The sequence below is a fragment of the Urocitellus parryii genome, chromosome 1 (genome assembly GCF_045843805.1).
Source record: "Urocitellus parryii isolate mUroPar1 chromosome 1, mUroPar1.hap1, whole genome shotgun sequence".
In the NCBI taxonomy this organism is placed as follows: Eukaryota; Metazoa; Chordata; class Mammalia; order Rodentia; family Sciuridae; genus Urocitellus; species Urocitellus parryii.
The window spans coordinates 271238296-271815011 of record NC_135531.1 but is presented as its reverse complement, the minus strand read 5'-3'; the positions used below and the strand labels follow the sequence as shown (position 1 = coordinate 271815011).

The following is a 576716-nucleotide window of genomic DNA, read 5'->3' as shown; positions in this document are numbered from 1 at the left end:
AGATTATGCAGAGACAACTCCACTGATTATAGCTCCATGTACACAGCACTTGGTTCAGATCCATGAACAACGGTTAACACAGTGTAGGTATTTACTAAATAAATATCTGTTGAAAGAGTAAATAGGAGTCTGTGCCCTCACGTTTGTCAATCATAGCCTCCAAAAGCAGTTATTATGCTACCAAAATGTGAAATATGCCCAAATAAAAAGAGAGATGGGAGATTTACTTCCAGCTGAAATGAAATTGCATGTATGTTATACTAGTGGGAACTCATAAACTCCAGGACATGATGCTCCTCAAGCACTTCTAAAATGTGACTAATGCATTATTTAAGCTTATAGACAGTGCTAGGACAACAGACTAGATCACATGGCAAATCACATTCGCACAGATCAGAGGTCTCACAAAGGATCAGGCCTTGCAAATACAGGCAATCAAGGGTGCCTTACAAGAAAGGTACAAACAATTAGCAGTTCAGAGGGGCCTGGATTTGGGACATGGAGGGACTCTCTAGTTGTGCTTCCTTCTTGCATCAGATACATAGTGTCTGGTTCCTGGTATCATCATCCTTCACTGTGAGGAGCATTTACTAAAACACATCCATTTTAGACATGATTTTTTCAGGAAGCCATACTTTGTAATATAAACACATGACTTGCATGTTTATTAAGTATAAACAATGCTTAGCCAGGGATATTCTATTAAGAACATTCCAAAGATGTGAACTCTTACTAGAAAACATTATTGGCCTATTTATTTGGACATCTAGTTATCACACTGATGAAGCCATTGGCTGGGGCCATTTGCCTTTCTTTCCTTAAACAATGGTTCCCATTAAAAATAATGAACAGACTGTGGACTAGCTGCCTTGACTCCTTCCTGGGCACTGGGAAAGACCCATTGAGAATTATCTAACAAGTATTAAAAGTTTGCACAAGTGATTGGAATACCAAAAAGATCTTGACAGTTGGGGAAAATGTATAATCAAACATCATAACCCGTAACTTGCTCTTTGCACATTGGATGCATTGTGGTTCAGTTTTCAGAGCCCTTTGATAGTGCCCTTCATATTCACTGTGGCCTGGGCAGTTCACTTGCTTTGGAGTTAGAGCATGTGCCTCATGCAGGGGCTGGAAGATGCATATTGTTTTGCTGTCCCTTGAACCCCTGCCATGTGAAGAAGCTTTGGCTACCTTGCTAGAGGATGAGTGACCTCCTAAAGAAAATCCTCTTCATCTTAGCTAAGGCCATCCTACATCAGTAAGTCAACTCAAGGGTTGAGATAGAAAACCTGCTTGGCCAGTTTAAACACTATCAAGAGCCAGAGAAAATGGAAGAGTCTGCATAGCTTAAAACACCAGACATTTATTCTCTCACAGTTCACAGAGGCCTAAGTCCAGAGTCTTCTTGAGGGTTGGTTCCTTTTGGAGGGTCTGAAAAAACAAAACTTGTTTTATTCCTCTTTGAGAGCATCCAATTACTTCAGCAATCCTTGGATTCCTTGGTGTATAATGCTTCCCTCTAATCTCTGTCCCCATTGTTACATGGCCATCTACTCTGTGTGTCTGTCTCCCCTTTTGGTGTGTCTTTCTGTGCCGTCCCTCTTCTTTTTTTATAATAAACTATGTATTTATTCTAATTTGTTATGCATGATGGCAGAATGCAATTCATTACTCATATAGAGCACAATTTTTCAAGTCACTGGTTGTACACAAAGTATTTTCACACCATTGGTGTCTGCATACCTATACTTAGGGTAATGATGCCTAACTCATTCCACTGTCTTTCCTACCCCCATCCCCCCATCCTTCCCCTCTCATCCAAATAGAAAAAGCAGTCATGAAATTTATCTGGAAAAATAAGAGACACAGAATAGTCAAACAATCCTTTGCAAGAAGAGTGAAGCTAGTAGCATTACTATTCCAGACCTTAAACTATACTACAGAGCAATAGTAACAAAAACAGCAGGGTATTGGCACAAAAAATAGACCTGCAGACCAATGGTACAGAATAGAGGACTCAGAGACAAATCCACATAAAGACACCAGATATTGGATTTAGAGCCCACCCTAAATCCATAATGATTTCACCTCAAGATCCTTAATTACATCTTCAAAGAACATATTTCCAAATAAGCTTGGGTTCAGAAGTTCTAGTCATGTATTTGGGGAGACACTGTTCAATCAATTAACTGTATTGGGGAATGCTGTGATTCAAAGGCATGATAATTAAGCCCATATAACTGAAGATGAAGCATAAAACAGCCTGTGTACCAGAGCCATCAGCCAAATCTCTATCTTCAATTTTTTCTTTTAAATAATTCTTTTACAGCATCACCCACCTAGACATCTGTTGTTCTTTTTTAGTACCTAGTATTTTTCTCCTCAACAACCCTCTTTCATCTATGGGCAGGGGAGCTGTTCTCATTACTCATTAAAGCCAATGGCAGATCCTTTTGAGCTCTTTCATCTCTTATAATCCCAAATTTGAAAATCATAGCATCAATCTATCCCAACCTGCAGCCCCCTCCCATGACAATCATCTGTCTTCTTCCAACTCTCCTTTCATTCCTTGAAGATTTCAGCTTCAGGTTCATGATCGTTCTGTTAAGTTGTCTCTCCTATCATGAGGTTTGGTGATCTTTACCTCCGTCCTTTTCCTCTTGCCATTCAAACTCCCCTCAGTGCCTTTTGTCCTCTCCTACTTCAGCTCATCATGGTCACACTGCAGACTTGGTCATGACTTTCCTGCATCCCTGTGGTAACTTAAGTGCAGGCATCTCATTCCCCAACCAGCATTTCACAATTACTGCTCTGGAACATTGGCTGATGGAATCAATATTTTGGATGCACATGAGATTTGTAAGGCAAAAGGCAATTAGAACAATGAGAAAAAATAAAATGTTAAAAGATAAATTTTAAAAAAGGCTTTTTTAAAAATTGTTATGTCATTATTAATAGGCTGATAATAGTACAGTACCCAATAAATGTTTGATATTAAAAAATGTCAGTTTGTAGAAATTAACCACTGGATATAATTTCACATTTATACACATTGCTTTAAGCTGCAGTTTCATATACTGTTTAAAGATATAAATAGTCATAACTTTTTAAAACCCACAAATTTTTCATTTACTAACATATCTTACAAATGTTAACTGATTTTGGTTTTATTAAAAACAAGTTTTCTTGAAAGTTAGTATTTGTAGGAGATAATATATTGTGGTAATGTTATGTAACCTACATTTTTTTGGGGGGGGTATCAGTAGTGAACCCAAGGGAATTAACCATTGAGACACATCCTCCACCCCTTTTCTTTTTTATTTTGAGACAGGATTTCAATAAGTTGCTGAGGGCCTGGCTAAGTTGCTGAAGCTGGCTTTCAATTTTCCTGGCTCAGGCCCCTAAACTGCTGGGATTAGAGGCGTGTGCCACCATGCCTGGCACGTATCCTATTTTTTGACGTCTTTCTAATATTTGGTAATATCTTACATGATTGACAACTGTCTATTATTTGTTAAATGGATTGTCTGTGTATAGAGATTCCTTAGCTTCCTGAAGATTGGTTGATGGGATGAATGGATAGCCAAACATTATCTGTCACAGATTGTTAATGAAGTTTATATTCATGTCATGGACAAATCACCTTTTATACCTGTAGAAGGTCAACCCACATCTAGGACTTATTTTCTTAAAAAGATTTTTGTTATTACAATCTAATGTTCTATTAGGTATTTTTATATAAGTGTGATTATATTTCATACAGATAATCAGTTTCAAAGTCTCACCCAAAACTTAAATTCTCTTTCTACCAGTGATTTAAGAAAAACCTGTGTGCTAATCTGAAAATGTGAGTAACCAATGGCATATTTATGGTGGAGTTCTAAAGGACTGAGTCCATGACAATATTATAAAACATTATTAGAAATGTTGTAAGAAGGGATTAGTTTCTACTTGGTATAGGTAATAATTGCTCTATTAATCACCACTTTATAAATCACCAACCTTATAAATATGAAGTATATTTTACTAATAAATAAATATTGAGGATCAGTAAAATTATATTTTACTAAGAAGATATTAACAAATGTTGATATGTTATATATTTCATCTTTGTGCTAATATGATCCCCCAAAATATGAATTTCTAAAATATGAATAGGCACTTGATCATTTTTATGAATGGTTATAAGATTTGCCTAATGTATCAAGGAGTTAAAATCTTATAATATTTCTGCACTCTAATAATATATAAGAAAAAATAAAATAAATGTAAATTTTTTTTTCAAATTTCTCTCAACATTAGTAATACTAGCTCACAAGTATTAGGATTTATATAGAAAGAATCTGTACTCAATGGATATACCATGGCAGAGTGTTTTGGACCGAATTGTTTCACCCTTCTCCAAATACTTACACTGAAGACCTAAACTCCAGTGTGATTGTACTTGTAGACAGGATATTTCAAGAAAAATCAGCCTCTGGAACTGTGAGAAAATACATTAATATTGTTTAAGGCTGGTCTGCCATGTGTTTTGTGGTAGCCTAGGCAGACCAACACAGTCAGGAATTTCATTGAGGCTGGCATATTGTAAGACTTAGAAAGGCAAGTGGGAACATTTCTCCCATCTCTGAAATGATGATCTTCCATTTTTCTTTCTCTCCACACTCCCCACCCCCTGCCCACTAAGGATTGAATCCAGGGACACTCTACTACTGAGCTACATCCCCAATCTTTTTATTTCTTAATTTTTAAATTTGAGACAGAATTTTACTAAGTTGACTACGCTGGTCTTAAACTTGGGATCCTCCTGCATCAGCCATCCTAGGAACTGGGAATGCAGGTGTGCATCCCATGCCTGGTCATTATTTTTTATATCCTCACCCACTCAGATGCCAAACCAGAAGCCTATAATTTATCTTTATCTCCTTAATTTTCCTCACTCAGACAATGAAATCTAGCAGCAAATCCTCTATTCTTTCTCTTAAACTACTTTTGGATATTTTTACTCCTCTCCATTCTTATCACCAGCCATCCCTAGAGGCCTCTGTCTGGGTCACTATTTTCACAACAATTCCCTCCTAGTCATTTTACACTTGGCCTGCCAAAGACCCTATCAAATCAAAGTGTGGTCATGCCTTTCTTCTGTTCACAACTTTTTTAGGATAGAATTTAGATTTTAATTTGACCGTATTGATCCAGTCCTTACCTCTCTTAAGTCACCATTTATTATTCTTACCCTCCCTTGTTTATTCCACCTGCCCAGAGGTCTCCATTCTCTGAAGACTCTACAATCCCAAGACCCTTTAGGTCAATGTTTTGTCTGCCTTCTGAAGTTCTCCCACACCGCTTCCCTTTTAAGTCTCAACAATATGTGTCTTCTGCAGGAGGTCTGCTACCCTGCTCCTCCTATTCTTTTACCCAGGTTTCTAGGGATTAATGATGAAGCTCCTTCTAATTTTTCTTCTTTAGCTTTTATCTCATGTTAATATAATTACTTTTTAAAGTCTGCATTCCCTACTTCACTATAAATTCTGTAAGGATGAGTAACTACTCTGCATGTTCACTCCTTTATTACTGCTTTCGAGGAAATTGCATAGTATAATAAATATTAACTAAGTAAATGTACATGACTTCAAAAAGAAAAAAAAAAGCAAATTTCCTCTCAGCACATAGTAAATGAGCTCTAGAGGTTTAATTCTACTCCAAAAAAAAATCAGTTTCCTTAAACTTTGAGAGATGCATATTTATGCATCTCTCAATTCTCATGACCTGATGGCTACTGCCTAAGTTTTAGTTTTAAAGTGTGACCACGTGGACTCCTAATTTTGCACATGAGCAATCTGGTCCACAGCTTCATGCTCACTCATTATGTGACCCTGTCACAATTCTTCCTACATTCACCAAAAATGTGATGTTGCCAACTTTCCCTCCACTCTTAGTCTCCTGCTTTCAACAATTTAAGTCAGTCCTATCTTGGAAGTAAAGAGACTCCTAATTTCCAAATCTCATGGACGTTTCTCAAGAACATTTTAAGAAACTATTTATCATTCTTATATTTTCTTATATCATTCTTATATTTCTCTTTCTTTCTTTTCCGCTCTTCACTCATTTTCTGTCTATTTCCTCTGTCTTTTACACTTGAAAGATTATTCTTTATCTCTTAAGATAAAAAGTTCTCTGAGGCCTGATTTTTATGGACTCTCATTTATCACCCTTTTCATCATAGATTTAACTAATTGAAGATCAAGATACAGGGAACTGGAAAGCACCCCCTTCTCACCAGATACACAAAGTTCAAAAACTCAAAACTATAAAGATTTTAGCCTTCTGAGTGGGGGTGAAAGTGGCATTGATTTTGGATCAAACTGAGGTTTTTCTACCACGTCCTTAATTCCAGACCATGGGATACTGAGATCTCAAGTGCCCTGTTGGCTTCATAATGACTGTAGTCTGATCTGTTGGTGCAGCCTGGCTGCAGGCAGAGAGGAGCGTCACAGCATGGCCACTCTGCCTGCCCTTGAAAGACAGCTCCTCAGCCTTGACTGTCACGGGCCATGGGGAGAAGCAAGTCCATGGCTCTTCCAACCTGCCTTGAGTGGACAGTTCAGAGAGAAGAACAGACGCCCATCAGGTCTAGCCCTGAAGGTAGTTATGAATAGGCCCATCTGCTTTCTGTAGGTTGAGGTGAATTGTTTTATCCAGAATTACTGAGAAAGTTGAGGTAGTGATAGAATATTTCTCTTACAGGATGACTGGAATAAGATAAGAATGGGGAAAGAATTTCCTCACACCTAAGGAAGAATCAAGGTCACATACAGATCTTAGATAAGGGGCCGGGTTCACACTGTAATCACAGCAACTCAAGAGGCTGAGGCAGGAGGATGACAAGTTCAAGGCCAGCCTCAGCAACTTAGTGAGACCCTGTCTCAAAAGAAAAGGCAAAAAAAAAAAAAAAAAAAAACAAAGAGGGAGGCGGCTGAGGATAAAACTCAGTGGTGGAGTCTCCCTGGGTGTACTCTCCAGTACCAAAAGCAAGGAGGAGGAGGAGGAGAAGAAGAGTTAATCTTAAGTGGATACTCAGGACAAGAAAAGGTGGCTGAAGTCATCACCTGGAAAAATCCAGCATTTAAGAAGGGCTGGGATGAGAAAGACAAGTTTGGTGAGAAAGAGAATTGAAAATATTAGTCATGCCAATTTTATCCATCTCTTGAACTTCTATCAAACATTCCAGTTCTAAAGAAGATTGGCATTGAAAAGTATTACTACATCAATTTAGATCAAACAATGCTTTCCGAATGCGTGAAGAGACGTTTTCGGAGACAGTGTGGGAGGGAAGCTGATGCTCTTTTAATCCCCGTACACACTGTTATGAAATAAGGAAAACAGCTGTTAGTCACTCAGGTACCCCTGCTGCCTCAGGAATTTTCACACCCACCACTGATAATGTCAACCTCAATTTTGAGTCTGTAATCATATTTGCAAAGTTGCTATTTGAACTTCTTTGGCTTTCTGTTAGCACTGCTTCAGAAGAATAATTACTATGTGCCTGAATAAACACAGAGATATTAATGAATCATTAAATAGTATGCTGGAAAAATAACGGAACAAAGATTTTATTTTTTAAGCAGGCTGAATTATGTAAGCAAGCCAACATTTTAGTGTGGATAGAACCCCAAATAATCTCACTTTGTTGAAAGGTCCTTTACCAGATGGGAACCCCTTTTCCAAATGTAGAATGCACTAGATTGTTGGGTTTCTACATCAGTTAGGTATGCTTGTGGCTGCTATAACTGTGGCTCCAAATAACAATGGCACAAGCAAGATAGTTTCTTTCCTAGGCAACTACTCTGCTACAACTGTGGAACTTATCTAATCATTCCTGTGACAGAGAACAGACTGTCCTTCTATTGCTCTGCAGTTTTCCAGTATTTGAAGTCCTCACAGTTAAAGTAATCCATAAACACCAGTCAGGATGGAGGGGGAATTGTAAATGGAGACCATGTACCCTTTAAAAGGCGTGAATTCTTTCTGCTCATCCCCCATGCAAGAGTTGACTGACACAGACACACCAGGCCACAAGAAAGGATGTCAGGGTACTCTTGTCTGAGCAGTTACAGCACAGAAAAAAAAAAAAAAAAAAGCATATATCTAAGGTTAAATTATTATGAGAAAGAAGCAGAGAAGGGACAGTGGAAGACAAATAGCAGAGGTCAAATTTGCTTTAAGAAATGATGGAACCAGCTGCTCTAAGGGAAAATTTCACAATGAAAATATCAACTTAGGACTCATAAGAAGAAAGATGGTTTATACTTGACTGCATACAACTATAAAACTGAAAAACAAATAAGTTAGCAAATTATGTATGCAGAAGAATATATATACATGCATATACTTGTATATATCTAGAGAGAGAGTTGATGCTAATAAAATTTAATATTTGTATTTATCACCCAACAAGATCATGTGAATTGGGAGAGAAAAGGTACACATAACAACATAATACTACAAGCCAAATACAAATGACTGGTAAAATGTATGAAATCAACTAATAAAGAACATAAATGTCAGAAATAACATATTGCTTTACATTAATTATATTGAAAGAGTAAACAAAACTTCAGTAAATATTTTGACAAAAATACAAGAAAAGAGGCTCATTCATTTACTCTTGAGGGAAAGAGAAATTATATCAACTTTTTGGATCTCAGTCTGAGAACACCTAGGCATTTTTAAAATGTGTATTCCTTTTGATCCCATACCTCGGAACCAATTACATAGATGCAAACAGCCAATGGCAAGGCCACAGCAATCAAGAATCTTAGAGCAGCTTGATAGACAAGACAATCCAAATAAAGGCTATCCATCAGTGATGGACAGGTGAACCAACTGAGCAGCCCTACCACAGGACACTGTAGGGACATTAAAATGCTATGGGGGCTATAGTGATTGCCTTTGCAGCATCTCCATAGTATTAGTTTGCATGTATGTATGTCTTATAAATAACATTAATTGGCTAAATTGTGTCCCCCAGAGATATATGTTGAAGTCCTAATCCTTGGTTCACATGGAGATGGCATTATTTCAAAATAGGGCCTTTGCAGATGTGATGAATTTAACATGAGTTCCTATGGATTAGGGAGGTCCTCTACCCAACATTGCTGGCATTCTCATAGGAGGAGAGTAAGAAACCCACACAGGGGATATTACTGTGTGAAGACAGACAGGGACGTCAGAGTGATATATCTGCTGGCCAAGGAACATTAAGGATTCCTGGAAGTCATCAGAAGCTAATAGAACGGTGTGGAACAACCCCAGATATTTCTTGCCTCCAGAACACTGAGAGAGCAATTTTCTGTTATTTTAGACACTGAGCCAAAGGAAACCAACGCATCACCTATATTTTTCTATATGAAAATGGTAGACAGCATGCAGGGGAAGAACAGAAGAAATATGGCAAACATTGTAATTAATGATAATTTTATAAAATAAAAAAACAAGTGATGTTATACAAATATAGATATAAGCATATGTGTTTACGTACATAGATATTATTTTTTTAATTAATAACTTAAAAATACACAAGAATTTCCTCTTAAGACATTGATTTTTGCTTGTTGCTAACTGGTAATACAAACAGGACATTAGCCTGACTTTATTTATTTATTTATTATCATTATTTATACTAAGCAAGTGCTTAACCAGTTAGCTACATCCTACCCCTCACCTCAACCTTCACATATTATAGTATATTCTTCTAACTTTGGTTCTTAGAAATAAATATAAATAAATGAGAGTACAAAATTGTTATAAAAACTGCATAGTAATACATTTAATTTTCAGAAGGCTCAAATAAATATGAACCAATAATAATCTAGTTGTTCAAAAATTGAACAGCTATACACATCCTGTATAAGTGCTACTATAAACACAAAATAAAGAAATGAAGAAGTAAAAGATATAAATAAAATGAATATGCCAAGTAACAATAAGGAAGACTTTCACTTACAAAGTGATAAATGTGCTACTATTTTGAAGATTTTAGAAAATAGTAATATTTTGAGGTTTCTAATTCATTTTCATAACTTCCCTTTAATAAGAAGGAGTGAGCTTTCCTTGTATGATATGACTTTTTAATTACTGGTTCAGTGAATCTTCAAAGACCAGACTTGCTGCTCAGCATCAACACGTAGGGTGTGGCACGGTGGGAGGGTGAAGTGGAGAGTTGGGGTGGTGACCAGCCATCCATGAAGACACTTCACCACAACATAGAAGTGGAAAGAAACACTACAAAATTGCGATATAGGACGACAGCGTGTGTGGAGCACCTCTGTTGTCATAGAAAGCTATCAACATGACTGAGCCACTGGTGTTACTACTTATGTCACTTTATCAGCCAAATCGTTAAGAGGATAGCACATGAATTTCACCAGATTTTATGATGAACATCTTTCACTGCAAGGAGAAGTCGATTCTCAGTCCAGCAGGAAAGATTTGTATCGGCTCCACATTGAACTCCTTAAATATGGGATACATTAGTAGAGAGAAGTGATAACCTTTAAAAGTAAAAGACTCAGCTGATCTGACAGCTGTAGCACGATGCAGGGTGATCAAGATGCCTCCACAGTAAAGTAAAAATATTTTAATGGAAGCACAATAATTGATCAAAGAGACACTCAGGCCTCCTGGGTCCACAGTGAGGCTATTCCAAGTCCTTAAATCTGCCACAAAACTCTAATGGACACCCAGGGGGGCACTTGTAACAATTTATTGTGCTTTAAGTGAATTCCAGTACTTTAAATTACCAGAGAGAAGTTAGTCACTTTGTACATTGGCCCGCATTTTATGTTTTTGATTATTGTATAGATTAAATTCAAGTTTTCATCATTAATAACTTCACAATAAGCAGCAAACAGCTAACATATGACATTGAATAGCTTCACCTTTAAGCAATGCTCATTTGCTGGAAGTGTCTGAGTTTTAGAGTGTAAATTCTTAAAAATCTCTCTCATTGCCTTTAAGCAGGATAGCTCGATCCATTCTTTAAGTTTGCACAAAATTCACCACTTTTTTTTTTGAAAAATGATATACACTTTATGCAATAGCAAGGCTAAGACACTATTAGCCAACCACAGGTTTATGCTAACCTACTGGTATCTGAAAAAAATCTGATAATTGTGAACAATCTCTTCTAAGTTACTCTGCTTTCTTAAGCAACAGCAAACAACTTTGGGAAAAGCAAGCTTACTGCCTTACATAGTTTATACAATAGAATTTCTCATTTTAAGAAATTCCTATCACCCCCAAAGGTTCTCTCACACCTAATAGAAATCAATACGCTGCCCTCATATTTAGCCCCTGGAAAACACTGATATGTTTTCTGTCAGTAAGATGCAGTCATTTATTGTTTTAGTCAGCTTTTTCACTGCTGTGTCTAAAAGACCTGACCAGAACAATTGTAGAGGAGGAAAAGTTTATTTGGGGGATCACAGTTTCAGAGGTGTCAGTCCATTGACAGATAGGTCCATTCCTAGGGGTTTAAGGTGATCCTGAATATCATGGCAGACAGTGCGGTGGAGAGAAGCAGCTCACATGATGATTAGGGAGGAGAGAGACTCCACTCTCCAGATACAAAATATTTACCCCAAAGCCGCACCCCCAAAGTTCCACCTCCTTCTGCCACACCCTACCCATATTCAGGTAGCCCTCACTTAATCCCACCAGGGAATTGATTTACTGATTGGGTTAAGGCTCTCATCACCCAATCTTTTCTCCTCTAAACCTTGCATTGTGTCACATATAAACTGTTGGGGGACACCTCACATCCAAACAATAACAATTATGTAACTTGAGGCAAATGAAATTACATTTACAGGTTAGATTTTAAAATACTTTTTGTCTGACTTCTTTGTCATTTTTACAAAATCAGATCTCATATTGCTGTACCAATGTGAGCAACTCTGCATTTCAGTGGAGTTCATAGACCATTTACATTGGTTGTAATTACCAGTGTGGTTTTTATCTTTCCTATTTGTTCCTTACAGTATATCTTATTTTTTTACCTCTGTCCATTTATCCTTTTGTGTGAACTAAAAACAATTTATGGTTTTTTTTGTTTGTTTGTTTTGTTTTTTGTTTTTTTTAAAGAGAGAGTGAGAGAGGAGAGAGAGAGAGAGAGAGAGAGAGAGAGAGAGAGAGAGAGAGAGAATTTTTTTAATATTTATTTTTTAGTTCTCGGCGGACACAACATCTTTGTTGGTATGTGGTGCTGAGGATCAAACCCGGGCCGCACGCATGCCAGGCGAGCGCGCTACCGCTGAGCCACATCTCCAGCCCTAAAAACAATTTATGATTTTATCTGTTTTAACTTTATCAACAATATCTTTTTATTTATTTTTCTGTAGTTTCTCTGGGTTCATAATGTACATCATTTACTTATTATACTTCATACCTAGATAGTATAATGCCACTTACTGTATAACATAATGCCTTACAACACTATATTTACATTTCTTCCTCACTTTCAACCTCTGCTGTGTAACCTACAAACCACTATCTATTTGCTTTTCAAGAGATGAAAAAAATATAAAGCAAACTCTGCTATATTCATATACATATTAATCATTAGTTTTTAATGTATATATTTAGGCTGCAAATTTTTATGTTTTTGTAGACTCAAAAAGGTAAAGAATCATTTTAACACTTTTAATATTTAAAGAATTAGAACAGGAAAAAATAGAAAAATCTAAGAAAAAATTAACAGCAGTATTAATATTGATGATTTTTAATTCAAAAATTAAAAATGGTTTTATCATTTATTTAGGGGCTCTATATTGTATTAGGTAGCATCTAATTTATATCTGATTAATGACTGTGGTATAACATTTTTTTTAATTTTTAGAAACACAATTATGCACTTGTAATATCCCATTTAACAGATGAGAAAACAGTTATATAATTTACATAACTAATTTAAATACCTAAAAAATAATAGATCATAGTCAAAAAGATACATCCCTCTGAGTACAGATTTTGTTGATATTTGCAACTTGGACCGTTTAAATAATGTGCCCATGATTACAAACCTGTTGTTTACACCCATTAAATTGTACTAACATCTTATCAGCTTTAAAAACATCTGATCATCTACCTACAGTGGCAGATAATTAATAAACTTATGCACTTCTGCTCTAGCTGCCTTTCTACTATAACCTCAGACAAAAGTATTTCAATAAATTCTTTTAATTTGATGTTAGCTAGAAGCAACTATAATTTTCATTTCACCCTAAATATCCTTGGAAGCATATTAAAAACTAATTATAAAAAAATCAAGTACCATGAAAGAAATTAAAATGAACATCAAAGTAAATGTGAATTTGAAAAGATCAAAGGGATCTTTCAGCACTTTCAAATGTATCCTAATAACCAAAGTAATTCTTTCCTTATATTGGGGTGCAACTATTTTCACTAGGTAGTATCATAAAATGTTCTTAAAAATCTATCAATTTAAATATTGCTAATTGTTTTAAAATAGTAAAAAAAAAATTCTCTCAAAATTAATTGACAAGACACGACTGTACCATATGCAAAAGAAACCCACTTTAATGATAAAGGTGCTGAAAGGTTAAAAATAAAGAAATGGAGAAAAATATATTGTGATAAAACCAATGAAAAGTAAGTGGAAAAGTTATGTTAACTTCGACATAGGAGACTTCTGAAAAAATTAGATTATCAGGGATAGAGACAATATAGGATATACAATCCTAAACATGTATTATACACCTCAAAAGGGTACATTCTATTTTCACAAGAGGCAAAAACTGTCAGACAATAGCATAATAGCAAAAGCCAAATATATTAGAAGAAAGAAAAACTAGAAATAAATATCTCCTAGGCACTGAAATGTGAAATCCTAAAAAAAAAAAAAATAGTAAAAGCATTATAATACACACAAATGGGATTATTTCTAAGTATGCAAGTCTGGTTCAATATTCAAAAATCTATGAATATAATCTATCTCATCAACATGCTAAAGGAGAAACATTATCTGATCACATTAGTTCACAAAATAATTTGACAAAATTCACTATTCATTCATGACAAACAAATTTAAAACAAAACAAAAAAACCTTTTAATAAACTAGGAATTGAGGGGAATTTTCTCAAATGGTAAAGAATATCTGTTAAAAGAATATGGACACTCTATTCTTCCCCCACTCTATTCTAGCCCCCACTCCCACCCCATTATTGAGACTTAGTATCTGCATATCAGAGAGAACATTTGGTCTTTGGTTTTTTGGGGATTGGCTTATTTTGCTTAGCATGATATTCTCCAGTCCATCTATTTAAGGGCAAATGTCGTAATTTCATTCTTCTTTAAGCCTGAATAATATTCCATGTGGAAAATCCCAAAGAAGCAATAATAATAACAAAATTCTTGGAATTAAGTGATTATAATAAGGTTACAGGAGACAAGGTTAATATACAAAAGTCCAGTAAACAATTGGAATATGAAAATTAAAACAATATCATTGCATCCGGATCAAAGACAATGTAGTAATGATATATGCATTAACAAATATGAACAAGATGTATACGAGGGGAAAACTGTAAAACTTTGATCAATGAAATCAAGAATTAAATAAGAACTTGGGTAGGAACTCTAATGTTTTCAGGCTGTCAGTTTTTCACAACATGATCTCTAAATTCAATTCCATCCAATCAAAATCCTAGCAAGCTACTTGGTAGATATCAACTACCTTATTCTAAAGGTTACATGAAAAAGCAATATACCTAGAAGACCCAAAATTATAATGAAAGAGAACAAATTCAGGGGACTGACGTCATCTAATTTTAAGAATTACAAAATTGCTACAGTAATCAAGGAAGCGTGGAATTAGAAAATTATAAGATACTATATCAATGGAATAGAATGGAGAAAGGAGTGGATCCATTCAGATACAGTCATCCGATCTTTTGAAAAAGGAGCAAAAGCAATTTATCAAAGAAAGGATAGTCTTTGAGACAAATGGCACCCCTGTAACTAGAGAATCACATGCAAACTAATATATCTAACCATGGATCTTACACCTTCCACAGATATTAACTTGCAATGGATATAAGCCTAAATGTAAAATGCAGGTAGAGTGGCCAGGGAGTCATCAATGGTATAGATGCTATGAACAACACTGTCACATTGATCTAAGTGACATTTACAGAATACCCATTCCATTAATAGTGCAGTACACATTATCCCCAGATAGAACAAACTTTTATTAATAGTTCATATTCTTGTCTATTAACCTACTTTTAAAATTTAAAATGACAGAAGTATAATGCAAAGTATATTCTCAGACCACAGTGAAGAAAAATCAATGGAGATTTTCTCAGGCAGACAAATCTTTTATAGAACTGGGGACAGAACCTTATCCTTTTGGGTGAGCACTCCACCACTGAACAACATCCCCAGACTTCAAGTAGACCAACTGATAGAGTAACTTTTTCTGTTGACACTGATACTAGTTAATGTTTGTGCTTCTCTTTTTACTGCTCATTCCAGCATCCACTAATATCCATGTTAGGAAAGTTCAAGGACAACAAGAGCAGAAGTAAAATTGAAGGGGTTCTAGAGCTACTGTAATGAACAGAGGGAAAATCAAGCTTTTAATAGAACATCTAAATAAAAACATTCAATACTCAGACTGTAAAATTGTATGTTTACATGGGGTGCCTATAATTTATCTAAAGCCTGTATTGATTTAATTTACAATTTCATTTAATTTTTATTTGAAATGATTTGGGGGAAATTTTTAATTGATATAGAAAACAACAAGTTGACATTTATCTTTCATTTTACAAAAGTGAAAAAGTTCTTTAAATTAATGGACCTTAGATAAATATGAAAAAGATTTAGATTTTTAAAATTTCCTCATATTTGTATTTTCTGAAACACATGAAATTGTAAAAAAAATAAATAAAAAGAACTCATACCTGTAATTGTTAACATGATAAGTATTAATACCAATTCCTTCACCTACAAGAATTATTTCTACTGTTTTCTATGTTATATTATTTGGGCCATAGTAATTTTTATGGTCCAGACCAAAGTTTGAGATCATACACATGTCCATGTGTGTACCTTAGTTTCAACCATTATTTACAGAAAGAGAGCAATCATACCCAAAGCTGAATATTTGCATATTGTAGAGTTTATGTAGTATGTTTTGTCTCAAATGCTAGCCTTTTATACACTAATAAGAAAATATATGCCTCAGAATAGCTACATAAAACTAATCATGGTAAACTGTTTGCACTGAGACACTTTTTAAAAAAAAATTTTAAAAACTCATTTTATATTTCTCGAAAACAGACAAGGAAGTGCTAAATACAGAAAAACGATTTGTGTGTGTGTGTGTGTGTGTGTGTGTGTGTGTGTGTATGAGAGAGAGAGAGAGAGAGAGAGAGAGAGAGAGAGATTCAAATTATACTTTTATACTAGTTTTTAAATGAAGATAAAAACCCTTACAGTAATCACTAACAATGGGAAGAGGCATTTTAATGATTTTAGTGGGTATGCTTAAGAAATAGTGAAAGCAACCATTGGTCTCATTTCAATAAGTTCCGAGATTCAGATCTACTGCAAGGAAATCTTCTGTTGGAAGTATTGAGTAAAACAGGCTCCAGATATTAGATGTTGTACACTGCTTTGTTTTTAGATCATAATGGATGAATTGTAAATGTTAAGTTGAAGAATCAAAACTTCTTCCTAGTGCATGGAATGTATTTTTTTTTGGGGGGGGGTTCTCGTTATTTCAGAAAATTAATAATACAGGTTTGGTTATCCTAAATAGAGTAAGAATGGTAGACAGTGAGTTTCTGGTGTAGTAATTATTCTTACTTGGAAGGCAGGGAAAAGGGGAAGGAAAAGGATGAGAGGAGAGAGGGCGGATGGGAGAGAAAGAGACCCAGGAAGAACATTTTATATGACACAGAATGTTAATCTTTTAAAAGCCCTCAAAGATGCTCAAGAGCAAGAAACCCTTTGATTTCTCCAAGAGTAAGAATCCAGAGTCCTGGGATTGCAGACGGGGCAAGTTGTGCCCATTCCAAAGTGACTCCACCTCTCTCAATTAAGGTGAGCTTTGGGATAGTCCATGCCCACCACCAAGAGTAGATAAACAGATTCATAAGATCACTTTCCCATTTGATTTTTCAATATGATTTTAACTTGAAAACGCCGAGGGTATAAACACAATAAAGTCATTCATTAGAATATTTAGTCAAAATGATTACAATCTAATGCAGTATGTTTCATACTGCCTTTTCATCTTGACAGGCAATTAACAAGGCAAGTTTTGCTTTACATCCTGAGGGTTAATATACTCCTACACTAACAGCATCATACTCAAAAGTGGTTCACATTATAAACTGTTTTTTTTTTCTGTCTCCCAAAGTATTCAGTGGCTGCCACAAATCCATTTCAAAAAGTAGATAGGGTACATGTGAACCAATCAAATAAATAGCATGATCTAGGTGATGATTTTTAGAAAGCCAGGTCAATCACCAGTCTTGCAAAGGCAAAAGGAGTGGATGTGTCCTCTGAAAGCCAGGGATGGGAACCTCAGTGACATCTGTCCTGCAAAAGCATCCTCATATATGCAGGGACAAATCGATTAAAGGTAGAACAGGTGCAGTGCAACCTTGAGGGAGTACAACCCTGTGGGTGGTAATCTGGCTGAAGGAAGTGTGCAGTACCTGTAGATGAACAAGCCACTTCAATGCCACTGCCTGCTTTTTCTGACAGACCATGAATCTCAGTTAAGGGCAGACTGTTTGCTCTAAGAAAAAAATCATGATCAGAAACAGGATGTATTAACCCAAAGTAATGCTAGGAGCATATAGACAAATGACAGACACTTGTCTTTCATCTTACAATATTTTAAATATTTTTCACTTACAGAAGATGCATGTGTCAATATTATTTCCATTCTAAAAGTAAGGATCTGAGGCTCAGAGAGCTGAGATGTTCTCCACAGCAGAGATGGAAGTTGAGGGAGTCAGCCCAGCTGGGTGGTATTCTGACTTCTAATTCGGTGTTCTTTCATTTCCCTAAATAGGGCTTTTCTAACACTTTTCACTAACGACACGGTTCTGAAGCCATGGTCCTCCAGGAACCCCAACACTGGGTCCTTCTGTCATTGCTCCATTTCCACATCTTTGCCCCACAGTTCCTGGAACCTGCTGCATCAGCTGCTCTGGTTAGAAAGGAAGGAATGTGTTCCTAAAAAGGGCTTGTGAATTGTGTGGAGTGGAAACACCTGCAAAAGGAGGATCAAGAGAGAGAACTCAGAGATGGATGCAGGAATAGTTGACCAGAGAGCACAAGGCTCTTTATGTGCTTGGGTTCAAGTAGAAACCAGAGACATCTCAATTCAGTTCCTGATGTAAAATGGGGGGAAAAAAATCCTGTAGCACCTAGAGAGATAAACACAAAAAGTTTAGGCACTGTGAATTTATAAAGTGAATGAAATTCATAACGATTTCATATTGGACCCTCTGAGTAAGACTCCAGACTCAACCATTCCTGGGCTGTGTGACATCAGGCAAATCACATTCCTTCTCTCATCTTCAGTTTTCTTTGCTGTGTAATTGTGGTAATAACAGTATATGATTCATTTATACATCAAAATTCTGAGAGAATCAAATGGGAAACCATTCCCAGCACTGGGTGTCCAATAGAAGTACACTACTACTTCTGGTGGGTGTGAATGATTTTAACTACTTCACATTATTTTAAATGAAAGCAATGCATTTATTTTTCCAGTCATCATTCAGAGTGCACTTTTCAGAGCCTATCTACTGAACTTCAGCAAGACTGTAGTAAATAATCAGGCACATAGATAAGTAAACAAAGCTTGTTTTAAAAATATAGTTGCAGTTTAACAGATATTCAAAAAACATTGTAGGAAGTATAAATCCTCATTCTAATCATTTTCTGTCAATGTTGCATTTGTAATTTCATGACTCTCCCTGTGTCCCCTTAGTTAGCTATTTCTCGTTTACTCAGAAAACCACTGACCTGGGAAGATCAGAATCACACACAAACAAGAATAAGCAGGGATTGGTGGTTGTTAGGGAGCTTGCCTAGCAGTAAAGGACAGGCACATACGGAAGCTGGCATGTCACATCTATCTTAGACACTGGGAGACTGTTTTCAAATCCATGCTTGACCCTGAGTTGTATTCTGGTGGGTGAAATGGCCACTACTCATTTCCAGCCAGAACGAGTATCACTATGGCAAACATCCATTCATTCAAAGACACACTTGCCTTTACGACTCTCAGCACTGGATGCTTCTAGAACCCTGTTAGATTGATGATAGGAATGGCTAGAAAGGAACTCATGGGCTGGGGGTGTGGCTCAGTGGTAGAGCTGCTTGCCCAGCATGAAGGAGACTGGAGTTCCATCCCCATCACTGAAACAAAACGAAACAAAACAAAACCAAAAAACCCTCATAATCTGATATGATAAGAAACACTAACAAATAGGGATGTAAAATCTTATAAGATCCCTCAATTCAATGCATGTTCTGAATTAATCTAAGGTTTTAGCCTCAACATGCTAATCAACTCCAGGGCATGGGTCTCATTTATTTTTATTCACCAACACCTCGTGTGAAAATACTGTAGATCTGAACAGGAAAAGTGGACAGAACTGTCACCCACACAGGCCTGCCCCTGAGAACTATGACGGTCCACACAGCTGCAATCACCCCGTCTCTAGCCGCTTTTGGAAAGTACAGTTTGAAATAAATGGCTTGATCTGATCAGTTCTTCTAGAAAGATGTTCTTAATAAGTGTTCAGGGAACTTACAGAGATTTTTAAACAGACCCACCAAGTGGTGAGTGGTAATCATGGCTAGCTGTGCTTGCCAGGCTCAATCCTTGCCCAAGCACCCAAAAATGTGAGTTGGGGCTAGTGTGGAAATACTTTGAAGTGACAGAGAATAGCTTGGATGCCATGATTAAAGAGGACTTGTTTACAAAACAAACTTCAAGATTATAGGCAAAAATCCCTCAGTGACTTTTTTAGGTCTTTGATTCCAGGAGACAGATCCTTCCTTCTCCCATGGGCGAAACTGACCTAGACCACAATAGAGAGAGCCTCGCAGATATGCCTGCCAAGTCGATGCCAGATACAATTAGTGGGAAACAAACCCCAGTCTTTAAAGAGCAGGTGGAGGAATGAATAAAAACAAAATCAGTTTGGGGCCATATCTTCTTTTTCCCTGACCATTCATAATTTCTGCAAACATCTAATTAAAGAGGCTTCTTATTTTTCAGTGTAAGCTATAAATGGGGCACTGCCAATCATAGAGATTGTTGGAGCAGGTGATGAAACTGAAATGTCTATCTAAGGAGGAAGGGCTTTGAGTGTCATATAATTTTAAGACTTCCTCTCTCTCACTTTTGTTATTTTTGTATTTGGTTTTAAAATCTGACTTTTTTTTTTTTTTTGCAAAGAGGATACTTATCACCAAACCACACTCTCCATGCCTAAAGGCCAGTAGTCCTCCAAGGTGGTTCTCAGAGGCAACTTAGAAGGCTGTTTTGCTCAGCCTGGTGTTTCCAGACTCTGGTCCACAGCATGAAACATTGTAAGCCAAGTTGTTCAATATGTAACCAGCTCTGTGGCACAATGGATCGTGAATTGACCTTCTAGCCATGACTGCAGTGATCATTTAAAAAGTTATTGACAAACGCCATGCATGGTGATGCACACCTATATTTCCAGTGACTTTGGAGGCTGAAGCAGAAGGATCACATGTTTGAGGCCAGCCTCAGCAACTAAGCAAGGCCTTAAGAAACTTAGTGAGACCCTGACTCAAAATTTTAAAAGTAATATAAAAAGGGCTTGGCATGTGGCTCAGCGGTAAAGCACCTCTGGGTTCAATTACCAGTACAACAACAACAACAATGATGATGATGATGATACAAATAGCCAGGTATGCTGGCCCCTGCCTGTGGTCCCAACAACGTGGCAGGGTGAGACAGAAGGATCTCAAGTTTGAAGCCAGCCTTAGTAATTTAGCAAGACCTTGTCTCAAAATAAAATAAATAAAAATGGCTGGGGATGTAGCTCCATAGTAGAGCATCCCTGTGTTTCAAATATTAACTGAAATAAGCCATAGAAATTTTCATGAGAATAGAAATATCTGAGTAAACAGTATGTCACATTGGCCTTAATACTTGTTCTCATCAAGTTCCTCCAAGTCAGTGTTATTAAGAATTTTAGTGGGGAAAAAATGAATCAAGAAAAGATACATTTCAAGAAACTACAGATAAAATTAGAAAAGAATTCAGGACTTTATCTACTTACTTTTAATTTTGGGGTATGTTTTGTGCAAGTCTTGATCTATTTGGGCTGCTACCATAGTAGACTCTGACTTATGAACAAAAGAAATTTATTTCCTATCATTGTGGAAACCAAAGTGTCTAAGACCAAGATGCCAGAAAGTTCGGTATGCAAGGGCCAAGTTTCTGGTTTATAGATGCCCATCTCATTGAGACTTCACATGGCAGAGAAGCCAAGGGAGCTCTCTGGAACCTCTTTTAAAAGGTACTAACCACATTCAATTAAAAATTACTTACCAAAGTCCCCATCTCCAAATCCCATCATGTGGGGATTAAGATTTTTCATATGAATTTATGAATTCAGGAAGATAGTCAAAAAATTCTGTCCACCATGTTCCAGCCCTGCCCACTCCTTCAACTTATTTCCTTCTCACATTGCAACTGTATTCACTGTACCAACAGCTCCAAAATTCTTAATGTTTTCCAACAATTATAAGGTCTAAAAATCCAAAGGCTCCTCTAAATACCATCTAAATCAGATATGGGTGAGACTCAAGGTAGGATCCACCTTGAAGAAAATTCTTCTCTGGCTATAAATCTGTGAAGCCAAACAAACTTTGCACTTCTAAAATATAATGGTGGCAAAGGCATCTGATAGAGAATTCTTCAAAATGGAGAAACAGGAAAGAATAAAGGGGTAATAGGTAAGTCAAAGTACAAGGCAAGCTCCATGAAATCTTAGGATTTGAGAATAATTCCAATTGCCTCAGTACCCAGCCTTCTGTGCCTATGGGGGTGGAAATCCTAAGCCAAGGTAGTGGTCTTGTCCCTTCAGTTTTGCCAGGTACATGTTAGATCCCTACGGATTTAGCAGTCAGGCAGTGGTCCACCCTTTTGAGGCAAGGAGATCACCCTGAGATCTCTCAATCAACATAGAATCATTCTTCCTCTGGCCTGAAGGACAGCATCTGCTTCTGTTGATAACCGACTGGAGCCCACTGTCCATACTCCTGCTAATTCTTCATCAAAGGGTCACTTGGCCATACTCTTAGCGTCCTCTTTGGAACAAACTTTTTTATTTTTTTGCAATATGGGTAGGCTCACAACATTCCAAATCTTGAAGTTCAAGTTCCTTTTTCTTAAACAATTCCATCTTTAAGTCATTTTTCTCCTCTCATATTTTATTGTAAGCAGTTGGGAGCTGAAACTTCAATTCTGCTTAGAAATCACTGCAGCTAAGTATTCAATGTCATGACACACAAATTCTCATCTTTCACAGAGTACTACAATATGATCAAAATTCAGACAACTTCTTTGCAACTTTATAACAAGTACCTCCTTTTCTTCAATTTCTTGTCTCTCTCTTTTTTCTTCTTTTTATTTTCCTCTTTCTTCTCTTCCTCCTTCATCTTTTGTACTGGGGAATGAACCCAGGGGAACTGTACCACTGACCTACACCCCCAGACCTTTTTAGTTTTTTTTTTTTTTATATTGAGACAAAGTCTTCCTAAATTGCCAAAGCTAGTCTCAAATTTTTGATTTTCCTGACTCACCCTTCTAAGTTGCTGGGATTACAGGTATGCACCAATGCACCTTGTTCTTTCCTTGATTTTCCATTTAACATGCCCCTCATTTCTATCTGAGATCTTGCAACAAAGGCCTTTACCATCTGAACTTCTGTCAATATTTGGTTCATGGTTACTTGGTATTTATTATTCAAGAAGATAAAAAATCTCCCTATAGCCATCCTCTTTTATATCTGAGCCCTTACTGGGATTACTTTTAAAGTCCTTTCACACCAATGTAGGATTTTTTTTCTAGCATACACCTCTCAATCTTCCAACCTCTACCCATTACACAGTGCCAAAGCTTCACCTGCATTTTCAGATATTTGTTACAGCAATGACCCCACTTTTCAGCACCAATTGCTATCTTAGTCACTGTGAGCTGCTATGATAGAATATCACACATTGGTGGCCATTTTTCATTCGAAGACATAAATTTTGGGTGCAGGAGTGGAATGCAGATTAATGTAGATTAATGTTTGAATTTCCCCATATTCATATGTTGAAATCCTAACCCTAATGTGGTGATATTAAAAAGTGGGGATGATAAGGCCATGAGGAGTCCACTCTCAGGATGGGATGAGTATTCTTATGAAAGAGACTCCCAGTGTAACCTTTACCCAACCACCATGAAAAGACTCAGCAGGATAACTGTGCAGGATAACTGTCCCTGGACACCGAACAGCCACTATCTTGATCTTACTCTTTCCAACCTCCTGGATGGTAAGAAATAAAAATATGTTTATAAGCCACCCAGTCTATTGTATTCTGTTATTTCTGTATTTTCATTAGCCTAAAAGGATTAAGTCAGTGCAGTCTGATAAATTAAAATAAACTACTAAAATAGTATGTTTTTATTTAAATATGATAATTACATAAATGAACGCTTACCAAAGATGTTGTTTTAACATTTTATAATTTTAAAATTTTCCTTAAGTTGAATCAAAACTCATTGCTTTTCAAGAAACTTGGGACTGGTTATTTGTAGAATTTACAGGAAGAAGTGAGTTAAAGTCTTATTATGAAATGTGGTGGCAGTAAAAATATTTCTCTTCTTGACATGCTATGAAAGTTTCCTTTTCCAAAATTTCCATCACCTTGGAAATACCCCTTCATCTTATTCTGTTTTTCCAATAAACATGTCTTGGTCATATTTAATATCATTCAAGCTTTACTATATATTTTGATTAGAGACCATAAAAATCGGTTCTTTAAAGAATGTTCTACAATAGTAAAAAGGTTTCTTTTCTTTTCCCAACATGGTAGTCACTAGCTACATGTAGTTGTGCAATACTTAAAATGTAGCTAGTACAATTAAGGGAATGGGTTTTATCATATTAAATTTTATTAGTTTTAACTTAAATAACAAGATGTGATTATTGAGTACTTCAAATGCAGCTAACATGACAAAGGAAATTGAGTTCAAATTTCATTCATTCGAGCTCAAATACATACGTGTGTCAACTAGCATGATACTGAAGAGTTCAGACACAGTTTATAGATTTGAAATATCTTCTCTGCTTTACCCTCCCAAACTCACAAAAGAGCCATTTCAGAAGAACCAAAACAGTCTCAGGTCTCACTATTTCAGGAGTTCATCTGGTGTTAGGAATGAAAGATCTACCATCAACTTAAAAAGCAAATGGTCTCTTCCACCCAGCATTGACCAGGCTCGGCTCTTCTGGTTTTCACAGTGTAATTGTGTCTGGGTATAGAACCTGGGGCATTAGAGTAAGGCCAATTTCTCAGGATTGCTGCTGGGAGTGGCAATAATGTTGGCCTCAGAGCCAAATGGTTGAAAAAAGGAGCCAGTGTCCATGAGACCCACAGCCAGATCTACAGATGAGCAAGGAGCCAGGGAGCAGGGAAAGGGAGCCAGGCAAAATAACACCAATAAGCAGCTTGTTTAGCTGATTCTGGACAAGGGATGTTATTTATATTAATCTCAGGTTTCAAAGCAGGTACTGTATAGTAAATGGATAATTTTTGAGTCACAGAAAGTGGGATTTTATATTTTAAAAAGTTTGAGAAATTCAGTATTTTCAAATATGTGGCTACAATGTGTTTTTTCCCTTTCCAGCAATAATATGTTATTATTTCAGCTTTCTGTAAGTCATAAGGCTGGAATTGAACATTTTATATTTGAAATTTGAGCAATAAGATTTCAAAGTTACCTATTTTCTTTGATATTACTACTCATTTAATACACCCTTGGATCTGAAACAGAAATTAAATTTCTGGATTTCCCATAAGTGTAAAAGAGTTCAATTCACAGAAAACATCAACCCTTTGGACCATTAGCACCCACTAATATCTATCATCTTTTAACAGATACACAGCTATGAGCTCCGCTTAATGGGTTTTCTGTGCAACATAGAAACATCTTTTGCTGAAACAAACACCTTGGAAAGCCATTTTTATAATGAACACTTTTTCTTCAAGCTCATTTTGGGAGTTTGTAACTCTGGGTGATGGAAATGGAGCTGTCTGCTATCACATAGAGTGACAGAGCCATAGGGGGAAACAGTGCAATAGAACCACAGGAACCCACTTCCTCCTCCACTCCATCACATCCCGAGGAAGCAAGATTATATATAATGCATGCAATGAAGGCTTGTGGGTCAAAGAAAAATGGTGTGGGCTGCACATTCTGTTTTTCCCTTGAAAAGCTATATTGGAAATATGAGCAAACTTTTAAAACACTTCAAACACAAACCAAGAAGAGTAGGCATTTTTTAAGTTAGACATCTTGTAGTCACAATAATGAAATGTTCATTGAAAGGGATTATAGAAAAGTCCCTTGTGAGTCAGTGACCACCTAATTCATCACCCAAATTGAGACACAATGGAAATTAAAAGTGGATGCTAATGAAAATTAAGTGACTAGATCAACCAAAACGTGTGGCCACACCAACATGAGTTTCTTTCTTAGTCCCTTATTAACTTCCTGGTTCCTCTCCATTACCCAAATGCCACCTATTTTAAGAGATTTTTTAATTCCCACTATCTCGCTCAGACTTTTACAACCTCTTCAGCCATCTTTGATTTTTCTTCTCCTCTGCAGTTCTGCAACACTTGAAACTGATTCCTCATAATCATATGACATTTATAGTGTTATTAGTGAATGCATTAATATTTCTTGTGTCTCAGTTCTATCTCTATAATTATGATGCAGTTCCTGAAATCAAGGAACCTGTCTCTATTCTTTAAATCTCCTGAAATCCAGTGTAGCTGTTGGAGAGACTAGCTTAACAAGTAGCCCACTTCTTACTTATTTCCTATACTTTCAAAGTCTGGCTGAGGTTTTTCCTTTCCCAATGAGGTCTTCCTAGGCAAAGCAGAGATATTAACTGTGGGTACCATTGGCTGATACACTCAGCCTCATAGCAATTCTTCACTTATTGACACTGATTGCAATATGCAATGTATTATCCTCCCAGCTAGATGACAAGGCTCCTGAGGACTAGCATTATGTCCCATTTCACTGCACTTACATCTGGCAGTTCTAGGACGACTTCTAACATTGGACACTCCCAGAGCATCACAGTTACATATCACTTTTCACAAACAGACGGGTCCAAATGGTCCAGTCAATGCAGAACCAACTTCACCTTGAGCTGAATAGCTGGCTCCTACAGTAAAGGGGAGAAGCTCTGAGCTGAGGAAAGTTAGGAGATGAGTGGTACAAGAGGAAACTCAAAGTGGTTCTAAGTAGAAGTACAGTTCTCCTTATTACCTCCTGATATTGCTCCAGTAGAGAGTTAAGGAAAGTTCCACTCGGCTGCCCAATCTGACTCTGAAGAGTGAAGAGGGCAGAGTGTTCTCAAACGGTGGTCAAGGTGAGACGCGGAGAAACTAGGGGCAGGGCCACGGCATGGCTCAGTTACAGGAGAGGAGGTACTCAGTGTAGGAAGATGGTTCTGCTGTCACAAAGAAGGGCACTGTTGGAGCTAGGACAGAATAGGGACCGCAGATCAAACAGGACCCTCGACCCCTGTGAGGGACCACAGATCAAACAGGACCCTCGACCTCTGGGGAACATTGTGAAAGAGGGAAAGCATAAGCAAAGTTGCCCTCAATTCCAAAATAAATTCCTTCATTGTCCACCAGTGACTGAGGATGATGGACTTTGTGGTAGAGGTCCTGGTTTCCATGCAGCTGCGGCTCTTCTGAACCTGTTTCGGAGGATTTAGGAACTGAGAGGGCCTGGACATGATGATGGACCATGTCAAGGTCTGCAGCTGAGACACACTAAGGAATAGAGAAGTTCCAGACAGATGGTGAGCCCAGAATGGTCTTTGCTGACATGCATCCCTAGCATGTTAATGACAGAAGAAGGGATGGGATGGTAGGGTAAACTTCTGGTAAAGGTGGGTTAAGCAAAATTAAGAGGTTTCTTTGCTAAATATTTTTATATGTAGTGTCTATCTCACAGAACATTCCTTTTATGAAGAAAAATGCTCAGACATTATACCTAAATAAAGAAATAGAACAGTGCCTCATGGAGATGCTGCCTCAGGCACACTGGAGTTAGGGAAGTGACAGAAAATGGAGCTATAATGCACATACAGAAAGTTCCCACTTCCCTGGATCATTGGTTCCATCTTGTGCAATGCCTCCCACAGCTTATGTGCTGGGAAAATATTTTTATTAAAAATAAAATATCTAATATATAAATATATAGTGTGTGTGTTTATGTGATTTGGGTGTATGTTTGTGTGTGTGTGTGTGTGTGTGAGAGAGAGAGAGAGAGAGAGAGACTACTGGCTTCCCTCCTTCCTCATACCATCCCTCTGGGGTTGTTGCTGTGAGCATTTTCCAATCAACTGCACATGAACCTCTGTGTCTCAGTCTGTTTCCAAGAGAACACAGTCCACAGAGGCAGGCTCAATGACTTATCTATAATCTAAGAGGAATATTAATGGCTCAATTTCTTTCAGCAGTTACTATGTGTTTGCATCTTTTATAAGAGTGGGGCTCTGTTCTAAGCACTTTTCAGAGATTAACTATTTTAATTCCTCAGTAATTTTATGAAACTGGCACTATTATTTTTCCCATTACACGGATCAGGAAATTAAGCCATAGAAATCATCCAATTTGCCCAAGTTCACAAACTTATTAAGATTCCTGTGATTAATCACTATGACTCCAGAAACGGTGGTCTTAACTCTTATGCTCTATTGTGTTCCCTCAGAGGGCATTGGGTAAATTTAAGAGTATTTATCATGTAGATCCTAGTCCTGGAAAATAGAAGCAGAGGAACAGATGCTCATTTTCTTCAATCTGCATGCACATCTAGAGTTAAAGTGGTCATGTTGATGGCAGAGAACTAGGGATGACCTGATGTGCACCGGAAGTGTGATCACCAACTACCTAGTGACCCACATTGATTCCCTGATGAGAAGACCTGGCTTGGTGATGGGAATGGACGCTCTAGAGCCTGATTTCCTGTATTTGGAGCCCTGGTCTTCTACTTCAACCTTCTGAACATTATTTGTTCTCTCATCTATTGAAAAGAAAGTAATAATATTATTTTTAAGGTTGTTATAAGGGTCAAATTAATTAGTAGAGTGTTTAATATGTCATCAGACACACCACAAAAGTTCAATTCATTATTATAATTACCATTATTTATTATTTTATCAGTATGGAAACTTTTAGTTTAGATTAAGTTTGTATTTACACATTTTATTTCTCTTCCTTGCAAAAGAAGGCCAAAGATGGATAATCCAGTGCTGGTATTCCACAAAAAGACCCTGAGTACCTTTGAATACTGGTAACTACTTGCTCTTGTTTCAAGGTCCAATGTATGTGCTAATGCTCTAGAGATCACATTTACATTTCAAGCCGTAGAATATAAAAGGAATAAAGAAGAAAATTAACATTTCCTTTGGGAAGTTTCCCAACAAAAACATTACCCCTAAATCTTATGGCCATGTAATAGCAAAGTGCTACAATAAGCATATATAGGGAGATATGTGGGCTTATTTCAGGCATTGATGTGTTAGCTAAAATCAGGAGTCTGTTATGGAGAAAAAAAACAAATAGATCTAGATACAAGAGAAGGCATTGAATAGTCCCACTAGAGAGAACAAGTCCTACAGGCATCCATTCAATAGTAAGTTATAGTAAATCTGATTGCACTTTGGGAAAAAGGCACGTTATTTTAAGTATCGAAAATAAATGTTAGTTAACTGAAAGAGAATTTTAATTCTAAAATACTTAAATTAATTTTTGTAAGGACTCATGTTGCTGACAATTCTAATTTGCTCCAAGAAGTAGAAGTCAAAAAAAAAAAAAAATGGAGTGCAGTAGCACTTATCATTCTTGCAGGTGTCTCCTAAGCAAAATGTAAAACCAAAAAAAGGAAAAATCAAAATGCTGACTATAGAAACCCAAAGCTAGTCAAATATTTAAACAAATACATTGCCACAAAGTTCACTGGATATTGATGAGATGTAGAATACATTGTTTAAAAAGAACTTTCATTGTGCTGGTCTTTTGCATCCAATGTGAAGAGACTGAGTAGTGAATGATTGTCCATAATATTTATATTATGTATGTTGAACAAGAAATAATGGAGCTGGGTTGTGGCTCAGTGGTAGGGTGCTTGCCTAGCACATGTGAAGCCCTGGGTTCAATCCTCAGCACCACATAAAAATAAATGAATAAAATAAAGGTATAGTGTCCAACTATAACTAAAAAATAAATATATATATATATATAAAAAAGAAAGAAAGAATGGCCTCAGATCATTTAGGAAATTTACAGTTAAAAAAAAAAAATCCCTGCTCTGCTTACTCAACTTACCTTTTCTCATTGTAAATACACATAATATTTCAACAAAATTGAGTTCTTAACCAATAGAAAAACAATGTGCAAAGGCATTCAGATCAAACCCCTTATTTGCAACAAGGAAGAAATCACCACATGAAAAGGAACACACTGCTGTGATGTGAGGCCCTGAGTACTTTCTCCCACCCTGAGGATGTGTAAGAGGGAAACCACCCACAGTTTTCCATAGTTGTTTCAACCTGACTTCACCAGGGAGCTGGCCAGTCTAAACACACAGTTACGGGAACGTGATTTTCAGCTACACCACAAAGCTGTAGAAACAAATGCTCTTCTGAGTGTATCATCCCGTCATGGACAAGATTCCTAACAGGAAATGGTCAAATGATCCAGTCTGTTGTTGATGAGGCTCTGTCATTGCAAGGCGTGTAGTTTACTAAGTGCATGCTCAGTGCAGTATCCAAATGAGCTCCCGATCACTCCACTCGAATCCACAGAAGATGGTCGGAGGGTAGAAATCATCTGAAGCACAGTTGCAGACATTTCAAATAAAAAATAAATAAAATAAAATAAAATTGCAAAGTACAACTATGGATTTGAATTTCTGAGAAACCGTAGGCCTGACTCTATGATAACATGAAAACTATACACTCCTGATCATTTTAATTTAGGGTGAAGAGAACCAAAAACTTAGGCACAGTGTAGTTCCCATGAGTCCTCTGTGGGATTTTTGTTATTAAGCTGGAAGGGTTGATTGGCAGTTAGTTAATCAGCACCTCCTTGCTTGACTCAGGGGGTCGATGGTTGAAGAAGGTGAGCTGTTCCTGTAGCACTATAAAGTATGGATGGCTTCTATGTCTTTTAACTTCACTTAAAATTTAAACTGTAAGAAAAGCAGAATAATGTTCTTGTAACTCTTCCAACTAAAACCAAATTGTTAATATGCTACATATTACAAAAAATTCCAAACCAAAAGATGCAGACATTTTTTCTTTCTCTCTCTCTCTCTCTCTCTCTCTCTCTCTCTCTCTCTCACACACACACACACACACACACGCACACGCACACACACGCACACACACACACACAAAGGCAAGTCTGGAGTAAAAGTGAACATAAAGATCTTAGCTTTTGCAGCATTTGGAATATAATTTTTTAGAAGATCCCAGATTAAAATCACTACATGTTACCTAATGTCTAGTCTATTTGGGATCCTACAACAAAAAATACCAACTTCAACAACAAGAATTTATTTCTCACAATTTTGTTAAAATGTGCATCAGATAAGCAAGTATGCGGCCATGATTAGCAGAAGACAAAACTTAAAGGAACTCCTGCCAAATATTTTAGCATCCCCTTCTCCAATTAGTCCACAGTGCTGCCCCTAGATTTATAAAGTATTATATAGGGCTATCCGAAAGAATGTGTAAATACCATGATGCATTTTTCTGTATTATTTGTGTTTTTTGCCTTTTATTCCAGAAATTTTTCTTTATGTTCTTTCCTTAAAATATTTTGTTAAATTTATTCTATAATTTTAAAATTCTGCTTTTCCTGTTGGGGTCAAAAACTATTTTGGATTTATGCATAGTTTTGAGGTGGGAGGTCTCATTTTACTTCCAATGAACTCATAGTTAATGAGCTAATTAAGGTTTTCTTTTCATTTTGTTTTCACTCACTTAGGGCAATTTTATTTTTTTCTCAAATTACTCCATGTCATCTACGGATTCAAATTTACAGAATGTGTCTATAGTATTTTGCATTTACATATATTAATTTCCACTGTTGTTTAAGTACCCTCTCAACTTGGGCAAGAGTTAACTGATTCATTAGTCTCTTATATTTGTTGGGCTGTGTATTAAGGTTGTCTAGAGCATTAGAACCACAGGGGGTGCACATAATGGCTCATGCGATTATGGAGGCTGCTTCCATGATTTGCTGTCTACAAGCTAGAGAACCAGGAAATCAGGTGGTATGATTCATTTCAACTCCAAAGACCTGAGAACCAGGGGAGCCCATAGTGTGACTCTCAGTGGAGTCCAAGGTCAAGAAGTAGAACCTCTAATGACTGACTGTCAGTCAGGTGAATGTCTCAGCCAGGAGGAGAGAGAAAATTATCTCTCCCTCTTTTTGTCCTATTGAGGTTCATATTGGATTAAATGATGCCCACATTGGTGAGAGTAATTTTCTTTTCTCAATCAATTAATATTTCAATCTTTTATGGAAACCTCCTCATGGACACACACAGATCTCATGTTCTATCAGCTATCTGGGCATCCCATGGCTCAATCAAGTTAACACAGACATTAACCATCATGGGTCCTCTACAGTTTATTTTCTATATAAGTGCTGAGGTATCTCATTTTTATTCTTTACTTCCTCCTATTTTATTTGGGCTTATTATGTTCTTTGTTCCAACTTCTTGAAGTAATTTTAATCTTTCTTTTTTCTCCCAAGTAGATGGAAATAATGGGACCTGTGAGTATGGTTCTTTGCTGCATCATGCATTCTGAAAGAAGTACTTCAATATCAAGTTAGACTTATTTTATTTCTGACATACACCAATTGATGTAAATTATGTGATAATGAATTTTAAAGTCTTAACCATCAAACCTGAAATTTACATCTAATTATTTTTTTTTCATTTCCTTAAGGTTTATTTGGTCTTTTTGATTTTTCCTTTCTTCTTATTATGTAATTTCTATGTTTTGTGTTTCTTATTTAAATCTTTAAAAATATTGAGCATTTTATGTTATAATATAATTAATTTGATTTTATTATGTTTTTATTGTTGTTATTGTTAAGATAGGTCTCATGCCCAGGGTGTCTTGAACTTGTGGACTTAAGTGATCCTCCCACCTTGGACTCCTAAGTAGTTGGGATGACAGGTGTGAACCATTGTTCTCTGGTTGGCATTATCTTTATTTATTTATTTATTTTTATTCCTTTGGTATATTTTGTCTAATAGCTTCTTGAGGTGGATATTTTTCATATTATTTGGTTTAACAAGATTATTTTAGATATATATTTGAGTCCAAAAAGAATTGCTCAGTTATCCTTAATAAATGGTTTAGTATTTGCTTCTGAGGAACATCTTATGGATTTCAATTGTCCAAAACATATTTAACAGTTCCTAAGATTTAAATTAAATTGGGGACAAGGATTGTGGCTCAGTGGTAGAGCACTTACCTAGCATGCATGAGGTACTGGATTCGATCCCCAGCACCACATAGAAAAACTAAATAAACAAAATAAAGATATCGTGACCATTTACAATTAAAAATATTTTTAAAAATTAAAATTGGTCTTTAACTTCAATTTAGTCTCTATGGCAACTTAATGTGCAGGCTTACCTGCTCAGTAGAAGAATCTCCTCAAGATCTTCATTTGAGAAAAGATCCTCAATGCTGCTTCCTGCCCTCATTATGCCTCAAATTTATATATAGTTTCCCCCTCATGACCCTGAATATTTTAGGCCTTAGCAATAAGAGCCCACAACAGTGTATTCCCTTGATAAAAACCTCAATGTCTCATGAAATTAAGACTACGTCTCTCATTTGTGCGTATATGGAATCCCCAAAGCTTTTTTCCCTATTTTTTTCCCAGCATCTTTATGTGTTTTTTGGTAGAATTGGAGATTTGCCTGTATTAATATCACCATTTCATCCAAACTGAAATTCTTTACTGACTCCCTACAGAAAAATCATTTATTGCTTGTCATCTATGCACGGCCAAACAAATGCCAGATGGATGTCGATCTGACAGTCTCGGAGAAAAGGGAGAGATCTGTCCTGAATCATGATGTGTCTGTGGAGTTTTGTGGAAAGGACTGAGATGGCACAAAGAAAGATGTAATTGGCTGCACTTGAGAGGGTTGCAGAAGGCTTCCCCACAGCGACGAGAACTGAGACGGCCTCTTCCGGATGGTAGGAGCTTCCAGTGCAGAAAAATCAAGAGGAGGACATTCCCCAAGGGAGTGAACACAGTCTCAGGATGCAACCCCAACAAAGAGATGAGAGATGAAGCCATAACAGCCATGAGCTGTCACGAGTGAGTGCCTGGCGGTCGAGTGGGGTAAGGTAAGAACATGCAGTGAATGAAGAAACCCGAGTACAAGGAGAGCTACATGCAAGGACTTCAAGTGGTAGAAAAGGCTGTGACATGGAGCCTAGGAAAACAGAATTACATAAGAAACCATCAAAAACTTCATGCTCCTGAGGTTGAACAAAAGCCCCATTTGACGTGAAGCTTTATTTTGGAGGGAAAGTACAAGCAAAAACAAGGTCTTTGTGGGCCCTAGCCACAAAAAGACATTTTCTATTTGAGAAAAACATCTTATAAACCTTTATTATCATTGTAGTTCCTTCTGACCCGCTCATAGCATTAGCTGGAATGTTTAACCGCAGTCAATGCTTCTAGAGATCTCATAGCTAATAAATCACAACATAAGCATAAAGAACTTCACAAGTTCACTAACTGGATGAATACTTTTATAATGTGCCTCTTATTATTTTGCTTTCTGTGAGTCTAGAAATGCACTCACCTTTATTTTATGATTCACACACCTCTTCTTCAGGACATTCATGATCACCCAAAATGCACTGTGAACAATTAACCCTGGAAGGAAGAAACTAAAACATCCATATATTGACTCAAGAAGATGCCTCGGGGTCTCTTAAAAATCCTAAAGTTTTACAATATTCTACTTTCCCTTCATAATTCCATGATCTTCTATCATAACCTGGATTCTCCTTGATTCCCTAAAGGTTTATTGTCAGTCCAAAGATTCATCATTCTGATATCCCAAAAGGGAATTTGGCCTTTCAACAGTAGGTACTGTACTAAAAGTTAATTCACAGAATTGACTTCTGTGCCCTGAAGGATTGAGGAATAAACTATTTTGTAACCATTAAGGTTCTTTTAAAGTGAGAGTCCCCCAGAGCTCCAAAGGGCAATTATTATAAATCTACCTTAACGGAGCTTTCAGAATAGAGAAAATTTAATTCTCAGAGCTTGCTCAGACACACAAAAAAATAGCCTTGCTGAGATGAATAGTCTTTATGAATGTGGTAGTCCCATGTACAGCACCAAGATTATATCATCTGACCACTGACAAATTATATCATCTGACAACTGAACAGTGTCTGGACCTATCATTCACCCTGAAAGTATTTTATCTGTACTTTTCATACAGAAATGCTTACCACAGAGTTGGCACTAGGAAAAAAACTGCTACCTGGATGAAAGCATGACTATTAGGAAAAAATAAAAATCATCTCCTTTAACAACTTTTGAACTAGATGTGAAGATGAAGAAATAGTTTCAGAGAAGTTGGTGGTGAAACTTAGAGAAGGACGCCTATTTCTGCTATATCCTACCTTCATCTGCTTCAGTTGAAAAAAAAATGTCATTGGAGAAGGAATACTGACTTCATCATGTTCAGGACTCAGTTTCTTCCATCTCTGACTTTAACAGTGGGAGTACCACGTGCTAAGCAATTAAAGGCAAATCACTACTTTCATACCCAGATGTTATGATTCAGCAAATCTTTCAAGCATCCCCCAGGAATTCATTTATGTTGACATGCCAGGTGACTTTCATGCACGTGGACTTGGACTATACTCCAAGTAAGTGTGCTAGAGATTCATATGATAAGCCAAACAAGTCGCCGTCCCTATATCCACAATGAAGTCTCCGACACATCCTATTGGAGAAGCTCTTGTGAGTATATCTTCATTCTTGGACAGGTGTACTTGCTTGATGTTGGTCATACAGACAGAACTCTCTTGCAAAGCTAGCTGTCTCTTTAAACACTGTAAGCAGTTTGTCCAAGTGTCAATGGTAGTTTTGCACTAACCAGTAGTTCCAGATCACTTTCTGCCTCCCATATACCTGAAAGAAATAATACTTTCACAATATTTGCAGTGACTCCTCTCTGTAATAAATCTTGAACAAGGTTTGCCAGGCATAGGAAATTCTTGAGATGAGTTGGAAAGCAGTAGATATCATTTGAAAGAACCTCACTGTTGATTCTAATGCCCATTAAAATTTTACTTGGATTTTTGTTCTGAATTAAGATTTAGCATATGCTTTTAATATTGACAAGAATTTTCTTCTTTTTAAGCTTTTCAACTGTTTTCAAAGCTCTGCTTAAATTATGCGTCTTCTGTGAAGTGATTTTTTATTCATACATCTGAAATTATTCTATATATTTATGTTTTGTAGGCCTTTGTTTAAACCTCTGTATAACACAGCTAATAATAAATGTTTTGTTTACATGTACACTTCCTCATACCCTATAGCAGAAGGCTTGCTGCATTTATCTTTACATTATCCACATTTAGCACCTTATCTAGCCCAGAAGATGTTGCCAATAAATACCTATGAAGGAGAGGAAAGCAGGAAGATAGGCTCATGCAAATATCTTGTCATTGATTTTAAGAATTTTCTACAAATATTTTTTGCGAGTAGACATAGACAAGAATCACTGGAACATTCTTCTGAATCAAGTCATCAAGAACTTTGTCTTTTGCTCAGCTTAAATGATTGAATGTCTTTTTCATGTTTTCAGTTTAGAAAATTATATTTTATGGAATGATTGACAACTTTGAATTGTAATATTGAAATTCACTTTGGATAAATTATGTGATTTTTTAAATGATGTAAAGCATCCACTATCTGATAATATTTGATTTAAAAAATTCTATTTCAGAGTTTTACTTTAAAAATTTAAGATAGAATGTATGTGTGTGTATGTGTGTGTATGTGTGTGTGACACTGGCATCAAACCCAGATGCTTATACTAAGCACATAATCTACAATGAGCTAAATCCTCAAGGCATAAGAACATTTTAAAGTAATATTTGAGAACAACAAGAGCCTTCTCAAAGTCAGACAATTCTTGAGATTCTTCTTCTCAACATGTAAGAGTTTCCAACTTTGTTCATATTGATTAAAATCTGCAAATGAAATGCCCTGATTTAGATGAATTCATGAAACTAGAGCAGTAATGTTATACTGTACTACTTGCTGCAGTATTGGACCCTGAAAATCTATCACAGTGCACTGAGGACATTATTTTCCTCTTGTAAATAAAGGTTCTTTAAATTCCCAAAAGTGCCCACTATGATAAAGGACAAAGTTCTTTACATTTAAAGAAAGTATGCCAACATCTGCCCATTTTGATTAGCTGAGGGCCATAAGATTAATGCCAGTTCTTTCTGAATATTCTACTTATGCCCATTTTAGTAGAAAAACAAAATAACACAACTCCTATGTTTACAATGGCACAAACTCAGATGCCAGATCTTAAAATAGGAGTTTAAAGTCATTTCAAAGAAAATTTAATCCTGTGAAATATCTTCATCCAAATGTTTTAGAACTAGACAGGATTCTTCCCTCCATGTGTGCTACTTGGCCACAATGAAAGAATGTCATGGATTTAAGGAATTTCTGGTTTTAGCCTCTTCGAGTCTGCCCAACCCTCAATCACACAGATTTCAATAGTACTTACTAGGTTCTTTCCAAACAGAGTTGTACTTTTTCTGGAAAGATCATTTATAATTATATCCAGGGAACAATGCTTAGAGTCTATTTTTAAAAGAGGAAGTGTAGGTCAAGATTAAAGCTTATAACCACCATGCAATCTCCACCCAAAAAGGATCCTTAAATCTAAGTTGTAAGCCTTTTTATTTATACCTCTTCTACAAAAAAAATGGAGGGAGATTTATGGCAAAGTTAGGCTGAAAATTCAAATGTTAACCCTTTGAAATCTTCCAGAAAATATGCCATGTAAATAGCTGATTCTTAATTAGGCTTCAAAATTCTCAAAAAGCAATTGTGTGTGTGGAGAAAGAGGTACTAGTAAGGAGTAGTGTATCTGCATGCTGGAGTTAACTGCAGAGTGATACTTGGTAATGAGAGCTACAGTTTTAAATAGTATCTGAGCTATCCTTTTTTTAATTAAAAAGTACTTATGATAACATCACATGATATTCCCATGTAAAGAACATGCAGTTACACAAGCAATCTCAAATATATTTTTCCAGTTTACCTTGGCACCATATGTATTATAGGTAGGTGGACTTAAACCCTTTGCAGAAGATATTGAATCTCCCTATTTTCATTTTTAATATTGTGATCATGAGTAGCACTTGCTCTATCTAATTCATTGTATTGTGGAAAGGAACAAATTGATCTCTTATGATAAATTCCAAAACTAAATAAATAAAATTTAAAACTAATATAAATTATTGTCAAGGTAAAAATAAAATTTGGGTTTTCAAATCCTTGAAAAAAATGTATATGAATATGTATTCTCCAAATTCCTTAATAGGACACCTATAGCACAAGAGTTAAAATCAAGAATCAACAAATGGGATGCATTCAAACTAAAAAGTTTTTTCTCAGCAAGATAAACAATAAGAGAGGTAAATAGGGAGCCTACATCCTGGGAACAAATATTTACCCCTAACACTTCAGATAGAGCTCTAATCTCCAGAGTATACAAAGAACTCAAAAAATTAAACAAAAAGAAAACAAATAACCCAATCAGCAAATGGGCCAAGGATCTGAACAGACACTTCTCAGAGGAAGTTATACAATCAATCAACAAATACAGGAAAAAATGCTCACCATCTCTAGCAATCAGAGAAATGCAAATTAAAAGCACTCTAAGATACCATCTCACTCCAGTAAGAATGGCAGCCATTAGGAAGTCAAACAATAACAAGTGCTGGCGAGGATGTGGGGAAAAGGGTATACTTGTATATTGCTGGTGGGACTGCAAATTGGTGCAGCCAATTTGGAAAGCATTATGGAGATTCCTTGGAAAGCTGGGAATGGAACCACCATTTGACTCAGCTATTCCCCTTCTGGGACTATACCCAAAAGACCTTAAAAGAGCATACTACAGGGACACTGCTACATCAATGTTCATAGCAGCACTATTCACAATAACTAGACTGTGGACCCAACCCAGATGCTCTTCAATAGATGAATGGATAAAAAAATAATGTGGCATTTATACACAATGGAATATTACTCAGCACTAAAAAAATAACAAAATCATGGCATTTGCAGGGAAATGGATGGCATTAGAGCAGATTATGCTGAGTGAAGCTTGCCAATCTCTAAGGAGCAAATGCCGAATGCCTTCTTTGATATAAGGGGGGCGACTCAAAACAGAGCAGGGAGGAAGAGTATGAGAAGAAGATTACCATTAAATAGGGATAAGAGGTGTGTGGGAATGGGAGAGAGAAGGGGAATTACACAGAAGATGGAAGGAGACCCGCAAAATTACATATAAGATGGTGTGAGCGGGAAAAAAAAAAAAGAGAGAGAGAATTGTGTCACAGTAGATTGGGTAGAGAGAGGTGATGGGAGGGGAGAGGGGATAGGAAGGGTAGCAGTATGTATGGCTGTATGTATAAATGTGGTTGTACAACCAATGTGATACTGCAATCTGTACACGTGGAAAAATAAGAATTCATACCCCATTTGAATCAAATGTATGATATGTCAAGATCATTGTAATGTTTCAAGTAACTAATAAAAAATTTTAAAAAATTAAAACAATAAATTAAAAAAATAAAGCAAGCCTCAAAAAGTATGAAAGGTTTGATGCAAACTGCATTACAGAATCCCAGTAAACTTATAGCTCAGAAATACAGCAAACAAATGAAAACAGCTATTAAAATAATCAAATGTTGGAAATTAAGTTAAAAAATATAATTAATCCTCTAAATAAAAAAAAATCAACAGAAATTAGAAACAATGTTTAAGTAAATGGTAATGAAAATATGAGAAATCAAAATTTGTAGGATATACCTAATGGTGTAATCAAAGGACAGTTTATACCCCTGCATGCATATATTTGAAAAGGACAAGGGCTTAAAATCAGTTATCTAAGTAACCCATATCAAGAAATAATGAGAGGGAAAAAGAAAAACAAGATGCTTATACTGATAAATTTTAAAACAAAATCACTGAAAGTCAATCAGAAGAAGAGAGACACAAAAAATGAAAAACTGAAATACTTAAATAAAACTTTGCCAAAGCGGATATCATGTTATCAAGAAGCACGTAACAAATGCTTCATAAAGTGGGAAAGCAAATTGAAACTCTCATTGGACACTGACATATAGCACTCAGAATAAATATCATTAAATGATCGATGAGATCAAGTGTCGATGAGGATATGGAGGAACCGGCACCCTCTTAGGTAAGATAGAATATTTACAAAGCCAATATAGGAAACTATTTGACAGCATCCTACTCAGAGCACCTCTCCATTTCTTTTTTAAGTATGATACAAATTTCAAATATTTACATATGGTAGAATATTAAAAAATATATTTAGCATACTAAGTAAAACTGATATTTTGTGAGATCAAGTTCACTGCTACATAATCACCCAGTTACACTGAATACTGAGGTGCTCTTACATAAAACATTTTTATCTAAGCACACTAGTGTGCTAGAAATACCAGGAGTGGGATAGTTGGATTATATGGTGGTTCCATTCCTAATCTTTTCTTTTTAAGAAATCTTTTAATGCAAAAAGAATCCATGATGAGAAAAATATTAAAATTTTAAATCAAAACCATTGATCTATTATGTTATATTTATGCTTCTATACATTTTAAAGAGAAAGTAATTTGAATTTTATTACAAAAGATAGGAAAATCAATTGGAAATGTGAGAATAATGTAGTGCTTAGAAAAATCATTGTGACTGCAGAATTATTGGACTTTGCAGTAAAAATGGTTCCTGATTGTATTTGTTTAATGATGGTAAGCAGGATCAAGAAGGAAGAAGATGTATTTTAAATTCTTCTTTTAAATTATAATTGGCATATAATAATTGTACATTTTTATGGGGTACAGTATGATATTTAAGTACATGTATATAATATATAATGGTCAGATGAGGACATTCACATATCCATAACCCCAAACATGTACCATTTCTTTTGTTGAAAACATTCATAACACTCTCTACTGGCTATTTTGAAACATATACCCCTTTACCCATTAACCATCAACTGTCTATCCTCCTCTCCCCCTCACCCTTCTCAATTTCTGACAACTACCCAATTCTGTTCTCCATTTCTCTTGGATCAACTTTTTGAGCCTCCCAATGTAAGAACATGCAGTATTTATCTTTCTGTGCCTGACATTTCACTTAATATGTCCTCAGGTTCACCCATGTAGCCATAAATGATAGGATTTCTATACTTTTATCGATGAATAATATTCCATTGTGTATATATACCATATTTTGTTTATCTATTCAGCCATTGATGAAGATCCAGGTTGATTCCATATCTTGGCTATCGGGATTAATGCTGTAATAAACATGGAAGTGCAGGTGTCTCTTTGACATACTGATTTCCTTTCCTTTGGCTAATACCTAGTATTGGGATGGCTAAATTCTAGTTGTTGAGGGACCCTCCATACTATTTTCCATAATAGTTGTACTAATTTACATCCCCATGGACAGTGTCTGAGGAATCTCCATCCTGCTTCCCAAAGTAGTTGTACCCATTTGAAGTCCCAACAGAGGATACTTTTCCTCTACGTTCTTGTCTGTAATTATTATTTTTATTCTTGATGATTGCCATTCTCCCTGTAGTGAGATGAAACCTCAATGTAGTTTTGATTTGCATTTCCCTGATTGCTAAGAATGCTGAACATTTTTCATATATAAAAAAAGATTCATATTTTTTAGGAAGTTCTGTTTTTAGTGACTAAATTATAATTAGAGAAAAAAGAAAATGCATATACATGTATATATGCATATACATACAAATATATTTCTACTATATATATAGTATATACTTTAAATTCTTTATATAATGACCAATGCTTAATTTCTCAAGTGATGTGCTACATTACAACAGATAGCAATTCTTAAGAAAGGGAACATAGAGAAAGAGGTCATGGAAGTATGATACTTAACTTGTCTTTCTTTTTTGAAAGTTATACACAAAGAAATACAATTAAATCTATGCTGTCAACAATTTCATTCTAACCATCTTTTTATAATCTGTCTCAAATCCCTGGTATGATAGGGTAAGATTTAAGTTCATGGTTTAAAAAAAAAAAAAAAAAAACTAGTTTTTGCCTGTTTCTGGAAATATGGAATAGATTTTGAGATACAGCTAGAAGTCTTGGAAATTACAAACAAAAAAACTTAGAGTACATTCTGAAAGATAGAAGGAAGACTTCTAGAAACTTGAGACCTAGAGAAAACCTCAGGGGTGAATTCCCTGGATTTTAATTTAGCCTCACTCTTTTTGGACCAAAAGCAGCAGATAACTCATAAATACCATAAGAGCAGACAATAAAGAATCCCCAACAAAAGTCCTCTCAAGCCAAAGGCCCATGAAAGAAGGTGCTCAATAGAGACAACTTTTAGAAAATAAATACTATATGCCTGCAAAGCACATGGATAAAGTTTCCCCAAACCCATACATGGAAGAAAACAGCTGAGTTAGAAGGCTAAGATTCCACCCTTAGGGTGCTATAATCATGCTCTGAACATACCCCTGCCCATGTCAGAGAAGGCTGGGGATGAAGCTGATACTCTCTTCCTGCATGTGGAGGTTGAGAGCTCTCTCACCATGCAGTAATGAGGAGCCCAATCTTTGAGTGTCGATGGATGCTGAGTGAGTAATCTGAACTTTTAATGACCTTTGGCAGTAATATAGTGGTATTGTTACTTACCTTGCCAAAGAAAAATTGAAAAGTTAATTATAACATGTTTAAATAAGATTCTGAATAACAGAACATATTCAGAAAATGTCCAGACTTCAATTAAAAACCATTCGTCATTCTAAAAACAAAATATCTCAAATTAAATGAAACATTACAGTCAATAGATGTGCCAACACCAAGAAGGCAGAAAGGCTGAATTATATGAAAATAGAATTTAAAATCAACTATTATTCTTCAAATATTCCATAAAGCAATTATGGATACACTTAGAGAAAATGGAAAATATTAAAAATCTCAGCAAAGAAATAGAATCATGGCAACGAAAAATAAGTTGTGAAGAAGAATTCAGTAGGAAATATATACCTAAAAACAATATAATAATGAAAATTCAAAAGCCCAGTGGGTACACTCATAGACTGGAGAAGAAAGAGAAAATAATTAGCAAACTGGAAATTTGAACTAGATATTATTCAATCTAAACCAAAGAGAGAAGATGGACTAAATGAAAAATTAATAGAGCCTAAGGGAATAAAGGGGTTATAACAAATGTCTAGTATTCATCTTATTTCACTGGAATGAAACAAGAAAGAGGTTAGGAAAAGTCTTGAAAAAACCAGTTGAAAATTTTCTAATTCTGCAAGACACTTAAGCTTATAGATTACAAAGAATTGAGATAAACAACCTGCCAATAGATGGAAACTATTAGAATTAAAATGAATCTGTCACAGAAATTAGGGAGGCCAGAAAAAAGAAAATGGTAACTTTTAAGTGATTAAATGCAAGAACTGTCAATTCAGAATCCTACAAACAGTGAAACTATCCTTCAGGAATAAAAAGGAAATTAAAACATTCTGATATTAAAAAAGGAAGGCTATCGATTGCCAATTGGGCTATTTAGAAAGAACTGTCTCAAGGAAAGTTTAAAGCATGAAGGATAAAAATAAAAGAAAGTATACTGGAATACCAGAAAAGAAGAATGAACAGAGCAAACCAGAACATTTTTCTTCTTCAGTTTTCTAAATCATCTTATGAATCAAGAAAAACATTATGCTGTGTAAAATGGTTCAAAATTTATGCAGAGGAACTATTTAACAGTCATAAAATAGGGAGAATAAAATAACTTAAAGTGAAAAAAAAAGTTGTTGCAGTTCATTTGAACTAGTAAAATGATGAAAAAGTAGACTGAGACAACTTCTGCATATTAAATGCACAATCTGGAGCAAAACTACGAGGCTATATAAAAGATATACTAATAAGCAAAATGAATGAATTACCTTACCTAAAGATATTCAAATAATTCATAGATAAAAGGAAAATTAAAATATAGAAAATATATAATGACACATTGAAGCCATAATATATCAATTATTACATTAAAAGTAAATGGTTCACTATAGCATGCTGATTTTAAGTCCTTTGGGTATAAACCAAAAAATGGGATAGCTGGGTCAAATGGTGATTCCATTCCCAATTTTCTGAGGAATCTCCATACTGCTTTCCATAGTGGTTGCTCCAATTTGAAGTCCCACCAGCAAAGTATGAGTGTACCTTTTCCCCACATCCTCGCCAACATTTATTGTTGCCTGTATTCTTGATGTTTGCCATTCTGACAGGAGTGAGATGATATTTTAGAATAGTTTTGTTTTGAATTTCCCTAATTGCTAGAGATGTTGAACACTTTTTTACATATTTGTTGATTGATTGTATTTCATCTTGTGTGAAGTGTCTGTTCAGTTCCTGAGCCCATCTATTGATTGGGTTATTTGTTTTTTGGTGTTAAATTTTGTGAGTTCTTTATATATCCTAGAGATTAATGCTTTATCAGAAGTAGATGTGGTAAAAATTTTCTCCAAATCTGTAGGCTTTCTCCTCACTTTATTATTTCTTTTGCTGAGAAAAAGCTTTTTAATTTGAATCCATCCCATTTATTAATTCTTTTTTTTAAAGAAACCACTGAAGAATATAACCAAAAATTTATATAAGAGTTAACACCAATTCTACACATTTTTTCTGTCAATCACAGGAGAATGGGGCACTTTCCAGTTCACTTATTACAGCTAGTGTTAGTTACCCTAGCACCAAAACATATAATCAGTATAAAAAAAGAAAACTTCAGAACTATACTCCTCTTAAATATAGATGGCAAAGTCCTGAGGAAAATATCAACATAGAGAATTTAGTAATATATAAAAATAATTATATCCATAACAAATGGGGTTTATTCCAGGAATGAAAGACGGGCTCAAAATACACAAACAAATCAATGTAAATAGATTACATTGCCCCTAGGAATAGAAACAAGACAAAAATGTTCATTGTGAGAACTGTTACCCAACACAGTGCTAAAAATTCTATCTAGTGCAATGAGCTAAAAAAAGGGAGATAAAGGCATACAAAGCAGAAAGGAATAAATAAAACAATCAGTAGTTGCAGATATGATGATTGTCTATGTAAAACATGCAAATAAACTTATTAATTTTTAAAATTAATATGTAAGTTTTAGCAAGGTTGCAAGGTATAAGGTAATTATACAAAATAATTTCTATTTTTATATAGAAGCTATGAATACTAAGACTCTAATATTCAAAATAAAATATTACTAAAAGATGAAAAGCTTTATATAATTTGAATCAAGATAATAATTTTTTATTTTTATATAAAATACTCATAGATTAGCAGACAAAAGTCCCAAATTGTTATATAGGTTTAACAAAATTTACTTAAAATATCAATATTTTTGTAAGTATACACAATATCATTTTGAGATTTACGTGTAGAAGAAATTTAATTGCAATAGGTAAAATAATTAAAGTTGGGGTAAAGTATAAATGAGGAAAGATAATTCTATACAATTTCTAGATACATTTTATAGTTATTGTAATCAAGACTGTGTGGAATTGGTGGATAATACACAAAGATCAATTGAAAAGAATAAAAAACACCCTAAATAGAAGTAGAAAATAGGGCTGGGGTTGTGGCTCAGTGATAGAGTGCTCATCTAGCACATGTGAGACACTGGGTTCAAACCTCAGCACCACATAAAAATGAAATAAAAATATTATAAAAAAAAGAAATAGAAGATAAATAGAACCCCCCACACACACACACACACAAACACACACAAATATATTCAACTTGACCTTGGACAAATTGACCAACTCAATTTTGACAAAGATACAAAGGCAAATCAAAAGAAGAGAGACTGATCACCCAATGGTGTTGAAGCACCTGAACATTCACAGAGGGAACATAAGAACTTCAATCTAAGTCTCACCACTTAGGAAAAAATTAAATCAAAGTAGATCCTGGTCTTAAATATAAAACATAAAATTATAAGACATTTAGAACAGACAAACAAATAAAAATAAGAAAATATTCAGAATTCTGGACTAGGCAGCCTTCATAGATTTAACACACAACAAAAGAAAAAGGGAAAAATTGGTAAATTTGTTCTCATCAAAATTAAAAACATTTGCTCTGTGAAAGACCCTGTTAAAAATTGGAAATAAGAGCTACGTATTGGAAGACAATATTTGCAACCCAGATATACCATGAAGGAGCTTATCTTGATTATATAAAGATGCATTACTTCTATAATACAATTTTGAACATTTAAACAATGCAATTAGAATATTGACAAAAGACACGAAGGGGCATTTTACTGAAGAACGTGAACAGAAGCAAATAAGCAAGTAGAAAATTATTAAACATCATTAACATTTAGGAAACACAAATGAAAGCCAAATGATCTATCACTATACTGCAATCAGAATGCCTAAAAAAGCAAAGTGACAAAACTAAATACTGGTGAGGATATGAAGGAATTGGATCATGTCTGCATTGCTGGTGGGAACTGAAAATGAAATTGCAACTTTAAAAAGCAAACTTTAGTTCCTTAAAAAAAAAAAAAAAAGACTAATTATGCAGCTACAAAAGATGCAGCAATTGCATTCCTCGGGATTTTCCCAGAGAAATAAAGACATATGTGCACACAAAAACCTGTACACAAATGTTTATGACGACTGTATTAAAACTCAAAACGTAAACAACCTAGACATCCTTCAAGAACAAGTAGTGAAACAGTGTGAACTGCCTTTGTACCGTGGAATGAAAAGGAACAAACTATTGATAAATGAAGTCACATGAACAAATCTCCAGAGAATAATGCTGAGAGAAAATGCATCAAAACATTAGAAACCATATGATTCCACTTCCATATTATTCTTTAGATGAAATAATTATTAACAAATAGAAAGCAGATTAATGGTTGCTGAAGGTTAAGGAAGGTTGACAGGAAATAAATGGGTGTGTCAATAAAAGGGCAATGTCTGGGACCTTCATAATGACGGAAATATTGTTTGTATTAATGTTGATATCCTAGTTATTACATTGCATTATAATTTTGTAAGAATTTTATCTTTGGGAGAAATTATATATACTGTTATCATTTTCAATTAAATGCAAAGCTATAATTATATCAAAGTAAAAATTTAGTTAAAAATAGTGTAAAAGGGGCTAGAACTTTTATTCTGTGGGAGAGCACATCCTTAGTAGGTGGGAGGTTGTAATTCAATCTCAGAATTCCCCAAAATAGAATACTTTGAGTACATATTATGTCCATTATAGGTTTTCTGTTTTTATGATATTTAAGTCATTTCAACATGAGCTTTGCCCCAGTTTCAAAGCTTTCCTACTCTTCTTTGATTCTATTTTCTTTTTCTTTTTCAAACCTTTTCCCTTTGTTTGTCCTTCCTCTACTTGGTCTCAGTGTGCTTGAGAGTTTCTTTTGTTCTTGTCCTCTTACTTCATTCTATACTTTAAATATCTTTCTTATCTTTCTCTGTATGTAAAAATTCATTCTATTCTAATATGGTTTTAGTGACTGCTTTGATTGACTTACAATATGGTACATTTGGCAACATTTTGAGACATTATTTATTTGAACTGTATTATAAGTCATGAAAATGGATTTCAGAATGATTAAGTGACTTTGTGAATTGCTAAAGACAAAATTGAAATTTAGAACTTAGATTCTTGAATCATTTGAAAAATGGTGTTGCTTACTATTAATTAATTTTGCAAAATTGATCTTATTTTTTAAAAAAAATTGAGCATGGAATATCATAATTCACAACAGGTATATGTGCAAGACATATAAAAATTCCAACACTGAAAAATACATTTACAAATTAATTGAAAATCCTCTTCCCACCAAGTATCCTCCTCTATTGATTTTCTTCAGAGATGAAATAAACACATTCACACACAAAAATAATAATATCCTTTCTTCTTCACTTGAGACCATGTCTGAAAATTATTCCATATGAGCACATAGTTTGTGGTAAGCAACCTTAGTTTCGACCCACAAAGCCCCTGACTCCTGGTACCCACATTTTAGCATAATCCCCTCACCTGGAGGATGGCCAATCTATGGCTAAGGTGATGGAATGTGATAGGACTGAGAGACAAGACTATCTTGCTAAGAGATGTTCTCCAGAGCCTCTCCTTACTTATTTCATGAAGTTAGTGACCATGTGGAAAGAAATTCAGGCTGCCATAGAAACTATGGCCTCTGGGAGCTGAGGCAGCCTTTAGGCAACAGCCAGCCTAAACAGGGTCTCTCAATCCTACATCCACAAAGGCCTTAATTGCTCCAGTGAGCTGAAGAGCCTTAATGCACATTCTTCCCCACTGAACTTCTAGATTATAACTAGTGAAACTTCACTGCAGCCACAAGAGACCTGAGAAACTCCAAGTAAGCAATGTATGGAGTCCCAGTCCCAACCCTAAAAAAATAAGAGAAAATAAATATGCATTATTGTAAACTGTGGTGTCTGTTATAATTTTTTATACAACATAGAACACTGTCCTAAAGATGTACCTTATTTTTTCTTACTTCATAACATTGCATTCTATTTATAAACACAGAAAATTTTAATATTTTCCCATTTATAGATATTGACTGCACATGACTCTTTGTAAATAGGTGAAAATACATGTGCAGGGTTAATTTCCAATAGTAAGATCTTGTATTAAATAGATGTCTATTAGTATTTACATTGATGTTGCCAAACCACTATACAAAACCTAGTTTCATGCTAGGTTTTGTTTCAAAAAATATTTTGTCACAGGTTTTTTTTCTCTTGTTAGCATTTTATTATTTCTATTTTCCAAAATACTAATGTAATATTTTACAATTTCACTTGTCTTTTCTTATAGCAGTAATATTTTGATGCACTTTCAAGTTAAAATTATGTGGCAGTCTAAGTCACAAAATGTCAAAAATTAGCTTTTAGAAGTATATGCCTAAGGCAATGGATACAGCCAATCAAAGGCTCTAAAACTTAGCAAAGTATCCTGACTTATATAACCATTCCATTCTTATTAGATGAAGCCAAATTTGTCAGGTCTGTTGAACTACATTGGCTTTGAAGGAAGAGTGTTATTGTTTTATTAAACTATTGTAATCTTTATACTATAAGCAGAAATATCAAACAGTGTTGATACATGTAACTCAAGACCACAATTCTAGTAACAATTTCCCTTGAAAAAGCAAAATGCCAATTTTCAATGAACTTGTCTTTTAAACTTCCAGAGCAAGTGAGGGCAAAAGTTTTGAATAAATTCCCAGAACTATTACAATGACAAGAATTGTGGGTGTAAAGATAATAGCGGTTGCAACACACAAATGCACAAAAAAAAATATCAATTATTTTAGGATTTTTTTTTCTGCATACATAGTAGGAATTTAGTGTAGCTCTAAGGGCTTCAGTTAGAAAATATTGAATAGAACTCATACAACATAAGGAAAAATGTCAGAAACACATATATTCTTTTTATAAAAGCAGAAAGTTGACCAATATTTATACAATCATATCATATATAGGGTAATTATATATGACGTGCATATGTGATAATTATATGTGTACAGATTTATATATGTGAACATGCATACACTTATAGTATTAATACATATCATATAGCATATTACATGACCTCTGTGTATTTCACTAAAATTTACTTTGAATTATCCTTCAATGTGTTCAGAGGAGAAAATCAAATAGAATAAACAATTTTGGATTTCAGGAAACCGTAATGCTAATACTGTCCTTAAACAGACAGGGCAACATGTGGGAAGCATTACTTCTTTTAGCACTGCAAGAATTATGGCTTATGGCCTTGCCTAAATCTGAAAAAAAAAAAAAAGAAATGAGGATTGCATTCATTGTCTAGAATCAATTCACAATAATCAAAGCTAACTACAACAGTTTCTAAATCATCAGTAAAAAAAAAAATCCCAAATTCCATGGATTTAATCAAATCATAAATTGCTACATAACCATTAAATGCTATGAAGAAATTAGAATTAAAATGCTATTACTTCCTTATCTTAGTTCAAGACTAATACATCTCATTCTTTTATTAGGGATCTTCAATATCATCTAAATATTATAAGCCAACTAAGAAAGAATAATGAATTGGAACAATTTTAGAATTTAGGTTATACAAATATGTAGAATATATGAAATGATACAGCAAACTTCCAGAAATGAATGAGCTACAGTAGGAAATCCCCTACGACTTGAAACACACTGAAATGCATAATATACAGAAAAGTGACAAAAACTGAGGATATGACATACTCAGAAAAAGAAAGAAACTGGCCCACAGACCTTTGCACATAGAAATTCAGGTATCTAGAATTTAGGGAGACTGATCTCTAAATATGATGAGAAATAGAAAAACTCTATTTCCAGAAAATGAGAGACATCAAAGCACTTTATAGACAGTTTGCTTTAGTTAAATCTGGAGGCTCCTATTTTCCCTTCCTTCACACATAGGTTATGGGAGCGGCAGAAGCATTAGGTTCTGTCTTTTGGGCAGGGGGCCACTGTGTCACTGAGTACTAGCGTGGAAAGAAGACATACACAGATTCTTCATTGTACAGAGGCATGTCCAATGTCAGGGACTGTCCCTATCCCTAAGAATATAATCTACTACAATTTTTTGGTAATAGAGATCATATACCTTTGAGTTTTAAAGATGAACATCATTTTGAGCTAAAGACCAATTTTGAAACTTCCTTTGCAGCCAGCTGTAGTCATGTCACTTAAGTTCTGACGAGGCATTAGGAAGCCTCCTCTCCATGCAATATGTACTCTCTCCCTTTGGGCTGAAAGGCAGATGGTACTGACAGTGACTTTAACTCAATGAAGCCAATGGAAATAACTGTCCTGTCTTATCTCACAACTGTGTTGTTGAGATCTCTTCATTATAATATCTTAGGCCAATGCCCAACACAGAGAAAAAGGGACTTGACAGTGGTGATAAATAATAAAAGTAATAATGAAAAAGTACAGAAAAATGATGATAATGGTCATTAAAAAGATGATTTAACACTCTGATATGAAGATATTAAAAAAATAAAGTGAATGAAGAACACAAAATTATATGTGGTTTTTATTAGCAAGGAGGAAATTTATGGGCTAATGTCTTGAAATAACATGTATTTATGTAGATACACATAGAAAAATCATAAAAATATTTTAGAAAACAAATCCAGATATGCTTTAAAATAATAGAACACTACAACAAAAGACATTTTTCTCCCAGAAAAAGCAAGGTTAAAGACTAAGGAAGTGATTAATGAGATACCATATCAACAAATTAAAACAAAAAATGTCATGGTTAGTTTCCTAAATACAGAATAATCAATCAAAAAATTAAATTAAAATTTTATTCAAACTAAAACAAGAATGAGACAACAATGTGAAGAGTATCCATTTTTGTTGGTTTTAGTGTTCATTACACTAGAGTTACACTAATCAATTCAGTAGAAGGAAAAGAAAAATGCAAAATACATATAAATTAAAGGTATTTATACCAAAATAAGTTAACATTAACATTATTAAAGCGTAACAATTATCACCAAAAGCAAATGCAGAAACAGAATAATAATAGTACAAGAGAGAGATGCACAGGTCAATAATAATTAGGAATTATGAAATTTATGCATTAGGTCAAGTTGAAACATGAGGTCTAAAAATGTAATAGTGAAAGCTTTCCAGTTTATGTTTTGAAACTAATGTGGTGTACCTATGCAGGAACAAAATAGAAAATTATCAGTCATTATTTAGTGATGATAAAAACTGTAGTAATTCTTAAAGGCCCAATAGTGATACTAGCCTACTCTATTCTAAAACAGCTTGTGTCAGACTAGCAAAAATTAAATACAAGACAATTCTAACTTGGAGACAAATAGTTTTGTAAAAGGCTATTGAGGGGAAAATTTGGAAATTTTAAAATATTTTATAGCAACCATTTTCTTTCTTAAAATGTATAAATTTATAATGAAATTGAAGATTCCCATGCTTGTGATACAGAAATTAACCTCTTTTACCTTCTAGGAAATTTATTTCAAGATACGTGAAGTATAAGGAGATATGTATAAAATGTTTTCAGTAGCATTACCTACAACAGGTATAATAAATAGCCTCAGCATTCTTCAAAAATTTCTGCTATATTATGCATTTGAATGCAACGCATCTTCACATTTAGGAGAAATACCTGTGTATTAAAAGTATAAATAAGTTCAAGAGACTGACAAATAAAAAACTGAGTAATTATCTCATTGATTGGAGGCTGTTAGGAAAGAGAGAGTATAATGGACAATGGTATATAAAGTAGATATTTTTTAAATATTCAATGGGATAAAGAAAAGATAAAGGTGGTGGCACATATTAAAACTCATGACATAAATATCAATAGTGTTTAAAGAAGAAAAGACATGATAGCTTTAAATAAATCTTAAAAGTAAAGAATGAAAACAAGTGGATTTAATTAAGTATTTCATGAAAGAAATTAGGAAAAGTTTGACAGAAAATGAAAACCATGAAGAGTCAAAGGAAGAAAAGAATAAAAGTCAGAATAAAAATAAAACAAATGAAATAGCAACAGTAAAAAAAAACTAGAACTGTTTACTTAGTAAACATTATAAATATAAAACTTTTGTCAAGTTATTCAAAGAAGTAATTGGTTAAATCCAATTAAAAATACTTAGGAAAATAGGAATCATAATGACAACAGGTTTAAATAAGAGAATAATATTACAACCCAATCAAAAATTTCATCAATGAATTTAAAAACATTGAGCAAATAAAAGTTGCAATACAAATTCAAGAACACAGAGATTCATTAGTAAAAATGAATGAATTGCTGATTTATGCTATCACGTCAATGAGCTCAAAATATTATGCCAAGAGTAAGAGAGAATAAGTCCACATTTTATGTGACTTTATTCATATGAAATGCCAGAAAATGCAAATCTTTGACAGATAGACAATAACTTAGTGGCTTGTTAGGGCTGGAGGTAAGAGTAAGAGTTGACTCCAAATGGGTACAGGGATCTTTTTGATATGATGGAAATGTTCTAAAATTGGATTGTGGTGATGGTTGTACAATTCTGTTAATATGCAAAAAATCATTGAATTGTGCATTGATTTTATGGCATATAAATTATACCTCAATAGGCTGTTAAAATAAGAAATATAAAGCTCAAATAGACCAATAACCATTACAGGAAACAACCTGCTTATTAAAAGAATAAAATCCATCTCCCAGACTAGCTCATAAACAAACCCTGGAAGAAAAGAGATCTAGAAGGTTGTACAGGCAAGCTTCCATGAAAACTCCAAGAAGCTCATTTGTACTTTATGAATAATCAATTCATAAAGTGTGATCCTAAAAACCATTTCAAAGGAAAGAAAAAAAAGGAAAACCTGTGTTTCAAAGTATAACTGTCATAGCAAATGTGTCAAAAAGAATGAAAAAAAAACTAATAATCACACTGTTAATTGTAGATGAAAGCATTCTATGTGAAGTCTCATTACAGTGAATTTCTACACTATGTTCAAAAAATCATAATTAAATAAAATTTATTCCAGAAATGAAGTATGTTTAAGGTTAGGAATCTAATTTTGGCAATTTAATGTATCATGAGATAAAACCATGTAATTTTCCTCTGCAGAAAAGGTAACAATAGTCACTTGGGATAAAAATGAACTTCTCCCCATGCAGTAAATAAAGGGAAGTATTTTTAAGCTGATTAAAGGTTTTTTTATTTTAAAAATATATGTGTTATGCTAATTGTTTTAAGTCTAAAAAAGAGAAACATGTTTTTATTCATTATTGCAACAGGCTTTGTAGGTATACTTTCCCCTACTATATTCTAAAAGATACACATAATTTAAAATTAGCAATTCATTCCTTTGTTTAAATAATAAAATTTACTTCATTTTTATTGCAAGATTATACACATTAAATTCAGTAAAAGAAAATGTTCTCTGTGTCTCTTTTGTGGTAATAATTACCATGTATTTGAATCCATAATTTTTGTATAAGTTACTTATTTAATTGTTGAAGAAGATACTGTCCCAAAGGATGGTCTCTTGAGTCAGTCGTGTCCAGTGTGCCAAGTGCAAAGAGCTTCCCCATGCCTTGGCCAGGACATGTCATGGTCAACACTACTAAGTGAGGAGCAGTGTACCTGTTTCTCTCACCTCATAAAGTGTGGGCTCTTTTTCAGTCAAACCTTTGGAAACTCAGTATCACTCTCCTAGTGGCCTAGCTCTGAAGATACACAGCAGTAATTTACTAGAACAATGTCTAATCTACTAGTCACCTTGCTTACTTTCATGTAATCAGGAAGGTTCCACTATGGCAAGACCACTAGTGTGCCCCACTGCATGCCTACCATGAGCCTCAACCCCTTAACAGGCAGTGCAAAGAAAGCAAGAGCAAAACCACTCACACCTGCAGTCCACAAATGCCTAAGAATCCCCAAAGCCCTCCAGAGGAGGATAAAATTGATAAGAGAGCAAGGATCTCAGCCATCAGGTCAACAGTACATAACTCACCAATGCCCTTATCCAACAGCACTGAGCATAAAATAGAACCAAAGAAACAGGTTTCACTTATAAAATTAAAAAAGACAATGCCTCAACATTGTGAATACTTTGGGGAAAACAATGCATTATTTGGAATAAAAAAATACATAAAATAAAGAATTGTATATTCAACCCATAGAATACAATTGAGCAGTGGAATTGAATAAAAAATTAAAAACAGCATACTACAGGAACAAAGCCACATCAATGTTTATAGCAGCACAATTCACAATAGCTAAAGTGTGGAACCAAACTAGATGCCCTTCAATAGACGAATGGATTTAAAAAATGTGGCATATATACACAATAGAATATTACTCAGCAACAAAAGAGAATAAAATCATGGAATTTGCAGGTAAATGGATGGAGTTAGAGAAGATAATGCTAAGTGAAGTTAGCCAATCCCTCAAACCAAATTCTGAATGTTTTCTTTGATATAAGGAGATTGATTCATAGTGGGATAGAGAAAGGGAGCATGAGAGGAATAGACGAACTCTAGATAGGGCAGAGAGGTTGGAGGGGAAGGGAGGGGGAATGGACAATTAAGGATGGTGGAATATGATGATCATTATTATCCAAAGCACAGGTATGAAGACATGAATTGGGGTGAATATACTATGTATACAACCAGAGATATGAAGAATTGTGCTCTATATGTATAATAATAATTGTAATGCATTCTGCTGTCATATATAAATAAAAAATTTACACAAGGCACATATATATAATGTATACATACATATATGTGTGTGTGTGTGTGTGTGTGTGTGTGTGTGTGTGTGTGTCTCACAGCAAGAAGACATAAATGAGAGAACATAGTAATGAGAAATGAGAAAACAGAGATTTGAGGATAATGGGATGACAATTTCCTTTACTGGAGGAATGAAAGAAATGAACTCAAGAGACAAATAGAGAACTCCTCCAGTTTTGTCCACAAAGCTCTGCATTTTTTGTTCTTAACAATATTATATAGAAATAGTTTGATATTGTTAATTTGGGGAAGTAGCAGTTAACAGTGAGTCTCTTTTCTGTGCTTCTCAATTTTTCAAAATTGAAAACAATTTGTAAAACAATCAAGAGGAATAAACAAGTACAATCACAGAGCATACATTTATATTTTCGTGAACCACACATGTGATCTTACTTGCATAAATTATATACGCACTGAATGCATATCAGACTCTGGGTACTAAACTATTTAAAAAGTTGTGGAATTTACATTTCAAATCTTTTAACCAGTCATTTGCCTCATTTACTTAATATATCAATGCAAAGTGAGATCTAAGTGACTGAGGTTTTGTTAAATGAAATTTCAGTTTGGAAAATTTCTAATTTTTTTTTCCTTCCATCAATTTGATGTTAATAATTTTTTTATTTTAACAATGCGTACTTTTTATTTTTATCAAAGAAATAAAGAAGAAATCCACACAGGGAACAAGTTTTACATTTATTATTTTTGCTCCATCTTTTTCAAGTTCCAGCTGATATAGTGTTGTCATGAAGTTGGAGGACCAGTTACTTGTCATTACTTATTTTGTGGGTTGGAGAGCAGGGAAGAATCTTAAGTGCCACCTGGGCATATATAGTTCACAATTCTGTGTCTCCATGTGAAACCATATCCTGGGAAGCCTGTTGGTATTTGGATTTTAATTGGCCCTATCAACAAACTTGAGGAGAGGGTTGCTGACTCTCAATACACTGATTGTTTTTTGTTTGATTATCTTTTGAAGATGATAATAGGTAGGATTCTGTATGATTCTAAAACTCTAGTTTCATAAGAATGACTTAGGAGCAAGGCCTAGTGACACATGCCTTTAATCCCAGTGACTTGGGAAGCTGAAGCAGGAGGATCACAAAATAGAGGACAGCCTCAGTAACTTAGCTAAATTCTGTCTCAAACAAAGAGGGCTGGGGATGTACCTCAATAGTAAAGCCCCTTAGTTGAATCTCCAGTACCAAAAAAAAAAAAAAAAAAAAAAAAAATGATGTGGGAACTTGGTAAAATTCAGTTTCCTTGGCTATGACCAGGCATATTTTAAGCTCCAAGGTTTGGGTCTGGGCAGGGATTCTATTTTGAGCATGCAGGTAATCCTGATGGGGCAGTCCACAGAGCACCACACACATCACTGTGACATCTTGGGTATGTAGAAGGGAGACGCTGTTCCCTTTATTGGTTCTAAAAGTTTTCCCAACTCATTCTAGACCACCAGGTTGTATCATGCTCAGCTTTTAGTTCTGCCTTTGTCCCAAAATTCTGAGTCAAGCTGAATTCACTCATGGAGTTGTCATAAAGAAAGTCAGAAACTGCATGGCTTTAAAAATCAGACATTTATTCTCTGACAGTTCTGGAATCTAGAAGTCCAAAATAAAGATGTTGTTGGCAAGGTCATGTGATCTCCTATGCTTCTCGGGGAGAAACTTTTATTCTGTTTTCCAGCTTCTGGTAGCTCAGCCTTTCCTTGGCTTGTGACAAAATGACTTCAGCCTCAGCCTCTGTCTCCCTGTGGCTTCCCTTCCTCCACTGGAAGTCTGCTTCCACTCTTATGAGGCCACCAGTCCTAATGGATTAAGGACCCACCCTTGTTGAGTGTGACCTCATCTTAGCTAATTATATCTGCAGTGAATCCATTTCTAAATAAGGTCATGTTCTGAGGTTCCTAGAAGGACAGGACTCAAACCAGCACACAAGAATTAAACTGTTTGTTTAGGTATTATCGTGAAATGATGTAAAGTTATTCAATTTTATATCGTTTCACTAAGATTTTCTTTAATTCTTGTGGCAATTCATTTTTAAGTTGTTTTCAGGGTTTGTCAGGAGACATAATTCACTTTAGAATTACCTCATTGCTATCTGCAAGATTTGGCACATCCTCAGGAACCAGGGATTGCTTCAATAATATGTCTGTGTGTGCACGTATGTTGGGAAAGCAAAAATGACAAAAGTCCTCTGGGAAGTCAATGCTCCCTCATCCTCCTGTTGCCAAAAGAAAAGACTTTTGCAGTGGGGTAAGGGACTGGCCTTCAAAGGGAGGAATAAATCTCCCTAACCTCTTTTAACATTTGAGAATGATTATGAGCTTTCAAAGAGTGAAAAGCAAAGTTGAGTCATAATGAGGCAGAAAGCAATTTTTATTTTCAGGGCAGACAAGGGATGCTTGAAATTCCAGGTAACAGTTTGAGATTTCCTGGGGCCAAGAGAATGTAATAGTCATGGAGAGCATCCACCCCAAAGAGCTCAGTTCTCAATGGCAGCAATTCCAGGGTGGAGAAAGAGGTGTTGTTTTTAACAACATCAGTAAAAGTTATTCACAAACCAGGCTGTCCTTGATCTTGTCTCAACCTCACCCACTTCATTCCTTTCAAACAATGAAGTTGAAGTTTTACTTACTCTGAGAAACTCCCTTAACTGTGTTTTAATTTCTGGAAGCCAGATTGAAACACATTTCTTGTGTAAACCTCTATGGAGTCTTCGGGCACCAAGCCATCTCAGTATGACCTTTGGTTGTACTCCATATCCAACAACACCATAATCTATTAAGCCACAGAAATCTGAAACTTCTCAAAAAACTCACTTTAAAAATAAATAAACACTGACAAATATTTTCATTCATCCTAATGTTGAAGTTCCCAGGATATTCCTGATCCTCTGACTGCTAAGTTTTGCCTTGAAAGAACATGGGAGGCACAGATAAATGGTCACAACCAAACATTCATGGAAAAAATGGCTGTGCACTTATGCATTGTTCTTAATCACAATTTATAGACTTGGGCACTGAGATATCCTCAGAATGCTCTCCAAGTGGTCAAAACCATGTACGTTCTAGATGATTTAATAACTACGGGTCCTAAAACTAACCTGTCTTTAGAGAAAAGAATTTTCCATTTGTGACTAGGAGAAGATGACTTGAAATGTCAATAATTTTATTTCAAAAATCTTCCACCAGTATTTTCAAGCCATATTGATATATGAATAAGTCAATATAGGTGATATTAATTCACTATGCTATTGAAAAGTTTATGCATATTTAGTTGCTATCAAACAGAAAATAATGGTTGAGCAGACGTGGATGGTTTTCTTGTGCTTTAAACAGTGTGGTCTCTAAAACAATCCCTGGTCATTCAAATTCGTCATCTACAGCATATTAAATCAATGAGTGGAAACCTAGCAATGGTGACAAGAAAAAGCACTTGGTAAAATGTAAAGTAATATTCATATTAAGATCCTGTGCAGTTGTGGTTCTCAACCCTTACTATGTTTTGCAATGAACTGTAAAACTTTGAAAGAGTTTAGACAGCCCTACCAGCAAGAGAATTAAGAAGCCAAGCACAGTATAACCACCCTGTAGAATGGAATGCCCTCTGTGTTCTCCACACAGTATACAGGAATGAATACTGATTTAAAGTGATGGACCCCAAAGTTATGATGCTGCGGAAGGAACCAAACCAAGAAGGACAAACGTTCCCTGATTTCCATTTATATGACTTTCTAAAAAATGTACAAATATGGGCACTGAGATCTCTTAAAAATGGGAGAAATTTATTGTCTATGAAGTATAACTCTAGAAAGCTTGGGGAGCCAGGCAAGGTGATGCATTCCTGTAATCCCAGTGGCTCAGGATGCTGAGGCAGGAAGATCTCGAGTTCAAAACCAGATTCAGCAAAAGCAAGGCACTAAGCAACTCAGTGAGACCCTGTCTCTAAATAAAACATGAAAATGGGCTGGAGATGTGGCTCAGTGAGTTCAATCCCCGCCCCACCCACACAGATTCTAATTCAGTGAAAAATCTCAGGGAAGGGTAAATTTTATTCTCTCCCCAGGTTAATCCAATGCCAGTTTTAAAGACCACAACCCAATCGTGTCAATTTGAGAAGACCTAATCCTTCTTGACTGCAGTACCACAATTGTAGAAAATAAAATATTGCTACCTGAACTATCAGTGATATAAACACCACCACTCCTCCATAAGTAGAATCATGACAAAATTATCCTGCCCAATGAATGTACATTGATTGATTTGCAATACATTTACAACTCAGTACAGTGGTTCATCTTTATTATTTCTCTACAGAGATCACATTCAGGTTTTTAACTTTATTCAGGATCATGTTAAACATTGGTGATTTCCATGGAATTCAGAATGGTACCAGAATAAATGATCCGATTTATGATAGCACCATTTTGGTTTAATTCAGACTAAGAGGGCTAGACTAAACTCATGATTTTAATGTGATTATTTAAATACCCAAGGGAACTTCGGTTTTACAGAAAATACACATTAAGCATCTACTATTTAAAAGGTACCAACATCCCCCTTTACTCCAAAGAACTTTCATTGGAGCGTGAGAGAGGAGAGTGCCATTCAGAATGAGAACAGAGAGTAGATATCAATGGGTACCCACCACGTCTCTAGCCAGAGAGAGAGGTAAAATATCCCACTTCTTGTAATACTTGGACCTGGTTTCCCTTCCTTCTGCTTCTCTTGCATCAAATCCACCTGTCACATTAACACTAGATTGAATTTCCCAAAGTACAAATTTTACTATGTGACATCCCTGCCTGAAATCCTCCAGTGATGCTTCTTGACCAATACGGTAAACATCAAACTCCAAACTGCCATAAAGCTTTGTGTGATCTGGGCTCTGCCTCTTTCAGCTGCTTCATCCACTGCATCCCACTTTCCCTGCCCCATTCTCCAACTAACCTCTTAGTGCTCCAAGCTCAATCAATGCTAAATCAGGGAAGAGAAGGGGGGGAATTGCTTGTTGGTCATGTATGATGTGACTCTGCATTGAAAATTGTGCTGAGTGTGAAGTTGACCTCATGAGCATGAAATAGTGCAGTAGCCCAGAGCCCTTTCCTGTACCAACTTGGTTTAGGGCTCTATTGTCATCATCTTGAAATTTGTAATGATATCTTTGTGTTTTGCAAGTGAAGTCCATATGGCAATGGGGCATATGAGTACATGAGATAACAAGGCAGACACACAGCGGTTGGTCCTGCATGCAAGATTGGACACTGGCACAGTCCTGGGCACACCTCTTTGTTTTCAACAGGATTCTTTCACTGCCTTTCCCCCCTTTCACATTTACCAATTTATCTTCTATTTCCTAAATAGTGAGGAAAAGTCCTATACATGCTTCAAAACTCAACCGAGGTATCATTTTATTCTATGAAGGCTTTCCCAAGACCTGCAAGAGTCCATTATTTCCACTTTTGAGCCACCTCTAGTTCTACCCCTAACCTCTCACTTCCAGCATATGTCACAAACATTGCTCAATTATTTACCGATATTTCAGCTCTCACTAAATCATGCATTTCTGCAGAAATGAGTGATTTTATCTCTGACGCCAAGCACAGGCTCTTCATACATTTTTATCGGAATTAAGCTGCAGGCACATAGCAAATTTGCTTCCAGCAAATGAAACAATGTGTGAGCAAATAGCTGCCTCTATAAGCTGTAGGCAGAAGTGAAGCTCAGTATATTTGGGGTGTTCTAACCTGTCCAGCAGCACCCACTCAGACAAAACATGGCACGTCTACACCCGGGAGCCTTCCTTTCCATATTTGCCTGCCACTTATTCAGTCTCTTTCATGTGAAAATAAACATTGTCTCCAGTCCACTGGGGTGTAGGTTTCTTTCAGTTGATTGAGTTTAATACTGCAGAGTTTACTTTCTGGCTTTTCATTGAGTATTTAAATCCAGGTGTTTACAATATGGGTTTCTTCCTCTGTAATTTCTGTGTTTCCCAAAAAGATTTTCTGAAGCAGCTGGTGGCACATATGTAAACAAAATCAAAATATTTGTTTAAATTTTTCTAGGGTTTTGCATCTCCTGGACCTAGTGACAGAAGACGTTTATTTTAGAATTGGCTGTGAATGATGTAATTGAGATTGTATTGCCTGGGAAGTGAAAAACAATTGAAATGAGAGTTATTCAAGAACATTACCTACTAGGGTGTGCTGCTATAATTATTGGTATAGTTGTTGGGGTAGTGGTTGAATAAAGCTGAAAAGGACACAAGTAGGTATTAATACTGATAGGATAGTGTATTAAGCACCTATTATGTGCTGGATTGTAAGTTCAAATTTAAAGAATATACTATGAGATTTGGGGTTTGCAAAACAAGCACATATTTGAAGGCCAAAATATGAGTTTATAAGTTATCTAGGCATAGATTATCTAGTATGTTCTCTATTTGATTGTAAATAATATCTTCTCATCATGACTTGCCCTTATAATAATGTTTTTTGTTTGTTTGTTTTTATTTTTGTAAAATAGCATGTGACTTACACAAAGTCTGGGTAGCTGCCAAAGACACAGTGAAAGGATATGTGCAGGCAGAGAGTGGGACCAGGGATCATTTCTTGGCCATTACCTGAACTCAGAACACCCATGAATTTTCTGTGTCATGCTCAGCAGTACCGTGAAGAATGAAGCAGACATGGTTTCTGTCCATGAGAGTTTGCAGATGTATCTTAAATAATCATATAGTTCTATGAAAAACTGCCCCTGGGAAAATGCTGTGGAAATTACATGTGAGATGAAAGCCCATCTGGGAGGACTGGATACAATCTGGAAGGCTAAATGAGGAAAGCAGACCAAGGGAACAGTATGTATGAGTACAAGCAGGCTTGAGAGTCACGGCTAAAGTAAAGACGGGTCTGGGGTGAGATGAGGCTGCAGAGGGAGCTAGAGTCCTGTAAGACATGCCAGGAATGTCTGTTTTTACATAAAAAGTTATGTGAAGCCATAGCCCTTCTGCAGAGGGGGACGAAAATCGGAGGAAAAAGGACAAAAGAAGCCTCTCTACCAACCTTTTTATTCTCAGAGATTCGTCTGAACCTGATGTTCAAATAGAATAGGCATGGAAAAAGTTGAGATTAACATAATATTATCTTTCCCTGCTAAGGATCTAGAAACAATCCACGCCCATTTGTCAGTGGTGGAAAATATCCACACCTCGAACCTAAATGCAACTCCAGGGACAGTAGGCCAAGGCTTAGTGAGGTCAACAGCTGTTCAGCAGGCCTCTACCCTATAGACCATGCTTCAGAATAAAAATCAAAAACAACTCTGGGTGTTCCGCAGTTAGCCTTGTGGAGTCTGGCAGCAATGCACAAGGTTTCAGAAGCATCTGTGTGCGTCAAGGAATGTATAGAAATGTGAGCCAGCTAAGACTTGATGAGCCTTTGCAGGTTCGGACCGTGGGAGTGCATGTCTGTGTGACTGCGTGTTTGTGCTTCTTGCTAATCAAAAGCACCTGGGTGGGAGAAACACAGAAGTCATTTCCTAATTGAAAACAGTTTAGGAATCTAAATACTGGAGTGGATCCACCCTCACCCTCCCTAATGAACTATGTGCAGCTTTCCCAGCATATGGAATAAAGAATGGATGTGTGATAACATTCTGCTGAGCTAAACATCAGATAGCATGCTGGGCAGGAAGGATGCAACTGCCCTCTCTGCTGAATTGCACAAATGAGAAGTCAGCCTGGGATCAATTTCTAAAAATGCTGACAGTTTCAACATAAGACAGCTTATTATAGTATGTTTGAGTTTTGAAAATTAACATTCAATTTCTCCAAGATAATTGCCAGATTTATCTATTAAGTTTCTTCATGCAGCCTACGTCTCACATATTGCACATTAAAAGACACAATCTCTGCTAGGTTCTGGAGACACAAAAGCAAACAACACACGTCTTGCCCGTAAGAAGCTTCTAAGCTAATGGTAGAGGCAAACTTGTAAGCAACTAGGAGATGTGCTGTCCCATGAGACACAGCAGAGAGGACTGTGAGCACTATCTGAACATGGTCAGTTCCCATCGTCTGTTTTATTCTCTATTCATCCCCATGGACACTGGTCTTATTTCATATGGCTACCTTGGCATTTCATCAAGGATCTTCCTTTAAGAACTGCCAAGTAGATTAATGCACACCCTACTAATCTTGTTGGAAATTATCCCCGAACTCTTCTCATCCACCATCTGCCCCCCTACCCAAGCATAGCTTGCATTAGAAAAAGAAGTGCAATCATGTCAACAGAAAGTACATTAAAAACATCCTCCTCACGGTACTATGTACTGCAAAACTGGCTCCCAATAAATGAAGACTTAATACCTACTGTCACAGTTTGGATGTGAAATGTCCCTCAAAAGCTCATGTGAGAGACAATGCAAAAAGTTTAGATGAGAAATGATTGGGTTATGACAGCCTCAACCCAAGCAGTGGATTAATCCCCCAATGGGATTAATTGAGTGGTAACTGATGGAGGGTAAGGTGTGGCTGTTGGAGGTGGGCATTGGGGGTGTGGTTTTAGGTATATAGTTTGTAAATGGCCCATGGAATCTCTTTGTGATTGCTGATCATAGTTGAGCCACTTCCCTCCACTACACTCTCCTGCCGTTAACGTTGAGTCTCACCTTGAGCCCTAAGCAATGAAGCTAGCTGTCTCTGGACTGAGACCTCTGAAACCATGAGCCCTCAAATATTAACTTTTCCTCCTGTACAATTGGTCTGGTCATATCTTTCAGTCACAGCAATGAAAAAGCTAACTAAAATAGAAATTGGTACTGAGAATGGGGTCATTGCTGTGACTACTGTGATTATGTGGTTCAGAATCTTTGGGAGCTTTTTGGAATTTGGGGGAGAAATTTTGAGATGGTTAGCAGTGCAAGCTGGAAATGTTTTACATTGTTGCAAGAGGAGCTTAATGGCAGATTCTGGTGGGAGCTCAGAAGACCAGAATGCCAATAAGAGTGTTGACACTGAGTGTGACAGGGCTCAAGAAGGTTCAGAGAAGGAGGACTCATTGGAATTTGGAGTAAAGATCATTTGTATTATGTGCTGGCAGAGGAGTCGTCTGCATTTTACCTATGTTCTGAGACTTTCTGTGAGGCTGATTTTAAAAGCAATGAACTTCTTAATCTGTTAGAAGAAATGTCTAGGCAGAGCATTCAGGATGGGGCATGGATATTGCTGGCAGCTTTTAGCCAAGTTTGTTATGATCTTTAGGAGCAGAATGCAGAGCAGAAAAAATTGAAAAATTTGAACTTGAAAGGCAGAAATAAAACTGGGGAAGAAAGTTGTAATTGTTAAAGACATTAGAGTCACTAAAGTAATGCTAAAGACTTTTTCCAGAGACTGTAAGAAAAATGGCTAAAGAGCATCACAGAAATTGGCAAGATCATATTCATCTCAGATACAAGGAAATGAAAGTAAAATTTCTCTTGAGAAAAGACCAGTGGGGTGCCCTTCTTGCACAAGGGGGCTAGAAAGTTTTTTCAATGTGCTCAGCCACCCACACACTCAGAGGCTGTGGAAGCCAGGGTTCCTGGAGGCTTGGCTACTGCTTGAGATGGTGGCAGAGCTTGGAATTGGTGGTGATGCTGGTTTTGCAGGAATGCAGGATGCTGGAATTCAGGAGTCATGGAGGCTTTCACCAAGACTTCAAAGGAAGACCTGTGAGGCCAAGAAAAGCCCAGCAAGGTCAGAGTCCCCGCAGAAAACCCCTGAGAGGATACTGTATGGAGATGTGAGGTGAAGGACAAAGCTAGAATGGAGACCCCCCAAGATTAAGAAACGCCAGTTCTTTGGAATGCCCACTGAGGAAGGCTGCAGGAAGTAAGGAGAGACAAGCCAACAGAAAGGCTACTTAGGCTGCAACCAACAAGGCCACAAAAGGCAGAGCTACACCAGCCTTTTAGACAGAACACAGGCCATGTGTCCCCAATGCTATACATGGAGCTACAGGACCTGTTTGCCCAGCTGGATTTCAGTCTTGTTTTGGTCCTGTACCTTCTTTCTGTGTCCTTATTTTTGTGAATGGAAATGTTTTACTCTGTACCTTCATATATTGGATGCTTGTAAATTACTTTTGATTTTTACAGGAGCTTAAGAGCCAAGCTTGCCCTGAGTCTCAGAGGAGACTTCGTACTCTAACTTTGGGGCAGTGGGAGCTGTTGAGACTATGAGGACTCTTGGAAATGGACTAAATGTATTTTGCACTGTGAGATGGACATGAGGTTTTGGGGACCAGGGACAGAATGTTATGGTTTTGATGTGAAGTGTCCCCCAAAAGCTCATGTGTAAGTCAATGCACAAGGGTTTAGAAGAGAAATAATTGGGTTTCAAGATCCTTAATCCAATCAGTGAATTGAAGCCCTGATGGGATTAACTGGGTAGGGGCTAAAAGTGGGTAGACTGTGTCTGTAGGAGGTGGGTCATTGGAGGTGTGGCTTTGGGGTATATATTTTGATTCTGGAGAGTGGAGTCTCTGCATCCTGATCATTGTGTGATCTGTTTCCTTCCACCACACTCCTCTACCATGATGTTCTGCCTCACCTCAAGCCCTGAGCAATGGAGCTGGCTCTCTATAGACTGAGACCTCTGCAACTGTGAGCACCCAATCTTTTCCCCCTCTGCAATTGTTCTTGTTTACTTTCCTGGGTCTTCTAGTTACAGTAGTGAAAAAGCTAGTAAAGCATCTAGGAGTCAACGCCTGTGGAAAGAACAGAAGTAGAAGTGTGTAAAGGAATGTTTCAGAGTTTCCCTAGGTCAGAACAGAAGGGAGGAACTTTCCATCCTTCTCTAGATCAGTCATTGGATGCCTGCTGTCCTTGGAGAGGCAGACCTCTCCTGTGGAGCTGATCTCCAAAGCCACCTGAAACAGGATGACAGTGGTACTCCCAGAAGTTAGATCATGAATCTTCCATTCCTGAGGAGAGATCTGGGCAGTATGTCACATCATCATATCCACTACCAGCTGCCCCCTGAACACAAACTTGTGTGGTCCCCAACACATACACTGAACCTTTGGGATTTTTCTTGCTAGTTGTATCTTAGATCTGACCTACTTTACCATGCCATTATCTTCCTGAAAACTGAAGATGAAAGACACAAGATTTAGGGGATGATTTTCCTGTTCATTTGCTTTTAGGGAAGGCTAATCCATGAGAATGAACCCTATGTTTAGGGAGGAAACTTTCCAGTGCATTTCTCTCTTCTTTGGACAATCCAAGCAGCACTTGTGATGCACTGAATAAAGGAATCCTAACTCCTGCAGAAGACTGAGCCAAGTCGGATCTCAGTGGGTCACTGTGCCCTTCAGATAGTCAGCACCTGCCCTGAAATCTATCTTGTTTTGTAAAATGTATGTCTAACTTGTGCCAATATGACAAATTCCTAACATATTTTCTCTATCGCCACCATTTATTTCCTTTAATTTTTAACATTCTAGTTTAAAAACAGGAAAGCACCTGGGTTTCTCATGCAGGTGACAGTATATGATTCATTTCTCAGGAAGTAAATAAAGCCTTTTCATCAGAAAGTAAGGAAAGCTTTGGAATTATTTTAGGCATTCTCCTCCTTCTGCACTTGCAATATTTAATTGATCACCCATACCCTGAAAGAACTGTGTCTTTTGTCACATAGTTTAAGGGGAGGTAGGAGAAGCATATCTGACTCATCTTCCCAGGGGGAGAATTAAGGGCTAAGAGAAGTGTGAGTGTGTGTGTGTGTGTGTGTGTGTGTGTTTGTGTGTCTGCCTTTTCCCCTCCCTCTCTGTCTCTGTCTCTGCTTCTCTCTGTCTCTCTGTCTCTACCTCTGTATCTGTGTCTGTGTGTGTGTGTGTGTGTGTGTGTGTGTGTCTCACACACACACCACCAAGAGAGAGAGAGAGAGAGAGAGAGGTAGAAACAGGAGAGATTCCAAAATGGGATAACTGTCTCTCTAAGCCTTCCCCACCCAGCAGACCATACATTCTGTTGGACATTAACTGACCCCATTGGTGCTGAAACAACCTCTGTCATTGGAATGAACCAGCATTAAACTATCCAGGATGGGAAGCACTTCATTGTCACTGTCCCCATGCTGCAGTTTGGATTGTAAATGTCCCCTACAGGCCCATGAGCTGAAGGCTTGGTCCCATCCCAGGGTGCTATTGGAGGTTGTGGAACCTTTAGGAGGGGGGCCTTCTGGAAGGAAGTGATGTCACTGGGGCCTGCTTTCAAAGAGGATATTAGGATTCCAGTCCTGCTTCTCCCTCTCTTGTGCTTCTGGCAGCCATGAGTGTGAGCATATTTGCTCCAACTGTGATGCACTATGCTGCCATAGGCCCCAAACAATAGTGACCAGGGACCAAAATCTCTTAAATTGTGAGCCTAAAAAAAAATTAAAAAAAATAAAAAAAAACCACTTTACTTCTTTTAAGATGACTTTCTCAGATATTTTGCCACAGTGACAGAAAGCTAATGCACCCCATTAGCCAGCTCCGAGTTCCAGTACACACCTGACTTCTAGGAATTATTACATTGGTAATATTAGTATCAAACTTAATAGTTTACACTGCATTTTTTCATTTAATTTGTTTTTCAGTATGGTCTGAGATTGTGAGAAGTAATTATTTACTTTCCCAGTTTAAAATTTTAAAACCAAATCCAAGGAAGACCAAAAAAAAAAAAAAAAAAGCCCAAGTCATATCACCAAGAAAGGAAAAAGTTAATGTAACTGGAGTTTTGTAACACCAGCAACTGAAATTCGTGTAACACAACATGAAGAAAAAATGAGGAAGATGTGTGTTTCTATGAGACAACACAAATACAAGTAAGGCCACTGGAAATCTACTCCTGTGAAAGCAATAGAAAATTTCAGTGTATAGGAAAAACGCTGAAGATTATTAATTTAACAAATACCGGTTGAGCCTTTTCCATGTGCCCGGTTATTTTCCTATCACCCAGCAATCTTGAGCTGGCTCCCCTGATAGCCTTTGTGAAGCTGAATCTACAGACCACCTGCTCAGAAATTCCCACAGAGCCTCTGAAAAATAGCTGTTGCGTCAGAACCCAGAGGAGTGGGTGGAGGAACATCCACCTTTAACATGGATTCTGGGTGACTCTTATGGATCATAAATCTTTACTCAGATTCCCAAGTAGTTTGAATTTATGATTTTCTTATTTCTAGTACACAAGGTAAATGCTGTCAAAAAATCTACTTGTATTATTTGCTTTGAAATATCTTTCTCACTCAAACGACCCTTCTCAAATCCAATGAAATGATAAGGGCTGATAATTCAGGAATATAGCATTCAGTTTCTAAGTACCAGTAATGTCTTCCTGGGTTTGTTGGAGAAATCTATGAGGGTGGCCCAACTGTAAGACATCTTTCTTTGGCAGCAATCCCATCAGTTTGTCTGACAAAAGTTTGTGCCTATATTTTAATGACTCATATTCTCCTTGTGCTCTGTCCCATGAATTACTTGGAAGACTTTCTGCTGATTTGGAACATCATATGTCGAGGGGCAGGTACTGGGTTATGCATACGTATATATTTCAAGATGAGCAGATGCAAACCTTGGAACTACTTGCTCTTTTACAGACCTCTTGGGAGGTTGTTACACAGGCTTCACACTCTTTATTGTCCATTTTAACCTTGAATTTTCCAAAATATGAAATGGTACAGTTGCTAGTACAGACAGGGAATCAGGATGGCAAACATGCTATATACATCAGAGAAAGAAGGCAGGGAGCATTTATGACTTAGCTTATGACCATTACTACAGCTGACCTGTGAATTCTGTGCTCTGATATACATTTTCTCTGAATGTGAATCCTTTTTAAAGGTTCATGTAGGGAAAGCAGAGCAAGAAGAACTTGGATCAAAAAAATTATTAAGTATGTAAAAAGATCAAATTGCTAGAATAAATCTGAGACAGAACTGCCAGAATATTTAATAATTGTTCACTAATGTTAACAATCCATGAGTCATTTTTGTGAAATCTGAAATATTTCCAGTCTTTCCACATGAAAGGCCTAGTTATACATCAACCATCCTTTCCACTATTTGAGATGAGGGGCAAAGTTTAAAAGGGGAGTACTGGATGGGAAAATAGAAGAGAAAAACTTTCTCTAACCACAGGATGAAGAATCTTTTAAAGTGTGGAGAAGGAATACTGTCTAAAATTCTCTCTTGAATGCCAGGAATTTAAATTGTATACTGCTAAAATTGGAAATAAGTATGTCTAACCCAGGGTTTCTTAACCTCGGCACTACGGACATTGGATTGAAATAATTCTCTGTTTCAGGGACTGTCCTGTGTATTGTAGGAGGTCCAGCAGCATCCCTGGCCTCTACCCACTAAGATGACAATGCTCTCCTCCCCATTGTAATAATTAAAAAATGTCCTAAGTCATTGACAAATATCGCATGGGGGACAAAATCACCCCCCATTGAGAACCACTGGACTGGCTGGACTGGTTCAGCCACATGGATGACCCTCGGTGTGTGAAGTGGTATGCAGCCTCCACTCTGCTCACATCCCCACCCTCAGGGGGCACCTGTTGTCCACTTTACCACTGACAGTTCAGTCTTCATGGCTATTGGCTGCAGGTGGTATTCTCTTCATGCTGCTATTGTAAGTCAACATTTTACTGGACATTCGAGGTGGAGGAAGTTGTTGCTGTGCCATAGCACACTACAGGAAGCAAGTCAATACTGAATACCTGATATTAAAATTAATTTAATGTCATAGCCGACTCCATCACTGAGACAGTCTTATGAGCAATCTTCCTTTTAAGTCTCTAATTTCCTAATGTGGTCTGGGGTTCCTACTCTCTCCCCAGTACATGTCTGGCTTATTCTTCTTCCCATACTAATTGATGAGTTCTCTGATTTTCCTGGCTACCATTACATAACAATATAGGCCAGTCCAGCTCAGGAAATCAATCTTCTGGTCTTACTTTTACATGATAGATTGCTAGTTAGGTAGAAAAATAGATAGGTGCATACATATTAAATGTATGCATGTGAATATAGGAATATATGTATACACACATTCATATAAAAACAAAACCATTTTTGCTAAAAGTAAAAGAAGTATTAGTGATCCTCATTGTTTGTAAAATGATTACAGTCTTTCTTAATGTATCTTGGGTAAATATTTCCATAGACCTCCATCTCCCACCAAGCAGAGAAAACCTCAGGAATCTGTGGTCACTGTTCTGGCTTCATAATGTAGTTGGCGTTTTTTTGTTTTTTGTTTTCCATTACTTTACTTAACATGGACCTCCAACCCACCTAGGCAAAGATAATTTCTATATGGTGCAATGCAAGGAATCAAGTGAAAGAGACACACTCTTAAAATAATAAGGGGCAGCAATCTATGAACAGGAGGTTAATCCTCACTGTGTAAATGTCTGCCATTTAGAGAGCCTGCATCAAAGTCAGGCCACAAGACCACAGTGAGGTCTTTGCCCTTTTCCTTCTTCATATAAAGATCCAAAACATTCTTCCCTTGCATAGGGTGGCAGCTCTAGATTAAACTAGGAAAATGCCTTACATTACACTAGATACTGGATAAAATGGGGCAGGAGCTCACACAGGGGGAAGAGACTCGGGGGGGAGATTGAGACAGTGTGCAGAGATGCTCCCTTTGGACCACAGGGAAGCTCAAGCTGGTTCTCTACCATCAAATACTCAGGCTCCATGCCTGGACACAGACCTCAGGGAGAGGTAGAGTAGAATAGATAGCTTCACTGGATTGAAATACATTGCCTGAACTTGAATTAAATTAGTAATGAATCACTCTCCAAATTTTACCTGTCACACCATTTTATTGAGTAATATGAAACCTCTCCCTTCTATAGTTAGGGAGTTACTTCTGGAATCACATAAACAACTTTATATTACTCCCAGAATATACTTGAAATTTTCCAGTGCCATATTAAAATATTCAAAAACTGAAGTAGTATTGACAGTCTCAGCACCACAGGTGACTAACCAAACTGAAAATTAAGGAATTTTGATTATTTTAGACTATACCTATGATAAATCCAGAATATGAAACCCTTTTTAGTTGGATTTAATGGTGTTGATTTTGGTTTTATTGTATCTTAAATATGATTTAATTTGGAATGCTGCAGGATGTGACTGGAAGATCTCTCAATAATAATAAGATTCATTTCCAATGTTAGCCAAGGAGGAGATAAAGATGTCAGAAGGTGCAGCTTAGTCATCTCAGGTCTGCAGGACACTGTCAGAGGTATGCTTGTATCACATGGTTAGTTTATCTTACCATTAACAGATTAAGATTACTGCACATGTATGGGTAAGAACTTGTGAATCCCAGATGTCCCCATATCAGTGTTGGAGAGGAATCAAAACTGTGTTTAGGAGAATTACACAAAACAAGTTTTATCTCAGAATAATTCAAAAGCCAGTTAAGAAATTTATAAACAAACACACATGACACACACACACACACACACACACACACACACACACACACACCCCACACTCCCTCTCTCACACATTCCTATATGTATATATAGCATTATTTATATATATTTCATATGTATAAGAAATGTAGATCAATCTTGATTGCTGTGGACATAGTAAAAAACATTTTCTAAATGACCTTAAGTCAGGAAAACTTCTTCTAATCAATAGGGTTTCTAATCCCCAAGGAAATAATCAGGAATTTTTGGAGGTAAGAGCCCAAGCTTTAATATAGTACCTACCATCACAGTCTAGAAGAAACATCAAAAATTACTTTGAGTGGGAATCAAGTTTCTAAAATTCTCTCTTCCCACAATGTCCATAACTCAAAATCAGTGAGATCTTGTCACAATTATATGTATACAGTTTGTTTAATGAAAACAATAAACTGACTGCAAAGCTCTGCTTATCTCCGAGCTCTTCTCAATTGACCTTTTCCAAAAGAAGGCTCTCCCCACCTGATGAAAACTGCCTCATCAAATTTGTCTGGACTCCAGGAATGTCCCTCAATCCATCTTCCATGTGCTGCCAAACACCTATAAAAAATAAAGTAGCCAATCTATAGTATTCTTCTGCTCTAACCCGTTAGTATATTGATGATGGCTTAAAAGGCTTCTTTTGCCCATGTCCAGCTAAATTCTCTGAGAGCAACCCCATATCACTTCTTTTATCTATCTATCTATCTATCTATCTATCTATCTATCTATCTATCTATTACTAGTTCAGATCAGGTATATGTGACAGCAGAAAGATTTTTGATTCATTGTACACAAATGGAGCACAACTTTTTCTTTCTCTGGTTGTATACGAGGTAGAGTTGTACCTCATGAACCTAGATAATGGTCTCCTTCTCATTCCACCTACTTCTTTTCCTAGCATAACCACAACCATACCAGGGTTATAGAGGGACTGTTTTATGTTGCCTATAACAACAGAGGTGGAGATAGATTCTTTTGACAAAACATTTTATTTTTTGCCTATAGCCAGTCACTCTGGACTAGGCAAAAGATGCCTGAAATTGAGGGTGCTCAGGAAACTAGGGTTTCCTTATCCATTTCTGGTCCCTTGCAGCCATCCAAGCCTGTTGGAAGTAGAATATCTCAAGGGGGCCCAGAGATGCAGATGATGATGAGGGGACTCCAGAGAAGAGAGAGGCTTTTCTGAGGGCAACCCTGGAAGTCTGAAAATGAGAGCTTGCCTGGGGACCAAAGCAGTGTGTGAAGAATGCTGAAAAAGATCTGTCAGACGTTCCTGATTCCCTGCCCACAGCCAACCCTGTCCAGCCCACACCTGAAGTATTGAAAGACACATAAAGGGTCCTTTTGGAGGGTTGGCGTAAGTACCATTTTACCTTCCTGGTATGAAGGTCCCAGTATACGATTTTTTAAATAACCCAGATTCTACCATGGCTCAAGAAATTTTTCTAGCATGGTCTGTATCTCCCTCTGAAGACTCAGTTTTTTCCACTGATGGCTTGACACTTCAGACATTCCCACACTGCTTGTTTAAGCATTATCTGTTTTGCTTGTGTGTCCCTTTATGAGATATCTGTATCTCTCTACTTACTCATAATATGAAGCCCTATTCCTCTTTTGTGGTCCAGCAGACCTTCTAGAGGGATATTTATCTCACATGATCTCTCAAGTTGAATTTAGCGCTCTTTGTTATTTATGGCTCAATATAGACATGTATTGCAATACATCATAATTGCAAGCAAATATAGTTATCCCACCACTAAGCTATTAGTTTCTCGAATAATTTTACCCTATGAGTCTTTTATGTATTTCCTCCACCATCCAGAGTAGTCAATAAATGTTTTCTGAAGAAAGAAACACTGGAATGATGGGATTTTCTGTATTTTTTTCCCTGCTAGTATAAATTAATGAGATTATATTTTCTTTATAGATGAAATGTGAATGATAAGATCCATTGGCAAGGAACATTTTCCCAGCACCCGTACAGCCCTTTGTTGTTGTAGATCCATTGAAGATAAGGCAAGTCCCAGCAAGAGGGTACTTCAAGTGCTCTTCTGTAACAGCAATCCTGTGCCTGGGGCCAGGGAATCCTGAGACACTCATGATCTGCTTGGGCATCAGCCAATGCACATCCAAAACTGGATTTTTGTCACACCTGCCTCATCTGGTTTCTGAAGTATGATTTAAATCTTTCAATGTTCTAAAAGTCAAGTATAAATCAAATTATGAAATGTATATGCAGTAACTTCAAGGAAGCATTTGTTCTCAATATCTATTTTGAAGAACATCATAGTTCTTTATAGTGATATGATTTAATCTAATTATATAATTAATCTTTAAATGCCTTATTGTAGAATAAGTTATTTTTATAAGACCTTGAATTATATAATACCTGCATAATCCATCCTCATATAATTTGTATATCTTAAAATTAAGAAATAGTTCATTCTATATGGTATTTGTAGGTAAATGGATGGAGTTGGAGAATATTATGCTAAGTGAAGTAAGCCAATCCCCAAAAACCAAAGGCCAAATGTTCTCTGATAAGTGGATGCTGATCTATAATGGGAGTGGGACGTATGGGGAAAATGGAGGAACTTTGAAGGAGCAAAAGGGAGGGAGGGGTGGCAAGGATGCATGGGGGTAGGAAAGATGGTGGAAGGAGATGGACATCATTACCCTAGGTACATGTATAACTGTACATATGGTGAGACGCTACATGGTGTACAACCAGAGAAATGAAAAATTGTGCTGGAATTGTGTTCAATGAATCAAAATGCATCCTACTGTCATATATACCTAAGTAAAGTAATTAACAACAGCAACAATAAAAAAGAAATAGCTAATTTTAAATGTTGGAAGAGAAATCAAATGGAGAATTCATTGGGTAATATTTAAAGGTGGCATTGGGGTAAAAGAAAAATACTACTTTGATCACCCACTCTGCAATGGTTCTTAAACATCAGGTTTGACAGCTTTTATCTTCAAAAGATTACAATTTTATGTGACCCATTGGTTCACTCAAATTCCCCTCTTACTCCTGCCAAGTGGTTTCCTAGGAACTGGAATGTAATAGTGAACAAAGCAGACCAGGTCGCTGTTCCCATGATGAATAAGAGAAAGAAAGGAAGCCCATTTCTGATCATTGCGTTTAAGAAAATAAGTAAAGAAATGCAGAGAGTGTTGCTTGAGGACCACATATGTGGAATTCTCAGAGAAGTCAACATGAGGGTGATTTCAGAGCTCATACCTGAAAGATTGGAACAAACAAGATTTGACAAAAAGAAACTGGAAAAAAAAAGATAAAACATCAATTACAAACACACTGAAGAAGAAATTATTTTGGCAGAAACAGGGTCAATAGGATTAAAGCTTCATGATCTGGACTAGGGATTCATTGATTAACAAAAGGAAATTAGATCAGATCGTGTGTGAAAGGCAAGAATCCACTGGTGATTTTTTTTTTTTTTTTTTTTTTTTTGCCGTAGAACAACATGATCTTGCTAATATTTTTGAAAGATCCTTCTTCCTGGCATTGTTAAGGTACAAACAGAATGTCCAAAACAATTACTTCTGGCTAGCTAATATACTAGTCCATATCATGTTAACTATCTGCTTTAATTGTTGCTTAGTTTCCAAAATCTATTTTTCTATTTTGTTTTGTTTTTCATTTTCATCTTAATCTTCTAAAATTTTATGGCATTCTTCCTATGCTCCTAAAAACTGAATCCAAAGTTACTGGAAATTTACTGCATTTTCTCCCCAGAATACTGGGGCCTTAACATTGTAATTCTACATAAGACACTTTCTTTCTTTCTTGACTCTGTCAATAGACATTTACTTCATACACTTGTAACCATGTATCTAAGCTGATATAGGACATTTAACATTTTATGTGATCCCTTAATAAGAACTGGTACCAGAAAGTACAGGACTAATCTCTCAAATCATCAAAGCTCATACCAGACTATAGTTTGTATACATGGAAAATAATTGGCATGGCATTAGACTATATATGCATACGAAAAAATACTGAATATTGGATTTACTGAGAATTTTGTGTGAAATTCAGGGTTAATATATGTTCTTTTTCCGTGTTTGAATGTTTTCAAATTAAGCAAAATACTTCTACTTGTTATTAAAAGTGAGGAACAGGGAAGAAGTATACAGGAATGCACAGAGGGAAAAATGCCAGTTAGTCTAAAACGTTAGCAATTTAGATCAATATATTATAACTGAAAAGAAAAACTTCAAGAGACATTAGAAAGAAAAGAGCTTCAATTTATTTTGTTTTGACTAACAAGTGGTGTATTCAACAGCGTTCTCCAGTGGACATGACTAATGGTAAAGAATTTGTTCAAATGATGATGAAGGCTGCAAAGTCCCAAGACATGCAGGTCACAGGCTGGAGACCTAAGAGAGAGAACTAAGTAGTTCTATTGAAAGGTCCCAGGCTTCAGATTCAAGAAAAGCTGAAGTTTCCACTCCAGGCAAAAGGTAAAGAAGAAAAAAGGAAAGGTGTCTCAGCTCAAAAGCAGTCAGGCAGGAAGAATTCCCTCTCATTCATTTTGTTCTGTTCAGACCTACAACTGATCAGATGAGCCCTGCTCAACTTAAACAGTGGGGTGTGCTTCACTCGGTCTACCAATTTAAACGTTAAACTCACCCAAACACAACTTTTGAGCAACACCCAGAATAACATTTATCTTAATATCTGGCCAATCCTTGGCCCAGTAAGTTGAAACATCACAGCCTGCCAGGTAATTTTTAAAGCTTAAGCCAAGATTCATTTATTCTCTCATTGCACAAACCTTTATGGATAGCCTGATGAGCATCAGATCTACTCTAGAAGCTGGGGATCTAATAAGACGTAAGATATGATCATATCTGGGTTCCACGTGTTCATAGTTCTTGGGAAGCAAGAAAATGCATACCTAAAATGAGATAGTTTCCAAAAGGGAATGGGTCTGAAAGAGTGAGGTCTTGAGGTGTGGAGAAGGTGCTCAAGAGTTTTTAACACCTACCTTGAGAGGGCAGTTATGAGATCACCTGCTGAGAGAAAAGAAACCATCCAGGGAAAGGCACTCTCCTGTGTAAAGAAATGTAGCAGGAGGAAGCTCACACTGAGATGTGGAAGTGACAGAGGTGGGGTGGGGGGTCAGGAGAAGGCTGGACAGGAGAAGCTGGAGTGGCAGTGTGCTGTGTCACTAAAGGCTTTCCATTACTTAAGCAATACATCATCCCCTGATTGCTCTCAGAATCTAAGCACAGAGTCTTCACTGTGTGAACAGGGAGTTAAGCGATTCACAGAGAATCTTCTTCCATTTTGGATAATTTTGCTACTTTTTGCCTGAGTTTAGTCAAAATCTTTTTGGCAATCATCTACTATTGATCCTTGTTCTGTCCTCAAATGACGTTTTTAGTTAAACATTAATTCTTTACATTCATATCATCTCTCTTTTAATCAATTGCCATTCATTATGTAGCAGGTCTTACAGGCTCCATTCTATGTGTTGAAAGGCTACAGTGGACAGAAAAGATATGTTTTCCTACCAAAAAAAAAAAAATCATCACAAAAGCAAAAAAAAAAAAAAAAAAGAAAGAAATATAATTACTATGATGAATGCAAAGCACAAATGGCTGAGTTGTCAAAGGTAAAGTCAAAATCATAACCAGATTAAAGAATTTCAGAAATACCTATGGAACTCTTAGACTGCTTTATATTAGAGATCCAGTGACAGAATCAGTAAGTACAAATCCAATCATAGGCCTGCTTGGAAGGACAGGCATCCTTCGGTATCCATGATAATTTATTCAGTTGTATTTGCTCATATCCTGCACACATCCTTCTGTATACTTTAAATTATCTCTAAATTATGTATAATGCCTAAATCAATGTAAATGCTAGGCAAATAGCTGTTATACTGTAATCTTTAGGGAATAATGACAAGAAAATAGTCGGTACATGTCTAATACATACACAATATACTTTTCTAAATATTCTCCATCCATAGTTGGAAGAATCAATGGAGATGGAGAACCAGCAATATACATAAAACCATGATCTCCCTCAGGAATAGGTGAAACATTTTAGCTGTCATCTCCTCTTCCTGGAAACAAAAAATAAATTTTATTTATTTATTTTTTTTACTTCATGATCATATTCACTCATTGCATCTATTGGCTCTCACTGATTTAACTACTCCTGTTTTAGTAGTGGTCCTGTTTGTTTGACTTAGAAATTATTCCTGGAGCTTGGGCTATTAAAATCCAAGAAGTGACACAGGGAATACATACAAGGTTTGTCACAGTTTTCTGACTCTGAGCAATTAAATTTTTATGCTATCTTCTTATAACTAAATGGGAGACATAAACCCTGTAATCGAAATGAGATGAACTCATTTGCTTACTAAAGTCCAAGCAGTTTTCCATCACACCAGTGCCATGCAGAGGCTCCCAACACCCCAGCCTCAAGCCAAAATAAGTAGATATACCATTTTACTCTTTGGTGAACTACCACCAAAGGACAAAGGGGGAACAAATGAAACTGAGAAGAAGCTAGAAGCTGCTTCACAGCCACCAAGCTGTGGTCCAGTTCTCCATGTTGACACTAGAGTTGCAGCCCAATACATTGTAGTCTTTTCTTATCTGCCCTTTAGGAACAGTCAAGTCTGTCCACTGAGCTCCTCCCCTTGTCTTCCTGCTCCTGGATTTCAGCCGTTACCATTCACCATCCCACATTATTCACACACCTGGCTTAGGCCACTTGGTCACTAGCCTACTCTGCTTTAAAAAGGTCTGCCTTTACAACACCCATGCTCATACTGATGTGACTAAGGCCCTATATTGCATCTGGTGATTGTGGGTTCCTTGTATCATCACTACAGCAGGAAAAAAAAATGAAGGCTGAAAAGAAGATAATTGTTTGGGGATGAATGCTTGTAACAGAGCAAAAGTTTTTACATAGTGAATTATAATGGAGAAAACATTGAATACACACTTTGGGGCTCTAATTTTGCATTTAGATTTCACCTATTTTAAGAATACCTGGACATTCAACTATTCTATGAATTAAAGATTTTAATTCTAAAATGAGAAAACTCAAATACAGATGGCAATTAAATTCAATTATTTGTGTTTAATGGGAATTCTTAAGCTCAGAATGAACATGTTAATTTATTCAAGTAAAAACTCATTCCTTAAATATGTATTTAGGATCAATTGTGGGTAAGACTGTGTTCCAACCAGAATCCCAAACATGTAGGGAAAGATTGGCTTTTATTTTTTCATTCATTTACTTTATAAACATATACTGAAGTGCTATTATTTATATTGGCTCAATCCCCACGGAAAGGAATGACTATCTCAATAGATTATCTGGATAAGTACCAAAGTTTAGTACAGCTTGTTCACAAGAAGTCAACAGTGGTGGGGGGGGGGTAAGGAGAGGACAGATTTGTTGCTTTGCCAATAAGTGGAAACTTTCTATTTGGGCAACTGAAAGTTATCGAGGACTCTTTATAAAGAAGATGGATCTGGTTTGGTTGGGAAGATCTTCTGGAGGAGATGTGATAGATGAGATGGAGGGCAGAAAGCCTAGGGAGAGGTGAAAGTCCTGGAAGAAGGCTGCTGAGATGGGCCATGTGAGAGGGGAGACTCCACAACATGGAGCTGTGGGAGGAAGAGGAAGCAGCCCATTCCGGGGAGATCTCTGTTCCTGTCAACAGTGGATTAAAAGTGTAAATATAACAGTACTAGTCAATAGGGATCTCCGGAGGATCAGAGCACTTGGAGATTTCATACGTATTTATATTAGCTCACAGGTAGATGAGCTTACAGGATGAAGAATGAGAAACTCCCCCTGTGCCATCTGCAGGCTGGAGAACCATGAAAACTGGTGGTGTCATTCAGTTCAAGTTCAAAGGCCTGAGAATCAGAGTCAATCATGTAAATCCCAGGACGAGGGCAGGAAGAAATGAAGTGAGAGGTTCAGTTTAAGAGAGAGTGTAGTGAAATAAAAAGGGGAGGGGGGTTCCTTCTTTCTTCAACTTTTGTTCTATTCAGTCCCTCAAAGAACTGGAAGATGCCCACACAGTTTGAGGAGAGCATCTACTCTTTTCCTGAATCCACTAATTCAGATATTAATTGGGAGGAATCTACAAATTCCCCCTCCATATTAGAGATGTTGAAATGGAAACAAGAGAGGTTAGAAAAAATTTTCTCAAGTTTCTGATTTACTAAATAGATTTAAACCCCAGGTACACCAACATTCAACATTCATGGATTTAACCATTATGCTGCCTGGTATTATTACTACTTTTATTGAATTTTTACTGTAGTCATTTTTGCTCATGGTAAAACCAATCCGCACAGAAGAATTTTGCATATCTATATGTAGCATTGTGAGTCCTCTTTTCTTCCCAATCTCCTGTGTTAGCTGGTAGGCTGTAATTTCAAGGGCACTCATTTATGCTTGCAGGGAGAAGATCCGTTATCCCTTGAAATGCCTGTGCATACTCCATCAAACTTGTTATGATTTGCTTCAGACAAGACTTTCCAGAGACAGGAGGAATCAGACAAAATGGCCAGTCCCTGTGACTTACTCTTTTTAGGTGACTAGAGTAAACATTTTCATTAAAATACTAAATTCTCCATCCTAGGATATTCCCCTCCACCACGGGAAGCATGTCCTGGAACTGAGTATGCTCAACAATGTGCCCATCTCTACAGGGAGGGTGAGTCTTCCCTATATGAATATGTACAAATTTCGCCAATGAAAGCCTCTTGCTTGCTTTCTTTGAGGAGGCACTGCACAGAATTATCTTGCCTGCTCCTTATTTGCGCCAAGTGATAAACCTCTGCATTCTTTCATCTCCTGGTCGGGTTATCAGGTTTTGCACTCACAAAGAGGCAACTTCATTGTGCTCCGTGACACATGCCCTAAAGATCTCTCTTGATTTTGATTGCTTTTAGAACTTTTGGGGGTTCCCACAATAATTTTAAATAATTTTCATTGTTATTCTTCAATACAGTAAATACCTATTTTCTTATCACTGTGAAGGATGATGCTTTAGCTTAACTGCACATGATCCACATTCTCCGCCTCTATTTTCAATATTTCATATTCATATTATTACTCTTATCTTCCATATTGACCATTTATGACACTAGCAATATACATGGATCCCTATTTCTTGTTGCAAAGATGTGGGATCTTTCCCCACTTCCCTTGATGAGTCTGTCTCAACCTTACCTGTACAGTCCCCACACTTTCCTCACTCTCTCATTTCTCACCTTGCCAGTGACAGTTTTCCTCCACTTCATAACTCTCTCATCCTCTTCTGGTCCCAGGTCACCTATGTCAGATTTGGTGGGACTTACCTCACTCTAAAGTTTTAGATAGAAATGCCATAAAAAACTCTTCTGATTTTGAATTCCCTGAACTCTCTGGGAATTCTCCATATCCCCACTCTGTCCCATCCCCACGGCCTTTAAGCTTTTAAGCATTTAAGCTTTAGGGGAGGTTGAAGGCCTAAGTCCCTTTATCAAAGGTCGGTGTCTGACTTTTTGTCTTATTATTTTCTGAATTTTCACTGCTTCCTCCCAGCCTAGAGCCTTCTTATCTACAGTTGGGAAGATCCATAATTGGTAATTTGGCTCAGTCTGTAATATCTCTCCTTGAGGACAGTCCTTCAATAATTAGATTCTTTTGTTCCTTTTTTGATTTTCTCTTTGAAGAAGGAACACCCTGGGTGTAGACTATCCTTTGACCAAACCTCTTCTGAAAACTGATTCTTTAAATAATTTCCTGGTTCCCTCAACACCACACCCCAAGAACATTTGAATCTCAATTCAAATTCAAGCTGAAAAACAGTAATCCCAAGTAGCCTGTGCCAGTGAGTCTTACCAGACACTAAATCCACAATTCCCAAAGCCTCAAAATGCTTTCAAACTGACTTAAGTTGATAAAAGTGTCAGTTCCGTCTGGAAAGAGTTGTTTTGAGTTTCGCCCTCATCTCATGTTTGTTTTAAATGTCTTGGAAATATTTAAAACCACTCCTGTCTGTGTCTTACAACCTCAGGGCTGAGCTCTTGCACTTGTGAGCTTTGTGCTGTTTAGGCTTTGACCTTCACTTCAGCCCTTCAGATCTGCTAAAGGAAAAGGCTTCTTGGAGCATGAGGAGCAGGCAGTCTTTCCACTACCTGGGAGCCTGGATTTCCAGGTGTCACTAGCCCTGTGCTTTAGTATCTCAGAGAAAGTTCAGATCAGTACTCAACCCCCAGGTGGTCAGCACCGATCAGATAATTTGCTATTGTTGTTGTTATTTTCTACTATTAGATTTCTTCTGTGATGAGAAGATCATTTCAATGTGTTAGATAGGGACTTTGGTTACATTTAAATTGATATTCTAACAGCTCCCATTAAAGTTAACAATTTCTTTAAAAAAAAATAAAATAGTACTTGCTAACCACTATTTTATAAGTTTTTGAAGTGAAGAGAAAGATAAATCTCCAAGATGCTTGTTTTATGCTTTAAAATATATATATAAAAACATTTTATAAATACTACGTACAATAACCACAAGTGGCTCTTTTTATAAAACAACTTTATGGAATCCTGTGAGATTTAAAAATAGAATAAATTCTCACAACCTGGAACTAGTGTAATCTAAATACAGGAAATGTACTAGGAATAAAATTTTGCAAAACCTTCAAACTCTTTAGTGCTTTGATTGATGAGTCTGATATCACTTTATTTCAAGCTTCATGGGTCCATTGACTACTAATCAGGTTTAATAGATTTAATCCCATTTGAAAATATTAAATACCATAAAATTATTACCTTGATAATTTTTAACTAAGTGCATCAATAAAAATTTCTGACAGTTTTCATGAGCAGTAATCGTTGAAATAAAGTGTTTTTTGAATGCAATACACTACATTTGGTTTCATAGAGTCACATGTTGAGGTTTTCTGACCTCTGTAATACAGGATGAAAAGGTAAGTACTCAATGGCAAAGTGATTATAACTTAAAATATGACAGTCTACTAATGAAAATCAACAAAGTTTCATTGATTCTCTAAAAATGCAAATACAGATTTAAAAGGGAAAAAAGTAGATCTATTTGGTAAACATATATTTGATAATTGTACATCATGTGAATGAAAATAAGCAGACTTAAATTTTCTTTTAAGGAATCAATTAACCTAGAAGAATTTAAAAAATGTTTTTCAAAACTTTTCACAATTTATCAAAGAATAAAGTGAATCACTGCACACAAGACAAAATATATGAAACTCAGTGCAGATTCGTCATAACAGGAATACATTTCCTTTATATGAAGTTGCAAGAGGACAAGAATGGTGGCTTATTGTGTATTTGCAATATCTAATGTTCACAAAAATTAACATTCTGAAAAACTGGCAGTTTTCAGAAGCAAGTTCATTGCACTATGAAGTTTCTGTAATGGTTAATTTTATAGATTAACTTGATGAGGCCATTGGGTGCTCAGATGTTAGGTCAAACATTATTCTAGGTGTTTCTGTGAGGGTGGTTTTGGATGAGTTAACATTTATATTGATAGACTGAGTAACTGGGTTGCCTCCTGTTATGGTTTGGATGTGAAGTGTCATCCAGAAGCTCATGTGTGAGACAATGTAAAAAGGTTCAGAGGAAAAAATGATTGAATTGTGAATTAATCCCCTGATAAGGAATAACTGAGTGGTGACTGAAGTTGTAGGGTATGGCTGGAGGAGGTGGGAATTGACAGTGAGGCTTTGGGTTATATAATTGTATATGGCAAGTGAAGACCTCTCTCTCTGCTTCCTGATCATCGTGAGAGCTGCTTCCCTCTGCCACACTCTTCTGCAATGATATTCAGCCTCACCTTGAGCCCTGAGGAACAGAGCTGGCTATCTATGGACTGAGAACTCTGAAACCATGAGCCCTCAAATAAACTATTCCTCCATTACAATTGTTCTGGTCAGGTCCTTTAGTCACCCTAGCAAAGAAAAAAAAAAAAAAAAAAAAAAAAAAAACACCTCCCTTGGGTGGGTAGGCCTTATCTAATCAGTTAGAAGCCTGAATAGATGAAAAGTCCTGACCCTTCCTTAAATAATAGAAAATTATTTGCCTAACTGAATGGGGAATAACTGGGAATGATTCACCTATTGGCCTTTGAGCTGAGACATTGTTTTTGTTTCTTTCCTGTCTTCAAACTTGAGTAGAAATTTCAGGTTCTCCTAGGCTCCAGCCTTCTGTCCTTTGGAGTGGATCTGTGCACAGCCTTTCCTGCGTCTCCAATCTGTCAACTTATTCTGCAGTTTTGAGGCTCCCACTTCCATAAGTGTATGAGTTGATATTTTATAGTAAATCTTCTTGCATAGATGGTTTTATTTCTCCAGAGAACCTGACTGATTCAGTTACCCTTCTCATGGAGTGGGTTTTTGCAGTGTACACTGCAAAAATTTACATTCTTATCATTTTGACATATGATCTGGTGCCATTTGATATTTACTTAAATTATTATTCACTGTGGAAAACAGGGTTGTGGAAGATGAGTGGGTTTTAAAGTCAGATATAAAGGAAATCCTTGCTGTGCTACTAAGTAGAGGAGCCATTCTGGGAACGTTATCCTACAATTCTGAGCATTGTGTATATTTGAGAAGTGGACCAGGAACAAAACTTTATCACCTTTTGACATGTGTTATTATGTTGAGATACGCACCCACCAGGCATGGAGGCCAATTAGGACAAAACCAAAGGCTCAGCTTCAGCCCACATTTCCTTTGACATTTCTGATGAGCTTTTCCTGGTAAAAATAGAGAAAGCTCCAACTAAAGGAAATGCAAAGTTTATACAAAGTTTATCTTTATGATGGGTGAGGAACTGATGGACCAAATTTCCTTCTTTACTCTTCTTAGCCCTCACAGGTCTCTGGGAAAAGTATTAAAAAGAACACCTTGGGAAGGTCCTGAGAGCAGTGGGCAATAGGATGCTGGAACTTCTCTCCTGGGGATGCTTAAAGGGCAAAGAAAAGTCCACAAGAAGAGAGGGATAAAAGTGAGTGTGAGTGAGCCTTTGAGTGTGGGTTTGTATACTGTATTTTAGTTAGTTTTTGTTTTCCTGGAGTGGTTAATCACTTTTAATATCCTACCTCTGCAGGAAGAATTATTTTTCTTAATACTTATGATGTGAAACTAATAAAAATAATAACCAGAAAAGAAATGTGGACAGTAAAGTGCTTTTTATTTGAATTTTGTATATATAATCATTTATAAAGCTTTATAAAATATTTTCCATTAACAATTCATTAATGTTGACAAACATTAGTAAGCCTTAACATTGGTTAAGGGAAAGAAGGTTGGCAGTGGGGTTGGACATCATAAAGACATAGAAAAGATCAGTGGAATAAAAAAGGAGATCAAGAAAAAGAGAGTAATTTTCAAACATATTGTTATTATTAATGTAGATGAAATAGAGCATATCATTTTCCTATAATACAATAAAGATGGGCAATTTTTAATTTAAAAAACATTTGCAAAAAGTACAATTTAGCAACTATTAAATTATATCACTATTATAACATTTTATTTTTCTCTTTAGAAAAAACAAAACGATTAGAGAAGATAAATTTTAATTTAATGTTTATATATCTTATACATATATACATTTTATATGAATGTAGTATATTATTTATTTTCCATAAAACAATTCTTGTGCAAACTAAAATTGGCCCTTATCAAAAAAAATTTATCAGACCTCATAGGTCACACCACTTTAAAATTTAAACCCAATATAAATTACATTTGTTATATGGAAAACTGAAATAAGTCAAGTTCATTTTCTTTGTCTTTACCATCAGTCTTCAAGAACGATCCATTCTGGATCTCCTCCTGTTTAAATCCAGCAAGGGAGAAATTGAAGTTACGAACTTTGGCCAAAGTAAATGCAAATGATTCTGAACCACTATAAATTTATCCTTAAAAGAAATCCCTATATTTTAAGTATGTGCTTCCAACTATATAATTGGGTATTCTCTTAATTAACTTCCAAGTAAAATATAATGTTTATTAAAAGTGTGTAATACATATGGCTGATTTGAATTTACACATATTATTATTATTGTCATCATTATTATTCATTTGCAATGACCACAACAATGGTTTGGAAAAATTATTTTTTTCAAGAGTCATTGACATCATGGAGACACACCTTCACTCTAGCACAGAGGGATAACAAAAAGTAGAACGGTTGGTTGGTCATTGTTATATTTTAGTTATGAGTTCTCTCCCCAAAACTCATGTGTGGAACAGTGCAAGAAAGTTTAGAGGTGAAGTGATTGGGTTATGAGAACATTGACCTACTTGGTACATTAATCCATTTGAATGGATTAATTGAGTGGTAACTACAGGCAGGTAGGATGTGGCTGCAGGAGTTGGGTCACTGGGGATGACTTTGGGGTTCATATTTTCTCTGGGGAGCAGGGCTCTTTTTGCTTCCTTATTGCCATGTCCTGAGCCTCTTTGCTCCACCACACCATTCCACCACTGCTCCTGCCTCACTCCAGGTCTGAAGCAATGGAGCTGGCCATCTATGAACGGAGAACTCAGAAACCACGAGCCTCAAGTAAACTTTTTCTCCTTTATGTTTTTTTTTGGTCAGGTCTTTTGGTCACAGCAACAAAAAAAGCTGGCAAAACCAATTATATTACTGTTAATAACTTCTCTCTAGATAATAGACTCCCTTGTTGCTAGCTTCAGTGACCCTCTGCTACTGCCTCAGCCTTCATATGCTTAGGGTTATGTTGTGTGTAAAGTACTTTCACTTTGGCATAGACAGCAGCATGTTTGTGTTTACTTAATTTGTATCTTAGAATGCTCAGTTGATGTTGGACTTATCTGAATAAAGTACACATGGTCCACGAGGAGGTGCTTCTGGAGACAGTACACAGCAGCTCACATTCCAGAGTGGGCGAGTGAAAAATGCATCAGCAAGCTCTCTGCTCAGCATCAGAGACCTGTTACATTAACAGAATGCATTTTAGAAGCATCCTTTCCCTAGTGAAGAGAGTGATGCATGAGCCCTACCCATCAACTCCACCATTGCATGAAGTCAGTCTCTGAACCCCCAAGTCCTCGAAGATCAAGATTTTCAGAGTGCACGCTTGGGTTTCTGGATGACTTCTTCCTCTAACTCCAAGTCTAGACACATAAGCTTCATAAGATTGTTTCACCTGAACTCATATTTGCCCTGAAATATCGTCTCACCTCACTCTAGTGAATCTTTCATCCCTAAAAAATAGAGCCGGCCTTCAATTGCTTGCACAACTCTGAGTTCACTTTCTATCAGCTGTGAAGTGTAGCTAAATTCTAGAGACTTGCTTTGATTTAAAAGATTTCCTAATAGCCTTGCGTGGGCTGGGACCTCTCACTGACTTTAACTACAAGAAGTTACTAGTACCTGTTAAAACAGTTTAAGAATTGATACAGGCCAAATTTGGGACAAACCTGTATGTGTGTGTGTGTGTGTGTGTGTGTATGCAGTGATTTACTACTGAAGAAGAGGGGTATGATGGTTTATATGCTAGGTACCCCCCTAAAAGCTCATGTGTGAGACAATGTAAAAAAATTTTGAAGTGAAATGATTAGAGCATGAAGGCTTTAACCTAATCAATGTATTCATCCCCTGGTAGAGATTAACTGAAGGCTGGAGGAGGTAGACCATTGGAGGCATGCCTCTGGGATATGCATTTTGTTGGTTTTGACCAGAGAACTTCCCCCACCCCCCTCTCTCTCTCTGCTTCCTGGAACCATGCACCCAAATGCTTTCCTCAACCAACTCTTCTTCCTTGATGCTCTTCTTCATTTCAGGCCTGAAGGAACGGAGTCTGCCATCTGTAGACTGAGGTCTTTGAAACCGTGGGCCCCCAAATAAACTTTTTTCTCTAATTGTTCTTGTCAGGTCTTTTGGTCACAGTGGGGAGAAAAAAACATATTAAAACAAAGTGTCAGTACTTATTCATAAATTAATTGTTTTAAGAGGTAAGAGGCTTAGGGAAGAGAAGAGCTAAAGAGCACCAGTGAACTATATTTTAGTCTGATAAGACTAAGGGTAAAAGCCCCATTCATCTGGGAGCAGCACATAGATACCTGGTATCTTCATCAACACACAAATGATTCTTGGGACACACAAGATGTGTAGGTAGTAAATGTTCACTATTCCAGTTCACCTTTCAGCAATTTTTCCCCATCCAAAGAAGCAGGAGGTGATTCAAGAACTTCTGGTGCCTTTTTAAAAATTTTTTTTAGATCAAGTGAGCATTGTATTCCTATAATCATGTTTCAAAAAGACCATTATAGTATATTTAGTAAAACTAAAAGTGTCTCACCGTTACTCTCCAACCACAATGTACTGCAATCTTAGTGTTAATGGCTTGTTTTACCATTGCAAATTTTTGTCTGTTCCTTTACATAAATACATGTGTACATATACAATTATATGTGCTTTTACAATAGCAATAGAATTTAAGTACATGCTAGAGCTAGATGACTTTTTAATTAAAATATGAACATATTTATCTGCCTCATTCTTTCTGGTTGGAGGATTTTATATTTCATAGTGTGGTAGTTTCTTCACTTCTAATATTCCTTGGAGGCAAAATGTAGATTTAATTTACAGTGCTCTTGAGGTGAGGGATGTGCCTGTGAAGGAAATGTAAGTAGGAGGTATCGCCTTCAGGTGGAAGCTTTGAACGCTGTCTGCAAGTCACCACACCTTGTCTTTTGATAGGAACACAATAAAATACTCCATATCAGTGTCCAGCTCCATCTGACTGGATCCTGAGGACACAGGGCAGAGTCCCTAGCTGACCTGAGAGCGCTATGTGTGAGCAAGAAGTCACCTTGTGTTTTAATCCATTAAGATTAGGGGGCCGTATTGTGGCATATTTGGACATTTCTCAATTCATACAGATATTACTGGTATACAATTTTCATTTCCACCATTTCAGTAAATCACTTCCAATTGTTCACACATACAAAATAGTGGCAATACACCAGCTTGCGTTTATATCTTACATTTTTGTACCCACAGGCAGATTTTATGTAGTGTCAATTATGACAAATATTGCTAAAATCACCCTCTACAAAGACTGTAGTAATTTGTAAAATTAGAAATAGTCATGGGAATACACATTGATTCCCAGGGTAGCCAGTATGAGATACAACTATCAGGAATTGGGCAGGATCTGATGAGCTAAAAATACCTACCAGAGTTAATTTGTATTTTCTGATTATTGATTTGACTCTATTGAATTATTTGTTGATATTATTGAGACATGTTTCTGTTATTTTGTTTTGCATATTGATTTTTAGGAATTCTTATGCATTGGATGTCCTTGTACAATGTATATGTTATAAATATCTTCTATTTGTCTTTCTATTACTTTTGAGGCTCTTTTGTGGCATAGTTTTCACCTTCCTATAGTGAAATCTATAAGTCCTTTTGATAGACAGGGAATCTGGAGCTTGTTATACTACAGAGCTCTTACCTTACTTAGCAAAGCATGATCAAATGAATTATAGTTTACTACAACCTGGCTCATTGATGAAAAGTCATTCTAGTTTTAGAGGTTATGTTACATTTTCTTTTCAATCCAGCTAGGGTTTATTTTAGTGAATATTGTAAATTGGTGACCAAAATTTACTTTTTGTTTGAATGAATGAGCGATTATGCTCACACAATATTGAGCATTGGATTTGTCTCCTGCTGATGTGAAATGCCTCATTCATTCCATGTTTATGTCCATCAAGTCCCTTGCTCTCTGGCCTTTTGGCTGGCTGGCCTTTCTCTCTCTCTCTCTCTCTCTCTCTCTCTCTCTCTCTCTCTCTCTTTCATACTCCAAGTCACTAGGTAGTAGCTGTGGCCTTTCTTTCTTTCTCTTTTGGAATGCTGAGGATCAAATTCAAGGCCTCAAGAATGCTAGGTAAGCACACTACCACTAAGCTATGCCCCACAGCCAACCTCTACTCTGATATTTGCTGAATTTTTATATATCCTTTCTTCCAATATGACATGATTTTAATTACTGAACATTCATAGTATATTTTGAAATCTGTCAGGGTAATTTTTTTCCTATTGTTCATCTTAATGTCACTTGTCTCTTCTCACACAGATGACATCAGAGTTAGCTGGTCAACTATGACATCAGAGTTAGCTGGTCAACTATGAAACAGAGTTTTAGATTAATATGTCCCATACAGTCAATGAGGTGCTACCCTGGCCTCCTGGAGGAAGTTCATCCCAGCTGCAGGGGACTGAGAGCAGCAGGTTCCTCCAGTTTGGCATCCCGAAGGCCACAGTTACTACCTAATGACTTGGAGAATGAAGGGCCGGCCACTTCAGCCCCTCCATAGCTGCAGAGCTCTCTCAGGTTTCTTTTCCAGGTTGGTAAAAACCTTGTTGGGGCCACATTGTTTTCTAGCTTTATCCTTCGTCTAATTCTGTTTCTTCCCATTTTGCTTCCCATGTATTGACCCTAACAAACTTCCTATATTCCAAGTCCTGTTTCTCAGTGTCTGCTTCTGGCGAGGCTGAATCTTGGAAAATTTATGAAGAACTGGCATATTTACAATATTTGTACTCAAGTTGCTAATGAGAATTGCTTTTGATGATGGTCAACTATTAAATTGTCCTAAAAACCAAGCCCATGAAAGTGAGGCTGTAATCACAATTTTGTTGAAATATTTTAGAAATGTCCACCAACTTGAGGGAAACCACCAACGTATAGGAAGCTGAGTTCAAGCAGGTATTGAGCTAGTAGTATCACTGAGTAAAGCAGGGCTAGGAGAAGACTATAGGGAAAGGAGGAGATTGGAGCAAATGGGAGAGGATCTTCCTTGTCTCCAAAGCACCCAGCACCAGCCCATCCTGGCCTGAGTCTTCTTTTCCACTTTCATATTCTTCCAAGAAAACTCTTAATGCCCACATATTCGTTCAATTTCCCTCTCCCTATATGTGCACAAGTATTTCTTCAACCAGATTTTTTTTTATAGAGGTAATAGGTTTCTTAACTAGAGATTTACCTATTTAGTATGTAATAAACTTGAATTTACCCCAACATTTGCCTGTCTTAGAAGTTATAAGACATGAGATGTCAGTGTATTTGCAAGGCCAAATGTTGGCTTTTAGATTCACAAAGCTTCAAATAGTAGTAGATCAGAATGAGTGCCCTTGGTAAGGCATGGAGAGCACTAGAGCCAAATTTCTCCAAACTAAAACTTATATGTCATTCCTTCTTCCCTAGAGAAGGTGTGAGAAGGCAAATGAGACAGACACCAAGTGATATGGATATCCCTGACATGGAGAGAAATAGTCTAATGAGAAGTCCCTTCTATGCATCATGTTAGTGTCACTATGCTATTAAATATTTTAGAAAATGATATGCCTCAGAATCTATAAGGTATCTGCGAGAGTTGGAGTGTTTCTTCCAAAACTCAAGCTGCTAGATGGACTAAGTCCAGCAAAACCTGAGAAGTTTCACTGTCTGCATCTTTAAGGATCTACCCTGTGCACTAGAGTACTCAGGATGAGGGATATGGAGACAAAGGAAATTATTTTCCAGCTTTAATATTTTTCTTTCTTTTTATTAGTTCATTTTAGTTATACATAATGAGGGTTCACTTTGACATAATTATACAAGCATGGAGTATAATTTTCTAAATCCAGTCCCCATATTTTCCTTTTTGCTTTCCTCCACCCCCTCTTCCCTTTCCTCTACTCTTGTGATCTCTCTTATATTTATTTATAGTTTGTTGCTTTGAGCTGGGCCTTGTGGACATACATAAAGATGAGATTCACTGTGTTTACTTGTATATGACACTTTTGTCCAATTCCTTCTACTGTTCTTCCCTTTCTGGTCTCTCCACCCTCCCCCTAAATCTCCTTCTGCTACTTTACTGATCTCTCTTATATTTTTATGGAATCACCACTCCCTTTTATTTTATTTCTTTTCTCCCTTATTTCTGTCTTGCTTCCACAGATGTCAGAAAACATTCACCCCTTGACTTTCTGAGTCTGGCTTACTTCACTTAGCATGATGTACTCCATTGTGTATGTACACCGCATTTTTGTCTTATTCATTCATCTGTTGGGCCACTAGGCAGGTTCCATAGCTTGGCGGCTGTGAATTGTGCTGCTATAAACATTGATGTAACTGTATCACTGTAGTAGGCTGATTTTAAGCCTTTTGGATAAACACCACTAAGTGGTATACAGCTGTGTCATATGGTGGTTCCAACCCTAGTACTTTGAGGAATCTATGTACTGCTTTCCAGAGTAGTTGTACTAATTTGCAGTCCTACAAACAATCTGTAAGTGTACATTTCCCCCCACATCCTTGCCAATACTTATTATTATTTGTATGTTTGTTAATTGCAGTTCTGACTGCAACTTTAAGATTTAATGTTGTTTTCCCTGTTAAGTTTTGGACTTAACTTGGGAGTAGTCACTCTTTATCACCTTCTTATTTCTCACTTTTGGAATAGCACTGTTTTTCCTATGCCTGTCCACGTTTGTATTTTGGAAGTAATAGCTTGTTTTCATTTCACAGACTCAGGCTGGGGTAATTTGCCCAGGTTGAATCATGCCATGAATCTCAATCATATTTTACTTTAGATGAAACTTGGACTTCTGAGTTGCTGCTGGAAGGAGTAAACATTGGGGCTATTGGAATAGAGGGAATGTATTTTGTATGTGAGAAGAACATGACTTTGGGGGAATCAGGGGCAAAATGCTATGGTGAGAATGTCTTCTCCATATCTCTTGTTAAGATTCAGTTGTCATCATGATGATTTTAAGAGGTGAGATCTTCAAGTGATAATTTTACAAATTACCTATTGTGTGGTGTCCTCTCACAATAGAAACAAATTAAGATAGCATCATTATGGTAACTTTTATATTTTGTATATAAGTATTTCAAGCAGCAAAATGTTTGCATTCCCTTAGTTTGCAGGTGTAAATAATAATTTTATAGTTCCTGGATCCATCGCAGAGCTTTATCCTCCAGAATACAAGCTCTACTAGAATTTGTGTATTCGTCTAATTTGCATCTCCCATAACAATTTAGTATAGTAAAAGAAACCAATTTTATTTTATGTCAAATATTAGAGACAGTACACATTGAGCCCATTCATCATTTTACTATCTTCTGTAGAAGCACTTATTTCCTAAATCCATTGTATATATGTTATGCCAGATTAGAATAATTACTATGGACAGCATGTCTGCAAGTTGAAACTCTAATCTCTAATGTAATGATATTTGGTGACAGGCCCCTTTAGAAGTAACTAGGTCATGAAGGTGGAGCCTATAAATCAGCTAATGCATTGAACTTGAACTACCCAAAGTTCCTAACTGTAAGATCAATTTCCACTGTTTAAGCCATCATCCAGTCTGCAATATCTTATTAGACAATAGTATGAGGAGTGGATCCAAACATGTAATGATTTCATATAAAATGTTATTTCATCTTTATATAAAGGTTCAGAGTGCTTCCAAATTTAAACAGGTGCATGAGCAAAAAAAAAAAAAAAAGGATAAATCGGTTTTTGCTCCGATTCAGAAAATAGTAGAGGGCACCGAGAGCATCATTAGCATTTGGCATCCTGACTGTGGAGGGTGTGAGGTAGGGAAGTCCACCCAGTGAGCCAGAAGAGGTGGAGTCACCAAGGGGCCTAAGATGTTTGTATCCACCAAATCTTGCATAGATGCTCATCTTCTCTCTGCATGTTTTAAATTAAGTCAAGGGCCACACCCCATGGTGACTCAGGAAATATAATTTAGTGGTATACTTACCCAGAAGAGAAAAATGAATTTTGCTGATAAATGATTAGTCTCTCCTCTTTCTCAGGTCTGGATACAAGTTTTTGCCATGATAATATCAGTGCGATTGGACCAGTTCCAGGGTCTGCCTCCTCTCTCTCTCCACCCCAGGCCTGAGGAATATTATGGAGGAGCATCTTTGCATAAACAGAGTGCTCAGGGGGACTTGAAAACATGTATAATGTGGCCATCTGCCTGATCATTTTGCTCATTCTCACCAAGCCTCCTATATTTTATTAAAGCAGATGGCATTTTTCTATTTGGGAAAAATTAAGGCCTTGGGAAATGAACTACCCCCAACTCTTACCTTATCCCCAACAAAATTTCCCATGTCTTTATCTTTTCCTCTTTTCACTTTCAAAAAAAATTCATAAAGTTGCTCTTCCACTTCAGGATCAAATTGTGCTACTTCTGGTCAGTTGTTTAAAACATCAAAAGCATTAAATTTAATTTAATATTAACCAAAATAATGAAATCCAGGGGAATGAAACTGGAGAGATTATGTAATTTCAAATAATTATGTAATTTAGCATCAAGAGATTAAGAGTATTCCAATAAAATAAGGCTAGAATTTATTGATGTATTTGTCAGTTAAATGGAACCAAAACAGACCAATATTAATTTTGGCTCAAAAAAATTGCTCAATGGTAGAGCAATTGCCTAGTATGCTCAAAGTTCTATCCCCAACACTGCAAAAAGAAGAAAAAAATCATAAATTTAAATGCTTTGCAATCATCAATATTAAAAGACAACTATAAAATTCATAAAGTGTACATTTATGTTATTGGGGCACCATGTAACCCTTCATAAAAGTGTTTACAAAAATTAAAAACTTAGAGTGAAAAATGAAATATTGTTATATCAGTCAACAAGGAGACAGAAACCACATGTTAATTTGAACAAAAAGTCAATGTAAAGAATTATTAACTACATCATGGAAAAATCTATTAAGCACAAAAGAGATTCCTATAAGTGATACCAACAGTTCCCCACACATTGAAGTTTGAACATTAGAGAAGCACGCCCAGGCAAGCATATAAAGCAGGGTTTATATAAAAAGGGGCAACACAGACTTCTCCCAGGAGGAGGAGGGGGCCATAGCTGGTATCCTGAAGCGAGGTGTTCTGCCCTTCTTAGACATCCTAGGCTTCCTTTGTTCTCCTGCTTTCCCCCCTTATCTTTCTCCTTCCTGCAGTGTGGCTAGGCCCAGGAATGCTCCATGGGAGGGTCCAAAGGTGGAAACAGGTGGGCTGAAGGGGGAGGGGCAGGAAGGAGCAGCCCAGGACACATCAACAACCTTATAGCTCCCTGTAGGGAGGGGCAGTTCCTGGGACAGGTTACCTTGGCAACAGGTTGGAGCAGGGGCAAGTTCTAGATAAGGGTGGAGGAAGGGCTCTGAAGGAATTAACATTTTAATCCCTCAGGGGACAGTCTCCAAGTTTGAGACTCACTCAAAATTGGCCTCCTTGATCTGACCTGACTTGATTTACCTATCTATACTGACTGTCTGTCTAATTCTGGCTTCATGGGTACCGTGGGGTGAGGGTTGTTACCCAAAGAAGAAGCAAATAGAAGGCACGAATCTTTTCCTTAGCTCTGTCATTCAAATCTCACTAGAGAACGTGTGGCTTTGGCCCACTGGGTGACAGAGGAGTTTTCTGGGTTTCTCTTGGACAGATCTGGTCCACAGTCCCTGAGTAACCAGGAAATATCCCTCTGGGGTACCACTGAAACCCTTGGGAGGTGAGCACTACCAGATGGTCCATGTGTATCTTACTGGTACTGCATAATAGGAGGAAAAAATAGGTGGAAAAATAGCGAGGGACGCTGCTGCAGACTCTCTCCTCTCCATTACCCTCTGCTGACAAAGCTTAGCATCATCTCAGCCACCAAGAAACAAATATGGATGGTCCCAACTTTATTTTCATACAGAAGGCAAGGAAGGGCAAGTTTTGGAGCTGAGAGGGTATAAATTGATTGTTTTTTTTATTATATCTAACTCTTTCTTATCTAACCATTTCTGTGTGTACATATGTGCCCAAGTTTCCAAATAGCTCAATTTCATCAATTTTTATAAAAATATTACAACTGCTGTATTCTAAAGGATATGGTATACCCAGGATTTGGAACGCTTTAGTGATGAAGAAAGCATGCTCAAAATAGATTTTGGATTTCAGTGTTTGTTAGAGATCTAAATCATATTCCTCCCAAATTGTCATTAGTGTGGCTGCAGTCTCTTAACTATACTTTATTGCTTTTTCCTTTTGTTTGAAGAAGAACAAAAGGGCAAGGAGCTAAAGTAGTTCATATTTTATGCATTCTTAACTTTTTAGCTTTTTCCTAGTTTTAGTTGTATGGAAATCATATCCTTCGGATAACTGAATATCTATGAAAGCAAGTCCAAAAATTCTGCAGACCACAGGAAAATAGCCCATTAGCCTAATGTAAGTGTGTATCCACATTCTTAGTTTGATATCCAAAATTCTCACAGCCATTCCAGTGACCCCAAAGCAAGGGAAGTAGGGTGGAAGGTCAATTGGAGGAGAAAAAGACATTACTCTGATCTGACTGTAGGCAAGACAGAGCCTACTTTTGCAAATTTACAAAATCATGACTTTTCCAGGTCCTGTGTAGCCTCTTAGAGTAGTTTAGACTTGTGTGGCGTGAAACTTGAGCCCCATTAGCTTTACATTAACCCCTTTTACTGGTACCCAATCTAACTACATCAAAGATCCTTTTTGTTCTTCACTATTTTTTAATTCTTTTTTATTCATGTTGCGACTTTTCATCAGTGATTAGGTGATTCGTGGTTTTCTGCCTATTTCCTTGCTTCTTTATACCAATTTTCTTTACTTTTATGCCTTGACTTTCCGCCTTGCTTTCTAAAGTGCTCTGACCAAATTCCTTGCTGGCCTTGTATATGGGATCCTAACATTAATTTGAAGAAAGTCTCACATTTAAATAAAAATGAGGTAAACTTCTTTCACTGATTGTACTTGGTAATTTTCAAGATGAAATATGCGTTTTCCCACAACTAAACATTATTTTTTTAGCCTCTTAATAATATTCCTACCCTTGTATCTTTGCTCAGAAAACTCCCTGCCCTCAGGTCCGAGTTCATGCTACAGGATACATGGTTTTGTTTATCCTCCTTGTTTTTTCTTATTTTCTCTCAAGTTCTACCTTGCTCGTTGGCAAGTGTCTCTTACATAGTACATATGGTCATTTGTATTTGAGATCACTGGTGTATGATGTTGATCTCTGAGACTTAAATGCAAATACTGAGTTGATGACTTTCTGTAACCTGGTGGGACTCTTTGGAACCTGGATGCAATACTGTGCTCCATGAGAAGTCAAGAATCCTTTAGGGTAAGACAAACATTTGAATGCTAGTCTCAGAAAAAGTCTAGAGAATCCTCAGGCAAGCAGACCATTTTGAGAGGTTGAAAACCAGGGATGTCTTACAACCTCCAAATTGGTCTCAGGGGTCTGTATCATTTCCCTCAGAATCTTTCCATTGTAAGACCACAGCGTGTGTTTGCCAAGGAAACAATATGTCCATATGTGTGATCTGTGAAGCTGAATTACCAAATCCCAGAGAATGAGGAGAGTGGGCAAGAAAGTCTCCTGGGGCAGAGGCCATATAGAATCTCTGTCAGAGCAGTTGCTTTCAGCCTTCTGAATACTCTCTAATTTTGACAAAAGGACAAAGATTTTCACAAACCTAAGATCCTGCACTCTGAGCCATGTACCTGTGAACTTCATTGCATTTCATGGAAAACCCCGACTTTCTGTTGATGAAGATAGACGTGTTGGTTGGCTGGGTTTGTTCTGTTCTGGCCACAGGGAGCTGATAGTCATGGAAATGCCTTTCATTCTCTCCAGATAATGAATAATAAACAGACAAAATTAATTTAAATGAGAGTCTAACTTGCATTTTTTAAAAAATTTTAAAATTCTCATATTTGTTTTATGTAAATAAAGAGAGAAGTAGAAGTTATAACTTCAAAGGAATATATAAATCAACCAGAGCTTAAATTTTACAATTTTACCTTTTTTGAATTTCCATACAACAGATAACTACTATAATATATGTTTGTGTTTTCTGAATTTTAGCTTCTTTATTCAGAAAATGAATGTAATCCTAGAGTTAAGAACTAAAAAACATAAATTTTAAAAACATAGTTCAGTGTCTTGAACACACTAAACTATAAATTGCAGTAGGTGTTATCATTATTATTATTGATATTTTATTGTGATAGATGACACTCATAATTATTAGTTATTTCAGTTATTATCATATGCATTTTGTGAATGAAAATCACTCCTGGTGATTTTCTAATTTTCTTTTTCATTATTGATAAAGCTTTCACAAATTTCTAATATATTTATGCATATGCTATATTTTATGCAATAATACAAAGTGCCTTAATTTCTTTTGATAATAAAATGAGGTTTAGATAATACGGACAGATCAATCTGCCTAAATACTTACACATATATATAGCAATTTGAGATATAAAATACAAAGTATCACTCTCATATCATATTTGTTTTATGTAAATAAAGAGAGAAGTAGAAGTTATAACTTCAAAGGAATATATAAATCAACAAGAGATTAAATTTTACAAGTACTGTGGCTTTGTGCTGTTACTGCATAGAACCGTGTTTGCTATATAGGGGAACCTGAGTGAATATTTGTTGAATAAATACATAAGTTAAGTCAATGAACATTGTTCTAGCACTTTTATGTACAGAGCAAATGGCCAGGTACTTTAGGGAATACAAGGTTTACAAAAGAACAAATCTAAGCTCCCCTTTCTGGAACTTATAATGTATTAGAGAAGACAAATCCCCAAAGAGATAGCTATTATAAGACAGATGGCATTGTAATGGAAACTCAAACACAATACCTAAGGATTGGAGGGTGGAAAGGGCTGTTTGAAAATTATGCATCAATACCAACTGGTGGGAAATCTGACAGAATCCTATTAGTGACAGTAAAGAACACTTGATATTAATTTCTTTACAACATTTAGGTAATTTTTTTTAATAGTGAACTTTTTTTCATGAAATATTTTTCTTCTCAAATGGCAGATGAATGACCAATCACAGGGAACTGATTTAATAAAAAACTGGAAATTTCTTCCTTAATAGTATTTTTTTGTTGTTGTTGTTATTTTGTCTTTGGTAGTGGGGATTGAACAGAGGTGTACTTAATCACCAAGCCACATTCATATTCCTTCTCCCTTTTTTTTTTTTTTTTTTATTATGAAACAGGTTCTCAGTACATTGGAAGGTCAGTTGGAAGGTAAGTTGCTGAGGCTGGTCTCAAACTTATGATCCTCCTGCCTCAGCTTCCCGAGTAATTGGGATTACAGGTATGCTTAACTGTGCCCAGATCTATGGCACTCTATGCCATGAGGTACTGTATGTTATTTTGATGAGGAGGAACATGAAAAGATGAATTCTCGGATTTTGCTCTGTGGCTCCAATGTTATTTCTGGGAGAAGTGACAGGATTTCTAATATATGATCAGAATTGATTCTCTCATCGAGCTTTCTCAGCATCAATTTCCTATTCTAATTCCCTGCTGCTGCTGCTGCTGCTGCTGCTGCTGGTGGTGGCAGGGAGGTTCTAGCAAAGACAAGAGGAGTTGAAATGGAAGGAAAAGTTGTTTAGCCCAGACCCGAGGCTGATAAAATCAAAATCTTTGAGTGGGACCCACATCAGTATTAAATAAAAATCTCTCAGGATATATGTAATATGCTACAATGATGGAAAATCATATTGGTCTAAGGCAATGTTCTCAAATTTTGCCGGTCATTAAGAATTATGTGAATAGAGAATCATCTGGATAGCTTGCTGAAGAAGACTTGTGAGTTTCAGGCCCAAAATCCATCTGGGATGGAGCTTAAGGTTTTGCACTTCTACAAGTCCCAGGAGGATACCATGCTACCCATCCATGGGGCACTTTGAGTAGCAGAACTCTAGAGTGTGCTCCCTAAACATAGGTGGAAAAGCAATTGCCTAGGGTTCAATGTTCAAAGAGTGTATATGGACAGTTGGCATCAACAGACCTTACTGAGACCTTACTACAGATGCCACAACTCAGTCTTCATTAAATCAAAATATGATAAACATGTGTGCTAAACTTTGAGAGGCACTGCTATAGAATTCTCAAATTGGCTGCATATTGGAATTACTTGGGTAATTTCATAATCTATAGATGCCTATGTTTTATACCTCTGGTTGCCTTCTGCAGATTGGGTGTCTTTAAGAATTATCCTTGTGGTTTTTCTGAGAAGCAAAGTGTGAGAAGAACTACTCTAGAGGACATAATATGAGGCAATGTCATGCAAAGTTGTCTTTCAAATGTTCTTTTACTCTCATGATCTGTCACATTGCCTGACATTTACTCATATGTGTTAATAAGAATCTTAGCAAACACCAATTGCCAAAGGAGGATGGATATTGTTTTATCAGTAACCCATCTTGGTGTTAACCTAATTTAAGTAGTGTCAGAGATCACAAAACTGGGGAAAAAAGAGGTTTAATTGGTATTATCAAAATGGAAGAGATTAACATTTCAATTTATGGAGGTACTTCCTGTCGTAGGTGAATTGCATGGAAGCTTAGAGGTGTGGTGGGGTGACAGGTTATTTCTTGTTCAACCAAGAGGTAGAATGATGCCGTGAACATTTACTGGAGTAGCTAGGGGAATGAGACTAAACTATGGAAATGAATGAGACTAAACCATGAAAGTAAATCAGAATAAATAAATCAGATTCCTTTTTCTTAAATGAATGTGAAAAATAACTAGTGAGGAATGGTGCAAATATATTAATAACACTAAGTTTGGACGTATGGAAGAAGACCTAAACGGTTGATAAAACAGCCATTAGAGACCATTTCAGGTTACTACATTCTTACCGATGTACTTTTTTTTATAAATTCATCAAGTTTCAGAATCTTGTCTCACACTTCAGATCCTCAATAACATTTTATTCATTGATACCCTAGCAAAATTAAGTACTGAAGTCCTCCTTGTTTAACCTGACTGGATTCTAGAGATATAATTAAATAAATACACAAGTTAAATACCCTTCCAATAAATACTTTGTGGGGCATGCACAGGTCTGGGCTGAAGGAATTTTATTCTCTAATTCCTCTCTAATTCCCAGAGCACCCTGAGATACACTTTGAATCAGTTAGCTGCAATTAGGTGCATGGGAAGAAAGATGTCAAGATTTTCTCTTATTCAGTGGTGCATTTGGAGACAGAAGCCAAGTAAATGGTGATTAAGGACCATCTGAGCTTTAGACCTCATTGCTCATTGGCACAATCTTCCACAATATTTAAAATCTCATAGACAACTGTAGAAGTAGAAATATTAGTGTGTTTTTTTTTGAAAGAGTTCATGTTGATCTTGTTTCTTGATGAGTAAATACAAGGAATGACAGTTAACTAATTTAAACTATTGCTTTTATTATAATTACACGGGAGCACAAATAAATAAGCACAAAAGTATTGTAAAATATTGTCAATGCACTAAAGAAATCAATTTGTTTTCAAACAACATCTGGTTACTTCAGTAGTATCAAAGTACATTTATAATTACATGTTACCTAAAAAAATCAAGTACAAAAATTAAGAGACATTAAAACATCAGTGTTTATATTATTATGTATATATAAATGGCTAAGTAACACACAAGTAGAGAAATCTTTTATCTAATGCTTATTTGCACATTTTTTCAGGCACATACCTGACATTTCTAATGAGTTATGAAAAATGTGATATGACATTCAGATTCTTAAATATGGTAAACATGTTATATTGGAATGGATGTTAAATGGTTTTCTTTAAAAACCCTGTCTTTAAAAAATGTAGTGCCATTAGCCACTAAAAAACATATTATTTTATACCATTGTTCATAGTTATTTGTTTCAATTGTTTGAAAAGAGCAATAAAGTAAACATACAATTGCTAAATACGTAAACACGTCTTCAGTGCAAGATAACAAGACCTGTGACTTTACTGTGCTTTTTTTTTTTTAAATAATCACAGTGCACTTTACACAAATTGCTACGCTATAAATGTTAAGGAGTTCCAAACAAAAGAAGTGCATTACTAAACATTTCCATATATATTATTTATATACAGTATGTATTCTCTATGGAGGTGTACATGTGTAAATATAGATGCTTTTAGGGTGGGCAAACCCAGTTGTATTTGGGAACAACTGAATCCTTTGAAGGATTTTCACATGTTTGGTTGTGATTAATGCAAAGATTCTTTAAAGGTGTTTCCCCTTAAATTTGAAACTTTACAAGATTTAAAGAGAAATATAATCAATCATTTTTTCCAAACTATATATATATTTTGCTACAGTGAAATTGACCCAAATATCAAAGGGTTTTAAATCATCCTAACCCCAAGCCATAATGTTCAAGTCTAACATGGCAAAATGTGTCATCCTTTCATTGATTTACATAGACAGTAGTATATATTGTACGTGTACATACAGAGGCTTACACATAAACATGTTTTATACTTAGACATTAAATTTAGTATGTTTTAGTATTTTGACTGTACACTTGAGCTGAAGAAAATGAGAATGCTATATAAACACATAAAAGCTGTTAAACATATGAAACTGTGTATCTTCTAAAAACTGGCTTTATTTTGAAAACATTAGTGATTGCATAATTTACCTCCTTGAAGGCAAGGATCACATCTTTTTCCATGTTTAATTCCAAGTGCTTGAGAAACTTTTAAAAAAATGATTAGTAAGTTGCTCAATAATGAACAGCTAAAGAAATAATGGGATAAGAGCAAATTGTCCATATTTTTCAATTAACTCTCTATTCTCCCATAGAAGGAAGATGTAGTGAGATCATGTCAACACTACAGGTACAGTTTTTCTTTTATTTCCACTTACGTTCATGACACAATGCATTGTGATGCTAGTCTACCTTGTACTCTACTGCAAGTATGAGTTACCCTTCATCTCAGAATCGCATACTATTTAAATCATTTCTTGATTTCTCACATAAGCATAGTCATTTTACAAACTCTACCGACTTGCTGTACCATGTAGGTGATATGAACTTGTAGTTTGTATACACATTGTTCTGGTGTCTCAGTTAGAACAAAACCTAGTAAGGTCATTTAGGTTTGATTGATTTGATTACTAAACAACTCAGTCAAAAAAATCAAACCAAATTCTTTATGTCAAGACCCACACCTATGTCAAAATCGAGTAAGAAAAAACAATTTCTGTTTCTAGAAGCAATCAAAAAAATCGTTCACTATTTTGAAACAGAGTCACTATGTTCAAAAGTGAAGTGGTGTCTAATTGTATTCAATCACTGTGCATTTGAAAGCGTGTATATACATATATAACAGAGGGATTTTAGTCTCGTGGTGTTGTGTTCTACTCTGTCAATTATTTAATATGGGTGAACATGAACCTTTATTAATGCAAGTCCATCACTTTTCACTCCAAATTTGCTTCATTAGCACAACTGAGGGGAAAATGTTGGCAGTGTCTTCGTGAGGGACCACTGTAATACCACAGGTAGTCGACTTAGGCTTCTCTGACTGGGAAAAAACGCAGTATTTCATTTTTCCCTTCCATCATTTTTAAAGAAATTTGTTTCTTCTCTGCTAAGAAGTATTTCACAAATAAAAGCATCTTGCTGACAGCCAATAAAATTCTATTTCTATAGAATTTGCTGTTAAAAAAGATTGTTTTTTATAGATCTGAGCTCTTTCAACCTGATAACTGTGCCATGATATGATTTGTTCTTTGGCACTGCTGAAAGTATGAGCTTTATCATGGCATAGTGTACTGCCTGCAGGTTATCTTCTGACCAGATTCACACAGGGAGGTGTCCTGATTTAGTACTGTCAGAGAGTCAGCTTACCTTTCTCTCTATGCTAATGGCCCCCATTTCTTCATATAGAGAAATACCATGCACTGAGGAAATTGACTAGAGAATGGCTCTTGCCACCATGGGCAACTCTATATTGTATAGGCACAGAGTAACAGAGGTCACTTTTCCAGATATTTCAGTTACTTTCCATGTAGGGAAACATCTAGAGAAATAAATGGAAGTGTTTCTCTAAGGTCAAACTTTCAAACCTCCTCAGAAAAGAACTTTTGAAAGAGAAGTGCATGAAATCTTGCCATAGCATATGTTGGATGGAACAAATGGGAAGGGCTGAGTTCAACATGAATCAATCTTGACAAGTATATGCTTCTTGTAAAGGGACTGGCATTTAAAAATATTTTCTGCCTAATTCAGAGAGATATGAGCAAGATCAGCATCTGAGAAATACACCTGTATCTCCTAATAGGAAGGTGTTACCTAAATATAAATTTTGAAGGAAGAATAATCTTTAACATACTAAGCCTAAATATATAGATCATAAAGAAACTAAAAATCGATGTCTTATATTTGACTGATTGGGTTGTATATGTGTAGTCGTGATCATTTAAGTGAAGATAACATAAACACATTGTATCCAATTATTATTTTATCTTACACATTTTCATTATTCATAAATTTGTGATCCATTGATTATTGGGTTTGAAATACAATCTATAGCTGATGAAACATGGAAGCAGGATTCATTTAAGCTACTTATGACCTTTCTGAGATATCCTGTATTTATGATTCTGCTTTTTTCAACACCTCACTTATACAAGCAAAACCTAAATCTTCAGTAAGAATTTTATGTATACAATTCTTTTGCACACATGCGTGCACACACACACACACACACAAATACACACTTGCTCCCACTTACCTTTTCCTTTATTCTTTCAGAATTCTAATTGGACATCAAAATATACATTAATTATAAAACTCTAAAAAATTATGTTATAGCATTTCAAAGGCTCTTGAAAGAAACTATTACCAATAAAGCATTACTAAGTTTCTGTCAATATAGATTACAAAAATTCCCCAACTCCTGTTATATTTGGTTTTATTGAGCAGCATGGTACTATTGCTGTCAATACCCTTACATGGAAAACTACTGTGACAATAACTTCAAACACACACTTTTTCTCTGAGAAATATAATACTAAATTGATTGTTAACGAAGAACCACATACTGTCAATTTTAGGAAGCATAAATAGTAATTTAAATATACAAAATATATGTGATACTTTCCTTTTTTATTTATCCGTGGCAACATTTATATTCAACTAACAAATTACTTTTAAAAGATATATATGATTTTTTTAAAAAAAACTTAAATTTCATCACCACATAAAATCGAATCCACCTTATCCTCTATCCCCTGCATTTCCTGTTTCTTCCTTGAAACAAAATAAAGAAGTGATCATCATTCTTTGGTCATGGAGTCATAATTGGTCAGAATGGGTGTGATGGTCATGTACGGATTATGACCCCAAAATTGGATAATTAGTTTTAAAAAAGCAAGAAATACTTTTTCATTAATGGGATTAAATTTTGAGAAAGATTGGCATTTAGTGTACGTAGATATGTAAACTAGTCTAGTTGAATGTTTGTTTCTTTTTCTAAAGGAAACAATCATGCACATGAAAGGTTACTGATGGCGTGGCCACAATGTCAGTGGCCTCATGTGCTCCACAGCAGTCACCCTCACCAGCATCTGACTCCTTATTCCTTCCATTGTCACAGTGAACCCTGGTCTCCTCCAATCAGATCCATGATGATGCAAGGACACATGTCCCTAAAGTCATTTGTGAAGGAAAAATTTCCTGCTGGGATGTCCAAATATATCCTAAGAACTTTCTCTGTAGTCTAACCATTTTTTTATTTTAAAGAATAGGATATTGAAGAGAAATTCTCATGAAAGAAAAATATTGGTGTCAATGTAATATGGATGTCTAAGTTAACATCACATTTGCATTCATTTCCTGTCAAACCTTGAGAAACTTAAAAAGCAGCAGATGCTCTTCACAAATATGATATTCAATTTTTACATTACTAGCACCAGATCCTATATTATGTGGCTGGATATGATGTGTAGCTGTGAGTTACTATACACAAGCCAAATGTGGGCAGGAGAGAAAAAAAAACATTTTAAATGCAAAAATTAATAGTAAAAGGCATCAAGGGGTTACATATAAAAGAGATAACAAACCAGTTAATACCGAAATTATATCATATAGTAAACTTGATATTTCTGTATTTATATATATATATATATATGTATAGTGTGTATTATTTCAGGTGTCACCCATAAATTAGTAAAATATTTACAATTTAATATCTTCTGGATTCAAAATAATCCGGGATAAATAATGTGCCTTAATTGCAAAGACATATACATTTTATCTTGTATGTGCCACAAGTAAGCACAGCTTCCTGTGGCATTCCACTCCAACAGAGAAGATATATTTCACGTGACTGGTAGACCTCCCTCTGGGTAGTAAGTAACCAGGAGCTGCCGCCATCCATCCTCCCCAAGCTCAGATGGCAGTGTCCCAGAATACCGTTTGCTGTTTAGAATATGGCGGAGGGCTGCACTTCTTTGCACCTGTGCTCTTCTTCCAGCTGGGTAGGATAGGCATGCTATCCTGTTTGCAAAGGCCCTTTTCCGTTTTCTGTCTAGCCTTTATTTCCTTGCACAAGCAACGCTTTTTCTCAATCATCTCAAGCATTGTATGGTCTCCATGAAACCACTGCATGCAAGCCACCTAGCAGAAAAGAAAGAGTGAATACTGAAGAAAACATGGAATGGAAGCATATTTTGCACTGTTAGTTGTCATTTAGAAAAATGTCAGCTGTTTCTACACCTCCTTTAAAAACTCTCAGAAATGAATGGAAAATACATTAATTCCTACAAAGCAAAATGTAGCCATGGAAACCATTAAAAATCTTTGTTTTGAAATTGGTAAAATCATGATATTATTTAATAATTATTCAGGCATACATATTTTACCAATATGGAAATAAAACTTTTTAAAAATGTTTATCTTTTTAAACAATTTGCTAGATCTTTGCCTTTTCCTTTCACGTTAGCTCCATTGTGTTATTGGTCCTAATAAATCTAAATTCAATTATTGGAATTATTTTTCATTGAGATTTAACATAAATGTGATATGGTGCAAAGATGTTAATGAACATTTTCATTCTTGAAATGAATTTTAAAACCTTAGAATTGTTTATAAATACATGGAATACAATAAATATTTTAAATATTTCTTCCTCTTGAAATGACTTTCAGTGTACACCTTATGTTTGGAATATAAATGCTTCAATAATTCGACTGTAAAGAAGGTTTTGATACTTCAGAGAATGTTGAGTTAGAATCATTGATCTCTACATGGACAAAGATCCTGATTAGTTCCAGAAATAGGAAAAGATTCATCAGGTCAATTGGGTTAGCGGGAGAAAGTTCAGAGTGAACTATGCTTTGGTACGTGCACATGTATTACTAGACAGGTAAACACTAATCCCAGGTATGAGAGGTACAATGTGTGTTAGTAACTTTCATTGGAATAGATTCTGTCTCAAGCAAAAGGCAGTGAGACTGGCCCATGAGCCCAGCTAGGAATGGAGAAGCTTGAATTTAATTGTTTAAGCAAATCTACTCTATGATTTGCAGAGTAAAAGTAGTTCACTTGAAGATACTGAACTTGATGTTACAGAAAAGCAAATACCTAATACTTAATCTATATCAGATCTCATTCTAAGTACTTTGCATGGGTTATTTCATTTATTCCTCACAAGAGAGATGCTCTGAAATAAATACTATTTGGTAGCCCAAATAGTGATGATAAAATGACACTTATATTTTGGACTTTTACCCAAAGTAATAGAGCCAATGATTGGAAGTCAGTATTTGAACAAAAGAGTTCATTTCTAGCACCTGTTCCTTTAACTACACCACGCGGCCTCTCAATGTGTACAGGTAATGGACAGGACTGGGAAGATAAATTGGTACAATGTCTTTAATGCATGAATGAGGAAGCTAAGTCTTCAAGAAGTTGCCTATCTTGCCCAAAGTCAGGCAAGGATTATTTGGTTTGAACAAAACTCATAGAATTATCACCAATCCTAAACCTTTAGGGAGAGGGCAGGACCTAAAGCCAGAAAAATAGAGATTCAAATCCTGGACGTGCCAAATTTCCATTATTCACTCAGCTTCTTTAACTACATTCTTTAACTGAACAATGTAGTTGGCAATACCTCACTTTCAGAAGCTGGTTTGAGGTTTAAAGTGATAATGAAGTCCTTCTCACTTAAAAAAAGTACAGCATTTGCCTATTACTGGCAAAAGCCTGGTAGCTTGACATGTCTGTCTGCCCTCTCTGCAAAGAACTCTATGTGGTGTTACCTCCTCCACACTTCATTGAAAGCTAGGATTTATCTATGCACCACAATTACAAAGCTGAGTGTCAGAAGTTTTAAGGAACTACGTCAATGTCACAGTTATTAAGTGACACCCAGCTGTCTGACTCCAAGGTTGATATTCTTTCTAGTACAGTGTGCTCCATCTCTTGAAAATTATTTAAAAATTATAATAGTTATTATGGTCTATATTGCCATTTCCAGGTGGCATAATGCAAATGTATTTATAGTTTTATTGTGAATAAAAGTGTTAATCTGACTCAAGGAACCAAAAGATGATATTCTTAAATAAATATGTTATAATGTGCCTAACTTGATACAAAGTGTCTTAGAAGGATGGGCCATGTATATGCCTTTTAATGTCCTCTGGTCCCTAGCTTAAGACCTTGGCCATGGACATTCATATTTACATAAAATGATAGGTGTTTGTTGAGTTAATATAATGAACTGTTTTGTGTTCCAACAGGAGATTGACAAAGCAGCTCAAAGATTATTTGAAAGACCTGTGATGTTTTCTAATATCATGACCCATGGAATAAAAATACAGTAACTCTCTTTAGGTGGAAATATAAGAAAAATTTATTGAATGACTATAAACTGTCATAATGGTATGTATAACAAAGAATTCCCAAAGGCAAGACCTTAATCTCATCCATTTTAGAAGTTCAACATGCATAACAAAGTTCTAACCCCTCATAAAATTATTAATTGTAAAAAACCTATCATCATTGAACAATTTATTTTGCCTATCAAAAAATTCTCCCAATAATCTTATTCTTAATAAAGTCTTGTGTTTGCACATTTCAACATAATTGGAAAATCTCCAAATTTCTTTAAGGCAAATATTCCTTACAGCATCCCCCCCCCATTTGTATTTTATTTATTTTTTCACACAAACATTACATTATGTATTACTTAATTTTCTTTAATATTTTTGTGATGTGAGTTAGGATGGGTGACTATAAACTAATATGAAAACTGTACACAGGGGAGGGTAAATACACACTGGGAAATTATTATAAGATGATTGTTCAATTATGAACACATATCTCCTAGATGAGAGTTTTATATTAGTGTAATTCAGCAGAGATAATATTCTTAAATAAGTATATGAAAATAAAATCTAGTGAAGTTCCCTGCCAAGGAGGCAAAACCAAAATCTCCACCAGCTGCATGATCTACACAACACTTTCATTCTAAAGAGTACAGTACAGAAAAGGGGAGAGGAGTAGCCCCATAGTGGGAAACCCTGGTCCTGTGGCTGACTCGCTTCGCCTTCCAGAAGTTCACATGCTGCAATTCTCACTTCTGTGGTGATGGTACTAAGAGCTGAGACCTTCCGAAGTCCTAAGGAAGCTCTTTTCTACCTTCCGTGTTTGAGTACAACAAGTTAAAGCCTGCATCCTGCCAGAGGGCCCTCAAATACAGCCATGGTAGCACTCTGATTTTGAACTTCTCAGAACTGTGATTAATAACTTTTTATTGTTTATAAACTACCCAGTTTGTAGCATTTTGTTACAGTAGCCCAGACAGGCAAAGCAATTGTTCACCATCAACAGACGAACAATGATAAGTCATATTGATATTATGTATGTTTGTTACAATGATAGTCCTTTACTTTTCCTATCTTTCCCCCCACCAACCCCTTACTACACTCTAATTAATAGAAAAAGTACTAGAAAAACTCAAAATAGGGGACATTCTACAAAAATACCAGACCAAAACAGCTTAATGCTGTCAAAGTTATCCAAAAAAGTAAAGTCTGAGAAACTATCAAAACCTAGGGGTTATAAAGAGAAAACCCATGACTAAAAGCAATACATCTGCTGTTCTAGAAGGGACTGAGGAACAGTAAAAACTACATTAGATAAAAACTAGGGAAATTAGAGTGATGTGTACTGTACCTGATTCTAATGTTTGAATATTGATTCATTAGTTACAACAGAATGAACCATAGAAAGGTAAGGCCTTAGCCACAGGGAAAACAGAGAGCATGGATCATAATGGAATTTTTAGTACTCTTTGTAGCTTTTCCATAAATCAAAAATTTAAAATATATACATATTAAAAAATAAAGTGAAAAGACTATATTCTCTCAAAATATTCATTTTAATAGTGTCTTTTATTTTTTAAACAGAAGCAAACTGTATAAGGGGGAAAGTTAAATAACTTGATTGAGATCCTGCTATTTGGGTTACATTGAAAAGCCATATATATATAGTATAAGACTATGGAATGTAGTTCATATGGATATAATATTTGTATTTGTGTATACTTCACATGCACATTTTGTATATATATATATATATATATATATAGTACATCATGTATACATATATTATGCATATTCGTACATATATCACACTTTATACATGGTATGGGGGCAGTGAACTAAAGCCATACGAAGTGGGAATATTTCATATACTGTAGCAACCCCATGGGTGCTCCTGAAATACTGGTGTGAATGAGGAGGAGTCTTTAGTTCATGTCAATAATTACTTCATCTAAGAATGAAAATTAAGGGCTACCTGAGATCAAGAATATATTTTCTTCAAAGAAATGAATAGCAATGCAATACAATAAGAAATCTCTACTATATATGGAAAATACTCAATTTTACAAAATATCTAAATCATAGACAGCAAAATATTACTCTAAAATAAGCACTAAGAGAACTTCAACATTAAAAATGACATGAGCACAAAACTGATGTGAATATGCATATCTCAAATTATTATTTTTTGTGCCTTCCTTAGTATTTGAAAAATAATGATTTATCAAGGACTTAGGAGACTAAATTCAATGTTAAGCAGTGCCTATTGACTTTGGAATTAAGTTCAGAGATAAGTGTTGAAACTGTGAATATTTCTCAAAAATAGATTAAATAATCTATACTCATTTCCAGATGATCTGGGCGGGGGATGATCTATCAATCTCACACTGGGCTGTGTGTGTCAACTTCGTCCTCCTGGTTGCCCACTTCATAAGAAATTATCATCTCCAGCACTGGAAGTAAAAGCTGTTCCCAGGACAAAAATGAAGTTAGAGCTACCTGAAATCTCTACCTTTTCTCTTCACCGCACAAAAATTGTCTCCAGAAGACCAGGCATGGCACTGGTGAAGCAATGAGGCAGTGGAGAAGTGTGTGAGTGACCCAAAGCAACCTCGGGAATCTTGGGAGGAGTGAGAAGCTTGCACCTGTGCCCTCCCTGACCAAGGAGCCAGGAGGCCAGCCAGGGATACTATTGCTCTCATTAAGAATGTTCTTCCTCTTCCCTTTAGTGGACAAAGAGGTTGAATCTTCACTAATATAACATACAGAAAAATAAACAAGTAAGTCCTGTGGCTATTTTCCACTTATCTTCAAGACAGTGAATAGGGGCTGGCAAACTGAAACCCAGAGGCCAGACACAGCTCACTGTCTATTTTTGGACAGACCTTGCGCAATATATTTTTTTTCCTACATTTTTAAACAGCTAAAAAAGAAATCAAAGGAATAATGTTTGGTGACACATGGAAATTACATGAAATGCAAATGGCAGTGTATATAAATAAATTTTTTGGCACAGAAGCATGCTTATTTGTTGGCATATTGCCTATGGAGTAGAGTTAAGTTGAGACAGAGATCATATGGCTCCCAAAGCTTAAAATATTTACAATCTGGCCCTTTTCAGGGAAAAAAAAACCCAAGATAACCCCTGAATGATCATATGAAATAAAAAATGCAGTTAATTAATAAATAAATAACCACTTTATTATGATTAATACAGCATCTAAAAAGGTCAAGAAAATAGTATCCTAGACCTATTAAAGTGGGAAAAGTCATTTTGAATGGATAAATTAAACACAAAAATTGTCAAATTTCCACTTATCTTCACTCTAGTAAATAGTTATTGGATCAAACTACTATTGCTTTATCATCATGGTTTTCCCTAAACATGCTTTCAACTACGTAAATGGTCAATTGACCTTAAAATAGGTACTTTCTAGAACAGTTTGATAGATGATGGGCAAAAATACATTGATACTGGTACTATTAAAAGGAGTATAAAAAATGAAGAGCATCGATTTACATGTGTACAATATTTTTCATATCAAGTTTGGCTCATTAAACTTAGGTTTCAGATTTGTTGTAACGATTCATATATAAAAATTCCTTGGGTATGCTAAATGTGCATGTTATAATTCCATCTCTATAAGGAAAAAAGTAATTTTGGAATTAAAGAAACAAAATAGATTACCTGGCTTACATTTGCTCCATACGAGGTGTCATACCAGGTCCCTCCACCTCTTTAATAAGGCTGCCATAGTTACTTTTGTCATGTCAGTCTTGTGAGTCAACCTAAAACTCACAATTTATTTTGAGAAATCCCCCGCAATTTTAGTGAATTACATTTCTGATATTTTTCCAGCTATATTTTGGAAGGAAGGGGCAACGTTGCAAAGTGTAGACTACAGTGTTAGCCCTCAGTAAACCTTTTGAAGTTGACATAGAGCGAGCAGGTTATAATCCCCTGTATTTGTCAACATGATCATCACTAATAAAATTGCTTCACTACTTAGTGTCAAATCACAAACATTTCACACAGAAAAATAAAAGTTTTTCATTGAATGATTATGGATTGCCCTATGTATGTTGTATACAATAATTTCTATTTTGGAAATTTGTATAGGTGGTCCAACATAACAGTATTTTTATGCTTAATGTTAAAAAGTTACAGTCATATAACTCATATTACTTCATTATTATAAATACCATTTATTTAACTTTGAACAGTTTAGATTCAACACTAGGAGAATGAGTCAGGAGTAAATGTTTTCCACCCCTCCTAATCTGAAATACAGGCCAGAATAAAGATATTAGAACAGATAATATAAGTGTGCAAGACCAAAGCAAGTAGAAAGAATTTTCAATACTATTGGACTGAATTTGACCTGGGCCTTCAGTATCACTTGGATGATGTAGTGTAAATCATATACCTTGTTTCTTGCTTGAGAAATTATGAGAATTAAAGATTATAGGTAAAATGTTTTTAGCTTCTAGGGCTGGGGTTGTTGCTCAGTGGTAGAGCACTTGCCGAGCACATGCAAGGCCCTGGGTTCAATCCTCAGCACCACATAAAAATAAATAAATAAGATAAAGGTATTATGTCCAACTACAACTAAAAAATAAATATTTAAAAAAAATGTTTCTAGCTTCTATACTTTGATTATATTATTAAAAGTAACATGCGCCTTTTGTATAGGTTTAAGATATTCTGTGGTGCTTTGCCTATATTTTTTTCATCTTTAACTGTGGTCTTTGGGGTATTTTTAGAATTATTCTCTTGTAATTCTTCCTTGTTTATCATAAGGTTGACTCAGAATGTATGTTTTATGAAAGAAATTTTAAGCAAGTCTATACCCGAGGCATGTACTGAAGTTTCAGTGTTTATTTCCCATGTCTAAATTTAGTTGTGATATACATAAGTCCACAGAACGAGAACCCTGTCTTGAGTTGCTTTTCAATGCAAAATTGCAGACCTACATTATCTCCTTCCTTTTTCTTTGTAGATCTGAACATCCCCTTTGACACACAACAGTCTGATCAACTATGAGGCACATGATGCAAAACATCACATGCTGTATATTAAGTCACATATGCTCTTTGATTTTATGTATCTGTACTTGCTTGCATAATCAATTATGTAAAACACACTATCAAAAAACTAAAAGCATAAATTAATGTCTTAAAAATTGGCATGGCTATAAAGAAAAATAGAGTTTCAAATTAAAATCTGTTGCTCATTTCTTGTGCCTGTAAAAGGAGGAAATGGCCTAACCCTTCAATCTTATAGTGATGTTTTTTAAGCAAGTATCAAATCACAAGTCACTTTCAGGAATAGAGGATGGCTTCAATTACCCTGCTAAACAGTGACAATAAAGACTCATGCCAAGCTAATACACTATGCATTATTTCTTTAATAAAATCCATCTATTTGTGCATCTCTCTGTGTGTGTTTGATTTTCTATTTTCTTAGGAGACAGTACAAAATGGATAAGATGACATATTTTTATCATTTATCAATTGTGAGACCAGGGTATAGTTACATAACGTTTCCAAGACCTTGTTTCTTTATTCATAAAATGAAAATAATAAAAACCTCAGTTTTTCTGAGGATTAAATGAATAATTTGGCAACTCTTTAAAAGTGGACACTATTAAGAACATAAGCTCTTCTACCCCCAGTGGATTACGTGCTCTGTGAACACTCTCAACCTCTAGCAGAGCAGAGATACGCAATCAATGTTCATAAGATGAATGAGTGAAGAAACAAATGGATGTAATGTTTTCTGAGTATTTTCAGGAAAGGCAATTTTAAATTCCTTGATTTAATGAATGATCTCATTCCAGTTTGGCTCACTTGAATCCAACAATAGCCCAAATTGTACATGGTTTAAAAAATTATTTCCTGGAATTTATGAACCACAGGAGGCACCTAACCTGAAACTGAGCCTGTAACACCACATGAGTCATACCTGGGTGATCTACCGCCAAGAACACCACTTTCACACTCTGGGCATCAATCCTGGGCCCTGTGGCTTATATTAGGTGACAAATCAATGTTCCACAAGTCTTTTATGACTTAGATCTGGGTAAAGTCGGGCTTAGTTTAATTAGGCTTTCCAGCTGATCCTGATAGGAGATAGTCTGAGAAATTCAGAACTGTCAAGATAGCGTAGAAGCATTTTCTCAAGGTCTGGCTCTTCCCACTCTCTGACCATCCTCACTGGATGCAGCACACAAGTAAAGAATTAATTGAGGTTTGTGGAGGAGGAATCAGATTTTGATGTTAGCAAATTATTCCAAGTATAGTCCATCTATCTCTCATACACGTGCAATGTACTCATGTATTTGTATGTATATTATTTATATATATGCAAATATCACATGTCAATGATTAAGTCATTGAAACTTGCTACATGTCCTTATCATGTTATTTCAAAACATAAAATTATAAAAGTACTACTGAAGAATACTTTTTTATGTATCAATAATGTCACTCAAGCAAAAGTGGTGAAAAAAAGGAATAAACTCACATCTTGAAATCCTTGATTGATGTAAAAGGAATGAACTCAAAACTTTCTTCAATGATTTTATAAAAGTTCTAAACCAAGTTGGCAAAATATATGTTGGAGTGGAGGATTATCAAAATCTAATAATAATAGCATCAGCAATATAATAATACCAGGCAACCATGATTTATTGCACATAATGAAGTTCTAGGAACTCTATGGGTACAGAGTGTATCAATTTCCTTAAATGTAATAATGTCATGTATTTTTTTTTCTACTTTTATATAATAAAATAAGATTTGGAAAGTTAAGTTAAAAGTAGAGTATCAGAGGTCTAATAGAAGGCAGAATTGGACTTAGAATTGCAAAATTTAGTCTGCGCCCCAGTCATCGCACTAAATTCTCTCATAGCTAACCTTGGAGTTGCCTACAGTGGCAAGCACGTGCGTGTATGCACGCACGAGCACACACACACACACACACACACACACATAATCACTGTTTTTTTTTCACTTTATGTAAACACTGACACAGGAAAGTGTCCCACATGAAGTAAGAGTGGTGCAGTTTGCCTCTGAAAGATGCCAAGGTTGGTAAAAGATGAAAACTCTGGAGGAGAGAACACACTTTGACTTCATTTTGTTTGTTTCCTCTACCACTTTCTTTTTCACTATTATCAAGGACAAGAGCTCCATAACTGCAGCCTTTCCTCAGAATGAGTGCAGGATCATCTGGGCTCCATTCCTGCTTTGTTTCATCTCATCCTTGCAATGAAAATGTGGCCACTATTTTCTATATGATAAAATCAAATTTTATCCCATTTAACAGCCTCTGAAGATGGATTCCACCTTGGAAACGAAAAGGGAGGTCAACAGAGCAGAGCTGGCCACCTCATTTCCCCGTCAGAACTTCTATCCTCAAGGCAACTTCCTTACCTGTCATCCACAAGAACACTCATAGGGCACCAGAATGGTTTCAGTGATGGACTTTAATATTCTGAGACTGAATTGCAAAGATAATTCCTCATTATTCTTCACTTTATCTCCTTCCTGGCTTCCTTCTTGGAGTTGTTAGCCAAATATTCAATGGGTAAAGTATCTCAATAGAGATCATATCCAAAAGTGAATGATAATAATTACAATAAGAGCAATGCATTATTTCATTCTTGCTGTCTATTAATACCTCCCACTTATCTCATCTCCAAATATATATCACTTACTCACTGGTAGAACCTCCTTATAATCACGTTTTGAGAATGTATTTGCTGCTCTGGGGCACTGCACTAGAAGTCCCTTTGCAGGTATTTTTCTTATTTCACCAGTCATAATGCAGATCATTCAACAAGCCCCCTTTTTCCTCTGTTTCGTGGTAGCAAACAAATAGAGGAATCCTTTCACATATGTTTATGCTTTTCCAAATACATTCATGATTTTAGTGAGAAGTGAGTGGTACAAAAGTGTTAGTTGATGCACCGAGTTGGGGGAAAAGATGAGGGATAGGTTTTATGCCACCTTGAAGGAAAATGTTAATTGCATAAAATCATTGTTCACAAACTCTTTGCTAGAGCAGAAATATAAAATCTGGGAGAGTAGGGATAAGGGGAGGTTGATCAATGGGGACTAAGTTATAGTCATACCAAAGTAAGAAGTTTCTAGAGAGAACAGGCACGTATGGTACATCCCGAAAACCTAGAGAAAAGAATACTGAATATTTTTGCCATTTGTCAGGTGATTGATGAGACAGATAGGTTCAGTCTGATTTAAATATTATGCATTGTATATATCAAAACATCATTATTGTGTACAAGTTTTAGGTGTTTAGGTATCAGCTAGAAAATTAAATTTTAAAAATAATTTTAGAAAATAATAAAATTTCCAAGTCTTGAAAATACATCATATTTTCATATCACAAGATGACAACTAAAAGCAAAGCCAGTTGTCAGAATCAAATGTTAACTTTGTGTCTCTTGGAAACAGATATGATATGCAAATTGGTAAGCACATATGATTCTAAATGATATAATATATATTCTCTAGTGGAAGACTATGATCATAAAAGTGTGTTCACCTAAGTTCACCTAATAAGGCAACATCCAAGCAGGTTTGATTGACGTTGTACTTGCCTCTTTATACATGTTCATAGAGCAAAGATGCAGGTAAAATGAGTGGATTATCCTCTGTAAAGGTACAGAAAAACATGCAATAACTTTGAGAAACAATGAAAATATTTCATGATAAAGAGTTGATTTGTGATTTAATTCTCAAGTTTCTGAAACTGGCTTAAAGTTTTGCTGAATTAAAATTTCTATAAAGTTGTGAAGGATATTGGATATGAGCATGAGTGATATATGATAAAAGACATTCATTTATTACAATGCAAAATGAGGCTTCTCAGAGCAAAGTTGCTTCATGTTCAAATATAAAAAATATTATGTCTGTATCCACAGGCAGAACCAGGGCATAGCCTTAGAAAAACAACGTATGATTCATTATTTGGCTTTTTACTGTTTATAATTATAAAGTCCTTGCCCTTGGAAAGTAAAGTGGTTATATACAAAATGCAATACATTTTTTTTCCACCAATACATGACATTCTGAAGCAATTAAACCCAATAATTACTACAGATAAAATTTCATCTATTAATTGAATAAGCTAATTGTTTGTAATAAAGAATAAAAAACCCTTTGAGCAGGTTTCAGAATTAATTTATAAGTTTTTAAATGAACAAGAAATTTATGTAAGTAGAAAAACTTAGAGACATTCCCTGAAGGAACAAGCAGTAATACAAGATAAAATTCAATTACAACAAAAGTATTGATGTTCTCCACTAAATATATTTTCTTAATTGCTGACACTAGCGTTAATTTAATTTCAAGTTTAATTTCATTATAAAATTCTGGTTTTTAATAATGTATATGGACTTGACCACAAATAAATGAGGGAGACCAGTCTTGGTCAACATTTGCTTTATCTAGCAAGGAGAAGGCTCAGAGGCAAGCAGTAACCCCAAGAAAGAGAATTTGATAATAACTGCTGAAACACTAAAAACCATTTTTAGTTCTTTTAACTTTGAATTGAGCTTGGGTTAACAGATGTAAAATATTGTTTTTTCCACAAGACCGATTGCCCAATATGAGCACAACTATGATACAGAAGGAGAAACACACTAGCAATCACAATAATTCAGACTGGGGCCAGATTTGCTGTTCTACTTGCTTGGGAAAAGTGACTGACTGCACATGCTCTGGGCTTCAGGTCAGAGAAGACAAGAGAATTCAAACCATAGAATACCAAGCTGCATCAGGCCACAGTTGTGTTTCATGTAAACTATACAACAATGACAATTTTAAACCCATGGGGAAGAAATCATGAGATTAAATTGAAAGAAAGAGAAAGTTGAAGTTGAGATAGGGAAAAGGCCAAGGCCAGGCCTTATAGGCAAAATGTTGCCTACATTTTGAATTCTCTTGAAAATCAGAGAAACATGGCAAAAATTAACTGGGGCCAAGTTTTCTCTGTCTTCCTTAAATAGACTCTCCCTAAAATTCAACCTAATCCCTATTGTAGTCTCAGCACTGGGTCAAAGGGCCAGTTGCCATTTTTCATTTCATTGATAGTGAAAATTTCCAGACAGTTAAAAAAGATTTTCTATACTCTTGAATCTATCAAAGGAAAAAAATGCTCATTCCCATTGTCTCCTATGTGGCTGCAGGCATTATGGTCTGTGTCTCTACAGCCACTCCATCTAAATAAAATTTTTTTTTAATTTCATAATTCTAAATTTGAGCTACATCAATCCAAAGCCTGGGGCCTTCATCCTACTCAAAACTAGCACTAGCTCCCAAAGTAATGTAAACGACACTTGTAAATTTGCCCATAAATTAACTGGACTTCTTTTATGATTGAGTTTTCCCAAAAGGGGTGGATCATTTTTTCTTCTAACCAAATTCACTCAGATTGTGGTGGGATCGGCATGGAAAGACAGGAAAAAATGAACCTTATATGGGAATCTCAAAAAAAAAAAAAGAAGAAGTATCACTTGCAGCTCAAAGTCTGCCAGGCAGGAGTTCAAAAGGCAGCCCTCCCTGCTGCCGTCCTATCCTCATCTTCCTTTCTTCCCCTGCTCCTCTCTATTTTCTACGCTGTTTTCTTGCTGTCTATGATTATTAATCTAAATTGTCCACTTGATAAGGTTAGGAAATGCCAAAGACTAAGTAAGCGGTTTGGGGTGTCTTGCTGGGGGTGTTTCTAGGAATGATTGGCACATGGGACAGCAAACGGAAGCAGAGAGAGTCAGAAGAACAAGGAAGCAGAAGCAGATGCAAGCTCTATGCTTCTTGACAGGTTCTTGATCACTGTTGTGATCACTTTAGGATCTCAACTCCCGCTCCTTCACTCTTCTAAAGCAGATTCTGCCCGGAGACTCTCCAGACAGTTTCCAGGCCTTTGGTCCCAAACTAGGGTGGCATCATTGATCCCTGTTGTTTTGATCAATGTTGTTCTGATCAACTTCTTGGACTTCCAGCTCCCCAGCCTATAGACGGCCATTGTGGGGCTGCCCACCTAAGGGCTGTGTAAGACAATCTAATAAAACTCCATTTTACAATCATGTAAAAAGTTGGTTCTGTTCCTCTAGAGAATCCTTACTAATACTCCAGAGTAGCTAAAGACGACATGGCACAGGCCTATCTACCTGTCTAGGACAAGCAGCCATGTATAAGGTATACTGGACAGAGATATCAAATGGGCCTTCTCTAGAATCTGAATTCCACATCTTCTAATCTAATAAGGCTCTGACTTGCTATCGACTTACTTCTCCTGAAGATGATTGGGTAGACCTTGCTTAAGTACAAATAACTGGAAGAATTTTTATTAAATGGTCATTAATGTTCCTAGCATTGGGGATGTCAGTTTGCTTTAAAAATACCTTTTCTGGATTAATATTCACAAAAAACTTCTAGAGTTGTGATAAGCCTAATCTCTTTCAGGCTGCAGGTGATGAAAGTGTGTACCTAGGAAACAATATTCCATCCCAGACTCTCACAGCACTCAACTTTCAAAGGATTGCCTGATTTTATTCTCATTTGTAAAAAAGGATCAGCTTATGGTCAGATGTAGAATCAAAGCTGAGATTTAACACAACAAATGTCTTTCTGGAAATTATTCCATGATTGTTCTTATTCTTCTACCATATTTTATACCCTAGTTCAGAAGCCAACACAGCATTTCTCATAATGAAGTCCTCCAGATGGATGCTTCAGAAAGAGGGGAGTCAACAGAGAGATAAGGCTTTGAACAGGAAGAGCAGACAGAGGAAAACAATTATCACTATACCAATTTTGTTCCCAGAGAACTGCTTTCATCATGTCATGTGTCTGCCCAGCAATGTCTCATTGCCAATGGTATTAATGTCCACAGAACCTAGGGTGCCACTGAAACATATGGACCATGTGGTATAGCTATCTTCATGTCCTCATTGCTCACTATGAGGCAATGCCTCTGTCCTTATTAGAAATCTGGATTCTGTCCAGCTTGTGGAAGACCACATCAATTTCGATTCATTTCTTTGAATCAAAACTGCTAGGTCTCATTCCAAAGACACAACATGCCAATTACTTTTGAAGATATGAGGAATCCTTTTCAACATCTAACAGTCTGAAGAAGTGACCAATATATCTTCATAAAGCCATGCTTTCATGAACACTCTAATGATAGGCTCCCTTTTTCCAGTCCTTACCAAGATGAAAACTATAAACCACTCTGAAAAAAACAAGTGGAGCGGGGCACCGTGGCACATTCCTGTAATCCCAGCGGCTCGGGAGGCTGATGCAGGATGATCGCAAGTTCAGAGCCAGCTTCAGCTAAAGCGAGGCACTTAGCAACTCAGTGAGACCCTATTTCTAAATAAAACACAAAATAGGGCTGGGGATGTGGCCCAGTGGTGGTGTGACCCTGAATTCAATCCCCAGCACCAAAAAGAAAAAAGTAAAAAGAAAAAATTTAAGTAGAAGAAAATTAAAAATCAGGATAAGAGAAAAGCAAGAGATTTTTTTGCACTTGTGTGCAGCTAGAAGATTCAATTAGGGTGTGTCAGACAAAAAAATCCTACTATTCTTCTACTTTAACATCCTCCTCCATATTGCAACTATTTTTCCCATCATTCTTCACATTTACCAAAATAAAGACAATTACAAAGACATTTGCTAGATTTTGGTAAGACAGGTCATGCACTGCTCCTACAAAACCTTTTAATCTTCCAGAGGTATACTTAGGAATATAGTCAGAAAGAATTAAGAGTCTATTTTTTTATAATCTTATTTTTCATTAACTATCTTTCTCAGAGCAATATATAATGAGTTTTATCTAGTGATATAAGTATATACGATTGTAAGTCGGCCAAGCAAGGACATTCAAGCTCAGGACCATACTTTACCATGACTGGATGATTTCTGTCTTTCAATAGGTGTGAAAGGTCAGTGAAGACTAGAGGATATTTCTCTGCAGTAATAATGATAGTTGGATGCTAAAAACAATATATACGATGACTAATACAAATTGAGCACCCACTCTCAAATGCTTTTCCAAAAAAAAGGGCTTACCTCATTCCTTATTCCTCCCACCAGCCTTGTAAGGTTGACACTAGGATGCTCACTGTGTAGATGTAAAGTAAGGTTCTATAAGTATGAACCAGGCCAAAGAGAATGAGCAAATATGTGGATGGAACAGGAATCCAAATTAAATTGAACTAACTCCACAGCAACTCCCAACCTTTTTGAGTCTAATACCATGTGGCTCTGTCATTGGGTTAGCTGCACAAATCAAGTGAGATAATAAAGATTTCATACAAACGTTTTATGTTATGTATCTACCACTTTTCTTGGAAAATACCATTTGGCCAATAAAGTGTCCCCTTTCTTGCTGTATTTCATAAGTTAAGCCAGCAAGTCTTAAAGGAGTCACTTGCCCAAAGGAATAGCCAGATCCATCTCCAGAATCCAATAGCTCCAGTGCTTCTCTCTGAATGCAAGAGCCCATCTTCGAGTCCTAAAATGTTAGACACGTCGGGTGCCATTCCCTTTTCTTTTGCACAATGTAACCATCATCATTTATGCATTTATGTCTGCAACGTTTATTTATTGAGGAACTGTGTCCTTTGCAGATACACATGGCCTCATGACAGTTCTCACTGTGCATCTTTCTCAGGACAGACAGATAAAGCTTTTCATCTGTGATCTTCTATCTTTCCCCCACTCTGCGCTATCAAGCTGAGACACAGATTTTACATAGGATTCAAAGGTTCTCCTGGAATGGCAGAGCTACAGGTTGGAAGGCCCAACACTCCAGAGCATCCATCAAGGGGGAACATCCTTGTTGGATTTTGTGTGAAACAGAAGCAGATTTTTAAAGACAAAAGAAAGCACTGAATCTTTGAGGTTTGTTTTATAGTAACCATACTACTAACCTATCTAACGAGCAATGGATAACTGAGTGATATGGGAAGGTTATATAATGGAAGTGATGAGTTGACCTCTTCATATATAATATATAAATATATGTAAAATATATAATGTGTGGATTCTGAAGAAGAAAAAAAAACCTAACCTTTTGACAGATCTCTAGTTTTTAGGAAAAAGAACTGCAATGGAGGGGACATTGATAGGTTATGTACTACATCAGCTTTTTATTTTATTAAATAGAAATACTTGTTCTTGTTATAATTTGATTGTGTTAATCTAACAAAATATATCAAAGCCTTCTAATAAAGTTGTATAAATATAAGATGCTACATCTGTCATTTGAAGATTGATTTTTACAGAAAATTCCTTGAATTTAATTAGAAAAAGAACTTCTTACGAAAAATTATCACTAGAACTCTAGAAAAATGCAAATAAATGGATTAGGGGACAATAACAGTGGAAGAGCACTTACTTAGCATGTAGGAGGTACTGGATTTAATCCCCAGTCTCTCACACACAAACATACACATACATGCACGCGTGCACACACACACACACACACATTTCTAGTAGAATACTCTAGAAGACAGTACCATGTTTGTCACCCACAGTAGAACAGAATCTACTTTGCAAATAAATTCCAACTCCTTCCCAGATGTAATAACCTTCCCCCAGCTCAACTACGACTCATGCTCTATTGGTAGTCTATTAGGAAGCATGGTCTTTCCAGAACCCAGAGGTTTACCCCTACTTATAAGCAACACTACTTCCAGCCAGAGATGTCTCTACTTAACAAGAAAGAGAGTCCTTTTGTATAAAACTGCATAAAAACTCCTTTCTTCTGGCTTTGGAACTTCTTCAGGTATTTGAACGTGAAGCTGTGCTAATGCATCACTCACTGAGAAACCAAAGGAAACATCAAGAGGTGAGCTGAGCCCTCACAGAGTGTTAAAAACTGAGCTAGCCACTCCATGGATTAATTCATCCAACCTTACAGATCAATGTAAAAATATTTACTAAAACAGTGGTGAATGTATCTGTATTACAGGTAAAGAAACCAAGGTTCAGAGCTGTGTGGGAAGGAACAGACCATTCTAAGTCAAAGCTGGCTGATTGTAAAAGCTGCCGTCTTTCTGTACCCTAACACATTCTTTCAAAGAGAAAGAAAGACAAAAATACCTCTTAAAATAGATTTTAATATTTTAAGCCATACGAAGTTCCACTCTGAAAGTAAAAATACACTACCAATGTGTTGGCAATATTTAACCATTGTTTGAAATTATACTGGGTGATAAATAGAATTAATTTAACTTAACATGATAATCAAATGTTTTAATGAACATTGTAGACAATCTATTTTAAACATTGAGGCACTCTTTCAACATGTCCATAAGATACTGAGCATGAATTAATGCAAAACATCTCACTTTTTAGTATTAATTTTTATAGGATCATAATTTCCCATTATATGGTATTAGTAGTATTTTCTTTTCTACCCTTTTCCCTCCAAAATAAAGTACTTGCTTTAAACATTCCTGAAAAGTGAGAACATGCCTCCAGAAGAAACTGTAATTGTGTTCATACTTGCTAAGCTACATTTTTTCCCTGAACAACAATTGCCAAGTTTCTCATACAATATATTTAATATCTTTCTCTTAGCTGGAATAGGCATAAAATAATATATTCATTGCTCTTTGAGGATTGAGCAATGATAAGAAAACCAATGATGTTGTCAATCCATTTTATCATAAATTACCATTATCCTACACTCTTTAGGACTATAATTACAGCTCCTCTTAATTACTGCCATTTTTCAGATAAGGCACCTGAGTCAGAGAGGTTAAATAATTTGTCCATGGAACTCAGCAAGGGGATAATTGAGACAGGATTAAGCCTAGAGCCTCCACACATCTGCACATTTACATCTGATCTCACCACTTCATGCGCAAGGCATTTCATGAATTCGTATATTCCAGCTGGATTCCTCTGGGCCCCTCAGGCTTCTATCTCACACCTTATCGTGCAATTCAAACAAATATAACATTCAGGAAAGAAACAACTGTTCTTTTTTTTTTTTTTTTTTTTTTTTTTTACTTTTTTACTTTTTTACTTTTTTTTACCCTCTATCATAAAAATACTACACATTGAAGGAAAGGTTGCCTGCTTCCCAGGAAATTTTAGAAAAACTTTAGAAAGAACTTGACCTCCAAAGATATGGCAATTAATTTGTTCTAAGTTTTGAGGAAAGCAATGGAAACTCTTTCACTAGTAGTAAACATTGAATTAGGAAAAAAATCACTAATGTAACAGATGGGTCGTGGGAAAAATGTTTCTTGTCAAATAATTAGAGAAGGTAGTAATGGACAATCATTTTCCTGTAGAAATTAAGAATCCCAATGTTTCTCTCCATATAAAACTGGGGTTTGTGATCCCCACTTCACAGATACTTGTCTACTCTAAAATCATGTTATTAGACATAGAATTCCTAAATGACAGCCCCTTTCTGAATTCCCTGAATTCTGATGACCCCTCCTGCACTTGTCAAACACCAACAAAACTTCCCAACACTCCCACTGTGACCAAATGTAACCTCCGGTTCTTTCTCAGCACACTGCTCCCAAGAGAATCTGCAAATAGATCAGAATTGAGACGTGCGAGGAAACATATGTCCCACTTTTCAGCTGACTAATGACAAGAACTGAGGGGCTTCCTGGTCTCAAAGAGTGAAAGGAGAAAAACCAACAAAGATCATCATAGGATGGCCCCGCTGCACTGAGGGCGTGGGTACCGATTCACATGCTCTGTCCCTAGTCTCTTCCAGTCACTCTCTCCCCAAACTCATGGGTCCCCTTCCCATGCTGACCAATCACAGCCCCAAGGGGCAAGTCCGAACCTCAATGTTTTGTGTCAATGTTCCAAGCACACTAACCTTTCCCACATCCTCAACAAAGCTTTCAGATAAAGCTATAATAAACTCTTCTGAGAGGGACTAATAAAATGTCAGACCATTTTTTAAGTTAACTTCACAAAGCATTTTATTTGCAAACACCAGAATATATAGCCCTTCTTCACATGGCACCTCAGTACATGTTTTAAACCCCCAAATCCAAACACTACAAAGAATATATATTCACAGCCCTCCAGGGTAGTAGTTTACAAGTTAGACTCTCTTCAGGACTCCTACTTTCCTCATCAAAGTCTTGCTAGGAGCACAGAAAGTTTTTCATTGACTTTTACTTCTCTCAACACAGCACCTCTCAGAGCAGAAAGCTAATTACTGAAACTCTGGGACCCAACTCAGAAGAACTGAGCCCCTAAGCTTTATGGCTTCACCTGACTTCCTTCCTCAGCTCTGAAAGGGAGCCCCTGCTCACCACATGGCAAATTTGTGAGCTTTAGTTCTGGCAGTCCAGCTGGGCCAGGAAAGAAAGCCTGCTTGTCATTGTGCCCAACACAAAGGAAAACCCGAGCTGCTGGTAGTGAGTACAGAGAGGACTACAGATTCCTTGGCTTTTCATCCTCCCCGCCAGGGAAGAGCTTCTACCCAGTGACAGGCTGTCCTTGTTTTATCTCCCAAAGAGACTCAGCTTTCAGACTATCCTCCAGGTCTAATAATTGCTCATTAGTGCCAGAATCCCATTACCAAAATGGTGATACAACCATTAGTTTGATTTACAAGTAGCCAAGGTAAGGACCCCACCTCCTATCACTGCCTAGAAATAGAATATAGTTTGTCAAATGTGCATTGTACTGATCCAAGATTCATGCTCATTTTTTTTTTCTAAAGAAATAGTTACAAATAGGCCAAAGAAATTTTAGGAGTTTGCTTTTAATCCAGATCTCTATCATTCCAGAATACACGAGAACAAATAAATTACCACTTGATGGTTACAAAATGAGGGCTGGAAGTCTATTGTAAGATTTTTAGGGAAAATGCTGAAGGTGACTTCCAGCAAGAAGATAAACTAAGACAACAGCACCCCTTTGTGGCAATATGAGGGTATACAAATTACAAGTAAGGCACTTTTTTTCCCCCAGAATCTTTTACATTTTTTTTTTCTGTAGAATTATGATGAAAAATCCTGCAGGCTAACCTAGCAATTTTTTTCCCTTGCTTCTGGCACAACCACACCAGCATCATTCCACCAGTTTGGAAATATATTGTAGTTTTCAAATTATCCAAAGATTCCATGACCTCTCTCTATAAAACAGCCCAGGGTTTTATTTTCAGGTCTAATAAAAACACTTCATACAACAGCATGCACTCATTTCGTCTGGCTGGACCCGTCTCTTTGGTTGGAATGGTCTCTGGGGTGTCTTTCTACTGGTGTCTGTGTCCACTATTAAGGCCACAGAGATGGAGCATAGCAAAGTTGGTCTGGGGCAGAGGGAGTCTTCAAGGCCTATCTGCAAAACCTTCTAATTCAGGATAAGCAAATGCCAGGCCCACTGTTTGGAGCAGAGAGCATTTGAACAAACAAGCATATGTAAAGCCAGTTTCTACTAAGGTGTATCTCTGCTGCTCTTGTACACTGTTATCTTTTCAGAGGATACTTCAAAAAGCTAGAGGGTTTGAAAAACAGTATCTGTTGCGTTTTTACACTCTGAGTATCATCTGACTGCTAGGCAAAAATAAAATTTTTGTTTTGATTCTTTACTTTCATTTGTGTCTTTAATAATAATCATCTAGCCCAATTATTCCTTTGTCATTACTGACATAAAGGCTTCTCCCTTTGGCATTTTTAAATACTATCAAACTCTGATATTTTCTGCTATTCATTTCAGCACTTCCTAAAGATTTTCTAACTACACAACAAACTAAACTCCTCCCAGTACATTCTGGATACCTGTTTTCATGGGGTTGTATTCCCCCCCCAACTAAATTATCGTAATTTTTATTATTATTCTGAGTTTGAGTAATTAAAACATAGGCTTCTACTTGTATTTCTATATAGGGTTTGTTTTTATAATCCAGAGTCAGAGGAGATATATAAAGATTAGCTTTATTCCATATTTATTCATGACAATGAGTTTTTAAAGGATGAACTAAACATAGTAACATCTTACTCATTGTAGATAAAAATGCAATGTGCACAAACATATTTTCAGATCTTTAATTTTAACATAACACAATATGACAAGAGCCAAATTTGCATTTCATAATGACTTTTGTGTATGTGTGTATGCCAGGGATTGAACTCAGGGATGCTTAACCACTGAGTCACATCCCCAGCCCTTTTTACATTTCATTTTGAGACAAGTTCTTGCTAAGCTACTTAGGGCCTGGTTAAGTTGCTGAGGCTGGCTTTGGACTTGTGATCCTCCTGCATCTCTGAGATTACAGGCATGTTTCTGGCTTCATAATGACTTCTGATTTCTAAATAAGGAGAGACAGACCCATGGAAAATAGTAATAAATAATGCCTAGCCCATAAATTCATGTACCTCATTCTTTATTCCTGCAGGTAGATAATATATACTGTTAAACAACCAACTTCATGCTCCTCCATAAAAACCTCCATAAAAACTTATAGAGTTAAGTATGGATCATACACTAATTTTGGAGTTAGTTAGGTACTCATATTTATCCTTCACCTTGTTGCATTACACTTATAGTCAATGCATCTGCAATGTATTTTAAGTTGAAATTAGCAAAACAAAAACTGGGGGATACCACCTGGGTCACAATGTTTTTTATCTCTATTTATTCATGTATCCCCATGACCCTGTATTAAACTTCTGTCAAAAGGATACCTAGTCCAAACAGACGCAGCCATGTTAACTTTTAGATCCTTGGTTGCCCTCTAGTGGTAACAGACTGCCTAAGACATTTGCAGGATGCCTTGGCTTTAGAATACCCAATGAGATCTGACTGCTGCTGATGCATATAAGAAAGCACATTGCTTTGAGAGTGAGAAGGGACCGATTCTAGACCTTTATCTGTTATTTTGACCTTGTGTTACTTGTTTTTTATTTCATCAGAGGAGATTCTATTTGTAGAACTACTGTGATGGTCACAAGAGAAAACATCAGGTCAAATTACTTAGACATTGACAAAGCAAAATTAGATTCATTTTAATTTTTCTATAGAAAACTCAAGAGACATAATATCTTTAACAACAGATTTGTCGCTCTGGTGGACAGGCTCTCAGGTGCCCCCCATGTCTCTGCCTCTTGGCACAGAGTGTACCAGGAGTAGAGAATCTGGAGACATAGCCTCAACTATGTGCTCAGATGCCTGTTTCTAGTGACGAAAGACACTCACACCATGCACCATGGTATTCTGTGAGAAAACCACCATATGTAGTCACCTTGCTAAACAATTCTCATCAAGCGGCAAGTAAATTCTCAGACACATCAAAACATTGGGAGGGGACATTGTGGAAAAATTTCAGTAGAACCCTGAAATTGTTGGTATTTTGAAAGACTAGTGAAAATATTTGTGAGTAAAGCCAATCTGACAATAAGGAAAAGAAATTGATGACTAAATGTTAATGCGTGGCCATTTCTTGATTGGCGCCTGAATGGGGAGGGATATGATGTTGGAGCACGTGCAGAGATTTGAAAACAAATTTTGTATTCAACCATAGTATTGAGGAAAATATTATTGTTTTCAGAAGATATACATTCAAATATGGATGAAGTGGCATGATAAAAACAGATATGTGTGTTTAATAGCACACACATTGTACTAGCCATCCAATTTTTCTGTCATTGGAAAATCATCAAACTAAAAAAAAAATGTGAGACAAACAAATGAATGCTCTTAGGTACTTTATCCATTTTAGATACTTTTGAGTTAACAATTTTCCCTTTTGTGATGCTAATTGTCTGGGGGAAGGGCTCTCCGCTGCAATCATCCTGTCATCTCATGCTTAAGTGCCATGATCTTAGGGAATCAGAATCTGAATTTTAAGGAGACAGCTCCTCAGCAAATTTCTGCTGAATATCTTAGGTGGATCAGTGTCCTCATTTGTGAAATGTGATTAATGATAATCATGATGATGGCTCCCTCTTCCCCAGGAGCTTCCCTATTTGTTCTTGCTCCACTGATGCTCTTTCCTCCAGTCTTTCCCACCTGAATGTATCTTGCTCCTGTCAAGCTAAATGGCTCATATTTCCCTGACAAATTGTTTGACTTCAGGTTCCTAACTCCTTAGCAACTCTTATCTCTAATGGCCTTCCACCTGCCTTTATTAAAATGTCCATCAATGTCACCACCTCCTTCTGGGAAGTCCTGCTTGACCACCGCCAATGGCGACCTCAACGCTGGCAGTCAATCCCTCTGTCTTCCGTGTATATGCTTCTCAATTACCCTGAACTGCAAGTACACACACACACATGCGCGTGCGCACACGCAACCTGGCTTCTTTATGAGGTTGAGATGCCTTTGAACAGAGGAGAATGAATCAGCATCTTGCAAACTTGAGCGTCAAGCAGAACATCTGGTGTTTAGCAGGTGGATGTTGAAGATTTGTTGACTGAATACATAAAAGCCATTTGTAAACTCCAAATTACTAATGTGAATTACTTTGAAATGTCAAAGACAGTTACACATGTTCATTAATAGTGTGTGGTTGGTGGTGAAAGAGGGTAAACAAGGGGAATGAGACACAGGAGGTGAAAACTTTGTAAAAGGTGGGTGATTTTAGAACATGAAAATTTTGGAAAGAGAAGAAAAAATAGGATGCCCTCCCCCCACGTTAATTTTACCCCCACTACACTTTTGTTCAGACTTCAGATGGCTATTTTCAGAGCCATGGTGAGCAAGGTTGCCAAACCAGTATTCCATGCCTGCACCTGGCATCCTCCAGGGTCCAGGGTCCAGGGTCTCCTCAGGTCCAGCCACACCACGCAAAGCCCCTGAGAGCTACCGGGGGGCAGGAGAAAGGAAAGAGGAAGGACCAGAAAGGAATAAGGACCCCATCTGTCCTACTCTAGACCAGTTCCCGGGCCTCACCCCGCACGCACCTCAGTTTTTCCTTCTCAGTGACAGACATTGAACTTTATCTTACTGAGATTTATCACTCTGGGGCAGACAGGGTGGACTCAGGCCTGCCTGTGACGGAGGGAGGGGCAGATGAAGTGCTGCCCTCTCCTGGCCACTCAAGCAGGTCTTCACTCAGCTCATCAGCACCCCCACCCCACCTAGGACTGCACTGAGATAGCAGACAGTGGAGCAGAGGGTGACCTCTCGGTTCAAAAACTGTCATAGCTGACATCTGATTGTCATTGAGACTCTTCACATTTTTTGTACCGTTTTTGCCTTTGTATTTAAACTTGGGTACAGGAGAATTTTTAGAAATTCTGGAGGCATGTAACAAGCTCTAAATAACCCAGCAGGCAAGTCTCAGGTGTTTAGGGCACCTGCCCAGCAAAGCTAGGGCAGAACAGTAGAAGAGAAAAGAGAGAAAAAACAGAGCACAGTTTTAATGAACTTTGTGCAAAATTTTATAAGGAGAAAATCTAAGTAAAATCAAATGAATTTAGATATCATGTAAATGTTGTGATTTTAAAAAATATATATATATAATTGTATATTGAATTATTTCTGGGGAAAAGCCTTCATAATCTTTTCTGTTCTTGAGGACTATAAAGGTCTTAATTCACTCCAATCCATGTTACTGTTTTGTTCTTAATATATAAGGTCTTTGTCATTTAAGTACAGAAGGTCTATTTAGAGTACTTCTCACAATATTTTATTTCTCCTTCCATTAATAAAGCTGCTTATTTTTTGAAATTTATTTTTAGGATTGGGTTTAACAGAAATTTCTCTTTCAGTGTGAATTGCAGTATCATGTTACCTGTCTCAGTGGTACTTCATTTCCATTCTCTTTTCCAACTTCTCTTTCATCCTCAGCAAGCAGGTAAGACTACTTAATTACTGAGGAGTAACTCTGTGATGACTACAGGGAGAACCCCCTGCCAGGAGCCAAAATGCCTCTGCAAATCATCACAACAGTTTTATGATAATATGCGTGTCTGTTCCACCCTTAATGTTAATTTATTTTTTCATTCAATATCTACTGAAACAACTAGAAGTTTCCAAGTGGAAAACATATATTCCCAGCCCTCAAGAAGCCTACATTCTAATGCAAACAACTATAAGGTAGATTTTTGGAATCAAAACAAATTTTTAAAAATGAAAAAACAGATCCATGATCAAATGTATTGGAGAAATATGCAATAATCATCTCTCCCTCTCTATGTTTCACAGCGCATCTGCAAGGTAGAAACTCTGATAGCAAAGGAATTTACTTGACTCTTTTCAGACTTCTTTTCCATAACAGAACATAGGTATTATCTCTCTACAGTGTTCCTCTGTGGTTCAAAAATAGTGTTATTTATGGCTGTGTTTGGTAATTACAGTGGAGAGACAAAGAAGAAGGAAGCTATGCTTGGGAGAATTGGGACAGCCTAACAACAGAATACACGTGACCCCACACTTAAAAGGATAAGTGACAGTTCGCCAGCAACCCAGCACTTGGGAAGAAGTTCCAAAGAAGGAAGAGTGAAGCAATTGCTGGAGGCATCCCTAGATCATGGTAAAGTGAGAAAGAATGGTGGATGACAGGAGGCATCCTAAGAAGCTGGAGGTAGGTGGTGGATGGTGGAGCTGCCCAGGGCCAGGGCCAGGTCACACAGGGCCCTTTTCTACTCTCTAGGCAATCGCAGACCTTATAGAATTGTGCAGGGGGGTGGTTAACATATACTCACACTCCCCCCCTTTTTTTATTGTATCTCAGCAATTTATTGTAAATTATCTCAACAATTACAAATGTAAGGCTGTTTAAAGAAACCCATAACTTTTAAATTTAAGTGACTATGAAAGAAAATCAGTGATTTTAAGGGGCATAATAGCTAAAATATTACTTATCTCTCAATATTAAAAAATCAGCTCAATGCTGAAATTGACATGAAAATATCCTTTAAATAAACACCATATGTCTTATAAAACTGAGAATTGAGAAGTGATTCTCTACATTGACAATCAAAGTACTTAAATACCAACTATTATATTAGTAACTTCAGTCATTTACTTTTTTCTACGTTATTTTATTATCGTTTTTAAAAATGTGAGGAGCTGGGCACAGTGGCGCATGCCTATAATCCCAGTGGCTGGGGAGGCTGAGGCAGAAGGATTGAAATTTCAAAGCCAGCCTCAGACTCACACTTCCCTTGACGAGAAAAATGGATCTGGGAACAGACAGCCATACTGGAGATGCAAGGTGGGAAATGGGTGACAGACACTGAGTTTGTCACAATACTGGTCACCTTGTAAAATACATTTGGATTCAAGAGAAAGAAGCCCAAACAGTAAAGCTGCTTATGTGGCTCCATCCTCCTCTCTATTCTTCTGCTCCTCTCATTTCCCCAAAGCATGTGTTCTTGGAGGCAAGAGTATTTGCACTTATTTGCTCTAACGAAGTGTTAAAAACAGCCCATGTGTCAAATACATGAATGACCCAAAATAAGTATTTACGTTTATCCATTCAATTCTAAAATGCACTTTCATATCCATTATCTTGCTTCAAATAGATGTTGAAATCAAAATACCTGGAAATTTCACAAAGCCTAAAGATACTCACCTTTGAGTGTAAGTGCCTGACTTCTCCTAGGATCCCTGTTTCATTACTTAGCACAGATCGGGGTCCTACCTGAAATATGCCTTGAATGATAAGCAACTTTGGCTCTGTTGGCTTCCAGTACTTTCATATGCAAAGTTTATTAGGTTAGGTAGGATTACTCTTGACACCTTTTGGTCCTTCAAATAAATGCCTGATTTTCAGGAAGGAAGTCATTAAGTGTAACATTGTAAATAACAAATACCATCCCTGTCAAAACAGCTGACAACCAGGGATTATTAACTAGCTCTAATGCAGCATTTGCTTTAGAAAACAAATGCTTTGAACTGACAGTACGGTTACTCTTCTCTCAAACTTTAAAGTGTCTGTTCAACCGAATGCTATGGAAGCCCAGAAGTCAGAACCCTGGTGAATATATTATTGTCCTTGGTGTGGTATTGGGTAAATGCACACCACGAATCTAGCAACCTGTACCGTCTAGCTGTGAGAGAGGGGTGTCTTTTCTTTTCAGAATGTGAAAGGGTCAGTTGTGTTCTCACACCCATACTTCATGGTCCTCAAGAGTGTGGTGCAACCAACCAATGCCACTCAGCTTTCCTCCAGGAGTTACTTCCCCTCTCCCCCGGCCCCACCTCATTCTCAGAGATTTTCTTCATAGCGGAACCCTGCTTAGCAGAAGTCCATCAGAATTCATTCTCTCCTAAAATTATTTAAAATATTTTGTTTTCTAACTTTTCTAAAACAAACCCTGGAAAAATCAAAGAGTGATTAAATAAATGGATGAATGAAACTATCGGAAGAAAGCAAATTCAGAGAAGCAGATGTACTCAGGGCAGCTGTGTATGGGGCAGAGCTTTGGTACAGAGAACTACCTGGGCTTATGGCTCACGTGCACATAGCCACTGACCACCTGTGGGACCCACAAGAAGCAGTAGAAACCCATTAGCTCCGGTTTTCTCGTCAGTGACATAGGAATGGTATGCCTATGTCATAGAGTACCATGAGAATAAAGTTTGATAATGTCGACTTCTGAACACTGTGCCAAGCACTTAATGAGCTCTCTAAAAATGCTATTTTAGAAATCTGTTTCATTTGGGAAGATGTTTTCAACCTGAAGGCAATGTTCATTTGAAGCACAGAATAAACAACAAAGAGTTATCCAGCAGGTGAGCTGGGTGGAGAAATTAAAGGTCTCTAATGCTTCTTAAGTAAGGCACTCACCAGGTGGATGTATTTATTATTCTTAGTGGCATGAGTGCAGTGGTAAGCCAATATTAATATAGTGTTAACCTTTATTTTCAATCCACCTGTAATTTAATTTGGAGGTTAATTTATCACTACTTGGAAAAATGGCTCTTTTAGGGGAAAAAAAATCTTTGTTTCAAAGATGTGAATGGTAAACAAAAGAAATTCTTCCATTTAGTCAATTAAGTTTTCTCTGCTCTTTTTTTTTTTCCAGTCTGCAAAACAAGGGTAATGACTTCTCGTGGACACTCAGGCTAGACCAGGTGATACAATTCATGTCATAAATCCTAGTGAAAACGACTGCATCTGTTCACAAATAATGCACAGCATTCAGAGATCACTATCACTAGATGTGATTCATTATGTCCCCCCTCCCAAAAGTATTAAAAATAATTATCTAAAAGAGGAACAACGAACATTGTCCCTGCCTTAAACAGAGTTTTGTTTGGATTATTTTGAAAAGCCAACCACTGGTTGCAATATGCACTTCAAACAGGAGAGGGCGCCATGTACCCATCTATTGCTATGCTTTTCCAAGCTGGAAAGGCCATCCCCATCTAGAGACCCACACTTTCAAGATTTAAATTGATACATTTCATAAAGTTCATGTTGTGGATAAGAAAAAAAGAAGACTCTTGCAACTGTGGTCTTGGGAATCTTTAAATAAATTCTGGCATTGGAAATAAATAAATAGTCTCAATTTTTTTGTCCTGACCCTTTCAAATGCAGATGCACATAATAGTGTCCTACACAGCCTTAACAATTCCACTGCATTTATCCATACATTAGTTCAAATAGGGGCATAAGTGGTAACTGAGGACAAGTGATCTGAAATTTCTTAAATGATACCTGTAGCCAATTTATATTTATTTTGCATCCAAACCACCTGTAGGGTTGGTCATATGGGAAGCACCAAACCATTCCCTCTGTGATCACCTTCTATGGAATAATACTGACCAGAACTACTCTCCTTCTTAAAATTTTCAGCAAGTATGAAAGTTGAATTTTTGGAAGAAAGACTTTAAAAGAAAGAAGAATGAATTAATATTTTCCTAAGAGGTGGTGTCTGCCTAGACCTATCATATGTGTATTATTTCATTAATCCTCAACAACAGCACTAGTCAAATAATACTGCCTCTATTTTACAAAAAAAAGAGAACAAAATTTGAGCAACATATTTACAGTCACACAGCTACTAACTTGTGAAGTCAAGATGAAAATACATTCTTGAATTTCTCTAAATCTTTGCTGGTTTTTATCTAGCTGAGTCGTTCAGATCATAGACTCTGACAAAGCTTGTAACCTCACTTTGGTACCCTAAGTTGTCACAAGGGGTAGCAACAGTGACCATCAATTGTGTGGTGAAGGAGGTGTGCACTTTGTCCTTTGGTTCAAGACTTCTCAGAGAATATTCTCTTGTTTATTAGACTCTCTCTCATACTCCAGGGGAATAAGTGGCTGAGATGAGCTTGTTTCACTCCACTCAATAATAAGGCTACTGAGGCAGGCCGGGTGCAGTGACTCATGCTTGTAATCCCAGTGGCTACGGAAGCTGAGGCAGGAGGATTGCGAGTTCAAAACCAGCCTCGGCAATGGCGAGGCACCAAACAGCTCTGTGAGACCCTGTCTCTAAATAAAATACAAAATAGGGCTGGGGATGTGGTTCAGTGATCAAATGCCCCTGAGTTCAATCCCCAGTACCTCAAAATAATAATAATAATAATAATAATAATAATAATAATAATAATAAGGCTACTGAAAAGCTTGTTATGATACTACTTGACTTTAAAAGATGACCCCCAAACACTCTGTCACTTTCGTCCCCAGATATTGTCACTTAACATATTGTCACTTAACATTCACAAGCATGCAATGGCTAAAGAGTATGTGCAAATTTCTAAACACACTCTTCAGTTAGTTATAAAATGTAATCTGAGTTACTGCTGTCTTGTCATTTTTGTATGAATATGGATATCAAATAATTCCAACATTTCAGTTCACATATTACTGGATTCAGCTGCCATTTATGCTATTCAAAGGTATTAACACAATTTTCCTTCTTTAAATATGACATTAATTATAGCTCATAGAGAGCTTCACAAAAATTAAAACTTCAGATTTTATAAATCAATCAAATAGGATTTTAGAGACCATGTGTAAGATAATGTGGTGGGGTTATTTTAATACTTGGATTATTTTAATGCAATGATGCCATAATACATGGCAATATATCAATTTAGCCACTGACATTCTCATTTGCAATATAAATTTATTCTACATTTCATTTCACAGATCCATTCTTCAATAAATATCCTCATTACAAATAAACATCGTTTTTATACATAATCTGTTAATATAACACTTTACAATTTGAATTTGGTGCAGATAAATAGTCCTTTGACACCATACTGCCCCTGTGTTGTGAACTGAATGGGGGCTTCCAAGTACTTGGAAATACGTGTACCCCCATGGGGAATCAAGCAAGAGCCAAGAGCCACTTATAAAGCTGGTCTTGTGTGCCCTCCATCCACATTTCCTGGGGTCTTTCACTTCTCCACACTGTTCCTTTGTGTCCACCACAGAACCTGAGCACTTTTCTAGGTGAGAGAGAGGTAAAAATGGACCCAACTGCTCATAGAAAGCCCCACAAAACATGTCCTAGGCTTACTAGGCACGAGCCGAGCTCCATGACACACAGCCTTGGCCCAACGGGTCACCTCTTGCCCAAGACTTCTACAGAGGAAATGTGGTTGGAGCTTTTCTCTGCCTTTAGGTTTTGTTTTTTTTTTTTTTTTTAAACTTAATTTTTGCAGAGCAGGTTTAAGTTTTCAGCAGAATTGAGATGAAAGTATGGAGATTTTTCCATATCGCTCTTTGGTTTCATTCAGTTTTTCTACCTGATGTAATTGAAGGAAATATTAAATGAGGCCAAAGTCTTTAAAGTGACATTATGGGGGGTTGATTCTGGGCACTGAGTGGCTGAGGCTGAATTTCTTCTCTGCATCCTCATTTCACACCCTGGAATATTACTCTGTTTGATCTCCCTGTCTGAAGCCTTCCTCCTGCTCCAGAAGCTCTGGCACATGTTTTATGTGCAAATACCCTCACAATTCAGAAAGCTGAAGCCAAAAACTTGCAGAGACCTTAAGAGAGAGTAAGGAGTCTTCCATATTGTAAGGCAAAGCGTTTCAGGGGCTATGGGAAAGTCAAAACATCCCTGCTCTGGAGGCATCAAAAGGAATAAAGAACAGGGACAAGATCAGACTGTGGGAGAAGAAACTTTTTCAGGGGACATTTACAGAGGGAGAGAATGAGTCAGTCAGCAAAGGACCACTGGCTCATCACACGTGCTGGGCACTGGAGGAGCACCTTGGGACTGGGCAGAGTCCTTGCCAAGGAATCCTAAGCCCTTCACCTTCACCTCTGAGTATACTGATCTCATGACCCTATGGGTGGATTATTTATTTTCCTTTTACAAAGTATCTATAAAATAATTTTAACATGCAGACAGGTCTAGAAATGCTCTCTGGACACAAACTGTAATGGAGGGTTACCTGAGCGTGCTCTTCCAGCATCCAGGAGTGCCAGCCAGATGCAGGTGTGCAGACAGCTATGGACCCCGTGGGAACAGAGAGCCACTGGGCCCTGCAGGCAGCCTGGAAGCTCTCATTATGCTCTGGACACTCCCCAGAAGGGTGACATTAGGAGCATGGAGGGGGTGGAGGGCTGCAATCAAAAGGACCTGGGCTACTAACCTGAATAACAGCCTTGGAGTTTGAAAGGGCAGGGGCTGGGCGAGGCCTGTCCTGGGTGTGAGGACATAGGCATAATGGTTCAGGGTCCCACAGCACAAAGATCTGGAGTCCGGAGGCTGAGGCTTTCTGCATGTACTTCTAGAGAGATGTGGGTCTGTCACAAAACAGCAGATGGCCTTATTCCTCTCTCCCATATCACAGACCCTCAGAGGTAACCCAGCTTAAATGATAAACAAGCCTCAGGAAGAAGTGGAAATTCCAGTCAAACCTTTGGGCCATTTGTGAAGTGTGTGTGTTCATGAGTGCGTGAGTGTGTGTGTGTGTGTGTGTGTGTGTGTGGCGGGGGTGAGACTGTGCATGGTGGTGGGTGTGCCCACATCTCCTTCCTTCCCAGAAAAATGAGTGCAAACAGACCTCTGGAGCATCTTTCCTGGCAGAGCTGCCCTTTGGCATGGAGAACCATCCTGGCAGCTCCATTCTTGAAGGAGAGCTTGGTTTTACATGCCCTGCCCCACCACCTGCTGCAGGAGGACTGTAGATAACGGTGCTGTCCCCAGTGGGATCCCTGAAGACAGGGGGCTCGTTCTCAGCCAGGGATGATGAAATGCATGCACATCAGTTGCTGTCTCTAAAGCACTCCTGACTCTTTCTTTGGAGCACATGGCTTTCTCCTCTATTACAGAGGAAAACAAAGGAGAACGTGACAGGTGCTCCAAGTTCAGCAGACGACTTTTATACTTGTTACTTTTACAAGGAAGAAATTAACTTTTTAAGGCAGAGAAATTCAGTTTAATTCCCAAAGATTTGTGTAATGGCAAATGTCAAAATAAGTGGTTGCATTGCATTAAGATTCCAAGAAAATGTCCTCAATTGTCCCATGCCTAGTTTATTTGCTCAAGAGTGAAGTATAAAGGAAGAAAATCTGATTTTCATCTTTCTGGGTTTCACAGAATAATGTGTTGTACAAAAAAGCCTGAACACTTGAAAATCACACTTCTTTCCCTAGCTTCCTATTTTATCTTACCTATTTTTAAATCCCAGTCAGATAATATTTTGTATTTCTATCCATCTCACGCCTGTGCTTGTTACCTGATGCTAAAACAGGTAGCAAAGTCGATCAATGTTACCTTCCCCTTTGTTCCTGCCCACTGTGATGGTGGGCCATCCTGTCACTGGCCTTGGACTCTCTGGAAATGGTCTGTCCTATTAGTTCTATCAGGCAGCCGAGGGTTGGGGTCAGTCACTTTTGGCCACTTCTGCTCATTTCTGCTGGAGCAATGCTTAGCAGTTCTACCTAATGCCACCTGTAACACTTCTCAGAGAGCACAAAGCACTTCTTGCTGAGAAAACTGAAAAGAAATAGGATGCAAACACCACTCCATGAATGAGGTCTTCCTAAGGCCAGATTCCTAAGGCCCTCCCAGAATGGTTTGGGGTTTGTTGACTGCTTCCATTTTTTTTTAACAGATCACATTGTTTTCCAATGATTCCTAGGAAAAATTCCACATAGGTCCTATTAGGAATTGTGGATTTTAAGAACTATGAGGGATCCTAGTGTTAGAAAACTGCTTTATTACTGACCAGGATGATTTCGCCTTTAATAATGCTATGTGCTCCACAAGCCTGAATAAAATTTGAGCATTTGCTCTCAGAAAAAGCATTTGGACATCTTTTGCCCTTGCTTCACATTCCTGAGCACAGGGCCATGTCAGCCTCACTGCCACTTAAGACAACTGAATCAAGACTAGGGCTGAGGAACTGGGATTAAGTGAAAGGGGACCTTTCGTGCATGTTGGTTGACTTTGGTTAATTCAGAGCAAGGTTTTACCATTGCTGCTCAGCCACAGAGAAGCCTAGAAGGCAGCTTTCTCATTCAGAGCCCTGATGGCCCATCTCTGGTGATCTGGGTGTCAGAAGAAGTTTCCATAGATAAAGAATCTAACAGCATATAAAAAGGGTGAGAGGTTTTCCCTTGGTGTATTTTGAAGAATGAAGAACTGCCCATCAGGTGAGCAAAGAGTTGATAATGCAGAGGCATAAACAGGTGCTTGCCTCTGTTCTGGAAGGTTGCTCTCGGAACCTGCTCGCATGGAGAGCTGAAGGGTCTTAGATAAAACAACTGTACAGTCAATTACAAAAAGGCAAAACAAAACACAACACACAGAACACTTCTGAGATACTGAGGGTAATAATGTAACAGCAGCAATTGAATACCTGGAAAATGGATTGTATTAATGCAATCTTCCACCAATTAGCTAAAACTCTATATCTAATATTTTTAAATTTTAGATATTAGTAAACACAGCATTTTTGGAATTAAACAGTTTATCTTAGTGAGGTTGTGTTATTATTTATTTATTGTCTTATCTTTTCAACTTCCTTTATATTCAAAGTGTTTAAGAGACAGGCATGGTGTCACACTCCTGTGATCCCAGTGACTTGGGAGGCTGAGGCAGGAGGATTGCAAGTTCAAACCCAGCCTCAGCAACTTAGCAAGACCCTGTCTCTAAATAAAACTAATAAAAAATAAATAAAAGGCTAGGATGTAGCTCAGTGGTTAAGCACCCCTGGGTTCCATCCGGAGTACCAAAACAAAGCAAAACAAAAAGTTAGAAACAAAGAAGTGTTTAAGATGGCTACATTTAGTTATAAAGGCATTTTACTGTTTAAGACACAAGAAGTTCCAAATGCCACTTGGGACACCCTTAAGAGAAGCACTTGGGTTTGTAAAATACTGTGCATGTTTAAGGCAGACAAAATTCTAAGAAGCGCCATGCCTCTCATTGTAGAAATGCAATTAATCGGTGTAGTTATGCTTTTCAAATAGCTGAAATTTAAAATAATGGATGAATATGTAATTTGCTAATCAGTACTGGGCAGTTCCCAAGGAGGTGTCATCATTAGTTTCATCATTTACTGTTTCAGAAGAGTTTCGTGGTTGAACCTGGGAAGCAGGGAGAACCCACTCCAGGGTGACGTTATCCCACCTACAGCACTTCACAGCGGCAGTGATCACGCCTTGCAAATCAAGTCAATGTGTGGAATTCCTACTGGGTGAGTTACACACAGGACATTTATGTGAGTGGCTTCCCCCATACTGAATTCCTCATTCGTAACCACACACCCAAATGAACTTCAGAGCAACATATTGTACTTTAAGAATGAAATGATGTTTTAGTTTATGCTTTTATTTTTTGCCTCTGTTATCCAAGTGATAATAGAGATCTCATTGACCATGCATGAACACTTACATTCCCTTTCTGAAAACATTTCTGATATTGTTGGTATAGGAAAGAAAAGTCATTTATTTGGAGGTTGCCTTATTAATCTACAGCTTTCGGTAAATATCTAGATTATCTGGTCAGTCAATTTGTCTCCAGAGCCTAAGAAAGAAGAACCACTAGCTGCCGTGTTCAATGCAAATGAGTTGGTATATGAATATTTATAAGGACATCAATATTCACAGTATCTTACAATCATGCTCCAAGCTAAATAAAAATAAAAGTAAACTTCCACAAATATTACAGTATAATAAGATAAAAGCTGAAAGATATGTACAAATTCATTGATAACATCTGTGCAATATTGTGGACAAAACATTTAAAAAGAAATTTACATAAAACAAGGTAGATAAATTTATCAAATGTTGATAAATTTTCAGAGACAGTATAAAAGTACACAAAACATGGAAAAGAGAAAGAATTTTAAAGAATAGCCACTATGCCAATACATACAGTACATGTTTACTACATTTAAATTACAGAATGATGGAAACCAGAGACAAAAACGATTTGGTAACAAACAGCAAAGAAAGTTTCACCAGTCACAAAGAAGAAAGACATTCCTCTTGAGATGAAAACACAGAAGGCCAGAACTCATCCCCCACCCCCTACACACAGAGAAAAATAAAAGCAAATGCAAGAGTTGTCTACAGCGACACAGGACAGACAGAAGTGGGAAGCATTTGGCATGTTGCATCACAGGAAGTCAATCACGATTGGCTAACGATGATGGTACCTGGCTCTGTTGCAGGTCACTGGCTTGCCTGAGAGGAGGAGCCGAGGGCGGAGGCACACCTGATGTGGATGCAGATCGGCCTAACTTGCAGCTTACTTTAGGTTCTGCAAACAAGGAGGAAAGACAAAAGGTTAGCTGAGTAAGGTCTGCAGAGTTGGGATGGCTTTCTGTCTCCCTTTTGGTTTTGCTAAGTGTTCTGGGAATATGCAGAAAGCCTCTGATGTTGGCTAATAATTGGCGGGTGACTAAACACCTTCATAACAATTGACTCGGAAAGGAACTTTATCTTCAGATCAGCTCTTGGGGGATAAGGAACAAATCTCTGGAAGCCCAGGCCTGATCTCTTGCACATTTTATCCCATTTAAGGTTAGTTTCTGTGGAGTGATTGCTGTAGCAGCGATACCCATTACAGGGAAAGCAAGTAACCTGATTATTTTTGATGCTTCATCTTTAGCTTTGGTCCAGAGGACTCTTACATTCTAAAATGTTACCCATGCACTCCAAAGCCTGCCTGTCTCCTTCCTTCCTTCCTTCCTTCCTTCCTTCCCTCCCTCCCTCCCTCCTTCCTTCCTTCCTTCCTTCCTTCCTTCCTTCCACCCTTGACTTCCATGACTACATTCATCATATTTCCTATAATGAGTTAAAGTTTTTATTTAACATATTTCTATTTTGTTTACATTTTATAATGATCCTCTAAGAACTCCGTGATGTTTTGTGTGGCAGAATATGAAGTACGAAGGATTCTGGATCCATGGATTTATTTTCCAACCTATCCAGAAATCAAATGTATTTCAGAATGCATTCATTTTATTGCATATGTATTATTCTAAGCAAATAGTGATAGGTGGAATATTTTATCACCCAGAGTAATGGGGAAGAGTCGAGTTGATGGTAGATAAAAAGACGGAACAAAATGACTTGGAAAGTTCAGAGAAAACTACCCAGCATATACAAGAGGAACGTCACTCCTCACCTCTGCTAAAGAGACTCACGTGTACACACACACATGTACTATACTTCTCTTCTCTTCCCCTTTCTCTCTATAACCCTCATCACTTCACCTCTCTCCTTTCATTGTCTCCTGCTTCACCTCCTTGTTCTGCACTTTCCCTTTAGAAGAGCACTCCTGTGGCTTCTGATCCAGTCTTTTCCTTCTCGAGTTGGGGAAAGACTCCAGTAGCTCTGTCCTCTCCCTGCGCTCTTGCTTGGTCTTGGATCTCAGTATTCTGCACACCAGGTGTTATACACACATGCTCACCAGGAAAACCAAGATAAAGCTTCCTCTCAATGTCTGAATCCCCCTAGTGATTTACCCATGTTTAGCAGGAGTGCCACCTCCATTTTTCTGAACAAATCTTCTAATAGTTTTCTAATACTTATCATCAGTTTTCTTTTCCTTTCTCTGTAAAGTAAGTTCTGTGACAGTTTGTCTTTTTCTTTGCAATAGCTCCTGTATTTATCTCATGTCCCAGAAACCTCCTTGCTGGTTCCCAGGATCTCTCTGCTCACAAGTAATGAGGACACAATGCCACATTTCATAGATGACTTTCAGCACTCCTACCTTGTTCAAAAATTGTTTCTATGACTCCATACTTAATATTGTAAGAAATTAAAAATCACCTAATTTTCACAAGTACCATCCACCCTCTTTTCCATAGCTCCCTGCTCCCAAGAACACAGACATCCTGGGTCCCCTTGGGATCCACATTGATCTGCTTCCGTCCTTCACCTCAAGCTGTTCTCATCCACAGAGGTTTATCAAGCCAGACCTCACAGGTGTCCAAAACCCACTTCAAGGTGCACTTCCTGTGTAAAGTGCACGGTGATCTCGTTTTTCTCTCTCTCATGATAAATTGCCTTAGCACATAACAGGGTTTAAACTACTTGATAAGGTTTTGAGCATTTTTGCTGGGAGGAACCAGATAGGAAGTGTCAATTATTATGCATTTTTCTGTCACCAAACATACCCAAATTTACCTTTTGATAAATGCTACTTCTAAAAGCAAATAGAGGAGATCAGGTAACAAAGAATATAAAACCTGGAATCCAGGCCTGGTTCCCCAGCTTATTAAGTTGGTGGCCCTCATTCAAGAGGATGCCACCCTCTAAGATCCATTTCAGAAAATCCTTCCTTAGTTTTGTTATGGTGATGAAATATCTGCCCACCCATTCCTCAAAATACCATTGAATTCCTGCTGCAGAGAGAATTAAATGGGTGTATCCTATGATGATATAGATAAAATATCACAACTTATAAATTATCCCCATTTAATAGAAGGCATAAATCCTTGCACACCTTAGGGTACCATCTTTTATTATATAAATAACAGGTGAACCATTCATCAGAAACCTGGTTGGTGAGTTTTCATAATGAGCCAATTTGTCCATGTATCCATTTCTGGGTTAACATACTCAGTCCCAAGAAGTGAAAAAATTCAATGTTTTTCTTAGGAAAGGATGACAAATATTTATTTACTATAAGGCTCTTTCCAAGTTTATGCTAAAGGTATGATCTGTACCTAAGGATAAACTGCTCCCGTGGAGGTTTCCTGACTTAATCAGACTCTTTCAAATGTGGATACTGATATCTCCAATGTGCAAACTGAGCCTCTCCAAAATCCAAGCAAAATTTTGATCTCCTCTTGACCTGTAAAGGCCTTGTTTTGACTCTTCGGGTTCAGTCTGGGTTCTGTGAAGGTTCATCAAGCCCCACATAGGTCTGTGATAGAAACCAATAGCCACTAGTTACGTGTAGCAATGAAAACCCCTAGCTAGTCACCTGTAGGGCTAGCTCTGGAGTCAGGTCACCTGATAGTGGAATGTTCAAACCCATGCGGGCTATGACTCCACCTGCAGAGGGACACTGAAGTGATTCCCATCAATTATGCACAAATTATGCACAATCATGTACAAATTTGTATACAGGCACATGCACTATAATGTTGATGCTTAAAGCTTTCGTGCAGTAGGGACATTTTAAAAATTTTTATCTCTCTCATTTTGGCTCTTCTGTCACTTTCAAATGTTGTAACATAAAGGCACTCGGAATTTATCATGGTATTTATGTGCCTGTGTTGATGACATGAATCTTTATGAAGTTGCTCTGACTGAGGTTTCTTTAACCAAATTAATTGTACATGACAGTCCTGGAAATCCTAAAGTAGATCCTACCTGTAATCAAGCCTCTTACAGATCTGTAGGCCTGTGATATTAAAGTTAAATTGTCCAACTCACTTCTTACCTTTAGTGATGCAGTACTCACTCAGACTTAAAGAGCAAGTATGACATCACCAAAATACTCTGTTTTCATCCTGATTTAAAAGAAAATGCCAAGGCTTTCTGCAGTCCAGAAACAAGAGCTCTATACCTAGAAAGAAATGTAAAATAGAGCTTTTCTACCCCAAGAAACATTCATTCCACTAAGAGATTAATTTTGAAGTAGCAGACACCTGTTTTCATTGCAAAAGAAGAAACTTCCTTTGAAGACTCTATGGATAACATTTTAGAAGTGTGGGCTGTTGTTGCTTGTGCAATTTGCCTGAAGAGTAGACAGAGAACAAGAAAGATGAAGTAGATTCAAAGGGAGATGAAGAGAGGGAGACAGGGAGGGAGGAAAAGGAAGGAAGGAAGACAAGGAGAGGGATGGCAACTCACACTCTAACTCCTAGGAGTAAACAATTATCAAGAGATGACCGACCGTGAGGTACTTCCAAATCAGTCCTAGCTCATCATTTTTTTTTTTTATTAAGTAAGGAGTCACTGGACTGTGTTTCTTATTACATCTTTCTTTTTACTCTTAGTGCATGCAACCTCCTATTGCTTTTCATTACTGTTTTTTAAGATCACCATTTCTCATCTTCCCCTTGATTATGTCCCTGGTCATCACTACAGGATGACCTCCAAGGTGTCACTGCTCTCTTTTAGGGTACCAGTGTTCTCTTTGCTTTCAGAAGGCAAAGGCACACTTGTGTGTTCTCGACAACTGGATCTCCACAGCTGTGAAGAGATTAGTGCATTTTCACAAAAGAAAAAAGAAAGAAGATCTACTTTCTTCTATCACCAAAGGATCAAATCAGTCAAATTTTGATGAGGCATATTTTTTTCTCTATATTGTTTTAAAACCATCCATATTTTTTGGTGTACAAGCAAAGACAGATAATGATGATCCACCAATTCAGACTTTCTGCTGAGTCTACTGAATGATGTGAGGATTACATGGGACTAAGAGAGCAACCTTTTCCCTGCTCCCCAAAATACCAAGTGTTCTTATACAAGCTCCAACTTCTGGGGAAGGCATTTTTTGAAACAACCCATATGTTATTTGAGATAAACTGGCACCTGAGAGCAAGGGCCAGGCTTGCCATGATTACATTTAAACTTTCATGGTTTCCAAACACTTTGTTTCAAAGCTTTTACCACACATCATAGCAAAGAGAGTAAGATGCCCTCATGCCCCATAGTAAATGTATTTTTTCCTGTATACTTTGAATGGATTTTTATAATTTTGCTGTGTAATTATTGAACTGTAAAGAGCCCCCTTAATTCACAACTGATATGATATCTACACAGTAATCATGCTCACACAGCAATTCTCTAAAGATCGAACAATCTAATCTACAGATAGTTTTCAAATGCAATGGCATTGTTTTGATACTAAATTTAACAATTAAATATCAATTTTGTACTGGTTTTTAAGTTTTCATTAATGTTAATGTAGCAGTTTCTTTTATAACTTCTATGCAATTATACTTTTTTCAATGTTACATATTTTTATAGATTCCTGAGTAGGTGAGAGGCATGGGTATTGTAACTATGGTGATGAAAAGATAAAACTAATCTGATAATTACTGTGATCATTTCATGATCACTGAGAAAGAAAAGGAAACCATCAGTATGCAAGAATTTATCCTAGGAGTGCACATACATATATTAATTTTCTCTCTTTTTCTTTCTCTCTCTCTTCCACCCCCCTTCAGGATTCTCCAGTTTTCCTCTGAGGAAGCAGCAGACACTTGCATAACCTTGAATGTCCTCCAGTGTCTTCCAGACACTTCCATAACCTTGAAGGGTCTGATAAAACAATGATTGATACTGGAGTAATTGGTAATTCTTGGGAACAAAAGATTTATACCCAGAAAGAAATGTAATATAGAGCTTTTCTACCATAAGAAACATTCATTCCACTAAGACATTAATTATGAACTAGAAGGCACCTGTTCTTCTCATTACAAAAGTAAAAACTTCCTTTGAAGACTCTATGTATAACATTTTAGAAGTTCAGGCTGCTGTTGCTTGTGCAATTTGCATAGGGGGCAACATGGTGGGTAGCTTGTGATTCACCAATGGATATGGATTACAGGAGATGTCCCATACAGAAGACAAAGAGAATCACACATGTCAAGTTGGGGGGTACCCATTTATATTCCTTATTGTGATCTAAAGGGCTAGCATGGTCATTGTCACCCATATTCTTGTGTAGAGAATGTAAATCACACTGCTTCATAGACGGATGCCCAAGATGCTATAATACACAGCTGGCCTCTTACAAGGCAGCATAGTATAGTGAAGCATTAATAATGTGATTATTTGAAAGCCTCATTTATAGTAACATATAATTTCTAAAACACCCGAAGAATCATTATCCCTTTAGCTGAATATACAAATGTGCTTTTAGTTTCAACAAATACTTCACATTAAAAAATGACTTTATATGTGTATATGATGTGGTATTTTATCTGTTTAACAAGTCAAATATGACAATTATCTTGAAAATCACTACAGAGAGCAAATTGATGAGTCAAGATATAAAAGTTAAAAGAAATATCATGATTTGTTTCAGGATCAAGTGCATATTACCATAGTGACAGAAATTCCATTATGTGCTATGGCATAAAAGTACAATGAACAGACATACAACGGGGCATCCCTTAGGAAAACAAGTCAGAAAAAGTCATTTGAACTATTTAGAAAGGTTGTGTTTTGCTTCTAAATAACAAAAGAAGAACAAGGAAGTATAAAGTTTAAATTCTGCACATCACTCAACTTGTTAATTTAAAAACTATTTTCTTCTAATAAACTTTGATAAAAACTGGTCATTTCAGTAAGGACATTTCCTTGTTATATCATAGGTTTGGGTACTTTGTTAATGAGCAAAAATCTTGAGAGAAAGTGTTTCTAGTTATTATACATTTTATGGTCCTCACTCACTATCATGTTCTGTTTCAATGGCCATCACCCTTACGTGGCTGCCTTGAATCAACTGTTACAGACATAAACTGAGGTAGGTGTGGATCGGGAGAAAACTAAGCTCAGATTCTGTGATGGAGTCCTCCACAGCAGGGACTTCACTCTGATCTCTAGTAATGGCTATGCTTTTCCCAATTATGACAAATATTCTGGGGGCCCTAAGATCCACTGGAGATCAGGGAATGAGGTCAAAACCATCCTTATGAGAGTACAAAGAAAGGTGCATCTTTCACTGTCTTCACAAATACACTGAAAGTCAAAAGCAATGGGTAAGGCTGATGTCACTTTATCAGTGACACAGGCCTGTACATGACTATGCACATTGCCCCCGGACTTTGGTATTTGACAGGTATTTTCTTGAAAATGGATGAAGGTGGTTCAGGGAAGATACCTGATGTATATGTTGGCAATAATAAACTTGAGGATCCAAACACATATGAAAGTTTCAAAAAACTTGCATCTATCTGAGTGAGTTTGACAGAATCCTGATAAAGTCTTTCTATGAGATCATTAGTGATTTAGTGTAAGTGGTGTATTGATTGTTTTTTTTATAATGAAACAGGTCAACAAATGGAGATCTGCATGACTTAGTAAATTGATATTTTCTATACATGATGTTACAAATCATAATAGGTAAAAATTGCACTTTACGATTCAAGATGGTCCAGGAAATTTTAATGTAACAGAGAATGATGAGTTTATTAAAATGAAGCTAATTTTGCAACTAACTTTTAAAAAACTGCTACTCATCAAGCTCTGGAAATATATTAAAGAAGAGAATACATAACTGTGTTTTTAAAAAGAAATTTAAATATTCCTCTCTTTTCAAATTCATACATTTATGTGGCCAGATTTTTTTATATATTTAACTAAAGCTACATTATAATAGATTGAATGCAAAGCAGATATGAAAACCTATATTCTAATGAGTTATTCATTAAAACAAGGAAGAAGCATTACAATTTCCCAAATATAAAACACCTTCAATCTGCCCAACATTTGCTACAGTTTCAGAAAATACTCATTTTTAATGGGAAGATGTTATTTATGTTAACATATAATAGTTTTATTGTTTTTTAATGAATAGGTAATTTTTCAATTCTCAATTTTAATTGCTATTATGATAAATATTGTTAAATTAAACTCACATAAAGGAGTTTAATTTAAAGGGGAGTATTTTGGGGTTTTCAATAATTTTAAGAATAAAAGGGGTCCTGAGACCAGAAGTAGAAAATTGAAGCTTTATAAGGATTTTGTATCTCTATGAAGTTTTTTTAAAAAGATCATGTTTCATATCATTAATTTGTCACTTATTTTAAAAACAAAATTTTTTTATTAGTTGTTCAAAACATTACATAGCTCTTGACATATCATATTTCATACATTTGATTCAAGTGGGTTATGAACTACCATTTTTCCCCCGTATACAGATTGCAGAATCACATCGGTTACACATCCACATTTTTACATACTGCCATACTATTGTCTGTTGTATTCTGCTGTCTTTCCTATCCTCTACTATCCCTCCTCCCCTCCCCTCCCCTCCTATCTTCTCTCTCTACCCCATCTACTGTACTTCATTTCTCTCCCTTGTTTTTCCCCCCTTTCCCTTCACCTTCTCCTATATGTAATTTTGTATAACGATGAGGGTCTCCTTCCATTTCCGTGCAATTTCCCTTCTCTCTCCCATTAATTTGTCACTTATTTTAAAAACAAAAATTTTTTTTAAAAAGAAAGACAAGTTTCATGCTTAAGCACAAGAAACATGGAAAACCTTTGAAAACTCCAAGGGATTTGAGAACCACCAAATGGAAATGATCTATAAAAAAAAAATCTCTGGAAAAATCCAAGAAAATCTATTACTTCCTTTGAGCCTGAGGGAAGTCATCCAAACTCTCAGGGTACTTCGTGTCTCTATAAGAAGCAAGCACCAAGTTCATTTCTGATTCTTTGATGCTAATAAATGAAATGTGTTGGATAATTGAAATGACCTCAAAGATATTCTTAATTGAAAACAAGCTAGTTTATTAAGGTCATTACTTACTCCTCCTTTCAAGTCTATGTTTTTGTCTTTTATTTGCCAACAATGGTGGTAGAATTATGCATAGCTCAAGATTGCTATTTACTAAAATTTTCTAAACCAGTTGGTAAATGTTTAGGCAGAAAATTATTAAAAATATGGAAATTTATATAGAAATAAAATATAAGAAGGAGTAATAGTCACCTATTATTTTTATCTGTCCAGAATCCATTTCCTGTCTTTCTGGAATGGTTAGTTAATTCTCCTTTGCAGAACAGTATCACTTAGTCATTACAGTTCTTACAGTTCTATGTTAAGCGCTCACTTGGGCTCCAGTTCCAGACATGGTCACATGACACAGGTCTGTCCAATCTATACTTCTATCCCTTTAGTCTCACTGACTGGCTCAGGGGTGGCCATGTGGTCCAAGTCACTCCATGCTTTTGCTGGAGCTATTGGGAAAGAGGCCTGTCTTTCATGAAGGTCTGCTAAACTCTCATAACTTACTAGCTGAATGACCTAGGATAATTTTCTTGATCTCTCAAAGCTTCAGTTTTTTCACAGGTAAAATGGGAGAAATACAGGAACCTGCTTCATGAGATTATTGTAGGCATTAAATACATTAATAAAAGCAAAGATTTTACTGTGGTCATCAATACATAATATCTCAAGAAATGTCTGCTCTGTTTTACTATTTAAAGGTAAATGTTACCTTTCTTTTGCTTTTACATCCAAACTGCTTCATCAGAAGTGCACATCTCGCTCTCCAAAACCTCCATGCCTTCTTACTGTAGGGTTTAATACTGATGCTCCATGCTGCCTCCTGCTCTGGATCCTTTCCTCCTCTACTCACCTGTATGCTCTTTGAGAACAGAGGCTGAGCCTATCTCTTTCCCCACCGTATTTCCCCTGAGTAATGTGATAACTACTAATCCCTGAAAAGGATTGATTAAATATTTATTAAATGAACTATTTTTTAAAAAGCTTTAAAGAATTAGGGAAGTATAGAAGATGAATTATTTTCATAGTTCCCCATAGGTCAAGGGAAAAAAAAAAAAAGAAATACAGCAACTATTCTTCAAGTCAGTGTAACATTGGTGTTAGGGTGTGTACTACCTGTGTTAGACAGAAGGTGGCAGTAAAAATATTATTATTTTATGTATTCTGGTGGGATTACAAAGCCTCCACACTCTGTAAAATGCCTCACATAAATCAAACAGAACCTTCTGTTTTGCAATGACTTCTATGACTTTTCACAAAAACAGGAAGGGCATTCTTTGTGAGCACTGTCGGCTCCGTGTACTCACAGGGCATTTCCAATAAAAGTCAATGGATGCCAACAGGAGCAGTATCAGAAAGGGTCCTGCTTAGACAGAGTCCAGGAAGGAGCCAGATAAGTGTCCAGCAGAAAAAGACCCAAGTTTCAGATTTTACAGTCAAAATTCAGCCAGCAAGCACACTGTCATCCTGGTTCTCAAGCAGGACAGATTTTTACTAAGCAACAAGTAGAATAAAGGCACCTTTTGCATCATCTGAATTGTCTATGTCTGATTTTTTTTAACTCCATAGAATCCAACAAAGCATGGATATTCAGAATGCCTCTAATGATAAGGAAGTTATTAATCAAGTTATATTTTTTTTCTAGAAGTGTTCAGGGTATTTATGCTATATATGATATCATGTTCTATGCTGTATTTAGTAGAAATCTAGTTTAAGGGGAATAAATAGGTATGCAAATTTTATACACTAGATAAGTAGATAGATACATGGCAGATTGCATTAAGTAGTTAGCTGACTTTGCAAATCTGGTGGACTAATACTCTAGCTGAAAGCTCATAAGTGGCTGCACACTACGTGCACACACAGACATGCACACACATGCACACACATCAGGTTTAATATCACCACATTACTTAACATCAGACTGCTCACATAACTAACCAATTGCCTTTCTAGAAAAAAATAGGAATGAGAATTGAGGCAATTTACTGAATTGAGGCAATAATGGCTCTTCCCTGCATAGCTTTGCTCAAATCATTGGCCAAAACAAGCTCCTGGAAGGCAGGGGTCATCTCTTCATCACCTCCTGGGAGGTGCTGTTCTCACAGGTGTACTGAACAAGACCTCACTGAGGAAAATCACACAGAGCCAGATGCAGTGGTGCACACCTGTAATCCCAGCAGCTCAGGAGGCTGAGGCAGAAGGATCTCAAATTCAAAGCTAGCCTCAGCAACAGCAAGGTGCTAAGCAACTCAGTGAGACTCTGTCACAAAATAAAATATAAAATAGGGCTCGGGATGTGGTTCAGTGGTTGAGAGCCCCTGAGTTCAATCTCTCATAACCCTCACCCAAAAAATAAAGAAAAGAAAAGCATACAGAATGCTGGTTTTTGACCACCAGAACTACATGAGGAACAAGGTTGCTCATTAATTCTTGATGCACTAATACACTCAGTTATAAGTACCTTTCAATGAGTTATGCAAACAGAAATTCCATGGGCTGAAGAGCAAAGAAAACATCCTTCTTGGGATTTATAAGACATTATTTGGGGCAGCAAATTTATCTTCATAATTCTGTTTCCCTTGGTTTAGGAGGATAATAAATTAGTTGGCTCTGTATATATGATCACATAAACCCTGGGTTTACAATCCATAAATAGTTTTCTGTCATGTTTTGCTAAGACGCAAATCACAGAGGCAGGCTTTTGGCTTCTCCTCTGCCCTCCATATTCCCTCCATTGTGTCCATCCTCACGTTGCAGGGTCATGCGCCTCTCCTGTCCTCTTGATTGATTGCTTTTCCTCCTACTTTGCCTTGACATTTTAGTCTCCAGGTCCTCAAAAGCCAGGTAACACACTCTAAAGGAAAGGCTGTGCCACTTTCCTCCGTGGCCTTTGTCGAATATTGTTAACTACATTTTTACTTTTGCCATTAATGGCTATGTCCCCCACTGACACATACTCCTTGCTTGATAGTTTTATATTGCATACAATGGGAGAATTAATGAGTGAATTCAGGTGCATGGTGGTGGAAAAAAGGAAACCCAATGTAAGTAACTCCAAGGAGGAGAGCTGTACAAAGGATCAGAAATCCGAAGCCATTCCTTGGTTTGAAACTACTATTTACCAAAGAGTCTGGGGATTTACTTGATTTCTTTTGAGTCTCATTTTTTTTCACTGAAAAGATCAGACAATAAAAGCAGCCCATTAATGCACAGACTTTTGTGAAGTACAAATGACAGTACATAGAAAAGTATTTAAAAGATAATGCATGATTTATACATGGAAGGTATTATTCTGAGTGGGTCACAAATAAGCTACAAAGGTGATCAACTTAAGTTCCCATAATCAGGTTCAATATAATTTGTAATGTTCTTAGAGCCATTTTTGTAATTATGCCAGATTCTTTTTTCTTTAATCTTTTATATTTAATTGTTTATTGGAACAAATGTTACATGAAATCACAAAACCATCTTATTCTTTTCTCTCCACAAATGAGTTTCACGTAGCTTTGAGGAGCTTGTTTTTTTTTTTGTTTGTTTGTTTGTTTTTTAACCACCTTTTGAAGAAACCTTAGGCCAAATCTCAGGATCTTTCACTTTGATAACTGAAAATCGTTCAGTTTCTACAACTTACAAAAAGTGCTACAGAGTCCTAATTCAAATGCCCAGTTACTTAGAGTGATCAACATTTCAAGCCCCGCTTCAAGAAAATGCTTCTCCCTTGCCACAAAGGGCCCTCTTTTTGCCTCATGTCCTTTTCCATATCCCTCTGCACTCAATTAGGATCTACAGTGTGTACTCTCACCAGCAGAACAGGAGGGAGGAAGGAGGAGGACCAGGAAAGGTTGTTGAGGGGGCGTGGCATGAGATGACATCTCTCCCTCTCTCCGGCTATACCAGGCATTTGGCACTGAAAGGCTCTTTTGGGGGCACTTTCAAGTGTGCCTGGAGGCCTCCCAGGTGACTGGCCATCTCTTTCCTAGAGAACTATGGCTGTGTGTTCTGTCTTTCCTTGATTCTTGGGCATCCTTGAGCCTCTTCTTGGGAGTCTTAGCTGCATGCAACCCCACAATCTAGGCCGCTGCATGGTTTCTCTACATGGCTGAATCCCATCCAGGGGAGACACATCTTACCCACATCTTTAAGCCACAATCAGTTGCTGCATGGTTACTTGCCCAGGAATGTTCTGTTGTGTGGACCTAGGTAATTCACCTAAACTCTTGTGCATCCTCCCACCCCCCCGGCATTTTGTCCCCAAATTGCTAGAAAAATATCAAGCTTTCCAGTGAGTTCCGTTGAAGTGTGTCTTATTTGATTTTTCACTAGAGAAATTTCTGTCCCTCCTGCATTAGGATGAAAATTTACCACATGTGTGCACACTCAGACAGACGCACACACACACACACACACACACACACACCTAAAGTCATTTCTAACATCTAGCTGTCTCTGCCTCTCACCACTTTCCTAGGCTCAAATGAGGGTTCAGTTAAGGACAACAATATTCATTTTATCTCCCTCCTTTGCAAGCTGTGCTTCTTTGATCTGGTTTTTGGCTTGGGATGTGAGAGTAATTATCTTCTATTATTTTGTAATTAGGCTTTTGCATTTCATACTCTGTTTATTTACATTCAAGTTCTATTAAGACATTCTCTGACCATTTAAAATGTTTCACTCACTCCCAGCTCTCCTTTTCTTGTTATTTCTCAAAGCTGTATGACCAGCATCAAGAGAAATACCAATAACACTGTCTCTGTTGAACACAAACTCCAGCCGGCAAAAGTCACCATTTTCCACAGAGAAATACAAGTGAGGCCATGGGGGATATGACTTATACGACTCTCCACAGACTCTCCAAATGAGAAATCTTTATGTGTTTACTAGTAGAATTCAGAAAGGGAGAGCTAAACTCTAGAGTGAAAAAACAGTGAGCAGAACCAAGCAGCAAGATCTCGCAAATGTCCCCCAAGGAAGTAACCAAGCACCCAATTAGAACTGGAAAGCAGAGCAGATGTGGAGAATTGGCTTCCGGTGCATGAGCCCACAGTATAGAATGGCAGCCTTGAGGGTCGTAGGCACCGAAGCCCACAGCTGCCTGGGGCTGAAGTGAAGCCAAGCAGGAAGTTAGTCAACATCCTACAGCGAAGTCCAAATTACAGCGAACACCCAAACTCTACCAGACTGGTTTGCTTTTCTATTACATAATAAAAGTGGATATAATGGAGAACCCACAGTCCTGATCATTGCGCAGGATCCAAGCTGTGAAAATGCAATGGTCAAACACAATCCTTTGAGAAGTCAGATGGTGAAAGGAAAGGTGGGAGGGTGCTTTTTCATTTTTTGCTTTAATTTTTTGTCATTGAGCATGCTGAACTTATCCATTATTATCCTGTATTGTCATATAATAATAACAAGGAATGTTCAGTTAGGGGAAGATAGCAAGGTTCAAAGAGACCCTGACAATTATCTACTGTCCCTTCATATCCAAACCCTGTGGCTTAATATTCCTTAGTTTCACTAAGGAGACTCTGGGTCACCTGTCCATTTTCTGCTCTTTGCTGGACGCACTTGCACATTTGCAGTCCACTGTGAGGCAGGTGGGTGGCTCTGCTGTTCCATGCTGTGCTTTCTCCCACGTTCACAAGTTGACTAGTTAAAAGTCAGAGACCCTGGGCTTCTTGCATAGGTATCCCATCCTCCACAGACTAGCTCTGGTTTGTTCTCATATGGTGATGGCAGGGTCAGAAAACAGCATATGGAAGCATGCATTTCTCTTGAGGCTGAGGCTCAGACTTCATGCACAGTTACCTCCATTTTATTCTATCGGTGAACACAAGACAAAAGTCCAACCCAGATTTGATGGATGGGAAATTGACCTTTCTTGATAAGGAGCTATAAAAGCACATCGCCAGGGTCCTGAATACAGGGAAAAGTGAATAACTAGGACCATTATTGTGGCCACAGCATCCCAACAAAGGCAGTCCACATGAAGAAAAAGAAAAAAAGAAAAGAGGAATAATTTGGAAATCATGCAGACATATAAAAATATTTAATATTAGGGTCCAAAGTAAAATATATTATTTTCATCTCCACTTCTGTGAGCTGCAAGAAATCCCCTATCCTCTCTTATTGGCCTGGCTCCTATTTGTCATACTAGTTTCAGATTATATTCTCCAGAAATCCTCTTGGAATTATCTTCCCTTGAGCCAGAGAAAAAAATTGTGTGATTATGCTGGTTTGTTTTTAACACCCTACACTTTCTCCAGTAGTATTTAGAAAAATCTGTTATTTTTTTCATTCTCCACTTATTATGGTTTAAATATTTGGTGTTCCCCCAAGTGCTTATGTGTATGGCAATGCAAGAAAGTTTGAAGGTGAAATGATTGGGTTATGAGAACCTTAACTCAATCAGTAAGTTAAAGCCCTGATAAGAATGAACTGGGTCCTATCTGAAGGCCAGTCGAGTGTGGATGGAGGAGGTAGGTCATTTGGGGTGTGCCTTTGGAGGATATATTTTGTATGTGGTGAGTGGAGTCTCTCTCTCTGCTTCCTGGTGCCATATTTCCAGCTGCTTTCCTCAGCCACGCCTTTCCACTATGATGTCTTGTCTTACCTTGGGCCCAGAGCTATGGAGCCGGCCATCTATGGACTGAGACTTCTGAAACCATGAACCCCCAAAATTGTTTTTGTCCTAAAATTGTTCTTGTCAGGTCCTTTGGTCACAGCAGTGGAAAAGCTGACTAAAACAGAAGTTGGTCCCAAGAAGGGAAGTTGTTTCTGTGACTAACCTGATCATGTGGTTTAGAAGCTTTTGGAGCTTTTTGTAATTTGTGGGATGAATTTTGGAAAGTTTAGCGATATAAGCTGGGAAAGTTTTAGACTGTATAATCAGAGCTTAATGGGTGATACTGGTGGAGTTCAGAAGACCAGTAGGACTGTGCACAGTAGACAGGGCTCATGAGATTTCAGAGGAGAAGGAGGACTCCACTGGAAATTGGACTGGAAGCCATTCCTGTTATGTTCTAGCTAAGAAGTTATCTGCATTTTGCCTGGGTCCTGAGACTTTCTGTGAGGCTGAATTTAAAGGTGATAGACTTCTTAATCTGATGGAAGAAATTTCTAGGCAGCATCATATTCAGGTGGTGGCATGGGTACTGCTGAAGGCTTTTAGCAAAGTTAATTAGGAGCAGAAAGCAAAGCAGAAAAAATTGTAAACACTTGCAGTTTGGCCAAAGTAAGGAATGTGTGGTTGTTAAAGACATTATAGTCACAAAAGAAATGCGTAAGACTTCCCAGAAACACTAGGAAAGATGTCTTTAGGGCATCTCAGGAACTGGCAAGATCATACCCATCTTAGGCTCAAGGGTGTAAAAGTAAAAAAAATTATTTAAGAAGAGACCAGGGGGGCACTATACCTGCACAGGGGGACCTAGGAAGTTGTTTAACCATGCTCAGCCACACAGACACTCAGAGACTGCTCAACCATCCATGGTCCCTGAAGCCTTCATTACTGCCCAAGATGGTGGCAGACCTTGGCATCAACCACATGGAATGGAAATGCTTGGATACATGTAAGTGGCCTTCGAGTTTTTATAGGGAATCATAATGAAATGTTGCCTTGAGTCTCAGAGGATTCTTTGGATGTGTACTCTGGGACAATTCTTGAATTCTTAAGTGTGAGGATTCTTAAAGATGCACTAACTTGTGAGACAAGCATGAGCTTTGGGAGCCCAGGGACAGAATATCATTATTTAGATATTAGGTGATCTCATCTGTGAGACAATGCAAGAAATTTTAGAGATGACATGATTGGGTTATGAGAACCTTAACCTAATTAGTGAATTAATCCCCCAACAGGTATTAACTGAGTGGTAACCGAAGGCATGCAGGGTGTGGTTGGAGGAGGTAGGTCATTGGGGTGCCTTCTGAATATATATTTTGTATCTGGCAAGTGGAGTCTTTCTCTCTGCTTCCTGGTTCCATGTTACCAGCTGCTTTCTTCAGTCATACCCTTCCACCATTATGTCCTGCCTCACTAGATCCATCTCTGAACTGAGACCTCTGAAACCATAAGCCCCCAAATAAACTTTTCCTCCTAAAATTGTTCTTGTCAGACCTTTTTATCATGGCAAAGAAAAAAAAACACTGCTGGAGTATGAGTCCTGGGTTCATCATATGTCTGCCCTTCCCCTAGCACTTAGCATCATACCCCTGCATGATATTGAATAGATGTTAAAGTCTTTTATTAGAAAATGAACAAAAAGGGAATTGATGATCAAATGTTAAGTTGGATATTTATTCAACTTGATGTGTAAATTTATGAATGTCAATATTGTCTCATGATTCCTACCTCCTTGCTTGCATTGTCTTAAATCACATTAGTTACCACCCAGCAAAACAGAGGCATAAAAGATTAATATTACTTTTTGATAACTGTATATGATATAGCAACTAAGTCTTAAGGATTGCCTCTGGTCATTTCTCTAAATTTCATTTATAAATGTGTTCTCAAGAGAATCCAAAAATGGTCATCAAACTGGCCTAAACTTTTTCTAAGAAAATGCACAATTAAGTAAATCACAGGCTGTTGTGCTAACAGTAGTTCCACAGCCAGTGTAACTACATACATATAGTTCAAGAAAAACTTGCATCATATTTGCCATGTGCTAAACTCTCCAGAGGAAATATTCAGTCTTAGTCCTAGGGGGATATAATAAAAAGACCTTTCCTGCAAAATTGGTCTGCTAGCTATTTTAAACTGGCTTTATATCAGGCATTTTCATGATTTTTAAAAAATGTAATCCTCATAATGACCTACTAGGTGAGATTTTCTTCATCTTAACAGAATTTGGGTGACAGCAGAGTTATGCAATTTCCTTAAGCCATTACCACCAAAATATTAATTTATTAATAATGTTGCCAAACATCTTTTAGTTACACTTAAAAACAAAATGAAACAAAACAGAGTGGCACATTCCTATAATCCCAGGAGGTCAGGAGGCTGAGGAAGGAGGATCACAAGTTCAAATCTAGCCTCAGCAATTTAACGAAGCCTAAAGCAAATTGCAAGACACTGTCTCAAATTATAAAATAAAATTGACTGGGGACGTGGCTCAGTGGTTAAGTGCCTCTAGGTTCAGTCCCCATTACAAAAAAAAAAAAAAAAAAAGAAAAGAAAGAAAAAGAAAACTCTATACTTTGCTGCACAGTCCCCAGAACCACTGCTTTGTTCTGAGCTTCTCACCTGCTTTTCAATTCTCTGTGCTTGAGCCTATTTGTGGTTATAGCAGGCTGGCTCGTAAATGTCTTGAATTATTGCTTCAGGAAGTTTATCCATAAATATATGCAGTCATTGTGGTGTCATCAAGTATAGTAATTGTGTTTCCAATTTTTCAAGAAAAAAGCATCTTTCTTAGAAATCAATGGATAAAAGTTTAGTGCTCAAAGGCTGGAATCTGGGATTCCTTCTAGTACTACCCATCTCTGAATCTCAACTTTCTATTGGTTGTATTAAGTGGTTCCCATTCTTCCAGTTCTTCAGGGTCTCTAGTTACAGGCCTTCAAATAGTACTCTAACATCTTCCTAATTTCCCCAATCTTCAAAATGGTGATTTGGATAAGAATTAGACCGGCTAATATCTTAAGAAACAGTTTAGGGTGTATGAATTGCTACATTGAAGCCAGGTTTTCACCGTCTCCCACTAAAACCAAAATACTCCAGGGCTCCTTTTCCTCACCATTCTAGCTACTTATTTATTTTAGTGCTCTCACTTCTGCTCAGTTCAAGGCCCAGCTCAAATGCCACTTCTTATGGGAAACTCTTCTTCATTCCTTCATCATCCCAGACCCATGGTTTTCACTACTTTGCTGCAGAGATATTTGTAAATGTAACAGGAATCATAGGAATAACTAGTATTTATTGAAAATTCATTGGGTTGCAGTGCATGTTTTTATCTCACTTAACTCTTGCCTTAAATGAGTTAGGTATTGTTATCATCCATCTTTCACAAATCAAGTTCAGAGAGATGAAGGGACATGCCTAATATCATCACCAATGAAAACAGTCAGGATTTAAATCCAGATTTGCTGATTGGTCAGTCTCAGCACTCAACCACCATATTATACAGAGTTGCATTTATAATTAGTTTAAACTATGGGATACAAGAAATGTCGTGTTACTTTCTTTATATAAAAGTAGATTTGTATCTGTTTTTCACTTCTCTGAATTTGTGGGCAAACAGCTCTGCTTGAACATAAAAGGCAGAATCATATATGGCTAGAGAAAATGCTTCCCCATACAGTGGGTTGTGAAAAGGCCCAGAACCATATTCTGCAGAATGGAATATACCACGGGGTCCTTCTGGTCTTCAGCTCATGATGGTTATCACAAGGGAGTCTGTTGTCCAGGCTCAGTCTCCTGAAGTACAGGATTCTATATGATGGAAGTTGAAACTGTGAAGCACAAAGTCCAGCCTGAGTGGAAACCCCTTGAATTTTCTCCCCTTCAGTGGTCTTGGCATCTTTCCAGTTTGTTTTTTTTATGAGGAACTAGGCTGCTGGTCCTCATTATTCATAGAATTATAGATGTCTGTTCCTCTTCTAGAGTTAAGAAACTATCCCTCCCTGCCTGACCATCAAAGGCTTCATGACTGTCTTTTCCCCATTCCTATACCAGCATGGCTTTATCAAATGTCCTGAGCTCCTAAAAAAATTAAATGGAAGAGAGCAAGGTGTCCACTGGCACCTGCTTCTTCTTCTGGAACCAAGACTCTTCAATGCAGGGTTGAATCCATGCCTCCAACTCATGGTCACACTTGATTTTGCAAACCAGAAAGTGTAAAGTGGCAGTCTTCACATCTTACCCAATAAGAAAGAAGTGAATCATTCACATTTTCTGAAAATTGAGCTATACTTAAAAATTGGAAGATTTCACACAATAGCAATTGAATCTGGAAACCTGGGGTTAGCATTTCACATGGGCACCATCAGCAGGTACTGGGTGGTTTCTGTGTCCTTAATACACCCTGTGCTCTCCAGGCATCCTGCATTCCATCCCTCAGTGCCAAGGTTCACCAGCTTGCAATGGCTTTTCCTTGAAGTAGAGAAAGTGGTTTTTATATTCATACTTCCACCAAATGTGAGAAGACATACTTTACATTAAAAGTGTTTCAAGTTTCAGAAAAAAAAAACGGTAAGTTATTTTCTTTTGTGAGAGTGATATCCATTTCTATGTGCTTCCTGTGTGAGAAAGCAGGCCTGCTTTGGCCAGGGGCACCTCTCCTCTCCACCTGCTGAAGGGCGTGTCTGTCCTATAGACATCTCAGCTGGCACCAAGACCTGCTCACCACAGCAGAAGCACATGAGGGTGGGCCCAGAGAAGCTGACATTCATTGAAAGTCTTTAGTCTTCCAACTTTTTGGATTTTCATTCTTGCTTTGATTTAAATGTTACAGTATTAGCTCTGTATGTGTTTGTGTATGTGTGTGTATGCACATGAATGTGTGTGCACATTTCATGAGCACTCCCATGCTCTTCCACCCTGGGTTCACCTTCTTCATTCCACATGGGAGGTTCTCTTTTACTCAGCTGACAATAAAAATTTTTTAGAAGATTTGATGAAATCCCGGTATAAGGCTTAATGTCTCCTATTAAGCCCTGTATCATTTTTCAAGTCTGCATTACAGTTTTGTTCTTAGAATGATTTTAAATGTATAGTAGACGGAAGATAATAATAAAAATAATACATTTAATTACAATCTAATTAAAGTACGTACAGTAGTCCTAAGCCATAAGGAAGCAGAGTAAGACCTCTGAGTGGCAGAGATTGTATTTTATGTAGCTGATGGTGCTGTGTGTGACTATGAATATACGTCCCCCAGAAACCATAACAGAGCTGGATACAAGCTGCTTGGAAACTGCTTGTTAATTGATTCAGTGATTGAAATCTGAGTTTTTGTAAATGCCATATTTACTTAAATAATTTCCCCACTTTTTCCCATTATTTTTACAAGCATTTGGGTCCCAGTTTCCCGTTGCCTTCAAGAATCGCCCTCTGGGGAATCTCTGATTTACTAAACAACAGTAACTTTAATAAAGTGCAGCAGCAACCAGCGGCAATGTTAATTAGAATTGAGATCTCCTGACATGTTTGCTTTACTTCAGCAATCCTTCAGTCCTCACAAGAGCCATTAGAATACCATTTCAAGTGGCTAAACTACTTTTAGTAAAGCAACTGTCTGTGACTGGTAGAAGTTTGTATGTGTATGTATGCGAGTGATGGTGGTGGTGGGGGGGGGAGAGAGAGAGAGAGAGAGAGAATTGAAAAAAGGAAAGAGGAGTTCACATGTGGAATCTTCCTTCCTCTCTGGGTTGGGTGTGGTGTTGACACCTATGTGGCTTAGGCAGAAGGTGACAGATTACTGTTCTGGTGTTTCTTGTAGGGAATGAGTTGTTCAGTGGCCCAGTGACCAGAGATAATAAAGAAGAAGTGTAAAGAAGAAGGAAAAACAATTCTTATTCTCCTCTGTTCCACAATAGCAAGTTCAAAATGCCATCTTCACCTACAAAGACAGTTAACTTCAGATTCTCTATTTTATATATTCTCACTAGAGGAATTATGGCATTTATTAGGACAGAATTGGCACATTTTTCATTCTTTCTCTTCAAAATAATTAAATCTAACAACACAATAAATGTTTTTTCCCTTTTCTCCATTTCTTCCTCAAAAGTGGTAGAAGGATCAACTACAGAACCAAGTAATGACAAAGATCATTGAGTAGCTCTTTCAAGACACTCTGACTTGCAGTGACATTAAGTATGTGACCACATTGTCTCAACATTTGGAATCTTTTAGGGATACAACAACTTGATAACACAATTTTTAACAAAAATATTTTCTTCCTCCACCTTTATCTAACTGTCTCAGAATCTAAAGCAGGGAGCAAGAGGGACTGAAAATATTTTTGTCATTTCTTCTGGTTAGTAGACAATTTATTGCTCTATAAACAGAGCTAAAGACTCAGAAGAGCAGACTTTAGATGCTGTAAAACAAAACAGAAGCTTCAGGGGTTTGAGGCAAAAGAAAGTAAAACTATGGTATAATTGCTTACACTCTGAATTTCTTCGAAGATTCATGTCAAAGTGTTGGAGACACTAAAGGTTTATATTTACCAATTTTTATGCAGCTTATTAAGTGTTCAGTAAGGGTTTCATTACAGATTAGGTCCGTAATGCAACATTGACTTCCATGGTTATCATACCTTTGAGATTGAATTGAACCACAACCCATTGGCTTTCCTGGGCTTTCAACTTACAGGTGGCAGATCATAGGACTTTTAAGCCTATCTAATTATGTGAGCCAACTCCTCATGTAAGTGTGTCATTTCAATTCATCCCCCAGATTCTTCTGTTTTTGCACTCATGTGAAATGTTTGGATTTCCCAGGATCTCCGCTCAATTTCTTTCTCATTTCAGTTTTCTTCTCTTCTAATTTGGGCTTTTCCAGTTTACTTTCTAATCACTACAAAGTTCTCTAGTCCCACTACTGAGCCACACCTCATCTACCTGACTTCAGTCCTATGATTCCAATTGTCTTCTCAATTATATGTCCAGAGCATGTCCAAGTGTATTCATGGTCAAAATTTAAGTTCTGACATTCCCTTCTAAACCTTGCTCCATGTTTCATATGGACTATCCTTGTCTCAGTAAATGGCCTTCCTATCACCCACATTTGAAGCCTTGGAGTGCTCACTGAGTCTTCTATGATGCAAACCAAATTGAATTATTCCTACCTTTAAAAAATCCTTTACCTAATGGTCAAAACCTAATAATGATGTGGCAGACATTGTCCATTGCTTATGCCCCTTATGCCTGTAAATACACTGTTGTTATTTATAGATATCAGATAGAAAATCTTGATTTAGAGGGGAAAAGGATTTGAAGAAGCCCAGGAAGTCCCATCCCTTTCACTAAGTGGTTGGTCTCAGAAGCATGTTTCCAATTTCTGATCAATTAGATGAAAGGGACAGAGTCTGCTGGGGCATCATGCCCAAAAACATGTGTTCAGCTGAGATCATGAAAACAATCTTCAAGGGTAGCAGAAGAGGAAATGGAGAAAAATAGAGCACACACAGTTCCTGGGTCCTTGATGATATCCTTGACCCACTGCAAAACAGCTGCAGAGTTGACCTCCAAACTTGATGCAAAGGGAGCCAACAAGGGCCATTATTGTAAAAGACCCTGATGGCTTGTGCTATGTAGCTGAAAGCATTTCTAATTAATATGCAAGGCCCTTCAGGAACATTGCACAAACATTTGTATTTTCTTCAATTGACCTTCCCCTGTCCTTTACAATAAACACACTTGGTTCCATTAATTCACTCTCTCTACTTAGCTGGGATATCCATCTTTTGCTCTTGGAAATCAGCACTCTCTTTTTTAAACCTTTGGACTCAGATTGGGATTTGCAACATTGACTTACATGGATATCATACCTTTGAGATCAAATTGAACCACACCCATCGGCTTTCCTGGGCTTTCAACTTACAGGTGGCACATCACAGGACTTTTAAGCCTACCTAATTATGAGAACCAACTCCTCATAATAAATCTCTTTCTGTATACCTATAAATATCTTATTGTTCTTTTTCTCTGAGTACTCTAAAACACATTACATTGTAATTTTTTATTTGTCTTTCTTGCACCAGACCTTGAACACCCAATGAAAGAATATTTTATTCATCATTGAATCTTCATACCCTTAAACAGTAGCTGTTGCATTGTTAGCACTCAGGAAATACTTCTGTTTTTCCTAAAATATATCTGTGGTCACAATATATTATGTTATTTACATATTTTAAATAGAACTGGTATAAATTTAGAAAATTCTTTAAAAAATAATAATAAGCCCCAAACTAATAATAAGGCTCAGTCAATAAGTGACATCAATCATTTTAGGTGGTGATAAAAATCATTTGCTCCCTCTTTCTTTTTGACAAGATATGCAAATATCTTCTTCTCATTCATCTATAGCAATTTATACTTTAAAAATGTCTTTTAAAATTTCTGCTAAAGGCACACGACTCTTATCAGATTTGAACATAGGCTGTGATGTTAGTTTTCCACATGATAACATTCTTTGGTTCCACCATCAAAACTAAGTTGGATTTTTGAGGCTGTAGGAGATATTACTGGGAATGTTTTCAGCAGTATCACACACCAAGAATCATTTATCCTGCTAAAATTTTAACATATGCATGAGTGTCAGAGAGACCATAGGCTAAATTCATGTAAATTGCTTTCTAAGGTGAGTATCAAAGTTGAAAAAAAATTAAAGGATTGATCTTTTCTTTAGAGCCCTAACACTCTGAAGGAATACAGACCTGAAAACTACAGAAGGTTCCTTGATTATTTGCAGTTCATTTCAATTGTCAGCTCTCTATGAGAACAGCATGTGCATTAATCAGTTCAAAGCAGACATATGCTGCTGTTAAAAATTGATTGTATAATAATATTGATCTATTAACCATGCAAAATTGCATTGCATACTATTAATTTCAAGATGTGAAATTTAGCAGCATATTAGATTAAAAATTTCTCTTTTGACTTAGATTTGAAGACTAGGTGCAATGCCCAGTTACTGTTCTCAGCTCAAAATATCTACTCTTTCTACTGCTTTTAATCATCTTCATCCCATTGCTATCTTCAATTTTATCTTGTTCAAATTTTACCAGTTGCCTAAAATATTTTTTAAGCAAAGGAGGCACAAATACTAAACCAAACTTTTTAAATTAAAGTCTACTTTACTAGAGGCCTCTAGAGGTGTTTGAAGAAATTTAGCACAAAACTTTTCAAGATGTCAGGCTGCTGCTTCCCAGGGCTCCAGTGGCACTATTTACTTACCTATCATCTCTGTGAAAAGAAGGACCCTGGAGTGGTACAATACACTGTGCACTCCTTCATATGAAGGCGTACACTCTCTCTCTGAGTGGAGACAGATGTTTCTGTGGTAATGTTTCTCTAAGTAGTATTTGCATAAGAGCAGAATTTCTAGAAATATAAAGAATTACCATCGTGAAAATCATAATCCTACTTACCTGAGCTGTGGTTTCCTGCCAACAAGGTGGGGCTCACCGAGCACCTTCCCATCCTACTGGTGACCACAGGTGGACCTGGTGTTCCATCCCATTCCTGAGCTTTGACAGGCTCTCTGGAGGATGATGACCCGTGGTGCCCTCTCTCTTTGCTTTCCAACTTGGGCAGTGGCTCTGTGCTATGACTTCGGACTTTCAGCTCCTCTGTGGATTCTGTGGATTAACAAAAATACCTTCCATTAAACAGAAGCCAAATCTTTCCTAAATTTCTTTTAAGAAATTAAAAAGTTGTTTTCTAAAACACTTCCAATATGTTGTAGAGAACTTATACTTGTGTTGGAAACTATAATATTTAAATGTAATAGGGACACAGATCCCATGAGATCTTTTTCTCAGGTGAATAGGTCAATATCACCAGAGGGAGTATGGTTTTTTTCTTTGAAAAATGAAACTCAAGTCTTCTTTAATAACTCTTCCCTTGTGCTCATCTTTAAGGACATTTCTTAAAGAACAATTTACATCTATTATTGACTTTCTCATCTTTCATTTACTTTACTACCCTCTGTGACCTGAATCAGCCCAACCACTCCACAAAACCTATTTTCTCTAAGATCACCTAGCACCTTCTAGTTAATGAATTTAAAAAAACATTTTCATTCAGTGACAATTTCTCCATCACTCATCGATGTGCATGTTTGATTCTTTTGCTTTCACTGATGCTTCCTCTTCCAGCGTTTGGTTATCTATGTCTAACGCCCTTTTTGTAGAAATCAATACAAAATACTTTCTTTTCCTCCACACATCCCTGATACATTAGTTTTTCAAAGGTACAAGCTTAGCCACAATCCTTCTCATTCTCTCTACACTCTTTCCATGATTTTTTAAAATTTTTTTTTTAATTTTAATATTTATTTTTTAGTTTTCGGCGGACACAACAGCTTTGTTTGTATGTGGTGCTGAGGTTCAAACCTGGGCCACACGCATGCCAGGCGAGCGCGCTACCGCTTGAACCACATCCCCAGCCCCTTTCCATGATTTTATTCCGTGGGGCTCAGCTAGCAATCATCTGAACGTTAGTGATTGTTGATAGTTTATCAGAAGCCTGGACAACTCTTCTTAGATTTCAGTTCATTTATCCAACTACCTGTTAAGTAAGTCCACCCAGATCTGCTGTGGATAACACAAATGCAACATTTCAGATACTGAACAGATAACATTTCTCCTTAACCTAAGAGTCCCTCCTGTCCAGCTAACCAACTGTTCTATAAGTTTTTATCTCCTGTTCTTTAATTGCTACTGTCCAAACCCATCAGCAGAACATTGTGCAGATTTTATTTCTGAATGTCTTGTTTCCCCTTCTCTTCTACTTTGTATCATATCTACCTCAACTGCTCCTGTTCAAGCTCTAATCATCTCCTTTGAATTATTGCAACTTGACTCTGTCTTTGATTCCTCCAAGTACGAACTCCTTATACTGCCAAAGTCAACTATTTAAAATGCAAATCTAATCCTTTGAGAAGTCTCCAGTTACCACAGGGTACTGACTAAGCTCCTTACTATGGCCCACAAGAATCTTTGCCAACTTGCTCTTCCTTTCCTAACTTTGTCACTCTCTATTGATCACTGTTACTCAATCAACATTACTAAAATGGTTACAGCTTCTTCTTCCTTCTCTACCTCCAAGAAATACATGCTGTCTTTCACAACTACTTACAAACTTTCCTGCTTAAATATATATAAATTTTGTCTGTGCTCAGTAACTACTCAATGGGTTACTCAATTTAAGTGTTTTCTTGAAGCTCACTACCTCCACCTGGTTATGGTCATCTGTTCATGGACCTTGCCTTACATATCTCTGTATCTATCTGCTTTCCTCAAAAGGCTATGGAGTTCTTGGATGCTAGTTTTCACTTTCCTAGCACCTAGCATTCTTTTCAATAGATATTTTTATTTAAGTAATTCATTTATTTAATAGATTTCTCAAATCTTTAGGCATTGTTCTGATATGTGTAGGAAACACAGTATTTCTACTGGAACAAGAGCATCAAGTGATAATATATGAATTAAAGGGGCATGCAGCTGATAATATTTTCAAAATCTGATTATCACAAGTTGTAAAATTCAAGTTTTGAGTTTAATTCAAAAAATGAATTTCTGAGAAAAACCAAAGTGAATGACTCAAGGCCACAGAAATGATTCAAAGCACCCATATTCTATTGTTTCTACTTTTAGGTTCAAATACTCATCAACTTTCAGCAGGGTGACAGCACAAATGTCACACTTTGGTCCCATCATCTGAATCTGTAGGAAAAACAGTAGTTGTGCTATACCGAGCAGCTGTGATCACGAATCTCAGAGGCCTCTGCTCTGCAGCCCTGCCTGGTGACCCTAGTGATGTAACATCTGGTTTCTCCTCCAGGAGCCTCATTTTCAGAAGTACAAAATGGGATGATGCCAGCCCTGCCTAACTTCTTTGGTTTTATTTGAATAATTTAACAATATTCTACATTTTTAAGCATTTTGGAACCTAAAAAGTGACACACAAATAAAAGTAATATTCATTTAAATAAATAATAACCCTGCTCCTTTATGAATTTAATTTTTCTACATTTAAACTATATAATCATTAAGAAATGGTATGTACAAATGGAAAGTTCCCAGATCACATATAAAAATGGAACTCTAATCCATTATCTGTAATAACCTGCCCAGGAAGCCAATTTCTGCAGTAAAAGCCAGACTGGTAGAAAGTTAGACCACTCTATCTAGCTACTAATCCAGAAGCCAAACAGTAGCCCATGTAACAATTGGCCTCAACTGGTCAAGACTAGAGATACAGTTTGGGTATGAAGTGTCTCCCAAAGACTCCTTTGTTGAAGGAGATGTTCAGAGATTAGACTTTTAGGAAATGATTGGATCATGAGGACTCTAACTTCATTAGTGGATTAATCCACTTGATGAATTAATAATTTGAATGGATTATTGATATTAGGGGACAGACAGAAGAGGATGGTGGGAACATGAGGTTAAGAGAATAATTCCAAAATATTGTCTCACCATGATGACCCCTACATACTTTCTTTGCCATACAGCAATTTACCTGAAGCCCTGCCTGGCTTAAGTAGGCAGGATATGTCACAAACCTCAGCAAACTACCTGTTATCTGCAAGGGAATGCAGGCATGAAATAAGGACAATAAGAGAAACACAAGTTATTCTGAAGGGAGAGGCTCTTGTGATCCTTTTCATTGACCATATTCCAGAAGACAAGGATAATTCATTTTAACCATAGAATCTATAAGAAGGTATGGTAAAGAATTCAGTAAGAACTACTCAGCATGGGCCAAGGGAACCTAGAATTGTCACAGCAATAGGTACTTGAAAATCTGATACCATCTTGCTGTCAGTCAAAAGTCAAGAGGTGGACCTGGGCAGGACTCTCTGGAAACTTCTCTGGGATCCCTAATAAAACTACAGAGCAGAAGAGGTATATTGTTCCTCTCCTCTCTGAGAGATTCCACTCTCTCCCTTGAGAGTGTCCCCTTTCCTTTCTCCTAACCCTTCAATAAAATCAATCCCATTACTCTGAGCAACATATCTGAAATCTTTCTAACTTGATAGCAAGAATCGGGGTTTGAAGGGGAGGTCTTCATGCTGCCTCAGTCACACCGAAGACCTCAGCTTTGTAACATTGGAATGTCGTGGTAACTGTGGGATGTGGGGCCTAGTTGAAGGGAACTGGTTTCGGAGAGGGGGGATAACCTAGAAAACGGCTTCTTTTCGCATGTACCTTCTCTCTCCCTGCTTTCCAAGCGCAGAGAGAGAGAAGGGACATGCTATGAGCTGAGCAGCTTTCCTCTGCCACTTGCTTTCCTTCTGCCATGAGGTCCTGCCTCTCCTCAGGCTCCAAGCAAGGAAGCCAGATGACCCTGGACTGAAACCTCTGAAACTGTGAGCCAAAATAAAACGTTTTTCCTTGAAGTTGTTTATGTCAGGTATTTTGGTCACAATAATAAGAACCTAATACAAGTGCACTAAAAATGAGTCATTTTCACAATTTTTGCTCCAGCATCCAACTAAGAACAAACTAAAGAAAGACAAAGACGCACATTTAACCAATCACAGGCCAGGCTCTATTTCTGGTTAGCATAATTCCCACTTCCCCAGGCTGAGAGCATGCAGTCAGGGCATACCTGAAGCCTTCCTTATGTTAAAAGGAAAACTTCAGATAAATTAAATTCAGTAGAATTCACCTAAGCAAAGACGTAATTCATGAATTGGGCAGCAACCTGAACCAGTAAAATTTCAGAGAGCTTCATTCAGTGATGTGAGCAGGCAGTATTTATAGACGGATAAAGAAAATGACATGCAGAAATTTGCTACATTTCCAGCATTGGACATGTTTTGGCAGTTATAGCCTGTGATTAGCTGAAAGCTTGGCTGCTATGATTGGCTTAGGCTCTGCTATTTGTTATAAGTATATAATCTTAAGTTAGGTTGCAGTTTGTTTATACACTAAGTTAGATTGTAGGGAGGCATCTTTAGGCTAAATTTAACATTTCTTTTTCCACTTTGCTTTCCCATTCCTCTGTCTGCCTCTGAGTCTCTGCCAAATACAAGCTCTGAATAAATAATCTCTGCCCATTTTCATTTGTCTGGTCTTCTTTTATTTTCACATTGCTATGTTCCTTCCAGCTCTAAGATGCTGTGCAGTTATGCAAATACATGTCATGAATAACATTCTATGAGATGAACTTAAATCAGGAGAGTAGTCCCATAACAACTGCAAGAATTTAGGTCTTTAAATGGACCTTTTTATAAACTTAGATTCTAGTTATACTGAAATCAATTACAAATGGGTCAAAATATTTTAAAGGTAATACATGTCAGCATAATCATTAGATAGGACAATTTAACTATCACTTGCTTTTCAGTTCAGAGACAAATAAAATGAAATCAGAATCAGAAAAGAACATCCCAGACTATTCCCAAGCTGTTTATTCACAGTTTCAAAGAAAATGTAACTATGACTTTCAAATGTCACAGCCTCAAAGCCTAATGATCCATCTGCTTCACCCCATGTTCTTGTCCACATTTTAAGCAAACCATTGGGTTTGTTATCTGCTTGTGTATTTTCTTCCATTACCAATATTAAGAAGAATTTCCTTTAAAAAAAAAAAAAAACAACTTTCACACACTCCTATAGAATCCTCTCTCACTGGAATTGGAACTAGCCAAAGAAAAACATTGTTCCATCCTAACACGGGGCTCAATACAGTTCCTGCAGGTTTATGCATTTGAAATACATCAGAAAGGCTAAGATGTGTGTCAAGGCATTTCCAGCCACAACACTGTCCGTTCTCATTCAAGTTTCACTTATGTACCGATCAGGGAAGTGTCATTCAGGTCTCATGCTTCAACTACACAAAAGCCCGGGCAGCTTTGGAAACAAAAAAAAAAGGGGGCTTTTTTTTTTTTAGTTTTCTTTTTTCTTTGTTTTCAAATGCCACGGGTTAGTGAATTTAGATATATTTAGAAAAACTTGAATAAAAGAACTGAAGAAATTGTTCTCCTCTGATTTGAGCCTACGTAAATGTCTGTCTCCCAGATAGAAGACAGAGGTTCAAAAGCTTAAGAAAATCATAAATGGAGTATTGACCATTTTTATTTGGGAATAAATCTGGTTTATACACAGACACACACAAAAGAACCACTTTGTAACCAAATATGTTTTCCAATTAAAATAAAAAACTTCAAAACAGCTATTGAAAAGAAACATTAGATAATCAGATTAGGAAATATGTAATAAAAACATATTGTAAACTCAAAGAAATCTATTCAGGGGACATAACTGTACATATTCATGTATTTTTTTTTAAAGGAAATCATTTTTTTTAAGAGAGAGTGAGAGAGAGAAGGAGAGAGAGATAGAATTTTTAATATTTATTTTTAGTTTTTGGCGGACACAACATCTTTGTTTGTATGTGGTGCTGAGGATCGAACCCGGGCCGCATGCATGCCAGGCGAGCGCTCTACCGCTTGAGCCACATCCCCAGCCCAACATATTCATGTATTTCAGTACATATATTGATTTTAGTAACATGAACTTCATGAAACAAGATCCATCCTACATATTATGGTAAAGTTTCCTGTGGAATTTATGCTTCTCAGTGTTCACAGTGACAGCCCTGCTTGTGGCACACAGTGCCAAATACATAGAATGTGCTCCTCATGTTCTGTTCCTTGAATGAGCAACTGAGCAAATGTTGAATCTGATCTGAAACCAAGTTCATGTTGTGAAAATGTGATTGCATTACATTTCTTTTTCAGGCTGTGTATTTTGCAGATCATTGTCTTAAAGTTCTTACAGTATTTAAACCAAAAAAGAATGGAAGGATAACAGATCAGGGACTCAGTGTTTCCATGACCAAATATTCTCTCCAAGTATCAAACTTCATGCAGCTAACGCTGATGTTCCTTCTCAAAGTTTTCTTATTCCCTGATTCTTTATGATATTTCCAGTAAACATCTCTCTCTTTCCCAATTGGTCCTCCTCCTCTCTCTGTCATGGACCCTGGGCCAACTAGAACTACTTAGTTCTCCTGGCTTGGATGGCTTTCCTCACCAGAGCTGCCCCTAGCACATACTGGTCTCAGCAGTACCTCCTAGTCACTCTTCCTCATCAACATCCACTCCCCCATCAGTGAGGATCTTATAGGTCACCACACCTAAAGACCCCTTTCAAGTCTAAGAAAAGTAAAATACAGCACTGCAGGGCTTTTACATATGCTGCCTGGGGTGGGGAGCAGGGAGACATGTTAACACCAAGCACCGCCATAGCTCCAACCGTGCTCATTTTCTAGATCAAAAGGCCATGATCTTCAGAGCCAGACTACTTGGTTTCACATTTCTGCCACACCATTTATTTGCTACTTAACCTCCATCAAGGTTCCTGAACCTCAGTTTCCACCTCTGTAAGTGAAGATGCCAAAAACTGCTGTTCCTGTGAAGATGAAAAGAGATCATGCCTTACCGTTCCTTACATAGCAATGCTAGTGGTCATTTCATTGTTTCCTCAGGAACCATCCGAAACTAACTTATCCCCATGTGAGGAGTGTCCACTGCGGCATAGCAGCCCTCAAGACCCACACAGGAAACAGAATTGTACAATGCTTTTTCATGCTCCTTGCTCCCACATCACTGGTTCAGTTCTGGTCCTCAACTCTCCTCCTTCCTGTTATGGCAACCCCCCTTCCTGCCTCACTTCTGTCACGGACTTCTTCAGCAACTTTTGAGTAACATTGCTTCCAGGTTCCCCAAGGCCTTCAGAATCAGGATCCAAAGTTTCTACCATTTTTTTTGGCATCCTTCTACATTGTTTCTCATCACAAATATTAAAAATGTGTTTGATGAGTTGCTCTCTGTTTATGTTCCTTCAGCTGGATACACTTCTACCTCCAAACTAAAATAAGTAGCTAATTAGCCCAGTCTTATCCTTAGGGAATACTCAGCTCAGGGGCTATCAAGCCAGGAAGTTTCCCCTACCTTCTCTCCCTACTTTGAGCTCAAGGTGAGGGTAAAGGGTTAGTATTAGGCTCGGGATGGCCTAATCCTGCTTCCGAAAATGATCTTGAAGCTTGTCATCTTGCTGTGCTTTATCTGTGGCAATTACAATAAAAGTGTACTGTTGTCCCCTCCTGTCAGTCCTGATATGTTGGTGTAATGTCATCTTCCTCTTTATTGTCAGCCCTGATTTGTTGGTCTGCACGTACACAGGTGGACTACTAGGTGGCACAGGGGCCTTTAAACAATGTGACAAAAATAATATAAGAGGACTGGGGATATAGCTCAATTGGTAGAGTGCTTGTCTCACATGCACAAGGCCCTAGGTTCAATCCCCAGCACCACAAAAAATAAAAATAAAAAATAATATAACAGACTTGTGGCTTCTTTGAGTCAAAGTGACACACTGGAGCTTTGGTGCTCACCTTTCTTATGTGGCAACTGTATATGTAGAATCTGGGCATACTCATGAGGTATCAAGACAGTCTCCATGTCTGTAGGCCAAATAAAATGATACTACAGTGAAACCTATAATTGCTGCTCCACCCCATGCCTTCCATGACACAGTTCAGAGAGGCCACACCTGTGCTCCCGAGGTACATATCAGTGCATCACTTCCTACTTGTGGCTGTTGATTTATTATATATGTCTTATGCTCCACCTGACCATAAGCTTCTTTCAGGTGGTACTCAATAGCTGAGTCTTCAGTGAGAAACAAAAGATGAACAAATACAGGCGTGGTTCAGCCAGGAGGGTTAGCTTATTAGCTTTCACTCCTTGCTCTAAACACAGCCAAGGCTCATACTATCTCACCAGTGTCTCCTAGCACATGGTCCATGGCAAGCATGAATCAATACCCTTCAAAAACTCCATGAATGGAAATTCCTGACTGTATTCAAAATTATCTTTGTGTTAAATCATAAATATTTCTAACTGGTTTGCTAATGGTAGATCAGGTTTTTAATAATTTCCTGGAAGAATGAGCATCATTTGAAATTTTGACCAGTCACATGAATTCCTTAGGGAACCATAGATTCCATTTTCCTTCCACCTCCAATATTTAAAAGGGTTAATTTGCCATTAAATTTAGTTGCTTCCATGAGCATGAGATGATTCAGCTACTGTAGATAAGAGACTTCATGTTTGTTGTTATTCTTGAGATTCCCAATCTTATATAAGGATCCCTTGGTTACAAAGCGTGAGCTTTTACTGTGTCTGACAATGCAGGACCCAAAGCTCATGTTGCTGATGAACACTGGAACTTCCTGCAGACAAAAAGAATGTTTCAGAGCTGACCCTCATGTTGGCAGAATCAGCAGAAGCAAAGTCACCCCATTCTGTATCAACCACTGAATAATGAAAATAATGGAAGGTGGTTAGGGCAGATTCATTAAGCAGAAAAGACAACATGTTCAAAGTGCTCAGAGAGAACAAAGTTGCACCATCAGATGAGTTATTAAATTGAGACATTGAATTTTAGAATTGAAAGGGACTTCAGAAATCACCTATTGCAGCAGCTTACTCAAAGCCAGGCATTCGTGCTCATAATCACTGAAGTGTTCCTCCTGCCTCCGCGGGACAGCCCCAGGGAGTGAGAGTTCTTGCCTCATGGGAGACTCTGGCTCAGTCTTGAACATCTCTAATTACTAGAAAGTGCTTACAGAGAGCCAAAGTCGGCTTCCTTCCCACTACTGTCTCTAGGTTTTGGCGCTTGTCTCAGTCTGTTTGTGCTGCTAAACAAGAGACCTGAGTTGGGTCATTTAAGTTTCCAACACATGAACTTTAAGGGACACATGCACACCAAAGCAGTACTCTTGTTTCCATAGCAACTCAGAAGAGTCTGTCTGTTCTTAAATAAACACCCTGGAGAATCCAGAGTGCAACAGTCTAGCGCCCCATGGTCCCATCTTCAGAATAGAAATCGAGGACTCTCACTGTCCAGGGCATCCTGACCTGGCATTTAATTGCAAGTCATCATGACTTTAAAACTGTGTGGAGCTGATCAGAGCCTTTCAGACAGAGAGACAGTTCACCTGTGAGTCCAGGCAAGCCCCAGGGACCTCTGGTTTCACTTCTGTCACTCCATCCCCAGAGCCTGGAGGCAAAAGAGGGCAGAAGCTCCCATTCTCCTCAATGAAAGGGCTGTCAGGCACAGGGCAACTTTTTATATTTTATTATTCCTCTGTCTTGTGTGAACTCTGTCATCTGGGGTCAGTTTTGTCAGCTCCTACATCTAAGAGATGGCTTCCCTTCAAAGAGAGAGAGAGAGAGAGAGAGAGAGAGAGAGAGATTTTCAATAGTCAGAAAGAAACTCTAGATTGGGCCAAGAGACCAAGTAGGGTAAAACCTTGGTACACAGGATAAGGCACACGGAAGTAGGATCGACTCTGCGACATATTCTAATCCTTCTGCAGGAGTAAAAGCAATTCAAACCTGTTACACAACTTGCCCAAGGTCACAATATGCAATTAGCAAAGACCTCACGAAGAAATGAGTTCCCTGACCATGGATCCATGGGTACCTCTCCCCACAACACCTTGAAACTGGCTTATACTTAGTAATTTCTTTTTTTTTATGGTTGTGATTAAAAACAATTTGAAATTTTATTTATTTCTCCAAAATATTCTGCTTGCCATTCCAAAATAGAATTTCAAAATTTCTCACTGAAACATGCAGATAATCGGATCATTCAATTTTAACCAAAGTGGGTGAGAACTGCAAATATTTTCCACAAAATCATTTCTACCTAAAATGCCTGCACTGAAGTCGTCAGGCAACACTTAGGTGTTAAAAGATTTTAGTAACACTTTCATTTAGAAATTCTAATATTTCAGGAAAAAGGCAATTTGTTTGGAGAACACGGTCCATACTTTTGTTTGTGCCTGTATTGTGAAAGCCAGGAGGACCTGTGGGCAGAGACTAGCCATATGCACCAAATCCTTTTTGCACCTTTCCCTGGGGACCATACTAGTCCATCTTCCCAGGATTCCATACAGGTGGAAAGGGCCACATAACTGAGACCTGGCATTGGAATGTGATATATACTACTTCAAGGTCTGAAAATCAAACTTCTCACAAACTGCTCATCTTTTTGCTTTTCCTGATGGTGAAAATTCATTGAGCTCCTAGGAGCTGGCAGAGACTCCAGATGGAAACTTCCCAATAACAGTGGGAAGAATAGCTCATTTTTGACTGAATCAACTATTTGGGATATGCCTGTGACATGACCCAAAGATAAGTCATATTATATCATGACACTGAGGTTGGGTAGTTGTTTGCTGTGGCAGTTGAACCACTCTAATACAGATACTAGTCAATATTATTTCTTATTTCCTTTCTTTAAAGAGCAGTCTAAATATAAGATACTTGAGTTTCTAATGAAGAAAATATTTTTATTGGAATGCTGACAGAAAAATTAAAGGGCGGAGAAATTAGTTAGCTTGCAAAATACGGTTCAAAATTTCACATGCAATGCTTTTCTCTTAGCTCTAGTGATAAGGAAACTTCTTTTTTTTATTGATTGTTCAAAACATTACAGAGCTCGTAAAAGGAAACTTCTTTACAAAACTGATATTTAATGAGTATTTAATAACTATTTTAAGTACATAATTTCAATTAATAAATACTGCATGTACAATACATGAGCCTCTGGAATAGTCACTCATAGAACTTGTATATTTTATTTATATTAATTTGAATGAGGAGGTTTTTTTTCCAATATTAGAAAAAATGTCTGTGAAATAATTAAATAATATCTTTTTTTTTTCATTTTGCAGTGCTGAGGATCAAAATACAATTCTTTTAAAGTATTCAGAAAAAATACATATTTTTAAACATAAAACAATATAGACATAAATATATATAAACAAAAAATAAAAATACTTCCAAAGAAATGCACAAACTGTAAACCATTCTGGAATGGGGGTCAATATTAAAAACCTGGGGATATGAGGAGGCAACCCTTACTGAGCTCTGACTTTCCAAATAAAATTATAAATTTGAAACAATTTCTAAAGATTCTCCTAAATCTAAAATTTTATACCTCTGATACACAAAGTTTGAAGATAGAAAGCAAAATAGTTCATGAGGCTTCAACATTATCATTCTGTTCTAAAAAATATTCAACTTTAGATTATTCAAGGTAACTCTATGTCATATATTTTAATCCTTCCTACTATTCATCCCACCAAATCAAATCACAGTGAACTATAAAATAAATGAAGAAACTGTTCTCTTCAGAAACATTAGAGATGTATTTAGGATCATTGTCAAATCTAAGATCCAACTTTTCCCCTGTCATCTGATTAGAAGACCTAAACTAAATAGAAGCCCTGGTTAAAAAAAAAAAAAAATGCAGATAATGCTCAATGTTTCTTGCTGTATGAAAAGAGGGAGGCTGATGTTTCCTAGTTCCTGTTGGTAAGTCAGGAAAGCCAGAGCTTAACACTCTCTTATAAAGCAGCAGCACTGCTATCAGAGCTGCCAGGTAGTAAGTGCCTACCACAGGCCAGGGATTACACTAGTCTCTAAACATTTGCTCTTTTCGGGTCTGTCAGGAAGGTGTGATGACCTTTACTGTTATGGAAAACTGAGGATTCTGTTGATTAATAAGCTTACAAGGCAAATTCGGGATCCTGTTGATTAAGAAAACTCATGGTATGGACAATGTCAGAGTCCCCCAAATTTGTATGTTGAAGCCCTAACCCCAATAAGATGGCACTGTACACTCCAAAGCGGAATCTCTGAGAGGTAATTAGGCTTGAATAAGGTCCTGAGGGAATTAGTGTCTTTATAATAAGAAGAAGCACTGGTGCTTTCTTTCTGCTACTTGAGAGAACAAAAAGAAAATGGCTGTTAGCCAGCCAGGAAGAGAGCCCTCACCAGGAACTAAACCTCCCATCACATCACCTTGATCTAGGACATTCCTCCTCCAGAACTGTGAGAAACAAATATCTGTTGCTTAAGCCACTCAAAGGTGTTATGTTATAGCATCCTAAGTTGACTAACACAGTCACCAAGGAAAACTGAAGTTTATATAAATTCCCTAAAGCCAGACAAAGGTAGGTAATTAGAAAAAGCAGGATTTGCACTCTGATCTCTGAACAAACAGCCTTACTGGCTTTATTTTGCTTTATCTTCTGTTTGGAATCTCTCCAGAAGGACTGCTAATCTTATTAAAAATGGCAATAGCAATTTTTTTTAAAGAAAACTTATAAGATTGTATAAGCAAGTAAATTAATATTATGAGATTTGGGGAGAATCAGCTGCAAGTGTACATGGTATAGAATATAAACAACTCCTCTGCTGACACACTGTCATACACAGTTATAAAGAAGTTCACAGTAGTTTTCAGATGGGGACACACTGGATTACTATTCCTGCATAGCACTGTGCACTCTAAACCACAGTCACCAAGCAATACATGTTAGTAACACCAAAGTGAGTCAGAAAACAAAGAATGTAAATCATGTAAGGCAAAATTTAGCTGTTTATTCTGCAATATTCTTTGGATTAACTTATTTTAAAAGAAGAGTATATCATTTTGCTTATGTTCAACCAATGGTAATGTACATGTCTGCCTTGGATACATCTTTCTAGACATTTTGAAATGTCAGACACTATGACCTTGAGGAATAGGGCAGTGAACTAAAATGTCATGACCTCTGAATGTGGCTCCTAATCTAAGTTAGGAAGAAAATAATTAGATGAACTAATACAGGATTAGAGCTCTGATAAGATCTGCAAGCAGAGATGGTAGTTGAAATGAAAAGCTTTGATAGATTATTTTTTTCCTGGTAGAGAAGTCAAGAAATCTTAATCAGTGATTTGAAGAAGGCAAATTGGAGATAAGTTTTGCTAGCAGAGGAAAATATTGTTCAACCCATGGCAAGGAAGACAAGGGAAAGGCTGAAAAGCTGGAGTGGACAAAGGTGGAGAAAATAAACAGCAACTGAGGGTGGAGGGGGAGCTGGTCAGTCCTGAGGGCTTCTTCCTGAAAGCATCTCACTGTTTATGAGCAAAGAAAAGGAACTCAATATTCTATGTATGGATCCAAAAAATACACATACAAGGGGCTGAGGATATAGCTCAGTTGGTAGAACGTTTGCCTCACATGCAAAAGACCCTGGGTTTGATCCCTAGCACCAAAAAAAAAAAAAAAAAAAAAAAAAAAAACCACCAAAACCAAACAAACAAATTAAAAAAACACAAAGTTAAGGTTTGTAAAAGACTACACTAGTTATAGCAGAGAGAAGAGACAGAGGCCCTAGTCTTATAAATATTCCTTTTCCCTTAACATAATCCATGGAAGAAAACATCTATAAACTGGTAAACTGGGGTTGGGGTATATTTTTGTCAGCTTTTTTGTTTGCTTGTTTGTGTGTTTTGCTGTTGTGACCAAAAGACCTGACAAGAACAACTACAAGAGGAAAGGCTTATTTGGAAGCACATGGTTTCAGAGGTCTCAGTGCATAGAAGACCACCTCCATTCCTTGGGGCATAAGGTGAGGCAGACAGAAGTATGTGGCTGAGGAAAGCAGCTGGGAACAGGACACCCAAGAAGAAGAAAAGAGGGGGGGGGAGATCTGCTCAACAGGGACAAAATACATACCCCAAAGGCATGCCCCCAGGGACCCACTTCCTCAAGCCATATCCTACCTGCCTACAGTTACCATCAAGTTAATTCCTACAGAGAGAATCAATGCACTGATTAGGTTAAACTTCTTATAACCCAATCATTTCATCTCTAAACTTTCATGCATTGTCTCACAAAGGAGCTTTTGGGGAACACCTCTTATCTAAACTATGACAGTGTATTTTTTCCTAGACTTCCTATAATAGAGTGATATAATCTCCCCCATGTTTGTATTTTAATTCCATCTCCAATACATTCTCAAATTTTGTTTCCAACCCAGCTATCTCCCTTTTTGCACCCTGACACAACCAGTTTGCTAAGACCTTGAAGTCCATAAATTAAAAAAAATTTTAATACAGGCTAAAAGCAAATTCCACATGGTATAAACACACTGCAACTATTAGTGGACTAGAGGTATACTTAAAGATTAAATTCATAGTTTACTTTAGAACGTGCTGCATTAAACAAAATTAACCCTGTAGGTTTTTCCTTTAAGGTTTCTTCAAGTCTTTAATGAATTGTAGCACACTGTGCAAGTCTAACAGGTTGATATAATCTGTAGATTTTTGTCATCTTTTTATCTAGGGGGATTTTTTTTCCTATTCTAAGTACAATCTCAAAGGACCTATTGTTATACAGAATGTACTTTGAAAACTGAAAGAGTGACCTACGGACAACCTGCTACTGGCAGAGATAGGTCTGAAATTCAGACAATCCATCCCATTTTGTTTTATAACTTAGTTTTGAAGAAAAAAACCCCATGAAAACCTGTAACTGAAATTTACGCTTATTTACTATTTCCTCCTATAAACTATTCTAGTTCAAGAATGAATTATATCTATCCTATAATTAATACATTCAAGTTTTAATCCCTGATATGAGTAATTTGGGGATGGGACCATTAAAGAGGTAATTAAGCTTAAATGAGGCTATAGGGGAAGGGCCAATATTACTTATGTCCTTGTAAGAAGGAAACACAAATGATGCATGTGCGTACAGAGAAAAAGTCACATGAGAACACGAGAAGGCCACCATTTGTAAACTAAAGGGAGAGGCTTCAGTAGAGACCCAACCTGCCAATACTTTGGTCTTAGACTTCAGAACCATGAGAAAATATATGTTTAAGCCATACAACCAATCCATGGCATTTTGTTATGGCAGCCCTAGTAGAATAATATAACAGCTATACATACATGGAGTCTTAACCTAGATCTGATTTTATTTGAAGATGAAGAATGTGAATAAATGAATAAAAGAGAATGAATAGTTGCAGAATAATTATTATGTGATTACATAATTCCAATTTTACTGATAAAGAGATCAATGCACAATGAAGTTATAAAAGTTATCCAGATATACATGATTTGTGAAAAGCAAGGGTTATATTCCACTCCCAATCTGTCAGACTTCAAATACTGACTTGGATTTACCAGATTTTCTTTCTGGAATTTTATTTCTTCACTTAAAAAATATAATATAAATATAAATATAAATATAAAATATAATAAAAATATAAATATCTTGCAACATTATGGAACCTTTAAGGACCTTTCCAAATCTCAAATAATATGAAGATATTTATATTTTAATACCATTGTGTTCATGTCTCTTATTTGGGGAAAATTTAAATAAAGCAGAAATAATGTAGTCCTGGGCTACCAGGGTCCCTGTCCTGGAGCTTTTCTTTGAAGATTCCTATTATGATTGTTTTTCTGTTGCATTTTCATGATAGAGCAAGAAGCCATGAAGCCAAGAACCTGTGCCCAGGCAGAACCACCACCCTCTTTTGAAGACCTCTCCCTATGTAGCCTAGACTATAGGAATCCTTGCATTAGTGGACAAGAACAGGGTCCTTGTCTGTCCTCTTGTCTTATGTCTGTCATACCAAAAGCTGGTACTGAGAATTCTAAATGTACCGCTAGGCCTAAGGAACAGACAATGAAATACTGATGGGGGGAGGAGGAACAAAAGTGGAGATCAAGAGGTACAGGCCTCCAAACTCCTGCAGCCTTCATAACTGGGAGGCTAAATAAGAAGCATATGAAGAGCACATTTTGGGACTTTGGATGACTACAGCTTGCTCTCTTGATTCATCTCATCCTTGGTTAATTGGTTTAGTCTGCAAGAATACAAAATTCCTATAATCATCAAGGAGACCTAAAGATCTAAAATTATGCACCATTTGTTCTCTAACTCTGATAGGTTTGTAATCTAATAGGCACTGTACTGGGGGATCCTATGAAAGGATTTATAAGAAATATTGGCAGCATGCTGTAGGGTAAATTGCAGTAGCCAAAATTTAAAAGTTCAGTGTGATCAAAACGGCCCAGTGACAGAAATGAATAAAGAAGACATTAGAAGGTCTGTGGAGAAACAGGGCTGGAACACAGAGGGAGAGAAGAGTCAAGGGTGACATTGGACAGGACACAGGACCACAGTTATACCATCATTCCTGCTCTAATAACATTTATTTACATGCAGAGCATTGTGCCCAGGGCTAAGAATGGTGCAAAAGAAATGCAAAAATTATACCCTCCTTTGGAGAAAATCACCATGGAGTGGATAAACAGGACATGGATATACAGAAAGTAGACACACAAAAACCCAGAAACATCCAGCTTGACCAAATGGCATAGCAGATACTCTCAAAAGAATAGTGGAGAAGAACAAGGTCTCCATAATCAATTTAGCCTATTGCTGAAAGACAAGTTTTAAACTAGAAAGAATGAGATCTGAATTTATGTAGAAAAGAAGAAACCCATTAAAGAGTTTCAGGTACAAAGGTACAGAGTTTGTATTTATATTTGAGGAGCAGAATATGGTGATGCCATTGGTTTTAAAGAAAGGTTTATCCAGGAGAGTGTGCAAGATCGACCAGAAGGATGAAGTGCAAGGAGTCTGCAAGGTCAAAGTCTTGATGTTATGGTTTCCCAGAAGCTTCCCTGTTAATGCAAGAGGTGAAATGATTAGATTATGAGGGCTTTAACCTAATAAGTGGATGAATCCATTTGGTGGATTAATAATTTGAATGGCTGACTGGCTAGTAACTGAAGGCAGATGAGGCATGGCTAGGGAGGAAGTGGGTCACTGGGGGCATGCCTTGGGGACTATACATATTTGTTCTTGCTCCTTCTACTCTCTCTCTGTCACAAGTTGAGCAGTTTTTCTCCTTCATGTCATCATGATGTTCTGTCTCACCTCAGGCCCAGAGTGATGGAGCTGGTCAACCATGGACAGAGACTTTTAACCATGAGCCCCAAATAAACTGTTTCTCTTCTAAGTCATTCTTGTCAGCTATTTTGTTCACAGGGGATAAAAAGCTTCCTGAAACACTCGCCCTCAGCACCACTTTATCTCTGTGCACATGAAATCCACACAACTCCAGATACCACCACCTCAACCTTAGGATGTCACCAACTCTAAGATATGCTTCTCAAAGGGTTGTTCAGGAATAGATGAAAAATGCAGAATTATTAAGTATTTAGTAGTATATCTGCTCTATAAACAACTTTTAGTATTGACATTCAATGCAGGTGAACTTGTGACAGCCAAACTATGTTCATGTTTTATGGAATTCAAAATCAATCACCTGTTTGATGACAAGATAATCACTTTTCATTAACCAACTCCATTGTGTGGTCATAATCTGATATCAAGATTTAGTGAGGAAATAGCAGACAAGGTTATATTGAGAATTCATTAAATAACTACTCTGAACCTACTGTCAATTCTCTGCATATTAAAAATGAACATAATTATGGAAAGTGTCCTGATTGTTCAACAACCCTTTTTACTTCAAAATAGGGCATAAAAAATGCAAATTCCAACCTATAATTTGCCACATTAAATATTTATGCCCACAGTTCTCGGAGGCCCCTGTCATGGCAGCGGTGTGTTTTTAGTCCCTGTTTCCCATTAAAGACATGACAGCATTGGGCTCAGTTGACTCCTTCAGAATGCAGCTCTTCACACAGCTGATAGCAGACAACTGAGAGACATCTCCTCTAGGAGAAAACAGAATTCTACCTTATGGCACAAGCAGGATTTTAGAGTTGTAAGCCTCAATAACCTGATTCACACACAGATGTTAACGTACTCTGTTTTGTGTACATCCTTATTGTGTACCAAAAGTTATAGAAGACATGTAATTAGAGTCATTCTTGAGTACCTTACAAGGCACCAAATTAACATAAAGCTAAAAAAAAAAAAGAACACTCTAAGAAAGAATGCCACACGGACTCAAAAGGGTGTGATCTTAGATTTGCTCTGCTCTCTGCTGCCCTAGCCATAGTAATGCGGAATAGACAGTGGGATCCGAAAAGATCTCTTGATTTAATCCTTGGGAAAACTGGACCCTTTCTCTGCCTCTGGGTACTCATCTATCAAATTAGGGATTTAGACCCATCTTTAGGACAACTTCTTAATCTGAAACTCTATGAAAATTAGGAATCCAGGACTTAAAGTCATGTGTTTAGTTTTTTCAGGTTGAAGTTAAATGGGATTTATCTGAGCCCAACTATATTACAGATGTTTGATGAGAGTATCTGCCTATTAACTTCCCTAAGAATCCCAATGTTCTTAAAACTATGATATTGGCCTGTTTTAAGGAAGATTTCAAACTAATTAATGGTATCTCACCACAGGACAGAAGAGGGGTGTTCTATATATAGAATATCTTTAGGAGCTGCCAACAGCAGGAACAAACACGGAAAATGCAGGAGAAATGATGCCAAGCCCTAGGAGAAGTAACAATGGTGTGAACAGAACAAAAACCCCTTGGTTATGATTTGAGTTGCCCTTTTATGAGAAATTCAATAGGATTTTGCTTCATAAGAAGAATCTGCTTACTAGGGCCATGGGGAGAAAGGAGACCAATTATCTATTGAATGCAAGGAATCTAAATTGACTTTTTTTTCCTATAGTGGGAAAAAAAGTGGAATTCTATCAATGCCAGTACCACTTCGGTTTCTACTTAAGTAGCAATGGCAAAATAATCTCTTCAATAATGTGAGAGAAAGAGACCACTAAAAAAAAATCATATTATGGACTAGGAAAACTTGCACAATGTAGAACATTTTCATGTCTCCTCAATATTGAGTTAATGTGCATAGGAAATTACCAATAGGCATTTGTAGCTAAAAATCAAAGTTTCTGCTGTATTGGCTACTACCACATTGTTATAGAAATGGCCTAGATGCTGTTGGAGGGTGTAAAATTGGTACTAATAATGCCTAAATGCCTAAGTCCAAGCCAACAATTTTGAAACAATGTGCAGAGGAGTTCAGACTTCTGGGACACTTGGATGGAAAGGGTCTCAACAAAGCACGGTGCAACCACAGCTCTGTTCCGAGTTGTCTTTGGGTTACAGGCAACCAGATACCAGTTTAGACTTAGTGCCTGATTAACTCTGAGGCCTCAGGCAAATCACTTCCCCTTGCAGAACATTCCTTTGCTTGTCTGTAAATGAGGCATCTAGGCTCAAGGATCTTCAAGTCTAGGATTTCAGTGATAAGTACCAGAATAAGTTTGATGTTAGATTTTCCTATTTCTGACTACATATTAAAGATACTTGGGGAGATTTCAAAAAAGTGCCTATGCCTGAGCTGCATTTGAATTAGATTCCCTGAGGGTTGAGCCATCTGAAACTTTTAAAAGCATCTGCTGTTTCTAAAATAAAGTCAAGTTTCAGAACCTCTGTTAAATCCTATGGAAATATTTTAGCAATATTTAATATACTTGGAATTATTAATTTTGTGTAGTAGTTAGGCCCTTTACAACTGTGTTTCCCCCCATATTTTAGATGAAAATATCTTAATTATCTTCTTTCCCTAAGAGAAAGAAAAAAATAAAAATAATTCACACATATATACATATATACACATATGTATCTAGAGGCTAATCTATTTGTATTTATTACAATTATTGGAATTTATTAGAATTCCTTAGGAAAAAGTTATAGAGACAGAAAAAAATGGCCATTTAAAATATTGAAGATGATCTTCATTATCAATTTATTTTTCATATTACCATTCCCCAGTTTCATAACTAAGGAAAGGTTAGGCTGCTAAATCCAACTACACAAGCAAGCCCCCAGTGAGGAGGGGCATGAGAATTTGTCATTGAATTCTTTCAACTTGGGTTTCTCAGTTAGGCTAAAAAGACAACCAGCAGTTTAGGAGAGAGAATTCTTTTACATCAATTGCCAAACAATCCTTGGGAGATCAAAAGTCCTGGATCTAAGAGAGCCAAGAAACTTATTCAACCCTTTTCTGTGTTGTCTATCTTACATGTCTATGTTGTTTTTTGAAGTCCCCTCTATTCATTTTTGTAGGAATGACATGCTTTTCCACTCATAGGTGGGAGTTGTGTGGGTAGTTGAATGTATGCACAGGTGCAATCAACGTTAATTAAGACTCAAATCATTTTAACAGGCAGATGGAAAAATGCTTCAATCTCTAAAAGAATCAGAGGCATTCAGGCACTAAAAATATTAATGCATGGGAAGAAAAATATCATTTCCATTCTTCCTGAAAGATGTAATTCTGAAAACACATTCATAATTGTTTCTGAAGCAAACACTAAATGCTAAGAAGAATAATTCCTTCATCATAAAGGGTAATAAGAATATTTAATTTCTATCAGAGTAAATGCAAAATTTGGCATTCCTGGAATCACAGTTACTAGTAACCATATTGGGAAGAATAAAGATGTCATAGCTATTAAAATTTCATAAGAAAAGCTAGGCAGAAATATTAACCCTTTTAGGGATAATTCAATAACTACATAATTGAATGTACACTCTACTGTATTTCTTGCTGATTTCAACTTATTGATTCTCTGTATAAATATGGTTAAAGTGAGTAACAGTATTTGGGAATAAATGTTGACCAATAGAGAGGTTTTTCACAGTATTCCTGGGGAAAAATACATATAAATTTGAAAAGGGTCTCATTGGGAAAAGTCAATTAACCATATTTGATTTTTCTTCTACCAAAAATGACATTTTAAATGAATCTATTAAAGAATATCAAGTCAAGCTACAGGCAAAGTCAATAGGAATATATTTAAATATTGCTGTCCTGAGCAATGTTTAATGGGCACTTAGAAGAACTGGGCTGTTTCTAATTATGCTTCTTCATGATGTCATGATCCTTCTCAAGATTTTGGATCTCTTTGGATTTCAATTTGTCTGTAATATGAGGGAGTTCAAAATTATTATTTCTAAAGTCCAGCAAATATTTACTGAGCTCCAGATCTAAATTGCAGTCAAAGGAAAGAGCAGGGAGTTGCTGAACTTATTCTACACTTATTCTCCTTTGGTCTAGGAAAGAAAAAATCAAAAGTTCTTTTGAACATTTTTTTGGCAATATCACCACAACCTCTTTGTCTCCTTCTATGTTTTCAGCTTCTATAGGTACTTGCCACCTGTGTCCTTGTCTGAATTCCTGCCATCATCTTTTTTTCACACACACAAAGAAAAAAATTAATGTGAAAACTGTTTAATAACAAAGGATATCAGAAATCATGGTGCTTATTTTCTGTGATTTAGGTAAAAAGAAATAAAATAGAGCATGAATTAGATGTTATTCCTTATTTCTGATGTTACTGTTACTTTTTATTCCTGTCTTATTCTGTTCCATAAATTATCTGGTAGCAGACTTCCTTGCGACAAAATCAATCTGATTGATAAATAACACTTCAGAAGGTTCTCATACCCATCTTTTGGGTTTGGTTCATAAGCTAAAAATGAGGGGAAGAGAAATAAGAAAAAAGAAAAGGAATAGAAAAGAGGAGGGAGTGGTGTTTGCAGTGTACGATTTTTATATGAGGCTATAAGTAAACCTCAAAGATTCTACCACCTGAGGGTCACTGGACACAGATCATCAGAGTGGCACCCAGATGCCCAGGACTTTGCAAGCTACAGAATCTAAGGAAATGTTAAGCACAGGCCAGGAAAGTCAAGGGCCCAGTGTGGAAGCAAGGGAGAGAGAAACATCATCTTTCTGAAGAGCTCAGTCCTAAATCTGCCCTCTCCTTCTCTATTCTTTTCCTAACAACACTTTCAGTGGCCACATCTGTCTTCAGAAAGTGCCCTTGAAAATTTGGCTTTCAGGATTGGCATGAATCATTAGGGGCAAGTAACACATATGTCTAACATATCTTTTATGTTTTCTTAAAGGTACATATCTTCAAGTTAAACACAATCAGCCTAGACTTCAGGTTACTCTTAAAATGGCGTGCCATAAAACTGGATTTACCCTACATTCTTCCATGAGTTTTCCAGGCTTAGCCCCACATTATCTTGGTATTTTGTAATTTAACATAAAGAAAACTCTCTGGGGTCATAGGTCAAGTTTGCAAGTTAACATTTGTATGGCTGCAGTTTAACCCTTAAAGGGTTAACTTCCCACCTTTCTCATAGGGACCTCTGGCTAGATGGAGACCCTGGGTGCTCTTCCACACCCTAATGACTGCTGCTTCCCTATAGGGCTGTTTTTGCTTCCTATTTAAATTTCACATCCTTCAGTTCAGATCTCTGTCATACTAGTCTTCAAAAAGGTCTGCCTTATACCATATGCTCTTACTTTTAAAGGTTTTAGAATATAATATCTGAAGACCCTATTCTGGTGGATTCAATTTTGCTTTTTTTTTTTTTTGTAGAATATATTTGAATGTAAATGGGTGCCTCTTAGGCCTTTCTTCTCCTTCTTTAATCTCAGACCTAGGAGTTCCTGTTAGTTTGAAGTCATTAAATATGTAGCTGACACATCCATCCACAATCCCCCAGGGGTACATAACTCTAGTATGGCCTCACTTATCTGGCTCAACAGCTTCCAGAGACTTCCCCATTTTTAGGTTTTAAGAAGAAAGGAATGAAAGAGAAAGAAGAGAAAGGGAAATGGGAGGGCAGGGCAGACAGAAGCAGAGAAAGGGGGAGGAGGAAGGGAAGTAAACAAGATAAAAAAAGAAAGTAAAGGAGGGAGGGAGACACACAGGGAGAAAGGGAAGAATACTGAAACCCAGAGAAACACATTTTACACCAACACAGATTATGAGCTGGCTTCCCTAAATGTCAGCTACTCCAGAGTGTTTTGAAGCCCTCCATTGATTTCACAAGGAAGTAGGTCAGGGCTGCTTTTAACTGGAGAAGCCTCGTGCTGCAGGTTTCATTTAACTGTGAGGAATGAATATTAAAAATTGATGTGCAAAGTAAACCTCTGCTTAATTAGCATCTGGATAAAGACTTTACCAGGAAAGCCATGGAAGTAATACAAAAAGGGGAAAATTGACAATGAGCTTTTCCACAGCTCCTTCTGTGTCTGCAGCCTCTTCCTTATGAATAATACTCCGGATGGCCACATCTCCTGCATTCCTTCTACGAGCCAGTTAACCTGTAGTTAGTAGGTTAGGGTTCCTTCTGTGTATTTGAGATTCCACACATAATTTAAAATAAAATTGCAGCATTTGCTTTTTTATAATGTTTGATTTTTCAAATAATGACTTCATTTAAAAAAAAAATTTAGTTCATTGTTTTAAAAGAAAATAAGACCTTATTTTAATGTGCTTAAAAACAACACTTCACAAACTACTTTAAAATCTTCCATCTACATAGTAAGTATTTTTTATATGAATTGAGTCTTCACAGTTTCTACCTAATTATTTGGGTAATACTTTGTTTTTCATTTCATAAGGTAAATAATTTGTGAACAGAAAGTTTAAAAAATATTAATCATCTTTGAGAAACACATCAATTCAGTTATGATGAATTGTTTCTCTTGCTGGTAAATCATCTTTCATAAACACATCCTCATGTTGAAAAGCTGTATATGTAATGAAAGGGGCCACTTTGTGCTCTGAGTTGTTATTTATGGGGGAAGGGTACTGGGAACCATTCAATGTGATAGTTCTCCTCCAGCTTTCAAGGCTGAGATTTCATTTAGCAACCTGTAAACAACTTACCTCCTGTGGGAACAGAGAATGACTTACATCCTTTTCAGTTCTTTTTGCTCCTGACATCCAAATACCAGAATGATTCACTTAAGATGTCAAATCCTTTACCCAAGCCTAACTGAAGAGAAAACTGTACAAACAACAGGGAATCCTTGTGTATTTAATTCATTTTCAACCTTAGTCTATGTTTTAGTAAAATATTTATTCTTTCCTCTTAGCATCCAATAATCACCCTTTAGATTTGTATAATAATTAAAGTTTGTTATGCTTTATAGATGATGTGTCACCTCAATGCAGGGATGTGTCAGAGGTAAAATAATTAGGTTATGAGAGCTGTAACCTAATCAGCAAATAAATACATAAGAATTAGTTAAGAATTAGAATTACTTATTAGGTGGTAACTGTAAGCAGGTAGAGTGTGGATGGAAGGAGTAGGTTACTGGGGGAATGTCGTAGGGATTACATATTTTGTCCCTGGATTCTCACAGTCTATCTCTGCTTCCTAGCTACTAAGATGAGGACAGCTTTCCTTCACTATGCCCTCCTGCCCTGAGGTACTGCTTTATAGCAGGCCCAAAGCAATGGAGTCAGCCAACCATGGATTGAACCTCTGAAAACATGGACTTAAAATAACCTTCTTCTCCTCTAATTATTCTTTCATCTCTAAGTTGGTCACAGCAACAAAAACCTGACTAACATAGTTATTTTGAATGTAACCAAAACTTGTCCCGCAGACATTCTGGGGGAATGTTTTTTGTCTTCCATCAACAGTCAAAAGAATATTACAATATTGCTACCAGAGTGTGATCATTTGATGTGACTAATGTGGTTCACATGCCTTTGAAACTGGTTTGCAAGAAAAGTTTGGAAAAATTTGGAGATGCAACCTTTAGAACCTTAAAATGTCCTTTGGAAGAGCTTAATTGGTGATTCTGGTGGAAGTTTAGAAGAATGCTTAGAGTAATGTGGACAGTAAAGACATGCTCATGAGGTGTTAGAAGGGCATGAGGACTCAACTAGGAATTAGACTAGAGGCCATTCATGTTATATTCTGGCAAAGAACTTGTCTGCATTGCTTATCTGCCAGCTTCTATTTTTTCCTCTAAAACTTCAAAGGAAAATTTATTATAGTCAATATTAAATAGCCACCATACACATAGCTTGGTTCAGAAGCCAAAAGGAAACCTTTAAGTTTCAGGTGAGGTTGTCAAAAAGAAAAAAAAAATAACTGAAGAAGAACTACTGTGATCCAATCTGTCCTAACTGATTAGTCTGAAATTTCTCTTAGACCTTTTTGACATGGATAAAAAGCTTTCATTATTTTGATGCTTCTCCCTTATCATTAATCATTGGCCAGTGGTTAATTTTTAAGTAATCAGCCAAAATAACAAAACTAGTATGTGAGTATAGAGTCAATTTTGATATCCATAAGGTAATAATTTAAATGGAGCAATGTTTAACTTCAGCTCTAATCATTCTGTTGCAGGATACTAACAACAAAATCTTTTCTAAATCTTCTAGTTTTTAGGATTTCTCATTTGTCTTATGGAAAAAAAGGACACGGTGGACATACCTACCCATGGCATTGTTAACCAATCCAGTGTTGGCTAACACACTGACACACTAATCTTTCTGATTGTTTCTAGCTATTTTATTTCATTATTATGTTGACTATATAATTTTCATCCATAACAAGGGTAAATAGGCAAAAAATAGGAAAATGTTATTTTGAATGTCACCAAAACTTGCCCAGCAGAAAATCTTGGGGACAGTTTTTTGTCTTCCATCAACAGTCAAAAGAATATTACAAATTTCTGGATTTGGAATTTTCCCTTATATGAAACTGTTCTGGCTACATTTGCCTTAAAAAGTATTGGCTGCTTTAAAATTCATGTTACTAATTCTCCTTCCTCCCCTCTTAGATTGTCTTCAGTATTTTTATTCCTTTCATTTGGAAGAAGCAATAGCCCAGATTCTCCAGTTGACTGGTTACTGTACTAGGAGTGAAACATTTAATTAACTTCACTTCCATCAACAAGCAACAATAATGAGTCTGCTTCAACCAATAAACATCATGCCCCACTACAGACACTTATTAAATTTGGGATTGCCATTACTTTATCAAAATCTTAAAAACAGGTTTTGTGTTTGTTTGTTTTGTTTTTGTTTTTAATTTGGACAAGCTTTTAAATATTTTATTACCAAAATGCATGTTTACCTGGGCAACATACATTCAAGACCACCAGTGGTATCATAAGAGCTCCCCAGATTTATGTAGTACCTTTCCTTCAAATAGGTTAAATAATTCATTTGAATGTGTTTTTTTTTCTCTTAGTCATTTGAGTTCAATAATACAAAATGTTATCAGATTATAATTCCTTCTTTTTATTGTTTGTCTCTTACTTTCTTAAAAAAATGCCTCTTTTTTATCTCCAAATGTCAAAAAGGAATCAGTTTTCACAGCTCATTCATTTGTGTAGAAACTGATGATGGCTGACATCTTCAAAATGGTGCACATTTAAATGCTTGATGGTAATATTCTTTATATCTTTTTTTCCAATAAATCTGCCAGGAATAACATGGTCATTCTTTTAAGTGTGCCATTTAAGGTCAAAAGCAATGAATTCAGCATTCTGCATAGCTCCATTTTTGCTGAATGACTGTATTGATTTCAATGTGATTTTTTTTCTAATTCATAGAAGCTGATCCTTTTTTCATTTAATGGTTGGTTAAACATTTCTCATATGGCTTTCTTCTTCTCAAGTTCAATAGCCTTCTCCAGTCACTATATCTATTAATTTAGCTAGTTCAATAAATATTTATCATACTTCAACTCTGAGTCAAAGATTGCATTGGACCACTTGTTACAAGAAGAAACATGATGAGAAGATGTGGCACTGTCCTCCCAGGTTCTCTGTCTTAAGGACAAACAAAATAAAACAAGTTTTACAACACATCAGAATAAGTTTCATATCACTGTAGAAGTACAAAGAAAGCATACAAAGAAAACAGCATATGGAAAACTCAGTGGAGTTGGTAGACTCTGAGCTGGAATTTAAAATTAGACTGTTATTGTTTTATGAAATTTGGAGAAGTCCTTTCAACAAGAAAGAAAACATCAGACGGAAATCCAAGGAGGCAGGAAGCTTGTCTGAGGATTTACAGATCAACCATGAATCCACAGAAGTACCACAAAAGGTAGAAGATGAGATTCAGGGTTTTATTACCTGATATTTCATTTGAAATGTGAGAAAACTGAGGTACTCTGAACTGACTCATCCAGGGTCTCAAAGCCTACTCAGGGTAAAGCCTAATTGGAAACCACCTCTTTTAGACTTCTAGGTCACATGGAGTTAGAATGTAGGACATCCATAATATGGTGTGGTAGGAAACCCCTCACCTAGACCCAATATTTACTTAATTGTAGATGTCAAAGTGTTGAGAGTTCATGATAACAAATCAAAGTCAGAAATCAAGTTTCTTTTTTTCTGCTAATTGTACAGGAGGGAAAGAAATCAGTTTTAGTGTATTTTCGTGTGTGTAAAATTAAATATAACTGAGGGAATCTCGTTTTTTTTTTTTTTAAAAAGACTGAGGTAGATTTATTTCTGAATTGAAAATGTTCCTGCATTTTAAAAATCTAAAGCAGGGAAGGTTCTTCTTAATGGAGAGAATTGCTGATTAAATTGCTGACAAGAAAACTGCACTTAAAGATTCAGCAGCCAGAGAACATAAACACAGGGGGTAAACACGTCTCCCTGCATCAATCAAAGACAGCTGCAGTCTACCCCCCAGAAAGGTGAGCAATTATTTATGAAATTATGTCTTCTTCAGTGATTCTATATTGCAATTCTAGTAGAAACTTTATGAGAAAAACAGACAATGTCATGGTCCCAATTAACCAAGAAGTCACAAGCATTTTCAAAATCAAGGAATTTTACTTATACCCAGTTTAACCTCATTATCCCAAATAGAAATTTCTTTAGCTTTTAAAGAAAAAAAAAGAATAATCAAATTGGCCAGTTTATTATTGGAGAACTGTATTTAAAAAATAAAATAAAATTAGGGTCTGCTTCCATCAACTACAAAGGTCTAAGGGGTAATGAAATGACGCTGGAAAGCATTTACAAAGAGCCTTTTTGGAGTTCTTTTTTTTTTTTACCTGAGTCCATTTCTAGATGGGTCTTAGAAGGGCTCTCATTGCCTTTGAGTATTGGTTGGTGTTTTCGATTGATGGATTCATTTTTCCTCTGGGGTGACCATGGGCCCTCCATCTTTCATGTAGCTATGACTGAAATATTAGCAGTCAAGACAAAAGCCCTACATTCCTGGGATGGGCTTTTTTAGTGGGAGGTCAGTATTGAAAATCTGACAAAGCAAAGGTACCTGCACAAATATTCTTAAGTTATACTTAGAGGCATTGAGATCTGCACTCACTCACATCTCTTCACCCACATCATTTAGGTGATTTTTGAGGCCCACTGGAGAGACCACATGCCTTCAGGCACAGCTCAGAAGTGTGGGGTCCAGATGCGATTGATGTGACTGACATATTCCAAAGTGAGTTTTGGTGGATGCTGCAAAGAGTTACTACCTCCTTCCTATTTGATGTCAGTTACTAATTAGATCAAGCCATTTGCACAGATTTGGTTTCTTCTTATTAAGCAGACACCCTTGGAAGTGGTAACATCATGAGCCCTTCCAGTTTCAATGACAGATGGTGGATTTAATGACAATAAGACAGGGAAAGAAATTCAAAGATTGATCAAGTATAGATCAAGTATCAATAAGACAAGAAACTGAAATTAAATAATCTGGTTCAAATCCCAGATCTACTGCCTGTATGACTCTGAACAAGTTGTTCCTCAGTTTCTCTCATCTTTAAAATTGTTAGTAACTTGCCCCTGAGTATTGTTAGGAGGACAAAATGCATGCACATAAATATTTAGTGATGTCATTAAAGTAGTGTTTAAAAGAAGGTGTCCATGTCACCAGAGTTAGTTAAATAGTGAACATCCCAGGCTCCATCCGCTAAGCTCCTCACTGAACCATCTCTGATAAGACCCAGGAACCAATATTGTTAACAATATCTGGGTGAATGTGATGCAGGAGGTCTTTGGGCCAATCACCCACATTTTCTATGTCCTTTATCTATCATGATTTAAACTATGTGAGGAATTTCTCTGTAGTCTGAAAATGTCCCCAAGGTCCAGGCCTAAAAGCAACATGAAAACCCAGTTTGTGGCTTAATTTCCTGTCTGTGTTGCTAAGGCAGGAAACAGTTTGAGGCCACAGTGTGAGACTCAAAGCCTGGGAGGCAACCAAGGCAACCAAGAGAATGTTCCTGAAAGGGTAGCATCTTTACCTAAAATGTTTAACAAAACTAACAGGCCTTAGTCCTACCAGGCCTTCTGGAATTCCCTTCGAGGTATCCTTGGAGATCTCATCAGGTGTTTTTCTGAATACAGATATAAAGGGAGTTATAAGATAATATAACTCCCTATCATCTTTGAAGAAACTCAGAGTTCTAGTGGTCCCAGCTCTATCCCCCAGCTCTGGTCAGGTGGCTTCAAGTCACCATGCGTCCAGAAGTCCTGCTCCAAGCAAACATGCTTATTGGTGGGCTGTCACAGGATAAAGGTTCACCTGCTGTCCATTGCCTCTGTCAGTTCTAAAATTGTCATGTACAGTCTCCACTCTTCCCTTGGGCTTTTCGACACCTGACTTTGTCCTGCCCACTCTATGTGAACACCTGCTTTCACAGGAAAGGAAAGGAGGTAAGGAAAGTCCTTAACTATTTTACTAAATTCCAATGAAAAAAAGTATTAAGTAGACTAAGCAAAATGTTGTAGATGTCCCTAAAATAAACCAAAAATCTTTACATGTTTCCCAGAGCAGCTTACTTTTGGGGAAGCTGATATTTCTAAGCTCTCAGTATGAATCCAGGAAGTTCACTTGAGACTCAATAGTGGGTTAAAGTAGGCTTTAAAAGTAAAGCTCACACAGTCTCTACACTGGAGTCCACATACTTAACTAGTTGAGAGACTCCTAGGACAAGTCTGAGTACCTGGTTTCTTGGTCCCCTGGTGATGAATTGTGTGATATTACAATGAAGAAAAGAGTAAAAAGGGGAGCAAGTCTAGATACATCAATAACACCACCAGCAAGAAAGGGAGGAGGTGGGGAAACCATAAGAAACAGACATAAGAACTGGATTTAAATGGCAGAAGTAGGCTACTGGGCTCTCATACCTCAAGGAGGCCCTGGGGCTGTTTAACACTGAATCTTCTCATACCAATGACTTGAACAATGACAGCCTCCAAGGAGGGTGTCTGAGACACCCTGCTACCCACTTTGCATTAGCACATAGTAGGCACACAACTATCAGAACAATGAACCTGAATTATCAAGAGAACTACAGCATAATAAAAGACTCTTCATTTTCTTAAAAATGGGACAATGCATCCTGTATAAAAACAGATATTACACAGTATGTCATATTCAATGTATATTAAATGTGTATTTTAAAGGATATCTTTGCCATACCAGTATAGGGAGGCAGCGCCCAGTAAGAGGTGATTAGTGAAGGAGGCTCTGCTTAATGAGTGGACTTAGCCATTTTCACAGGTGTGGGTTAGTTATCCAGAGAGCAGATTTGTATAAAAGTGAGTTTGGCTCTGTGTTGCTCTCTTGCTTTCACCCTCCCTTGTCCTCTCACCTTCAACCACAGGTAGAGGCAGCACAAAGGTCCTTCTGGGTGCCGGCCATACTCTTGGACTTTCCAGCCTCCAAAACCATGAACCAAATAACTCTCTGATTTTATGGATCAGTCTGAGGTAATCTATTATAGTAGCACAAAATGTACTAAGATGAGGAAAAAAAGAGAAAGTTTCCTCTCTTTTTTTCCATTTGGTCCTGCATATGTATTTTTCATGGAACATGATTTATTAAAATAAAGTGTCCCATTCATGACTTACGTGTTCAAAGATTCAAATCAAATCATAAAGGATACATAGAATAAGAAGATGTAAACAAAATGGGTCAAAAAATATTATCATTTAGGTTTTCAAAAAACATATTTGTACCTGGCCTACTTCTTAGGAGGACACAATTATCTACAGTAGCAACATATGAGTTGTATCACTACTTGTATGTGTCACATAATCCATCTCTCTGTACAAATTTAAAAATACATTGATAACCAAATAAAAGAAAAATTATTACAGAGATTATCAAATGTCCTGATTTAATTAACATTATAATATTGCAGCAACCAGGGAAAAGCTGATTTCCATAACAATTAATATGAAGATAATATTTAGAAAATTGTGAAGCAAAATGGAATTTATTCATAATTTACCACTTTTGTCTTATCCTATCTCTTTCATACTGCCCAGTAACAATCATGACCTTTTAAATATAAAATTATCACATTAGGTGTGCCTTTTATAGATTATTAAAAATAATAATCGAAGGTATAAACTTTGAGATTGATTATTTCAGCTAAAACAAATATTATATTAGTTTCAGGCAGAATGCCAGGAAGTTATCAAAATTGACTTTTCCAAAAAGAAAAGGTAGATTGAATGAACAAGGGATATACCCTGTTCACTTTTATCCATGAAATGTAAACAAAAAATTCTGAAACGTTAAAAAAAATGAGACTCAAGAATTATGAATATAATACTATTTCTTGTCACTTATTCTGACCCTAAGGTATCAACAGGTATCTATAAATCCCATCAGGCAAGAAAAACAGGAAAGAGTTGTATCACTGAGTATACTATGAGAGCAATTAGGAGTTAATGCTCAGTTATCTGAGGTTTTAGTCCAATCTTTTACATTTGAGAATGTTTCTGAGCTTGCCTATGATTTTGTTAGTATCTGATGGCATCTATTTTCCTCTGAAGTCAAAAGAAAGTAGTGCTTGGATTATTCATATGTACTATCTGTGTTTTTCCTCCCTCCCACTTACATAAATGAATATACCAATGCTAATGTAACTCAGGGCAAGCCACTTCTCTAAAGGGTTGATACATGATTAATAGTCCATGGGAAGGTTTCCAATCCTGAGCTCCCTAAAAGCTGTAAAGACTCTGGATCACGTTTCCATGTACAACCTTTGTTTTAGAAACACACGGAGCTCTGAATAGAGGATTTTGTGACATACAGCTCATAGACTGATTCTAACAGATGGATTTTTCTAGAAATAACTTCATTAGTTAATCAATTCTTTTACATATACTTTTTCTAGCTAATTGGCATAACTGCCAGCTGGAGATACTTAGAATCCTTCAAAGAAGCTAATAGGTAGGGTGAAATTAAATAGTTTCAACAATTCTAAGATAAAAATTCCATTAATTTCACACTAACAATTATGTATTTTAAAACAAAACATTTTTCTTCACCTGTTGCCTTTTATTCTAAAATACATACTTGATCTATATGAAAACCAAACCAATCAAGTTAAGGAAACTTTAAATTTTAATAAATTTTCTAGACCAGGTTTCCCAACATTTATACTGTCTTTATTGTGGATCAGATAATCTCTTATTTATTTATTTATTTATTTATTTATTTATTTATTTATTTATCTGTTTGCCTATCTATTTATTTATTTTTGTGGGTATGTGTACCATTTCATGGATAGCAGGCTTTATTAGATGCCATTAGCACTCCTGTTTTGACAACCCAACAATGTTCCTAGTCATAGCCAAATATCCCTGTTTTCAGGGCAAAACTGTCTTCACTGGGAAATACTGCTCTAGAAAGAGATTGCTCCTAGCTTTAAATTCAAGTCTTAAAATAATTTGAAAGAACTTTTTGTATGTCTATATAAAGGCAAATCCAGGCATGCCTAGAGCATTAGAAAGTGCTGCCTTTAGACAAGTAAAATGTTTGGGGGATAATTATTTAAGTAGCTAATGCTTTCATAAATCTCTCCATGTAAAAGAAAAAAATGAATAAAAGACAGAAAAAGTGGCTTATAACTACAAATGAATATTAACTGAGAATGCTGTGATCACCATTATCAAAAACTATTAAAGATCTCTTTTCCTTTAAGGAAAGTCCTCAGTATGGCTGTATTAATAGATTAAAAAATATCATGAGGTAGGATCATTTGAGGTGTAAATAATTAATTATCCATTGAGTTATCTAAGGCATTTTTAAGAAGTTAGTGTAACTTAAGGAATTAGACATGGAGAAAATTGACCTGGATCTGTTTTGAATTTACTGTGTACTTGTAATTTATTTAGGGCTTATAAAAGGGTTAGTCATTTAGATAGAGAAGTTTTGTGATATTTAAAGTAAGTGATCAAAATAGCATTTATCATGATTTTTCTGCATTTATCAATGGATCCAGGAAGAGTACCATAAAATATAAGATGTGAATTAATATGGCTTTTAAAAGGAAAGCAATGAGTATATTCTGGTTTACAGTGAATCAAAGAATAAAACAACACATAGTATGCAGAGATGATCTTCCTATGTTAAAAAAAAGTTCTAAATTCTATCCAAATTGCTTTCTTTTCCACAAAGGTTTTTTTTTATACAGACTTTAATATAAAATAAAGGGTAAGTTGTAACATTTAATAATTCAATATGTGATTAATTTTTCCTATAAAATCAAGATTTTTATCTAGAAATTCCACAATTAGAACCAATTGTATTCTATGCTTTTATAATTATGTCAGAGTGAATCCTATTGTCATGTATAACAAAACAAAACAAAATACTAAAACTCCCTCCCACCAAAAAGAATCCATAGTAGTCTTTGCTTTCTCTGTTAAACTTTTGAGACCCACTGTTAGAATTTAGATTTTACACTTTCTTTCCTTTGAGAAAAATATCCCTCTCCACTTTACATAGGATATTATATTGTGCAAATTGCCATTTTTCATTCTTTCCATCCATATTCAGAATATCCCATTTTGTTTAGAATGCCAAAAGCAAAATTGTGCATTTTGCATTTTGACATTTGAACTAAAAGGACCAAGCACCCTGCTCTGGGCGCTCTACTGGCATGCTAGGGGCCTGCTGTGTTTCTGGGTCATGCACCAGACTTTCTGGCTCACGTGGACTTTGCACACTTACTTTCTGCTGGCTCCTTGGAACGTCGGCCACTGGACGACTTCCTCAGCAGGCTGCGTCCTGAGGTAAAGAGGCTGGTGAGTTCTTCCAAAGGACTCGTGGGTGTTCTGGACCTAGAGCCACTCGGAGCCGCCCCGTAGGTGTTCACCGCAGCGTTGACCATCTTGGCCCCATCTTGCGACACGGGTCTGGGGGTGGCATGAGGCACTGAGGGAGAGCTCCTGGAGAGGCTTCCAGAATGCACGGCGTCGTAGGGGGGAGGCCTCTTGAGGCTCAGCGGGGTCAGGGACCTGCCCATGCTGACCGGCGAGGGGGAGGTGGAGTGACTTTTAGGGTAGCCGTGGGGAGACTGCGTTCGGTACAAAGTGGAAGGAGGCGGCGGGGACGAGGAGAGCACAGACGTGGCAGAGGCAGGTCCCAGGGCTCCTGGCTGGTCCTTCTCCAGTTTCGAGTGGCCGGAGGTGTGAGGTGGCAGGGAGCAGGGAGAGGCTCCCGCGGACTGCTTCATGTAAGACACGTTTTCCAGCACGGGGAGCTTGGTGACTTCCAGCGGGGTGAGTGGAGACTCGTCCGAGTTGGGGGAGCAGTGCACAGGGGCTGGCGGGAACACCAGCAGAGGGGGTCGGTGAGACAGCAAGTTAGGAAAGGGCGGGGGGATGTCACAAAGCAAACCCTTAGGAGTGCATGGCACTGAGGACTTGGCGAAGTCCAAGTCAGGCACCGTGGGAGTAGCACACTGCGAAGAACAACTGTGATGGTCAAAGTCACCTTTGGAATCTTGGCCTAGGTCGTCGAAAATGGGGTATTTCATTTCCTCGTAGACGGCCTCGCTCTGGTCGTCCTCCTCTCTCCTGAAGTCTCTGAGAATGTTCCCCACCATCTCGATGTACACGGGCTCCTCCTCCTCGGGGTCTCCCGCCGGGGTGCTGACCTGGGACAGGGAGGAGTCCCGAGGCAGCGATGTCCTCCTGGGCCCGTGCTTTTTGATGTAGGTTTCATCAAAGGACGTGCTAAGCTGAGTGTTTGGGTTCCGTTTAGGTTTCGGAGGGGGGATCTTCTTTGAATACTCATCACTGTGGGGTCTTGGTTTGGCAGACACTAAAAGAACAACAACAACAAAAATAGTAAAGTAGATGAATACAATAGGAAAGCTTTCCAAAATGACTCCTATTGTTACTTATTGCTATCAATTTGATGGGAGGAAGAGCCAACTTCATTTCTAGCTTGAGGCTTAGACTACAAATCAACCATAGAATCAAATGTTTCCCATATTTAGAAAAACGTGATGGCAGAGCATTATGGTTTAGATGTCAGGTCTCTCCCCAAAGCTCCTGTGTTAAGGCAGGAAGTGAAATGATTAAATTGGGAGAGCTGAAACCAAATGTGTGTTAGTCAATTTGATGGATTAATGATTCATTGATTGGAAAGGTGGTCACCCTAGGCATGTGAGGTGTGGCTGGAAGAAACCGGTCACTGTATATGCCTTAGGGATTACATATTTTGCTCCTGGTTCCCCATGTTCTTCCTGGCTGCCATTAGCTGCATAACTTTCTTCCATCACAAGGTTCTGCCTCATCTTGAGCCCAGAGCAATGAAGTCAGCCAACCAGGGACTGAACCTCTGAAACCTTGAGCTCAAAATAAACTTTTCCTCCTCTCAGATGTTCACATCAGGTGTTTTGGTCACAGCTATAAAACTGACCAACAAACAGAACAATAGGAATTCTCATCTTCAGACTAATTAATACTCCAATGCCAATAAATATGTTAATGTCAGGAGTATTCACCTCTCTGAGTTGGAATTTCTAAATAGAAACTTCAGATGAAGTTGGTTGCATGACAGCAATCACAAACCTCATAAAAACTGCAAGAATTGAGAAAGAAATAGAATTTTTAAATCTAGTGTGTATAAGCACAAATGTTCACAAAAATACCATAGACATTGAGCCCTTTGACTGATATGGCTACTCCCATGATCACATCTTGCTTTCATTTAGGATAAATATTTCCTAGCCTGCTAGACTTACTTAATCTCTGTCTTGGTTCAAATAAATAGCTTCTATGAAGATGGATTTGATACTTTAGGGGAAATTGATGTAAAAATCTTATGAGGCTAGACAAGTTAATCTCCAAATCTCCAGGTATTGTTGATTATGTTGTGTTTGTCTGGTTTTGTTCATAAGATCTTGTATGATATCCTAAATGCTGTCTTGGAGAAACTTTATTAGATATGTTCGGATGACACATCAGAACTTCCTGGAGAATTTTAAAAGAGAGGAACCCAGGGAATGACGCAAAAATCTTCAAGAATAACTACTGGAAATTCATAGCAGATTTGTGTACTAGTGCATCTCACTGCCTGCTGGAAGCCCTCTCTTTGGACAGAACGTACACTTTTGACATCATCCAGTTAGGTGGAACAAGCTGACAAATGTCTGTGACTGGAATCAATTGTTTAGCATGCAGGGAAGGCACTGGAGTCTTGTTATTATCTCATTAACTCATTGTGTTGATATGTGATTATAATGATTATCATCATTATGCAATGTGACAGAATGTAGCTGCTTACACTAGATGGTAGAACACAGTGGAAGTTGACAGTTTAACTTATAGGTGCTAACCTTAAGGAAATAATTAGTCTTCCCCACGGTTTTCATCCTAAAGAGGGGAGTCTCAAGGCATAAATCAGGAATCTATTAAGTTCCCCTTTGTTTTTTACAAGTAGCACTACTTTTGGCTCAGGAGAAGAAAGTGCTTAAGGATTAGTTAGGTGACTACTGTATGCATCATTCATGCCTATAACAAGATGGGAACCATCAAATATTCTAGCAGGGACTATTTCACTTGATTTTAATGATTTCAAATGTTCTGTTTCATCATGGCCATGATGATAATTGTACTCACTACAATCAAACAACTTTTGAAGAGAAAAACTTTTGATGTGTCTAGATTTTTCCTTTAGCCTATATTATCAAACACTTGGATGTCATTTCCAAGGGGGCTAGAGCAATTAAGTCCTTTAGTGTCCAAAGTAAAATTCCTAGAGACATAATGAGGTGAAAACTATTCAATTGATTCATTTTTAGGAAGAAGAAAAGCAACCGAAGATCTTCCCTGAACCACCCAACATAGCATCCATTTTACTAGTTTTGAAATCTATGGAGTACATTAATTTTCACATAATTTAAATAAGTCATCAGATTATATACAAAATTATGAGTTGGAGTTATGAGCTGGAATAGAGTAAAACTATATATCAATGAAGATGATTGACTTAGTAATGAAAAAATTTTGAAAGGATCAGGATTAAGAGGACAAAAAATAACACCCATTCTTTAAAACTTGTTTCCTGTCATCTTTTACCATAAAAGAATCACTCTAAATTAAGTAACTCAGACTTTGGGAAAATAGTTCCCACTGTTTAGTGGTTGAATGGTTTGTGGTAGGAGGGGTTCCTAAAGAAGAGGAGTTTGAGTAGTGAGGTGCTCTGAATAGATGGTTAACTTGAGTCTAAGAATTAAGGTGTGTTCTCCATGAGATGAATAACTCCCATGTATGCGAGCAATCATATTTAGAATATGATTTTCATTATTCTTTCTTAAATTATAAGTCATCAATAGTAGATGTGGGTGTAGTGTGGTATTCATGGAAGCAGCATCAGTTGGACAAGCTCTTTCCCACAGAGATTAGAAAATGGCCTTGGAATGGATAAGACCAATGCTGGGGGTCGTATGCAAACTGTGAGCAGATGACACTTCATTTTGTTTGCCAAAATAAACAGAGAACAAGTGTGGGGGGGACCCTTGATATTGATGAAATTATCGAAGAAAGAGATTTTTTTCCCGCCCAGAATACAGTATACTTAGAATTACGGTAGAAAAGCTGACTCATAAGAAAGAGTCTGGGCAACCCATTTATACTGTCAGGTCAATTTCAATGTCAAACCAATTATAGATATTGTCTGTGAGGAAAACCAAATATATTATAGGACTCTTACGGTGACTGTGAGATGATCAAAGTTGACAGTTGCTATTGACCAAATTGTGTTCTTCCTCCCAACAACAACAACAACAAATAAAATTAATATGTTGAAGCCCTAACCCTCAATATGAGGCATTTGGAGATGGAGACTTTGGGAGATAATTGGTTTCAAATGAGGTCATGAGAATGGGGCTCTCATGATGTGATTATAAGGAGAATCTCCCACCGCTGCCATGTCGGAACACAGAGAGAAGATATTCAGTCCACATGCCATAGCCCACCCCAGAAATCAACCGTGCTAGCATCTTGATTCTGGACTTGTAGCCTCAAGAACTAAGAAAGAATACATTCCTGAGGTTTAAATTAACCACTTATTTTATTACAGCTGTCTGAACCAAGTAAACAGTGTGCTTACTGCACCTTATGTGAAGACCCTTTACAGTGAGAAAATAAGAACCTGCTTTAATTTCATTCTGTGGTATTGGAATGCTTCCACTGGCTTTGTTATTTTAGGAATTACCACAACTCTCCCAGGCAGCCTTTTGAATGTCTCTTGTCCCTGTCCCTGCCTCCTGCAAAAATGTCACAGGGCACATTCTACCTGCAAACAGACATGTTCTTACCCTCCAAGAGCCCCCTTTCACTATGTGGCCTGTTATTCTGATTCTTCTTGATCTGACTCTCCAGCCAGTCTCTAAGTCGTATCAAGGCACCTAGTGCTTAAATCTGACCCACTGTCTTGATGTTTGCCATTTGGGTGTCCTTTACTTTGGCATTCTTCCTCCATGCTCCACTGTGTTCTGCTCTTTGGCTGCCCACCAGCTGCAGTGATTCCCCAGCAGTCTTGTCCAGGGAACCCTCCACTACCTAGGCAACTCCTTCCCTCTTCTGGTCCCTGCTTGGAGAGCCACGTGATTCAAGCAGATATTTTCCTGATCCTCCTGTTCAGTATTAATCCAAATTTTGACATGAGAGAATGAGGATAGTTCAGAGAATAAAATGACAAGTAAATCACAGATGACTGATCCATCCCTTCAAGATGGATTAGGAAGCTTTTTGCCTTTACAAAATCTTCTTTTCACTACACAGCCCCACTTAAAATCCTGTTTCTCTCTGAAAAGTCAAAACAGAAATGAATTTCTTTTCTAAACAATTAATTTTTTTCTTTTCATTTTCCCTGCATCATCTAGTTTTACCATGGTGTATGTTTTGGGTAAATAATTTGTGGAGCAATGAAAATGTGTTTAATATACTCATATATGCTTTTTAGAAAGTTTCTCTATATAAGGAAAAGTCTGACTTTTTTTGGTTACCTTGTCCCATAATTTATTCTACTTCAAGCTCACTCTAGGCAATTAAAAAGTAAAGGAAAAAATCATTTTCAGATGAGATTTTTTCATAAGATACTTAAAAATAGTCTTGAACTACATATGTACATACTAAAACACTGCTAATAAAAGACAATGAAAATTGCATTGCAAATTTCAACATTTAACTGAATTCAACCATAATGGAAAGGTGATTTTTATCACTCTTAAATGAATTCTAAATTATTTCTAATAAGCCCAAAGATAGAAGCAATAATTTCTATTCAGCTCCAGAACACAAATTTTAATCCTTAAAATAGAATAATGAGAGTAGCATTGAATAAGCATAAAGTGACATTTTTGAAATGATATATCTGAGCACAAAGGTTATGCATGGCTTTCAGTCATGCCTAGATGATCTGTCTTTCACAGTTAATTTTGGAAATTCAGCATGTCCTTTGTCAACCTATCCTTCAGAAATACAATTTTCTTATTAAAAAAAAAAGTAATGTGAAATCATGCTTTGGCATCTGTCGGTGTTCTTCACCTAAGAGGTGAAAAAGAGACACGGTGCAGGTTGACTTTCACCCTCCTGGGAGACTCTGTGGCCACAGAATCCCAGAGTTTCAGAGTCTTATAGATTATCCAGCCTAAATTCCACATATGATGGGTAAACAGATATTAATTCCTAATCAACTTCGTTTCTAAAGAAAATCGTATAACTTCAATTCAGTCCACTCTACCCCTTGAAATAAGGACACAATGAAGGAGGACCTATGTGATTCATTACTCTGTATGTGGCAGAAAGTATAATTTTAAATATATAATTTAAAATCATTGTTCTGGTATACGGCAAAAAGGATAATTTCTCTCAGCCTAGACCATAAAAGCAGACCATAACTCTGTATATCTTTCTATAGAGATATATTTTAAGTCAGTAATACCAACTGGGAAATGTCAATCTATTGGAAGGAAATACTGTCCACATTGGGATGCTGGGAAATGATGGTTCTGAATGTGAGAGACACATTTACCACTTTCAGCAGAACTGTGCTCACAATAACTCTCTTTTCACAACTCACAATTGCATGGATTTGAGGGATATTTTTATTTTCACAGTCACAAACCCTACAGTACTGTCCACAGTTTTTTGTTGGTTTGTTTTTAAATTAAGATATTTGTTAAGGGATGGAAGTTGCAAACTCCCTTGATCTGTTTACAGTAAGAACAAGAAAGTGTGATAATGTGCAAAAACAAGCAGGTTTGGAGTTGTGGGATCTGCACTGTGGTCCTGGATCTGGTGGTGGCAAAAATCAGAGAACTCAAATCAGTGTTTGGGTGGAACCATACTAACTCAGGCTTGGGACTGTACCAGCAAGGTGGTCTGAAGATTGAGTGGAACTGAAGGAGCTTCCATTTAAACTCAAAGACCTGAGCTTCTCCACTTCACTCCAGGGGCATGAAATGGCAAATTACTTTGAAGAACATTTTTATTTACACTCATTTTGTTACATAGACAGTAAGGAAATAAGAATCATTATTATTTGAACTTGTTATTTTAACTTACTAGTTGTAAAATAAAACTGGAGTCTATAACTTGCTTTTTAAAATCCATTAAATGCCAGGTGAGTGACCCATAGCTGTAGTCTCAGCTACTCTGGAGGCTGACACAGAAGAACCAAAGTTAGAGGCCAGCTTGGGCAACTTAGAGAGGCTCTATGTCAAAATAAAATAAAATTTTCAAAAAGGGCTGGGAGTGTATCAAAGTGGTATATCTCAGTGTAGTGGTGTATTTCAGGGTCTCTCAGTGGTGTACCTAGTGTGTGCAAGGCCTGGGTTCTTCAGAGTTCCTAATGGAATTTACCCTGTGTCATGCCCCTCAAGTGAGGCACAGAAGGGAACAGAACCACATCTTTGAACTCAAGCCAGAGTTCCTTCAGTTCCACTCAACTTTCCAACTACACCGCTGAACCAGTCCCAACCCTGATTTTGTCTGGTTCTACCCAAACACTGTTTTGAGTTCTCCACTTTTATTGCCACGAGATCCAGGACTGGAACAGAGGTCCTACAACTCCAAACCCACTCCATTTAGTCCATTACCCCACTTTATAAATACCAAAATAAATATTTAAAATAATTAATTAGAAAACATGAGTTCATTTCTTTTTTTTATTGTTGGTTGTTCAAAACATTACATAGTTCTTGATATATCATATTTCACATTTTGATTCAAGTGGGTTATGAACAACATGAGTTCATTTCATGTGTCTTAGTCAGCTTCTCTTTGCTTGACCAAAAGATCTGACAAGAATAGCTCTAAGGAGGAAAAGTTTATTTTGGCTCCTGGTTTCAGAAGTTCCAGCCCATGATCAGCTGACTCCATAGCTTTGTGTCTGAGGTGAGGAAACGTCATGGCAGGAGGGCATGGTAGAGGAAAGCAGCTCAGTTCATGAAAGCCAGGTAGGCAACAGAACTTTGCTTTCAAGGGACAAAATAATAAACCCCAAAGGCACTTCCTCAATGATCTACTTCCTTCAGCCATGCCCTACCTGCCTATAGTTACCAGCTCTTCATCCATTCAAATGATTATACTTTGAAATGCAATAGTCCTCTGATTAGGTTATAGCTCTCATGATTCAATCATTTCACTTTTGAACATTCCTGCATCTCATATGTGAGCTTTTGGGGGACATCTCATACATAAATGATAGCAATGTGATAAGGGTAAAGTTTGTTTCTTGAAATCATAATTTATTTGTAAACATACAGAAATTCCCTGGGTCACATGTACTTCATATAGGTTCCAAGGAGGAAAGTTTGGAGAACCCTAATCCAGAAAACTCACTGACTCCAGTAATGGCTTCACCAGTTCTTTCTCTGCCTATATGCACATGTTTCCATTCAACCTGAGGTACAATCTTTTCTTCTTCCTTTGAATCTGTCAGTTTCCATCTTCTTCCAAAGGAAGCCAGCCTCCATGTAAGAATCCTAACTTCTCAGATTTCACCAACCTCTGAGGAAGCCCAAGATGGCCATGGAGGAGAGAATCAAAAAGCGGAATTAATAATGAAAGTGAAATTCCAGCCATATGTGAAATTTCACCCATATGACCCCAGTAAAGCTATCCCAGTCACCCTAAGCCCAGCTGTCTGTGTCCTTCCAGATTAGAGAGAAGACATTTTGCATCTGTGAAAGACCATCACCACTGTGTCCTGTTGTGTTCGACTCACACAATTACAAGAAGACACAGTCATTGCTTTTATGTCTCTAAATTTTGGAATGTTGTATAGTTATGGATACCTAAAACGAGTACCGGAGTGTGGTGCTGCTATAACAAAAATTTAATACTTCTACATCAGCTTTGGGACTTGGTGAAGCAGATACTGGAAAACAATGAAAAGACTATTGGGCAGCTACAAAGTTCATGAGTGTTTTACTCAGCTTTATCATTGCTGTGACCAAAAGACCTGATGAGAACAACTTTCAGCAGGAAAAGTTTATTTTGGGGCTTACAGTTTCAGAGCTCTCAGTCCATAGATAGCTGGCTCCATTCTTCAGGGTTCAGGCTCAAGGTGGGAGCTAAACATCATGGAGGGAGAGTGTGGTGGAGGTAAGCAGCTGAAGAGATTGCACCAAGAAGCAGACAGAGAGAGCTCTCCTCACAGCACCCTCAGAGACCCACCTCCTCCAGCCATACCCTACCTGCCTTTGGTTATCACCTAGTTAATCCCTATCAGGGGATTAATTCACTGATTATATTAAGGTTTCCATAACCCAATCATTTCACCTCTAAACTTTCTTGCATTGTCTCACGCATGAGCATTTGGGGTAGACCTAATATCTAAACCATAATAATGACAAAATTGCTTACAAACTGAGGAAAAACTGAGAAGACTGTTGTTTGTGGTAATGTAGAAAATACAAAATATACCTAATGAGATTATGAACCTAACTAAGGAATGTTCTGGAAAAATATTAAAAGTGAAAGTTGGCTTGTTTTAACTACATGTGATAAAACATTGTGAGAGAGAGAGGAGTTGTAAGGAAGGAACTTCTTTGTTCCCAAGCAGATAGGATGGGAAAGACCAGTCCCATGGAAGTACTTGCCTAGAAGCCTTCTCTGGGTAGCAAAAGATTTTAAAATAAAAAAATACAGCCTCAGGGTAGAGTCAGAATCAGTGCCCTACCACTAAGGCATGGCCTGTGGTAAAAACCAAATTATGGGTATAGTTATAAGATCCCTTGTTGAGAACTCTGAAAGATTTAAGGTAGTGAACCCAGGGCATTTAATAATCTCTCCACTATTATGTATAACTAAAATGCACTAATAAAAAAATTTAAAAAGTAGATTCCTAAAACTGTTGTTCTGAAATATTATGACCATATTATAAGTAGAGAGGGGCCTGTCCCAAAGCAATCTGTGGTTCTTTCATCTAATGTAATGGAATATCATATGATTCATTGAAATTATAAAGGTGGTTTGCCAACTTTCACTAAAACAGAGAGAAGTTCAAAATTTAAATAAAAAAAAATCGGACCCCCAAATTTAGAAACACTACAAATGAGCTGAAAAAATCACTCACCTACAGATACAGGTCATTTCTTTGGGAAGAATGATTTGGAAAACAGATTGAAGAACCCAGGAGGGGAAAATCAAGAACCATAGACAACCAAAACCAGGAAGCAGAGCTGACCTTCAGAAACAAATACTTTCCGCTCTCAGAATAGAGAGAACTGGTCACATGTGTCTAAATGGATTTCTGAATAGATACAAGCCAGTGAGCTCATATGTACCATCCATCTTCCTACCTCCATTTCTTTAAAGTGAGACTGTGCATTGGCAGTTTTCTTGCCACTGATGTGGCAGAATATGCTGAGTTGCTGTAGTGCAGATATATTGTGCTTTTCATTCAAAGCCTTTGCATATGGGGACCTGCAACAAAGGATCCCTGCCTGAGAAGCAGCACCCCATGAGTCTCGTTGTACACGTGTATGACTTAGATGATGACATCTTAGATTTCAAGATGATATTATAATACAATGAATCTTCAGAGTAAGAGGTTGAGAATATTTTTCCTATTGAAAATATTGTAGCTAGAAGGCAAATTAGGATAGATGGTCTTCAAATATAGCCACCTTCAATTCCTGTTTTGCTGATGATGCATTCCACCTATCATAATTGAAATCTCTCTATTTCCCTGAATCAGAGGTGGCCTTGTGACTTGCCTTGAACAAAAGAATGTAACAATTCTGGATTGAACTTAGGAAGGCTGGCAGCTTTCACTTCCTCGATCTTGAAAGCCAATTCCCATATAAGACCCCTTAGACCAGCATGTCAGGAAGAAACCCAGCCTAGTCATGTGAAGAGGGTGTATGAGGAGAAAGAGGAGTCATTGGAATGAATCATTCTCCAACCTTCCTATCTTAACTAACCACCAGCTGAGTGCAGCCAAATAAGAAGCCCTCAACAATGTCATACAGGCAGAGCCCATAAAGTCAAATCAACTTACAGAAGGATAAGAAATAATAAATCATTCTTTCAAGCCATAGCATTTTGGTTTGGCTTATCATATAGTAGTAGAAAACTGAAAAAAAATAAAGTTTCCAAAATTAATTTCCTGTGTATGTGGGTATCTCATAGAAAAACGCTATTGTCATTTTCACTGAACTAGAGTACAGATTGTACCCTGAGGATGCAGAAAGCATCCTTCCAGAATATAGAAATTAAGGAAGTAAAATTGTTTTCTGAGAATGAAAAACTCACCACAGGATGATTCAGAGAAGAGATAAAAAGAGATTGCTTACTTTCTGGTCAAAAAGACTGACTTGAAATCAGAGAGACGGTATTAACACATATAAAGAAGAACAAATCAGAGTGAAGTTTGCTGCCACAAAGGATGAGAAACCAGGAGATTCATAGCAGAACTTGGTGGCCCCCCACAGCAGCCACCAGGGGATCTGGGCCTCTATTATATCTCTGTCGTCAAGATGGGCACAGCATGCTAAAAAAGCCTGAAGCCAGTACATCCATAATTCCTCTGAGTCATTCTTTTCATAAGTTCAGATTCACCAAGAAATCTTTTAATAATATCCATTTCCAAAATATATGCATGATGTTTCTCATCAGAAATGAGCAGAGCAGAATTCTAGTTTCATCCACCCAGTTCTTTTAAGCTTATTCCCATGACATGTGATGAGATGGAGTTTCTGAGCCTGCAGATTGAGGCCAGTTCAGCACCAGGGCAAATACCACAGTGACACCATTTTTGTGGAAATCTCCCCGAGTAGGCAGCGATCATTCTCACAGAGTCATAACCCTCTGTTCACAGTGTTTTGCCCAAGTTTCTGTTTTGATCGTTCCATGACTGCACAGTACCTTGTTTTCAAATCACTCTCCTGCTCTAAACATGGGAAGCCCAGGAGATGAGGTCAGCTTGTAAGGGACAGAAATGGTGGCTCTATGCAGCACCACCTTGAGTACACTACCACAGGCTCTCAGATTCCACCTGCCGCTGCGTCACTCACTCAAGCCTAGCAGGAGTAAAGAACTGGAGGCAAGGTTTCCACCAGGGAGAGAAGCTATTCTGCAGGGATAATCCAAGTTGGAGGGTATGCTAAGATATTGGCTTCCAAAACCTAAGAGAGGCGTAAATCAGAGCATAAGATAGGAGAAAGGTGGCAAAGTGTAGTGAAAATAGAACACTCCTTGCAATCAGACAGGGGAGTCTCCAGTCCTTTTGTATGGTGTACTCTCAAACCATTATTTGTTCTTCTATAAGAAACAGATATTTATAGGGCTGATAATGAGAATCAAATGAGAAAATGAATATGTTCATTTAAAACCCTTAGCAGAATGCCTCACTTGGAAGGGCCTCAAAAAGTTATCTATTAATATTTCAGTTTCTCTAAACCACCAAGTTTTCTATTCCTGTTCCCAGGAATGTTCGTGTCCTCACACAATGCTTCTCAACTTCTGACTGCATTCTGTCCCAATAAGCCACCTTGAATTTAAAACATCCTGAGTCTTCCTCAGTACTCCTAAACTCCCAAACATCCTAGCTTAGCAGCACAACACTCTGTGGAGTGTCCTTGTTTCCCCTGTGCCCACACTGCTCACTGGAAGCTGTGGCTTGCTTCCACTGCCCAGCATCATGAGAGTGCTGTACCTCAAACCAACAGCCTGGGAATAGCTCAAAATTCAATGTGTATCGCTTTCACACAACGATAAAGTCAAAATGTGGAAAAGCAAACCATTCTAAGTTGGGAACTGAGTATGGCTTGCTCCTTTGGGTCACTCAGATCTCAACAGCAGTGCCACCCCATGACCACCCAGTCAACACTGGTCACTGTGAAGTATTTATTTCCTTTGCTTTCTTCTCAGTTGGTTCATGTGAGCTTTTAGATGACTTTTCCCTATTTGACTTTGGTTTCCTTGAGAACAGTGAGTGGTTCCCTGTCTGTTTTCATCATTATAGACTCAGCAGGCTACACTAACTAGAGTATCACAAGTTCATGATTAACATTTGTTGATCATTGAGTGAATTGGAGACCTTTGGCATTCTTACAGTCAGCATTCAAGATTTTTAATTCCAATGACCCTAAAGAGCCATAAGCCACCTTTAATTTGCCGTTACCTTAGGCATTGTTCGACTGAAGTGGCAAAAAAGTTGATGAGGCCAATGGAGAGCAGTAACAGGTACCAAAGAAATGAAAGTATGGGCCCAGAGGGGGCAATGAAGGACTACTTCATTATTCAGAGGGAGAAATCAGGATGCGCTGAATATTTTACCTGCCAAAAACAAAGGCCAGAAAAAATTAAAATGCTCCTTTTCAGCTCCCTTAGACTCTAAGGAAAGGCCAAAGGGAAACATGAAGGAACGGGGAAAGGCAAATTGCAAGCAAAATCCTACAAGATGTAAAGCACTTAAGGTCTAATGGCTTTGTAAGCATTGTCCCAGATCATGAATGGGGTTCAGTCATTTCCCAGAGAAAATGTATTCCTTGGTACAAACTTAATATAGCAAGGCCATTAGAAACCATGTCACCAATGAGGCACAAGTGACTCTAAAATTCCTTTACATCTCTCACCTGTCCTATGTATGAAAGTGATGTTGGGCTGGGATCTCTCTGTAGTACAAAGATCTAGTATAACCAATGCCAGTTCCAGCAGGATTATTACTTCTAGAACGGCATGCCAGAACCCCAACCACCCCCAAACACGATTTCCATCCTTTTTTCCATTGTCATTCTCCATATAACATTCACTGTTGGCTAAACCAATCAATTATTACACTTGTACCCTCCAAAGAAACTTCCCTAAAGAAAACCCTTCTCAACCTTTAAGCTCCAAATCAAATGTCACTGCCTCCTCCCTCTCTTTTTACACTATTATTGCCTTATCTAATTTCTTATTGTAAATTTTCTCATTTCTGCATTGTACTTGCTCACAACTTCTCTCTCCTAAAAGTCATGAAATTTTCAAAGGCAGAATCAACTTATCTTTTAAAAGTCCCGACAAACAACACACAGACTTTCTCCCAATAGTGAATCCATCAATAATTACTACATATCATGTTCACTGGACAATAGACTACAAACATGAGTTTTCAAATCCTTTTCCTCATCTGTCCCTTCCGATTTCTTCCTCCCTTCCTTCCTTTTCCAAATTTCAATAAACTTTCAATAAATGAAAGTTTATTTCCCTAGAGTTCCTAGGAGTAGTTAATTTTAGATGCATTTAGAAAATAGTTTCAATAAATACACAATATATATCACCAGTATTTCTCAAGCTAGGAGCTCCCTGGGTGGTTTTATCTCTGTATATGAATCACCTCCAACCAGTGGTTAATGAAATAATTGGAAGTTCTAGCCAGGAAACATAGCACACACTTTTAAAACTTAGGGACAAAAGAGTTATTAAGCTCCAGGTTATAACTCTTTCTCTCTCTCTCTCTCTCTCTCTCTCTCTCTCTCTCTCTCTCTCTTTTTTTTTTTTTTTGCTTTGACCAAATATTTTGAAGCCATAACTTAGTTTCCTTCACAAGTTCATACTAGTTATCATTTGCAGCATCTCTACCTACAGTGAAAGGAAGTTACCAAATAACTTGATTTCCTGTCTCTAAGGAAGAAAATGTGATAACATCAAAGTGGCCGTGGAAAACTCATGATGCTAAGCACCCAATAGAAGCTTGGTTAATCTGGATTCCACCCAGGAGGATATTGTGTTAAGGAAAAATGAGTTGGTATAAAAATCCGATTAACATTTCTTCTGTCCCTGGGGCAGTCAACCCTGTAGAAGCCAAATCCCTGCAGTTCCACAGACACAATCCACTGGGGATTACCCTTTGTAAGTTTGCCTAGTTGTGTTATAAGATAGAAATGTTTGTGATCTTTGTAAGTATCTGAGATCATAGAGTAAGCAGTGTGAAATTAAAAAGCCATGAAATATTTTCCAGACTCATTGAAGTTGTGCTTCCTGAGAAGAACTATAGCTCCAATAGTGAAGGTAATAATAATAACAGCTGCTATATCAACAGCTAACAATTAAAACAACTGCTATTATTATTATAGTTACCGGTTAGCAAGTATGTAACTTGCTCCAGACAATTTATTTTGGGGAGGATTATTTTATCCTCACTACAGTCCCTTGAAGTAGATACTACTAAAAACTCCATTTTGAGACAATTAAAATTTAGTTATAGAGAAACTGAATTACTTGCCTAAGTACAGATTGTGGCTGTGGATCTGAGAGATCTGACTTTAGTTGCCAAACCTTCAAAGAACAATTGTTCTTTAGTTGCCAAACCTTCAAAGAACAATTTGACTCTGTAGATGATGGTACATATTGCTAATCAACCTTTTCAAGTATCACTAATAGTATTTCATGAGTCAGATTAGCCTGAATTCTAAACCCAAGAATCCGTTGTGTAACCTGGGGAAAAGTCAGCACCAACCTTGCCAAGCTTTTGTTGAACTCAACTATTAGATGCACATACTGATGTTTATTCATAGGCTGTTGAGAAGATTCTAAGACACTACACTAAAGCTCCTAGCATATGGTCTGGGACATAGGAAGTGCTTAAATGTAGAATCAATATTGCTATCAGTTATTATCACTCACGTTATAAAAATCTCTCTGACAGAATTGGAAGCAATATAACGAAGGCAGATGCTTTCATATATACTTCACATTTATTTAGCACAGCACTACAAAAATTAATGGAGCCAATATCAAAGAATCCACCCAGCTTTAGGAAATTATAAAATGAATGATTACCCAAATAAATATAGGTTTTATGTTCAATGAACTATAAGATCAATATTCCAGTTTCCTTCTGAATTAAGTTTATATCCCATGTATAGCCTTATAATAGGACTGAATTTACTTTGAGAAATGCAATTTCTTTTAAAACTATTAGGAATTGGAATTTTCTGAGTATTATCATTCCAGTGTTGGTATTCTTGGTTTCTTATATCTTAAATTGAAATGTAATCTAAATGCACATGCACACACACAAAGACACACCCACATTCACAATATTTTTTGGATGAGATGTAATTGAGAAATGTGACTGAAGCCAAAACAAAACAGAAAATGACAGATATAAATCACATATATGTGTGGCAATGCAAAATTCCAACCAGGATTCGAACTCAGTTTTCCCAAACCATTGACAGACTTAAGGTTTTGTGAAACAGCATCTGGGATTTGCACTATCCTTCTCAAACTTAGGAAAACTGTGAGTAGATTATTAAAAACATTTTCTAAAAAAAAAAAAAAAAAAAGGCAGCTCATCCCAAGAACATTCCCAAGTATTCTACCATATTTATGGAATGAATACATATATTTACTATGTTTATGTAATTCAATTTTTGATTTTACGCATATTGCATAATCCCTGAATAGTTTATACCTTACTTTCCTGATGATCTGGGTTGAAAAGGGAAAGGATTTTATTTTGTTTTGCATTGTTTTTATTTAGTCCCAATGATTCAGTAACTCTTCTCTTTAGTAGGATTTAAGTTACCTTTCTTTTTGCTACAATCAGATAAGGAAAGTGGTCCTGGCCATTTTGAGAAAATGGTTTGATGACAGCCGACTCTCACTGGCCACGGGTACCAGACACTGGCCTTTTCTGGTCTTTAGAGATTAATAAGGACATAGTATACATGGAGGCATCATTAACCAAAGGAAAGTATTCAGCCTTGAATTCTAAACCCACAGATTAGACCAGCTTTGCTCTTTTCTTGCTCCTGTTGTTTAGCTGTCCTGAAATTCACAGTAATTTCTGAGAAAAGCAATATGTTAGAAACAGCCATTTCTGAGTAGACAGGTTGAGTACTGGGCCCCATCCCTGGAGACCTCAGCTGTCCTTGCCTTGGAAGGAATCATGGGGGAATTTCCTTACTCAAATAGTTACGGCAGCTGCAAAGGTTACTGTTTGGTTTAGTTGCAAATTTAGGTTTTGGGGTCTTTTTTCTTTCTGTAAAAAGGCATCAAGACAACATAAATTCTGAGCATAGGCTATAAAAAAGGAGAGGACATTATGGTTTACTCAGCTATATTACTCTCAGATAATTGTTCTCAGATGATTGCTTATAAATCTTTTCCCTTTCCTAAATCATATCTTAAACCTCTAACTCATTATCAGGTTGGAATGTCAACCTAAAACTTAAACTTCAATTCACAGCCATCTTGATTAATAAGATGAATTTAGAAAAATGGCTCTAAGCCTAATCTTAGATATGTTTTCTAACTCAAATGTGAATTTGTGTGTATATATACCTGTATCTATATCCCTCTATATATCCAGAAGTGCCCTGTTTTGTGATCATTTATATGTAAACATCTATATAGATAAAGTTAGACTAGATTGACTCTGATCATATCATGAATATACTTCTCCAGCCCATGACGTGATTGGAAGGTGGTGGGACCTTCAAGAGCTGGGGCCTAGTGGAAGAATTAGGTCACTGGAAGCCTGTCCTTGAAAAGGATATTGGGTCCCTGACCTCACTTCACTCTCCCTCTTTTGCTTCGCATCTGCCATGAAGTGAGTGATCTTCTCCTCCATCACACATTCCTACCCTGGTATACTCGGCTGCCAGAGGCCCAAAGTGATGGGGTCAAGGGATCTTGGACTGAAACCTCTGAAACCATGAGCCATTATAAATATTTCTTCCCTTTCTGTTGATTTCCTTGGGTATTGTCACAGCAACAGAAAGATGACCACATGATTCCCATAATTATTAGGCTACAGTAGGTCTTCCATGACCTGGCTCTGATCTCCTTCTCCAACCAAGTCTCTGAGAACTTTCCTCCTTGAGAAAAATCCAGAAGCTTCTCTTTTAGTAAGGCAGACATGAAATGATTCCCCTGCTGAGGGCTCTCCTGCGAGTTCTCCTCATGCCTAGAATGCCCTGCACTCATCTGCTTCCTCTCCAATGTACCATTTAAGTCTTGCTTTAATTTTCACTCTTCCCTAAAAGTCAAAGAAAATCTTCCCTGGAACCCTCATTCTTTGTGTTGTTCCACCCTCTCTAGATGCATGGTCACCTTTCTTGTCTTTCATATGAAAAGACTGTGTGTCTCCCTCACTTCTGGAGCCCTCCTGGGTTGGTGCATGTTTCAGAAAAAAATTCTAGATTTTTCAAAGTTACCAGCAACAAGATGTAAACATTAACAGTGCCCTTTCCTTCTAAATGACCTTTATTAAATTCATTTCAGATATATTTTGCAATGAAGTAGGTAAGTAAGTTGAGCTTGTCTCATAGGAGACATCCATATAGAAAAAAAAAAAAGAACCATAAACCAGGCCTCCTGGTACATACATGTAATCCCAGAGACTTAGGAGGCTGAGGCAGGAGGATCTCAAGTTCAAAGCAAGTGTTGGCACTTTAGCCAGACTGTTAGCAAGAGACTATGTCTCAAAATAAAGAATAGAAAGGGCTGGGGATGTGGCACAGGGGTATAGTGCCCCTGGGTTCAATCCCCAGTATGAAAAAAAAAAAAAAGTCATACTGTAAGAGTTGCATATGCTTGTCACAACTAGAATAAGAGAAAAGATTCAAGTGTCTTCAAGATATACAGGCAGATTAGGTGCAGACAAAATAACTACAAGAGAACATGGACCTGGATATGTCCAAGGAGAGAAATCCTGCATGAGAAGAAGTTTATCTTAATAGGAATAATTCTAGGGCGGTGTCCTGGGCTGCTCAGCAGGTACAGACTATACACAGGCAGCACACAATGTAATTGGGAGCAGAGCTGCCTCTTCCATCTCCTCTACTAAATGTTCTCAAGCAAAATTGCCCCTAAGATGCTTTTCAAATAACACAAAGACCCAAACAGGGAAGACAAACTGTTCTCAGCCAATAAGAATGTTAGTGTTTCCTTGGAGATATGAATTCCTTGCAATCAAACCCCTGTCCTAAATTTCTTCCACAATCACCTAAAGTACACAGCACTTAGGGCAGAGAATTAGAGCTTTCCAAAGGCACAGCCCCGCATGTTGCTTCAAACAATAACAGAAATTCCTGAAGTTAGGAGATAATTGAGACATTGGGCACATATGGTAAATGCCCTTAGTGTGAGCAGGAGCCACATGCCCTGGATTTCTAGAATTGTTCTATGTATTTTTGTGAACAGAGTCTGATGGAAGAATTGTTTTTCCTCATTTATGTATCATTTGTCAGACGCCCACACAAGGCAATAGCAGAAACTGTTCTTTCCCCTGGTGAATTTACCATTTAAAGGGGAAATGAAATACATATAATTTCTAACTATTTACCAGCAAGTGAGACTCATAACTGACAAAACAGATAGGAAAAGCACCACTGGAACTAAATTGCTTTACCCACACCCTCTTGCCCCCACTCCATCTTCCAGACTTCCAGTGAATTTTCTTAATTTTCTAATCTTTTAACTAATTTCTCATTAGATATAAAACTTTTCAGAAGATGGGAGTCTATCCTTTATTAATTTCTTTTTCTTTGCCATGAATTGAAGGAAACAGATGAAAAGATGTAGCCTCTAATTCTAGGACCCAATCCATGGGATGAGCAGATGATTTAACATTTAATGTCAAAATAACACCATGCATGCAAAAACAAAATGATATTTGCAGGTCTCTGAAAGAAAAAAAAGTTTTATTAAAAATACACAGATTTTTGAATTGCAACTATCAAGGTGAATTGTTACTCCAGCTAAAGCTCTCTGTTTCACCTAATAGCACTAAACTCTAATTGCCTCCATGTTTATCTGTCTGTCTTCCCCTAGAATCTTTGCTCTGTGACAGGTCTGGTTGTGTTCATCTTCCTGCTATATCTGGAGTCTAGTCAGGGTGCTGGGATATAGCAGGAATTCTAAAATCTATGTTGAATGGATGAATGCAATGATTCAAAGTATGAGGTACTGCATTTTATAATGCCATACATTATCCCACATTGTGTTAGTCAGCTTTTCATCCCTGGGACAAAATACCTGAGGAAATCAGCCTAATGGACAATAGATGTATTTTGGCTCACAGTTTCAGAGGTTTCAGTACATGGTTGGCTTGCCCCATTGATTTTTGGTATAAGGTGAGGCAGAACATCATGGAGAGAAGGCACTGAAGAGCAAAGCTGCTCACCTTGTGGCAGCTGGGAACCAAGGAGATAGAGGGAGGAGTAGAAGAAGGAGCCAGAGACAAGATACATTCCCTAAGGACTCAATCCCTCTGACTTAATTCCCAAGTCCTATCGTTTCTATGACTTCCCAATAGTCCATCCAGCTATGAATCTATCGATGGATTGAATCACCGATGTGGTCAGAGGCCTCATGTCCAATCACTTCCACCTCTGAACACTGCTCCCCTGGGGACCAAACCTCAACACATGAGTCTTGGAGGGACAGTCCAGATCCAAAGCATAATGCCTGCTTCTCTTTCCAATTTCATCTTCTCCCCATCTCTCCAGATTCACTCTGCTCCAACCAGTCCAGTGGACTGCTTCCTGCATGCACTGATCCCAGAGTCTCTGCACTTGACTTTCTATCTGCCTGGTGTATTTTTTACTCGAGATATCTACATAGCTCCCTCTACTACTTCTTTTTAATTTATCTCAAGAATCACCTAATCACTGAGAGTTCTCCCTGTCCACCTTATCTAAAGTGGTCCTTCCCTCACCCCACCTCTCACTCACTTATCCATCTTAATGGCTTCCATAACTAATTGTCTTCTTATTAATTTATGCTTACTTGCTTATTGTCTCCCTCAACTGATAAACATAAGATTTATCAAAGTGGGTGCTTATTTTTAGTCATGATTTTAACTTCCAGTGCCCATAATCTACCAGTAAATTAAAAAATATATTTTTTGAGTTGATTATTCATGAGAAGCCATGGCAAAGCATTTCTGGAAGATATTGTTTTACCTGTATCTCTGCCATCTCTGACTTTCTATAGCAAATTCATTCAAGGATGGGTAATATGTAGATAATTTTAAAATAATAAAATGAAAGGAAATTAGAATAGACCAAAAAAATCAGCTTGGACTAAAAGCCTTTTCCCTACCCCATTGTCCAGAAAAAAAAAAAATCCTATAGTTTCGCTGAGCCAAGTTACACATGTAAAATTCTGAATACATCACAAATCTCCTTCCAGTTCTTGCTTGCTCAGGAGAGTTTCAGTTCCAATTGAACAATTATACCCTCTAAAAATATGCCCAATCATCTAGATGCAAATGCAGTATTTTATTGGTAAGAAAGATACCACTCAATTACCCAAATTCTGCTATGATTATGGTTTTTGAAAGAAATTGCAATGTTCTGGTGTGCAATTCTGCATCATGTATCAAATGTCTTGAAAAGGGTCTTGCCTTTGCCTGGAAGATTGGTCCCACAAGCATAGATCCCGGAGAGATACTCAAGTCATGTAGGAAAAGATGTTCACAGCTCTGTAACAGTGTTGTGTGTTTGAAAATAAGTTAGGAAAAACATAAATATCCAAAAAGAGCATTGTGCATTTAAATTATGAGGTATTTATAACTTATAATGAAGTACTCTAGAATAAAAATGAAATAATGTTGTTGTAATATTCCTCAACATAGAAAAGTTATCACTATTTGTGAAATCATAATTTTGTATTCGTGTATGTGTGTGTGTGTGTGTGTGTGTGTGTATTTGGAATAATAGTGAAAATATTTTATTGACTCAGCAGGGGTGGGGAATGGGAAATATTGCTGTTTATCATTCTTTTTGCATAAGTTTTTTTTCATCTTTTTTTTGGTGGGGTTCTTTTTTTGTCTTTTTTGGAACTGAGGGTCGAACCCAGGGCTTTGGGGATGCAAGGCAGACGCTTTGCCACTGAGCTACGTCCCAGCCCTCTTTTTGCATATGTATATAATGCTCATATCATAATGAAGTTTCATTTTTCAAATACTTATTTATAATATTATGAAATAGGGGAGGGAAGAAAACATGTCCCTTGAATTTACATTATGAATTTTCAATGAGGGTGATATTTTGTCCACATGATAAAAATTGGTTCTTTGTGAAGGATCAAAGTGTCTTCTTCTTTCTACATTTAAAGCACAGATACACATGTGGCACATAAATAGATATTCAGTATATCAATGCTATTAAAATTTCATGAGAGGATAATTAGAGAAGATATATCTTAGAAAGCTCTTTATAAGAATAATAATGAAAAAAATTTCTGAGAACCCTCCCTCCTTCATCTGAACCCAAATAGTTAAATCTTCTGTTTGTGTAGCTTTTAAGAAATTTAAAGTTCTTCCCATTTATTTTGCATTTAATCACTCCTCCTCACTCCCAGTGTGCACAAGTTCACACCCAAATATGGGACCTGAGAAGACCCTACCTACACTCAGAAGGAAATTCTGGAAAGAAGCAATGGAAAGATGTTAGTAGATCACAGATGGATAGAAGCTTCAGCTCAGGAGAGAGAGTTAACTCCATCTAATATCCAGTAAACCACGTCAGGCATCTCAGAAGCAATCCTTAGAAATAGTTCTGCTTTTTCTAATTGAGGTCAGACAATGGGAAGCTTTTCCTAATCCCCCGACATAGCATTTTTTAATTTTTTTTTTTTTAACTTTTGGCATTTGTACAATGCCTTCATTTAAGACCTTCCTTAAAAGCATCCTCTCGGTGATAAATGAGCAATGGAGTTGGCAAGCCTTTCTCCACTGACACTCATATTTCAAAAAATCAGGATTATGATTAAAGAAGCACAATATCAAAGACAAGACCTAAATCAGTCCCCAAAGCAAGAGCAGCTGAAATTAGAATTATCATCAGAGTTTCCTCTCAGGAACAATTTGGAATTCATCAAAAGGACAGAGACATACTAAAGCATAAACAGAGAAGGGAGGGGAAGACAGTCTCTACCTCCCAATATAATAAAAACTATGTGTCCAGGTTGTCATAAAATATCCTCAAGGGTGACTAAAATTCCACTTAAAAATCCACGCAGGCTGGGGCATTCTGGGAACATGTCACAGAGTACTCAGCTCCCAGATGTGCCCAGTTCTTGGTAGGAAGCTAAGTGATATCAACACACTAAGGCAATGTTTTTGTTCTCCTTGCCTATTCCCAGGATTCAAATTAGTCTCATTAGAAAAGTAGCTCTGTCTGGTGATGTCTCCAAAATTAGTGGGAGATATAGTCATAAATCTAAAGAGAAGCTGTGGTAGGCAGAATAATGACAACCATAAAGATGCTCACATCCTAAAACTGGCAAAGCCAGCCCTTCCTCCACAATTGGAGTACACGGTTGGAGCATTGTACCATGGAATCAAGCCAATCAGTACATGTATTAGTCAGTTTTGCATTCCTCTAATGAAATACCCACAACTGAATACTTTTGAAGAAAAGAGGTTCACTTAACTCACAGTTCTGGAAGTGGGAAATCCAGATTTGAGCAGCCCTATTGGTTTGGTGTCTGGGGAGGCCTTGTCACTGAAGGCATCACAATGGCAAGAATGCATGTGTGAGAAAGAGATCACAGGTTGAAACAGGAAGCCAAAGAGAGCCCTCTCCCATGATCTCTTCTGAGGACAGCACCCTGGATCATCTAAAACCTTCTCTCTAGGTCCCACCTCTTAATGTCCCAATAAGTCAGTACTGCCACCATGAGGGCTAACCCTCCAACACTGGGGGAGCAAATTATATCCATATGTAGCAGCATCCAAAGCAACACAGTCAGTATAGTAAAGTCAAGGTCAGAAAGTAGTAATTCTGAGGCTTTTTCTCTGGATCTTTTAATTGAATATATAATGCATTAGGTAGCATTATTCTACTTTATTTGCTCAATTATGCCTTTGTTAGAGAAATAACAGCCCCTCAAAGAATGTGATTCCAACTAATCTTAAAATAACTGGGCAAATTGTAGATCTTGGCAATCAGCCTTGCCTATTCTGCTTAGGCTTTGTTTTGTATTCACCTGACAACTTGAAAGTGAAAAAATGGTCACAAAGAAGGAGGAAATAAGAAGTAAAAGTAATAATGAAAACAAAAAATAAAAAGGAGAAGCTTAACAAGGTTTTTGTTTTTGTTTTTAGGTCGTGACCTTGATTAGAATAATGTATTTGGTTATATATTGTTTGGTTATTTTATTCTCAGCTCAAATTTTGTGAAAGGCCTTCCCTGACTACCTATTTAATATTGCTTGTCACCCTTATTTCTTCATTCCCATCTATTCAAAATATTCTGTCTAAAATTGTATTTATGTTTCAGCTTATGCATCTATGATCTCTGCTAAAATAAAAGCTCCATGAAATTGAAGATTTTTAAAATCTCATTCATCCTGCACCTTCATTTTCTAAAAGAATACTTGACGTGTAATTAGCAGGCACAAAATAATCTGGAAGACTTGAAGAATGGACAGATAGATGGATGAATGGAAGGGTACATGGATGGACAGATAGATGGATGGGTGAATGAAGCAAAAAAGAAAGAAGATATCTTATTCAATGCCCAGAACATAAATGAAATGTGATATCTTTTAAACATGCTCATGAGAAAACCATGTACCAAGTGTTGCTACTATTTAGGTCACCAAATGAGAGACATTTATGGTAGACCTAAACCTGACTGATGGTCTGTAATCGAACATAGTTATAGGCAACATAGTCAACCACTAAAATTCAGTAGGAGCTGGTTTGGCCTATGTAATATCCTTAACATTCACAAAATGCTATACCTCATGTAATAACATATTTACACAGAATTATTTTTCCAATCAGAAAATGTCTATATTCACCTAATATTTATAAAAATAGAATATTCACTTTTAAAAAAGGTAGCTTTCCAATATAGTTGTTATAAATAACAAATAATAAGAAATGTCAATACAATTTAAAAAATATATTCCATGAACGAATTTAACATTTGAATATTGCAGCTGATAAGGTTCCAATCAATGAAATGATCCTTGATCTCGTTAGAGTTTACATACCAGTAATATGCAGATAATAAACAAGTAAATTACATGATTTGTTTCTGTGATAATAAGTTATCACAGAAACAATAGAACAGGGTAAGGACTGTTAGGGGGACATCAGGATTTGCAGGGCAGGAAGAAGCACACTTTAGTTAATGTGGCTGCTGTCCAGGATGAGTGGAAAAGAAGGGAGGGAGGGCATCCTCACCAATTTCTTTCATCTGTATTCTTCACCAGCTCCCAGGGAGATTCTGGAAACCCTGGGGCTCCTATTGTGTTCATATCAGCTCTAAATGAATTTGGCTGTTGTTATTTTTAGGCAGAGGCAGAGAAGGAGAGCTGGTCAGGCTTAGACAGGTTGTAAGGCAGGGTTCCCTGGTGCATTGTCACAGGGCACTCTTCTGTGTCCTCAGGAAAATCTGGTTTAGATCTATTAAGCACACAGGCCACAATCCTTTGATTACACATGCACTGTTGATAATTAGTTGGGTGAAGCCTAAGTCTGGAGGTTCCAGGGACCCCTAAAAATGAAGCCTATTATTACTAACCTACGAGATTTTGACAACAAAGGATCTGGTTGTGATGGCTTTGGAAAAACCCAGACCAGGAATGCTTTGGAAAAGAGGGTTGTTCCTTGATAAGCCACATTTGACCCTACTTTTTTCTATACATTACTTGAGAAAAAGGAAGGAAAAGGTAATAAACATTCAACTCAGGTGCACAAAATATATTTTTAAAATATAAGAAATAAAATGCTTGCTTTCCCTCCCACCCGAGTCTATATTTATTTTGGCTGCTCACACTTCCTTCCAAATAGCTGGTCAAAACATAAATCCTTCTGGAACAAAGCTAGAATATGATCATTTCAGCCTACAAATGATCCTCTAAAAATCATTCCAAAAGCATTAGCATATTTTAAAAGTGAATACTCTTATTTTCATAAATATTATCTTAGGTGAATATAGACATTTTCTGATTCTGAAAAATAAATTAAAAAGATAAAAATTGAGAAGGAAAACAGGAAAATGCTTGCTGTTTCTCTATGGTGCTATGAGACTGAATTTTGAAAGCTGTGGTTGTTTCAGAAAAGCTGCTCAGAATTCCCATGATTTGTGCTTTTGCTGTTAGCAAGATAAATGTTTTCTGATGACAGATCTATGGATGTTTTGGATTGGGAAATTTTTCTACAATACAGGTAGTTTATACTAAAGCCAGCAGTGGAAACAAAAAAGAAAAACTTGAGCTACTGTGGTATATATATTGTTTAGCTTACTGCTATTACTGCTACTGAAAAATGAAAACCTGGCATATAGAAACGTTAGTTATGAAACTAAAAAAACAGATTACTGTAAGTTTTAATTAAATATACAAAATTTTTTGGTTTAATTTTTATTTGGGGGAAGTATTTTTTCACCTCTTTTTAAAAACCTTGATAAAAGTTGATTTTTTCACCTATCATAAGCAAGAAATAGAAGGCAAATACATTCTTTGATATTGAAAAGTTTAAAACTGCAGTTATGTTTATGAACACGAAGAGAGAAAAGCCCTTGTCCACCCCTACTCTAAGGGCATGTAAAGGATCAAGACATGGAATGTCACCTTCCTCCAGACTGCACTCCCCTTTCTTCTCCCTCCCTTAGGCCACTGAAGAAGCAGAGGACAAAGGTGATGCTTTAAAAATATGGGGCTGGGTGCTATGATCTCATCACTCATCCATCCCGACCCTTCCATAAATCTAGGGTTTGGGACTCTACAAACCAACCTATGGCAGCTAAGTGCTGCCCGTTAGATTATTTTATTCTTTCTTTTTCTCTCAAAGGATGTCTTATTTCAGACTAACTACTGACTGCGATACTAAGTACTACATACTAACAACAAAGTATTTCTTCAGTACTGTTCCTCTCAGTACTGAAGGGTGGAGGTCTGGGATCAGGGAGCCAGCATCCTCAGCCTTCCAGTTCATAGGCTTCTGTCTTCTTGTGTGCTCATAAGATGGAAAGCAGAGAGAGTGAGGGATGAGCCCATTCTTCATGAAAGGGCACTAATCCCACTGAGGAAGGCTTCCCCCTCATGATTTAATCACTTCCCCAAAGCACTGCTTCCTAATGTCACATTGGGGATTAGACTTCAGCATGGGGATTTTAGACACAAACTTTTCAGTCCATAACATGATAGCAGCTACTTCCTGCACTACTGCTTCCAGAGGACCTCTGTGCCCTCTCCCAGCCTTTCCAATCCTTCCATATCAGTTGAATTCTTCCTTATCTGAATTTCTGTGTTTCAATAGCAAATTTATTATGTTGTTTCTCCATTTGTAACTGGACAGGGGCTAAACTAGGAAAGTTTAAAAATATAGGGGAATTTTGGAAAAACTTCCTTTAAATTACATGAATGAAGCAAAACTGTGTCTGCCACATCTTTACATCAATACTCAAGACTCTAATATATATATTTGCATATAAGGAACATCTAAATTGATTACAATGAGTTAATTCTTTAAGTTGAGTTCAAAATTTTATTGATTTGCTTTTACTTTTATTTGTAATTATACTTAACAGTGGATTCCTCATGCCACATCTGTACATGCATATTACATAATTTGCCCTATCTCCTTCCCTAGTACCTTCTCTTTCCCTCCCCTCCTCCCCACCCTGATCTTCCATCAATTTCTAGTATTATATTTATTTTAATTAATGCATTCTATATTTAAATATGTATGATTCACTTAGGTATATTTGTACATAGACAGAATAATTTGTTATATTTTGTTTCCCAGTGATTCCCAGTACCCTCTCCTCCCACCACACACACCTCTCTCTCTCTCTCTCTCTCTCTCTCTCTCTCAATACTTTCCCTACTTCCTTGGTTTCCTTCTATTTTCATGAGCTCTCCATTTCTTATTATCTTTTTCCTTCTCCTCCTCCCTCTTCTCTCTCTCTCTCTCTCTCTCTCTCTCTCTCCTTTGCTCTCCCCCCATCTTCATCTTCTACATAAGAAGAAAACATTCATTCCTTTAGTTTCTGAGTCACTGTTTTCAGTTAGCATGATGTTCTCCAGTTCCATCCATTTACCAGCAAATGACATAATTTTATTCAAGTTTATTTCTCCTTAAAGGAGATGAATAAGGGAGGGTCTACAAAAGAAAAAAAAACCAAATAGTTACTATAGGTAGTCTCACAGTTCTGCTCTCTATATTCTTTCTCCCCGATAGATTGAGGCATCTGTAAAGAACCTCACTGATCTGTCTGCTTACTGTGTGTGATAAAGTGTGCCTGATGATTATTACACAAAGCCACAATAATGGAAGATTGATGTTATTATCTATCACAGGTATGAATACAGCTCATGTAGGCACTCAGCCCCCAGAACATTTCCTTTTTGCATTTCTTTCCTAACTAACTTTTAGCAGATGATGGTGTTTTGTGTAAGAAAATAAAAACAATCTAGGAGAGACAGTTAATGTAGTGACACTCCAGTGAGTGTCATCTCCTGGTATGCATGTCCTTGTGTAGTCTCTTCCTTACTGGCTCTGGTGTTGGTTATATGAAGTTATATATCAATGAAATATTAGCAAGCGTGGAGAAAACCAATGTGTTAAATACTTGTATAGCAGGAGTATCCTCTTAGAAGTGCTTCTTCTTGGAAACCAGCTGCTATGCTGTGAAGATAGACAACTGCATCCTGCAAAGCCTCGTGAAGAAAGATGCCAGAGAGTGAAAAGCCATCTTCCAGCCAAGCTCCCAGTGGAATGCAACATCACAAGAGATATCAACTACACCCCATTACGTTTTCAACAATTTTTAAATATTAATCACTTTATCTTAATTTCTTCTTATGATCTTAATATTTTCTTATGGCTTCCAAACTACGTCATACTTCCCCCGACTAACTGGCTAGTTTTTCTCTGCTTCCTCTCTTGGCTTCTCTTCTTAATCTTACTGAAGCTAAGTTCCACATGGATTGTTTGTAGACCCTCTGAATTTTTGCATTCTCTCCCAAGATGACTTTTATCATATTTATTCTAATGACAACAATTTCTGTGTCTCTTGTCCTTCACAGCACTATATCTAGTGGCTTACTCCCCATCTCCACTTAAATATTTCATAACTATCTAAATCTGAAACCAGTTCTTTACCAATCCTTCTCATATCAGCAGTGACTCCACTGTATATACTATACTTTCATTTTTTCAATATAGACTCATACAAGCTTTGCTTAATTCTTATTAATTTAAAATATTTAACTGAACACCAAATACTACATTAAATTAATGTGATTCCTGTAGTATAGTAATTCACTGTTTAGAGTTGAAAACAATTACACAGATACATAATTACAAGGCAACTCAAAATGTTAAACCAGAGACAAAATGAGATGTGATTATAAGTAGATAGAATTTGAGTACCCTTCTAGGAAGTGGAGAGACTTTTCTAATGGCCAATTTCTAAGAAATTTTATTTTCATTTCAATACCCATTTAATACCTCTTGGGGCTTATTACTTCAAGCTAACCATACAATTTGGTCCCAAATTATTAAGGATGGAGAATTCTTAAGTTTGAAATAAATGTTTTTCAGAAATATTTCACAATATAAACCTTTTCTTAACAAATTGTGTGTTCTCATTATAGTGTTGATTTATTCCCTTTCTAATCAGATATCTTTATTCCCCCCTCAATGTTTCTACAAATTATAGACATAAAATCCACTTTATTTAATTCTCTCTTTAGACTGTTTTGATCCCATCTCTTAGAGTTTCAGAGTTTCAGGAAACGCAACTTCCCTTGCAAATTTCTAGAGACATCTGAGCATTCCATTGAATATGGGGATGCATTGCTTTGGATACAGGTATTTATTTTCATCACTTACTTTTGGTGACAACTTGAGTATTAATAAAAGAAGATGCATATTTCAGTCATGTTTCACTCAGGAAGTGATATAAGATAAAGGTTCAGAAAGAATCTGGCCTCCATGGTGTGATGGTCTACATAACTACCAAAGCCAAGAGAAAATAATTGCTCTTCATATTAAAAATGTAGTAAAATAATGTGGCTTTTATTGGACTTGTTGGGGTTGGAAATGTCACAAGTAATACGGAATATTGGAAAGAATTTCTCCAATACTACAGTGGATCCAGTAACTACTAGTTAAATACCTCAATTAGCCTATAATGGTGAAAAAGACTTCGTAAGAATTGACTATTGTTACATGATATATCTGTAATTACTAGATATAATATTGATCTCTGTGACTTCTAAATAAATAAAGGTCAACTTCAGTATGATTTTTTTAAAAATAGGAGATATAGTAGGGATGCAAAGAAGAGCAAGACCTTTAAGAATGCACTGCTTCAAAGAGAAGATGGTCAGCCAGAAAGCCACAATGTCAAGGGTGGCGGTACACTTTGGTATGGAGCACATAGAAAAGAAAACTATGGCCATTGAAGGAGGGGATAGGTCTTCACTTAGGAAATGAATGAGTGAGGTATTAAGGCAGGAGTGTGAACCATGCCAGGGGGAAGTAGGGCAGTGTTTCAGGACAGGCAATGTAATGGTAATGGCAAGGGGGCAGGAAGCAGGTGTGTTTGCCCAGCAGGAGGAAGCAGCACAGGTCCAAAACACAGAGCTCTATATCCTGTGGTGGAGCCTGGGTGACCTAGGGGAAGATGGCTGGGGGCGGCTAGCAGGCAGCTGGAGTGGTATGTGGATGTCATAGAGGGTGGCCTTTATCTCAGACAAGTTCAAAACTAGAGTTGTGTTTGAGAGAGATGAAAGTTAAACACAACCTTCTGCATTTGTTTGTTTTATGAAATAGCTCTGTTAGGTTTATAATTTAAATATCTATAGATCTTTTACTGACAATCATTGGTACCTTGCATACGGTCTTTTAGTTTGCAACAAATAAATGTAAATTTAATCAATGACAAACTTTTAATGAGTCTTAATCTTTAGAGAGTGCCAGCATCCTTTCTTCACAGTATAGTTTTTACAGATACGAAAAGCATATCCTAAAGATATTGCTATCTATCTATATCTATTTCCAATGAGAAAGGAACAGAAATGGGAATATGTATAACTGCTTCAACAGAAAAGTCAGCATTTCTCACTATCTGCAATTCCATTGCTCCCATTTGATCTAAGCCACCATCCACAGCGTCCTGACTCATCTTTCTGACTCTGCCACTGGCCTATAGGAATCTGACCTCAATAGCCACCACACTGATTCTTTCCAGATATATCTTGCCACCCTCTAACTCAAACTCCTGAAAGTCTTCCTTGGAATAAATCCCAAAGCCATTAAGATGGCACATAATGAAAGTCCTACATGGTCACATCTTATTTTCCCTATAATATTGATTCCTGGTGTTATTCTTTATATCCAAAATATTTCTGCAACCCGGTTTCCTTGTTATGTACTCTCCTCCCTTTGGGCTTCTACAGAAAATTTTTCTCCACTGGGAATGAAACCTACACCCAGATATTCACTTCCTTACTGTTTGTGCAAGTGATCAATTGATGCCTCTGGGTTCCAAGTTCATCTGGTTTTCCTTCTTGAGAAGAGGGATTAAGCCCTTAGAAATTCTCTCAGTACAGGATGCTGGAGGTAACTGCAGCAGAAAAGGATTTTGCTTCATGGTTGTAGCATCTCATTGGCCAAGCTCCTGCACGTGGCTTCCCATCCATCTGGATTTAGCTCTTGAAACATCACAGCTATTAACTAACTGCTGACCCCAAACAATGTTATAGTTCTCAGGGGAGAAAATCCCTTTAAAAAGCTCTCCTCATCACTTGAGGGTGGATTTTGAAAATCCAGAGAATGGATTTCTGCCTGTGAACCTCCCCATCCAGTGATCCCTCTGGGCCTCTCCATGGGCTAAAGGGTGCTCTGCCTCATCACTGCTCCTTTTATCTTCTGCTCCTGAATTCTTTGCCATTTGCTTTATGTTTTACTAGCCAGTCCCCTGTTACTCTATCCTCTGTTATAGTTAATGATACTTTAACTTTCTGTTTTCAACTCACTGTATGGTTTCCCTCCCCTGATTAGGCCTAGACTGACAAAGTGTCTTAGTCAGATATGAGGATGAAGTCTTTTTTGTCCTCTTTACTTAAAGTTGCCTTCTGGATCTCTTTACCTGGAGTAGAATTTTTCTTTCTTCCAGAGCACTTCCAATGTAAGTTCTTAATTTGATGAATTTATAATATCGTTTGCTTATCATCTGTTTTACTGCTGATAGAATATAAACACTATGAAGATAAGCATCTTTTCTACTTTTGCTCATGGATCTATCTCAAAGTCTTAGAACAGTGCCTAGAACATTAGAGATATTTTTAAAAAATTGTTGAAGGAACAATCAGATGGATTGCGAATCGTCGTCTGTCTCTGCTGGCCCATGGTGGGGGAAATTAACTTGTTTGAAGTGACCACAGTGACTATTTCCATACCCCTGGGGCTCATCTTTCCACTTGTCCTAGATAATTAATTACAGAAGCTGCCAACCACTATATATGTAGCATCTAAGACATAATCTTCTCCTTTCCCACTAAATGTTATCTCAATAACTCCAAATGATCTAGCCATTTTAACCAAATCAGCATCTCCAAACTCAGTTGTTTTTTGAATGTGGCAATTAATTTTGCATTTAATCTAAGTACACTCACTCTAAAGCTGGTTGCATCTTGTTGTTAAACCAAAGAATTCTTTCTAAGGAACAGATCCATGTTGCTCTGGCTTCCTTGATCTGATATTATAGGACATGTATTTTCTTTTATTTTCCAAAGTTTATAAAGCATGTGAGATATAATGGCCAAATAACTCAGGCATAAAATTGGGGTGGGGTGGCAAGGGCTAATTTTCGTTTCTGTTGCCACTCTCTAACTAAGGGAAGTTATCAGACATCTACGTGGAACTACTTCTAAATAGACCCTCATCGTTATGTGCTCTTAACTTTCATTTGAAGATTTCTTAACCCTTTTTTTTTCTCATAGAGATGGAAAACCATATATTGTATTGCATATGGAAAGAGAACATTGACAATTTGAAAATACAAGGATATCACTCAACTTCTCTAGTCACTTTTTCCAGAGATGTAATAGAATTCTCACTCACTGGCAATGGACATTTATTTTAAGTATGTTTAAAAGACATATTATTAAAATCCATAACATCCTTTTTTTACAACAATTTAAGATACTTCCTCTGAGAAGCCTCCCCCAGTTTCTCCCGTTTGGGTACATGCCCCTGACCCAGGCTTACAACATACCTTTGCTTCCCCTACCACAGCACTAATCTTAACCTCACTGTGGCTGCTAGTCAGTGGTCCTGGCTGGCTGTAATGACTTTTAGGGGAGGATAATTTTCTCCACAGCCTACCACAGTGCCTGTACCTAGCAGACACTTGATAAATTTCACTGACTAATAACATCCTCAGGGAAATCAATACTCACACTGACAGCAATCCCCAGGGATAAGGAGCAAGGTCTTGTGGGCACATGGTGTGCTCTGTCTTGGTACCAAATGTATAAACTCTTGAAACTTTGTCTAGAGTCTTGTGGCACTCTTTCCATGTTTTGTTTTGTTTTGTTTTCAAGCTTACTAATAGCCTATGAGGTTTTGAGACCTGAAAATAAATTTATACTAAATAAAAATAAAGAACATTATAAAATAAAGAAACTAAAATTCACAAGTCTTATTGCAAGAAGGAGTTTGGCCTCCGTATGTTCTCTTTGTTTGTTTCTCGGTTTTTAGTCATTTTGGTTAAATGAAGTTGTCAGAAAGCAAAGGTTCCCATGGGTGATGTGTTTCTGTTCCACTCCATTCAGTCGACTTAATTTGATACATTTTAATAGCAAATAAATAAATAAAAAGCTAGTCTTAAATCACTGCCCTCCCACTTAACAAGAAAAATCACAGAAAGTGATTCATATTACAGAAACTCTCAGTACTGACATAGGGCCATAAAATCAAAGCACTTTTTCAGCAATAAATGTATGCTTCATTGAGATCAATTAAGGGCAAGATTTATGCACATATGTAGTCACTCTGCCTTAAAAATGGCTTTATACATTCTCCTGGAAGGTAGGATGAAGAACCACTCAAAAGCTGGTGCTTGTAGAATAGAAAAAACACATTTAATCTGGAATAAACCTGGTCTTTAAGAATATGTGAGAAATTTCCAAGTGAGACCCTAAAATATGCAAGCATAAGAACAATTAAATTTAACATCCAAAACTCACTCAAGGGAATGAACTCTCAGCTCTGTTTTGCATCTTAGTTGAGAAACATATTCCCTTTTAGCTGATCTGAACAGCCCAAGTCAAACATTCCTTGATTTATATTATTCAGATAAACTAATATGTACCTGCTACCCATCAGCAGTATTCTTTGCTGATTTATGTCCCAATCAAGATTCATAAATTCAAAACAACAGAAGACATAGAGGTTTTATAAACCTGAGAGCAGGCCAAAAGGCAAAATAATCTAATCTCATTTTTAAATAATTGGCTACTACATCATAATCAAAGCTGGTGGGACTGAGAGACAAATGGACAAAGAACATGCGTGCTCTGAGGATCGTGATACACTAAGCCTATCCTCAACACTTTATAAATGCCTCAACTTCTTTCTACATTAGAGACACCTGGAAACCCATTAAGCCTTCACAATAACTAGTTTCCTAGAAGACTTATTTGTAAAAATGTGCAATAGTCAAAATATCCCTATTCAACATTGCCTATTAAGCACTACTCTGTGATAGGCATTAAAGGTATGAAGACAAAAGAACAAGATCCAGGTCCTGTTGGAATGCTTAGCCTCCTTGGAATACAAAAAAAATGTAGTCAAATGTTTAGAATAAAATTAATTGTATATGTAAATACCTACAGTATAGTTCACCCACAGGACAAGTCAATCACAGAGAAAAGTGCATTCATGTAAGTTATGATAGAAAAAGTAGCAATAGACCTGGGACCTTGTTGGGTGAGTGAAAATTTTCTGTAGAGACTGATTTAGAATAGACATTCCAGAAAGAAAAAAATTCATACCAAGAGAAATAGAGGCAGGAATAAGCGTGGCCTATATAGAGAAAATTAGGTAGTTTGGGTCTGCTGTGAGAGCAATGAATGACCAAAGATGTGGTCCTGTGAGCAGGATAATAGTCATGCTAACAAGCTTACCTTTGTCAGGTAAATGATGAGCAGGACATTGACATGCTCAGATACAATCATGAGAAGAACAGTGCCATGGCATATAAGTCCTGGATGTTTACATGAAGATGACCTCTCTGGATGGTTGGGAAGATAGATTTGGGAAGGTGAAGTTGCAGAAAAAACAGTTTGGCACCCATGAAATTTTCAGGTGGAAATGACAATGGTCTGATATAGGAGAATAAAAGGACTAGTGGATGGAGAGACTCAGAGATGAGAGGAGCAGAAGTAGTCAGACTGAATCACTGGTGAAACTTTGGATTAAGAAGCACAATCTGAGAAGGCTTTCAAATTTGGGTATCTAGACAAGAAACATGGGGGAAACAGTTAGGTCAGTGTGGATATGAAGAGTTTGAAGAAGAGCTGTGATTATCTACAGAGAAATGCATGCCAGAGATCCAGGCAGAGAAATGCCATGCCAGAGATCCAGGCAGATGTTGGGAGCAAATGTAGAATTCATGACTTATTCAAAAAACATTAAAATGAGAAAACAGAAGAGCAAAAGACAGAGTCTAGAGACATCATCATTTAAGTATCCAGCCAAATGAAACACCCTCTCAAAGAAGACTGAGAGAAGATGAAGAGGAAGAAAACCAGTAGAGAGCCATGCATGACGTACCAAGGGGCAGAGAATTTGGGAGGCATTGCAGTTAACAGTCTAAATGTTGAAGAGAAATAACAAAGCATAGGGACAGAAGGCCACCATAGAGATGGGAACCAAGATTGACTCTTAGCATGGTGAGGGCAGACTCAGCAGAAAACTGTGCATGTGTAACAATGAGGGCAAAGGCTTTGGCACGAGTGCGTGCAGAGGCCCTTTAGCTTCCGGCTGAACACAAAAGGACAGATGCAGGATCATGGTTTGAGGGAGCCACCAGGTCAGGGAGGGAGTCTAATATGAGTGGATCCCATTTCCAACATGCATTAGGAGAAGTAAACCCATTAGAAAGATTCCTTCCCACTATCATTGCACCTATGAGATAGAGAGTATAAAGATGAGGGCAGATTCTGGAAATAAAATACATTTTAAAAGTATAGTAAAGTATCAAATGCTTTATGTAATCAAATGGGGAAAATGTTTTCATCAGAAATGCTTTATAAAGACACTGGCCAGGCTTGCAAAGGTTGGGATGGGGATAGATTAACTCCCAGGAAACAGTACTATATAAGTACTACCAGCAAGCTCTGAGCTGTCTTCTAAAGATGGTGGTCACAGTTCTTTTTAGGACTTAGGGGACAAACTGAAGTCTAGAGAATTAGAGGAGAAGAAAGTTTTATGGAGAAGAGAGTTGGAAGTCATGTAGGGAAGGCAGGCTATGATCTCCTTTCCTCCATTTTTTTTCTAAAAATGTTTAATAATTAGTTTATAACAATTAACCACATCCTTCTCTAAATGCTTTAGTATAAATGCAAAGAAGAGATAAATTTCTATGCAAATTTGAAGTCAGACAAAAACAGACCATGGAGAGAGTTGCATTGAAGGTTACATTTGTTACTCTGCCTAGTCTGCTTCATTTGATGAGTTGTGCTTTATAAGGTCCATTTAGCTATTACTGAAAATTGATGCAATTACTGCAATTGAGAAGTTACATAACTTGAGAACAAATAATCTCATACCATTTGTCATCAAAAAGCTACTGGATGGGCAGAGAGAGAGAGAGATCAGGAACCTACCAAGCTTAACTTGCTACCACCAATGCCAACAATCCAGGGGTTCTGGAGAAATCCACAGGCCAAAGCACTGAAGAGGATGTTTGCTACATCAAGGATGCTTGACAAGGGCCCAGGTGACTGCTGAGTAAAGCTAGCACATTGGGTCAGCAACAAAGTAACTAGGAAAGTCAGTGGTGAGATCTTAATAGATTGCTGGACATGTACACTGCAATTTTAATATCTGTACCATTGAAGGGTTAATATTTTATTTGGATCTTTATGTTTTAGAAGTTCTTGGGCCTGGGGGTTGATAGACTAAGGAAAGTATTTCCTTATGTCTTATAATAATGAAGCCAAAGGAAATAAAATTTTCTCACTTTCAACCCAATAAAATAATCCAGGCATCTGGCAGAAGGGATGACTTCCATTTTATGGAAAAATAAAGAAAGATTATGAGAAAAAAGGGGAGGGAAGTTATATTGTGCCCTATTTGTTTACCAATTATGATACCCTATAGAATTATAGCTTATCTCTGGCATTACTAATTAACTTTCCCACAAGCTGATTTTTGAAGTATCCTACAGAGAGTTGAGTAGTTTCTGGGAAAGCAATACAAGACTATTCCTCTTTGTATCACCTTTAGTTTCAGAATTCTAGGCTATCCCTCAAGATTCCTATTCTTTAAGGCTTATGCCTAACATAATTGTCTTTATTTCAGAGCAGGCAGGACTATGCATCTGATGGTGTTTTACTTTAGTGATTAAGTTATGGTATATGGAAAAAGATAAAGGGATTTTACAGCTAAATGTAAGGTTTGTATCAGTTGACTTGGAGTTAATGAAGGGGAACTCATTCTAGGTGAGCCTTTGCTATCCAGGTGAGCTCTTTAAAAGAAGACCAACTTTTACCTGTAGAGAGAGAATGAACCACCTAGGGACTTTCCTGTTGTCCTTAAAGAAATAATCTACTGTGTGTTCCATAATTTCAAGAAAATTGATTCTGCCAACAACTGCATAAGCTTTAGCAAGGACCCGAGCTTCAGATCAGACTGCATCCCACTGGACACCCTAGATTTCAGCCTCAGGAGACCCTGAGAAGGAAACTGAGATAATAAAAGTATGCTATTTTAAGACACTAAATTTGTAGTGGTTTGTTACACACAATAAAACACCCTCAAATCAGTGCCCCAACAACAATAGACACTCAGGACCTTTGGGCTTGTTGACTTCTCCTGGAAGAATCTATCTGTGCCAACAGTGTGGATTAGGAGTCCTCTTCAAAATCAAGAACTGAGACAAATCAGACCAATGCCAGCCTGTTAGTGGAAGAAAGGTAATGGGTGAGAACATTCAAGAGACAGGTAGTTGTTTGGATTAGACATCTATATGGGAAGGATTGAGAGGAAGATTCATTGCCTGATATTTGACTGGCACACTGTTTCATTCGGGTGCCTCAGGAGCATTTAGGAAAAGATCACCCACAGTAGATGTGCAAGTCCATCTTCATCTGAACAACACCTGGTGACAAGGGCATTTTACAGTAGCTATTGATGCTGCCAACCAGAAAAATAAATCCAAGAATGTGGGCCTTGAGAGATGACCTCCTGCAGCTCCTCCTCATAAAATGAACAAGAATCACACAAGAACGCTCTCCAATGCTACAACGATAGAGATTCCCATAGCTTGCTTTATGAATTTCTTTGTGTTTTACTCTAATGGTGATTAACACAGCTTAGAGGCCCCCTCGGGAGCAGGCTGTGAAGGACAAGTGCCACTTGTCCTGTGAAGGAAGGCAAGCAAACAAGCTGCAACAGTTATCTAAACTAATCAGTCAGAAAGCCATTAGATATACCCTTTATAGAAACAAAAAATGTTGAGGAGAAAGGAAAGACCCTTCCAGGAAAAGAGCAAAAGAAATGAAGGAAAAGCTAAGTGGGTCATCAACAGGCTTGATATGTCAGTATTTTCTGAGGCCCCTTCATCTCATTTATTTTCAGTATGACCAGGAAAATCTAGGAAATGACTGTCATCATCTTAAATGCCCTCCACTGCCTGAAGGAGGGAGGGAGGCCAGACCCCCAAGAACCAGTCCTCCTTCCTTTGCCTAAAGAGCTTTGTAAGATGAATTACTTTTTTGTTGCTCTTTACAAGTTATCATAAATGTAGCAGCTGAAAAGTCAATATGTTATCTTAGCTCACACTCCTGTAGATCAGAAGTCTGGAAACATCCAGAACCCAAAAGGCTGGGTTCTCTGCCCAGGATCCCACCTGACGAAGTCAAGGTGACAGCCAGGCGGAGACCTCCTCTGGCTGTTTGGTTTTTGGAAATCCACTGTGAAGCTACTTTCTAGTATTGACAAAATTCAGTTCTTGTAGTTACAGGACTGGGTCCCTGTGTTCCTTCTGACTTTCAGCCAAGACGCTGCTCTCAATGCTTAGAGATTGCCTGTGGCCCCCTCCATCCTCAAGCCAGCAACAGGGTGTCAGGTCCAGGGATTACACTGGAAAAGAAGGGAGTGGGGAATCTTGGTAGTATCTTAGAATTCTGCCTACCACATGAGGCCAGGATTGCTAGTCCCATTGCACAGGGGCGAGACTGAGGCTGACAGAGATAATGAGTGCTTAAGTTTTGCAGCATTAAGAGGAAAATAAAGTGTGCTTACCTTTGATGCCCTGTGTTTCTGTTTTGTTATGCTGAGTTGTAAAATAATTAGGATATTTTTAAGAAGTAGTATGGCCACCTTATAAGTGACAGAGACCTAGGCTGACAACTGAGAAAGCAAAACTAAGTTGTAGCCATCCATTACTGGTGCAGACTTAGGCTTCCAAACTGGGTTTCTGACCTGGAAAACCTATCAGTTCCCCAAGATAATTTATACACACACACACACACACACACACACACACACACACACACTCAATTTTGTTTCTATTCTTCTTTCCTACACTGTCCCCAGGTTTTTTTCTTTTTAAAGTTAACATTGGTAGTAAAGCAGATTAAGACATCTTTAAATTGTCAACACCAAACAAAGAGCAGCAACTATTCTTTTTAGAAAAAACACATTATTAAAGCATGCAAAAACTCTTTCTTCCCTCACTAAACAACTAATTACATGGAAGAAAATCCCATAGCTGTCATACCATATGTATTTTGGTTTCTGAAATCATCCCTTTAAATTGTTGCTGGCTCCGTGAAATGAATGAAGTAAAACAGGCTGAAGCAGAGAACTAAAAATAAAATGGTAAGCAAAATGAAGGAAAGCACCACTTCTGTTCTGTTGATTGCAGAATCTCAAGTACAACAAGATAGACACTCAAGGTGTCTGCTGAATAAATGGAGGCATGAAAAACATTATTTTAAACTCTAAAACATGTATTTTGTATAACTATTAGACTTTAAAAGTGAGATGTCCCCCAAAAGCTCATGTGTCAAATAATGCAAAAAAGCATAGAGGTAAAAAGATTAGGTTATGATAGCCTTAACTTAATCAGTGTGTTAATCCCCTGATAAGGATTCATTGGGTGGTAACTGAAGGCAGGCAGGGTTTTGCTGGAGAGCTGGGTCATTGGGGGTTTGCCTTTGGAAAGTATATTCTGTCCATGTCGAGGGGATTCTATTTTGTTCCTTCCCCCACCCCTACCCCCTTGTCCTCTCTCTTCCTGGTTCCAGGTTCTGAACTGTTTTCTTCCACCACACCCTTCCATCATGAGTTCTGACTCACCTTGATCCCTGAGCAATGGAGTCAGCCATTTATGGACTGAGACCCCTGAAACTGTGAGTCAAAATCACCTTTTTCACCTTAAATTATTCTTGTTAGCTCTTTTGGTCACTAAAATAATCTTTGGGGGGGTAACCTTTCAAGTTTTGGTTGCTCGTAAGGCAGTGACTTTGGAATAAACTTAGCTTTCATTAGATTCTGGCTCAATAACACATATCAAGTTTTCCAGGATGATAATGATTTGAAATATTTCAGCAGACATTCTGGTTTTTGAATCAAAAGATATAACTCCACCAAACACCTCTAAAATTCAAACTCAGAAACTAGGGTACCTTTTCCAATTAGAAAGTATTTCCTCATTGTTATTTTACAGAAAGTCATGAGATGATGTCATTAATGACTGGAATGAAGAATTCATAACAAATGGAAGTTTAAGACATAATTTAAAAAAATACTCTGTCTAATAAAAACATGTTTTCCTTCAGATACTAAAATTTATATAGTATTATTATACTTATAATATCATCATATACATCATATAATATAATAATATTATTAAAAGCTTATAATACCAGGGAAATTTTTATTAATGTCATAATATTATTAAAAATTACTATAGTCATAGAGTATTGCACTATTTATTTGGGTCACTGTAAAATTTGGTGGGGTTGCTTTTTCTCTCATTTATTTTAAAATTTTATTACATATATATATATATATATATATATATATATATATATGTTCATCATGTTCATTATGTGGTACTTAAATTTGGATTGTGGAATGAATAAACAGAGATAATTAACATATGCATCACCTTACACACTGTTTGTGGTGAGAACACTTAAACTCTACTCAGAACACTTAAATTTTACTGTGATTTTCAAGGATTTAACACATCAATAATTAACATTAGTCACCATGATGTAGAATAGATCCTTTGAATTTCCTCTGCCTAACTTAAATTTTGTATCCTTTGACCAAAATCTCCCTAAACCCCAGCCCCTGGTAGCCACTCACTGCTTCTATGAGTTCAGTTATTTGGTATTCCACATACAAGTAAGATCACATAGTACTTATCTTTCTGTGCCTGGCTTATGTCACTTAGCAAGGCCTACCAGATCCATCCATGTTTGTCATTGAAATTCTTTTTTGTCATATATATATATATATATATATATATATATATATATATATATATTCATATTTTTTATCCATTCATCAGTTGATAGATACTTAATTTGACTCCATGTCTCAGTTACTGTAAATGATTATCACTGCTGTAATAAATGTGGGAGTGCAGACGCCTCTTTAACATATTATTGCTATCTCTGTTGGATATATCCAGCAGTGATATTGCCAGACCACACAGTAGTTGGACTTTTAATTTTTTGTAGATCCTCCAGACTGTTTTCCTTAGTGGTTGCACAAATTTACAGCCCCAGCACAGTGTGCAGGGCTTCCTTTATCTCTGCATTCTCCTCAGCACTTTTTAAAATTGGTCTTTTCAATAATAGCCATATGTAAAATTTTGTAAGTTCTAACATGTAGAATGGGTGAATATATCTTTTCCTCTCTTGTTTCCTTTTAATATATGTGCTACATCAAGCCAAAATTTCATGTTATTCAAGACTATTAAAAAGCAGTAGTTACAGGGCTGGGGCTAGGGCTCAGTAATAAAGCTCTTGCCTTGCACATGTGAGGCCCTGGGTTCGATCCTCAGTACCATATAAATAAATAAATAAATAAATAAATAAATAAATAAATAAATAAATGTATTGTGTTATGTACAACTAATTTTTTTAAAAAATGGTAGTTACACATTTAAAATTGCATTGACTTCCATTTGTACAGCAACTTCTTTTAATCATGCACGTCATTGGCATTAGATACCTGGGTTGTCATAAGGCCATGAGAAAGGCAGTACACCATCAGTTTTTCAGTTTTTTGTAATTATCTTAAAGGTTAAAAAAAAACTCATTGGGTCACTTGCCCAAAGTGTTCGCCTCTCACTCTAAGTACAGTCCCTTTTGCCCATTTCATACAGAATCTTTTAGAATGAAATTATTGAGGAATGAAGCGGTTTGCTAAAGGAATAGGAATGACTGAGGTGAGGTTTTGAGATGGCTTATTTGATGGATCACACATGAGACACATTGTACTTAAGGCCCCTTATTCTTTCTAGTTAACTCCTTTTTTTTCATTTAATATTGCCTAAAAATGAGTTGGTATCACCCTGAGGTGACAGAAAAAGGTAATTAAAATATTCATATTATACTGATTACCATTTATGTTCTTCATATAAAGTAGTACATATATGTTTTTAATGTGACAGAATTATAATTTTAAATATTGAATTGTATTTTTCTTAGTACATGATTTTTGTTTTGTTGTGTTCAAGTTTATCTCTTTCTTTCTTTCTTCTTCTATTCTGAAAAGCCATTTTATTACAAGTCCAGTTCTTTTTACTTTTATCCACAGGGAAGTCATAATCCTCTACTTAAATAGAAGCTGGTTACCATGGAAATCATTCTAATGCCACTGAATCAATATTTTGATTTTGCTGACATTTAATGTAAAAAAGAAAAGACGGGTTAAGATTTATAAAAGTCACTTTTTATCTGTGTTATAATGTTGATAGCTGGAAAATTATAAAGAAAACATGTTCTATAATGAACTCCAGTTAACTTGCAATTATAAGGAACTGAGAATCCATAAAAGAGCAATCTCCATATTTATGTAATTTTGGCTTTGAATTTACACATACCCACACATGCATTTGGACTCAAAAAACATTTCCCCACCCCTGAACTGAGATTTTCCCCATCTCTATACAATAATAACAGATTTTATCCTCTTATTATTGAGGCCATAATATGTTTGAAGAGATTTGGCTCTACCTAGCTTTACAATTGCCTTTTAAGTTTTCTGAGGAGAGAGTAAAATTTGCATAGAGAATCGCTTTTCTATAAAAGCCTACCATTCCTGCACAGGATCTTAGTTCATCTAGTTCACTCAGGACCATGACGAACCACAGCTGAGGGATTCCCAATCTATCCTAAGAGTTCCCATTTGAGGAAGTGCACCTCCCAACCCATCAAGTAATTTTCCAAGTCCAACTTAAGTCATTGATGTCCTAACTTGATCACTTTGTCCTACTTTACCTTCAGGTGATGTAAAAGATTATAGTGATATAAGATTAAGAGAGCCACTGTCTTCTCTTTGGCAACGAGCCATGGGGAACCCTAGGTCTGAGAGAGAATGATACCTCCAGGAAACAGACACCTGAAGCATCCCAAATGGAGGGTTTTCTGTTCTATTTTTAACATAATTGAATTGTCACTCATATTTTGTTCCTGTAGAACAGTAACCACGATTTTCCCCACATTCTCACTCTAAGTACCTGTCATTGTTCCCCAGAGGGGGGCTGGGAGCACCTCCCATTCCTTCCAGGAGGTTTTCTGGCAGCATGACTCACGCTGCCCTCTGGCTCCTTTTCTGCCTGTCTTATCTTTCCTCTCCATTCAGGGGTTCTTTTATTTCTTACTATTCTTCAGTCCCATTCCGTATTGCATTCAGGACCTCATCATTCAGAAATCAAGGTCTTAAGTCAGGATCAGTAATCTTCTTTTGCAAATAATCTAACACTATTGATTATGTAGTATTCTGGCAACTGAAGTGGGAGAGGGCAACTTCTAGACACAGGATCACACAAAACAAACAGCACCAGGTATCAATCTTAGAGAAAACCTAAGATGATATTTAAAATTTATAAAAGTCATGTCTCTGGAGCCATTTGGTGTACTAACAAGGGAACTAAATACCTCTATGTGTGTCTATGTGTTGATGCATTACAAGTTGGAGGACATACTGATAACCCTGAATCATGGAGGACATACTGATAACCCTGAATCATGAGGGGGAAAAAACTCCAATTTCTAATAAATTCTAAGAAGGCAGAAAAAGAACAGTCACCTCCAAATATATACAGACCCACAAATGCACACACACAAGTGTCCACTCTATTACTGTTCCTTCTAGCTAAAAAATTGGAGCCAATGTAAGTATATATCAATAAAATAATAATAAATAAAATAAATAATTAATATATTCCTATGATGTACACTTCCATCCATTAAAAAGTGATGTTTCTTGACAAATAAAATCCCCAGAAAATAGTCACACGGAATAAGTGAAAAATACAACACAGGAAATGCCATGCACTATGATTTCAATTTTGCAAACACACATCCATGTTCCTGCTATTTCCATGTGTGTTCTTACATGAATACACATATGTACACATGATGTATTATTCCTATATGTGTAGTAGAGAAAACAGACTAAGCAGAGATTTGTCCTTGTTGAATTGGTGGATTACCACTATCTTCAGGCACTTATTTGTATTATTCAATAATGCAGTCAACTATTGTCTTGGCCAAAGACACTTGGATGCCAGGAAGGGAGAAAGAAGGGTGAAGAGAGAAACTGAATGTACCTCAGGGGCACCTAATCTTGTGGAACAATTTTGAACTTCTACAGAAAGATGAAGACTAGAAGATGAGGGAACTTTCATAGGGAAATGAGGAGTCCAGGTAGCAGAGAATTCTGCCCAGTTGAGAAAAGGACCATGTGCTCCCCATCTCTGCAGTGAACCTCAGCTGAAATCTGATACCTGGGGGACTCGGGGAAGCAGACTCTTCTGCTATGAAGAGAGTCAAGAATATGCAGAGTTCTCCAACTGGCCACTGGTAGCTTTGGGAATCTTGAGGTGTTTATCACAATTGATAGGTAAAAATCTGAATGGCCTTGGGCAATGGACTGAATGTTGTGGCCTCAAAATTAAAATGTTGAAAGCTTTGTCCCAATATGGTGGTATTTGAAGGGGGAGCCTTTGGGAGGTACTAAGGACTTGAAGGTGGACCCCTCATCAAGTGGATTAGCACTGTTAGAACACAGCTCATTCTCTCTTTCTTCTCTTCCCCATGTGAGCATAGCAGGAGACAGCAGTCTACAACCTGGAAGAGAGCTCTACCCAGAAAAGACCATGATGGCATCCTGCTCGTTCCAACCTCCAGAACTGTGAAAAAATAAAATCTGTTCTTTATAGGCCATCCAGTCTAGGGCCATTTGTAATAGCAGCCTAAACTAAGTCCGCTTGTTTCAAAGTACACTTAAGATGTCTATCCCATTAAGGGGCTCTCAGGAAAAGCTCAGGAAAGTTGAAACTTACTTATTCCGGTGAGGGCTAAAGAACTGGTGAGATCCATGATTGATATGACCTAATTCATAGACCAGTAAGGAGGCTGGGATATATCTGAACTCTATATTTCATAGCTGAGGGAAAATGTAGGCACAGGAAGAAATCAGTAATATAAAGAGACTGAAATGTATAGTACATACACTGTATACACACACACATACACACATACATGCATGCATTCATACTCACTGGAAGATAATCATGTTAAAATGATCATCACAAAAGTTATGGTAAAAAACTTTTTTCCTTATATTGTCCTGCATTAAAACCTTCTCCCAATAAACACACAATACTTCCCTCAGTTATTCAAATAGTATTAATAAAAGCTAGAAAATATAAATTCATTCTCTCCCCCCCCCCCACCCTCTCTCTCCAAGATAATTTTGAAATGATCCAAAGTGTTAAGAGGGCATTTGAGCCAGGGGCTGTGGTGACACCTCTTATCCCAGAGGCTGGGGAGACTGAAGCAAGAGGATCTGGCAAAGGCCTGGGGGTGTGGCTCAGTGGTTAAGTGACCCTAGGTTCAATCCCCAGCCCAAACAAAAAGACAAGGGTATTGAGAGCAGACCAATTCAATAACCTTCCCCTTGATTTTTCTCAGGTGGGACTCCCAGGTGATGCCAGCCGGATGGTGACCCAGGGGGAAGGCAGGGGCTCACTGGCAGACGAGGTCAGGGCGCGTGGCCTGGGAGCTCACCTTCGGGCCTCTCGGCGGGCCTCCCGCTCTTGGTGGCCGCAGGGCTGTTGACCGTCTCCGAGGAGGTGCTCAGCTTGGTGCTGGGGTCCCGCTTGGGCTTGGGTGGTGGCTGTCTCCGGGAGCCACAGCTGCTGTCATCCTCCGTGCCCCCGACCGAGTGCAGGGACTGCGACCTCACGGTGAAGCCACTGGAGCACGGATGGGGAAGTCTGTCCTGAGGGGCCGGCATCGTCATGAATCCCATGCGGAAGTGCTTGCCCACGTAGCCGGCGTCGTGGCCTCGCCCCACCTCTCCACCGATGCTGTGAAGAAAGCAGGCCACAGGCGGTGAGGAGGGGGCCCTGCAGATCCCGGCAAGAGACCAAGATAATGGGCCAAGTCTCCAGTTTTGACTTCAGACCGGTGCAGAAACATATTTCACAGTGGGCTGCATTTTAAAGCAATTTCGAGTAGCATATGAAAGCATTCTGTACTTTTGCATTAAATTATGAACATAAAGCAAATAGGACTTGATTATAATAAGAAATCTTAACATGTATTTCCAGATATCTTTTTGCCCATCTGCTTAGCATCCCAAGGGTGGCTGGGATGAAGCGTAACAGACTTTATCTTTGATTGCTTTTCTTTACTTGGAGGTAAAGAAAACCTTACTAGTGGCTTAAAAAGAAAAAAAAAAGGGGGGGGATCTCATAACAATGGCTCCTAGACAACATTTTGAGGGATGACTGAGTCCCAGTTCTCAGCCTCAGAGTCTTCTGCACTTTATCAAAATCATCCCTAATTTATTTGCTTAATATGTTGGGGAAAATTAAACACCAACAAAAGTTCTATTACCAAATGGGGGGGGGGGGAGATACAGAAAGAAAAAGGAGGGGGGGAATAGGAGGAGGGGTAGGTGAGGAGGAAGAGGAAAGGAATGGAGGGAGGGAGGAGCAGGGCAGAAAGAGAAAGTACTTTCTTAAATCGGTGAAGAAACTGCCAACCTCTCCATTCTCCAGAGAGCTTCATTTACCTTAGCAACTTATTACTAACAAGAAAACCTTATAGAATAAAGAGCAGCATCTAGAAAAGAGGTGTAGTTTAAAATGTAAAGTATAGATGCTGAGATGGCTGTAAATTTTTCACAAGTATCCATGGTAGGCAAAGCTTTCAAATGTAAGGCTCCTGAGTTTTATATAGGAAAGTTTGAACAAACATTTGAAAATAGAAATCCCTCTCAGTTTGAAGTTGAAGATTCATATAGGAAACGGCCCTTGGGCCTCTCTCCATACTATTCAGTAATGGTGTCTCTTTTACAACATGAATACAAAGCTGAATTTTTAAAAGATAGATTTTTCTAGAGTTTCTCCGCATGCAACAATAGAAAAAATAAAAGGAAGCATCATTACAACTATTTAACAGACGTTTTTAGACATGTATGAATGGGAAAATGTACCTCAAATTTTATAAATTTTGAAAGTATGCTGAGTTTGCCATTCTGGGCACATAACTCATGTAGGCATTTTTTTTTTCACCCTAATTTTGGCAGGCCGTGCCCTCCTAGCATGATAGAATCTTTAATTCCTTATAACATTGGTCATAAGTTTAACCAGAGTGGGAACTATCATGAAAAATTAGATTTCTTTTCCTCTTCAATTGGGACTTTTGACAATTACATGTCTGTTCTGAATAAAGCCAGAAAGAACTCAATAAAATCATTAGACTCTGACTCTGGTATTTCATTCCAATGACGTTAGCACCACTCAATCAAAACTATTTTTTATGTATTTCATCTTTTTCTAAATATTTTCAATTTATGTGCAGACACTAACTTTATCATCTTTGCAGTATAAGTGGCTGTAATTCCAGTGTACTAACTAGAGCAATGGATAGCTATCCAGAAAATAAATGACATCCAGTGATAGCTAAGTGCGAGTCTTCATGTCACAGCTACAAGCCCCTTAAATCTGTGCATGTGTTTCATCTTATGTGTTTATTTCAAGAGCATTAATCAAGATAAATGAGAAACTTCATCAGAAGGGTTTGTGAAAAATTATTAAGAACTTAAGGAAAAATAAGAGTAGTGGAGGGGAGGGGCAGTCTCCACAGTCTGGGAACATTTGTGATGATTATGGCTTTGATCTTTCCCATGGAAGATAGAATATTTGATTTCATCTAACTTTGCCTTAAGTTGTTTTCATCCCTATGTCTTTTCCTTATTTCTGTCACTGTAGCACTAAACAAAATCGGTTTAAGGATTTATTTAGACAGTCTTCTCATTCCTAATAACATAGCCACCTGGGGAGATTTCTGCATGTACTAATGCACACAGGCGTTCATGAGTTACTAGAAATAATTGTATCAGCAATTTCTCTGTTACTTTTGACCTAAATAAGGCCTACTACTTTCCCAGACAGATAATTAGCTTTGCCTCTACAATTCAGAATTATCTTTTTATCAGCACAAAACAATGTCATCTAACTCTGTCTGCTTTTGTTCACAGATGTATTTACACACACACACACACACACACACACACACACACACACACACACACAAACACCTCTTCCAAGAGAAATTTAATGTGTGCTTCAAACAATAACCAGTACAAGTGCAAGTCTAGTTTAGCAAGGCTGTGCACATAGGATGAGGAAATGGAGCTAAGAATAAGTTGGATAAAGGCCATTGTTAAGTCAAGGATGAGGATAAGTAACAAAGGGGATAGACATCTAGTTTCAAGAGACCAGGAAAGATGATCAGTCAAAGAAGACTGAAAATTGTGGGATGAAGCAGCCTACAATCAGTTTCTCAATTTGCTATAAGATCTCTGGGCTTTTAAAAATATGCGGATTCCAGGACCCCATATTAAGGGCAGCTACTGAATTGTATCTGTCAAATCAGAATCTCTGTTAGTATGGCCAAGTAGTTTGTTTATAATATCACATTGAAAAGTTTTTAATGCAGACAATCCAGGACTTCCCAGAAGCATTAAGAACAATAGAACCATTCCTGAGGCAACATCCATTAGAAACATCCAGGAAGACACAAATAACAGGCAGAATATCCTAGAAAAGCAAGCATGCAATGCATTAGTCAGATTTTTGTTAGGTTATCCTGCAGTAACAAATGATCCCCAGCCTACAGACTTTTATAACAACTTGCGTAACTGCTTGTAGTAACTGTGCTGGCCGTTTATCAGCTTGGTCTCTGCTCACATGTGTTCTTCATTCTAGGATTTAGCCCCTGTTAGGATGTGGTTTTCTCACAGAGAAAGAAAAGCATGAATGAATACAACACCCCTAAGGCCTCTGCTCAGTGTGGCACATAATCTTTCATTCACATTCCACCGACTGAAACCAATCTTACAGCAAGGCTTGAAGTCAATGGTGGAGACATTTTCCTCCAACAGGAAAGTAATGCCAATGACATGATGATACATGGGTATGCATGCACCTCTCACAGGTGGGAGACCAAATACCTGGTGTGGCAACTCTAGTGTTAATGAAATTTCTCTGTATGAGAGAACTCACCATGGGGAATGAGGGGATGAAGTTAGCTGACAAGACTACCAGTGACCCATCAGAGGACTTTGTGTTTCCAATCTGCTATGGTTTCGATGGATCCCCTGAAAAGCATGCATTGAGAACTTACTCCCTGCTGTATCAGAGCCAGGAGGTAGGACCTAGTGTGAAGTGTTTTGGTCAGGAGAGATCCACCCTTATGAATGGATCAATGCTGATTATAGAAGAGCTTGAGGCTTTGAATTCAATCTCTTGCTCTCTTATCCTGTGATGACTTCCAGCATGTTCTATGAAGCAGGAAGACCTCACCAGGTGCAGCCCTTTGTTCTTGGACTTCCCAGCCTCCAGAATACTGAGCCAAATGAATTTCTTTTTTTTTTCCTAGTAAGGTATTTTTATTTATATATTCCAAAGCAAAACTCCTTGTCCCCCAAACAACAAACCATATATTAATGCATAAAAAAGTGTATTAACACAAAATCACAAAATCATCTTAATTGTACCTCTTTACTTTGACCCATGGATTTTCTCAAAATTCTACCATTTCATTTCATCTTTCAATTTTCTTCACAGATGGCTAGCTTAAAATCTTTTTACTGCATTCCCCTTGTATTGTTGTTCTCTCTACACATCTCCTCTGTGTCCTCAACTATTGTTTACAAATGAATTTCTATTGTTCATAAATTACTCTGTTTGTGGTACTCTTTCATAGTAACAAAAATGGACACTATCCTTACAATTGTGGGATCTAAAGGGTTAAAGGTCCTGGTCCCCATAGGAGACACATTTGTTATAAAAGACATAACAAGGATTCAGTGAACAGAAACCTATAGCTACCTCTGAGGCAATTTGAACTTCCTTTGTACAGAGAACAGCAAGCTAGCAAAGGGGTCATCAAGTGGACAATACCATTAACCTTGTTCAGTAGAAAGATGTAGGACTGTTATTAAATGGAGCAGAGAGAAATATATATGGAATCAAGGTGATCCACTTGGGTGTCCCTTGATACTCTTGTAACCAATTGTGGCTTTGAAAGGTGACATACAGAAACCCTGGGTCAAGAAGATTATGGTTAGCAATTTCTCTTGAAAGAAAGATGAGTCCCACCACCAAGTAAGCCAGTGAGGCCATCTGAGGTGTTGAAATAGACAATGTGAAGTACGAATGGTGGAGGAGGGAGGTATTGAGCATCAGTTGTATAAGTGTGCCATGAAGAGGACTTCGTTTATCACAATAACTGTACCCTGATAAATTTCCACTCAGGAAGAGCTGGATGGAAGCCAAGAAAGAGCTGGTCCTCAAACCTGCATGAGGGTATCAGCTGCATCCAAGTGATGAACTTCAGCATCCATGGAGGTGAATGGTTCAGATCTACCTTCAGAAAACCTTCTCTGAGGAGAAGACTTAGATGACAATTGCCAACCATCTTCAAATTTGCCCCAACATTTTATCCAAGTATACTCCGTCATGGGGAAGCTCCCAGACATTGTATAGTGCAGTGAAGCATTGGATTTGGTTACTTCTAATCATTGCAGGGCAATCCTTGTATCTGGGTTCCCCTGTGGAACTGGTCTAGACTTTTCCATTGTTACACCATAGTCTGAAGCTCTTCCCAATAGATCAATTCTCCTTCCCCCTCTTTTTCATGGATGCCAGACATACACTGTGACCTGAACCTTGTTTGACCTGTTCCTCTTCTTCTTTCTTCCTGTCTCACAGGCAGTCTCCTCCATAAATTGCTCACCCTTCTAACACCATCTTGGTGTCCTTCCCCAGGACCTGATCTGACATACTTGGGAATGATCATATCAAGGAAAAGAAAATCTAAAAACAAATGTGAGATCCCAGAAAGAAGAAATGCTTGAGAAAATAGGTCAGTCTCCTGCTTTAGACTGAACATTTAAATGGTGCTTGGGGAGTGAGGAACCAAATCTACTGTAGAACTACTTGGCTCAAAGTGAAAAGTTATGTGGGCTGAAGAAAGCAGAGTCTTTTTGCAATCAGACTTCCAACACTCAAGATAGATTAAGCCTGACACATCCCATGTTATAAAAATAAACAAGTTTCATAATCCTGAATTTAAACAAGTATGCTTTTTCTCCCACAATGAAAGCAATGTTGCAAGACCAAGTTGTCTCTTGGCTACTTTTTGTGTCATAAAACGTGAAGAATAAAAAATTACTTAAATCAAGGGGGGCTATTTTTCCAGAAGTAATTGGTAGTTTGTAAATCTCTCTCACAAAGAAGTTATTGGCTAATGGACAGGCCTGGACATTTGTGCACTAGGATTATTAGTTATGGACTCAATTCCCCGATCCATCATTTAGTACTAAAAAACATTAGCCACTGAATCCCTAGGGCAATTTCCTTATCTGTTAAGTGGTTGTATCAGCCCCAACAAATTATCAATATGACCATGGTACTATACACGCAGTACCTAGCATAGACTTTCATACAAAGTATGTAGCAAATAATTGTAGCTTTAAACTTATGTTAAGTCTTGTCCTACTGAATTCTGTTTATAGGATCATCACTTGCATTTTAAGTCCCATCTATAAAACATGGCATATGGTATCATATAACCTCAAAACACTCCACACAAAGAGACCTAAAGTCTTATGGTAAACTCAAAGATTCAAGACAATCTAGGCAAATATAATCCTCATATTCGTAACTTTCTTAAAATATTTGCATCATTATTTCAAAGCACACATTAGTGAGGATTGATAATGAAAGGTAGAAAACAAGAACTTTGAAACTGTGATGAGCCTGGTAATCAACAAGGATTGTCACTTGTCTTGCTGTCCTCTTGAAAACCCGTCAGCATTGATGTTGTGTCTCTTCTTCTGAGAACCGCTTCCTTTCAGAAATGAAAATACAACCCCTGAGAAGGGTGAGCTCTTGAGGTCAAATATCTTCTTTAAAAGTGACAGGGCTGTGGCTTCTGTTTGCAGATTTGAAGCAGACATGTCAATATTTTTGTGATAGAGTCTTCTTCTTTTGGATTCACTGCAAATCAATAGAATCCTACTCCAGAAGTGTGTGTGTGTGTGTGTGTGTGTGTGTGTGTGTGTGTATCTACACATGTGCCTGGCTTTCTTTCAAATCCATCTGGAAGTTGAAATACAAACTGAAGGGATACCTAACTGAAATACCAAACTGAGGGAACTTTGCTTGTTTGAATATTTGCTTTCTGTAGTGAATCTGCACAGTTAAGCTAGAAAATCCATCTCCAATTTGTAATCCATTACATCCCTAACTTTGCATACTCCTGAAACACTGGGAAATTCTTTTCTGTTTATTTTTCAATAAGATGTATTTACCTGGTATCAGAGAAAGGGCACTTTTAACCATAAAATGAAAGGGGAGCATTTGAAAGAGAAATAGAGGCCAGCACTGTGAAAAGAGATTGTCATGGTTAATTGTTAGATTCTTTCATGTTGGGCATTTCATTGTGAATGAGTAGAAGGAAATCAATATTTTGACTTTACTCATTAAAAGCCTGACTTAAAACATCTATATTTGATTCTGCCTCCCTCTTGCTTTCTCTTTGGATGCACAAGGTCAAAAGTCAACCCTTGTTACCAAGAGCACTGTCCTCTTCTAGGTATCACGTCCAGTAAACTGATCTGTGTTTAGAAAAACAGTATGTTACACCTTTTCTCATTTGACTGATAGTATGCCTCTACCCAAAGTTGGCCATTTAAGAGAAAGGTACAAATGCATCTGTTCCAGTTATTGACAGATGAAATTTGCTATACAGTTGATTGTATGTCTACACTCACCATAGCCACACTGGGCTTTGAAGAACATGGGGGGCTGTTCCTGTCTACTCACTTTAAGCTCCATGAGGAAAAGAATTCTGTCTTTTTGCTTACAAAAACGTCACTAGCATATATATATTTTTTTAAATATTAAAAAGTAGGTCCCCTTAGAAAATAGCCAAATAAAGGGCTTTGCTAGAGAATTTTGGAGACTGCTATTTTCCTTCCCAGGAAATCATTGCCCCATCTCCTGGCAGTGGAAATTCCTTTGAGGAGTCAACTTTCTTCCTCTTCATCTGCATGTTGCCCATGCCTGGCCAAGTGGACACTGAATCCCACTGGTCACCATGACTCTTTGAAAGATTGGCCAATGCTTGGAGTCAGACAAATCAGAATGAACTCCAAGCACTCTCTGGAAGTCGAACTGGCTTGGAGCCCAGTCCTCCTTCCTCTTCTTGCCATCATGAAGGGAAACTATTGGCATCAGATCTTGTGGCATTGCAGAAGGCCTGGATCTAGTTTTGCCTGCTGCTAGAGCAATCCCAGGACTCTTCAGGTATGTCAACCACAAAATCCCATTTTGTGGGAGACAAATATCGTTAGATTTTCTGATACTTTTTGTAAAGTCCTAAGTTCAACCAGTACAATGCTCTGCAGACAGCAGTCACAAGACAAAAGCCATTGGCTAACTTGTGCTAGAAAAAGTAACTGGTGTCAGGGAAGGACTGGAAAGGATTCAAAGCAGGAATGAATGTATCCTTCTTATTTATTGTTTAGAAATATCCTTTCTATTTTAACACCATGAATGGAAATAATTAACTGCTTGATGAATACATCATGTGTGTGTGTGTGTGTGTGTGTGTGTGTGTATTGTAGATACAATACACACACATATTTTAATCATGCAGTACACTTTGATGTGGAAACTTGGCTTCAGTAAAATTAAGCTTTGTTCATATTTTCTTCCAAATTGTTCACTCACCATTACCCTTAATGTCTTCTCTGAGCCCCACTTGCTCATTCAAAGCCATAATCTCTGGATTTCTTGCCTCGGGCTCAAACATTCATTTTCACCACTTCATATCCTCTATGATATCTGTTTTCCACTTTATGTTCTTAATATCTCAATTCCTCTAGCTTTTATTTTTTTTTTTTAGATGTCAATTTTCTGTGTTGGGCTGTTTACTGCTGCTTCTTGGGTGTTGAGGTCAAGTGTTACAAAGGGGTTTTTTACACACGTTCTTATTAACTGTTATGATGATCTATTACAGAAAAAAAGGAAATAAAACAATGGAGGGGAAAACCTGTCCTCACGAGAGGAAATTCAGTTTACGTTAGCTTCATATGCTATTCTTAAAATTGATATAATTAAACATCAAATATGTTGTTTCTCCATGCTAGAAGTCTTCAAATATGCCCTGAAGTTAGTATTTTAGAAGGAACAAGATATATGGAACCAGGCACTTAGTAATTGTGTAATTTTAGGTAAGGACCATATAATTTCTGATCTTCAATTACTCTTATATTTATATGAACAAAATACTTTTCAGAATTGTTATAACTAATTAGAGTGATAAAAGACATTTTAAAATCACCTAGCAATGTGGCTGATATAAGTAGAGTTGCGATAGACAAATGTTAAAGTTCCCCCAAATCCATAGGTTAACTCTTACCCCCAAGCCGACAGTATCTGGAGTTACCTAGGTCATGAGGGTACATCTTCACAAATGTGATCAATGCCCTTATTAGAGAGAGCCAGGAAGCTCCTTCTCCCCTTCTGCAATGTGAAGTCACAGCAAGATGGAGGCCACCTGTCAGCCAGGAAGAAGGATTTCAGTAGACACCAGAGACCTCCTCTTGGACTTCACCTCAGAACTATGTAAATGGCTGTTGTTTATAAGCTACCAAATCTGTGGTATTCTGCTTCAGCAGTCTGAACAGACTAAACCAAGAACCTTTATAAATCACAGTGTATATTCCCTTCCTTTCTGAAGTGCCATGTAACTCTGTCAATTTTTAAGTTTTTCTTCCAAGCTATAACAGTCATTTTTACCCTGAAACACCATGAAGGTAAACATATAAAAGAATTCCACTTGTTTTTTGCAAGTGGACCTTAAAGACAATTGTTACGTTATTTACTTCCAAATCCAAATAGAAAAGAAAAAAATGCAAAATGAAGGAAAGAGATAAAATATAAACAACTTATCCTTTTTGCCATAATTGTCTATTAGACAAATAAAGACTTGGAAAAATCTGTTCAATGAATTTCATGTTCATTTTTCTCAAACTCCATGATTTTTTTAATGAAATTTAGAGCTTAGGGTAATCATGACTCTGGAGCAACGCTTATAAAATAAACATATAATTATTTATTACAAATGACTTTTTGTCAAGAATTTGAGGTTATTATCACTGCCCATTAATATGATGCTCATCAGAATAATAAAGTGAGATGTTTGGAGCAGGGAGTGGATGTGTGTGAGTGTGTGTGTGTGTGTGTGTCCTCTACCAAAGTTCCTTTTATTCATTTCTGAATTTCTAAAGAGACAGGACTGAAATTTAATGCTTATTAGAGCCAGAACAAATTCTATGGAACATTTTTAAGAGACTTACTTTTACTTAAACATGACAAGTGCTTTTGAGATTAACATATGTTATTATCTATGGTACTTTGGAATCTAAAATTAAAACATTTCTTATTTTTATATGTAAATAAGATTTCCTTAGTCCTTGAAGTGTCATGACTTGCAGAAGAGGGGATATATGGAAAATAATTCAAATCATGGTATTCAGTTTCAGTTTAGAATATAGTTTGCAGAAGTTCACATCGTGGGAGATCTTTTCCAAAAATTCAACCAAAGAAGGGGAAGTTATGGAAAATGCATTTTATTTGTGTCTTCAAAACTGACATAAGCTTTGAATATGGTTTGAGAACCTGCCAAGTTTTTAGAAATGAGTTTAGCTAACCATATGTGGTTCACTTTTTTCAATCTAGTGGTGGAAGCTAGAAATTTAAAAAAAAAAAAAAAAAAAAAGTTAACATATAATGGCCTTGAACATCCCAAGCAGAAGGGACTAATTTCAGGTTCATTTAAAATTTAATTGGTAAGATTTACTAAGAGCATAATATGTAAGTAGGGTGGAATGATTCTGTATTAAAAAAATTAATTCACTCACTATTTATTTACAAAGTATTCAAGTGACTACTCTCAAAGCCCAGTGGTAAGTGTTCTCATCGAATCATGGACTGTGCACCAGCATGACTTCAGCACCATGTGGTCAGACACTCACTGAGAGGAAGCACCAGGCAGGTGCAATGGAAGAACAAGTCCTGGGGCCCTAACCACTGCAGAGGGGCTGGGAAGTCCCATGAAAGGAAGTGGCTTTGCAGCTGATGCACACAGCATGAGTGAGACTTCACCAGATGAGGGAGAGAAGTCGGGAGAGGAAGGTTTATGTGCTGGCAGTCAGGATCCGGAGGAATTGAGAAATGAGACAGGAATATTGGGGCAGAACTTGATGAGACCTGTTTTCTTGTATTTCCAATGACCTGAACCGTGTTTGGCTCAAGGGGGCAACCAATAAGTATCCATTAATTAAGTGAAATAATATGTGTATGTTTGGGAATAGTTAAGAATAACTCACAGTTCTCTCTCCCTCTTTTTCTTTAAGCAACAGGATGGATGGCAATGTTATTTAATTATATTCTCTATTTTCCCCTTTCTTTCAGTTACCATTTTCTCAATTTTTGAGGAAAGAGAAAGCAAAATTCTATGCATACTCCTACACTGTTAATTTCTGTCCCTGTTATAAGAGCCAGCAATTTGAAGGCAGGGATCTGTGTAATCCCTTCCTCTCCATCTCTACTGCCCTGCTTCAGTTTTAGGTGCTCATCACTTCTTGGCTAAATTAATACAATTGCCTCTCAGCTGATCTGTTTCCACAGTGCTGCCACACTTATCCTTCTAAATGCAGATTAGCTCATGTCACTCTCTGCATTAAAACCCTTTGAAAGCTTTTCCATTTCTCTGGACTAAAAATTAAAATTCTTATGTGCTATTCCAGGTCTTTTATGATCTGGATCCTATGCCAAGTCTCATCTGCACCATTTTCCTACTTCACCTTACAAACCCTCTGCTATGACATATTTGTACCATGACAGCATCCCAGATCGTGGATTAACAGATCAAATTTGAAACTAACCACGTGCCTAATGTATTGACGGGCCTTGAAGGCAAAATGACAGGTAAATTATGACCCCAGACAGCAATCACCCTTCTCTCTGCCTGAAATCACTCCTTTGGTCATGATTACGACTCCATTCCAAGGAAGTTTCTTTGAGGAAACTTTTCATTATCAACAAGACTTTCTCAAGGCTGAACTCGATGTCTCTCCTCTGGACTGTCATCAGTCTAAGCTTTGCCTTTATCAACGCTTTAGTTGATCTTGTCCACTCATCTGTGGGCCCCTTAAGAACACAGACCATAAATAAATTCCAACAAGTGGAGACAAGATGGGAACCCTTAAAGTGAGAGAAAGATACAAGTCCTGAAACACCGCTAGTATTTTCAGAAACTTCCTTTGTGATCTTTGGGCTCTGGCATTCTGGGGGAACTATCTGTCATTGGAAAGAAAAGCCACGATGACCCTATAAGAAGGGAAAATTAGTCAATAACTATTTTCACCCACAAAACAAAAAAAAAATCACATATTCCAAGGTTATTTTCACATATCCCAATGGCCAACATGAAAAAAAAAAATTACACAGAAAATTCTAGCTCTGCTACAGATTATTTCTAAAACCTTAGGCACATTGAATCCTTAGGTTTGTTTTCTTCCTCTCAAAATGTAGACTATCAATAACAACCTGTCACATTGTTTTGAAGATAATTTTGATGTCTGAAATAACCCAGCAAAAGCTCTAAACAAATTTCACTTAACAAATCCCCAGATTAGATTTCATTCTTCTTTAACTTTGTAAAAAATCTTGATTGACAGCTATAGTAATCTGAATGCCACAGCCAGAAGGCCACTTTCTGGCCTTGCCCCACACTTGTGTTCTGGAGAGGGTACTGAATGCTTATGAGAGTCAGTTATGTTCCGTGTCAAACCTTAAACAGCTTGGAAATAGGCCATGGAGGGAGAACACACTTTCCTAGTGGCAGTAACAAATAGAACAATGCCCTGGATTCAGGGGAGAACCAAACAATTCATCAGAGCTAAACTGCAGACGCCACGCTCTTCAGTACAGTTTCAGTGTATTTTGTCCTCTGAAAAGTTTCATCAGTAATAAGGTAACAAGTGGCTTTCTCAGCTCCGAACATCATCTATGACACAGTATTGTGGACATCACCATTGAAGGCATCTTCTTTATTATTGTGGCTTGGGGAGTGAAACTAGTCAAACATGTACCCTAATTTTACAGAATATGGATTTTCCATAATCTTGGCAGAAAGGGGTTGGTATGACCTGAAGTTATTTCTGGCATAAAATTTCACAGCCAGGAAAAAATGAGTTTTCTTAGAATTTGTAAAGCTCCCAATTACATTGCCAGACATTCATTGACCTTCTACAGAGAGATGGTATGATCTGCCAAACAAAATCAGAGGACTGGAATAAAAAAGCTTTAATGTCAGCTCTGTCTTAAACATACGGCATTCACCCTTCCCAAACATTTGCAATATGCATTTTTTACAGATCATGTTGCCTTCAGATTTAATGGAACAGGACTGGAGATGTGGCTCAGTGGTAAAGCATTTGCTTGGCATGCACAAGGCCCTGGGTTCAATCCCAGTACTGAAAAAGAATTTTTTAAAAAAATAGATTTAATGGAACATGTTCTAAATTTCCTGGATGAAAAATCTCAAAGATTGTACAGAAGGTCACTGGAGACCTAGAATATTTGAGAACAGTGAAAAGCTTATTGCAAAATATTCTACTCAGGCCTCAAAAATATTTTTAAGCTTAAGAGGAGTCATGGTAGTGAAAGGGAAAAAATATATCTCAGAAAAATCAGGAAATCCGAGACACATATATATAGAATCATGAAAAATGAACTATCAAAGAATAAAAATATATCACGGTTTCATCTTCTGTATAAAACCAAAATTAATCCAATGTCTTTCTAAATTAGAAATGTAACTAATGAAGACTACCATTCTTAAAAGTTAAGATAATCCTGTAACTACAAATGGTACACACCTCAGAATGATTGCTTGAAAGCTTCAGGGTACCCCTTTGGTAAACCCAAGCCTAATCCCCCAGTGCAGCTCCTCAAAGTCTGTTTTACTGAGAGGATGTTGCCTTCCCATGGGAGATCCCTGTGCCTTGCTCTTTTCTCTCTCTGAATTCCTCTACATAATTAACAGTATGTTTTCTATGGTTTTTTGATTCTCTCTCTCTCAACAGGTTTTTCTATACAAATACTACACTATATTTTAAAATTCTCCATTGGCTAACTCTCATCAACAATCCAAAATATTCCAGCCTCCTGTTCCTTTAGGGCACATATCCCCAAACACTTGAGAGCAACAGCTCTTTTTTCTTTCTCTTGTTGTTTTCTTCCTCTGTTTCTCCTTCCTTCCTTCCTTCCTTCCTTCCTTCCTTCCTTCCTTCCTTCCTTCCTTCCTTCCTTCCTTCCTTCCTTCTCATTCATTTGTCATTCATTCATCCATCTTTAATACACAACTATCATCTCTTTTTTTCCCAAGCACATTGTTAGCTGCTGCAGATGCTGCAAAGGATGATCCTGCTTCCTGTGATCATCCCATGAGTCATTCTGTCTCCTGTACTCTGGATTCTACCACCAAACAGTCGATTGAAAGTATTTTCTTTCACCTATTGTATAAATTTAGAAGTTTTCTTTTTTTCTTTTCCCTCCGCCTAGATTTTTCTTGAATATTTACAGTTATTTTTCTATCTTCTAGACCATAGCTTCTTTCTGGAAACTCCCATTTCCTTTGGCTTCCTTGATCCTGTTCTCTCCTGTTTTATCATCTTTCTGGTTGATTCTGTGTGGGCCTTCACTAACTTACCTTCTTATACCTTATGTTTTAATATAAACAAAGGTTCAGTTTCTCTTAGTCTCCTTGACAAATAATAATTATTCAGACATCAGTGATATCCTGTTCATGATTTTTAATATTTTCTAATATTCTACTGTCACCTGAAAAAAAGAAAAAAAGAACATATATGTATCCTCCCCACAAAGTGCTAGACCAGGGAAGTGCAAGTCCAGCCAAAGCACCCTTAACATGCAAGGCCCACGTGTTGAAAGGAAACAGCAGCAGCACCTCCTGTTCTTTCCATGGAAACTATATCTTCAATAGCATCATTCTCAGTTGCTAAGACCAAGACCTTCCAAATGGTTCACATCAAATTCTTGTTATATATGCACACTCATCAGCTCAGTAAATCCCCCTCTTCTACCAGGCTTCCACACATCCCTTCCATTTTCCAAACCAACTCCAAGACTTAACTTTTGGCCTTGTTTGCTCACTTAGATTATTATTTTTTTTCTGAGAGAGAGAGAGAGAGAGAGAGAGAGAGAGAGAGAGAGAGAGAGATTTTTAATATTTATTTTTTAGTTTTAGGTGGACCCAACATCTTTATCTTATTTTATTTTTTTATGTGGTGCTGAGGATGGAACCCAGTGCCCCACGCATACCAGGTGAGCATGCTACCGCTGCTCACTTGGATTCTTTATCTCAATTTCCTTTAACAATAACCCAATCATTTACCAGAAAAAAAAAAAGTCTCCAAAAAGAATGAGATCTCATCATTGCCCCTCTTTACAGTCTTCCGGATTGCCCAAATTAGAGCCCAGCTCCTCTGTGAGACAACTGAGGCTTTACCTTATTTGACTCCACCTTCCTTTACATTTAAGTCTATCATCTGCCCACATTAATCTGTTGCCCTGGTTTTTATTTTTCCCCCCTTTAAATTATATCTCCACTTGAAAAAAACATATTTCACCTTCATTAGGATCTAAATTGAATGTGAGTTCCATCTTGAAAATTTTATTTCCTTCTTTTTCAATTTTTATTTCTTTTATAGTGTCACCATTTTTATTTTTCTTTCTCTTTTTCCTTTCTTTTCCTTTTCCTTTTTTACTCTTTTTTTTTTAACCCAAGGATGCTCTACCACTGATCCACATCCCTAACTGTTTTTATTTTGAGACAGTTGCTAGCTAAATTACAGAGATTGGCCTCCAGAACCTTAGCCTTCCAAGTAGCTGGGATTACAGGTCAATAATATCACAACACCTGACACATTTTTCTTTTTATGTGGCATTTTATTATTACACTTGTTTTATATACAAACTTGAGATTCTATACTTTTTAAGGATGAGGGTGAAATGTTACACATGCCTTTATGTCCTATATAAGTGATGTGCTTCTTGAGCAGAAAATGTAGTAGTTTGCAAATATTTGGGGATTTAAGTTAAATTCAGTCCTACCTTTAAAAAGTATGGTAAATTATTATAACTCATTTTCATATATATGTTAAATTAATGAGACAACTATCTAGGAGTTTCAGTTTAATAGACTAAGTCTGGAAAACTAAAATATTTTAAAATAGGAATTTGCTTTGGAATGCAGTGAAACAATAAATTAAAATATAGAGAATAACATATTATGTTACTCAGAAATTCCAAAGAGAACTAGTCAAGCCACTATTTACACTATCTACAAAATAGAAAAAAATCTATAATTTGTGTCTGTGGAAAAAGATAGCATCAATCACACACACACTCACTCATACAGACACACTCATACACACAACCAAATGCACCCATACTGCATACACATATTTGTTTCCACCCGGGTTAGAACTTCCTTTCTTAGCTCTGATCTTAAATCATTGAGTGACCACTAGTGAATTCATCTCCAAATAGATTCATTCATCTATCAAATGGCATGGTAATATCCTTCCCAATGATCCCCCAGGATATTTGTGGGATGAAAGTGAGATTGTAAAACAAGGTCAGGTTTTATTCATGAGGTGTTTTTCCTACTGAAGAACAAAAAGCATTTCATGAATCTTTCTGCAAAACACACTACCTTGGCAAACTGATAAAGCTGAGCACTGTACTGCCTGGCATTTTTGAAGCCCATTACAAAGAATTATGCTTACAATTCTAAAGTCTAAGCTGCCATCCTTCATCCTTACAATCAGAGTGGCATGTAAATGTGAATCACTAGAGATATGGCTTAAGAGCCAAATGTTCATTCATGGATCCATTAGTTACTCTAAATGGAGGGGCCAATGTGCTGCCTTCAAGCACAACAGGTTTCACATCTACTTAATGCACCCAAATGTAATAATATGATAGATTGAAATATAGATGTCACAGACTGCAGAGGCCAGAAGACTGGCTCTCTGTTTCTCTGGAATGGCTTTCCGGGAACAACCCACTCTCCCTGATTGGTTTCCTTCAGACAAAACAATTGAATCTAAGGCAAGTGCTTGGTTCATTCACTTTATATTGTAGCCTGAAGGGGTTCCAGGGTCTGGTGTTAAAATTTGTCTTTGATCAAACCTCATCTTCTCCTGCATCTTTACTCATAACAAATTAAAAACCATCATCACCATATATTAGACACAGTTTTAGTGCCCACAGCTTGTCTTAAAATAAAAAGAAACAATTTTCTGTTGTAACATTGTAATGGATGCAAATCTTAGTTGGCCTCATTATAATATTTAATCATGTCATTTGTTGTACATGACAGCACAGAGAGCCAGTGCTATACAATGGCGAAATATGCATGGCACTCAAGTTCTACAGCTTAGTGGAAATCACATTTAAATTTAAGATCCACCCTGTTAAAATAAAATCTTTCTATATATTTAAAGGGATCAGGGACATGTGACTTCATGGTACTTTACCAAAATAGAGTTTCTTATTTATTGAAAAATGGCTCATCTTAAGAAGGACAATTAACTTAATGATTCTTTGGCCAAGTTTTTTTTTCTTTTTTTGTTTTTTACATTTGTAACTGCCATATGTGGGTATCTGTTTCAGTTTTCTACTCTACAGTTTTCAAATCTTTGAAAATACATGATTTGGATCTAGGAAGAAACCAAAAGATTTTTATTTACAGCCATTTAATTAAAAAATAAATAAAGATTAAAGAATTATAAGTTGTTAGGCTAATTCAGGAGTGAAAGAGACAAGAGTGTTAAATAGACATACATTCCCTGGGAACAGAACTTTTTGTAAATCTCCTTAAAGATACCATCTTTACTTCTCACCTTAACCATCACTCTCATGGTCTTAATGTAGTCTTTGTGATTGCTAAAACTTCACCCTTTCTATAACCTCAATCAATGTTAAGCATCCATATCACGGAATGACTGACTGTCCATATTTGTCACACTTCCTCTGCGGGTCCAACCTCAACTCTCATTGGGAACCTCCTACCCCCTGGTCCTGCAATCTTCTCTGTGATCCTCAATTGCTATAAATCACATTTTTCTGTATGAGGCCTGAATTTCCTGGTCAATCATTATTATCACTCCCTGGCACATATCTGTAACACATTTGTCCTTCTACTCGGGTGTTATTGGGATAAACAGAGCTGTGTCAAACACAGAGGTCAAGATCACTCAACTTAGTATGAAAGCAGGGGAGATGGTCATAATATGCACAGATGATCTCAGCCACAAACAAGATCTGGTGTCCTGCTTTCTCCTTTCTTAGGTCAGTCCACTGAATATTCATTTAAAGGGAACACTCCTTGACTCAGATATCTACACAGCATTTGATTTAAAAATATCCATTATGTGGCAATATGATATGAAAATAGTCTCTTGCATGCTTTTTGCCAAATCAAAGTGTGTGCATAAATTTAGTACAATAATTTTTGGTTAGTATTGCTATTTTCATTTATGAGAAGACAAGAAAAACTGACATTAACAAGATCTATAGTTTTCTCATGTCTTACATGTATCATTTATGTGAAGTTAAGAAAATAAGATCTTCCCATAAGAATGGAAGTAAAAATGTCCTCCATTGAGTACACAAGCTCTGCAGGCAGTTACTAATGTATTCCAATTATCCCCACCACAGCTCAATCCCCCAAAATTACTGACAGTAAGAGTAAATAACATTCCCCTAGATAATGCCACTAAGTTCAGAAAAGTTCACAAAACCAGACAGGCCCATATAGAAAGACTGTTTGAAAATCATTTTTTTTTAAAACTGTCTCACACTCCTTAGGATCTAATTTTCTGGAAGGAATGAGATTTCATACCTTAATATCAGGTATCTTCCCTCAAAGACCAGGAGGTAGGCTCTGGAACAGAGATGACTGGCTAATTGGAACAAGAAGACAAATCCAGCAGAAGTGGTGGTCACCTCAAAGCATTAGTGACTGAATTTATACAGCATCAAGGATTCAATGTGACTAAACCACCACAGCAATTGATTCACTCTTACCATTTTAAGTCATCTCCAAAGTCAAGCGAAGCTATACTTCCCATTTCCCTGCAGAGATTCTCATGCTAGTCACGGCTAGTCAGGTGACAGAAACTCTGGTTCACATAGAGTTTTGTGGGGACACAGAGCCATTGAGCAATTTGTCTAGCTCAAAGAATGACAGTGATCTATGTGTCACGTTCTCTCACATTAATGGAACTGCCAGCCTCCTCCAACCCCAACTTGGCTTTATAAAATATTTCTCTTAACAGAGCTGAATGCTATTATACAATTTGTGTGTGGTGTGTTGACACTGACACATTCCCTGTTTACAAATGAACCAGGTAGTAAAGAAGGTTTAAATAGTGAAGAGAGTGTGGTGTTGGATGTGACAGCAAAGAGCTAACCAGAAATGTGGACTTGATTCATGGTCATTGTAAAGACTCGAGAAATCACTGCAGAGGTTTCCCATCATGTACCTGGGCTGGTATATATGGACATGGCAGAGTTGCTCATGCATCTTTCCAACTCCATCGTGTGACTACATTGGAAGTTTGATTGGCCACTATGAAGAAAATTTCACCAGAGAAATCAACAAATGCCATTAATCAAGTCTTTTCCTTTCCCCCTATATGCTACACTTCTTGCTGGATTAGGACAACATAGTAGCATGGTGTGACCCAAGTTCCCAATTAATAATGAAGTAGAGGGAGAGATCAGTCAGGGGTCTAACTCATTAACACAAGTAGGAGTTACCATTGCTCAGACAGAGATGGCGGTGGTGGAAATAATAGGGAGTTCCCTTGTAAACTTCTTCTCAGAAAAATAGTGCTACCAGCTGTTTGGGGAAAGTATAAAAATCCACACACTTATGTAAAATCTCCCATCTTTATTTGTGGATCACAACATACATATCAGATCAACATGACTTTAGGCAAATTTCACTCTATAGCTGTCAGGCAATGTTCCAGCATCAACCCATGTTTCTTGCTGAGATAGTGAATAGTGATATCACTACTTATTAGCATGCATTTTGTAAATGCCTTTTAAATAGACTTTTAAATATATATATATATATATACACACACACATATTTATATTTATATATATACATATATAATGTATGTGTGTGTGTGTGTATATATATATATATATATATATATATATATATTACTATAAGGGCTGGTGGTTCTGGAGCATGCCCATTCTCTTAGCTACTCAAGAGATTGAGGAAGGAAGATTACAAGTTCAAGGCTAACTTGGGAAAGTTAGTGAAACCCTGTATAAAGGAAAAATGGGCTAGAAATGAAGCTCCAGGAAAAAGCCTTGCTTAGCATGTACAAGGCCCAAGACTCAAAATGAGCACTTTCAAAAAAGGGAAGAAAATTTTACTATAGAATATGTTCTTATTTCAGTAAATCCCACTTTATAATAAACAAACGATGGCAAGATATAACATCATGGAAATCATACCTACATTATTGAAAACTTTTACATTTATATGAAATACATTTTTTCCTCCTATAACATGTTTGTTACAGTGCATTTGTGTACCATACAGAAATATGAGTACACCCATTTTATGAAGGAAGAAACACACCCTGATCTGTAAACAGACTGACAGAATAAATTGTGGAATGTTGTGCTTCTCTAACAATCTGTCTCTTTTTCCCATCCTGCACTGCTTATATTTGAACTGAGGATTAATGATCCCAGATACTTGAATTAATGGTTTTATATAGTGCAGAGATTAAATTATCCATAATACTAATGATAGTGATAATAAAATTATAACCATCTAAGTTTAGGGCATTATTCTATACATGAATTATCGCCAAAGAGCCCTGTGAATTGTTATGCCTGTTTTTGCAAATGCACAGATGAATTATAAGGCACCTATTTAACTTGTCCAGGATTGCATGACTTGGAACTGAGTTGGTTCAGAACCAAGTCTGCTTTTTCCCTTGGTTTTAGGAAAGGATATGTGGGAATTTTTTTAAAAGAAAAAAATTATATTTCAAATATAGAATCTTAGTGCAGAAATGTAATATTTGAATCTTGATAGCTTCCAATATCCCAAGGTGACTTGGTTAGAACAGTATAGCCTCTGATGACCCTCAAGTGGTAGCTAAGACATGTGGGTATGTGAGGACTTTGCTGTACCTATCACACACCCGCCTTGTGCCCTGTGAAACATCCAACAAGGACCTTCTTTTGGCCTTAACCTCCCAGGAACATTTCTTCCTTCAGCCTCTTCTATCTCAGCTCTGGACTGAGATACACCACTTTGATTCATGTAACCACCCCTCCTCTACTCCAGCTCATTATCTGTTGATTTCATAGCAAGATAGGGTGGAGATTTCCAGTTTTCTATGACTTGAGAATGTACAACCTAAGTATAGTGAAAATAAAGAAAATAAGTGGTTAAAGCATGAGCACATACAGCCTAAAAAATCTTTTATTGCCTTACAGGAAGTATCATGTCATCAAGATTTTGCAAAGTATATGAGAATTTCTGAGATTATACCCAACCAGGAAATCTCTCCTGCCCAAAGTCAAGGCTATAAGTGTCTTTCATGACCAGAAATATCACTAACTGCCATGTAAACCCCTGTCCCAACCCACTGGAGAGCCGTTGTCTGTGGCAGACAGTTTTGCAACACACGTGTTGGAAAAGGGGGAGACACATTCTTTCCAAAGTCAAACTGTACAAATAGATTTGATAAAGATCATATCTAAATCTGAATTTCAGGAAATTGCTGAGAGATTGCACAGCCACTGAAATTCTCTTATTCAAAAATCCATAATGAAAAAAAAAAGAAAGAAAACATTTCAACAAATGCAGGGTGAGGTATTAGAGTTCAACACAAATTATGATTCATGAATACCAAAGGAGAGTAAGCACAGAGGACGAAGAAGGAGATAAGGGTTTGACTATCAACAGGGCACTTCCTTTCCACACAAGCAGACTAAGGAATTCATTCTGACTTTTAAAGAGCCAGTTGTTCAAAATTTGGTTCTTTCATTGTATTTCAAAGACTGTCATTCATTGCTTATGTATTTAACCTAAAGGTAATAAAATGTTATTTTGATGCCTTTCCATATGCAGCAATTTTATTTTAAAAAAATTTTAAAGCCTGGTGTTAAAAATCCTTTAAACATCATTAGGAAAGGATATTAAACAGGTAAGATACCATTCTGAAGTCTGTGAAGCTTGTACAATTTGGTATATACTCTATCCCCAGCATCTAGTGCAGTACTTAGAATGTGAGCACCTTTCCAAATTACTGGTTTGATAATGGGCCTAATGGATAATCTCCTAACAGCAGTCAAGAGAGTAATACTCCATCAGATGGGCACATCTGGAAGCAACCCCTCTTAATAGTCACTAGTAGTATGGTTTATTACACAAGTACCCAGCCCTATTCAAAGTGTGTCAACTAGGTAGCAAAATTTTGGACAAAGTTTGGAAATTCCACATTCTAGAAAAGACAAAGGAATATCCAAGTTTTAATTTAATAATGAGTTGTCTCTGTCTTACGGTACCAACCCTTAGGGGACTCTCTATGAGTCAGCCTTGCAGACAACCCCCTTTTAGGCACTGGATTGGCAACCCTGGATTTGGATTTTCTAATCTTCTCAAGCAACATCCAACGCTGTCTTCTCATAATTTCCTCCACTCAGGAGGCTTCGCTGAAGAATAGTAGGTGATACTTGTGAAGTGTAATTTATACACAGAGTCAAGCACGTGAATTTGCATCCACAAGGGAAAGCGCCAGTTTCCCTCACAGCTGGTCTTTGGCTGAGCAGCATGCATTTTAGATCAATGCTCTAAGCCATCATTCATGGAGATGCCTTGATGTTTTTTCTTTTAAGGGTAATACATCCTCATGTATTGCTGCTAAGGGAGTCAGACAAGACTGTGTCCTAAGTGACCAAAAACCACCTTTGGGATACTTTTGCAAGTGCATTATATGGAACAGAATGGAATGGAATGGAATGAAAACTGAGTCTCAGAGCTACAAGCTGCCCACAGTCTCTAGAGGATTTGCTATGTTTCCTGAACAGCTCTGACAAAATAGAAGCTCATTTAAAGGGCAAGATGTGAATTAAAGAAGTTTCATAGTCAAGTTGTTTTTTTAGAAAACCAAGTTAAAGACAATTTAGCGGGTTTCTTAACTGCAGGTCACATGGATGAATGACAGGTAGTGAATAAGTAGAGAATATCCAGAACCTTTCACAGTGTGCAGTATTGCTCAAACCGTTTTGCTGGGAATTCCACAGAATAAAGAATATACTTTGGGAAATGGACTTGAAATCCAGTGATCCTCACTCATGGACCCACCCAGGCAGATTTTAAATGCTGGAGTGGGAATGTATCCCCACAGAGATGTATCATCTGGCCTGGGTCAGGGTTCCAGAGCACTGGTGTTCAGACAGGTCTCCAGGACTGGGAAATTGCACTGTGTGAGTCCAGCCTCTGTGCTTTCATGATGAGCCTGTCCTGTCTGCCCACACATCCAGATCCTGGCTGCATGACCCCACATTGCTGGGGAAAGTCGGGGATTTTAGGACATGACAAAATTTAGTAGTAGTTTCATCTTTCAAAAGGGAAATAAATTTACACCTTCAGTAAAGAAGGAAAACAGGAATCTATTTTCTGAGTAATTACCAACTACTGTTAAGTCTTGGAAAGAAAAAGGGGAACATCTAATACACAAAGAAAATGAAAATAGGATGTGGGGGACCTCGAAGTCCAGGTACAGCTGAGTAAATGAGAACCATTGCTCCAACTGAGCATGGACACATCACTCAACAAAGCAATTTCTAGATAAAGTTGGAAGAGCTCTTCCCCCTGGATTCTTAGCAAAGCTGTGATGGCAAGCATTCATTTCCGTACCCGCGGGGCAGGCTTCCTGATTTATTGTATAGTTTTGAGCTAGTTTGTTCTTTAAGGGAAGTTCTTGTTTCAGTACAACCAAAAGGACACTTAACAACCACTGGAGTGGAATCCACCTCAAAACAATTGTCTTCCTTAGTTCTGTGCACCTTTAAGGGAACTGTCTAAAACCCGCCCCCAAACAAATGCCCCTTAGGGGAGAAAAAAAAAAGAAGTAGCCCACCTACTCTTACAATTTGAGAAACAAAGTTCCTATCAAAGAGACAAAATCAAAATTCTAGTAAGTTTATGTGATTGGCTTACAAAATGAGCAGTTCAACTACCCCCCCCATTAGATAAACAAAATCGGTTTCTTATCTTTTTAAAGGCCAAGGACTTTCATTCTTTTCCTGTCATTATGACTTCATGAGGCATATGCTACCAGGCATGCTTGTTCTCCTTCAAGCTCTGTCAGAATGCAAGTTAGATTTCTCCCTACTATTCCTTTTCCTAAATAGCAGCAGGATTGTGAAATGGAGATACATACATTTGTGAGTTAACCTCTATGATGGCCAATAGGTATGGTCAGAAGGAACTTCTGAGGAGAACAAAGAGAACTTGATGAATAGTGAGTCCAAACTTTCCTTTCTAGTCCCAAATGGGACCTTTCCTTTCCTTTCATCCTCTAAGCCTCAGCCAGTGCTGTGAACAGATGTGCCAGGGTACACAAAGATGGCTCAAGATTTGTTTGGAAACGCTAAAATGTGGAGATGTCACCTATGAGATAAAGGTGGCTACTGTATGCTTAAATACTTATGAACAAAGAGCCTTGGCCAAAAATATTATGTCTCTGTTGTCAGATCATAAAACTGGTCTATAAACACTAATTCAAAACCCTTTAGTAGCATCTATTAAATTGAAAACATACAAGAAAGGAAACTGCAGCTGCTTCAGAGTCAAGGGAGGGCCATGGCGGGAGCTGGCGGCCAGCCCCTCAGAGGAATCCCTTGTGCATGCCTCCTCCACTCGATTTACTCCCTGCCCAGATATGAGTGGCAGACAGGGCCAGGCCAGAGTTTCCCATCTCCTAGGACAAGGCTGAGACTATGACAGTTCTTCCCAGAGTGAGAGAGACCTCAAGCCAGGCAAAGCATAGGGAGTATACATGGGGACAGAAGCCAGGGGAGAGAGAAGCAGGAAGTGACCCGATGACAAGGTGGGGCTGGTCTAACTGTTGATTTCAGAAGTGCTGATGATGTTTTTCCAAGTCCTAGGGTCGCTCTTTTCTCACAATCTTGGCTAAAGTCCTCCTGATGTAATGCCTTTCCTACTAAGATGTTTCGAATGTTGGGAATGAAAGGGAGCAGCCGGAATCCATGTGCAAGGAGGAGGCTTTCATGCCTACTGTCAGTCTTCCCCAAAGGGAGGGTGAAGGAGCAGGAGCAGAAGCGTGGGCAAGAGAGTGTCCTATCAGAGCCTGCTCTCCAGAAACTCACCTCCAAAGTGGGCTGTGGTGAGTTTCTTCTGTATTTTAAAATATCCATGATCTCCTTGACTGAGGACAATGAATTTAGATGAGCTGGGCCCAGACATAAACCCAGAGATTATTTCAAAGGTTATTTATGAGAAGCAAATGTCTCCGTGGAGAAACTTAGTGGCATTTGGAGGCAGAGATCACTTCTACATAATACCATAAGCCCAGCTCAGCAGCAGGCAAGGCTCAGTGACTCTCCTGCCTGCACCTCTGTTTGCACAGGCCTTCTGAGAATTCTCGGCAGTATCAGTGCTTGGAACATTTACCTCCTACAGAAACACTAATAGCTAGAGATTTTCAGCTCATCTACTTCCATAGCTCCCACCCTTGCCTATTCTTTCAAAGCTGGCTGCTGCCAGAGAACAGGAGCCCTGATGCCCCCTTGGCTTCACGGTACCTCACACTTCTGATTTATATTCCAAACAGAACAATGAAGTTGCTCCAGGACCTGGGTATCCTCTTATTACACTGGTACTTAGATAATAGCCCATAGAAAGAAGGCTCAGAGGGTGATGGTTTTTCCAGCCTAGGTACCATGCACTTTGCCCAAAAATAGGCTCCTGAGAAGGGAAAGGGACAAAGGGAATGCCCTAATGCAAACTAGAGGCAATTCCAGGAGCATTTAGCAATATCTAGAGAGGTTTCTGATTGTCAAGTTATCAGCATAGGGACTAAAGCTGGCATCTAATGAGGATAGGTCATTGATGCTTCTAAACATTCTAAAATCCACCAATACTCAGGAGACTGACACGGGAAGATAGCAAGTTCAAGATCAGTCTTAGCAATTTAGCTAAGCCCTAAGCAACTTAGCAAGACTCTATCTCAAAATACAAAATAAAGAGAACTGGGAATATGGCTCAGCAGTTAAGCACCCCTGGGTTCAATCCCTAGTAGCAATATACATATAAAAATATATTAAAGCCTACATAAGCAAAAACACCTCCAGCCCAGTCCAAAATGTTAGTTATTCCTCTGCTGAGAAAACCTGACCCAAACCTAGGTTTCTGGAATTTTGCCAAGTGATGGCGTGGAATACTTTGGAAAAATCTCTCTTCTAGTTTTGCCCTGAGTGTGGGACTATGGGACTCATTGGAGGGAAATGCACTCCCAGTATACTCTATGTACTTGTCCCAACAAATGCATGTCCTGGGGCATATTCCCACCACTGCAACCAGGTCTCTAGCTGCTCCTTACCCTTGTATTGATTTTAAGCAATCCTCTAGAAAATATCATGAAGCCAGAAACTAAAGGGAGCAAATTAACCTTATGACATCTAATCAATACTTCCCTCTCAAGTATTCTTTCCAAAAGAGCTGCTGCGTCAGAATAAGCACAAACCTGGCTTAAGAAAGAAGTTACTAAAATGATTGGAGAACCAATGACCACATCAGTGTGGGCCTGAATAGATCAGGCTGGTGATTTCAAATTTCAGAGATCCTCCCGCCAAATCTCCCAGAGGATTGTAAAACCCAATTGGTGAGCCCTTAAGGTATATGATTCAGTAGATCTGGAGTGAAGACCAAGAACTTTCACTTGTAACCAGATTCCCAGATGCAGAAGATGCCGCTGATACAGCTAGCTGGGGACCAAACACTGAGAACGGATGAATGAGTCTGGCCAAGTCTGATCCCAAAGCCTGTGTTCCGCAGTAAGATTAACAGAATTATAGAGCACTTCTAGAGCACTCTATCCCTCATTCTTCAGGTGAAGAAATCCAAAATTAAACCAAACTTTAGCAGGGGGTTTAGGGTGGAGTAGAAAAAGTAAAGATATCTGATAGAACATCAGGATTCTAGGCAGGGGGACTCCTTAGTCCATGGGCCTAGTTGAGCTAAGTAGCTTAGGAAAGTCACTTAATTTTAATCCTCAGCCCTTCACCTGTAATAGAGAGAGTACTTGCTTTATCACTTCCTAGTGTTGTAGAGATTATTAAGTGACATTGTATAAAATGATAAATGAAATCTTAACCTGAGAGGAACATTGATAGGAAAAGGCATGTTATTGGGCATCTAGTCTAAAGCCACAGATGTGAGTGGCTTACCCCTGATGAAGGACTGTGCTCCTTGCTAAGAATAATTATCCACTTGGGATTTATGAACTATAAAAAAATACATACTGGAACATCAGCCTTTCCATGAGGCTGTGCATGTGTCTTACTTAGAGAGACAGGATAAAATAAGGTGGAGCCAGGCGCTGTAGTTCACACCTACAATCCCAGAGACTTGGGAGACTGAGGCAGGAGGATCACAAGTTCAAGAATAGTCTGAGCAACTAATTGAGACTCTGTCTCAAAATAAAAAATAAAAGGTTTGGGAATGTAATTCAGTGATAGAGTATCCCTGAGTTCAATACCTAGTATGGGGGAAAAATAGAACAAGGTAAACAAAAACATAAAATTGTTGTTGGGTTCTTAAACATTCTGTCAAATACCTCTCATAGCAAAGTGGAATGTCTACATGCATAAAGCACCAAGTTGAAAACCTGATTTTTATAAATATATAATGATCATTTACTCTGCTGGTATAGGGAAACAAAATCACTAACTGGGAAATTCCCAAGTCCTCCATTTTATCTGCAAACCACAATCCCAAGACATATTGTGGTAAGTGTGAGTCCTTTACTTAAAAAAGCCTGCATTTGCATATATAATTACTTAAAATTTTTAAATTACGTTGCCTATGTGTATTTTTAATTTTACTCCTTAAACAAAAGACTTTGATCCCTGATAGCACTGACATTATTTAAACACTTTGCAAGGGGATAATTTTCCTGTGTCTGGGAGCAGAAAGAGTTAAAACATTTTTCCTCACTTAGCAATCACATCATCAGATGATTTCCATACAAACAATTTTGGGGACTCAGGTATAAAAAACAACTATTTTAGGTCTCCATGTAAACTGAAAATGAACTACTATTAGGGCACTAAGATAAATATTTGTTCGGACGCAATTTTCTCTCAGGTGTATTACTCCATTTTAAATGCAGTGTGTGCCTGAGAGGCTGTTGTCAAGATTACAAATAATTAGAAATGAAGCTATGTTGACAGTGTTTTCACCCAGTGATTGCCATTTCTACCAATAGCTCTGGAACTGAGCAGGCAGCCAATATTTATCCTCTTTATAGTTTCTACTAAAACCAGGGCAAGAATTTTGGAAAATGGCAGATTAACCCTTTTCTCTCGACATTTACATTTTTTTTTTTTTTACAAACAAAAAAGTGTACATGTACACAATTTGATGAGCTGAAGTCAATGGTAATGAAACCATCACCACAAGCTCTTCATAAACTTGCCCATCTCCTCTGGAAGTCTCCTCCAGTTCTCTTATTTACTATTATGACAATGATTTCATAATAAAACTTAACATGAAATCTGCCCTCTTACCCAGTTTTTAAGTATACTAGAAAGTGCTGTTATTTATAGGCACGATAGCACCTATTTATAGGCATTATGCTGTAACTTAAATTTTTAAACAATTTAATATATGGAAGATTCCACATGGTTTATTATCTGCAAGCAAATTACCAGAGCAGAGAATCCACACAGGTGCACTATAGCAACACATTTGTTAGGGAACCAGCAGCCAGGCTCTTCTCTGAAAGGGATAAAATATTTACCAGCTGTCAGAAGAAGTCCTGAACAGTCCACAGAATCCCTGAAATACTGGATCCACAGGCCTCATCCTTCCTCTATACAAGGTTTTCTCCATTTCTTCCACTCTGCTGTGTTTCCCATTTGCAGGAAGATTGCACGTTTGTTTACCTAAGTCATTTGCTCAGGGTAGGGCTGGCTAGGGAAAAGAGCCACCTAGGGAATCCAGCTAAGAGACCTAGAGGAGGGAACTTGATGATCTTGGAAAGGAAGAAGGAGGTAGCAGTGGGGGGACAGGCAGTGAAGCAGCAAGAGCTCAAAATTACATTCTGGAAGGTTCAGTTTCCTGCTGTATCTCAGTAAAGAAGTAATGAGAAAAGTGTGTATGGGTGCATTACGGAGCTATTCAGGAACCTCCATATTGTCTCTCCTTTGAAGTGACACATTTATCCATTATTACTAGTAATACTTCCCTTTTAGTATTCCTTTAAACATTGCTGGAATAGTGAAGCAGGAGAAAGATGATTAAGCATTCTCCCAATTGATGCATTGCTCAATGATAGATAGATAATAACGGCAACCAGGGAAGGACTGGGAGAGACTCCAGAAGAAAGAGCAAGCCATTGAGAAGATAACCCTTACCACCATGCAACTTCCACTCTTCATTCTTCCTCACCTCCAACCAGGCGTCACATACAGATGAATGATGAGTTTTAAGATAGTCCAACAAAGTGATACAAAATTGTATAAACAAAAGTAGATCAAAATATATTTCATTCTTTAATGGATCGTCTTCTGTATACTCCATGTAGTGGAGTTTACAGGATCTCAAGTCAACTTAGAGGTCAAAAGCAGAATTTCATTTTGGATGGACATGAATGTAATAGAATGGGAATTATCAAGCTTCCAATATGCAAGTAAGACACATTTGAATCCTGTTGCTTTATGTAATTTTACTCTCATTATAATCTCCTGTGTTTGTATCAATGCCTTTTATCAATGACCACCATTGCCTCTGTGTGCCTATTGGTGAGGGTGCATTTGCTGCTATTGTTACTAATGTCTCTTGTTTCCTCAAAGAAATCACCAATTTCCTGGGCTCTGTATTTGCCCCGTCTTTCTTTTATCTGATCTTTAGCACAATCTTTGGCTGAACCAGGAATCAAAAGTACTCATATAAAAGACAGGTGAATGTGTAAGAAGATGGAATCTCACCTCCCACAGGCCCATTCAGAGCCAGAAGATCACAAACTTACATATTTTATATATTTTCCTTCTAATATATAACATTTTTTGTTTTAAAGCATTTTTCTTGGTTATTTTTAGTTATACACGAGAATAGAACCTGTTTTGATATAATTATACAAGCATAGATTATATCTTATTCTAATTAAGACCCCATTCCTATGGATGTACACAATGGTGAAGTTTACTGTGGTGTATTCATATATGGTGTAGGAAATTTATGTCAGATTCATTCCACAGTCTTTCCTTTTCCTATACACCTTCCTTCCCTTTATTCACCTTGTCTAATTGAGAAATATTGCTTTAGCTCACTTTTAGTCAATCAGTTGAGATGACAAAACCAATAAATGAGTAACTGGCCCTACAACTTTCTCATGATGCTATTATTCTCAATCATTCAATTATTTATCAACAGACCATTAAGCTCTCTATTCAAAGTTAGCATTTAAAGTTTTAAAATAAAAACACAAATGCAACAAAGTACACTAATTCACTAGATTTAAGACAGCAGCTTTATCTAGAGCATTTGCTAATGAATAGCATGGTCAATAGATGAAATGGCAATGACTTATTTGAAAAGAAGAAAGGGTGATCATTCTAATGTGCCCATTTTGTGCAGAGAATTTGATCATTGATGAAAACATTAATTAGAAAGAGTTACAAGGGAAATGAGGGTAACCTAATTGCTTCCTGGGAGATGATGAATTATATATTAAGTGATATTTTTAATCAACAATATTTCTGAAGAAAGGCAATTTTTAGAAAGAAGAATCAAAGATCAATAGCCATCATCCAGAGTTTTTCGGAGTTCTCCCTTTGATTTCATACTTCACAAATTAAGATTCATTCTGAAATTTCAAAGAGATGTCAACTTCAGGGAAAAATAAGTGAAAAAAAGAACAAGTTGAGTATTTTGGTGTCATCTTGGATTGTAAGGCAGCTATCACACCAAAGACATTGTAAACAAGCAGAAGGGTGTTTACTCTGAATTTAAGAGTTACTGCTGAAACTTAATACCTGGCAAATGCTATTAAGCTAAGTTGTAGCAACTTTTTTAAAACAATTTTTTTAATTCAAAATTTTAACTATGTACATAAAGAAACCAAATTTTCTTCTATTATTCTAGCCATATCAAGTAAGTTTTTAGTCATCTTCACAAACATAGATCTCTGTGTGTAATTCTCCTGCTTAAATCTTTATCGTTTTCATTTAAAGGTGTTCTTTCCTACTCTCTGGGCCAACTTTGCATAACCTCACAAGATGTTCTATGAACCAGTCACACCAAGTACCTGCCTTTCTTCAAACTTGCATTCTTGTTCCTGTAAATCTCCTTAAATAAAGTTTTCTTATCTCACTGAAAACATACATTCCTTCAAGGAAGGACTGGCTGAAATGGACTTTTATTTGCAAAATATTCCTTAAACTCACCTACTTTTTCACTCTTTCTTTCTTTCATGTCCCTACTATGCTTCAAATTATTTGCAGCATATTTTGTTTCTATATTAGAATTTCCATTTATATATCCATCTTCCTTATTGAACATTTATATCTTAGAGGTAAGAGATCACATTTTCTGGATTTCTAGAATTTCTCCACACTCAATCTTCCCAATAATACCTGTAAATAATTTGTAATGAATTTTAAAATAATCTCAAACAAGTTTGTACCTATTAGATAATAATTTTCTAAAATTTATAAATGTCCCAGACAATCAGAAACAGTTATCTGAGTTAGGTGTTTGCATCTTTAGAGCAGGCTGGACTTCCTTAGACAATAACACATATGTGATTGCTTTAACTTTTACCAAGGTTATGTGAATTCCAACATTATCAGTAGACAAGTTAAAGAACTAGAATTCTTAATATATGCTCACCTTTGGGATTGGCTGGAAACTGAAGAACATGGAAATGGAATAATATTTTGCATTAAGAAAGATACTATGTAGAAAACAGGGCTGAGGGAAGGAAACCACATTGGGAAGAATTTGATGAAATTACATCTTCTAAAAATATTAAGATGCTTTCCATATCCTGACCACCTACCTAAATTTAGCCTGTGAATCTTCTTTTTGCCCTTAAGGAAATGCTGTTCATACTACAAGGTATACAAGGTGACTTGCAAAAGCAAATAACTTTGTTAAGTGTCTGTCTGTGAATTAAAAAAAAAAAAAAACAACTATGGTACTTCAGAATTCAAAGCATTGGAACATACTCAAAAAAGCTATTATAGGTTATGATTTTGGCTGAACTATGTGTACCCCATAGAAAGTTGATCCTTTGCCATGCCACACTGTTTTATTAAGTACTTTTGATATGCATTAAGTAGTAGTGCTATATAACAATTATAATAGGTAATTTAGGGCAGTTTAAATTATTTGGACTTTCATTAAGTATTCTCCCTGAATACTTTTATTAAATTCTCATTTAATAAGATCATGTTGGCATACTGTAATATATTGAGATATCATATTAATTTAGAACAAGGTGTATTTTAAATTAAGAATAGCTGCCCTGGTTCTGCAAGAATAAGAAGTTCTCAAGCAGATCATACCAAATTCAAAGAGAAAATCTTGGTATCAGCAGATTATTTAACTGGGTTCCTCTTCTAGCTACAGGATAAAGAGAAGCTCTGCCCTCTCTCAACACCTTTCCTGTTCATTCTTTCCTCTCTCAACACCTTTCCTGTTATTCTTCCTTCTTTTCCATTGTTTTCTTTTTTGACTCCCACTTCTTGGCTGCTCTGAGAATCATGTGTAAACCTATTTCCCTCCCTCATATTTAATCACATCTGCTGTTGAACTTTCTCAATATTGACACTCTAATGCCAGATCTCTAATTTTCCTCCAATGACTGGATTCCCTAATAGCACCCTAAATTCACAAGTCACTTTTCTTTGCTTTTTTTTCATTCACTATTAAAACAGTTTTCTTATGAACTGTCCACAAAGAGTTATCTTCTATTTCTTCTGCTATTTACAATTCATTTTCCTGTACTAATAGGTGACAAAAGAGATATTTTGAAATTATCTATATTGTTTGAAAAATACTTCTTACATCAGAGTTCAATACAAACTTTTCTTCTCCACTATCTGATATGATCCTTGTTTGCCTTTTCCTGAATCACTCAAATCTTGCCTTCTTATATTTAACTTTTAGTACCACTGCTTTTCATGAAAGCCTATCCATTTTTTTTTATCAATATTTCTCCTAAGAAAGATTTAAGGTAATGCTGCTAAGAACAAAATCAATATATATAATGAAACTAAAAATTGGCTTGTTGAACTTGGTTCTAGCCAAATTTGTCCTATGGTCAAAGTCAAAAGGGAACATACATGCTTTGTCACTAGTTTACAAGGTTTATGACCACAAACCTCCCTGATTATTACATTAATAAACCTACCCTGAGTTCTGCCTTAGAGTCACTTCAACTTAGAAAAAAAATGGACTGATAAACAAAATTAGCATGTTTCTATTCTAAACTTGAGAAAGGGTGCAAAGAGAGACTGACTTCTCCTATTAGGATGTATTTATTCAGCTGTACCATTTATGGTGGCTACTCAGCATCTCAGTCTTCATCCTCCATATTAAGACTCAGATTCTTTCTGGATTCTTCCTTCCCTCAGGCACAGACAGTTACAACTTATCTCTAGTTTATGACAAATCATCTCTTTGTACCAAGTAGTCTACTTTGCTGCCAAGTTGGGTAGCACAGATTGAACTTCTTAGATCATAATTTTTCTTATTAATGACTTATGTTCCTATAAATGCCTACAGGATTAATTTCAAGTGTCCCTAGCTGAAATTTAGGGTTTTCTTATTTCCCTTATGACATAATATCTCATTGAGTTGGAACTGATTTGGGGCTCCTTACACACGTTCTTTAAAGCTGGGATTAATAAACATTTACATCAGGACTTTAAATTTGAATTTCTGATTCTTTCCTGAGTATACGTGTCCCACTAATCCTCAGTTGTAGCCCCTTCCCCTCCACTACGCCAGCCATGTCCACCTCTTCTAACTCCCAATTCCCATTTTTCTCTTCAGAATGATTCTTAATTGCACACTGTTCTGTTTATGCAGATGGAAAGCCCCTTTCAGACATAGGGAAAGAGAAAGAAGGGCGTGGGAAGAATGTGTGTTGATTGCATTTAAAGAAATGTTGGAGAAAATGATAATAAGACAAATTAAACTCAAAAGGGTGCCATTCATAGATAGAGTGGATGAGCAAATGAAAGAGAGAAAGACTCTTTTCTATAGTAAGTCTCTAAGGAATTTAGTCAGGTACCTTTACCATTCTAACTTTGATCCATACACCAGTGACTCGAGCAGCATCTAGAAACTTGTCAGAATAAAGAATCTCAGACTTACTATATCAGAATCTGCGTCTTAAGAAGATGCCAAGTGATTTGCATGTACATTAACGCTCTGTGCACATATGTATAGCTCACATGCTGTGTATGATGCATACTGCATATGATATATAATGCACTGGGTAATTGTATTTTACACAGTTCCTTTTCTCCAAAGACATGGGAAGTGGTTCATTATAGCTGGGTCATAAAAGATAGCAAAAAACAATGGTTGAAATTTCAGGAGGTTGGGGCTGGGGTCGTGGCTCAGTGGTAAAGTGCTTGCCTAGCATGTGTGAAGCACTGGGTTCTATTCTCAGAACCGCATATCAAGAAATAAAATAAAGGTCCATTGACATTTAGAAAATATTTTTTTAAAAAAAGAAATTTCAGGAGGTTTCTGAGATGGTAGTAAAACATAGCCATTACTTAAATATTAAATAATACAAATTCAAAAAAAATAATAATAATACAAATTCAAGATTCAATTAATTATAATAGAAACAAAGATAACATAGCCCCAACTCACCACTTACTAATTATTTTACATCTCGCTGTTTTCTGAAGTTAGTTAAGTCTACTGTAGCTGTCAGATGTAGTGCTGTGTAATGATGTATGGATGTTGGATACTCTGTTTTCAGGAATGTCTGGCAATATATAAAAATCAGATGTAATAGTCATATTTACACCATGAAAATCTGTAAATACTATAACTCAAGGCTTAATTTATTGTTTTGATTGTATGGATTTAAGAAAGTGTTAGAGAAAATTATAATAATACAAGTGAAAATTGAAGCATATTATAAAATATAAATTTGCGTGTATATCTTTTTTAAGAGCCAGTTAAATATACACCAGCACATTACTGGATAACCTGGAAATAGAATTATTTTATGATGAACAGAAACCTAGCCTATATTTTATGTGATAAAATTTTCATACATCTATTGAAATAATCTCCCTTGTAGTCTTTCATCAATTCTTTTAGCCTGTGAACAGAATCATTTTCTAAGTCTCAGTTGAGCTTTTGTATAAAATAGGTTCTGATCCCACATAGTTATAGGAAAATCACCCAATTTCTCTCAGTCTGAAGCTCTCCAGTCTTGTGACTTTCACTACAAAATGAAAATTTTATATCTCATAAGGTATCTTATTCTCCAGAATCATTATTGCCAGAGAATATTCTAAGTGTGTATCTTAAACCCAGAGATAAGTGTTTTTTAGTTCCTCAGTGGAAATCAGTACAGAATTGCAAAAATATACCTAAAATATGAAATGGGAGATTTGAATTTTGAACAAAATATTGATTTACTCTAACTCTGTCTATTCAAGGAGAAGATGGTTGAATAATATCTGAAAAAACTCATTAAATCAGATATATAACTTATTTATGCAAATAGTAAGGCTCATGTCTGAGTTTTAACTATATGACTTCTCAATCTAGATTTTTTTAAAAAAAAAAATAAGAACACAGAAAATTGCCAAAATATCATTCTTGCTTTTCAGTTTCATGCAGAATTGCTTTTTACTCTACATTATTTGGAATTTCTACTCACAAAGTGTCAATCAAATGCGAGTCAGTCTCACTCATTACCTTGGTCTCTGCATATATTTCTGATATCATCACTATCATTAGCTAGTATTATGCAGAAAACTTCAAGCACCACCAAATGAGAGTAGAACAGGGGAGAGATGGTATCCTTAGAGGTGGGAGAATAGAATTCATTAGTGCCTTATGCCAAGTGGTTTGGTTTATTTTAGCACCAGAGTAAAACTTGGCCAGTAAAAAACCTTGAAATATGGTCAATTTGGGTAAGTTTGCATTCTGTACGATGACATGTTAAAAATGCAAATAATGAATGCATTTGCTCATTTCACTTCTAACTCCTTTTTTCTTCTGCTTTTCTATAGCTTTCTGTACTTCAAAAAATTTCTACCATATTCTCCCATAAGCTTGTGTAAATTTTATATTTGGGGAAACACGCTAATAAAGGTTTCTTTTAGACAATTTGAATACTCATCTACCTGGAACTAGACTGTCATGCTAAGGACTATGGATGCTTTAAGAGGAAAATTCTCACAGTTGTGTGGATTCTCACACTCATACATGTACACAAAAAATAATAACCTTCTCTAACAAGAAGTGTTTTGAAAAACAAAGAGTAATGCTCTAATTTGCAATTGCTAGCAAGTAAAAAAAAAATATTTCATCTAATAGCTTTCCAGAGAACTTTCACAGAAATATCCACATGCCCAAAATTTAAATTAAAAATATAATTACTATTTGGCTATAAATGTTTCTAAAACTGAAAAACTTCCTAGGATTTTTAAATAACCCTCTTGATAATTTGTCCCTCTTTCAACTACTTAGGGCTGTAATTAAGAGCATCAGTGTTATACCATGTTTGAAAATAGGTTAATGTCTTTAGGGATTATTTAATTTTGAAGGCATCTTGCTTCTACACCAAATGGTCTCAGGCACAGGAACACTTGTACATGTGCCTCAGACTCAACCAATCACAGCAGATTTGTTTTTCAAGCAGTGAAGTCCGCTGTTTCCTTCTCTATTACCTTCTACCAAACCACCACTCTAATTGAAAACTTCTTATTCAATTGCATTAGAACATGAATAGGTAAGTATATGATGATAATCTACACAGGAAATCAAAGAACAACCAAATGGGTACCTGAATTTTCAGAGGACATGACATCAGATTTGGCTAATTTTGAAAATTGTTTTTTAGAAGGCAATATGAACTTTAGGAGCTGGTTCCTTAGACCAGCTGTGTAAGGTTCAACTTCCAGCTCTGTGTTTTTTCTAGATAGTCACTTTAACAACTTACTTTATCTCCTTTATGCTTAGTTAATGCATTGACATAATAAAACAGTGCCATCCTCAGAGAGTGATGAAGACATTAAATGGGGTAATTTATACCCAGGGCAGAGAGTAAAATAAATACTCATCAATGGGAGTCATTGTCATTAGTTTTTAACCTCTGAATTAAATTTTGTATGCTTAATTTAACATTATGTAATACCACGGGTATTTGGGGGTTGCTGTGCTACAGTACAGTGTTTTAGTTATCACAGAGAGTTGAGTGTGGCTTTAAGGCAGTCAGAACCAGAGTCACACCTAGCCTTGCCATTTACTATGCATATTTGTGAACAGTTTATCTTCTCTCCATTTATTTTGTGTAAAACGAGATAAAACCTGTTTCACACAAACCATATGTGAAGATTACATAAGATCATGCCCACATAAAGCACTTCATCCAAGACCTGGAACCTGGTAAAAGCTCACTACAGAAGTTTGCTTAGGTCACATCTAGCTATGCATAGGGTGGCCATCCAGGCTGAATCCATTAATGTGTTACTGGATGTCCAGTTTAGTGACCCAACAAAATTAGAGTAAGAGAAATCACTTTTTAAAAAAAGGCTTAAATTAAACTGTACCACAATGTCTTCTTCTATGTAGAGGAGGGGAGGAGGGAAAGCTTTGAGAGGAAATTCTCTAAAAAAATTTTTTTCTATTATTTTTTTTAATCTCAAACACTTTTCTTAATCCATGATCTTAATGATATCCAAGGATCAAGGTCCATCAAGGTCATAAAAGGCAAGATTTCTACACATACATAATAGCTGCTCAGGCCTGGTTTTCAAATGACAATCACATCATTTGGGGACAACCATGTTTATAACATGTTCAGTACTACAGACAATGTCTGGCAGACATTTTCTATGCAGTGGCTGGCATCTGTTTAATTTTCACACACAAAAAAATGGAGATTTGTTTAAATCCTTCTACGTCAAATTGAAGGTCAATTCTCACCATTGCTTTAATTTAAACAGTGGGCGGATTTGCAAAGGTAAAGATGCATGCTAATAAGGTACATTTGGCATTGCCACCTAAAATCAAATATTTCACAAAAGACTCATCTAAGATTATACACATGTGAAATCTTAGATAATATGTCTTCACAGTCCTTATAGGTCAGTGCTATCATGTGTACATTGTTTTGCTCTTCGTTTTGGCCACAGCCTAAGAGTCTGCTATTAATCTTTTAAAATGCAGGTGAGACAGAACATGCAATGCCCTGTATTTCATGGAACAGAGGGTTTCTCAGAAGACACACGCTGCCCGCTCCACAATGAGATGCTTTTGCTTTTATTCCAACTGCTTTCTACTCACCAGAGATGCTGAGTACACCTTTGGGCATGGCACCAATTTTTAGCAAGACCAACAGAAATTCCAAAGAGTCTGAACCAGGCATGCCAGAAGGCATTTCTGTCCTGAAATTTGGAGTTTCAAATTGTGCTAATGAGTCAGTCAAGGTAAAATCTTGAGAAATTTTCCTTTTATTCCTAGAAACTGGTTGAATAGGAGTTACATGTCTTGGCAGGTAATAAGGAATGAGCAGAAGTGAGGAAGACAGGGAAAGGCATGATTTTCTATGATAATATTCCAAGAGAAGAGTCTTACCACATCTATTACTTCAGGCACACACACACACACACATAAAGAGGTCACAAGTAACACCAGGAAAACATACCAATTTTCAACCATGTTCAGGTTCTAAATGGGAAATGCAGAAGGCAATCACCTATCTTTAAAACAGGGCCTAACAATCAGGAAAGCCGCAATATAAAATCTTCTGAAAAGTCCTGCAAGCTATTAGCTTTTATTTAGCACCTTTTCCCCCCTTTATTTTGGCTAACTGGAATCAGTCTTCAGGCAACACCTGCCCAATTGGCAGGGAAATTCTCTTTGGCAAGGTAAGAATTCAACTATATTGTCTAAACTTTTGAATTTGCAAATTACATGAAATCAATATCACAAGGAGAAGGAAACTCCTCTTTGCCTTTGCCCTTTACAGCTTCTCTTGTCCTTAGTAACTTCTCTCTTTTATTAGACAGGTATATGTTGTCCAAGAGTAACTGAATTTAGATATTGCTGCTAGTGTCATCTCTAAAAATGCCTCTTTTATCATACCTCTTTTTCTCAATGATTTTCTGTTGTCTAGGTCTAAGTTCATTCATTTATCACTCAATCCCATGCTTAATCTAAAGGCCAATTCATTCTAGAATATGTAGCCCACTTCAATTGACCCAGTGGTTTGAATGATTTTTTTTTTCTTCCTCTACTGGCTATTTCTGTTTCTTCTTTGTTTATCCTTCCTTTCTCACTAGCTACTCATGGATTCTTGTATTAATTTTCCAAAGTTGTCATAGAAAGTACCCTAACCTGGGAAGCTTAAAAAAATAGAAAGGACTTCTCTGGAATCTGTGGAGATTGGAAATCTAAACTCAAGGTGTCAATAGAGCTATGCTTTTTCTGAAGGCCCTAGGGGATAGTCTCTGTCTCTTATGTGACTGGCAATTCTTGGCATTCCTTGGCTTCCAGATACATCCCTCCAATCTCTGTTTATGTCTACATATGGATGTGTGTCCTCTGTGTCTGTAACTTTCCTTTTTCTAGACTAGATTAAGGCCTGTGTTATCCACCATGACCTTATCTCAATTCAATTATATCTACAAAGATTCCATTTTCAGATAAGGCTTTATTTATTCACATGTACCCAAACACATTTAGTCCAAACTTCAACAGATCCTTATGTGGAACACAATTGAGCCCATGACATTTCCTTAAAAATGGTTCAAATACTCATTTCTCAAAGCTTAATTTTCATCCAAACACTATAGGAAACCTGTCCTCACTTTATTTCTTCAGTTCATCCTTTTGGAATCTTCATAACTGGAAGATTATAAGGGTGAGGGGACTAATTCTGGTTACTTCTTATATGCCCAGATCCGAGGGTACCAGAAGTAGCAGTCCACATGTAGTAGGATCTCAATTAGTACTTGTGGAATGGGCCATTGTATCCAATAAATGAATTAATTTATGCCATCTAATTGTTCTTTTTTGGTATATGGTATCTCAGTGTTATTTTCCCTCTTTAAATTAATTATTCTGCTAAGAAAATGTGAAGGACACTATTTGAACCCTATTTTGTATTCCAGAGTCACAGAGCCCAGCATGGAATTCTCACATGGATGGTAATTTAATAAAATGCTTTGCTAATTGATTGGTCTAGAAAAAATATCTGATTAAAAGGCAGCAAGATTTTGATAGTCTAATCAGAGGTATTTTTCAAAAGTGGAAGTCTACTTGAGGCAGGAAAAAGGCTACTGGGGTTGGAGTAAACCAAGCAGATTGGGTTATTAATATTTTGTTTGAACCAAATACTATTACTTCCAATATTATAAGTTTCCAGATATCTGGATGATCATAACTATTTAGATACCATCTGGACATACCATTCATATTTCAAGTTTTGATTTTTTGAGTGTGGGTGGCTCTCTCCATTTTTATATTTAAGTATGCGTGTAGTGCTGAAGAGCAATTTAAACAGGAAAATCATCAGAACAACTCCTGCAGCCTCCTTCTTAACCTGGCACAACTCCTCATCAGTTTCACGATGGGGAGCAGAGTCAGGCTCATACTGGGGGTTTTAAATATGACAAAGAATGCTTGAAATAGGAAAATTAAAAATATTTCCCATCTTCCTATTAATGTTTCCACTTAAGCAGTCCCTTATCCTCCAAGTAGGTCCCAAATGATCATTTATTCTTAATCCTGAAGATAAAATAACTGGAAAATCTAACAGAGGTTCACAATACCCACAGGAAATCAGCAAAATGAAAAAAATATACATTAAGTCCTATAAAATGAATAGGGAGATGGAAAACAGGGTTTGTCAAAAAGACATAAATCTTTTGAAAATATTTGAATAAAAATGTTTGGGGGATAGGGTATCTTTTGATGTAATAGTAAATATAGCATATAGGTTATTTTTTCAGTGTTGTATGATAGCACAGAAAAAAAGCAGGCTCCTCCGTGTGCAGCAAAGCACTCATGCCATTAAAGTGACTGTTTAAGGCCACCAGGACCACATTTGCAATGTAAATTAATAAACAACATGGTGCCTTCAATTGTAGGTGAACCTTAATAAGCCTGCTGATTGCTTCTTAAGAGTGTGGTTATTTTGTGCAGAAAGAATTGCTGAATATTAGGGAATAAAGCATTTCACAAAAAACTCACAAAATCACAGAGGTGATTGACTATGGAAAAGTTACATACATTAATTGTTGTTAAAAAAAAAAGAGTTCCAGTTTTTATACTCTAAAATTCATTGATGGAACTTTAGACATGTTCTTCAGCAATGCTTTAGAGTTGCTTTAGAATGTATACAGATCAGGAAAAAAAAAACCCAAAAATATAAGTTCATGCATAAGCCTGCCTTAAGATAATGTAACTCCAACAGGAATATAGAGTCACAAAGGTTGATGGATAATACAAATGTGCATATCTGGATGAGGGTCTTGTTCATGGATATGTAGAACTTGCTTTTAGACAAAAATTCCAGGACAAAGGGAAAAGAGGCTCATTTTATACCACTCATGAAGAAAATCAGGCCCAAATGGTAGGCCCAGCTCTTGCTTTACCCCCATATATTATGGGGAAACAGAAATTCACTGTATTCCCCAAATCAGCTCTCTTATGTATCCCAAATTGCAACTTTCATTCACTTCTACTATCCCAGGATTATGTATAAATATTTATAATATTTGATAATAATCAGATCAAAGTCATATGTCAAATGTACGGCACAAATACTGCTCCAAGAAGTGGAGAGTTTCAGTAAGTAAGCCTAAGAGGAAAAGCAACATGCAAGACCAACAGAAATCAGATACCTGGCTCCTGTCCATGTTCCCTCAATGACAGTCGCTCTCCTTTGCAAAACCAGGGCACACCTGTGCCTCAATCATGGCTCAGGTGATTACCACCCTTTCCAAACATGGTGGATGGAATGGGATGAAAGTATATTGTTTGTTCTAGAACAGAAAACTAATGTCAATCTCTTTCTCACAGTCTTACATTATAAGAGTCAGGAATTTCATATTAATAATTGTTTAACTTGTCCTTCCTCCAAAGGATCTGGCAATGATGGATTCAGAAGCCTTTGTCATGGACAGGATCTGTGTGGGTTGAGTCCCTTCAGGGCTCCTGTGCTGCCTAGGTAACTGCACTCAGCACCCTTCTCAACTGGCTCATCCCTGGGCCTCTGCCACCACTCATTCTTCCCTCCCAGCCCTTCAAGCTGTTGTTCCTAGATCTGGAGAGAATCCTTCCCATTTTCTCTCACCTTCTCCCATAGGCCTTCTCACTTTGCTTGTCTCTAGTTTCATGAAGCCAATTCATAAAGAGAGATTTGTGTGATGGATGCTTACCAGGGTGTGTCTTGGGAACTAAGCCCTTAGGGAGGGATGGAGAGGAAGCAGAGCTGGTAGAGGATAAGGCGGAACTGTGATACAATCCTAAGGACATTCTTGGTTGACAGCATGGGGTGATTCTGAAGCCAAATAGCTGCCAGAATTTTCTCCCATTTAGCTTTCAACCCTTGCCTCAAACAGCCCGTGGAGTTCAGAGTCTCACTGCTGACCCCGTGCCCAAATATTGAAGGGACTTTAGGCAGGATTGCTCCATGTGGCACCCATTTTCCCCCAATCCTCCCACCTCAAGTTCATTTTAGAGCCACTGGCCAGCCTGTTCTTGCTGCACAACTAGCTGTATCATGCTATGCTCTAAGGATCCTGTGCTTCTGTCACTCCAGAGCCATCAGAGGCCCAGCTTCCCCTCCACACCAAGAGTATTCAGGATTCACAAAGTGCACACTGCTCACAATGCCAAGCCACATAAACTGCTGTGTTTGTCCCATGTCTCCCTGATGCTCTTTATCACCTAAGCGCTTTCATGATCTTCCCAAAAAAGGCCTAGCAGGGATTTTCTGGGAAAGAATGAGATGGTATACAGAGAGAGAGAGAGACCAAATGATTTGATCAAATATATTTTGTCTATGAGGCACAATTTGTCCAAATGGCACAGTTGAATGTTGGTTGATAAAATAAACCTGGCCATTGTTGCTGGCAACTTAAGAGTATTTGTTGGAGTAGGCAGGGCGGGGGCAGATTCCCTTGGCCAGAAGTGTTCTCTGTTATAAGCAAAGCTGAATAAGCTATTTTTTAAAAGTAGGAACAACTCTGAATAATATAAAAAATGATGCAGAAATGAAACATTCTTCAAAAATATATCAACATTACAAATACATGAAAATACATGATTGATTGATGGATGACCTATTCAATTTGACAGAATTATTTCTGCAAATTTGCTTGCCACTAAATAATATGCTGCAAAATAATTCCAATTATAAAGAATGAGATGGAAGTGGGCCTATTTTATCCCGCATTGCAGCACTGTCAGCAGAACTGTCCAAGATTTTGTCCTGTGATGGTAGCTAAAATCAAGTCCAGGTCTGGTGAGGTACAGGTGTGAGCCTACCTTTAGAAATGCCAGATCAGAATTCACATACTAAAGTGAATGGCGTGTCTATACTATACCACTAGAGAAGGGAGTCAGATGCACAGACCCAAGTGGGGCAACCCTCTCTAGCTCACCAGTCTCCATCTCCTCGTTTCTCACCTGGCCTACCTCACTGTGCAAGTCACATGTCTGGTCCTAATAGGTTATTTGTGTTTGAACCTCCTGCTATTAATCACGAGTCAATAGGAAAACAGATGATTTCAACCATGTAAAAATATATGTCACAAAAATTGACTTGCCTCTGAGCTACATCCCTAGTCCTTTATCTCATTTTATTTTGTTTAAGAGACTACATCTCACTGAGTTGCCAAGACTGGCCACTAACTTGTGATCCTCTTGCCTCAGCTTCCTGAGTTGCTGAGATAACAGGCATGTGCCTCCATGCTGGACTAAATCAATATTTCTAAATGTTTTTAGGGTAAATATTCACATATTACTGAAACAAAAAGTGAATCATTTTTTAAAATAAGGCTATTAGAGGGGACTCCAAAGGATATTTTGGTCTCTGATCAGAACTCAGAATTTCTAAAAATACTTGTCTTGTCTGGCATTTTGATTATGTTCAGATTCAGGTCATTCACATTTGCAAAGTCGGGGATTTCAGTGTGGTTTACGGGGAATCACATTTCTTCGGTGCTGGCCTGGAAATGTACAATCTAATAAGATCCAGGAGATGAATAGCTGACGCACTCCTCCTCTGACCCACATATAACATCATGCAAGTTACAAAGCCATTCATTGCAATGGAAAAATTGGAAACTGGAGTCTTCTAGTCTAGTGGATTTTTTCATGAAAACTTATCAAGGTACCAAAAAAGGATGAAGTCAGCTATTGATGGAATAGTAAAGGGAACAAGGAAGAGCACAGTGAGACAGTGAAAGATGAAAAGAAGGGAGAGAAATGAATCTTCATTTCATTCTTTAAATCAAAAATTCATCTTTTTTGTTATGACTTCAACCTTTGAAACCCCCACCACCACCAATTTAGTAACAATCATGGTCTTATATATTTATTTAGAGATTTACAAAGTAATATAGGAAGAACAGCAAATCTAGTGAACTAATCCTATATACTAAGCACACCTCTGTAACTATATATAATGAATTTGCATACAGTACACATTTATACATTCAATTATATTTAAATATTTTATTTTCATATATGTACATACAACTTTAGGGAGAAAAATCACTTTCTAATTAAGATCAAGCTTTTCTTGAAATTTACATTTCTAATTAATTACTGTTGATGTTGAAACACCCACATTTAATTATACCGCAATCTGTGGCAGGAGAAAATACGTGCTTTCACTCAATAACAGAGCAAAAGTATATAAATTATTTTATCTCATTGTTTAATTCTTAATGATGCTGAACTTGAAAAAAAATTAAGTCTATAGTAATTGTTATTATTATCAATAGTTCAGAACCTAGTAAATTTTTCATCAATAAGTTTTACTGGACATTAATTACCATAGGAGAACATGGCTTGTTGATCTTGGTCAATAAGCATTCTCCCATCTCCCATCCTTGGAGAATAATGGAATTGTAGAAGAATCTTTGGAAGATAGATGGATGCTTAGATTCCCTTCCTGCCCTATGATGGCCCCAAATAAAAATATGGTAGAAGCTACAAAGCAAAAATCAGGACAGAGAAAATTGGCCCATTGATGACAGATGAAAGTCTCAAGGACTCCATGAGCACAGAAGGAGACCAATTCAGCTTTCAAATTCATTCTGCCTGCCCCTCCTTAGCAGTGTTTTCCCTACTGATTCACACTTTCCAGGTCCTGCAGTCAATTTTTTCTTCATAAAGTGTTCATTTTCTACATGGTGTTCAAATGCGCTTTCCAAGGACTGATTGCACAATGAGAAAAAGATGAACGTGCATGATTGTTCATAATAGCAGAGGCGGTACTTTCAGTGCTACAAACATAGGAAGAAATTTTAATATGTTCCCAGGGTCCTGGCAGAGGATTTTGTGGGTCAGAACCTAAGACAGGCCAGTTACATACCTTCACCTCTGCAGCAAATGTGTCACCAGTGCCTGGCTCTAACTTAGGGGAAGTCATCATTTATGTTTCTTTGGGGAAATAAATCCTATCCATTTTATGGATAAACTAATCCCTCTTAGAGTCACCAAAATAGGTTTTGGTTACTTGTTATCTATCCATCCCACAAGAACTACATGTTTTTTCCTAAATGTTAATTTTAAATCCCAAAGATTCTCACTCCTGCAATCTTATACCAGAAAGAAGAGAAGAAAGAACTGAATAAGCATGCCCAGATAGTTCCCTCCAAATGGATCCGAGTGCCTGCAAATGCTACACAGATTGATCTTTTCATCTATGGGTTTCCAAAGCATCAATATGAGAGGAGACTTTATCTCTCATTCATAATTAAATCATGTGTTATTATTTCAAATGTATACATACTCATTCAATTTAGATTTCATTATGTTAAAATAATAAAATAAAAATTTATGCTAACCTGCAGACACTGTCCTTCTACTGGTAGAAGGAGCTATTTCTTTTATTTGAACAGAAATAGATGCTATACCAGCACCTGCTGGAGAAGAGGTACTGTGTTGGTCCTTTCGGATACAAAGATGAATTGGTCATGCTAACTGTAACCCTGAGCCTCACCCTGATCTCAAGGTTACATTTGTGTGGATGAGAAAGAAGACACTATGTCTTATTACAGCACAATGTACAACTCAATTAAGTAACAGATATTTTAAAACACACATAATTTAAAACTATTACTACCAATGAGTTTAAGTGCTCAGCTACCTTAGAAAGATTTTTTTTTTTAAAGTGGATATGGTACAATCACACACAGGTGATTTCAAACATTTCTCATTCTTCACTTGCTCTACTCACAGTGGAAAACTGGTGAATATGGATTTTTCTGCTTCTACACAAATAAAGAGAAACTAGAAGAGCCAATGAATGAGACTCAAACTAGAAATCGATAAGATCAATTTAAAATCTGATATGAAATTCAAGTAAAACATTATTTATGCAGAAAAAGGGTCTGCTGTTCACCTTTTCCATATTGGTCTTTAAAAGAAGGAAAATGGGTTTAAATATCAACAGCAACATAACAAAAAAAAATTAAATTCAAACTAGTTTGTAGTTTCTAGACCAAAATGGTAAGAAGGAAATGAACATTTATATTTCAGTAAACTCAAATACAGTTCATAAATTCAAATATAGTGTAGCTAAAGGTTGAACAAAGCCAAAAATCTTAACTAAGAATTTATTTACCAGAGATTTGACATTGATTTAAAAAATTGTGACATGAAGCAAGGGTCAGGCACCTGGTGTGGTGGAACACAGCATCTAATAGAATGCTCTTCAGTTAGAATCAGAGCTCAGAGTCCTATTTCCCGAGCACAGAGCCCCATGGCTTGTACTTGACACCAGATATATCTAAACCTTTGTTATATCTTATTGAAATCAGAATTTTAAATAATCTTTCTAAATGAGAGGATTAATGCTATACTGACATTGATGTGATTTTTTTTTCAAAAACTATACTAACACTGATTTTTCTACAGATTCTGACCTGTATTTCAAACCCTTAAACAAAGCTAAAGAGAATGCCTTTATCAACATATACTTTTTAAATGCTCCCTTAACTCAGTTTCTTTTGTGCTCTGAATATTATTTCTTGCCAGTGGCAGTAAGTTCAGTTTTAATACCAAATCAGTCAAACAAATACAAGAGAAAGAGAAATAAAGTCCAACAAATTATTTGCTGAAAAGTTCTTAGACATGATTGCAAAATCATTTCTGCCTGATCAAGCAGTTTTGTTCTACAAAACTTTGTATCTAAGCACTCTCACACTGTAGATTCATTTGAGTATTGAGTCTGTTGTTTTCCTCTGTGATGGTTAATAGAGTAAAGCAAATGTTTTATTAGACACTGTATTTTTCCTACCTGCCTGACACATGACCTTTGGTCTTGATTAACATAATAATGAATTACATTTATCTCTGTGTATTCACAAATATACTCTTGGGGCCAATAAAATGGCATATGGCATAATTGAGTCATCTGTTCAATCATAATTACTATTAGCTAAACACATTCATCCTGGTAGAAATTGACAAGAGTCCATTGTGTTCTGCGGATTCAGAGGTTAAGATGTTGCTCTGTTCCTTGTTTTAGGTTTAATTACATTCAGTTTTTCCTACTATCTTTATAGCATATACATGAGTGGTTTCTTTAGTTCTAGTGTGGCCATTTTTTCTTTCTTTATTTTATTCACAAATATAACCACGATATGTAAAGTGCTGAGATAAATTCAAAGTGACTTTTTTGTTTTGTCAATAAAGGAATGTGTTGTTGAAGGACTGGTGAAATCTACATTTTAGTGATATTAGTGTACCTTGTAGTGAAAAACCTGGAATCCTTTTTAAAAGAATGTGAATAGTTGCATGAAATACCATCTTGATGCATTGGCTACAGAACTGAGTAGAGACTACCACTGGGCATGTGACAGGGACAGTAGAGGAAGAGCAAAGGGTGACATTGCATTCACTCTGGAACAAGTGTTGGACTGGTGCCTGGCACATAACAGGGGGGTGATAAATTCACACGGAATCAATAATGGAGGGAGGAGAAGAATGTAAGGCAAAGGCAGACCCAGAGATCTAAGCCAAACTTGTGTTGTCAGTCACAGAATAGAGGATTCCAGGACACCAATCAGTTGGACAGGCCTCAGATCTTAGGCTATGAAATGAAGAGAGCATGAAAAGCTATTAATGACAAATGGCCCATCAGGAAATGTGGTCTCATAGAGAAAAATCGGGGCAAAAGTGACTCATTCGTAGATCCATAACACAAAAGTTCAGAGTGTTTTTTTTAAAAGATAAATATCCCATTTAAAAAATATATATCTTTATTTATTTATTTTTATGTGGTACTCGGGATCAAACCTAGGGCTCATACCTGGGAGGCAAGTGCTCTACCATTGAGCTACAGCCCCAGCCCTCAGAGTATTTTTTTTTTAAGATGGAATATCCCATTGCTAATTAAGAGCTGAACCCATATACAAAATTATATGAAAACTGCCTTTGATGGTAACTCCCCAGATGACATAATTAAGTAGGTTGTTTGGACTCTAGACCAACCTGGCTGGGGATGAATATGCTGATGTTCCTATGGCCCAGTGCTTCTGAAAGTCCCAAAATTATTTGGTTATTCCTGATTGAGAGTACAATCCTATCACAGGACTCTATAAGATGACTTCTAATGGTAGGTCTGTATCACTGTACCAGCACTAACATTTTAGAAACCATGGATAATCTTAAAAAGGCTTAGTAACTGATAAAACTTTAACCAATGCAAGCTGCATCTCAAATGTTTCTACCAAGTGATCTTAAAATTGCAGAAGTGTGAAATAATGATCATAGAGGAAGAAAAAGTTTTATTCGAAGACCCAACCTACCAATGTTTAGTTTCTCTCTCCTTACCACATATATGAATGCTTCCTCTTCTTCATCAGATACTCATTTGAAACGATATAAATAATAAAGATAATTAAGACTTTTTGTTAAAAAAATCTATTACTTCAAAATTTTGAGTTTTACATTGTAACAAGAATACCAACTCTTCTCTAAAAAAAATGAGTAGCAGAGATTTTTTTATAAATTGTCCTACGTTACCATAAAATTTATTATGAAAATTTAAAACAGCAATTAAAAGGTATTTTGTTGGATGTAATGATCAAACAGTCCTCACAGCTTTGAACTCTAGTATCTCATTCTAGTTTTCTATGCATTTTTATTAATCACTATTTGTTTTCATAAGCGGTATTTAATATTTTTCAAGATAGGCATTACCTGGGAGCTTGCAAGGAATAACAGAATCTTTGGTCCAATCGCACTGAATCAGAATGTGAATTTTTACAAGATCCCCAGCAATTTTGTAAACAGAATAAAGTCTGAAAAGCACTGCTGCAACCAACAATCTCATATTTAATATAAACATTTATATTAGCTGTCAATATGTTTTCCTGTTTATTTACTGCTTGAAAGGCCTTCATTAATGTTTTCTTGCATGAAATTAACAGCTTTCATAATTATATTTTATTTGTATAATAATGAATAAACATTTATCCTTTAAATCATTGATGGAATTTTAATCTTCATGATAACACAAAAAGCTTTACATTTTAAACTATATCTAGAATTTGCCTTTATTTGAAGGAGAATAGTCAGATGTAACTATGAAGCTGAGTGACATGTCTTGCTTTATTATTGAACAGATGTGCTGATTGGGTTTGAAGGTCTTCTAAAAAAAAAAAGTCATAATGGTTGATTAGGCACAGATTCGGGAATTTGGGGAATCACTTTAAAGCAGGGTTTCAGTTACTCTGACTTTTGAAGACCAAAGAATGAAGCTGAAGCTAACAAGTAGATTTTAACTGAACACTCACTGAGGATGAAGTTGAACTCTGTGTGTGTGTGTGTGTGTGTGTGTGTGTGTGTTAGATTTTATTATCTTTTAACATTGACTTGGAAAGGAAACAAATCAAGATAAACAATATAAAAGGCTAATCAATATAACAGCCTAGGCACTCTTAGGCTGATTAGCTTCAAACATCAAATTCAGGGGGACCTAGAACATCTTCACTTGTTGGAGACATGATGAATGTGCAATGAGGCCCTAAGGGTAAGATTCATACCTACATGAAGAAATTTCAGGGAAGGATTTTATTCCTCATAATCAGTAATTTTCCAAGCAACTGAGGGATCTGTCTAAAGATAAAAGGGGCCTCCTGGAGGGCTGGAGAATCTCTCCCTTCCTCAGGTGCTGAGCTGCAGGCAGAAAGGACACTGGCAAGGAGAGCTGCAGAGGGCATTTCATCTGGGTGGTTAATGACAACAGCTAACATTGATTGAGCACTTCCTGGGGGTCTGGCACAGACTGTAACACTAACCTGTTTGCTCACAACAGGTCCTTAAGGTGGAAACTCTGTATTCTCCATTTTCAAAACAGGTTTGGAGAAGTTAAGGACTTCATCTCAATTACTGAAATAATGAGTTGCAGGGGCAGACCTTGAATCCAAACCCCTCAGATAATGAAGCTATAAATAGACTGAAGTCCTTATCTTCCCCTCAACTGGTACAATAATTTCTAGTAATTAGTGTTAAGTGGCATAATATTATTTTAAGTTGTAAGAGTGACACATTTTACCTTTTAAAAATCATTTAATATTCATCAATAAAAATTCATGTATATGTGAGTTTTTGTCTTCGAGGAGGTGGGGCATTGACACTACTTGATGCACAAATATTGACATGATTCCACAAATTAGTGCAATCAACTTAGGAACACACAGTTTAGAAGAGATTCATTAAATGTTTGTTGAATGAGTATACAAATGAATGAACTTTCCATTCCTATTAAAATATTCAACAACAGACTTTTAAAATGAAGAAAACATTATTTGACCTAGACTTTTTAGCTAATATTTCTTAAATGCTGCAGAAATCTATCTGTACCTGAATAGAATGAGTAATGGAGGTGACAGGAGGTTTGAAATAGAATTAGCCAGCAGTTCCTATCAGGCTCTAAAGTGGTTCACCTGTTACTTTAAATTATAATCCCAGTAATGGTTTCCGTGAAGAATACATCATCTGCTAGGTCTGGTAAGTGCATTCATCCTGTATTATATAGATACAGTTTTTAAAAGGCAGCACAATAATTTCCAGCCTCTAAATTACTCTTATAGGTAGTGATGGCATCTTGCCAAATCTAAATCAGCAGAGTGTAATAAAAAAAAAAAAACCTCTCTGACTTCCTTAGCTACAACAAAATTGTTTTCTGTTTTAAAATGGGACACTTGTGTTCCTAGGTGTATATTTACTAACACAAGGAGAATATAAATATTGAAAGATCAGGCACATTTAAAATCAAACAAAGGCCTTTGTCCCTTGCAGGGGGCATGGACAGATGGTGAGGAGAATTTCTTATCCTCCTGGCACCTGGCAGCCACAGTTGGGTCTTCTGCCCCCAAGCTCTCTTCATTTTGCTCACCTGTTCGTCCCATGACCAAAGGTGGAATCCCTCTTTTTAATAATTCATTTATTAATTCAGTATCCCTTCTGCTACAGCCCTCAGTAGAGTGTATTGCTTATGCTGCCCACTGCCTCGTCTCCATGTAGATGACCAGGGCACCTATATTCTGCTTTGGAGAAAGTCCCCATCTCCATCTCTGAGCAGCTTTTGGGAAGAGCATTCAGGCTTGACCAGACATGGGAGGTTTCTGGCCTCAGCAATTGGTGTAAGAGTGACAAGACAAAGCCAAGACCTGAGGGAAGACACCCTTTTCTATCAACCCTTTGCCTGGGAAGGGTTAGACACTCTGTGGATCCTGAGAGATGGGGAGAGGTGGCAGAGATGTAAAGAGCAGGGTTCTAATAATCATAAGATTAACCCTCTAAAGCATCTACTACGCGGCTGGCATTTTTCTCAGCATTATATAGGCAAATGCACTGATGGTTGGTCTCAGCTACATTATTGAACTTAGAGTTGAAGCTGAGGCCCCCAGTTTTAAGGGATGCCAAAGAACACACAGTTATCACTGGGCAGAGCTGGGATAAGAATCTGAGAAGTGCGGCTACAGGCAGTGGTCATTCACCAGTGTCTTCTCCTGTCTCTTAAAATGCTATCATTTGAACCTGCAGCCAGTTCCATTGCTTTGATTTTCATTTCACTGAGCTCAAGAACTACGCCAAGACATTTTGAGTCAGTTTTACCATCCCTGCTAAAAACTAGACCAACTTGCACCCTGATCAACACTCACCAAACCTACACCAAGATGGTCATGTGACATTTTACCCTAAAAACTTTTGATTTTTTTTGTTCTTCCTAATGTCTATGTCATCTTTTTTCCCAGATACAATGTATATCCTTAAGGTAGGGATCAAGACCATGTGTTTTTATCTGATTCCTCAGAGTTTGCACTACAAAATGGTATCTAATCAATATTTATTAGTTGTCAGATTATCAGAACTAGTTACAATAAATAGGAAAAGTCTTGTGTGTTTCTTAAGCGCATGTATTGAGAGAGGTCTCCTTTCCTTGGGTGCAAGGTATAAAAGGCACATACTTGAAAATGAAAGTGCATTTGGTAAGGAACTAGTCAGAATTTTATTTTGCCTTTGTGTTACCTTCATTTAATGACCTTGCACTGTGCTCATATTGCTGTTTTTGCTATATTGATGATAAGCTCTCATATCCTCTGATAAGTAGCAAAGCCTTCTGCCTGTTAGTGCACTGTATCAACAGTACTCTAGGAGTTCTTCATGTTTCACAGCTTATAAGAGTTAACTCTGTGTAGAATATGTATTGTTGCATTTGGTCTTCACAGTGACCTTGTGTGATGAGTGCTGTTATGTCCATACAATTAAGAAAGTTAGATTAAGGAATGAAGACAGGGAGTGGACACCTAATATTTCCCTGTAAATCTTTCACACCTACACTTGAACTGCACAGTCTTCTATTTTATTACTTTATGGTCAAGAATGTGCCTGTCACTTAGCAGATGCTCCATAAATATTTATTTCTTTAACTGCCTCTTATTTTTTCTTAATTATTAAAAATATATTGTCTGTTTTGCTGAATGCTACAGGACACAATGATTTCTGGAACAGTATTTTTATCAGACCCAAGAAGTTTATTACGTACTTTATATAAAAATGCCCCATAAAAAATGCATCTGCATCTTTTTCATTCAATGAAGTGGGTATAGCTCTGAATGTGCACCAACTAGAAGAATGATGAATGAAAACAAAGCTCACAGTTTGCAAACTGATTTGAAGATTTGAAAATTAACAACCTAAACTTAGAACATGCTCATTGAATCCCTGCTGCCTGATATTGATTCTGGAACATGACCAAAAGGATGGCTGGTCACCATTCAGTACCTCTAAACAATGATGATAATTTGAAAGCTTGGAAGTTGGAGCATAAGTTGTGAGTTCTCTGGGAAAGGAGGAGGCCAGCATTACTGGGGATTCATAAGCCTGAATGCACTTATGCATATTCACAAGAGATGTAAATACATGCTAATTTAGTTCCAGAAATCAATCACTCAGAAGCATCCAAGACCCAAATCTTTAGTATAAGAAGTTTCTTTTAGGATTAATTTATTCACATACTTTTTTAAATTGACAGATAAAGAATGGGCACATTGATTCAGATATTCCATTAAAAGAAAAGCATCTGCTTAAATAATCTGACATCCTTTTCCACCCACCAACCTTTTAATATTTCAGTTTAAATAAATTCTCCTTTGTTTCCCATAACTCTGAGGGTCTCCTTTGAGTCTGAGATTCCCGAATCACAGCCATGTCACTTTCTCCGGATCTGTAGGGATTACTGATGACCCTTACATTGAATTATAGCTGATGGCCTCAAAAGCAGGAGGTGGTATGGTTAATTGGCTGAAAGGATTCCAAGAGCTTCATTTGGCGAAATCTCCATTTTTCTCTTTGATCTTTCCTTGCTCTGCTCCTACTGCACTGGGTCTACCACTTACTAGCCTTCTATATTTTGCCATCAGAGCAAATCTCAGATGGCATCAGACTGGGGCAGTTTATCAGGATCATCTGCCTTCCCTGATCACAGGTTCAATCTTCCCTAGCTCCACTTCATATGGAATCCCCACCAAAGGTCTTTTTCAACCAAGATCAGATTCAAGAACATCAAGAACATTCACGAGAATCACATTTGTTTGAACAGCTCTTCGGGGCTGCTCTCACTGTTGTCAGAAACTTCTGCTGTGATCTCTTGGTCAGAGAGCTGTAAATTCACATTGCTAATATCGAGTGAAGCATAAATGATGCAGTAAAATGTACAGGACATTGATTTTTCCATTCCCTAGACACTTCCAAGTTCTTTCTAGTTTTAGTGCTGTATCTTACATTTATTATATTTGATCGTTTAGCCTCTTTTATCTAATCGTTTTTTCTGATTCTTTCATCCATTCTATATTAATTAAAAGAATTGACAAAAGATTTGAGGTTCTAATCTTCAAGTTTAGAATGTACTCAACATTATTCTTACTTACACTTTCTTTTTTATATTCCCTCTTATTTGCTAGTATCCTACATTAGTGTTAGAGTCTTGAACTCAAAGTCATTTTGTTTGTAGGAGATGCATATTGCCTAATATAGAACTCTCTGGGACTATGTACTGGAATTGGGATTTATTTGGTACTAGTATAAAACATGTAAAGATTTTTTTAAGTTTAACAAATCTACTATATAAATAATGTGCATATATATATATATATATATATATATATAATTATAGTTATTAATAGAAATTGCTTCAGGGTAAAACAAACCAAAAAAATTCATACTTTAATAAAACTTAAGGGCGATTGAAATGTCTTTCATGGGACTCAAAGAACAAGAGGTCCAACCTAAGGCATAAATAAGGGAACAGCTCCAACAGGCTGACTTTGCATGTCTTCTCCTAACCCACCTAAGCTAGAACATAGTTTTACTGGACCTTCGGTAGAATTCCCTAACAACTCTGCAGAGCCAAGGGAGGTAAGCAATCTGGTGAGGAGCCATTGTGAGGCAATTTCTAATCAAACTGGCTTCCCCACCCCGCCTTAGGCTAGAGAAGCAGGACTCCCTGGAAGTCTATAAAACTCCTTGCCCCTAGTTTAGTGTTGACTTTTCAGCAGAAGAGATTTGTTGTCTCTCACATGGCCTCTCTGGTGAGCTGTCCTGAGGACTAGGGACACAGAGAGCTGACACCATGCTGGCCTTGTGTTTTCTGTCTGTGGAGGAAATAAAAACTGTCTGAATCCATTCAGGCTCATTGGACTCCTTGCCAGCCAAACCCAACAGCTGCAGCAGCAATCCTTGTGGCCTTGTTAATCATCTGCTGCCGTGCACAGGCTGTTTTACCACTTAACAGGGACATTTCAATTGCCTTGAAGGATATGATGTTTTTAATAAATCGATAGCACATAATTGGATTTCACAATGAATTGCGAACCGCTGCAGCTTGTTACCATTTGTAGGCACTGCAGGACTGAGTCTTCCCATTTCTGTCCTTCCTTCACTTAGTTCTCCCATCCTCTGTGTTTCTCTAGAACTTCATATTTTCTCAATTTTAAAATATCTCTAAAGCAGTTGTTGTTGTTTTTTCACCACTTATGTGTACCCAATGGAATTATTCACACCACAGAATATAATTTGGTTAGGTTCCTCAGATTCAGAACAGTATGATTATTCAATAAATGGATGAAATAGAGTAGCACCAAATATTCACAAGAGTTCCGTCTGCTCTCTTAGGCTTTCAATTACTTAATCATAACAATAATGCCATAGGTTTTATGCTAGTTTTATAGATAAGAAAATTTAGATGCAGCAGAGTTATATAGCCCAAGGTATGAATGCATATCATTACTAATAAGGAAATTAAATAAATAAATAAAAACTCAAGGGAAATTTGTTATTTGGATTTTGCATTTATGTATTCACACACCTGTCTAATTAAAATCTTTTATCCCCGTTTTCTTCTTTGCAATGCTTTATAAGTCACTTTTACTCTAATTTGTTCTTATTTCAACCCAGTATCAAATTGTGCTGCATATTTTGTTTAAAGCTCTATATTTTTTTGTAAGTGCCATCTTTAAAAAAAAAATCACAGGTGATATAAATCCCATCTTGGTCATTCACTTAAAAAAAATCAGATAATGTAAATCCCACTACACACAATATTCAGCAAATTAAACACAAACACGCCCAGCATCGAAAAGTGTCAAGAATGAGAGAGGCACTGTCTTTTTCCAGATGGCTTCCCCAAAACTTTCTTCATTCTGTTGTCCTCAGAGAATGCTTTCTGGTATCATATAAATTCAAACTCAAATATCAGTGAGCAAGAGTTATTTCTATTCAATTAATACAATTTTTGTTATTAATTAAAGCACTGGAAGGACACATTTTTGTGTGCTTATCAGTCTGGTGAAGGTGATAGTTTGATTATGGAAATAAAGACAACATTTCTTCTTAGGGGAGTTGAATATATTTTAATTGTGAGCAACACAAACACATTTTAATGTTTTGCCACAGCAAATGTCAGTGATGTGCCTCTGACATGTTTTCTTCAAAATACTCTTGGTGCAGATTAGTTATTCAAGCAGAGTTAAAGTGCAGAAAAGCACAGCTCGTTGCCAGGTCAGTAACAGAGGCTATGCAATTTTGTTTTGTTTTGTTTGTTTTCATTCCATACATTTCATGCTGTTAAGGGAAATGAAGAGGAAAATGTCCCAGATTTTCATACTTCTTCCTTCAACTTTGTGGAAGGCACTGATCAATAACATAAATAAGTGGTATCTTCTTTTAAATGCTATTACCCACATTATTTACATGTCCAAAGTAGACAGGAGAAATGTGCGTACTTCTAAAACCCCATGCAATTTCAATATGGAACGAAAAATTGACAAGCAAATGGTGGGGAAGAAATGTCATCCCGGTTACAGCTGGCTAATAGAGTACACCGAATTTGAAATCTACTTCTCCTTTCTCACCACAATACACATTTACAAATTCTAAAACTCCTTCATAATCAAAGTAAGCTATTTGAATACATACCAGTCTCTTAATTTTCATTAATACATTTTATATTACATGTTGCACATGTATGTGTGTGTGTGTGTGTTTGTGTGAGTGTGTAAAAGCTCAGACATATTTATAAAACAGACATATTTCAGGAATGTAAAGGTTCCTGTGAATTTTTTTACAGTGAGACTCCACTTTCAGAAGCATCTCAGTCTGTTTCACAATTTTGTATTCCCACTAGAAACAGTTGGGATACAGATGGATTGCGCACTAAGGAGATAGAAACACTGAACTCAGGGTAAGCATAGCCTCCAGTGCACATAATTTAACTTGTATTGATTTTGGCTATGTTGGTATAGAAAACATTAGACGGCATGTTGAGTTTCTATAGGAAACCTCAATCCCATAATGAAGAGAGGAAACAAATCTCTCTGGGAATCAATGACTTGCATAATAATTCTTTCTTAGTAGGTTAATGCCATCTGAATATATATAGTTTAAGACTTTTAATATAATTCCAAGGTTATCTGAAAAACTTACAACATGAGCAGATGATTACTGCTATGTATTTAGCTCATTGAGATCATTTCACTCTAACTAGTGGTTGCCATTTTGGCTTGGCACAATACCATGCAACGAAATATGTAAAACTTTAGGCTGGTAAGAACACACGTGGCCAAGACCTTCATCTCTTCAAGTGTGTTAATTCACCTGGTTCTGTAGCCAGTGATCACTACACTTCAGTCTGAGCAATCATGTCATAAACTTCAGTAGTCCAAGGGAAAGGGCTAAAAATTATATAGAACAATTTTTGTAAAGCTGTTCCTCAGAAGAAAACTCAAAACTCTATGTGTACTGTTTTTATGTAATTTTGAGCCAAAAAAACCCCTAAAAAATCCATGTATACCAGCTGGTTAAATGATTAACTGTACCTTATTATTTTATACGTATTTAGTTTCTTTCTGATGTAGTCCAATTTTTAATGAATTTCATTTTTTTTTCTGTTTTTTTTTCCTTTTTTTTTCCCCATGCAACCATATATGCACTAGTATCATCGTTTTTACAACAAGCCTGTGGATTGGTTCTGCTCAAGCAAGAAGTACTGATGTGTATAGTGCACACCTGTAATCCCAGCAGCTTGAGAGGTTGAGACAGGAGGATCACAAGTTCAAAGGCAGCCTCAGCAAAAGCAAGGCACTAAGCAACTCAGTGAGACTCTGTCTCTAAATAAAAATACAAAATGGGGCTGGGGATATAGCTCAGTGGTCAAGTGCCCCTGAGCTCAATCCGTGGTACCCCTCCCCCTCCAAATAAAGGAATCTCAATTTATATGGGGATCATTTTATCACCTTGCATCCATTCTTGGAGCTATGTGCCTAGGTTCCTAAAACAATGTCTACCCAGTGCTTTAGGAATGATAGGAATAAATATTTTAGTAGATGCTGTCTACTTTTGTTGTCTCCTTTAAGTCTTACTACAACTCTGTTGGATTGATAATAATGTTGGTTTTATAAGGGAAGAAATTAGTAACTTGCCCAGAGTCAGGAGTCAATGTGAAATTTGAGTTCATGCTTTTCTGTTTGGAAAGATTTTTTGTACAAACACCAGCATTGTTAAGATGTCTGTTGTTCAATCAGAGCTAAGTTTGGGAGGCAGAATAAAAATGAAAGTTTATTCCTGCACAACTTCTTAGTGCTTGTATGATAAGAATGTACACCATAAATCTTAGAGGTAGTATTTGGTACATTCACAATCATGTCATAATCAGTGGGTGTTCATAAACATGCAGCATCCCTGAAGGATTAGTATTTCCCAGAACATAGTTTGGAGAATACCATCTCTTCTTATAACATCAGTCAGAAGAACCTCCTTGAGAGACCAGACTTATGAAGTTATAAACAAGAAATTATGCCAATCAACATAGACATATGGCAGCTCTTGATTCAGCAAAAACTAAATTATTACTGTTGTACCCACCACTCCATCTCCTTGCTTAGATTCCCCTGCTGCTTTCACTGTGTAAACTTGTCCCATTTCTTCCTAGGTTCTGAGTTCCAGCATATTCTTTTTGGGCTGTAACAAATCTTTATAATTGATCCCTGATCTGTGCATTTCTTAGGTATGTGAAAGGATCCACCTTTCTCGTTAAAATTTTAGTCATAGTTTCACATGATATCCAAGTCCTGCTGTTTCATCCTCCCTTTTGTTCGGATCCATTGATGTTTTCCTGAAGATTTACTATGATGCCTATCAATATTTATGTCTTTCAGAGTCTTACATTTAATCAGTCATTATTTTTTGACCTAAGATATTTGGGGGTTCTCATTCCAATTGTTAGCCCTCACATATCTTCTAACATTGCCTGTCTGTGTTCCAAGTCATGTTCAGCTGTCTGTCCATCCCCCCCCACCCCCCACTGATCCTCAACTCTTTGTTTCAGACGTAGCTTCATTGTATGGTCCTGGCTCTTTTCCCAGTATCTCCAATCAATCATGTCACATAGTTCTTATGCAAACATTATGCATATGCTTTTTAAAAACATCTTTCACTAAATCAAGATATTTCCATTAGAATGTAGTATTTTATCAGTAAATGGAATATTTAAATTGTTTAGTATTTTTAAGAAATTTAATATTGTAAAGTTGTAACTACCATTTTTTTAAAAAGAGTGCTATGTCTGAGAAAAGTCAGTTATTCATCAATGCAATCGTTAGGGTATACCTTGGGGATGCTGTCTATGGCAGTTGCTGGACTAACAGGTCTGGTCTTAAACAAGAATTAAGGAGCTTCTTCTGATTGTCTTTCTCCTGCAACCCAGGTCCTGTACATGAGGCTAAGCACCAGTGTGACATGCTATCACATTTTCCAAACTGACATTGACATGAGCCCATTCAAATAAGTTAATGTTCCTCTTTTAAATAACTCACTTGGCAGGAACAACCAACCCATTTACTTGCCAATTTGAAGGGAGACGGAAGTAGGTCATGAGGAAAAGAGACATTTAAGAGAGGCATCTTACATTATGTCAGGTCATAAGATCAATAGCTCTATTTTTAATCTAAAGACCATGGCACAAACCTGATATAATAATTGGAACTCATACTGATTAAAACAATACATATTTCAAAGATTAACGTTCCTACTGAGCCTGCAGAAGTCCAGAGAGGTATCAGCACAGGAAGTCCTGTTTGTTCCATGGTGACTGTCTTGGTGACCTTGGAGAATCCTCCACAGTCAAGAACAAAAATCTTCTTCATGGGTTTCTCTACCATAAGCAAACTCATATTTTCAGTTGGAAGCTTATGCTGCAAGTGACACTCAACTACTGGTCATGCATTGCAATTCAAACCTCCCTTACTGCTATTCCAACACACTGGAATGTCACAGCCCCCTGGTGAAGGATCCAGTCCCTCCAGGTTCAGAAATTATCTGTTTGTACACACACAGGAAGGAGATTTGTTCCTCAAAAATGGCTCAGGTTAAGAAAATTCCCATAGGTATGTATAAAATAAAATGAATATCCTCATGACCATAACCTAAGGGAAAAAAAAACTAAACACCTCTGTTCTCTTTCACAATAAAAATTATGACATCCAATGCAGATGGACGCTCCCATCCTCTGACTAATGTTGTACCCAAGTGCTCATTGCATGGAAAGCCAAATCGCAGTTAGAATTAAGTATTTAAACATTTAACATGGGAAATACAGTTTCCAGAAAGTCAGAAGTGAAACAATCCATTTTTCCTTGTCAATAATCCAATCAAATGTCAAAAGTAGCAAAACAAGAAATTAAGTCATTTGCCTTCAGTATTCAGTGGCTTTAGGTTTGGATAGTCTCATGATATTTTCTCCATAGGAGTAGAAAGACTACAAGGATGAAAATGTCCCCTGTCCCTTCTGCAGTGTTTAAATGGGCAATGCTAGTTGTTTTTTTCTTCTGTGCCTCTGTTTTCTATTCTCGCATGTCTAGTCAACTATTATCCCCATTTCTGTGCTTTGGAACAAATATGGAATAGTTCAAGCAGGCAGCAGGCAATTTGACTCTTTATGAACGATTTTCTGCTATGGGCAATTGAATGTTGATATAATGAAACTGTCAGACAACAACCTTATTTTCCTTTTTACCATGGACTTCGCAGTACTACACTCTCAGCCTCTAGAGCCATCAGTTATAACATTTCAGTAATTGTCACTGATAATGATGATGATGTTGGTGATAATAACCATGACTCATGCAGTGATTACTGTGTCTGAGGCACTGATCTTAGCACATAGGTATAGATGGCATTGGCAATGATGGCATTTTTGATTGATAAACGACTAAACTGAGCCTTAGTTCACAAACTGGTCTAATGTCACTTCACTATAAGTAGTGTAGCTGGTCTCTGAAAGAAGACCATCAGACTCTGGAATCTACATATTATTTTGTTGAAACTATAATTTATGTGCCTTACATGAAAGGATTCACTGAGACTTCTACTACTATAAGACTCTAATTATAAGATTTGGTCTATCATATGAAAGGTACCTATTCTATCATTTTCCTATGTATATGTTTGTGGTTATACACAATGGATGTAAATGTTAGGAAGTGTAGGCTGTTGTATAGAATTAGCTCAATAGAAAGAGTCACTGATGTACAGAGCTTTAAACTTAGAAAGCACATAGCCATCTAAGAAATCACCCTGGTTTGTGACAGGTCTCACAACTCCATTCATTGAGGTCCCAAAAGATGTTCATTGTCATAAAATATGGTCATGGCACATTTAAATTTTAAAGGGTTTGTGATTAGAAGTTAACAAAGATACACTGCTCAGCACACTGAACTCAACTCAGAACCACTTGACACCTCTGAAAGACCTGAGGGCTACATTCTAAGAAGCCAGAACTTGTTTGACATCTCCAAAGAAAGGATTCTTTCATCTATCCTCAGGTCAAATTATCCCAGCCCGGCAGGTTCTTCTTCAATTCTGAACAAATTTGCCTCCATCCACCAGGAGAACTAAATCTTTTGGCAAACTTGAGATAAATTCATGGTTCATGATTCAGATGTAACTGCCCCATATGTGACACTGCCTCCCACAAAATAATCTGTTTTCCACCATTTCCAAACATCATCTCTTCCCACAAGCCTATAACTTTGCACCCCATCTACTCCACTCTCACCTTGACCTTGTTCTAACTTCACGTCCTTCCTCTGACTTTTAAATGGCTCTACCCTGTGCTTGGTAGCCTGTATTCCAGAGGAATAATCCTCTACACATTGAGAAGTCTTTACTGAGCATTTATTATGGTTCATTAGCTTAAAAGAACCATAGTCATCTTGGAGAAACCTGACTTCTTTGTTTGGTTTTTGTTTGTTTTGTTTTCTTTTCTGCTGGGGTTTGAACTCAGAGTCTCATCTTCCAGAGTCCACAAGCTTCACCCTACAACATTTCACCAAAATGGTGTGTTTCAGCACTTCCTGAAATAGCCATTAATGTCTTCACTGTGTCACTCTCTTGTGAACTGTTAGTGTCCCATGGAATCTCTTCATTTACTACCAGTGGGCCCCAGGTGAAAGTGGTATTAGCCTCTTCCTGCCTGCACACTGCTGTGTCCAGGCATTCAGTGGCCAGCTGATCCCTGGGAGTCACAGTATTTGCTTAGCTTTTCCTCGCTGTCCCTGTTCCCCATTAACTGAATGTGGGGCACATGGGTCCCTCTGTGCTTCTGGGTCTCTTTCACTGTCCAGTGGAAACTGATTCATAGGTCACTCCCTCTCTCTCATGTCCTTGCTGTCTTCATTTCTAAAAACGGCCACTTCAATGACTCCCCATGGCCCTCGCCTGTCAATGGTAAGGACTGCGACTCTCCACCACTGGAACAGTAAATTCCTTCTTCTGTTGTCACAACTTTTCTTCCTTTCAGGTCACTGCTGTCCTCCCTTTTGTGTTCTACCATGTATCTTTCATCTCAATGAAACGTCAAATTTTAACCTTCTGACTTTCTCCCTAATTACGGAGCCATTTCTGGTTTAATTCGCTTCTTTAGCTTGCATTCCAAAATGTATTTCTTCAAGTGCATTTGCCTGTCTCTTCAACTTCCTTTCCTCATGTACATCCTTTAAATCTCCTCCCAAAAGCCTAATTCACATACATGGACATGTCTGTCTTCTTATAGCCTAATCCACGATCCCAGGCACTAGTAGAAAACCTACTACCACTGGGGCAATTTATTAAGAGCATGTATTTGTGGTCTACAACTGAAATCAACCCTCTGTGCTGCCAGGACCCCCTCTACACCCTCATTTAGCTCCCTCTCCTGTTCAGGTTATCAGCAAAACTTCTCCATAAGCAGATGATGCTAAGTGAAGTTAGCCAGTCCCAAAAAATCAAATGCCAAATGTCTTCTTTGATATAAGGGGGGTGACTCAAAATGGGGAAGAGAGGAAGAGCCTGGGAAGAGGATTACCTCTACATAAGGAAGAGGGGTGGGAGGAAAAGGGAGGGAGAAAGGGAATTGCATGGATAGTGGAAGGAGACCCTCATTGTTACACAAAATACATGTATGAAGATGTGAGGGAAAAAAAAAAAAAAAGAATAGCGTTACCCTAGATGAGGTAGAGAGAAGTGATGGGAGGGGAGGTGTTGGGGAGATAGGAAGGACAGTAGAATGAAACAGACTTTATTATTACTGTGTGTATATATGTGACTGCATGACCAATGTGATTCTGCAACCTGTATACTCAGAAAAATGTGAGAAATTATACCCCATCTGATTCAAATGTATGATAGGTCAAGATCCTTGTACTGTCATGTGTATCTAAGTAAAACAAAAACAAACAAACAAAAAACTTCTCCAAAGTCCTCAAACTCAAACCATCAACTGTCACTGTCCCACTCTCCGACATCTCCACTAGGATTTACACACAAATGCACATATCCTCTGACCTCATCTGTCTTCTCTGGGATATTCCACTTTCCCTTTACATTCTCCTTCAGTCACCTTGAGTTTCTTTGGGTTTCTTAAGCATTTTATGCTTGGGGACCTATGAGCATGTTTCTTTCTTTGATCTAAAATGCTTTTTTCCACCACCTTGTTTTGGGTAACTTCTGCTCATCATATAGGATTCAATATACATATTACTTTCCCCAAGAAACTTTATTTGCTACCCTCTTTCTGGTTTTGGTTGTACAAGCTCTATGTTTCTACCCCATGTATGTTCACCATCATAATTCTTAGTGCAAAAAATAAGTGGCTATCGTTAATACATTGAATGAATGAGCAAATTAATGAATAAATCATTTATACTGTCTTCCTGGTTTACTCTTGGAATTCTGATGGCATTATCTTAAAGATATCATCTATCTTGGATTCTTAAACCTTTTATTTGAAATAAAAATGTTGTATAAATTATTATCTACTGAACCATGCTGGTATTTTTATCTGTAGAAATTAAATAAGAGAAAAGTGCTATTAAAAATTGGGCATTTGTTAATGATTTTACAATACTTGCCAAATAGGGCTTTTAAATCTCAGTCCAGAACTTGGTGGATGAGCCTGTCACTGCAATGCCATAGCAAAGGCACTGCACTGTGAAGAATGAGAGTCTCTGTCTGCCTTTGATAAAGCTAAGGCACTTGCAGAATCTTTTGTTCTGTGGCAGTCTCTTTAGGCTACTACAATAGTGTTGTAAATGTGCCCAACTTTATCCATGATGTTGCTTAATATGAAGATTTTCCAGATGAAATTTATTTATACCCAGTAAATCTAAATACTCAGAACTGGCCAATTAGGAGTTTCGACTGAAAAGTACTCAGTACTGGGTTGGGCATGGTGAAGGGTCCAGGAGGCATTAACTAAGATAAGACATGAGCAACATGCTCAAGATCTCAATTTGTAACTTAAAATGATGAGAAAACAATCAGGATCTAACCTGCCGTAATTCGACCACATGCATGTGCTGTATTAGTTCAGAGAATGAAAGAGAGAGAAACTATTATTAGTCAGAGTACCTAGTGAAATCATATTGTTGGTTAGTTTGTGACAACTTGGATTGATGTCCCTGTCCGTCATTTGCTTATGGAAAGAAAACTAACAAGATGCAAGAGCTAAAAGAACAGGCTTTGGAGTCAGGCAGCTCCGGATGTGATAGGATTCCTAAAACTTCCTAGTTGTTTGATGTAGGGTACTTCACTTCATCTCTCTAAACTTCAGCTCTCTCATCTGAAAGGATGATTAAATTTGATGTGTGCATGAAACATGTAGCCCAGAATTTACAGGAATTAAAGAAGACCACATTAGATTTGCAGATAAATCCATTAAAATTTATTTAGCATGGTAGATCAGGTTCCTTTTTCTCTGAAGGAGCCCAAACAATTATCATGTAGTATGACCTTCATGCTGTTTAGAAAGCAGAAGTGGGAAAATGGAACACTGTGATCTACAAGCAGTGTGCTCCAAGAGGGGAGAAGGTCACACAAACAGCCCCAGGCATTAAGCCAGATGTGATGGCTGCTACTTTAGACAGGGACAGACTGGCTGCCGTTTGGCTCATTCTGACACCTCTCCCGGAATATTTGACTAATGTTCATACCAGCTCCTCTCTTTAAATCCTCTCTTTAGGAAATTAAAACAAAGGAACCGAAACTTTCAACTTGTCACTGAGTCTTCCATAAGATTCAGCCAGCCACTTTTGTTATTTTCACGAAGCCCTTCCAATTGGCTTTGGAGAAGGGCCTATGAATTGTCTCTACTTTAGCCCACACCCAACGTTTCCAGAAGCTTCAGCTGCTTGGTTTTAGAAGTCAGACATCAAATAACAAATTATTCTAATCTACATCCCAAGGATGCAATGCTGCTGACCTGTACCTTCCATTCTGTAGCTCTGCTCACCTTCTTCTTCACCTTGACCATTCCCCTTTGACAGCTCACTGGACAACTCTCTGTCTACTCAGTCCTATGTCACCCTGGTGGATATCTGCTCCCTTAGCCCCAGTATCAGCCCTAGCTGAGACATTGAGGTTCTAATATGGCAGAATTTTATAGGAAAGTGTTTTGACCAGGGATAGGATGAAGAAACAGCAGTAGTACTGGAGAGGGGGGAAAGACAGCCCACGAAGGGATATAGGATCCCTTGATATGGGAACTAAAAATAAAGACAGGGCACTCTGGTGTCTTTTTGGCTTATAATAGACAAAGAGGCAGGAAAGTAAGGTGCATAAAATGGTCAACCAGCAAGCTTTTTTTTTCCTCCCATAAAAAAATTAATGAGTTTAGAGATTTAAATTTGGGGACCAGGTTGTGACATGCAATTACGTTGCGGACCTTGTGTTGGATTTCCTGTCTCTAGCCCTGAGACCTCACTCATAATGTAAGTTAAAGTGAGTTGAATTATAAGTTTTGATGAAATGAATTGTGCCACACCATCAAACTTATACTCTGAAGTCCTAATTCCTAGTACTTCAAAATATGACCTTACTCGCAAAGAGGGTTATTTCAGATGTAATTAGATAAGTGAGGTCATACATCATCTGAATAGGGTGATCCCCTCATCCAATATGACTGGAGGTCCTAAAAAAAAAAAAAAGGGAAATTTGGACAGAGACACATGCAGGAAGATCATGTGATGATTCAGCCAGAGATCAGAGTGAGACATCTACATACCAAGTATGCTATGGGTTGTCAGCACGCCACCAAGCTAGAGGCTTGGACCAGGCTCACAGAGCTCAGAAGGACCCAACATGGTCCACACTTTGACCTTGAGCTTCCAGCCTGCAGTACTGTGGGGCAATACATTTTCTTTGATTAAGACGACCAATTTATGAGACATTCTTTATGGCAACCCTAGAAACCAATAGGTTTTAAGTTCTGTACTAGGCCTTATTTGACCTTTATTTTTATAGGGGAAGGAAAGTATGGAAACCTTCAGGGGGAAAAAATGTAATAAGATGCATTAATTTGGCTGCTGTGTGTTAATTTGACTAGATAAGGAATGTTGGGGCTGGGGATGGGTGTCCAGCAAGTCACGATGCAAGTCCCAGTGCCTAGAAGGTGATCAGTAAATAATTACATTCTACATTTGCCAGTACTTAGTATCTGCCATATTCCATGCATAATTTCTTGCAACTGCCTAATGAAAGAGCTGGTTTCATGTCTCGTTTACAAGAAAGTAAACTAATACTCAAAAAGTGTCAGTGATCGTGCCAGAAACTAAATCTAGATCTGTTTCCAGGGTTTAAGACCTTTAACACTGTCTAGTACAGCTTTATAGTAAATATTCTTTTAACTGAATGAATGTGTGCATGCTTGAGTTTAAATCCACTTGCATAAGTATGACTAAGCCAAGAAGGGTTGCTGCAATAGCATAAATTCATCCCTTTAGGATACTGCAAGGAAAGGGAAATGAATCAGAAAAAAATTTTAGAATATTCTTAAGCTTTTAAATAATTAGGAATGATTTATGAATTATTCTATTAAAAGAAAGCCAAATCAAAAAGGTGGCTGTATTAATAGGCATAGATTTGAAATTTGAATATTTGACCAGACAAGTTCAATTAAAAAAAAATCAAACTATTTAAACTTCAATTTGACTACTTCTATGGAGACTTAAACTGATATATATATAAAAAAAAACATTATTTGACTCTCAGGAGTTTTTATTTCAATCATCCTCATTTGTATTTATAATACAAATACAGTTGACTTTCAGAATACTTAGATTTTTAAAAAATATCTTTACATGGATCATTTCCCCTTCTTATCTGATACCTTATTGCCTTATATATTGAATAAAATGAAATGGTGTTTTCAACTTATGATGCCTGGCTTAGTTACTTTCAGGGCATATTTGAATATTGAAGATCTATGGGAGCAAATGACAGTTCTCTGGATTGTAAATGCAGAGGTGAAATGTTACAAAAACAAAACAAAAACATTTATAAAAATGGCTAGTGAAGAAGTCATAAACTATAGGTAACTATGAGTCAAGACACAGAAAGAGTAGTATTGTGAGATAACACAGCATTTCATATCCCATGACATGTTTAGGCTAGTCTGAGAGCACACTTAGGCAGTTGCACAATAGCTTTTGAGAACAATAGCATTCTTCCCAATGAAGGATCTGTTCAGTGTTCACAGCTGGCACAGACACAGAATGCTGATCATATGTGAAGGATCTCGTGTTACTTTTTCAATATTCCCACCACCGGTTTTCCGTGCGTGTGTGTGTGTGTGTGTGTGTGTGTGTATGTGTGCGCTTTGCATGTGGACTTGGGTCATCTATAATGGTAGCACCATATATGTTCATGTTATGAAATAGTGTACAGTCTTCAGAGGAGAAAGTTCACAGAGAAAAGGCATTATCAGGAAATACCAGCTGTTGTAATACAACACCCTTGAATTCATGATATCCATTCCAGAGTCTACTAATAATGCAGACACAGAGTAGAAAATCAACCACATCAGTGGAATGCAAACTAAAGGAATTGCATCTCCCATCATGGAAACTCAAAGCATCATTTTTTTTTTCAAATTTTTGCTTTTAATTACACATGTGCCATGCTTCTGAATACTAGGAACAGCTAGCTACCTATGCCCCCAAATACTGAAATTTGTGCTAGAATTCCATGAGGAAAATAGATTTATTCCTTCTGTTTATATGTGGAAAAGCTCAGGCTGTGGGCTGATAGAAAATCATAAACAGCTCTAAATCCCCCTAGGAAGCTATTGCAGCATAGGGCGGTGTGACAGCTGTTCCCAAGGCCATTCAGAAGCTCCCACCCCCATACCTTGTAGTATCTTGACTAGGTACTTCACCCAAACAAAGTTTCTAGGTGTGACATTTAATTTTCAGACTCTTCCTCTGAGATGTGAGTTTAATCCTTTTGGTTAATGAGTTAGCAGCACCATTTACATCAAAGGAGAGAGCACTTCTCTTCAGTATTTTACAAAACCCCTTCTTGGTTACTGAAAAAGACTCACAGGCAGTCTGATGATGGTGATTCCTTGTATTAGAATATACTGGCCCATGGATGGATAGTTGGAGAGATACATGCTACTCCCAATCATTCCATTCACAGTCAGTTCTACATGCCATAAATACTGATCTTTGAAAAACAGAAGTTAATGAAAACAGCAGATGTTTTAACATGTCAACAGCTTAACCATAACAACTTTTATATCATTTATTCAAGACCATTTCAAAACATTCAAAGAACATTCAATTATTTAGTCTTGGAATATTCCTATTCTATTCATGCAGAATAAGCTAAAAGATACAACTGTATCATTCAATACAATATTTGCTGTAAAATTTCAAAGTACCTTTTGAATTTGCTTTGAAAATATTTGGCTATATTTTTGCATTTAGCTTTTGGTTGATTATACTTTGTCAGAAAATGTTCATGTTCTTAGATTTTGGCAAAAAAGTTCAGTATAAACATTGTTTTCAAAAGAAATGGATTTAAAAGTAAATAGAATTAATTAATGAAGTTGACATAATTACTCTTCATAGATATTTATCAGATATTTGTTTCATTATATTTATAGTGCTTTTTTTTCTTGCTTTGCAACAAATAAAGTTTTTTCCCAACCTAAGATATTCTTCTAGACCTTGAGGTGGTTTTATAAGGCCCTCAGCACCATGCATATATTTTCTACTCTTAACAATGGCTCAAGCAGAGACTTTAGATGCTCAATCAATATTCATTTTCTTGCACAGCTAAAAACATTTTCCAATTTCCCTTGCACTCGTGATTTGAGTGAAAAGAAAATACAGTTTGGGGTCATGCTCTAGAATAAAGGAGCCTGACTCTCCCTTCCTGATGGCTAAAATGCAGATATGGTGGGAAGAGATGCATGGAGTACCATCTGAGATCAGAAGAGGGAATCTGAAGGGAGAAGATAGACAAAATCATAAGGGAGTCTGGAGGCAAAACCTGGTAAAGAAGCCCTATCAGCTCTGGACTGTTAATGTTTGAACTATCATAGATGGAATAGGAGGGAATGAGTCATACCTTACTTCAGTCAAGGTTATTTTGCCTTTGAAATAAATGAACTGTCACATTAAGTGGTCTTTTGGGATGTATAGAAGTGAATCAAATATGATTCCAGCTCTCAAGATAATACATACATCCACACGGTGTGTGTGTATGTGTTTATAATTTTATTTACACTTTATAATTTATAATGTGTTTATAATTTTATTTACATTGTTTATAATTTTATTTACATTGCTTATTCTATTAAATGAATCTGAGCATGCATGCAAAGCACAGTCAAATGTATATACAAAATCACTGATAAGCTTCTGTAGTCAAGAGCTTTAAAACCTATCATCAGATAAATTATATGGCCACTCACAAACACATAGTATTTATCATAGAAATATTATTTATTGTTGTCTCAAATTTCATGTAAATCTGATTACTTTGCTCATTGATAGAACTTTTAGTCAACTCTTCCTATTTTTAGATCCTCAATATTTCAGGTTGTTTTTTTTTTTTGTAGATCAACATATTTTGCCTTATAAGTGGACTTCTTATTGAATAAATGCATTTGCACATAAATTCCCAGAATGCGCTAATGACATTTTTGTTCTGGATCATTTCCAAAATGGTTACAAACAAACAACAACCTCATTTAAAAGAAAGAGAAAGAGAAAATGTGTGTGTGTGTGTGTGTGTGTGTGTGTGTGTGAGAGAGAGAGAGAGAGAGAGAGAGAGAGAGAGATTTATTTTAGAGGCAGACAATTACTGGATGGCTGTTAACTAAAAACATTTGCACATAAATGTGATTACTTGGTAAACAGCATTAGAGTCTGATTGACTGACACTGGAAATTGAAAATGGACTCCCTTGAAGTTCAAAGCTTTAGCAAAAATCACAAGAATCATTAATTACCCTACATAGGATCTGGGGAGTTACCTGTTTGTAGAATCTGCTGCCTTTATGTTCTTGAAGCTAAACCAGAGAATCAGAGTCCCCGAAAGAAACTAAAAAATTAAATTTTGTTAATTAAACCAATATGTAAACAGAAAGTCTGAAAGAATGCCAGGAATCTACCATTTGTTGATGAGGTATGATTCCTCTATGGCAGCAGCATATGGCGATCATGTAACTGTGATGTGTTTAATCCAAGTGGATTACAATGCTAGGCTGGCATTTGAAATAACTTCTGAAAAACACAGAACCACCATTTTTAAGAGATAACATTCATACGCATGAGAGAGTTTTAAATTTGTGGGATTTGTTTGTTTGTTGTTTTCCTATTCATATTTGTATTTATCTTTGGGGTTTGAATTAAAGAATCAGCATCACGGTTAGGGTCTTAATTGAGATCCTGTGCCTCAGTTCTCTTACCTATAGAGTAGAGGTGGCAATAGTAACAATTATTGATGTCATGGAACCTGAGTTACTGTATGCAGCTTACTTTGTGCAGCAGCAGGCACACTGTCAGTGTATAATAGAAGTTGAAGGTACCATCTACCATGACAGAGGGTTCTTGAGGGACCAACTAGCAGAGTGAATAGCTGATGGATGAATAAAGTGCTTTTTACTTAATAAATGGTTTTCATGCTATTAAAATAAGGGCTAAGCAAATAATAATCCCTTACACAGTTGAATCTAAGCAACTTGTGCAAATTCCAATGACTTAGGCTATGGACATTTCTGATTTTTCTGTCTTTTTAAGGGCTTCATGTGGTATAGATTCTAAGACACAAATAGCTAGTTAATAAGGTCCTGAACATTTCAAAATGCCTTTTTTTTTCTTCTGGTGGTAGATATGTTACCAGAAAGAATTAATCTGAGAAAATCTTAGGAAGCAAATAAAACTTTAACTGTTTTATTCTCCAAGATAAAGGAAAGTATCAGAAAGAGGAAGGGAGACAAGGGAGAAAAAGAAAGAGGGAAAGAAAACATGATTGAACAGATCTAAAGAAAGCACAGAATTGTAGGAATCAGAATAAACTAGAGTTTATCAGTTTAGGTTAACACATTTCCCTGGAAAATGCTGCTGACAATAGGCAAAGTCATATGACCTGGAGGAGTGTGTGTGTGTGTGTGTGTGTGTGTGTGTAAGAGACTGTGAAGTCTTTGGCTCTAGATCAGTGTGTGTACCATGTGATGTCGGGGTTGCCATGGCAAGTAGATAATGTGCCACTGATTTTTTTCTGATATGCTTCACTATCATGATTGATGCACCAGAATTCAAATTAATTCTAAAAGAAAATTAAGAGGAAGCTTTATGGAGTTTTGCCTAAATATTCAGCACTTGTGCATGAGTTCCCCTTGGGTTCTGTAAGCAAATTTGATACATCCAAATATTATCTTTTTTCAAAATAGTTTATCTTAACATAGTCAATGGATTATTAGTATACTATTCAAAATATATTAATCACAAATTCATTGTTTCCTATTTTGCTATGTTGAGGTATATATTGCAGTGGGACTTTCAGCTACCAGGATATTATTGATTTAAAAAGAAAAGAATTCTTTGTTCCTCAATATATAGGCATATAGAATTTCATAGAAATTTACAAAATTCCAGCTATGCTAAATTGCTTAGAAATCTGAAGATAATATTATGGATTTGACTTAAAGCTGCCCAAAGACCAAACTTTCAGTTTTGTAACATTTATTCCCTTTTTAAAAGTTCAGAAATTCACCTTGGCTCTCCATAGTATTACTACTATGTAAAGACAAGTTTAGTATTTAGACTATTAATTTGGAATCCTGTTAGGGTTGCTCCTGTGATCTGCCTTATTTGACTCAAGTAGCAGCAACTGATGGGTGAGCCATGGCTTATTCCTAAATCTCATCCCTAAAATAATGCATTCGTCTTCACTATCTTATTCTCTTTTCTTTTTTCAAAAAAACTATTCTTTGATGTGCAGTCTGTCTGAGCTCTACCCTCACTCTGCAGCTAAGTGACTAATTAGGTGATCTTGACAAACTTCTTGAAGTCTTCAAGACTTAACTTTAAATAGAAAATGATACAATCTGTCTCATGGGAATATAATTTGGACTAAATAGACATAATATGTAAGGAAATTGCAGGATATGGTATATGCTAAACACTAAGTCAATGTCAGTCGCTACTGTAGTCTTCATGACTACTTACACATTTCTTTTTTCCATTACACAAATTCTTGAAAAGTACCTGTCCTATAACTTGAAAAACTCCCTCCATGTGCTCTTTGTGCATCTGGATCAATAATCCAACAAGACAATTCAGCAGTCACTCTGAAGTCTACTCTAACAATGCTTGCTCAAGCTTCACATCTTTGAGGAAGGCAGAATACAGTGAGATTTTTTTCTGAAGAATTGGCCTGGATGGTGAAAACAATTTGACAACAGTTTGACCAAAACCAGTGGAGAGATTAGCAGGTGTTGCAAAACTATGACCCTCCGGCCAAATCCAGCTTGCAACTATTTTTTTTTTCAAGTAATCTTTTATTAGAATACTACTATACTTATTCATTTAAGGTTCCTTTGTGGGTGATTTCATACTGCAAGAGCAGAGTTAGGTAGTGAAAGCAAAAACCTTGGAATGCAAATCCTACAATACACTGTTGAAAACATTTGCTGACCCAGGAACTAGAGGCTCCCTGAGTAAGGAAACATAGGTAAAGGGAGGAGGCTCTTAAAAAACTGAGCTACTAGTGACATTCAGAACTGTTTAAATCATCTCCCAAGACTCCACCTTGATTTCTATATCGACAGAGGACTCAGGCTGTCAGTGAAGAAAATGATAATCAACCGTGACTGCAACAACAGTGAACATTTTAAATCACAATTATTTTAAGCTTATTTCCTTCTTTCCTTCTGAAGGAAGAGGATTGCTTTGTTGCTAAGTCAGCCCAGGAACTTGTTTTCTTGTGCAAAGTTCAAGAACTTCACAAAGATGGAAGGAGGAAGAGTCAACCTATCTGGCATTCATATCAGACTCCCCAAACTGAAAGAAAAGTTACTTTGATCTACACAATAAAAAGCTTAACCAGAAAGGGGATTAGAGAGAGAAGAGCCTGAGCTGCCTATGTGCAGACTGACAGGGGTGTCATTGCCTTGGTTTTGTGAAAGAAAAGCTCCTCTGGCTATTCTGTGTGAAACTCCAGCAAAGATCTGAATCACTTTACAAATATTCCAGGTCACCAGACTCCCATGTGTTTGAATGGATTCTTGGCCAGGGTCTTATCATTATTTGACTCGGTTTAGATTTACATACAGAAAGCAAGACATTGCAGAGGATGCACTAAAAGTTTGAATGTTATGCAGGGAGTGCTATAGGAATTAATAAAAGATAAACAATAATGCCTATGAGAATGGCAAAAAGTCTCAGAGAAATGCTACTTGGGCTGAGATTGACTAGAGTCATAGGGACCTGTCCAAGGTGCAGATGATGAATAGCATAAAGGTCACAGGTGTGAGAAAAGATTGACCTTGTAAGGGAACCACACATCCTCTGTGGCTGGAAAGCAGTGACCTCTCCAGCAACAGTGGACTGTAATGACACTCCATTGGGTCCTCAGTGCCATCTGGCAATATGGGCATTATGATTATAATTTTTCTAGTTGAGGAAACTTGAGATACCCTGAGAATCAATAAATTTGCCTAAAATTATACAGTTTACTAGAGTAATATTACTTGTATCTCATTATCAACTTTAAAAATGACCATTTTTGTGGACATTTTCCAAGTATTAAATACTGAATGGGGATTATCTTGGCAACATTAAATATGTAACCAATTTAGATATTCCCTAACATTTTTCTATCTATTTTGAGTTGTGTGGAGGGACTCATAGGAGAGAAAGCTTTACTGTTCAAAGTCTTTAGAAAATTCTTAAACTTTTCATTTCTTTTATTCAAAGATTCCAGATTGGGTTGCCCACCTGATTTCTATATCCAACAAAAATCTAAACTAAATGGGCTCATTTAAGACAGTAATACCAGGAAACTCCTGGTTTCACTTCACAGTCTTTGTGTCACTTAAGTATACTCTTAAAACAATGAAACTTAACTTTTTATCAAGATTGGGTTTAATAAAATCACTCACAGTAAAACAAAGAATGAATTATTGTAATAGGTCTATATAATATGTTGTCTTTTTTATTTGCCACAAATTTCAAGCCAAAAGAATAGTTTATAATTTTGAGAATTATAGCACTAGTTGTGTCAAAGAAGTTCTTTTCAAAGGGTGAGTGTTGAATGAGCATTTGTTCAGATTTTCACCACCTTGCAAGCTTCCTGTTCATCCCTGAACAAGATCTAATGATACTAACCAATCATTCACTGAATCATTCAACTATATTTTCTGAGTGTCCATTAACCCAGGTATGGAGGACTGAGCGAATTCCTGGGCCGCCCTGGAAGTGTGGGATTGAGTGGTTGGTGTCTCAGTTCACTTAGCATTTACTCTCAATTCTCTGTTAAGCCTTCCATGTAACTGATACCGTTTTGTTGTTGTTGTTTTATAGATATTCTAATCTATAAGTACTGTTTTATCACAGAAAAAAAACCCTGTAGCCCAGAAAGTCTAAGTAATTTGTCCATAATTCCAACCAGGAGTTAGGACTAAAATTTTGCTTGGAAGGAAGTCTGGCTCTATACTTCACACTGCTACATCATGAACATACCAAACAAGCACATTTTTTTTTTAAAAAAAAATCAGTGTAACTAATTCCCCAGAGAATATCATAATTATCATTTGATTTTAATTATTAAGAATTTATTTCTTACACAATAACTCCTTATCTTTCTTTGTCTGGATGATTGAAACCCTAATGAATTTAAGTTTGAGCTTATACTTCCATATTCTCCTCCCCCCTGTTTCACACACACACACACACACACACACACACACTCACACACTCACACACACAGTATTTCACCTTCTCACAGTCTGGTCATCAAATTGAAAATTTAAAATGTATATAACACATATATCAAATTAGTACATTTTCATTATTTGAAATAAAAATTTGCCTTTGAAATTGTCCTCATTAAGGTGACTGCTGATATCTATTATAAAATAAATCTCCTGCTGGTTCTATAAAATCCAAAAGCAAATAAAAATAAAAGCATTTATTTCTGTTTTGATCATTCTCTAACAACAGCTACTTTATATCCTAGGACAAAAAAAAATGTCTTTTAAATGTGCAATGTAGACCTCTTAGAAAATTTCTTTTTCAAGTAGAAAGTCCTCTTTAATTTTACCTTTCCCATAGTTTCCCACTCCAAGTGTGTGTGTCAAGAATTTAATTGTAGCATGAAATTAACCAGTTATAAAATACTGTACTTGGGCCCAACCTTCTAATGCAAAATGCACTAAATAATTTGCTTAATGGCCTCTAACATGAGATCTCAATTTAATAACCGAAGTGCCCTTACTTGTTGGATGAATTCCTGGTGAGAAATGCTCTGTGAGTAATCCATCAAACATTAATGGATCAAACACACACACATACACACACACACACACACACACACACACACACACACCACCACCACCACCACCACCACCCTCATACTCACAAAAACTAAAATCTAAGTAAAACATCTGGAATGCCAACTGAATAGTTTGAGCACAAAGTGCCTGGTGATGATGGTACCTTGTGTGTGAACACACCTATTTCCTTGTTTTGAGTTTCTTTGTGTGGGAGATCTCTGTTGGATGTGGGCCTCACTGACTCCACAGTGGGAGAATACATGGTCTCTCCATAGACTTGAACTCACCACCTAAAATGTTTCTGTCTCCGTTTTATGAATACTCTCTCACTTCAACAAGCAATTTTTATAGTTGATGTTACCAAATATGTGGCTTCTAGATAAGCAGTGTTGCTGTAATAATTAAGGTATGTCAGTGTAGACATATAACTTTTACTATAATAGATATAGACTCATTCATTTTTAATTCACAAAATTGCAAGGCTTTTTATTCATAGTGAGTCTACAGAATCATTTACAATGTATAAATTTTCAGAGACTAGATAAGGCTCTGTAGTGAACTGGATAAAATGTCCTTTATCACTTCTATCTCTTTTTACTTTTCTCTTTATATCAAATTTATTTCCTCTTAGTGCTTTGGTTTTATGAGGACTAAGGCAATAAGGGTGGCAGAAGGAAATAGATTAAAATGGGTTGACAAAAAAAGAAAGAAAATTAGAATTTGAGTCTTGTAGTTTTTTGAAGTCTAGATGGGTAAATATTGGTAATTGCACTGCCTGCTGATGCATTTATGCCTTTTTTATTGTAGATATTTAAAAGAAAGGATTTGACAGATAATGGTAGAGCATAGCTCTTGGACTTCAGGTCTTAAAAGCCAATATTCAAAAGTTTTAAAATGCCTATTTTAGTTTTGAAACCAGGGTAAGTGGAAGATTTTTGCTACAGTACCTAAAGAGGTGAGGTGTATTATTGATGTGGATATTTGCTTTGTACTGAGATGACAATTAGGATCTGAGTAATACAAATCAAGGATGAAAAATATTTAGAGGAAATGTACAAATGGATATTTGATTAATTTGATATACTGAAGAAAAACAATTTGATAAAAAATTTCATATTAATTAGTTCATTGCCCTAATAGCATTTCTAATACAAAACAGCAAAGGACTTAAAATCAGCATACTATAGAGATGCAACAATATCAATGCTTATAACAGCTCAATTCACAATAGCTAAGCTATGGCATCAACCTCGGTATCCTTCAATGGATGAATGGGTAAAGAAAATGTTGTATAAATACACATTGGAATCTTACTTAACCATAAAAAAGGAATGAAATTATGGCACTTGCCAATACCTGGATAGAACCAGAGACTCTCAAGCTAAGTGAAATAAGCCAATTCCCCAAAACCAAAGGCCAAATGTTCTCTGATATGTGGATGCTAACCAACAAAAAAGGGGGATAGGAAGGAAAGAATAGATGTTCATTGGATTAAACAAAGGAATGAAGGGAAGGTAGGGGCATGGGAATAGGAAAGACAGTAGAAAGAATCTGACATAACTTTTCTATGTTCATATATGAATACTTGACTAATGTCACTCCATATTATGTACAACCACAAGAATGAGATCCTAATTAGAATAAGTTATACTCCATGTATTCATAATATATCAAAATACACTCTATTATCAAAAAATATATAATTAAAAAAAAACAGAGAATTTCAAAGGGGTAATGGACACTCTCTTTTCCCCTAAAGTTCAGACAAGAATATAAACAAAATGAAATGAAATGTTGACTTTGAGTATCTGGACTGATCTTAAATGCATGCGTTGCTTTTACTTAAGTAACCTGAGGACTGTGTTAGACACATGAGGAATAAAATATCTCCAAGTCTTCTTCATCATAGGAATTTTATAGAAAGGACATATTTTTCCACTGGTGATAATATCTTCATGATTAATTCAGGACAAGAATGAGACTTATATGAACTAAACTGACCTCTCTAAGAGTTGAAACTAGTGGAATGTATCTACCTCACACTATTTCTTGTCTACCGGAATATTTCACATCCTCATCAGCAACTAACAAGAGCTGCTAGTTGCACATAGAGATAGTTTTATTGTATCAGGTTGATCATTATGAGCCTGATCCTTAAACCAGGTTTTATCTGTGTAACTTAGGTAACCTCATGGGCATGCATTATTGCAGTTCAACATTAAGAAATAAATATGCCTGCACTTGTCCAGGAGAGCATCAGGCTTCTGTCTGAGGATTTGTCCATCCCTCCCATATTGCCCAAGGCCATTTTTGTTTGTTCTCCGGTTATTGTTGTTACAATAGTTCATACTGGAATTGAACTTCTCATTCAACTCTGGGGGACAGAGGTCATTCTCTTTTCATGTTAACTAAATCACATTCTGTCTCCAACCAAGATTGCCAATTGTGTTAAATTAAAGATAGAGATTCTTTTGCTAAAGGCAACTTATACAAGGGATTGTGCTGATACCTTTAAGCTGACTTCTTTTTAGAATTCTAAGTCACATTGAAATGAAAAGACTTGAAAGATAGGGTCACTGCATTAATGACAAATCCACAAGAAGCATTTCTTCCTAAAACCCAATACCACTCTAATCTCTCCTTCTTCCACTGTAATGCAGCTCTGCAGCTGCACAGGCTCAGTGCCTCCACCTCATTTCAAAATGCTCTCTTACATACACGATTTCTCCTTGGAGACTTTTAATCTTGTGAGAAGTGACAGAATATTTTCCTTTCCACTGTAGGTTCAAAAGCAGGTGCTTTTATTTTCAGGTCATATGTGAAACAGATTGACTTCCTTAGAAAAATCATGTGGTATTAATTCCAACCAGAGCCGTACAAAGCCATATTATATTGGGTCTTTCAAAGTACCTGTTTATAACGAGAGCTTCTGGAGCTATCCATTGGAACGAAATTCGTCATGCTACCCATTAGCCAATGAAATTGTTCATGGTTAGAAAACATACTAAGTCTCTGTAATTAAAATATTCCTGGAAGTGTATGGTGACTTTTTCCCTGTTATCTTTTATTCCCTTCTTGTGTCTCAGTGTTTCCATATGATGGATACCTACAGTAATGCTACATTAACATACACTACAGTAATGCTCTCATCTGAGGTTTTGGACTCTGTACCAAGTATGCTTTTCTGGTTTATTTCTGTTTTGTTTTGTTGTGTTTTAGGTACAAGGGATTGAACCCAGGGATGCTCAACCACTGAGTCACATTCCCAGCCCTTTTTATTTTGAGGCAGAGTCTTGCTAAGTTGCTCATGGCCTGGCTAAGGTGCTGAGGCTGGCATTGAATTTGCTATCCTCCAGCCTCAGTTTCCCATGCCACTGTGATTACAGGCATGTGCCACCATATCTTTAATTTTAATTTTTAATTGACACTTTTGGCAAGGGTGTTTGGTTGGATTACCCTCTGCCACTTACTTTTTGGTAAACTGATTCACAGCTTTTGTCTGTTGCTTGTCTCTCCAGTTATCTATCCTTTTTTTTTTTTTCTTTTCTGATGTTGGCAGTGTTCACTCAAACAGATATCACTATTCTACACCTGTTTAGTTCAGTCTAACTCGGTGAAAAGAAAATTTGTCATGAATTGGGAAATTCAGCATGGCATGTATTATTTGTATTGTGATTTGAGTGGCAGCCGACTGACACTTAAAGGACAATTTATCTACCTGAATTGGACTAGACATCACTAATGCACATGGCTGATTGATTGTACGGCTTTAGTGGACGTATTCTTTATTAATGAGATTCAGTATGATTTGCTAAAAAGGTTTTTACTGGGCAGTCATTTTCTCTCCCCCTCCCCCATTTCTCTTTATCCCATTTAATCTGTTGAACAGTGTACCCTGTTTTGAAAATGTGTTCCCCTGCTTTGTTTTTATCTGATATACCTAGGCTTTTTAAGTAACTATGGGCATGCTAAATAGAACAAACAAATTAAAAATAAGGATTGGAGTTGAAACAGATTATAAAGGAAACTGAAAAAATGAATTAAAATCCTACCAAGTTATTAAGAAGAAAAAAAGTAAAATTACATAAAAAAGAAGAAACAATCTAATAGCAATATTTGACTTTTGAAAAAAACTAATCTCTGGGAATTAATGTTTTTATGCATCATGGCATTCTCTTCTAAACAAAATACATTCTTTTTATTGATATAGGGGAAGTTGGGATCTGCTGGGGTTTGGGAACTTTGAATAGGATTCAGGATCAACAGAAAAGTCATGAACTGCACATCTCTTAGCTCTGCTTCATCATCCAGAGGCTTCTAGGCAGGAGAGAGCAACTCACACTGATTATGATCTTTTCCTCAGACACCTTAAAGGAAACGTAAGGATGAATTATTTCAGATTCTGGTCTCTGAACAAATATCCCTTACTGTAGGATTTCAAACCTGGAATGGGGGAGGATAAAAGGGCTGTCATCCTCCTTCTTCTGAGAGAAGCATCTTCACATGCTCTAATCCCTATAGATATTTCCCCATTATCTTTTTAAAAAATTCCTCCATTACTGTTCATTATATTTGTAAATCACAAAATGCCATTGCTCCCCTAAATAAGATAAAATACCAGCTGCAAGGGAAGAAAAATATTCTCTTCATAATGACCTAGAAAACAACTTCCTTGACAAGTGATTTCCCATCTTGTTTTGTCATTTATCTCCAAAACAAGTACTATTGTAATTGTGTTTTATAAATAGGCGCTCAAACAAATTTTTAAAAATTATATGTGAAATCTGACAATGTGCATCCTAGGAAGTTAAGCATTCCTCCAGGAAAATTCCTAAAACCTCAAGCTTCTCCATCCATGTGTGGTTTCTTTTTATAAAGAGCTGGATATGTCTGAGTCACAGTGACTGCACCAAGGAGTTAGAAGCAGGTAGGCCTTTATCTCCAGACATGGGGCAGTGCAGACGACCATGGGTCCAGCCTCCACTGCATCCTCAAATCAAGGTGAAGGGCAACGTGCAACAGCATTTATAGTGTGACTCTGAAAATGCTTTGCTCTCCCAAAGGGAAATCCAACTACTAAGCACCAAGAAAAAAATTGTTTGAGATTTTAGCTCCTGTAGATACAATGGTTCTATCACTGGAATTCATTATTTATATCACTCTGGTATAAATGGTATAGCAATTTCAAAGAAAGATGTATTTCCATAAAGTGAAAATTTAATAGTTCATGTGCCAAGATGGAAAACTTTCAAGGTAATTCCCTTAAAATATTTAGAAATTTATTAGCAAATTTCATTGTAAATACCACATGATATGCTGGCTTAACTGTTCCCTTGAAAAGCCATCATAAGTGCACTGAATGAGCTCAAAACAATCTGCACTGACAAATGTTTAAAAACCTACTATGTGCAAAATCAGGTTTCCTACTTTTGGAAGCTGGTTTAATAATTAAGATATGCAGCCACAATTTATTGCATCATTTTAGAATCTATGCAAATGCCAAAAGTTTCCTTCTGTCATTTTAACTATTTTAGAAAAAAAAGAACAAAACATGTTTATAATAAGGTGAAAAAAAATGATAAAGTAAAAAGTAAATCATATTTGGGGAATGGGTACCTGTATCATTTGCAAATGCTCAAAGCCTTTTCCATACTGTTTTTACTGTAGGTGGAGCAGAACCCTTGCAAACATGGTGTCACATGTCATTATTAATGTAGCCACATTTTTGATGAAAATGAAGACAATAATGACAGAAAAGCAGTAAGAGTAATAATAATAATAATAATGCTAAAATCATGGCAGTTATCAAGTCAAAATAGCTGTATGTCCACTTCCCCAGTAGTTTCTCCAAAGATTTATGTTGTATCTGTGGCTTCTTTTAACAACTGAACAAAATGAACATTGTTTCTTCCAATAACAACAACAACAGCAACAATAAAAACAGTAAAAATTTAAGAATCAAGAAATTTTAATGGATATCACTAAAGCTAGCAAGTAAAGAAACCAACCCCTTCTTGAACTTGGACACTGGAATCTCCTCTCTCCTAAACTCTGTTGCCGTTGCCTTCCATCCACACCCAACATTCCAAATTTAAGTCTTACAACAGGTCTATCAAAATACCTTCCAACTGAAAAAAAATGTCCTGTGAGTATCAATTGGCAAACTAATTATTTATGTCTCCATCGTTGCCAAAAAGCCCTAAGTCAACATGACCAATGCTAATAATAGCTGAATCTATCCGTTTCACAGCAATTTTCCTTTTTGAAAATGTCAGGCATTGTGTAGGCTTATGTCTGTCTCTTATCTGGCTTCTTGAATTACAGGAGGACTGTGAGCTCTGCCCTGAATTGTAAAGCCCCCGAGTGTGTGGATCATATAGCTCTTAGAATCATGATCTCCGACTCCACTAACTGTACAAAACAGAGACCTGCAGGCAATTGTTCATTTGCTCTGGTTAATCCAGACGCTTACCCTCCATTTGCTATTCAATGGATATATAGTTTCATCTGCCCACTATGAAAAGTTCCAGAGATCTACTGTACCACACTGTATCTATAGTTAATAATACTGTAGTGTACATTTAAAAATTGCTTAAGAGGGTACATTTCATATTCATTTTTCTTATTGTAATAAAAAGTCTCTCCTCAAACAGAATGTATGTATATGACTTTTAGAGTTTTATAAGAGTATTTCAAATTTCTATTAAAATTTTTGATTTTATATCTACAGATTGTCAAAAATGAACCAGAAAATTTGAACAACTATTTTCAATCATTAGATACTTAAGAAACATATCAAAATTAATATGTGTAAAACCTTTCCCAAAACCTACTTCTTCTGCTGTCTTCCCCCTCTCAGTTTGTGGAAATAGCTTCCTTTAATGTGACTCTCACACCCTTTGTCCAATCTGCCACCAAATTCTGCAAATTCTACCTTTTAAAATGTATCTCCATTCCTACTACATCCAGCATTTATGTTACTCAGGTCCTAGCCTGGGTTTCCCCTCAGCCCAGTTGTTTTTGAGGCTCCAAACTGCTGTGCCTCCTTCTGTGCTTGCTGCTGCCTAAAGCAGCCAGAATGACCCTCCTTGGATTCATCTCATCCAGTTCCACCCTGAGTTAAAATCAAATTTCCATCAGTAACCTCTGTGCCCAGACCAATGGGCGTTGCCTCTGTCCTGAGTGAACATCCACCTCGTTCTCTTTCACCCGCTCTGTTCTGTTCCAGCCACAGTGATGTCCTTGACTTTCCTTCAACATGCCAGCAATGCTTCTACCCGGGACCATGACCTCTTCTCTTGTCAGTCCTTCTTCCTGGAAGCCCAGTGCCCCAGACAGCTGCTTGGCTTCTTCCCTTACATATTTCAGGTCTTCACTCAAATGTGACATCCTCTGTGAGCCTTTCCCTAAGCAAAATCATTCAAGTTGTACTCTTTTATGACCCCGATCCCCAATTTATCACATTCTAATTTTGTATTTACTTGATTGTTGTCTGTTTTCCCCTGCTTCTGCCCCCCTCACCATCACAACATTGTGAATCTCGTGTGGGCAAGCATTTTTTATTGTTTGGTCACTGCTTTAACCTTGAACACTTTGAACAATGCCTCACATACGATAAATGCTCAATAAATACTTAATAAAACTCCAAATAAAAATGGAATAGCTATACAACACATATAAACATCAACCTGAAAGAAAATTAAAAGTCTCCTTGGTGATGTTTTTCATTCAATGCTGAATCACTTCATTTCTTATTCAAACATCAGAATATGCTAAGTGGTATACTTAGCTCCAAATCAAAGACTAAAATGCAATTTACTAATTAAAATAATGGATTTTAAATGCTGGCCTTTTTTTGCTTTTTTAAAAAAGTCTTCCTTGTACATCTTATTCAAAGTGCTTTTCTTTAAAAAAAAAAAAGTGATTTTTTTTTTCATCTGCTTCCCGGCAAGCTAGTTATATTCATATTCTAGCATGGACATGAATATTCTGTTATTTATTGCAAATATGAGCATTACTGAGAATAACTTTTAACTGGAGGCAGGTCTTTCAAGCAGAGATTCATCTTGGGGGGGGTTGATTTGCCTTCTATCAACTCATGATTAAATTAATTTCAAGGCAACCCATACATTTATAATGGAGACATTTTCTTCAGGCTACCTCACAGTTGGACAGAAGGCTTGGAACGATTTTATTGGCATGTTCAGGCTCCACTTTAGCCGTTTCAATAGTTACATTAAACCTGTTCTCCCAGAGACACCGCATTTTTAGTCACAAAAAGAAATACCCCTTGACCCATAGCCTTGATCTACAATGGTTCCTTTTTATTATCTGTTCTTTAAAAATATTTTTAAAAAGCCATCAAAATTAAAACATTGAGACTATCCTTCCATACCCTAACCAACAAAAGAAATAGCCCTAGAACAGAGAACATAAACCATCTCTAAATATTTAACAGTCGTTCTAAGAGAAAGATTACCTTGAAGTGTCCAAAGGTTTCCTCTAAATCACTCAGTTGTCACAGGACTGGGTATGTGGAAGGTCCGCCTTTCACAGAGTTTCCTTCTTGTGCTGACTGGGTCATATGCAGCGGTATTCTGAAAAGCCCCTCCTCTTGCCAACATCTGTCTATTTATTTGATATGTTGAACAGGCACTGTACTTCTTAGAACATAAAGTAAGTGTAAGGTCCAGGCTATAATTAAAGTTTAAACAACCAGCAATACAAAGAGCTCTAGAAAAGGTATGGGAGGAGAGTGTGGAGGAGGCTTACCTGGAGAGGAGGCTTAAAGCCCCCCCACCGCCCCCATGCTGCCTCTAATCTGTCCTGGCAGGTGACTGAATGAGAAGTCAAGGATCACCACCATTACAAACATAAGCATAAGGTAAATTGTAAGTTGATGAGTTCTGAAATTCAGATTAATGATCTTAGGGCAGTTAGTGACCTCTACTGAAAACACGAGGCCAGCAAGAGAGACTCCACATTTGCATGGAAGTGTCCTTAGATACACGTTCAACAAAATTATTCACTTTCATCACCAGCACTCAAAAATATATAAATTAAGTTATTAAGAATCAGTTTTGCTAATATGATTTCTGCCTCAAAAAAAAAAAAAGAGGAATCAGTGAGGGATGGATAAAGCAAGTTTTTGAATTTTCTCTTCTAATCATATGATTCTATGAATAAGAACCTCCCATGCATTTGGTACTATGATCAAAATTACTCCCACGCATGAATATACTGTTTAGCATTGACAAAGACAATCCGGATGCACAATTTTAACATAAAAACAAGCAAAGCAGCTTGTGGCCCTCTGAAATGATTAATAGAAAAGTGATTTGAATTAATCACAAACACACGAGGAAGCCAAAATTAGAGAGGGTTATTAAGATACTGTCTGCTGTTTAATCTCGCCCCTTATCAACACATTAACCTTGTTTTCTCTGCCTGAGCACTAAGTCCTACAGCAAAATTAGGTCAGAAACTCACATCAGATCAGATCAGCGGAATCATTGCGTGCAGCCAGACCCTGAGGAGCTGCAGCTTTGAGTTTACTTGTGGATGGTGTGGCTAAGGGCTTTTTCCTGTGCTTGGAGAAGCAGGGGACCTGGGGCCAGCTGCAGAGCATTTCCCCGCCATACTCGAAGTCTGGCTGTCCAGTATTCCTAACATTTGAGCACTGTGTTTCTGAACCTTTGTTCATTTAACTGTCTTCAACCACCTGTGCAATGATGCTTCAACACCTGTTTTCATATACATATAGGATGCTTCATTTTTTCTAAAAATCCCCAAGGAAAACAAATCCAATGAGATTAGCTATTTGTGAACAAAGTAGCGATTTGAGCTGCACCCAGTGAGCACATCATTCACTGAACTGCACTTCAATAAATGTTCCCTACTTCCACAGTCTTCTGCCACCAATCATGGTATGATTCCAGAAACCATAGAAATCTAAAGATTTATGTTACAGCTAATATTTCTCCAGGAGCTCTTAGTGTAATTATGTGTTTGGGTAAAGAAATCATTTAAAATAATAACCAATTCACTACTTTGTCACAACCATTTGCTTTTGGGGAAGCAATGCGTTAATGAAATAAAGGCAAATATTTTTATTTTTTCTAATGACCCAAAGGATGAACATCAGTGTCTTTTGATTCTCTCTGCAAAACAGAACTCTGAAACCCTCAAATATAAATAACTTTCAAATATACCTACTAATAGGAAATTGTGTGTGTGTTTTTAAAAGAAGCTGTAAGTAATCTAATTCCATTTCTGACTGTCACTTTTAAAGAGGAAATATAACCTCAGATAGATCCCTTGAGGGCATCCACAGGGAATAGAAACGTTGCTAATCAGCCTAAGTAGTCCTTTGTGTCAAAACCACTTTGCTAAAGTCTAGAGCTGTCTTCCAGACTCGCAATGTTTGGGGAAATTTCACTAATGTAGCATTTGCATTATCAGGGAAAAAAAAAATCCAGCCCCTTTCCTATAATAAAATTATTGTCAGAAATATATGTTCTGGGAACAAATTTTAGTTTCAGGGACATTTCCTTGTTTCCAAAATACTATAACCAATAACAAAATGAGATGGTGCAGGGGCTAGTTCCAGAATTCAGAAAGAAAATATATTTGAAGGGGATCCTAAATGCTAATCATACTTTGGGTGTGTAGGATCATCTTTGGATTGGCCATCACCTTCAATGAATATCCTGACCCAATGGTCTGAACACAGGATTGCTCACAGTGAAAGTCCAGGGGACCTAACAGGTACATGAACGTCATTCTTACAGAATACAGCCAGACTCTGTTCTCACTGGTCAGTTCCCTTCCTATTGGCTGGTCTCTGAGCCAAGTCAATGATTCAATACACTCTCAAGCCTGTTTCTTACTTTTCCCCTACTCATGTGACAAATAGGATTTTGGGTAATCCATCTAGAGTGAACTTAGTTGGAAGCTATGGGTTTTGCATGCTTTTTTTCTTATAGTTTTTTTAATGAAAAATTAATTTCATTTAACAGTGCCTGCACAAAACCATTAGGATTTTAAAAGCAAAAAAAAAATGAACCACAGAAAGAATTTTTTAAATTCTCCATTAATTTTTCACCCTCTTAAGTCTTTCTTTCACACCAAATGTTATTTGGAGCCGTTAAGAAGAACACTAACAGCATCACTTTTTATTTATTTAGTATTTTTCACCGAACCAGCTTTTTCAGTAAAATCCCATGTGAGAAATGGAAGTGAAGGTATAAGAAAGTTAATAGTGACAAGGGGCTCAAGTTAGTTTAAAAATAAGGAATTGGGCTTAGAAAGTCTAAGTGACTTAGATTGTTGAGAAAGCGAGGAGGATATTCTCTTTCTAAGAGCTCAGTGTTTTAAGCTTCCCAGCTTCAGCACAAAAGGCATTTCAGCACATATGTGATCCAGAAGGTCAATCATATGAAATCCTATTTCCATTTTTTAAGCAATCCTTGGCAGTCTGCACATTTCTGAAATTGCAACTGGCATATTTCACAGAGAATTATCATCAATGCCTTTTCAAGGTCAAACATCCTTCCTCCTTAGAATTTTGGCATTTATAGCCTATATATTAAATCATAGTATTTATTTTAAAAGGCATTCAGGAGAGACATTAAATAAGTTTAATTAATTAGACTCTGTTCATTAATGCCATGTTGAATTTTCTTTACTTGACATAAACTGCATGGGAAAATATATGACAATATGTGTTAGATTTGGCTGAGAGTACTCTGCATCTGTTACCATTTCTGGAACCCCTGAACACCTATGTAAGGCTTTGGACTCTCTCAAAGAATTAAAAATACATTCCTTATTAGAAAAGTTAAGTCATCTGAAATGTAAGTTAAGGGGACAAAAAAAGATTATTATTGCTTTCAAATTGTCAAAATCTCAGGACACTGGTTGCCTTGTGAATGAAATAAAACTGAATTTGTACATTACTATAAATGCTGAGACTGTACCACCTGATGAGACACCCTCTCCCTAGGCAGCGCAGAGGTCTTTAAGCCCCGCTCCTCTTACCATCCAACCATAGCTTATACGACTTCTTTCTCTTTTCTCTGGATAGCTGTCTCCCCCAATGATATCCAGAGACATCTACGCCCTCATGCTGTGCATGATTTTGCTTTTGGGGTGGTGAGGCAGGGGAGGACAAAGGAAATCAGAAAAGCATCAACAATTTTGGAAAGGCTCTAATAGCATTCTGAGATATTTGTACTTTCAACAAAAATTCCAGAAAAGGATGTGGAGTAGGACAAATGAGAGAGAGCAGAAAGAGTTGTAGAAAGCATCTACAACTGTACTGCATCTTTCCATTCCTGGCACATGTAACAATTACAAGGACACTAATGGACCGTCCTTTGGGCTACGACTGACCTCACTCAGGACTGTCTCCTGTATGTCTGCCTGTTATTTCTACCATTAACATCCAATCTTACCCTGTGATTGCCTTTGAGGTGAGGGGTGAGTGTGGGTAGTTCCCAGGGAGTGAGGCTCACTGCTGTGGGTAATCACCGTGGATTGCCTTATCCATCCGGGCACAAAACAGGCTTGCAACCTTGGGTTATCTTCCCAGCACACTGTTTCCCAACCAGAGCTTGTCCTTAGCCTCAGGCTCCTACTTCTACTTTCATTCTGCAGCTTTAGCTGAACGAAGCTTTGGGAAGGCAGGAAAACAGCACTGTTCAGTAGTTTGGCCCTTCTGCCTCTTTTTCCACTACTTATTCTCAGATGTCCTGGTTTTCCAACACATTTCTCTTCTAAAGTTTGGCTCCTGATTTAAGTTCGTGCTATGGCCTTAAAGGACCAGGTAGAAGCCTTTCTAGGATTAGTTTTTAGCCTGTCATTCACTCATCACTCATTCATTCATCCATAAGCTAGAGCACCTTTTCTTTTACCACGGAGCGGTCTGTGCTTCCCAACTACTCAAGGACATGCTCACAGTAAATCTTCTTCCCTAAGTCACCAATGTTTCCCTTTCCATGGTTTCATTTATACAAACATATAGTTTTCTTGCTTCCTTCTGAAACAAAATTAAAACAAAACAAAACCATAAATCACACTGGCCACGCAACTACTATAATTGTTTTGCAGCTTTTGACTTTGAAAGCCCTCAAAATAGTTCTCTATATTTTGCTTCAATTCTCTTCTTATTTTTCTTATGAACATAATTCCAGTGGGCTTTGTCCTCCCAAAACACTGTTCTTATTAACACCAAATCGGTAAAAGGCAACAGTGACTTTCCAGGCTTCCGTGTATTTGATCTATCCGCAAAATCCCTCTTCTCCAATCATATTTTACTCCTCTTGGAGGTGTCTTTCCCTTTTGTGGTTCTTCTGCCCTCTCACTAACTGTAACTGCACTTCCACTAGATACTTCTGCTGGTCCCATTAAATGAGCAATTAGATGCCCCAAGAATGAGTTCTGGGTTCTTGCATCACCTCTGTCTAAACCTAAGTACTACTTCTCTCCTCCAGGCTCCTGGGTGCTAAACCTATAGATTAAGGCTGTCACATTTATACCTCTGGCTTTGATTTCTACCCAAACCCCCAGATTCTTTCTCCAACTGTCTGTTCAGACTCTCCACTTGAGTCCTTAAAAGGCTTTACACAATTGACCTTCACAAATATGCTCCAACAAGGTGAGCAGGAGCTCCCCAATAATTGACCCTAAACTTGCTCATCGTTAAGTCTTTGCCATTTCATTAGGTGAAAACATTATTGTCCAGTCTAAGCAAAATCAAAATAAAATAGAAAACAAGAGAACGAATCTTTAATTGCTTCCTCTACCAACTCCTACATTCATCAATCAAATAATTCAGATGTTGCTTGTGTTTTGATCATTTTATACCAACTCTAATGTTAGCATCCTGGCCCAAACCGCCATAAGCTCTTACCAATTAGCACATAACATGAGGGATGATTTCCTTCCCATTTTTTTTTCTTTTTTCCCCCTCTATTCTCAAACTGAGAGTAGTTCAATCAGTTTCTGTTTAGGAGGTGGGATGATGGGGAAGTAAATGTGCTCAGATCATTTGGCTGCTTTTCAATTCAATGTGTGTCCTGAGCTGTCTTTATTTTCATGCTTTCTATTATAATTCTGGAAAGTATTGCTAATTAATCCAGTAGAGACCAACTCAAAGTTCACATAACTGGGTTTTCCAGACCTCACCTATGTAGTGACAGGGTTTCACCATGTCTCCATTTATACAGATTCTTGCTTTGTGTGTCTTGGACTTTAAACTTTCTCTGCACTGTTGGTTATGCGCCTTAGAACACCTGACAGTAAGCCATCTAAAAATTAGCCATTTCTGTTATTAGTGTCTATAAATCTTTAGATAGAAATATGCTGAATATTATGAATGAAACAGGAGATGTTAGTATGGATAAATATAGTATTATGGAACCCATGTGTGCCCTGAAAATTCTAATAGAACGATTCAGCAAATAATTTCATTTATATGCTTATAAAAAGAAGTAGTTGTTGAGTTTTAACACAAAAATTAGGAAACTCCAGATTGTAGAGCTGAAGTTACTTAGAAATCATGTTGGCCATTATTTCTGTTTAGAATTTTGAAAAACTCAAATTTGAAACCAAAGTAAAATGCTCACCTACAGAAGCCCATCAGAAATAGTCTGAGTGGGGAGAGGATTCTTAAGGGCATTTAAGTGTGAGAAATGATAGAAATAAAAACCAACACAGTCCCCAACAACAAGTTAATTCATTTTAAAGATTAACATGTGCATTGTGAAAATGTTTATCAACTACATAATTGTGCAAATATCTTTAGACCTAGTAATAGAATACATTCCCATTTTAATAGTCCACAAGAATATACTCTTTCAAAACAGTCTTCCACAACACTTCTTTCTAGTATTTTTTCCAAACTCTCTCTCATATAAAATTAATTTTCACAAAATATTGGAGTGACACAATCTTACTCTTAGCTTAGTTCCCTATAAGCATAAATAACTTATCTTAAAATAATATTTTATATCATAATATTCACACAGACTATACAAAATATTAATACCAAATTAGAGGAAAAAATCTAGCATGAAATACCAAAATAACTTATTTTCAGTTACCCGCTAACTGATGAAATTATTTCCTATGTTAGATTTTTACATTTAGCAAATAGATTCACTGAAGAAGCAGGACTCCATCAAACACAACAGGTGTGTACATGTACCATGGGCAAATATATGCTTAAAACACTAACATTCTCTTGAAAAACCAAAACTTATTCCTTCTTTTGGTGCATGTGCCCCAGTACACTTAACCTCAATTTTGTTTGTTTGTTTTTTTGTTTCAAGGGATGGAACCCAGGGGCACTTAACCACTGAGTCACATCCCCAGTCCTTTTGTTTTTTTTTATTTTGAGACAGGGCCTTTCTTAGTTGCTTGGGGCCTTGCTAAGATGCAGAGGTTGGCTTTGCCTCCGCCTCCCAAGCCTCTGGGATTTGAAAGGCTGCAATGCCAGGCTTATTAGCTTGGAGCTGTTAGGTTTTGCACCATAAATATAATTAATTTGAACTAACCTGGGATAGTTGGTACCAAACAAGAGATGGAAGAGCCGTTAAATTCATCTGAGAGTACACACTGAGGATTCCGCCTCTTCCAGAGGCCATCAAAGGCTAATTATTGATGTTATTTGGTCATATTTTTTGGGAGAAGATGATCCTTATATTAAGGTAAGTGCTATGAACAAAGGCCCTTAAAGTGGGGTTTTACATCAAACTTTAGCTATTAGAGGGGTGGTGTGCTCTCTTGTGCTCTTCCCCAGAGGTTGTTGATCCTTAATTTGGAGGAAGCTGAATTCTTTCCAAGCCTTTCTGAACCTCCACAAGCACCACACACATGCAAGAAACTTGTAGCTAAGGGAAGAACCCTGTCAGTAGCCTGGACGGTGGAGCTGCCACGGTCACCTCCTCTCATCAAGTGCAGCCAACTCTGAGAGCCCCTTCTTGACCAGGTCATAACGTCACAGACCGAGCAGCACTCACAGACTCCCTGGTGTGCAAAGCCCAGGTCATGCTTATTATATTTACCGCTTTATGGCTTCTTCCTGTCTGCGGCGTTTCTCATTCTTCTCCTTCAGGTAGGCCAGGTTTGTTTCATTTCTCAAGCGATCGTTCTCTCTGGCAATGTCAGAGGCATTCTGAATCACCAGGCCGTCATATGCCTTCATCCCCATATCCTCAATGTACTGCAGAAAGGTATCCAGAGCATCCTCCTCTGGGTGAGCGCTGGTCATCTTGGAGGGTATCATGCAGAGGGAAGGTTCCTGCAGAGTCAGAAGACGTCACAAGTTCAGCACAGGTGGAGACAAAAGCAAGGTGCAGTGTCCCTGACCTGTGTCTGCCAAGTCCCCAATGATTCCAGCAAGTCCACTTGGAGAAAACATCTCCTTGGACATTACATTCCTCTAGAGTATTTGAAGTATTATTAAGTCAGTGTCACCTGGCTACCCCTCATTAACACTCCCTCATTAAGAGGACCAAGGTCAAAGCTACAAGACTAAGAGATGATATGAATGTGAGAACTTTTGTGTATGAAGATAGCCATTTGGTTTACATAATTAAAGTCATATTTCATTTTTCAAAAATGTGGGGAAGTTTTGTTTGTTTGGGTACTGGGGATCAAATCCTGGGTCCCTTTACCATTGAAGTACATCTCCAGACCTTTTTTATTTGTTGAGATAGAGTTTTGTTAAATTGCTGAGGCTAGCCTGAAACTTGTGATCCTCCTGCCTCAGCCTCATCAATCACTGGGATTACAGGTGTTTGCCACCATGCTCAGTAAAAAAGGGTTCTTATACCAATAAGACATAGCAGATACAAGTTTCATTTAGCACTCACTGTTGTAAGTATTTTTCTGTGATATTTCATATAAACATAAAATTTTATTTGGAAAAAAACCTTTTTGTATTATATGTGTTATTCTTAAAGTTTTTAAATAAAATTTATAAATCTGAATTATTCATATAAAATATAGCAATCAAAGACATTTCTAGTATAATTTCTATAGGACATAATCCATTTGTGGCCCCCTACTATTTTCCATAATGGTCCTCAATAACTGCTTCATATTATAACTTAGTTTAACTCAAATGCTGTAGATCACCAGGACCTCATTAATCCTGGCCAGTTCAGTAACTCCAGCAGTGATAAATTGTTATATCATTGCTACCTGAGATTAAAGACTTGAGCCATAGAAATGATTTTTTTTTTTTGAAACAGGAATTGAACCTAGGGACCCTTCACCACTGAGCTACATCCCCAGTCCTTTTTAATTTTTTTTTTTTTTTAATTTTGAGACAGGGTCTTGCTGAGATGCTTAGGGCCTCACTAAATTGCTGAGGCTGGCTTCCAACTGTGATCCTCCTACCTCAGCCTCCTGAGGTGCTGGCATTACAGATTTCTGAGAGATCAAAATCACGTCAAATCAAAACAAAACAAAACAAAATTTAAAACCATCAAACTTTCAACCAGTCCATTCTACTCTCATCTATAAAATGATGGTAGCAATAACTCCTACCTCCTGCTGGTATGAAGGTTTAGAAGATGAAGACTGAAGGTTTTAGAATGGAATTCAACAACAGTGTGCAGGTCACGTGAGATCATGCCATAATGAAGGTGTAGGGAGAAAAATGGCAGCAACAGTAATGTTAACTGGATGAGTGTGGATGTGTGAATGGAGGGAGGGGTGAAAGGAAGAAAGAAGGGAGGAAATGCAAGCAAGCTATGAAAGCAGCATGCCTTGATGAGGAGCTGTCCAAATCACTGAAGCCAGGGGTCAGAGAAACGGTGCTTTATGCAAATAAAAATAGGTGCAAAGTTAAATTAATTACATCCTAATGAGTGCTCTTCTATTTTAATAAAGCTTACTGTCTTTGATTGCATATTCACTGTTGTATAGAAAACAGGTATGTTTCAATTAGATTGAAAAATCAAAAGCAAAAAACCAATTAACAAGGGGAAAATGATAGGCATTGAAAAGTTTTAAATTAGCTTATGCCTTTTATTTTCTTCAAAAATCATAAATAGGGTGTTTTAAAAGTATCAGTCCAACTATTTAATGTAAAAGTCCCAGACTGCATTTTCATCACAAATCATTTTTATTCTGGACTTTTTAACAAGTATAATCATGTTTCACAACCTGGGATGAAGCTATGGAAGTTTTACTTCTTATTAGAATTTATTAGCATTACAGCGGACAACCAATCCATGTTTGAAGCCCATCCTGAATTTAAGGATTTCCTCCACAATCTAAGAGTTTTCTTTTTTTTTTTTTTTAACCTGGAGGGTGGCCTTGTTTATAGACTAATGATTTTTTGGCTATGTTAGACTTTTATGATACTTTATTTGGTTTTAAGCCCTAGTGGGTTGTGGGATAGAGACATTTTTAAAATGGTCTTTTAATTCCAACTATGTAATGTAATTGAATGGTATTTTAATATCAATTCACCAGATTAGATGCTTAAGTGGTAGACATACGGAGGAAGAGGAAATTACTACTAAAAATGATTGTCATTTCAGGGAGAGGATATGAAAAAAATATTTCTTAGAGAGTTAAAGCATTACTATTATTGGAAATTTACTTCTACCCCACATTCAGCATGAGATATGCCTGGATTTTAAAAAATCAGCACAACTTTATGGCAATTAATTTTACTGGAGTTAAGCAAGCCAAGTCATTATTACAAGGATGCTAGAGATAATGCCTCAGGCTGGAAATGATCACTCCCACTCTACCCTCTAGCAACACTGTATATTTCCCAGTTTCATGAAGCATTATTATCCAAAGGTTTTTACTTTTTCCCTAAAGTCTTCCTCCAACCCAGATGACACCAGTTATTCTGATAGTTTATATAGTCTAATTCTTAACAAGGTTGATTGTTTACTTCTGAACATTATCTTTATAAGTGGTCTTTCAAATTGCTTGGACTTTAAATAATTTTTTTGAGATAAATATTAAATAATATTATCACAAGATAGTTAGACTATCAGAGTGATATTAAGTTTTGAAAATAGTGATGAAAACTTTTGAAATAAAAATAAACTCTAACATCTAGTAAAACTTCACAGTATGAAGATAGATGGTCCTGCGACCTGATTATAGAGAAGTATTCCATTCCATTATTATTCATTTATTCAGGGAGGTGTTGAGCACCTGTTGATTAATTGGGCACTAATGAAGGCAGAACTCTGTCCTAGATGTCCACACAGCAATAGACAAACACCATCAATGTCTGCACAGATGTGTGATTAGGACACAGATCCAGGTGAACTTCACTATTTGGTCATGCGTGCTTTATTGTCTCTATTTTTGAGGAGATAAACAAGGAATACTTCAATAATCAAGGTAGTCTTCAAACATGAACTAGAACTCTCTCAGTGTTCATGAATCACACTTTCCTGTTTACTTCTTCCTATACAAAATGCACTTTGTGATGTGGGGTTCTCTAGGTCCAGGAAGGCAGAGATGAGAAGTCTGGAAGTCTTCCCTAAAAATCCCAACCAAGGAATTTCTAGATCTATGACTTGTGTAAGTTAACTGACATCTTTAAGCTCCAGTTTCCATGTTAAAAAGAAATTTAAAAAACAATGGTATTGGAATTCACTCATGTTTTTAAGATCAGTTACAAAATGCAAATGTACTCAATAAACATGATTATATCTATTAGTAACACAATTATTAGATGCTTTTCTCAATTCTTAAGTGTCCACAAGATTATATTTAGTGGTAGCATAACTTCTCAAAGTAAAAATGATTGTACTTCGAAACATAGGTGAGTAGATTATTTTGTACAATTTACTTCTTTAAACACATATGTGCAAATGGAGGCCAAGATACATTTTAATCTATTTCCCCACTCGCCAAACACTTGTGGTCAGACTACCAATCCATTGTCCCCTTTTGTCTACCTCTAGAAAAATAGGGCACTGGGACCTATGGACAATAATACTCTTTCCATCTCCCAAAACCTTGGACTCCACCTTTCCAGCAAAAGGGTATTTTTCAGGCAAATGATCTCTGAGTGAATAGATTCAAGGCCTCCCTAAAGAAAAGCAAACCTCATGTTAATTGTTGACTTCATTTAAACTACAATTTGATGCAATAAGAATCCACAGTCAAAGCAGGATCATAAATCTGTTCATCCCAGAAATGCATATTTATGGCTGAGATGGGCGTGGAGTAAAAGACGTTCTACACCAGGAAGTCCTGTCTGCAGTGTGGCTGTGGGATATTAAACCAAGTCCACTTAGGCTCCATGTAGACGAGCAATTTACAAAGGCTTATCTAGCACCCATTGTCTAAGTTGGCATCATAGGAGACCCTACTTGATGAGAAGCAAAAGAGGCATCTCTTCCAGGTAGAATATTTGGATATAGCTTAACAGGAAAAAAAAAAAAATCTGTCCCCATAGACCTCTAATTTCTGCATGGAGTAGTAAAAACTAAGAGGGTGAGATTAAAGGGGAACATTTGTTTTTTGGTGGGAAGCTCTTTTAAATGAAACAGGATGTGTCTGCAGCCATTTTTGTTCAAAGTGAATTTGATTCTAGCCCCACCTCTCTACACTCATGGAGCATTGGTTAAAAATGTATCTGTGGTCTTTATGCTTTAGAATGCACCATACTGATATCCAAAGAGTACAGTGCTGTTTCTGTTTCTTTGTGGCCAACATTTACAATTCATGTCAGGGACTCTTTTGAGAAAGGACCTAAAATGACTGGGTCAGAATCCCCACAAAATCCTCAGATCTAACTTCACATCGTCCTTTTATGCCTTTCCTCCACTGTTGTGTTCTGCATTCAAGAGACAATCCTGTTGTTTAACTTTTAGATTAAAACACGGCCATTCTTATAAAAGCTACAGCTATTGGCTTAAATTCAACTGGAGAACTAATTGTTTAGCTTTATTTTACTTTATATATTCACTTTGTTACTTATATTCTGTTGACCACACCCTTCACAAAGAATACCTTGTTCCACTTCCCAAGATAATAAATTTTACTCAACTCAGCAAAGATGCATTTTAACTGGTGAGATTCTTACCATATTCTGAATAGTAAGCATTTAACTTTGTATTGAGTTAATAACCTTATTATTTTCTTTTTTTTGCAAAGCCATAAATACTTCTTTCCTGTTATTAACCTAAAGCTGAAAGCAACATTACAATTATTCCCACAAAAAAGTAAAACTACCCATTTCATACACATGTGGAACATAAACTAAGTGTGTCTGAATGGAATCCATGGAAACATTAAAAAAAATGAAATTCACTTTCTATCTTCTTTCTATAGCTACTGCTTCCATCCAGGGAATACAAAAACCTAAGGTACTCTATGATCCTTAGTGTTGAAAAGAAAAAAAAAAATAGGGAGCTTTTTTTTGAGAAATATGTGTATACAAAAGAATTTAACAAAGATCATGCATTTATGTGGCATATCCCCTTTGTCAATTAAGGTATACATTGAGTGTAGTCTTAATTTATAGAACATGCCACCAAATCAGGTCAAGCTTGAATTTCCCCATCACAGAAAGTTTTTGATATGTTATAGGCTGTGTAAAGAAAAAAAATGTACAAAAAGAAAAAAAAAACATCCACATGCCAGCTTTCCTCTTATATATATTTAAGCATTTTTCCCTTTGCTTAAAATTCAGAACAAATCTTCCATTAGTACAGTTTCATGCATTTTGATATCAATCATTCTAGCTCCATAAGGACAGATGTAGACAGATTTGTCCACTGACTTATCAGGCACAGTCTTACTGTGGCCCTTTCATTTTTATTTACCAAGAAGAGAGTTATGTACATACTATTATCTGAGTTTACTAATCACTAAACTTATGGGTATGGTTCCTTTTTTTGTTTTTGAAGTTTTTGCCCAGAATTTCTGAAATAAAGTTGTTCTCCATCTGAAACTTTGATTTCTCAAGATATAGAGTCATGACAACGCTCTTAACCTGAATATGTGCCACCTGTACTTTGCAGTGGGGGAATAAAACACTCTAGCTTGGGAGAAAATTGCTTCCTCTGATACTTAAAGTTCCACAAGAAGCTTTTTGAATTTTTAGGCCACAGTTAACTCCACAAGATAATCTTAGGACTAGAATAAAGAACGATTTTTTTTTTTTGCTATTACTATACTATTCAATAAGCATGAAAACCATAATACAAGGTGATACATTTCCCAATGGACATTTTCTACTTTATTTCATATTTATGTTTTTATTTTATTTGCAGATGGGAAAGTTTCCTAGTCTCTGCCCTTTATATTTTTCTGCAGTTTTTGAACACCTGACTTAATGCTGTATGGAAGATATTAGAATTTGAGTTATTAAAATTTGATTTTCCCTCTCACTCTAATCATTGCATCTTCCCTGAGATAGAAAATCCTATTTTGCCTATTAGTATTGATCCAGTAAAAGTTTCCCAAGGCAATTTCGACTAATTTTGTTGTTGTTCAGCAGAAGACAAGACTCTTGTACATTCTGTGCATGCACTAAGATCAATTTGAAAACACATTGTGAGTGAACATTTAAGTATTTAAGTAATCAGCCTTCATATACATATACATATGTAACATGTATATGCACACTGATCTCTGAAATTTGCTGACTTCACACAGTAGGATCAAATCAACAGACTAGATAGTCTAGTAATAACCCATAACCTGTGTAAATTACATCAAACTTGTTTTTATGATAAAATCTTATAAAACATTAGTGCTATAATTCCACTTTGATTATGCTCAAAATCCTCTCCCCAACTCCACACATGGTCATGCTCATTTTCTCATTCTCAGTGTCATCAAAATGCAGCTGTTCTGCCCAAAATGGGAAATGTTGAAGTTACAACCAAGAAAGCTTGCTGAGGAACTACAAAGGCACTGATTGCTTTTTTCTCAGAAAGCAAATTACTTTGCAGTGAGTTCTCTACTATCTCCCTTCCCCAAATGGGCAAAATGGGCATTAAGCATGTAAATGGAGCAGCATCACAAATCGAATATCCCCCCAACTTCCAGGTTGTCATGGTGGCCTGCTGCTGGTCTAGAGAGATTGCACATTTCCACTAAGATAGGGGCTTGTGCAGAGTGCTAGTGGCTAACGTACTTTTTGGAGCCTTGGGCCAGTGGACTCCAGACGCTTACAAGGCAGTATTTGCAAAGTAGATACAGTCCATTGTATAAATTGCTGACGGGAGCTACAACAGAAACCATCTAATTGCATTGGAAATCCATGATTGATTGATGGATTTTAAACAATAGTCAACCATCTTTTCTCTGGGATTTTCACACTTCTTCTCCCTCTAAATTTAACAAATGCTTCAAGTTCTTGGACTTCCTTTTGTCCTTTGCAAAGTTGTAATATTTTCCATCAGGTTTGTTTTCACTAATTTTCTCAACTGCTTATGTCCTTCACAGAGTTCCTGTCCCTGCCGAGTGGGATAGCATATGTTGCACTTTCCACAGAGAAACAAAGTAACTTCTGCATGTATGGCTTCTGTTTTCTCATTAAATTCATACAGTTAGCACTTAACAATATAACAAAACAAATTGAAGTATTGGTTAAAATATGAAATGTTAGGAAAGGAGTTAATGTTTTATTACTTTTTATTCATTATTTCACACTACTTGGTTATAAATTCTTGGATGTTAAAATGACTAAAACATGTAACCTCTTCAAATGAAGATCCTTTTCATAAAACTACATTTATTACAAAAAATAGTTTTCCAATACCAAAACAACTTTATGACTTCCCAAGAAGAACAAATAGCATTTTAAATGTAACAATTCTTCCAGATATGGAATACCTGCATCTCTTGTATTTTACAACAAGAGTAGTTGGAAAAATTAGAATGGAAACTCTTCCACAAAATAAGTAAATGTCCTAAGTAAAACCAAAAGTTCTGCAGAAAATATTTAAACTCATGAAAGCTTCCTGATTCTGACTGAAAATACATTTCTCAAGGAGGTTTAGAATTGATCAGTCAGGAAGAAGCAGTTTCAGTTTGGTGTGTGTCTGGTAGTTTGGTTTTTCTGTGGTGTTGTGTCTCTTTTGAGAATGCAAAATTGGTTTCTCAGTGCTGGCACAAATGTGCTCAGAGACTGTTGTAAAATATTTATGGTATGGAATAGTGGGTAAAGAGCTAGCATGCACAACTTGCATGCCAATTAATACCCTGGAAAATATTTTCAATTGCTTTTAATAATTCAACGTGGCTTATTTTACTAATGAAAATCTCATTTAACCATTTCCATGGTAATGTAACTCAGTGGGAAAAGGAGTAAAAATAGCCTGAGGCTCACTGGATGCCTTGGCTTTATTTCTGCTCCACCTAATAAAACATGCAAACTTCAGCATTAAGTATCCCTAACTAAAACCCATTCCATTTCATAACCTGGTGGCTTGATCTATTTAGTTTTAGATTCAATCAGCATGCTTAGAGAATCGGAAAAATGAAATACATACCAAAATTTAAGTCCCCAGGGAGAGCTAAGTGCAATAATCAGAAGGTGACTTCTGTGTGTCAGAGCCCTCTCACGGCGGATCTCAGGGCAGTTCTGTAGGAGTAATCCAGCACCATAAGAGACAGACTTGTAGTTCAGCTCAGTTTTTCTTCAATTAAAGTGCATTGTGTCTGCTTGGGGAAAGTGTCGAATCCCAGATTCTTCATCACTAGAGATCAGAGCGTTCTTGATGTTCTTCCTATCAGATAAAATGGCCTTTAAAGTTTGCTAGGAAGATGCAGTGGCAGAAGACAGGTGCTGGCTTCCTTACATCGACATTCAGAGAAAAGAGGGCATAGCTAATGGGTGGGGATGAACACACAGCCCCTCTCCTGCCAGGTCCAGCCGGGAAGAAATTGGATGATTTTACTCACTTTGCTACACAGATGATTACAAGATGCAAGGCAATCACCAGGCTGGCTAAGGTCCCTCATTTGATTATATTCTGTGAAGACAAAAATAAATGAAAACAAAAATCAGAAAGATCCTTTCTAAATGTCTCCTTTCGGCCAAAATGATTCTCTTTCTCATTGCCACTTACATACAGAAGGGTTGGAGCAGCCTAGCTTGTGGCAACGTCCCTCCCCCGTGACAACCCTCCTCTCTCTCTCTCTCTCTCTCTCTCTCTCTCTCTCTCTCTCTCTCTCTCCACTCCCTCCCTCCCTGCCCATGACTCCCTCCCTGCTTCTCTCTCTCCTCTCCAGCTGCCTTAGTCTGTTGATGCTGCTGCTGATTAATCAGGGATTCTGAAACAAAGAACCTACCTTCTGAAATAAGCGGTAATCTCTCTCCTCTGCTTCTGCCCTCCGTCTGCCTTGAACGGCAGAGCCGCCAGCATTCTAGCACCTTGGAGAGCTCCTGCTCCCTAGGCCCATTGGAAAAGGGAGAAGGAGCCACCGAAGAAATGACAAGAAACCCGAAAGCAGCATCGTTCTACTTTGGATTTCGGCTCCCTGGGGGGCTCCCATCCTCATTAAAGGGCTAACATCTAGGCAGCAGAACCTCTCTCTTTTATCTAACTGAGCTGAAGTCTGATTACTAAATCATTAAATGAGAAGAGGGTAAAGAAGCCCCTTCATTTAGATCCACGAGAGCACTCATACAATCTTCACGGCGAAGAACAATGTGAATCCATCAACACATACTGTTCTTACTACAGAGGATATTAGACTTAAACGCTTTTCACCCCTGGTGGGGCTAATAAAAATGAGCAACAACTTAAAGGGAACATCGGGATCTCCGTTTGATACCCTTATTTGATATCAGTTTCGCCTCCACCCTCCCCGCACAGCCTAGCCATGCACACAATCACTGCTGACGTACTCCAGGCTGCTGCTGGGGGAAGGAGGGGAGGAGCCTTGTAACCTCATCAAAACAGCTTCATGCCACCTGCTCCCATGGCATGAGAACAAAACTGGCCCGCTTGGGAAGAACACGCAGCGTTCACACACAGGGAACAAAGGTCTCATTCAGAGTGCACACTATTTAACTAAAATAAGAGGTAAAATGGTTATTGCACGGGTACCATTAACTCCTATAGACTCACTGCTGAAATTATTCAAAGTGATTCTGTTTAATACTTTTCCCAAACACTCTCCTCATTCTGTTCTTAATATCTTACTGAACATGTACGTATAACTCAGACTATATGCACAGCTTATATGTGTGTGTATGTGTCCATATATATGTATATATACACAAAATAGGTATATATATATATATATATATATATATATATATGCATACATACACAGACACACACACTTGTATATGTCTACCGAATCCTAAATTTTTATCTAGCCTGTTTTTTCTAAGAATAAATAGAAAAATATAGATTTTTAAAAAATATGTTAACCTTCTACTACGGTTAAAAAAAAGAATAAGCAATAAGTTTATGCTTAAGAACAATTTTGAGAGGAAACTACACTTATATACAGTGACCTGAATATTTTTTCCCCTTCACTTTTTCAACCCCAGTATCTCTTACTGTAAATGACCTTAACTTGTAAGCTGATTTTCCCAGGAGAGAGATATCTAGATTTGTAACTAATTTCTTAGAAAAATGTGTCCTGCAATGGAAGTGTAACTGATGTGAATCTGCAATCTGTATATGGGGTAAAAATGGGAGTTCATAACCCACTTGAATCAAAGTGTGAAATATGATATATCAAGAACTATGTAATGTTTTGAACAACCAACAATAAAATAAATAAATAAATAAATAAATATGTCCTGTATTTTAAGTAATTTTTTTCTTAGAAATATGTGTCCTGTGTTTAAAGTAATTTTTCATGCCTCAACTGGCTATAAAAATAATAATCTTAATTTTTGTTCTTAATACATAAATGTTACCTGGGACTATGTTATAATTTTGTAAATTTTATTCCTTTAACTTGTAAGAATCTGGGACAGGAAGTAAAATCAGCACATTGCAATATGATCATATTTCTGATATCATGCATTTTAAACTGGATCCATTGATCTCTTCACTTATTTCCAGGTCTTGGGCATCTGCCTATGGTAGGGGCAGGGTTTCTGCTTAACATTCTGAAGTGCTCTGGAAGATTAGACAGATGAAAAGAAGGGAGGGGGACAGAACTGGGAAAGAGAAGAGGCCGCATCGCTGACTCTTCTTCCAATACAGGATTTCTCTCCTCCCTTCTTCTTCTTTCTGTCTCTCCCCCTCTCCTTTTCCCCCCTCCCCTTCTCCCTCTCCCCTCTTTTTCTCCCTCTCCCCTCTTTTTCTCCCTCTCCCTCTCTCAGGTCCTATAACCTTAACACATTGCATAAAAGTGCCTCAAGTACCACTTCTAATCTAGCAACAGCTACCCCACCGTGATCAAGAGGTTTACTAATGTATCATTCTTTCTGGTACTGAAGTGTTCTTATAAAAGTTGTCTTTCGGCACATGACCAAAGATGGGAAAGATTCTCTATAGGGAAATTATATAACAGACTTTTTTGGAAGTGGAAATACTTTATCATGACTAATAACTGCATCAGCTATGGTTAGCTGTATTTTGAACTATGAAGAGTTTGGACAAACAAGACTGAAGCACATTTTCACATATGAGGAAATAATAATCGGATAAATAAAATGGCTTGCTTCCAGCCTCATACTCCTTGACTGACCAGGGTAAGGAGGTTAAATCACCTTGTGGACTTTGGTTCTCATTATCATTGGTCAACAAAGTGGTCTCTGTTACCTTCATTTATGCACCAGAATAAATCAAACACAGTGAGGAGAGACTGACATATAGCTTCCAGGGGTAAAAAGAACCTGAAATTTTTGTACAACAACAAAAAAAATTACAAAATTACATAAATTTTTATCCCAACCAAAATAGATAAATAGCTATTTATAATAATAGCTATTGCTTGAAGTTGAATATTTTCAACTTAAAGAAATGACATGTTAGTTTCTCTCATTCCTTCCTTTTCTCCCTCCCCACGTTACTGTCTTCCTTCCCTCCCTGACTTTCTTTTTTTTCACCTTCCTGTTCCCATATCATAGAATAGGACTTGGGAACCATCACATTATCCTCTGAATCTGATACTTTTCTTACTCTAGGCCTCAGTGTCTGCTAATTGGACAATTTCTTCTCTGGATACATATTAACGTATGGGAGTTTATGGCACCTTTGGGTATTGGGGTTCAGAACCACTTCCTTAGTTGCACTGAATAAAGCAAAAAAGTATATAAAACCAAATGCAGAACCCACTTCTACTCACTTCAATACTACACAAAGAAAATGCATCGGACAAAATTAAAGTTGAAAATCCTTCTATTAAGAATAAAGGAATATACTCTGAAAGGCAATGTGGAGATTCCTCAGAAAACTTGGAATGGAACTACCATTTGACTCAGTAATCTCATTTCTCAGCATATATCCAAAGGACTTAAAATCAGCATACTATAGTGAAGTGGCCACATCAATGTTTATATAAGCTCAGTTCACAATAGCTAAATGATGGAACCAACCTAGGTTCCCTTCAACAGATGAATGGATAAAGATAATGTTTTATATATATATATATATATATATATATATATATATATATATATACACACACACACACACACACACACACACACACTAGAATATTACTCAGACATAAAGAAGAATGTAATTCTGGCATTTGCAGGTAAATGGATGAACTATCATAAAGTGAAATAAGCCAATCAAAAAAAAAAAAACCACAAAGGTCAAATGTTCCCTCTGATATGAGGATGCTAACACACAAAAGGGGTGGGGAGTAAGAATGGGAGTTCCTTGGATTAGACAAAGGGGAATGAAGAGAAGGGAGGGTGGATGGGAATAAGAAAGACAGTAGAATAAATCAGACATAACTCTCCTATGTTCATATATACATTCACAAACAGATCATGTACAACCACAAGAATGCAAAGTTATACTCCATGTATTTATAATATGTTAAAATGCATTTTATTGTCATGTATATCTCAAAAGAACAAATAAAAAGTAAAAGAAATAGAATAAAGGTATAAATGGTTCAGGAAGTTCAAATTATATGTTGCTTACCCAAATGCCTCTGGTGTCCATAGGAAACAAGCCATTGAGATGTCTCTTGGCTTGATGTGACTCTTAAAGCTCTCAAGTCAGGGTAGGATTTAGCTTTTTCTGTCATACTGATTCAGTTAGTTGATACTTTTAGGGTTAAGTAGGTCCATTCCATCAAGGCAGAGAAGTAGAGGCACAGCCCTGAAAATACTTCTTGTTCTACATATCAGCCAGGTGGTAAGGAATGCTTTTTGTGTAAAAGTGATGCAAATGAGAAAAGTAAGGATTAAAAAGAGCAATCTAGTTGCCTAAATGTTAAAGCATTTATTCCAAAACATCAAGAAGTCCTACCCGAAGTCTTGTTATAATTTATAAAAAAGCCTTTCTAGTTAGTTTTTTTTTTTTTCATGATCTGTAATCTATTATTCATTCTACATTTAGCTTAGGGAGGTGACCCCTTTGTTATAATGAAATTATTCCACTAGGGAAAGAGCTAATCTCCTTCCCATCCAATCAGGATTCCTAAGCCTTCTGCTAACAGCATGAGATGGAAGTCTTGGTGGAATGGGAACCATATGCTCCTTATGATTTTTCCCTACGACAACGAGATGTTGCACAAATGACTTGGGGTCATGCAGCAGCAGATGGCAGTCTGGGTGCTTCAAGATCCAGGCTACTTGGTGTCTAAAAGAAAAAACAGTTCAGGTTTAATGATATACAAAAACTACATTTAGAGTGTCAAAGGAGCAAGCTGGCCATAAAAGAAATATTCTCCTGGCAAGAAACTTATGAATAGACCCAACCAGGCTTCCTTTGTTCTGTCCAACTAATATTTTCCCATGAATATTTCAGAAATACTATAAATATATTTATGTCTATGCTCGAAAACAATAAAATATTATTTAAAAAGTATTTATATCTAAAAAAAAAAAGTCAGACACACCCATTTCGGCCAACCACTGACTTGCTTTGAGTGGATGATATACACTCAAGTTTCAAAAATCATGTCTTTCTTACCCTGGTTCCATCCTAATTTATATCCTCAAAAGCTGGTGTCTGTTCTGTGTGTTGTGAAATATCCAGTGAATTAAAAACAGTTGTGAGGCTTCTTTCATACTTTGCTGGACATGACTATTTCATTTTTCACATGTGCTTGTCTGGCACTCCTTAAGGACAGGAATTCTTCCTTTATATTTCCTGGGTCCCAGCATAGTGTCTGCCTCTAGTCAGTGCTTGGGATTTGTTGAATGAATGCATGACTCCAGATCTCAACAGTTGGTGTGTCTTGCAATAATAGAAAATTCACAGTACTTGTAATGAACATAAAAAAAATAAAATTTAAATAAATAAATAAAATTAGACAAACTAGGGCACGTTGGTGCATCTCTGTAATCCCAATGATTCATGAGGCTGAGACAGAAAGACGGCAAGTTCAAAGTCAACCTCAGCATCTAGGTGAGGCCCTAAGCAACTCAGCAAGATCCTGTCTCAAAATAAAGTATAAAAAATGGCTGAGTTATAAAACCCCTGGTTATAAAAAAACAAAAAAAAAATTAAAAACTAAATTCTTGAAGGAGGGATTCTACAAATTTCCCCCCTGAAAAGTCCAACATCACCAGTTTGAAACCTATTAAAAATAATGAGATAATTTCATAAGAAGATCCACAGCATATACAAATATGAAGAGCTTATGTATAGAAAACAATACATTTTTAAAAAAAATACTGTCTTATCTCTGTAACAAAACATCTCAGCCTGGGTGGCTTTCCCAGAGAAAGAGAGGGATATCTCAATTACCGTTTGAGGATTTTGGCTTCAATATGTGAATCTTGGGGAACATGAACAATCCATAAAACAAGAAATTATGGGAAAATAGAGAAATTCCTTCTTCTAGGAAGGAATCAATTTTTGCCTAATTATTTTAAGTAAATTCACTATCAATGAATCTAATTTGCAACTTAAATAAAATTGATGCTGATGGAACTTGAAAAGCTTCTGGCAACATATGTTCTTAACTAAATATTAAAATATCCTGCAAAATTACATTGATTTTATTGTAAGATAGCACAAGACGTGACTGGAAATCAATAGAAGAGGTTAAAAAGTTCAGGAAGAGCATTATACAGATACTTAGCACATGATAAACATGCATATCAATACATAACAAAGTTAAATAAACAGAAATACATATATATATATATGCACATAGAGAATTTTTGCAATTTCTCACACAAAAATAAACCTAGACACTTGCAACTTAAAGTGTGGTTATAAAACCCACAGCACCAGCCTTATATGTGGGGATTTGTTAAACGTGCAGAAGTTTAGGTCTTTTTTCAGACTGCCTTGGTCATTTGGGACTGCCACAACAAGCCTTGGAGAGCTGCAAAAATTGAGATTGATTTCTCACAGTTCTAGAAGGTGGAAGTCTGAAACCAGGAGGCCATCAGGTCAGGTTCTGGTGAGGACTCTTCCCATGATTCCTTAAATGGGAAAAGGTGGGGGAAATGGATATGAAAGAAATTTCATTTCTCTCTTAAGAAAGAATTCATCCCACCATGAAGACAGTACCCCATCTCCAGATACTGTCATGCGGAGGATTAGAATTTCAACATAAGAACCCAGGGGGAGGGCACCAACATGTAGTCCATACATCATTTGAGTCAGGATCTGTGTTTTAACAGATGCTTAGATGAGTCAGTTGTTTGTTAAGTTGAGAAGCACTGTCAAAATCATTTTCCTGTGATGGTGGAATACAATAGCCACTAGTTACACGTGGCTATTGAACACTTGAACTTGTTGCTAGTGCAATTAAAAGTTTTGTTTTATTTTAATTAATTTAAATATAAAATCTACATGTAAGTAGTGGATACATGTTGAAAAATGAAATTCTAGATTTTAGAAGTATTTGATATATAAAAATTTTAATTTAATAAGAAAAAACTTTAATATGGTCTCTAAAGGTAGCATAAAAGCTATAAACAATTAAATAAAAACCAAAAAAAACCCTGAATATATAAAAATGCAATAAACTTAAGTGGAGAAAAAATTATAAAGTTAGGATTTAAATTAAAACTTGGAAGCTATTTGTCATATGATATAGATCAGAGCTAAGCATTTACACATTCTTATATTATTAAAAAAGAAAAAAATCTGACAAATAAGCAAGAAATCATCCCGCTTGGACTTCTATAGTCTTCCACAACATTGCATTGTTTTCCTTCTTATTTCAGTGACTTCTCCTTCTTTTTTTTTTTTTTTAGTATTTTTTTATTGGTTGTTCAAAACACTACAAAGCTCTTGACATATCATCTTTCATACATTTGATTCAAGTGGGTTATGAACTCCCATTTTTACCCCAAATACAGATTGCAGAATCACATTGGTTACACATCCACATTTTTACATAATGCCATATTAGTGACTGTTGTATTCTGCTGCCTTTCCTATCCCCTACTATCCCCCCTCCCCTCCCCTCCCCTCCCATCTTCTCTCTCTACCCCATCTGCTGTAATTCATTTCTCTCCCTTGTTTTTTTTCCCCTTTCCCCTCACAACCTCTTATATGTAATTTTGTGTAACAATGAGGGTCTCCTTCCATTTCCATGCAATTTCCATTCTCTCTCTCATTCCCTCCCACCACTCCTCTCTGTTTAATTTTAATCTTTTCCTCCTGCTCTTCCTCCCTGCTCTGTTCTTAGTTGCTCTCCTTATATCAAAGAAGATATTTGGCATTTGTGTTTTAGGGATTGGCTAGCTTCACTTAGCATAATCTGCTCTAATGCCATCCATTTCCCTGCAAATTCCATGATTTTGTCATTTTTTAGTGCTGTGTAATACTCCATTGTGTATGAATGCTACATTTTTTTTTTATCCATTCATGTATTGAAGGGCATCTAGGTTGGTTCCACAGTCTAGCTATTGTGAATTGTGCTGCTATGAACATTGATGTGGCAGTATCCCTATAGTACGCTCTTTTAAGGTCTTCAAGGAATAGTCCGAGACGGGCAATGTGATTTCTCCTTCTTGGTCACCTTTGTGAAATTTGAGTGCTACATGTTGGAATGCCCCAGAACTCAGATCTGGCCCATAGTACTTCTGTGTGCAAATTTTCTTCCTGATCCCTCAGTCTGAAAAAGAAAACCAATGCAGGCATTCCTTATCACGAGACTGCTTTCTTTGCAAATACTTATCTCCAAACATTTATCATTTTTACTCCCCCATATATGCACACTTGTATATAATGCTACTGTTTTCATTTCATTGGTTTCTTCTTACTGAATCCTAATGCAAGGTTCATGAAAACAGGTACCTTGAGTGACCTTGCTCATCTTTGCCACCTAACATGTAGATCAATGTCTTACATATAGGAGGAATTAAACTAAAATTTATCAAATAATTGAATTAAATAAAAAACATAGCATGATATAATCCTCCATATCATTATATGCATAAACATAATATTCATAATAACAATGGCAGTAACAAACATATACACAGTGTTTATCATATTGTCTACTATATTAACTCAATCAAAGGCCATACCAATCTTGTGTAAGAGGCACTCAAATTCTTCTCAATTTACAAATTATAATATGGAGAAAGTGTTAAAGTGATTTTTCCCAAGGTATTGCAACTATTGCATGCAGAAGAAAATTGCTAGTATGAAAAAACATGACCTATTTTGTTGATATCTGGGTGGTGGCATTTTCCTATTTTTTTAAAAAAATAGGTGTATGTTTACTTAGTTTTCTTTGATAAGTATACATACAAATTTTATAATTTTGCATGGTAATTTGGGGGGAAATGTAAAAATTCTCCCTTTGGAATCTGTGGATTTCCATTTATTTTTTTAAATGAGAAGACTGGGGTATACTGATTTGTGAATGAAAATGTCAACAATGCATTACTGAGTTGGCAATATCTGGAATAAAGAGATAAAAATTCAAAAGTAGGTTTGAGCCTATTGTTCAGGTAAGGTTTGGAGGAAAGTCAAAAGGAAACAAGCAATTTGTAAGTTGAAACACAACCTGTCTCATGAAAATATTTAACACAGGATTTAGGAGATCATGTCCATTAGTGTGGGCGCAGTGGGTTTCTGTGATGTCCTTACTCCTTAGGGAACCAAGCCGTGCACATTCTTTTGGCTTTTGCCTCATTGAATGCAACAAACTGTCTAGACCAAGTGCAGACATTGTGGTCTTATTTAAGCTCTTATTTAAGCATTTGAAAATACTCATCAGTAATCAGAAAGAACCATGGAAGAAACAAATGAAAGCTGTAGCTGACAATATATTCTCCTCCAAGTTTGTTTTCTTATCACATTTAGTTAATCCAAGTGTACTTATTTGAGGGAATTTTAAGGCAGACAAAGGTGGCCCTGGAATGTTGATCACTTAGGTAAAACATGAGGTTTTCATATGCTCTCAGAAAATGACATTGGGCCAAAATAATAAATCCAAGATTCAGCATCCTCACTGGTAAAAGTGCAATAGTATCTATGTTATAGTGTTATGATAATTACATGGGTTACAAAAAAACTCCTGATACCCTATTTAGTTGTCTTTCATGCATTTTGTTATACATTTTATCTTAATAATATATTTATTTATTAATCAAACTACTGTTTGTCTGTGCTATCATACAACATCTGAGAGAGAAAGGGACTTAATTTTGGTTTTCACCTTATATTCCAATTATTAAGAAAGTTGTTTTGGGTTTTTTGTTTGTTTGGTTGGTTGGTTTGGTTTGTTTGTTCTTGACAAAGAGGAAATTTCCAATGACTCTTTACTAAGTAATCAGGAGTTATTTACATTTCATGGGGGAACTTTGGTATGTTCTCTGATGACCCCTTCAGTCCTAGACTTATTTCTTACCACTGAATGAAGCTTGGTGTAGGTGGAAGTTTGGGTGAAAGGTATTTCAGGCCTCAAGGAAGGACTTTGGTGGATAGACAGCCCCAATTCTGTGTCTACCTGAGTGACCTGTGACCATTGAGGAAAGAAAGTCCCTTCCCCAAATCATTATCCCATGGGGACCAGAATAATTTCTGAAATTCTTTTCTTCACTTAAGTTCTGTCTTTATCAGACCTTTACTACATATCTTTTCCAAAGTATTTGTGTTCATATTCACTCTCCTTCAATGAAGTCTAACTTTGAGGCTATCAACTAGTTTAATAACTCTTTAAATTATAAACAGACCTCTGACTATCCAAGTAAAAGCTTGTGCTTATGATACCTTAACTTTTCTGGTCAAGCTAGAGTACCTGGGCAGAAATACTGACGAAACGATAGAAATGAATCATGGAGGCAACACAGTTTTTGTAGCTGTAAAAAATTACATTTTTTTTTCAATTTTTATTATTTTTTTTCCTTCTTTTTATGTTTGATGTGAATGGGATGGAACTGAACTTCAAGAAATCAAAAGACTTGAAGAAACCTATATCTTGGAAAAAAGAAATATAATGGCCTTAGAAAAATAGTAAATAGGATGAAAGGAAGCAAATGAAGGACTTTCCAAGCTTAGATCACATTGGATCTTAAATGTAAGAGACGAGCAGTGGTATCCTAAGGAAGCAGAGAAGAAAGACAAACACTGGCAATCACTGGAGGGAAGGAAGAGTGAAGAGCTAATTTGGGAAGTGAAAATGTTCCTGAGGACATTAGACACCCAAGGGCTGTCTCCTCCAGGAGCTGCAATCAATAGGTGCACTATAAATACCACTTCCTGAAAAATGTTTAAAATAGAGGCAAAGCACTCTGCCTCCCTCCCTCTCTCCTTGAGTCTCTCCCTTCCTCCCTTCCTCTGTCTTTCCTTCCTTCCTTCCTTCCTCCCTTCTTTCTTCCTTTTGTCTTCCCATGCTTTCTTCCCTCTTTCTTTCCTTTTGATGTCCTTCTTATAGACTCCCCATAGCTACGCAGCACAAGTTTAGATGACTCAAATGGTAGAGCACTAAGAAAACAATGAATTATTCCTGGGCACCTAGTGAGAGACAGGGAAGGAACAAGCCATCAAAATAAGAAAAAGGCAGCTTCACATTCCATTTATTTTACCGTTAAGAGTTAGTCTAGAGACCTTTGTTAAATTTTAAATTACAAATTTAAAGTCCTTCCTCTACAGAAAATATAATCTTCTACAGAAAATATAATCCCCTCATCAGCATGAACAAAATATAACTTTATCAAAATTATAGAAGTATTATTTGAAGAAAGCCATATGACACTTAAAATAAGGAAGATATGTAAAATGAATTTACCAATGTAAGAATATGAGGCCACAGAAATCTGTGATCTGTGCAGTCCTTCATTGAAATATCTGCAGTCAGAAACTGATGTTCTGGCTACCCGTGTGGTGCTCTGTCCCCAGAGACAAAACCAAAATGCTCAGAGGCTGCACTAGACAGGACCAAACTTCTATCTCTACATCTAGGAAATGATATTTGGTGCCTAGATGTGTTTCTAGGTGTGCTCACCTAGAAAATCATGTAGTGGACAGCGTAGGGCAGAGTGTATGTTAGGGTGTAGATATGGGGGCCCCCCTAAAGCTCATGTATGAGACAATGAAATAATCTGGGTAAAGTAATTGGGTTATGAGAGCCTTAACCTAATCAGTGTGTCCGTCTCCTGACAGGATTTAACTGAGTGGAGACTGTAGGGCAGTAGGGTGTGACTGGAGGAGGCGGGTCATTGGGGGTGTGCCTTTGGGATGTATATTTTGTCCTTGTTGCGCAGAGCTTTCTGCTTCCTGGTGCCATGTCCCCAGCTGCTTTCCTCCATCACACTGTCCACCAGGATGCTCTACTTCACCTTGAGCCCTGAGAACTGAAGTTGGCTGTTGACAGACTCAGATCTCTGGAACTGTAAGCCCCAAAATAAACCTTTCCTATTCTAAAATTCTTATAAGCTGGTCTTTGGAACAAAGCAGTGAAAACGCTGACAAAATTAACGTGTATAACTGATATGAGGTGAAATTTGTGAAACTCTGATTTGCCTGAATTCCTGTTCATCATGTTTTTTTGCAACTCACAGGGACCTGATGACAATCAAGAATCGGGGGGGGAAAGTTCAACATAATACCAAAGCATACCTTGAAAAGATCCAAATTCTGAAAATGTTTAAAATGCAACACAGAAATGCATAATTATACCCCCGCATACACACTTATATTCTCATTGAATGCACCACTACAATTCTAAATTCTACCTGTTTGCGTATTAATGTAGAACTATATTAAGAAATGGAATTTGACAAAAATTTGTTTGTAGGAAACATTCTAAATTGTATTTTACTGGATAGAATTAGAGGGGATTGTTGTATATCTAAGCTGTTAGCAGTTAGGAAGCTAAAGTTCAATATAATTTCAACTGAGTTTTAGTATCATGTTTGTTTGGAATAGAAACTTATAAAAATATTCAAAGTACTATTAATAATGATTATCTTTAAAATAATTATTTTATTTTATAAGTAAACATATTGATAGCAGGGTGCTGTAATAAGGCAAAACCAAATTCCAAGCTAATGATATACACAGCCTATTTTAATCTGGGGTTCTTTGTGAAATGTTAATCTGAAAATTATCTAAGGTTCCTTATGGTGTCATGAATTTGAATGTTTTCCAACCATTTTAATTAGTGGTATATGTTTAATGAAAATATTTTCAATGTAAGAAATATGTTTGAATTTATGTGGTAATAAGTTAAACCCATTGAAAGCTGTAGGATTCGTTCATATGCAGGTCTCAAAAACTGAAATTTACAAGTAATAACTATGTGCAACTAACAGTTTAAACCACCTGAACAAATAGTTAATTGGAATATTTTACTCTTCCAAAAAATTACATATATATATATATATATATATATATATATATATATATATATATATCCATAAATTCAATCATGCCTTCCTGTGTAGATATAAAGGACAATTAAATTATTTGATTGTCAATGTTTAGCTGATTCTCATCTCTATTTTCACCTGTAGAGGTCTTAGATTTTTTTCACTCTGTACTACGGTGACTTTGATGCAAAATGGTCAATTTCATGAGAATATATTCACAAGGCCAACTATTTTTGTTATAGAGACTATCTTTTTACTAATCAGAATTTTTTGCTTGACAAAAGTGAAACTGAAATCAACTAGAGAGAGAGGAGGGAATTATTTTAAAAAAATGCTATAAGAGATTCCTTTATTACAGAGGGTCTGAACAGTCAATGGTGAGAGGGCTGGGGACGGAAGCACAGGAGAGATACCTGGGATGCAGGGCTCAAGAGGGAAAAGGAAAGCCTCACACTCTATCACGTGCCTATTCCCTCTCTCCCCTCCCTCCCCACCTTCCTTCTTCCCTATGGCACATTTGGCTTGATTTTCATTAAATAGAGACCAAATTTCTCTACATGACAGTAGACAAGGTGTCAGCAGTTTTCAAGACTCATAGTTTATAGTCCTTATCATGGAAAGGGATTGTCCATTTCTGAAGTTTCCGGAGGAGGAGTAGGAATGCAGGACCCAAAAGATGCATGAATCAGAACTTACAGTCAGAATTTAGACTTACCACCAAACTTAGCTTCAAGAAAAACTTAAAATGTTGCCTTATCCAGGGCAGCCATGTGGCCACATAAATTTTAAGAGCTCTATTAAAAGAAGAGTCTATGAATATTAAAGGACAACTAGCACTCAACAATTAAGACAGAAAAGACATGATAAAAAAAATTCTAGCACTGACAGATCGATGTAACTGGAATAAAAACAGACAAGGACCAAAGTGAGAGGTTGCTGAAAGAAGCCAGGAGTTTTAGAAGACATCCTTCTAAAAAAAAGTTCTGCCTTGTTGCTTCAAATAAGGCCTTTTACTTTCAAACTGTTTTCCATAACATATTTAGCTAGCTCCTTAAAACTCAGACCAAACCAGTTTTGTTTTGGTTTGCTCAATTGTTTGGTGTTTTATTAAGAAGATTAATAAGCATGTTTGTCAAGGAACCAAACAAGTTATTTATTTTCAGAGAGAATACAGTTCGGTTTATAATAACCCTTGAATTTCTGAAAGTTCATGAAAAAGGGATTTAAACAATGTGCTAGATCCTGCCAGTTGCGTCACTGTGCATCTGGTAAAAAATAGGACTTTAGAAAAACCTAGGATATTGTCTCCACCATGTCAAACGCTTCCTTGGTGAGGCCGCACTGAGGGCCTCGCCCTATTTAAGACTGGGAGCAGCTGGGTGACCCAGTCAACCCGACCCCATCCTCTTTTCAATTGCTCCCCACATTCCATACAAATTGCAGAAACAATGGAACTCCTCCCATAGGTATGCAAATCAGAGACACACCCCAAACACTTGTCTACTTATGAGCATCCCCCATGCATGTCCAGGATGTTTTCTAAAGGATGCTTCTATTATGTCCACCTGAATACCTTTCACATTTTAATTCTGATGAGTAATACTTTGTATTACCTCCTGCCAAAATATCTATTATATATTTTAGCGGGGAGCCAATGGCTGCCACATAGCTCAATGGGAAGCGTGGGTATTTTTAGTGCTTGGTGGAAAAGACTTACATAAAGAGCAACTCTATTCACCCTTTTGGGATCTTCTTATGTAAAGGGCTGGCATGAGTGTAAGGTATTATTATGACTATAAAAGCTCCTCAGTCTGTAATCATAGGAAAGGCAGTACTATGGAGAAATACCACACAGTTGCATGGCAACTGAATCCTCGTGGAGTTAGTTACCACGCAGAGGAGTTATTAAGAGTGCTTCAAAGCAGCCCAACCAGAAAAGTGCCCAGACCACAAGCAGGTAAACACCCACCTGTTGTGCAAGGACATTTTCTCCTCTTATTGGAGGGGATTGAAGATGAAGATGTGGTTTTGCTTCCTGCACAAATCTTGAATATCAGTGAAGGGTGCTCTGTTTGACCATTTTCTAGTTCCTTCTTTTCCTGTGTAAAAATGAAAAGGCATGTGCATCACAAAGTGTTGGCAAGGAGGGAAATCCACAGCGACAGCTTGCACCAAATCCAGATGATTCCAGAAATATAAATGTGCTCTAGTAACTTCTAACATCTGTATAACATCTCAAGTTCATCTCTTGTGAAAAAACAAAACGTAGGTACTTTACATTGGCTGATTGTTATGTTTTGCCTGCCAACATCCTTTCTCTCTTTACTATTAAATAACAGTCTGATCTTCTTTGAGAACTACTCTTTCCTCACTGTCAAAACCTCTTGATTGGGTAGGGCTGAATCCACCCTGCTATAGGGATAAGCAGGTGATCCAGATCTAGCTAATGGACATATTTTGTTTCCCTGGTAACACTGAGCTTGGCTCAGGCTTGAGTAAGTGATGCAGCCAAGACAATGACACTCCTGGGGCTTCAGATGGAACTTTTGGGAAAGAGAAGTTCTCTTTCTGCAGGGCTGGCTCACTCAGCTGGCAGTTCACCAGGGGAGGTGTGTGACCACCTTTCCTCCAGTGGATTTAACTTACTCTAAGTACAGGCAGTATGGAGGAATGCAGAGCCACAAAATGGATCCAGCTGAGACAAAAAAAAAAATCTGCAAACTTTGACTATATACATATATGCAATGTATGTATGAATTCACATTTGCATATATTCAAATAACATATATTCTTATATATATGCAATCCCATAAGCATGTAATACATATATATTATTTTAAATGTAAACTAGTTTGAATGATGCTTCTATCATTTGCAGTGAAGCTTCCCTACCAATATTCAATTGAGCTCAGGCTGAGAATTTATATGTGCTCTCCACCACTAAGTAGTTGTATGATCCAGGGCAAGTTACAGACCTTCTGTACAGTGCAGTTCCTCATTTTTAAAGTGAGTATAGAAATGGTAGCTTAATTCATGGTGTTGTCAGTGTTAAATAAACAGTACATGTGAAGAGCTTAACCAAGTGTTTGGAATAAAGAGGTCAGCAAGTAGTACTTGCAATTTGTTCAAGATCAGCAGAGGCTCTGTATGACATGAGTGGTGTATGCAGTTTCACAGAGAACATGGCCCTCTTGGGGATACTCTCAATCATTCATATTCTACAGTGGGTCACTAATTTTTTATTTTCATTTAACCCCAGAAATACTAGTTGACCTAACAGGTCCAGAAAATTCCTATCAAATGGACCTCCTTAGAGCACAGCAAGAAGGCAGCATAGGGCATTGCTATTCAAGGGACTCGTAGAATGATTGGACTTTGGGATGCAGGAGCCTGTCTGACATCTGCCTTACCCATGCACCTGGTCCCACCTGGGACAAAAATTCTGTCTGCAAACTTTGTCATTAGGTGCATATCTTCTTTTGCCTTCTAAATTTAAACTAGTTTGCATTAAGCTTCTGTCATTTGCAAAAAGTTCTATACCAATCAATGTTTAGTGTGAGAGTTTTCAAACTTAATCTCTCCTTCCAATCCTGTTCCCACCAAGCACATTTCTCTAAGATAACTGACATAATCTTGGGCCTTCAGGACCCTGGAAAGTCTTTTGAGAAAGTTTTTGTCATCCAAAATTTTACTATGGTAATAAAATACTGGGTACAGGGATAAATGTTTGAAAAGAAAATGAGATAAGAAAAAAAAACAGAAAAGACAAAACACAAATTAATATCTCACTGTATTGTCCATAAAATAGCTAATGTCCCCCATATTATTGTCCACTGTACTGAGCATAGAAACTCTTTATTTGGGTGAAGATCATGGAGCCTTTGTTATTTTAGCAAACCTTTTCATGTCATCTCCAGGCCAAATGAATTCCTAATAGTTCCCTTTATTAAATTATCAGGCTCAAACATCTAAGTAACCATTTATATTTTAATAATTTTGTAACAACTTGAAAATATAGATACAAAAATAAGATAGTCAAAAACAAGATAGTCTCTTTAAAATTAAAAAAAAATTCATAACAGCTGAAGTGTTGTATATCAATATTGGGCATCACACAATTTCTTAAAATTTAAAACCACTATGATCATTGATTGCCAACCTTATTTCCTGTTTCCCATTGATTTTTACATGAGACTTGCCTTTTTATCACCACCAAAACCCAACCCCAGTGTCAGAGTCAACATTGTGCATGCAATCTCATGCAGCTCATGCAGAAACATTGAAGCTGCTAACCTGTGTGCCATGTTTTCTCTGAAAATTCCAAATATTCTCCCTGTGAGTTTGTCCCAACACTCAGCACAGCTTGGGCACCATGATGCTAAGCCATTTCCAAGGCTTGTATTCTCCATACAACAGTCTTAGGAGGTCAGGGACTTTAATCAGGTATTAAAGATGAGCAAACCAGATTTTCAGGTTTAGTAACTTGTTTAAATATATGCAAGAACAGTGGAAGACAAGCACTTAAATTAAGGTCTCCAAAGCCTCTACCTTCAGCCAGTGCTCTCCAATGACTAATGGAGGAAACAATATGTTTTTATTTTTAATGATTTTGTTAATTTCATGTCTTAATTTGTTTGATCATTCATAAAATCTTTGTATTCAGTGCTGAGCCTGGGACTGGAAATGGAGAATGAGCATGACCTGAGAAGACTACAGGGACAAATGAGGGCAATACCCTGGAGTATGTCGTGTGGCAAAAGAATCCTTGATGATAAAGAAGTATTAAGGTACCATCACGTTGACTGTTCATAAAACGCCATCTCCTGCTGAAGCAGTAATAGACACAAAGGAATAAAACTGCGAAAGACCCGAGGCTGTCTGGGGAAAAGGCCCCGGGGGAACAAGGGAGGCAGGAGGAGGGAGACAAATGTAGACCAGGGGCTGAAGTGCGAGGGAGGAGTCAGATTACCAGTGTTTTCTGGAAATATATCCTGCAAGGTAGTATTCCTCCAAAGAGTAATCATGATTCTGGAAAGATGCTTTTTAATAAATGGATCTCAAGGCAGTTGGAGAACCCTTTGTGGAATGTCAAAATAAACAATCTTTACAAATTTCTGCTGCCAAAAAAAAGGACAATAACAAACAACAAAAAGATTTTTGCTACTTGAGTATGTATATCTTTGGGAGCCACTGATGTAGAAGCTTGCATTCTCACCTCCTATGATGATCTTGCTTAAGCAAATTCAGATCAACCTAGTTTTCTTTAAAAGACAACATACTTACTAACTGTACTTCCTGTCTCCATTTTGGAGAAGCTGGGGAAAGAGGAAAGGTAAATGTAAAGACTATGCTTCTGATCCAGGTGTTCCCATGACTATATCTGACAGATCAGGGTTTCAAGTAGCTGCCAGAAAGTTGAGGTGTAACAATGAGTTTGCAACCTGAGCAGCTCCCATTAGTGTTCTGAACAGAAGCCCATGTGATTTCAGTTACACTTTCCTGTCAAAGAAGCACAGCCTGGCAGACAGGGTGGAGCTGAAATAAATATGCATGCCAAAATCTATTCAAGGAGAGAACAAGGTTGTCTCTACTCAAGGGTAGAATTGGCTCTGTTACAATTCAAACATACCATAAAAATGCTTAATGATGCATTTTCACAAGTCTTGCCCATCAGAATCCCCATGTGTCTGATCTTACAATTGCAAAGCTAATGGATCACAATTTGGAAAGAGATTTATTATAGAATTAATGGGGGAAACGGCCAGATACCAATAATGCTTATAATATATTGAGCATTTACAATGTGCTGAGACCTGTATGAAATACTTTATGTGCATCTGCTCAAGTCTCAAATGACTCTGATAGTATATATAAGCCCTCCCACATTCACAAACAGAAAAATGAATTGTTAAGCATCAATCATTTTGTTAGTGGCAGGAGCAGGATTGGGATCCAAATATGGGAAAACTAAAGTCAAGAGTCTTACCACTTTTTTTCTTTATCTTTTCACAAACAAACAGCAACAAAATTATTTTTTAAAAATGTGTTTTGGTTTTTGACAGGATACCAAGAGATTTCAGTGCTCAGATCCTATTGAAACCCTGATTTTGAAACTGTTTTGGATCCCTGCCCCATAAGTCAGTAAACTTGAAAGAGAAGAAAGACAGGTTGATCCTTGTCAGGTTGTTTCCTGACAACCTCAGGGGTGGATCCTGCAAGGGTGGGCGTGATTGGGAGTTCTGCATATCAACCCTCCCTTCCTCCGAGGTTTTAGACACCTCCACTCAGAGGCTTCCCTAGACTTTAATGTGAGGTCCCTGGCCTCTCCTGGGACCCCTCAATAGCAGAATAGTCTTTTGAGGGGATGCAGTGAGAATGGCCATTCTCACTGCATCCCCACAATAGACTATTCTGATTACCATTACAGAGATAGTTCCAAATAAATATGAAAAGAGACAAATTCATCCAATAAAGAATATGCATTTTATGATTTTGGTTATCATTTTGGAGAAAACATTAAAAAGAAATAAATTTTTAAGCCACCTCTAATATTATTTGTGTATCAATACAATTCAAAACTGATGATAATTTTGGCAGAGATTTAGAATACTGCTCAATTCACAATAGCTAAACTGGAACCAACCTAGATGTCCTTCAATACATGAATGGGTAAGGAAACTGTGGTATATATAAACAACGGAATATTATTCAGCATTAAAAGAGAATAAAATTAGGACATTTGCAGGTAAATGAATGGAGTTGGAGAATATCAAGCTAAGCAAAGTAAGCCAATCCAAAAAAGAAACAAAGGCTGAATATTCTTTCAGGTAAGTGGATGCTGATCCATAATGGGGCAGAGTCATGGGAAGAATGGAGGGACATCATATTGGGCAAACAGGAGGAAAAGAGAGGAGGGGAGCAGGCATGGGGGCAGGAAAGATGGTGGAATGAGACTGAATATATGGTGCCACACTACATTGTATACAACCACGAGAATTGAAAAGTTTTGTTCCATTTGTGTACAATAAATCAAAATGCATTCTGCTGTCATGTATAACAAATTAGAATAAATAATTTAATTCATAAAATAAATAAATATCAAATGTATATAAACAAATAAATATCAAATGATGTTTAGATATAACAAATAAATAAAATTAGAAAGAAAAAAATCTTTATTATATCACTCATTAGGATATAACAATCATAGTTAAAAGCATATCAGTATTTTCACCAGCCCTTTGACTAAGCACCCACTAACAGCTACATTTCTCATAATTAGAAAAACCTACCAAATGGCAGAGAATAGAGAAACATCAACTACCAAGTAAAACATGCATAATAAATTCTTGTAAATATTAAGATATAGGCATATTAAGAAAGTATAAACTAGTCACAAACAAATATTAAATATAATAAATGAAAATAATTTTATTTATTTATTTTTCTAGTTTATTTCTGACTTCCAGAATTTTAATACAAAATTAGAAAAGTTGTTTTTAGTATCACAAAAACTGGCTATTGTGTATACAAATGATGATTTTTATTGAACTTAGAGAAGACCTACAGGTACCTGGAGGTTAAAGGGAACTCTTGAGGTTTCCATTTAAATGGGTATATTTTCATATTCATTCAATACCTAATAAAGTCTATATTTGGTTAAAAATAATTTTATTTGGCAATAAAATCTTTTAAATTAGTCATCATTGATTCTGAATGTGCTGTACCTGTCATAGATGGGAATAATGTTCATTCAGTAAATATTCAGTCCCCACTCCTCTTTTGAAGTAGAATGCTTCTCTGCTCCAATGACCTTGAGTCACTTGGTCATGTGACTCACCTTGACCTTCAAACAGTGAGCAGATGTAATGCAAGTAGAGATGTGGAGCATGACTTGCTTTCATGCACTTCTTGGAGAGAAAAATATGCCTTAGTAGCCACTGCCTCTTCTCAAAGGGGCAGATTCAACCCAGATTCAACCAGAAGACTGGTGTGCAGCCTTCTGAAACAGAGCCCTTCGTGATGATCCACAAACCTACCCAGGAGAAATCCAGCACATGCTGTTGCATTCTGATGTCATGTGATAGAATGGTTGTATTTAACACCCCACTTCAGTCCACACCCAAGAAGGTCTGACAATTTATTCTAGACCACCATGGAAAACTACCTGATCCAGTGATTTTAGCCGTCAAATTGCTTTTCTGTCTCTGGCCAGGACAAAATTTCTACTTCAGAGATCCTCTTCATTGGTGAATTTTCTTTTCTGTTTCTATGGGTCTGGCTTCTAAAATAAGTTGCAATTCACCATCAACCAGCAGGAAAAAGAGGGATTGGACCACTTGCTTCTGAAATGCTCAGCATATCAGTGTGGACAGGGTTCAGATTTGTCTGCATACAACTCATCATCCACATGCACTGCTGAAGCCTCATGGCTCTGGTCTCTGACGTTGGTGGTCCAGATGCTCACATCTTGGCAGTGGCTTTCTCATTCTGATATTGTCCACTTTCATATTTGAAAAATTAGATGATAAATTAGATGTTCTTAAATAGGCTTCTGCAAAGCATTCTCATATAACTGAGATCTTGGAGACCCAGTCACTACTTCTAAATGCATCCAATAGTTTCTATTCCCCCTTTTGGGAAAATGGTACAATATAAAATATTCCCAAATGACATTTATGGTCTACTTCCAAGCCCAGGGGACGCTGCAACCACCTTCAGAAATTGGGATGTGGCTTTCATCTTCTCCTAGCCAGCCACAACCCTGGTACATCTCTTTGTCCTTCCCTAGTACCAAAGTAGAGCCCCTTATGAGATACTCAGCCTAAACTTTTGGATAGAATTATCCAAATTTACTCATTGCTCTTTACTGTCACAGTTAATTTAAACCAGGAGGATTTAAGCTGGGCTAATGTAAAAAAGAGTAATTTACTCGTGACTAGGGTAAAAATCAAGATTTAAATTTCCTTATTCAACTGGATATCAATTTGGAGAATTGGGTGAGGAATATAAATTTTAGGATATAGAGAAGGGGATTTAAAGTAACTTAGAGAACTCAGTGTGTATAGCCTCAGTTTTTTGGATGTTAGGTGGTCAAAGAAGAAAGAATACAGGAATCAATGTTATATTTTAAGTTATTGCTATGATGTTTCATTTTATTTTGCTATTAAGTTAATGCATCCAAAAACTAAATCTGATGACAGTTTGAATTTGAATTGTTGGAAGATCATTTACAGAATTTAAGTCCTATGAGAATAGGGATTTTGTTTGGTTCACTGAAAGGAAAAATAGCTATCATGATCTTTAAAAAGAAAAAAAATATAGTTGATTAAATTGATAGGAATAAGCCAAAACATTTTCCCCATTTGATTTTGACTTATAAATATCTGACAAATTTTGGAACAACTTGAGGAATATAACCTGAATATTAGTATTTTCTTTCCATTTTATTTTTTTTTAATTTAGCCCAGCACAAAGTCTTCTTACTAGGAAAATGTAAAACATCAAGTACCATGCATATATGTCTAGCTCTTTGTTATTCAAATCCTCATGTCATTTTCTTTTGACTTAGGTGTGAGATTCATTAAAAATTAACATGTTCATCATATTTAACAGTTTCTATTCATTAAAAGTAAATAACCCATTTTCAGTAACAAAATTCGCAAGGTCTTTTTTCCTTCACCAAGTTCAAAAAAAGCAGAACTATTTTTGAATAATGCAACTGTAATTTTCATAAAATGCTTTCCAGGAAAATCATTTGACATTGATTCATAGCTTCAGTCACTTGACAACCTGTGTAGTAACTTCACTTTGAAATAGAAAATAGGTTGTCAAAAGCTTTTCTTAATTTCCTATGAAAATATAAGTCCATCTCTGAAAAAAAAAAAGTTTGCAAAGGCAACTTCATGGATATATACAATCACTATTGATTTCAACACATCGGGGGAAAAAAACATGTTAGCATTTAGTGAAAAATACAGAATCTAGCATGGCTTCCTCTGATTCTCTCTCTTTTCTCTCTCTGCCCCTCAATCTATGAAGATTGCAGAGATACTGTGGAGGAGTAGAGAAAATCAAGCCTACTTTCAACTTCTTTCTTCATCCCCTCTCATATATTAGCCTAAACCTGGACTGAAAAAAAGAAGTGCTGTTTTTCAGCCACTAGAGAATGCAAGTCAGGATTAAGTTGCATTATAACTACCTCCATAGGATGAGAGAAGGTCCACCTTTATTCTTAAGAAATAAAATATACATGCCTCAATCACATTGTGGATTTGGAGTGAGCAATCTTGTGTGTATTTATCCCCATGATAAAGATTTATGTAATCTTCCTCTATCTTTTAGCAAGGATGATTTCTGTCTAGAAATCAGTACAAATCACCTAAGACAACACGGGAACTTTTTCTGTAGGGAGATAAACCTCCACAGATTTCCTATGTTCCTTCATCTGATGAACAGAGGTGCTGACTGCCTTTTTTTAAAAATTAATTAATTTATCTTTTAAATATTTTTTTAGTTGTAGATGAACACAATATCTTTATTTTTATTTGTTTACTTTTATGTGGTGCTGGGGACTGAATCGGTCCTCATACATGCGAGGCATGCGCTCTACCACTGAGCTACAACCCCAGATTTATACTGAAACATCAGCTCTCGCAGGGTCTTGAATATATAGTTTTTGGACTGGAACTTATACTAGGGCTTTCCTGATTCTCTGAGTTTTGGATTCAGACTAGAACTTAAATATCAGCTCAGGAATCCAGCTTGTTAGCTGCAGCTCTTAGAGCTTCTTAACCTCCATAATGTCTGATCTGACTCCTTATAATAAGTCTGGACAGACTGATAGACAAACATGTGTATGTGTATATATCTAGATATGCATATGTAAGTCTGTATATTTGTGTGCACACATCCTATTTGTGTTAATCAGTTTTACATCCTTGTGACAAAATACTAGAGACAAAAATTTAATGGAGGAAAATTTTATTTAAGCTCAGAGCTTCGAAGGTTTAAATCAAATGCCAACTGGATGGATCCTTTCTGGGTCTATGGTGTGGCAATACACATGGTAGAAGGATGTGGTGGGACAAGGCTGCCCACCTCATGGCAACCAGGAAGGAGAGAGAGAGAGAGAGAGAGAGAGAGAGAGAGAGAGAGAGAGAGAGAGAGAGAGAGAGAAAGAGCTGGACACAAGACATAGTTACCAAAGTCAAACTCTAGCCACCCACTTCCTTCTACCAAATCCCAACTCCTGCAGTTTTTCCCACCTCCTTGTAGTCTATCCAGCTATGAATCTGTCAATAGGTTAATCAATTGATGAGGTTATGAACTACATGATCCAATCAACTCTGAACATTGCTTCCCTGGGGACCAAGTCTTCAATACATAAACTTTTATGGGACATTCCAGATTCAAACCTTGACATTATTGGTCCTGTTTCTCTAGAACACTCTGACTAATGCATCCTCCTAAGACAATTTTACTTGGTGCATCTGCCTAAGCATACACACTCCAACAGTGTCTGTTTGATAGGAGGTTACTTTGGGCATTTTTTATTCTGTCTCCCCCACTAATATTATTATAAATATCATATAACTGTCCTGCTTAATATGATAGCTATTAGCTGTATCAGAATTCATTAAAATTAACCAATAGTTGACATTCAGTCCTTCAATCACATTATCTCATTTCAAGTGCTCAATAGCTACACATGTTAACCACAATGTACAGCACAAATATAAGACATTTATTTAACCAAAGAAAGCCCTATTAAATACTATTGGACTATACAACAATGAATTATTATCCCATTGGTTCATAACTGCATAATATTCGTGCATCCCTTAATTATACTTGAAAGTTTCTAGCACAATAAGAACACATAAAGAACAGTTTGTAACAGTAAAAATTGTCTTTGAATGCATCAAGACATGGATATTTGATGCATATAACATTGTGCCTATATATAAAAGTACAATGTATTGTTTAAATACTTGTATCTCAACAATACATGCATATGTGATTTTCAAACATGGTGTTTAAATATTCTATTTATTTTCTAATGCTCCCTCTCCCTATTTCTCTGGGACTGGTAGAACATTTCTGAATTTTGCTCCAAAGTAGGTTTCTTTTATATTGTGTGAGTAGATTTCCAAACCTGGATAAAGAATGTCAATTCCTGGATGTACCTAGTTCACTTCTGGTATGCTGGTACCAGGGTCACAAGTTACTTTTTAGTTATTACTCAGAGCGGCTTCCTGATCACTGGTGGTAAGTAAGCATGCTGGAGGAGCAAAGCTGCTCACCTCCTGGTAGCCAGGAAGCAGAGGGTAGGGTTAAGGCTGGGGACTAGAAGATAGAGTCCTCAAAAACCACCCACAGGGAACTGGAGTCCTGCCTGGAGTTGTGTGTGAGAAACTCAGGAGGAATTCAGGTGGGGCAAAATGGAAGAGAATTCTTCTTAGTTTGGGAAATATAATAGAGAAAAATAGGTAAGAAACTTAGAAAAATGAAAGGATGTAAGGTATGAAGATAGAAATTGTCATAGCAATGTATGAGAAAGTTGACCTAACTAAAAAACAAAAAATAATGAATAAGAAAGAAAGAATGACTTCATATCCCAAGCCAGTGAATTATTGAAGTCTCGGTGGAGATTGTGAAAGAGCCACATGCAAATCAGTCCTACCCTGAATATCCCAAATCTCTCCAACCTGCCAATGTTTCTGGGTTACTCAGATTATTTTGTTTAAAACTGACAAAAACCCAACTGAAGGTAGCATAAGAATGGGAAGAAAATCAAGGATCTTTAGGCTGAGGAGGCCAGCAGCAGTAGCCTTGGCACAACAGTATCCAGTAGGAAAGTGTCAGGAATCCATCAGTGACCAGCTCTCAGCTAGGCTCTTTTCCAAGTGGGAGTTCGTTCTTTGAGAACCTCTTAATTCGGTAACCTGGCAGCTCCAGAAAAACATGTCACTGTCCCTCCAACCTCCATAAAAAGGGGTTTCCCTCCTTTTCCTGTTGTGCTAGCAAAATTCCAGGTGAGCCAATCCCTGTAGCTGTGCAGACAGCCCTGGACTACGTGATGTGGAGTGTGGTATATTTTATGCTCTAGTTGTGCAGATGAAGATCACAAAATGATTCCTGGAGCCAGGATTAGGGTGATCCCTTTCTCATCCTCAAAAACTGAGAATTGAGCAGTGGTACCCCAAGAATTATCTTGAACAAACTTAATTAGAAGATGGAGGATATATACTGGGCAGACCAAAATAAATATGCTTCCTGTGATTCCACTTTAGTGCCTTTATCTTACTGCTTTAATGAGAAGAAATTGTGGTCCATTATTTGCCTTTATTTTCTTGTGATAGTAACTAATAAACCAATGATTATTTCATTGCTGGCACAGAAACTACAAGTGGCTATTTCAAACTAGAATGTGGAAGCAGGTGCTGTGGTTGACATGTTCTTTAATCCTCACAAAGGTCATTTATCAGGAGCTATAACCAACCTCCTGCCAGCTCTAATCTGCTACTGCTTGCTTGTTAACCCCATGGTTCAAGTTCATGTTGATTCCCTCATTTTCCCCCTGCCTGGCACAGGAATATGCCAATCATGCTTCTTTTCATTTCTTCTTTCTGATGATGCTCAGCAGATTCCACCTCCTAATTGGGTGTTCTCCACTGCAGGTAGTGCAGAATGCTTTTGTGTAACCTTATATTACATTAGTTCATATGGTGGAAAGTAGACTAGGGCCTCGCTAAATTTTCTTCCTTACATTCTCTACCTCTTCTGATTATGTCATCAAGAAAATATCTCTATTTGGACCAAGTATATCCTATTAGTATTGGCTCTTAACTCAAGAGAGCAAAATTGACTCAGATTCCTTAGTGACCATTGGTATCTGGCTAAAAGTCCTCAATATTTTTATTTTCTTTGGTTGTGTAACTCATATCTCTGTGTGTCAAAAAATGACATTTAAAATGTAAAGGAGTGCTAAAAATACAATTTTATATACTTTTACATAAGTAAAATAAATCAACCATTTTGCTAAAATATTAAAAGCACAGAAATATAAATGCTATGTTATAATGCAAAACTCACTACAATTTGCAATGATTATAGCTTTGAAAATGCTAGAAAGCTAAAATGTAACTCTGTTTCAAGGCTTCCCAGGATGTCTGTATATATGCGTTTATGATGTATTATGTTCAGACATGGATTTAGCATAATTTAGTAGATATCATTCCCAAGTTCCCCATGCCCTAGCATCCTCCCTTCCTCTCTATCCACTTCCTCTACTTTATTGGTCTCCCTTCCATTTTGTGAGATCCCTATTTTATGTCTTTTTTCCCTCTAGCTTCCATACATGAGAGAAAAGAGTCGAACCTTAACTTTCAGAATCTGGCTTATTTCACTTAGCAGGATGCTTTCCAGTTCTATTCAATTACTAGCAAATTACATAATTTCATTTTTCTTTATGGCTGCATAAAGTTCCATTGTCTATATATATCATATTTTCATTATCAATTCATTGGTTGGCAGATACCTAGGATGATAAAATAATTTTGACATTGTATATTTCAATGCTATAAATATTAGTATGCATATATTATTGTAGCATGATGATTTGAGTTCTTCTGGATAAATACTAAGGAATAGGATAGCTGAATCTTATGGTGGTTCCATTCTTAATCTTTTGAGGAACCTCCACACTGCAACCCAAGGTAGTTGTGCTAATTTGCAATCCCATAAAATATAAATGAGTGTAGTTTTTCCCACTTTCTCACCAGTTAACTGTGTTCTTGATGATTGCCATTCTAAATGAAGTGAAATGGATATTGTGTAGTTTTGATTTACATTTCCCTGGTTGCTAATGATCTTGAGCATTTTTTCACATTTTTATATTTTTTGAGAATTATTTGTTTAGGTCATTTGTCCATATAATGATTGGGTTATTTGTTTTTCTAGTGTTAAGTTTTCTGAGTTTTTTTATATATTTTGGATATAAATTCTCCATCAGAAAATTAGCTAACAAACATTTTTTGTTTCCCATTCTGTAGGCTTTCTCTTCAAACTCTTGTTTCCTTTACTGTACAGAATATTTTCAATTTGAAAGAATCCCACTTGTTTTTCTTGGCTTTATTTCTTCAGATTTAGGGGTCTTGTTAAGAAAGTTGGTGACTGAACCAATACCTTGCAGTCATGACCCTATTTTTTTTGTAGCAGGTGGAAAAATTTCTGGTCTGATTTCTAAGTTTTTTATCCATTGGAATTGATTTTTTCAGGGTGAAAGATAGAGACCAACTTTCATTCTTCTATATGTGGATATCCAGTTTTCCCAGCGCCATTTTTTAAAAAACATGTCCTTTCTCCAATGTTTTTGGCGTCTTTTTTGAACATCAAAATGCTGTCTCAATGCAGATTTTTCTCTGTTTCTTATTTTATTCCATTTGTCTTCATGTATGTTTTCATGCCAATACCATACTGTTTTTGTTGCTGTTGTTGTTGTTTGTTTGGTTGGTTGGTTGGTTGTTACTCCAATTCTATAGTACAATGTGAGATTGGGTATTGTGATGCCTCCAACATTGATCTTATTGCTCAGAATGGCTTTGGCTATACTGAGTCTTTTCTTCTTCCATATAAAATTTAGGACTTGTTTACTTGTTTCCATATGATTTCAGAGTCCTAGATTTGCACATCTGTTGAGATGGAGTGATTTTTTTTTCTATTTCTGTAAAGAATGTCATTGATATTTTGATGGGAATTGCATTGAATTTGTAGATTTTTGGTCATATGGCCATTTTGACAAAATTTATGGGAAGTCTTTTCATCTTTTAAGGTTGTCTTCAATTTTTTTCTTTAATGTTCTGTGATTTTAATTATAGAGTTATTCACCTTCTTGGTCAACTTATTCCCAGTTATTTTACATATGTATGTATGTATATATGTATGTATGTATTGAGGCTATTATGAATGGAATGGTTTCCCTGATTTCTTTCTCAGTCTATGCACTATTGAAGTGTAGGAAAGCTATTCATTTTTGCATGTTGATCTTTTATCCTACTACTATGCTGAATGTTTTTATTAGCTGTGAAAGTCTTCTGAGTTTTTCAGATATACTAATTATAGGGTTATGTTATCAGCAAACATAGAAAATTTGACTTCTTTTCCAGTTTGTATCTCTTTAATTTTCTTCTCTTGACTAGTTGCTCTGCCTTGAGTTTCAAGTACTTCATTAAATAAGAGTGGTTAGAGTGGACATTCTTGTCTTGTTCTCTATTTTAGGGGAAATGCTTTCAGTTTTTCTCTATTTAGTATGATGTTAGCTCACTGATTTGCCTCCTGCTTTTCCCCATTTCTTACCTCTATTGCTGCTGCAGAACTGTTGATTTAATTCATTCTTTCAGAGCAGCTGTAGACTGTTATCCCCTGAACCACCATCTTTATTCCTCAATTCAGCATTAAAATTGTTTAAGCACATTTTTTTGCGTATGAAATTGTTTTTATATGGTATAAAATGTGGGCTATATATTAAATCTAAATAGCAAAAATACAAAGCATATGGTTTCCATTAAAGACATAACATTACACTAATAATTCTACAAACAACAGTAACAATAAAAAGGCCCATATCAAATTTCTGAATTTTGCAGATTTAATATAAAATAAAAATTGTATTTTTAGTGTAAATTGATAAAAATCAAGTCTATGTGTTATAACTGTGTTCCATAAAAGCCAGGTTCTGTTTTAAATGTACTCAAATCTTGACAATTTGAAGAGGCTTTGTGAAAATAAAATTTTAAAATGAGAAACAAAATAAAACAGATATGAAAATAGTTGTGCATTAGGAAACATACTATTTCTTTGTAAAGGAGAAGGGGACTAATTAACACGCAATGAGAACTGTCAAATGGTCAAATCTATGAAAAGTTCAATAACATTAAAAAGACAAGAAATATGTAAACACAAAATATGGATTAAAATAGGATGGTCATAAAGCAAGTCATGAGTAAATAATATTTACCACTCTGTAAAATTGGTGTTTGGGGAAATAATAATTATCAAATTTGACACCTACAGATAGTAGGATGGAAATGAAAAGATCTATAACCACAAGTATGAAAGTCTAAAAAAAATGTTTCAGTGTTTCAGTTGAGAGTCTGGAGGCAGATATATTTTCAGATGAAATATCTTTTTTTTTTGTACCAAGGATTGAACCTAGGAGTGATTACTCACTGAGCAACATCCCCAGCACTCTTTGTTTTTATTTTGTATATTTTGAGACAGGGTCTTGCTAAGTTGATTTGGGTCTCACTAAGTTGCCAAGGCTGGCCTTAAACTTGTGATGTTCCTGCCTCAGCCTCCTGAGCCTCTGGGATTATAGGAATGCACCACTGGCTCTAACGACATATCTTAAGCTCTTAAAAGAAAATGGAATTTCTGTATTATATAACCTGGGTCAAAATACCATAAGATGTTAAAGATTTGCTCTTTAACATTATAAGAATGCTAAATGACTGTTATTTCAACTTGGTGAAAATGCTTAGTGGCCTTGAGACATTTTTTACTTATACAATTGGATGCATAGACACTAAAGGAAAAAATAAGTCAAAGCCATGTATGTATGTGTGTGTATGTGTGTGTATGTCTGTGAACTGTGTACATATGTATCAATACCAATTGCACTGAATGGAGGCTAACAGTCCAAGGACGTATTTATCTAAGACCATGGTGGTGAAAAGAAACAAAAGCTTGGAGTTTTTAAACCGTGGTATGAGCTAGTAAAAAAGTAGCAGAGGACGAAGGGCACATCACTGTGTTTGCTAATTGGTACTTGCCAAGGGTGGGTTCCTATCCTCCCATAGAGACTAGGAGACAGGGGCACTATCTTTCTTGATAGTTCCATTTAAAAAAAAAAAATTCCTGTCTTTGAAAAACATTTTCCAGGTCTGTAAAACTGGCAAGAGGCTGTAGAAAGTTTCACACAGCAAAGAGGCAGGGAAAATCACAAGTAAAAGGGATATCAGGAGCCTAAGGACAGGAAGCAACCCATTTGATGATTAGTCAAACAAAGGGGAAGGTTAAAACCACCTGATCAATACACACACACACACACACACACACACACACACACACACATTCATATAAAGATGATGCATTAAAAATAGATTTTATTTCAGAAATTGATTGGTGCTCAAAATTATGATAAATCCTAAATGTCTATTCCTGACTTACTAAAAAGAAAACACAAAAGCACTGAATAAAACAGAAGTAGAATTCTTCTTTCACATTTTTAAATATCTATCTTACATCAATCAGTCTTCATCAGTGTTTCAAATAGAGGCATCTCAAATCAAATTAAAATAAAATAAGGATATCCACCATGACCATTATCTATCATTCCCTTAGGGTCCTCAGCCAAAACTTCTCATCCACTGGTCCAGGAACCAGCAGTATGAGCATCTTCTGGGAATTTGTTAATATGCATAACGTGATCCTCACCTGATTCCCACTGAGTCCAGAACTTCAGGAGGTAGAAAGCAGCAATCACTGTTTTAACACATCTTCCCAGTGATTTCTATGCATGGTACAGCTAGTTCCAATATATATAATTGCATAATAGAAATATATATATTCTAACAGGGGCAGGCAAAATTTTTCCAGTAACAGGAGCAATATTTTAGGCTTTGCAGCCATATGACCTCGGTCACAACTATTTTACTCTGCCCAAACAGCACATGCAGACATAGACAAGCTTTAAGTGAATGGTAGTGGCTGTGTTCCAATTTAATTAAAAAGTCAGGTTGACTACAAATTCAGCAAGCATGTGAAAAGATGTCCAATATCACTAATCATTAGCAAATGCAAACAAACCTACAAGGACCCACATATCTATTTGGATGCCTACCATGAGTACTTTACCACAGGAGAAGAATTTAAAGGGGAAAAAAATAAGTTCAAGGTTGTCCTTCATGCAGTAGGCTACCAACTATCATTTCTAGAATGTGGAATTTTGACATCAAAAAATCCTAAAAAAGAATATAATTATTAAAGCAAAGAAGTAAAATCTTCATTATTTTTTTCATTATTTTCAGATAACATAATTGTCATTACTTCCTGACAAACTACATATTATAGCTGTGTACTTGTTTATTTTGGTATCGCACAACAAGGGTGTAAGCTCTAGAGTCACTGGGAATTTTGTCTGCAACATTCATTGTTGGAGAGCTGGCTCACAGAGCAATGTCTGACACATAGTAGGAAATAATTTGATATAATTAAGTTGATTGAAGAAATGAATGTTCATTGCTCTCAAATTAATTCCTAGAATCAATATAATTCCCAAGTAGAAATATTTGAAATTTTAACAAAGTGAACCTAAAATTCATCCAAATAGTTAAAAACAGCCCAATTTATTGGGAGGGGGACAAGGAGGCAACATGGCTCTGCTGTTAACAAACTGTACTAATAAAAATTACCAAAATCCTGACAAATTGGAAATGGAGCCAATGAGTCTGGATTTAGAGTAATATGAAGATAGAGTGGAAAATCTATATGACAGTAGTATTAAGTAATATGAAGATAAAATTGAAAATCTATGTAAAATAGTATTAAGTATCAGGTATTTAAAAAAAATAAGCATCGACTCAGGCCTGCGGGGCCCAGTAGGTTCATATGTTCGCTGCAGTTCAGCGGCAGCCGGCGGGATTAAATGGAGTATTACTCTGCATTAAAAAATGACAAAATCATAGAATTTGGAGGGAAATGGATGGCATTAGAGCAGATTATGCTAAGTGAAGCTAGTCAATCTTTAAAAAACAAATACCAAATGACTCCTTTGATATAAGGGGAATAAATAAGGACAGGGTAGGGACGAAGAGCTTGAGAAGAAGATTTACATTAAACAGGGATGAGAGGTGGGAGGGAAAGGGAGTGAGAAGGGAAATCGCATGGAAATGGAAGGCGATCCTCAGGGTTATACAAAATGACATATAAGAGGAGAGGAGGGGTAAGACAAGATATTACAAATGGAAGAAATGATTTACAGTAGAGGGGGTAGAGAGAGAAAAGGGGAGGGGAGGGGAGGGGAGGGGGGATAGTAGAGAATAGGTCAGACAGCAGAATACATCAGACATGAGAAAGGCAATATGTCAATCAATGGAAGGGTAACTGATGTGATACAGCAATCTGTATAAGGGGTAAAATTGGGAGTTCATAACCCACTTGAATCAAACTGCGAAATATGATGTATTAAGAGCTATGTAATGTTTTGAACGACCAACAACAACAAAAAAAAAAAAAACATGGGAAAAAAATAAAAATAAAATTGAAAAAAAAAATAAATAAAATTAAAAAAAATAAGCAAAAACTACCACATCAATCTAAAAATAGGAAACAGATACGAAAGTACTCAACAGAGGAAATATCCAGGTGGGGGTGTTATAGTGATGATTAAGAACTTAAATTTTGACTTTGGAGTCTTAATATCAACTTTCACCTTTAGTAGTTTGATCTTGAGCAAGTTATTTATTTTTTAAGTCCTTGAATAATTGCAAAATAGAAATTATTGTATGTATATCATATTGTTTAACTGAATTAATACACATAGAGAAGTTAGCATTATGTTTATCTCCTAGTAAATTCTTTCTAAGGGCTGATTTTTGTTATATCAAAATTGCCAGGCGTTATTATAAGTAATTATAAGAAATTATTACAAAAACTTCTTTAAAACAAAAATGTAATTGAGGGCTGAGGTTGTGGCTTAGCGGTAGAGTGTTTGCCTAGCATGTGCAAGGCCCTGGGTTCGATCCTCAGCACCACATAAAAATAAATAAATAAAATAAAGGAATTGTGTCCAACTACAGCTTAAATTAAATATTTTTAAAAAGAAAAAGTAATTAAATAATTTATCATAATCTCAAAAAGATGACAAAATTAAAATTACATATTTTAATTATACTTAGGGATAGATAAAAGTATTTGTACTTAAAAGGCAAATGGTTGTGGAAAAACAATATACAAGTTGGTACACGGGCTGGTACAGACTTGGTTAAGGGATAAGGAGAGATATAAATAAACTGAAATAAAAATGGGGCAAAAAGTACAACAGGATTGATATAAGTTCTCTTTAGGTGGTAAGCTTAAAAGGGACTTTTTAACAGGAGTGAATGCTATATTTTTAGTTACAGAATAAATAAAGCAACATGGAAAATCTAAATTATGATTTTGTGTTACAGTATATACATATCCTTTGTGTTTCAATAATCACTGAATCAAATTTTTAATAAAATTTTAAGGAAATAAAGCTAACCCAACTTTCCCCTTGAGATTTATATCCACAGTATTTAGAAATCACATGTTTTTGTATTCATCTTCTCTTAATATTTCCAGATTGAAAAAGACAGAGCTCCACTCTAGTATTTTTTTTTAAAAAAAGATAATCCTAAAGGTCATTAAGAAAGGTCAATTCAGTGCTCTTAGTGTAGCATAGAAGAGTAAAGCCAATTTTAAGACCAAATTAGCTTCTTAGAAGACCAATGCCAAGTTTTAGATACAACAACGTGTTTCAATAATATCTTGAAATGTGATAGACTTAAACCCCTTCAAAATAATTCAGTTGCTTCATTGTGGAAGATTTGGTTAGTCTTTTGTTTTCACAGTATTTTAGAAGCTGACAATGAATACAGAAATTCAAAGTAGATAATTCATAATTGCCCTTGAAAATTCATGAATGAATCATTGATTGTAGTGGATTTGTCTCTGATGACTGTGTCACCATGGCCAGTTTATCCTAAATAACTGGAATTCAATTCTCTGATCTGAAAAATGAAAAGGCTGGATGGGATGCATTTGAAGATCCTTTTTAAATCTAAAGAGAAGAGTGAAATTTTATAAACTGGACCATCTTGGTACTCTCAGGATAAATGACTTATCTAACCATAGATGTATATTAAAAACAGTATGTTTCATGTTTTGGCAAGAAGAGAGACAACAAAAATATTAAGTCCAACACTGAAATTCTTAATACAGCACATATAGCCCATGCAGCAATTATCAAAGCAAGTTTTCTTATCCCAATAAAACCTAATAGCAGATTTTCCCAACTGTGTCAACAACCAGAATGATTCTATATTTTAAAAAAAGTCATAAGCTTTATTGTTTACCACTAAAAGTAGAATCAAAATCTATTTATATAGATCTTGCCATGGGAATCATTCTTTGAGTCAGGATCATTTTAGACCTTCATGTTGTCTGGATAATAATTTTAATGTCTTTGCCCCATCTCTGTCTCTTTCAGCAACATCTAATGAAAGAAAACTATCTTTAAAAGTATTTTGTTCTACCAAAAATGTTGATAAAATCTTTAATAAAGTCTACTTGGACATTGGAGAAATAGCTTATTCTGACCTTTATAAAATATCCAGTGTCTAAAATCTTTGGTAAAGCTCTACTGACAATTTCCTAGATAAAATATGATGTCTTGGAGGCCTAAATTTAAATTACGATACCTATATTGTTCATAATATTTACAATATTAATTTTAATACATTGCATAATATATGTGTTTATATGATGGTGTCTCCTTATGAATTGTGAGCTACATGGGTCCAAGTGTCTTGTTTTGGTAAAATCCCCAGGGCTGTTTGAAAATGGTGGATGCTGAACACCTGTCTGTACAATTAATGTTGAGATAATAAAGACTCACAAGTGCACCCTGGCTTTAATGCATATTGGTTTAGGGTGTTGGATTTTATTTCTTTTTATTAAACAAAAATTGCCTTCTCCCATAGTTCAATATTTTGGCAAGTAAATCTAGAAAAGGAATAGCATAATTATTTGATGGTGAAGTAATATTCATGAAGTTGTTTTATTATATAAAGATCAATTCTAGTAGAATATTATACTTACCAATATAAAATGATATTAAGGGCAAAGGGCCTAAAATTAAATATAGCAGTCAATCTACTGATGCCAATGTTCCTAAAATATCTTGTGAAAATGCAAAGCTTTTAATTCTTCCACAAAGGCAAGACCAGAACACAAATATCCTTGGGAAAGAGAAGTTACAAGTTACTGATGTCAGAATTTTTCAGAGTTGGATAGAGGAAAGGAAAATTAAGTAGGATATAGAATGGTTAACAGAGGTTCTACAAGAGGAGGTGAGGCTTCTAGTCTCCCCAAACTAAACTGCAAGCCCTGAATTCTTAGCTCGGGAGAGTTTAAAAACTATCGTGATCCCCTTTTTGAATAAAATAATTTACAAGTTCTTCTTCACACTGGAAAACAATGGCAACTTAGCAGAGCTAAGCTAAGTTAGCAGAGCTACTTAGCAGAGCTACTCACTAACCCTGAGTAAGCCATTGCTCTGAACCTGGTTTTCTCATCTATAAAACTAGTATGGCATCACAGAGGATATGGTCCTTACTTAATGTTAATTTTCTACAAACCCCTTCCACAATATTATGTAATATAATTAATTGTGATGAATGGTTTTGTTAGTATGCATTCACATGGCAATCATAAAAACAAAAACGAAAACAAAAACAAACCTAAGCATACTTAAAGACATGAGAGAACCTCTTGATTTGACAGGGGAATAGAGGGGAAAGGATAATGTGGCCCCTGACATACTCGGACCTCCTGTGAGACGTGAGTTTATATTCCACTAAGATGAGTGAGTTTCTCTTATGCTATATTTGGAAGGAAATTACTTGGGCACAGGTAAGTTAATACCTTCATATTGCTAATGCCTTTTTTTATTCTAATAGAATAATGGTTTTGAGTCACTAATCCACCCCACAGATGGAGGTGTGTATGCTTCTGAATCCCTACAGAGACACAAGAAATCCATATGCTTAACAATATTGTTGTAAATATTGGAGAGACATGTAAAAGAGAGTTTGATTGGATAACTTGTGCAAAATCTCTTATTTTATTTATAAAGTTTTTATTTCCTTCAAGCCCACACTGTAATACTTGTTAATAGTATTCCTGAAAAAAGCTATTATACTATATCAACACACTATTAGCAGGAAGTAAAAGGAAAGGCTTAATTGAAAAAAAATATCTGAAAAGATTCTGGTGATATTAAAATCATAAAGTACAGGGACTAAGTAGTTTCCCTAGTAATTCATTATGAAACCATATGTATCTTTATTGAGCCAAATGCTCTGCATAACATGTTAGGTAAGCATATGGCCAAACTACCTTTGTATCTGGTATAGTTTAGATATGAAGTATCACCCTAAATCTCATATGTGAGGCAATGCAAGAATGTTCAGAGGAGAAAAGATCAGGTTATGAGGGCCTTAATCTAATCAGTGAATTCATCCACACAGGTGGATTAACTGGACCGTAACTGTAGGTACGTAGAGTGTGGATGGAGGGAGTAAGTCACTAGGTATGCCTTTGAGGTTTATATTTTTTTCCTGGTTGAGTGGAATTCTATCTTTGTTTCCTGGTTTGACATGTTCTCAGCTGTTTTCCTCTCCCATGCCTTTCTGAGGCCTTACTTTAGGACCAAAGCAATGGGGTAAGTCATCTACAGACTGAAACCTCTGAAACTGGGACCAAAATAAACTTTTCTTCTTTAAGTTTTTCTTGTTGGGTCTCTCAGTCAAAGTGACCAAAAAACAAAAAAAAAAAACAAAAAAAAAAAAAAAAAAGATTGACTACTAGAACAGAATCAGAAACAGGAAAAGAAGTCAACAAATTGCAATTATCTATATTATAAAATCATGGCCACATAAGAAATACCATTACTGAACTCCTCAAACTGCTTCCCCATGGCCTATTCTCTATATATTGCACCTCGTTCTACTTCCAGCCTTTGCTCAGACACATTTGAAATGCTGTGCCCATGGATCTCGGCCTGCCAGTCTTACTTCACGTGGCAACTCTTAATGAGACCACCCATACTTTAGGAGTTGTTCTTGTATGCTAAGATTCTGTTTTATTTGTAGAGTGCAAGCTTGTAGGAGTCATTATCTAGAACAGTGTCTGCTACTTAGAAAAAACAAAACAGATATTGAATGATGAATGAATGAAGCTCTCTCTTGTTTAACTTCATTGTGTGGATTGATTAAAAAACAATGTAAGAAAAAGTTGCTCATGAGAAATATTTTCAAATAGCTATTTTTAATTTTTTTCTTACTTCTTTTTACAAAAAATGGGGGGGGCACTCCTGGGGAAAAATTATATAATCAAAAGTGGACAGATTTCTTCTCCAAATAGTAGATCAAGTGTAGCTTGGCCACCATTTATGCCTTAAAACGTCCTCTTGCTCTGTATAAAGAAAGGGGATGGAGCAAGCAGGCTAGCGTGGGCATGTGTGTGTGGAATGACCGAAGAGAGTTAGCAAGGCTGTTCCTGCCTGCTGCCCCAGCACACAAGAGCAGTGGGACTTTTATATCTTTTAAACAAAATTGGAAACTAAAATGAGCACTTGGAATCTCATTTAATTCTGCCTCATATCCTAGCCTTTGCAGCATCAATTAACCTGCCCTAACATTTTATTGAAATAAAAGAACAAAACATTATGGAAATATACTTTCCCCAGCCATTTCAAAATTGTTGCATGTAAAAAAGGGTGTCACTCAGACAAAGAGAACATAACTGAACCATTTTATGGGTTGATTATAGGGGGGAAATGCACTTCTTTCCCCCTTAACATTATACAAATTCTGAAGAGGAAAGAATAGTGCTACACTTCACATAGCCCACTATGTAAAATATAATGATATGTGCATGTACAGATGCAAGAAATATTTATTCACTTGTTCTTTCAGTGAATATTTGTGTATTTAGCACATACTAGTTCTGTGCTAATCACTGCAGATATAGTCATGGATAGCATAGATGAGCATTTGGCTGTATTCTATCATAATGGGACCAGGCAAAAATAAACAAATAACTGAATGATACCATTACTGACTGTGATAAGAACAATGAAGAAATAAGAGAATAAGGGGAAGATGGTGACTGCTGTAACTTGCATGATCAGGAAAGATCAAACTGGGACCCTCTGGGTATCTAGAAAGTTCTGGGCATATAAAATCATTGACCATTATTATAATTTATTCTTTTTTGTTGTTTTACTGGAGATTGAACCCAGAGTGCTTAACCACTGAGCCACATCCCCAGTCTTTTTTATATTTTATTTTGAGACAGGGTCTCATTAAATTGCTTAGGGTCTTGCTATATTGCTGAGGTTGGCTTTCAACTTGGGATCCTCCTGTCTCAGCCTCCAGAGCTGCTGGGATTACAGGTATTCACCACTATGCCAGACTACTTTATTCTTTTCCCCTTGAGCATATATAGGACACAATATTTACATTTTGGAAATTATAATAACTCCTGGAACTTAGAGAGCTTTGTTCTGAGATGTCCACTGAGCCCTTCACATTTCCCCATTGGATGTAGGCATTTCTAAATGGTCCAAAAGCCTTAAATGGTGTGAATTAACAAGGTGCTACACCCTCACAAGAGATAACCAGCACTTTTTCTAAGCAAGAACATCACATCCAACATCTCAAAATTAATATCCTTTTCAATTCCTTTGTCTTCAAGTCCATGTGGAGTAATTCACCAGTTTAGGAAAGTCCAGCAACAACTTGGAAGAGGTAGATTAAGCTGTAGTCATGCTAAATTTTAATTAGATCTGAGGAAAAGATATTGCTAGTTTCTAAATAGCCTGTTGAGTAAATGGAAGAAAGAAACCAGGAAAATGTGCAATTGTAATTAGTGGATATATTTAAACTCAATCTTAGTAATTATCTGTTAAGAATAGGAGTCAATGGCTCTTCCAGTGACCTTGAACAAATCGCATAATTCTTTAGGTTAAAAGCTTCCCAATCTGTGTATGAGGGTGGATACCATTTCCCAGTTTCTGACCCCAAACAATAGGTCCTAATGAATATAATATGCTCTAAGATCTGCCTATAATTTTTTTCATTAATAGGAACCATTATGAGATTGCTAAATTTAATAAAGTCTTGGTGTTTATACAGCACCTCAAAGAGTTGTAAACTTTTCCTCCATCTTAACACATACAGAACAGTCGAATTTCGGCTGAATTTTCCCCAAAGGTATTGGCTTCCATGTGTCCAAGATGAAGATTTTTTTTTTTTCTCCAGAACACATTTCTAACCTCTCAGACCCTTACATATTCCTTTTCATTCTCACTTGTGAATTCTAAATATTCCATTTAGCATCATTAGCAACTTTAATTAACATGTATTTCAGACAGTAATGATATTAAACAAAGTCTATGAGTTGTCATACTGATGTGAAAGTAGGTCTTTTTTTGAGAAAACTGGTAAGACAGGAGAGAAGATGTGGAAGACTGCCACAGAAAGCACAGCTGAGCAGAGAACATAGGGAGTCAGGAAGAACTGGAATAGGACATCCTTGCCATTATATTCCAGGCTAAATACAATTTAGTAAGCATATCAGAAGCATTGAATGCTGGAACAATTATTTCTTGGATTCCTACTGGATTATTCAGAAAACATCTCTGAGCTCCTGAATCCTTGGGTGTCACTAGATGGTTGAAAGTTAACAATCATATGAACTGAAGACCTGGACGGCACTGGGATTGGCACGGGAATATATAAAAATCCTCTAAGACTTGCACCCTGAACTTAGGTACAATTCATTTTGTAAGAAACACAGAAGGATAAATAACTGTCATCCAAATGGAGAAGTGTAAAACCAGCCACGGAGCAGGGGAAAGAGAGCAAACTGGCCACCATGGGGGTGGGGCTGGGGCTCAAGGAACAAATGGCATTTGAATTAAGTTTTCATGTAAGAATTTGATCAGAGGTTAATGGGAAGAACTTTGTCAAAGGGACAGAGATGTGTGCCTGTATGTGAGAGTTTTTGAAAGTGAGAAGCTGTTCAAACTAGAGAGCTAGGACTAAGAGAATAGGCTGAAGTAACAGAGGGTAAAGGTGTTCAACCTGTGGCTGGCCTTGCATGCCTTCCGCAGGGTTTGAAGTTGGCTAGTAGACAACAGCTTGGTTCTGGGAGCAGCAAACAATTTAAAGTTGAGAATTAACATGATCAGTGTTTGTCAGTATTTTGACTGGATTGGTATGCTAAGAACATTTCAATCCAGTCCACAGATTTATGTGTTTCAAACTATTCTCATAAAAGCTATGCTATTCGGTTGTAATAAATAGATACGTAAGCAAAATTCAATGAATTTTGGTGGATATCTGAGTTTAGCTATTGATTTCTCCTCCATCATAGAAGAGGAAATTAACTGTCATTAAAATAAAAATCAATCCTCTAAAGTGAGATGGTATTAGACACCACTTACTAAAATCTTTAGGGTAATAGTATTTTTCTCTAATTTTTCTAGTTATGTTAGAATTAATTAGCTGGGTTTATTTTAAAGCCTTGTTATTTAAAATGTGCCTGATTCTTTACATATGTATATTTATTTAATATTTTTACCTAATTTTCCAGTGATTTTAGAAGTAAGTAACAAAATCTGAGCTGGAATTTTAAGCTTTGTTGTTAAAAACTTTTATAAATCATCTTAATATACATTTTAATCATTAATAGATATTAATGTTGATCACATATAATTTTGCAATTTGAGTTAAAACCCAAGTATCAGTCCTCTCTTTTTATAAAGTATTGAACATCTGAATGCAGATGACATTAAAAGTTGAGTTCTGTTGAAAAACTTCAGGAAACAAAACTTTTCTTAATTTGTGGTGTGAGAACAATATGTTCATTTTCAGAGTGAAGCATGTTCCTATACTCATGCAATGGGAATAAAATATTCCCCTATATATTAGGTACAAAAATTACTTAAAAGGACTCAAACTAATAGTACCAAGCATGATGCCATCCCTAAATTAAATTATAGATGTATGTTCGCTCATCGAACACATGGATCTTGCATTGAACTGCTCATAATGTAAATTGATTAAATATGTGGCCATTATCTATTCTACTGACAGCTGTTCACCGTTTCCCTGAGGCTTAAACTTGTGTTGTCAATATTTATTGCATATTCATAAAGATTTAGGCAGTGAACATACCCTGTGCATTAAGGCTCCATTCTCCATAGAGTTTTGCCTTCTGCTAGAATGTCACCTGGTCTTCACAACACTAAACATGTCAGAGTAAGACATTAAAGTCATTTCCACTTATATATTCATCCACCAATATTCTTTGCTTTTATTTGTGTGTCTGAAACTGTACTAGGTGCTTGAGATTATATATAGCAAAGGACAGATATATAGGACCAATGTGATCTCTGCCCTCATGAAATTTATGATCCATTCAGCAAGAGAGGCATTAAGTAGGTAATTAAAACTGTTGTAACTGCTAAGAGAATTAGAAAAATTAAAGTTCTCTGGAATCCATAATGCAGGCACTAGGCTAATTCAGTAAGTTAAAAAAATTCTCATTACATGTAATTTCTTTAGTTTTGCCCTAGCCTATTTATTTTAGGCTTGGTGTTGAGACTCATTTGTTCATTCTGCCAAAGTGAATCTATTTTATGGTCAAGTCTATCAGAATGAAACCTCACAATACTCATCCAAGCAATTTGGAATTATTCAGTCTATTATATGGCCATTGAATGCTTGGCATGGGTTTTTAATTAAAAATCTTATATTCTGGAAATTGTAGAAACGTTTATTTCTGAAAGAAAGGAGTCAAATCTGAAATCAGAATAATTTCCTCTTGATTCCAATTGCTAATCAGGTTCAATATTCCACACCCAAATTTATATACAGTATTTTTGGTAATCGAACCAGTTTGGAAATGAAAAGCATAAAATTTCATTATTTTAATAAAAATCGAAGGAACAAAGTTCACATGGCTCTTTTATCCATCAGAATTTTGATTACCACTGTTAACTCTGAGAGGATATGATATGGGAGGTGAAGTGAATATTCTGTCTATGCAAAAATAGTAATAAAAAATGAAGGTGACATTATTACTTCTTATCTACTGAGCTTCATTATTTATCTGTCTTATGCCACATTATCACTTCCTCTTTCCCTGGGTATTTCTGATACTTAACAATGGTTTAATTATAGTTACCCAGAATAATACAGAGAACAAAATGATTATGTACTATAAAGGATATTTAATTTCCCAGCGTTGGCCATAAAACAAATTTTGTGTAAATGCCTGTTTTAATTATGACAAATGTGTTTCTATACGAATGCATTGGCACCAGTGAGTTGGCATTTTGAATTGTTTTAATCCATTAAATAAAACCTATGACCAAGAAGATACAGTCATGAGTAATATATGGGTGCCTGGACCTTCCCTGGACTTTCTTATTACACAAAAACTCTCCTTTTTACTTTCCTATTGTAACCCATGACTAATTTACAGCAGCTGAAAGCTGACCTCAAAGAAAAAATTTCTCTTCTGCTCTTCTTTGATTGTTGGGGCAGCTACAAACTAAAATGATTTGCCAATCTCTGAGTCTGGGCATCCAGGGACAGACTATCAGTCAGGAAATAACCTTTATAGAGAATCAGCGTGCAGGCAGGGCACTGTTCTAGTGTATTACAAAGGTACTGCAGTTCCTAGGGAAACCCTGACCATCAGGGGCTCTTAAGTAATAGACAGTAATCCACTCCTTGATGAATCTATGACTGGACAATGGACATTTCTATGATTGATCCCATTCTCCATTGAATTAACTCTTCAGCCTCTCAGCCCATACTGATGGGATTGGCTATGACATTGTTTTATAATCACCTGATGATTCAGTCCCACCCAGAGTAGTCAGCTATTCCAAGGAGAGAATGATGAAAATAATTGCTCTTATAATAAAAAATTATTATCATGTATATATAATAGATTCTTCTACTATGGACTACATCTAAGTTGACATATTTAAAATTTTTTTGTATGTTTTGTCTTTTAGCAGATAACTCCATTACATAACTGAGAAAGGTGACATTCTCTTAGAATGGGAAAAGGTTTGCTATTTACCAGTATGACATTCCCACTTGTGCAGAGACAGTCATAGCTTGGGGGGTGATGACGAAGGAACAAGGGATGTCTTGTTGGGGTGACGAAATGGTTTAAAATCCTGGCGGCACCACTCTGATGGTACTGTAAACCTGGAATCTAAACCCTTAAATAGTTAAATTATATGACATGACAGCTATGTCTCAGTAACTGATTTTAAAATTTATAACTTTCTGTATCTGTATTTAGTTAGATAAAAAGCCCAACCAGCATTCTTGTTCTTCTCTTGATGGGTTGTATTTGACTACTTATAAAGCTCAGTTTACTTATTTCCCTTAGGCAACATAAAAGAAAAAAAAATACTTTGCAGGCTGAGCATTTTAGATTCGAAATCAGATATTACCTAATACACATGCTTTAATGAAACACAACCTTTTCAATTACCCACCTGCTTTTCACTATCCAAAATGCAGATGAAACACTTAGTTGTTCCCTTCATTCTCTGTCTTGGAGAAGGACCTTCTGAAGCATTAGGCCTTGGTGAGAGCGACCGAGTTGTTTTCTAAGAAGCACTGTTGCAAAATTATCTTTTAGTACATTATAAGTACATAAAAGATACTGTAAAATGTATTATATTATTCCTAAGTAAGTCATAGAAAATGTGTGTTTTATGACTTGCTTGCTTTGATCCTTTCCTAAATGGATCCCCAAACAATTTAGGTTGTAAAAGAGGTGCATGTAAAACCACAGCAAAATGTAAACAAACCAAAATCACCTCAAATGATATAATAATTCTAGCAAAGGAAATAAAGAACTAGAGCACAGAGAAATAAAAGAGATAGATACCAGGTACAGATGGCTACTTGGCTACTAGAGATGCAAGACAAAGCTAAGTTATAAAAAGACATATAACTATAAATATAAAAAGTTCACATAATGAACATTTGGCGATGATTTTTCAAAGTTCATTGGGAGCTCTAGTTCTTCCCAGCTTAGAAGAAATTCTGAAGTCCAGGTTGAATCTAGGCCAATTTGAGAGTCTAAAATTAATAAAGATTTATAAGGAAAATGGGGTAATCCAAGGGATACCCCAATATAAACATTTATGCATTCACCTGATATCCTTTGGATCAGCACAGCCCAGTCTTTCATGCATAGGACTAATCTTTAGACTTGAAGCAGCAAAGATTCACAAGAATCGGAAAACCTGCCTTATCACTTATGTCCTGACAATGGATAATATCATCAAATATCCCACTCCTCTCCTAGCCTGTTTTACAACTATCACCCACTAACATGGGTATTCCTCGAAACTCTTTACTTAGGTTCCACTAACATTCTCCACATTGTCTTCATGAAGGCAGATCCCTTCTTCATGCACTCAGTTAACACTTTTTTGGGGAATCTCAGGTCCTCATCCCCAGTCTATCCCCTTGCTCCAGTGCCAGGACTCAAAATGCTGGTCAGGTACATTTACTTAGATTTCCCTAGGTCATCATGTCTTAAACAGAATTCTGCAACAACCCCACCCCCAAGAACATCCTATCCTAACTACTGTCTTTTTGTCAAGGCCATTACCATTTTCTCAATTTCCTGAGCTCAAAATGCTACCGTCATCCTTAACCATCATTTCCGTCCTTTCCTGCATTCATAAATCATTGCTTGATTGATTTTTCCATTAAATTGTTGCATAACAATTTAGAAACTTCAGTTTTTTTCTATAAAATTTCTCCTGACTTCTGAAAACTTTAACTAATTCCCCCTTCCTCTGAATTACTGCAGAATATTCAATTTATGTAATTTAAACTGTCAGGTAATTTCATGAGGTTTTGTTTACAGTCAATATTCATGAGTGTGAATTGGGTTTCAGGGGGATAGCATCTAAGTCTTTGCTGTTTTAGTAATGATGATAGTGGTGTCTTAATGATGCTGATGCTGATATCAAGTCACTCCCACATATGCTACAGCCATGTTGGAACGTAAGTTGGTTATTTCTGGGGGGAAAAAAAAGAGGGGAGCCAAAGCTGGCTTGGAAGGTTTGGTAGAAAATAATGTCTCCCAAGGATAAACCAAGAGCCAAATGTCTGAAAATGAGGAATATAGCAAATGCAAGTTAGTAGAAGAGGTAGGTGGAAGGCATAAAAAGGCTTCTAGGAAGCGAGTTCCGTCTGAGTCACAGGTCAAGGCAATTCTTTCTAGTCAACTTGATAGAATCCAGAAACAGAATGAAGCATCTGGAAAAGGAAATGGTAGTAATTACATAAGAGAGATGTAGGTGGACAACTTACAAGAATGGAGAGAACAGTAGGCAAGGTAAACTGAAGACCATGCCAATCCAGAAACCAAGATGTCATGGACTAGTGGGACTAGCTCCTTCCTGTTCAAAGGATGTTTTCTGTTGTTGTCATAATGGGAAGTATTTCTAAGATACATTTTCTTTATACATTTCTGGGTTCTGGTCCTTTTCTTTTCTCTAGGTCAAAGCAAAAAGTGAAAAATTCTGGCGATGGGTTTTATATCACTGGTTTGTTTTCAATTGAGGAAACTTATCCAAAAACAATTCATAAGTTTCAGAATTCTAATGTCTTTTCTGTGTTTTTTTTTTTTTCTCCTTCCAGGACCAGTTCAGGGGATGTACTTGGGTAAGTCTCTAATCTGAAGACTACTTTCCTTGGACTTCCTTGGGAGTATAAAGGAAGACATCTTCTCTTTTGCTTTTGTACTAAATCATTTTCTCCAGCATTGGCAACAAGTACAGAACCTATTGCATAGGTGAAAGGAATCTGTGATCTGTTCAGAAATAGGTGCAGTCCATGATGAAGACGGGAGAAAATACTCAAATTAGTTTACTAGCTCAAAGCAGAGAGGACTAATGATTCTAGAATGACTCAAGAGGACAAGATCTCAGAAACTGGAACACTGAATATATTCCTAAAATGATTCTGGTAACATGGAGACCATATCTCTATACCACAGCTTTGGGTAGAAGATTTGTAATGTTTAGAAACTCATTGGCTTGAGAAGTCCTGCCAAAACATATCAATTTCAGCTTTGATAAATAACCTGAGTAGTGTCTTCTTGGATATTTTTGTTAAAAATAATATCATACAAGTAGACATAAACACACACACACACACACACACACACACAAAACACACACACACACACATACACACACCTACAAATGTTGCCCTAAAGACAAGTTTTGGTTGTTCTTCTGTACAGAAAGAAAATTTACCCAAATATGAAATTAGAGGACTAAACTGAAATTATTTAAAGACAGGTCTTCTAGTGGAAGTTATCAGTTTTGTTATAATTTGGTTTAATAAAAGATAAGATGTGATTAGTCTAATAGCATATTAGGAATAAAAACACACTTAAATTTTGAATAAAAAATGAAGCAATGAAGAACAAATTACTTACCCTTACTATAAAATAAAACATATTAAATATTAAAGAATAAATTGCTCATGTTTGCCATAAATAAATTTCTATGGTTGAAAGAGGCATTGAAAGAGATTTTAAAAATATTGTACTATTTTCAGAGCACACAAAACCACCATTCATTTAGTAAAACAAAAACAAAACAAAAAAAAACAACACTTATGATTTTGCCAAACACTCTTCCAGCAGCTAGATTATAAGCAACCAGGCTATATATAGAAAATTGATTACTTCAAAGAGCACCTTTGAGCTGTCTTTGTCATTTCTGCATCTCTCAGGGTGCTGAATATCCTTAATTTCGATTCTTTTTTTCTATACTATGAAAGCATAGATGCCTCCCAGCTTTTTAAATTACAAAAACAAACAAAAACCTATAAATATATATTCTTATATTGATTTGGTTGGATTTTCCTTCCTCATGACTGAAATGCAAATGTCTAGATTTCTAAGATGATACCTTACATATTGTCTTAGTGCAGGGAAGAACTTTTCCTTAAAGAAATGCCAATGAGATACCTGGAAGGTCTAATAGTACCTCACAAAAAGCATCTGATACATTTTTCTACTCTATTACTTTCATTATTGAATCTCATAAGATATACATAATACAAAGAAATGAAAAATAAACTTCAAGGAGTCTTGTGAAAAACAACAGCAAGATGGCTGAAAAGAATGGAAGTATCTGCCTTCTGTCAGAAGCCAGAATATAGCACATGAGCCAAGCAGATCAGCTGTTTGCTAGGTTAAAATAAAATACTCAGCAAAGGTAACATCATCCCAATCTCTACAAGACATCAATGTCAGTCGCCAAAATGACTCTTTAAATATGAAGTTTGCAAAGAAACATAAAATAGAACTTGAAAAAAATGTAAAATGCAGGCTAACCCAGAATATTGGGCTTATAAACAAGGACTCTAAAGCATCTGTTACAAAACATTCCTTGATTTAAAACAAAATATGATCATAAGGAATAGATAGATAATCCTAGCAATGGAATGTAAACCATGAAAAAATCTAAATATCCTAGAACTGAAAAACTAAAACATCTTAAGTGAAAAACTGACTGGGTTGGTTTGAAGTACATTGGAGATGTGATAAGAAAGTAACAGTGAACTTGAGCTAGGCCTATGGATATCTAAAGATCTAAAAACACACAAATGAAAAAAGATTTGAAAACAACAAATGAAAAGATAGAAAAAATAAGTATCAAATATCCATGTCATAATATTAAGTGACCTACCACATCTATAGCTAGAGTTATAGAGAAGAGAAAAGCAAGAGAATGAAGGCAGGAGGTGGGGGATCTAGACATAGTCACAAAATTTGTTTAACTTTGGATGAAAAAATATAAACAAATCTAGGAAGTTTAGCAAACAACAAAAAAGATAACATATAAAGAAAATAATTATAGGACCATCATAGTTAAGCTACTCACACCCAAAGATTAAGTGAAAAAAATCTCAAAAACAGAGCACCAAATTGTCTGAATAGAAACAATTGCATGGATTTCTTATCAGAAACAACAAAAGTTCAAAAGGCATTTAAATTATGGATCAGCTTTAAATTACAGAAAAAAATACAAGATGTCTGTGAAGTCAGAACCCTACAAAAAAAACGATATCTTTAAAAATGAAGATGAACTACTCCTCCCTTTCAGTAATGGATGAAACAACCAAGCAGATCAACAAGGAAACAGAACACTTCAAAAACACTATAAATCAAGTAGAGCTGTTACCTGCAGAAAATCTCACCTCGAAACACCAGAAAGACCTTTCTTCTCATGTTCTCTTGAAACATTCCCTGGTAAAGACCATAGTGTAGGCTATAAAGTAAGCCTCAGTGAGTTCAAAATGAATGAAAGCACATATAGTGTGTTCTCTGATCACAATGGAATTAAATTTGAAATAACAGAAAAAAATAAGAATATTATAAAAATGTGGAAATTAAACAACAACCTTCTAGCAATCAGTGAGTCCAAGAGAAAATTCCAAGAGAAATTTGAAAATACTTGGTGATGAACAAAAACAAAAATATAGAAAAAACTTACAAAATCTATTAGCGGTTACTGTCTTCAGAGGAAATTTTATAGCTGCAAACACCTATTTTTTTTTTTAGAAAAAGAAAAATTTTGAATCAATAATCTAAATTTTCATATTTAGAAACTAGAAAAATATAAGCAAACTGATCACAGACAAGATATAAGGAAGAAAATAACAACAACATGTAGACAGCAAATAGATCACATAGAAAATACAAAGAAATAGGAATTGGTGATTTGGAAAGATCAATAAAATTGGCAATCTTTTCACTAGGTTGAATAAAAACAACAAGAAAGTGGAAGACAACTCAAATTAGAAAAATCATGTATGAAAGACGGGGGCATGATCTTACAGAATTAAGAAGGTTTAAAAGGAATAGTTTAAGCAATTGTGTGCCAACAGAGTCAATGAGATGGATAACTTAGCTAGAATGATATAAAACATTTTGTTTCTAGGTAGAAAAATAAAAATTGCCAAAATTAAATAAAAAAAATAAATTTAATATCTAAAAAATTCTGTAAGTAAAGAAATTGAACTTTTAATAAAAGTCTTCCCACAAAGAAAAATCCAGGTCTAGATACCTCACTAGTGATGTCTACCCTATTTATTCTACTCTTTCAAAAAATAAGTGAGGAAAAAAGTGGCAAAAGAACATCAGTGTTTATAGCAGCACAATTCATAATAACTAAATTGCAGATCCATCCTAGATACACTTCACTAGATGAATGGATAAAGAAAATGTGGTATATATACACAATGGAATATAACTTGGCATTAAAAGAGAATAAAATCATGGCATTTGCAGGTAAATGGATGGGGCTGGAGAATATAATGCTAAGTGAGGTAAGCTAATCCCCCCAAAACAAAGCCTAATGTTCTCTGATAGAAGGATGCTGATTCATAATGGGGATGGGGGGGGCATGGGAGGAATAGACAAACTTTAGATAGGGCAAAGGGGAGGGAGAGGAAGGGAAGGGGTTTGGGGATAGGAAAGATGGTGGAATGAGATGTACATCATTATCCTAAGTACATGTATGAAAACATGAAGGATGTGACTCTACTTTGTGTACAACCAGAGACATGAGAAATTGTGCTCTAATTGTGTTATATGAATTGAATTGCATTCTGCTGTCACATATAACAAATTAGAATAAATTAAAAAATTAAAAGAAAAAGTGGCAAAGATGGAGGAAGAGAAGGAGGAGGAAGAGAAAGAGAAGAATCACTTATCAAATCACTTAATGAAGTCAATATTACCCTCATATCAAAACCATTTAAAGTTGTCATGAGAAAACTATAGACTCAAAGTTCTGAAAAAAGTGAAATTTAAATCTGAATCAAGTAATATGTGAAAGGAACTATGCACTATGAGCAAACAAGGTTTATTCCAGGAATTCAGGAACCGGGTAGTATCAGATGTCAGTTAAGGGGCTGGGGCTATAGTTCAGTTGTAGAACACATGGTAGCATATGCAAGGTCAGTACACACACACACACACACACACACACACACACACACACACACACCAGTTAAAATAATATATGAGCTTAGCAGAATAAATGACTAAAACTGCATAATATCTCATAAATACAGAGAAAGCATCTGACAACATCCAACATCTCTCTTCAAGATGAAAGCACTCAACAAATGAAGAATAGGAGGGAACTTTCTTACTTGACAAAGGGCATCTCCAATAAATCTGCTTATCATCATGATTGATGGTGAAGAACTGAATGCTCTTCTCCTAAGACCAGGAAAAGAGAAGGAACTCTATTCCCACTGCTTATGCTTAATGTTGTACTGAAGATTCTACATGGGGCAATTAGACAACAAAAAGAAATAAAAAAGCATACACATTGGAAAAAAGAGAAACAAAGCTATCTCTGCAAGCATATGACATCATGTTGTATGTAGAAAATCCTAAGGAAGACACACACACACACACACACACACACACACACACATACAATTAGAATAATAGTGCATGATATAAAACCAAAAAGCAAAAATTAACTATACTGTTCAGTGATAAATAATCTGAAAATGAATTAAGAAAAGTTTTATTTACTATAGTATTAAAATACTAAAATATTTAGAAATAAAATTTTGTGAATGAAGTAAAAGATTTGCATGCTGAAAACTACCACATATTAATTTGATCATAAACTTAAGCATTGAAGCCCTAAATCTGCTAGAAGAAAATGACAATATCTTTTTTTTTTTGCCCTCTCAGTCATTTTTTTTTTATTGGTTGTTCACAACATTACAAAGCTCATGACATATCTTATGACAATATATTTGCGCAATGAGTCAGAATTAGTACATTTTGTTCTATAAGAAATTTGCTTTCTCTTACTACATAGAAGTTCTTTTATTTGTGCTTGTATATGTTTGTGTGTGTGCATGTGTCTATGAAAATTTTTATTAATTTTAGTTATACATAAGGAGGGGCTCATTTTGACATAATTATATAAACATCGAATAAAATTTGCTCCAATTTAGCTCCTAGTACTTCAATGCCTCACCTTTCCCTCTCTTTCTCCCTCCCCCAATTCCCTTTTCTCCACTTTATTGATCTTTCTTCTGTGTATTTATAACTTTTTTAGAATCAGTGAATTATGGAGATATAGAAAGGTGAAATTCACTGGGATATAGTCATTTCCGTACATAGGAAAGTCTGGTCAGATTCATGTCCACAGTTCCTCCCTTCCTTCTCCTGTCCTTCCTCCTCAATTGCCTTTCTCTGCTCCATTGATCTCTCCTCTGTTTCCATGAAATTCCTCCCCCTTACTCTTTTCCTTTTTTCTCCTTTTTTCCCCCTTATTTTGATCTAACCTCCACATATGAGAGAAAACATTGCACCCTTTCCTTCTGGGTCTGGTGTATTCCACTTAACATGATTGTCTCTAGTTCCATCCATTTATCAGAAAATGACATTACTTCATTCTTCCTTATAATTGCATATATATGTGTATACATATAATATATATTATATATACATATTATATATCCAATTTCATATATATATCAATATATATGATACATATCACACCTATATACAAATATATCACATTTCATATCACACACACACACACACACACACACACTGAGATAAGTAATTTTCTATGGGTAAATGGGTGGAAATCAGCTGGGAACTGATAAGAGGGAGTTTCCCAAAGTAAAGGAATCATTTGTAACTTAATATTTAATATTTAATTTGTAACTTAATATTTCAAGGGCATATGTATTTTTCAAAACTCTTTAAATTTTATCCTTAAAATCTTCACATGGAAGGTACACAGATCTTACCTTAAAAAAACTTAGCAAATAGTGAAAATAGAAAACCATGAAGAAAAGCATTTATGTAGTGAAAATGATTTCTCATGCTTAATCCCCTTTACAAAAATATTCTTACCTGCACAGGATGATTGAAGGCAAGATAGGCTTAGGGATTTGAGACTGTAGAGAGTAAGTGCTAGCTAGAGGAAGCTCTCTGCCTCCATGTACAGAACAATTTATTTCTGTTATATGAAGGAAACTTTCAACCTAATTAATAAGGACAAACTAAAGTAGTTGAAATGGGCAAAGTAATGGTATTATAAAATCTTGCAATCTTGGAATCACTAGTTACAAGAGAGGGTAACGCTCTATAGACAAGATTACCTCTGTATACGCTGATATGGAAACATAGGTATCCAGTTTTTCACATATCCGCTACTAAACACCTTTCAGGGTCGTGGCAGTGCAGTGTCAGACTAGGAGGCACCATACACTTTGGAGCTTTGTTCCAGGAGTGACCATTCACAGCAGAAATAGTTATCCCTACAGGTACACAATGTGGGAGGTGGCTCAAGTGCCATTTACACCTGATAAGAACTGAGCTAAAGGTAGGAATAATTACACAAGCACTGTTCTCAGAATAATCACATCATTAGGCAGAGAAACAAGGACATGTGCACACTCACACACATACACACATGCATGCACACTAATAATTCCAAGCAAATCAGCGAAATTCTGTAGTAATATCTGTAGTAGTAATAAGTGGATAGATTCGTGATCATTCAAGAATGATCAGAATTAATTTTAGTATTTTGAAATCATGGGATTGATAGGTAGATTGAAGAACATCAGGGACAATGATGGAAGGAACTGAACCGTTCAGATGTACATATCAATTGTAGCAATAAATAGAAAGGCATTAAATATTCTCCTTCAAATAACATAATTCCTAGGCTGACTGAAAATCCAAGTTGATGTTTTAAGTGAATAGCCTAAGATTAAAAAGATTTTTATGTTGTTAAATTCTAACAATTTAAAATGGAAAAAAAAGATGTATTAATAACAAAGGGAAAATATTAACACTATTATGGGGAAAATTTGCAGACACAATCTTAACTGAGTAATGAATGAAATCTAATATAACCACGAAGGGAATGGATAGATGATATCACAGGCCTCTTGGTAGGATGCACTGAAATTCTTGTGTTATTGCTAAAGAGTGCATAGTTTATACCTAACCATTAGGACATATCAGCCTAACTCAAAATGTACCTTCCACAAAGTAACTGGACAACGTGCTTCAAAATTATCAAGGTAAAGTAAGACAAAAAAAGGTTCCAGATTTTTTGTTTTTCTGGTAGTGGGAATCTGACACGGGGCTTTGTGCATAGTAGGCTATGATCTACCACTGAGTTACATTCCAGCCTCAATTCCAGATTTAAAAGACTAAGGAGATACATTACTCAGTTGAGAGTTTTTAGCTGTGAGTCATTTCTGAAAAATTACACAAAATTATTAGATTTTGTTTAAAATTGATGATATGAAAATAAAATTCTTAGGAAAAAAAAGAGATTAAGGAGACTTGAAATGTAAATGTAATGGCTGATCCCAGGTTAGATCTTGAACCCAGGGGAAAACTTGTGAGAAATGATATTATGGATACATGTGGCAAAATTTGAACAGCGTCTATAGATTAAATGACAATATTGTTACATTTTCTGCTTTTGAGAATGGTACTATGGTTAAGTAGATAGATAGATAGATGCCGGGGTCCAGCCCTAGCGGGGTCCAGGGAGTCCTGAAGGATGAGTGGAATCGGCGAAAAGATGAGACAGGAGTCGTTCCGTTTGAGCAATCTCCAGAGAGAGAGCTAAAGCAGCTTTCTCTGGGTCCCCTTTTTATTACAATTTTTCTCATCATTATAGATTCACAATACGTCATTAATTATATAATTTAAAACTTTGCCAAGACATGACATTTCCTTAACCATGATTGAGGGCACACCAATCTACATCCTTCCAGGATATGACCCCCAGCCATACAATCATCAAAAGTACAGAATCATCAATAAAACAAGTCATCAATTTACACCCTTCAGATTTTCCCAAGATCTACTATTTTTCCCAAGATATGTTATTTTCTTATTAACTAATGCCAAACTACGTAACCAGACTCTAAGTCTCCTAACCAATCATTAACTTAAAGTACACTTGTACTTTATTTTTAATCTAAAATTCCCATCTAAAAAAGTCCCTTTAAATCTTATAATTAAAATTTCCTAAAGTTTATGAATCATCCTTAAAACATATCAGAAACCTATACAACTAAAGACTTAAGAATTTCTAAACTTAAGAATCTAAATAAAATAATATTTCTAACATTATTCTAAAACTGTGTCTTATAAAGCTATTTTAATTAATTCCTAAATTTATTCTCATAAAACTGGTTGAGCTGCTTTCTCAAAGAGTTTCTTTGTTTCTCAGTCAAGGTACACTAGTTCTCAAAGAGTTTGTTTCTCAGTCAAGGTGCACTAGTTCTCATGACCTTTCAGAGGATGATTGTTGTCCATTATTAGGTTTGTCCACAATGTACTAAGATAGAAGAATAGCCTTTTACTTTGTCATTGATATGCTGAGGGGTAGTAAAACAGCCTCCAAGGCATGAACTACCTGTTATGTTCTAGCCATCTGAAATTTAATTTGTTTGGCATTTAACATACTCATGCCTCCTGTGAGAAACATAAGCATGAAAATGCAAAGTCCCAATTACATAAAAAAGGGTCTCATGGTTTCGGTTACCCACCAACCAGCGTGGCTTTGCCAGCATTCATCCTCACTGTGACCCTGTCAAGACAGTGGGAGAGCGGCTTTGCCAACACTTTTTCTCACTGTGACCCTGTCAAGACAGTGAGTGGGGGATCGCCTTCACCAGATAGAAAGAAAGAAAGAAAGAAAGAAAGAAAGAAAGAAAGAAAGAAAGAAAGAAAGAAAGAAAGATAATAGACGACAGAATGAATGTAAAGCAGTTTTGTAAAATCTTTAAAATTTATTAGCAGGTGAAGAGTACATGTGAACTCTGTATATGTGATTCTTGTGACTCTTCTGAGTTTGAAATCATATGAAAAATTTTAAAAATATTGAATTTCACTACAGATAGATGAAATTTTGTTACTTTTTGAGTCAAAGAAGTTAGGAGCAAAATCACACAATCTTTTTAATATCTAGCATGAGAACAATTAAGGACCATATGTAAGTCATTTTTCAATATGAACTATTAGACCAAGAAGTTTTTCTGTGTGAAGAACTCCTTATACATTTTAATAAATCAACATCAAAAATTCTTTTTGTTTTGATCAAAACTATATTTGAAATTCCTTCAGTAGTCTACCATGAGACAAATTTAGTAAACAAGTGTCACCGGGAAGATTTCCTAGCTTTAACATCTCCTCTCAAGATTTAGGTTTTTGGAGGCTGAATTATTCATTTCCTCACTCTAGTTTTGAAGGAAAGAAGAAAACAAGATACCACCTCATTTGTTTTATTCAGCTCTCATTCCCATTTGACAATTTGACACTGTCACTTTCTTTTTTTTTTTTTTTTTTTTTTTTTTTTGCTTTTTGACCATTCATGCCAGGTAATGTGGGGAAATAGAAATATCATGCCTGCAGACTGCAGATCTGGTAGGGATTTTGCATTGCCATGCCATTTAATTTCTTTCCTTAGGAAAGTATAAAACAGTTTTCTCCTCCTATTTCTGTCCCCAGTGTTACACATCTTAAAACTGGTGATGCATTGTTCCTCAAAAAAATTAGTGTCATATGGAAAAAGTTAAATAAAATCTCCTAGGCCTACAGCGATGTAAAGTCATCTGAGGTCACACTATATATATATATATATATATATATATATATATATATATATATATATATATTTGTTTTACTTTAGTAAAACACTACACTAAAATAATTGAAAACAAAAAATCAATCAAAGAAGCAAAAAAAAAAATGAAAAGAAAATAACCCCTCTTCCATCATCTACTGAAACCAGTGGTGGCCCTTGAATTTGTCCATATGCAAATTCCAATTTTGCACATAGATGCAAAACTACAGATAAATGTTACTATGTACATAATACCTCCCATACACTTCTGTTTGGCCATTTTTCTTATCTGTCCTCTGTGTGTTTCTTATTCCTCCTCTAGACTCCTTTGATATCCAGTGTTAGCAAATTGACAGATTCTCTGACCTGTGGATATTTTGCACAGTATACACAAACATCCATGATGAAAGATCACTTATCTCATTAGCCAGAATTGATAGCTGCTCAATAAATGAAGAGCATAAACTGATGATATATAATTCAAATACATTTTTTTATTTAATCATATACACTCTTAAACATCATCTATATTTATCAGAGTATAAAACAGCTGACCTTAAACTTTCTTGCATAAATCACACCAAAGTTTCCAATTTGGGTTTCTTGTTTGCCAAGTGATTTAGTGTAGTATTGTTGTCCTTAAAGTTGTTTGCAAAGCAATTTAGTGTAGAACTTTTCCAGGTTTGGGTAATTTTCTTCCCAGCTTTTTTCACAGTTGTTTTGTGAACATGTAAGTATGTATTTTTTAGTAATTTTCAACCATGTAGCTTCGCCAAAGTTTTTAATTTTGTTTTCATCAGAACAACAAATCATTTTATACATATGCATGGATATACATATACATATTATTTCATTAAATGTCATAAACACAGTAACAAGAACAAATGGCATAAAGGCATTTGGTAACAAACACAATTGGCCCTTAGTCAGTGAATGTTTAAAGGTCAGAACAAAAGTAAGGATAATGAGACTGAAGTCAAATTTCAGGGAGCAGCTCTGTGCCCTTTGCACGTTTGGCATAGAGAGCACGGGTGGATTGTTGATCAATTAAATGGCATAGAGGGCACGGGTGGATTTAGTTGATCAATTAAATGGAAAATTGTTACAAGTACTATTACTTTTGTATCTTTTGGGTCCTTTGTTTTATTTTAATGAAATTATCCAATATGTATTTCTCATGAACTTCCTTTCCTCAATTAAGGACACACAATTGTTATTTAAAAAAAATATATTCATTCCTCTGGCTGCATGTGGTGCAGAGTCACACCTGTCATGTAATCATACATGTATGTGGGGTAATGATGTCCATCTCATTCCACCATCCTTCTCACCCCCACACCTTCTCCCCTCTAATCACTCTCCAATCCAAAATTCCTTCATTCTTCCCTACCCCACCCCCATTAGAGATTAGCATTGGCTTATCAGAGAAAACATTCGGCCTTTGTGTTTGGGAGTTTGGCTTATTTCACTTAGTATTATATTTTTCAGTTCCATCCATTTACCTGCAAATGCCATAATTTCATTCTTCTTTAAGGCTGGGTAATACTTCATTGTGTTTATATACCCCATTTTCTTTATCTGCTCATCTGTTGAAAGGCACCTAGGTTGGTTCCATAGTTTAGCTATTAGCTATCATGAATTGAGCTTCTATAAACATCAAAGTGGTTGTGTCACTGTAATATGCTGATTTTTAAGTCCTTTGGAATAAACTAAGGAGTGGGATAGCTGGTTAAAATGGTGGTTCCATTCCAAGTTTTCTGAAGAATCTCCACACTGCTTTCCAGAGTGGATGCACCAATTTACAGTCCCACCAGCAATGTATGAGTGTACATTTTCCCCCCATGTTGCCAACACTAATTATTGAATGTTTTGATCAAGATCATTATACAGACGTTTTCAGATATTGCTGCATTTATTTCTGCAGAATAAATTCTCTAAAGAGAGTATCTCTTTCCATTTCTACTTTAAATATCCTTGAATTTCATTCATAATATAAAATACGGTAGAGCAAAAAAGGTCAGGGTATTAAAATAGACAATTATAATTTGTGTTTACACTTGAAAAGATTTTAAATGGTTAAAAAATTTCAATCCATCTGTGAAGCCATTCCTTACAATTTTGGTCAACTAGGACTCAATAGCCCATTATCCTCCTATTCTGTAAGTAAATTTCTCTGCTCCATGTATTTCTTTCACATGAAGAGTGCTGTATTCAAAATGACTCTTACTTCTTTCCTCTGTTTCTTGCACTGATAAATCTGCCATCAAGTTCAAGAGACAAGAAAGCAGTGTACCCTGAGATGGTTAGGGGAAAACATAAAGCATTTAAACACATAAAATGGTAATATAATAGATGTGTAAGGACACATTTTCTATTTGTTACAAATCAAAACAATGTTTTTGTTAGTTTCATTTTTAGTTACCCAAGATAATGTAAATTATTTTGAATTTTACATTTGTAGTGGAATAGTGGGCTAAAACATACCAGGGTGTGGAATGCTTTTATTAAACAGTGACCAGGATTAATAAACTATTTGATGCAGATTCAAAGCTCACAAATACCCCCAGAAAAGTATCAGGCCTATCAGGTGCCATGAATCTTTAATGTCTTCAATCTCCTGCTACAGCCTTCTAAATCAGCTGCTGTGCATGGGCATCTAATGATGTCTGATTGCTGATTCTGCAAAATGCACTCCTCTGGGATTCCATGAAGAGGAGACCTGATGTACTAACAGAAGAGTTGTACTCTTGATTATCAACAGCTTTGGGGTTCTGTAGTAGTTTCTTCATCACAGGAAACATGCAAGTTTGGCTTTACTGAAAAGTTTTCTTCCCTCATTTTAGACATCCCAAGTATATGTGAGCCAGAGATGGAAAGATAACAGAAGTCCAGGATTATAAAAATATACTTTGCATTATTTTACTGATTGAAAAACATGAGTACTTCTTTCCTGGCTGGCTCTTCTAGAGTAAAATACAGATTCTTAGAGAAAACTGTAAGATTTTCCCTGGCAAACCCTTTTTGGACAAGAACAATGATGAAGTCTGTCTTAAGGTTTTCATTAAAGCCTGACACCAAATTGCTACTGTGAGTTTACATAAATCTTGCAGTATATGCACATAAAGTGACTACACAGGAACAAAAATTCCATAGATGGCAGGGTTATTATTATGATTTGCTAAAGCCTTATCCTCAGAGTCAGTTTGAACCTTTGCTCCCTCAATTCCTGCGTTAACAGAAGCAAAATTTTGTATCTTCATTTAACAAGCCATTTGTGAATGTGGCCTATTTGTAATTTTGTGGCATGGTATATTTCCAATTTGCTGTCTTTCTGTTATTTTCTACTCAATATTTCAGAAAAAAAAAAAAAAACTCCAATCCTTGGAGGACAGAGAAGAGAAACAGAGTAGAAAAGTAGATTGTTGCTTGTAGAAAGGGTTTCTCCACATCCTCCAAGTCAGCAATATGCTGTAATACTGAAATTCCAAGTCTCAAGAGTGAGACAAATTGGATTGGATGTATGGTAGATTTTCATGGTGTAAATATTCCCATTATGGATGATATCCAGTGATCACTAAGTGCAGACTTGAAGAGAGATGTTGGCAATCAGTTTTGTCAAGCCAGCACCCTTCCTTTCCAACAAGCCAATTTAAAATGGTTTTGTCCCCATCACCTTGTATGTTTGATCAACTGAATTTGGATAGGGGATGGATGGCAGGACTGCAGAGGTCAACAGAGAAGTTTTACTTGTAATTCACAATGTACCTGGGAGAAAGTGGCTAAGTAGAGTCAGAAAGGAAGTGACATTTCAGATATAGCTTCAGCAAGACTTTATTTCAAAATAATGTTTAAGCATCAGACTACCTCACTGCTCAACCAAAATGACGCAAATATACCCTTGTCCATTTGGCACCCACAACTGTACACTCAAAGTATAATTAATCTCTAAATAAAGACAATGAAAAAATGTAATTCTGCCTAATATGGTATAACAATCCTTGGTGCCATTGAAAAAATACAAACCACTTCTCCAGAAAAGAGGTTAAATCCTTGTTTTATTTTGGTACCAGGGATTGAACTCAGGGGCACTTGACCACTGAGCCATATCCCCAGCCCTATTTTGTATTTTATTTAGAGACAGGGTCTCACTGAATTGCTTAGTGCCTCACTTTTGCTGAGGCTACTTTGAACTCATGATCCTCCTGCCTCAGCCTTCCAAGCCCCTGGGATTATAGGCATGCACCGCCATACCAGGCAGGAGGTTAAGTCTTTGAGCAGCATTTACTCTTTTTCTTTATCTCTTAAAACTTAAATACTATTACGTAAAAATTGACAATACTTAAGCCCTACAACATAAATCCAATACTTCTAATGCTACATAATGGAATAATTTAGGGGAGAAAACACAATATTGGTTTATTATATATAAAGAAACATGCAAACATATTAGAATCAAAGTAGGGAACACTGTTAATTACTGTCCTCATTTCTTAAGCCAGTTATATAGTTATAACTGGTTTATGACAATCTCTGACACTGCCCATTCTGTATTTCCTTCAGCATTTAAGTTGGTTGTGGTTCTTCACCTGGGGATGAGGGTGAGCCTGTACTTCATTCCCAAAGGTTCCAGCCCATTAGTCCTGCCGGGATTAGGTGGTCATAGTTTTCCATTGACCTTCTTTATGGAGCAGGGTGATAATAAGGGAGACCCTGAAGGATCTCCAATTCCAGACTCAATCTCCTTAACCCACCTTATGGTTTAGTAGTCCAGTTTCCCTGGTTACTTAAGAAACTGCCAGCACAGGAACTCTCTTTGCCAGTTGATTCAGAGGCATGAACATGCTAAAGTGGTGGGGCAGTCATCTTGGATTCCTATCTTCCTACTCAATGGAGTTATGTTGCCTTTCATGTTGGAACATTCTTCTTTTTTTGAAACTAAGGACTGAAGAGTAACAGAACAAAAGGTCATGGGAACATGAAGCATATATTTTGCTGGTGGGTCAGTAGGGATACTGGTGGACCATTTGACTTGCATTCCCAATCGTTGGACTTGATTCCTAGACATGCACCTCCTCCATCTGAGAGAAACAGCATTGTATATTGCACACTGTATCGGAGCACAAAGAACCTTCTGGAAGGCCTTCTCAACCACTTACATAGCACCGCGAGTCTTCAAAAGGCCATTCTACCGTTTTATCAAGCCAGCTGCTTTAGGAAGGTTGAGAACATGGTAAAACCAGTGAATTCTGTCAGCTTGGGATCCTAGCCATAATTCTTTTTCTGTGAAGAGAATTCCTTGATCAGAAGCCATAACAGTGGATAAGGCATCCCATAAATTCCCAGATGGTAGTTTTGGCAGAAGCATTGAATGCAGGGAAGGCATGTTCATATCTGGAATTAAGTGTCTATTCCAGTAAAAACAAAACATTGTCCTTTCCATGATGGAAGTGGTCCGATATAATCAACTTGTCCCCAGATAGCTAACGTATCAACCTAAGGAATTATGTTATAGTGGGAACTCTATGGCTAGCAGTTGGGCACTCAGCAGTGACCAGAGTGTGGTCAATCTTGGTAACTTAAGTTCCACGCACTGAGGCCATGCATGAACTCTCACACTTCATCTTTGTTCATTAGTCCATTGAATGAGGACAGGAGTCACTGAGGAAAGAGGCTAACTGGTATCCACAAGGTGTGTAATTCGGTCCACTTGATCATTTGGTCCTCTTCTGATGAATGTGTCCATGGAATGCACATATATTCATATTTTCTTGCCTATAGAGAAATCTATGCATATACCTATTCCCTAGATTTCCTTGTCATCGATTTTATGTAATGTCCCTTCCAAATCTCCAACCATTAAACTATCACCTACAGACATGTTTTGATATGTAACTATATACATGCACATTTTCCCATCCATGCAACATGAACAATCAGGTATGATTCTCAAAGTACTAATCACAGGAAAGATTTCCCTTCACCACTGTTTTGCAAGGTTGTTCTAGAAAAATGGTATAGGGCTGAAACTCTCCACTTTCTGGTGATATATCTATATAACTCGGAATCATCTGTAAACCATATCCCAGATTCCTCTACTTCTGTCAGATGGGTGTAAGAACTCCACATGAGGTCATCGGTTAAGAAAGAGATGGCATTAAAGCAGAGGTGGAAACTATGGGCATTAATCAACTTCTTTATGTGTCTGAGCAGGCCCTGAAGGCACAAACTACATAAAGAAGTGGACCAATATATTATATAGATTAACACACACACATTCATACATATATACTGACATATACACACACATATGAATATCTTCCACTTGATAATGCAATGTTGCCATGCAAGCCCTACTCTACAACTTTGTGCATCAAATAATGTGCCACCTGTGATATGCAGCTTAAGTTGCATAACTGACATGATAGCTCATTTTGAAAATTAACTAAAGTCCATAATTTCTTCAAATTTCCCTTTGGTTTTATATGACATCCCTTTTCCTCTATTCCAGGATACTATTAAGGATACCATATTATGCTTATTCATTTTGTCTCCTTAGGCTTCCCCTGCCTGTGATAGTTTCTCAGAGTTCTCTTACTTTTGAACAAGAAAACTTTGACAGGGTTAAGAAGTACTGGTCAGGTATATTGTAAATTTAATTATAATATGCCTCTATGTTGGAATTTATTTGAAGTTTTCCTAAGGATTAATCTCAGGATGCATGTTCAGACTAGAGTTGTGTGTTCTTAAAGGAAGATCATAGATGAGAAGCGACATTTCCGCCACATCAGGAGTACGTACCGACAATTTGACCTCTTACTATTAGTGTTGGCCTTGATAACCTGATGGAGGTAATGTTGTTGAACTTCCCCATTGAAAAATTAGTCTTTGTTCCTCCCCCAGTTTCCATATAGTATTCTTTAGGAAGAAGTCTCTATGGGCCTCACAGCCTTGAGAAGTAGGGAGTTGTGCTGCATTTCCTGGAGGATTGGAGAGTCTGTGCAAATCATTTGAAAATTCCTGCATGGGAGATTTGTATCTTCTGCCTTATTTTGCTTTTATTCAATCAGCCATTTATTTATGAGGGTATGAATATTGTGTTTATGTTATGCTTTGGATTACAATCTAATACTACTTTCTTTTGTTGTTCTGATTGTTTCAGTTTTAGCCATTGGGAAATTTGTTTATTTGGTTATTTTAATGGGTACATTATAATTACACATAATAGTGGAATTCATTGTGGCATATTTGTATGTGCCAATGATATAATTTGAATAATTTCATTCCCCAGTAACTCCCTTTTCTCTCCCCTCTTTCCTTCTACCAAATTCACTTTCTCAACTCTATGGTCACTCTTATATCTCCATGAGGTCTTTTTTAAAAAACTGTTTTCTCTTTAGCTTCCACAGCCAAGAGATGACCATTTACTTTCTGATTGTGGCTTATTTCATTTAACATAGTTATCTCAAGCTCCATCCACTTTCCTGCAAGTGACACAATTTTATCTTTATGATTGAATAAACTCTATTATGGATATACGTTATTTTCTTTATCTGTTGGTCTGATGATGGACCCTATGCTGCTTCCATAGTTTGGCTATTGTGAATCATGCTGCTATGAACACTACTGTGCAAATATCACTATAGTATGCTGATTTTAATTCTCTTTGATAAGTACTGAAGAGTGGTATAGTTAGGTCACATGGTAGTTCCATTCCTAGCCTTTTGAGGAAGCTCCATACTGATTTCCATAGTGATTTTACAAATTGAAAATGCCAATAAGAATGTATAAGTGTTCCTTTTCCCTGCACTCTCACCAGAATTTATTATTATTTGTATTCCTTACAACTGCCATTCTAACTGGAGTGATATGAAATCTCATTGTAGTTTTGATTTGCATCTACCTGATAGCTAAAGGTTTGGAACATATTTTCATATATTTGCTAGTCCTTTGTAGTTCTTCTTTTGAGAAATGTCTGTTTAGTTTGTTTGTTTACTCATTGCTTGGGCTATTTGCTTATTTGTAGGTTTTTGTTATTGGTTTTGGGTTTTTTTGGTGCTAATTTTTCTGAGTTCTTTATATATTCTGGGTATTAATTCTGTCTCAGAAAAATAGCTGACAAAGATTCTCCCATTCTGTAGACTCTCTCTTCACACTCTTGCTTCCTTTGCTGTAGAGAACCATTTTAATTTGATGCCATCCATCTTATTAGTTCTTGTTATTTCCTGAGTTTTACGAGTTCCTACTGAGGAAGTTCTTACCTCCGTTGGTGGCCTGTGTTTTGGTATTTCTTAATAAAATTTTTTGAAACCAATAAAGTATGTTTTAAGGACCTCTGTGATTTTTATGCAGTTTATTAAAATACAGTTATGTTTGTAAATGTATATTCACTGTGTTTTTTGATGTGGGAAGTGTACATTTTCATCACATAGATTTTCAAAGAATTTCATTTTCTTTCACAACAGGAATTTCAAACAGAGATGAGGACTTAACTAGAGGAAAGTAGAATAAATGTTAGAAATGAGCACAAATATGGTAAACAAATGAATATTTGAATGAAATCTACTCCTTTACTACTCATAAAAATACCTACTTAGATGCTTTATTTTTCTATCATTAATTTTAAAATATATGTTACTGGCTTTATAAAACACATGGACAGTTATTTAACACTTGACAATCCATTGGGAAAAAAATCATCTTAAAAAGCTAAAATTGACATTTAGTTGAGAAATAATTTACTATAATATTCCAAAAAATCTCATTTTTAAATATATCTGTAAGCCTGTGATTCTTCTAAACGAAGCAAACAAGCTTATCTATTTCCTAAAATACCTTTGGACCCAGTCTAAAATAGCAACAAAAATATCTATAATATAAAATAATTAATAAAAGTTTTTATAGGTAATTTTTCATTAGTTTATCTTCTATTATATGACTTTCATCTCTTGGGAAAACTGGTGGACCTAGTCATGTGCTTAGAAGACAATATGCATTTTGTTTACCTGCCCTAGAAGAACTTTGGGAAAAAAAAAAAAAAAAAAAAACAGGCCACCTCCTTTCTCCAATTAAAATGTCAAAGGCGTGCACAAAACAATTTGGCTGGTATACACAGTGATAAGGAAACACAGGCTTAGTTTAATTCATTCTTCTAAAGTGCCAACTGACAAGCTTTCATTGAATGCAGTCCAGGCTCAAAAGTATAATTGATGTCAGCTCAAATGCTCAGCCAACAGCCAACGACAAACACTGAATCTGTTGCTGTTGGCTTTGTTCGGGTTTCAGGTGCAGGGCCCCACCATATGGTATCCTTGAGGCAGAGCTGTTGTTATGGGTGTGTGTGTGTGTGTGTGTGTGTGTGCACGTGCGCATGCTTTATAATATTGCAAACATCCTTTATTTGCAAAGCAAACAAAGAAAAGGCAATCCACTCATTGTCTAAAACCAATAGAGACAACAAACTGCTGGGTGTTATTAAAGTTACACAAAGCATTAGACAAACAGAAGTTCTTGTCCAAGATATTGCTTCACCAATGAATTCTTTATTTGCCCTTGACATCCTGTTTTCTTTTCACCACCAAATGGCTGTGCATTTATAATTAATGAATTGACACTGTATTATTAATACAAAATTCAAGACATTATGTAACAGTCCAGTAAACTTATTCCACATTTTATACCCAAAGAGTTTATTGAATCATCCAATGCCTGTGACAGAACACATTTTTATACACATAAAAAATATTTTACTTGATATTGGCAAATCACTTGGACTAAATGATAAAAATGTGAATGAAAGAATGATTGCCTATGAAAAAAGTGATTGATAAATTTAAAATATGGATTTCCCCAACACAGTCAATATATCTAGTAGTAAATATAATAGACCTGAAAATTTTCAGTATGTTATTTATGTGATTCCAATTATATTCAATTACACAATTATCAAATACTTATCAATTTTAGGCATTAAATAAGGAAGGCCTTATGGTGAACATAGAAATTAAAAATCTCTACACTCAAGAAACAGAGTTTTCTTATCCAAGAGGAATGCATACAAAACAGTGGATATTAGATACTGTCATGGATATTATAGTCAGAATGTAATCATCAATCAGAAGAAGCATAGGATTAAAAAAACAGGGATTTAAGTAAATCCTTGGAAATTCCATGAAGGAAGTGGATACAATTTTGTAGAATGAATGGATTCTATGTAGAAAAGCTTCAATATTGATTGTTATTCCAATCAATATTGGAATCAATCCATTCCAGGAAAGACTAATAGTATGAAAAAAACTAGGAGGCAAGAAAGAATATGCTGGGTGATTAGTAACCAGACACACGTAGGAGCACAGTGCAGCAGAGAACGCTGTTGGATAATTCACCTGTCAAGATTGGTAAGAACCTGTTTAGACTTGATGTAGTAGGAAAGTGCTGTCAGTAAAATCTGAGATTAGAGATCACTGTATCCAAAGCCCCTGAAGTTATCCGAATAGATCATGAATGGATCCACTGGGCAATCTCTTAATTTGGTTTGTTTTTAATGGAAGAAGACAATGTAAAAATTTGTCAGTTGAAATGTCTCACTTCACTAAAGAATGTTTTAATGAACAATAATGAACTTCTGTTTCCATAAATCAATCATAGGATAAGCTTAGCCCATGTAAACACATGTGCATTTATAGTACGATATTTATTTTTTTCTGATTTGATCTTCACTGTGAGTCTTAGGGATTTATAAACAGAAGTCAAAATTCTAGAAATCTATACTCTTGTTTATACTTACATTTTTCATTTAACTGATACCTTAATTGCAATTATCAAACATGTCCCCACTGTAAACAAATTCATTGACTCTATTGAAGAAATACAGCGCATAAAGTTAGATGTTAAGTTGCTTCTGCCAGATACTTTAGGACAAGTTTTCCAAAATAATCACAAATAAGAGAGTTTTCTCCTGTCTTTACTGTGTATGTTGAGTTCTAAGACTAATATAAAATATTTTCTTTGTCTATTTCATATTCCTCTTCTGAGCCCTCATACATATAATAAATCTAAAAAAAATAAGTATAAAAGACATGAGGTTGATTCACATCCAGTCACAAGACAGCCTTGGTTTGATTCATCTACATAATTCTGGTTTTCAAATTATATTACAAGCATAGTTCCTCCTAAATAGTGTGATTTCCTAGTTAGTTCACCTCTAGGCACTTCCCCAGCAGGTACCCAGGTCTGTGTTTCCAGTAGTCTAACTTATGAACTGGAAGGATTCGATGATCAGCATGCTGACTGATGTCCATTATGTCAGATTCAAACAGAGGATTTCAACTGATTTTCAAGATGTTGCTCCATCAACACTGAGATAGCCCCTCCACTATGTTTTTTTAAATACTCCTCTGAAAGGTCAGGCAGGGTTGGCCAATATGTCCTGTCAGATATTGAATTTGACCTTTCCCCCTAATCCTGCTTCCTAGATACACATTTGTCACAAATTTCAAAGAAACATGGTGACCATGTTGTTAGTCATCACAAAGACTTTATAGCAATTCATGAGCCTTGGATGAGAAGGACCTGATGAGAAGTTATCAGAATATGAATAATTGTTATGTACTCATCTGCAGCTTTTCCTGGTTCCACAACAATTTTTTAAAGTGGTGGTTCTCAGCTGGAATCCCTTGGAATCCCTTGGAAAGCTTCTATACCACTCAATACCCAGGTCCTACCTCAAGCCAACTAAATCAGAACCCCTGCCCTGGGGATCATCAGCATTTTGAAGAGCTTCCCAGGAGATTCCAATGGACAGTCAAGTCGGAGCATCATTGTGGGAAAGGGGTGCTTTGTCATCAGATCCTTCTTTGACAGCTCTGAGGAGCACTGAGACTTTTCCACATCTCAGGTTTTCTGCCTGGAAGTTGAATTGGGTCAGTGTTATGTGACTCCAATTCATGGAATATTTGAGGATGTTGTGTGCCATCCAAATTATCTTAACTCCGTGTGCACTTTGAACCGTGGGGATGCAAGAGGAAACGTATGCTTCTAAGTCAGATGTCACTGCAGTCTTTCCTTTGCACACTGCAGAAGGATCAGCACAAACAAAATGAGGAAAACAGCCAACTCACTGAGTCATAAAACCGAAATGCTCTGGAGTAGGGACAGCTCAAGGAAAGGACTGGATTCCAGAATTCAAATAGAGAGGTCACCAGGACCCGGGTCCTCTATCTCTTGGCTCCATTTTCTCTTGTGCTGGCATCATGCCCAGGTCTCATAGTTGGGCCCTTTTAATTCCAGGCTAACATTATTCCAAGTCCAAGTTGAATAGCCCAGGCAGGCTCTTTCCTCAGTCATGGTCAAGCTCTGGCAGTCCTTCTACTTGGCCAACTAGATCCTGTACTCCTCCACCTACTCCTGGGGCAACTATGATAGAGGAGTATTTAGAGTCTACATGTAATTAGTCTGTGTTTCTCATGCCCCCTTGCTGGAGCCAGGGGAGAGGGCCAATCTGAAGCATGTTACCTAAAACTGGAGATGGGATTTCTTCCAGAATTCATGTTGTTCCTATCTAAACGAAGAGGAGCAAGACTGTGATCCCTGAAAACATACAAAGGAATGACCCCTAAGGGCAAATGACATTGTGGGGTGAGTGCTCCCTTGTACTTGTGACCACACTGAGCCTCTGCCGGGAGTGAATGACAGACACCAGAGGGCACCTGAAAGCATGTCATTCACGGCCACCTTTCCGTGGGTTTCAAGCAGAAACGACCTGACACAATGGTTCCAGGTTTCAGGACATCCGAGGAAGAACAGGAGTCAATGTTAGTTTGTCAATATCAGCATGTCCTCCTTAATGAAAATCAGTCAGTAAAAACACCTATTTAAGAAAAGAGAGAGAGAGGATGACATTTTAGAAAACAATATGGGAGATAAGCAATGGTCCTTTTTCAAAGAAAAATATAAATCTATTGAAATATCTTATGGGGAGCTCAGAGGCAGGATTGGTTTGGTAAGCCTCATCCAGTTCTTCCAGTCATGAATCCTGGTGATTCCCTGGGATCTACTCCTTTCATGCATCTGCTTGTCAGACTGATAATGACGGCAGCCTACAGTCACATCACTGTCCATCACAACATCCAGAAGAGGAAGAACTTCCCTTCTAGCACTCCATGAAGGAGCACCAAGAGGCAAAGCAATGGTGCTTTTAATTTGGTCTGTTTCTTTATCCTAGAAAAATACTCCTGAAAGTGGTCATTCCACTTTAGTCAGCCTACAAATAGCCCACAAATATTTGTTGAGATGATGGTGCAACCATACAAGATGACAATGATAGAAAATAAAAAGACTACCCTCATCCTCATTATGAGGCTCTGACCTAGAGATTACATGGGTTTGGGAATGAGTGACCTATTGCTGAATTTGAATTCCAAATAAGATTTGGTGAGATTTTCTGCATCTCTAAGCCTTAGCTACTTAATGTCTAAAGTACCAGTAATAATAACTCTTACCTATAGCATGGTGAAGGGACCCATCAAAGCATGAAAACAATCTTTGGGACATAGTAAATGTTCAATAAATATTAGATATCCATCTCCTGCTTCCCCTTTCCTTCTTATCTCCTTTATCTCATGATTGCTAACAGTTGTTAGTACATAATCATTAAGACTAACACATCAAATAATGTGCTATTTTCCTTTGGATTCGTTAGTTTGATAAGCAGATTTTTCTTTTCTATTTTTATTTTATAAACAATAAGATATATGGGAGAAACAGTCATAGAACAAAAAGGAAAAAGAAATTATAATTCATAATAATAATATCATTCACATTTAAATACCATTAGGACATTGGTATTCTTCTTTCCTTTATTTTCTTCCATGAAATTTTTCATACCTAATCTTATTTGCTTCTTTTACTTTCCTGCCATTCCCATCTTCAAGCAATCATGTCCTTTTATCAACTAGATGAGATTTAATATCTTTTTTCCTTTCACTTCCACTGCCTTCCTAACTGATCCTACTTCTTTCCTTCCTAATTATTGAGGGAGGTTTCAGTTGACCAACTGAAAAAACCTGATTCTGTCCTTCCAGTTCTATTGATTCTCCATGCTCCTGCCTGGATGATTAGTCTGACCATCTAATTTTTCCACTTTTAAAAATAAGCCAACAAATTTTCCATTGCTTCTGGGCATGGATGAAATAGATCAGACCCCTTGCCATGTCAACAAGTCTTCATAGATCATGTTTCCATGTTGATATCAGGATTCTGTCTCAGTGAGCATCTCTCCTGCTTCATTCACTCTCCACCATACCTGCTGTGTTTTCTGGTAACTCGGATAATCCCAGCATTCTCTCAAAGCCCAGTTTCTTTTTCTGCCTACATACACTTGCATATGCCATTTTTCCAGTTCAGGAAAGAATATCAGGATTAGCATTTGTTAGGCACATACAATTTTCCAAGAATCTAATCTTCACAGCATCATAAAGATGTAGGAATCATTGTCTCTAAGAATAAGAATAAGACACTGGTCAGAAGGAAATTGTCTAAGCACATGACCATGATTGACATGACAGCACTGCCTGACTTAATATATCTTTGCTCTTTCTCTTATGTAGATTACCCTACACCAGATTCTTTTTAGTCGGGAGGTAACCAGGGATTGAACTCAAGGCATTCGACCACTGAACCACATCCCTAGCCCTATTTTGGATTTTATCTAGATTCAGGGTCTCACTGACTTGCTGAGCACCTCACTTTTGCTGAGGCTGGCTTGAAATTGTGATCCTCCTGCTCAGTCTCTGGTATTACAGGCATGTGCTACCACAGCCAGCCCAATTTTTTTTTTAATTAGAATATTATAGTTACACATAGTTGTTGGGTTCATTTTGACAGAATCACTCATGCATGATAATGATCCTCCTTCCTCCCTCTTTTCTCCTTCCTCTACTGATCTTCCTTTTACTCATTTATTTATTTAGATGGGTACTTTATACATGTTCATAAAGGCAAAGTTCCCTGGGGTATATTAATATGTGCATATAGCATGACTTTGTTAAAGTCATTCCATATTTCCTCCCCTTTTCCATTCCTCTTCCTTCCCTCTCAATCACCTTCTTCTACTCCACTGATCTTCTCTACATTTTCATGATTTTATCTCTCCAAATCTTCTTTCCTTTATTTTTCTCTAGCTTCTACATATGAAAGATAACATATGACTCTTGATTTTCTGAGTCTGGCTTATTTCTCTTAGCATGATATTCACTATTTCTATCTATTTACCAGCCAATGCCATAATTTCATTTTTATGGCTCCATTGCCTGCACTTAATTCTCGGCCTAAAAAAAATCCTCATTTTCATCTTTAAATCTCACTTTAGGCATTATTTCATCTCCAATTCTCTCAGACAGAAGAATGGACTAACCCATAGTGTCACACACCTGCTGGGAAATCTCAAAAGTTCTATATGGGGTACTCAAGGAAGCAATCCATTTGTAAGGAACAGACAGCAGGGGAGACTAAGGGACTTACCTTGGAGCTTTATTTATACAAGGGCCACAGCACTTCTACCTCATACACATGAAGATGATGCCGATGTGGATGTCCCTAACAGCCTGTATGTGTGTGTGTGTGTGTGTGCTATGATATGGCCTCTCCTGTGATACAAGCTGTAATCTAATTTGCCACTAATAAATCTCCCTGCCAGACTGAATGTGATCTCTGTCACATCTCATACAACATCTTATTCATCTTTTTATCCCAGGTCCTTGGCAGGAACTGGCTTTGTGTAGGAGTTCTGTAAGTGGGGGATATCAGAAACATTGAGTGCAATGGTCATTTTTTACCATAATAATACTTTAGAATCTTTTCATCCAAATTCATCAGGAAACACTTTGGAAATTTGGTGTATTAATAATCAAACACCAAGGCCCTATCTTCTAATGACATGTACAACTAATTTAGTAATTAGGTTATAATACTTTTAAACAAATAGGTCACTTTAATATCCAAAGTCAATGATCCTTTCATCTAAGTATGTGCCAGAATTTGCTCCTAAAATGATAACTTCACAGCTAATTCACTTCAATCTTGGGAAGGACTGTATTCTCTCATTAAAATTAAATTAAAATTAAACAAACTTTTTTCATAATCAAGGCTTGAAATTTGGATAACTTAGGTGAAAAAAATAGTAATTGTAAATTTTATGAGTCTAAGAAAGTATGCCACATATGCTTTTACCTCTCAAAGTAGGCGTTCAGGGACAGGGTTGTGATTCTAGAGGGAAAACATTAGAGCCAAGACCCTGATATTTTGGTCACACATTGAGAGAAAAAAGTTCACAACCTCATGCAGATTCGTGCTTCTTCATACATTCAAGGAAATAGGCAGGAAGCAATCATAATATTTAATTCTCTCACTAATCTAATAGCAATAAAAGTGGCTGCTATTTGAATTTCTATCAGACAAAACACTAGTTCCTTTTTCATGAACAATACCATCTAATTCTTACATATATGCTCCAAGGCATTTCTTTTTCTCCCCTGAAAACTAAAGTTCAAAGAGCTTAGATAATTCCTAAAAGCAAGCAAAGGGTTAAGGTTTGAGGCATGATTTGGTATGCATTTTCTGTAACATATTTGATATCTGGAGCCTGGCAATTATCTCTGTACCATCTTGACTTTATAACTATTAACTGTACTTAGTTATTTCAGGCATATTGATTCTTTAAGGAATTCTCTAACAGCATCATTCAGAATTACATGTATAAAACTTAGCCTTCGTAATGTCTCAATTTACTTCATGAAACTATTTCAAGGATTAAATGATAGAATCAATGAAAAGTGCCCAGTCTGGTTCAGAGCTTATAAACTTTGATGATGATAATGATGATAATGATGATGATAATTTAGTCTAACCTACTCATTATTCAATGATTCACTAAGAAACCAACTTAGAGAAATTAAATGGCAAGAACTTACAGAAAAACTTTGGCAGAGCCCAATTCTCACAACTGGGTAGGGCACTGGGTACCTAGACACTGCTTGATGGTGTACTGTGACTATGACCATGTATATCCTTCCATGCAGGTGAAAATACCAACGAAAGGAGATGGTCTTCATTGGGATCAGGATGATATAATAGTGCCTTGCTACTCAACGTGTGCTGCAGTACCTGGACGCTGATTACAAATGCAGACTCTCATGCTGCTCCTCAGACTTGCTGAATTGGAATCTTCCTTTTACCAAGATGCCTAGTGAGTCATAAGCCCATTAATGTTGGAGAAGCATTGATAGCACACATCTCAATATGGAAGTAATGAGGAAGAAGGGCTGAAGGGAGACAAACCAGAGTGCCAACCCTGTCCCCACCATTCTCTAGCTGTGAGACCATGGGAAAGTTCTCATTGAATTAAAGGCAACAATGTAATTAAAGCGGCTAGTAGAGTATGGTCATTCTCACTCGCATGATAATGAAGACAAGACCAGACAGCAAGATGATGAAGCCTGCTGCTTTAAATGACAAATAATGAGAGGATCTTGGTATGAGTCTAAAATGTCCATCTTTTAAATCAAATGGGAGTAAAAGAGTGAATTTTGACAGTAACTGTGAAACATCTACATTCACTTTTTTTAAAAAAAAGTTGTATGTTATATATACTTAAGGATATATATTCAATATGATTTCACATTTTTTTGTAAAATGTTAGTTATCATTCCCAAATACAAATTATATTCATGCTGGGGAAACAAACCTTATTCAAGAGTATATTTTGGACACTGTCCACTAAGCCTAAGTCCTTCATTGACCAGCTTATTTTATCATAAATCAGTTTTGTGTAGAAATGGACATTTTTCATTTATTGAGTAGAGAATTCACCAAATGTTCAAGTTTCTTATTTTACTAATTTTAATAATAGCAGTGGGGAATTGATAGGATGACCTCATTCCTAAGGTTATAAAAGCAGTCTGGCTAACATTTTGATGGGTTTAATGTGGCCTAAATCCCAGCAGATAACAACATTAACCAGGAGAGATGATGGACTAGCCATCAGTTTTGGAGACCTTAACTTTTCTTTAGCAAAAGTGAAGTTATTTCACCAGCAGAACGTAACAATTGCCCTTAAATTCCAACGTCTTTTTCTGCAATTGTAAAATGATGACATTATGATGGCCAGTGATGAAAAGATATTTTGGAGCAGGTTTGAAGGCATATTTTGTTACTGTTACTATCACATGATTAATTCAAGTCTGGCCAAATGTCAACTCTTACATTGGGTGCTGGGAAGTAGACACTTTCCCAATGAAGATGGGCAGTCTTCCTCCACCTGCTGTCTGGCAGCATCTAAGTATCTATTCTCTCTCAGAGAACCAAAAAAGTTCTCTCTTAAATTTATTTTGGCTGGTGTTATAAATGAAGCATGAGTAATCCTAAACTTCTATGATCACCAGATGGCCTTAATGTAGATCGGATAATGGGTTAATAGTATTACAGTTTCTCCAGGGACACTGTTTCTCCATATATGCATAATTATACCTTCCTTATTTGCTTGTTTTTCTTTCTGAAAATAATAAGCAAATTATAAATTAGTGACTCAGTTTTCAGTCTGTGTTTTAGTATTATCTAACATTGGTCTTTAAGTATTCTATGTCTATTTGGGGCACCAAGGTTAATGTCTAATTTGCGACACACCTAATTCCTGGGTTATTTGATTAAGGAAATCAAACGCTGTATAGACAGATAAGTTTAGGCTATTTAAAATTAATGGGATTCTTTTTATTTTAAGTAATAAAGGAGCCTGGGTTGTGACAAAGATCTGTTGACCTATTTCTCAACAAACCCTTCATCAATAAAGCTGGGGACTTAATTTTTAGTTCTGTTCGTAAGCTTTCATTCCATTAGCATCAGTTCACAGAGAGGACCCTTAGGGAATTGCTTGTCAATGCTGATTTTGAAGTCATTCTAGAGACCCTTGAAATATTATATTTGATATCATCCCAAAACCTGATTAAATTGGCTTGGATAAGAGCCTTTTTCCCCTCACACCTCAGTCAAAAAGTAAATCCTCTAGAGCAGTGAAGAGCCAGACAGAATGACTCCCATCCTCCTTTCCTAATCAAAGCCTACATAAATATTCTTCTTTTTTGATTTTTTGTTTGTTGTTTGTTTGGGTTTTTTTGGATTTTTGAGGTTAAAATGCATCGGATTTTCTCCCCTCTTAATAATGATGTTGCACAGGTATCTGGAAACTTACATTTCACTCTTTATAATATAGCATTCTTTTCTCTCTGAAGACTTTTAATTTAAGCCATTCTTAAAATTATTTGAAAAGGTTCTTATTGCAATAAATTATATAGACTTATGTTTTTTTTCATTGATTTCAACAGCTCTTTAAATTTAAATATATGTCTTTAGAACATGTTCCCCATTTTAAGATTAACAGGAAGTTATAAACAATGCTGTAGTCCCTGAAATTCATATCCTGGCCCCATCTACAACCATCATACACCTAAATACCACTAAAGAATTCAAACTGCTCTTCTTCTTTTCTTTTCTTCACTCAAGCCTCTAGTTTATTATATTTATTTGTTAATACTATTTTCTATATGCCCTCTTCTAGGTTCTAAACTAGAGTGGAGGAATGAGAGATATAATATTTCTACCCTAAAGACCTTATGAGCAAGTTGAAAGAATAGAATCATCAAAACACACACACACACACACACACACACACACACAGAGAGAGAGAGAGAGAGAGAGAGAGAATGTAAAGTTGCTGGTTTGATTAGTGTCAGACAAGAGGAGCTGTGCAGTAACTAGCAGGTATTAATGAAAGGTTGGGGCAGCCCCTCAGAGCAGGGAGAATCTCACAGCGGAGTGCTTTTGAGAGAGAGCTAAAAGATGACAAGGATCCTTCCAGGAAGTCTTCCCAATGAAGAGGGAGCAGCTATGCCAAGGCCCTGGAGAGGAGAGGAGGCATTAGGAAAAGTAGAGTGGCAAGGTGCATAAGGAGACCTAAAGCCATGCTGTCCTTCTTGTAGCTAAAGGGCAGCTTTATTCCTACCTAAACCCATGCAAAGGGGTCTCCAAAGGAACAGCCATAGTGTCCCTGAGAAATGGAAAAACTCAAGATAGACTTGAATGCAACAGAACAGACTAGATGGCCTCTGTGCCTAACAATTCACCCATTTATTACCTACCATGTAGTTTTTTTTTTTTATCATTCCAACAATATGTTGTTATATTGAGTAAAGAAGACAACTGAGAAATAAAATGTGGAATATAGGCTTTCAGCAAGTAATTACCATGTAAATTTATACCTGATTTTGAATTTTGGAAATTGGAGTCAGAAAAGCAAAACTACAGTTAATGACATTTCATTGTATATTTCAAAATAGCTAGAGAAGAGGATTTTGAGTGTTCTTACCACAAAGAAATGATAAATATTGGAGGTAATGAATGTGCTATTATGCTAATTACCCTAATTTGTAAACACGTCTTACATTATTGCACTGTATTTCTCAAATATGTACAATTATTATGTGTCAATTAAAAATGAAATTAGAAAAAGAAATTTAGAAACAAATGCATATTTTCTAAGCAAATGTTGACTTTGAATACGTAGAAAGTATTTAAAGGTAAACGGCAGAAAATTAAATATTGACACCCTTACTAGGATATCAATTAGATGATGAAGTTCACTTCTAACTGTGGCCCTGAGCAGGGTTAAAAGATACCTCTCTTCTCCAGACTGACCAGACATCTTCCTTTTTTCCCAGGGATGAACTACGATCTTGCATATTTGTGATTACCTGTTAGTTATTTCCATCTCCCCAGACCTTGATCCTGAAATCTAGGTTCTACCTTTGCCTTGAAGTGGACTTCACTGCCAGCCTTCCAGGAAGCAGCCCTTCTCCAAGGAGAAGACCACAGGGAGATTTTGCCACCCAATAACCACTGTAGACCTCCATTAATCTTTATTTATATTAATTTCAATTATGGATAATTTTGTCTTTTAATACAACTTTAGGTTATTTCATTATCTTGGTCCTCATCTATTTTCCATTTGTATCTGCTACTGTTTTCTAACTTCTCATTCCAAAGTTATACAGGATTTTAGTCCTTTCCTTTTCTTTCTCCTTTAATGTCTATTTTTTCTCAGCTACTATTTTGCTTTCCCCCTTTGTGACATTTTAAATTACTCAAAAACAATAATGACATCAAAAGAAAAAAAGATAAAAAGGGAAATTACTCATGATTCCAATACAAAATATTTATCTGAAACTTCAAAGAACTTTTAATTTTAGTGTTTACCCCTTTTCTGAATATCTCTCCACATTTTTTATTTCTTTATTCCTGTGACAAGGACAAACTACCAGTAAGGCTCTGAGCTCTGTAAAGCTCTTGGCACTTGTTTCAATGGCCCATTCAACATGAAGGGCTGTCAGGGAAGAGAAAAGCATGGAACACTTATGGTGATGTTGTCATGACTAATTTAAGAGTCCCCAGATGAAACAGTTTATGTTTGAACACATTCCAAAAATATCAGCCTCCACCGTCATGCTTGTGTCCAAAAGCATCTGACATATTAGCAAAATGCAACATTGACACTGCACTCTACTGTGAAGAGGAGACCCAGGGAGAATCCCAGCACCACTAGAACAAGCTCAGGTGCACTGCTTTCTGAAATCCACCATTCACCAGAAGACATCACTCCTCACCTTAATGAGTCTGTGAGGTTGAAGGGGTTTTGAAAATTCTTACGAACACAGGTTCTTCATTTCTCAATTTTCCTGAAATTTTAGTAAAGAAGTAAATGGATTCTCAGGTGGCTCCTTAAAGGGTCCAACTCTAGAATCCCAGATCTCAATCTTATGGGTCAACCACAGAAGTCTTCAGGAGCTAGGTGTGCAATAGAAATGAGGGAAATCACAGGTGGGTACCACACCCTGCTGCCAGACACCCTGGCACACAGGGCCGGGCTCATGTTTTCTAAGAGCAATGAAGGGTAGATTTTCACCCTATTAGCCCTTTGTCCTTTACCTCACTTAAAATTTCCTCCACTCTTGAATTATGAATATGTACTTTGGAAGAGAATGTGAGACATTATTTCATTAATTAACCAACAAGTCACCTCTATATAGATAAACTAAGCAACAGTTTGCCCATGTAGTCATTGAGCCTTAATTCTAAGATGTTCGAAAAATCAGCTATGAACATAAAGAAGCTGAAGTCTTTTTCCATGTTAACTTTATTGTGTTTTCTATGAAAAGAGTCCTTTCTAATCCTACCTTTTATCCTGTGCTTTTTAATCTATTTTATGTTTTTCGCTTTTATTCTCTGTCCCCCAGGACAACCATTTGCTTGATGTGTAACCTATTTTATAATAGGGCCTTGTTTAATGTGTATCTTAATTTACATAAATTACACCATTCTGTTTATTTCACTTCTCTATTTTTTCCACCAAGTGCTTTATTTTTAACATCTTCCCATTTTGCTCTATTTATGTAGTCTCCTGTTTCTTTGTTAGAATAGTTTCCTATTGTGGCTTCAAAGAACTACCACAAAAAAAGTGACTTCACCAACACAATTTATTCTCTTATAGTTTTGGAGGTCAGAAGACCAAAATGACTCTCATTGTGCTAAAATCTTAATGTCGGCAGCACTACGTTTTTTCCTGGATACTTCTGAGGGAATTTATTTATTCTCCTTTTGCAGCTTCTGGGGGTTGTCCAGGGTTTTTGGCACCTGGACCCTCTCGATCCTCAAAGCCATAAATGGCTGATGGATCTTTTCTCATGTTGCATCTCCCTGAAATGTCTGTGTCTCCCTTTTCTCTAGTTAAGGACCCTTGTGACTATATTGTATTATTATTCTAATTATACTATATTAGGTATCCTAGGATAATATTGTTATTGTAAAATCAACTGATTAGCAACTTTAACTCCATCTACAACATTTATTCTCCCTTGTCATATAATGTAACCTAATGACAGGTTTCAGGAGTAAGAAGTAGATATCTTTGGGGGATAATTATTCTGCCTACTTACTCTAAATGGTATTGTACCCCCATAGTTTTCATCTGCACATTCACCTCTTCCACATTGTCTCTTCTGAAATATATTATTGAAAAATATTGTTACATATTACATTGGAAATTAATATTATGTACCATTATATTGTGTTATACAAATATGTTGTGTTTTATATAACATGATTTTTCCTTTTTTGGATCACAGTGTATATGTATATTTAACTCAATGTAATCTTTCCAGAATGTACCATTAGCTAAGTATGCATCCTTATAAAGCTTCACAATTCTACCAACACTTATTATTAATGAGTCTGAGCATTTCTTCATTGAATTTTTGGACTTCAAATTTCCTCCTTTGCAATTTTTATGTTCTTATTCTTTGCCACATTCTTGTCAATCTACAGAATTTTTTTAGATAACAATCCCTTTGTGCTCCTAAATATAACAAATTTCTTCCCTTTTGCTATTATTTATCTGTGAAATTTGCCTATGATACTCTTTGCTAGACAGAAATACTGTGATGATGAGTCTTTCACACTGTTACCTTATGATCTGTGTTTATAGAATTATGTTTTGCTTTAAAAATCCAAATTTATATGTCACATATTTTTCAATATTTTCTACTTGTAGATATTCACATTTAGATCTTTTAATGTGTTTGAAGTTGACCTTTATATACATATGCTATTAGGTACAATGCAATGGTTTTCTCTAGACCACCTACTCATTAGTTTGCAATGCCAAATATATAATTCATTACATTTGTTTGTGAATGAGTATAGTTCTAAGTTTTCCATTCTATTCTCCTGATTTATTCATATGTTCTTATACCAGTAATATACTACCTATATTATTATGTCCAAACTACCTTATAGTTTGTATTAATATTTGACAAAGCAAGTTAACTCTACTTCCATGCAAACTTTTAAGGCAAGTCTATAAATATATGTTATTTTTACACATAAATTCTTGTTTACCTGCAATATCTCACTAGGCAGAAGTCACCCATTTTCATGAATGGTAAATCCAATTTGTATGAGAACCTTAATTGATTCAATTTGTGCAATCTATGCTTAATTTGTGTTTTGTTTCTTAAGTAATAACTCTAAAATAGCAATTTCAATAATTGAAATGTGAGATTTAGATTCTATTTGCATAGTGTCATTTGGAAAAAGCACACAAAAATGAGTATATTTTTAACTTTACATCTAAATGTTTTGGTGTGGTTACATCTGTGAGACAAGTTTCTAATAAAAATAGATCAAATATAGATTTCCATCTTACTAAAAAAAACATTCTTTTTGTGTTTCATTGTTTGATGAATGACTCCATTTAAACACTGTCATAAAATAAGAGTGGTAGAGGATAGCAGTTACAAATCAGAGTCCTGCAGTCTACTAGCCAAGTTCAAATCCTGGCTGCACCATTATCTATGTGACCTTGAGCAAATTACTTAATTTTCTTGTTCATCTATTTTTTCTAACAATACAAGAGGATAACTGCAGGATTACTATAAGGCTTAAATTAGGTACTGAGTATTAAGTATTGAAAAAATAGTTAACAATGCTTAAGTTAAACTGTTATTACAAACACAATAACTTAAGAGAGCATACCCTATATTAAAATCATGTACAATACAGTTTACATTTATGTTTTCCCACCTCAAGTTAGACAGCATTAGCATCATTTTAATAACTCTATATCATTATGTTAATGTGCATAACATTTTTATATTCCTTTCTTCCTTTCCAGTTCCTTAGACAATACCACAATCGAGAATTTCTTATTCTTACCTACTTTGTCAGAACAATTTGTCAACAAGTTCCCCTGCCATCCTCTTCACTTTCAATCCATCTTATGTGATTTTGTTTGAATTTTGTTTAGGAAGTCCTGCTTAGCATCCTTCTTGCCTGCAATATGAAGTCAAAGTCCCACAGTCTGAGCAAACACATCCCCTTATTCCTCTGTCCCTCACTTTCACATTGTGGCCATTGTTTGATCCTTGTTATTTCTTTTGTCTCTTAAGAAATTATTCTCTGTCCTTTGGCACCTCTTGAATTCAAGTTTCGGCAAAACTGAATTTTTCCATAAAGCCCTTCTCTGAGCTGAGTTCTTTGATCACACACACACACACACACACACACACACACACACACACACATGCTACCCCAGTTTTCTATTCCATTCCTTCCTCTGTCCCTTCATTTGTTCCCCTTAATCATTTTCTCTTCCTGTCTCCATTATTTGTTTGTATACAAGGCTGAGTTTTCATACTGTTCAGAGTGAAAATGTCACATTCAGACCCAGCACATCACCTAGACCCAATGTGTTAATCACAGGTTGAATGAATGTAGATCACAAAGAAACAGAGGAGGGAACAAGTGGTAAGGCAGGGGAGAGTGGAGGGGATGGGGGTGAATGAGCCACGCAGGTTTGCAACCCAAATTAGAACAGCTAAGTTCTTCTGTGTCTGCACAAAATAGCAGAGCAAATTTGACATCACTTTTCTTTCCCTTGTCCCCGAGAATGTTTGAATGGTTTGTATTAAGAATATACAGTAGGATCCAGATTTGCCCTTCATCATAAAGAAATTTTAAAAAAATCATCAAAAGTTATTGAGAGTAAAATGTTAAAATTTATTTTAAAAACAAAGAAAAAAGAAAACACATTAGGTGCTAGAAACAATGTGCAGAAATTCTATCTCTAAAACTGGAAATCCTAAACTGGGCACGGTGGTGCACACCTGTAAGCCCAGATACTCAGGAGGCTGACACAGGAGGATTGCACATATAAAGTCAGCCTAGACAATATAAGGAGAACACATCTCAAAAATAAAAATAAAATTGGAAGTCTTCTACTATTTAGAATTATTTTTCTATTTTTTCACACCTTGTTCTGGGAATCCCTCTAATTCTGGTCTCAATGCACATAATTAATTCATTTTTAAAACATTTTTATTGATTATTTCTAGTTATGCATAACATTAATATTAACTTTGACAGAATTATAGAAGCATGAAATGTATGTTCTAATTCAGTCCCTAGTACTTACCCTTTCTCTCTCCTCCTCCCTCTCCCTTTTTCCTTCTCTCTACTGATCTTACTATTTACGTAATTTTTTTAAATTAGTGTCTTGCTGATATGCATGATGGTGAGATTCACTGTGGCATATTCATATATATACATGCATACACACACAGGAAAATTAGGTCAGATTCTAAAATTAGGTAACATTTTAATAAAATTTTATGTAATTTGAATAAATCTTGTTGGTTTTTATTGGTGTTAAGAGTTTTGTGTTCTTTATATATCCTGGAGATTAGTGCTCTATCTGATGTGTGTGTGGTAAATATTTGCTCCCATTCTGTAGGCTCTCTCTTCACGTCACTGACTGTTTCTTTTGCCAAGAAGCACCTTTTTAGTTTGAATCCATCCCATTTATTGATTATTGATTTTATTTGTTGTGCTTTAGGAGTCTTGTTTAGGAAGCGGGACCTAATCTGACATGATGAACACGTGGGTCTGTTTTTCCCCTCTGTTAGGCCTAGGGTCTCTCTGGTCTCATTCCTAAGTCCTTGATCCACTTTGATTTGGGTTTTGTGCATGGTGAGAAACAGGGGTTTAATTTTATTTTGCTACATATGTATTTCCAGTTTTCCTTGTACCATTTGTTGAGGAGACTATCTCTTTTCCAATGCTTGTTTTGGACACCTTTCTCTAGTATGAGATAACTGTATTTAGCACATAATTAATTCTGATATGCTTTGTGAACATGTTTCTAGATTAGTTTTTCAATCTTTTAAAACTCTTCTTTCTAGCAGTATATTCCTTCCATATCTGTCCTGGTCTAGGAAGTGTTTTCTTAAAGCCATTCTATTTTGGAGATATTAAATCCACTTTTTAAATTACTCACTCTCATAGAAAGGAATAATCTCTGTCTTTGGGCTGAAGAAGGTAAGAACAGAAGACAAGGGTGAATCAGTTGCTCAGAAAAACATAAGGGCAGGTGTTCTGAGAAACCCACAAAAAAAAAAAGGAGAAGCTTCTGTCGATACCTTTATTCATTGTTAATAAAATTTCTTTATGTATGCACAGATTTTGTTTTTCTGAGTCTTCCAAAAAGCTGTCACTTCCTGGATTTAGAAAGGCCACTTAGATTCTATATTAATAAATATTTTATTTTACTAGTTATATTAGTTTTACATTGCTGCTATAGTGATTTCCTACACACTTTGTTTAAACCAGAAATCCAAAATCAGTTTTACTGAGCGAAAGTCATCCTGTAATCAGGGAGGAGGACTTCTACAGGAATTGGGAGAATTTGTAGACCTGCCCTTTCCAGCCTCTGAGCCACCTGCACTTCTAATCACCTAACCACTCACCTCCAGGATCACATCTCCTACTTCCTCCTCTGTAATCAAATCTTCCTCTGCCCCCTCCTTATGAGAACACTTGCAATTTTAAAGCCACCTGTCTGAGCCAGAGTAACTTCCCACCTCAGTATCCTGAACTTTATCAGATATGCGAAGTCTCCCTTGCCATAGAAGTTAGCATTCCCAATTCCAGGGATTAGGACACCAACAACCTTAGGAGACCACCCACCCCAGACTTAGCTCACAAGGCACAACTTCTCATGATTTCAATGCATCCACTTATTTAAAAATTATTGAATACATATTATAAATACATTTTAGGAAAAATGCCTTACAGTGATATGATGACTTTAAAATAAAATGCTTTTTGGAATGGAACTGGTGATGATCATACAAAGGAATATTCTCTGAATTGATTTTACTTTGGGGAGTAGTGTTTCCAATAAATTCTGCAATAAACACACACACACATTATTTACATTATAACATTGTATGAATGCTACAAACCTGCTTTACACCTGAGTCCTCCTTAAACACTCTCATTCCAATATGAATCTGCCTTTTACTTTATTTATTTTTGTGGTACTAGGAATTGAACCCAGAATCTCGTGCATGCTAGGCAAACACTCTACCATGTAGCTAAACCTCCAGCCCTGAATCTGTCTTTAATACCCATGTGCAGGACTGATTCTCCAATGCCAGATTCTGTCTCGACATTAATTTCCAAGCCCTTCTCTAAGCCTAATTACTCCAGCGTGCAAACCTGCCCTGCACTTTTAGCCTTGGATCAAGCTGGCATGGAGGATTAATTAAAGGATTTTATTTTTAGCTATCTGTAAATGCAACTGTTGAACAACTTCATTGAAAACTTTGGTTTACAAAAATAAGTAGAGGACTTGCTCAGGTGACCCATGTGATCTTTACATATGAATTAAGTGCAACTTCCACAAGGTGCATATTTTGAACCTCCATACCCTTCAATCACATACATCTCTTATGGCATCTTATGATAAAAGATAAATTAACATTTTGGAAGTTTATCACTTAAAACCATCATTGATCATTATCATTAGTATTATTAATAAGGCAGTTTAATATATGTAGCATAAAAGAGTGTTAGGAATATTAATATGAAACTTTGAAATTAAACCATTATTTCCTTGTCCCTGCTAAGTTCTTCCATTGTCCACAAATCTATGCTGTGGATTTATTTCACATGGACCACATATACTACAGATTGCAGAGGAATAGTTGGAAGAAAAACTGGTAAAAAGGGAGAAGTTCTGGTTTCTCGTCTTAGATTGACAGCTATATCCATTGCAGGTATGGATGGAGGAGATTTAATTATTATATCATTGTTGTCATTGTTGTTTTGGGGCAGGTATCAAGTCCAGGGCCTTATGCATGTTAAGCATATTCTCTACCACTGAGCTACATAACCCAGGCCCTAATAAAATTATTTTAAGAGTTTCTTCTAATTTAAGGTGGTGTGGAAATAGGAAAAAATAAGATATTAGAGTGCTACAGTAGTAGATTGTTGTCCTAGGTCCCAAATGCTTTCTTAAAATTTTTGAGGGAGACAGAACTGTTAATTAAATAACATGTTCAGTATTTGGCAGAAAAATTGAGAAAAATCATATGTTCAAATTCATTGCATCTCTGTCACAAGTCTTTTTTCTGGGTCAGAGATAAATACATGCTTCCAACTTCCCTCAAAAATTACTTCTGCTGTTCTACATACTGGGTTCTTCTTTTTACCTTTGTTTTCCTGGATAAATACATCATTTGTTTACTTAATTATCTTAAATTAAATAGAACTTTCCAGGTATGTATACACCAGACTCAAGTAGGCAAGTAAAGATAATTGACTCTTTGGAATAAGATATAATTACCCCTTTAATATCGGGTCAAATATATCATCTTGAAAATTTCCAATGCTTTGTAAGACCAAAGCCCAGGAGTGTTCACATGTTTTAATCTTCCATTGTTCTACTGCTATCAGACATCTGACTGTATTGCATCACGTTTGATGATTCCCTCCCCCCCCCCCGAAAGATACACACATTCAGTATGAAGAACTTGGAAGACAGGGGATGCCGTTGGTGAAGCAGAGAGCAGAGAGCAGATGGGAAGAGCAGATTAGTTATCAGTTTGTGCTTTGCTTCCAGGGGACACCAGGCCAAGGCTACTGGAAGCTGCATTCTCAGGCATTTACTCCTTATACTCATTCTTTCATTGGTAACATAGAATTTCCTTTTCTCAAAAAAAATATAAATCTTGTTCAAGAAGGACAGGAGTTTAACATGCCATCCTTGTTAAAATAAAATCAATTTAAAAAAACAATGTAATAGGAGAATTTGGGGAATCAACTCATATCTAAGATTTTCTGATTATTTATAGATGTCAACCTGGTTGGTTGGAAAGTCTGAAATGCCTGACTTGTGCACACTGGCCTTTCCTTAGGACTCAGCTCTTTCTTTGACATGCTTTTCAGTGGATTCCAGAACTTATGAATGAATGAATGAAGAACAAAGAAAATGTACAAAGAGACAAACCACTATGAATACAGGGTAGATATAGAAGTCCTTTAGGCCAGCTCTGTGCATTTGGGTGTATCTGCTGAGACCCATGCGGCATGTGAGGCCTCCGCTGCAGTTGTCACCAGAGCCCTTTATTATTTTGTCTCCCACTCTCCAGAATATGGCTTTATGTGTTACCACCAGAGAACATCTCTCCTCCTTCCCACGCCCTGTTCTCTGAAGCTTCCCTGGTGAGGCATGGGACACATGGGCTTTGCTCTGTAGCATTTGACAAACTGGTGACCAATGAAATAAAGGTACCAACAGATACATCCTTCCTCCCTATTCATGGACAGCTTTTTGTAGGATGTAGATATTCATGTGGCCTCTGGAAGACAGTCTCATGAAATCAAGTGATCAGTTGTGCTAGATGCCAAGCAGAGTCCCAGTAACTAAAGCGCCATCTTGTATTTGCTCTTCTATCTTCCTGACTCTCATTGCTCACTCTTCACTCTTGCTTCTGTAGACTGCTCTTAATAAGTTTTTGCCTCATGCCATGCTTTTAAGAGAACTGGTCTAAGATAAGTCGTTGTGGCCAAGGAGATGCATGGAGGTTCTCTCTCTAACCGACTTCTGACAGATGTTTTAAATTAACCCAAGATCCTCTTCTAGCTTTGTCACTTTGAATACTTTACCCTGTAGTTGGACAAGTCTTTTTGGAACTGAGTACAATATTATTTCAAGTAATGTGCTGATGTATTCAGTCATCAATTATAACCCACTGATCATTTATTTATTATAAGAAAATCATGATTTGAGGTATGTCGAGTAAGTCTAATAAACATGATTTACAAAGTAAACATTGAACAAGTGGTTCCCTGGTGAATAAAAGAGACACTTACTTTGCAATCTCATCTCAGAAAAGGAGACAGAATTATCCTATAATTAGACTTCATTTGAATCCAGGGAAGCTGTGTAAATTGAACTCTACCAGTTAGCTGTGCAGTTTGTTAGAAACTTTCAAGAGATAGATGGAACCAGGGCATGTGATGCGTTTGGCTGGAACGTGGTTAAAGTCCATGTTCCTGCACTGGACCAATGATACTTCCATCATCAAGATGGTGGATTCTAAAGTTCAGTTTGTAATTCTGTTTAACTTATAGTATAGTATCACAGAGACCAATAAAATCATCTAGGAAGCCCATTAGTACACAAGGCTCTAGGGCAGCACTAAATGTTGGTCTCCGGAAAATTTTTCACTCTTAAACATTATTGAGGACCCCAAAGAACTTTGATTCTAAATGCGGATTATATCTATCAACATTTTCTACATGAGAATTTAAAATTGAGAAGTTATAAAACTATTTATGTGTTCATTGAAAATTAATAAACATTTTATGCCTATATAGGTAAGATACGTTTAAGAAAAACATTTCTAAAACAAAAAGATACTGAGAAAAATATATATTTTTATATTTCTGTAAACATATTAATGTCTTGCTTAATAGAAGACAACTGGATTCTCATGTCTGCTCAGTATTAAATCTGTAGTTAAGAGAAAGGGAAGTATTTCAATAGTTTTCCAGATAACTATGGATATTCATTTTTGGTTCACCCCTGAAGGTTAACAGGAAGTATTTTAAAGGCTTTTTCTTTGCACTGTAAATCTGAAACCACATTGAGTATTTGTTTTTGTACTCTATTTATTTAAATTCTTTGGGTCTATCTTGCATTTTGAATGTGTCTTTTATCCATAACATGATTTTGTTAACATATATAGGTCAGTTGGAAAGCATTGGTTCACCAACCATTCAGATCTTCCAAATATTGACATCATTTACTATACAAAAGCATAAACATCATAATTGGTAATATCACCACCAGTGTAATCACAAAATTATTTTAAGTACTGGAAAGTAGTCATGTGGTCATAATGGCAGACACAGGTTTTTTAAAGTTCTAATTGCTGTTAGAATGCTTAAATTTCACTGACAACAAATACTGTTGGTTATTTGCTATTAATTGACAAATAACCAACAGTGTTGGGTTTTCCATTTTTGAGAAAATATCTGCCAAATGTCCAAATATGATAACAACAGTTGTCCTGTCAGTAGTTTTTTCAAGTAAATATTGAAAAAAAAATGAGGGCTAGTTGAACATACAACTAATATCATCTTTTTCCTTAAGACATCCAACTTCAATATATAACAAAAAGTGCTTTATGTGCTTCCCAGATTACAGTATTAAAATGCATTTGAAGTCAACATTTAATAAAAATAATAACTTATGCTGTTCTAATAAGGACAATCTCTGATTAGTGTGTGGTGGTGAAGAATTTGAAAATCGCAATAGTTTGGTAATAATCATGGACATGGCCTGGTGCCGTAAAGAGGCAGTGACCGTTTTGCCCACTGTGGTTTTTGTACTATCTCTGTAAATGTTAGCCCAGTGATAAAAAGGGAATAACATCTTGCCGTGATGGAAATTGTTCCAAATTCTTGAACTGGTCAATCCCAGGGGATTCCACATCCGGTACCTTAAGAACCTCTGCTCTTGGGAACAGGAGGGGGTCCTACAAAGTGCTTCCATGAATCTGAAGTATAGGCAGAGGAAGAGAAAGATAAGAGTCTCAAAAGTACACAAGGATTAAGGGAAGGGAGGTGAGGGTGAGTCCTCCACAGAAGGCCACCAAGTCAAAGACGAAGATGAAAATAAGAGAATACAAGCCAAATATATAGTTCAGAAAGCAGAGGAATACAATGATAAGGAGGAAAGTATTGATCAGGACACCATCAAGAAAAATACCTGAGTGAAATTTGGAAGGAGACAGAACTCCAAGGCTATTTGCCTCAGAACTTTCATTGTGTAAAATATAGGGGAGTTGGTTGTGCAAAAGAGGCCAATAACCATGTATCTCTCAGGACCCTCCATTTTGACTGTTGGGATACACTCATGAATCATATTTATATTCAGATGTACCCTGCTTTCAGGAAATCCAATGCCAAAAATTAAAAAAAAAATTTAAATACAAGTCAAATTCAACTCTAAACCTAACAAAATGGATATTCAAATTAGGAAAAATTCAATGTGTTGTTTCCTTCAACATGGCCCTATATACTTCCTCAATGCCTGCAGAAAAGGAGATGATTCACAAAACTTTGGAGACATAAAGCATTTACACAAGTAGATTTCCTCTGGGGAAGCAGAGAAGTGAAAACATTTCTGATCAACACAGCTTCTTAAATTGAATTCAGCAACATTAATTAGACTCTCTAAATGGATAAGATATTCAAGAAAACCAGGCAATAATGTACTGCAATCAAATTCAATATTTTAGTAATTGTGGAAAAAAAATAGAAGCCACAAATCACATGGGGAAGAGCTATAAATAATGTATCTTTAAAATCTCAACAGTATATAAATTTTAAAAAAGAAGATTTATAGTGTTACTACACCCCCAAGGCCTTAAACCATGTTTTATGTGATTTTTTAAACTCAGGTTTATTATGGTAAAGTTTACATGTAATAAAATTTACCCTTTTAAAAGTGAAATGTATTTTGACAAATACATACAACCATGCAACCACTACTACCACAAGCAAAACATTAAATTCTCAAAGAATATCCTCATGCCCCTTGGTAGTCAGTCTCCAGGGCCCCGCAGATCTAGTGGGAGAAACTCGCTGTTCAGTTTTCTTTTTTCCCATAGTTTTCAATTGTTTTCCATGTTGTTCTTGAAGCTGCAAGTCCCATCTTTCCATACATAAGTAGTATTGTATTATCCATTCAGCAGAGGATGAACATTTGGGTGCTTTCCAGTGTGGGGCTATTATAAGTTTATAAAATCATTTGCTTTGGGGAGGTCTTAGTATACCCATATTTTTTATTTCTCTCAGGTAAAAAATTAGGAGTAGGATTTGCTGGGTTACATGATAAGTATATTATCAACTTTATAAAAAACGGCCAAGTCACTTTCCAAAGTTAACTGTACCATTTGGCACCCCTGCCAGCAGTGCAGGAGAATTCCAGGTGACCTCCATACTTAGGGGCTTTCATCTGTTGGTTTGTTTTAACTTCCATCACTATGTCAGACATACAGTAGCAACAAATATTGGGGTTTTGATATATAACCAAAGCATTTTAGATGTTTTTGTTAGTACACTACAGTCATACATAATGCCAGAGTTCGTTCTGATGCTCCTTTTCAGTGCCCAGTGCTTCTGCTGTCTCTCCCCTCTTCCCTTCCCTGCTCCTCTTCCTCTACTGTAACAGCAGCCTCCCCTCTATTTGTTCTCTGTTCTTTGAATTGGTGCTTTCTAGGGACACATAAAGGAGGTGTTCATGGTAGTATATACATATGTTTACATTATATAACTTAGTCAATTTTATTCTGTAATTCCATCTTTTTCCTATCCCTTTTCCCTCCCTCTCAATTCCCTTACAGAGCTATGGTAATAAAACCAGCATGGTATAGGCATAAAAAAAATAAAAATAAAACAGACATGAAGACCAATGGCATAGAATAGAAGACACAGAAACAAATTCACAAGATATAATCTGATACTCACCAATGATGCCAAGAACATATATTGGAGAAAGCATGGCTTTTAAACAAATGATTCTGGGAAAACTGGATATCCATATATAGAAGAATGAAACTAGGTCTTCATCTTTCAACTCAAATTGGATTGAGGACCTAGGAATTGGACCAGAAATTTTGCAACCTCTAGAAATAAAAACTGAGGTCACCACTCTAACATACTTGTACAGGCATCAACTTCCTTAAAAAGATTACTAAAGTTCAAGAAATAAAATCAAGAATAGTAAGTGGGATGGCATCAAGTTAAATAGCATCTGCACAGCAAAACAAACAAAAGTTGATGAGATGCCTCCTGCTGATTCACTCTTCTTACTAAGGATAGTTTTGACTCTTCTGGGTCTCTTATTTTTCCAAATGAATTACTAGATCTTAAACTATACTACAAAGCCATAGTAACAAAAACAGCATGATATTGGCACCAAAACAGACATGTAGACCAAAATAGACATGTAGATCTAGAAGACAGGAAAAAACCCACATAAATATAGTTATCTCATACTAGACAAGTCAACAAAAACATACATTGGAGAAAATATAGCCTCTTCAACAATTGGTTGTGGGAGAATTGAAAAAAGCATATACAGCAAAATGAAAATAAACCCCTATCTCTCACCATGCACAAAACTCAAAGTGGACTAACTCTGAAATAGGAATTAGTCCAGAAACCCTGAACCTAATAGAGGAAAAAGTAGGCCCAAATCTTCATCATGTCAGATTAGGGCCTGACTTTGTTAAAAAAAAAAAAAAAAAAAAAACTTCTAAAGCACAAGAAATAAAATCGAGAATTAATAAATGGGATGGACTCAAACTAAAAAGCTTCTTCTCAGCAAAAGAAACAGTCAGTGAGGTGAACAGAGAGCCTACATTTTCAGAGCAAATTTTTGCCATACACATGTCAGACACAGTACCAATCTCCAGGATATGTAAAGAACTCAAAAAACTTAACACCAAAGAAACAAATAACCCAATCAATAAATGGGCTAAGGGGTTGAATAGATACTTTTCAGAAGATACACAATGGATATATATATATATATATATATATATATATATATATATATATATAAAATTGTTCAACATCTCTAGTAATTAGAGAAATGCAAATCAAAACTACTCTAAGATTTCATTTCACACCAGTACAATAGCAGCTATCAAGAATACAGACAACAATAAATGTTGGAGAGGATGGAAAAGGCACACTCATACATTGCTGGTGGGACTGCAAATTGGTGCAACCATTCTGGAAAGCAGTATAGAGATTCCTTAGAAAACTTGGAATGGAACCACCATTTGACCCAGCTATCCCACTCGTTGGTCTATACAAAAGGACTTTAAAATCAGCATACTATAGTAACACAGCACATCAATGTTCATAGCACAATTCACAACAACTAAACTATGGAAGAAAAATAGATGCCTTTTAATAGATTAATGGTTAAAGAAACAGTAGTATATATACAAAATGGAATTTTCTTAGCATTAAAGTGAATAAAATTATGGCATTTGCAGGTAAATGGATGGAGTTGGAGGATATCATGCCAAGCCAACTAAGCCAATCCCCAAAATCCAAAGGCCGAATGATCTCTCTGATAAGAGAATACTGATCTATAACAGGGAAGGGGGAGGCATGGGGAAAATGTAGGAACTTTGAGCAAAGGGGTGGGAGTGTGGGGAGGGTGCATGGGTTCAGGAAAGATGGTGGAATGAGATGGATATCATTATCTTAGGTACATGTATAACTGCACATATGGTGTGATGTTACACCGTGTATAACCATAGAAATGTAAAATTATGCTGCAATCAAGTACAATGAATCAAAATGCATTCTGCTGTCATGTTTGCCTAATTAAAATAAGTAAATATTTTTTTTTAAAGTTGAAGAAAAAGCCTACAGAATGGGAGAATATTTTCGCCAGCTACTCTTCTAATGTACAGAATATATAAAAAATTAAAAAAATCCTTAACACAAAAATAATAATAATAACCCAATCAATAAATGGGCAAAAGATCTAAACAGCCACATCTCAAAAAATGAAATATAAATGCACAACAAATATGTGAAAAAATGCTCTAAACCCCTAGCTATCAGGGAAATGAAATCAAAATTAAATTGAGATTTCATCTCACACCAGTTAGAATGGCCATCATCAATAATACAAAAAATAATAAATGTTGGCAAGGATATAGGGAAAAATACACTTATCCATTGTTGTTGGAACTGTGAGCTAGTACAAGCATTTTGGAAAGCTGTGTGGAGATTGCTCAAAAGATTAGGAATGGACCCACCATATGTCCCAGCTATCTCAATCCTTGTTATCTACCCCAAACACCTAAAATCCTAAACTCTGTTTAGTGTAGTGATGCAGGCACAACCAATGTGGCTTAATACACCTAGTGCTGAACATGTCTCCATTGGCTTATTTGCCACATCATTTTGGTTGTATCTATTCAAATCATTTCCCCATTATTTGTGGAGATAAGTGGTGGATAATGTTTTAGACTATTTCTGGGGCTTGAGATAAATAGTTTTCCTGCTCAGAAATGGAAATGCCTCTTCTGTCATTCAGGTGAAAGGGAGTTGAGTCAATGTGCTCAGTTGTTGAGCAGTGTGTCATTTTCATTGCTTGGTTTACTAGTGCATCAGAGACCTCATATCCCTGCAGCTCTAGGCTGCTGCTAGCTTGCATTTACCATGGAATCTGGGGAACAGGAGGCTTTCTTAGTGTTCTTAATTCATCCTTAGGTTTACAGCAGTTCCTGAATAATTGTATCAAAGGTGCAGGAGAGACAGGTTCTCTCTATCCTATTTCTCCTGTAATAACAATAGACTTCTTTTGCTTCTAACTCCATCCTAGGTTCATGGTGGGGACAGAGTGGGACTGGTATTGGGGTAAGTGATGTTGGTTTTCTTTTCTCAGTCTCAGTTTGGGTCAAAGTCCTTCCCAATTCTCCCCATACTTGCCCACTTGTGTCTGTAACTCTGGGTGTGTTGGTAGGAAACGCTCCTGTGTTTTCCATGACAGTAGACCTTGGCTCTGTATCAGCATACAGTCTTGGGTCCAACAGTGCTTACAATGGTTTCTGGCATTCTCTTGAGAACAAGTGAACGTTGCTTATATCTATTCACAGAAGCACTTTAAATTGCCTTTTTCAGAAGCATAAGCCCCTTGCTTCATGTGTGAGAAATGTCAGGGGAAGTTATATCTCCTCTGAATGGTGGCAAATCACCACCAGCACCCTCTACTACCATGGGAGGCTCTCTCTGGTCTCTAGATCTTCCTTCTCAGTCTTTCTCACAAGGATCTGCCCAATGCAAAATAAAAATAACTGATTTTTTAAAAATAGGGGAACAAAATACATGAAGATGCCAATAGGTTCACCTTTATAGAAAAGTTGGCAATTAATTTTTAAATACGTGTTTGTAGTGAAAAAGAATTTTTGGAGTGCTCACTGGCTATCTGCTTAATGGAAGACATGACTCTAGGTATCACAGTTTAAAAGATGTGGCCTTTGTTATCCTGAGTTCCCGTTTTTAGTAAATGGGACATGGAATGGCACTTTCCCAGAACTTTCATGCCCTACATTCCATTTGATCTGCCCAAACCCTTTGTGAGACAGGTAGGTCTGCAACTACAGTGGTTTTACAGATAAAAACACTGAGACAAAAAGAAGTTAAATGATTTGTCAATGATCCTGTTATTCTTGTTTCATTTTTTTAGAAATCTCTAAAAGTGGGAGTTTAGAGCAATCCATTTCATTTTTTAAGCTTTTTAAAATTTTTTTATTTGTTTTAATTAGTTATACATGACAGTAGAATGCATTTATGCACTCTGATATATCATACATAAATGAGGTATAATTGTTCATTTTTCTGATTGTACATGTTGTAAAATCACATTGGTCATGCAGTGATGTATGTACATAAGGTAATAATGTCTATTTCATTATACTATCTTTCTTATCCCTAAATCCCTTCCCCTCCCTTCACTCCCCTTTACCTAATCTAAATTAGCATCTGAACATCATAGAAAACATTTGGTCTTTGGTGTTTGGGATTGGTTTATTTTTCTTAGTATGATAGTCTCCAACTCCATCCACTTACTGGAAAATACCATAATTTCATTCTTCTTTAGAACTGAGTAATATCTCATTTAATATATATGCCACATTTTCTAGGTTGGTTCCATAGTTTAGCAACTGTGAATAGAGCTGCTTTAAACATTGACATGGCTGTGTCACTGTAGTATGCTGATTTTAACTCCTTTGGGTATAAACAGAGGAGTAGAACAGCTGGGTCAAATGATGGTTCCATTCTGAGTTTTCTGAGGAACCTCCATACTGCTTTCCATAGTGGTTGCACTGATTAAAATCAGGAGCAAAATGAAATGGTTGCTGCAAATTGGTGCAACCATTTCATTTTGCTCCTGATTTTGATTAGCCATAACTTGGCTTGACTAAGTGGTCTTTGCTTGGGATCTCTCATCAAGTTGCAGTTAGGTGTTGGCCAGAGGTACAGTCATTCAAAGGCTGAATTCAAAGAACATTGATTTGAGTTTAATGGTCAATATTTGAATTAAAATTAAACCTCTGCTTTCCTTGAGGAAGATCAAAATGTTCTATCATTACTGATGATTTTTTTTTTGCTATTTGAAAAGATGTACAAAACAAAAAGCAAAGTCACTTAAGTATCAGAAGTAATTATACAGTATTTGTATAGCTAAATAGAGGATTAACTTGTCATGATTTGCTGTAAAAATACAAATGATTAAAATATCCATTACTTCTCATAGAATTGCAAGTTATATTCCATCCATAGAACTCAAAACCACTCTTCCATTAGACCCAATGACTGGAAGAATAAAAATTTCAAGGTGTTGAATAGGATATTGTGCAGCTCACTTTACTATTGCTGACTTATTATAAAAGGAACACTTAAGTGTACTCCAAGTGGAGGTTTTGTTGATATCTGAGAATTATAAAAATATGCTCGTGGTTTTGAGCCTCTGGGCATTGCTGTGTGGAGGACACTGAGCCTCTGACTTCCCAAGCTCTCTTTTCCCCAGACAATGCCATCTGTAGTCAGAATTCACAGTCACCAAAAACCAAGGAATAATAACAGCTAAACACAACCATTCAACAGAAAATTCAGATTCAAAATCTAGACAAAAACTGAACTCAATCAATTGCCCTTTCTAATAGTTCTCATATGGACACCTCTGGGTACAATCTCAATTTTCTTTGTACATAAAGGTAACAGCACATGGATGTTTCTAATCTACATAATGAAACCCCAAATCTAGACAGGTCAGAAAGCGTGGCTAAGTTATCGATGTTTCTCTTTATTTGTCCATATTTCTTTAATTCCATTCTAAAATCTTTTGAAGTGATTGTATATATGATCTTAGCAGGAAGGAAAGAAGGGAGGGAGGGAGGAAGGAAAGGAAGGAAGGATTCAAATCCTGGCATTATTTCATGTTCAAACATGTACTTACAAAGATGAATGCACATCTTATAAACTAATGCAGGTTTTTAAATTTCTTTTGTTTCTGTTTTCACATTTTACTCTATTGTGTGGGTTTATTCTCTGTGTGACTTTCCCGTTTCATGTTAGAATTTAGTACTAAACACTTTAACGTTGGATAAATCCCTTTCTTCACTTATTCAAATCCCCGAGCAGTATATTAGTGTAAATGTGAGGGAAAATTGGCACAAAAGGCACTAAGAGGGTTTTTCTTTTCACCTACTGAGCACTTCCCAAGTCTAGCAGGGTCTGCTTTCACAAGTAGAGACATTTATGCATAAAAGATTTTATGCCTCTGAACAGGTGACCAAACTCCAAAAGATAGCAAATACAAGCACAATATTATCATCAGTAAGATATTCTCCAAGCATCTTGAACAAAGGACTGGCAAAAGAAAACTGATATGAGAAGGCAGACAAGGAAAAAGATTTCCTCATTGTTACTATATTACTCTGGGGGTTAGGAAAGCCAGTCAGCTAAAGTCCTTTTTAAACATCTTCATGTAGTTTACAGAGTGGATGAGGATGCTGTGCTTTTAACTTGGCTTGGGTTTGTTGACATATGTTCAGGGCGAGCAACAGGGTGCTACAGAGCAACGTAGAGTTTTCCATCTTCTTCACATGGGAAATAAATACACCAACTCTTTACAATCCCTGATCCATTCAGTTTGTATCTTTTTTCCCAGTCGAATGATATCAGTCGACTTTGTGAGACTGTCTTAAACAATACATGCATTGTAACTATATCCTACTTATGCAAAATAGTGCTCTGCACTCTTCTTCTAATATTCTAATAATCTCTGATTAAGTAGCCTCCCTAATTTCCATGATAAATTTCACCCAGGCAGTGGGCTTCTGAATTTTAACTCTCTAGAATCTGCTTTCCAATTGCCAGCATCAGAATAACCTGGCAAGTTTTCTAAGACACAGGTCTCTGAGCTCGGTGCACAGACAATTGTATTATTCCTCGCATTAGGAATAAGGTCCAAGCACATGAGTTTCCAGTTCAAAATGTTTGATGTCAAATATGGTCAGTGCTTCATGCCTAAGGGCTGTGATCTAAGTAGCAAATCCCTACAAGAAAGTTAAGAAGCACATCCTCATATCTCAAGGAGTCTTCCAGTTTTTAGCAGATATTGTGTCACGTTAAATCCAAAGCATGAGTAGAGTGTGTAATACTGATTAGCCATTTTATTTATTTTAAGCATTCTTAATATAAAAATTTAAATGTATAAGATGAATGTGTAAGATGATGTACCTACAGAAGCACAAATGTGCATAGAAGTTTTCTATATATCAGCTTTATTTACACTTTGTATGAACACCAACATATCCACATTTATTCCTGTTCTGGGGAAACTGCATGAACTCACTCCATAGTCAGCATATATGATTTTTTTTTAAATCACCAATATCAAGGTCTACACTGATGTTGTCTAATAAAATACAGAAAACCACCCAAATTTATTTCTTCCAACTAATGGTTTCAGATATTTATTCTAGGTTTTCTATGTGTCATAGATATGTTCTTGTCATCATCCTCCTTTCTCTTCTTTCTCCTCCTCCTTTTTCTCCCCCTCCCCTTTTGCCTTCTCTTCTTATTCTTAATACAAAGATCTTTATGAAGCACCTACTGTGTGTTGGATGCTCCAGGCTTCATGAGGAATGCAAGCTCAGACTCCTTTAGGGAGTTGCCATCACATTTAGGACAATGTAGCCCCTATGTGCATGACTACACCATAAAACGGGGTCAGTATGGACAGCATAACAAGAAAAGTTAAAGAGGAAAGGCATCATCTCAATCTGGATGGATAAGTAGGATACCATGTTGGAGTAATTGAAACAGAATCTGGAGCACAGAAGATGCCCCATAAATCACTGCCCAGTGGAGATGCCATAAGGCTTGGACTTCTAAGGACAAATGCAGAATCTGGACATAAGAAGATGAAAAAGGTAACATTCTAAGAGTCTGTTAAAGACTGAATGGTGGAAGAAGACAAGTAAAGCTTGGACTTACAAGTGAGAGGTAAATGAATGTACTTTGATGCTACTTTAATGTGCATGAACAAAAGACAAAGCAAGAAGTCTATTGTTGTAGACAGATTTCAGTTCCATGCTAAAGATTTTGCTCATTATTTGGTAGAATATTGGAAACTCTTGGCTATTCTGGATAAGAAAATTTTTTACAAAGATTAGTCTAGTCGTATTTATATAGGTTTTTAGAAAAGAGAAAGAATAGGAAGTGGAAACCTACTAAGGGGCTAGATAATAGTAGGGCTCATGATAGAGCAGTGGATATGGAGAGGAAGAAATGGTTTGACGATTGCTAAATATGTAGAATTTATGCTGCAAGAAAGCTGGTATTTACATGTGACAAGGGAATAACCCAATCCTAACTGCCAGCCTTCAAGTTTCTGCCACCCAGACTTTTGAATCCAATATAATGATGATGAGGTAATTTGGAGACATAAATAGTTTGAAGAATGGGTTAATAGCAATACTGATTTTCCATTTTTCTCATCAATAGGAAACTCTCCTGTAATGATTTTTAAAAGTAAATCTTTAGTCAGAATTAGGTTTCAAAAATACATATTCCCAACCTGAAACCTCCTTTGACCAAGATAGAAGGAAAAACAACTATACACATTCATGTTCAAATGTGCTGGCTATACAATTGCTAAAATGAACTTTCTGGCAGGCAAGTACATTTTCAGGAATAGACAAGTGCAGTGTGCTTCATGGTGATTACTGACACTGTGGCGTGCCAGTGGAGTTGCAGCTCTGACAATCTGTTCATTTTGGGACTCTCAACAGAGAATCAACGGAGTGAAATCATTCATATGGCACTTGTCACTGAACATGAAAATGACAGAAGTCAGCACATTGGCAAAGCCATCATCCATTCATTTTCCTTCTAGAAAAACATTGTGTTTGGCTTTTGTACCCAGCTATTTCTCTTGATTCATTTTTCCCAGTTTATTATTCAAATCCAAGAAAACAGCTCAAATGCCCCTAAAATCGATGGATACATTTACTTGATCAATACATGATTTTCATTTTGAGAGAGTAGGTGACATCCCAGATTTTTGAAGAATCAAGAACTTGGTGGCTTAGGATTGGAACGTGAGATTTGTGTCTTCTGTGACTATTGCTAAAAGAAAAAGTTCAACTTTGGATAATCAAAGGTAATTGTTAATACTTCAAAACTTTTGTTCAAGTCAGACGACAGAATTTGTTAAAATATATGCTTTCCTTGCAATGGAGAAAAACCGTGCCTCTCTCCATGTTAGGTAAGGATTATAAGCTTCTTGAAATTTTGTGCATATCCAGGAACGCAGCTATCTTCCGCCTTCACCTCCAGGACAGTACTGATGTCAAGAGACAGAAAGGGACAAAGGGAGTTTGAAAACACTTTCAAAAATAATGAGGTTGCCACTGATCATGCCTTTTATCTACGGGTCATAAAGCACTGCACATCACAGTATTCTTTCTCAGTCCTCATGAGGTGGACTGTATTACCTATATTTTACAGTTGGATAAACAGGAGCTCAATCAGGTTTAAAATCACACGGTGGGAGGGCTGGGAGAAGAGCCCAGAAGTTCATATTCCCAGTTAGTGGTCAGAATCATTAGTGTTGCTCTAAATACACTCTTCTCCTTGGATTGTCAGTGAACTGTGACCCTACAAAATGGGGAGAAGAAGGAGGAAGAGATGAGGGAAAGAGAAAGGGACGAGGGAAATAAGAGAGGAGGGATGTTTATGGATGCACATTATATTTTCATGTGTTCAGCGTGGAAAAGACAGGCATGAACTGATCTAGCACTATCCATAGACAGCAAGAACCATATGCCTCACAGTCACTCACATAAAAGTACACACACACACACACACACACACACACACACACACACTGCAGTGAAAAACAAAAAGCAATAAAGCATAGTAAATCATATGTTCTCTAGTTGCTCATCTTATTCTGAAATTTCAAATGAAATGATCTTGAATCAGTTATTAAAAATTTTGGAACCTCAATTACTTATATGCAAAAGTCGGATAGTAACTCATACCTTGCTCAACTATTCTGCAGGTTCAATAACACTTCTATGTACAAATTGTCCGATTTACCGTAGTCCAGTTCCATCCATGCACAGGTGCTCAGGACTTGTGTGGCCCTACTCACATTGCCCCTCTGGATTTTAAAAACTCCTCTGTCAGTTTTGGGACCATGATTAAGACTTTAAAAGTGTGTGTTTCCTAACTGAAAAGATTGGGTGGGGAATTTGGAAAAGCTGAGCACACAGTTGGGACCATTTCTGCTGGAAAATCTAGAGGAGATATCTGAAAAGCTGCTGGTGAGAGGTCTCCATCAGATCACAGAAAGACAGGGATCTTGAGCAGAGGCAAAGGGAAGAGTTCATCCACGTCCTACCAGAGTTTTAACAACCCAATCTAGTTTCTCCCCCACTCCATTCTTTTCTTTTGAGATGATTCTAAGTCTCCTGCAAAGCAGCAGTGTGGCCCTATGGGACCCGGGCAGAGCTCTCGGATTGCCAGATCTGACGTGAACTTCCTTGTAGGACTCTCAGGATTTGGCTCATTGATTTCTGCGCATGGCCATCCCCATCCCTGCTTTCCCCACCTTGTCCTGATCAGGCAGTTAATTCCCCTGTTGTCTTCCTGACAGTGAGCTGGGCTAGGCCACCTTTTATTCTTTTTCTAGTCTCTCTCTGCATAAACTCAATGTTTATCATCCTTTGAGGCTATCTCAAAAGCTTTTTCTCCCTTAAGAAATAAATAAGTGGAGTTGGGATTGTGGCTCAGCAGTAGAGCGCAACCAGGTTCGATTCTCAGCACCACATAAAAATAAAGGCATTGTGTTGTGTCCATCTACAATTAAACAAAAAAAATTCTCTCTATATATCTCTCCCTTCAAAAAGAAAGAAAGAAAGAAAGAAAGAAAGAAAGAAAGAAAGAAAGAAAGAAAGAAAGAAAGAAAGAACAAAAAAGAAAAATAAGTAAATAAATGCCGCAGTCCGGCTGCAGCAAAATAACGGGGGGGGGGGGGTGATGAACAACTTGTTTACGTTGATACAGCAGGAGTAGGAGCCGTTTACTGTAGGACAGGAGCGGTATTTATACATTCCATACAGCTTATCTTAATTAGCATAAACTAGATACAGCAGTCAACCAATAAGAAATCTCCACACTTAATGGCTCGCTGGCCTTACTTCACAAACCTCTCCCTCTGGCATTTTGCCAGGTGCCATCCAGACTTGTTTACAGAGTCTAATATTCCCCTGGCAAAATGCCAGGCGCCATCCTGACTTGTTTACAGACTCTAACAAATAAATAAATAAATATTTTATCCTCAGTGGAAAACTTTGGTTTTCAGGATGCTATTCCTGTGATAGGACCTCAGAGCTTATTTGAGATGTTTTAACAACCAAATCTGATTTCTCATTCTTTTTTTTTTGAGATGATTCTAAGTCTCCTGGAGGCAATGTAAATGTCACTGACTCAATGAGGGGATGTGTCAACTACGAGAAAGACTGAAGAGGAATGTTCAAAGATTAAGAGGATGTCAAGACCTTGTTGTGCCTCATGGGGAAAGCATGTAATGCACTGTCAGCCACAGGTTAAAGATCTAATGAACAGTTGGTCCTATTCCTGTGATGTCTGTGGTTGCGTAATGTGTCGGATAAAGCTTTTTGCACGTGCTTTTGAATCCTTACCCCATTTACAGACATTCACCTACCTGCTAAGGATCATCTTGTAAGCTAGGTACTGTGCTTGTTCCTGGGAAATAGTGAGATAACCTGTCTGACTCCATCTTTAAAAGAGATCAAGGTTACTTAGTGGAAGAGACAATCAGGTTGACAAAAGTGTGCTGGGGAGAAGTTATAAGAGTGTTTAGGGACTTCAAAAAGGAAGTCATGATGAAAGATGGGAGATGTCAGATTTTTCAGAGAAAGTGATGTTTGAACTTGGCTTTGAGGGAGAATGTGTCTTCGACATGGACGAATACAAGGAGGCGTGGAAGTCATGAAACTGCAAGAAAATTACTCCTTCCAATTAGAAATATAACAGAAGGAGATGCAGGGAGTGGTGGGAGCCAAGAAGTTGAAAGAACATGGGCCCAGATTGTGAAATCCCTGATCTTCTTTCCTTCAGGATTACATAACCCTGTGAGCAAGTAGAAGCTAGGACAAATGATGCCTTCTGATGCTTCACAAACCATCAGCTGCATCCCTCTTCCCTGACAAGTGTTCCAGCAAAACAAATCACTGACGATTCTCTTCCAATGTTCAGAGAATGTATTTAATATAAATTGAAAATACAATATTAAAAATGTTTTCTTGAACTCCATGACAAAAAAATTTACCAAGTAACATTATGTCTTATAAACTAACCTTAGAAGATAATTTAGTCTATGTCAATTTAAGCTTGTTGAATTAACAATTAAACCTTCTCAACAATAAAAAATATCAATGAAAACATTTTCCCAGTGGCAAATCATAGTAACCACAAGTCAAATTTCATGGCACTCAGTTCTAGGTCAGGAGAAGGGCCTTAGGCACACCACTTAATCATAGGTGGCTCCTTCCTTGTCTTCACATCTTTGTGATGTCTAGCCAAGAAGCTGTGTCCCAGTTGTCACCACAATTAGTCAGTGGACCATGATTACTCATGAGATTATTTCAGTTGGTTTTGTGATACCTCTGTTTCCAAACAGCTGTCAGAAATGCAGGTTCTTAGGCTTTGAAGACACACCAAAAGGCAGAAGGAAGAAATGTATGGGGGTGAATGATATGTAAGTCCTGGGCTGATGTCTGAGGATGTGCATAGACTTCCAGGTCTAATGAGCCTTTTTGTTGAGGAAACACTTTCAAACACACAAGATAAGACACTATTCCTGTTCATGGCTGCTATAGCTCTCATATATTGGGAGAACTACATTTGACTATCTCATTTAGAATTACACACATGGTTCTTTTCTTATGGTGGTGTTTTGGGCTGATTTGAAAATTAGCCCAGATTTACCCCATTTTGTTCAGGCACCTCACCCTGTGTGAACTTGTACCCCCATCCCCATGAGCCCACTCCCATAGACACTAACACTTCCACCCCCACCTACTTGCACCCTGACCACAATATCCTTGCTCTATGGGATTAATGCAAGAAAGTTTTCCTGAGCATGTGATTTCTATGACTCTTTTTTGGTAACTTTCCATTTGTATGAAATGTACCTTATGATTATGATGGCTTCTCCTGCCCACCCCACCCCCTTTATGCCTTATAAGCATGTTCCTGTCTTCGACTGGGGTTGGGGGTTGCAGAGAACTGCTTGGTTCTCTGTGCTTTTGGCTCCCACCAGAAAATAAAGGTATGTTTTCACTTTCAAAATACCCAGAAAATTATTTGGAAACTTGGGAAGAACATCTTAACAGTAGGTGTGAAAATACTATGGAAATTTTTCTGGTTTAGCCATTATGAGGTACATTGGTAATGGTCAACTTATTGAAAAATCAAATATGATGTTTTAGATGAAGAAGCACATCTTTTTCTTACTCAATTGCTATAGCTGGTCTTTGTAGCAGAAGCTGCCACTGATCTGTGAATGTGCTCAGGTCCTAACTTTTGCTTGCTCAAAACCAAAAAACTGTTTACTTCACACTGTGCACTCTGCCCAAATACATTTTTTTTTTCTGACTGAAGGAGTACATAATCAAGGAGGAATTCAAGAGTATTGGAGAGATGATGAACCTAGAAGCAAACTTCAACCAATAGCAGACAAGGAGCTGGTATATAAAACTTCAATTTCCTTGGTCCTCACTGGGCATAACTCTGAAGTGTGGTTCATACAGTTCCTGAGTTCGCCTGCGAGGTTGTGTCCAGTTGCCCATGGTGGCCATGAGTTTCGTAACTCAGCTTTTCCTGGTTTTCTGTGCTTTCTTGCCTCTATTCGCCACTCCTCTACTGATGTTTCTCAAATCACTTCCCAGATAAACAATCTATACTTGTTTGTAGAGTAACCCAGACCAACACTGTCTAGCAGAGCCCTGGGTGCCTTCAGTATAAATATATGCACCCAAACTGTGCCTTTTCTTGAGAGCCCACAGTTCTATGGATTCTAAGATGTGTTACTTAAATAATTCCTTTAGTTCATGGTGCATAAATGGTATAAACCCAGACCCTGCGGCATGTTAGACTAGACATTCACCGCTTCAGAGAGAGGAAGCTTCCTCTCACCCTCCCTGGGCTGGTGGCTGACTTTCACTAGTGCCTTTTGGATACATGGGCAGAAATGCAAGGGTCACCTCAGTTTTAGCTTCAAAGTTTCCCTCCATCCTGGGACACACTTCCTGCTCAGCACACTCTGCTCCACCACGTTTCACCCCACACAGAAGCCACCTGGATGCCAGCTTGCCCCAGCCCTTTCACTCCCTTCCAAGATTCTTCCACATCTGACTCCTGGAAAGATTTTTCATTCTAATTCTTTCCTTTGATCAAGTATTAATTTGCCTATTTAATTTTAAAATGTTATTTGATAAAGTTTTAGCAAAAATTTCTTCAAATATATTTTCACTTATCACTATCTTTTATTGGAAAATATTCAAATGGTATGAATAATAATGTAATAAACATCTAAATATGCACAACTCAGCTTCAACTAAAAATTACAGATATGGATCCAGATATACCTATGAGTGCAAAGATATAAACACATAGACATGAATATATAGTGATAGTGTATACAAACAAAATTACATGAGATGATATGTAAGTGTAAAATATATAAATATAGATATACTGCATATAAAATGATAGCATACAGAGATGTGTCGTCATTATAGCTAATCCAACATATATACCTGGTAAGATAAGTGAGGTTGTTCCCACCAAAGGAGTATGTCAACTTATGAGGGATGCCTGCCATTTTCAAACTATCTTTTCTTTCATGTATTATCACTATAAAAAGACAACTGCATACTGAAGCCAGGCTTGTGGCTCAGTGGCAGAGTGCTTGTCTAGCATGCATGAGGCACTGGGTTAGATCTTTGGCACCACATAAAAATAAACAAATTGGGGCTGGGGATGTGGCTCAAGCGGTAGTGCGCTCACCTGGCATGCGTGCGGCCCAAGGTTCGATCCTCAGCACCACATACAAACAAAGATGTTGTGTCCGCCGAAAACTAAAAAACTAAATAAATAAATATTGAAATTCTCTCTCTTAAAAAAAAAAACAAGTAAAATAAAGGTATTGTGTCCATCTACAACTAACAATTTTTTTAAAAAAAAAGATAATTGGATACTGTTCTTTAGTTGGTCATTTTGGAGTGATTGATTCATATTTCTCAACTAGGTATTATAGAATTTAGTCTTCCTTGCTACCAGATTTCAAAGCCAAGCATTCAACCTCTTTTATTTCTTCCTGAGAAAATTTATAACTTCCAAAAATTATGGAAAACATCTACTTTCTGGGTTTGGAGTGAAGAATGAAAATTGTCTTAGCCCAGGTCTGCTGTAGGTGTTACTGTTGGTACTATGTTGTCACAGGATGATAGGTAGGGTAGAGGAAAAGTTCCTGGAAAGTCACAAATAAAAGATACCTAAGGACTGCAGCAAGTTTCATCCTGAACACCCTGGGCCTCCATGTTAAGAAGAACCTAGGGATGCACCACGGTCAAGGAGAAGGGTACCATGCTTGGAACCAAAACACACTGGTAAAGACTAAGAACTTCTCTTTAAGACAATTACTAGGTGGTAAAGGCTTTTAACCCAGTGCTGTCAGATCCCAGAGTCCCAGATTTTACCAGAGGGCTACATGGCTCCTCTTGATTTGCAGAGAAAAATGAATTCTGCATGATCAGATTTCACTATGATGGGGCCCATTGGATTTTTTTGCTATCAAGATTATCTCTTTTGATGTTGGGCAAGGTGGCGCATACCTGTAAGTGACGCAGGAGACTGAGGCAGAAGGATCCCCAGTTCAAAACCAGCCTCAGCAACTTAGCAAAGCCCTAAGCAACTTAGCAAGACCCTGTCTCTAATAAAATATAAAAAGGGCTGGGGAGGTGACTCAGTGGTTAAGTGCCCCTAGGTTCAACCCCTGGTACCAAAAAAAAAAAAAAAAAAAAAACAGTCTCTTTTGGGTTACCAACCAATGACAAATTAAAATTCATTTTGGAAAGAAACAGTGTGTAACAGCTGGTCAACTGCTTCGTTATATACTCATATTTCTCTTTTTCATATTTTTTCTTCTTCAGGGCTTAGAACATTTGAAATATGCTAATTCAGCCTAAAGTAAAGCAGAAGAGTAATATGTTACATACAATTTAAGGTCGGATTATTTGTTTTATTTTTTTTACTGTCATTTTTCTTCCTCCAGTAATGATATTAGAAGGAAGTCCAGACAATGAATGGCAAGTAATGGTTTTCTTTGACTTCATCAAAAAGTGCTATAGTATTGAATATTGCCTAACTTGAAAGAAATTAATCCTCCGTTTTAAAATTGCCTGAGATTAAATTGACTCATAAAAGGTATATTTGTACTCAATTTTATCAATACATATTCTTTTATTTCTCTATGTTCTTATAGCTTCTACCTACAAGACCTTATTACTGTAGCAGATGCTAATTCTTCAAAACTATAAATAAATATCCTGGTTTCTGATGGGATGAATTCAGCCAAACAAAAATATGGTTATGCACTGAACTGTTGAATTTATGTATAGGAATTTTTTTTAAAAAATTAATTGCATTAAAAATACCAATATACTAAGAGTCATAGTCATAAATAAATATCTGCATAAAAAAGCTAGAAAGGATGTGAAATTAAGTTAGATAATCCAAAGTGCATGTAAATGCATATATTAAGGTATGTTGAAAACACTAATGGAAATTGAAAAATATTGATAAGAATATGTAGTACAGAAAAATTATATTCTGTTTTAACTGAAATTATATATTATAATATGTAATTATATATAATATGTACATATAACATATATGTAATTATATGTATATATAATTCAATATGTGCGTGTATCTGTATTTTGTGTGTGTGTGTGTGTTTTTTTTTCCTCTTAATTAAGATAAAACAGAAATTTGAAATTCAATTTCCTAAAATCATGTTGGCTTCCCCTCTGGCTCTATTTAAGTATCCCAGGCTGGATTTTAAAAAGACTCATTTACCCGTCTTCTCCTCCTATCTCAAAATCTTGGTAGTCGTATGCATCTAGTACCACAAGACTGAAACCACACCTTCACTCTGTCACACACAATCACATGAGATCAAGAAGCTTGGCAACGTAACGGAGCATGCACCCCGCTCTTTACCAGCTCTCAGATCCTTGAGTATAAGGGTGATTTATGTAACCATTTGGATGCATGTTGCATGTATGCTTTCTCTACTAAACTGTTTGTTATTTGAGAGCAAGGAGGGCATCTTCACTCATTTTTATATATTGCACATACATATCTTCAAAATAATATTAACTGCCATTTATAAAATTCCCACTATCTGTGTCTTACATATCTGTGGATGTATTTCAAGCCCTTGCATCTCTGTGAGTCTATCATCTCCACCATCATCTGTGACAGAGCAAACTTCTGATAAAAACCACACAGTATGAAACATCTCCAATTGATGTTTATTGGATGGAGGTTATCTCATCCCCTTGAAGAAATGTGTTGAAATGCGTGCATTTGATTCACATGATAACTGTAACATGGAGCATGTTTAACAGGAGGAAAACCAGGATTCTAACTGCCCAGAAATGTGAGACATGGCCTTTCTCAGTTAAGAATGGTCTTACCCCAAATGACAAGAAGATCCCATTGAAAACTACTGGTAGGAGGTTGATGACTTTCTCTCCATTTCTCTATGAAATGTCTTTTTAAAAACTGCATCCAGCTGTAGTTGGGCATCCTGAGAGAGTGGACTCTAATAAGCAAAACAAAACAAAAGGAATTAGGGAAAAATAAAGGAAAGGGGGAAGAATTTGATTCTTCTGGTTTGGGGCTTCCTATTTTCAGCACCATATCTTCACAGTCAGGTTATTTCTAGGCATTTAACTCAAGTGCCTTTTCTCCCCCCATTGACCCTATTAGTCAACTGATAATGCAAAAGATGTTAAATGTAATATGTTCTTCCCCTTGACACTCCTCACACTGTGAGCAAATTAAGAGAGTTCTCTTTATATCACTGTTTACTATGGGAATAATAAGCCTAGAGCTCAACATGCATTTTATGTACTTTATGGAATAAATCACTTGCAAGTGATATTATGCCCAGATCTGTCTCATCTGACAAGTGAGTTGTTTGCAGTGCTGCAGACTGGAAATGACACTAAAAGCATACAGTGATTTAAGAGGCTAGTTGACTCATGCACTGGCAATGGCAGAGTCAATGGATGGCTGAGGGGACTGAAAGAGAGCTGGAATATCTGCATGTTTCCATTCTCTATGAAGCCAAGGCAGACATGTTTTTAAAATAATCTTTTGTTCTTTACACTCATCCTTGGCTTTATAATGAGCTCAATAAACAATTAACCCATGGGTCTTTAGCCTAATTAGTGAAAACCCATCCAGTTTTTTTTTCTCTGTTTTAACACAGAGCAGTGATATTGTCATGGGTTGCAGTGGGTAAGTGACAGTATGATAATAAAGCAGCCCAATCAAAATCCTAAATTCTCCCCAGCAATAGCTTGGAGAGACAGAAGGCAGTTGGAAAACAAGCAACATGTTCTAAATTAGTGTGAAGTTGCCAACCAATACTTCACTTTTGCTCTCCCACATCCTCTGCTGGTTGATGGAAGTAACAGAACCAGTTTCTAGATGTCAAGAGCAGCATTTCAATGGTGAGCACAGTTGGCACCTTCAGGGTCAAGTGCAAGACCAGCCTTGGGTCTTGATTTCAGAATCACTCCTCAGTGTTTTTCTCTTTTCTTATTCACATTCCCCTGACCTTGAATCTCACTCCACATTTTTTCCTAACTGAAGGAGAAAATCAATTAGAAAGCTCATTGTTTGGTGCTCCTTCTTTCCTTTCTCCCTTCCTTCCTTTCTTCCTTCCCTACCTCCATCCCTCCTGTTCTTCCCTCCTCCTTGACATATTAGAAGCCACATAAGTAATGTTTTCATTCATCGGATATTTATTGTGTGTAACATTCATCAAGCATTCTCGCTGGTCCTGGAGAGAGTTTATTGGCATTTACCACTTCAATTGTCTGATGTCAAGTATAGCCAACATTTAGTGAGAGGAAACTCTGTGCCAAACTCTGTGTCGGACATGGACATGCTTCATTAATAATGTATCCTCCCTGCTGTGAAAGAAATTCTTCCTATAAGACATCTAGATAAATAAAGGATCTCAAAATAGTGGAAACAGTGGCATACAAAAGGTATGCTTCCCGTACAGAAGAAGCTCAATGTGTCCACTGGGAATGGGGTTATCCAGTCAGGCTTTCTTGAGGTTTTCGGCCTGAATGTTGGTACTAGGGAGCTAACTGAATGAAGGATATGGGATTCCAGGTAGAGGGGAGAGTTTGCATACATGAAAAGAGGTGAAACTAAGTATGGTATAAATCAGAGCTTGCATAAAGTTCAAAGTCTCCAACACAATGCATTTGAGATAAGAGGCAGCAGGGGAAAGGAAACCAGAGACCAAATTGGGGTGAATCCTTTTCACATGGTCAAGGGTTAGTTAGACTGCACCATGTAGGCCATACAGAGACAGCTAAAAGATCTTCACCACTGTGGAGGCAGGAGAGGGAAGCAGAGAGACAAGTGAGGAAGCTCTGTAATCCTCTTGGGAAAATGACATGGACTTAAGTAAGGAAATGCATAGATTTCAGGAATGCTTGGGGCTTGGTGGTTGATTGGGCACAGAAACATTAAGGGAGGTGAAGGACTCTGAGGCAACTAGCATTCTCACCTGGATGGATAGTGAGTGGGACAGGTAAGATATAAGTGAGACAGGTAACACAAGAAAGCAAAGAAGTTTGGGAGGAAAAAAATATTGTATAAGTCCAGTTTTTGTCCTTTAGAATAGAGATTTTACTACTCAAAAAAATTAAAAAGTCAGGTAAAAAGTAGAAAAGTTATAGGGGGTGAAGTGATACATTTAGATTTTGTGCTCATTAAAAAATTAGTATTAAAAATATGTAAATGAATAATGCTACCTGGAGAAGTTATATGATGAAGACATAGGTATTGCTGATATGACCACTGTTTATGGTTTGGATCTGGAACATTCCAAAGCTCGTGTGTTGAAAGCATGATTCCCAGTGAAGCAAGGTAAAGAGGTGGAGCTTTCAGACAATGATTGGGTGATGAGCGGTCTGAGCTCATCAGTGGATTAATCCATTGATAGTTGGATGGCTATTGGGAGGAGGGGCCAAGTGGAAGAAAACAGGTCACTGGGAGCATAATCTGGAAGGGTTTATTTTCTTTCCAGTGCTCTTAATATCTTTCTCTCTCTCTCTCTCTCTCTCTCTCTCTCTCTCTCTCTCTCTCTCTCTCTCTTTCTTCCTCCCTCCCGCCGGATTTCCCTCCACCCAGTTTCTAGGCTGCTATTAACTGAGCAGATTTCCTTCACCACACACTTCCACCACGATGTTTTCCTTACCTCTGGCCCAGAGCTATGGAGTCAGCCAGCCACGGACTGAAATCTCTGAAACCATAGTTAAAAAAGAAAACTTGCATAAGTTGTTCTTTTCTGGACAAAAAAAAAGTTGACTAAAACACTAACACATCAGCAGATTAAAAAAGGAAATACAGATTGTTGTAGTTTGGGCTGCTATAACAAGGTATTGCAGACAGGGTGGCTTATAGAGAGCAGGAATGCATTCCGCCCAGCTCTGGAGGCTGGGAAGTCAAGATCAGGACCCCAGCCTGACTAGCTCTGGAAAGCCCTCTCGGGGCTTGTCAGCCTCTTCCGTTTTCACATGGCAGAAAGGGTGTTCAATGCTCTCTCCATCCAGTCCCTTTGATAAATCACTAATCCCATTCATGAGGACCCTCATAATCTAATCACCTCTCAAAAGCCCCACCTCAAAATATTGTCAGGTTGGGGATTTAATCAAAGCTAATTAATAAAAATCTTCCAATGAAAAGAGTATTCAATGAGATTCAATTCAATGCAATATATATATATATATATATATATATATATATATATATATATATATATATTGGGAACCTGGTAGGTACAGGAACTCAGCTGAGAATTCTCTGTGATCTTTTGAGGGTGGGGGACACAAGCATTCAGTCCCTAACATGGACCCTAGCAATTTCAGAAGTCTAGGAGGCCTTCAGTCAAAGTGTAGAATATTTGTATTTAATATTTGTGATATAGAAAGTGATAAAAATTTCTAGTCTGTTTTTGGTAAGTTAGTTAATTTTTAATGCTTGAGACTAAGGGAAAGAAAGAAAGAAAGAAAGAAAGAAAGAAAGAAAGAAAGAAAGAAAGAAAGAAAGAAAGAAAGAAAGACATATAAATGCATTTGAAAAGCTATTCTAGATGGTTTATAACTATGAATGTTAAATTTTTCCTATGTAGAGGACAGAAGTATATTCAGACACTCAAATGTTCAATGAACTGGAGCTACCAGATACTAGATAAATATTATCTATAAGGAAAATCAGAGCAAGTAAATTATGAATGACCAGGAAAGAAGAGTTGTTCTTCTCCCAGACTTACTGTGTTTAATGAAATTAAATTCAGCAAGAATTCATTATTCATAATATTGTGCTAGATCTTGAGCTGGGAATGGTACTTGATAATGAAGGATTTAACCATTTGTAAAAAGTATTACTATTTTTCCTCTTTTAAGAAAAAGTTTTGTGCACCCCCCCCCCAAAAAAAAAAGAAAAAGAAAGAAAGAAAGCTTTTTCTTAAAATTTTATTCTGTGGATCCCATTGGTAAAAGCAGCTTGCTCATTTGTAGGTTGCTAGGGAGTTGCTAAGGGATGTTGCACAGAGCAATATAAGTTTTGCATTAGCTGTGATGATCCATGATGAAAGGAAAAATACTTATTTCTTTTTTCAAAAAGGACAAAAAGATCACAGAGAATTCCCAGCTGAGTTCCTGTACCTACCAGGTTCCTAATAAATATGTATTGCATTGAATTGAATCTCATTGAATACTCTTTTCATTGGAAGATTTTTATTAATTAGCTTTTATTAATTTTGACTTAGTCATGATGCAGTTAACTTAGTTGTCACTAGTATTCCTCCATTTATCCTATGTTGGTAGAAGGACAGGAAAATTCTAATCGTGAAAAAAGGGAGAAGATAGCTTCTATTGGTGTGTGTAAAAAACTTTAAAATACCCCCAAAATCACAGCATGGAAGTCATTACCTTTTATGTCTAACCAAAGAGCTGCCCTTAGGCCAGAGGTTCCTAAGCCGTTCTGGAGTGCGTTTCCCTGTAAGGATATGATAAATCCAACTCATAGTAAACAATAACTGTGTACTGCCATCTGGAAACACTCCTTTTATTAGTTACCTTAAATGCATCCATTCTGCTCTTGTTCCTCTGACACCTTTTTCTAAGCCCTGCACCCAAGTTCATGGCCACACCTTTGGAAGCCACTTGAAGGCACCCACCACTTCATACAGCTATTGCTTTTTGTTATTTAATTTTAAAATTAATCCCACACCACAAATTCTGTCCCTCGACACAGCTGACATTCCAGATGATCATTCACAGATGTCCTTACTAAGCACAGGATGGCACTCACAGGCCCCTCAGCTGCATGCTGCTGCCACTAAGAACAAAGCACACCTGGCTGCGTGCTCTTGTCTCACAGCTACTCATGGAAACTGTTCCTTCCACTTCTATTCTCATCTCTCCTTTTCATAACACAAAGAACCAATGTGCAAGAAAAACATCATGATCTCCTCCACTCCCTCTTTTCCTGAGAGAACTCACAAAACATTTTTTTATCTCTCACTTCCAGAGCTAGAAGATCCAACTCATGAAAATTATGAACATATTCTATGGGAAAGTGTAGGAATAAACCTATAAAAATATGAAGGAAAGCTTCACTGATGGTTTTTTTAAAAAGATATGATCCTATAGAGATTAAAAGAATAGGCACAGAAAAGACTTGACTTCTAGCTTATAGGGTATTGTATAAGTCTGATATTGGGGTGGGCGACATTAGGCAAAATCTCAATGATATCATTGTCAACAAAATCATTTTTCATGTGCTTAGAATTTTTAGGCACTGATGCAAATTTAAATGATTTTATTTAACAGCAATTAGAAAAATATTGTGATGAGAGAAGACATTCTATCATCTGTATCAACATTCTTAAATGCTTAGGTTAAAATGACTCCAGGTTATCATAAAACAATATGAAATGAATTAAAAATGTTTAGCTTAGTTATTTGGATATTTTGAAAAAAAAAGGTAACCTTAACTGTACCATATTGATTGCAAATAAATTATAAAACTGAGTGTTTTTAAAAAGTTGATTCAAAATATAGATGAATATTTAATAGAGCTCTAGATAGAAGAAACTAAAGAGCAAAGTAATAGATAAACTACTAGGAAATATTACTGTAATATTTTTAAATTTTACATTTAATTGTATAAAGAATAAAAGATCAAATACCAAGTCAAAAATTTATTTGTAGAAAAAAATAATGAAAATTCATAAACTTCATGTTAAAATGCTTTCACTTACAGATAATGAAATAACAACAAACGGTCTTTCAATCACCACCTTTTGTGCCTTGCCCTATCCTCAGCCCACCGTTTCAGAGAAATGTGAACAGTTCCAGAAACCAGCACCTGTCTCTTTGTCCAGGGCCTTTCTCCATTGCACCTGGTGGTGGGCAGGAAGTGGTAGGGAAAATCAGTCACCTTCCTCAACTGTACCCCCTGCCCCGCTGCCCACCCGCCAAGGAATAACAACATTGTGTGATTATGCCAGTGCTCCTGTCTTGTGTGTGGACTGAGTTTGAAGTTCTCAGTTCCAAAATGGGATGAAAATCCTCAAATTCATTCTGAAGATCTGCTCAAAAATGCACCTTCTTCTCTCCCCATTCTCATTTCGTGTCCCCATTCCCTACCAGCATTTTCCAGGATCAGCAACCAAATTAATCTCTTGTTCTCATATCTTGGTCTCAAAGCAGCTCCTAGGAAAACAAAATAAGATGCATTAACAACAAAATATTATAACAATAAAATCTATCAGCATGAAGTTTGCCTCAAATCAAAAAAGTTGAACATTAAAGGAAGAACTAGTTTTTTTATTTGTTATTTATCAGATAGCTCAAGATCAAAAACTAATCCTCAACATTATAAAAGCTATACTGAGAGAATCCTTCCTACTCTGCTGAGGAGAATACAAATTGATGAGATGATGTTTATTTTAAAAAAAGGAAAAGAAAGAAAATTGGCAAAAGATACAGCTCCCTAATATATATGCCCTTTTGCTCACTGGGTCCAATTTTATTACTTTATTCATTTATTCACTGAATTGAATTAAGTTAATTAAAATGGAGTTTGATTTATGGCATAGTTTATGCTAAGCATATAATCACAGACTAGGGGAACCTAAGCACAAAGTCTGAGGCTTAGTTACGTTAGAGGGATCTGGTTCCAGTGGAGGAGGTGGGGGTGAGGAAGAAGTGGAAGAGTCCCATGGTTCCTCAACTTTTCTCCTTTGCCTTCCTCTTGGCTCTGAAATGTACTGCCCCCAGGGCTGTGGCTCTGATGCCCATCATTGCCTAAGTCATGCCACCTTTTCTCTTGGTCTGCTTCTCGGTTTGACTTTTCCTGAGTTATGGTGCTGTGACTTCCAGCATCTGCCTACCTGTTCGCTCTCCTGTGATTGGCTTGAATCTCATCCAGTTTTCAATGTCACTCCTCTCACAGCTCAGTGGCAACCAATTCTATTTTGTGAAACTTTATCACCCAGACTATTGCTTCATTTGCTGGAAGGCACTCATACTCATGACTAAAAAAAAAAAACAAAAAACACATGCCAACTCCCTGTTTTATAATCCATGTCCTGAGCAGTGATTGAAGAAAGGAAAACTAACAGATTTTGCCCATATATATTTCAGCATAAAAATCAGCTTTCCTTAAACAGTGGGTATGGCTTCTACTTTTCTGCAAAAATTTATTCCATACCATGAAAATCACTAACACATGATAGGAATGCACATTGTGTATGTGTGTGTGTGTGTGTGTGTGTGTGTGTGTAACTCAGAAGTACTTTTTTTGTAATGTCACCTTTTTGTTAATTATTTTAAAACAAATGATATTCAGAAATAAAAATCTGAAGTTTATATCATTCTCAGGACACCAATTATGGGAACTTTTAAACATACATCAAAACCTTCCCGAGCTCTTCACATAGGAAAATGAAATTCTGCCAAGTTCCTGATTTCAAAATGACAAGTTCACTTGTGGCAGCAACACACCGGAGGGACTCACTACTGCTTGCTCAATTGGCCACCTGCCAAGTTATTTTGGCACCAGAGGGATGTGCAGAAATGTCATCAAACCACAATTTATAGAAGCCACTGCAGCTAATGATCAGAACTGCTGTTGGAATTCTGTCCAGAGAGGTGTCAGGGAGTTGGGTTCCAAGCATGGATTTGTATCCTTATGAACACATCAGACCCAAGGGACATTACCTACCTATCATAGGTAGTTAAAAGAGAAAATAAATGCATTGTGAAATTAAACATATATTTGGATTTATTGCCAGCCATTTAAGATGAAATTTAGTTTCATTATATGTAAAATAATCTGTCCACATTTAACACTACATAAAGTGTGCAGAAAACTATGTTACTCATATATTTAACCAACCTCTTTGGATTAGCGATGAATTTGTGGGATTGAACTTTAGGCAATTTCCATTCTAAAAGTGTGTTGTACTGACTTAAATCTCTCCATGTGCCCAATGTCTGCATTTGATTTTACGTTTCAATATGTGAGGTTCACTGTATATACATTTAGTTGTTTTCTGTTAACTTGTGATATGACTATATGATTGGAGTGGCTTCTTAGATTGAAAATGCTTTGAGAAATATTTAATGTTTATGTCTCAAATAAAATATTTTTAAAGTACTAGAAATGGTGAACTATTAAAGCATTATGTTTAAATAAACTTCATGTTTACCTAGTATTTTTACTGAGCTATTTGCACTTTATGACTACAACATGTTTATGAAGTAGGAGTCACTGAATCCAAATTGTACTTTCTAAATGGGACAGAGTCAGGAATTTGCCAAAGATCAAAAACCTCATGGTTTAACAAGGACCTGATAAGTATATCCATGCTGCTGCTTCTTTGCTCCTTCAATACAGGTGACCTTGAAATAGATAATTTTCCACTGGCAGAATTTTGTGTTTAATATGAATAATGAATATTTATTGGTTTTCCAGATAGTATTTTAGCGAATCAGCCCTGAGACAGTTATTTGCTTAACGGTAGAGATAACCTCTGCATGTGATTTATCATGCCTTATAATTATAGTCTGCATATAATGAGTTCATTTTTACTATGTGCCATTGAGTTGTTTATTAGTAATATTGTTTTAGGCCAGCAATTCAATTAACTATACATATCACTGGTGATTTCTAATGATTTCCCTCTTCTTATAATGAAAAACAGTGGGTCTTTGTAGGTTTTAATATACCAGATGGAACGAAAACGTTTGCTAAGTGTTATTAGTCTATTTTGTGCAAAAGAACAAGAATGATATCAAGGGCATTAGTAATTATTTGAATAAAAATAAGTGGTATCTCTACTCAATTTACAGCCTTATGCAAAGTTGTTTAGTCTCCAGCTTGGAAAAGTAAATCACCATGCTAGCTCTGTAATATATAAAGCATAATAAGACACATTTTTGTGTGGATCCAAAATATGCAAAACAGTGTTGCATGCATAATGTCATTAAATCCTGATAATAATGGAGCAGTACCCAATACAGGAACAGGGACAGAGTGCCCTGGTACAGGCTATAATTGTCCATTTATGGATGATTTTTATAGTTTAGAATGAATATCTGAAAGAACGTGAAGCCAATGCCCAGTGTTTGAGAAAAACTTACTTTTCATAATCTGAAAAATACATGAATAAAATGACCCTTCCATGTTTTGTCATCACTCACTGCACCCCTCCCCACTATCACTTATGGCATTAATTTTGAAATAGTAAAATCAACACATGAAATTTGGACTTGGATCCTGGTAGTGCATTCTAGCAAATAGTCCAATAGTCTGAGAGATAAAATGTCACAGAATATAAATTGTCACCTTTTGATGGTGGGAAGAGTGACACTGAAAGCTAAAAGTAGGATCCAAGTGAGGCCTAGGGGAAAGAATAGGTAGGCCAATGCCAGACCAATGGCAGAAAAGCAGTATGTAGTCCAAGACAGACAAGACGCTGAAGCAGGTGGAAAGAAGGAGATGCCAAGACTAAAGCAACCGTGAACCTCAGAGCCAGGGCCTTGGTGGATGTGCAACATGGGAGCCAAGAGGACAGAGGAGAAAGGTAGATGAATGCAGGAAGCCTGTCTACTGCTTCATTAGCCTGAGCTCCTCCATTCTTGTCATAACTAACACACTGAGAGCTTGAATACAGGTTTCCTTTATCTCATATTTTATTAGAACAAAAGAACAATAAAGGCATTTGTGAATTTATTAGATGCAATTTTAATAAGTCAGTAAATAATTAATGAAAATAGACATTGAGATAAACACATAAGTACATTGAAAGGAAATTATATTTATATATATATTTAAAATTTATATATAATATACATATATATTTTTAATAATATGCATTTTTTTCACCAAACCTCCCTCTTCAATTATTGGATTGAGTTATATTTTCAGAGCAGAATGGGAGGATTCCTTGAATACTTTTTATAACAATGATATTTGTTTCTTCATATTAAATATAATCTGATAAGTGAAGAATGGAATCTTTCTTCCTCTGTAATCAATTTTTTAATAACTGAAATAAATGCTTTTTTCAAATTTACTTTTCTTCTTTTATCTTATATTATTTATGCTTTTGTTTTTTCCTGGTACCAGGGATTGAACCTAGGAGCACTTAACCACTGAGACACATCCTCAGCCTTTTTTTTTTTGTATTTCTCATGACCTGATTGAGTTAGTAGATCCTGTGGTAGCTGTTAATATAAAAGCCCTGGCTTTCTTAGAAAGTTTAAGACCACACCAATTATCACAGCCATCTCTCTAAGTACAGATGCTACACAACCTACAATGGGGCTGCACTCTGATAAGCCCTCAGAAGCTGAAAATGTATTCAGTTACCTAAATGCCAGACATCATAGCTTAGCAAGACAGTAGAGCACCTATTATTTAATGGCACAATCACATGGCAAACTGGGCAACAAGGCTCACTGCTGCTGCCCAGCATTGCTAGAAAATGCCCCACTGAATATCACTAACCTGAAAAAGATCAAAATTCTATGCACAGTTTCTACTGAATATACATCACTTTTTCACCATTGTAAAGTAAAAATTCATTTAATACAAGCATGTGACTTGGAGACCATAGATATGTTCTTCCAGACTTTTTGCTTTGAGCCCACACATATGTACATTTTTCTCCCTACAAAGACAATCATACAACTCATACTGACACTAATATATCATGGGCCATTTGCACTTGAAAGTTGAAATCCATGCTACTATTTAAATGACTACATGGTAGTGTGTTTTATTGTTTTGTTCATTCATTTATCATTTAAATTGATAAAACATTGTATATATTTATGTTATACATTATGAACTACGTATACCTGGTGTAATGGCTAAATCAACTGATTATATGCATCATCTCATATGCTTTTTTGTGTAAAAGCATCAAAAATCTACTTTCTTAGCAACTTTTAAGTATATACTACATTGTTATTACTATAGTCATCATATCAGACAATGGATAACTTTTTAAAATTAATCAATTAATTAATTTACTTAATTAGGTGTATATGACAGCAGAATGCATTTTGATTCATTGTACACAATTGCAGCACAACTTTTCATTTCTCTGGTTGTATTTATGTTGGATTACACCATATGTACAGTCATATATATACCTAGGGTAATGATATACATCTCATTCCACCATCTTTCCTACCTCCATGCCCCCTTCTCATCCCTACCTCCCCTTTGCCTCATCAAAGTTCCTCCATTTTTCCCATGTTACCCCCCATTATGGATCAGCATCCACTTATCAGAGAGAAGATTCTGCCTTTGTTTTTTTGGGATTGGCTTAGCATGATATTCTCCAACTCCATCCATTTACATGCAAATGCCATGATTTTGTCCCCTTTTAATGATGAATAATATTCCATTGTGTATATATACATTACAGTTTCTTTTTCCATTCACCTATTAAAGGGCATCTAGGTTGTTTCTCCTTTAGCTATTGTGAATTGAGCTGCTATAAACATTGATGTGGCTGTGTTACTATAGTATGCTGATTTTAAGTCCTTTGGGTATAGATGGAGGAGTGGGATAGCTGGGTCAAATGGTGGTTCAATTCCAAGTTTTCTAAGGAATCTTCATACTGCTTTCCAGATTGGTTGCACCAATTTGAAGTCCCACCAGCAATGTTTGAGCGTGCCTTTTCCCCCCACATCCTTGCCAACATTTATTTTGTTGTCTATATTCTTGATAGCTGCCATTCTGATTGGTGTGAGATAAAATCCTAGATTAGTTTTTATTTGCATTTCTCTAATTATTAGAGATGTTGAACATTTTTTTTCATATATTTGTTGATCAAATGTACTTCTTCTGAGAAGTGTCTGTTCAGCTCCTTAGCCCATTTATTGATTGGGTTGTTTGTTTCTTTGGTGTTAAGTTTTTTGAGTTCTTTATATATTCTGGAGATGAGTGCTGTATCTGACATATGTGTGGCAAAAGTTTGCTCCCAAAATGTAGGCTCTCTCTTCACCTCATTGATTGCTTCTTTTGCTGAGAGGAAGATTTCTAGTTTGAGTCCATCCCATTTATTAATTCTTGATTTTATTTCTTGTACTTTAGGAGTCTTGATAAGGAAGTCAGGGCCTAATCCAATGCGATGAAGATTTGGGACCACTTTTTCCTTTATTAGGCACAGGGTCTCTGGACTAATTCCTAAGTTCTTGATGCACTTTGAGTGTTTATTTTCACTTTTATTTTGCTACATATGGATTTCAAGTTCTCCTGGCACCATATGTTGAAAAGGCTATCTTTTCTCCAATGTATGTTTTTGGTGCCTTTGTATAGTATGAGATAACTGTATTCATGTGGGTGTTTTTCTGTCTTCCATTCTATACCATTGGTCTACATGTCTATTTTGGTCCCAATACATGCTGTTTTTGTTACTATTGCTCTGTAGTATATTTTAAGGTCTGGTATTATGATTCCTCCTGCTTCACTTTTCTTGCTAAGGATTGCTTTGGCGATTCTAGGTCTCTTATTTTTCCAAATGAATTTCGTGATTGTTTCTTCTATTTCTATAAGGAATGATGATGGGATTTTAATTGGAATCACATTTAATCTGTACAATGCTTTGGGTAGTATAGCCATTTTGACAATATTAATTTTGCCTATCCAAGAGCACAGGAGATCTTTCCTTCTTTTAAGGTCTTCTTCAATTTTTTTTCTCTAATGTTCTGTAGTTTTCATTGCAGAGGACTTTCACCTCTTTTGTTAAGTTGATTCCCAAGTGTGTGTGTGTGTGTGTGTGTGTGTGTGTGGCTATTGTGAATGGGATAGGTTTCCTAATTTCTCTTTCAGAGGACTCATCACTGAGGTATGGAAATTCATTTGATTTATGGGTATTGATTTTATATCCTGCTACTTTACTAAATTCATTAATTAATTCTTGAAGTTTTTCTGGTAGAGTTTTTTGGATCCTCTAAGTACAGAATCATGTTGTCAGCAAATAATTATAGGTTGAGTTCTTCTTTTCCTATTTGTATCCCTTTAATTTCTTTCATCTTTCTAATTTCTCTGGGTAGATTTTCAAGGACTATGTTGAATAGAAGTGGTGAAAGAGAGTATCCCTGTCTTGTTCCATTTTTTACAGGGAATGCTCCCAATTTTTTCTCCATTTTAGAATGATGTTGGACTTGGGTTTAGCATAGATAGCTTTTACAATGTTGAGGTATGTTCCTACTATCCCCAGTTTTTCTAGTGTTTTAAACATGAAAGAATGCTGTATTTTGTCAAATGCTTTCTCTGCATCAATTGATATAATCATATGATTCTTATATTTAAATCTATTGATGTAATTAATTATATTTATTGATTTCCATATGTTTAACCAACTTTTCGTCCCTGGAATAAACCCACTTGACTATGGTGCATTATTTTTTTAATGTGTTTTTGTATGTGATTTGCCAAAATTTTATTGAGACTTTTTGCATCAGTGTTCATCAAGTATGTTGGTCTGAAATTTTCTTTCCTTGATGTGTCTCTGTCTGATTTTGGTATCAGGATGATACTAGCTTCATAGAATGAGTTTGAAAGGATTCCTTCCTTTCTATCTCATGGAATAATTTAAGGAGTATAAATTTTATGTCGAGACAAGGTCTTGCTGAGTTGCTTAGGGCCTCACTAAGTTGCTAAGGCTGGTTTTGAACTCACAATCCTCCAGCCTCAGCCTTCTGAGCTGCTGGGATTACCACACCTGGCATATCATGCATTTTTAAAATTAATTTTTTAAATATCATGCATTTTTAAAATTTAATTTTTAAAATATTTTTTTAGTTGTAGTTGAACGCAATACTTTTATTTTACTTATTTATTTTTATGTGGTGTTGAGGACCAAACCCAGGACCTCACCCATGCTAGGCGAGCACTCTACCACTGAGCCACAACCCCAGTCCCAAAATTTAATTTTTAATTGATAAATATTGTATATACACTCATCAGGTACAACATGGTGTTTTGATGCATATTTATAAGATGGAACGATTAAATCAGGCTAGTTAATAAATTCATCCATTCATAACATTTTGTGGTGAAACATTTAAAATCTCTTTTAAAATTTTTGAAAGTAAATTAATTATCTAAGTGTGTATTATTTGGGTTCTTTTTAAGTTTCTTTTTAAGTTTTTAATTAGCATGTACTAATGGAGTTCAGTCATTGTTCTGTCCATGCCTGCAGTATGCACTGATCAAACCCAGCCTCATTTGATTCACCCATCCCAACTTCTAGTGTCACTCTTCTACACTCGGGTCAACTTTTCTTCTTTTCTTTCTTTTTCAACTTCCAGATATGAGGCAGAACATACAGTACTGGTCTTTCTTTTTCTGGCATGCTTCATATCACATAACGTCTTCCAATTTCATCTGATTTGCTACAAAGCACAGGTTTTCATTACTCTCTAGGAATTTTCCCTGAAAGTTCAAGTGAGTGGAAACAGAAGTTCTGGGTGATAATCCTAGGAAATACCGATCAGAGAGAAGGACAGTGAAATGATGAAGAGAAAGGAATTTATGAAGTGTCTGTTTTTTAGTAGGTTCACACTCCAAATCATCCCACGTGGGTGAGGATACTTCCAAGTTGACACCTGTCATTCTGTAGTGAGGTGAGAAGACTGGGGACTAACTCTGGCACTTCCAGTGCACCACAGCTGAACAGAGGCATGCTCAAGGAAGAACAGCAGGCACTGGCTTCACCCCAAGAGCATGTGCCAAGAAGAAAGGGGTGGGTCACCCACTGTGTCTACTACAAGGTATATTTTGGTTTAGTTGTTGTGTAAAAATCTTTTGATTTTGAAGGATTATTAATTTATAATTTTTATTGAAACTATTTTTGCTCATTTATAGTAATTTTATTTTTATGGACTTTTTCTATACAGTTTTAAAACGTTATGAACTTTTCCTCTTACACTGAGCCTATGATATCTAGACTTAAATCTTTTTCTCATTTTTTAAATTTATGTTTCATATTTATTTTGGAAAATTCTATCACAAAACACAAAATAATGTTATTCTAGTTGTACAGTGAATATGTTTGAATATACACTGACATGTTCAGCCTCCCCAGTTGCATAGAGCTGTAGTTATTCTCCCTCTTCTCCCTTCCTAACACTAAGGAGAGATTTCTTGGGAGAACTTTCCATTCGCCATTGTGTAGCAATGGATGGATTCAATTGAACTCAAATTGGGTAATCCCAAATTCTATGCCATGTTTGCTGGAACTGATAATGAGCCTTTGCAGTTAGCACATGTTCTTCCCTTGCTCACAGAGACTGAGTTAGGAGTAAATCAGGGGGAAATACAGGCAGTTTTTGAAGCTCTGTGCCCTTTCCACAGGATGAGAATGAGATGCCATAGCTGTGGTTCCTGTCTGCACCCACCTCACAGTTACATATATATGTGATGCAGCGGTCTGAGAAATAAGCCAACACAAAGACAGGGGCACCAGGCAGCTTGTATATGAACAAACTACCTGCAGCCCTAACTGGACTGTGGCTTTTAGAGTCTTTCAGTGGACTCATCCCACAATTCAGCCTCATTCATGAAAACAGTTTTTATGTAGTTTTCTTTTTCTTAACCACACATAGCTCTGATTGATTGATTGACATGAATATTTGTACTTTTTGTTAAGATTATATTTGATACATTTTTAAAAGGAAAGGAAAATCCACAGAAAAATGTTTATAACCAAAGAGCGCATAAGTTATTTATCTTAATAAAAGTAAAGCATTAAGTGTAAATGACCTTGTTTTCTACAGGAAGGTCTAGAAGCAGACTGGCTGTTGTCTACTTACAACTATAAAGTATTTTTTTTTCTTATGAGAATCTTCCTATATAAAATATATTTTGGCAAAAAAGTACATTCTCAACTTTAAAATTTTGAGTTTTAAGCAACAATAAAGAAATTTAGTAAAAGTGATTAATAAGGAAACTGAGCCCCATAAAATTTAACCTATTTCTTAAAAATTTGTCAACTTTTGGTAAAACAATGACAAATTAGTCCTATAATTTCAGTTTAATTCAAGAAAGCTACTTCCTTATGGATAATAAGGTGTCTGAATATTTATACATTATACCTATTAATTCAAATATTTATGCTGAAAACATTTGTGACTATCATTGAGTTTCTATTTTCTTTTGAGATATGGTACAAAATAACTCTATTCTATTGGAGACTGATGTACAAGGCAGTTAAGTATTCTCACACTTGTTCTTGGCATGTTCTTGTACTGCAACGAGTTTTATGACTCTTTACATAAGTGCAAGATCTTAAACTTAAGAGGAAAAAAATATAACCAACAAAGAATTCAATGATGAATGACTGAATACTGAATACCATGATCAAGGATTCATCCATTTGGTTCTTTAAGGAGATTTTGTTTAAACTGAGTGTGCTTATATGTTAGATTGTTAGTGCAAATGTTAGGGTATTTCTGTACCTTGCAAAGTAAACATTTCTGCTTTTTCTATTTTCTCAGATATGTTTTGGTTGTCAGGCTGCAGAGTAAAGTCTTTAATCTGTATTACACATTTGGGGTCAGACTTCTCATTGTTGCAAACAACCATGCAACTCTTCCAATGATTTTGTTGATGACTCAGAAACACAGACAATGTTATCATTGGTATGTTTTACTTATTTCCTTTTTCTTAAATTCAGCTGCCTATCATCTTTCCTATGAGACTAAGTTCCACTGAAATAGGAATAGCACAGGCCTGATTGATTTCAAAAGTATTTGTGTAAAGCAAACCGTGCTTATCAGCTAAACTAGCATGGGTCTTGTGAGGGTGATGACAAAGGCAAAAGCTGAGATGCAGCCCGAAGAAAAGTGAGATAAGACAGCATTATAGACTCTAAATCACTGAGTCAACAGATGGCATGGGATGTGTATCAAAGGCTACTTGAGAGTTTTTAAAAATCATTCCTTTAAAAAACAAGGAATGCCATCAGGAAAAAAAATCAATATTCCAATAACATTTGCCTGGGATTCAGTCTCATGGTGCCTTGAAAATACCAGTTTCTAATGTAAATGTGTTTGATTTTTGTAATTTATAATAACTATCAAGACGGATGGGGGAAGGTTGATCAAAGGATACAAAGTTACAGTCAGGAGCAAGAAGTTCTTTCAAGCTGCAGGGCAATTATAGATAATAACAATATATTATTCATTTCAAAAAAAAGGTTGTGTGTTTTCACCATACTGAATTGATTAATGTTTGATATGATAGGTACATTTAACCTAATTTAAACATCATGCAAAGTATGCATGTATCAAAACATTGTATGTTACCCTACCAATAGTACAACTTTTTGTTTTACATAGGGGTTGATTTTTTTTAAGTAAAAAAAAAATAAAACCCTTGAAAAAATATTACTATTTTTATGATTATAGTGAACAAGCAGAGGTTTTATACAAGTGATCATATTTGATATTCATATCAACCATTTAGAAAAATTATTTTAATTATCCTTGTGTTACAGATGAAGAAACCAGGGTTCAGAATAGTTAAGTAATTTCCCCAAGACCCCAGAGTTTTTATGTAGTTGAAAAGAGATTAAACACAAGTCAGTTTTGAATTTAAATGTCATATCCTTGTTATAACATTAGTCAGCAATCCTACATATCAATTTTTGCATTTGTGAGTATATTAGTCAGTTTTGTGGTCACTATGATAAAATACCTAAAAAAAAAAAAAAAAAAAAAAAAAAAGAGAAGGGAAGATTTATTTTGGCTCATGATTTCAAAGCTTTCAGGCTATGGTTGGCTGTGTCCACTGCTTTGGGACTGAGATAAGGTAGAACATCCCGGCTGAGGTGTGGCAGAACCCAGCTGCTTAGCTCAAGCCAGATGGGAAGCAGGGGGTGGGGAGGGGACAGGAATAATGCAGGGACCAGAAATAATCTCCCAGGACACACACCAAGGACACATTCCTTAATTAGATCCTACCTACTACACTTTTCACCACCTCCCATTAATGCCATAAAATTGTTAATCCTCTGATTTTGTCAATGCCCTGAGGATTCAACCACTTCCCAAAAGCCCCACCTCTGAACATGGCTGCACTGGGGACCAAACCTTTAACACAGGAGCCTTTGAGGGACTTTCCAGAAGCAAACCATAACAATGAGTTACCATAGGTTTCTTTTGTCTGCGGTTTTCCATACTGGTATGTGGGATTGCTTGAATATGCATAATGAATACATGTCATTCCAGGTGACACTGTGACTTTAAGACAGTAAGCTGTCTTGTCAAAGATGCAATTGGTCACGAAATTCCCAGAATTTTGTCCTGTTCCTACTGGAAATCAATATATGTGAGTGCCTACTTTGTTACAAAGACTAAAATGAGTTTTTAAATTGTAAAGATGAATACGATTTGATTTATACCCTTTAAAATTTTTCAGAGCATCTCAGTTATCTTGAAAAGTTGTAACTGTAGCAAAGGGAACCATATTAAAGGAAAAAATCAATTTTTAACTTTTCTGATGTTTTAAATCTGAAAACATCACTTCCTAATGAAAGACTGCTAGCTTCAGAGTTAGACTTATCTATTTGTATACTACTCATTTCACAGAAATTCAATAGGAATTATGAAAAGAAAACTTTAAAGAAGAACAGAGAGATGGGATTTGAGATAGTCTGTGATACAACCCTTTGGTCTGACAGAGGGTTTTACTTAATAATACCATTGAGTCACCAGATATGCTCCATTTCTCCCCACTTTTCAATGGATCACTTCTCTGTTCGTTTTTTATTGCTGTAAAAAAATTAGAAAAAAAAATAGTGGGTTAAAACAGCACCCATCTATTAGCTCACAGTTCTGTCAGTCAGAAGTCTGGCACAGACCTGGGTTCTCTAGGTATCGGCCACGGCTGACTTCTCACATGGATATTCTGGGGAGAAGTCTGTTTCCAAGCCTACTTCAGCTGGTGGAGATTTCCGTTCTTTGCAGTTATGGAATTGAGACCCATATTTTCTTGTTGGCTGTGAACTGGAGTCTCTCCCAGATAGATATCACCCATATTCCTTGCTAACCTTCCTTCTTCAAGCCAGCCACCATGCACAAAGTCCCTTTCATGCTTTAAACCTCTCTGACTTCCTCTTCAGCTACCAGCCACAGAAAGTTGCCTGCTTGCCAAGGTTCCCACAGCTCCTTATGGATTAAGGCCACTGAATAATCTCCAAAAGTCGTAGTTACGGACTTCAGGCATTAGAACAGGACAAACCTACTTCTACAGGATGTTCATAAAATGTTGGGTCAATCTCGCATGCCCTTGGAGAAGTCCTTTCCATAGTTTGTGTCATAGTGCATTTCACAACCTCCACTGATCTTTGTCACAGCGGCCTCCTCTTGTCTTGCAGCTGATCTTGTACCAGAACTCTTGGCCACAGTGCCTGTCCTGGGCTGACGCTGTTTCTCTCAAAGTCATGAAGGAAGTTGAGCAAAACCACATTTCTCTGGACTTAGTGTCCTACACTCTTCCCAAATACCATACAAGTCTTCTACGTATAGCAGACTTTACTGAGGGAGGAAGACAGGAATCCCTCTTGGCATGATATTTTCAAAGACAGGAGTTGGAACAGGTAAAGGCAAATAAGACACTAAGGGCACAAAATTTAAGAAATTGCTCCGGGACCCGTGGAAATGACAGTCCTGTACCTGCCAACTCAGTGCTCCTGCAGACCTGAGAGTTAGTTCTCCCTCCAGCTCACACAGCCACAGGATCCAGCCCCAGTCATTTTCAAATCCATAAAATAACATACATAAAAAATGGAAACTGATTCTATCAAAGCATGATTAAAGCAATTAAAATCAATTATCTGACATTCTAATGTACATGATTTCCTATGAATGTAGTAAATAAAAATAGACCAGTAGATTAGAGGAAGGGAATCAGAAGGAGGGAGGAGAGGGAAAGGGGAAGTACTGGAGACTGAAGTGGAGCAAATTATACCCCATGATTGTATGATTATGTCAGGATGAACCCCAATTTTATATATCATCATAATGCACTAATAAAAACATTTTAATAATCCAGCACAGAGTCCAATGATTTTGAAATAATGATAATAAGCATAAATAATATTTCAGAATATCTTCAAACTGATGATTTTAAAATATCTGTGATTTCTAGTAGTGGCAAATGTTTAGTAACACAGCATTACTATCTTAGGGGGTCTTATATTTACAGTAGAAGGATATTTTAATTTCTAATTAAAAATCACTCATGCAGAAAGATGGAATTTTTTTTACCCAGGGTCACAGACCCCTTTAGTTCTGTCCACTCACTCCAGTTTAGGATTACAATATAAAACAATAATCCAATATTCTGAATGCTTCAAGAAGTTGGGAAAGGAAAAAAAAGAAAAGATTATTCTGCGTCTCCAAGAAATAACAAATTTAAATTTGATTCATAGATGGTTTTTGAGTACAGTGTACAAGGCATTTGTTGAGAAAAGTGGTAAAGAAAAAGAATAAAATACTTTTAAAAAATGAAAAACTAAGCCACAGAAGGATTTTCTACTCAAACACATTGCTGGCTTTACAATGGTGTTTCAGCTACTCCCAGGGGGAGCCCAGTTTCAATTATTTAAACTTACGTTTGATCTAGTTTAACTAACCTACTTTCAGTGGGTCTGGGCAGGGAAGGAGGGGGAAGATGCAAAAGATGATTGTTCTATAGGGCACTTTTGTGGTAATTCAAAATACATAACTGATTCATCAAAGATTACAAATCCGCAAGATTCCTAAGCAGTAGTAAATATTTAAAGCTCCTATGGAAATGGAATTAGAAATAGGAATTAAGTCATCTAATCCTTTCACCTGCTCAGATGCAATGGGAAGACTTAATGAGAGAAACCCTTGGATATTTGCTGATGGTGCATTTGTGAGCTTCCCTTCCATTACTGAACACATGGAGAGAGTAATTTTTCATATTGACATTCACTTTTGAAAATGGTTTCATGTGTTAAAATAAATCCAACAAAGGAAAAGAACCCATTATCTTAAAGGAGATGAACTACAATAAGCTGATTCATGCCATGAGAATAATTTTATCTTACAAATGTCTTCTGCATATCATCTGCAAAGCCTTTTCTAAAAATACACCTTGAGGCGCTAACCCAAATTACCCTTTTTCAGCATGTAAAAAGCCTCAAAATACTGTGACTATAAGTGAAGTTGACCAGCTTAGGTTGACTTTTGACTACATTCTTTTACAAAATTGAGCTGCCATATGTTTCATAAATCATTTCCTAAATCAGAACTTGATTTCATAGAAATAGGACACAAAATAGATTCTTTAGCAGAACTTGGAAATGCAGGATTAGTAACTCACCAACGGGGCTCAACTTTGGTGTCTCCATTAACCAGGAAGATGGTAAGATGCTGATCATCCATCCCTAGTTCTGACACTGACCACTAGGATGCATTCCAACTTGGGTGCCTTGTAGGGTAAAGTATAGGATCAGTTTATCAACTAGTCTTAAATAAAGAACTTTATCCTAAGGATGAGTTTATGTGCCTGTAAAATGAACCTAATAACCTCACTTAAAGGGTTATCCATGAGTATCAAGTGAAATAATGTATTTGAAAGGACCTGTAAACTGTAAAATATGAGGTTGATTTTTTAATCTGACCTTTCACCCATTTTGTTTTAATTTTCATTTTTCAGAGCTCCATTGTATATAATAGATATACAAAAAGTCCTGCACATACTTATTGTATAAATTTAAAGGATATGTCTGGACATATGTATATAGTCATGAAGTTATCACTACAATTAAAATAATAAACATGGAGGTTGGTTGCTATTTAGTAGATTTTTTTTCTTTTTACCCAACTAACAAAGGAAGCTACAAAGTTCTGTTTGTGGGTTTCTGAGGGCAAAGGATCTAAGTATCTAGCACAAGAAGTGAGACAGTAGGCTAATGAAAAGGGGTGTGCTTCCCTTAGCAAGAGTTCTAAACTTCAGAAATGGCGAGTCTTATGGTATGACATACTGACCCTTTTAAGACAATCCAGCTACAAATCCGTGTACCCAACAAAGGACCATGTCCAGAATAAAGAATTCCTGGGACTCAGTAATAAGAAGTCACCAAGTTTAAAAACAGGCAAAAGTTTCTTCACCAAAGAAGACATAAAAATTGAAACACACATACACACATACACACACACACACACACACACACACACAAATACCATCTGTTGTGAAAATACAAAACACATGAAATGGCTCATTCTAAAAGGCTAAATTTTAAAATTACCAATGACACCAAATGTCAGTGAGAATGTGAAGCAACTGGAACTCTCATACTTTCTTGGACAGGATATAAAATTACTTCAGCCATTCCTGAAACTGGAACCTGCCCAGGAATTATTAACAAAAGACTACATACAATGCAACTCATTCATGCAGTGAAATACACTTTAATCGTAGGAAGAAACAGACAGATAAAAGCAACATGGGGATTACATCTCAGATCTTCATGCTGGTTGGAGGAAAGCTTCCGAAGACAGTGCATACAGTAGCATGCCATTAATACGATGGTCTAGAAGTGAAGTGTGGTGTCAAGTAATCAGAACGCTGGCTTTGGGGCAGGAGAAGGGCTGAAGATTGACAGGAATGAGGTGTAAGCAAGTTTTTCTGAGGTGATGACAGGGTATAAGTTGCACAGATGTGTGCATTTGTCAAAACCAGCAAATGTACACTTAAGACTTATACATTACCTTCTATGGATTTTATATCAAAATTTTAAAAAGTGAAGAATTATTGAGCTGTAGGTATATTCACACTAAAGTATTTAGGGAAAGTATACAGATATCTGTAATTTATTAAATGCATCAAAAATAGGATAGATTGATGGATTGCTAGACAGATGGATAGATATGTGACAAAACAGTGTGGCAAAATATAGAATTGAGGAGATAAATCTATAAATGTTCACTGTACAGTTATATTTTAACTTTCTATCAATATATTTGAAACTTTTATGATAATGTTTTGAACGAAAATGTGAAAACACATCCAGTATGCTACCATCTGTGAATCCTTTTCTAGGAAACCTGAAGTCCTGTTTTACAGGATGTGTATATCCTTGCCTTTGCATCCTGATACAAAGACAGACACCAATTGGGAGCAGTGGGATAGACCTTGTTGTATCCACCTTTGTTTTTCACCTTCACTGTGACTCCAAATGTCCCTCCTGGAGAGTTCCATCATGGTGGAAGGGAGTTTACTAGGAGCTACATTAACATCATAACTAACCTGGAAGCTGAGGTTCTGCCCCCATGTTTTCAGGAATCATAAGAAAAGTAGAGTGACATTGGCTGAGGGAGAATGAGCTTTGCCTCATGGGGTGGGATCGCTATCACCGAGCACAGGCCTGGGGGGACTCTTCAGAACACCTTTGTGTCCAGTGGTAAAAAGCAACAGAAAATCATGCAGTTCTTAAACTAACAGGACACCCCCTCCAGTGAAGAGTTCCCCTCAGCAAATCAAGTGTGGGTGAACTCTGGGCTTGGAAACCTGACCCAGGAAAGGAAAACAAGCAATAGTCAGAGGGAAAAAAGGGATACTGTTCTGGATCAAGATCACATGAAGAAATGATGGCATAGATTCCCTCTGTATCTTAGCCTTCTTTAGTGGCTTTCTTTGAGACATTCAGTCCCAACAAATGACAGCCAGTGGGCAGAATCTAGCAGAAGATGCTCACATGGTTTGGTTTCATTTTTAAATTTTCATTTAAATATCTTTCACTGGGTCGCCCACTCTCCTGTTCAAACAGGTTGCGTTTCTCATACTTTTCTCGCATACTTTATTCATAGGCATAATTACATATGTACATACATCTGTATATTTGCATATGTGTATACATATGTACACAGGTGTGTACATATGTACATACAGATGTGTGTGCATATATATTTATGTATGCTATTTGCATAACCTTTATGAGATATTGAATTTACTCCCACTTCTTCAGAGAGAGATTTCCATGCCTTTTTTTTTCTTATTTTTTCTTCTCATTTTGCAATAGTTATTGATCGAGTTATTGGCTTCAAATTATCTCATGATTGTTGTTCAGTTACGGATAGGTTTACACATAGTATTTATTTCAAACATTGCAGAACACAGAGCACTGAGCTGACTCAGGTACTGCTGCTATGTCTCCTCTGGCTATAGCAATTGGTGTGGTGCGGGTACCTTTCTGTCAAAGCAAAGGATTTTTGCAGTTAAATACATTATTACTGAATTATGCAAACAATGTATGGGTATTTATGTGACTTGATATGTAAAGTGACACACTAAAAGGTCATGAGAAACCCAAATTTCTATGAGCTTCTTTAGCTCAAAACATGCTCAACAATTATGTTCACTGGTGGATGATGATAAACCAGTCTAACTGGAACTTCTCCCTTAAAAAACATAAAGAAGTAACTCTAGAAAAGGTGGATTTCTAAATTTTGGGTCTTATCCTTAAAAACTGCTGAGCTTGGTTTTGTTCCTTAACAGGCTTGCTGCATAGTCTAGTCTTTAAAAAAAACTGAAATCTAGAATGACTTCTTGCCTGCTAAGACAACCTTCCCTGCTCCGACATTTACTCATATGTCCTTAAAGTAAAAAGCCACCAGGAAAGATAAAATACAGGTCCCATTTTGTTGATAAGTAACAAGATTCCATAGATGGTAGTTCATGCATGTGTGTGTGTGTGTTAACGTACATGCACACTTGCATTATTATTGCCATAAATGTATCAATGTAATATTATATCAATTTTCTGTCACTGTATTATCAGAACCAATTAAGTGCCCAGCACTTCAGAGGTGTTTGTTTATTAAACAAATGCTTACAGAAGCTCTTCTCTAGCATGACCCTTATCTAGGTGCCAAGAACACAAACATTGCTAATAAATATTTAAGGAATGAAAGGCCTATTTAGAAGTTTACCTGGACTGATTTACAGAGCTCTCAAGAACCTGACTGGTTAATAGTTAGAATTAAAAAGTCACAATCTTTTATGCAAGATGTAGTTGGACTCATGGAGGTCATCCATCCAACCGACCAACCTTATAGAAGGCAATGACCTAGAGGTATTCCAGAATAGGCACTTATAGTTTTAGGACAAGATATAGCAGAAGACAAGATATCTCAGAATAAGCATTTTATAGCTTTAAGAAGGTTGGTACCAATTCTATCACAACGAATATACTTGGTAGGCATAGAGGGTAATTCACATCTTTCCTCAACTTAGACTAGTTGCAAAAATTTGTTCTGGAAGAAAGAGTTTCATAAATGTTTTCTGAAATCTAATATAATGTGCGTAAGGATGTTATTATGCTTATTACCAAACCAGGAAAATGTTTCTGTTCAACAATTTAGTGCAAAATAATTAGCCTCAAAGAGGTTGTGATTTAGAAATGCTGCCCCTATCTCCCATTTACTTTAATTGAGTTTATGGTGCATGCAGGAAAAAAGGTAAGCATACTATTCCCCTCTAAAATTAAATTTTGGGAAAACTCAAGAATTATAGCCTCTTGTTGACCTGGTTTTCCTTCTGAAATCATCCCACAATTTGTTTATGACCATTTTCACATCATTAAACTTAATAGTGTTTTTTTTTTTTCTTCAGTCACTGCCTGTTTATCCTTTCTGGGTTCTTCATTTGGAGGCCTCTAAAATTGTTTCTGAATGGCAATTATTTCCCACTTGCCCTATTTCTTCCTAACTCAGTCTCAGTCATTATCATTATGAGGCTGTTTCTCCCAGTTCATTCTCCTTCTCTTGGAGCTTCACCATTTTTGTTCAGACTTCCTGATTCTTTCCCCAATGAGATATTTGCCACATATTAATATCTGAAAATATTACCTATGCATTATTGTAGATTTTTTTCAAAGAGGCACTTGATTTTTTTAACACAAGGTATATACCATTCAAATATCACAGAAGAAAATCTAAATTGAAACTTGAACTTGAACCTAGAGGGATTATCAGGTCAAACAATCATAGGGAGACAAGATGGCACTCTGCCATGGAGACAGAGACAGCAGGAAAGGGGGATATAATATGCATGATCTCTTCATCCAAATTTTTAATGTATGCTTGAGTTCTCAATTAATGAAGTTTATAGACATTTCCAATTAATGTTACAACTTCAACTTCTTTAAAATCATAAACTACAATGAAAACACAGGGAAGTATATAAAAAATCTCTTTAATTTTCTAGTACATCTTGTTTTAACATTTGCCATTATTGCTTATATTCATTTTCTATTTCTCTATAATAAATTACCACCACTCTGTTGACCTAAAACAAGAGAAATCTATTATCTCATCATCTCTGTAAAGTCTGGAGAAATACAACTCATTCTGCTGCAGGGAATCTCGAGGTTGAAGTAAAGGTATGTTGTGGGCACCATCCTCATCTGGAGGTTCTGGGGATGAACAGTGTGCTTCCAGGTTCATTGCAATGTTGAAAGACTCCAGTCCAGTGGTATAGGATCAAGGACCCTGTTTCCTTGTTGGCTGTTAGCTAAGGGTCACCTTTAGCTCCTAGATTTGCCTGCCCATCCTGCCATGGGACTTCCTCCACACTCAAGCCAACCAGGGTACACTGAATCCTTCTTATACTTCAGTTTCTTGGTGTTAGTCAGCTTTCCATAACTATGACAAGATGCCTGAAAAAAATCAACTTAAAAGGAAGAAAGATTTATTTTGGCTCACAGTGTCAGAGGTTCAGTCCATAGTCCCTTGACCGTACTGCCTGGACCTATGTCTAGTCACAACATCATGGTAGGAAGCATTCAGTTAGGAAAAGATGCTCACCTCATGAGGGCCAGCAAGCAGAAAGAAGGAGAATGGAAGGCTGATACCCAACTCCCTACATTAGACCTCCTAAAGGTTTTATCTCCTCCTGAGAGACCAAGCCTTTGGCACATGAACTTTGAAGGATAATCAAGATTCACACCATAATATTACATGATCTATTTCTGACTTCTAGACCCAGATATGAGGGTTCCTATGATTAAGTCATGTGATTGTAAGGGCTCAGATAATCTGCCTTTAAAAGTTAACTTATGTGCTATAAATTAATGTAAACACAGACACAGAATCCAGCATATGTATAAAGTAGAATTAGTAGAATGTATAGAATAGCCCAGAATCTCAGGGATCATCCTAGAGTTCTGCCTACCATACTACTTCTGTGATTTCTTAAATAAAACCCTGAAAATATACAGTGCATACTGCATTGCAATTGAAATGAACAGAGAAGTTCTTTATCAATCAAGGTGGATAAATCATTTTTGCAAAAGAAGTGGGAAAATCAAGGTTAATATGGCTGGGCGATGTATTATTATCTGGGTAAGTTTTATAGATCTATTTCTCTTCCCCCAATCCTTTAAAAAGGAGACAAGCATAGTGCAGGCATGTAATATATTTGTTGAATTAATTAAAATAAGGTAGAATTTTATTCTTCAATTTTTTAGTTGATTTTGAATTTTGAGGGTAAAACTAATACCACTACATATTTTTCCTTGGGTAAATAATAGAAGTTTTCTGAGAATGAGATTAAGCACTATATATAAACTGTACAAGTGAGATGATATATAAATATGTAAAACACAGATTGACATACTTAATAGATCCTCAGTAAATATTAATTATCTTTCCTTTCTTCTAATTGGAAATATTTAATATATGAAAAACATACTTTCTCTCACTTCCCATTTTATCTCATTTTCCTTTAATTAAGTTAACTTTTTTTCCTATAGGGATTATATTTTACTTATTTTATTTTATTTTTAATTCCACATATGCTTTCCAAATCAAAGCCATCAAACTATAATAACACATTTACAGCCTGGGTGATTATTTTGTTCCTGCTTTTAAAATGACTTCTGGTATTCAAGTCTATTGGCTAGCCTTATTCCTATTAAGTTTAACTTGTATTCACAGAATGGACCAATGAAAGATTCAATTAAAACTTCAGTTACTAGTTGCCAGCATTACCACAATTTAATGGATCAAATTGATGAGTTAGCTAATGAGTTAAATAAATGGGCAATAATCATGTGTAAATCAAATGTTTCATTTGATAATCATTTACCATCTAATCCTTTGTTGTCTTTTTGGTCTAAGCATCCTGTAGTTTTTCCTAAAATGACAAGAAAAACACCTATCATGAATGCTCCAAATATATTCACTGATGGGTCTAATAATGGTACAGCAGCAGTAGTTACCCCTGATCAAACTTTTACATTTTTAGTTCCCAAACAATCAGCTCAAAAGGTAGAGCTTAATACAGTTTTACAAGCTTTTGTGATGTTCAAAGATTCTGTATTTATTTTCTGATAGTCAGTATATAGTTAATGCTATAATATCCCTTGAAGATGCTGCCTTCCTCTACTGTTTTCTCTTTGTTTTCCACTATACAAAGTCTAATCTGGGACAGAAAAGATCCATTCTTTATAGGACATATTAGGGCACATACAGGATTGCCTGGAGCCCTTAGTTTGGGCAATGATTTAGCAGATAAAACTACACATGACGTACATATTTTCTCTACACTAGAAGAAGCTACAAATTTTCATAAAAGGTTTCATGTTAATGCTAATACTTTACAAAAGCATTTTAAAATAACTAAGGAACAAGCCAGACATATAATAAAACAATGTCAAAATAGTGTGACCTTTTTACCACAAGTTAATCTTGGAGTCAATCCTAGAGGACTGATACCTAACCATATTTGGCAGATGGACGTCACACACTTGCCAGAATTTGGAAAATTAAAATATTTACATGCTACAGTTGATACTTCTTCCGGATTTTTGATGGGCTCCCTTCATGCCAGAGAAAAAACTAAAGATGTTATAGCTCATTGCTTACAAAATTTTGCCGCTGTGGGCGTTCCAAAACAGTTAAAAACGGATAATGGTCCTGGTTATACGTCTACCTCTTTTAAACAATTTTGCTCATCATTTGGTATTACTCATATAACAGGAATCCCATACAATCCACAGGGACAAGGCATAGTTGAAAGAGCTCATCAAACTATTAAAACGTACTTATTAAAGCAAAAAGAGGGAATTGGAAAGGGGTATATATCCCCCAAAGGTAAACTTAAAGTAGCCCTTTTTACTCTAAACTTTCTAAATTTGGATTCATCAGGACTTAGTGCTGCAGAAAGACATATGTATCCGAAAAATGTACATAAGCCTAAGGTACTTTGGAAAGATATTCTAACAGGACAATGGAAAGGTCCTGACCCAGTAATAGTCTGGAGTCGGGGCTCTGTCTGTGTTTTTCCACAGGGAGAACAGCAGCCGATTTGGATTCCAGCGAGATTAACTAAAGCAATTTCTACAGAAAAAAGAAGATGATTTGACTCAAATCCATAACAGCTGATATCCAGAGCTCCAGTTTGGCTATTCTTACATCTGCGACAGTGATTAACCAGGGTGCTTTTCTCAATATCTATTTTATTATTGCATTTTTCCTATATCGTAAAGTTCTATTTTATTTTTTGAGCTCATACAAACCTAGGTTAATGTTTTTCTGATCAGTTTTATTTTTTGACTGTGTTTTATTTTTTGACTGTGGAGTTTTTAAACATTGCAATGGAGATTTCACCCAGGTAAAGCTACAAGGCCGTTATTATTGTCTTATGTGTTGTATGTTATGTGTGCACACTTCTGTTTTGTGTTGTATGTCTGTATGTGTGTACGTCCATATTTCATATAATGAGGAGCGCTCATGAAAAAATGGATCCGAATTTTTTTTTATTCACGTGATTTATATGGTTTAATTTAAATTAGGTAAACAGCTGTTAATGATTGTTTTTAAAGGTGGTTAAAAGATCTGTTTGCTTACTAATTTAAATTAGGTAAACAGCTGTTAAGGATTGTTTTTAAAGGTGGTTAACAGATCTATTTGTTTACTTTCACCTTTCCTTCTCATTATATTTAATAATTCTGTTCAGGATAATGTCTCTTTAGCATCATTGCCAGAATTCCCATCTCCATCCCAGTGCTGGTGAAGTCTAAGATAAAACCAAACTACAGCTTCTATGATAGCTATCACAGTAAACTGTATAAACTGATGCATCAATGAATATAACTCAACAAGTAATGCTCAATCAAGGACTTGATTTACTTTGGGAGGAAATGGACATATTGATAGACTCCTCTGATTTGAACTGCTTGTAGAACTTGCCTGGACTATATATCAGTTGCATGCATTGTGAACTATCGTCTGGTGTAGCGAATTGTGGTACTGCTGGCATATCTTTGCTGATGGTGTCACCAGTGATGCAATTTCCTTGCCAGCACACCCCATGTTAATTGTGGTAATGCTGGCATATCTTTGCTGATGGTGTCACCAGTGACGAAATTTTTCCAAAGGAGCCGTCAATTGGCTTGGTGTCATGGCATTTCTGTATCCTCCTCCCTTCTACTAGTGATGGTCTAAAATTTGGGGGCCAACAGAGGTGAGGCAAAGAACCTCACCCCCCATTGGCACCAAGGCTAAATTTGGGGGCCAACAGAGGTGAGGCAAGAACCTCACCCCCCCACCGGTGCATAGGCCTATCCACAAGCATGGCTGAATGCTGGACCGGTAGTCAGTGATGGGTTGATCTGATTGCAGTGGTATCAACCTAAGACAGGAGGCTGATGCCTAAAGGTCAGTTTTCCCATGACGGGTAAGAACTATATGTTGAATTGGACAACCTACCAGGCATGGTCCTTAAGCCACATTGCTTGTTGTTTAATTAATCAGAAGGGGGGAGATGCTGAGGGCCATTGCCAAGTAGGAATGACGCATCGATATTTCCTTGCCAGCGTACCCCATGTTAAATGGACTTGCCTTGGAATTTCACTGTTGACATTGCATGTAAGGTGACCTTGCTCAAGGACCAGGGCGGATCCGGGTTTAGAGCTGATCAGGTTTGAGGAAGTATCCCGCTCCTTGAGTTTAAGGCATTCCCTGTTTAAGACAAGTTTAGGGTGTTCCTGGTTTAAGACAATATGGGTTTTAGGGAAGTTGGAGGTTGAAGATTATTGCTGCTGGGAATAGGGTGTTCCTGCTGCTTGAGTTCCCGTTGAGTTCTCGTGAGATTAAAAAGGATTTGGAAAAAGGCCTCGTGGAGTAGGTGAATTGGGCGGCGGGAGAACGTGGATTTCCCCAGAACATGTGTAGAGGCTGGTGTGAGTTCGGGAATAAAGAATTGCTGTTTGAATCTACACGGTGTGAGTGGCTCGTGATCTTGTGCCCAGCCAAGACTGCGGCAACTAGTAGCAGTAGTAGGGCTAGCTAAGCAGCTATGATTAAAGAAAGTAACAAAATTTAAAACAGGTACTTCTGTGATAGAAGAACATTGTCTGGGGTTTTGGTAGATACAATTTACAATTAAGGAACAAACTAATTTATTCAAGAACATTCAGTCCTAAAACTGAGGATTTTTACATTGTGCAAAATATGTGTGTGTGTGTGTGTGTGTGTGTGTGTGTATCATAGTATTTTCAAGAAATCCTATTTTTTTCTGTGCACTTATACAACTGATCAATCCAATAAGCAGTGGGGATAATGATGAAATTGAAAGTAATGTGTACTTTTTGATTACAATGTGATTGATGCCTTTGTTGTATTTATGTCAAGGCATCATCATCATCATTCATGTTCTTTTCTGGGATTCAGCATTTCCATTTTAAGATCCCATTCAGCTACTAATACTCCATTATGAAGCAGCCTATTGGCTAAAATTGGTATTTATACAGGCAATAAGCTTAGCAGTGTATTTTCTAAATGATGATCAAATTTAGTCCCTCTGAATGATACCCTTTGATGGCTCTATTCTGCTCATTTTGCTATAGATTCTTTCTATTTCTATTGTGCATGATTACACTGGCAAGAAACTGCAAACACATTTTAAAGTCTCTAATTAATGTACTTATTAATGAGGATCGTTGCCACACTTGAGGCATTGACATTTTCATGCACCTTGACTCACAATCCTATCTGTCATCTCTCAATAGGACACACCATTTACTGGCAAAGAAGTCATCTGAAATTTTAAGAAATCACTACATGGGGTAGGGAGGAAGAGCATGAGAAGAAAATTACCTCTAGATAGGGAAAAGAGGTGGGAGGGAAAGGGAGGGAGAAGGGGAATTGCATGGAAGAGGGAAGGAGACCCCCTTCATTATACAGAATTCAGGTATGACGATGTGAGGAATAAAAAACAAACAAACAAAAAAAGAAGTAGGTCACATTAGATTGGGTAGAGAGAAGTGATGGGAGGGGAGGAGAGGGGAAGGGGGGGAAGGAAAGACATCAGAATAAAATAGACTTGATTATTGCTGTATGTATATACGTGACTGCATGACTAATGTGATTCTGCAACCTGTACACTCAGAAAAATGAGAAATTATACCCCATCTGATTCAAATGTATGTTGTGTCAAGATTATTTTACTGTCATGTGTAACTAATTAAAACAAATAAAAACTAAAAAGGAAATCACTACATGATTTTAAAGAAAGCAGTGATCTACTCTTGAAGTGCAATGTCTCAATAACACCTAATCCATTACTTACAATAAATACATGCTTATTACTAGAATGGGATTGGGAACATGAAGAAAAGAGAAAAAGAAAGAAAGATAGAGGGAGGGAGGGGAGAGGGAGAAAAAAAGAAGGGAGAAAGAGAAAGGAAAGAAGGGAGGGAGGGAGGAAAGCCAGCCGTCTTGGGATGCCTCTTGGCATCCTGATCAGTTGTCATGGCTTAAGCACCTTCCTGCATCAATCACAGAACAGAGTAAGAGAGTTGAATAACATCTCACTTGTTATTTTCTACATGGCTGAATCTTGGTAAGAAAGACTCTATTAGAAACAAGGAAAAAAAGAAGCAACATTTCACTGAAGAAAAAACTCAAGTGTGATTCAACCATTCAATAACTTAGTCATCAACTGTGAATCATCTATTGGCATTTGGAAAATGGCATTATAGATCATTCCTGTGATATATATTTTCCGGTAACTACTATATATTAGAAGTTGTATGAAATACTAGAGATAAAATTGTGAATAACCATCCTACTATCACAATAATAGTAACAATAACAATGTTAACAACGTGATATCATATGTTAAACCCATCATTATCAAGTGGTTTGCCTGATCCTTTGCTTGCCTCTCAGAACCTATCAAATACCTAAAATCTAACTGCATTTTGTCAATGAGGAAACTGATTCCAAGCTGTGTGATTGTATCTGTGCCTCAGTTTGCTCATCTGTGAAATCTGAATGATGTGATTGCAGTACCAGAATCATAGTTAAAATGATCACGTGAACAAAGCAAAGGAAAAGTGCTTAGCACAGTTCCTGGCATAAAGCAGGCTGGGTTCTGTGCTGTGATGGCATCGTAAAAAGTAAATAGGTTGCAGAGCCATGTTCAAATTGTGAATATACTTTGTTTTACTTACATATATGCTCACAAGCAAAAAGCCTAAACCTCAGAGTGTTAATTTCATCAATCTCCAGGTGGAGGAGTGGAAGTGGATTACAAGCTGTGACCAGTCTCTTCTTAATGTTTTCAGTATTTTCCACATTTTGTAAAATTAACATGAACTATTTTATTGATGAAAAATGGGGTGGGGGGGAAATTGTAGCATAATAAACTGAAATTAGTGGTAATTTGCTTTATTTCCTAAATCTAGAAAGAAATAAAGTTGCCTTAAAAGACTATTCCTAAGCACTAAGCAGTTTTGTAATGAGTTTCTTTCTGCAAATCACCTTCTGCTCCATTTGCCTGAGTTTATTTTTCTAATAGAATATGTGAAATGGCATTTTGCACATTATCAGGTACATTGTGAATGAAATTATATGCATCCCAAAATAAAAGTTTTCCTTCTGAAATTCATTTTGAAAATAAATATATGCTCTTGTTACAACTCATTTCCCCCTCAGGTAAGGCAGAGATGAAGAAAGTTCTATTAAAACATGCCTGCAAGATTAATATCTCAGCAGCTACGGATATTCCAAGAATAACTGTAATAAAGCAAAATGAAAAAGCATGGCTGATAGCATCTTTAGTTCATTCTGAAGTGCATGCCAAGCCAAGGTAAGCTCAGATGCAAGGGATCTTCTTAGACAACATATTGGAGCACCCCAGAATCAAAATGGACCTAACAAATGTGTTTCAACTGTTTGACTAGATATTAGCATCAGTATCCCTAATCCATATCATAGTGCAAGGCACTGATTCAGACTCTGGGGAATCAAGGAATCAGACAGCCCAACTTCTACTTCCATGAATGCTGCCACCATCTGGGAAATTGGGATTCAAGTGTTTGACAACATAACTGGAAGTCAGAGGTAGTACATGGTCACTTCCCATGGAAAAATAGAAGCTTTGAGAGTTTCTACAAAGGATCTCACTAGTTTATTAACACTAGATTAATTTAATGATACTGGAGATGATGTGGTATGTTGTCAATATATTTTTCTTGTGTATGTGTTGCATGCATATAGCTATTATATTATCCCACTCTCCTTCAAAAATTAAGATACTCTTTTTCTATAAAAAATGATCTATAGCTGGAGTATTTGTACTAAAAGCCAGTGAATGTTGTCTTATTTACAAAATTTATTTTTGTGACACTATTTGAACTCTCACTATAGTAAGTTAACTTCAGGTATACAGGTGCAATTCTCTCAACTTAAAGATATGAGGCAGGCTACAATTTTCTCCCATGGAAACTTCTGTTGAGGATTTCAATATGGAATCTAGGTGGGCAGTTCAGAATATTTTTACTTGTAATGTTCATCAAATTTGTAATAACATAGTATGCTTTAGTCATAAATTTAGGATGCATGATGCACATCATCTCATGTGATCCACATACTAGCTGTGTGGGAAGAGTATTATCATGTTATCCCCCTCTTACACTGGAGGAAAAGATTGCTCCACGATGTTCCTGGACTCACTCGTGTTCACAGACAGATATAGAGAGCCAACTTTTAGGTTTACTGGCAAGCAGCAAAAGGGCTACATCTATTGATATAAAGAAGTATTTAATTTTTTTTCAGTTAAAAAAATAACAACTCTTCATTTACCCTAAATATATTTTTATAAGTACATATAATAATGTTACTACTCTTAAATATGGAAAGATAATTGTTTGATGACTTTCCAAGTTTTTTCCTAAAGCTAACCTTGTGGTATCTCCAAACAAAAACATTCTGAAAATATGGCATCAAACCCTGGATTCTACATAGGTGATTATTCAGAAAGTGCTCAACAACATTGGGAGCTAAAAAAAAATCCTAACTCAAGACGTTTCACTCAATAAATCTTTTAATTAGAGAAAATTGATTGTAATATTGCTACAACATTGAGGCTCAGCTGTTGATAATCATAAAGTAAGTCATATATTGCAGAGATCCTACTGTAATTTTAAACAGCAAGCATCTAAGTACAGACCTGAATCAAGATCAATATTTAACTGCCTTATTCACAGTGCACTAATGGTCCCTAACATGCCCTTAGGTTCTTGCATGAGCAGAATTAGTTTATCACCTGGTAGTTCATTGGCTATGCCATGCTGTATCTTAAGGCTTGAGCTGCACATCTACTTGCAAACTCTTCCCTCTACTGTGATTGATACACTTCAGTTCTTGGCATTGTCTTCCTCAGCCCAAACCTTTGTTGTTGTGCTCTGGATCACTGCTTCCTCAAGTATTCCTGCCAACTCCATGTTTCTTCTGTATTAATCATGAGTTTCATTTATTTATGCATTCATCTCCTTATTCAGTACTTAGACCAAAATGTTTTCTCGGTGCCAGGCACTGTCCTAAAGGCAGAAGATATGACAGAGAACAAAACAAATAAGATTATTGTTACCATAAAACTTATTATAGCCCTAGTGGAAGAAGACATCAAGAAAGAAAGAAAGAGAGAGAGAGAGAGAGAAACAGTGACTGATACTACTAAAATTCAGATAAATATTTAAAAGAAATAAATAGAGTGGTAAAATATGTATAGAATATGTTTAGATGAAAAATAAAGTATTATCTTGGAGGGCTATTTGAGAATAAATTTGAACTAAGAGTTTGGAAGGATGACATTTAAAAGTCAGCCTAAAAACAATCCACGGAGATTGGACAAAGCTTGCAGGTGAGAACAGCTTGGCCTGGCTGAGGATGAGAAAGCACCTGGAGGTCGAAGCCCCATGAACAAGTGAAAAGAAGCAAGAGCTCTGAGATGATTCTGGGGCACGTGCAGTCACTAAAATGCACGAGACCTACTAAAATTTTAAATTATTTGAAGAGAAATTGGAAGACTTTGTATAGTTTTTAAAAGGGAAATGACATAATTTCACTTTTTTAAAATTGATGAGTTCTCTTTAGTTATACATGACAGCAAAATCCATTTTGAGATAATTATACAAGCATGGAATATATCTTATTCTGTTTTGAATCCCATTCTTATTGATATCCATGATGATGAGATTCACTGTGTTATTTTCATGTATGTACATAGGAAAATGATGTCAGATTCATTCTACTGTCTTTCATTTTCCTATCCCCCCCATCACTTCCCTCCCCATTGTCTAATCTATTATCTACACTTCTATTCTTCCCCTCAACAACCCCTTATTGTGGGTTAGCTTCCACATATCAGAGAAAAGTTTCAATTTTTGGTTCTTTGGGACTGGCTTACTTCACTTAGCATGATAGTCTCCAGATCCATCCATTTGCTGACAAATGTCACAAAGTCATACTTCTTTATGGCTAAGTGGTACTCCATTTTGTATATATATATATATATATGACATTTTCTTTATCCATTCATCTGTTGAAGGGCACCTAGGTTGGTTCCATGTCTTAGCTATTATGAATTGAGCTACTATAAACACTGACGTAGCTGCATCACTGTAGTGTCCTGATTTTAAGTCCTTGGGTATATATCAAGTAGTGGGATAACTGGTTCAAACAGTGATTCCATTCCAAGTTTTCTGGGGAATCTCCATACTGCTTTCTAGACTGGTTGCAACAACTTGCTAGCCCACCAGCAATGCATGAGTGTACCTTTTCCTCCACTTCCTTGTCAACATTTACTGTTACTTCTATTCTTGATAGTTGCCATTCCTACTGGAATGAGATGGAATCTCACTGTAGTTTTAATTTGCATTTCTCTAATTGGTGGAAATGTTGAACATTTTTTTGATGTATTTGTTGACCATTCATATTTCTTCTTCCATGAATAGTCGGTTCACTTCCTTTGCCCATGTATTAACTGGGTTATTTGGTTTGGGTTTTGGGTTTTTTTTTTTTTTTCTTTTTTGGTACTAAGTTTCGTCACAGCAAAGGAAGCAATCAAGAGTGTGAAGAGAACCTACAGAATGGCAGAAAATCTTCGCCAGCTGCACCTCAGATAAAGCATAATTTCCAGGATTTACAAAGATCTCACTGTTCAAAAATAATGTTTCAAGGGCTTCTAGTTCAATTTTCCACACAAGCATATATACATATCAATGCATATCAAATATCAATTAACTCCCTGTCTTTACCTGCGTTCTTTCCAGAACATTTCCTCCTCAAGCTTCAACCTTAATTTTTCTTTTATCTCTAGGTTATATATATTTCCCCTTTGGAATTTCTCTTCTCTGCCACCTTAGAAATTCACTTCTCTCTCTCCTCTATTATATATGATGACACAAATATTATTGTAACACTCTGTTTCCTAGATCCCTTGGCTGTAAGTGTGTGGCAGATGTACAATTAGCTCACAAGATATATTCCCTCCCCACCTTTTCCATATTTCACTGCAGGAACATACATGTCTTTCCACTCCGTTGACTTTGGGATTCTTTTGGCCAATGGAACGTAAACAGATATTATACTTAGTCCCAGGAGAAGTTTTAAGAATACTTGCATGGTTTGGCTCACCTCAGTTTTTGGAAAAATTTTTTGTAACAAATCTTAAGAATTTTCTTTTTTTTTTTTTTTTTCTTTTTTCTTATTCTGTTCTGCAACTCCTACTAGTGGAATCACTGATATTCTGCATGGATTAACTAATTATTTAACTCTTCTTTTTTTTCATTTCTCTATCCTAGTTATTTCCATATTCTGAAAATTTACCCAATTTCATGCTGCTTTCCCTTTACTTATTTAAAATCTTGATATAGAAAACTGGGTAATATGCATTATCATTTACTGTGTTCCAAAGACTGGTGGAGTAACAGTATTGAAAGGAAGAAAAGTTAGAGTTAAACTTCAGGCATATGAAATTTTACTACTCTTGGAAAGAGTAGTGGATACAAGAGATATGAATTTGGCTGTCATAAGCATCTACACCAAAGATAAAGGATAAGATTACTGAAAAAAAGGAGATGTGATTAGAGATAAGTTCTACAACCAAGACATTAGGGGTTTTGATAGACAATTATGAGATGGCAAGAAATGGAGGAGTTATGAGTAATGTAGAAAAGAGTGTAGAAGAAACAAAGAGATGTGCACATAAGTAACAACAAACCAGAGAGTTGTTCATTGCATCAGCCCAGGGGAAGGCATTAAAGTCTGCCACAGCAGCCTCAGTGGTTATAGTAAGGATGCAGGATTCGGTAGGGTTCATGAGCCGAAGAAAATAGAGTAAGTTCCTGAAGGGGAGTAAAGAAATAAAAAATGACTCCCAAGCATTTTAGAGCCAATAGAGATTTTGGAACATTCTATTGCTTTTCTTTAACTCAGGCAAATATACAAGAGAATACTAGTCCCTGGATTAGTAACTAGGATGTTAGCCTTTACAGAGATTGTAAAATTCTGTCCCTTAAGCAATGTCCTATAGCAACTCATTAAATGCTATAAAAGATGCATGTTCAAAGCACCACCTGATTGTAAGAGAAGGAAGAAATCAGTTCCCCCAACGTAGGTTAAGAAAGTTTCCACAAAAACATGACATTTTAGCTCCATCTTGAACTAGGAGTATTATTTTACCAACAAGATACACGGATATGAAAGGAAAAGACATGTCCATTAAGAGAAACGGTTTAAGCAAAATTCCAAGACTATGAAAGGGGAAACATGCCTGTTGAAGAGTGGGGGGACTAGAGATCAATGGAGAAAAATAAAGGAATATTGGGCGACATAGAGACTAAGGTTGGACATTAGACTGGAAGGTAAAGTCATGTCCAATTAACAAGGACCTTGTATTTTCTACTGGTACACAACAGTAAGAGCAGTACCCTGTCACAGAAGCATTTGGTTTTTATCAGCCCTTACAGTGCTCCTGGCAGCAGCTCAAGAAGTCATGTTTCATGTAACTGAATCATCAAAAAGTCCCTTTGAGGTTGTCAAAGGGGTAGATTTGTAGATTTGTCTGTGTTCTATTTTAGAGAAAAGAATATATAGCAAGACTAACATTATGACTTGCTCTTACTCTATAAGTCAGGGAGAGTCAATTCCTATAACCAATAATCTAATGTTTTAATGACTTACACCAGGGACTTTTTTCTCAATTATATAGTATCCAACAGCATGTACAGTGAAAGGCAGTTCACACAGTGTTTCAGAGATCCATGTTTCATCTGTGTTGTGGATTTAAGCTCCAGATAGTTCTCAGATCCCTCTAAATTTATCCAACAAAGGAGGGGGGAAATGTGTGGGGAAGATATCACTCACCATTATATTCTGAGCAGCCTTAAGAATTTTCTGCATTTTATCACCTGTCATTTGCTGGTTCCTTTCATTTTCCATGAAATATCTGAAGTTTTGGGGAAAATCTCATATTCTTGGGAAGGTGTCGTAAGTAAGAAATCTGTTATGTGCATCACACACACACAAAAATCAATAAGAATGTCTCATAGGTAGAAGTTAGTCCATCTCTTAAGAAGAGCAATGTTATCAGGATTTTATAACTCAAGCCCAAGGCTCTCTTTATGGGTGGCCCACATTGGAGTATCTATTCTGGGGATTCAATGAGGTTCAAGATTTTCTCTGCACAGAAGATCTCATTGGTTGCCTCCCTTTGGCTCCAAGGGTTCTACTTAGAACATTTCTAGGAGATTCACCATTTGCAAATTTGGATACAGATGGCCTCCCAATGGAGGAACAAATGTGTGCTGTGAGTCACAGAAATTTCTTCTGTAGAGGATTGAATAGCGACTCTCAGAAAATTTGTGTCCACTATGACTGTAAACAAGGTGTTTGCAGATATAAATATTTAAGGATTTAAATGTGAAATTATTTCAGATTTAGGATGGGCCCCAACCATTGACTTGTGTCCTTGTAAGAAGATGAGAAGATAAAGTCTAAGAGAGAAGAAGGCCATGTGGGGACAGATGTGGTAGAAGCCATGCTGCCAAGCTGTCACCATCTAAGCTGGAAGAAGGAAGGCAGGATTCTTCTAGAGTGTTCAGAGGAACTGGGGTCCTGCTGACACCTTGATTTCAGGTTTGTGGACTTCAGAGGATAATTGTGTTTAAACTGTTTTCCCACAGCACTCCTTAAAATGAATCAGGCCTCATTTTCCCTAGGTTTTATTGTGAAATATTTTGGCTTTATGCCTTTTATATTCCATGCCCCATATCCTTTATTTCCTGCCTGGAATTGCAGTATCTTCCCTGTGTTCACTCTCTCTGTCAATCCCCTTTCTCTCCCTCCCTTCCCTCCCCCCCACCCCTCCCCACCCCTCCCCACCCCTCCCCACCCCTCTCCTCCTTTTCCCTTCCTTTCTTTTCCTTTTTCTTTAATTGCAATCACAAATGATTAGGGTGTTCATCCCCCAGAAATTGAGAAGTGGGGTTGAGCCTGGTATATACTAAGGCTAAGATAATAAAATAATGTATTGTATTCTTAGCTCAAGGTCTCTTTCAGCATAACAAACTGCAAAGGTTAATATTCAATTTCCCTAAAGTTGGATTTTAAATATACCTGGACCAACCTCTTTTCTTATCTCAGGACCTCTAAGGTAAAATTAAAGGATGAGGGGAGGACAACATGTGAATTGGTTTTCAAGGGTGGTCATAACCAAGGTCTGCCTCACAGTGTCTTAAAACAACAGAAATTTATTCTCTCACAGCTCTGGTAAGGAAATATGCAGGGGCCTGGAGTTAGACAGACCTGTCTCCAGTGGCTGCCTCCAGTTTTTCACTCGAGGACGTTGAACAGTGCACTTGAAAGTTCCAACCCTAAGGTTTTTTATCTGTGAAATAGAAATAATTCATTTCTGATCCATATGGTGGTTGAGGGATTAAAGAAGATGATCCAGGTAAAGATTGTAGCTCAACAGATTACAAGGACTCTATTGCAACTCTATCTATAGTTGGTGATATTTAGAATTGCAAGTGATCCATGAGTGTTAGCTATTATATTAACAGACATGAAAGTAGCTGTTCTCACTTTTATAATACACCAGAAATCAGGATGGACAGAGGATGCATGACATTCTGAGTGAAATCATAGACCTTGAAATCAGGTAGAGCTGACTTGAATCACAGCCCCACCAGCACTGACTCAGACTAGTTCCTATGGTTTTTGTAAGGTTCAATATACTCATATATCAAATGTGATTATTAATGTCACCCACATCAAAAGACAGCTGTGAATACCTAAGGAGAAGAGACTAGTAAGGCACTTTATATAGACCTTGCACATGATTAGCAATTGCAAAATACTAACTACATTATTATCAAAATAATACTGCCATTTGCTCAGTTTCTACTAAGCCCTGAAACCTATGGCAGCTCATCCTGCAGAATATTCTCCTGAAGTCTCAGAGTCATATGATAAATTAAATACTGCCATACCCTCATTTCACAGTTGAGAAAACATAACTCTTCAATGAATGGTGCAAAGTTATAGAAGGGTCAGCAATTCACAGTGAGGACTTCTGGGTTGAGAGGTTAGAAGTACTCAAGGACTTCTCAGAGAATAAAGATCAAGCAGAAATATGCTTTGAGCTGCAAAATCAACAAACTAGACATCCAGGGAGAAAAAGACAAGGACTTGGTGTCCCCTAAACAAAGAATACTGGATCCAAAGAAAGATCAATAGTCTATAAAGCCACCCGGTCATTTAGTGTCAATTATATTTCACATCCCAAAAACATATCAGATCTCTCTTCTCAAGGAGATTCTTTCTAAATTTATGAGTCATGGAATAGCTTTAATTAATATATATATATATATATATATATATATATATATATATATTACACAAAAAAATATTGAGAGAAATTTGGCCATATTACAGTAGTTTAATTATAGGCCTTAACAATGATTAATCTGCAGGCTGAAGAAGATAGGAGGAAAAATAAATATTTATTGTCTGAAGTTTTCTTAATAAATAAAATACTATTTTTAGATATGAAAGGAAAGGGCGTGAACTAATTGTCACATTTGTCAAAATATAAATCATGTAGTTTCTCCATACTGGTTTCCTAAATCCCTGTGTTTCCACTTTGAATTATATATTTGTAATAGGAACACCAATTACTATTCATTCACAAAGGCATTTTCTTTCATCACATTTCAAACTTTTTCCAACATTATATCACGCAGGAAGATCTGAGAATATTCCTTTCATTAATCCCTATTTCTAAAGGCAAGGACAAGGTTCCCAGATTTGTTTGGATCCAGCTGGGTCACCTCCAAGGTACCTTCAAACCATTGATTCCAGAGGCTTCTATTCACAAGAAAGAAACACTGAAGCCATCATGCAGCTGTATCCTGGGAGGTTGTCATGGTAACGCATGAGCATGACCCTACAAATGCAGATTCAAGTTTGGTCACATCCAGTACAGTCAACAAAAAGATAACATCCAATAGCCAGCTGTCAGTACATAAGATTATCAACGTGTGCGTCTAGAAGGTACATCAAAGGAGAGAAACATACATACCGGTACTATTGGTTCAGGGATTAGCTTCAAATCTCCCACCTTCGATATCCAATCTTTATCAACAATTGCTCTATCTTTATGTGTCCTTGCACACACATACACACTATATATACATGTATGTATACATGTGGGTGCATGAGAGTGCATTTGTATGTCCTTTTGTCTCCATCTCTTCTTTTTCTTCACCTCAGATTCTACCACTGTGATCTTTCAACCAAATGACTGCAACAATTTCTGGTCAATTAACTTCTACCCTGCAATATTCCATACTTTTCACAGTGCCAAGGATGAGTCTAGATATAGTTTTCTTAAAAAAACAATTTTCTTCTAAATTAACCAGGTTATGGCAGGGGAAACAATATATAAATAGAATATGTATGCCAAAAATTAAGGATGTGCTCAAAAACTGCTGGAAACATTTTGAAAATGCAAATGGCTACCTTGAAGGAGCTCCCGCTGGCCAAACAGAGATGATGCATTTTTTGAAATGAGTGATATAGGAACAGATTTTTAAAAAATTCATAAAACCAGAATTCATGAGTTCATATTGAGAGTAAAAAATAAATAGATAAAGAAGTAAGTTTTTTTAAATTAAATGGGAAAGAGAACTAATAAAAATGACATGGAAGGATTATTAACTTCTACCCTGCAATATTCTTTACACAGTGCCAAGAATGAATCTAGATATTGTTTTCTAAAAAAAAAAAAAAAACCCACTTTGGGTTTTTTGGAATCAGTAGGGATTATAAAAAATAAACCAACCACTATAAAAATAATTTTCTCAGGTAGAATTATATTATCAATAGTACTAAATACTGTTGAATAAAAATTAAATAGAAAACGGGATGTTTACAGGTTCTCAAAGTCTTCTCTGAGAAAGAAGAAGACTTGCAATGAAACCTCTCCATGGAAAAACTTCGGAGATTTATCCACCTTAAATACATAGAGCGAGTATCACCAATTTAGGGACAAAGTGATGCCAAATATTTCTTGATGTGATATAGTGAGGTTATAATTTCTGTACTGTTCCTGTGAAAGAGAATCACTTTTGTGATATTCCTGCCAAAAATTCATTAGCTAATCTGATTATTATAAAGCATCAGTCAATGTCAAACTGAAGGGCTTTGGAGTTGGCACCTCAGCTGGTCTCTTCAAAATGTCAATGAAAGACGAAGGACAAGATCTCTTCCAAACCAAGGAGACAAAGGATGAATGGCAACTACTGCAATTTCAGTGCACCTGGAATTGATTCTAGATCTGGAAAGTGCAGTAAAGAATGTTAGAGAGACCACTGGGAAATCTGAATATGTTCTATGTACTGGATAGTAATGTATCACCATTGTACTCCATAAACTTGATAAGTTACATTGGAGTTGTATAAGAAAAACTCCCTTTTCTTTGGAAATACTGAAATATTTAGAGGTGGAAAGTCACACTGTATATAATTCACATGCTGATGATTTGGAATCAGTAACAATAGTAACACTAATTATAATAAAAATAGCTTTGCCTATAGAGGAAAAAAAGGATAAAACCACCAATCTAGATCAAGAATAGTAAGAAAGTCATTGTGCCATTCTTGCTAATATTAGATTTTCTTTTAAACTAAAATCCAGAATTTAAAAATCAGTTTTCTTGTGACATAAATTAGGCAATTTTTTGCCCTAGATTCCTTCATTAGCTGTCTATTTCCATCAGAGTAAATTCAAATTTTTTAATTGTCCAAACTACCACTCTGGCTTCGTTCAGAGCCAATCTCATTTTCATAAGGATTTTCTTTCATCTTCAAGAACACATGGAGAGATCATGACTTTAGGTGCTCTTCCTTCTATTTTCATATCTGGTTTTCTTCCTTCCTTTCCTACATCCATCCTTCCTTCCTTCCTCTCTCCCTCCTTCCCTCCTTCCTTTCTTCCTTCTTTCCCTCCTTCCTTTCCTCCTTCCTTCCCTCCTTCCTTCCTTCTTTCCTTCCTTCTTTCCCTCCCTCCTTCCTTCCCTCCCTTCTTCTCTCCTTCCTTCCCTCTTTCCCTCCCTCCCTTCCCTCCTCCCTCCTTCCCTCCCTCCCTCTCTCTCTCCTTCCCTAGCTATCTATCATCTATCTACCTATCTTCTAGCTCTCCTTTTCCTTTATTTTATAAAGCTTCCACATTCATGATCAGCAGCTCCTTAGGGAAGTTTCAGAGAAAACATTTGTTCTTTCATCACCTCTTGTCCCCATCACAGTCCCTCAACTGCTTTTCTTCACAGCACTTTCTAAACTAACAGTTTTTCTACTTAATCATCTTCCTAAAGTTTGCTTGCTCATCAGTCATTTTTATTTCAACTTTCATGCTTCTAAAGGTCAAAAACCACAAATGACTTGTGCACTGCCCTACTCCCACTCCAGTGCCTTCAAAGCATGCAACCTCCTACAAGAAGGGGTGTGACTGGATACTGCATGCCAATCACACAGACACCACCGGACAAGCTCCTTTCTATTCCACCTGGTTAACAGCTCAGGGCTTTCTCTCCCTCTTCTTATTCTAATGGTCGCCAGAAAACCATTCAGGGAGTTTCCTGCTCTGCATTATAGGTAAACTTTAGAAATCCAGGTCTAAGGCAGGGTACCTTCACTGACTGAGTTCTTCATACAGCAAAGTGACTTTCCAGCCTCTGGGATTTGAAGCTGATGCATCCTGATGTGGTCCATTCCACCTGAGTGCCTTTCAGAGTTAGTAAACCTTTTCTCTCGATTCTCTTCCACCTGTCATTGTAGCAGCTGTAGTTCTGGGTCCCCTCAGAACTAATTTAGCTCTTCTTCTACATGACAGTGTCTTCTCACTGTTGATAGTTAGCTCTTCTGTAACTGAGGTTTTCTCTTATCTGAGCTTTTCTTCATTGGTCTTTTCTCCCTTTGGTCTCATGGAAAATATTTCCCCCTCCTTTCCAAAAAATGAATCCATTTTCTTTTGTGCTGGAGTATTTTCTCTATATCAACGGGGGGAAGGCAGTTTTTTCTGTAGCCCTGCTCCCAAGCAAAAATGAAAAGGATATGATACCTAATCCTGCCTTTGTTAATCAGTTAAATGGGTCTTTTCCAAGAGAGCAAAGACTATATTCCCTTTATGAGCTCTTCAAAGATTTTCTTCAGCAAGGTACTTGCAAAGCATTCTTTCTTTTATTAGGATTGAATGGACATAAAGGAAATGACTGACTGCAGCCACAGGAGGGGTGCTCAGATTTTGAACGCTTACTTTATGTCACTTACAAGTGCCATGCCATTTCTTCCTATCAAACTTCCATTTGGTTAGAATTATCCCCATTTTCCAGATCAGGAAATGAAGGTGTTAAAATAATTTACCCAAAGGCATGTAATAAATAAATGACAGTGTATGGATTTTCACCTTTATTTTTACATCATGGTGACTCTTTAATTTTTTGATTAATATGTAATAAATGCACATATTTATTGGATACAGTGTATACTTCAACACATGCATACAAATCAAATCAGGCAACTGATCAAATCAGGGCCATTAACATTTCCATGTCCTTCTCATTTCTTTATATTCAGAGACTTTGACTCTTCTAGTTCTTCATAAAATGTTATTGTAAGCTATAGTCACCCCACTGTGTTGTGGAACACTGGTCTTTCTATGCAACTGGTTTTTGATACCCATTATGGAATGCAAAAAAAGAAAACATATATTTATATACACAATAGAATATTATTCAGCCATTAAAAGAATTAAATTCTGTCATTTGCAACAAAATGGATGAAACTGGAAGAAATATGTTAAATGAAATAACTCAGACACAGAAAGACAAATACTTCCTATTCTCTCTTATATATGAAAGCTAAAACTGTTGGTCAGGATGTAGAAGAGGGATTACCAGAGTTTAGGAAGGGTAAGGGGAATTGTAAATAGAAGGATATTGGATAACAGATATCAAACTGATTTTAACTAAATCAAAAGTGGAATTTAAAGAAAAAAATATTATGAAAAAATTACTCAGATGCTGAGGTTGCAAAATAGGATGGACATACAACAAACCACTAAACAGATAACCAAATATAATTAAGAGGAAAGAGATCTGGAGGCAGCATTGGGTCACAAGTGAAATATTAGCATCTACTTGTGTTGTGGTTGGCACATGGGTGATGTTTGCAAGTAGTATTAGAGTAATGAAGGTGAATAAAATTTTAGGAAGTAACAAAACATCAAATAGAATAATTAGCATCTAATCCTCTCAATTAGTTAGATCCTTTGTATAGTAGTGTATAATATTGATCATCAGTCTTTAAAAGATGGACATCACTACCCTAAGAGCATGTATGAAGAAGACACTAATGGTGTGAATATACATTGTATGCAAGCAAAGATATGAAAAATCATGCTCTATATGTGTAATATGAATTGCAATGCATTCTGCTGTCATATATAACAAATTAGAATAAATTTTTTCAAAAAAAAAGATTCTAGTATACTTGGAGAGAGTCCAAGAAATACAACAGAAATAATGAAATTCACAAAAATACACTAAAATTATTTGCTAAATGAATACACAAATTAATGAATAAAATTGGTCCTTTATACTGGAACCAAAATACAAAAGGGTGACCTAATTACAATCTTGAACAAAGTTGTTCTCTGCATCAGTGGAGACATTAGAGGAGACCTTAAAAAGGGATCTTGCATTAGAGTTTAAGAATAACTTCCCTGTCCTCAAAATAACACAATAGTGAGAGAGTGGTAGGCAGATGTTCATAAATGATGTAGAAAATGAACTTTTCTAAATAAATTGGACTTCTCAGATCAGAATGCCTTGACCTAGACTGCAATTCACACTGAGACCTGTTCTAACTCTACTCTTCCGGCCACAATTACAAAATCTGATTTGGAATTACAAGACAAAAATGAATGCTTAAGACACATTTATCTCAGAAGTTCTTGAATTTTTCCATTCTGGTGATTCAGTAAAAATCTAGGTTCCACCCACCACCCCCATGGAATCAGGTTAATGCTTTCATTGCTTACTTCCTAAAGTTAAAAAGAACTTGGTTTTAGTCTAAAAGGGAAAAGGAACATAATCAGAAGAAGATAAAAGGAACCCATACTGGAAATTGAACTTCTTTCCCTCATTTCTTTTCTGCTAATCACATTCTGGAGCATGTCTGAAGTCTTTGGAACCACCTAATTCAAGAATACCTTGATATCATCCACCCATTGTCTTAAAAAAGAATCCCTATTCTTTGAAATAGCTCCATAGATGTCCCACTAGGTATATTCCTAAAATTAACAACTGTTGCCTGCAGAAACAGCATATTCATCACAATAATAGTAAGAAGTGACTTCTGAATTAGTCAAGGTCCTCTGAAAAGAGGGAATGAAAGTGGGAGAGGCTGGAAAAACCAACAGACCACAAAGCATTTGTGATCCCAGGTGAAGGAGAAAAAGGAGAAAGGAAGCTTGGGGGAAGCATATCAGATTTAAGGAAAACTCAGCAAGACTGTGCAAGAGCCCCGGGGCCAAAGCTCTTGATAGAAGGAGCCTGCCCATCCCCAGGTCCACCAGAAAGCCCTGTCTTGGAGTCCCTGCCACACTGAGTCATTGGCACTAACAGAGCAGTGGATTTCAGAACGTCCAGCTGACACCCTGACTTAGTTTTACTCTCTTCAGCCTGAGAACCGGGAGCCACATTCCCACTTCCACCAAGGCAACAGTCTCTTTTGACCCAAGTCTGTGCCACTCACTATGCTCAGTGCTCTGGATGAGTCAGTCTGCAGAGGACTTGCTGATTTTCCCACGGTGACAAAGAACACACTTCAGTTCTATCTCTCTGACTCTCTGCTCAAACCCCCCACTCCCTCCCTCCCACTGGAGTGTTCTACCTGGCTCCACAGCACACCTTCCTGATTACCCTTTTAAAATATCCTAAGTGAATAATCTAGGCTATAATTTAGAGCTATTTCTGCTTGCTTTTTATTATAATGGAGAGGGAAGGAACAGTTCAAGCTAACCTTTCAAATTCTTAGAAGAGTACTTTGGTCATTCGTTCTTTTTGATGAACAACATACATTCTCATAAAAGGTTTACACGAAACGTGTGACCCAGTGCTACCATTATCACTATGTACCCGTAGCTTCACAGGGAGCGACACCACCCAGTACCTGTTAGATTCTGGTGCTGACTCATCACCATACGTTGCTCCTATTTCTGGACATCTGGAGCACAACCTGTGTCTACCTCCTGTGGGTGTACCTCCCTCTCCCCCCATAATCCTGCAGTGTATTTTAGTGTCATCTTTTCCAATAATACTTCAGTTTCTCATTGTATATTTTTTAGTGATTGCTGCTGCTTTTATTACTTGAATATCAGCTTGATCTCATTTAGAGGTTTTACAAATATGCTTCCTCTGAGCATGTCAGCTGCAAACATTAGGTCCAAAACCCAAGTGTGCAAACAAAAGCTTCACCTGTCACATACATTTCCTAACTGTCTCCGATTCCTTTCTGGACATTATTTTATCAGCTGCTGAATCAACAGTAAGTAGATTTTTTTTTAATTTTGAAAATTATTTTAATTAAGGTACAGTTTACATACAATGAATCAGCTATTTTAAAGTACAGCTCTGTGATCTGTCTCTGCCAATAAGGTATGTGACACACAACCACCAAGATAGAGAGTAGTTTCTCCCCCACACACCAATTCCCCTGTGTACTCTTAACACACCTCCCTCCAGCTTCTTTTAAAAACTTATCTTTCTCTATCTTTGTAGTTTTGGCCTGTCTGAGATACTATACAAATGGAATAATAAGTTTTGTGACCTTTGTGTCTGTACTCTTTCATGTTAATGAGATTTATCTCAAATGATAGCTAGTGATAGGAAAGAAGAAAATTATATTTGTTCCAGAAAGATTAATTTAGATAAACATACTTTATATAGCATATAATTCTTATGACTTGTTAAATTTCTACTGTATGTTGTACCATATACTTGCTATTTTGCATATATCATCTCCTTTTGTCATTATTACATATAACGAATTTATGTATTATGCCCACTTTGCAGATAATAAAATTGAGGGTCAGTGAGCTTGTCTGGTATCATATCTAGTGCACAATTCAAATTCAAGACTGTCCAAATTCAGAGTCCATGGGTTTTCCCTTACCTATTGACTCACAGTTTAGAATATAATCCAAAATACCTTTCTTAATACTATTGTTCATGGGCTTTCATTTTTAAAGTCAAACAGCTATCTTCAATCTGCACTATTGAATTAGAAAATGTTTTTTATTGTAGATATTATAAAAACTGAAATGCTAAATGTTTTAACATTTTTTTTCTGTTCTATACTACTTTGTTTCTTTATACTTTATGGCCTAATTTTTTATATTCAGTCTACATATAATCTTGTCATGATCAAAAGATCTGTTATTTGTTTACAATATGAATTGTCCCAGGCATTTTAAGTTGTTTTGTATCTATATAAGTATTTCAGCATAAAACAATGAACAAATATTAAGATATTGCTTGTATATGTAAAATGGTCTAATGTTTGCATTTTAACAACATATTAGTTTGAATTGTGAAGTACCATGTTTAAATCACACTGTAAAAAAAAGCTGATAGGTATATATCTCATCCAGAAGGCATTTTACAAACAATTTATATAAAATAAGCATTGATGATAAAATTCAACATGATTTTGCATAAGGAAACAGTCTTAGGGACTAGGGGATAGCTCAGTGGAAGGACACATGCTTCGAATGCCTTGGAATCAATTCCAGCAAAAGGAATAAAAGATGGAAGGAAGGAAGGAAAAGCCTTAAATTCAGAAAATAGGAAACCTTCACATCTACACAGTAATGGACCTTATGAATTTATATAGATGCTCCAATTTTTCCACTCCACTTCATAATCTTTCATGCAGCAATAGCTTGAACAAACTACATCTATAATCCTCATTGATGTTATAGCTTGGACATTGAAGTTAGGCACCATTAATTTAAACCTAAGCCCAGCCTTTATTTTGTGACTTTATAGTTCAATAGCATACTTTATCCTTCTGAATCCAACTTTCTGTTTCAATTTTTTTTTTCATTTTTATAACTCACAAATAATAGTAATAAAACCTCCCTACCATGAATAATTTTGTAATCCAGCAATTTGCAAAAAGCTGAAGAATTAAAAATATATATATTTTAGGCAGTTCTATGCTGCCTGAATTTTCTTTAACTTGCAAGTGTTGGGGTATGAGTTATCAAAGAAGAGTTAAAAGCAAATTTTTCTAGTCCAGGATCACTTGTACCTCCTCATCCTCCAATTCCCAGGATCCTAAGGTCCTCTGCAGTAACTGAATCAATCCTTCAAGGCAGACTTTTCCACACTTGTGGTTAAATGTGGCCTCTGCAATCCCCAGAACCTTTATACTCTATACCAACCCTTGAGCTCTGCTCTCTGCCCTTCCATGGCCACAGTTCTTTGTGCCTCCCTCCCCCATTTGACCTCCTCATGCCACTACAATAGCTTTGCAGTCCTGCTCAAAGCAAAAGGTTGAATAGCTCTCACTGTATATGAACGTACCTCTGTGGGGGCCTCAGAGTCCCATCATTGCTATAGAGTTAATTTTCTTGCACAGTATTCCTGTCATCAAGGATGTGGTGATGGGATGGACTGAGACATCAACCTCCCTAGGCTCACAATCACTATTTCCTCCCATCAATGAGCTCTTATTGCTGAATCTACTTTGCCAAGCACAGATTTCTTATTCACTCAAAGCAAGCTCTCAGGTTGTGAAGCCCGACTTTCCGCATGCAGGTTTCGTTTCACTGTGTGCTGTCCCTCCTCTGCTACCACAGCCACCCATCTTTACTTGACACATCTGCGTGCATCTGAACCCTGATTAAGCACACAATTTGAGAGATTTTGCTTGTTTGTTTGTTTTCTGTTTTATGTCTCACCTCCAATCACATCTCCATTTATGTGACTTAACAGAATCAGGTGTTTGGCCAGGATCTGAGGCATAGTTACTTATCTCCCCAAAATTGTGTACCTGAGACCCATCCTAATGTAGATAACTTTGGCAAAAACAAGGGCTGAGAATTGATGTGGATGTAAAATACCAGACATTATGGTGAACATACAGGGCATTCTTTCTTTGCTCCTAGGAGGCAAAGATGTTTTAACTTATAAAGCATTTTGTTCTGATTTTTCTTATCACGTCATTATGATTCAATTCAATTGTTGTTTACTGAGTGAATAAATAAATGTTTAAATAACATAATTAACACTCACTGGAAGGACAAATAAAATTATATCTACCTGAAAATCTCATATCTTACTTGCTTTGTGACTCATTTTCTAAGATACATAATGAAAACATCAATATAGATGATACTTTTCTAGATTCCCTATTTTGCAAAAAAATGTTAGGTCAATGATATGAATACAGGTAAAACTCCAAAGATAATCTAAGTAATGACTTCCAAAGCCTGATCAAAACTCAGAAAAAATTAAAAATATATTTTGCAAATAATGATTGACATCATAATTAAAAAGATAAAATTATCAATTACATTAAAGCCACTATACAATATACTGATTTAAAAAAAAACTGTAAGTTTTATTTGACTGTAAAATGAATTTGGTTCTTCTGCATTCATCAAATGAAATATAATATTTGCTTTGAGATAGCCTGTTTTTTTCATTTTACATTATTCACAAAGGCAAGACGTGTCTCTAGCATATTTTCATTATAAATGTCCAAAAACTTCATCTTATAAGAAATGTCATTTTCAAATTAGCAATTATAAAAGATGAAGGGATTTAATATTTCCACCTCAGAGATGTTTTAAATATGCTGTTTTTATGAAAACTTTGATATTATTATGTCAAGTTTCATAGGCGATCATGGCCTCTTTACACAGGTTATCCCTACAATCACAGTGAAGCTCATCAGTCTTCTAGAGCAGGAGGGATGTATAAATACTTTGACAACAAAACAGCATCCTCATATTCTTAGTAACCAGATCCAGCCAACTCTTGGCTGACTTAGTTCTCAGGGTTTCTAATTTGTTTATAGTAGTATCTACAATCGATCCAATTTATTCTGCATCATGCCATGGTCAGGCAAATCTAAATGGTAAATAGCCCAAAATGGATCACTAGTTTTGACATTGTAAAGAAAACTTAGAGGAGTCACATTATTAGGTTCAGAGAACACCTGTGTGTTTTACAATGGTTATTGGTTTGAGGTACTTCACTTCACCTCAGCCAAGTGTTGCCAGTTATTTAAATAAAGGCAAATATTCTTGGAGGTATATTTCACATTGATTTATTCATGTCTTTAATCCTTCAAGAAATTGCATTGTTATGATAGCATTTTAGGTCTTTTTATGTTAAGTCACTATTTCTAGTTATGTTCAATTTCAAATACTCTGAGTAATTAGTCCAAGATGGTTTAGCATAATTCCTAATAGCAATTAACTACTGAAAGATGGCAGTGAGCTGATATATAGGCTCTATTGAATAAGTATTTCCTAGTGTGAACAAACAGGAATATAAGATTATTTTACTAAAAAAAAAAAAACTTGAATAACCTCTTTCTACAACTCTGCACCTTGGAATGAATGATCAGTTGGATGCCAAGTCTCTTATTTAATGGAAATCCAAATATGTGCCCGTAATTCCTTTTAATATTTTCAAGATTTTGAATTAAGATAGCTAGCTGTAAGAATTATCTTCCTCTTTCTCTTTCATCACACAGAACTTTTTCCCAAGAGCCATTCTCATGGAACAGCCCCCCATATCTAAGTAATATACACTTGCCTCTAAAGGAGAGCATTAAATCATACTGTTTTTGGTGTGGTCTACATAGCATCCAGTAACCAATATCCATGAGAAGGAGGTAGGCTAGTAAAATTAAAGATTGCATATAACTAACTGCAAGCAGGGAGCCTGCTTTTAAACATTTAAAAAGCTGAGGAGACAAAGATAAGTCAATGAAAGAGTGTCTTTATGTAAATTACACTTGCAAAATAATAAACTGTTTTCTAATTTAAAATAACTATTGCAAGCCTTAAAGTAAGTTTGTTTATAACTATAAATTATTTTTTACTTCAAACTAAAAATATCACATTTATTATACATAAACATAAAAGTATATTTAAGCCATTTAAAAAGAATGTCAGGACACATTAAAAGGGTACTAAGAAAGAACATACCGAAAAAAATTATATCTAACTTTTTATATCTGTTTTGGTAGAAAAAACGTCTAGTAACTGTTTTAGAGTTATTGATTACCTTTACTTGAGATATTAAAATGAGAGTTTCTAAAATTATTAGTGATCCTCTCACAGAAATAGATATTTTTAACAATTTCTTACTTTTAAAATATTTTAACACATTTTAAATATTGTATCTTTTGACTAAGAACTAATCTCAGGATCCAGGATGGTTCTGCTTTTTGAAATACAAATTTTTCCAGGTGGAGTGGCACATACACCTGTAATCCCAGCCACTGGGAGGTTGAGTCAGGAGGATGACAAGTTCAAAGTTATTCTCTGAGCAACTTAAGAGAGGCACTTAGCAACTTAGCGAGACACTGTTTCAAAATAAAATTTAAAAAAAAAATGCTTAAAAGGTCTGGGACTGCAGCTCAGTGGTAAAGCATCCCTGGATTCAATCCTTGGTACATTCTCAGACCAACCCTTACCAGACATTAGTTAGGTCATAAGATCTCCTCCTACCAGAGGGGTCCTGCCCCAAACCCTGGAGGAAGGAAAACCACACAGAGAGGCCAAGCAGCATTTGAACAGACAGGCCTTGTGGGATTTCCTACCTAGTCTCTGAGCACAATCAACCCATGCAGTGAAGTCGCAAAAAAAAAGAAAAAAAAAGACAGGGCTCAGAGAGCTATTCCAGGGGGAGAAGGAAGAGGGAAGCCCCATGCCCCCTCTGATACTCCTCACTCTTTGCATCTTCTCCTCTGTATCTTTTATAATATCCTTTTTGATGAGCCACAAACATAAGTAAATGTCTTCCTGAGCTCTGTGAGCCACTCAAGCAATTTAACCAAACCCAAGGAGGGGTAGTGGGAATCCTGGTGTATAGTCAGTTAGTTAGAGCACAAGTAAAATGACCTGGGGCTGGCTACTGACATCTGAAGTGGAAAGGGGGTCAGTCTTGGAGATGCGGCTTTCAACCTGTGGAATCTGAGGCTGCCTCCAGGTATCTTCGTGTTGGAACTGAATAGGATTAGAGGTCAGCTGGTATCCACTGCAGAATGGATTGCTTGTTAGTGTGTGGGGACAACTGTTTACACAACTGGCGGCAGTATTGGTTGTGGTGTGAGCAGACTACAAACAAAACAGGTATTTGTTTTCCTTGGTCTGCAGTTGTCAAAGAAGCTGGGTAGTGTGCGGCTTGGTTTTTGATCGGAGGTCTCAGGGTGAGCCCTCCCCCAGTGCCAAAGGCTGTTTTATGCTGTACAGATGCATAAAATCATATCACACGTGTTGGGAACTGACATCTTACAGAGACAATAGCACAGTAATTACTGATAGTCGTTAGCACTCCAAGCTACTGAAAATGACCCATAAGACCAGCTGCACCGAACTGGGAAACATGAGGAGGTCTGCTGATCAGAGAAGGCAACAATTTTCTCAAAGCACCAAATAATGATGAATAGTCAGATTGTCTAATTAAGGTCACACACAATGATCCAGACTCTAAGGTCCCCCCAACTCTAAAATTCTGTGAGATAACAAGGGCAGCTAACGGTTTTCCCCACAATGATTCTGCCAGACATCTCACCAGGATAATTAATTCTACCTCAGAGCCTTCTGTGAAATGACTTTGGCTACCTGTAAATAAGTAAATAAGCCCGTTGGAAGATGGGGTTTTTAAATAGTCCTTCTAATTTGTATGTCTTTGAAAGAAAATGGGAACAGTAGTTACAACACTGATTCAGAGAATCATATAAAAATCCTAAAATCGTACTGTTTTCCCATCCCTTTGACCAATGTGAATTGGTATCTTCCTAACAGCCCACAGCTGTGGAAAGGACTCATTCCATTTTTTTTATAAAGTTCACACTTTATTTGCTAAATGGTACACTGGGGAATAGTGACTACATTAGAGCCAAGAGTTCTCATCTTACCCTGTAGACCATTCTTCCCAATTACTCTAGCACAGATTTGTATTAAGGTGTTTAATGAACAGAAGCTGCTATTTATAGCAATAGTTATCAAGGAGTACACAGACTGCATCTAGAATTACCCAGCAGCCTCAATCTCAGTGCCCTCTAAGGAACTCTGTCAATCAAGTTTCTCAGTTTCCCCAGAATTCCTGCAATTGTGGTGAACAAATTAAAACTTCTTCTGCTTTCTATTCTCTTTCAGTGTGTGGCTACACTTGCTTCCACAGTACTGGAGTGACAATTGCACTGACCTACACAGTCATATTGTCCCAGTACAATTATTAATAGTGCCAGATTTTCATTCAAACAATTGATTTATAAGTTATATGCTTCTCCTGCCTATAGATGATCCTCCCAAATAGTTAGGGAGGAAAGTCTGCAAGATGGTGAACTTTGAAATGTTGAGAACCACCACTGTCCACTCCCTGCATATAGAGAAACAAGAAAATATTTCACCTGTGAATACTCTCAGATTGCACCCCTGTAATTGAGAGTTTACTGCAAAGATAGAACAATACATAAAAGATCAGGATGCAACTCTGCAGCCATAGGCACATCTCATGGAGAGTTCAAATGCCTTTTAATATGCAATATAACTGGCACTCTATTTTTTCTTAATACTATTCCACCCCACTCTATTGCAATAAGCAGGCATCCCCTGCTAGAATCCCCTCTAATGTTTTGCTATAAAGATGACCTAGTCTCTGGATTTTACTTCTGATGTTAATGACTGACTCACTTATTAAGTCCTTCCGGGCCATCACCCATCCATGGCATGGCCTCTCAGGGAGGCTCAGGTTTATGTGTGTGTCCCGCTTTCCCTCTGGTCAGCCTCTGACACCAGCCCCCCTCTCTCTCTACAGCCAGGAGGAGTCTGAGTCCAGAGCCTGAATTACCAGACTTGAGGACAGGAACTTGACCATATTTTCTGTGAGTGAAATGTTCAAAGAACTAAGCGTTATCTTAATTTGATCTAACCCATAATCTTCGTCCATCCATGGAGATGAAGATGTCATGACTAGCTTGCTCCCTTGGCATCTCTTTTCTGGGGATGGAAGCCTGAGCCTCAGGCATGCTAGGTAAGCACTCTACCACTGTGCTACATCCCCACCTTCTTCTCTCTCCCTCTTAATTTCCTCCTCTAGCTCTTTCTTTTTCTTTAATTTTTATTGGCTCTTTTTTGTTATACATAACATTAGGATTCAGTTTGGCATAATTATAAAAGCATGGACTACAATTTGCTCTCATTCAGTCCCCAGTGCTTCCCTTTTCTCTCCCTTCCTCCCTGCCCCTGTTTCCTTCCCCCAACTCTCCTGATCTTTCTATTCTAGATCTTCTACCCCTGTGCCCAAGCTGTATGAGGCGTAGAATTGTTCTATGGGATCCATGCCATTTTTGAGGGCCTCTCTGCTACCATGTGACTGTGAGCTTGCAAGCAACTGTCTGTGAGAGTCTGGGTGACCTAGGCCACCTGAGGTATGTGGTAACATGCCCTTCCCCTCTACATTTCTAACACTATGGAGCTATCACTGTGTGGCAGGCATTAGAACCCCAGGCTAAATATTTTACTGGCATCTTTTCTGTTGGTTTCATAGCAACTCCATGACGTAGAGAGTCTTATTATTCTCATGGCAGGGGAACAACTGATGCTTGGTTTGAAGCTACTTGAGCTTGCTTTAACATGGGAAAATGAAAACCTCCATGTATTGCAGATATTTAGAATAAAATCTCTGGCGAATGACAAAAACTGACTTTTCCTTTTCTTTGTGTGTTTGTGTTCCAGAACTTCCCAGGAGAATAAATGCTGAGGGATTGTATTTGCACAATTCTACATATCATGCTCAGATACCTTATGATGCTGCCTTCTGATTTTTTTAGTTTGCTATTTCTGGCAAATGAGATACTAATTGATGCTAAAAAGAACCAAATAAAAGCTAGGTTTCTGAGATGGACACAATAAGCTCATGTCCACCAGGGAGCTAGTGGCCTCTCTGTTCTGCTTGACTCATCAAATAATAGAGATATTTTCCAGAGGTACCTGGAACAAATTTTCCACTTTGCATCTGATATATCTGTTTTGACCACAAAGCTATGAACATGCTGAGTTTGCATGAGTTAACAAAACCCATTACATAATCATGATTGTCTGAATTTAAAGGCAAGGAAACACATTTAGAAAGTTGACACATCAAATTTATTTCCACCTGGTAATTTCAAGTACTAATTATTAAAATCTCAAGTACATATTTCCATACCACAGCTAAGTTTGGACTACAAAAAGTCTCTGACATAGAATACAGGAGTAAGTACATACATCAAATAACTCTGAAAATAGTAAAATATCAGAGTGTCATTTTGATAGTACAGACCACAATGAGTCCTTATCTGTAAATAAATTTTTTAGCCATTTAGTTTTCCATCCCTCTACATTAAACTTGTTATACTTATTCTAAGAGTCCTGAAATTCTATTTATTTCATTTACAAAGGAGGACATCAAAGCCTATAGATATGCATGATTGGCCAAATCATTTGCTATTTGATTACTATTATGACTAAGAATCATTTTACATTGACCTGTAGCTTTTATTTATTTGATCACAAAGTACTTTGCATTCAACTGCAGAACAAAAGTGCATGATAAACAATTCAAAAGAACTCCCATTTTCTCACGCCACCAACCTTCTCTTTTGCCATTATATCACCCTGTTATTCCTTAGTCCTTTTTTAAATGTCTGTGAATTCTCTTCTTATAATAGTGGACTGACAGTTCAGTGATTTTCTAGCAGTTCTCAACAATGAAGCATCAGGACAATCAAGGATTATTTAAATTCATAGAGGTGCAATGTATAGTACAAAATTCAAGTTCTCCTTTACCACCCAGGTTAATCATATCTCAATCTTCATTCAATCAGACTCTAGATAGCAGAGCCCACAATTGCCTATAGATGACTTTCTTTTTCAAGGGATGAGCTACTAAAAAAGAGCAAGTTAGAAAAATAGCAAGAAAACTGGGTAGTTGCTAAAATAAAGGCTGCTTTCATGTTACGTATTGCTAGTCAAATCAGGGCAATGTCAGTTTGGTAGGTGTTTACACTTTCAGGACCATGGTGGACACTGAGTAGAGATGAGCAAGTTGGCGGCACTGACCACTGTGGAGTCACCATTCCATAGGACTGACAGAAGGCAGACCTCTAAATATAAGCAAGACAGATTCAGATAAACGGAACAATATAGAAAGGAGTATTAAAGCATTAAAATTAAAATAGTTTTACCAAGATAATAAGAACAAAGTGAAAGGCTTCTATTTTTAAAACTTCTATTTTTGGTTTCCTTTTAAAGAAAAATGATAAAGGCAGGGGATGTAGCTCAGTGGTGGATCACTTGTTTAGCATGCATGAGGCCCTGGGTTCAGACCCCAGTATGACAAAAAAAAAGAAAAAAAAGAAAAGAAAAAGAAAAAGAAAAAAGGACACGAATAAAAATTGATAAGAAAGGAGGAAATTAGGTACATACTACTAAAGAGAAAAAAGCTACTAAACCAACCTATACAGTTTGGTCTTCAGAAAGGGCTCCCAAGACATTTCAAAATGGAAAAGAAGAAAATTCACTGAGCAAAGACCAACCATGTATTCACAGGAAATGGCAGAAAGTGTCACCAGGCGATGTGAACATGAGTCTAAGGTGAAGAAGAGCTTTGTTTTGTAGAACTTCAGATTCAGAACTCCTGTCACCTCTACATCTCTGCCTTCCCTGTTACTCTCTGTGTTCACTTTGGGCAATGTAGTCTATATTGCCACTTTGTTTTAACAATATTTTAAAAAGACATATGCCACTAAAATAAATTGAATAACAGATCTCTCAACATAACTGTAATAAAATTTTACATCAGCTCTTAATGGAAGAGAATGAATCCAAAGCTCTCTTGTCCTGGTCTCTGGGGATGCCCGAGGTCATGCCCTCCTCCCATTGCCCAACCCAATTCTCTGTTCTGTGTAAGCTGAAAGATTCCTTTGAAACTTCATTTCAGGTCAACTGCTGTTTCTTGCTTGCAAGCTTGCTAAAAACCAAACTCTCCTTCCCCTTACCCTTGACAATGTAGTGAGGGGCCCCAAAGCATCTTCTTTACCTCAGTGATTTCATACCCAGGCAGCGTTGCCCTGGATTATAGGGTATGTGGATCAGCACTAGGAATCTCCCAAATAAAGTGGGACCAAATTGTCCATAATGGTCAAATTCTTTTTAAACATATGGCTATCAGGGCTTTGATTTAAGCATCTGAAAGTAATCTACACACTATTCATATATAATGTGCATGATACATTGTTTTTAATCACACACTATTTCCAAAAACTCCTACCTGCATTTGGGAGAAAACATCCTGTTTCTTTCAAATTTAAATCTAACTTTATATGCGTACATTTCTTGGGACCACTTAAATTTTTAGACTTTGTCTAGTATCAGCCTAGATTTTAACACGAAATATGATAAGTAAAGCAAATAAGCAGAGATTTATAAAGCATCTATTATGTGAAAGGTTAGTTTCAATAGTTTATCTGTAAATGTGAGAACCTAATTATTATTTAGTAATTGGTGAGACTTGTTAGGTCACAGTTTTAATGAATCTTTGAGAAAAGCCATCCTCAGATGCAACACAGAAAAACATTCTCTATAAACTGATGTCACTGATTAAGGATCCTCATGTGAAAAATTAAAAAAAGTTTTACCCTATTTCTGTCCAAGAAGAGAACACCCCCAACCCCTTGAGTTGATTTGCAAAAATTTCTCTTATTTCTAAGTACATCTCCTACAAATAAGGAGCAGAATCATAAAAGAAATAGGAAACTTGAGTTATTTTTTCTCTTTTAAGGTTTAGTGGATTTTTTAAATGACAAATGACTATATAATGCATAAATATCACAATGTAATAAGGTTTCTTTAAGAAGTCATAATCAACCAAGTGTTTGCACATGAACTTTACAGCTGACTACACTCTGCAGTTCATAGAAATTTGGATCTTTAGTTTTATTCAAATTTCCTATGGAATGTTTAAATGATGGATGTGTCTGGGACATTTCAACCAGTCTTCCAAAGCTCCATCTGCCAGGCCATCTGGATTTGTATCCACAGAGAACTACTTGGTAAAGGATTATAGACTATGACTTAAAAAAAAAAAAAAAAAAGAAGAGAAAGGAAGGAAGGAAGGAAAAGAAAACAGCAAATTGTTACATGCACACAAATGAAACTACAATTATTTTCATACAATATTTTATAAGAGGAAAAAGTTCCAAAACAGAAATACATTTTCTGAGTTTTCCCCCCATAATTCATAAGACTTACAATGAGTACTTGGCCTTTTTCTGTAAGATGTTTAAATGGCAGCTGTTATGGGTGCAGGATATAATTTGAGCAAAAGCTTTTGAGGACAATAGTTTGTTTTGCAAAGGTCAGGTTTCTTATATACTTGTGAATGTGTTCAAAAGGATTTCTAGCTAAATGTACCACATTTCATTGAGAATAAATTATATAAAAGCTTTCAAATTAAATGTAAGCCACCAAATCTATAGAGAATACTTTGTAGGAAAACCCAACACATTGTTCACATTGGATATTCTTTTTGAAAAGGTTAGTTGAAGTTGACAGAAAATTTATGAAAATTACTTATGTAGATACCAGATACTAGTTAAATCTTGTTTCATCACATATAACATATGTGAAAGTATTTGAAAAATGAATCGTATCTACTTCTATTAGAAAATAGGAAAAAAAAAAAAAAGAAGTGTTAGGGTCTTTTTATCCCAGGCCTTTCTTCACTCCTTTGTTGATACACAAGTAGCTTTTGTCCCCGTTAGATAGCAAAGTCTAGAACAGATTGTGTAGGTATGTAGATACAACCCCCATTAAATAAAATGTATTACTTTGAAAAGTTTTGATGAATATACCTCCAGTTGTAGACCCACTACAATTATCAACATCCACACCACTCTTGTCAACCTGCTATGGTGTGGATATCAGTTGGATATTTGAATATCTGAATAGTTCATGAGCGGGAAGCTTAGTCCCCCAGGGAGGGGGTAATATAAAGAAGTGATGGAACTTATAAGAGGTGAGGCCTACTGAGATGTGCTTAGATTGTCCGTGTCCTCACTTTCGGAAGGGATTAATGTAGTGTTCATAGGACACTTGTTAGTTCCCATTAGAAAAGGTTGTTATAAAAAGCAAGATTGTACCCCATCTGAACTCTGATTTTCTCTCTTGCTATGCGGTCTTTGCCACATACATTGTCCCACCATGATGCCATTCACCATGAGGCTCTCACAAGAGCTGAGCAGGAACAAGCACCATGCTCTTGGATGTCCAGAAATAGGGGCTAAATAAACCTCTTGTATTTATACAGAACCCAGTTTCAGGCACTTTCGTAGAACAGCAGAAAATAGCCTAAATTCAATACATGAAGTTTTCTTCTGTCCACTGCGGTCAATCCTCTCTATCTCAGCCTTTTGGCTTCTTGTTTGTGTGTCCTATAAATTTGCCATTCTTAAAAAATGTCATGTAAATGAAAACTTTCAATATATAATCATTTGGGTCTAGTTTCTTACAATTAGCATAATCCTTTTGAGATTTATGCATGTTGTTGTCTATTTCATAGTTGACTACTTTTTATTGCTGAATACTATTCTCCAAACTAGATGTTGCACAAATTATTTATCCATTGACCAGTTGATGGACATTTGGATTATTTCTACTTCTTTGTGATTATTTGTCATACACATTTTCATATGTCTTTGATTAATATCTAGTGAGTAGGGTTGCAATGCCATATGTAAATTAAGCATTGTAAAATATTGCCAGATTGCTTACAGCTGTACCATTGTGTATTCCTTCAATTCATGAAAGTTACAGTCATTTCCACAAGCTCATCAGTACTTGATATTCTACGCTAGTGGATGTATATTCTTAATCAAAATCCCAAGACTTTTTTGTGTAAATTGATCACATTTTGTTGTGAATTTTATGAACATGCAAAACACTAAAATTGCTGAAACAATTTTGAAAAACAAGAACAAATTCAAAGGACTTGAATTTCCTGATTTCAAAAGTTAATAAATTAATATTTTGTGGTTTGGGCAGAAGGAAAAAACACATAGATTAAAGTAACAGAATAGAAGGGGAGAAACAAAGCTACATATGAACACTCTTGAATGATTTTTGACAAAGATGCCAAGGGAAGTCAATGGGAAGGATAGTCTGTTCATTGTTATATTGCTACAACACTTTTTTTAAATCCTTAGCTACATTTAGATCTAAGATTTTTTTTAAATCCTTAGCTACATTTAGATCTAAGATCCATATTACATTAACTAATATGTGGTTTAAGGTAAGGATTTAAAAATATCTACATCATGGACATCCATAAGAGTAGGATTCTAATTAGAATAAGTCATACTTCAAGTATGTATAATATGCCAAAACACATTCTACTGTCATGAATATCTAAAGAGAACAAATAAAAAGAAAAAAAAATGTGGAAAAAAATTATTGAGAAAATGAAAAGACAGTGATAAACTAAAAGATAACATTTGTAAAGCATCCAGATAATAACAACTTGTCTTTGGAATGTATAAAGAAATCTTACGACTCAATAAGGCAAAAAAATCAATAGAAAATATTACCAAAGAGGAGCACAGAAACTCTTGGAGAAAGGCAAATTGCGTATAAACACATGAAAAGATGTGTGATATCACAGCCATTAGGAAATGCAGGTAAAACCACAGAGAGATACCTTTCTAGATTATATGAAAATATTTTACAATGAGGTAAAATAATTAAAACATTTGGGGGAGAATTTGACTCAGTATATGGCTTTTATTCTGTCATAAATAAAATAGACAAAAATGATCTAGGAAAAAAGATTTGCCCATTAACATATAACATAATCATCTTAAACACAACAGATACAAATAAGACTAATCCAGATTTTAAATGGATGCTCTTATTTCTATTTTCACTTTTTAAATTTAATAAATGCCAAATTAGACTCTCTATATTTCAAAATGACGAATTCTGGCTTGTTTTAAGTTCTATGCTTAATTCTCATAAGGAAAAAAATATTGGTTCTTAGTTTTTTAAATAAGTAAATAAAACTTATGTCGTAAAATTTATATAAGAAAAACAGGTCAAAAGTAAATATATAATTAACTGGTTAACAGAAAACTTTAAAAATCAGCAGTCCTAATTTGCATTTTTCAACAGTGAAGCTAAATATTTTTCTCATGGATGTTGCACTTATTGATGTATTCTTCTCTCCTCCAAAGTGTCATCACTTTTTCTGTTAAAATTTTGGCAAATATCATTGCCAGTTTGTTCTTTTCCACAATTCTTTTTAACAGATTATTTCAAAGCAAAAGAGTCCTTATGTTCAGCATTATACACAGCAAATCTTCCTCCATAATTTTCAGCAGTCTGGAGCTTTGGCTATATGAAGTCAAAACATCTGACTGAAAAGTAAAAACTAAAAGCCAGCTTAAAGTTTTCTCTTAAGGACACTTGAATCGAGTGGAAAGCCAAACTGAGCACTCTTGGACTGTTTTAGTTTGCTTGAGGCTGACTTTACATCAAATTGACTTCTACTTTTTAATTCAACTTTTTGTTGCCAAATACATAGAGAATTTCATTCACTTATCTTGATAACAATAAAGTTTGTGCTTGAATATATAGGAGTTTAAAAAAATATTTTGAAGATATGATGTTTGCAACCCAAAATAAAGTGTTTGCATGTGAGTGCTTAGACTGACAGAGCATGACATGGATTTCATGAGTCTAGAGGATTCTGATATCATCAAGGACATTAAATTACAAACTTTACTTCAGTTCTCTCACTTCAGCCAAGGTGGAGTAATAAGGGCTGAATTTATTCTCCTCTTTTTGGAAACACAAGTTGTTTGATTATATTCACATCAAATATACATAATAGGCAAATCCTGTACACAGTAGATGAATAGCTAGGGACACTAGGGAACTAGGAGTGCTAACCAGTACAGGTTTTCTTTTTTCTTTTCTAGTGATAGAAATGGTTTGAAATTAGATAGTACTGATGGCCCTACAGCTCTCTAAATATATTAAGTGAACACGAAAACTACTAATTTTACATGTGTCAAAATAATATCAATAAAATTGTCATAAAATACATGAAGAAAAATCTGATAAAAATGCAAAGAAGGCAAATTCAAAGTTTTTCCCCAGGGATTTCAATATCGTTCCATCAACAAATAATAAAACAACCATAAAATAACAAAGAAGAATTTATTAAAATTACCAATAAATTATATCTAACTAACATTTAATGTATATTTCACAAAACAATATACACATGTGCATTTTTAAAAATATATTTTTAGACATTGATGGACCTTTATTTTGTTCATTTATTTATATGTGGTGCTGAGAATTGAACCCAGTGCCTCACACATGGTAGGCAAGTGCTCTACCACTGAGCTCCAACCCCAGCTCCCACATGCACAGTTTTTAAGAGCACTTGGAATAGTTTCCAAGACATTCCTGACCATAAACTAAATCTCAAAAATTTACTAGTATTCAAATGATATAAAGTATGTTCTAAGATCACAAAAGATTTAAAGTTCAAATCAATTTCACAAATATATCTGGATCACTCCAGAATATTTGAAAATTAAATGACATATTTCTTAAAAATTCAAGGGTCAAGGAAGAAATCAAAATAGAAACTAGAAATGAAAATGAAAATAAAAGCCTAATATATCAAAATATATGGGATGTGGCTATAGTAGTACTTACAGGAGTGTTTCCAACACTAAATATGTACAGAAGAAAAGAAGTCTCAAATAAGAAATTCAGTTGTCACTTAAAAAATAAAACTAGAAAAAGAAGAGCAAATCAAACTCAGAGAAAGAAAAATACTAAAATAGTCAGGAATAATTAATGTGGACACTAATAAAATTGAAACATAAAAGGGGGAAGGGCAAAATCCCTGATGCTACGTGTTCCCTTGAGAGGATCAACACAATTGATGAATTTCTAGCCCGATTAAACAGGAAAAAAAATGCAGAAAAAGTTGAGGAGGAGAGAAAACAAATAACAATGTTAGAAATGAGAGAAGTGCTATCGGCATAGCTTTATGCATATTCAAAGTGCAATTTGTCTATTTGAATCAAACTGACAAATTACTTGAAAAACAAACTAATAGACCTCACCTAAGAAGAATTAATAAGCCTATGTCTACCAAAGAAATTACAATTTTAGTTAAAATTCTTCCCACTACAAAACCCTTTTGACCTAAATGTCTGTGTTGAATTATACCAAGGATTTTAAAAGACCAATTTTATAAAGTTATTTAAAACTAATTCTGCACAAAATCTTCCAGAAATTTTAAGGAAATACTTAACAATTTATCCCCTAAGACCATGTCACTTCTACAAAAACAAAATAAAGGTATCTTAAGAAAGGCAAACTATAAATGAAATTCCTTCAGGTATGCTAATGTAAAAAATTCTTAATAAATGTTTAATAAATTAAATCCAAACATATATTTTAAAAGGATTGAACATTTTGACCTGATGTTTTTATCCCAGAAATAAAAGATTAACTTAACTTTTGAATGTGTTTCAGGACATCAACAGAAGAAAAAAGAAATAGATAGATATATAGATAGATACACACACACACACACACACACACACACACACACACACACATATATGACTGCATTAATAGAAAACATTTACTCAAAAGAAAATGTTTAATAAATTTAAAATTATCTCAGTAATCTACAGTAAACTAAAACCTTCTTAGTTTATTAAAGTATAACTACAAAACAAACAAATATAAACCACAGTAGCATCATAAATAATATCAAAAGAGTAGATGCTTTCCTGATAAGATCTGCTCTCATCGTCTGTTCACCAGCCAAGAGGTAATTGCTGCCATATTATCCCAGATAAAAGAGAGAAAAGGCCTGTGAGTTTCCAACCTATAGGTTGGAAAGAAGTCAGACTAACTCTATTGATAGATGACATGACAATCTATGAAGATGGTAAAATACAATCTACTAGAAAATTCAGAACTAATGGAAGAATTAAGCACAGTTATAGGACATAAGTCCAGAACAGAAAAAAAACTTATTATATAGCAGAAATTGCAATAAAATATATTACTATTTACCACAGTATCAAAATGTATGAAATCTATTGGAAATTTTTTGACAAATGTAGGAAAAATCTCTTTATATTAGAAATATTATGGTAGGGGCAATCAAAGAGCTACACAAATGAAGAGGTATAGTGTTCTCCTGTTGAAAACTCAATATTGCTTGGATTTTAAGATATTAATCCAAAGATATCATACTATCTCAATCAAAATCTTAAAGAAGCTTTTTCATAAAAAAAATCAACAAAATGTTCCTAAAGTTCCCATGGAAATGAAAAAAAACAAACACTGAAAATAAGCCAAATTTAGGTGGCATGGTGACACAGGCTGAAATTCCAACTGCTAGGGAAACAGAGACAGAAGTATTACAAGCTTGAGGCCAGCCTCAGCAACTTAACAAGATTCTGTCTAAAAACAAAATTAAAGTAAGAAGGGCTAGGGATGTAGCTCAGTGGTACAGCCCTTTCCTAACATGTGCAAGGCACTGGGTTTAATCACCTGTACTGCAAAACAGTAGAAAATAGTCAGGATTCAACTGAGTGACCTCAACATTTACTACAAAGCTTCTTATTTTAAAGGTAGTTCTAAAGACAGTATAATTTTGGTGTAGAAGTAAAGCATAGATAGATCAACAGAGCAGGATAGAATGTTAAGAAATAGACCCATGATACATGGTCCATTGATTTTGCATAAAGGAACAATGACAATTTAATGTATAAAAGACAGCCTTTTCAATAAATGATGCTGGAATTATATAGTATATTAGTTTCTGGGGATGTCATAACAAAATGTGACATTTATAATAAAGCATGAGAGTGTTTTAAACACAGAAATTTTTCTCTTAATTCTGAAATTTAAATTTTTAACAGATCTCACTCAAACAAAAAATATTGTATTTCAAAATAGACTTTTAAAAGAAGAAAATGGCAATCCATTGAGAAAAATATTTGTAAACCATATATTAAACCAAGTATTTGTATCTAAAATAGGTAGAGAATTCATACAACTCAAAAAGAAAAAGTCCAACAGCCCAATTTTAAAATGTGGAATGTTGAATTGAACAAACATGTTACATAAGATAGCATACAGATGGCAAATTATCACATCAAGATGTGAGCTGCACCATAGGTATTAGGGAAGTGCAAACTAAAACCATAGTGCAATGCTACCACACACCCAGTAAAAGGGTTGAAAATAAAGAGAAGGGGTGCACACACATTGGAAAACCTGTGAAGAAACTGGTCCCTGCCAGACACTGGGGATGAGAACTTACCATGGTGCAAATGTGTGAGCCATTTTCTCAAGTGCTGAGTCTACAATCTTTGCATCCCACTCCCAGGTTTTCACCTGAGAGAAATGAAAGTATATGTGCACACATGAACATCTGTGTCAGCTTTATTAGTATTGGCCAAATTTTGGAAATAATTCACATGCCCATAAACTTATGCCAGGATAAATAAATGTGGTATATCTTTAAACTGGGAAACTACTCACCAACTAAAAGGAATGCATTATTGTTCCACTTAACTATAAGGATAACTCTCAAATATATTTGAAAAAAAATAACAGAAAGAAAAACAAGACAGCCGTAGCTTGGGATGCATTTGTAAAAACTTTTAGGGAATACAACCTAACCTCTAATGACAAAAAGTAGATCAATGCTTGTCTGAGGATGTTTGGGAGGGGAATAAGGAACAGCAGGGACGCAGTTACAGTTCTGGTATAATTTAACATATGCATTTCCTTGGTGTTCCCATTATCTTACCTTTTCTAGTGTTTAATTTAAATATAAATATAAATCAATTGTGGTTAGCAATCATGATAGGAAGTCTGGGAGCTTCCAAGAAAGTTTTCCTCATAGATTAAATATGAACAACATATAAAGGACCAACAAGAATAACAGCCCCTTTTTTGGTCTCTAAATGTTGTCATGTGTTTTAATCAGCTTTTTTGCTGCTGTGACCAAAATACCTGACAAGAACAATCAGAGGAGGAAAAGTTTATCTTGGGGAATCATGTTTCAGAGTCTCAGTCCATAGATGACCATCTCCATTCCTCAGGGCTTGAGGTGAGGCAGAACATGATGGCGGAGGTGTGTGGTGGAAGAAAGCAACTTAGGCCGTGACTACCAGGAAGTAGAGAGCGAGGTCTGATGAAAAAGGACAAAATATTTAACCCAAAATCATGGCCTCAGGAACCCACCTCCTCCAGTCACACCCTACGGGGCTACAGTGATCAGAGGATTTATGCACTGATTGGCTAAGGCTCTCATAACCCAGTTATTTCACCTCTAAACCTTCTTGCATTGTCTCACACATGAATCTTTGGGGGACACCGCATATCTAAACCATAACATTATGTGAAAATGAAATTGATCTAGTATAATCATAAGAGAGAGAATTGCTTCCATATTCTAAAGATGGCAGAGCTGAAACACAAAAATAACTAGATTTCAGGTGAAATTGCCAAATGGCTGCATCCACCAAACATAGAAGCTCCCTTCCTCCACTCCCTTTATTATAAGAGAATATAATTGCCTTAGCACTTATGTAGCTGATGTGGAGTTTTTTTGACACATTAAATATTCTGTATAAAATGCAATTGTAAAATGTCCAATATAGTGTGAAAACTATCTCATCACGGGTATTCATGTTGACCTAAACTACAAATTATATTAGGCATCACCATAATTCTTTCTTGAGGGTGTCTCCGGCATACAGGGAAGCACCCAGTCCTTGGCTGTCTGATTGTGCAGAGTGGTTTGCCTAGACACATGTAGAGTGTTTGTTCCTCACCCACCAAAAAAGAAAGGTGATATAGAACGGCCAGTCCCATGATGACACATTCCTGAAGTTTTCATGATCCATTTTCCTTCTTTTCTCTGACTCCTCTCCTGAGACACATGCAAAGCTGTATGACTTCCCCTTTTATAACCATGGTGATTTACTTCTGGAGGGTACAGGAATAGGGGTTGGCATGGACCCATGGTCTGCTCACAGAATTAGAACTCTCCGTTAACTCAACAAGCTGTTTTCTTGAAGAGTTATTGTGCAGAACATCTTCACCCTGGCTTCTCTCCTTGCTGGTGGTCTGTCTCTGTTGCCACCTATCAACCATGACTTCACTTTTGCTGTGACCCAAGATGATTGTTGTGTGTGTGTGTATGTGTGTGTGTGTGTGTGTGTGTGTGTAAGTGCACGCACATGCATGTGCACACATTTTCATGCACATGTGTGTGCACGTGCTAATGCTGGGGGTTGAACAGCAGGGGAACATGATCTTTTTTGTTATTATTTTCATTCCCTATTCATATCTGTCTGGTCCACTAGTCTAAAAGGAAAATATTTCATGACCCAAACAGTGGATTGTGGAACTATTTGATATTTACTCAAAAAAAAAAAAGTAAATCATATTATGGGCAGGGGGGAGGAATCAAAGCCCTCTGAACTGGTAGAAGCCAGTTGTATGAGAGATATGATGATTTTAGGTGGGCGGCAGGAGGCAAAATTTCATCATCAGAGCTATTACAAGTTCAACGTGTCAATTTTTAAAGCACGCACTGAATTAATGAAAATTCTGTTAACATGACTGTTAGCTGTTTCTGATTTATTGGAAAGGAATAGGGGAGAGAAAATCATCCAGAAAGAAGCCTAATGATTGTCAGTAGGAACAATGCTGGCTCATTTGTGACCTTCCACATAATGACTGCTTTCATCATGCCTCCTGGTAGATTGGTTTGGTTTCAGCTATTAGGTTTGCAACAGGCACTGAATTCCCCTAAAGGTACTATGAACTGCTGATACAAAACCCCAGGAACTGAGCACTACAGATCAGTTTCTAGTAACATCTGATCCGTCTTATGTTTCTGCTGAAGTAGATTTACCAGCAACACAGAGAGAGAGCTGTCAAGAGTGCCCGTGGCACTGGAAGTGAAGAATCATGTTTAGGTTGTCACAGAGTAAGCAAGCCAAATAATGTTCTTCCCTAAAATAATGCCTGAAATCTTGACCGAGATTAGACTTCTCATAGCCTGGCCTGAACATAATCCTTATATACATTTCCCTTTGGCAAACTCAACCTAAACAAATCTTAGACTTCCTGGATGTTGATATTCAGTTCAGGAAGCACAACACCATGATAAAAAATACTTGATAACGTAATAAAATGCACTGCATAAAATAATTAAAATATTCTTAATAAAGTGTAATCATGTGTTATCTTCAGCATTCAGAGTCATTTTATCCATGGTGCTTATTAACCATGATCATATATACATGCATACATATGTATAAATGGGGAAAAATCAAAGATATATGTATATACACATAATCACGTATTAATATGTAAACACATACACATATGAAAAACGTCAAAGATATATGCTTATATAATAAAACACAAGTTCACATGTGTTCACATATGTAAGAGAAGTATCTTGGAACTTATTTCCTTCTAAAGTGACTGTACATAAATTTAATAATGCATTTGGAATGATAGGTTCTACTTGGGATTGAATGGCTCCTCTAATTATGTGGATTAAAAAAAATAGCCAAATAAGAAATATTTTAATTCAAATGTTTTAAAGGAAATTAGAAAAGTATATATTGACACTTACACTTAAATAGTGCTTTAAAATTTATTTTTCATACATAACCTTTTCAGTTCCATATCCAGTAGAACGCCATCCTTTCATCAGAAAGGAAAACATGACCCACAGGGGTTAATGCACAGGTTTGATATCAAACAACTGCTTTTATAAAACCAGCCCAAATAGTAGTTGAGTAAAGTAATATCTGTTTTTAAAGAAATTTCAGTGAGGCATTCAACTTAACCAAAAAGAGAATTTTATCCCAGTAAAAACAATCAAAAATATCTGCCCTTTAAGCTGTGGTTTTTATATACAACTTTTAGACATAGAGACTAATGATGATGTTTCTACCTGTAGAATAGTACTTGATGACACCAAGTGTTTTAATTTTCAAAGTGTGTCCTGTTGAAAGTTCCCCACCAACATTATTTGTGAATGCAAAGCATTCTAATACATTGGGAAAGGATCAGGAATTTCTTTTGTTATGCTTGGTTCATTCTTGTCCTGATTTATGCTACTGGAACTGGTTTCTAAAGTCAAAGCAGAGAATTACATGGACTTCCCAATTTTAGAACTGAGAATTCTCTCCATTTTAAATAGGTACCAAGTTATCTACCTAGAGCATCTGGGCATATCATGCAGAATTCCTCCTTCTGAATCTTGCCATGTTGATTCTTTATCATGAATATAGTTCAGAATCTTTTAAAATAGTAGTGCTACGTTAACGTGCTTCCCAACATTTACCACATTCTGTATAAAATGCGTCCAGTTAGGAAAAAGTTCATGCATTTTGCTATACATTTCATTGAAGTCATCTGTGTAACTACTTAATTATTTTGAGGCTTTTTTTTTATGTACTACCTACAATCTAAAATCCTAAATCTATTGTATCTCCAAAAGTCTATTTAACTTACAATCTTCTAGCAATTATTTAAAAATTGCACAAATAAATGTTCTTTTAATTCTTTCAAAATCTCTAGGAAAGGAAATTATGTACTTCTGCAATATGTTACAGTTTGATGTCTTCTACTCAGGGGTAATAATGGTATGAGGAGAAAGGGAAAATTAAAAATGATTAATAGGATTATTATTATACATTTTAAAATGCTAAATGTTAATTTTACCAAAAAGTATGTGTGCTACAATTTCAGAAAATATGAATGTTGTGATAGAAAAGAAAGACTATAATGAATCTTTTAAAATAATTTTAAAGTGCTTCAATGCACCAATAATTAATTTAAGGATTTATTTGTTTTTCTTTCCAAAATAAACTAATTAGAAGTAAAAATAAAAGTGCTTTAAATTTCAAGTTCATATATCAAACCAAGGCTGTAATTGAACATTTAACAGGCAGCTCCAATATAATGTATCCCTAAACAGAATCCTTTTCCCCCACTCCTACTAAAAATGACCCACTTGCATGTATCCCCTGCATCAAAATATAAGTTTTGGGAGAAAAGAGATATCATCTGTTTTATCTATCACTTATTTTCAATTCCAAAATCAAAATCAGTGCTGGATGCATGGTAGTCATTAAATAAATATCTTTTCTTTCATTAAATAATAATAGAACATTAAACAATGACTCAAAGTGAGAGGCATTGGGTGTCAACCTATGATTTCCTGATCCGTTTACACTCTTAAATATAATTGAGCACCTCAAGTCTTTGTTTATGTGGGTTATATGTATAAATATTTTCATAATATAAATTAAATTTTTTTAATATTGTTACCATCTAGGTGTGCTGGGTTTGTTGTCTGCATTCAGCAAAGAACTGAAGAACAGGACACAGAGATAGAAAGCAAGAAGTAGATTTATTGCAAAAGCAACTTATCCATAGAGAAGGAGCCCCAGAGCTGGGAATCTGGTGGGAGAATTTTGGCATATCCTTTTTATGGTCTCAGGACTTTCTTCCATTCCTTACCTCCTCCCCTGTCCACGTGCTCCTCACTGTTATTGATAGGTGCCCCCTCTGTCCATGCATCTGCTTAGTTTTTCAAATGGATCCCCCACTTAGAAGCACCAGTATGGAATTATCTGATTGGGTCCCCACTTACGTCCAGGAGCACTTCTGTCAAGTGGGAAGTTAACCTCATTTGCAGAACCCCTTCATACTCCTTTGGTTTGGCCTGGCCTCTGACCTCCTCACTGGACATCTTTCCTTGGCAGCCTAAGCCCTTCTACATCTTCCTTAATATCTCTTAGTGAATTTCATAACAGAGTAAGAAAACATTTTGATAAATTTTTTTTTTAAACTCTACAATTGGGCATAGTGGCACATGCCTTAATCCAGGTGGCTCTGGAGGCTGAGGCAGGAGGATTGCAAGTTCAAAACCAGCCTCATGAATTTAGCCAGGCCCTAAGTAACTTAGTGACACTCTGTCTCAAAATTTTTAAAAAGTTTTTTTTTTTAAAGGGGGTAGAATGTGCCTCAGTAGTTCAGCACCCCTGTGTTCAATCCCTGGTTTAAAAAAAAAAAAATTCTACATTTTCTAAGACCAAAAGGTAATGAGAAGAGTGGCATCATATTACATTTGTAAAATCCTCTGTAATGCTGTTTAAAGTAAGACAGCACAGCTGGGCTTCCATATCTAATTCTACAGTCAATTCATGTTATGGGACAGAGAGAAATGCTTTTATAGCCTTTTAAAATAATTGTGACAATTTTTCTTTGAACTTACACCAAAACCCAACAATTTCTAGTTAAAGGTTTGTTATAACGTATAATCCAAATAGAAGTCCACATTTCACACAATAATATCCATGTAAATGTCTGTTGGTTTTGGGTGTACCTAAGTGGAATTGACACCCCCAAATTTTGTAATATCACATATTAGTAACTTGTACATTTTTAATCCACTGAACAAAGCATTTCTTCCAAATTTTGATACATTGGTTATATGATATGATTTTAGAGGTACATTTGATAATATCTTCATAAGACTCAGCAAAAAGCTGAAAATTCTAATTTCTGTGAAAGACTGAATTTTGTCATTAGCAACATGGAGTCACATGTTTTCCTTTCAAAGTTAGCGCATTATATTCATGACAGAAGAAATGTGTCCCAAATTTACAAGTCCGAATGTGCAATGTGTTTATTTGGTTCTTTCGTGTAAAGCGGTGTTTGTAGCATTTTTTAGTTCATCTTTGCATCATAAGTATGCATTATACATTTGGTAAACAACAGAAACACATCACACCTATTCCCTATGTTGTCACTCAGAGCATGAAACAATTTTTAATATAGTGAAGGTTTAATCAAACTTATCATTTCTATTGCTTCTATAAAGATATTCTTAAGTGAACCTGCCTTTCATTTTTACAACCTTACTGGTACTACTTTGTTTATGCTAAATTACCAGAAGTTTCTCCCATGATAGATTTTGTCCTATCCACAAAAGTCAACTCAGTGTATACAGCAGGTGATATCTTACTTTTTTAAATTTAAAACAATAGTTTGGCTTCATGAATCCCTAAAGGAATACAATAGTCTGAGAAGTGCTGAGAACCACTGGCATAGAGAATAATTTTATTTAATATTATTATTTTCATATGATTCTAAAATTTTGGATTTATGTGAAAGTAGATACATTATTTCATCCAATATTTTTATTATTCATTAAAAATATGCCTATGATTTTAAGATACACCATCCAATTTGACCTCTATGAGACACACATTATAGCAGTCTACGTTAGTTACTATAATGTAGTAATATCTTATAAAAAGGACACTTAGTGTAGGTACCATTTATCCAAAAGTTAGACTCCATCCTAATCAAAGACAGGGATGTAATTAAAATTCAAATCAGCAGTTAACAGAAAGTTATTCCTGATAATTCAGTAGAAAGACTTGAAGCTGCCCAGTACAGTTTCAAAGCCAGCAGAGTGAATTATGTGTAACTTAACACTAGTGGATTAAGAATCTCATACATATGATTGTCCATGGCAACCTGAAAATCACTTCGTTTATTTTTTTTTTACAAATAGCAACATAAAACAGCCTTTTAAAAACTTTAGAGTCATCTACAATTAAGTTTTCCTCCTAAAAATGTCAAGCATGATACTATTACAGTAGAGCATGGGACACAAGATGGAGCCCAATGTCTTGGGGTCAAATCCCAACGAGGGCCACCTTTCAGAGTGACAGCATCTATAAAATGGGATAGTAATGGTATTTCCCACATAATATTAGCAGTTATCATTATTATTACTATTGCTTGCAGCAAAATAATGTTTGTGAAAGACAAATTAATTAATGCATGTGAAGTTCTCAGAACAATGCCAGGGTGGAAGTAATAAATATTTTTATTTCATGTTTTAAAAAAAGTAAAAAGATTAAAAATATTACTAGGTATCTTCTGTCTTTTTTAGGTCCTCTCAGCCTTAAATTGCCTGAGTTATTTTATAACTTAAAATTATATAAAACTAGTAGTAATGCAAAATGTTCTTGAGAGGTAGAAAACTGACTATTGCCCTTTGGGTATTAACTAATTTTATAAATATGCATAAATGGACTTCAGCCTCCCTGTCTACTTGTCTGTTCATTGAAATGTCTTCCTGATTCCCTAATTGACACCTTGCAAAATATTTGAGAAGAGTTCATTTTTTATTTGTATGATTGATGTGATTTGAATGTTTTAAAATTGTATTTTAGCACATTACTATTATAGAAATATGATATTAATTAAAGAGGAAAACACACTATGTGGCAAATTAATCTACCTTTGGAAGATGGTGGGACCAGGTGGTGTGGCTTATTGGCGACAGCCCTGGAAGTCCTCAGAGATCAACATGTTAATAACACTGAGCTTTCAAATCAGAAGTAATGGAGCTATTTTTTCACCACTGAAAAAAGATAAAAAAGAAAATACATTATTTTTTAAATCACCTATGGCTAAATATTTTAGCTTAGTTATCCAGAATATTTACTTCCATAGAGTATCTCATTTCCTGACAAAACTACATATATAAAATGTTCTCTGCAAAGTATCTAAAAAATATTTCTCTCCTCCTGCTCTGTCACAGTAATTTAAGTTGATTCCCTGAGCGTTCTGTCTCAGGTTATAATTCTGGAACTGGAAGCAATAAGTCCTCAGTTGTTTCCCTCCCACTCTTTTTCTACAGTTGGCCTAAAAACTCACAGAACTACCATATTGAGTTTTTACTCCATTGTAAGATGAAATCTCATTTTGCATTTAAAAAATGATGCTTCATTTCATACACAATTTAAAACCAAAGTATTAAGAATGCTTAAATATTTTTGCTTTTGAGAAATATCTTTTATTGTTCCTTTTTAATATTGACCTAAATTTAAAAATAGTAGCATGATAAAACTAGGAATTCATAGTTCAGCAATTTGTGGGTTGTCATGATTTAGGCAGAGAGGGACTAAATCCACATTACCTTTATGTAGATATTCACTTCAGAAAACAGCATATGGACTATGCTTAGCATGAAACAGTTCAAAATGTCATGTCCATTTACACATGACCCTTGTGATAACAACAGTTTACTTATTTACTAATTTATGATAGCTACTTGAAAGTTTAAGATAGTCAGAAGTCCCAGTATATACTAAATGTAAAATCAAAATAGTCTTTCTCATAAGCAAATAAAACTATTGTGTGTTCCCATGAATGTATAGAATGGAAATAAATTTTTAATCCTAAAGTATCTGAATAATACTTAATTTGTGCGAATCCACTGAACACATCAAATTTTCTGTTTTATAGCAAAGTTAGCATATGTTTTGTTTTTTGGTTACTGTTTTATTCCAAGAAGCTCTTCAATTATGCCTTCCCATCAACATGGTAGAATCAGGCTGCAAATTTAAGTGGAGAGTTTTGTCAACCACATTTCTCCAATACCATAAAACAGGAATCAGTAATATAGATTTGTACCTTCATGCCAAATTCCTGACATGCAACTGTATAAAGAAAAGTACAAGTAAAACCTTCTGGAAAACTCTTGTTTAACATTCATAACATTTAGCATTTCCCAAATGACCAGTATCTTCATACATTATTATATACAGTAGATTAGCTCAATATATTCAAATCTTCTCTCATCTTGGATCACTTGGACTACTCAAAAGACTACAAATTAAGCAAGCTCAGTAACGTCTATTTAGTACCAAAACAAACAAACAAATACACCAAAAAATACAACAATAAGGATGCAGAGAGGAGAGAACAAGAAAGGAATCCTTATTTATAAAACACTAACAAAATAATGTGGGCCTTTTATTGAATTATAAAACCCTCCCCCAAACAAAACCTTGGTTTTGATCACACTCTAATCTAATCATAAATTATGCAGGCTTGTTGCCAGTTAAATGTCCATTTCCATGTGTGGTTCTTACAGGGAAGAGTGACCTGTTTGAAGAAACAGGCAAAGGAGAGTAGCTATAGGCAGTATGAGGTAGAAAGAACCTCATAACATCCTGAGATGGAAATTCAAGGTCAAGAAGAGAACCCTGTGCTGTTTCCACAAGCTCACTCATGTGGTTTTGGCTTACTTGAACACTTCTTCATTCATATCATCTTTTCTTTAATAAGGCTTTAACCACTGGATTTATTTAAATTTGATGAGCTTTGGTGAATTTTTTATGAGTAAGCAAAATGATGTCCCCTTCTTTTCCACTTTACACAAATAACATTTAGAACCTTTAAGAAGGAAAGAGTTGTCTTTTAAAATGTAAATTAAAATTATTCCAAGACTAGGAACAATAGGGGGGTCCTTATGTTTATTACTTTCAGTAATAACTTTGTACTATATTTAAAACCAAAACAAATCTCCTATGCCTTAGGTGCCTCAAGGAGGAAATATCCTTTTCCCTGAATTCTCTCTGGTTTCTGATGAGCACAAAATGCATAATTTAGTTAAATGTAAATCTAACAATTTTATTTTAAAAAGTATGATTTATTTATAAGATTTGTACCTTCATGCCAAATTCCTGGCGTTCAACTATATAAGGGAAAGTACAAGTAAAACCTTCTGAAAAACTCTTGTTTGACCTGCGTAACATTTAGCATTTCCAAAGTAATATTATTGGGGCTGGCATTGTGGCTCAGCAGTAGAGTATTCACCTAGCATGTGTGAGGCCCTTGGCTCAATTCTTAGCACCATATAAAAATGAATAAAATAAAGGCATTGTGTCCAACTACAACTAAAAAACAAGTATTTTTTAAAAAAGTAATATTATACTTGATTCATATATGAAATTTGTATTTCATTAACCATATTCCTTATATTTCTTTTGAAAATAGGAAAATGATCAGTGAGTAAAATGAGATCTTCTACAACGTTTTGAGGTTTGATTACACTAAGCCCCTCTCAAGAAAGTTTTCATTAATGCTGTAAATTCTGTGTGACTTCCTTTAAGCCAACTGCTATAGCTACGACAGTAAGAAATACAAATAGCAGTAAGCAGGTTTTTTAAAATGTGATGTTAACTTTGGCAAGTTGCCTTTGACTTTTCCTGATCATGTCCCAGAAGCAGAAATCTCACTCTGCCCCAGCAAAATATTTTATTCATGAATTCAAAGATGGGAAGATCAAAAGGGGGTATAATTCAATTCAATGTGTTTAAGTGGACAGGAAGGATATACTTTTATTCAAATAACAAGAACATTGAATCCAGAAAAGCTGTAGCACTTCCTTCTTAGGGAAGGATACAATTTGGCTGTATAAATTGTTTTGAAATTGTCTTCACCAATTTATTAATAGATCCAAAAATCAATCTAAAAATGAAGTAATTAGCCCAGCCTTTTGACTAAAAAGGTTAAAAGGGGTATTTGATTAACTACAGCCAATGAACATAAAGAACCATCTTATGGGATTTTGTTTCGCTGAACATCTTGGGCAAGGTTGGTGAGATGCCACTTCTCAAGCTCTGTGAACTGAGAAGAAAGACTTTTCATTCACACAGTGACAAAAAGTCCAATCAGCTTACTTATCAAAGGCCAGGGGGACTATCTTCCTGAGCACCTCTTGGGTACCAAAGAAAAGAGATGGTAAGTTTTCTAGAAAAGTACCTGCATCACTGGTGTTTCGGCAAGACTGGGCCCAATCATAGGGTATTTCCTTGCTCACAAATGAAGTTTTTGTTTTAGTGGTATACATCAATGCCTGGTCATATGATGAGAAAACATTTTATAGTTTTTAGATATAGTTGGACACAATGCCTTTATTTTATTTATTTTATTTGTATGTGGTGTGGAGGATCAAACTCCATGGCTCACTTGTGCAAGGCAAGTTGCTCTTCCACTGAGCTCCAACCCCAGACCAACACCAATTACAATAAAAATCAAATGACAGAATATGGGAGAGTATAATTCTATTAGAGTGGGACATTCGGGAAACATGGGAATCAAGACAAATATAGGACTCCAAGGAAAATGTGGATGCTCCACAGCAGCCTGCCTGATGTTTGGTACATTAGCAGTTCCCAGATGAGTCTCTTAAACATCAACATCTGGCTTTCCAGCCTTAGTGAGGACGGGGCTCTTTGAGACTCTCGGGGTTCGTAGCCTGCTCTGTGCAACAGTGTCAACTAGACAGTGTTTTTATGTCTGTCTCTTTCCTGAACCAGTTAAATCTGTGTTCTTAGTGTAGGCCCAACACAGACATTGTTTAAATGTTGCCACAAGAGATTCTAACATCATAGTAAGGCCTGCCAGTCGCCAATTCAGGGAGAAATGAGGGATTTGCAAAGTAGAAAGGGAGATCTAGGATGCATCACATTTAGGGAATGAATATGAAAGTACATCCTTTCTCACTACCTCCTGGCCTGGCCTGCCTTCTAGATTCTGTGTGTGAGTGCCACCTAGATGGTTCTCACTGTGAAATGTTCTGACTGAAGGCAGGACGTGCCTTCTTGTGCTTGTTGTCCTGTTTTCTGCTGATCAAATCCAGGATGTTACAGCACAAATCAGCACCCACTTCCCTCTCACAATACAGGCCATTGTCTTACCAAGAGCAAACTTCACCTGAAGAAAGCAGGCTACAGTGGTATAAACCTGGACCCCAAGATCTTAAGTAAGCTTGACTTGGTAGATAATTCTTTGGAGCTACTAAACCCAGGAAATTGGATTAACTGAATTCTTATCTCTCAGCTTGCTGATCTCATCCTTAGAAATAGGAAGTTGAGTTTCAAGGTGGGTGGTGAGTGACAGGGATGCTCTAATGGTTTGTTCAAGCAAAAGATGAGGGCTTCTGGCATGTGTTGCCCTTTAGATGGAAAATATGTTGAAGAAAGATGAAAAGACTGAGGACTGGTCCCTGGGTCAATGGATCAGAGTGGCCGAGACAAAAGTGTAACAGGTAATGACTTTATTAAATTATTTGGTTTTAAATAACTACAGATTTCCATAAACTAAAAAAACAACACAGAGAGATCCTAAGTACCCTTTATAATTTCCTTAAAATATAATGTCTTGCAAAACAATATCCTGATCAGGATATTAACATATATTCAATCCGCCTGCGACCTGGGGTGTGTGTGCTTGTGCATTTAGCTCTTTTAGCTTGTCACATCTGTGGATACCTGCATCCCCCAACACCGTCAAAACACAGGACAGTTCTATTACTACAGGATCCTTTGTCCTGCCCCTTCATGACTACACTTAAACTCTCTCCTCTGCAAGTAGACATTCCTAATTCCAGGAAACCACTAATCAAGCTGTTCTCTGTTTCTAAAGTTGTGCAATTTCAAGAATATTATATTCTAAATTCATCTAATATAGAACCTCTTGGGAGTAGCTTTTTCCAGGTTTCACAATTCCCTAGAAATTCATCCAAACCATTGCATGAGCTAATACTTTGCTTCCTGACACTTCTGAGTAGTATTCCATGGCGTGTAGGCCCTGCACATTGTTATACCTTTCAGCCATTGAAGGATCTCTAGGAGGACTTCAGATTTACACTGATCTATAGATTTGTGTGAGCAGAGTTTTCACTTATTTGGGATAAATGTTCAGTAATGCAATTGTTGGATTAGACAGTTGGGTGTTCAGTCTTTAAGCAATTCCCACTTTTCAAGAGTGGCTCCAACATTTTATACTTACACCAACAATAATGTACGAGTGACCTGATTTCTCCACATCCTTATTCCTGTTTCCTGCTGTCACACTTTTTTTCTTCTTGGTTTTGCCATTCTGATGGATATATAGTGATATCATGTTGGAGTATTTTGTAAGGCTTTTTGTTTTTGTTTTGTTTTGTCTGTTTGTACTGGGGATTGAACCTAGGGTACTTAACCATGAGCCACATCCCCAGCCCTTTTTAAATATTTTATTTAAAGACAGGTTCTCATTGAGTTGCTCAGTACCTCACTAAGTTGCTGAGGCTGCCTTTGAACTTGTGATCCTCCTGCCTTATCCTCCCAAGTTGCTTGGATTAGAGGCATGCCCCCACTGTGCCTGGCTCCTGATGTAGTTTTAATTTGCATTTCTCTAATGCCTAAGGATGCTGAGCATCTTTTTATGTGCTTATTTCCCATCTATACGTCCTCTTTAGTGATATGATGGTTAATGACTTTTACCCATTTTTCTAATTGAATGGTTTCCTTTTACAGTTAAATTGCAATATATTTTAGACATTAATCTTTGATCAGATACATGGCTTGTAAACAGATTGTTTCCTGTATTTAAACTGTCTTTGTATCTTTTATAAGAACTTTCATGGGAAAAAAGTTTATATTTTTTATTTTGATGAGGTTCAACTTATTTTTTCCATTTATGAATCATTTATGAATCATCAAGTTTAAGATCTAAATTAGTCCTAAATAAGATGATTTTATCCTATTTTTCCTAAAAGTTTTATAGTTTTATATTTTAAGTCAGTGATTCTTTTTGAGTTATTTTTGCAGCAGTTGTAAGATTTAGGTAAAGGCCAACATTTCTTCCTATGTAGGTCCAACTTACTACTCTGGTACTAATTATTTATCTCTTACATTAAATTGGTTTTACATCTTTGTCAAAAATCAGATGAGGGACAGGGGTTGTGCCTCAGTAGTAGATTTCTTGCTTAGCATGTGTGAGGCACTGGGTTCCATCCTTAATACCACATAAAAAAAAAAAAATAAGGGGCTGGGGTTTTGGCTCAGCTGTATAGCACTCGCCTCACACGTGCGAGGTCCTGAGTTTGATCCTCAGCACCACATATAAATAAATAAGATAAAGTTAAATAAATAAATAAATAAACAAAATAAAGGTATAAAAAAATCAGATGAGCTTCTTTATCTTAATCTGCTTCTAGGTTCTCTATTCTGTTCTACAGAATATGGACTATGCTCATTCATAAACATGGCCTGAAGAAATATGCTTACCAACTTCACCTCCCTTTGGAAACAAGAAATAAATATGAAAATATTAAGTCCATTTGAATACCACTAGCTGATAAAAAAAATACGCTAGTAATTTCTTATTAAATATTCCATCAGCATACAAATGTAACTAGGAAAATATAGCCCCTTTCCTCTTTTGATATAAGCTGTATTAGTGCAAAGTCAACAAATTGTGTTTTACACTTAAAATCACTTCCTACACAGACTCCTGCTCCCATGTAGCCACCAAGACTGTTCACTTCCTCTATGAATGTTTCTGAGAGTTTATGACTTGTGATGGATCAGAGCATATAATAATCTCTATTTTTAACCAGTTCTCTCTCATTTATTACAATGTTCAGCTATGTTATATAATAATAAACAACTTATATACTCCTAGAGGAATAACTGAAATGTCTTAAGCCCAGAAACACCAAATATCTATCTCAAAAAATTATAGATAGAAAATCCAGCAGTGATTCTAACTTCAGTGAAGCCCCCGCCCCTACTTATCCCTTCCCCCTTTCTCCCTTACACTTTTCCCTTCACTTTTTCTTCAGTGTCCATATCTCATATTAACAGTTTGATAAGCCTGTCTTGCTCCGATGCTCCCTCACCGGACCAATCTCTGCAACTAATATATGGGGTTCAATGATTAGCCAAATTTGGGATATAGATTGAGATGGTCAAGACCCATAGAATCATAGGGGATTAGGGAGAGAAAGCTTTTGAATTGGAAGATGGCTAAGTAGGCAAAAACTAAGAAGTAGCCACATTTCTGAGATGAATGAGAGGTCAATACCAGCTCTACATCACAATGCCACCCAGAGGAACCTCACTCATGTGTAGGTCTGTATGGAGTTATCTCTTGAGCTCTTATCCTCTGGTTGCCTCGTGTGGGGAGTATTTCAACCTCCACATTACCTCCAAAGGTAGATTCACCAAATGTGGAAGCACTCATGTCACCCATGTTTTCAAAGTCAATCTTGGAAGATTATATCATACAACCAAGACACACAGAATCAGAAAGCAGAAGCAAATTCCCAGATTTCAATGTAGTCATGGCAATTGAAATATTTTTTCTCATAAAATCAGTGTCCTAGTGGGCTGGGGATGTGACTCAAGTGGTAGCGTGCTCGCCTGGCATGCGTGTGGCCCGGGTTCGATCCTCAGCACCACATACCAACAAAGATGTTGTGTCCGCCGAAAACTAAAAAATAAATATTAAAATTCTCTCTCTCTCTCCCTCTCTCTCCCTCTCTCACTCTGTCTTTAAAAAAAAAAAAATCAATGTCCTAGTGAAACCAGGGTTTGAGATGAAACTTGATTCTCCACTTCTGCTGGTGGGTGGGATCTGCCTAAGCTGCAGGCCTCTGAAGTCAAGAAAGACTGTTTTAGTGTTAGCAGCTAATCACAGCAGGGTCTGCTTGACTTCTGAGGGTCACAGTTGGCAAAACCAGATTCTTCTTCACTACTATCCAGTGGCAGGCTGCTACTGTCAATAGGGACCATGCACTCCAGTATCACAGCAGACTCCAGCAGCTCATTGCCAATTTCTTTGTTCTGGATTTTTATCTCAGGAATTCAAAGAATGAAATTCACATATGAGGAAGACTGTGTGTCAAAGAATAGGATTTATTTAAGAAGGAAAGAGCAGAGCCCTTACAGGGAGACAGGGGACTTGATAGGGGTTGCCACGTGAATATGCTGGTCTAGGGGTTTCTATAGCTCTTAGGTCAATACTATTGGTCTGAATTTATGGCAGTCAGGTTTTGGAAAAGTACTAATGCTGTTGGTTAGCCCTGCAATCTCCATTTAGGTATGCCCCCACTTTCATTTTCTCTCTGCTTGTGGGCCCTGGCCAGCCGTCATAGGGTGACAGCTTGGCATGCCCTGGCTCACCTTGGTTCTGGCTCATTGGGCCGCAGGCTGTAGCCTATACTCACTGCCTATGCTTCAGCCTGCCCAGTCTGCCATTAGGCTGACACTTGTTGGCTGCACTTCTTCTCAGGCATTGGTGGGCTGGCTGCATGGCTCAGCAATTGGGGAGCCATATTGTCCAGGCCAAGGGATTGGATTCACTAGCATTCTAGCCATACCACAGACACTCTCTATGCTCATTCTGTCTACCTTGATAGATAGATTCTTGTGGATTAAAGAGCATATCTCCAGATTTTGGTCTCTATATTATGGATGACTAGAAACTATTAAGCCATTTTTAACATAGACATCCTCACCTTTCCCCACTGTCATGGTAGCCATCCATCTGTTATTCTGAATGGTGTTTGAAGGGAAGAATACAGGAATGTGAAAGGCCAGGGGAAGTTAATAACAGAAGTCTTAGCCAAGAAGAAAGAAATTTTGAATGGAGCACTAACAGACTAGAATGGAAGAAATGACAATATCCAGATGATTTTAGAAGACTAACCAATGGGAATTTATTGAACAACCCAAATATGGGTAAAAGTTATTCTTTCCCCTGAAATGTAAATAAAGTCTACTCAAACCACTTATTTGCCAACCTGTGAAAGACCAGTGATTCCGTCAAGATGTTGGCTACTGCCAGAACTCCCTCTCATATTCTGTTCCTAATGAATTCTGAGCTCCTTCGCTCCTTGCATGTCAGCTCCTATTGCTTTCCATTGTACTTATCCTTGCTCTTACCCACACGTGAAACAGTCCTATTTCTTACTGTCTCCAAAATGCCAATCTGCACAGGATCCGTATTAGTGAATATTGAAACCCGAGGGGGGTTCAAAGAGGGTACTGATGGATCTATGTATTATTTTAAAAGCGGAACAGAACTATGCACATTCAAATGGAATATGCCTTCCTATGAGTCCTGCAGGAACTGGGAGTTTCTCATTGTCCAGTATTCCTCTCCACAGCTTCCTGATATTATGCTATTTGTCCCTTCATCTTTTCCCACAGCCATCCATATTATCTTCTTCAAAAGTCCTATTTGCTTTCTCATTGCCCTCCTCCATATATATATCCAAATAACCACTAGAAAGCTTCATCTTTAAAGAAAAAAAAAATATGTCCACAAAGGTGATTTTTTTAAAAATAAAAAAAGCTCACATTTTCCTTGAGTGGAATTTTGTGGCCAAATCTCACAGTATATTCTTCTCCCCCTAGTATCACTGGAAATTATGGAGGGGGGGGTGCAATTAAGGATCAAACTCAAGTTTTAACCCTATTACAATGATACAAGTATGTAATAGATAGAGGGAATTATGACACTATACTTACCATATACTGGGGAGAATCTACTTGCTTCTATCTTTGAAATAACCTTGGGTTCTCACAAATATATAAATTTATTATCACAGCACCTCAAGTCCTCATGTTTTCTTTGACTTTCCTTCCTCTCCCTTGGTATCAATCCTGTATATTAAAACAATTTTTGTCCATTTTCCTTTGTCCATTTCCTTTTTAAATTATTTTGAATTTATGGATCCTGATGTGAGTATCTTATAGAAAACTCTACATGCAAAGTTCACAGTCAATATGTCTTTGGTCATATGCTACTCTTCCCAAATCTCACTTAAATTCAAAATTTGTCTTTTTCCGGGACTTGAATAAATCAAGACTGATTTCATGGTAACAGAAACATTCTTTCCTACCATATATTTCCTGCAGCAGATGGATATGCCTCTATATCCTCCGGGTTTCCAGCTCTATTTCCCTTTCTGGTATTCCATTCTCCTTTCAAACAGATCTTAGCAGAGCTTGTAAAGTTCAAATTGCTTCTTCAATTAGATCCCACATCTCTTCTCCATTCGTAAAGCTAAATCTTTATTGGATAAGAGTACCATCTTTCTTTTTCTATTTTTACTGATTAAAAGAAAAAAAAACTTTATTCTCTTAATTCAGGTAATTCAGTTAACATCATTACCTGGGCTTTTGGTATCCCCTTCCCAAAAGCTGAGCTATCATTCACTCTTCACGTAGTGGTCAGTCAGTTCTAGTTGCTGCAACACAAACCCACAGTCTCAATGAAACACCACAACAAAACTTCATTGATTGCCCACATTATAGTCAGATTTGGGTAAACAACCCCTGTCCAGTTTATGTTAGTGCCATAAGGACCTCGTGGCCTCTAGGTGACCACAGCAGGAAAAGAGCTAAAGACTGCATAGGATCGTTCTAAGGGTCAGGCTTAAAACTGATATCTATAACTTCTCCCCATACCCTCTTGGTTGGAAAATAATCTCATCATTTTAATCTAACTTCAAGGGAGTTTGGGATAGATGGATTGATACAAACATGTATAAACCACATACATGATTAACACTAATGGTCTCTGCTACAAATCCTCAGCAGTCCTCACCCTCACAGTTTCTTTTCTCTATCTCAGAGGAACTAAGATGGGGCACTTAAAATGTGGCCAGTCTAATTTGAGATGTGCTATGCATATACAATACATTCTGAGTTTCAAAAACTTGATAAAAATCATAAAATATCTTGTTAATAATATTCATATTGACACAAGTTGAAATAATAACATTTTGGACATATTTGGTTGAAGACAATATGCTACTAAAATTAATTCTTTTTTATCTGTTGCTTTGTATTCAGAAAATTTCAAATTAGATATGTGGCTATACTAAATCTCTATTGGATGACACTTCCCTATAGATAAAGCATTCCAGATCTAAAATTTTCTTGAACTGTGTTTATTTTTTTGATATGGTAATGATTTTTTATCAAAACTAAAGAAAATGACACACTTTCTTATAGTAAATATCTGCATTCTTATTTACTCATTCATTAGTGATTTTCTTCTCTTTCTATATATAAATCTACTGCCTGGAATCTTGAAATCTATAACCAAAATAAGGGCTTATCCAATGTATGTACAGGAGTCAATTCAAGAGCAAATTTCAGGGTTGATTCAGGGATATCAAAGAGCAACCACGTGAATCCCAAGAAACCACTAAATACTAGATACAGTTGAAATCAGTAAACCAAGTTGAAGCACTGGGTGTAATATCTTTATGCTGGTTTGGTGCTAAGAATCTGAGTAATTGTGAGACTCACACAGGATTAGAACTTAGCATATGTTGAGAGATCCTACCCCTGAAGCATCAAGTACTCCAATGTTCTTGTTACTTGAGCAGAAGTCTACCCTGTCTCCAAAGATGAATCTTTTTCTCAAATTGCTATTAGAGTCTGCCTATAAGTAGACAGTCACTCACTTTCTGAGTTGAGATGATTGGCTAACCCTTGCTCTCTCCATGTGATATTGCCCCTCAGCTGCTTGGAAAATTCATTGGACCTGATAAAACTAGGGAAAATATTAGAAACCAGAGTGGGATTTTGATAGTAAGATATTATTATATCCAGAGCATATGGAGATAACCAATTCCTGTCCCAGATTGTAGCCAGTATTATAAAGGATCCTGAAAGACATACACATAAAAAATAATGGAGAGGAATGAAAAAAAGTTTCAATTCCCATGTTCTGAATCTGTATATTGCAATAAGGAACTCTGGAAAGCTAGATTGCACTTATGTTTTTAAAGGCGTGAGAGGTCTCTCCCCATAACTAATTCCAAACTCTAATCTTACAGTTTTAGAAGTACAGGTAAGTATTGGCAAATGCATGGGACCTATTTCAAATAATTTAGACTTTGCAAACTAAGTCTCTGCTGCAATTACATAACTCTGCTATTGTCATATGAAAGAAGCTATGAACATTACATATTCCAATAAAACTTTATTTATGTAAGTAGAATCTGGGAATTGTGCTCTAGTTTGCCAATGCCTGAACTACAGGAGGTGGGTGGAAAAGGTTAGAGAGGCAGGCAGGAATCAGAGCAGATAGAAACTGGGTCACAATACATCAGCTCTCTCTTGCTATACAACAAACCACCCAACTCTCCCTGCCTCAAATCACAACAACAATTTATTTTCCCATAATTTTGAAAATTGAACAGTGCTTAGCAGACAAGCATGAGGTAATTTCTGTCCCATTTTGTAGATCAAAGCAAGTCACAGAATAGTCCAGATTCCCTGCCTACACCATACACCGTTGACCAGGGTGGTTCAACTGGACCTGGAGATTCAAAATGGCATCACACTCACTCTTGGTGGCGAAGTGCAGAAGGATGCAGGGGACAGGACTAGCAGGGCTTCCGTGTCCCTCCCTTCACAGTCTCTCTGCCACCAACACCCTCTCTCTCCTCATGGCCTTTCTATGCAGTGATGGAGTTGGACTTCTTTGATAGCAGGCTTTTCATGGCACAGAGTCTTCCAATGCCCAAGCATGAGGTAATTTCTGTCCCATTTTTATAGATCAAAGCAAGTCACAGGATAGTTCAGATTCAAGAATAAGAATAATACATGCTACTGTTTGGGGAAAGAATGTTTTTGGCAATCTTATTTGTAGCTTATTTTCCTCACACAATAAGTAGTTGAGATTTTTTCCTTAAATAAAATAGAAAGTCATTTTATCTAACAAGGAAATTACATGTTCTGATTTCAGTTTTGGGGGAAAAAAATATATATATATATGGAAAGAGAAATGTCTCAGTTCTATCTTCCTGTAGTTATCTTTCTGCTGCACCTGGGAGAGCTTGGTGGTAAGATGGACAGGAACTTATGAGAACACAAAGGCTAATAAAGACGCAAGGAGTCTCAAAGAATGAGGGCTGAAATTCACCTGAGAGAGACTCAGCTCTTCCTGATGTCGTGACAAGCCTCAGTGATTTAAAATGGCTTCATGCTCATGCCCAGTGGCTCAGTGGAGGTGGATGGAGGAGCCAGGGCTAGCCTGGCTTCTCTGTCTCATGTGTGCTCAGTTCTATCCTGCAATTATGAGTTTACAATAATTATGGCTAGTTACCTCACAGCCTTGCTAATGTAATCCCAAGGTGAATGAATTTGGCATGAAATAGTAGCCATTTGACTTGAAACCATCCTAGGAAAACTGAAAGCTCACATCCTACTGGCAGCAGATTATTAAGAACAAAATGATTTTCATAAGTTTAGTAAGTTCTTAAATTAGCAATTTATCACTAACATTTTCCAAAAAAAAGGCATATCAAAAACCAAAATGTTAATTTTAATGCTTATAAAATCCCCATAAATGCAAAAATCAGTTACATACAGTATTCACTCTTGGTTATCATTTTTGTTTTCGTTTTGGTTGTTATTTTCTTTTGTTTGAAACAGAGGCTCACTATTTACCCAGGTTAGCCTTGAACTCCTGGTCTCAAGTAATCCTTCCACCTCAGCCAAGGAGCTGGAAGGTGTGCCTTCAATTATTGTCTATATAAACTTTGTATTTAGTCACTCATTGATTTTATATAGTCATTTTTATTTTATCATCATCATCAGTAGTAGTAGTAGTAGTAGTAGTAGTAGTAATACTGGGAATTGAACCCAGAGGCTCTTTATTACTGAACCATATCCCCACTCCTTTTTTTTTTTTTTTTATTCTGAGACAAGGCCTCACTAAGTTGCTGAGGCTAGCTTTGAACTTGTGATTCTCCTGCCTCAGCCTGCCAAGTCACTAAGATTGCAGGCATATGCCAACCAGCTACATATTTTATTTTTAAGTAGTTTTCTAATTATTGATATTGCATTATACAGTAAAGATTCTACATATTCATTTATTGTATTCCTCTGCTGGAGACCTGTCAATTTAGCATCAGTTCACTTTAACTGTAAAGAATGAACTTTATTTATTTATTTTCTTATTTATGTGTTTTTAAACAAAAAAAACCCACATGTCTCAGGGGAAATTTAGAGTGAACAATAAAGAGAGTTAGTCTCAGTAGTAGGTGTGTTTTCTAAAACAAAAATCAAAAGAATCAGGCATGGAATCATTACAACAGTCATTAACGATAATGGAAATCGGTGGCCTTATTTCTTTGTCACTGAAAATAAGGCAAAGAAATGCACTTTAAGAGCATGATTCGAGAATATTCTGAAAGTTAAAACTAGTAATCAGCTATTTTTCCCAAGGTATTTGAAGTAATAATACAATTTCTTTCCTGTCATAGTATCAGGAGAATAGAATAAATGTGTTTCAAGCATCACCTGAAAGAGGAAATAGGAACAATTTAAAGGCATTCTCATTAAATTTAGCATGATTTCATTGTCCTTCAGCAAAACACATTTCCTTTCAGGGTGCTCTATTTCACTACCCTCTTGAAACTAGTTTGAAGAGGGAGACATGAACCGCTTGAATAATTTTCTGCCAACCATCTACTATTTTCTTACCATTGCGTTTCAGCTTATTCCATAAAAATAGACTAGATCTTACCTAAAATGTCAAGTTACAGATATTATGTTTATGAATTCAAACACAATCAGCAATGAAGAACTTTTAAGACCCCTGTCAAACTTTCTTGTACAAGAAAGGATATTTTTGTAATCTGAATAAGTGGCACTTGATGTACTTGCCTTGGCCTTGGTGCAAGAAAGGACCACAAGTCTTTGGTAACAGAAACTGATTAAGGTCTGCTGGGGAGAAAGTAGTGACAATAAAAGAGAGAAGGAGATGGCCAAAGGAGTACAGGGATTGGGGACAGCCTGCAATGTGTGAGAGAGTTTGTTACAGACCTTTGGGTTTGGGTCCTAGTACACCCTGAGGACCTCCATATTCCCCCAAAGAGCGCTCTTAGCACAAACCAATAGAGTTAGTTTTGCTGTCACAAATAGCATCCCTTCAGTGTCCAGGTTCAAGATTTTTTTTTTATCTGCTCCAAGAGAAACAAGATTTTTAAACAATAGGAAAAATTTATTCGGTAAGGAAGAATTTTGGCATGGATTGTTGGAAATTTTGGTTTAATGAGGACATCACATAATGTGGCCATCAGAAGCCCTGAAACCCACTAGCATCGCAGACAACTGCAGGCATGCCCAGCATAAACCAGCTTTGCCCCCGATGGCAGTGAGAGGTTGGCCACCAGAGGCAGTGAGGAAGCAGTCTCTTTGCCCAACCTCCATGCAGCAGATGGGAAAGAAGAAGGTGTCTGAAGTGAGTAAGGTTTGTTCATCAATATATCCAGGACACAAATTGTACATTGACCAAAATAAACGAAAAAAAAAAAAAAAAAATATATATATATATATATATATATATATATATATATATATATATACACACACACTAATTAAATGTGTATCAGAGGGAAATTATGTTTTTCTAGTCATATGGTAGCCACTTCTCCCTTGACTAATAGCAGCATGGTTTCCTTTAAGTAGTTCCCCTTGCCTCATTGTGTGCTATCATGTTTACATGGTAAATAAGAGTGCCCTCCCACTATGAAGACCAAGAGAACCCCAGGGACTTTGGTAGATCAGACCTCTTCCTGCTTCTCAAAGGGCACGATGTAAAAATACAAAGTAAGCAATAGTAATTGGTATCTCTACCCAGCTACTTTGATATTTGAACACAGTGAATCAAGATATGGAGAAATACAGGGAGTTGATTCCTCTGTGAAGATATTAGAACTCTGGTATTAAATGGTTTATATGTTAAGTTTACCATTACTAGTTCCTATCATTTCTGTTCAGTACTCTGCTTTGCATTTATCCTGTGAATTTTGGGGTATCTACCAATAAATTCACTTTAAGAGAGATAATTTCTATTTGTAATAAAAGCACATGAATGAAATTATCAATATGTTATGAATAATAATGGTTATAATCAAAACCTCTTTAGAAAACCAGTGTGATACTTAATGTTTTTCTTTGTATAATATGTCATTATTAAAAATTAAATTTTAGAGAAAACATCCAACCTTTGGTTTTGGGGGATTGGCTTATTTCACATAGTTCCATGATATTCTCCAGCTCCATCCATTTACCTGCAAATGCCATAATTTTATTCTTTTCTAAGGCTGAGTAATATTTCGTGTGAATATATGCCACAGTTTCTTTATCCATTCATCTATTGAAGGGCACCTAGGTCGGTTCCATAGTTTAGCTATTATGAGTTGATCTGCTATAAACATTGATGTGGCTGCATCACTGTAATATGCTGATTCTAAGTCCTTTGGGTATATACCAAGGAATGGGAAAGCTGGGTCAAATGGTGGTTCCATTCCAAGTTTTCTGAGTAATCTCCATACCGCTTTCCATAATGGTTGCATCAGTTTTCAGTCCCACCAGCAATGTATGAGTGTGCCTTTTCCCCCACAACCTCACCAACATTTAATGTTGCTTGTAGTCTTGATAACTGCTATTCTGTGGATGTTAACTCACAATAACAGTGGAAGGGGAAGTACTAGGGAAGAATACTGTTACTTTAGATTAGGTAGAGGATAGTGAAGGGAGGATAGGGAGTATGGGGTATAAAGAATAGTAGAATGAAACAGACATTATTATCCTATGTATATATATGACTACATGATCAGTGGGATTCTACATCATATACAACCAGGAAAATGAAAAAATCTACTCCATTTATATATGAAAAACATTTAAAAATTGGATTTTAGACAGACCACCGCTCCATCAGGCCAACAGTTTCTGAGTAGTATGTTCTGTGATAGAACTATGATCGTGTATCACAGGTTGTGTCTCCTTTGCTATAGACAGGATCCTGAGATGATCCTGGCCTGAGATGACTGTAAGCAATGTTCTATATCAAAGACTATCAGTAGATCAAACAATATAAACCCTCAAATAATGGTGCTGACCAAGGATGTAAGAAAGGCATATCCTTCCACAAATATGTATCATTTCCAGTCAAGACACTGTCCATTCCAGAGTGAAAAATGTCAAATAGATTTGCTCTGTCACCAAATGCTTGATTTGTCTCTGGAAGAGGTGGTGACTTTTATCTGCAGTCACTGTTGACCTGTTGGATCTTCAGGAGAGGCAGCAGCTAAATCACCTTTGATGAATAGGGATCCAGTCTTTCTTTTCCATCAATGGGTTTGAAGTCTGAAAATGACTCAAGTCAGAAATTAGGCAAAGGATTGTGACTTTGTTTCTTCTCTCTCTCTCTCTCTCTCTCTCTCTCTCTCTCTCTCTCTCTCTCTCACACACACACACACACACACACACACACACATTGCTGACAGCCACCAGGGATGGTTAAAACTCCCAGTAACACTCAATAGGAACTTTGAAAATGGAGCAGCCTTATATAGCAATGCTATCTTTCTGCTTTCTATTTCATATCCTGAGGCAGGCTGGTTCAGGTGAGCTGTCCTCCCCAGTGATGCTGCCAGATTCATATTCATATTCTTTCTCTCTCTCCCTCTCTCTCTCTCTCTCTCTCTCTCTCTCTCTCTCTCTCTCTCTCTCCCTCTCTCATTGAACTATCCTCAGGATCTAGTAACTATATATTGATGAGGGTTTGAGGGTTTTCGACTCTTTCAGGAAATAACCTTTTCCCCAAGTTACCAGAATCCCCTACAATCCACTGCCAGGTTACCTTGAGAGGTAGAGATGGATCTTCACATTCAAGGCAGCACCTTCTATATCCTTAAGTAGTTGCAGAGTAGAGGTCTGGTCTTCAGTTGCCAGCAGTGAGACTTCCTGTAGACCAAAAGGATTTAGGGGCATATTGGGATTTCGAGGTTCTGATATCATCAATGAAGTGTCCCTATTCTGTGATTGCCTAAGATCACACCTGCAGTGTTCACATGCAGAAGCATAAGAAAGGTTAAAGCAAAATGAGCCCAGTGGTCAGTCTCCAATTTGAGAAAATAAACTTTAGAATTGGACAAGGCCAGGGCAGATTGAAATTTGGAAACAGATCACCAGAATTGAGACAGCTACATGGAGAATAGAAAACTGCTCAGGGAAAAAGCTCTAGAGATCTTCAGAGGGTTTCCTTTGGTTTTCAACACAAGGTTGATCAGCACATGCATGTGAGAAAATTACAGCAGCCCAAGTTCAAAACGGACAGATAAACAAAAATTGATAGACTTGATTAGCAACAGAACTTCATGATGAGGCACACCCAGTACAGGGTGCCCTTCAAGCAGAAAGCAAGTGACAGCAGTGTTCAGATCTCAATGTCTGACTGCCATTCTCCCATTGGGTGAACCAGAGACGAACCATGAACATCTTGAAGTACCACAAGGTGGATAAATACTCTAGAAACAAAAGGATAGAGGGACTTTATAGGGACCCAGGAGCCAACCTGGAAAAACTCTCTAAGGCCAAAATAGGAACAATTTATGCAACAAAATAAAGTAGCATGGGTTATAACCCAATATATAAAACAAAGACATCTAGGTCCATAGGGATATAAATAAATAAATGGAGGGCAAGAGACAACTCTTCCTTAGAGAATTACAAATCATAGAAATTTTATACACTGTAGTGTTTTTTTTTTATTTTTTATGAGTTCCCATATATTGTGTGAGAAACTTCCGGTCACTCACAATACCCACAATTAGAAAAGATCAGGCCAATCCCCATGGGATATCGGGAGATATATGGATTTTCCAGGCTCCTTAATTGCTGAAGATTAATAAATCCAGGAAAAAAATAAAGATTGTCATTGCAGTGTCTGGCGACATCCCTGGGGAGGACAGCTCACCTGAACCAGCCTGCCTCAGGGTATGAAATAGAAAAGCAGAAAGATAGCATTGCTATATAAGGCTGCTCCATTTTTAAAGTTCCTATTGAGTGTTACTGGGAGTTTTAACCATCCTTGGTAGCTGTCAGCAATGAGTAACTGCCCAGAGCCATTAGAACCCTTCGGAGCTTTCCTAAAGTACATAGTGTGACCCAGTGTGCTGCTTGCACAGCATCCTTGCTGAGCACTTTCAAGGCACCTCCAGTTCTATACGTCCTAAACCAAAGTTATAATCTGCCCACAAAGAGCCACTTAGTTCTTGAATTGGTTGTATTCCAGTCTCTCCTATCCTAATGAATGACAACAAAGAAGACCAGTAATCTTTACAATTTTATTATAAACTATTTGGCCTGAAGTCCAAAGTCTCATAAAGCAAAAGTTTAAAAGACAAAGTAGTTGTGGCAATAGATGCCACTTTATATAAGTACAATGGAGAAATTAGAGAAAGAAAATGACAGGATCAGGGTTTAAAATTCCCACTTCAAGTTTCTTATTTCTTATTTCTTGAATTCCCATAGTGAGATTGGTGAAAACTGAAATCTGATTGTGTAAGTGATTGAATTACAATGCAAACTGAATTCACAGGCTTGGTAGTGTGCTTAACATTAAATTATAGCATTGGTGAAAAAAATGGGATTTTAGTAATTGTAATGGATATATTTGGGTGTACTTTGATGAATATAATAACTTTAGCCTTCCCCATAATTTTTCTGGACTTCTCTCATCAACAAAAGCAGCTTCTCCCTTCCTGTCTTGTGTAAAATTAGCAATTCCCACTTGCCTGAAATCGTATAATAACCATGCCTAAGTGATTGCCTTGAAAGTTCATGCTGAACTTTTACTATTTTACTACCTCTCGTTTCCAAGCTCATAAGTATTCTTAAATTCTGGCATTTTTTAGGATAACTACCACAAAATCTGACCTAGAAGATATACACTATGCATAGCAAATGAATGATACAATTTTCCATTACATATATATATTATGTTATTAGTAGTTACTTGGAAATACATATGGAAGTAGATCCTGACCATGTTAGATCTAGGAGATACAAGGACTGTGTTATTGGACTAAGCTAAATTTAGTATGCAAATACTGACCAGAGATTATGGATGCAGGGTTATGTGTTCTAAGAATTTGTGTAGCTTTAAGAGTTTATGAAGTTGGTTGACTGAAGCCCAAATTAGCATTGTGCTGCACTAAATGAGATGCTAGAACTTTTAAAGTGTGTATAAAAGAAGGAATCTGAGAAAATTGGGGAAATTAGAAAGCTGGATTAGATTTCTCACATGTTACTGCTTATCCATTCCTCATGTCCTTTGAGAGGGCCCAGAGAGTATTCGCTTCACCAAGCTTTGAGAAATGTGGTGGCAAAAATAGCTAGCATCTTGAAATGTTCCTTAGTGACTATTTTAATTAGCTCTTTCACTGCTGCAACTAAAAGACCTGACCAGAACAATGGTAGAAGAGAAAAAGTTTATATGGGGGCTTACAATTTCAGAGATCTCAGTCTATAGAAGGCCAGGTCCATTCTTCAGGGCTCAAGGTTATTCCCAACATCATGGTGGAGGAGTGTGGCAGAGGGAAGCATAGAAAGGCTAAGCTCAGCTCACCAAATATAAACTGCCGAAGTCTGGCCAGGCAAAATACCCCGGGGGTGGAGAAGCAACTTGTGAAGGTTGAAACAGCGGGAGCCACTTTATTATGGGACAGCAGAGGTATATATACCTAACTGATTATACACAGCTTGTTTCAATTAACATCATCTAGATACAGCAACCAGCCAATAAGGAATCTCCATCATCTTAATGGCTCGGTGGCATTAGCTCACAAACCACTCCTCCTGGCAAACTGCCAGGCGCCATCTTGACTTGGTTGTGGCCCTCAACAATAAACTCCAAAGGCATGCTCCCAACGATGGACCTTTTCCAGTCACACCCTACCCACCTTTAGTTACCACTCCGTTAATCCAACCCAATCATTTCACCTGTGAATGTTCTTGCATTGTTTCACACTTGGGCTTTTGGGGAACAAAAGCATATCCAAACCATAACAGTGACAATTCTCTACTGATGAGAGATTAGAATGGGAAATGCCACTGTCCAAAGGGCCTCCTTAAATTCAACAGAGATGACACAATCCCAGAGTGAGAGAAATCAAGTAGAATGTTTCTCCCCTTTCCTATTTGCCTCTGTAAATCTAAGGTGTGCTAAGAATGGTCAACTCTGTAACTTAGTGCTGAGGTTTCTAGATACCATATGTGCACTGTGGCAGAGCTAGCAGAAAAAGAATACCACCAAAGACCAAGTGTGTGTGAATGCCACAGGGCTTCAGAGCCAGAGAGGCCCTCAAAATAGTTGAACCCCAGAGCTGTTTGCCCATAGTTAATTTAACATGAAGTCATTAAGATTGAAATAGATCTACTTAAATGTTACTTGATATATATAAACAAAGCAATCTAGACCTCATGGTTTTGTGACTTGACTCAATAGAATAGAGAGTCATAGCTATCACCCAATTCAAGTACCTAAGACAGAGCCCTCTGAATAAAAAGTTAGTAAATTCCCTTGGATAATTCTTTGCTTTGCTTCTAAAAGTATATCCTGTAAGTATCCCTCCTATAACCTAAGATCAGAAAATGAAAAAGTGAAAATTCAGATGCTGCCATCTAGTTTAATTTTTTCAGGGCTCCAGTGGTCTGAAACATTCCAAGATATCACCATCACGGTGCAGAATAAATTGTTGCATTTTGCTAAACCTACCACTGAGAAAGACACACAGTTTTTTTGATTTGAGGAGGTAAAACTATAGAACCTATTTGGGTATGCTTTCTGCTTGAATTACTCACCAGCAACCTGTATATCCAGAAGTTCTGAGAGGATCACACAGTTAGAGAAGTTTTTCATCAGACCCAGGCTCTGAAAAGTTGCTTTGACATTTGGTTCATATATCACAGCAGATCCAATTCATGTGAGTACCTGTAATGATTACAACACAGAGAAATGAACTTCAAAGACTCTAAGAGTAAGAAATCCTCAGAAATGAAGATCAAAGCCATGCTCTCCTTTGCAGATGATTCATATCACTTGAGAAATAATTCTGTGTTTGCTATTGTCTCCTGGTAGAAATTGAATGCTTGACCAAAGGACAGACAGGTATCAGGAGTCCTAAGTTACTTACCATGAACTGAAGTTATTTGACCCACCATGCTATACAGTTGGGTGTGAACAACAGCATTCCATCATAAAATGGATGTATTATATAAATAACAGACCTAAAGAGATTCTGAGGTATAATTAAATTTCATGAGCAAGAGCCTCAGATTTCCATAGCAACTACTCCTACTGCATCGACAGTTCTCTATGCATCAAGGCTACCTACCTATAGCCACGATTCAGTTCTACTTCCCAATAGCAGATGCCAAAATTTAGCCCATGATAGAACATTGGCATGCTGGGAAGGATATTTGGGGGGATTTGAAGAAGTAGGGGTGTAATATTGGATATCTTCATTATGGAAGAAAGAAAAAGATGTTTTTACTGGAATAAACCCTTGCCTTGTATATGGATTTGATTTCACTGACCACAGAACTTTTGACAATATCACTAACTTTGGACTTAATGAAATGCTATATTCACTGGAGTGGTGTTCAATATAGTATGATTTCCAATCAAAGAATTGTTTACATAATTAAAAATTAAAAAAAGAAAAAAGAATTGTTTACATAAGACATTAATTGTGGAAATGGACTCATATCCTTGTAATTCACTTGTGTTACAACAAAAGATTCAATTATTATGCCAGCAGGGAGAAAACACCTTAAAAAACTGGGGTACTTCCCTAAAGAATAAGTAGATACTTTGAAATAGTAGCCAATACTATGTACTATCAGTACTGTAACTTCATCTGTTGATTAATCCATTTGATAGATTAATAATTTGAATGAACTACTTCGTGGTAACTGTAAGCAGGTGGAGTGTGGGTGGAGGCCGTAGGTCACTGGGGACATGCCATTAGAGATTATATCTTGTCCTGGCTCCTCATGTGCTTTCTTGTTGTGTTTCCTGGCTGTCATTAGCTGAGAAGCTTTCCTTTACCAAGCCCCCCCACCATACTGTTCTGCCTCACTACAGGCATTGAGTAATAGACTCAGCCTACCATGGACTCTAAAACTCTTTAGCCCAAACTAAACTTTTGTCATGCATTTTATCACAGTAATGAAAAGCTAATGCAGTGATTTCTGTGGCTAGAAAATATGAGTATGAGTCTAGGAAGCAAGGGATGAAGATAAGCGTGGGCCCTCTCGCCTTCTCCCAATAATCAGCTATTCATGGGTTTGCTTCTTATTTCCATAACATTAGGCTCTGATTATTGCTATTTATATTAATTTTAAAATTATTATGGTAAAATATGCATAACATAAAATATATCATTTTAATCTTTCTTTTTGGGGAGGGGCAGGGGCAGTAACTAGGGATTGAACCCAGGAGTGCTTAACCACTGAGCCTCATCCCAACCCACTTTATTTATATTTTGAGACAGGGCCTCACTAAGTTCCTGAGGCTGGCTTTGAACTTGTGATTCTCCTGCCCCAGCAACCTGAGCCACTGATATTACAGATGTGCACTACTGTGCCCAACTACCATTTTAGCCATTCTTAAGTTTACAGTTTTTTTTTAATTTATTTTTTTAATGTTGGTTGTTCAAAACATTACATAGTTCTTGATATATCATATTTCACATTTTGATTCAAGCGGGTTATGAGCTCCCATTTTACCCCGTATACAGCTTGCACAATCACATCAGTTACACTTCATTGCTTTACATATTCATAAACTCATGTCTGTTGTATTCTGCTGCCTTTCCTATCCTCTACTATCCCCCCTCCCCTCCCCTCCCCTCTTCTCTCTCTACCCCCACTACTGTAATTCATTCCTCCCCCTTGTACTGTTTTTCCCTTTCCCCTCACTTCCTCTTGTATGTAATTTTGTATAACTCTGAGGGTCTCCTTCCATTTCCATGCAATTTCCCTTCTCTCTCCCTTTCCCTCCCACCTCTCATCCTTGTTTAATGTTGGTCTTCTTCTCGTGCACTTCTTCCCTAGTCTGTTCTTAGTTACTCTCCTTATATCAAAGGAGACATTTGGCATTTGTTTTTTAGGGCTTGGCTAGCTTCACTTAGCATAATCTGCTCTAATGCCATCCATTTCCCACCAAATTCTATGATTTTGTCATTTTTTACTGCAGAGTAATACTCCATTGTGTATAAATGCCACATTTTTTTTATCCATTCGTCTATTGAAGGGCATCTAGGCTGATTCCACAGTCTTGCTATTGTGAATTGTGCTGCTATGAACATCGATGTAGCAGTGTCCCTGTAGCATGCTCTTTTTAGGTCTTTAGGGAATAGACCGAGAAGGGGAATGGCTGGGTCAAATGGTGGTTCCATTCCCAGCTTTCCCAGGAATCTCCATTATGCTTTCCAAATTGGCTGCACCAATTTGCAGTCCCACCAACAATGTACAAGTGTACCCTTTTCCCCACAACCTCGCCAGCACTTATTGTTGTTCGACTTCATAATGGCTGCCAATCTTACTGGAGTGAGATGGTATCTTAGGGTAGTTTTGATTTGCATTTCTCTGACTGCTAGAGATGGTGAGCATTTTTTCATGTACTTATTGATTGATTGTATGTCCTCCTCTGAGAAGTGTCTATTCAAGTCCTTGGCCCATTTGTTGATTGGGTTATTTGTTATCTTATTGTCTAATTTTCTGAGTTCTTTATATATTCTGGATATTAGGGCTCTATCTGAAGTGTGAGGAGTAAAGATTTGTTCCCATGATGTAGGCTCCCTATTTACCTCTCTTATTGTTTCTTTTGCTGAGAAAAAAACTTTTTAGTTTAAGTAAGTCCCATTTTATTAAATACATTTACATTGTTATGTAACCATTGCCATATATTAAGGATTACATAGTATTGGAATTTGAAACTTCCCATGCCATACCACAGAAGGAAGTCCCTGTACTGGCTTTGGTGATTGATCCTAATGTAGAGGGTTAAGTAGAGAGAGAATGATAACTATGTCTCTTGAACCCAGAAAATTCTCTCGGTTACCTTTAGTACTCTAATGTCTGCTGGTAAAATTTAATAGAAAATTACAGAAACATGATAGCAACAAGATCATAATCCAGAGAGTTTGGGTCACCCTACCATATGAATATTCAAGACCAGTTAACTTGCTAGCTGAAGGCAAGAGGGACATAGAAGGCATGGGAAAGAAGAGAATTACAAATACTATGATCACATGACCAGCTGCAGAAATGAAGTCTATTGCATTAAGCATACATATATAAACATAGATTTACATATTAATTTATTATCAATGGCTCTCAGAAAAATTCTGGGTGTATGTTTTACATTTATTCACTTTCTATTGTCCTGTATCAATATGAGGCCTACAAATAATGCTTAACTCTCTAATTTAATATTTCAGTTGTAGACATCCAGTGTGCATTGTGACTAAATTAAGAGAAAAATAAACATTACCAGAGATTTGTAACTTCATGTCTCCATTTTGGAAAGAATGTGAGCACACCTTAAATTTGATGTAGAATAGCTGTATCATGTTAGTAAATATATAATGGTGTATTTATCTTCATTTGGAAATTAACCATAAAAGTGTTGCTAAAGGAAAACAGAAGTTGACTTGGCAAAGGAATTTCTACCCTGATTTATCTTTTGTAACTTTTCCATCAGACCCCACCTAAAAGTTTTTCTGAGATGCAGAAGAGAAGAAAATAACTTACACTTTCCAGAACCTCTTCTATATGGTTCCAGGTTAGAGCTTAACAAAGGAGACCCTCACATGAGACTTGAACTAATGCAGAGAAGGAAATTCTTGATTCTTTCATGCCACTTGAAGCAAGTCATGCCTACAGAAGTGACATTCAAAGTGAATTCTCAGTGATTTTTTTTTAAATCTAAATTTTAAAAATTGTAATGGTAAAATATACATAACATAAAATCTGCCATTTTAGCCATTCTTAAGTGAACAGTTCTATGGCATTAAGCACATTTACAGCTTTATGTAACCACGGACACTAGCTGTCTCCTAACTAAACTCATTCAACTTGTCAAACTGAAATTCCATACCCATTGAGGGATGACTCCCACAACCCCATTCTGCTTTCTCTATTGACTTGACTGCACTACATACTTCATATACGTGGAACTGTACAGCATTTGTCCTTTCGTGTCTGGTTTATTTCACTTAGCCGAATGTCTTCAAAGTTCACCCATGTATTATAGTATGTGTCAGAATTTCATTCCTTTTTAAGACTAACAACTCAGTATATTTGTATATTTTGTTTATTTATTCATCTATTAATGACTATGAGGCTGCTTTTACCTATTGGCAACTGTGAATAATGTTGCTTATAAACATGGATGTGCAAAACCTGAGTTCCTGCTTTCAGTGTTTTGGGTATATCCAGGAAGTTTCAAGGACACATGCTTCAGGCTGCCATCTTTAATAGCAGCTTCTCTGACATTTGGTGGTGACATCTCTCAAGTTCATTCCTGAAGCACTTGGTTTTAGCCCTTTGTGGTCTCCCTTCCCCCACCACCCCAACTCCATGGGGAATACAGAAATCTATTGGGATTCATGTTTTTTTTTTTTTTAAACAGGCATTCAAAGTGACTTGAGATCACTGAGTAATTGCAGTTCAGTGCAGAAATTTGATGCTAGGAATACAAAATGAGTGATGGATCTTTGATCATCAGGAGCTTGGAGTTTGGAAGAAATATTAATTAAATAGGAACCCATATAAATGTAAAACTGGAAATCAAGGAAAGGGTTCTAAACAGAGGAGACCTGGTACCCAAAGATACCTGAGAAAGGAAATGCATTCCGTAGAGTGATTCTGCCCTTCTTTATATCTTTTTTACCAACTAGGCTCTATCCTATCCCAGGACCTTGGAACCTACTCCTGTGGGTATTTGGGTTACCTTCTATTTACTTAGCATGTCTCTCTCTCTCTCTCTCTCTCTCTCTCTCTCTCTCTCTCTCTCTCTCTCTCTCCTTCCATCCTTCTTTTCTTTTTTCCCCTCTTCCTTGCTTCTTTCTTTTTCTTCCATTTAAGACATGCTTCAAATTCTAGCTCTTGTTACATCCTCAGGAATGCATTTCCTTTCTCAGGTATCTTTGGGTACCAGGTCTCCTCTGTTTAGAACCCTTTCCTTGATTTCCAGTTTTACATTTGTATAGGTTCCTATTTAATTAATATTTCTTCCAAACTCCAAGCTCCTGATGATCAAAGATCCATCACTCATTTTGTATTCCTAGCATCAAATTTCTGCACTGAACTGCAATTACTCAGTGATCTCAAGTCACTTTGAATGAATGCCTGTTTAAAAAAAAAAAAAAAAAAAAAAAAACATGAATCCCAATAGATTTCTGTATTCCCCATGGAGTTGGGGTGGTAGGGGAAGGGAGACCACAAGGGGCTAAAACCAAGTGCTTCAGGTTGCAGTTTGAATTCACAGCTGAAGGCAGCTGTCAGAGCTAAGAACATACCTACTCACCGTCCACAGGAAGAAGATAGCTGGGGACACGTCATTAAATGTGGTGCTCAGAATGATGACATTTGGGGCTTGTATTTTAGGCCACCCTCATGAAAGAGCACTGATGTTCCATTGTAGGAACACAAACTCTGGAGCACTCAAGCCAATCAGGAAGACCCAACACTGAAGACCCACCTTCCCCTCAAGGAGAAAATGGCAAAGGGGGAAGAGCTAAGCAAGTCTGGTTTTTCTCAGAATGTTATCGGCCTCTCGATCTCAAGTTGTACTTACCAGTGATGCAGAAAGAGAAAACAAGTGCACAAGAATAGAATAAAAAGGAAAGTACAAATATGCCAACAGGAAGCAAGTTGCTAACGTTTTGGGTTTTGTTTTCTTTTAAAAGGAGATGATTGATTACTTCTAAATTCCTCATATACACTGCAGATAATTATTGAGATCATTCTCCAAATCTGGCAAATAGAGTTCCCAATTTGAAATTCTAAGTAAGAAAACAAATGTTAATAATGTGCTCAGAATTTAACCACATATATATGTATCTATAAAATCTTGTCTGTGAAACTTGATACATATGCCCAACCTATCTCAAGTCTTATGTTTTCACAAAGTCTAAACACTAAAAATTTATATTGTCTTCAAAAGCTGAGAACTGATTTATTAGGTCCCAATCACAATTTCACCAGTCTAGTTGGGGAAAAAGGGGAAAGAAAAGTCCTATCCATTTATTCTCAATGGCTTTCCAAAGAACTTAATTGGAACCCTTCAGTTACTAGTTTTTCTCTTCTGATTCACTCAGATTTCCGAAGTGACTAACCCTTTGATGATAGCAAAAGGGATTTCAAATAATGAATTTAGTCACCGTCAAGCAAGCTTACACAGTAAGTGCCTGATAATTGAACTCCAAGCCATGGCAATTCAAAGCTGCTAGAAGGTTTGGTATTCATAGTTTCCACTACTCTAAGTCTTAACTCTCCTAGATGATAGGTGGAAATGGAAGAGAGTCTAGTTAACACGGCACTGAGTGTACAGCTTGAGGGGAAGCCTGAGCTGATGTATTCCCAAGTAGCAGCAGACCACTAAGTAGAAGTTCGAGAAACACAAGAGGCCACGTGTACCAAGAGAGAAGGCCAAGGCTTTCAGGAATCTCCAGCAAAATGCACACTGTCATGAACTGAAAGATAACGGGAGCTGGAGGGCAGAAGGCTAGAGGGTCAGGTGCCTACAAGTAGATAGTCAACCAAATTGTTAAGAGTTCTGGGCAAGGCTAGAAAAACTCTCTGCACATCGATCTGCAGCAGTGAGGCCAGGATCCCAGCTTAGTGACAGCTGTTCAATACTTCTCACCCTGGAGAAAGCCTCCATGAAGCAGACCCCTGCTCAGACTGCAAACAATGACAACAAACAGCTGGCAGCACAGCAAACGTGCTTGTGGGGAACAGGCACAATTCTCTGGCAAGGAAAAACAGAGCTCCCCTGTAATGTTATCCTCAAAGTCCACATTCCTAGTCCATGCTACAAACAAGTCCCTGATATAATGTGCATATTTCTGAGAACTTAAAACCTCCCTGGCCAGAGTCCAAAACTGGCCCAATTCTTTCAGGTTTCATGTTACATGTAGTGCCACCCTATAAATATGAAATTACCCACGAAGCCATAAGCGGGCGTACTGCAGTGTGTGCATGATGTGAGAGCTGTGTTTATCTGACACCCCAAAATGGAGAAAACAACGATCCCGTCGGCTGCCTGGGCTCAGGAAGGGAAAGCAAGTCAAGATTTGGAATCCCATGGATGGACTCCTTTTCACTTCAATTCCCTGCTGTAGCTAGACGTAAGCTTAAACTAAGGCATGGGAATTTGTTTTCAGAAAGGGATTGCTCTTGAAACGTCTCTAAATAGTTAATTTACTGTGTGAGGCAGGCAAAAGCTTAACTGTACAGTGACAGAAGTGAGAGGCTTTATATGGTTCCACCTGGCTTCTACTTTCTACCACCTGTCAGTGTTAGCTATGATGTAGGAAGGCTCAATGCCAAATGCCTTGTTCAGATTCTATTCCGCCTACCTTCCAACCCAAACTAGCTCAAGATTTGAGAGAAGAGACAGGAGAGTATGGTGAAGCCCAGATAATCATGTTGTCAGTCAAAACAAAGCCATGCCAAGGTGCTGAGCCAGGATTCTTCAGACACAGCAAATACAACTCTTATGCTAATACAGGCCAAAGGCTTCGATTTGTTGAAATTACTCTTATCAGTATACCTTTTAAACTTCAAAACTCACATTGATACTTATCACTATGTCCCCAAAAGAACACCCTCCAAAACCTCACCAAACCAATTTTACATTTGAATCACCAAACCATTTTTGTAATGTATACTCCAAACTGGCTTTGTCCCACCTTATTTGCAGCTCCAACTCCATTCCAAGATGACTAATGGATTCTCAAAACAATCTCCAAGGAAGTATTGCAAATGTATGGCCAGGAGCACGCCGATCCAAATAGGAATTTCCAAGTATTTTCCCTGAGCACCTAGCCTGTATCAAGTAATTCACTCAAACTTCCATATGGTAACTGCTAAATCTTGCCCAAAACTCTATTGTGGTCCATACTTTTATCAAGGGTCTTCTCAAAAGAGCCACATGTGTTGAGTCTTCCTCAATCATGAGGTTTATGATAGAGAATTATTCATAGTAGATAACCTTATATGACATGTGAAGCACTTAGAATACATAATCTAAATAGAAAAGCATTTAGAATAAAAAGGTTTTTCCCCCCTCCGAGATAATTCTATTTTTAGGTTGAGTGTTCTCATAAGTTACATACAAGATAGCAGTCTTTTCTGAGATACAGGTCAAAATAGACATTATCCAAATAGCATCAGCAGGGAACCCAGTTGGTAGAAGGAAGGTTTTGCAGACTCCAATGGTCTCACATGCTATTTGGAAATCAGTAGAGCACTGGTTGCCCGGCGCGGCTGTGGTTGCTATAGGGATGGACTCCTGTGAGTATCCCATCTGCTACAAGAGGGACAGCTTGGAAACCCCTCACAGGTCTTAAGAAGAAATGAAGCAAACAAATGACTCATCTGGTTGGGAAAGCTGGTTGGACTAAGTAGCTATTTCAGCAGATTTCAAGCATATGCCTGCCATGAGTCTTTGGTCAAAGTAGAAAAAAAAAAAAAAAACTTTAATTTCAAAATTAGTTGCAAAAATAATCCAAATTTCAGTTACTCTGAACACATGCATGTTCACCAAGCACAATGTGCATCAGCCCTTTCATGTTAAATTTAGCAAATGTGCTTTTATTTAAGTGCTTAATCTACTTTTTCCAGAACAATTAATATCAGCTTCTAAACAAAATTAAGGGCTCATTTAACAGACTCATTTTGGAGAACATAGAAAAGATAGACTAGTGTGATGCATCCATATGGGATGTGGGGAACTCATCCGTGCTGAAAAAAAATAATTCAAAGTTGTCTGCAACTTTTACTATTTTTACCACTCTACTTCATTACTAAGCAGAAAGATTGATAGTGAACCTGGACATGGGCTAATATTACTTTTAAACTCACACATCAATCCAAACTTACACAATTAAATAAGATCCATGTGGCACATTTGGAAAAAATATATATATATATTAATTGTATATATATATATATATATATATATATATATATCCTATTTCTTAATTTAAAAAAAAAGAAGTAAACCAAATCTCCTAAAAGTAAATTGGATTTCTGGACAATGATATTTTGAAAAAGATTAAATATTTGAAGATATAAATCTGAGTGGGCACTACAGTGTGTTTTCCTGATTCTGCCTATTTATTTGGTGCTGAAGTCAAAGAGCTGCTAACGAATGTGGTCTTTGTTTAATATAAATTTAAAATTATATGATTCAGCTAATGCACTAGTACAAGGTCTCAATAAGCTGGATCTTGGAGAGTCTCCTAAGAAAAGGGTATATCTGAGTGAAGAGTGACCTTCTAGAAGTTGTCTCTTCAACAGCCTAACAATTCAACATGTCACTACAGAAATTAAATGTTGTCATAGAGTTCTATTTCTCAGAATGATATCTCCATAAAATGGCCCTACCAATGTTCACCCCTTAAAAAATGAACTTGTGACTACTCTACTTTCCCAAGGGAGATGGGATATAAGGGGGCCAATGGGACATCTATAGTCCAACATTTTTTGTTGAATCAAAGAAAGTAGAAAGATAGAAGAAGGCTCCAATTCTATATGAAACTGGTAACACAGTCACAGTTCTCTGTCCTTGCATTGTCTTCAAGTGGCCTTGTTTCCTCTCTCCTTCTACTGAAGCTCTTCTTGGGGTTTCCACCTTGGCCTTCACGCCCATTCTGTCTCCAGTTCTCAAACACCACCAAATGTAGTCACCCTGATTTTCACTTTCTCATGGTACTCCCAAGTCATCCAGATCTTGCTAAATTGTTAATGACTGATAATGATATTCCTATAGTCCACATGATGTAGTTGAAGATTTTAGCAGAAACCTTGCTTTTTATGTGCTAATAAGACAAATCATTTATTCAAGACACAATGCAGAAGAAACAGAGAGATTCTTTGGAGCTAGGCCAGGGAGGTTTACAGTCCCTCTGATGCTGGCACACACGCAAAGCCATTTATCCTACTTAAAGGTGGGATTCAACCTTTGCTTACCCTGCATATAATGCAAGATTAAAATGTCAAATGCAGTAATTTAGAAACATTTTGGAAACATTTAAGGAATATTTTCTGTACAGCTTCATATGTACATTTTACACTTTACATTTTTTCATTCTCTGAAAATTCACAATCCACTTATGTCTTAATAGTGTGTAATGTGTTTAATAGAGAAGAATACCAGAAGGACAAAGTTTATGATAAAGATGGCCTGGCAAAAGATGACCACATGATTGGCTTAACAGATTTACAAGAATCAGAGGGAGAGATTAAAGGAGGAGAAGATAGGCTAACTGGAAGCAAATGAGAAGGAAACCAATTTTGTGAGATTTTATTTTAAACAAATATATTTGACTTTCTTTGAAACTCAAAGCAATAGCAAAGCATCTTAGTAGATGGTTAACATACCCAAACAGAGTGAGGAAAGTCATGTCCCAAAATCCTATTACCAGGTTCAGAGTTCAGCTGGATGTACAAAATCCTGCAGGATAGTGAACAAGGAACTAGTCATCAGGGATGAGGGCAAGATGGAGAGGGTGTTCCAGGAAAATGTAAGGATTTTATCTACTTTTCTATATATTTGTTTATTTATATGAGAAGGAAAATAATTTTGAGCATTCAAAGCTCATAAACTTACATTTTAAAGGGAACTTTTAAAATAGCTACTATTATTGTATCCCCCAACCAATATTTTTTCTAGTGTATTATAGAAAAAATTCCAATTAAATAGTGCCTTTATTGAAATAGATGTGAAGTTTGAAGCATAAATGAGTGTCACAAATTGCATACCTTAAAAGATCCCAAGGAAAGTATTAGTCTAAAATAATCAGGACCTAGACCTTGATTTATCAGACAAGCTCAGACCAGTTCAGGATTGTGATGTTTTAAGAGTCCAGTAGAGGGAAGCTGTGGATGACTTAGTCTAATGCTCCCATTTCACAGAGGGGAAAAATTGAGTCCTAAGGAAGCTAACTACATGCTAAGTGACACAGAGAGATGAAGGGAGAGCTGAGAAAAGCCTCTAGAGCTCCTCCTCCCTCCCTTCTCTATTTCCAGAACAGTCTTGCACTTTGAATACCCAGTATAAGTTGGAAGTGGTAAAATGGACACAAACTAACTCAAAAGCCAAATTAAATAATGTTTTTGAAGAATGATTAAGCAGGGCCTTAAATAATCCAATAATTTAGAACCCAGGTATTAGGTAGAGGGTTTGTTTCAAGTTTTTGAAATGCAATCAATCAATAGAAGATTGGAAACCAGGGCTTTGGCTCTTAAGCCTTTCTAGTCACTTTGATTTATTAGTTAATATCTTACACCTTTATTTTTGAGATATCAGTTAAAGATGACATTGAATAGCTGGTGTAAAAATAAATGATAGAGTAATACATGGAAGTATTTACCCAGGTGCATATCAAAACGACAAGGAAAAATTGAAAACACTAGAAAACAACAATGGAGTATGGTATATTATATATTATTGATTTTAAAGTAAGTCAGGAAAATGTATTCAAATAGCAGTAATATTTATTTACATTTAAAGAAAAGATAGTATATTGAGAGATGTTATTTTTAAACTCTATTAAAGAAATACAGAAAAACGTTTCTTTAAAATCAGACATTAACAAATCATCTACTACATCATAAAAATAAGTTCAACGTTGTAGGTTTTTGTTTATAAGGCAAAATGTTTGCAGGTAAATCATCAGCTATCCTGACAAGCTATCATTTCCTCTTTCAAGTGCACAGTCAGCATTTCAGCACAGGACTGTGTGGAGAGCATGTAATTACACACATCAGCCCAAAACATCAAAGCTCCCATCAAGATTTTGTGTTTGTGATTCAACATGACAATGAATTCAGTGACTCCCAGGAAGTTCACAGTTGGTCTTCCAACTTCTTTAAACTGTTGAGTGAAAAGCAGATAATTTTATGATAATATGGATTTAGTTAAGGTCACCAAAATTTGTAAAAGCTATTCATAATGATGTATGTGTTATGCTTTTTCTGTTAACCTATTTTGTTGTTATTTACAAAAAGGAAATTAAAGAGATTTACAGATTCTTTAACATTTTTCTAAATTTAAAGGGGAATCCATTGCTTGCAGATTAAAGACTTACTCAACTACCATCCATTGTTTCAGGGTTGAAGTGCTCAAATATGCTGGGTTTTCCCATAAATATTTGTATTACTCTAAAATTACATAGCGTGAACATTCACTAACTTTCAGCTCTGCCTTATTTTATTATTTTATTAGCTATTTTAATGTTATAGTTTATCTATGTGAAGAGGGAAATGAAAGTACTTACAGAGATCATGACAAACAGAACCGGATGCCTTTTCTGTGTCATTAAGATTCCAGGGTCGTTTGTTGTCTCTGGTAGTTTTCACACTAGTATCATTACTGCTACTGTATCACTAGTATTGTGTTAAATAAATGCATATAGATCTTTATAGACTTAAATAATGTTTATAAATTGTACTGGTCAAACTTTTCCAGAGAAACACCACCAATAGGAGATACATATTTATATTCATATATATTTATATTCATACATAAATGTATATAAATATATATGGAGATTAATTATGGTAATTGGCTCAGAGATAGGGAAGTCAACATGTCCCACAACATAACATCTGCAAGCTGAAGAAACAGAAACCTAGTGGTATAATTTAGTACTAGTGGGAAGCCCTGAGAACCAGAGAGCCCATGGTATAAGTCTTGGTGCAGAACCAAGGCCTCAGGAGCCCTAATGGCCAAAGGCAGGAGAATACAGATTTCTTGCTTAAACAGAAACCAAATTTGCCCTTTCTCTGATCTTTTGTTCTCTGCCTGCTCTTAATGGATTGGATGATAGCAGCCCACATCCGATGATCAGCCTTAATTACTCTACTGATTCAAATGATAATTTGTTCCAGGAGCACCCTCACAGACACACTCAGAAATAATATTTCACCAGCTCTGTATAGGCCTATCTTAGCCCAGCCAAGTTGGCACATAAAATTAACCATCATATACATTTATTCTATTACTGGACCCTTAAAACAACACTTTGGAGTAGATTTTATTAACTGTTTTCCACATGAGGATACTGAAGTTGGGTGAATAACTGGTGGAGTGAGGATTCAAATTAAGATTCCTAAAACTGCCCTTTCCATGATTATTTAATGGTAGCATTTTGATGTCTAAAACGGATGTTGGAGTATAGATATAGAATCCATAGCATTCGTTTTTCAATAATTTATAATGATAGATAGGACACAATGAAAGGTATTTAATAAACAGAATATACGCAATTGATTCATTCATTTAAAAACTTGGATAAGAAGTGATTATAGCAAAGTTGCAAGACACAGGTTAATATATGAAGGTCATTTAGTTTTCTATATGCCAACAATAAACAATTGAAATTTGAAAGTTTAAATTCAATAATATCTACACTAGCACCAAAAAAGAAATATTTAGCTATAAACCTAACACAAATATGCATGAATTATTTGTAGAAAACTATCAAAATCACTAAAGAAATCAAAGACCTAAGTAAATGGAATGTCAGTCTGTGTTCATGAATCAAATGACTTAATATTGGTAAGATGTCAAATCTATAAATTCACCTTACTGTTCCTATAGTTTTATATTTTTGAGAATGTCTTCAGTTGAAACCATATAATATATAATTTTTTCATACTGGCTTTTTCACTTAGCAATACACTTTTTAAGTTTCTTTCATGTTTTTCATGGCTCAATAGCTATTTTATATTGTTTTATCAATGAATAATGTGCCATGTTATGGATGTACTACAGTTTATTTATCCATTCAGCTACTAAAGGGCAACTTTATTCAAAATCTCCCCCAAAATGGAAGCAACCAAGATGCCCTTCAGTAGCTGAATGGATAAACGAACTGGAGTATGTTATTCATTGATTAAACAATATAAAAGAGCTATCAAGTCATGAAAAGACATGAAAGAAACTTAAAAGTGTATTGCTAAGTGAAAGAAGCCAGTATTAAAAAGTTATATATCATGATTCTAACTATGAGACATTCTCAAAAACATAAAACTATAGGGACAGTAAGATGATCAAGTTTTGCCAGAGGCACAGAATGCAGGGATTGGGATGAATAGATGAAGTTCAGGACTATTAAAATAATAAAATGACTCTATAGGTGCTGTAGTTTTGGATATAAAATATCATTTTGCATTTATCAAAACCCATAGACCCATACAACACAAAGAAGAAAATTTTAAAAGAATAATCATTTAGGAAGTTGGGCTATTCCACTAAAGAATGAAGATTGTGACAAGAGAATCTGGCTGTTTTTCAAATATATTAAACCATCTCACTGAAGGAGAGTGAGGGAAAGGTGTTCACCAAGTGTATTTGGAAATGAAATAGGCACTGCACTCTCAGTGATACTTAATCCTCCTCAGAGTATAGATTGGTGATTTTCTTTTCTGCTGTATGTACACATAAATGAAACAAGTAAATAGAGGGCAGTTTCTCACTGTTGACTTTTACAGATAAAGAGGAAGAGTCAAGAATGACAATGTGAAGGATTGGAACTGGTGACATTGATTTGAACTCACATTTAGCTAAGTATATATACAAATGGTTCCATCTAGAAATATATACCCACGGAACTTAATAGAAACACATCCATTTTGTTCTCTCAGCTAAGAAGGCCTAAACGAAACAACACCTACTCACAGCAAGCACCTGTGGCTCTCAGATTTTGTTTTCTAATACAGTTTCTCAACAAAAGCATTCAGGACACCTTGGGGAAATGTCTAACAAGCAGAACGAGTAGAAAATGCTGAGCAGAATGATGAGGGACTACTAAAGGTCATAGCTTTTCACTGAAACCAATCCAGTGGATGTACTCAGTTGGCTGAATAAGAAGTTCTGTGTTCAGGAAAGCAAACCCTAGGATCCCTTGTTCAGGCATCTTCCATGCTTAAAGCCTCAGCATTTGCAGGTAGATCACTCTTGCTGTGTTTTGTGAAAGTCTACTTTTGGCAAAAGGAATTGTTTGAGTGTTTAAGGGTAAGAAGCATGGGCACAGGAAAGCTTCTCTTCCTTCTGCCTTTCATGTAAAATATAGGCTTGGGGCTCTCCATACCCTCTCTCCTATAGCAAGAAGTCATGGGGGCTAGCATGAGAAAACAAATCTAAATATGGAAAGAAAAATATGTCTGGTAAAGTCACTTTGATTGAGCCACTAAGACACGAAAAGGGCAGAGAGGTTGGCATCGTGAGCTGTGACTTGGTTTCCCATTTTTGCCTTCATCCCACCCCACCTTGGGTGTACAGGAAAATCCAAAGACAAACCCTCTATATTACCCTGAGATTGGCTAACCAACATGGAACATAGGAAGAAATGAGACTCTATACATTTGCCTAGTGAGGGTTCCTGAAATTCCCCTTCATATTGTGATGTCTCCAGTTAAATAAGAAAGAGTAACCTAGGGGTAACTATCTTATTCCTTATCAATACTAATTTGACTAAAGTGAGTCTGAAAGGCAACTAGCAACGGGGCCTATATGCTCTGCCAAACAGAAGCCTTTTATACATATGGCTTACTCATTCCCTCTTTAGCTAACGAGGACACAGAATCATTGAGCACAGTTAAATAAACTAGGACTTCAATGATCTAAAATGTGTTTTACTTTGTGATCCACCTCCTACAGTAAATTATGGCAATGATCATTTATTTCTAACCAGTAATTGTTCCCCTTTCCCTTGAGGCATCTTTGAGAAATTGGCCAGTGTGCTTGGATGGGCTCTCCTTGTCACTGCTAGAATCACATGAGAAGCTTTGGCAAGAATCTGTCAACAGTAACTTGCTCAAGAGCTGAGAGCACAACCCAATCAGGACCAATTGAAGAACTGCTATCTCATTTATTGACCCTGAGAGACTTAAAGCTTTTCTTCCTTCTGCATTTTGTGTAAAACATAGCCTTGGGGCTCTCCATACCCTCTCTCCTGCAGCAAGAAGGCATGGGGCTAGCCTGAGAAAACAAATCTAAAATGGAAAGAAAAATATGTCTGGTAAAGTCACTTTGACTGAGCCACTGAATAAGCTTCAACTTCCTAGCTATGGTCTGCATGAGACAAAGTCTATGGATTTTGTTTGGAGAGGGATTTTTTTTTTCGTCATTTTTCATTTGTTTTGTTTTTGCTTAAGCCAATTTGAGGTGAGTTTCTCTCAGATGTGACTAAAATTGTCCTGATCAAAACATGTGTTTTTTCCTTGAAACTATGACTTTTAAATGAACACAAATATAGCAAGATAATAACAGAGCTCCTTTAAAAAAAGATAATTAAAGAAAAACTCAGGGCTGATTCTGTGTATAGTTAGTTATTAGGGGGAACATCTATTCTAATGGAACAACTGTAATAGCATCTCTTAATATGATCTTACAGAACGAGAAGCCAAAGAGATGAGATATGTAAATGTGAAAATGCTTCATAAAATATGAAATGCTGTATGAACTTTAATTATTGATGATTTCCATCAGATAATCTTTGGGCTTCGTACATTTTCATTCACTGAGAGTTTGATAAGGAAACACATCTCCAAGAGGGGCCTCAACCTTCTAGGTAAGTTCTACCTGTTCCAGAGGACTCCCAGCTTACTGGTCTGAATCAAAGATGATGAACAGAAAAGATCATTAACCAGAGATAGAAATATTGATGGCATGTGGCAAAAATAATTTAGTAAATTCTCCTATATTCTGCTCTTTTAAACATATCTCAATAATTTTTTACCATTCTCTAATACATTTCAGGGAAATTAATGCTTCCCATGAAGTTAGATATTAACCCTATAACTTTTAATAGACTGTTATGAGGTCACACTTACTTTGTCTTTATAGATTAAGTATCCTATTAGAATATTTATTTCATATTAGTATTTTTAATTTGGTACTACTTTCAAATTTGTCTAATTATATACATATTATATATATAATCCCATCTAAAGGATCATTTTAAGCAAAACTTCTGTATTCCCCTCTATACTTCATTTGTGTCTTATATTTACATATGCACATGTCCTTTCATTTTGCTTTTTGTTAGTCTTTACATTGCACTTTTTAATCCTACTTTGCATTTCTGAAGTCTCAGATACGAATTCTTTAATTTGATCATCATGTAAATTTATTTGTAGGTTTTAATGATTTATGTACAATAATCACGAATTAACATCCTCTCATGAAGTTAGCATGGTGCTTGCTAACATATTCTCCTCTTTCCATTTTAAAGAGATCTACTCTGGCTCTCTAAGCCTTTTCCTATGAAGATAAATACTGCCTTTAGGCAAGTCAGTATACTTTCTTCTACAACCCATTACAGCTGTGAATGTATTTCTAGTATGTATCTGTCTCCGTAGGAGTCTTTCTGTTTAACTTGGAATGCTGACAATAGTATCACCTGAGCCTGGTGTCACCAGTGGTCAATACTCAGCTGGATCTTCAAGCTTAAAGAAATTGAAAATCAAACCTCTAGCCTCCAATGCTGTATCTATGATACCTGATTCTAAGATATTGGATAAGAGACCACAACATTGAACATAGAGGAAAAATCCAATGAAATAAAGAGTTTCCAAAGGTGTTTTTTGTCTTTCTTTTTTTAAATCAAGACAACATACTGATTTCAAATCTCAGATATTCTGGCAGGAGTTTGGACTACTATAAACACATAGAAGAAAATGCATGGTGAGTTTTGTATGCAAATTTATGTTTTGCCCACACATATAAGCAGTGGAGCAAATTCTCTTCCCATCACAGATCATGCTATTCTTCCCTGCAGAGACAGAAAGCAAAAAAAAGTGGACCACTAATGATTTATGCTTTGGGTCCTTTCAGTCAAAGCTACCCCATGCTAAAGTCAATGGCTGAGCAAGAAGAAGGGTTTCCAGTCTCTGATGTTATACATATTGAGGAAAGACCATAGAATATTAACACAATTGATAAAATGAAATATTTGCTCAAAATTGGTTATTTGGTATTGGAATATAAAGAAGAGCATTTGTCTGTTTCATAGCAAATATCCTGTTTAAATGTCTGCTTCCACCACTAAACTGATCTTTGCAAGAAAGGGGCTTATGCATGACATTTATTTTTATTGTCCATATGCTTAACAGGGAGCCTGGTTGATAACCAGCACCCAAGAATTTTCCATTGGATGAATGAATGAGTGAAATGCTGTCCTCATGAATATTACTGTTATTTTAAACTAAGTTATTTCAATATATTTATACCTAGTCTGAATCTATAACTTTTATAACATGACATTCTGCACAAAGACCAACATGATAATGGGTTTGGGTAAACACTTTAAAGTGATTCTAAATATGAATATCATGATGAAGAAAAATAATTTAATATGTCAAGCATTAGAGTACGGGTTATATCTTTTCTTTTGCTTTTTTCTTTTTTATTATCAATGAAGGGAAAAGGAGAGAATAACATTAAAAGGCTCATCTTCAAACAAATCAAATATGAGATGTTCACAAGGGATCTATTTTAAAAGGAAATTGTCTTCTCTGACCTTTGCAAAGTCCATGAAAGATAATATGCTCAAGGTATCAAAAAGATTAAAGGTGTGTTTACTAAGAATTAAGACTTGTGGCAAAGCATAATTTTACTTTCAAACTTCCTTTTGTAAAAAGACCATTTCACTCTGACTTATGGAACATTGAATTATAGAATACTCGCCTGTCTTGGATGAGCACAGAGGTCACACAATGCAAAGGACAGCACCATATAAATATGGCATATTTTAGAGACAAGAGAATATTTAAAAGATAATCTGGAAGTCTGACCTTTTGAAACACCTATTCACTTTTCACATTTTAAAAGCACCAAAGTAGACGCACTTTTCATTCAAATAGAATCTTTCTAATATCTAGAACAGAGAAGACTTCCTATCGCTTCCAATAGTATTTGATTTTATCCTATCATTTTGCAAGTTACTACATCCTGGTGCACATGCACACACATGCAAACTAGCAAAAAATGAAAAGTTTCAATTCTCTAAATTAAAAATCAACAAGATTTCCCTCCTCTTCAAACCAAAGCTTCCAGGGAAAGGAGCGTGCACTTGCTACATCCCCTCCATGCCTTCTGTATTTAATTCATCCGGTAAATATTTATTTTGGACCTCATCTGTGCCAAGAATTACCGTTCAGGCTCGGAAATCAGCAGTAAGGACAACAGACAATAATCGTTACACGTAAGTATTGTGCATTCTAGTAAGGAAGAGCTAGACAACAAATATCAACAATAAATAAATCACTGATCGCATCACTTCCAAGAATGGAAAAATGAATCATGGTGTGTATGTTGAAGCTCTGAATGAGGGAGCAACTTTAAACAAAATGGTTAGAAGGTATGAAAAAGTTGATGAACTAAAGGGATTTAGCCAGAGGAATGTGCAGTAGAATGTTCCCAGCGGAGAAAAGAGACAGTGCAAAGTCTTTCATGCGGAGGGCATTTACTGGGTGTGAGGAACAGCAAGAAATGTGAGGCTGGAGGATCTGCCAAGGGGAAGCCTGAATGGAGATGAGGTCAGAGAGGAGGAAGCGCCCCATGGTCACACTCACAGACTTCCATGAGGAAAATGGCCTCACAGGGTTTTGAGCAGAGGAGTGACATGATCTAACTCAAAACAAATCCTTGAACAATTTACATTGTTTTGTGAAAGTTTGGGTAAGATTTGATGCATATCCTACCACCTCAAACTCAAGTGACTTCAAACAATAATGATTTATTTAGATAATGACTCAAGTTCAGCAGTTTGATCTGGGCTGGACTGAGCTAGCCTGTGTCTCTATTGGTCTCCTTGGGTTCATTCACATATCTCTGGTCAGCAGCTAGTCAGGTATGCAATTCTGCTTCTGAAGGTCATTTGGCTGTCAGACTGCAAGACAGGTACAACTGATCCAGAAGTGTTCCATCAGGCTAGACTGGGATTCTTTACCCCAGTGGAATTGCAAAGTCTTCCAAGAGTAGAAATAGGGAATGTCCAAACGCACGTTATTTTCACAACCGTTCTTGCATTATATTAGCTTACATTCGTTTGGCCAAAACAGGTTCGTGGCTAATCCAGATTCAAGGGGTACAATATGAAACTGCACACCTGAATACAAGGGGAAAAATACTTAGCCTTGAGTGCAATCTATCCAAGTTGGTTTTAGTCTACAGAGGAGGCAAGAATGAAAGCAGGACAAAATTATTCGCTGTTTTTTGTTGTTGCTGCTTGTTTGTTTGTTTGTTTTTTGATAATCTAAAGAGAGATTGAGTCTGTGGCAAAGACTATAACAGTGGAGTTAGTAAGAAGCCTTTGTTTTAACCAGACAATGTAGGTGATGCCTGTAATCACAGCTACTAGGGACGCTGCTGAGGCAGGAGATTTCAAGTTCTGGTCAGCTGGGGCAACTTAGCAAGAACCTGTCTCAGAATAAGATTTAAAAAGGATTGGGGATGTAGCTCAGTGGTACAGCAGCTGAGTACCATGCACAACATCCTGGGTTTTCCATCAACCTCCCCAAATTCTCTCATGCCTCCCATTTTAGTCAGTCTTTCTTGCCTTCCCCTGACTTCTGGAACCACTGATCTCTTTTACTTCTAGAAAG

At 36.7% G+C, this 576716-nt stretch overlaps 1 protein-coding gene across 1 annotated transcript; it reads right to left on the bottom strand.

Moving 5' to 3' along the window:
* Positions 1-105978: 105978 nt before the first annotated feature.
* On the bottom strand, positions 105979-339870 carry Nyap2 (neuronal tyrosine-phosphorylated phosphoinositide-3-kinase adaptor 2). Its single transcript, XM_077799600.1, has 6 exons — positions 339650-339870; positions 246834-247135; positions 200578-201672; positions 166339-166548; positions 141978-142081; positions 105979-106206 (listed from the first exon to the last, which is right to left on the bottom strand). The coding sequence occupies exons 1-6, from the start codon at positions 339868-339870 to the stop codon at positions 105979-105981; spliced, it is 2160 nt and encodes a 719-aa protein (XP_077655726.1).
* Positions 339871-576716: the final 236846 nt, after the last annotated feature.

Coding starts and splice junctions, on each gene's coding strand:
- Nyap2 (XM_077799600.1), bottom strand. CDS start 339,870: ATGATACCCTCCAAGATGACCAGCGCTCACCCAGAGGAGGATGCTCTG. Junction 201,673..246,833: donor GCCCGCCGAGAGGCCCGAAG/GTGAGCTCCCAG, acceptor TTGTTCTTTTAG/TGTCTGCCAAACCAAGACCC. Junction 166,549..200,577: donor TTCCAAGGAGCCAGCAGAAA/GTAAGTGTGCAA, acceptor GTTAATCCACAG/AATCCACAGAGGAGCTGAAA.